The sequence below is a fragment of the Peromyscus leucopus genome, chromosome 3 (genome assembly GCF_004664715.2).
Source record: "Peromyscus leucopus breed LL Stock chromosome 3, UCI_PerLeu_2.1, whole genome shotgun sequence".
NCBI lineage: Eukaryota > Metazoa > Chordata > Mammalia > Rodentia > Cricetidae > Peromyscus > Peromyscus leucopus.
Genome location: NC_051065.1, coordinates 149,350,379 through 149,927,094, shown reverse-complemented (window position 1 = coordinate 149,927,094; position 576,716 = coordinate 149,350,379). Strand labels below are relative to the sequence as shown.

The 576,716-nt window shown below is 47.1% G+C and overlaps 7 protein-coding genes and 1 pseudogene across 25 annotated transcripts; 4 read left to right on the top strand and 4 right to left on the bottom strand.

Moving 5' to 3' along the window:
* Positions 1-49,494: 49,494 nt before the first annotated feature.
* Positions 49,495-169,529, top strand: LOC114700741 (cat eye syndrome critical region protein 2 homolog). 4 transcript variants are annotated; one of them, XM_028880442.2, is made up of 19 exons: positions 49,495-49,777; positions 115,996-116,090; positions 129,939-130,122; positions 131,195-131,334; positions 132,768-132,872; positions 135,150-135,199; positions 136,102-136,271; positions 142,033-142,116; positions 148,672-148,825; positions 150,292-150,421; positions 152,106-152,143; positions 152,230-152,321; positions 153,186-153,312; positions 154,602-154,906; positions 156,293-156,418; positions 156,613-157,456; positions 160,282-161,698; positions 163,801-163,912; positions 164,745-169,529. In XM_028880442.2, the coding sequence occupies exons 1-19, from the start codon at positions 49,652-49,654 to the stop codon at positions 164,748-164,750; spliced, it is 4,305 nt and encodes a 1,434-aa protein (XP_028736275.1). In that variant the 5' UTR covers positions 49,495-49,651; the 3' UTR covers positions 164,751-169,529. The 4 variants fall into 4 exon arrangements, with proteins under 4 accessions (XP_028736275.1, XP_028736274.1, XP_028736273.1 ...); XM_028880441.2 differs by having other exon boundaries at positions 154,602-154,990; positions 160,285-161,698; XM_028880440.2 differs by having other exon boundaries at positions 154,602-154,990.
* Positions 169,530-170,225: 696 nt separating this feature from the next.
* On the top strand, positions 170,226-200,936 carry Slc25a18 (solute carrier family 25 member 18). 3 transcript variants are annotated; one of them, XM_028880436.2, is made up of 10 exons: positions 170,226-172,525; positions 184,323-184,406; positions 185,862-185,984; positions 186,154-186,209; positions 188,236-188,326; positions 189,151-189,269; positions 198,649-198,814; positions 199,038-199,192; positions 199,670-199,745; positions 200,276-200,936. In XM_028880436.2, the coding sequence occupies exons 2-10, from the start codon at positions 184,387-184,389 to the stop codon at positions 200,415-200,417; spliced, it is 948 nt and encodes a 315-aa protein (XP_028736269.1). In that variant the 5' UTR covers positions 170,226-172,525; positions 184,323-184,386; the 3' UTR covers positions 200,418-200,936. The 3 variants fall into 3 exon arrangements, with proteins under 3 accessions (XP_028736269.1, XP_037060082.1, XP_037060081.1); XM_037204187.1 differs by lacking the exon at positions 170,226-172,525 and adding an exon at positions 174,772-175,411; XM_037204186.1 differs by lacking the exon at positions 170,226-172,525 and adding an exon at positions 180,863-181,574.
* A 1,854-nt stretch (positions 200,937-202,790) lies between these two features.
* Atp6v1e1 (ATPase H+ transporting V1 subunit E1) lies at positions 202,791-220,381 on the bottom strand. Its single transcript, XM_028880438.2, has 9 exons — positions 220,194-220,381; positions 215,970-216,035; positions 214,361-214,470; positions 213,419-213,485; positions 209,586-209,675; positions 208,852-208,920; positions 206,929-207,023; positions 204,233-204,320; positions 202,791-203,305 (listed from the first exon to the last, which is right to left on the bottom strand). The coding sequence occupies exons 1-9, from the start codon at positions 220,224-220,226 to the stop codon at positions 203,243-203,245; spliced, it is 681 nt and encodes a 226-aa protein (XP_028736271.1). The 5' UTR covers positions 220,227-220,381; the 3' UTR covers positions 202,791-203,242.
* Positions 220,382-228,780: 8,399 nt separating this feature from the next.
* Positions 228,781-270,221, top strand: LOC114700737 (bcl-2-like protein 13). Of its 2 annotated transcripts, XM_028880433.1 has the most exons (6): positions 228,781-228,869; positions 242,172-242,333; positions 258,832-258,939; positions 260,604-260,760; positions 264,566-264,635; positions 266,712-266,934. In XM_028880433.1, the coding sequence occupies exons 2-6, from the start codon at positions 242,222-242,224 to the stop codon at positions 266,775-266,777; spliced, it is 513 nt and encodes a 170-aa protein (XP_028736266.1). In that variant the 5' UTR covers positions 228,781-228,869; positions 242,172-242,221; the 3' UTR covers positions 266,778-266,934. The 2 variants fall into 2 exon arrangements, with proteins under 2 accessions (XP_028736266.1, XP_028736268.1); XM_028880435.1 differs by lacking the exons at positions 264,566-264,635; positions 266,712-266,934 and adding an exon at positions 270,133-270,221.
* On the top strand, positions 270,139-290,796 carry LOC114700735 (bcl-2-like protein 13). Its single transcript, XM_028880431.2, is given in 3 exon segments — positions 270,139-270,276; positions 288,419-288,793; positions 288,796-290,796. Coding segments are annotated over 3 exon segments (825 nt in total). The 5' UTR covers positions 270,139-270,162; the 3' UTR covers positions 289,132-290,796.
* A 4,335-nt stretch (positions 290,797-295,131) lies between these two features.
* On the bottom strand, positions 295,132-318,398 carry Bid (BH3 interacting domain death agonist). The gene is made up of 6 exons (XM_028880432.2): positions 318,270-318,398; positions 303,484-303,547; positions 301,179-301,392; positions 299,666-299,805; positions 297,943-298,155; positions 295,132-296,401 (listed from the first exon to the last, which is right to left on the bottom strand). Exons 2-6 carry the CDS (start codon positions 303,493-303,495, stop codon positions 296,390-296,392), a joined length of 591 nt encoding a protein of 196 aa, XP_028736265.1. The 5' UTR covers positions 303,496-303,547; positions 318,270-318,398; the 3' UTR covers positions 295,132-296,389.
* A 12,910-nt stretch (positions 318,399-331,308) lies between these two features.
* Mical3 (microtubule associated monooxygenase, calponin and LIM domain containing 3) lies at positions 331,309-549,024 on the bottom strand. Of its 13 annotated transcripts, none has more exons than XM_037204182.1 (41): positions 548,513-549,024; positions 448,173-448,510; positions 445,556-445,763; positions 443,647-443,763; positions 443,168-443,269; positions 442,622-442,774; positions 441,402-441,502; positions 438,781-439,038; positions 438,464-438,579; positions 434,871-434,997; positions 433,491-433,587; positions 428,603-428,750; positions 426,262-426,458; positions 424,035-424,147; positions 423,878-423,940; positions 422,987-423,160; positions 421,227-421,310; positions 418,206-418,304; positions 416,655-416,711; positions 414,247-414,354; positions 411,765-411,872; positions 410,987-411,173; positions 402,909-402,997; positions 401,977-402,064; positions 378,394-378,589; positions 371,635-371,882; positions 370,030-370,119; positions 368,081-368,218; positions 366,608-366,670; positions 363,246-363,356; positions 362,293-362,439; positions 361,693-361,775; positions 358,730-360,521; positions 358,220-358,314; positions 353,986-354,036; positions 352,451-352,561; positions 351,464-351,557; positions 337,334-337,399; positions 334,731-334,830; positions 334,524-334,597; positions 331,309-334,441 (listed from the first exon to the last, which is right to left on the bottom strand). In XM_037204182.1, exons 2-41 carry the CDS (start codon positions 448,434-448,436, stop codon positions 334,257-334,259), a joined length of 6,702 nt encoding a protein of 2,233 aa, XP_037060077.1. In that variant the 5' UTR covers positions 448,437-448,510; positions 548,513-549,024; the 3' UTR covers positions 331,309-334,256. The 13 variants fall into 13 exon arrangements, with proteins under 13 accessions (XP_037060077.1, XP_028736256.1, XP_028736254.1 ...); XM_028880423.2 differs by lacking the exons at positions 337,334-337,399; positions 548,513-549,024 and adding exons at positions 346,694-346,744; positions 522,497-522,617; XM_028880421.2 differs by lacking the exon at positions 548,513-549,024 and adding an exon at positions 522,497-522,617.
* Positions 549,025-576,217: 27,193 nt separating this feature from the next.
* On the bottom strand, positions 576,218-576,317 carry LOC114700772 (annotated as a pseudogene).
* Positions 576,318-576,716: the final 399 nt, after the last annotated feature.

Here is a 576,716-nt window from a genome sequence, read left to right as displayed (position 1 = left end):
TCAGAGAAAAGCTGTTTCCAAGCTGATGGGCAGCAATGTGCCTGACATCTTTGTCGCTTGGTCTAGGCTCCTAAGGCAGGGCTGCCTTCTGTGGCATGCCTCTGATGAGTAACTTTGGACACTTTAACCTATGGGGTCTGTAATTAGAACTCAAAGTTCTAATCACAAAGGACAGGGAGATGTGTCTGTTAAGAACTAGTTGTTACTCTCGCCAGGCATGGTGGCACACAACTTTAATCCCAGCGCTTGGGAGGCAGAGGCAGGTAGATCTCTGTGAGTTCGAGGCCAGCCTGGTCTACAGAGCGAGATCCAGGACAGCCAGGGCTACACAGAGAGAAACCCTGTCTGGAAAAACCTATATAAGTAAACAAATAAATAGAAAGGATTGTGAAGTATCTGACCAGGTGGAGAGTTTCTTAGGGACAGTGGTATTGTTTTGCTTTGTTCTTGGGCTCTATGGCACTGGGGATGGAACCCGGGTTCTTCCACACGGTGGGCAGGTGCTCTGCCCCTCCATGGAATCCCCAGCCTCCAAGTGTGTATGTTGTTTACATTTTCATTTTGTTTATTTGCTTGCCTGGCTACTTACTTTGCTGGTGTTGAGGCATTGAGCATGGTCAGCAGGGTCCACCAGTGAGCTCCATCCCCAGCCCTAATGCTGATTTCTTGGGGATTTATTTCCTGGCTTCTTTACCCTGCAACCAGCAAAGTAACAGCCACATCTGTGGCTGTTTACCAGCATTAAAGAATATCATCTAGGGCTTTATCTGTGGGATCCTGATGCCTGCTTTGAAACCTACTCATGGGGAGTTACAGCACTTTGAGTCTGTTTGTTCTCAGATTTATGTTTTGATCATTTATTTATTCATTTATTTGTTTGTTTTTATTACATGTGTCAGAGCATGTGGATGCCACAGCACATGTAGAGGTCAAAGGATAACCTGCAGAAGTCTCTTCTCTCCTTCCATCACGTGGGACCTATGGATGGAATGTAGGTGGTCAGGCTTGACCATCTCCACAGCCCTGTCCTGACATTTCTGACAGAGTTCACTGACAGAGACTAGATGGAGACTTTCGCAAGCCTCACTCACGTTAAATTGTGTTCATGTCACTCTTGTCCGTTCAGAGGATGTCTGTCATCCAGTACTATAATTTATTGTATAACAAATCATTCAAAACTTACCTGCTTAAAGCAGTATTCATTTCCTCGGAGTTTGTAGTGTTGAGGAATCTTGTCTGGCTTGGAGGTCACTGTGGCTTTGGGGTCTTTCACCAAGCTGCAGTCAGGGGGTAACCACAGTCTCATCTTGGAGTATAATCTATTGCGCTTATTCCTCTTATGGGTAAAGGGTTGGAGCCCAAGAAGATGAGGTAATTCACTTAATTGCCTCCATCTTGTCCTTACAGACCATCATGACTGTGTACTAGAGACTGTTCTTCAGGTAGGGATAAGATTTCATCTGAGATTCAGCAGGGGTAGGGGAAAAGAAATGGCTTTTTTTTTTTTTTTTTTTCAGGGATGGGAGTCGGGGGCAGGGTTCTTGAGACAGGGTGTATACCAGATACTGAGGATAAAATCCAGGGTCTTGTGCATACGAGGCAAATGCTAAACTCCTGAGCCACACACCAACCCCGGTGACATCTTTTCTTTTTCTCTTTCTGCCTTTCATCAAATTCATTTTTATTTTATGTGTATGAATGTTTTGCCTATATGCATGTATGTCTGTGCACCACATGTCTGCCTGGTGTCTGCAGACTTAAGATGTTGAATCTCTTGGAATTAGAATTGTAGGAGGTTGTGAGCTGCCATGTGGGTTCTGGAAATCAAATCCAGGTCCTCTGGAAGAGCAGCCAGTGTTCTTAACCACTGAGACATCTCTCCAGCCTGTCTAGTGACCTATTTCTTCTTCTTCTTCTTCTTCCTCCTCCTCTTCTTTTTTTTTTTTTTTTTTTTTCCAAGACAGGGTTTCTCTATGTAGCCCTGACTGTTCTTAAACTCACTCTGTTGTCCAGGCTGGCCTCCTCAAACTAAGACCCTCCTGCCTCTGCCTCCCAAAGACTGGGATTAAATGTGTGTGCCACCAAGCCTGACAGAGCTATTTTAAGAGTATGCATACAACATGCACTAAACAAACTGTATAGTAATTATTAGCTCTCTCTCTGAGATAGAGTCTCGTTATGTAGCCTTGGTTAACCTGGAACTCACTCTGTAGACCCGGTAGGGCCTTAAACTCACAGCTCACCTGCCTCTGCCTCACTGGTGCTGGGACTAAAGGAATACACCATCATACCCAGCTTCTTCCCATTGCTTCCTATCTGGGGACCTTGAGTTCTCCTCTGTGGGGCGTTTACCCACCACCCCCACAGCTCCCCCAGAGTTTTCTTGAGTGCGATCAGGAGGAAATATTAGATAGAAGGATTTATTGCGGAGAATATCGCGGAAATAAACAGATAGAAAATAAAGGATAGCCTCGAGAGGGCCTGGAACCTATTCCAACGGGCCCGGACTGTCTCTGGTCCAGGGTTTTTATAGAGACGCCAAGGGGTGGAGCAAAAGACCTCCTCCCCCAGCACAGCCAAGTGCAGACCATCTCAGACACCTGCACTCAGGCCCGTGGTCCTGATCATCCTCTATTCGGACCTGCTGGGTAAAGCCATGAGGAACCCGAGAACAGGCTCCCACACTCCTATATCTTTATGGAATATGTACATATTTTTTTGAGACAGAGTCTCACTAAGTAACCCTGGTTAACCTGGAACTCCCTATGTGGATAAGGCTAACCTCAACTCACAAAGACCCACCTACCTCTGACTCCAAAGTGCTGAGATTAAACTCATGTGCTATCACAACTAACAAAATACCATGCACAGCAAAATATATACTGTTTTATTGTGATCTATAGTCACACTATTGTAGTCTAAAATATCAGAACTAATTCCTCTGTGTTTTGGCTCCCTTTATCCAATTTCTGTCTAGCCTCTAGTAATCACTTCCCATATAGATTATCTCGTTTCAGCTTCTATAAGTGAGAGAACACACTACAGTTGTTCCACATCTAGCTTTCTTTTTCTTTTTTTCTTTTTAATTTTTTTTAAAGATTTATTTATTTATTATGTATATGGAAGAGGGTGCTATATCTCATTTCAGATGGTTGTCAGCCACCATGTGGGTGCTAGGAATTGAACTCAGGACCTCTGGAAGAGCAGCCAGTGCTCTTAACCTCTGAGCCATCTCTCCAGCCCTAGTTTTCTTTTTCTTAAAATGATGTCTTCTTTCCATGTATGCTGCTGCAAAGAATGGGTTTTTGCCAGGCACTGGTGGTGCAGGCCTTTAATCTCAGCACTCTGGAGGGAGAGACAAGTGAACCTCTGAGTTCGAGAGCAGCCTGGTCTACAGCGCAAGTGCCAGGACAGCCAGGGTTACACAGAGAAACCCTGTCTCAAACAAAACAAAACAAAATACCAAAACCAACCAACCAACCAGCAAAAACCCCAAAACCAAAAATGGGGTTTCATTCTTTCCTGTAGGAGAGAAAGAATAAGAATCCCTTGTGTATGTTCACCACCACATTTTCTTTATCCATTCCCCGGTGTATGGACCTGGGTTCATTCTACACACACTTACCATGCTTGTTTATTAAACATTCTCTAAATAAAATGTAGATTTATTTTCTTCATTAGTTACTTTTCTTTTATACCTGACATAAAGCAACTTAAAGAAAAACAGATTTATTTTGGCTTGTGGGTTGAGGAGATGCAGCCTACAGTCCTGGGGAGGCATTAGAGGCAGGAGGGTACACCACAGTTAGGAAGCGGAGAAAGTCCTGGAGCGGAGCTGGCTTCCTCCTTCACCCTTCATGTTCTGGTTTTGCCTGGTGCGTTTGAGTGTCGTGTCTGCACATATGTATGTGCACTGCAGATGTGCTTGGTGCCCCTTGTAGCCACAAGATGCTGCTAGATCTCCTGGACCTGAGCTCACAGATGGTTATACACCACCATGTGGGTGCTGGGAACTGAATCCTGGTCCCCTGCAAGAACAGCAGTGCTCTTAACTGCCGAGCCACCTCTCCAGTCCCATACACTCCTACTTCAGGTCCTGAGACTCGCTCATGGGATGGAGCAGCCCACATTCAAGGTGAATTTTCCCTCCTCAGTTAAAGATCTCTGACCCTCACCGACATGCCCAGAGGGATGTCTCCAAACTGACAACGAAGATTAACCACCAAATGAGGTATTTCTCTTGTTGTTTGCTTTGTTTTGTTGAGACAGGATTTCACAACATAGCCCTACCTGACCTTGACCTCCCTTTGTAAACTAAGCAGACCTTTAACTCACAGAGATCTGCCCGAATCTGCCTTCTAAGTGCTGGGACTGACAACATGCACCAACACATGTTTAATGACCAGGGCTTCTTAAGTTTATACTGCATAGGAAATACATTTTCTTTTCTCTTTCTTCCTCTTTCTCTTCCTCTCCTTCCTTCCTCCCTCCCTCTCTCCTTTCCTCTCTCTCTTCCTTTCTTTCTTTTCCTTCTGAGACAGGGCCTCCTATATCCCAGGTGGGACTTGAACTCAATCTATGGCTGAGGATAACCTTGAACTTCTGGCTCTCCTGCCTCTACAACCCAAGGGCTGGGATTAGCAATAAGAACTACCACCCGTCACCTGAGGCCATAGTGACGTTCTGGTCTGTGCTGCCGCCCAGGGCCACATCTGGGTCTGTGGTTTTACTGCAGCTGGGGTCTGTGTTGATGTCCGTGGCCCATGCTACCAACGAAGGCCACATGGATGTCCGTGATCTGTGCCACAGCCTGAAGCCATGTTGATGACCATGTGCCATGTGGTTGCTTGGGGGCCATAGTGATCTGAGTGGCCTGGGCTGCCACCTGAGGTCATGGTGACATCTGGACTGATGCTGCCACCGAGGGCCATGTTGGCATCTGTGGTCCTACCGCAGCTAGGGTCTGTGTTGATGTCCATGGTCCTTACTGCCATCGAAGGCCGTGCAGATGTCCATGGCCTGAACTGCCACCTGGGGCCATGGTGATGTCCAGGTCCGTGCTGTTGGCAGGGGCCATATTGAAATGAGTGGCCTGCACTGTCACTGGGGATCATGCTGATGTCTGTGGTCCGGGCTGTTGCTGAGGGCCCTGCCAGGGTCCGTGATCCTGTTGCAACCGGGGGTGGTGTTCGTGGTCTGTACTGACACCAGAAAGCCTGTGGAAGCCAGTGATCCATGCTCTTGCTGAATGTAAAGAGCAAGGAAGCTACTTTGGCAGTGATATTGATGACCGCAGATACACAGTTGAGAAAAAGGGACATGGAAGGCTTCTGTGACAATCCCTACCACCGCCCCAGCCCCACCCCAAAGAGTAACAGCCTAGCCAGGAAGCCATGGAAGAGAACTCTTAAAAACTCTGTGAGTTCAATGTCAGCCTGGTCTACAGAGCGAGATCCGGAACAGGCACCAAAACTACATAGAGAAACCCTGTCTCAAAAAAAACAAAAATAAAAAACAAAACAAAAAAGTGTGACAAGAGCCAGGTTGTGGTGGCACAGGCCTTTAATCCCAGAACATGGGAGGCAGAGACAGGCAGAGCTCTGTAAGTTCAAGGCCAGCATGGTCTACAGAGTGAAAGAGTGAATTCCAGGATAACAAGGGCTACACAGAGAAACCCTGTCTTGAAAAACAAAACAAAACAAAAGACACAGACCCTGAAGTAGCTCTCCACAATCGATGACTTCTAGCAGGGTTGTGGGAGAGGAAGGACTCAATTCTATTTAAGGGGCAGGCCATTGAGAGACTGACCATCTCTAGTGAGTATACAGATAACACAAATTGGACTCCCCCCCTTTTTGTTGGGGGTTTGTGTTATTATTGCCGGGGGGACCTGAGTGTTATGAATTATAGCCCAGGATGTGCTGGGGGACCCCAAGGGTGTCCAATGCATGCAGTGAAACATGCTGGGCAGAGCAGTGGCTGGTGGAGGCGGTGGCCAGTAATTCACAACCCAGACATAGCACCCACATGGAGAGTTTCTTACAATAGCGAGATGAAGAGAAAGATAGGAAAGAGAGAGGGCAAGGGTGTTCCCCTAGTGGGAGGAAAAGCAGAAGAGAGAGGAAGGGGAGGAGTTTTTCCTTAGAATGAAGATTTTATGGCAGGATTCAGGGCAGCGCCAAGGGATGGGATTTCAAGGGACCATCAGAATATTAACAGGGGGAATTCACAAGAGCAGGGGAGCAGATATGGGAAGACTGGGAAGTGAGTGTGATTAGGGTGTATGATGTGAAATTCCTGAAGACTTAATACAAATGTCATGCTAAAAAAAAAAAAAAAAAAAAAAAAAAAAAAAAAAGCGGGGGTTGGGGATTTAGCTCAGTGGTAGGGCATTTGCCTAGCAAGTGCAAGGTCCTGGGTTCAGTCCTCAGCTCTGAAAAAAAAAAAAAGCTACCACTCCCATTTTGTTCAGTGCAGGGAATGAACTCTGGGCTTCATGAATACTAGTTAAGCACTCTAACTGAGCCAAGTGCCCTGTGCATGGTGACTGTAGTTTATATGGAAACTGGCAGATGTGCCAGCTATAATGGGTACCATTCCCACGAGTACTAATAAAAGAGACAAAAAGAGACTCACTTGTTCCTCTTACCCAGGATCAGGCTCCCAAATCTTTTTTCTTTGCAGTGCTGAGGACTGAATCAGGGCCCCATGTGTGAACTAGAGCTCTACCACTGAGCCATGTGTCCAGCCCCAGGATCTCAGCTCTCGCTTTACCATGGACCTGCCCTCTCTGCAGACTCTGGTCCTTGTCCTCCTTCTCTGGATTCCTTCACTGTAGACCCCCATGCAGCCCATGCAGAATCAAACACCCACTTGAGAGTTTCTGCAACCTTCTATTACATTGTTGCCTTTTTCCATTTTATTGAATAGGACAGGCAGTTCCCCTCTTCCAGGGCTGTAAATTGAGGTCAGAGGCACTTGTTACTGCCAGTTACCCCCCAGATGGTCAATGGTGGTGAACTGCCCACCCCTGGGGGAGGGGTGGGACAGAGTCCAAGCTGATCTTCCTGCCTCCACCTTGGCAGGCGGGGATTACAGCCGGGTGGGGGGGGGGAAGGGTCACCACACTCAGCCCTGATGCTGCTGAATTCTTGACTGTCAGTGTATTGGGTCTGAGAAGGCCCTAGGTTAGGGAGACACTTCCTGTGGTGTGCCTAAAAGGGAGTTTTTGGTTGACTTCCTGGTCAGCTTGAGGTAGGACTTTCCTTGACCATGTGCTCTTCTTGATGTTCTGCCTCACACAGACCCCTGACATTGGAGCAGGACAGTCGTGGGTGAAAAAGTCCTCTTTTTGCGGAGCGAGACCCAGGACAGGCACCAAAACTACACAGAGAAACCCTGCTTCGGGGGAAAAAAAACCAAAAAAACAAACAAAAAAACAAACAAACAAAAGAAATCTTTTCAACAGTTTGTCTCGGGTATCTGTCACTGAGACAAAAAAGGTGACTAACTGTTTCTCAGGCTGGTCTTGAGCTTCTAGACTCAAGCAATCCTCCTGCCCCAGTCTCCTAAGTAACTGGGATAGGTGTGCAAATGTGCCTACTGTAATTATTATTATTATTATTTTTGAGACAGGATTTCTTTGTGTAAGTCCTGGCTATCCTGGCTGTCACTCTACAGACCAGGCTGGCCTGATACTCAGAGATCTGCCTGCTTGTGTCTCCTGAGAGCTGGCATTAAAAGTGTGTGTCACCATGGCTTGGCTCATTTTATATTACCGTGAGTAACTGAGGCCCTATATAGAATTGGTTTACATATACTTATGAAACTAGGAAGAATTCTATGGTGGTATTTTATTTGTACTGAAATGTGATTTTAATTGTATATTAATAAATAAAGTTGCCCGGGGGTCAGAGCTATTAGAGCCATAGCAAGAGCGTGGTGGTGGTGGCGCACACCTTTAATCCCAGCACTTGGTAGAAGAGCTAGGCAGATCTCTGTGTGTTCAGGGATACAGCCAGCATTGGAGACACACGCCTTTAATCTCAATACCATAGAAGATCTGGAAGTCTCTACAGACAGGCAGTGACAAGGCAGTCATGTGTTTGGGTTTACAACCAATGAGAAGACAGAACAGAAAGACTATATAAAGACAAACACACAGGAAGTAGGTCTCTTTCGGAGAGGTCTCTTGGCTGAAGAGGCTGGCTTCAGCTGGAAGGGTAAGGCTCTGAGCTCTGACCTCTTGGCTTTCTTCTTTGCATTGGTTCTGTGTTTCTTATTTAATAAGACGGTTGGTTACATCTACAAATTCTAGCTTCACTAGTGCATATTCATTCAGATATACAGGCAGAGGACCACTTTCAGGAACTGATTCTGTCCTTCCACTGTGGGTTCTAGGAATGGAACTCAGGGTGCCAGGCTTCTGAAGCAAATGATTTACCTGCTTGCTTAAGATGAGTTCAGACAGGCACAGGAAACAGGCCACAGGAGCCTGGCAGGTTGCAACCTTGGGTAAGTGACTGACCAGAGACTAGTGAACAGGGCTAGATTTCTCAGGTTTTTCAGGAAAAAAAAAACCCTGGCTTTTCATTTATTTATTTATTTATTTATTTATTTATTTATTTATTTATTTATTTATTTAAGACAGGGTTTCTCTTTATAGATCTGGCCATTCTGGAACTCACTCTGTAGACCAGTCTGGCCTTGAACTCAGATCCACTTGCCTCTGCCTCCCAAGTGCTGGGATTAAAAGCATGCACAACCACCACGTGGGTTGACGTGTATGTGTGTGTGTGTGTGTGTGTGTGTGTGTATTACATATACATATATGTATATACATGTATAATATATCTACTCCTCCATTTTTAAAGTTTTATACTGGATTAGAGGAACTTTAACAATGAGCAAAGGGTAGATGTGGTAGACATATGGAAAGTGGAATTCTTGGCTTCAAATTATGGCTGTTTGTTGTTATTTTGAGCTAAATGTAGCCAAGGATGGTCCTGAACTCCGGATCCTCCTGTCTCCAGTTTCCAGCTCCTAGAATTACAGGCTTGCTCCATCATGCCTGGGTAAGTCCTGGCCCTTATACTTAATGGCTGTGATCCCTAGGAAACATAACTAATTTTCCTTTGTACCTGAGGATCCTTATCTGTTGAGTCTGTTAATAGTATCTACTTCATGAGGTTGTTGTGAGGATTAAATGAATTAACTGTCTGCACTATAAGTACTTGTCAAATAAAGAAAATAATATTTAAACACAGACCACAGGAAACACAGCTGGGCCAGTACCCAGCTCTGGGGCTACAGTCTGTTGTAATGTGCTTGCTCTGCTCTTGAACATATCCTCCAGTATGACTATAAGCAAGCCTTCCCTTGAAAAGGCTGTCTATAGCTCCTTGCATTAGTCAGCTTCATATTGTTATAATGTGCTTCCTGAGGCAATTCTCTTACAAAGAGAAAAGGGATTTTTATTTTTATTTTATTACTCTGTATGTGAATGGCAGCACGCGCACGTGTGTGTGTGTGTGTGTGTGTGTGTGTGTGTGTGTGTGTGTGTGTGTAGGCATTTGACACTCACATGGCAGTTGGTTCTCTCCTTTTCCATGGGTTTGGTTCTGCCACGTTACAAGTGCTTTTAACCAATAAGTCATCTCTCTGGCCTAAGTAAAGATTTTTTTTCTACTTATGGCTTTTGTTGTGGGGTATCCACCAGAGAAGATGACTCAGACATGGATTTAAGCCAAAAGAGAGTCTTCATTAGCCAGCCGGGGGCTACACTGCGTCTTCAGGATCCCAGTCTAGCACTGAGCCTTTCTCAGGGTGAGCTTTGAAGCACAAAACGCACATTCTGTGTTAGCAGACTTCAGTTAACAAGAACAGTTAGCCAGAAGTGGAACTCCAGAAGCCAAAAAAGAACTGCTGTGAACATCGATGGCTCAGGTCTTTGTCTTCTTTTTGCCAGGTGGTGCTGTCTGCATTCTGGGTTCCAAAGCTTGAATGTTACTTCCATCATGGAGTTATTTGGACTAAGGTCTGGGTGCCTGTTACAGTTTTGAAGATTTTAGTCTAAAACCTAGGAGTGTCATTGTTTGGGGCGTCATCATGAGCCAAGGAAACAGAGAAGGACAGGAAGGTTCTGGAATCCTACAGTCCTCTTCAAGAGTTTACCCACAGTGACCTCAGGAGTAGCATCACCATAGGAGCCAAATCTCTAACACAGATCACCAGAGGGCATATCCATAGTCAAAGGAAGGCACCTCCTACTTGGAACCTGTCCCTCTTCTTTTTTTAGATTTATTTATTTATTATGTATACAGCATATGTGACTGCAGGCCAGAAGAGGGCACCAGATCTCATTACAGATGGTTGTGAGCCACCATGTGGTTGCTGGGAATTGAACTCAGGACCTCTGGAAGAGCAGCCAGTGCTCTTAACCGCTGAGCCATCTCTCCAGCCCGCTGTCCCTCTTCTTGATGAACTTTGCCTGCCTCCTGGGCAGTGTCCCCACCCCCTGTTCACCTCAATAGGCCTTTGCTCAGAGCACCTCATACACTTTCCCCCAGTGACTTGAAAACCCAGTAACCTGAAAAGCTGTTTCGGGCTGAGAATGTCGCTTAGCTAATAGAATGCTTACCTGCTAGGCAGGACGCCCTGGGTTTGATCAACCAGACATGGTGGCACACTCCTGTAATCTCACGACTCAAGAGGTGAAGCAGGAAGATCGTGAGTTCAAGACCCTCCTCAGCTACATAGTAAGATCAAGGCTAGTCTAGAATACAAGGAACTTCATCAAAGGGGTGGTGTGGGGTATGTGGAGGGTGTCAACTGGTGAGGTGACTTGGTGGTTAAGAGCACTTGCTGTATGTTTTAGTTTGATGTCTATTGCTGTGCTAAAAAAAATACTCTTGACAAGAAACAACTCAGGTTAGAAAGGGACTGTTTTAGCTTACAGTTCTAGGCCTTAGTCCATCATGGTGGGAAAGCTAAGCAAGAACTCCAGACAGCCAAATCACATCCATAATCAAAAGCAAAAGGAAATGCATATGTAGATGTAACCAACCATCTTATTAAATAAGAAACACAGAACCAATGTAAAAGAGAAAGCCAAGAGGTCAGAGCTCAGAGCAAAACCTTACCCTTCCTGCGGTGCTCCTAGCTCTCCGAAAGAGACCTACTTCCTGTGTGTTTGTCTTTAAATAGTCTTTCTGTCCTGCCTTATCATTGGTTGTAAACCCAAACACGTGACTGCCTCATCACTGCCTGTAAGTACAGCCCTCCAGGTCTTAAAGGCATATGTCTCCAATGCTGGCTGTATCCCTGAACACACAGAGATCTATGGGATTAAAGGCGTGCGCCACCACTGCCACACTCTTTCTATGGCTCTACTAGCTCTGACCCCAGGGCAACTTTATTAACATAAAATTAAAATCACATTTCAGTACAAATAGAATACCACCATAGGCATGCATACATGCCCCTCTTCCTCCTGCTGGCTCTCAGTCAGCTTTCTCTTCTCTTAAACTACTCAGGACCTCCTGCCTAGGGTGCAGGGCTTCCCATAAGGGGCTGGGTGCTCCTGCATCAGTGAACAATCAAGACAACCCCCCACAAACAGCCCACAGGCCAACTGATGTACAAAACACTGCTTTTTTTTAAAAAAAAATTATTTTTATTTTATGAACACTAGTGTTTTGCCTGAACTTATGCTTTTGTGAAGGTGTTGGATCCCCTGAAGTTACAGACAGTTGTGAGTTGTCATGTGGGTGCTGGGAATTGAATCTGGGTCCTCTAGTGCTCTTAACCACTGAGCTATCTCTCCAGCCCTGAAAATTCCTCATTAAGACTCTCCTCCCAGGCAATTCTAGGTTATGTCAAGTTGACAGTTGAAACTAAGCAGCACACTATACAACGATGACATCTGGAGTCTGGATCCCAGCACTCATGTACGAAGCCAGGCATCTTGTGTACATACATGTATACATGTACTTACACAGACACTTATATAGAAATAAACCTCTTTTAAAAAAGCCACTATGCAATGATGACCTATTATGAAGCACAAATCTATTTAGTCTTAACACTAACAACCTAAAGTCAGGTGTCAGGGTAAAAGCTGAAAGATCAGAGAAGCAGAGAGCAGCAGCCACTAAAGAGTTCTTACCTTTACGAAGCCTCAGACTGAATGAGGTCAAGATCCCATCTCCACCTGCCTCCCTAGTGCTGGGATCTAAGGCATGAATCACCATTACCCGGCAAAACTTTGTCAGAATACAAACAAAATATCATACAATGCTAAGCTTCTGTTGTCCCTTGTAATTTTTTTTTTTTCAGGAAGAAAGTAAGTTATTGCATACACAACGAGGGACAGCAGACTGGGCAGTAACAAAGTCATTGCCAGAAGCTTGTTTTGAGACAGGGACTCAACCCAGGCTAGCCTTGAACTAGCTGTGTAGCCATGGATGACACTGAATTCCTGATATCCTGCCTCTCCTTTCCTGGACATGTGCACATTGTTGGAAAACTCCACCCCCAAGCTCACTTTCAGTAACCTAGGGACAGGGGCCACATCATCACCAGCTGCCAAAAGGCGACACTGTCACCAAGAGTCGCATACTCTCCCTATGTGCATGCCCTGTGCCCCTTTATAAAAAGCCAGTGCCTTCTCTTCCCGCCCTCTTTCCCCTTCTACCCTCACTCAGAGGCAGCCTCTGTATACCCCTCCCCTGTAAATCTCTCCAATGTGGCCTGTTGCATGGTGTGACTCTGTGCCGTTCCCTGGCTCCAAGCTTCAGTACGCGTCCCTCCGCCTTGAAACCCTGACACACATACCACCATACCCTGCTGTGTTGCATGGTATTCTGGACCCAGAGTATGGGGAATTCAATACCCTGACTGATGGTTGTTTGAAACAGCCAGAGTACCTTAGTCCAGTTGGCAGTTAGTGGTTAATAAACAGGGTCACATGCTGATGCTTCACAGACTGATGCCCTGGGCTGAGGGACTGGCAGGAAAACAACCACATTATTGTAGCCACTTCCCAAATGATAAGATTTAATGAGCCAAGGATATTTAATTATTTCCAAAAGTGTACCTTCTGGTTTCGATTATGAGCTGATGGCAGACATTGTTAGCATCAAATCTTCTGGAAATAATTACACACAGGTACAAACAGCCCTGGGCTCAAAATACACTGCCATCATTTTATTCACACATTAGATTTTCTCATTGCTGAGGTTGTAACTGATGGCCTTGCCCTGGTAGGCAAGCACACTCCACCATCAATCCTCAGCCTTCACATTTCAGCTTAAAGAAACATTTTATTTAGTTTCATTTACTGTGTATGCATGTTTTGCCCACATGTATGTCTGTTCACATGTGTGTAGTGCCCTCAGAGATCAGAAGAGGGTGGAGCCTCCTTTGGAACTAGAGTTACAAATAGGTGTGATGTAGTTGAACTTTTTTCTCCAGGTCCCGCCAAACCCCGGCAGTCCAACAGCCCACTTATAAAATAAACACACAGACGCTTATATCATTTAAAAACTGTATGGCCGTGGCAGGCTTCTTGCTAACTGTTCTTATATCTTAAATTAACCCATTTCTATAAATCTATACCTTGCCACGTGGCTCGTGGCTTACCGGCATCTTTACATGCTGCTTGTCATGGTGTGGGCTGGCAGTGTCCCCTCCTCAGCCTTCTACTTCCCAGAATTCTCCTCTCTCCTTGTCCCGCCTAATTCCTGCCTGGCCACTGGCCAGTCAGTGTTTTTTTTTTTTTTTTTATATATATATATAGAATGATATACATAGCAGTGTGAAGTATCATGTAGGTCCTGGGAACCAAGTCCAGTTCCCCTGGGCCATCTCTCCAGTCCCCCATATTTCTCGAAAAATATTAGGTATGATCTGGGTGTGATGGTACACACCTTTAATCCTAGAACTTGAAAGGCAGAGGCAGGCGGATCTCTGTGAGTTTGAGGTCAGCCTGGTCATAGTTCCTGGACAGCCAGTGCTACACAGTGAGACCCTGTTTGGTACCTTGTGTTGCATTCCCAGAACCCACAGCGGAAGGAGACAATCAGTTCTCTCTCCCTGTTCACATACAGACATCATACACACTCTGACATCATCATCAATAATAATAACTTTTTGTTGTTGTTGTTTTTCTAGACAGGATTTAAAAATTGGTTAGAACATTTAAAAAAAAAAGTATATATAAGGTGTGAGTAGTCAGGGCCATTGGGACGAAGCTGTGTGCATACACTGGGTATTTATTTATTTATTTTCAGACAGCGTTTCACTGAGTAGTTCTTGGACTGAAGGTGTAGCTTAGTGATAGATTGTTTGCCTAGCATGCACATGTCCTGGTGCTCGATTCCCAGCACCACACACACACACACACACACACACACACAAAAAAAAAAAAAAAAAAAAAAAAAAAAAAAAAAAAACAAAACCCTAACTTTCACTGTGCAGTTCTGACTGCTGTGGAACTCACTAGGCTGACCTTGAACCCAGAGATCTGTCTGCCTCTGCCTCATGAGTGCTGGAATCAAAGGCTTGTGCCACAGGGCCTAGATATCCACTGAGTTTTGAATAACGATGAAGAGTTCAGTGAAGAGTCACTTTAAGATTTGTGATATAGGTAAAAGTTGAAGTTTGGGTGATCAGGACATGAGGTCTGTGCAGTGGAGAAGGAAACAGAGAATTTCAGGGGCTTGAGGTACGGTTCAGGGGTAGAGCACTTCCCTTACATGCCTAAGAATGCTGGTGTCCATTCCCAGATTGTAAAAGTTAGATAGATAGATGGGTGGGTGGGTGGATGGATGGATGGATGGATGGATGATGCATAGATAGATAATGGGCTCTATGCTGCTGGTCCTACTTGAACTATGTATTTAGCTTTTTAAAATTCTAATTAGGGCTGATGAGATGACTCAGTGTTAAGGCCCTTGCCCCCAAGCCTGGCAATCTGAGTTCAATTTATGGAACCTGTGTAAGGGTGGAAGGAGAGAACAGACAAAGTTGTCCTCTGACCTCTACCAGCACTCTGGCTCTTGGGCCTACACATAGCATGCATACACAGACACAGTAATAATAAAAATAAACAAACAAAATTGCCTTTAAATAAATTTAATTTTATGTGATTTGGATTTCAGGTTGCAAACATCAAATATCTAATATCCACAGCAGCCTGTTTTAGAGGTTCCTTTAATGTAGTCAGCGACTTTACACTGGCCTTTAACATAAAGCATACTCTTTACTTTTTTTTTTTCCCTGAAATGAGGCTTTGCCTGTTCAGTCTTAAAGACCAGACTCAGGGCCAAAGAGACGGCCTGCTATACTGCTCTTGCAGAGGACCTGAGTTCAACTCTCAGCCCATGTTAGGCAATTCACAACTGACTGTGACTGCAGCTCCAGGATCTAGTTCTGGCCTCCATGGATACCTGCACTTATATTCTCTCTCTCTCTGTCTCTCTGTCTCTCTGTCTGTCTGTCTGTCTCTGTCTCTCTGTCTCTGTCTCTCTCTCTCCCCCCTCTCTCTTTAACACCACACACACACACACACACACACACACACACACACACACACACACAAATAATACTAATAAATCTTAAACACAAATAAACCCGAGGGACATGTTGCATGTCTTTAATCCCAGCACTTTGGAGACTGAGATAGGTGGCCCTCTGTGAGTTCGAGGCCAGCCTGTGGTGAGTTACAGGACAATTAGAGTTACTGGTTAGATCCTGTCTCAAACAAAACAAAATAATAACAACCCCCCAAAAGCAATACAGCAAAAACAAACAACGGGTGCTGGAGGGATGCTCAGTGGTTCAGACGCTTGTTCTCGCAGAGTACCTGGGCTCTGCTCCCAGCATCTACACGGTGGCTTCCAGCCGCCTGGAACTCCAGTCCCAGGGGATCTGATGCCTTCTTCTCAGCCTCCATGAGCACTGTGTGTATGCTGTGCATTTACATAGATGCAGGCAAAAGACTCAGACCCATAAACACAAACTCTACACACAAAACAAAACAAGAAATACAACCCTCCCAGATGCAAGTTCCCGCCTTCAGGCTCCCAAGCAACTGGACTATGGAACGAACCACTATGTCTATGTCTAGCTGGCTTGTTACTTTTCTATATATTTAATATCATGGTTTTTAAGTTGGTAGATTATTTTATAATTCTATCTATCTATCCATCCATCTATCCATCCATCTACCTACCTATCTCAGTGTATGGCTATATACACCAGGCTGGTCTTGAACTGAGTCAATCAAACGTCCTGTGCCTCCTGAGTGCTGGGACTACAAGGGAGTTACTACCACACCACACCTTGTTGTAATGTTTCTTTCAAGTAAACATGACTGAGAAACTAACACTAGGACTCAGTGGTAGTACACTTGCTTAGTGTGTGAAATTTCCAGCAAAACACACACACACACACACACACACACACACACACGCACACGCACACGCACACGCACACGCATGCAGATGTAGATAGAGAGATTGGAAGAGCTAATTGTTTGGTTTGTTTTGAGGCAAGGTGTCTCTGCGTAACAGCCCTGGCTGTCCTGAAACTAGCCTTATAGACCAGGCTGGCCTGGCACTCACAGAGATCGGCCTGCATCTGCCTCCCTAGTGCTGGGATTAAAGGTGTGCGCCACCACGCCTGGCTGAGACTGTTAATTGTAACTATTATTGTCTACTGAATTCCAGACACTATTTAAGTGTTGTTAGCTCATTTAATTCTCACAACTTAATGAGGCAAGCGCTGTTGCTTGAAGAAACAGCTTAAGCAGTTTGCCCAAACTCAAGCCAAAGGCTCTGAGCTCACAGAACCCCAAACAAGAACAGTCCTAATGGAGCACTGTGTGCTGAGCCTGCCACCCCTCTACCTAGGGAGCTACAGTGGAGGGCCAGGCCCCTGGAATCCGGGGTAAAGGAGTTTCAAAAGAGGGGGTGGGGAGGGCTGGTGAGATGGCTCAGCGCTTAGGAGCACTGGCTGCTCTTCCAAAGGGCCCAGGTTCAATTCCCAGCACCCACATAGCAGTTCACAACTGTCTATAACTCCTGTTCTAGGGAATTCAACACTCTCACACAGACATACATGCAGGCAGAACACCAATGTACATAAAATACAAATAAATAAATTTTTTTTTTTAAAAAAAAACGAGGGGGTGGTCACAAGAGTCCCTGTGGAGATCAAGTCACTGAGAATGTGAGTCATCCCCAGAGCAGGGACCTGGGAGGGGCCTTCTGAACCCAAGCCTGACTGCACAAGCCAATGTGGGTGCAATTGCACACTGTGTTGGACCTCGCACATGCCCAGCTGTTTGACAAGGGTGATCAAGCGTGACAAGAAACAAGTCGGTTGAGTGAGTTAGTCACCAACCTTCTCTGTCATCATCATCATCGCGCCATGCCATTAAACTCGTTCAAGCTGCCATTCAGGTGGCTGAAAAAGAACATGAGCCTGTGCCGGACTGCCGGCAGAGCCAGTTTTGAATAAAGGCAGGATAAGGACGATCGCTGCAGTTCCTCTAGCAGAGGCCAGAGAGTGAGGGAAAGGGACTTCTTCACACGGGCCTCTGGCGGCCCTGGGAACAACTTCCCATTCCTTAGGCTCCTGGAACACTAGCCCTCAAGCTCCTCTTTGGACCACGGAATTGTTCTTTTGTGTCAGTGGTGCTGGGACTCAACCGCCCTGGTATGAAGTCTGCTCCTATGGGATGACCTTTGCGTGGATTCCCTTGCCTGTGTGGGCTGTTTAGGGGTGACTTCTGGCCAGTGTAAAGTCTATACGAGGCCTCTGCTCTGCGCGTCATTGTGAAAACCTTCCCCATATGCTCCCTCAAGGCCACTGGTCTTTTTATGAACGAATTAATTTATGTTTTTAGTACTTTAACTTATTTTTTGTCTGTGTATGTAGTAGAAATAGATCAGGGTATGTCTCCTTCATTTTCTGGTTCTCATCACGGCTACTTCTGGGTGGTGCACTAAGCAGTCTTTCAGGAAGTTCCGGAAGCGTGAAGGGCAGGTGCTACTTAAGGCAGCTGAAGGGCTGATGGCCCCTGAGCTGGTGAGGGTGCTTGCTGACGAGGCCGACAGCCTGAGTTCAGTCCGGGAAACACACACGGCGGAAGGAGAGAAAGTTGTCCACTGACTTCCGCGAGTGTGTCTTGGCACATGTGTCCTTACATATACATGCATTAAAAATGTCAGAAAGCCAAAGTAAAGAAAAAGGTCTAAGTGAGGAGTGAGAAGCATAAAATAGGAACGAACCCACAAATTGTTTTTTGCTGGGCCTGGAGAAATGGCTCCGTGAGTAAGAGCACTTGCTATGCAAGCGAGGAGGCCTGAGTTCGAATCCCAGAACCTACAAAGCTGGGTCACGTTCCCATGCACCTCTAACCTCAGTGATGTTGGGAACAGAGGAGACAGGAGGTTTGCTGGAGTTTTTCCAGGCTTAGTGAGAGACCCTGTCTCAAAGGAAGGAATTGACGAGTAGAATAAGATCCTTTCCATCCTTCTCTGACCTCTGCCCACACACAGACCTAAGCCTCTGTACACATGTGTATATAACACACACACACACACACATTCACACAACCAAAAAAAAAAAAAAAACCCAGAAAGTATTTATTGCACAGAAACTTTCCCAGATGAACCTTTAATACTGTTACTGATAAACTCAGAATTTTACATGGGACATGAGCAATTGTAGATTTGGAAAGGGCTCTACTACATTGTATTTAGTTATATTTATTGTGTGTGTGTGTGTGTGTGTGTGTTCATATGTGTGTAGAGATCAGAGGACAATTTCTTCTTCAATTGCTCTCCATGTTGTTTTCATATATTTATTTATTGTGTGTGAGTGTGTTCAGTGTATGTCTGTGATGTGGGGAATATGCACATATGCATAAGGTACATGTGCTTGTGTGTGCACATTCATGTAGAAGTCAGAGCTTAACCAATCACTTCCACCTATCTTCTTTTTTTTTTTTTTTTCGAGACAGGGTTTCTCTGTGTAGCTTTGCGCCTTTCCTGGAACTCACTTGGTAGCCCAGGCTGGCCTCGAACTCACAGAGATCCACCTGGCTCTGCCTCCCGAGTGCTGGGATTAAAGGCGTGCGCCACCACCTCCCGGCTCCACCTTATCTTTTGGGGCAGGGTCTCTCACTGAACCTGGAGCTCATCGATTTGGCTAGATTCCTGGGCCTCCCAGTTCCAGAGATCCATGGGCTGGACAGTTGGCTCAGTGGTTAAGAGCACTTGTTCTTGTGAAAGAGCCAGGTTTGATTTCCAACACCCACGGGAGGCTCTCCACCTCCTCAGGCACCAAGCACACAAGTGGTGTGTAAACACAGACACATAAAATAATAAAAATAAATCTTAAAAAAAAAAAAGGCCCCAGGGACCCTCTTTTCTCTGTCTCCCCAGAGTTAGGATTACCACCAAACCACCACACAAAGCTTTTTGTCTTTCATGTGTGTGGAGAAGAAAGCTTTGTTTTATCCCAGACTTGGGAGAATAAGAGACTGTCTCAAAAAAAAAAAAAAAAAAAAAAGTCCACATTTTCCAAGGGGAAAGTCTCAAGAATTTTTTATACAGTGATGGATGAACTTCCTCATCAATGTGATTGCTAGGGATAAAACTCAAATCCTCATGCTTGTAAGAGCAAGAACTTTACAGGTTATATTTTAATATTGCTCTCTTCTTTGAGGTAATAATTATTATTAAGAATTTTATCTATTTTCCCTTCCCAGGGCATTTCATGTGTGTCCCTCTTAGGGTCCTCCTTGTTATCTAATTTCTCTAGGGTTGTGGATTGTAGCCTGGTTATCCTTTGCTTTACATCTAATATCCATTTGTGAGTGAGAATATACCGTGTTTGTCTTTCTGGGTCGGAGTTACCTTAGGATAATTTTTTTCTAGTTCCATCCATTTCCCTGAAAATTTCATGATGCTATTATTTTTTATTTTTTACAGCTGAGTAATACTCCATTGTGTAAATGTACCCCATTTTCTTTATCCATTTTCTGGTTGAGGGCCATCTAGGCTGTTTCTAGGGTCTGGCTATTATGGATAATGTTGCTCTGAACATAGTTGAGCAAGTGTCTGTGATGTGCCAGACCTTGTTGACTCCCCGTGGGAGCCCTCACCCTCTCTGAGGAGTGAATGGGGGAGGAGGCAGGGGAGCAGGAGGAGGAGACGGAGAGGGAACTGTGGTTGGTATGTAAAATAAAAAAAATTAAAATAATATATAAAAAAGAATTTTAAGGGTAAAACTGGCTAATTGTTAGATAAAATTTTGTACATTTAATTTTTAAAAATATTCACTATTTCCAGGCAGGATGGCACACACCTTTAATTCTAACACAAGGGAGGCAGAGGCAGGCAGATCTCCATGAGTTTAAGGCCAGTCTGGTCTACAAAGTGAGTTCCAGGATAGCCAAAGCTGTTACACAGAGAAACCTTGTCTCGAAAAACTAAAAAAATTCATTATCATTATTGTTGTTGTTGTTGTTATGTTGAGACATCATTTCCTTTTGTGTGGCCCTGGCTGTCCTGGAACTCACTGTGTAAATCAGGCTGGCCTCGAACTCACAGATATCTGCCTGCCTCTGCCTCCCAAGTGCTGGGATTAAAGTCTTGCACAACCACCACCAAGATCATTTTTATTATTTTTAATAATGTGTGTGTATGTATATGCATGTGAGTGTACATGAGTGCAGGTACCCACAGATGTCCTCAGAGTTGGATCTCCTGAACTGGAGCTACAGGTGGTTGTGAGTCTCCTGATGTGGTTGCTGGGGATTGAATCAGGTCCTCTAGAAGAGCAGTATGTGCTCTTAACTACTGAGCCATCTCTCCAGCCCCTGGACACTTTATTACATGTTGTTTTCAATGCTGTTTTCTGCCTTTAAAAATGAGTTGTTTCAAAGAACAATATACTGATGAGATTTAAAAATCACACCCTATAGGACAGAGTGGCTTATGCCTGTACTCACTCCTATCACAAGGCAGATGAAGCAGGAGGATCACTGTGAGAACCAGGGCAGCCTGGGCATGTAGTGAATTCTAAGCCAGCCTAGGCTACAGAATAAGACCCTGTCTTAAACAAAATCAGAATGTATTAATAGGAGAGTTGGGGGATCCCTCCCCAGCTTTGCCTCTCCTGGGGCCCAGTCCCAGCTCTCACAGCTAGAACACACGGACAGCCAGTTCTAGATTTTATTTAGTTATTTAGGTTCTTTGAGACAAGGTGTCCTACATGCTAACAAACTCTCTGTGGTCACATCCTGGTCCCCAGCAAACACACGCCTCTGCAGCACTATGGGAAGTGCTCCAGGCTGTGAGTACAAAAGTCAAGGTTTCTCAGCTGGCCCTGGCATGCTTTAGAGCCCCAGCGACTCAGGAGGCCAGGACAGGAGGAGTGCTTGAGCCCAGGAGTTCAAGGCCAGACTGAACACGGTTTCTGGCCAGTGGAGCTCAGTCTGGTGCGGTGGTTCTCAGCAGTGGTCATTTTAACCCCCAGGAGATGTTCCGTGAGGTCTAGATGCAGGTGGCGTTACTAAACTGGGAGAGGGAACATATCCAACCTGATTCTTGACACTTCCTGGAGCCAAGGATGCTGCTAGGTGTTGGACAATGCACAGGGCCACCCCCACAAGGGAGTATTTGACCCATTGTTGATAGTGGAGATTTGGGAAATCTGATTTAGTAAGAAAGAGAGAAGTTCAAATGGGCAGTGGAAGAAGTTTCCTCTTGAGGCTTAGAGATAGGGCCCCTGAAGAGTGGTCACCCTCCCTGGGTCAGGGTGGAGGGAATGGAGGGGTGAGGGCAGGGGGTGGAAGGGTGAGGCGAAGAGAATAACAAGAGCGATGGCCTGGGGCTATGAAAGAACCTCTAGCAGCTCGGGAAGGGAACCCAGGGCTTCACCCACGTCAGATAAGGGCTCTCGACCTGGATGAACTGTTTGAGTGGCTAGACTAATAAAAGCTGTGGTGTGGGGGGCAGGTTGGGGGGCCCGGGCTCGGGGGACGTGATGGTTTACACCTTAATCCCAACACTCAGGCGGTAGAAGCAAGCAGATCTCCATGAGTTCAAGGTCAGTCTGGATTACCTGGTGAGTCCAGACTCAGGAAACCCTGTGCTATTTGAACAGCAAGTGTGTAGCTGTGTAGCAAGGCCAGGGAGGGGGTGACCTGACTAACAAGGACTCCGGCCAAGCCAAAGACTCTGGATCTATAGAAAAGAGAGTCACAGTTACTAGTCCCAGAGGGAATGAGGGAATGTGCATCTTAGAAAAGCTACTCAGGGTTCCATGGAGGAGGGATTGGATGGGGTCACATTTGCCACAGACAGGAGAGTCAAAAAATCGCAGTCAGAATCCAGCTCAGAAGTGACAAGAACAGTAATAAACAGGGGTGGTGGGTCCAGGGGATGAAAGGTAAAGTAGAATCAGGGCTTGGCCTAAAAAGGAACTCACAGGACCATCCCTGGGGGTCTGCTGTACACAGCAAGTGGACAGAGAGGAACTCACAGGACCACCCCTGGGGGTCTGCTGTACCGCAGCCACGGTGCACAGTCAACAACACAAAAAGGAACAGAGAAGGACAGGACAATTTTGTTTCCTTTTTTTTTCTCTAGAAGCAGGATTTCTCTATGTAGCCCAGGTTGTCCTTTGAAGACCTGAGTGTAAGTAAGGTGACCTGTGGGAAATTAGGAAAAGCAGGGAGGTAGAGAGCTGAGCCCCAAGGAAAGGAGATGCTGTAAAATATGAAGGTGCAATGCTGTAAAATGTACAATGCTGAGGCTGAATTCTCAGCTCCCACTGTTCTTATCTCTTCTGGACACATGGACATTGCTACTCTCTGTTTTTCTTCCCTAAAAGCATCCTAATTCTTTTTTTTTTGTTTGTTTGTTTGTTTGGTTTGTTTTTTGTTTTTTGTTTTTTTTGAGACAGGGTTTCTCTGTGTGGCTTTGCGCCTTTCCTGGAACTCGCTTTGTAGCTCAGGCTGGCCTCGAACTCACAGGGATCCGCCTGGCTCTGCCTCCCGAGTGCTGGAATTAAAGGCGTACGCCACCACCGCCCAGCCCTAATTTTTTTTTTAAGCTTATTTATTTATTTGTGTGAGGGGATTGGGCTCATGCATGCAACTTGTGGAAGTCAATCTCTCCTTCTGCTGTACGGATTCCAGGGATTGGACTGAGGTCATTGTCAGACTTGGGCCCAATCGCCTTTACCTGCTGCCCGCAAGCATCCTAGTTACTTGAAAAAATTTTTTTGAATTTTTTAAAAGAAGATTTATATTATTTGGAAGAGATGACTCAGAGGGTAAGGAAACTTGTTGTTTTGCAGCAAGAGGCGGGTGGATCTCTGTGAGTCTGAGGCCAGCCTGCTCTACAGAGGGAGTTCCAGGACAGCCAGAGCTGTTACACAGAAAAACTCTGTCTCAACAAAACAAAACAAAACAAATGGATGCATAGAAGATAGAAGTAGTCAAATCATTTCCTGTGTCCCACCTGGCCAGCCATGGGACAAATCTCTCTCACCTGCAGTCCCACAGCCGCTTATAAGATAATCACTCTAAGGCTTATATTAATTACAAACTGTATGCCTACGGCTAAGAATTCTTGCTAGCTAGCTCTTTCATCTTAAATTAGCCCATTTCTATTCATCTATGTATTGCCAAGTTGCTGTGGCATTATGGGTCTACTGGAATGTTGTTCCTTGGGTGCAGGCTAGCATCTCTGCTGTGGATATCGCTCTGTATAAATAAAATGCTGATTGGCCAGTAGCCAGGCAGGAAGTGTAGGTGGGACAAGCAGAGAAGAGAATTCTGGGAACAGGAAGGCTGAGTCAGGAGACGCTGCCAGCCACGGCCGTGAGTACCAACATGTAAGATACTGGTAAGCCACGAGCCATGTGGCAAGGTATAGATTTATAGAAATGGGTTAATTTAAGATATAAGAACAGCTAGCTAGAAGCCTGAGCCATTAGGCCGAACACTTTAAATAATATAAGAGTCTGTGTTTTCTAAGTGGGCTGCGGGACTGCCAGGGCTTGGTGGGACCCGAAGAGAAACCTCCAGCTACATGTCTCCTCTGCCTCTGCCTCTGCCCCTGAGCCATCTTGATAGCCACAGGATTTTTGTTGTTTTGTTTTTGTTTTTCAGACAGGGTCTTACATTATTACTCAGGCTGACCTGGAATTCACTATATAGTCCATGCTAGTCTCAAACTATTAGCAGTCCTCCTGCTTCATCCTTCAAGTGCTGGGATTGCAAGTATAAACCAACATGTATGGCTGTACAAGAAAATTTTATAGTGTTTGTGGTAGTTTGAAAGAAAATGGCCCCCATAGAGAGTGGTACTATTTCGAGGTCAGGCACAGCTTTGATGGAGGAGGTGTGGCTTTGATGGAGGAGGTGTGGCTTTGATGGAGTGGGTGTGGCCTTGTTGAGGAAGTGTCACTGTGGGGGTAGTCTTTGAGGTCTCATATGTGCTCAAGCTATGCCCAGTGACACAGTTTACTTCCTGTTGCCTGCAGCTTAAGATGTAAGAACTCTCAGCTCCTTCTCTAGCACCATGTCTGCCTGCATGCCACCATGTCCCATGATGACAATAATGGATTAAACCTCTGAAACTGTAAGCCACCCCAATTAAATATTTTCCTTTATAAGAGTTGCCATGGTCATGATGTTTCTTCACAGCAATAGAAACCCTAATTAAGACAGTGTTAAAGCTACTTCATATTATATTATAAAGGTGTACATTTTTCTGAACCAATAAAATATACCTCAAAACTGGACCCTGAATGGAGCCTGGAAGCACAGGTCTGTAATCCTAGCCATCTAGGAACCTGAGACAGGAAGATCAAAAATTCAACACTAGGCTTGACAATTTAGTGGGACCCTGCATTAAAAACTACAAAAGGAAGCTGGGTATGATGGTGCATGCATTTATTAGCAGTACTTGCGAGGCAAAGGCAGGCAAATCTCTGTGAGTTGGAGGCCAGCCTGGTCTACACATCAAGTTCTAGGTCTGCCAGGGCTACACACTGAGACTCTTTCAAAACAAACAAACATAAGGGGAAAATGGGGCTTGGGATATAGCTCAGTGACAGTATGCTTGCCTAACATGTATGAGACCATGAGTCCAATCCCCAGCACCAGGCGTACACATAGAAAGAGTAAACCCCAAGCTGGAGGCATAACTCAAGGGTAGAGGGCGTACTTAGTATGTACAAGGAGTGAATCTTCAGGATCAAAAAGAAGAACAAAACCAAAACTAAGCTAAAAGTGTGAATCCTGGGGGCTGGTGAGCTGGCTTAGTAGGTAAAAGTGTTTGTTGCCAAGCCTGACAACCTGAGTTCGATCCCTGGGACCTACAAATTGTTCTCTGACCTCTACAAATGTGCCATGGTACATGTGCTCTCACACACATACACTAAATGACCATCATGGCATGACAGCAGGAAGGCATGTCACTGGAGCAGTAGCTGAGAGCTCACACTTGAGCCACAAGCACTCTGAACCACAGAGGGTGCTGAATGGAAATGCCATGGACTTTGAAACCTCAAAGCACGTACCCGTAACATACCTTCTCCAAAAAGGCCACATCTCCTAATCCTTCCCCAGTGGTTCCACTAACTAGGAAATAAGCATTCAAACATATGAGCCTATGGGGCCCACTCTCCTTCAAACCACCACAGCAAGGGACTGGACTCAAATGCAGGTAGCTTGGCTGGTATGGCACACTCTCTGAGGGATCACAGGTCCGACTTGCATTTGGTCACCATAGCTCATACATAATTTCAGACCACATTAAAGACCCACCGTGGGCCAACAAGTTGGCTTAGTGTGTACAGATGCTTGCCACTCAAGCCTGTCAACTTGAGTTCAAGGCCCAGAAGCCACATTAGGTCCAAATGACTCCACTGTGTCCTCCAAATGCACATACACCTACCAAGACATAAAGAACCACAGAGACAAAATTAACCTTTATGTGTCTGTGGTTTCTGTTTTCATTGGATTTCCTATCTAATTTTGTTAACAGTTTCATTGATGTCATTCTTGAGTCATACTTAATAAACAAGGCGGGATCACTAGCAAGAAAGACAGAAGAATGCAACCAGTTCACCTGCCTAAGATGAAGATGTTTTGCAACCCAGCTCCCTCAGGGAGAAGTGGAGAATGACTAAATGATGACTTTATGCTCAACTGCTGTACAAAGCTGGATGACGGCAACACTGGGAGCTGGGAGCTGCAAGCACCCCGGTGTGGCACGTTGCTATAACTACAGAGGGCTGCCTGGGCTGTCAGAGGGTGAAAGCTGTGTACAAACAACTCCTACCATTGACTCAGCTCCCTGTGGTGATCACAAGCTCAAGGAGCAGCCAGCCTTGACTTGTTCCTTGTCTGTGAATGATAACCAGGTTTCTTTGGTCATACCAAAATACCTAAGCAGCCCCTGCAAAGGATGCCAGCTCTGGATATTAAGGATGTACAGAGGTACCAGGCAATATACAGCGATATCTAACCAATGTATAAATCTTCTGTTTGCTTTTTTAGATTTATATTTATTTAAGTTTTATTTGAGACGAGGCTTCTTTATATGGCCCTGGAAGTCCTGGAACTCACTCTGTAGACCAAACTGGCCTCAAACTCAAAGATCTGCCTGCCTCTGCCTCTTGTGTGCTGGGATTAAAGATGTTCACCACCACCACCTGGCTTCTGTTTTTTTTTTTTTTGTTTTTTTTGTTTTTTTGGTTTTTTTGAGACAGGGTTTCTGTTTACTTTGCCTTTCTGGAACTCACTTGTAGCCAGTGCTCGATCACAGAGATCGCTGCTCTGCTCCAATGTGGATTAAAGTGCGCCACCCCGGCTTCTGTTTGTTTTTTAAGACTCTTAATTTTATTTCATGCATGTAAGTATTTTGCCTGCATGAATATAAGTATCCTCTGTGTTTGTGTGTGTGTGTGTGTGTGTGTGTGTGTGTGTGTGTGTGTGTGTTGCCAATAGAGGCTGGAAGAGGGCATTGGATCCCCTGGAACTGGAGTTAACAGATGGTTGTGAGCTGCCGTGTGGGTGCTGATATTGAACTGTGGTCCTCTGGAAGAGCAGTGCTCCTAACTGCTGAGCCCCCTGGCTGTTTGAGGTTTTTTTAGACAAGGTTTCACTATATAGCTCTGGCTATCCTAGAACTTGCTATGTAGACCAGGCTGTCCTTAAACTCACAATCAGACTGCCTCTCTCTGTTGAAACTAAAGGCATGTATGCCACCACTCCTGGCTAGTGTATAAAACTAAATGTGCCGGGCGGTGGTGGTGCACGCCTGTAATCCTAGCACTTGGGAGGCAGAGGCAAGTGGATCTCTGTGAGTTCAAGACCAGCCTGATCTACAGAGCTAGGCCAGGACAGGCTCCAAAGCTACAGAGAAACCCTGTCTCGAAAAACAGAGAGAGAGAGAGAGAGAGAGAGAGAGAGAGAAGAGAGAGAGAGAAAAAACTAAATGCATGTTTGCAAAAAGTCAGGTTTATAGCCTCAGGCACGATGATGTATACCTGACTAGAGTTCCAGCAATTTAGAAGGTGATTTGAGGTCACCCTCCTGGGCTATATGAGACTTTGTCTCAATAAACAAACAAACAAACAAACAAACAAACAAATGAAAGAGGTGCTGTCCATGATCAAGGCTCTTGCAGAGGACCCAAGTTCACTTCCTAGCACCCACATCAGGCAGCTCACCACCACTTATAATTCTAGGTTCAGGGGATCTGGCACCTCTGATCTCCAAGGACATCTGCCCTCATGTGCACTTACTCCTGCACAGATACATGCATAGTTAAAAGTAAAGTTTTGTTTGTTAAAGAAAAAAAAAAAAGAATAGGAAGTTTATAGAAGACAACACTGGGTGATTTGGGGGGTGTGGTGGACTTCACCTAGGCCCTGAACCTGGCAGGCAAGAGCTCTATAACTTAGCTATACATTACAGTCTCCATTTTAAACAGTATCAATATAAAATGCAGGTATCTGTGAAAATCAGAGAAGTAGACTTTGGGTGTTTGTGTTTGTTTAATGAAAGCCAGGCTTCTGAGCCTTGTGAGTCTAAGGCAGGAGGCACCTCCACCAGTTCCCGATGCCCAAGATCAGAAGAGGGCTTAGGATTCCCTGGAAATGGAGTTATAGATGATCAGTCACGAGCATGGTAGAAATTGAACCAGGGTCCTCTGCAAGAGCATTAACTGCTCTTAACTGCTGAACCATCTCTCCTGGTCCTCTTTATTTGGTTTTTTTAGTTATTGAGACAGGATTTTCCTGTTAGCTGGCCTCAAACTCGAAATCCTCCTGCCTCAGTTTCTGAGTGGTAAGATTACATTGTAACTGTTTTTAAGATAGCATGAACTCCCAAATCCCATTTCCTAATTTATCCAAATAAACTAAATAAAACTGGGCTCTGCTGCATGCCCCTGTGCTGAGAGAATAAATTGCTCAATGGGTCTGATCAGCCTCCCACATTATTAAGGGAGCAATCTTAAGATGGCCTCTGTTCCCAGAGGATGCTGGAGGCGGCAGCCCTTTGGTGAGGTCACAGAAGTATCCCCAGGGTGCTGGGAGCTCCCTTAATTAGCACACCTGAGAGCTAGGCCACACTGTGTTGACTAGCTGCTGCCAGGGCCTCAAGGCTCAGCTTCATGCTCTGGCCTGAGTGAGCGAGGGTGGAAAAACACTGGGGCTTCCTTTTTCTCCTGAACACTGTGGGGAGCGGTGAGAACTTGACAAAAGAGGCCTCCCGAACACTAATGGAAAACAAACTCCACACAGCAGAGCCCAGCATGAGATCCTGCTTCCTCTATGCCCTCCTAGGAAACAGGCCTCCACAAGAGGGCTGAGCTGAAATAGGGGTGACCTCGGCAGGGGGGCAGCCTCCAAGGGTAAACTCAAGAAGACCCAGAGCCTTGAAGAGGCCTCTGGCTCATATCATTCATCTCCTCAGGCAGCTAAATATCCTTTAGTATCTCCCTACTCCAGAATCAAGGACGTATTTCCTTCCTAGTATTTTTATGTGGAAATTTCCTGCTCCGGATTCTGTGGGAAAGAGAGGATGGTATAGGTAGGCTTTGAATCTGTCTTCCTTGATGTTAGTCTGCATACAGGTCATAATGCCTCTGTCTTGTACTTTTTTTGTTGTTTTAATTGCTTTAGAAAGCTGGGCCTGAGCCGGGCGTGGTGGCGCACGCCTTTAATCCCAGCACTTGGGAGGCAGAGGCAGGCGGATCTCTGTGAGTTCGAGGCCAGCCTGGGCTACCAAGTGAGCTCCAGGAAAGGCGCAAAGCTACACAGAGAAACCCTGTCTCGAAAAAACCAAAAAAAAAAAAAAAAAAAAAAAGAAAGAAAGCTGGGCCTGGTGGACCTGTAATCCCAGCTGCTGGAGAGCCTGAGGCATGAGGGTGGTAAACTCAAGGCCATCCTGAGCTTGAGTGCAAGGCCAGCCTGGGCTTCTTAGTGAGTGCCTATTTCATAAAAAGAAGTTTGAAGGTATGGTTTGGTGGTAGAACATTGCCTAGTATGAGCGAAACCCTGCGTTCAATCGCCATCTCACCACCACTAAACACACACACACACACACAATTTTTATTATTTATTTATTTATTGAGGCAGAGTCTCACTATGTAACCCTAGCTGGCCTGGTACTCCCTATGTTGAAGCCAAACCCATCTTCAAACTATAATTTCTTTTAATAAAATGCTGATTGGCCAGTAGTCAAGCAGGAAGTACAGGCAGGGTGACCAAACTAAGAATGCTGGGAAGAAGAAGAGCAGAGGCAGGAGTTGCCAGCCAGGTGCAAAGGAAGCAAGATGAGAATGTGGTACTGAGAAAGAATACCAAGCCACATGGCTAAACATAGATAAGAATTATGGGTTAAGGGGGCTGGAGAGATGGCTCAGCGGTTAAGAGCACTGACTGCTCTTCCAGAGGTCCTGAGTTCAATTCCCAGCAACTACATGGTGGCTCACAACCATCTGCAATGAGATCTGGCACACAGACAGAACACTGTATACATACATACATAATAAATAAATAAATCTTTAAAAAAAAAAAAAAGAATTATGGGTTAATTTTAGAGTAAGAGCTAGTTAGTAATAGGCCTGAGCTACCGGCCAAGCATTTATAATTAATATAAGCCTCTGTGTGGTAATTTGGGAAGTGGCTGCTGGGTATTTGGGAGTTGCTGGCGGACAGAAACTTCTGACTACATATAGCACCCAAACTTCTGGCAAGAATTTCCACATAAAGCTTGAAAAGCTTTAAAAAGCTTTGAAAAGGATTCTAAACACATAAAAACAGAGCCAAACTCAACTTCTTGGTAACCACTTTTTCTTGGGTAGGCTTTGTTCACTAGCAGCAAGCAGAAGCACAGCTCCTTTAAGAGACGGCTTCCCTTTAATCCCAGCACTCAGGAAGCAGAGCCAGGTGGATCTCTGTGAGTTCGAGGCCAGCCTGGTCTAAAAGTGAGTTCCAGGAAAGGTGCAAAGCTACACAGAGAAACCCTGTCTCGAAGGAAAAGAGAGAGAGAGAGAGAGAGAGAGAGAGAGAGAGAGAGAGAGAGAGAGGCTGGGAGACCTGGAGATGCGAAATCTACATCCTTGCTTTTCCACAGAAAAGAGCAAGAAATGCTTAGCAGGGCTTGTGGGGTGAACTCAATGGCAAGACATGGGTGTAGTACGTTCCATCCCCAGAACTACCCAGACGAGCAAACACTCAGCAGTTGTACAGGCCCTTCTCATTCACTTAGCCAATGGGCTTCAGCCATAGCTGTCTTAGAGGAGCAATAAGGATCTTCACTCCTTTAGTCTGTAGAACAATCACTGATGGCCCTACCAGTACCTTCCTTGGATGACACTGTAACTACAAAGGCCTAGGAAGGATTGCCACCAGGAAATGCTACTCTGTACCCTCTGTTCTGGGGGCTGAGATATATACAGATACTCTGCCTTGATGAAAAAAATTGGTGATACTGTTATTTTATTTATTTTTACGTGAGTTTTTGCCTGCTTGTACATATGTGTACCATGAGGACAGAATAAGGCTTAGGATCCCCTGGAACTGGAATTAGAGGCCATTGTGTGATGTAGTGCTGGGAATCAAACCTATGTTCTCCACAGGAGCAGCAAATGTTCTTAACCACTGAGCTATCTCTCTATCCCCATCAATATACTTTTACAGTTCACATCAACTTTACTGAGAATTGTTCAAATTATTTCAAATGTGTCCGTGGGTATGTTCTACAGGGCAGGGATGAGCTGGCAATGTTTCTCAATTGTTGAGTGCTAGCCTGGCATGCTCAAAGTTCTGGGTTCCATCACCAGCACTTGGGGGGAGAAAACCAAATGGACAAAATGGCATCCAAAACAAATACTTTCAGAGTTCCCAACTTTAGCAGCAAGGAGGAAGTTTGCAAATTTCTGTTTTCCAAAATTAATTAAAAGATTTGATAATTCCATGCCAGGCGGTGGTGGCTCATGCCTTTAATCCCAGCACTCGGGAGGCAGAAGCAGGCAAATCTCTGACTTCAAGGCCGGTCTGGGCTACAGAGCAAATTCCAGGAGAACCAGGGCTGCACTCAGAAACCCTGTCTCAAAAAAAAATATAATAAACAAATAAATAAACAAACAAATAAATAAATACAAAACAAAACATTCGATACTACTACTGTTCACCTACAGGGAGAGGCCATCGGATCAGAATCTCTTTAGGTCAACCATATTTGCGAATGCTCTCATTATGAACCAGAAGGACAACTAAAACATCTCCCAATCTGTCTCCATTTACCAGACATGTCTTTGTCTTGGGTTTAATCTAAATTTCACACCTCAGTAATAACAGTTATCACCCCATGCTTTTCTGTTTTCAGCAGCTCATCTCTTCCCCCTACATTTCCTATTTCTTTTAGATTTTCAACTATTGAAAGGCAAGAGCCTGAAGGCTCTGTTTTGGTTGCTAAGTGAGGTAGGAGGCCACAGGTAAGGCTTGGTTGACCTTTCAAAAGAAAAGGGGCTGGTGGAGCTGGAGCTCAGCGGAAGGCTCAGGCTTTGTGTTTGTTTTTAGCACGCCCCAGGCCCAGTGTTCAGTTAATACCACCAAAACTAGTACTACTGCTAAGAGATAGAACAAGGCATGGTGGAACACGCCTAAGATCCTAGCACCAGGTGATAGATGCAGGAAGATCAAGAGGTCAAAGTCATCTTCAGCTACCTAGTGAGTCAAAGGCCAGGCCGGCTTGCATGAGACTGTTTCAAACAAAGACAGGAAAAATTGGGCATGGTGGCGTGCACCTTTAATCCCCTGGACTCTGGAGGCAGGGGCAGACAGATCTCAGAGTTCCAGGTTAGCCTGGTCTACAGAGCGAGTTCCAGGACATCTAAGGCTAGAGAGAAACCCTATCATGAATACCCCCCCCCCAAAGACAAAGAAGAGAAACATTGCTGGGCATGGTAACCATGCTTGTAATTCCAGCATTTGGGAGGCAGAGGCCTGGGCTGAATGAGAGCCTGTTTCAAAAAGAAAAACAATAAATAGACAAATGAATTTGTTATTGTTAGGTTTAAAAATAATGAAATTTAAGCTGTGTATGTAGTAATGCTGATGATAAAATAAAAAATAAAAATAAAGGAATTTGGGGCTTTATAGATGGCTTAGCAGTTAAGAAGAGCACCTGCTGCTCTTGTGGAGGCCACAGGCTCAGCCTCCAGCACCCACAGAACAGCTTACAACCAACTATAATTCTAGTTCCAGGGAATCTGATTCCCTCTTTTGGCCTCTGTGGACACAAGGCATGCACATAATACACATACATACATGTAGTTAAACACACATATCCATAAAATAAAAATAAATAAATCTTTTTAAAAATTAATTGGGGATGAAGACATGGCTCAGCAATTAAAAACCTGCATTACTCTTTGAGGGATCGGAGTTCCAGTCCCAGCACCTTTGTTGGGTGGCTGACAACCACCTGTAATTCAAACCCTAGGGCAGTGGTTCTCAATTGTGTGACCCTTTAGTACAGCTCCTCATGTTGTCATGGCCCCCAACCATAACATTATTTTCATCGCTGACTTCCTAACTGTAATTTTGCTACTGTGAGGAATCGTAATGTAAACATCTGATATGTGAGAATCTGATATGCGACCCTTGTGAAAGGGTTGTTAGACCCCAAAGGGGTCGGGACCCACAGGTCAAGAACCACTGCTCTAGGGGGTCTGACACCCCTGCTGTCTGAGGATACATGCCAAACCAACACAGATCCATGCACAAGCACATATGCATAAGTTTAAAAGTAAATATTTAAGCCGGGCGGTGGTGGCACACGCCTTTAATCCCAGCACTCGGGAGGCAGAGCCAGGCGGATCTCTGTGAGTTCAAGGCCAGCATGGACTACCAAGTGAGTCCCAGGAAAGGCGCAAAGCTACACAGAGAAACCCTGTCTCGGAAAAAAAAAAAAAAAAAAAAAAAGTAAATATTTAAGCTGGAGTGGTGGCGTATGCCTTTGATCCCAGCACTTGGGAGGCAAAAGCAGGTGTATCTCTGAGTTTGAGGCCAGCCTGGTTTACAGAAGTGAATGCCAGGACAGCCAGGGCTATACAGAGACACCTTGTCTCAAAAAATAAATTAAATAATCATTTAGAAAAAATGAAATATTAACTCTTTTTATATGATCTGAAGAGAAACTATTTACGTAGCATGCACAAGGTCCTGGGTTCAAACCCTACCATTGAAAAAACAGTTATCTCATTTGTTTCACATTACAATTGTTCCTCATGTGCTTTTTGTTTCAGTGATAAAACATTGACCAAAACGAGTTGTGGGGAGGGAAGATTTATTTGCCCTACAGGTTACTGAGGGACTCCAAGTGGGTGGGCTGGGTCCGCCCACATCTATCATTGATCAAGAAAATGGCCCCAGCTAGGCATAGCGTCGTTGCTTGCTTTTAATCTCAGCACTGGAGAGGGAGAGGCAGGAGAATCTGTGAGTCCGAGGCCAGCCTGGTCTACATAGAGAGTTCAAGGCCAGTCAGAGTTACATAGAGAGGCCCTGTCTTAAAAAAGAAAGAAAGACCCATAGGCTTGCCCACAGGCCAGTCTGGTGGAAGAAATCCCTCAGTTCAGGTTGTTTCTTTCCAGGCAACTCTAGTTTCTGTCAGGTTGAGAAAAACAAACCAGTACAAATTGTGGAGGTAAACAAATTGGGAGTGAATAGTTGTGGTATTTAATTATTGAGAAACTGCAATATAACATCTAAGCCCGCATTTAGTGCTAAACCTATAATTAGAACCCATTTTCTCTCCCTCTTTCTTCTTTTCTTCTTGAGATAGGGTCTCAAGCAGCCAAGGCCTTGAGTTTATTATATAGCAGAGGTGACCCTGAGTTTCCCATCCTCTTACCTCCACCACCAGGTTTTACGAGATGCTGGTGCATTTGGCCTGTGAGGGGAGGGGGAGCAGGGGGAGGAGCTGCCACAAGGTTTTGAGACAGGGTTTCTCTGTGGAGCCCTGGCTGTCCAGGATCTCGCTCTGTAGACCAGGCTGGCCTCAAACTCACAGATTGCCTGCCTCTGCCTCCTGAGTTCTGTGATTAAAGGCGTGCGCCACCACCACCCAGCTCCCTAGGCTGGTCTTAAATTTGTGTAACTATCACTCTAAGGTTAAAAATTGTTTTCCAGATTATTGGTGTTGAATTCAGTGAAAACATACACATCTTTTTTTTTTTTTTTTCTTTTAAATAGGGTCTTGTCAGGCAATGGTGGTGCATGCCTTTAATCCCAGCACTCCAGGGCAGAGGCAAGAGGATCTCTGTGAGTTTGAGCCTAGCCGGGTCTATAGAGCAAGTTCCAGGATAGCCAAGGCTACACAGAGAAACCCTGTCTTGAAAAATAAAATAAAATAGGGTCTTATGTAGCCAAGGCTAGTCTTGAATTCCTGATCCTCCAGCCTAAATCCTCCCAAGTACTGGGTATACTGGCATGTGCCAACATTTCTGGTTTAAGTTGTTATTTGTTTGATTTTTCAGTTTTATTTTTTGTGTGTACATGGGCCATGCAGGGCTTCACTGTGTAGGCTTGCCTGGCCTGGAGCTTGCTATATAAACAGAATTTTCTTCCTAAATGTGGAACACTTTTCAGTGTTGAATGAAATGAATCAGAAACAACTTGAGCCTGGCTAAGGAGTTCCAGGCCAGATGTATATGACCCCGGATACTTCCTCAACCAAAGTAATGTGACTTTCAAACTGGCCTCAAATGTATAAGACATGCCTGCCAGCCGGGCGGTGGTGGCGCACGCCTTTAATCCCAGCACTCGGGAGGCAGAGCCAGGCGGATCTCTGTTAGTTCGAGGCCAGCCTGGTCTCCAAAGAGAGTTCCAGGAAAGGCGCAAAGCTACACAGAGAAACCCTGTCTCGAAAAACCAAAAAAAAAAAAAAAAAAAAAAAAAAAAAAAAAAGACATGCCTGCCTCTGTTCCCCAAATGCTGAGATTAAATATACCACCACGGTCATCTTGGTTTTTTTTTTTTTTTTTTTTTTTTTTTAAATATTTGTTTCTTTGTATTTTGTATGTGTACATGTGTCCTTGGGGGAGTGTACTTGTACCCTGTGTGTGTGAGTTGACAGCATGCCTGGCTTTAACTTGGGTGCTGGGTATCAAACTAAGGTCCTCATACCTGAGTGGCAAGCACTTTACCAGTTGAATCCTGTCTCCAGCCTATACTTTTTGCTCTTTTTCTTCCCCCCTTTTGTTTCTTTGAGACATGTTTCTCTGTATAGTCCTGGCTGTCCTGGAACTCTCTGTAGACCAGGCTGGTCACAAACTCACTGAGATCTGTCTGCCTCTGCCTCCCCAGTGTTGAGATCAAAGGTGTGGACCACCACTGCCCAGCTTCTGGCCCATGTTTGAGAGCTCTGAATGGTCAAGTGGATTTCTCACCCATTCAGACTCATCTCTGGGCCTGGAGAGTTGGCTCAGTGCTTAAGGGTGCTTCTGCTCTACCAAGGAACCAGAGCACAGTTCTCAACCTGTGCGTGACGGCCCTTCCACAGGAGTCTCCTAACACTACCATTAAACACAGATGTTTACGTTATGATTCATAATAGTAGCAAACTTAATTATCAAGGAGTAATGAAAATAATGTTATAGTTGGGGTCACCACAACATGAGGAACTATATTAAAGGGCCGCAGCATTAGGAAGGCTGGGAACCAGCAGATTAGCGAGATGGCTTAGTGGTTAAGAGGGTTCACTGCCATACTGGAGGACCTACTTTCAGGTCCCAGTACCCACACTATGTGGCTCCTAACTGCATGGCTCCACAGGCACCCCCACACATGTGAGACACTCTTACAGACATGTATGTTATGTACAGCTACAGAAATAAAAATAAATCTTTTTTTTTTCTTAATCCTTATCTTTCTCAAGCCAGCCTCCTCCTCTAAACATTCCAGTTCCCTCCAGTCTTCTGAACTCACCCCTAGAAGGAGCATTTAGACGAGACCTACTTTTCCTTCCTTCCTTCACTTTTTGATTTTTTAGATAGGCTCTACCATGGAAGCCGAACTGTCCTGGAACTTGAGACCCCTTGCCTTGACCTCACAATTGCCTCGAGTAGAGCTGTGTGCCACCGAGTCCCATTTCTGCAGGGACAGGGACTGAACTGAGGGCCCTGTTCATGTTGAGAAAGCACTGTACCACCCGAACTACATCCCCAACACTGGACTAGATTATTTCTGTCATCATTTATAACTTTAGGACTATACATACTACAGACCCTAGAGTGCACTCGGAGTTCACACTATATTACTAACTCTGCTGTTTTATCAATTTAATTAGAAACTTCTCTAGGCCAGAGGCAGAATTTTCTACCTAAATGTACATTTCAGTCTTGAATGAAATGCATCAGAAGCAACTTGGGCCTGGTTAAGGAGTTTGAGGCCAAATGTATACGACCCTGGACACTTCGTCAACCAAAGTAATGTGACCTTTACACTGAGTAGGGCTGATCTGAGGCCAAAGGACCGACACAGGGAGCTAAAATCATTAAAAGGAAAGTTGAAGAAATTACGAATCGCAGCTCCTTTGAGAAGAGATTAAGGAGAGAACTCATTAAGATTCACCAGCTTCTGAATGGCACTGGGAATTGAGATGCTACAAAGCTATTTGACCTGGTGTCAAGAACAAGGGGAGATGTCACAATGAGATAGGCTGGGGCGGGAGACCCCAGGAATTCAGAGAGGAATTTTGGAGCAGAGAAGCAGTCCAGGGCAGTAGAGGGCTGCCTTTCAGACGGAGTTTGTGGAAGAGAATGTAGCAGGCAACAGCATCGGATGAGGATTCCAGTTTATTTTTCTTCTGTGCTGAGTGTGGAGTGTAGGGCTTCCTGCTTGCACCCCAGCCTTCCTGATGAGGATTTCAGTCTTGAATCAAAGAGGGGCACATGGAAGAAAGGCTGTCCTCAACAACCTTTGACTCTCACTAACTCAACAACCTTTAAAATGATCTGTCACTGCATAAGGTGTTCAAACAGTGTTTGGGGCAGTGGGAGACCCTTGTCTAGCGTGACCGAGGCTCTGGTTCCAGCCCTAGGAGCATCAAAACAAAAGAAAGTACAGTTGACTGTCAGATATGGCCCACTGTGGGCCAGTTATGGTGGCACACGCCTTCAATCCCAGCACTCGGGAAGCTACGAGGCAGGAGGATCTCTGTGAGTTTGAGGCCAGCCTGGTCTACAGAGTGAATTCCTGGACAGCCAGAGCTACATAGTGAGACTCTGTCTCAAAAAAAGAAAAGAAAAGAGTTCTCGGGGCTGGAGAGATGGCTCAGTGGTTAAGAAGAACACTGGCTGCTCTTCCAGGGGACATGGGTTCAATTCCCAGCACATGGAAGTTCACACCTGTCTGTAACTCCAGTTCCAGGGCTTCTGACACTCTCACACAGACAGAAGGCAAAACACCAATGAACATAAAATAAAAATAAATTATATATTAAAAAAAAAAAAAGCTATAGCCCACTCTGGCCCAGGCTGTTTGAAGCCTGAGCCCAGAAAACAGGAATGACTCCAATGTGGAACAGCTGACTGTGTACAGAAGACCAAAAGAACCAGGAGCGCACGCCTTTAATCCCAGCACTTGGGAGGCAGAGGCAGGAGGATCTCTGTGAGTTCGAGGCCAGCCTGGGCTACAGAGTGAATACCAGGACAGGCTCCAAAGCTACACAAAGAAATCCTGTCTCGAAAAAACAAAAAACAAAAAACAAAAAAAACAACAACAACAAAAAAGACCAGGAGCCTTTGTCATTCAGGTCAGGCAGGAGGACTTTTGTTTTGTTTAAAGAATTTTTAGCATTTAATGAACCTCCCTATGTGACTTGAAGCAGGCAGGATACCTGGGCCTCCCACCAGCCCCTGTGACCTTCTCAGGGCTTCTGCTGAAGGATTTGGCCTTCTTTTTCTTTTCTTTTCTTTCTTTTTTTTTTTTTTTTTTTTTTTTTTTTTTTTTTTTTTTTTTGGTTTTTTGAGACAGGGTTTCTCTGTGTAACCCTGGCTGTCCTGAAGCTCTCTTTGTAGATCAGGCTGGCCTCAGAGATCCCATTGTCTCTACCTCCTGAGTGTTAGATTAAAGGTGTGTGTCACCATCATCCTGAGAGCCTGGCCTTCTTCATGACAGGCTGCTTGTGCACTTTTCCTGGCCTCAGAACTCTGTAGATCCTGGGTTGCACCACACGGAAGATGGGAAGATGCCACTTGTTGGTGGCAGCGGTTACTGTATCTCATCACCGACCAATGCCACAGCTTATCAAGGTTGACAGGCAGAAGCTCTGGTGCCTCTTCACGTGGTAATCCCTCACCCCAGCTTGCCAACTAACCTGGGTGATATTTGTGGTAACGGACACTGTGGTGAGGCACACCACAGCATGACCACAAGCCCTACTCCCTCCCACCCACCCCCATCTCCTGGGTACCTTGGGTGCTTGCCAATGAGGCCTCGGTAGCTCATGTGGTCCCAGGTTTTCTTCAAGTGTGGATGGCATGGTAGCAGCTGAGAGGAAAGAGCACAAACTTCCAGCCTTAAGGCCAAAACACAGCGGCTCCTGTTACCATGGTCTCAGTCAGTCTTGCAGGAATTAGTCACTGGAAGCACGCTGAGGCTTACAAATGCCATGACTCGTGGGAATTAAATGCCGTGATCTAGAACGTGTATGTGTGTGTGTGGGGGGGGGGCCTTGAGTGTGCCATAACATAGGTGCAGAGGGCAGAGGACAACTTGCAGGAGTCCATTTCTCCCCTTTCCCATGTGGGCTCCGGGGAACGGAACTCAGGTCATCAGGCTAAGTAGTGAGTGCTTTTACCTGCTGAGCTACAGATCTGGCTCTCTCCACTTTGCCTTGATTTAATTTTTTTACATGTATTTATTGTGCATGTGAGGGTGGTGGCGGGTGTGACAGTACCCATGGGATAATTGGGGAGTCAGTTTCTCCTTTCACCAGCGCTTTCTGGGCATCAAACCCGGGCCAGGAGGTGTGGCAGGTTCTTTGACCTGTTCAGCCAAATTCCACCTCACTTTTTTTAGGAAAAGTCTCTTTGAGCCTGGAGCTTGCTGTCTCAAATAGACCGACTGAACAGAAAGCCCCCAGAGTCACTGCCTCTGCTCCCCAGTGCTGGGGTTACGGTATGTGCCGTTGTACCAGGTATTTACCTGGCTGCTAACCTGGGATCCGAACTCAAGGATTTAAGCTTGTACAGCAAGTCCGTTACCGCTGAGCCATCTCCTCAGACCACACAGAAGCTCTAGAGTGACTGTGGCTACTTAGAGACAGGGTCTTAGGTGGCCCTGGCTGGCCTGGAACTCACTATGCAGACCAGTCTGGCTTAGAACTCACAGTGGTCCACCTGCCTCTGTCTTCCTAATGCCGGCCAGATGCCCTTTTATTTTATTATCCGAGGTGCTGGAGGTTGAACCCAGGGCTGTTGGAGGAGATCTGTTTGTGAAAAATCCACCAACACAGGGCCTCACACATGCTACACAAGTGCTCTACCACTGAGCTACACTGCCAGACCCCCCATCCTCCCCCCAAAAAACCTTCCCACTACTTTCAAAATGATTTTTTTGTTGACTCTGTTAACTTCTTTCCCAGACAGTGGCCTATCCATCTTTTTAAAATTTTCCACAATTGATCTGTTTTCAAAATTGCATCACAGAGTATTCAGAACTGATGGATTTGCTAAGATGGCAGTTAAGGATAGTGTGAGTGTGACAGGTCCCATGGCGGCTGGGAAGGAGGTTGAACAGAAGGTACAAGGTTGTGAAAGGAGACACAAGGACAGCATTGGTAGCACTGGTGACATGTGGCTGGGAAATTTTCTTGTCTTTTTATGACTTACCTTTTGTTCATTTACTGCTCTATTGTGCACCATATCCCAAGGCAATGCTGTGGCCTTCAACAGAATTTTGAACCACAGATATATGCAATTTGTTAATTAACTTGATGCCACGTGAAATGAAGAGGTAAATCGTGAAGCAATAAAAGAGAAAAAGCAGGATCAGAGACAATAATCTCAAAAAATATAGCCCCAAAGTTGAACAGAGGTCAAGGATATAGCTCAGTTGGTAGAGTGATTGCTTAACATGCACAAAGCCCTGGGTTCAAATCCCAGCACCACATAAAAACTGACTCATGTTCATGCCAGGAAATAAAAGCAGGATGGTTACAAATTCCAGGCTAGCCTCAGCTATACAGTGAGCTGGAGGCCAACCTTGATTAAATGAGACCTAGTCTTAAACAACAGCAAAAACAATGGAAACCAAGCTTGTTGGCACTTGCCTGTAATTCCAGCAGGCAGGAGGTGGAGGCAGGAGGATCAGAAGTTCATTTCAGCCTTAACTAGATAGCAAGCTGGAGACCACCCCGGTATATATCCTGTGTGAAGCACTGCCCCCCAATACCACATCAAATCAACCAACGAACCAAAAAAATCCCAAAATAAAAGTTCAAGGCCATGTTTAGCTACTTAGAGTCTCTGTCTGAAAAAAAAAAAAAAAAAAAAAGGAATATGCTACTCAGGGCTGGGTAGATAAAGGTGTTCTTTTGCCATGTAGATGACCCAAGTTCAATCCCCAGAAATCACATGGTGGAAGGAGAGAACTGACTTCTTTCTACATATTGTCCTCTGCCTCCATCCATATGCATTCGCACACATGTTCACACACATGCACACTTACACATATAATAAATAAATGTAAAAAGTTAAAGGGGTGTACTTAGAGCTGGGGTACAGATGAGGAAACGGGGGTAGCTCATGGGTAGATCACTTGACCTGCCTGGTTTTGACGATGCTCTTGAGCTTCCTCTTTCATTTTGGAGACAGGATCTCAGGTAAGCCAGGCAGGTCTGGGATTTTCTATATAGCTGATGGTGATTTTGAACTCCTGATGCTCGTACCTCCACTTCCCAAATGCTGGGATTATAGTGGTAGACAATCACTTCCAGCTAAAGAAGGAAAACATTTTTTTTTTTTTCTGAGACAGGATTTCACTATACAGCCCTAGTTGGCCCGGAGTTCCCCATGTCAACTCTGCTGGCCTTGAAATCATAGAGATCTACCTGCTGTGTAAGTTTCTCCGAGATTGAGCCGTTCTCCCTGGTAGGGAAGGTCCTTAAGCAGGAATCCAAAACCCAGTGGTTTACCAAGGTGGACTTTGGTCTGCTGTGGACTCTGTGTCTGGGGTAAGTAGACACATGTATTACATCTCCCCTGGAAAAGTTTTGGCACATACTGCCACCCACATCCACCTCCTAGGTGCTGGAATTAAAAGCATGCACTACCAAGGTCAGCCAAAAAAGGAAAATTGAATGATTAAAAAAATTTTAAGTGTATTAAGGTGTGTGATGTCAGTTTTTTTTAGTGTATAATCAACCAGGACCTGGTAGGTAAGTGTTGTACCATTGGACCACATCCTTAAACCTAGGGTCTTTTTTTTTTGCTTTGAGACAGTATCTCATTATATAGCCCTGGCTGGTCTGCAGCTATGTAGGCTAGGCTACCCTCAAAGTCAGAGATCTGCCTGCTTCTACCTCCAAGTACTGGGATTAATGACATGTGCCACCATGTCCAGCAACCCTTGGTTTTTATATCTTGGTCTTTAATATTGAATATATAAGCTGATAGAGCAGCATCCAGGCAGCGTATGGCTAAAGGACACCAGAGCTGGGAGAGATGTGCAAAGTTTTCTGAGAAAGATCTATGACCAATATTGTTGTGAATGAGTGGGTCCCATGACTGAGAGCAGAAAGGCAGTGGAAGGCGGCAGGCAGGCTCCCATGCTCTGGCTTTCTCAGTTTCCTGTGGTACGTGCCATCATGGACATCATCATTATATAATTGGTGAATATCAGGGAGCATTTCCTCGAAAAGTCTACTTGAGAAGAAAAGACGACTCCAATAACAAGAGTCAAGTAACTGCAAAATCAGCAAAAGAAAAACAAGAGCTTGGTAAGTGAATCATAGGATGCGCAATCTCTTGTGTAAGAGTAGGTAAATTAGGGTGTTTCAGGAATGTTACATCAAGGAAGCTCTTTGAACACTTCTCGCTTAGAAGTCAAGTTGTAAGTAGTCTTTCCAGGCGATTGAAAGGCATGATCAAAAGAGGAGCCAAGGTGATCGATCTTGCAGTTGAGTGAACCTGTTTGGCAGGGGGAGGGGGATCCCTGGTGGGATAGGGTGGAGGTGTTAGTGGCGGAAAAGGCTAGAAAGGCAGGTTAAAGGCAAAGTTTGGTCTGCTTACTTCTTCAATAAGCATCTACCAGAGTTGGAATAGTCTCTCAATGATCAAAAGATAGTCATTGTTTTTTTTTTGTTTTTGTTTTTGTTTTTGTTTTTTGTTTTTTGTATTGTGGATATGTGTGGTGTATATATGATAAGTATTATCATGAGTGCATGCCAAAACTCATGTGTGGAGGTCAGAAGACAAGGGGATTTTTGTTTGTTTTTGGAGACAGTGTTTCTCTGTGTAACACTCTTGGCTGTCCTGGAGCTCTATTTGTAGACCAGGCTGGCCTTAAACTCACAAAGATCCGCATGCCTCTGCCTCCCAAATGCTGGGATTAAAGGTGTGCATTACCATATCAGGCTTGATTTAAAAAAAAAAATGTTTGTGATGGCCCATGCCTTTAATCTCAGTACTAGGGAAGCAGAGGCAGGAGGATCTCTGTGAGTTTGAGGCCAGCCTGGTCTACAGAGTGAGTTCCAAGACAGCCAGAGCCATTACAGAGAGAAACCCTGTCTGAGAACAAACAAAATTGTTTGTGTATGTGTATGCCTGAGTGTGTGTGCGCACCACATGCAGGCAGAAGACCTTGGAGGTCAGAAGAGGCACTGGGCCTGGAGTTGTCGTGGGCCACCACATGGGTGATGGGAATCCTGAACCCAGGTCCTCTGCAAAAGCAGCAGTAAGCACTCTTTTTTTTTTTTTGGTTTTTCGAGACAGGGTTTCTCTGTGTAGCTTTGCGCCTTTCCTGGAGCTCACTTGGTAGCCCAGGCTGGCCTCGAACTCACAGAGATCCGCCTGGCTCTGCCTCCCGAGTGCTGGGATTAAAGGCGTGCGCCACCACCGCCCGGCTGCAGTAAGCACTCTTAACTGCTGAGCCGTCTCTCCAGTCCCTAATTTTTTGGAGATTGGGTCTCATTATGTAGTTCAGTGTGGCCTAAGATAGGCAATTCCTGCGACTCTGCCTTCCAAGTACTGGAAGTACAGGTATATGCCATAACAGCAAGCAGTAATTTAAGGTGAGTTGGGGACCATTAGTTAAAGTCCTCTTTGATTAGTACAAGGAGGAGGAGGATTTCTTCTTAGGATGAAAATTTCCTGATCACAAACCTAATTTACTTTCTTTTATGGGGAGTGATTTAATAATGATATTTTAATATAGGCTTAAGTGTGAGGGTTGAGAGACATTTAGAAGAAACACACTGAAATGGTTGAATGTGGGCTTAGAGTCACAGAGGACCTGGGTTCGATCCCCAACACCCATGTGGCAGTACACAACCACCTGTTAACTCAAGTTCCAGGAGATCCAATGTCCTCTTCTGATCTTGCCTAGCTCCTGCTCTTATGCAGTGCACACACAACCCCACACCCATAAACATAAACAAATATATACTTAAATTTAGATTTATTTTATGTGTATGATTGTTTTGCTTGCATGTATCTAAGAGCACCATGTTCATGCTTGGTACCCATGGAGGTGAGAAGAGAGGGGTAGTTTCCCTGGGACTGAAGTTGTAGACAATTGTGAGGCACCATGTGAGTGATGGGAACTGAACTCAGATGCTCTGCAAGAGCAGCCAGTGCTCTTAACCAATGAGCCATCTCTCCAGCATCCTATTTATATAAAGGTAGGTTGTCTGGCCAGGTGGTGGTGCATGGTACATACTTTTAATCCCAGCACTTAGGGGCCAGAGGCTGGTAGATCTCTGTCAGTTTGAGGCCATGGTGAGTTTGATTGCTGGGAATACATAGTGAGCCCCTTTAAAAAAAAAAAAAAAAAAAAAAAAAAAAACTAGCAGGGAAGGGTGCGGTGGTGGTGGGTGGTACATAGAGAGATGGTTTATTGGTTAGGAGCATTGGCTGCTCTTCCAGAGGACCCAGGTTTGATTCCCAACACCTACACAGTGGATCACAACCATCTGTAATGCCAGTTCCAGGAACCCAACACCTTTTATTTGCCTCCGGGAGAACCAAGCACACACATGATACACAGAAATACGTAGGCAAAATACCTATACACATAGAATAACTTTTAAAAGTAAGGCTGGGTATGATGCCCCATGTCTTTTAGTACTTTAGAGGCAGAGGAAGGTGGATCTCTGTGAGTTTGAGGCCAGCCAGGGCTACATAGTGAGATCCTGCCTCAAAATTTAAAAACTATTTTAAAAAAGTAGTTTCCCAAATTATTTTCAGGAATTTCTGTGAATCCCATTGATGGTTGACATTATATCTTATTTTTCAATGAGAAGTAATGTAAATATTTTTACATCATTAATTAGTAAGCAAAACTGGGGGATTGTTTAGTGTTTAAAATTTTGTATTACATTTATGGCGGGGGGGGGGGGGGGGGGGTGGTGGTGGTGGCGGCGGCGCGGCGGCGGCGGCGGCGGCGGCGGCGCACGCCTTTAATCCCAGCACTTGGGAGGCAGAGGCAGGCAGATCTTTGTGAGTTTGAGGCCAGCCTAGGCTACCAAGTGAGTCCCAGGAAAGGCACAAAGCTACACAGAGAAACCCTGTCTTGAAAAACAAAAACAACAAAAAATAACTTATGTGTGTGTGCTTGTGCATTCATGTGTACACGTCTGTATGTACGCCACAGGTCCATGTGTGGTCTGAGGACAACTTGTAGGAGTTGGTTCTCTCATCCCACCACGTGGGGTGACAGGGATTAAACTCAGGTTGTCAGTCTTGGTGGCAAGTGCCTTTACTCACTAAGCCACTTTGCTGGCCCATTGTTTTGTTTTTGAGACAGGGTCTCACTGTTTAGAACAGGCTGGACTTGGATTCATGTAGCTCAGGCTAGCCTCAAACTTGTGATCTTTTGGCTTCATTCTCCTGAGTGCTGAGATTACATGCATGCAGCCGCCACAGCACAATAGGTTTGAAAACATTATGCGTGCCACAGTACGCTTGTCTAGGTCCCACGACAACTTGCTGGAGTCAGTTCTTTCCTTCTAGCATGTGATTCCAGGTGATGGAACCCAGGTCATCAGCACCTTTATTCCTTGAGCCATCCTGTGGCCCCCCCTTTTTTTTTGGTTTTTCGAGACAGGGTTTCTCTGTGTAGCTTTGGAGCCTGTCCTGGAACTCACTCAGTAGACCAGGCTGGCCTCGAACTCACAGAGATCTGCCTGTCTCCGCCTCCCAAGTGCTGAGACTAAAGTCATGTGCCACCACTGCCTCTTGTGGCCCTATTTTGGTTTTGATACAGATCTCATGTGGTCCAGGCTAGCCTTGAATTTGTTTTGTGTAGTAGAGGCTGGACTTAAACTTGTCATTCTTGTACCTCTACCTCCCAAGTGCTGAGATTAAAGACATGTCCCACGATTTGTTTTCTATGTATGTGGGTGTGCGTGTGTGCCAGAGCACACACATGGTGTGGTGCTTGGTTCTCTTTCCACCATGTGGGTTCAGGGGCTCAAATTCAGGTTGTCAGGCCCAATTTCCCGTTTAATGGAAAATGCTCAGGGAGAAGAGGTTACGTAAATCAAAGTTGTAGAGACTATGAAAGAATTATTTCCAGGTACCACCAGGGTCATGAGGTTAGAGGCCCTGGCTCATGAGTAGAAAAGAGACATGGAGTAAGGAAGACGCAAACCCTAGTGATCAGAGAGAGGAAAGCAGTCTATGCTGGGACAAATCAGGAGGGGCGGCTCCACTCAGAAGCAAGAAGAAAGTCAGAGGGAATGTTTAAACATTCCTACAGGGGTCATTATTCTGGACTACAGGTTAGTTCAGAGAACAGGCCTGAAGCAGGCACGCTCAAGGGGAAAGGTGATAGGCATGTTCAGAGCTGGGGCAAGGATCCAGCAATCCCAAGAAGCAGAAGTCCAAATGGAAGTAAAGTCTAGTCCGCTCTGTCAGACCTTAGGCATCTCCAAATCCTTTGCTCTCAGAGCCTGGATGGGATCCAGGCTGCAGGTAGAGGGTTAGTGGGACTGTGGGTGGTCAGGAGGGCAGAGAGAAGGAAGCAGGCCCAAACTGCAGTTACGTAATGATAGCACTCTCCGGCGATGTGCAAATCACATGAACCCATGTGGGACACTCAAGCGGACACTGGCCTCAGAGGCAAATCCACCCAGAGGAAGGAGGTTCTGATCATTTCTGACCCCTGTAAGGGGGTGGAAGTGCAGTACTTCCAGTTCCACAACAGCTTTGTTGACTTTTAGGACTTGTGGCTGCGGTGTGGATGATAAGAGGTGTGGATGATAAGAAGCCAGTAGTTTACAATGGGGGTGTGTAATTGAGTGTAACAAGCATTCAAGTACCACAGTGATTATCGGGTAGCCAAATCTCTCTTACCTTTCTGCTTCCTGATACTGTTAATTTATTATTACTAGGTTGGCCAGTAATGACAAGTGAGATGTTAGTAAGATTAGATGATGATAAAAGATAAAGACAAGAGCTTGGTGGTAGTGGCGCACGCCTTTGATCCATATAAAAGCCCAGCCGCGGTGGCCCACACCTTTAATCCCAGCCCTCAGGAGGCAGAACCAGGCAGATCTCTGTGAGTCTGAGGCCAGCCTGGCCTACGTAGCGAGATCCAGGACAGGCACCAAAACTACACAGAGAAACCTTGTCTCGAAAAACAAAAACCCATTAAAAAAAAAAAAAGGATAAAGACAGAAATGAGAAGATAGATGGGGGAGCAGGAGGAAGGAGTTAGAGAACAGTCAGAATATAATGGATTAGATACAAGTGTGAAGAAATGTTAGCAGCACTCAGATGCATGTCTGTAATCCCAACACCCCAGGAGCGCAGGCAGAAGAATTAGTTCAAGGTGATATGCAGGCTAGAGAGCTGGTTGCTAGTGAGTCTGGGCTTTATGAAACCCTTTTCAAAGAAAAAAGGTGTGGCACAACAGTTCAGAGAAAGCCAAGCATGGAGGCTCCTGATCCAGATAGAGGCAGAAGCCTCTTCAGTTTGAGAGGCCAGCCTGGGCTACAGAGCGTAAACCTTGTCACAAAACAAAACGTCCATAGAACATTCCAGGAGATACGGGGTGAATTCACCGTGGCCTGCTACTGCTACTCCCCTCCGCCCCCCCCCCCCAAATGTATTTAGGAGGCATCTACAGAGTAGCTGAACTTTAAAAACAAACAACCTAAAAACCAGGAATAGACAACGTTTAGTTAGGGGTTGCTCACTCCCACCTACAGGGCAGTGCTCGGGAAGATGAAGTCAGTATCTTAAGATTAGTTGGTTCACAAGACTGATTTGCAATAGCTTGAGAATTTTGTTTTTAAAGTGCCGTTGTTAAAACGATCAGAAAAGGCGAGGGTGGAGGAAGGTGGAATTATCCAGTCCCCCTACTTCTACATCTGTCATATAAACTCGTTCCTCATCCTGGCTATTATTTTCTCCAGGTTGTGCCTGTCGCTAGTAAATAGCTAAATGTGAGTGCACGTCAGGGGCGGTGTTTCTTGAGAAGTGGAGTAAAGAGCCACACAGGACTCAGAGTCGAACTGCTCAGGCACAAATGACCAATACAAACAGACAAGCCTTCAACATAGTTCTTCCAAACTTCTGGGTAGTCTTTGGAGGTGATTTCTCCCTTCCGGCTGGACAGAATTCCGATGTCCTAAATGGCAGTTACCATTTCTAGGGCCCGTGGCCTCCGCAGCCTCCTCCCGGGGCACGTTCCCTTGGCCGGGGCAGGTCTCCACCCCCACCCGGACACCGGTCCCCGAGTCCCCAGCCCCCTGGCCACATTGTGAGCCCTCGCGTCCGTGCGCGGCCAGGCTGCGGCGGGCGAGGGCAGTCCCAGGGCGGCAAGCCAGGCTGCTGCTCCAGCGCGGCTGCACGTGTCCGTTCCCTGGGGTGGGGGAAATTGCTCTTCCCGCTAGGCTGCTGATTGGTGCCTCCCCCCTACTCCACCCTTCCCGCCACACTCTACCCTCCATCCTACGTGGTTCCAGCCTGACCAGCCCCGCCACCTTCTTCCCTGGGGAGCAGAGGGGCACTTTCCGCGCTCCTCCAAGTCCCGTTCTCCGCCGGAATAAAAGCGCCCGAGAACAGGTGGAAAGCGCTCCGTTCCCCGGGGCCTCCCGGCTCCGGCGTGGACAGCCCACCCGCTCGCTCGCTCGCCCGCTCTCCCCGGCACCACCCTCCTCCTCCTCCCCAGCAGGAATAACCGAAATCCCACACGTGCGCACTCCTGGAGCTAGCCCCGAGCGAGAGCACCACCCAGCGGGCCCTTTAAAAGGACTCGACCACTGGGGCCACGTGTGTGGGGGGGTGGGAGAGCCCCTCATTGTCTCCCGTCACCAAAGTCGCCCAACTTCCCCGGGCCCCAAACACCTGCAACCGCGGGGCTCGCCCCCCCCCCACCCGGCCGCGGGCTGCGCGCGGCCCCCTCGGCGGCGTCGCGCGCGGCCCCTCCCGGGGCGCGGCCGGCCCGCTCCCTCCCCCCTCCCCGAGTGCAGCTGTCCGCGCCGGGGTGGGGCGGGGTTGTTGTTGTGGTGCGCGCCGGCCCCGCCCCCTCCTCGTGGGCGGCCCCTCCCCAGGCTTCTGCTGGGCTCCCCCCCCCCCTCCCCACCCCCAGCCCCATCTGTTTTCCTCGGCGCTGAGTGGATTATATTGTATGGGACTGGGGGCGGCCGCACGGCCGCGGCGGGACGGGGCGAGCGCGCGGCCCCGCCGGCTGCCCGAGCAGCGGCCGCTTCAGCGACTCGGCCCGCCGCCCCCGCCCGGCGCGCCTCAGCCTGTGCTCACGGCGAGCGGCGGGAGCCGCCGCGCGCTGAGAGGCGCTGCCCGTGGCCGGAGTCGGAGCGAGGGAGAGCGGGCGAGCGGGCGGGCGAGCGGGCGAGCGCGGCGGGGAGATGTGCCCGGAGGAGGGCGGCGCGGCCGGGCTGGGCGAGCTCCGCTCCTGGTGGGAAGTCCCGGCCATCGCGCACTTCTGCTCGCTCTTTCGCACGGCGTTCCGCCTGCCCGACTTCGAGATCGAGGTGAGTGGCGGGCGCTGCGCCCCTTTTCTCCGCGCTTCTCCGCGGGGAGTCGCGGGGCCGCCGCCGACTTGGCGCGGAGAGCGGGGCGGCGAGGGGGCTCGGCGGCGGGCACGAGGCGGCCGGCCGGCACGGGCTCCCCTCGCCTCCCCGCGCGCTCTCGCCGGCGGGGGTCGAGCCTGCTTTTGTCGGCGCGGGACCCGGGGGCTCTCCCGGGACTCCTCGGGCGGCCTGAGGGCGAGAGTGCGCGCGCGCTCCCCGCCGCCCGGAGCTTCGGAGGCGGCGAGCAGCTGTTCAGGCGGGGACGGGGACGGGGACGGGGACGGGGTGCGGGCGCACGAGCGGGGGGCCACCGCGGCCCGGCGGGAGCGGCCCTGGGCAGGGTCGGCGTTGCTCGGGAGACGCTCGCCCGGCTCGCACTTGGCGGACTTGGGGAGGCCGGTAACTCTCGGCGCTTCCACCAAGTCAACTTTGGGCGGGCGGGGATGGGGCCTGAGCTTGGGGCGTTCTCCTGGTGGGACCGCCTGGCGCTCACCGTCGCTCGGGACGCCGAGGCTGTGGAGGAAAGTTTGGGACACCCCCCCCCCCGTTTTGTTTTTTTTTTCTTAAACAGCTCCTCTTCTGAGGAACTTGCAGCCCTCTTACGTTCGGGTTGCTCGCTCGCTCTCCGAGTTGATTTCGCCACCATTATTCCCCCCGGGCGAGCGAGGAGGAAAGGGATGGCTTTCTGGCCAGGCCGAAGGTGCTTTTCAAGACCCGAGGCTTTGTGATAACTGGACTAAAATCGGAGGGTCCGAGTGGCAAGGACAGTGGCGGGAGTGTGGGAAACGGAATGTGTAAGATGTCCTAAAGCAGCAGCAGCAGCAGCAGCAGCGGCAGCATCTTGTCTTTTCTTTTTGGATGGAGGTGTGAAATGTATGATTGGTTGGCAGGTTGAGTTGCTTTCTTTCCTGTGATAATCTGTGTTGTGACTTAACCACCTTTTTCCTCGGGACAAAGGTACACGGAACTGTTGGTCAGTTAATTGTTTCCAGTTCTGTGGATGGCTTTACAATTGAAATAATCGAAATTAAAGTAATTTAATTGGAAGGTCTGGCCGTTGTGATCGCTTCTCCACCCCCAGGAACCTTGCTTTTAATTTGTTGACTCCTGAGGTCTTTGCTCACCTTTATTTTTAAAGTCAGTTGTGTTTGTAGAAATATTATTTGCATTCTCCTATGAATGAAGCGTGGGAACTTGCTCTTGTTGCAGAGTTAATGAAATCGGAAAACTAAAACGGTCACAAGAGCTGGGTTGGGAGAATGAAGAGGAATGTAGACTGGAAACCAGGGCCACTCATTGGCTTTTGGGGGTACTCTAAAACAATGTGAGTAGGTTGGTAGGCTCTCCAAGTCGGGGGCTTCTCCACGTTTTAGGAAAATGTAACTTGGGAATTTCACGAAACCTCAAAGCGTTTGTTTACAAAGTTTTAACATGGATGTAAAGAACATTTTTGTGATGAAATTTTTTAATGATAACGGACCACAAAGATAACGATTTGAGGAATCTTAAAGGGGAAGAGATGCTTAATGATTCTGACGTCCTCTGTTTCCTTTTAGTTGGTTTGAAATCCTGAGTAGTCTAATTAAATCCTGCTGCTCAAAATGGTGGCGGCCGTGTGTGCGGTATTGCTTGTGACAGAGCCATATTGGGTGATGGTAAACTTGTCCCCAGCTCCTTTTCTTTCTTCCAAGAGAGAGTAAGTGGATGTGCCAGATTACAAATTGAGTACATTTGAAGAACACTACCGTTGGGGAAAAGGCCACCTTTCCAAGTCCTTGTTTTCCCATTTTGTTGATAGAAAAATAGAGGAAACTCATTTTGCCTTAATTATACTCATCATATTTAGAGTAACCTCTAATTTCTATCCTAACTAGTAAACTTGAAGTGTCTCAGTATTAGATGGCCTAATTCCTCTAGGCAGTCTAAGCTCTTATTGTCCTTCACATGGTGAATAATCAGGTCTACTTGACATAGTGTCTTTTAATTCTAGTGGTTAAAAAAAATGTTGTGTGGGTGTTCCTGTGTCAGGGAGTGCCAGTGGAGGGCAGAGGACAATTTGAGGGAGTTGGTTCTCTCTCTCCATGTGAGAGCCCCTTGAATCAAACTCAGGTTGTCTGCCACCCAGCCTGACTTCACAGGGAGTCACCATCCCTGTCCCTGATTCTAGCGTTTCTTGGAAGAGACATTTTGTCAGTTAAAGTGTATGTATGTTACTTAAAAGACATTCAGCACATTAATATCCTGATTCCAACATGTTCATACTTTAAAAACCATGAAACCTTTTTCTCCCTCCCCTATGGAAAAGATCAGTAAACATGTAACAAATTATAATGACTTTCCCCTCCTGTAGTTCCTATGTTTAATTCAGGATTTTGAATAGTTATCAAAAGATGAACTATCTAAAATTCTAATTTCTAAGAAGTTTGATTTTGACCCATCAACAATGCACAATTCCCCAAAGACACCATCAGTAAATTTTGTTTTTGTTTTTCTTAGGTGATTTGTAAAACATCAACTAGTTTATTGGTTAGGTTTACAGTGCAGTGTTAGACCTTCTCTTAAAGTAAAAATATGTCAGTGCTGAGCTGGTGGGCATGTGGAAAGACCCTGTAGTTCTAATTACACCTTGAAAATCTAGAAATGAGGGATGTAAACTACCAAGTAGTCAGAGTTGGACATCGTTCCTTTAGGAAGTCAGTTTTCAGTCGTGCGAAAGATCTAATTTTATTACCCTTTTCTCCCAGACTGAATCCTTGGATTTATGGCAAATTTAGGAAGCAGAATCCTTAAGGACTTGGTTTCTATCCAAAATGAAGCAATCTCTCAGCTGGGTGAAAGGTTCCAGGATTCTTGTTGCTGTTCTGTGAGAGGTCAAGACCTCCCACTTAGAGAACAGGTCCCTAAAGTAGGGGTGTTTTTATTTTTGCATGTAAAAATATTTTTGTGCTGTTAATTAACCTTAAAGAGATTGTTTCTTTAAAAGAGTCAACATACTTGACTTTGTGTGTGTGTGTGTGTGTGGGGGGGTGCTGATACTGAACTCAGGGTCTTTATAACATGCTCGGCAGGCAGGCACTGTTATCACTGAACAGGCTTTCCCAGCCCTTCCCTTTCTTTCCTCCTCCTCCTCCTCCTCCTCCTCCTCCTCCTCCTCCTCCTCCTCCTCCTCTTCCTTCTCCTCTTTTTTTCAAGACAGGGTTTTTCTGTATTCCTGGATGTCCTGGAACCTTCTCTGTAGGCCAGGCTGGCCTCACACTCAGAGATCCACCTGCCTCTGCCTCCTAAGTGCTGGAATTAAACTCATACACCACTTCACCCTGCTTTTTGCCTTTTTCTTTAAAAAAAAAAAAAAAAAAAAAACACTGTATGTTGCTGCCCTTAAATAATGGTTCTAAAATAATCAGAACAAAAATCAGAGGATACTATAACAGTGCTTTCAGTTGTTCCAGATTCTTAGTTGTTTTAGATAGGAGTATTTGTAGCTCAGGGTTGAGCACTTGCTAGAATACCCAAAATTGTCTTAATCCCCCTCCCCCCCTTTTTTTGATACAGGGTTTCTCTGTGTAGCCCTGGCTGTCCTGGAACACTGTAGACCAGGCTGGCCTCTAACTCAGAGATCCGCCTGCCTCTGCCTCCCGAGTGCTGGGATTAAAGGCATGAGCCATCACTGCCCGGCATCCCCCTGGTTTTTTAAAAAGAATACATGATTAGTATATAAAGCTTAAGTTTTTGCAAAATACAAATAAAATAATTAAAATAACTCAATCACCAATTGGTTTTAGGCATACTCAGAAATGGTCCCTCCTAGGACACAGCCAGAATCATCTAGCCTGAAATCCCCATGTTACAAATCTGAAACCAAAGTAATCTTCCTAAAATCACAACTTCATGTCAAGGGCGAAGATGAACAAACCACAATCCAGGTGTCTAACACCGTTTGAAAATGTCTTCAAGAATTGAAATGCAGTAGTAGAGCTGGGCTTGGCCTGTAGGAGGCTCTAGATCCAGCAGTCTACACACTACACTTTGCCTCTGCAAACTTGTTAACATATTTAGAAATTCCTATATTCCTGATTGGTTTGTGCTATAGATTAGGTGTGGCTTTTATTTTTCAAAAGAGGCTAGGGTGTAGTTAGACATGAATAGATTAAAGACATTGCATTCAGTAGTTGGTTACCATTAAATACTTTATGTTGATTTTTGATGTAATGGGACTGAACCCAGGGTTTTAACACATGCTCGGCATTGAGCTACAACCAACCCTACCTAGCCCTTATTTATTATTATTTTTTAAGAGTCTCACTCTGTAGCCAGGGTTGGTGAATTTAGTAAGTAGCTAAGCAGGCTTTCTGTCCCAGTGCAGCTTCCCTAGTAGTTTGGGTTATGGTCATATAACCCATCTAGTCATCAAAGCAGCTTATAGCTGGCCTCCTTTGGCCACATTAGCTGATAATAGAATCCACATTTATATATGATTTAGTAAAAGCCAAATATTTTTTATTTAATATTGTATTGAATTAGATTAGTTAAGTTTGTCCTGATTTGGAACAAAGATATTTGGCCTCTTTAAAGTTTTAATGCTTGCTCTACACTGAAGTAAGGCAAGGGAGGACATAATGGTTTTCCCTAACCTTATAGAGCAGCAACTCTTGACCTGTGCGTGGGCTACAATGTGGGGTCACCCCATAAGGCCATTGAAAAACAGACGTTTACATTGAGATTCCTAACAGCAAAATTAGTTATGAAGTAGCAACGAAAATAATTTTGTGGTTGGGGTGTCATCACAACATGAGGAACTGTATTAAAGGGTCTCAGCATTAGGAAGGGTGAGAACCACTGTTATAGAGAGCTGGGCAGAGCTGGAGTGGTGCCTCCAAGTAGATATTTGGAATTGTGTACATGGATTTGAGTGATTTGTATAGTAGCTGAAGTCTGAGCAAATTAATTTAGTTGTTTCTGTCTACCTTTCTTTCCTGAGATCCTTGCTTTTTTCTTTTTTTTTTTTAGTCTTAATGTTTCCTGACATGTGTCTTCTTCGTGGTTGTGTGTGCCTGAAGTCCCTTCCTCAGTAGCATAATGTGGGGCCAGTGTACACAGAGCTTTGTATTCTAACCTTGGTATTTCTATATCTAGACCCTGTGGTGATATTTGTAATCTAAGAAATAAAGCCTGCCTGAAGATGAGAGGACAGAGCCAGCCACAGAGTTAAACACAGAGGTCAGGCAGTGGTGGCACACACCTTTGGCCCCAGTGTCCCAGTATGTGGGAAGCACACACGCCACCAGCACTGGGAGGGTTGAGATAGGAAGTGAAACGGCTGGGCAGAGAAAGGCATAGAAAGCACGAGAGACAGGAACGAGGGCCCTTTCGGCTGAGGACTCGGAGGCATTCTGTCTGGATTCGTGGGGACAGGATCAGCAGAGGAGTTGGCAAGGTGAGAAATGGCTGTGGCTTGTTCTTTGTCTCTCTGATCTTTCAGCATCTACCCTAATATCTGGCTCCAGGTTTTTATTGTAAGACCATTTAGGATTCGTGCAACAAGCCCCTTCATCAAGAGAATGAGCCATGAATTATAATTAACACAAGTAATACAATTTGCTGAAACTTAAACATACGTTAGTTGTATCCAGTTCAGGGATGGATCATACAGATTTTGTTGAAGTACATTGGCCTGTAGGAGGCTCTAGATCCAGCAGTCTACACACTACACTTTGCCTCTGCAAACTTGTTAACATATTTAGAAATTCCTATATTCCTGATTGGTTTGTGCTATAGATTAGGTGTGGCTTTTATTTTTCAAAAGAGGCTAGGGTGTAGTTAGACATGAATAGATTAAAGACATTGCATTCAGTAGTTGGTTACCATTAAATACTTTATGTTGATTTTTGATGTAATGGGACTGAACCCAGGGTTGAATGCTATCAGGGTGAGGATTAGAGTTAACATTTTAATCAAATTCTAAGCTATTTGAAGATTAAATGATCTGGATTGGAGGACTGACTATCTGTTCTAGAACAGCCTAGATCAAAAAAAGCAAAACAAGAAAGAGGAAATAGGAAAGAATAGTTTTGTCCTGATAGGGGAATCAGAAGCTATTTCTTGATTTCAGGACCCAAGATGCCCTGGACTAGGAATTACAAATGTGTTTGCTTGGAAGCATGAGGGATCAATTCTAGGGCCTGGGCATAATCAGGCCTCTAATTGGGCCTATTCCCTTTCAGGAAACTTGGATTGTAATGGTGCCCTTGACTAGCCTTGTGACCTGGAGCAGGTTAAAGTAATGTAGGGAATGAGACATACAGTATTGTACATTTAAAAAATAGCAACTCTACTGGGCGGTGGTGACACACGCCTTTAATCCCAGCACTCAGGAGGCAGAGCCAGGCGGATCTCTGTGAGTTCAAGGCCAGCCTGGTCTATAGAGTGAGATCCAGGACAGGCACCAAAACTACACAGAGAAACCCTATCTTGAAAAAAAAAAAAAATTCCAACTTATCCTGAGCTGCCCATAACCAGTGGGTAGAGATTACCTTCATCTTACAGATGTGGAAATTGAAAGCTTGTCAAGGATGGGTGTTTGCACAAGGATTCCCACCTGGGTCCAGGAGCTTTTCCAAGCCTCTGTTGCCGCTCTCTCGAAGTTTTGTGGGGCTTTCTATCTTGAAGACGGAGATTCCATAGTGCAAGTCTGGAGTTTCTTGGTTGACGAGATACTTTTTCATTAGGTATGTGTGCATGATGCATATGTGTGGCATATGTAGCGGTCAGAGAACAAGCTGGGGTGTTGGTCTTGGCCTCTCATCTTGTTTGAAATGTCTGATGGCTTTAAGATGTACGATCTGGGGAATCTCCATTCAGGTCTTCAGGCTTTCATGGCCAGCATTTGACCCACTGAGCCGTCTCCTGACCCAACTCTTTTATTTTGTTTTTGAGACTTTGTTTTGTTTTGTTTTTCGAGACAGGGTTTCTCTGTGTAAACCTGGCTGTCCTGGAACTTACTTGTGTAGGCCTGGCTGACCTCAACTCAGAGATCTGCCTGCCTCTGCCTCCCAAGTGCTGGGATTAAAGGTATGTGTCACCACTGCCTGGTGAGACAGGCTTGTGTTTTTACTCGGTGACCCAGGCTGGCTTAGAACTTGATAGAATTCTCTTGCCTTAGCCTTTGGAATGCTGAGTTACAAGTGTGAGTCCCATTGTCTGGCAGAAGATTATTTTTAAATCTTCTGCTGAAATAAGTGCAAAAAGCCAAGTTAATGTAATAATTTCTGTCGACAAACGTCTATAAAGCATCTATGTGGTAGGCAGGGTACTAGTTGTTGGAGGTACAGCTGTGTGTATAACACACACACAAAATACATGATCTCTGAGTGGGTTAGATGCCTCAGTGGATGAAGGGGTGTGCTACCAAGCTTGAAGCCTTGAATTTAACACTTGAACCAACATGGTAGGAGAGAATTAACGTCTTCAAGTTTTTCCTCTGACCTCCACATGTTTTCAGTGGTACACACTCACAATTTTTTTTTCCAAGACAGGGTTTCCCCGTTTAGCTCTCACTGTCCTGGAACATAAGATATCTGCCTGCCTCTGTTCCCAAGAGTTGCGATTAAAGGCATGAGCCACGATTTATAGATAACACAAAATAAATTAATAAAAAAAACAAAATTTAGAAAGTACCCGCCCTCTTCTTAGTGAACAAATGGTACAATATGTCACAGGGTCTAAGAAATGAAGTCTAGGGAAGCTTGAAAAGAGTCATGGTAAGGGATGCCTACTGTAGCTTAAGAGAGGGATAGGGATTGATGGCTTGCTGAGATAGCATTTGAGTGGAACTGAGATAAGTGATTTAAAATGATTTAAAGGTGGGTGTGATGGCACATGCCTTTAATTCCAGCACTCTGGAGCAGAGGCAGGTGGGTCTCTTGAGTTAAGGCCAGCCTGATCTGTATACAGAGTGAGAGCTAAGCCAGCCAGGACTATATAAGACCCTGTCTCAAAAACAGAAACAAAACAAGTTTTATTTTTTAAATTATTTTTGTGTGTATAGGTGTTTTGCCTGCATGCATGTCTGTGCCTGGTGCTCTCAGATGCCAGAAGAGGATGTAGGATTCCTGGAGGCTGGAGTTACAGAACCCTGCTAGCCACCATATGGGTGCTGGGAATTGAACCTGGGTTCTCTGGAAGAGCAGGGAAGGCTCTTAACTACTGAGGCATCTCTCCAGCCCCAATAGGATCAAAACAAACAAGTTTTTAAAATAACTTACATTTTTTTCATACTAGTGTATTTTTTAATGATTTATTTATTTTTATTTTATGTGGTTTGGTATTTTGCCTGCATGTATGTCTGTGTGAGAGTGTTGAATCCCCTGGAGGTGGAGTTATAGGCAATTGTAGGCTGCCATGTGGATGCTGGGAATTGAACCCAGGTCCTCTGGAAGAACAGCCAGTGCTCTTAACCGCTGAGCCATCTGTCCAGCCTCCTCATACACTGTATTTAATGTAAACGTGTTATGTGTCCTGAATTGGCCTAGAACTTGCAGTTGTCATCTTATTACAGTTGTATACTATCTTGATCCATAGAAGATCCTTTTTTAAACCTTCTGCTTTCTATCTTTTGAAGAGTCAGAGTCCCCTCTTCCTCAATTGAGGGAAGATAAGAACAGGATGTGAGTTACAGAAGGGCAAATCCATAATGCAGTTTGGGTCCTGAAAGTGGGGGACGTCCTTTTGTAATGGAATTGTCACAGAATAATAGGCAGTCACCTTTCTGGTTGGAAACATTTTAAGAGGAGAGGCTTTCTAGTTTCCTACCCACCCCACCCCTCTTTCCCTCTTTCTCACTACAGAGAGCTTCAGAGGAGAAATTGGGATGGACCTCTTACAGTTATAGAAAGGTTGGTTTCCCTTCTCATCCATGAAGGACATTCCCATGTTGGTTTGGTATTGGTTTGCCTTATAACTGATGGTAAATTCAGCCTTGCTTTATTTTCTGGAACACAATTAGGAAGGCCTAAAATTCAACCTGGGTAGTATAGCTCTTGATAGCAAAGTCTTATGGTTGGCTTCCTGGGATGTTAAGGATCCAGGATGAGGAATTCTGGCAGTGTGGAAACCACCAATGCAGAGACAAAAGTGTAGTGTTAGACTCTGGATCTAGAGCCTCCTACAGGCCAAGCCCAGCTCTATACTACCTCATTTCAATTCTTGAAGACATTTTCAAACGGTGTTAGACACCTGGATTGTGGCTCATCTTCGCCCTTGACATGAAGTTGTGATTTTAGGAAGATTACTTTGGTTCCAGATTTGTAACATGGAGATTTCAGGCTAGATGATTCTGGCTGTGTCCTAGGAGGGACCATATTTTCCTCAGATGGTTTGTACCATTGACTCAAGCAAATCGTCATAGGCAGCCTGGGTTATTACCTATACTCTACAAATTAATTGTACCAAATAGAAGCTGCAAATCCATACTTGTCTGGTGTTTGTAAATTATATGGATGTCTTTCTCTTGCAGTGGAAACTTGACTGCAAATAAGCTTCTTTGATAGGAACTTCTGAAGGTTGACATTTTCATGATTTCTCTTGTTCTCAAACTGACCTAATATTTTATGTTTGAGATTTGGAGGGATTCTGGAGGAGTGCCTTGAATTATGTTATTTCACTACTTTTGGGGGGAGGGGGTTGAGACAGAGTTTCTCTGTGTAATAGCCCTGGCTGTCATGGAACTGGCCTCAAACTCAGAGATCTGCCTATCTCTGCCTCCCAAGAGCTGGGATTAGAGTCATGGGCCACCTTGCTGGCATTTCTTCACCTTTAAAAAAAAGACAGGATCTCACTGTAGTTCAGGCCAGTCTCTTATCTGTGTAGTCTAGGCTGGCCTTCAGCTCGTGACAGTCTTGCTGTTCAGTCTGGAGACCAAACTAGCTTCAAACTCAGATCTTCCTGCTTGACTCCCCATTGCTGGGACTAAAGGAGTATGCCACCACATCTGAAGGAGGTTTTGAAGGGAGTACTGCAGTGTCAGACAGAAAGCTGGTAAACAGATACTTGGGTTAGCATCTCCTCTCCCCTTCTTCCTTTCTCTCTAGAATGGCTCTCACTATGTAGACCAGGTTGCCCTCAAAAATCACAGAGAACTGCTGCCTCTGCCTCTTCAGTGCTAGAATTAAAGGTGTGCGCCACCATCCCCGGTGATAAATGGCTTATTTTGGTTTAGATAGAAGATGGCATTGTGATGCTGACTGAACTAGTCGACTGTACTTTGGAGTGCTCTGATTTCCTTGGATGAAAGATGTGAAACACAGGGCAGTGGTAGGGCACTCCTTTAATCCCAGCACTCTGGAGGCAGAGGCAGGTGGATGTCTGTGAGTTCAAGGCCAGCCTGGTCTACAGAGCTAGTTCCAGGAAACCCATGGCAATTACACAGAGAAACCCTGTCTTGGAAGAACTATTTTAACCTGTTCACCTATCTGTGGCTTTTGACTTTATCTTGGTTGGTAGCCCTTCCCTTCTTCCTTCAGTCTCTTCACATCCGGCTGGAACCTGAGGATGGGCAAGCACTGTACTACTGAGCCACACCTCCAGCCTGCTGAGCCTTCTTAACATTCTCTTTTAACTTGGGTCTGGGACTTGGCCACCTTCCTTTGTTTCTATTACTCCACTCCTTATGTGTCCTAGGGCCTGCTCTGGGCATGTGTGGAGGAGGGGTAGAATTTCGGGTTCACATCAAGGTGCTCAATCTCAGAATTCCTATAAATAAGCTGCAGTGAAGTCAGTCCCTTCTCTGCAACTTAAAGGCTTTTTTCCCCCTTTCTTTTCCTTTTTTTTTCTTAAATACACTTTGAATTCTGAAGGCATATGATCTCTCATAATAATGCTCTTGTGTCCTGTACTTCATTAGCCACACAGGTTTCAAATGTAATTACATAACAATACACGAGGGCTACTATTCATTTTCACGTTTAAAGTCTCTGACCTCATCCAACCTTTATCGGGATCTACTTTTTTTCCTGTGGTAGGTTTGCTGGGGTAACTGTGACTTGAAATGTAGTAGAGCATGTGGTCACCTTAAGTATACATTGGTACTGTGTGTGCTCTCCTGTTTATCCCATCAAAAAGTCAGTGTGAAAATAGAGCAGTGATTTGGCCTCGATGACACCAACTATTTCACTTACTAATTTCCAAGAGCGGAGTAAGTTTTTCCGAACTGAGAAAGCTGTTAAGCAGTCTTGTTGACTGAACAGTGATTGTCTGTCTTCTGGCTAGTTCCTTTTAATGAACACCCCTTCCCTGAATGTTTATTGTTTCTGCAACAATGGCACTTGGGGCAGGTTATTTGCCTGACAGAAAGTGTGTTAACAGGTCTGCTCCTTTGGGGAATCCTTTTTCTTCTCATTTCCTTTATGTCTCTTCTCTCGTCCTCAAAGGTTATTCCTGGGTTCTTTGGGTATGCACAGTTTTAATGTCCTAGAGTTCTTTGTTCAGAGAACTTTATTTTATAGAACATAGAGAATTTCACTTGGTATAATTTTTGGAACTTTTGACCCAGTCTTTGAGTGGTATTGGTTTGGGCTAGCATCCCATACACATGCACTGCTACTACTACTAATTATTAGTGTGTGTGTGTGTGTGTGTGTGTGTGTATGTGTGTGTGTTGGGGGAGACATAAACAGAGCTCTGTGGAGGCCAGAAGTCACCTTATAGATGTTCTCAATTGCTTTCCACTTTTAAAAAGTAAAAAAAGTTTTACTTTTACTTTATTTTTAATTTAAACGATTTATTTGTTTTTCCTGACAGGGTTTCTCTGTGTAGTCCTGGCTGTCCTGGAACTCACTCTGTAGACCAGGCTGGACTTGAATTTAGAGATCAGCCTGGCTCTGCCTCCCAAGTGCTGGGATTAAAGACGTACACCACCACTGCCCTGCGATTTATTTATTTTTATTGTATGTGCTTTGGTGTTTTGCCTGCATGTGTTTGTGTAAGGGTGTCCCCTGGAACTGAAGTTAGACATAATTGTGAGCTGCCATGTGGTTGTTGGGAATTGAACCTGGGGTCCTCTGGGAGAGCTACCAGTGCTTTTAACCACTGGGCCATCTCTCTAGCCCCTTACTTATTTTTGAGACATTGTTTACTATGTAGTCCTGGCTGGCCTGAACTTGCTATGTAGACCAGACTGGCCTTGAATTTACAGGGATCTTTCTGCCTCTGTGTCTCAAGTTTTGGGATTCCAGGTGTGTGTAACCACAGCCAATAATAATAGTAACAACAACAGTAATAAACAATAATAACTTAATTTTTGATTATTAATTATAAGGTTTTTTGTTTGTTTTCGAGATAGGGTTTCTCTGTGTAGCTTTGGAGCCTGTCCTGGAACTCACTTTGGAGACCAGGCTGGCCTCGAACTCACAGAGATCCGCCTGGCTCAGTTTCCTGAGTGCTGGGATTAAAGGTGTCTGCCACCACCGCCTGGCTATGTTATTTTTACTTTTGTTTTTGAGACAGCATCTCACTATGTGTTTCCTTAGATGTCTTGGAAATCAACAACTGGCTTCAGACTCATAGAAATCCGCCTGTCTCTGCTTCCAGTGTGCTAGGATAAAAGTGTGTACCACCACTCCATCTTATTATTGCTATTTTAAATTTATTTTGTATGCCCAATCACATGCCATAGCTTATGTATGGAGGATAGAATTCAACTTTCTGGAGTCAGTTTTCTCCTTCCACATGTATGTCCTTGGGATAGAATTCAGGTCACCAGGATTAGTAGTTAGTATGTTAACGTGGTGAACCATCTCCCTGGCTCCCTAAATTTTTTTTTTTAATTTTTAAATTAATTTCAGTGGAATGTGTGGCACACACCTTTAATCTCAGCACTTGGGAAGCAGAGGCAGGTGGATCTCTGCATTGGAGGCTAGCCTTGGTCTACATAGTGAGTTCTAGGACAGCCAGAACTACAAAGAAAAAAAAAAAGACTTAAATTATTATATCTGTGTGTCTATATGTGCATTACGAGTACAGCTGCCCTCAGAGAGCAGAAGATGGCTTCAGATTCCCTTGGAGCTTGGTGGTGCAGGCAGTTGTGAGCTGTGCATTTTGGGTGCTGGGAACTGAATTTGAGTCCTGTGTTCTCTTTAGGTTCTCTGTAGACAGATTTTTCTTTGGGCTGTGAGCTCACAAAAAAATGATGTGGAGATATTTAATTATAAAAGCTCAGCCTATAGCTTAGCTTGCCCTACTAGCTCTTATAACTTGAATTAACCCATTTCTATTCATCTGCATGTTGCCATGTGACTAGTGGCTTTTACCTCCTACATGTCTTGTTCCTTCTGCATCAGGTTGGCAATTCCACCTTCTTCCCAGAGCTCTCTGTCCAGAAGTCTGTGCTGTACCTCCTGCTTAGCTAAGCTATTGGCTGTTTAGCTTTCATAATTAATAATAAATCTCCATGTTGGAGCTTTTTTTGTGAACTGTCAGCCCAAAGAAAAGTTCCTCTACAAATGGCACCCAAATGTGGGGCTGATAAATCTTTACACAGAATAATCAAATATCTCACAACAGTTCTTAACCACTGAGCTATCTTTCTAGCTCCCCTATCCTTAAGAATTGTTTTAAAAGTACTTTCTTATTTACTTGGCGATAGACACACTTGTCACGGTGCATGGGTAGAGAGGTCAGAGGATAATTTATGGGAGTGGGTTCTCCCATTGCACCATGTAAGGTCCCAGAGATTGAATTTAAGTTGTCAGGCAAGTACCTGTACCTGCTAAGCCGTCTTGCCAGCCCCTTCTTTACTAGTATTATGTTTTTAGACAGAGTTGAGTGCAGCTCAAGTTGCCTCAGACTTGCCATGTAGCCTAGGATTGTGTTTGTTTGGTTTTGGTTTTTTGAGACAGGGTTTCTCTGTGTAGTTCTAGCTGTCCTGGAATTTGCTCTGTAGACCAGACTGGGCTCAAACTCAGAGACCCACCTGCTTCTGCCTCCTGAATGTTGGGATTAAGGTGTATACCATCATTCCTGGCTCTGCAAGTATAAATTTGAACACAGTTTACGTTCTTTCTGCTTAATGTTGCCCTTATTAAAATTGCTGAGATTTGTGAATTAAGTTGTTATTTTATTTTTCTGGGGAGGGCAGTGATAATACAGTGTAAAACCTTTATTTGCAAAGCAGTTGATAGGAGAGAATGGGCACAGTAGAAGTTCAGAGACAGGTAGTTATGCTGTGAGGGAAGTGTTCCGGGACTTGGGGCTCATGCCAAGTCAGCATGGCTAGCCAGATAACAGGAGTTCTTCTCTTATGGACCCTCATTAGAAAATGAGGTTGTCGAAGTGATATAGGCAGCATTGCATCAAGTCTCGATTGTCAGGCTCATTGGCCATAATTCTTCAGGAAGCAGGCAAGCAAGGTTTTAGGAGAATTCTTTTGTGCAAAATGTGATGTTTTGTTTGTTTTTGGATTTCTTTTAGATAGGATCTCTGTATGTAACACATTGAGTCCAAGAAAGTTCCTGGTCTGTGTGGCAGCTCAGTGATGGATGTTAATAAGCAGTCACATGGTCACAAGATGAACTCTGCGTTCCCTAATGGTGCAGGGAAGTATAGGAAAATGCCAGTGGAGAGCTGCTGTTACTTGAGACTTGGAGCAGGTTATATATGAGTGAATGTGAAGGGTGGATGGGAGGTTTAAGGATCATGAGGATGGGAGGCAGGCAGAGACAGAGACTAAAAATCCCCCCCCCCAAAACAAAAAGGGTGGCAGGAAAAAGAGTTCCTGAGGAAAATGTTTTAAGAGGATGAAGAATTACTCTCCCCCATAATTGTTATGACTGGTGTAGGAGTGTGTGTGTGCATGCTCAGGTGCTGAGGGTATGCACTCACGTGTGTGGTGGGGACGTCAAGTGTCTTCTTTTCTTGTTCTCCACCATAGTTTGGGACACAAGTGCTTGAGATCTGAACTCAGGTCCTCAGACCCACACAGCAAGCACTTTAACTCATCTGCTCTTTCTCCAGCCTCTAGACAGTGGCTATAACAAGACAAAAATGGAATCAGTTCCAATTCCCAAGTAGTTCACATGTTGGCACCATAGTTGAAGAGGTCAGTTGTGAGACCCCCTTTCCTTAAGGACTAGCATTTGGATTTTGCATCAATGTTTCTCTGTCTCCTCTGAGGCTGGGGGGCAGTTACCCCATTCTAGGACTGTTGGTTTCTCAGCATTTAGAGCCTTGTTGGGTAAAATGAGAACTTGAGTATAGAAATTTACTTTTCTACAATGTGATCTTATTTTTTACTTTTATTATTAGCATGTATGTAAAAGTGTGTGTGCATATGCATGCAGGTGTGCACACGCTGTAGTACTCATGTGAAGGTCCAAGTAAAGCTTTTAGGATTCTGTTCTTTGTACTTTGTAATCCAGCTTGGGTTGTCAGCTTGCCAGGCGAGTGCTTTTGCAGCTGAGCTAGCTCACCAGCCCCACGTGTGCAGGTTCAGGGTTCGCTGCTGAGTTACTGAAGCTTGGGATAGTTCCTTTTTTTAGTTTCTTTATTTTCAATATTTGAGAGACTGCTGCTTTTTTATTGTTTGTTTTTGAGACTGAGCCTCACTGTGTATGTAGTTCCTGGTTGGTCTTGAACACAGCCATCTTCAATCATTTTATGCCTTAAAGGCATTGTCTTATATAACCATAGTACAGTTATCAAAGTCAAGGAATTAAAAATGAGTAAGATCTGTAGACAGTATATCAAGTGCTGCCAGTTGACTTAATATGTGCAATTTATATAACATTATATAAAAATAATTGTAAAAACGACAACTCACATGCACTTCAAACTTGCTATGTAGCCAAGGACCACCTTAAATTTTGACTCTCCTGCTTCCACTTCTTCAGTGCTGGAATTTACAGGCATGTGCTACAGTATTTGATTTTTATTGTTGTTTTGAGACAGGGTTTCTCTGTGTAACAGCCCTGGCTGTCTTGGAACTCATTTTGTAAATCAGGCTGACTTTGAATTCACAGAGATTCACCTGTTTTTGCCTCTCCGGTGCTGAGATTAAAGGCCTGTGCCACCACACTCACTGGCTTTTATTTATTTATTTATTTATTTATTTATTTATTTATTTATTTATTTATTTTTTTGGTTTTTTTGAGACAGGGTTTCTCTGTGTAGCTTTGCGCCTTTCCTGGAGCTCACTTGGTAGCCCAGGCTGGCCTCGAACTCACAGAGATCCACCTGGCTCTGCCTCCCGAGTGCTGGGATTAAAGGCGTGCGCCACCAATGCCCGGCTTTTTATTTATTTTTTTAAGGACTGGTTGTGTACTATGTAGCTTTGGGTGTCCTGGCCCAGGCTGGCTTCCCGCTCCCAAGAATATGCCTGCTTCTGCCTCCCATAGTGCTGGGATTAAAGGTGTGTGCCATCACACCCACCTCCCATTTATAAAAACAAGGTGGCAGTGTCAGGGCTAGTGGAGCACGCATTTAATTCTGGCACTCACTCAAGAGGCAGAGGCGGGTGGATCTTTTTGAGTTCAAGGCCAGCCAGGGCTACATAGAGAGACCCTGCCCCAAAACAAATGAACAAAGAAACAGACAAAAAAGCTGATTTTTTTAAGTGTTTGAAATATCAGCTCTTTTTAGTGTCTGAATATAATTAATAAAAAGAAAACTTTCTTGGAAGATTGCAGAGCTCAATTCTCTTTTCTTTTTTGTTTTGAAGAATTTCAAGCATGCAGGGAAATTAAAAAACAAACATAATTGGGCCTTTTTATGTCTTTTGACTTTAGATTCACCAGTTATTATTAACATTTTGAGACTTCAGCTTTTGTGAGCCAGGTTGTGAATTGACGCTTCACCTTTCAATAATTTGGCATGCACATCTGAGAATAAGACCCTTCTATTTTCACCATGGCCATAAAATCATGTTCACATTTGGCAAAGTAACAGTAAGTGTAGTGACATGTAGTTAGCAATCTATATTCAAATATTCTGAGACGTTCTCACAGTATTTTAGTAGATATTTCCACCTTGGCTTTTTTATTTTTATTTATTTATTTATTTATTTATTTTTGGTTTTTCGAGACAGGGTTTCTCTGTGTAGCTTTGCGCCTTTCCTGGGACTCACTTGGTAGCCCAGGCTGGCCTCGAACTCACAGAGATCCTCCTGGCTCTGCCTCCCGAGTGCTGGGATTAAAGGCGTGCGCCACCACCGCCCGGCTCTACCTTGGCTTTTTTATTGAGTTACAGAAGAAGCCCTCTAATTTGGGATCACAGTTTCAGAGGGTGATTCCGTGACTGTCATGGTAGGAACATGGCACCAGGCAAGCATGGTGCTGGAGCAGTAGCCAAGAGCGTGCTTACATTTTGAGCTACAAGTGTGAAGTGAGAGAGAGGTAACTGGGAATGGCCTAGGCTTTTGAAACCTCAAAACCTGCCCCTAGTGAAAATCTCCTAATCCTTTCCAAGCAGTTCCACTAACTGGGGAGCAAGCATTCAAAAATGTGAGTCTGTGGGGCCATTCTCATTCCAACCACTACAGGAAGCATACACCTATTACCTAGTTGCGTCACTAGTTCTTTGTTCTTTATGGCTGAAAAAAAATTTTATTGCCTATATACCGTGTTCATTCCTCTGTTGTTGGACATCTAGGTTGGTTCCACAGTTTGGCAAATGTGAGTGTCCTAGTTCTCCCAGGTCCACCTCCCCTCTCTTGTGATCTCCCCCCAAAAAAGAAGAAAGAAGGAAGGGAACAACAACAACAACAACAAAGTCTAATTTGTGTGGCCCATATTCTCACTGGAGCATTGTCTAACTCCTGGTGGCCAGCCCCTTAAAGAAAACTGAGTCCTCCCCCTGCCCCTCTTCTTTCCAGAAGCCATTAATTGTGGAGAGCTACACTTCAGCATCCATCCTTACCACAGTTTTTAAGTTTTCTTCAGGGCTGGAGAAATGGCTCAGCAGTTAATAGCACTGACTGCTTTTCCAGAGGACCCAGTTCAAATCCCAGGACCCATATGGCAACTCATAACTGTATGTAACTCCAGTTCCAGAGGATCCGATACCCTCCCACAGATAGACATACACCCAGCACAGATAGACATACACCCAGGCAAAAACCAATGCACAAGAAATTAAAAAAAAAAAAAAAAAAAAAAAAGAAAGAAAACAACAACAACAAAAAACCATTCTCTCCCATGGCTGTCTAGGTTGGTTCTTTTTTGGGGATGGGGTGGGGTAGGGGTTATCACAGAAGCCTTCTATGTCTCTCTTCTCATCTGTGAGTCTATGTCATCAATACCACTGCAAAAGTAGCTTAGACGCCAGGCGGTGGTGGCGCACGCCTTTAATCCCAGCACTTGGGAGGCAGAGCCAGGCAGATCTTTGAGTTGGAGGCCAGCCTGGGCTACAGAGTGAGTTCCAGGAAAGACGCAAAGCTACATAGAGAAACCTTGTCTCAAAAAAAATCCCTGGCTGTCCTGAAACTCACTCTGTAGACCAGGCTGGTCTCGAACTCACAGAGTTCTGCCTGCCTCTGCCTCCTGAGTGCTGGGATTAAAGGCGTACGCCGCCGCCGCCACAACCCCACCCAGATAGTTTTATTTTCTCCTACTTTTGGGGTGTTATAGATAATTAAATGAATTTGTTAATGTCCTTTTCTTTGTCTGTCTGCCTGCCCACCGCCCCTTTCCCATCTCCTCCCCTTTCCCCTCTCCTTCCTCTTCTCCCCTTCCCTCCTCTCTTTCTCTTTTCCTCTTTCCTGTCTCCTTTCCTTTGAGACCTAGTTCTTCTGTAGATCAGGCTGACCTTGAACTCAGCAATCCGCTTGCTCCTGCCTCCTAAGGGCAGGGATGGTGTGACTTCAATTAGCCTGTTTGAACCAACCCTATTATCCCTTTAACCCCTTTGTAGCCATTTTGTAACTTCAATATCGTGTGAAATGTGTGTAACATGATAACGATATTAATAATTCATATTGTGGTAAAAAGAACCCCTGATTGCCCATGGCCATGTCTATAAAGTAAAATCAGTAGTACCCGAATTATAGCCTCAATAAAATTGAGGTAACTTGTAAATTGATTGTTACTCAATACATTCTGACACTGGAAAACAAACATTTCAGAGTACTTTTGACACTCCATAAAAGTTAATTCTTTCTTTCTTTCTTTCTTTCTTTCTTTCTTTCTTTCTTTCTTTCTTTCTTTCTTTCTTTCTTTCTTTCTTTCTTTCTTCCTTCCTTCCTTCCTTCCTTCCTTCCTTCCTTCCTTCCTTCCTTCCTTTTCTTTCTTCCCTCCCTCCCCTCCCCTCCCCCCCTCTCTCTGTCTGTCTTTCTTTCTAAAACTTAACTTTTCTTGTGTTTATTAGCTACTCATCTGTCTGGTGAAATGTGAATTAATTATTATTTTTTTGGTTATGTCTTAAGATTTATTTTTTTAATTTTTTTTTTTAAAGTTTTTGAGATTATAATACTACTATACCATTGCCTCCTTCCCCTTTTTTCCTTCTGAACATTTCCATATACCCCTTCTTGCCCTTGTTCAAATTCTTGGCCTCCTTTTTTTCCCATTAATTGTTGTTAAATACATACATATTCCTAAATACATAGGTACAACCGCTCAGTCTGTGTAATGTTACTATATGTATGTTTGGACTATTTGGTATTGATAACCCGTTGGGTGCTGGAGAAGACTCTTTTTGCCACTCTCAGCCTTCCGTAGTTTGTCATTCTTTGTAGAGAACTATAGGGTGATTGAAGTTAGGAGCAGAGAACCGATTAGATGATTGTCAGCTCAGCATGGTGACACACACCTTTAATCCCAGCATTCAGGATGCAGAGGCAGGTAGATTTCTGTCAATTTAAGGCCAGCCTGGTCTGGTCTATGTAGAGTTCTAGGACAGCAAGAGCTGCATAGAGAACCCCTGTCTTACAGAGAATCTCTGTAAGTATCTGGCTATTATTAGTGAACTCAGTCACAGAGCTCTTGAGGAGGCAAAGAGCCTGCCTCAAAAGCACAGAGCCAAGTCTAGAGCTTTCCACTGTTCACATTAGCATTTCTTGTGCAGCTCATGTTTAGGTAGTCATGTTGGTGAGACTTCATGGGTGTAGGTTCTGACATTTGTAGGAGACAGAGTCTCACAGTAAATTTCCTGATCCTCTGACTCTTACAGTCTTTCCACCCTTTCAGTGATCCCAGAGTCTTAGGTTTAGGAGTTGTATTATAGATGATCCATTAGGACTGGGTTCGACGTCTTGGTTGATTGTGGTTAAAGATGTGTGTGTGTGTGTGTGTGTGTGTGTGTGTGTGTGTGTGTGTGTGTCCGTCCCGGAGTTGAGCACTGAACCCAGGGCCTTTAGGCAAGCGCTCTACCACTGAGCTAAATCACCAACCCCTAAAGATTTGTTTTATGTGTATGACTATTTTACCTGCATGTGTGTCTGTGCACCAAGTACATGCTTGGATGCCAGATGAGGTCACCCAGAACTGAAATTATAAGATGGTGTGAGCCAACAGAATTTGTAATTCTATAATTTCTCTTGCACCTGGGATGTTTTCTCATCTCCCTCCTGTAGATGTATCCAATCGTCTTTTTAAAATAAAAAACACAGAGCCAATGTAAAAGAGAGAAAGCCGAGAGGTCAGAGCTCAGAGCTAAAATCTTACCTCCTGCAGTGCTCCTAACTTCCCCGAGAGAGAGCTACTTCCTGTTTGTCTGTGTTTAAATAGTCTTTCTGTTCTGCCTTCTCATTGGTTCTAAACCTAACCACATGACTGCCTCATCACTGCCTGTAAGTACCGCCCTCCAGGTCTTAAAGGCATATGTCTCCAATACTGGCTGTATCCCTGAACACACAGAAATCTACCTAGCTCTTCTAACCATCACGCTCTTGCTATGGCTCTAATAGCTCTGACCCCAGGGCAACTTTATTTATTAACATAAAATTAAAATTACATTTCAGTACAAATAAAATATCACCATACCCTCCCTCACTGATTTTCATGCATTGACATAAGTACATACACTATACTTGGTGATTCACCCATTCTGAACTCCTTTTCCAGGTACTGAAATAGTACCCTTAGATTGATGTGCTTAGAGTCATAAATTAATGTATCAGCTCAGGTAAAGATGTTGTCAAAATACTAATTCTTCCTTTGCTAAATAGATATATTTTAGGCTACTTTAGTGTTTGTATTTATTACATTGGAATTAAAACCACTAGGGAATATAAGAACTGAGGATTTGATTCAGGTGGTAGAAGACTTGTTTACCATGTGGGAAGTCCTGAGTTTGATCTCCAGTATTGAAGGTAAATAAGCAAATCCCACAAAAGTAAGTGTAGACACATTTTTTTTGACTTTGCTGAAGTTGAAAGTGAGCCTCACTCATGCTAAGCACGAGCTTCACACTTAGACCACAGCAAATAGATTTCTTCTCAAAACCTCACAATGGCTTTCTTTTACATTAGAATGCAAGCCAAATCCACAAAATCTGCTCGCCTGTGCCATACTCTCTTAAATTCATCCTCCACCTACATCAGTTTTGTTACTCTCAGACTGAGTGCCATAGGGGCTGTTAGTGGTGCTCAGGTCTCAGTGAGAGGCCATCTCAGTGATTGAAACGTGTCCTGATTGTCTGTCTCAACTCTCTGCAGCTCAGTTTTATATCTGTAAACAGCATTGCAGAGAGAGCAATATAACAGATTCTTATACTACCTAGCTTCAAAAATATTAATGTGTTTGTTTAAAATCGTACCCCTGTTTTCCAATCCAATCATTCCCTGGCATTTTATTATTATTTTTTCTTGTTCTGGAGTTATCTTTCTATGTTTTCTCTCTAAGATGAGTTTTATCAGATCAGGGATCTTGTCTACCAGTCATTTGTATACCCAATAGCTATCATTGTCTCAATTTCTCTATATATCCTAGTTATTAAAAAAAAAAAAACAACCAAAAACTGCATAGTTGGAAGAAGAAACAGAATAAACTTCCTAAAAGGACAAACTGCCCAATATGTGGCCACACCTGTGATTCCAGCTCACTCTTCAGCTTAGGTGAGCTTAGTCTACATAGGACCTTTCCTCCAAAATAACTTAAAACAACAACAAAAATGAATGAGCAAATAAATAAAGCAAGCAGAGATTGTGCTTTATATTTGTATTCTTAATGGTTAGCTGCCTGGCCAAGTGCTTCTTTAGATATAATGGACAGCAGATATTTGTATAATTTCCATAGTAAACCTCAAGGACAGGCACATGTACACACAAACATATCCCCCTTTTTCCTTTCTGTCCTTTATGAGATAGAGTACCACAGGCTGGCCTCAGACCTGCTCTGTAGCCAAGGATGACTTGAACTTTTGATCCTCTAGTCTCTACCTCCCAAATGCTAGGTTTGTAAGTGACCATGTCCAGTTTATGTGGAGCTAGGGATGGAACCCAGAGTTTCATTCATGCATGCTAGACAAACGTGGTGATCTGAGTTACAACTTCAGCCCTCTTCTCACTTTTTGTGAATCCCAGAACTGACATGAAACTCACAGTGTAGCTCTATTTCTGGAAGAATAATGTACCTTCCCTCTCTTCATCTCTTCTTCCCATCTGTCCTTCCATTACCTCCATCCTTTCAACACAAGGTCTCACTGTGTAGCTGTGGCTGGCCTGGGACTCTCCATGTAGACTGGACAGACCTGGAACTCACAGAGATCCACCTGGCCTCTCCAGAGGGTTGTTATTTCAAGGGGTGGATCACCATGCCTGTCGTTTATTTATTTAGTTTCTAATCATTATACTTACATAATAAAAATAACCTTTTATTGCTGGCATGTTTTTTTCTTTGCTAAACTCAGCCCCCCTTCTCCCAGCTTTTAAGAGCCAGGTTTTTCCTGTGTAGCTCAGACTCAGCCTGACAAGTGCTAGGATTGATTGAGAACCTTTTTGTCTTACTCCTTATTTCTTTTTAAAATTTCTGTGTTGTCTTTTTATAGCAAATTTGTAATATATTCTGGAAAGTACACATTTATCTTTCCATTCTCTCTGTTCCATTGTTAGAGAACTATAGAAGGTACTAGCTGCAAAGGATGTTAGAGATAATTTAAGTCTAGTTGAATTGTGATTAGAACCAGGAAAGCCAGACCTAGCAGTCAGTAGGTAGCCGGAGTCAGCACTTAAAGCCAGTTTGTGAGCGTGCATGCCTGTGGGTATGGTCTGTATTGATAAAATGTTACTTGGTGCTTGTGTGGAGGTCAGGGGAGAATGGGAGAAGGTTCTCTTATCAGGTTTGCTCTGTAAGCATTTTTACTCACTGAGCCATCTAACTGGCCTCCCTTGTTTGGACATCTACGTCTGTGTTGTACTTTGTGGTGCCTAATTTGTTTTAGCATTAGATACAGTAATATTTTTGGATGATGAGAATAATATAAAGGCATTACTTGTTTTAGGGATAATATTAATTTTTCCTATACTAATGGGAAGGAAACTGATTACTTGTGCAATGGGTATATGTAAAAAAATTGGGAATAGGGCAGAAGGGATGGAGAGAATTGACAGAAGGCTGCAGATGGAGGCTTAGCACTTTGGAATGAGTCCATTGGTTCCTGCTGTCCATTGCAGTGTGAAAGATCCATCTGGGCCTCCTAAATGCAAAAATGGAATGTAATGGAAATAGAATATCTGCTTGGATCAAAAAGACTTGGAAATGTTAGGTATAGAATAGATGGAAGAACGGAAGACTTGACAACATCTTTAGTTTGTAATTTCTCCTCCCATCTATCCACTCAATTCTAGACCCTGGTAATTGGTGTGCTCTCTTTCAGTTTCTGGGGTTTCTATTGCAGTGTCCTCAAGCTCAGCTCATACTGTTTTCTTATCCAGCTGTTTCCAAGCCAATGAACCGGTCAAAGGCCTTCCTCAGTTTTGTTACATTGTTACTCAAGGGATATAGTTGTTTTAGTTTTTCCTTAGAATTCTACATTTCTTTGCCAACCTTGTCCATCTGTTCTTGCAGCTGTCTTTTTTCTTAGAGTTCTTTTTGTTTGCTTATTTGTTTTTTCAAGACAGGGTTTCTCTGTGTAGCAGTGGCTGTCCTGGAACTCTGCAGACCAAACTCATAGAGATCCTCCTGCCTCTGTCTCCTGAGTGCTGGGATTAAAGGAGTGCACCACCACTTGTGGCCTCCAGCAAGAGTTCTTAACTTTCAAGAGTTCTTAACTTTCACTTCTAATATATCCCAAAACTGTGCTGTATCTGTGTCTGGTTCCAAGGCTGGTGGGACTGTGCCTTCTAGACTGTCTTAGAATTTGCCATTTTCCAATTACCTTTAAGGTCTTGCTGGGCAGCGCAAGGTAGCATGGAACTCCAGATCCTCTTGCCTCAGCAGCAGCTGCTGCTTTTTCTTTTCTTTTCTTTTCTTTTCTTTTCTTTTCTTTTCTTTTCTTTTCTTTTCTTTTCTTTTCTTTTCTTTTTTTTTTTTTCTTTTCTTTTCTTTCTTTCTTTCTTTCTTTCTTTCTTTCTTTGTTTCTTTGTTTGTTTCTTTCTTTGTTTGTTTGTTTGTTTGTTTCTTTGTTTGTTTTTTTGGTTTTAGAGACAGGCTTTCTCTGTGTGGTTTTGGTTCCTGTCCTCGATTTCGCTCTGTAGACCAGGTTTGCTTTGAATTCACAGAGATCCACCTGGCTCTGCCTCCTGAGTGCTGAGCCACCACCTCCTGGCTCCTGTTGCCATTTTTAAAAAATCTGCCATATATCTTCCATAGGTTGGGTGTATTAAACTGGCCAACTTTCTTCAATGTGGTCCTGTATGATAAAATGTACACAAACCATATATTCATATTGGATTTTTTGTTTTTCTGTTATTTAGAATTAAACAAAGGGCCTTGTGTGTTCTAGGGAAGTGCTGTACTGACCTACATTCTTGATCTATGTGTCCTCACATTTTGGTGGTGGTGCATGCCTTTAATCCCAGCACTCTTGTGAGGCAAAGGCAGGCGGATCTCTGAGTTTGAGGCCAGCCTGGTCTGTAAAGAACCAGGACAGCCAGAGCCACACAGAGAAACTCTGCCTTTAAAACAAAAATAAGGAACAACCCCCCCCCCCCATTGAAGGTTCCTAAGAAAGGTTGTACACACTCATCTACAAAAGTAGCCCTACCTTTCTGCACCTGATCCCCCTAGCTTAGCACACCCACCCACCCCACCCCCCATTCTGTGTCCACATGTCCTTTGTAGTTCTTCCATCTGGCATGCTTTGTTTTCCTCCTAATTCTTCATGCTGGTCTATCAGCCAATTTATCTTCCATCAACCCTTGTAGTTCATCACACTCAATTATCTCTGATCCTTTCCCACCTCCACCCACTGCACCCACCCCAGTGCTCTATCTCTCAGACTGTGATTGATTGCTTTTCCTTTCCTGCCATCTTTCTCTTTGAGCTAGGCTTTTCATTCAGATATTAATACTGAGGAAGTGTTCCAGTTCAAGCCGAAATTTTACTTTGTGCATCCTGACTGGTTTCTCAACTTGAACCTCCGAACCAGTGAAAACAGCCAGTGGGGAGGAAAAGAGAAATTTACATCACCTTTGTGCATTGGAGCTTTGGAGTCTTGCAGAGTTACTACTGAGTTCTCAGGTGACTTTGGGAATAATTACAGTTGCATAAGTCAAATCGTTGCCCGTTATTTTTATGTTTTGAATTATTTAGCGTAATTACATTGTTGCATGCTGAAAAACAGATTAACTGCTTTATTTGACTGAGCATAAATTAATTTGTTTTTAAGTTGTAGCCTTTGTTGCTATGCTGTTATTGGTTACAACATAAAACTCTGGTCAGCATGACAGAACTGCTGATCTTAAATATTGCTCTCACTGTGATCTTCTGTACATTTTGCTAACTTTCCAAGTGCATCATCTGTTTTTGCTAAAAACAGATAAAAGAATTTAAAATCTGAGTGTCTGTCTAATCAGGGGTGAGATGTACCTAACACCATTCAGCTCTTATAAATTTGAATGCCTTTTTATTTCTTTCATAGACCAGAAAACTGAAGTTAAAAATTGAATTATTTTCTTCTGGTCTTGGGTATTTGGTTTTGAGCTATTTCAAATGAAGACCATGATATGCTTCAAGGCTATTGAATTACAAAAGATCTATTAGTCAGGGTTTTCCTTTAACAAATTTGGTGTGTGTGTGTGCGCGCGCGCGCGTGTGTACGGGCACACATGCCATGGTATTGGTGTGTTCTTTGACCCAAGAACAATTTTAGGAGTCATTTAAGAGGAGTTTCACTTTGTTGAAAACAGGGTCTCTCCTGTTTCTGCCATGTAGAAACTAGCTTGCCCTCCAGTCCCTAGGTGATTTCCCCCGTCTGCCTCCTTTCTTGCTGTAGGAGTGCTGGGTTTACAGATGAATGTCACTACGTCCAGTCCTCCCTTGTTTTTTCCCCCTTCGAACTATTTATGTTATGTGTATGAGTGTTTAGCTTGCATGTATGTATGTGCATCTTTTGTGTGCACAGTGCTTACGGGGATTAGAAGAAGGCATAGGATTTTCTGGGACTGGAGTTTTACAGATGGTTGTAAGCTGCCATATGAGTGCTGTGGTGCTGTGCTCTGAACCCAGGTCTGCTAGAAGATCAGTAAGTACTCTTAAGCTCAGAGCATCTCTCCAGTCCCCAAAGTCCAGCTTTTTATGTGAGTCCAGGGGATGGAACTCAGGTTATCAGGCCTATGTGACAAGTGCTTTTACCCACTGAGCCATCTTGCTCACTCCGAGTCAGGGTTCTATGGAGAAGCAAAACCAATAGAATGAATATATATGAAAAGAGGACTTATTAGATTGGCTTATGTGTGCCCATGGAGGTCAGAAGAGGATGCTGGATCCCCCGGAACTGGGTTACAAATGGTTATAAGCTACCATCATGTAGGTTTTGGGATCTGAACCTTAGTCCTCTGCAAGACTTTTAACCATTGAGCCATCTTTCCAGCCCCTAGAAACAATAAGTAGTGTTTCTTGACACTTGTAACAGTAATCACATTTTTCTGGCATCTCATGGATTTTAATAATTTTTCTTTTTGGATACTTTATTGAGATACCAAACTTAATTTCACTTTTTTTTTTTTTTTTTTTTTTTTTTTTGAGACAGTTTCTCTGTGTAGCCTTGGTTGTCCTGGAACTCATTCTGTAGACAAGGCCAGCTTTGAACTCAGAGATCTGTCTGCTCTGCCTCCCAAGTGCTGGAATTAAAGACGTGTGCTGCCACTGGTTGGCTAATTTGACCTATTAATAGTACATTTTATTGGTTTTAGTGTACTCTTAAGTGTGTAACCATCACCACAGTCAAATTTAAAGACATTTTCATCAACTGTAAAATAAACTTCGAAGTCTTTTAGCAGTCAGGCTGTACTCCAGTCCCTACCTGCTATCTTCTGGAAACCACTAATCTGGTGTGTCTTTGAAGTTTGCTGAGTGAACTTTTCCTATGAGTAGAATTATTCAAAATGTGCATTCTTGTGATTGACATCTGTCGCTTTTAGCAGAGTGTTTTGAATGCCCATTCATCTTTCTGCAGGTATTCTAGTTTGCTTTCTGTTGCTGTGATTGAACACTCAGCACAGTCCATTATTGAGGGAACTCAGGACAGGAACTCTAGAAGGACCTTGGAGGCAGGAATTCAAGCAGAGACCACAGAGAAGTATGACTGATTAATGGCTTGCCCAGCCTGCTTTCTTTTTTTTCTTTTCTTTTCTTTTCTTTTTTTTTCTTTTCTTTTCTTTTCTTTTCTTTTCTTTTCTTTTCTTTTCTTTTCTTTTCTCTTCTCTCCTCTCCTCTCCTCTCCTCTCCTCTCCTCTCCTCTCCTCTCCTCTCCTCTCCTCCCCTCCCCTCCCCTCCCCTCCCCTCCCCTCCCCTCCCCTCCCCTCCCCTCCCCTCCCCTCCCCTCCCCTTTATTTTTTTATTTATTCCCTTTATTATTTATTTATTTATTTTTCTGTGCATTGGTGTTTTGCCTGCATGTATGTCTGTGAGAGGGTACCAGATTCCCTGGAACTGGGGTTATGGACAGTTGTGAGCTGCTACTATGTGGGTGCTGGGAATTGAACCTGGGTCCTTTGGAAGAGCAACCAGTGCTTTTTTTTTTTTTTTAAAGATTTATTTTATTTATTATATAGACAGTGTTCTTTCTGCAAGTTTGCCTGTACACCAGAAGAGGGAATCAGATCTCATTATAGATGGTTGTGAGCCACCATGTGGTTGCTGGGAATTGAACTCAGGACCTCTGGAAGAGCAGTCAGTGCTCTTAACCACTGAGCCAGCGCCTCAGCCTGCTTTCCTTTTTTTTTTTTTTAATTTTTAAAAATTAAAATTTTTAATTTTTAAAATTTCTTATTTATTTATAAGTATACAGTGTTCTGCCTGCATGTGTCCTTGCAGGCCAGAAGAGGGCATCATTACAGTTGGTTTTGAGCCACCATGTGGGTGCTGGGAATTGAACTCAGGATCTCTGGAAGAGCAGTCAGTGCTCTTAACCGCTGAGCCATCTCTCCAGAGCTATCAGCCTGCTTTCTAATACAACCCAGTGCTGCTTGCCCATTGGTGGCACCACTAACAGTAGGCTGGGCCCTCCATCAATCAGTAATCCAGAAAATGCCCAACAAGCTTGTCCACAGGCAGGTCTGATGAAGGCTTATTCTTAGTTCAGATGTCTTCCCAGATAACCTTTGTGGTGGTTTGAGTGAAAATGGCTCCTATGAGCTCATATATTTGAATGCTTGGTCCCTGTTTGGAAAGGATTAGGAGGTCTGGCCTTGGAGGAGGTGTGTCGCTGGGTGTGGATTTCCAGGTTTCAAAAGTCCAGGCTATTCCCAGTTGTCTTTCTCTCTGCCTGGTGCTTGTGGCTCAGAGGTGAGCTCTCAGCTACTGCTCCAGTGCCATGCCTGCCTGCTTCTCCCCACCATGGTCATATACTGTAACCTTCTGGAATTGTGAGCCCCCAAATTGAATACTTTCCTTTATATGTTCATCACGTCTCTTCACATAGCAGTAGAAAAGTAACTACCCTAATTTATGTCAATGACAAAAGCCTAGATCATCACAAGTTTTAAAAAAAATGTTTTAGTCCTTTATTGCCATATATATTCCATTTCTAGATAAACTTAAATTTTATATAAACATGTATTAGTTGACAGACCTTTGAGTTGTATATACTTTTTGGCTATTGCACATCATGCTCTGAATGTTTCTGTTGAAGCTTGTGTGAGGGCATAGGCCTGAACATGTATCAGGAGTGGAATTTAAGTAATTCGTTAACTAGTTTTATTGAGACTCAATATGTACTCTTTACTACACTGGAACTAGCTATGTAGATCAGGCTGGCCTCAAACTCACAGAGATCGGTTGTCTCTGCCTCTTGAGTGCTGGGATTACAGGTTTGTGTCACCAGCCAGCTGGGTGGAATTTCTCATTCCACATGGTTTTTGTTTAACCTTTTGAGGAATTGCTAGACTTCCAAGATTGCCTCACCATCTCACATCACCACCACTGGGTGACCGGGGGTCCAGTCCCTGCACATCCTCACCAACACTTGCTTCTTAATCCTGCCCTTTTAAAAATAATTAATTAATTTCATTTTGTTTATTTTAATTATTTTTGGTTTTGGATTTTTGAGGTGGGGGTCTCATGTAATCTGACCTGGCCTTGAACTTGTTAGTTAGCCAAGACTGGCCCTGAACTCTGATTGTCCTGCCTTCACCTCTCCAGTTTAGGGATGAGAAGAGTGCTGGAATTACAGACATGTGACCCCATACCTAGCTTTGTCATCCTGAATATTGTTTTCTGACTTTTCATGTCAGCCTGCATGGCAGATATATGTTAGTGATAGCCACAAATGTGCTATACTGACCTTTGGGTGAAATTTTGTAGGCTGCTAAGCTGGAAGTGTGTGTGTGTGTGTGTGTGTATAAGTCTGGTTTGCTTTCTAAGACATTGTTGGAAAACTTCTTTTTGGGAAAAGTGTCTTAGGGATCAGCTCTTCTGCCCTGGCCATTCTCTCTCCCTGAATTATTCTGCTAGCCCTAAAAACACTTGCTGTTGTCTCCATAATAGTTCATAGGTTTAAAAGGAATGCTTTATGTTTGTGTAATACCCATCTTGAGTAAAGTATATGTGGAATAGTATTTTAAATTTCATACTTACTGCATGTTAAATTGTGTGTTGATTCGGTCAGGTAGGCTGTTAGAGTGACACCTCTTCCTCTCATTGCATTGTTAACTGTGAGTATCCAAATACTGTTCATTACTGCCTCAAGGGTCTAACTGATGATCCTCCAAAGGTTGTAAAGTCAATTCTGTTGTAAGAGTCCTGGTTTGGGAACAGCTTGTTGGGAAGATTTAAAATTTCTTAAGGGAGTAGTAATGAAAGTAAGTTGAAATAGTTTTCTGCTGTTTAACTATTAGATTGTAGAGAACTTCAGAAATTCAGAGCTCATTCTGAAGTGTTTGAAGAAACAAGTGGCTACAGTGTGCCAAGACTCCAGCTATCTGATAGGGAAAAGTAAAATGAAGAGATCCTTTGCTTGCGGGGTTGGGGTGGGGTGGTTCTTTATAAACAGTCAGACATAATGACTTTAGTTGAGGAGGTGTGTTTAAGGTGAGTGAGGAGAGCTCATCTCAATTTTAGAGAGACTGGAAAGGATTATAAAGGAGTTGTGGGAAAAGTTTGTATGTTGAGACCAGGTCTCACTATGCAGCATCCTTGGCTTGGTTTGGAACTTGCTGTGTAGACTAAGCTGGCCTAAAATTTATAGAGATCCACCTGCCTCTGCATCCCAGCAAAAGATTTGAGTCAGCACTTTAGAATACTTTAGAACTCTTAGCTTGCTTGGGCTTTTGTTGTTTTGCTTGATGTTAGTTATTTTTTTTTCTTGTATTTTACATTTATTTATTTGTGTTTGTGGGCATATTTATTGTGGGCATACACACACACATACACACACAGAGAGAGAGACAGAGAGACAGAGAGAGAGAGAGAGAGAGAGAAATTTCTAAATGGTCTTATTAAATAAAAAAACACGGAGCCAAATATAGGGGTGAAAGCCTTAGAGATCAGGGAAATAGGAAAAGCCACCAGCCAATCTTTCCTCACCCCAGCTCTGCAGCTTCCAAATGTGAGCTACTTCCTGTCTTGCCCGAGCCTTTATTGCCTTGTTCCACCCTCTCATTGGCTACCTTAGCCCAGCTACCTCACTTCCTTGTCACTGTCTGTCTGTACAGACCTCCAGGTCTCTATGATTGGTACTGGGATTAAAGGCGTGTGTCACCATGCTTGGCTCTGTTTCCTAGTATGGCCTTGAACACACAGAGAACCTTTCTGCTAAGTGATTAAGGGTGTGTGCTATCACTGCCTGACTTTTATGTTTACTTAAAATAGCTTGTTATTTTCTCTGACCTCCAGGCAAACTTTATTAAAGCAAAACTAAAATATCACCACATTTCAACACAAATAAAATATCACCCCCCCCCCCCCCCACGGTATTTGTGTGGATCTAGGAATCATACTTTGATTGTAAGGCTTGACAGCAAATGCCTTTTCTTGCTGAATTTTTTTGGCCAGCCCTCTTTGTGTCTTTTTGAGGCAAGTATACTTACCCTCTGACCCATTTTGGCCCTGACCTCATGGCAGTCCAATGCCTGAGCCTCCTAAGTACTGGGATTGCATGATTGAGCCATCACTACCAGTTGCTTGCTTAGCCTTTTTTAGGGGGTGTTGTTGATTGTTTTTAAACTCCTGTACTCAAGCAATAGTCCTGTTTCAGTCTCCCATGAAGTTGGGACTTCTGGCAGCCCACCACTCATGGCTTGATTGCTTGATTAGAATGCAGCTCTTGAATTTTTTGCTTTAGGATAAACAATGACAAAAAATCCCCAGTTAACCATTGATCTAACCTTTCTTTGTGCCCATTGGGTTAGCACGTTCCATTCCCTTCTTTAAAAGGATTCATTTTTAATTGTGTATATGTATTTGCATACATGGGCATGTGGATGTATCTACACAAATACAGGTGCCAGTGGAGATTGGATTCCCCTGGAGCTAGAGTTGTAGGTCACCTGAAGTGGGTGCTAGGAACTGAAATCAGGTCCTCTGTAAAGAGCAGTATGTGTATTTGACTGCTCGCTGAATCATCCCCCTTTGAGGCAGGGTCCCAGGTATTCCAGACTGACCTGGAACTCACATCGTAGGATTTCAGTTTCTGATTTTCCTGTCTGGAATCACTGAGGTTACAGGCATTCACCACCATGCTGGCTTGATGCTATGCAGAAGAATGAACCCAGGGCTTAATCCCTTAATTGCCTTTAATCCCAGCACTTGAGAGGCAGAGGAAGGTGGATCTCTGTGAATTTGAGGCCATCCTGATCTATAGAGAGAGTTCTAGGATAGCCAATGCTACATAGAGAGACTGTCTTGTGTGATTATTTTTTGCCTTCATGTGTGCATGTACCTGGTGCCCAAGGTAGTCAGAAGAATGCATCGGGTCTTGCTGGAACTGCAGTTATGTATGGTTTTATGTGGGGGTTGTGAACAGAACTTGGTCTTCTTGCAAGAGGAAGAAGCTTCTCCAGTCTTTCCAGCTCCAAACAGTTCATTAACTGGTTGGAATATTGTATCAATTAAATCCTGAGCATTACAGGCAAAAGGCGAATGTCAAGCCTTACAGAATGTCAGTATTATCTATGACCAGTGGGAAAAAAGGTTAATTGACCGGGCGGTGGTGGCGCACGCCTTTAATCTCAGCACTCGGGAGGCAGAGCCAGGCGGATCTCTGTGAGTTCGAGGCCAGCCTGGGCTATCAACTGAGTTCCAGGACAGGCGCAAAGCTACACAGAGAAACCCTGTCTCGAAAAACCAAAAAAAAAAAAAAAGAAAAAGAAAAAGAAAAAAAAATTCTCAAAAAAAAAAAAAAAGAAAAGAAAAAAGGTTAATTGGTGTTTTTGATTGTAGCCATTCTGACAGGTGTAAGGTGGTATCTCAGAGTCGTTTTGATTTGCATTTCTCTGATTAAGGATGTTGAGCATTTCTTTAATAAATGTCTTTCAGCCATTTGTGATTCTTGTTTTGCGAATTCTCTGTTTAGCTCTTTAGCCCATTTTTTTTTTAATTGAATTGTTCAGTATTTTGATGTCTAGTTTCTTGAGTTCTTTATATAATGTGGAGATCAATCCTCTGTCAGATGTGGGGTTGGTGAAGATCTTTTCCCATCCTGTTGGCTGTCTTATTGTCTTATTGACTGTGTCTTTTGCCCTGCAAAAGCTTCTCAATTTCGAGAGGTCCCATTTATTAATTGTTGTGCTCAGGGTCTGTGCTGTTGGTGTTTTATTTAGGAAATGGTCTCTGGTGCCAATGCGTTCAAGAGTGCTTCCTACTTTCTTTTCTATTAAGTTTAGTGTAACTGGATTTATGTTCAGGTCTTTGATCCACTTGGACTTGAGTTTTGTGCATGGTGACAGATATCGATCTATTTGTAATCTTTTACATATTGACATCCAGTTATGCCAGTACCATTTGTTGAAGATACTTTCTTTTTTCCATTGTATAGTTTTGGCTCCTTTGTCAAAAACCAGGTGTTCATATGTGCATGGATTAATGTCAGGGTCTTCAATTCGATTCCATTGGTCCGTATGTCGGTTTTTATACCAGTACCAAGCTGTTTTTATTACTATAGCTCTATAGTAGAGTTTGAGGTCAGGGATGGTGATGCCTCCAGAGGTTGCTTTATCATATAGGATTCTTTTAGCTATCCTGGGTCTTTTGTTTTTCTATATGAAGTTGAGTATTTTTCTTTCCAAGTCTGTGAAGAATTGTGTTGGGATTTTGATGGGGATTGCATTGAATCTGTAGATTGCTTTTGGTAAGATTGCCATTTCTACTATGTTAATCCTACCTATCCATGAGCATGGGAGATCCTTCCATTTTCGGATATCTTCAATTTCTTTCTTTAGAGATTTAAAGTTCTTATCAAAAAGGTCCTTCACTTGTTTAGTTAGTGTTATCCCAAGGTATTTTATATTATTTGTGGCTATTGTAAAGGGTGATGTTTCTCTGACTTCTTTCTCAGCCCTTTTATCATTTGTGTTTACTGAAGGAGTTTATCAGCTGTAGGAGTTCCCTGGTAGAGTTTTTGGGGTCACTTATGTATACTATCATATCATCTTCAAATAGTGAAAGTTTTACTTCTTCCTTTCCAATTTGTATCCTTTTGATCTTTCAGAACAGCCATTTTTATGTAATGGAATCTATAAGCAATTTCTTGACAGACCATACATACATTTTCCTAGAAAAATTCCCTAGGTATTTTTGCTTTCAAGAAAAATTAGGAACAAGACCTTCCAGCTCAATCCTGTTAAGTAGTGATTTTTTTCTCCTGATTTTTCTGTTCTTGTGCAGAAAGCCTCTTTTATTGGTATTTAATATCATTATAACTGGTTGTTAATACAGCTGATGTTCTGGGTCAGCCACCATGCCTAGTTTGTTAGTCCTAATTGTTTTATTACAGTCAAAAGTTAATTTGGCCTTCATAGAATTTCTTTTGCACAGCAGTACAATATATAATATTTTTATTGCAGCAACATTATCTAGCCCAGCAAGTTAAAAGTTTGAAGTGGCATAAGAAAGACAAGAAAGACTTGGTCAGTATGTTATGTTACTCGCTTGTTCTTGCCTTTGACATGATTTAATGAACTGGCTTATTTTTTTGGTCTTTGATCAGTTGCTGAGACTACAAGAGTTTTTTTGACTCAATTACCTACTCTTTTGGGTAGTAACACTTTTTTTTTTTTTCTCAGTAGAGATGTTCATCATGTGTTGACTGAATTTGTCACCAATGCCTTTGAAAACTATGCCAGTTTTTAGTCAGGAAGAGATTGTACTCCCTTAAAGGAAGGAAAAGAGGAAAATAAAGGGCAAATGGGAACTTCTAAAATTTTCAAAATATTGATTGATTGAGGACAATTGTTGTTTTCTTAAGTTGAGTAAGCTTTGGGGACTTGTGCCTCTCTCTCTCAGTCTGAATCAGGGCCTTTAGGTGTGAAGTAGGGAAAAAAGGAATTTGTATTTTTCATGTCATTGCTAAATGAGCAAAGCTTTCTTAAGCTTGGAGTTAAGGCAGGAAGATGGGTTATGGAAGGTAGAAAGTTTCTCCCTTAAATCGAAGTAGTTTAGGAAGGACCAGACTGCTAGGTTTCTGGCTACATGCTAACATGGAGGAAGCTTCAGTTCTTAAAATGTGGAGTTTTGCAGTGTTTTCTGGTCAGATGTGTGACAAGTGATGATCTTTGCCGTTCTGCACCACCCCCTCCTAAATTAGATACATTCCCCCTCTGCTTTCAGACGTCTCCATCTCTTGGTCTCTTGACAGAGCAATCATTTATCAAGTTGTTTCTCTAGTTGTTGGGAGGGGCCCTGGGAACTTGAGTTTGTTTCGTCCTTTTGTTGGAGCTCCACAGGATCTTCCAGCTCAGTCTCCAGCCAACTGCTGAGAGTTGCTGGACTCCAGGAGCAAATGTTACAGAGGCCGCCTTTCATCTGGCTGCTGCTTCAACCTTCATCTTAAATTGCAGCTTATTGGGATTCTAATCACCCTGTATTGGCATATATACTCTTCCTTATGGGTGCAAAAAGGAGAATTTTGTTTTCCTATCAAGTTTCTCTTTTCATATCCAGCCACATGAGTTACACACCACATACTCTTCCTTGTGGATGTCTGAGTGTGTTTGTGTGTGTGATTGCTTGTTCATTTTCTATTTTCCCTTCATTCTTGCTCTATTTCATCTCTTAATGGCAGCAAATCATCATAGACATATAAAAGTAGGCTCTCTTGTTTTTTATAAGCCATATTATTTTTTGATACTTTTTTTTTTAACTTAAGGTGTCTGTTCTTGATGTCACACTGTCCATAAGTAAAATTTACTAAATAGTATAAGGATTTTAAAAAGATTTGAAGTTTGAAATTTTGTTAAGCCTTAAAGAATTATCTTATTAAATTATTTATTTATGAATTGATTAGTTTAATTAATTAGATTAAATATTTAATTAATTAAAGATAAATGTTACTGCTTGTTACTTTTGAAACCAAGTAAGTTTTTTTCCTAAGTATCTGAAAAGGCAAAGGTTTTTATACCTAAGGATGTTATATGGATAATGTTAACCAGTATTTTTGACCATGAATTTGAAAGATGAGTGTTGCTTATTGTAATTTAATAGTTTGGAACAAATTTCACGTTACTGGTAATAGGAATAAAGATGTAATGTTAATGAGTTTTTTTTTCTGTGATCCTAAAATATTTCCTGCAATAATTTATAATAAAACTTACTTTGGTTTTCAAGACAAGGGTTGGTTTCTCTGCATAGCTCTGGCTGTCCTGAAACTCACTCTGTAGATCAGGCTGGCCTTGAACTCTTAGATATGACTGCCTCTGCCTCCCAAGTGCTGGATTAAAGGTGTATGCTGCTATGACCAGCATCCTTTTTTGGCCCAAAACCTTTAAGGAAAAAACCAAAGGTGTTTTCAGAAGTAGGTCTCTTTAAGTCACACAACATCTAACTGATGGAGCTTCATCTAAGGTCTATACTTTCTATGACATACAAGCTCTTGTCTGATCCTCCTCTCCTGGCATACTTTTCTTGGACCTGCCTGGCTGTTATCTATAAAATGTAGCTTTCCTTATAAGAAATGAGAGTTGAAATTTACAGAGCAAAGAGATGCAAGGAAAAGCAGACAATTTTGGTTTTTGTAGAGTCAAAACAGATTTATCAGGAATGGTAATTAGCTTACTCCCCTTCCAGATACTTCTAAACAAGACAGTCACATAAACTTTACAGATCCACTTTGGCTACTAGACTATAGACTAAATGGCCAAAGAACTTAGTACTCTGTGTCTCTACTGATGGTTATGTTTTCCTTCTCCTCCTCCTCCTCCTCCTCCTCCTCTTCCTCCTCCTCCTCCTCTTGTTTTTTGTTTTTTCAAGATGTGGTCTCACTATATAGCTCTGGCTGTCCTGGAACTTGCTCTGTAGAGCAGGCTGGCTTTCAACTTGCAGAGATCTGCATGCGCCACCACTGCCACCTCCCAGGTAATGGTTATGTTTTTACTTCATAACTGTTTAGAGGATTTGAGGACTTTCTAGTATGTTAAAAGGATGCTGGTCAAGATAGCAACTCCTGGCTCTTCATCTGACGTACACAGGAAGGATGGTTGGATCTTTGCCCTTTGCTACTGTCTGGTGATAATCTTATAAATAGAGCCACTTAATTTTAGTTTAGTTTATTTAGTCAATAGTATTGTATTGCAGCATGCCAGTTATCATTATTTATATAGAATAATGCATCATTTATTAAAATAATAATGTATCATTTATTCAAATCTTTTGAAAGCTTCTTTTAAAAAAGCCCCTAAGGATACTCTACAGTTGTTAATGGTTTCCTGTGTACTGTTCTGTGGCCTTCCTTTTGAAGGAGTGAATGCCTTTTTTTTTTTTTAAACTATTACCAGAGGATAAGTTAACTTGAGGTCTCCATTTTGGATCTTTGGGTTTTTCTGTTTTAATAGATAATGCATTTGTAAATTGAAGACTTTTATTTGAAACAAGAAGATTAAGATATAATTACTTGGCTAAAGTTCTTTGTGAAACAACTCCAGAAATGTGATTGATGTAACTGAACCTGTGCTAAGAATTTTGTGGATAATAAAATTCTATGAGAAGGTCGTACCAAGAGAAAAAAAATAGCGTGGTGTTGTGACCTGCAATTCCGGCAGAGGATCACCCACCACACATTTCAGGCAAGGCTGCTCTACATAGTGAGTTCTAACTTTCCAAGCCAGCCTGGGCTACAGAGTGGGAACTTCCTTTCACAACAATAACAAAAGAAAAACAAATAAACCAACCCCACAGATAAAATAAAATAAACCAACCCCACAAAGTTCTGGGGGAGTTTCCCTCAGAGGTTGGTGTTTGCTGCGATTCCATTCTCAGAAAGCAGAGGCAGCCTCAAAGACTAAGATAAAAGAGGAATCCAGGAAAATTCCTGGTACCAACTTACATTACAGCCCACTCCTCCCCACAACCCACCCCCAGCAAAACAAAACAAAACAAAACAACCTACCATACACAATCCTCCAGTCCCCCCCCCCACAGAAACCACGTGTATCCACAAATCCCCACAAACCCACACAATTACCCTATAAAAACCCACATACACATGAAAAGAAGAAAAAAAGTTGTTTCAAAAATAAGTATAGAAAGGTGGTGTAACATGGTCTATAGACCTTATTTCAGGAAACTACTTATGAGCAAATTCATCACATAATTCAAGAAGCTAATTAAATTAGTGAGGCTTGTTTTCTTTTCAGTTCAGTAGATTCCAGGAGGAAGAAAAGACAGTAAGGACTGACAACTAAAAACCAAAAATTCAAACCAGAAGAATTTATGTACAAGTTCAGAGTTTGTTTCTACTGGACTTCTTACTGTGGTTTGGTGGTCATGTGATACTCCCGAGGGAAGCTTATTCATAGGTCTGTGGAGATGGATGGGTCAGCAGTTAAAGTGATTGCTGCTCTTGGAGAGTTCCTTTCCCACCATCTGCATTGGGTGGCTTAGAACTGCCTGTGACTCCAGCTCCAGGGAATCTGTTGCTACTAGCCCCTAAAGGCACCTACACCTCAAATGCACATATGGACACAATAAAAAAGAACATCTTAAAAAAAAAAAGATTGCTAGCTGTCATCTGCAGTATTCTGATTCAGCAGGAGGCTTGAGAGTTGCATTTTAAACAGGAGATGGTGATTTGGTCCATAGACCACTTACTGAAAAATAATTTATCAGAAACATTTGCAAGTTTTAAGAATGAGCTTCTAAAAAAGAAGTAAACCAAAATAGGCCCTTCCTTAAAAATGAAGCCAGGTGGTCTCAAGGTCTGGTGCCAACTTCATCAGAATCTCTGTCAAAAATGTCAACTCCCACCTAGCTGGGCAGCGGTGGCACACTTTAATCTCGGCACTTGGGACAAAGAGGCAGGTGGATCACTGTGAGTTTGAGGCCAGCCTGGTCTACAGAGTGAGTTCCAGGACAGCTAGGGCTACACAGAGAAACCCTATCTCAAAAAACAGAAACAAATCAAACAAAAATAAATAAAAATGAACAAAATTCTAATCACTGCAGCCCTGGTGCTAAAACAAAATTCTCATGGTAGCACACTTCAGAGTGCTTTCTCATACAAACAAAACCTATTCTGGTGTTTGAATACTTTTTTTGTTGTTGTTGTTCACAAACATAACGTTTGTTTGGTTGATTGGTTTTTTGAGACAAGGTTTCTCTGTGTAACAGCTCTAGCTGTCCTGGAGCTCACTCTGTAGACCAGGTTGGCCTCAAACTCACAGAAATCCAGCTGCCTCTGCTTCCTAAGTGCTGACATTAAAGATGTGCACCACCATAACATTTTTATTATAGAAATATTAGTGGCAAAAGTGGAGAGAATTTCTCAAATGTAATGAGTGACTCATGCCCACATCAAAGAGATGAGACAATAAGGAGGAATTTGTCATAATAAAGGTAGGTCTCAAATGACAGGTGGGGAGTAGGCTTCTCAAGAGAGCTAGCTGCTTGACTTGCAGCTAACTTGAATGGGAGTTGTTTATGAATGGGAAAAGGTGGAGAATTTCAGGAAAGGGTTGGAATTTCAGGAAAGGACTTTTTTCCAGAACAGTATTTATTTCCCTTTTCTGCATAAGAATCTTAAGCAGGCCTCTTAAGATTCCCTGGGTGTGTAGTGTCCTCAGATTCTTGATGGGAGTGGGCAGTTTTCCAAGGCTAATGAGTTGGAGATGTCATTATAATGAAGCACAGAACTTTGGTGGTCATTTCAGTGGCATGATGCCCCGCTGTTCCAAAGTTTGTGATTATATCATCTTTTAGTTACCTTGAAGTTTGCCTCTTTCCCTAATGGGAAAGTGGATTCTTAAACTTTTTCCACTAAGGACTGCTTTATATGATCTGGATAGATGAATAAATAAAATAGGTATACAAGCCAAACATTTACTGATTATAAACCATAAAAATGCATTATAAAACAGTTCTATGTTATACTACTTAACATTTTACCATTTATTAAGCACAAGATCAAATTTGCATTCTAATAAAATTGATTGGCTAGTTTATTTTTACTTGATGAATTAACTCTTGGCTGACTGATGAATTAACTCTTGGCTGGCTATTTGATATTACAGGATGTAGAATATCTTTTACCTTATTCAGATTTGCCCAGTATTTCAATTTTCCTGCCAAAGTAAATCAAACTTTGTTTTGTTTTAGAAAGGGTCTTACTATGTATGTAGCCACAACTGGCCTGGAACTCATGTAAACCAGGCTGTTCTTGGAATTCAGAGAACCATCTGCCTCTGCCTCCTGAGTACTGGGATTAAAAATGTGTGCCACCATGCCTGGCAATCTTAACAATTTTTAAATGAAATTTAAGCCAACAACTCAGACAGCATTTTTAAAATCAAGCATTTTAACACAATGCAATCCAAAGCTATACTAATTTGGCACTTATGTTCTGAGGAATGTTGGTAGAAAATGTTGTCTTTGTTTTCTGTAATTAAATCATGTTTCTGTAATATTCAGAAGACTTCAAGCTGGGTGTAGTGGCACACACCTTTAATAATCCCAACACTTGGGAGGCAGAGGCAGGTAGCTCTGAGTTTGAGGCCATCCTGGTCTACATAGTGAGTTCCAGAACAATTTTAGTGAGACCCTGTCTTGGGAAAAAACAACAGAAGAGCAGAAAACTTCCTATGTGCAATAAATAAAGACACTGTTGTGGGATGGTCTGTATGTTAAATGTGTTGCTCTGATTGGTTAATAAATAAAATACTGATTGGCCAGTAGCCAGGCAGAAAGTATAGGCGGGACAAGGAGAAAAGAGAATTCTGGAAACAGGAAGGCTGAGTCAGGGATGCTGCCAGCCACCACCATAACAAGCAACATGTAAAGATACCGGTAAGCCACAAGCTATTTGGCAACTTAGAGATTAATAAAAATGGATTAATTTAAGATATAAAAATTAGATAACAAAAAGCCTGCCATGGCCACACAGTTTGTAAGCAATATAAGTCTCTTTGTGTTTACTCGGTTGGGTCTGAGCATCTGTGGGACTGGCGAGTGAGAGAGATTTGTCCTGACAGTGGGCCAGGCATGACTAGAGAAAACTCCAGCTACACATTGTAGTTCATAACATGCAGTAGTCTTGGGATGAAATGTTTCAGGCAGCTCTTCTTGCCTTCTTGGTGTTACATGGCATCATGCAGAGAGCTATGTTTTGAGTTCAGAACCAGGACCATAGTGCAGTCACACAATGAACTACTGCTGAGCACTGCCAGGAATACCTCAAACTTAATTTGTATTTGGTTTTTGAATTTTTGTTAATTGTACATTAAGAAACGCTCAGCTTTTACTGTTGCCCCATTTTTTGCAACTCACACATTCAGTTGTGCAGTTCTATATGGGGACAAGACGCACAGTTTAGGAAGCAAAAAAGGAGCAGTTTCCTCCTTAAATATGGACTGAGCAAGAATTTTGCCCTACCTCCTGCTTTCATTTCTTCTTATCCAACTAGGACATTGCTTGTGTTAGGCGGGTGCTGTACTAACTACAGAGCTATTACCACCCAACCCCTTGCTGGTTAGTTTTGTCAACTTGACACAAACGCAGACCTATCTGGGAAGTTTACTTGACGAATTGCCTTCATCAGATTGGCCTGTGAGCATGTCTGTGAGGGCATTTCTTGGACTGTTGTTTGTGGGGTAGTCCAGCCCACTGTGGGTGGTGCCACTTTTGGGCAGGTGGTCCTTAAGTTGTATAGACCAGCAAACTGAGTGAGTCATGGGAGCAAGCCCTGTAGTTCCTGACTGTAGCTGGAGAGCTTCTCTCCAGCTCCCACCAAGCCCCGGCAGTCCCGCAGCCCACTTATAAAACAAACACACAAACTCTTATATTATTTAAACTGTTTGGCCTAATGGCTCAGGCTTCTAGCTGTCTAGTTCTTACATCTTAAATTAACCCATTTTTATTAATCTATACCTTGCCACATGTTGGTACTCATGGTGGCAGCTGGCAGCATCTCCTGACTCAGCCTTCCTCTTTCCAGAATTTTCCTCTCTCTTTGTCCCACCTATCCTTCCTGCCTGGCTACTGGCCAATCAGCACTTTATTTATTAACCAATCAGAACAACACATTCACAGCATAGAGAACATCCCACAGCACCTGACTCTAGGTTCTTACTCTGCTTAAGAGTAAGCCAAATAAACCCTTTCTTCCCCAAGTTACTTTTGGCTGTGGACTTCATCATAGCAATAGAAACCAAACACCTGCCTTATTTCTTTATTTTGAGGGGAGAGATGTTCATATGTGCGTATGAACATGGAGGCTATGGGTCAGACTTGGATGTCATTATTCAGGATTATCTATCCACCTTAATTTTTGAAACAGGATCTCATAATGGGACCTGGGACTGACTTGATTAAGCTAGGCTGGCTGGGTGGTAAGCCCCAGGTTTCTCCTTTCTCCTTCCGTTACACTGGCATTGGAGCCGCCATCCCTGTCTTTACCTGGGTGCCGGAAATCAAACCAAAGTCCTCATGCTTGCGTGGTAAGCATTTTTTTTTTAAAGTGAGCCTCCCTGTCCCCAAAAAATGGGAAAAAGAAACAATATTGCTGTGTAGCTCAGACTGATCTCAATCAAATTCACCTCTTGCTTTTAGCCTCCTTAGTGCAGGGAAACAGGTGTGCCCTCCATACCCAGCCTCTAAATAGTTTTTCATATTGAATTTAAAGGTCTCAGTGTGGATCCGACACTATATATCTAGCAAATGTCTTACTGATTAGTATTTCCTTTTACATTTTATGTATGGGTTAAAGTAAGCCTCTAAGTATTCTTTGAGTAGAATGCTTAGAGAGACCTTTCGGTAAGTTTTGATATACCACTGTGAGTATATACATTACACAGGTTTTGGTCAGAAGTATGTACCATCAGAATCAGCTGTTTTATTTTTTCTCACAAGAATTGTCTTTCCATATCTCTCTCTCTCTCTCTCTCTCTCTCTCTCTCTCTCTCCCCTCTCTCTCCTTCCCCCTCTCCCTCTCCCTCTTCCTCTCCCTCCCTCCCTCCTTCCCTCTCCCTCTTCCTCTCCTTTTCTCCCCCCCCCCTTTTTGGTTGTTGTTGTTGTTTTCGTTTGGAGACAGTGGTTCTCTATGTAACTGCCCTGGCTGTCCTAGAACTCACTATGTAGACCAGGCTGGCCTTGAACTCAGAGATTCATCTGCCTCTGCCTCCTGAGTGCTGGGATTAAAGACCTGTGCCACCACGGCCCAGCTTCTTTTCTTTCTTTTGTTGAGTTTATTTAATTGCTGTTCAGTGTACACTCTGATACTGTCTGCCCCATGCTTGTGGCCCTAGCTTGTTTTCTTAGACCAACAAACAAGTGCTTAGTCTCCTAATAGGTCTACAAATCCTCATATCTGTAAGACATGGAAGAAAGGCAGACAGAAGTTGGGTATCACGTTAGACCTAGTGTCATTTAAACTTAAGCTTTACATGCTTAATTTACCAATTGGTAATACTACTTGGGGTAGTTTTCCTATTACAATTTGGTTTGGATGCAATCTTGGAAGATTCAGGAAGTAAGGGGAGGGGGCAGAGAGATGGTTAACAGATAAAAGCATGCTGCCAAGCTTGACAAGTTGAGTTCCATCCCTAGGACCCACATGGTGACTGACCCATATGGTAGAAGGAGAGCAACTCCAGCAAGTTGTCCTTTGGCCTCCACGTGAGCACCCACACAAATATACACACTAAATAAATAAAAACACTGCTTTGTTTTGCTTTGAGACAGGGTCTTACCATGTAATTCTGTCTATCCTGGAAATTGCTGTGTAGACCAGACTGAGCCATCTCTCCAGCCCTTAAGCAGGAACTCTTGTTTACCACGTATCCAAGGCTAACTAACTGACCCAGGAACTTCTCCCATCTCGTATGATTATGAGAGTACAAACCTCATCCAGTTTTGCATGGAATTCAAGGATTCAAGCTCAGGTCTTCACATTTCCCTCTGCACCATGGCAAGTGCTTTACCCACTGAACCATCACCCCAGTTCCACAATCCATTATTTAATGCCACAAAAAAGACAGGAATGAAAACCCAAAACCAAAGTATACAGACTGCAAAAGTTGAGGATGATTTCCCAACTACTGTGGGGACAGTGACTGACAGAGTCACAGGAAAGATGGCAACAAGCCTCTCAAGTGGCTCATGGCAGTAGCACCTTTGTGTAACTTCTGGTCACTGCCCTTGTGTTTTAGTAGCAAACCAAAGAGTTGGTATTATAGTTTAGTCATCATAGATGGCATCACCTAATAAAAATTCTTCTAAATTCAGTGATAGGCCGATTACTCTCAGAGCAGTGTTAAAAGGTCTCACCCCTTCCAAGGGGGGGGGCGCTAGGAGGTGGCTCACTCACTTTCCTGGAGATGATGTGTTATTTGTGAAGTATTACAGACCATTTGAAATGCAGTCAGGCTAGGAAAGAAAATAGAATGGTGGCCCTGACAAGCCTCCGATGCCATCTCAAGGGTTTGACTTGGAGCCGGGCACTTAGTAGTTGCTTTATTTTAATGTTTCTTTCTGTTTAAGAATATAATTTTTCTTTCCAGCTGGCCAATTTAAATACATCTTTTCACCATAAAAATTTTCTACAGTGTTTGTGTGTGTGCTCTGACAGCTCATTCAGATAGTCTTTCAAATTGATGAGCAGATTACAAGTGTGTATTCGATAATTAGTAAAGAAAATAAACATATCTAAATAATAAGACTTAATTGATGTAACATGCTATGTAGACCAGGCTCTTCTTAAACTTACAGAAATCTGCCTGCTTCTGTCTCTGCCTCACAAGTACTGGGATTAAAAGGCATTATTAAGCCACCATGCTAAGCAACTTAATTAATTTTTTAAAAATATTTTTATTATAAAATTAAAAGGGGGGGCTGGAGAGATGGTTGAGCAATTACGAATCCTTCTTCTTCCTCTTGCAAAGACCCAGCTGTAGTTCTCAGCACCTAAATGGCAGCTTACAACCTCCTGTAACTTCAGTTCTAAGGAATCTGATGCCTTCTTCTGAACTCTGTGAGATCTTATATGTATGCAGTCTACATATGTTCAACCAGGCAAACACATACATAAAATAAACAGTTTTTTAAAGGAAAAGGTTAACATAAAACTAGTATAGACTGTTTGACATTGTACTTGAAATTAATGAATTGATATTTGGTTTTATGGAGCAGTTGCAATTTTTAGTAAGTTCTCAACTGAAAACTGGTGTTACAGACACATCAAAACATTTTTTCAGAAATCTTGAAGTCTGTATTTGTATTGAAGTAAAAAGCAAGGCTACTTATTTTTTGCTCTTCATAGGTCACATTTAGAGTAAAAGTGCTGAAATGTATAAAAAATTATTTGCTTTATTTGGGGTTGCCATAATTTGATTTTTATTGGAACACTGTTACACCTTGAAGAGTCATGTTTAATTTACTTAAATGAGTGGTTAAACCCACTAGAAATGCTAAGTCTGGGGCTGGGAAATTGCTCAGCAGGTAAAGGTACTTGATGAAATGAGTTCTACCCATAAAGGCCTATGAGGCAGAAGAGAACCAACTCTTCCAAGTGGTCTTTTGACCTGCACACGTGTACATATACTGTGTGTGTGTCTCTCCCTGTAGTCCTGACTGTCCTGGAACTTGTTTTGCAGTTACTTTTACCCATTGAGCTGTCTCATTAGCCCTTTTATGGTTTTGGGTTCATTTTTTGTTGTTGCTGTGGGTTTTTGTTTGTTTTGGTTTTGTTCTTTTGAGACAGGGTTTCTCTTTGTAATCGCTCTGGCTGTCCCAGAACTTGCTTTGTAGACCAACCAGGCTGGCTTCAAACTCACAGAGAGGGCTGAGATTAAAGGCATGCACCACTACACCCCACCAAAATTTTTAATTTTAAAAACAAGATATCTGTAAAAGGCAGTTTTATCATTAAGTTCTGGCACAGATTTTGTTTTTGATATCATGAATGGTTTGATAACATTGCAAATCATAGAATCTTTCCAACATTTCATCTTGACTTATGGCCCTTCTACTTCTGAAAAGTAAATGAGTACACAGTGTACATATACACATACAGAAAGCAATCTGTAGGTGGTGGCATACCATTTGTAGTCCTAGCTAGACAAGAGGTTGAGGCAGGAGAACTAGGACTGGGTGATAAAGTGAGACTTTGTCTTAAAAAAAAAAAAAAGTTGAGGATGAAGGTGTATCTGAGTCTAGCAGATCATGTGCCTAACTACACACAAGGTGCTAGGGTGTATCCCCACTGATGGGTGAGACAGTTTATTGTATCAGTCAGTATTGCCCCTGAAAGCTTTAATGGGCCTTGTATCTCATTGGGAAGATGGGGTGCCACCTATGCTTACAGACTGATAAATAATACACAGTTCTGTTTATTTTTAGTTTCCTTATTTGTGTGTGTGTGTATGTGTGTGTATGGGGTGTGTGTGCACATGTGTGGAGATAATTATAAGTGTGCACCGCTACACTTGGATTTGTAAATGGTTGTTGGGAATCTGAATTCAGATCTTTTTTTTTTTTTTTTTTCTTTGGTTTTTCGAGACAGGGTTTCTCTGTGTAGCTTTGCGCCTTTCCTGGGACTCACTTGGTAGCCCAGGCTGGCCTCGAACTCACAGAGATCCGCCTGGCTCTGCCTCCCGAGTGCTGGGATTAAAGGCGTGCGCCACCACCGCCCAGCTTGCCTCGGGACTTTTTACCTTTTTTTTTTTAATTGGTTTCTTGTGTAGTTTTGGTGTCTGTCCTGGATCTCACTCTGTAGACCAGGCTGGCCTCAAACTCAGAGAAATCTGCCTGGCTCTGCTGAGATTAAAGGTGTGTGCCAGGGCCACCTGGCAGCTTTTTACTTTTCTTTCATTCTGTATGTCCTATTTTCCTGCTTCCTCCTGTCTGGTGGCTATCCTCTGGCATCTCTCTGTCATTTCTTTTTCTTTCTCCTCCTACTTACTCTCCCTGCTTATACTTCCTCCCTTGCTATTGGCTGTTCAACTTTTTACTAGACCAGTCAGGTACCTTAGGCAGGCAAGTTAAACAGCATTACATCTTTACATAAACAAATGCAGCATATATTTTCATAGTTAAACAAATATTCCACAACACTTTCTTCATGTTGCTTCTTCTGTTAAAGTAATCTACACTGCTTCACTTCTAGCTACCCAATACCATTCCAGGGGACAAACAGCAAACATCTGGAAGGAAGATGGATTTCTGAGCACTCTCGCACACAAGACTTGTCTTTGAGAAAGGCTGATCTGAGTTATAAGTTAGTTTGAGTCCCTGGTAGGTTCTGCTAATTGCTTTCACGTGGGCGAATTGGTTTATTGATAATGAAAGACACCAAACCCTTTCACTGAGTACTTTGAAGAGAAAATATCCAAAGTTACTAGAGATGCAGACTTTCCTCAGAATCATAAGATTGTCTGCTCAGTCTTAGGATTGATTCTTCCTAGGGTCTTGCTCCTCTTCTATTCAAAGACACTTCAGCTACTGGGGCATGCATGAATCTACTTGAACTTTCATTTCCCTGAAGGAGTCTGGGATGAGGGAAAGAAACCTCAGAGGCTCTAGGTTTACACAGTGTGAACAGGTGAATATCACAAGCTATGGGACGATCAGAGTATGTATACCAAACTCTTTCTGAATTAGAAGAGAAGTGGTAAATGACAAAGGAGGCCAGTGAGGTGGCTAATAGGTAAGGGCTCTTCAGGTCAAGCCTGACAACCTTAGTTTGACATCCTTAGTTTGATCCCTGGAACCTACATGTTAGAAAGAGAGAACTGAATCCAGCAAGTTATCTTCTGACCTCCATTAGTGTATTGTGAAATAAACTTATATACAATCATATGTAAAAAATAAGCAGATAAATAAATGATAAATGTTCAGTTATACTCAAATAAGCAAATAAGTAAATAAATGTTAAATATGCAATCATATGCAAAAAATAAGTGGATAAATAAATAATGTTAAATACAAATGAAAGAAGAAATGAGGAGAGATGCTCAATAGTTGAAAGCACTGGTTGTTCTTCCAAGGGATCTGGGTTCAACACACACACACACACACACACACACACACACACACACACACACACACACGGTAGCTTGTAACTGTCTGTTGCTTTAGTACCAGAAAATACGAAGGCCTTTTCTCACCTCTTTGGGTGTACTGCATATACATGGTACACAGACATACATGCAGACCAAACATCCATAAACATAAATGGGGGCAGGGAGAAGCATGAATTGGTAGTAGAAGTAGTAGTAAGCTAAGCAATTTCGGTAATGAGTGAAGGGTGAAAGAAACTATACCAGAAGTATTGTTGGTGAATTTGTTTCTCACAAGTGTGTAGGCATATGAGTAACAATTCTGCTTCTGGTGTGTGTGTAAGCAAAAATGAGTTAAGTAATTGAATGGTTGAATGTAGTCTAAACTACGCAAAAAGCTGATGTGGGTGAATCTCCTGGAGGGTTCAAGACCAGCTAGATGGCATAGGGGAGATCCTGTCTCCTTTCATCAAAAACAAATGAATTGTGTCTGGTGGGAGCCACGTTTCTCGGGAGTTTACAGACAAGCAAGGAGAGGCACCTATCCCATTCATAAGGTAAAGGTTTTAGGGTTGGAGACATTAGCATAAGGGGTCAATTTTAACGTCCAGAACTCCCTACCATTCTCCTTTGTACCAAGAAGGGACCAGATCCTAGTGGTAGAGCATTATCATTGATTGGGAGGATGTTTGTGTCATTATGTACAAGTAGCCCCTTGTTAACAGAGACAACTTTGGATCCTCTGCAAGAGCAGCAAATGCTCTTTTGAGCCATCTCTTCAGACCCGTTTTAAATGTATTTAAAACTAAGTGCTTTTTTTTTTTTTTTTTTTTTTTTTTTTTTTTTTTTTTTTGAGACAGGGTTTCTCTGTGTAGTTTTGTGCCTTTACTGGAATTCACTTTGTAGACCAGGCTGGCCTCGAACTCACAGAGATCTGCCTGCCTCTGTGCTGGGATTAAAGGCATGTGCCACCACCGCCTGGCCTAAGTGCCCATTTTAAAAGATATTTTAAAACTAAGTGCTTAGGTGGCTGTGGCAAAACATGTCTTTAATCCTAGCATTTGTGAGGCAGAGACAGGCAGCTCTACATAGTGAGCTCTAGGCCAGCCAGGACCACATAGTGAGACCCTACTCAAAAAGAGAATAGAAATCTATAGGTCCTAGGCTATGAAAGTATATAGGGCAGTTAAGACTAATAACTTGGTCTAAGAGAAGAGGGTTCAGCTCTTAGGAGCTCTTACTGCTTTTGCAGGTGACCTGTGTTTGGTTCCCAATACTCACATGGTGTTTTCCAGTTCTAAGGACTCCTGAACACACAGGCTGTACATAAACTCATTCAGGCAAATGCATGTATATTTTAAAGAAGTAAATAGACATATAACTTATTATAAAGTATGTGAATAGTCTTAACAAATCTCAAATGTTAATATGTAGCATTCAGAAGTTTCCTGTGGGCCAGCAAGATGGCTCAAGGATTAAAGGTGGTTGCCGCCAAGGCTGATAACCTGAGTTCAGTTCTTGGAACCTATATGGTAGAAGGAGAGAATCGGACCCCACAAATTGTCCTGTGGCCTACACACATGCCTCATGTGAACATACATCTAAACACACATGAAATAGCAAAATCTAGCATAAAATTTCTAAGGGTCCCTGTAGCAAATAAGCTAACTAAAATTAGAGAAATAATTCCCATCACAAGAATGAAACCAGGATATGTGATTGACAAAACAAATCACCTTCTGTCAGGAAAGCCTCTGCTCCAGACTGATTTCCTCCTTGGAAATTAGAGCCCCTTGAACCCCAATGCCACAAAGACTCCTTCTGAGTAGAGGTGTGACTGAGACTTCAGCGTTTGGGTCTCACTGTTGCCCCAAGCCACAGGCTTCTTGTCCTACTCAGAGCTTTCAGCACCATTATGTCCAGTATTGTGACAGTAGAGCAGCCATTGGAAACCTTGGAGTACTGGGGCAATGGCAAGAACCAGGGATGGACTGCAGTTGCTCACGAGTCACAGGCAAAGAGTCTGCATAGGAATCAAGAAATTACTAGTCCTGCTGTCAGGTGGCTAGGTGAGTGAGTAAAAGGCTCTTGTTGACAAAAATAAAAATCTGACTTCCATCCTCAGCACTTAAATGGTGGAATGAGAGAAAGAACCAACTCCCCAAAATTGTTCTCAGACCTCCACATGCATAAATAAATAAGTGCAAAAATGGGCTACTACTGTTGATCAGTTCCCTGAAGAACAGTCTTGAATACCATATAAGGAATTTCTTGGCCCTCTTTTTTTTTTTTTTTTTTTTTTAAATATTATGTGTATGGATAATGCATGTACCTGAATGTTTGTGTGTGTGCGCGCCTGGTACTGCAGGAGGCCAGAAGAGGTTGTTAGATCTTCTGGAACTGGAGTTATAGGTGGTTTTTAGCTGCACTGTGGGTGCTGGGAACCTAACCCAGGTCCTCTGCAAGTGCTCTTAACCACCAAACCATCTCTGTAGCACCAAATTCTTGGCCCCCTTAAGAAAAGGAGCTAGCCCCAGACTGTATACAGTAGACAGTTTTCAAGGTAATGACTTGAGATCTTTACTCATTGTGCTCAAGACACTGGACTAAGTGAAATGTTCTCCACCTTCAACACTCTGAATGATCGGTGCACTAACACTCCTCTGCTGTGGGATGTCTTTCTGTGTATGTGTGTGGCTCCTATTGGATAATAAAGGAGCTACTACAGCACTCAGGAGGTAGAGCCAGGTGAATCTCTGTGAGTTTGAGGCCAGCCTGGTCTACAAAGTGAGTTCCAGGACAGAGAAACCCTGTCTGGAAAAGAAGAAGGAGAAGAAGAAGCTGCTGCTGCTCTGGCCTATGGCAGGTCAGGTTATAGCCAGGCAGAAAATCCGAGAGAGAGACAGGAAGAAGAAAGGGGATGGGGTGGGGGATGCAGTCTGCCACAGAAGGAGCAGCAAGATGCCAGTAGACCGGTAATGCCACGGCTACGTGGCAACATATATAGACTAATAGGAATGAGTTGAGTTAAGGTGAAAGAGCTAGCTAGCAAGAAGCTTAAAGCCGTAGGGCATACAGTTTGTAATTAATATCAGCCTCTGAGTGATTATTTTATAAGCTGCTGTGGGACAGCGCATGGGAGAGATTCGTTGGCACCAGAGTAACTTCCGGCTACACTCCCCTGTACTCTCTGGGATAATCATTAGCTTGCTTTAGAACTTTGTGCTCACCTTTCCATGCATGCTAAGTGAATTCCTTCCTGCTCAAGAGTCTGCAGTGGGAGACAGGTTGAACTCCTTACTGGGAAAGTGCCACTCCCAGCAAACTGTGTAAATGCGAATGCTTCAAAACAACATTGGGCCAGTTAGAAAATGGATTTTCTACAGGCAAATCAAAAGCAACGAGGAGAGGCTTAAGTTCAGAGAGATTCTCTTAAAGCCTCCCTGTGCTGACACCAAAGTTACTCTCTTTCTTGTTTTTGTTTTTTTTTTTCCCCCCGGGGTGGGGGGATTTCTCTGTGTAGCCTTGGTTGTCCTGGAACTGGCTCTGTAGATCATGCTGGCCTTTCAAGTACTGGTGTTAAAAGTGTGTGCCACGATGTCCCCCTCCTCCACTTAATATTTCATTAATTCTTTGAGAATTTCACTTATGTATTTTGATCATACTCACCACCACCCTTCCTACTCCTTCCAGATTCACTTCTCACTCCGCCCACTCCTATCTTATGTCCTTTTTGAAGTTTGCATTCATAACCCACGCCAAGTCCAGTTTGTGGTGCCTGTACACCCCCAGTTGTGTGGCTACCCCCGGAGTGTGGGCAGCCTACCAGGGGCCACACACTTAAGAAACTACTTTCTGCTCCAGAAGCCATCCACTGCCAGTTGCTTCTCAGATGGGGTGGGGGCTTGTGAGGAGTTAACCACAGCTGCTGTGAATTCATGTCCCAAAGACACCACTTTGCTTTGGTCTCTCACCCCCATGCCGCTCTGCCCCACCCCACCCCCTTGGCTCTTCTTGTTTGTTTGTTTGTTTGTGAGAGGCTCTTATATTATTTGGGGCGGGGGTTGGAGACAGGATTTCTGTGTAGCCCTGGCTGTCCTGGAACTCACTCTGTAGACCAGGCTGGCCTCGAACTCAAATTTGCCTGCCTCTGCATCCCAAATGCTGGGATTAAAGGCAGGAGCCACAACCGCCTGGCAGGCTCTTAGAATCTTTATAGTCCCTGATCCTTAAGTGGGGGTTGTCTCATTTGTAGCTGAAGAGTTTTCTTTCTTTTTATTTTATTTTATTTTATTTATTTGTCTCTGTTTTATTAAGGCATTTTTTAAATTCATTTGACATACCAATCACAGATCGCCCTCTCCTGCCTCCCCGCCCCCTACCCCACTCCCATTCCCTCCTCCAACAGGGCAGGGTCCTCCATGGGGAGTCTGCAGAGCCCGGTACATTCAGTAGTGGCTGATCCTCTTAAGCACGTTCTCCATGTATGTGGCATGCTAGCTGATTATCTTTTGGCATAGTTGTTACACATTTGGCATGGATATTATTCACGTTGGTATCTTCAAAAAGGACAAGAAGATAGGCCTCACTTGCCTCCAGTAAAAACACCAATGGCTGCACTCTGGAAGCGCAGATCTGTTTTGAAGTCCTGAGCAGCTTCCTGCACCAGACTCTGGAAGGGAAGCTTGGGAATCAGAAGTTCAGTGGATTTCTTTCTTTCTTTTTTTTTTTTTTTTTTTACCGCCCCCCCCAGTGGATTTCTGATTGTGTCTGATTTCACGAAATGCCACCAGTCCTGAAAAGATGAGGTTTCTTCACTGTCCAGTAGAGGGCGCACTCTTGCGAGCAGCTTTTGCAGCCAGTTGTTTGCTGGGTGGATTTGAGGCAGTCTGCTTTCCATGAGCCATAGTATGGGCACCTCCTAACTTATCTCGCCCCTCCTTCCGCTGGAGCTTGGCAAAGAGAGATGGAGCTGGCATTACAGAGCAGCTGCTGCACAGACAGGGAGGGCTGTTGGTCCAATGAGGGCTGGCGGTTTGGTTTCTTTGCCTCAGGAAGTTACTGGGGTCTCAGGCTGATGGGTATTGGGGCAGGGCGTGTAGATTACAGGGTCCGATGGGGAGTTTTGGTGGCAGGGGCCTTCCTGCAGGATTTTTCCCTGCTGGCTGGCAACTGGGGTAGAGTTGGGTCAAGTTTTCTTAATAGGAAGTCAGATCATTACTGTTGATGGTTGTGATATGCTCTGAATGTAATCTATTTTCTCTTTGGTAAGAGATTTGGTAAGTGAGTTTGATGTGGTGCTACACTGTTGTGGGATAATGCTTTTGTGCATTGGTTTAATAAAATGCTGACTGGCCAGTAGCCAGGCAGGAAGTATAGGTGGGATAAGCAGACAAGGAGAATTCTGGGAAGAGGAAGGCTGAGTCAGGAGACACCAGCTCACTGTCCGGGGAGCAGCATGTAATGGCACAGAGGTAAAGCCACTGAGAACTTGGCAACATATAGATTAACAGAAATGGGCTGAGTTTAAGTGTAAGTGCTAGTCAGTTGTAAGCCTGAGCTAATGGCCGAGCCGTTTTTTACTTGTGTTTACTTGGGTCTGAGCAGCGGACCGGGTGGGACAAAGGAAAACTTCAGCTACCCACACTCCATTGATCCCAGCACTCAGGAGGTAAAGGCTAGTATAGTAGAAAGTTCAACCTGGTCTACAGAGTGAGTTCCAGGCTAGCCAGGGCTACATAATGAGACCCTGTCTCGTAAATAAATAAACAGGCTAAAAAATGTTTTAGGGTAGTAAACTCCTGTTTATCAGCTTTCTTAGTGTTTGTGTATTTAATGTGTGACCCAAGGCATCATCTTCATTGAATGTGGCTGAGAAGCCAAAAAAATTGGGGGAAATGATAGCTTTCATTGAATGCTTGGTAAGTGATAATACTGACTTTGGAACCTGGACTTGAAGTTGAGGAACCCTTTGTGTCCTTTTCTTTCTTCTTTATCCTTTTCCCAACAAATCATACCTGTTTGTTTGCTGTGTGTTCCCCCCAAAATGCCTCAAAATTCCTATTCTAGCGTCTTGTCTTGTTATGCTTGATTTCAGATGACTAAATCTAGCCCTCAGCTTTGTAGGTTGAAAATCTTAGCAGTGTGCATAGACCTCAAGTGTCAGAATGACATTTTGTGTTTTTAAAATTAGGTAGGTCAACTTTCATGGACTTAATGTTCTTAACACCAAGATCTACTAGCTAACCTAATCTGAGGGGAATAATTTGTCCCAGGGCTGATGAAATATTTGTCCCCCACAACAAAGTATCATCAGTGTCTCTCCCCAAGGGCAAGGTTGGGTGAACACTAGCAAGTTTTTATCTTGAGATTTTGCAGTATTGATAGCATGAAGCCTATCCCCTTTGGATTCTGATAATCTTTTCCAAAGAGAACTCATACTATAGGGTAATTAAGTCTACTGTTCTATCTCCGTAAGATTCTAAGATAGCTCAGCTTAAGAGGACGAGAAGGCTTATGGCCAAATGGCTTAAAGCTATTGTCATCTGACCGTGTCTCTCTGAGCTTGTGGTATCCTGATAAATCACATCAGGGACACCTATTTGGGAACTGTATCACACAGCAGCTGGGAAGCAAGGAGAATCAAGAAGGGGGCGAGGTTTCAATATCCTCTTCATGAGCATGCCTGCAATGGCCTAGTTCATTTCTTTCCAGTAGGCCTTGACTTCTCAAGGCTCCGCTCTGCTCACTGCCTCCTCATGGTTGTAGTCATACCTGCTTTCTTAGTATGTTGTATCTTTTCATTTTATTTCTGGTTTTTGTTGAGGCTCTTAATCATTCATTAGTCTTTTAGAAATACTGCTTCCCAGTGGCTAGTTTCTTTCATTTAGCTTGAGGAACATATGTTATCACTTGCTTTGTGGAGGCAGTAGTCAGTATCAAGTATTTATGTGTAGGCTATTACTAATTAAAAAAAAAAAAACTTGAGCCGGGCTGTGGTGGCGCATGCCTTTAATTCCAGCGCTGGGGAGGCAGAGCCAGGCCAATCTCTGAGTTTGAGGCCAGCCTGGGCTACAGAGTGTGATCTAGGACAGGCACCAAAACAACATAGAGAAACCCTGTCTTGAAAAAACAAAACAAAACAAAAAAGAACCCCAAAAAACTTGAACATTTCATTCTTAGAAGTTGCATATAATTTTCACTGAGTGCCTTGTTGAAGTCTACTTGCTGACTTGTGAGAATTTTCATGAGCCTTTGTTCATATCCACAGCCACATTCTGACTGTCCCTCTGTTTGGGGCTCTTGTCACTCAGAATTAAAAATACTTATTGCCTGTCTCCGGGATCCCTTGCCACATAGGTGGTAGGAGGCCAGAAGAGGGCATCAGGCCTTCATCACTCTCCATCTTTCCCTCTAAGGCAGCATCTCTGGAAGCCATTGAATACCATCAGTCTTTATGTACCCCACCCCAAAATCCACTGGGGTTACAAGTTGTGTGGCCAAAATGGCACCCAGCTGTTGACATGGGTGCAGATCAAAAGTGTGGAGGAAGCACTCTTACCCACTGAACCACTTCTAGCCCTTATTTATTTGTTGATTAAGATTACAACTTATGTAAAAATGTAACTTCTTTTTTTTCCCCTACCTACACATTATAATATGCTGTTGATTCTGCTTCTGAGACATATCCCTTTCATCTCATGTTTGCTACTTCCACTCTCATCCTTTCAGCGCCCCCCCCCCACTAGATCTTGACTCTGTAGCTTGGTGCTGGATAGATGGCTCAGAAGTTAATAGCAGTAAGCGGCTCCCGCAGAAGGTGTTGGTTTCCCAGCCCCCCCCCCATAGATGTAACCAACTGTCTTATTAAATAAGAAACACAGAAACAATGTAAAAGAGAAAGCAGAGAGGTCAGAGCTCAGAGCTAAAATCTCACCCTTCCTCCTGCTGTCCCAGCTTCGCGAGAAGAGACCTACTTCCTGTCGGTTCGTTTTTTTATAGTATGTCGTTCTGCCTTCTCATTGGTTGTAAACCCAAACACATGACTGCCTCGTCACTGTCTGAATGTACAGCCCCTAGGTCTTAAAGGCATATGTCTCCAATGCTGACTGTATCCCTGAACACACAGAGATCTTATGGGATTAAAGGCGTGTGCCACCACCCGCACTCTGCTGCACACACTCTTTGCTATGGCTCTAATAGCTCTGACCCCCAGACAACTTTATTTATTAACATACAATCAAAATAATATTTCAGTACAATTAGATTACCACCACATTTCCCCTTTTCTATTTTAATAAAAAGAAAAAAAGCAAAAGGTTATAACTAACAAAAGAAAAACTATATACAAAAGTACAATAACTATATACAATATATACAAGTAATAAATACCTAAACAGGTATTTGACAAATCAGAGAAAATAATTCCATTATCTATCCTATTTTGGTAATTCCAAGATGTATCTAATGTACTTTCTATCCTAATTAATTTTCAGCTATAACTAACTAATCTTCAACCATAACTAACTAATCTTCAACTCCCTCAGAGACCCAAGAAGGGAATAATATTAGCTAACAAAAATAAAAACAGGAAGTGCATGCAAGCAACTTCCAAAAAATTTTGTGAGTTGACAGAAACAGCCAGCTGCCTGGGCAGTCACCTGAGGTTTCTCCGCAGTGTTGGGGCATCATCTTCAGCCTCTAGGCTTAGTGTATCTGACAGACTCATTTGTGAAGTAGGATGTACACAAGGTCAACAGTTCAACCTCACATTGGGTGAGAGCAGTCCACGTGCCAGAAACACCTGAATTCCACTAGTGTCCTGTCATGATTCAGGATTTTAAATTCTGGAAATTGTTGACAGTTTTTTAATTCAGCTGTCCATTCTTCTTGGCTGTGTATATATGGCTTCATCTCGGCATCCCCTTCTTCTCCACATCCCTCTATTAAATGCCAGTCTACTTTTGAGAGGCATGAGCTTTCAGCTGCTGTTCCATTGTACAACAGAATCCATCGGCCCTCTGCCTGTTAAGCTGCCTTCGAAGAAAAGGGCACTGTACCTTTTCCGGATGTGAAGGCCACTTCAGGGATGGGGCCATATTGTCCTGGCCTCAGAAGATGCCTTTTGATAAAGCCATAACCACACTTGTTTTGGCAACAATCAGTAGTCCCTTGTTTTGTGATCTGTCTGTCCATTTTGTCCTGTTGATTCGAGGATACTTTGTTGTCCAGTGGCTAACTTTTGCCACAATGAAAATTAACTCCATATGCAGTTTCTTCAATGCCCATATTTTCTCTGAAGTAGATTGGTACTGCCAGGAGCCGACATGTCTCAAAAAAGAAAAATTTCTAAGTTATTAAAATATTTTAAATGCCATATTCGGTAGATCTCTGAAGGGTTTGAAGATGACCTGTCTAAAATATATCTGCTCAATTTTTAAAACATATCTAATATGACTGTAATTTCTATTGTAATGTCTAACTACTATCTTTCATTTCTTTATATCCTGATAGTTGGTAATAATGTAAGTATTTAAGACTAGTAATTATCTTTTTCTTTTCTTTCTTTCTTTTTTTTTTTAAACAAGAACCTTAAATCTAATCTCCTTTGCTTAGCCTTTTTCCTAACCCTTGACAATAACTTGTAACCAACCCCCCTAAACACTGAAAATTATCCCAGACCCAAAACCCATTAAAAAGACCAAAAAACCACCCGCCCCACACCACCTCTTTGGGAATGTGGGCGTCGTATTCTTAAAATTGCTTCCTGCTGGGTATGGGCGAAGTTTTCTTTATCCTGAAAGAAAAATTTTAGGTTAATTGTCAAATTCTAGGAGAGGTAACTATATCCTTCATTATCCAGTCTGTGTATAATGCCAAAGTTCAGGGTTTATCTCAAGTCCTTATTCAAGTAGTCTTTGAGACTGGATCATCTCAGCTAGTCATCTCAAAATTGCTCTGAGCACCTTGTAGTTCAAAGCTGATCTGTGGATGATGTTTGTCAGCTTAATGATATTATTATTGTCCACGTGGAATTGTTGTTGTTGTGGGGCCCCATCTTCTTTCTGGAGACTTCAGTTGATGTTAGGCCTGGCCGTGATTTCCTGCAGAAAACTGATAAGAGACTCGAACACAAAAACATATATATGCAGCTAGCCTTTTTTCTAGAATTAGTTAGTACTCTATGTGACCATTCATATCTTAACAAAGTTTAAAATGTATATATATATTAATCTTGTAAATTTTGATATAAAATTTATACTTTGAGAAAAGTTTAAAGAATCAGAATAGAATCAAAAGAGTTGAGATTAGTAATAGAATAGTCCCTTAATTAATTTTGCTTTTGTCCTGTACCATAGCAGAAGATGGCTCTTATTCTGGCATGATACAGGGAGTTTGCATTTTCCTTTTAACAACATGCTTGATTTTAAAGAAGGAGAGAGCCATTCTCCAACTCCAAAGTCAGCTTTAAATTTTAATTGAACTGGGACTGTTAGAAGACCAATAGTGTTAAATCTTTAGAGAAAAGCAGAAACAAACATTTAGGAAGACATAAAATTTTTTTAGATAATATATACCCATACACCGTTTCACTCTGTTTCTTGGGATAGATGATTTGTCACTTTTCTTCAGTTGTCTCATTTGTCCAGTGTTCTTCAGATTCCTTAACCTTCATTCTCCTAAAAGACAAAAACAAAAACCTTTCTCCAAGACTAATTTTGGGGATGTTTCCTTTTGACAAGTTATTATCTGATTAAATGAAAAGGCATGTGTTATTGATACAAGTTAGTTTAAATTGGATGTTCATGCTGGTTGATGAACTATCACCTCCTCTAATTAAGAGGTCTCTCTTGTTCAAATCGAACCTTTATCAATTTTGATGGTACCCACAGCTTATCTTCTCCTGTAGAAACAAAAGCAAAACCTCGTCCCCAATGTAATACATACCCTGGTTTCCATTCTGAGGTCAGCACATCCTTAAAGTATATAGGCTGATTTAATTCTGTAGTTTTTTCTATTATCCAATGTCTCTCTGCAGCTGTTGTTCCTTTCTCATTGGCATTCAGAAAATTCAAAGTTAGAAGAGCATTATGCAGTCTATTTCTGGGGGTTTTTGTTACCCATTTCTGTTTATTTAGCATATCCTTTAGAGTTCTGTTTGATCTTTCTATAACTGCTTGACCTGTAGGATTATGTGGTATGCCTGTAATATGCTTTATATTGTAATAAGCAAAAAACTGTTTCATTTTAACAGAGACATATGATGGAGCATTGTCAGTTTTGATTTGTGCAGGTATACCCATGATGGCCATAACTTCTAGCAAATGAGTGATTACAGAATCAGCTTTTTCAGAACTCAAAGCAGTTATACAATATAAAACAATCCAATCCAATGTAAAGTATTTAAAATTAGTAATTGTCTTTATTTATTAACATACAATCAAAATAATATTTCAGTACAATTAGATTACCACCACACCCCCCCCCCATCTTTCTTTCCTGTCTCTCTTCCTAACAATAATAGGTCCTGCCAATCATGTCCATGTTAACCTTTCAGAATTGATTAATCTTTCCTTCAAAAGCCAGTGTCTTTTTAAAAAGAGTAATTTTCTTTTAATAGTGTGTGTTTATCTATATTGGTGTATATATGTGTGTGTGTATCTATACACACACACACACACACACACACACACACACACACACACACACACACACGCTTGTGAGCTTCCCAGCATGCTGGGAAGCCAACACCTTCTGCGGGAGCCGCTTATTGCTATTAACTTCTGAGCCATCTATCCAGCACCAAGCTACAATTCTATAGTTAAGCCTTCCTAGTATGCACAAGACCCTAGGTTCCATCTCCAAACCACTTTCTGTAAATGCTCCCCACCCTAAAGTCAAAAGTTTTTGGTTCCTTACTCAGAGGGTTTCCAAGTCAAGCAGCAGTGACCTGGTTGAGGACAGAGAACACTAAATGTTTCTGAGGCCTGGAGCTGTCATTTGAAATAGCTTCTAAAAGTAGTTCTCTCAATCTTTTGCTTTAACTTTAAATTTTATGCAAATATCTAATTAAAAATACCTTCCCCAGCAGCAAGGACCAACAGTAAAAACAAAAAAGGCAAAGTAAAACTGTTCACAAGCTGTGCCATTTTTTTACGTGTTTCCTGCCCATGGGTGGTGGGACCCAGCTGCTGCACGAGCCCTTGACCTCAGTCATGATATCTAGACAACCCATCCTAGTGCCTGATAGCAGAAGCTGGGTATGGCTAGTCAGGAACCTGTTTTTCCAGATTTCTTTCCTGCATGGCCGTGCTTGTCTGGCCCGTGCACTAGCCTCTTAGAATGTGGTAAGTAGGAAGCTTTCTGGTCTCAGGAAAAGTCCACGAAGCTTCAAGAACCTCCTGCTCCTCCTCCCTGCTCTCCTCCTCCCTTCTCCTCCCTTTGCAACTCGGAAGTATCACATTTACAGAAAGTCATATTGTAGGTTTGCTTGTTAGTTGATATAATTAATGTTTTCCAGAGAAATTGGTATTTTATTAGAGTTGCATTTAGATTCGCTGTTTCATGGGAAGTTGAGAAAAAATGATTACAACAAAACCTTTAGCCTTTGAAAGCACACAGGATAAGCTGCTTGGCCAACTGAAAGTGTTTATAGCTGGTTTCAGGTCCCTGAGCATTGTAGGCACTCTATCTGATTTATACTTTACAGTCTAAATTGGCATGGCACATGCCTTTGGGATTAAATTAATTTATACCAAGTGAGAAAGCATCAGCTGTCAAAGTCAGAGGTGCCTTCTGGAGACCAGTGTGCTTTTTTTCTTCTAGCATTCTGAGCTTACACTCCAGGCATTCTCTCTTGGACAGCAGCTGGGAGAGCTCTTCAAGGGGCCTGCTGTGCATCCCCTTTGTGCAGAAGTGGTTCTGCTCCCACACAGAAGCAAATCTGACCCAGATCCTACACTGTCCTTGGTCCTATGCACACTAGAAGGATTTTAGCTCTTAAAAAAGCAAATGCAACAAACAAACTATTCTCTAAGTGTTTTTGTTTATTTCTTTTCTGCCTCTAATGAACTCAAAGCATTATTGTGATTGATTGGCAATTATGCAAATCTGGGATCTTTATTCTTACTTGGAAATGGAAGAAACATTTTTTTCTCTACCACCCCTTATAGTAAGATTAAAGAAAATTTGTACAAAGAACAGGAACATAGCACACAAGAGAAAATATCAGTGTTTAAGAGAAGGTTAAATGTATGACAGGTTACGCTAAAGGAATTTAGTAATACCCTGTCATTAGAGTCTCTAGTCACAAATTTGTGTTTGTTAAGCAGGCACGGCATTGGAAGTAAACAGTTGAGAATGCTTTTCTATAATGTGTGCTAAGCACCTCTTTGTGTTTCCTCCATCGCCCAGGAGTGTGGGCTGTCCCTTGCTCATCCCCAGTAGCCACTGCATGGTGGAAAGATTTGTTCTCCAGGGCAGGGAAAATGGGGGCGGTGGTGATCAGACTTTTCACTAATGAGCTGTGACGCCAGCTGCAAGAGGGGCAAATCCTGTTACTCTCTTCACCTACTCTCTGAAGCTGCAGAGCCGATGGGAACAAGGTTCCCCTCTTTCTGCCGATCTGCTGCCTTTTCTGCTCTTTCCCTTCCCTTCCTCTTCTGCCCCTGAGCATCTTGGCAAAGGTCAGATTTCGGTGCTCACAGTTCATTGCACACAGTGAAAGGGAGATACAAAAGAGTAGAAGAGAAAGTGAGAAAAGAAAAAAAAAGTTGGGGTGGAGATTTTTAGGAGGCTCCTTTAAAACTTAAGCTCTAGGTTGAAACCGCAAATAATAAAGCTTTGAATAACCTGGATTTCCAAGTAGTTCTTTGCAGAGAGCTTTATTAGAGCATGGATCTAGTGGACTGTGAGTTAAAGAGAATTTCACTTTCTATTCAGAAACATGTGAATTTTTTAAGTGCAGTCAGTAGTACCTTGCTACTAACTGCTTGGGTGCACATTTTAGGGCAGAGTAAATTCACACTGAAATACATCTCCAGAACTTTTTTATTTTCCCGTCTGAGACTCTGTACCATTAAACTAATATGGAAAAGTTTAACCAAACCAGTTCTTTGGTTCAGCAGGATTAAAATGGCTTTCCTGTTCTTTCTGTTGTTGCTGTTTTCTCCTGCAGCATTCTTAATATATAGTCCACACAGAATGGTTTCACGGTCTTGTCTTGGCTTGGGTTCATTTATTGGTACAAACTGCTGGGACTCACCATTACCTATTGGAGAGGGATAAAGCAGCTCTTTTAAAATCTCTGCTTTTGGGGGAGTGGGAGGAGACAGGGTATCAGTGTGTAGCTCTGACTTGCCTGTCTCTGCCTCCTGGGAGCTGGGATTGAATCACTGAACCTAGTCTTAGTAACACTTGATCTAGAATTCTCTGAGAAAAGGCCTTGTAGAAGTGTCTTAAAGGGGCCCAAGTAGCCAGTGCTGCAGTGTAGGACCATTTCTGGGTCCCTGGCTGTACCTTATCCAGGGTCTGTGTTATGTCCATGACCCATGTTGCCACCAAAATCCTGGGGTCTAGGCTGAAACCTGTGGTCATGTTAGTGTCCTAGGGCTGTGCTATCGCCAGGGCCATGATGACCTGATTGGATTGGGCTGCTGCCATGTATGGCCCTACAGCAGCCAGGGTATGAGTTGTATGTGGCTTCTGTTACCACCAAGTGGACGAAGAGATGATGGAGAGGAAAGAAAGATGAGAGAGGTGGTTTTTCTTTTCTTTGTTTTGTTTTAAATTAATTTTTTGGGAGGGGGGGTCTTTTGTGAGAGGATATGGAGGGACTAGGAGGTGAGCAGGACTGGGATGCATGATGTAAAATTCCCAAAGAATCTATAAAGAATTATGTTATGGGGGGTTAGGGCTGTGGAGATATATAGATATATTTCAGTGCTGAGCACTTGTCTATAACAAAGGCCTTGGGTTCCATCCCCAGCACAGAAGAGCAGGGCTTGATTGAGTTATGTTTGAGTCAGTGTGGTAGGCAAGGGGACATAGTAGTAAGTCCCATAGAGTGTGCTGTAATATGTTAATGTAGCTGTGGCATTTTGGCAGTAGGATCACAAAGTGGAAGTCATTTGGGAAAACTTGTAAAAGTTGTAAAAGACAAGTGTCTTGAATGTGACTCACTCATTACAGAGAGGCAGACAGGGTTTTGTTTTTTGTTTTTTTTAATGCACAGTTTATTGTTCACACTTTACACCTCAGGGAAAAAGAAATTGCTCACAGGAAATGAATCTTAATACTCTATCTAGAGGCCTAGCTCACTCACTGGGTTTGGGGTAGGGGTGGCACAAGTTGTTCAGTGCCCAGCAGGCTACCATGTCCACAGTCACAGGTGGGGAAGGACAGTGAATGCTGGCTCCACAGCAGATGCTCCTCCGGAGCAGTGTTCCTTGAGAGCTGCAGAGGCTAGCTGGTCGTTGTTGTTTGGTTTTTGGTCTTTTTGACTTTTGGGGGGAGCCGCCACCCAGCTCCCAAGTAAATTCACACGCCGAGGCTTATTACTCATGATTGCCTTGCCTTAGCTTGGTTTATTTCTTGCCAGCTTTCTTTAACTTAACTTATCCCATCTTCCTTTTGCTTCTGGGCTTTTCCCATTCTCTTACTTCTGTAAATCTTACTCCATTGCTGGTTGTGTAGCTGGCTGGCTTCTGATGTCCTCCTCCTTCTCTGGCTCCCCCTTTTCAATCCCTCTTCCCAGATTTCTCCTTCTATTTATTCTGTCTGCCTGCCAGCCCCTCCTATCCTTTCTCCTGCCTTGCTATTGGCCAGTTCTTTATTAGACCATCAGGTGTTTTAGACAGGCACAGTAACACAGCTTCACAGAGTTAAACAAATGCAACATAAGCAGAAGTAACACATCTTAAGATAATATTCTACCACAGGTCATGGCCTCATTTGTGCTTAGGTAGGTCAGCCAGGGTGCCAGACACTCCGCATTCACCAGGGTCAGAGGCAGGAGAACCTAATGGGACACACATTCCCTAGAAGGGTCCCTTGTTGCTGTGTGATTCTTGTAGTGCACTGAGGTGTGTTGGAGACCAGCACCTGATGAGCTGCCTGGGGGCCTGGTCTTCTATAGCCTTTCAGAGATTTGTCTCCTCCCTGCAGACTTTCTGTCTCTGCTTCTGATTGGTGTGGGTTAATGGCTCCCCAGGGCTTTGCTGACCATACACAGGTTCTTGATTCTCTAATGTCAGTGTGTATTGATGTCAGGATGCTAAACAGGAGCGCCTCCAACTTTTTTTTTTCTTTCAAAAAAATTAAAATTATTATTATGACTTTGTGTGGGTGTAAAGAGATAACCTTCATGTGGGCTTCAGAGATGGAATTCAGGTCACCAGGCTTGGGCAGTAAGTGAACCATCTTGCCAACCCCATTGAGCCTTTCTAAAATAAAGATTGTTAATGAGGGAGAGGGAGTTTTGTTTGCCCCTCCCCCCTGGGGGCGGGCTCTGTCACTGATTTACTGACTTAGAAAAGTCATTCTTTGAGATTTTGTTATTTTTTGTTTTGGGAATAATATCGCTATTGTAACCCATATTGGCTTGGATGTTCTATTCTGCTTAAATATTGAGACTGCAGGTGTGCTGTACTAGGTAGGCCTAGCTATCTGTTGAGAGAGTTGAAGTGTATGACCTGTAATTTACCTTCTAGCTTTAAGCATTCCTGGATCTCAGGACTTTAAGTAAATAAATGGAACAGTTAGTTAAGAGTCCATAAAAATTTGATTATTTCTCTATAGTAGAAACAGACTGTCCACTTTAGTGTGTGTGTATTTGTGTGGCTATATAATTGGTGTTGAGATCAGAAATCACATGTCTTGCTTTTGAGATAAGGTGCCCAAAAGTTTGATTTTTCTGTGGATTATAGATGTAGTTGTAAACTAGTCAGTTGTAAGCAGACTCTTGGGAATCTGTTTTAATGCAAGTAAACTTAGGTTGTATTAAAACAAAAAATGACTTAGAGCATATTCTATCTCTTCAGAAAACATTATTGTTTGGGAGGGTTGAAAAGAGAACTAAGATTACTGATGTTTCCCACAGCTCCTTCTTGCCCATTGACCCATCTCTTAATTTCTGAGTTCTGTATGAAGATTATCTGTCTGGTGCAGCTTCCACCTGAACTTTCAGTGCAAACAAATGCACCTCGCCTAGGATCAAATTACTAAGTCGTTACCTCATTTCTCACCAGATGATGTAAGGATAACTTTATTCCAGCAACCTGCTTTCATCAGTCTTGTAGGTAGAGCTATACTACATTCACCTAGAGCTGCTTTGTTCCTTAAAGCTTTTGCAGTAGGGTTATCTAATAGTACTGTCAAGTAAATGAAGACTAGTTTATAATCAGTTGTATGGTGTTTCTATAATCTTCATTGTCATTAAAATATGAAGCAAGGGGCTAAGGAGGTGATTTGTTCTGTAAAGTGCTTTGCTATGTAATAATGAGGACCAGAGTTTGAATTTCCAACCCTAGTGCTGAGGAGGTGGAGATCCAGGTTTAGCAATCCCCAGTTTCGATGAGAGACATTGTCTCATAAAATAAGGTGGAGAAGCGATTGAAAAAGACATCTCAACATTGACCTCCAGCTCCCCCACCCCCATCAAGTTCTTGGATTATATAATTAGCATCAGTTCATAAAAAAGAAATATGCTTGTATGCTTCTTCTAATGTGAAGGATGTAGATAAAAGAGAATGGGGGCTAGTAAGAAGTAACGGAAGAAATAAACTAGAATGCTAAACTCTCGTTGTCCTTCTGAAAGTATACACGAGAAGAAGGGCAGCATTGTTTATGACTCATTTATTTCCACTAACCATTCATTCTGTTGCTTATAGTCTGCTGATGCTCAGGGGGGGACAATGCATTTACACAGATCTCTGATCTATTTCTCTCTCTCTCTTTCCGCTCTCAGGAATTAGAGGCAGCTCTTCACAGAGATGACTCAGAGTTTATCAGTGATCTGATTGCCTGCCTGCTTCAGGGCTGCTATCAGCGAAGGGATATCACGTAAGTAATCCTGTTCTTACTGTTTCTTGCATAGGGAACTCATTAACCTGCTGTCGTGGTAGCTCCACACTCCTGAGACACACAAGAACCTAGCATTGGCCAGTACCTAACAGTGTATGTAGGCTCTGTATACAAGTGCATTCACAGCCCTTATGTATGTTCATTCTTTATTATAATTCCTGAGTTTATTTTATGTTTACCAACAAATGTCATTCTGTTATACTGACTACTTTGAGTGTAGGATTTCTTTCCTGTGTGTATTTTTCTGATTTTGGCTTGTACTACTGGCAAAATATTGCCTAACAAATTAAAATCAGATTTCAATACGTTCTTGTGGCTTACATATCTTCTGTTGTTCCCATAACTAGTACAGTAACAGAATTAACTTGGAGTCTTTGGGCTCCCTTTTTCTGTAACATACAGCTCTTTGATGCCTTTGAGATGTATAGAATTTTGGAGTAGATGTTAATCTACGTAGACAAATACAGAGCTCCTTGCTAAGAGCTCTTCTCTGTGCTTTGCTTTGAGACTGGGTCCCTCCGAATTGCCCAGGCTGGCATAGAACTCCTGAGCTCACGAGATCTTGCTGCTTCAGCCTCCCACGTAGCTAGACTATAGACATGGGCCATCCAGATTTCCCTTGATTTAATCCAAGTTGAAACAGAATAGGACAAACTTGACCAAAAGGCCAATTATCCTGCTCTCCTAGTCTCTTGGCCCTTTGAAACCTTTGAAATCATGTAGGAGTTTAGTTCATGTTTTTCAAATAGTTAAAGGTGCCTGGAGAGGTGGGTCAGTGCTTAAAAGAGCACATACTGCTGTTAAGGATGCAAGTTTGGATGTCATACAACCTCTTGTGACTCTCACTCCAAGGACTCCAATGCCCTCTTCTGGCGTCTGTGGGCATGTGCACAGACCCACACAGACACCCACATAAATACATAATTTGAAAATACAAGTTTTTTTTTTTTAATTTTTAAAAAATGGTGTGTTGCATCGTTTTGTTATAATGAATCCAGTGTGCTAGTTGGTAAGCTAGGCCTGGTTTTACTGTTCAGGGAAATAGTGAGAAGAGTGCTGGAATTACAGACATGTAACCCCATACCTAGCTTTGTCACCCTGAATATGGTTTTCTGACTTTTCATGTCAGCCTGCATGGCAGATATATGTTAGTGATAGCCACAAATGTGCTATACTGACCTTTGGGTGAAATTTTGTAGGCTGCTAAGCTGGAGGGGTGTGTGTGTGTGTGTGTGTGTGTGTGTGTGTGTGTGTGTGTGTGTGTGAGAGAGAGAGAGAGAGAGAGAGAGAGAGAGTCTGGTTTGCTCTAAGACATTGTTAGAAAACTTCTTTTTGGGAAGTGTCATAGGGATCAGCTCTTCTGCCCTGGCCATGCTAAACACATTCTCTCTCCCTGAATTATACTGCTAGCCCTAAAAACACTTGCTATTGTCTCCATAATAGTTCATAGGTTTAAAAGGAATGCTTTGTTTGTGTAATACCCATCTTGAGTAAAGCGTATGTGGAGTAGTACTTTAAATTTCATACTTAATGCATGCATGTTAAATTATGTGTTGGTTTGGTCAGAGAGATTATAATGAACATTACTACCACCTCCTCCTCCTCTTTCTCACTGTGGCTCTGACTGTCCTCTAACTTGTGTTGAGCCCACCTTTCTTTGCTTCCCAAGTGGTGGGATTAAAGGCATGCTCTACCACTCCCAATGGCATTTATTCGTGTTTTTTTTTTAAACACACTTGTATCACTTGTATATGGTTTTACATTTTCATATCTACAGTTAGTTTATAGCAGTAATTTTTCTTATTAACCACATTTTCTCTAAATGTGATTTGATTATCAGATAATCCAGTCTGTTAGGGAGATATTTAGTCTAACTTTTAACTGAGTAGCTTTATACTAAATTTACTAGGTGTTCAAATTAATCTCCTTATTCTTGTTTCTGGACGTGCACTCAATTGAAAGAAATGCCCACTTAAGATTTGTTAATGGGCTGGATGCAATTATGGCTTATAGGTTAAGAGCACTGGATGTTCTTTCAGAGGACCCAGATTTGATTCCCAGCAGCCACAGTGAATCACAGATATCTGTAATTCCCAATTCTAGGGGATTTGATTTTCCTCTTCTGGCCTCCTCAAGCATTAGGCATGCACTTGGTGCAGAGACACACACGTAGGCAAAACACAAATACACATTAAAAAGGTAAACAAAATGTTTTCATAAAGATTTTGTTTAAAAAAAAAATCAGACTGCCTACCACAGGAGTGACTCTGTTTTATTTTTGAACCAACTTTGAAACCATGAGGCTTTCTCAATATTTTTCATTAGTTTTGAACATGGTGTCCTTTAGACCTATCAGTGGTCTAAGCAGAATACTCCACTGGTTCTCCTGGAGTGTACAATTTTATGCTGGGATGAGGACAGAGGCTCTGCAGTAATTACATTATGATTTTTATTATTGCAAGTAGACAGTTACTGCATGATATGCATAGGAATAAGAATACATCTGGACATAGTGGCTCACATCTATCCTAGCACTGTGTAGACTTCCTGAGAGCGTAATGCCAGCCCGAGCTGGAATGAGACCCTGCGAACCCCCAATAGAGAAAGACATAGCCATCTTCCTAGAGTAAAACCCAAGTTCACTTCTATCTAAGTGTGTTCCTCTTCCTAAGCACACCCTCTGGATCAAGAGTAAAGTTTGCCTTGTCCAGACACCTCAGTTGAAATGGTATTCTCTTTCTTTGCTACTCTAATGTCTTAACACCCCAAATCATAAAATATAAAATAATATACTTTAAAATGTTATTTTCAAAAACATAAGAACCATTCTTATCTCTCCGACTGTTTAACAAAACAAATCAAAGTCTAGACATCTGGTCAGGCCACATTGGGCCATAGTCTCTGGGTCCTTTTACAGAGTCACATGAAGCCCAGACTGGACTCCAACTGGCTGTGTAGGGTGATTTGAATTTGGTGCTGGAGTTACATGTGCACATGACCATGCCCAGTGTTTTGTAGTACTGGGAATCGAATCAAATACTCCTAACAATTAGACTACACCTGGTTCTCATACAGTGATGCGTATCTAAATTCCTTAAATTACAAGCTAGCAGCAGTTCTAATTTCTTAGCATTACTATCTACAACTATTGATGAGCATAAGTGTTTACTTTGAGGGACCTGCATATCTATAACATGATGTGAAAATGCCTGGTTTCCACTGATGAAAAATACACCATCCTACATTGCTCTTGTTTATTGCCTACATTCACACCTGCTTGAATTATACCTCTGCATTAGAAGGTTTTTTTAATCTCAAGCTTAAATGCAATGTAGAATTAATATAACCATGTAAGGAACTTCAGTTACCACCGAGTACTTTTTCTCCCCATCCTCCCACCCGAGTAAGAGAGTATGATAGAGTACACCTGGCTGGCCTCTGACTGACTGCAGTCCCTTCTGCTTCCGCCTCCCAAGTCCTGGAGTGTAGACACGAACCATTATGTTTGGAAGTTTGTTCCTGTCACTGAGGAAATTACAGCAAAGCAAGTGTGTTGCATACACCCAAGATAGCCAGTGCCCTCCCTCCTGTTTGTTGTATTCCTTTTTTTGTGGGGTGGGATTTTTGAGACAGGGTTTTTCTATGTAGCTGTCCTGGAACTTACTTTGTAGACCAGGCTGACCTGGAACTGAAAGATCTGCATGCCTCTGCCTCCTGAATGCTGAGATTAAAGGCGTATATTCGTTGTGTTCTATACCATCTCACCTAAGCTGAACTTTCTGAAGACCACAGTGGAATTTAGTGAGACTTCAGTCTAATAAGATTGATTTTGTTTAGAAATCCTGCCATGGGCTGGAGAGATGGCTCAGATGTTAAGAGCACTGGCTGTTTTTCCAGAGGTCCTGAGTTCAATTCCCAGCAACCACGCGGTGGCTCATAACCTTCTATAGTAGGATCTGATGCCCTCTTCTGTCATGCGGGCATGCATACAGGCAGAACACTGTATACATAATAAATAAATAAATCTTTTTTTAAAAAAGGAGAAAAAAAGAAAAGAAATCCTGTCTTGAGAAAATGAACCCTTGGTTCAAAAATTTTAGGTCACATCTGTAATTGTCCAGGAATTCAAGTCCAACTTCCTGCCTCAAAATGAGGAAGGATGTTCAGGAATTTGTTTATTGCTAACTAAATGTTTTTAAAACTTGAGGGTGTAGCTCAGTGATAGAGCACTCACCTACCTAATGTTGGAACCTTGGATTTGAATTGTCCCTAAAAGGGGGAGGATCTACTGAGAAATGGTTCTTCAAAGGATTGTGTGGGCGGCTGTTGGGCGAGGATGGCCCACATAATCCTGTAAGTCCTTGAGTGTAGTAGAACCTACTCCCAAGTAGGAGAGTTTGGCAGAACTGCTAGGACAACAATGCTATGATTGTAGAGCCTCTGGATCTCTAGAAATCAGCTCTTATCATTGGAGTAAGCAGATATAGTGGCCCCTCCTAGACTCCTAGCAGCTGAGGCTCCCACAAAAATAAGGTTGGGCAAATAAAGCTCTGCAGAAACATCACCCATAATTTAGTTTTGTAAATATAAAATGAGGAAAACTGGGATATGGAAAACCAGGATGAATTTACAAAGTAGCATATAAGGAAATACTGTGCATGGGCTAGATCATCAAAGTACTCTGGAGTTGGGTCTGGGATTCAGTGTGTTTGAGGTACTGGTGGTGTTGCCCTGCTGATCCAGGCCACACCTGTAGTACTACTTGTATGGACCACTTATTTACTGTCTTGTAAACTTGATGCACACCCAATTTCTTTAGTTTGTTTCATTTTTGAATATTCTGTCATTTTCTTTCTCAGTACAGAAATTAAATTGTCAGTACCATGTTCCTTGCAGTATTTCTTCCATATCCCCTCCAAATCGCTATTCTAGTTATGGGCCTTGCCCATTCAATAAATATTTTAAGGACTTAACACGAGCTATTCCTCTTTTAATTTCTCTTTCCCTACTGCATTGGGAAGTATATTAGAAACTTGAGTCCTGGATTGAAAATAACTCTTGTCAGAGTGAAGATAGTACTAACGTATACCATGTCTTGAGCAGTGGTGTATATAAGTAGCATAAAAATAACTGCTACTAAGTTACTGTAATCATACTTACCTACTGAATTCGTCTTTCTGACATAGACTGGTTATGATCTCACCTCTTTGTTTCCATTGTAAGTAGAAATTCATCAGTATAAACTTTGTTATAAATTTTTTGTTGATTGCTTTAAATATTTTTGAAGTTTTGTTCTCTGTGCAGAAATACCACATTTGTTTGGAAATTGTTTGGAATGATTGTTAAATGTACATTTGAACATATCTTTATTGAGATAGGTCTTTTTAAAAAGATTTACTTTTATATGTGGATGTTTGCCTGCATCTATCTGTGCACTGTACATGAAGTGTCCACGGAGGCCAGAAGAGGCCAACAGTCCTTCCCCCTGCCCCTCAAAAAAGATGGTTGTAAGCTGCCATGTGGGTGCTGAAAATCAAACCTAGGTCCTCTGAAAGAGCCATCTTTCCAATCCACAGTTTATATTTTGTTTCCAGGGGTTTTCAGACAGGGTCTTTCCTTATGGCCCAGGCTAATCTTAAATTTGTGACCCCCCAAATTCCACTGCCCAGTTACTGCATACAGGTACAGATACATGCTTGACTATGAAGCTTGTCATTCTTGACAAATGACCCAGCACATAGTCACCGCTCTACTTGGGACCCTTAGCTCCTCCAAGAAAGCATTCTTTACAGTTGATATTCCATACAGATACCTCAAAGTTAACGTTGATCTCATTCTTACCATTGTAGGTTAAGATTTGCCTATTTTAGGATTCTGTATGGGTGAGCTCACAGTGTGAGATGATCTGTCCAGCTTCTTTTAGTCCAACATGATGTCTGGTGTTGATGTAGACTGCTTTTTATTATCAGTAATTTGTTACTTTTGGAGGGGTGAAGAATTGAATTGCGTCTAGTGGAGAAAAATAGGACACAAAATTAACTGTTGTTTATTGATGGACATTAAAGACTGTTACAAACAAAGTTACTGTGAACATAATACATGGGTGTGTTTGTGAAGACATTTTTTCATTTCTTTTGATAAATAGTCATATGCTAAGAATCTGTTTAACTTGAAGCTGCCAGACTTTTCCAAAGCAGTTATTTCTGTTCTTACTAGTGCTCTAGGTGCTGCATATCTTTGCATCATTTGATGTTTTTAGCTTTACTGAATACTTTATTCAGATGTATATCTTGTTTCAGATGATATATATGTTTTATTTAGATGTATATCTGGTGTGGGATATCGTTCTGTATGCTGTGAATATGTGTTGCTCTGATTGGTTGATAAATAAAATGCTGATTGGTCAGTAGTCAGGCAGGAAGTATAGGTGTTATAAGCAGACAAGGAGAATTCTGGGAAGAGGAAGGCAGAGTCAGGAGTCGCCAGCCAGACACAGAGGAAGCAAGATGACAAGGCAGAACTGAGAAAAGGTACCAAGTCACGTGGCTAAACATAAATAAGAATTATGGGTTAATTTAAGATGTAAGAGCTAGCTAGCGAGAAACCTGAGCCATTATGCCGTATCATTTGTAAATAATATAAGCCCCTGTATGTTTATTTGGGTCTGAGTGGCTGTGGGACCAGTGGCTGAAAGAGATTTGTCTTGACCACAGGTCAGGTGGGACACAGGAAAACTTCAGCTACATATATCTTTCAAACACGTGTATTTGTATTTGAAAGAATGAAGTTTCCATATAGTTGCATTTTATCAATTTTTACAGTATATTTCATGCCCCTCCCCACCCCCAAGGGTCCTCAGTGTCACAGAGACAGACACCTTATCACATTTTAAAAAGAAGCTCTTAAAGGGCCTGGCGAGATTGTTTAGTGGATAGAACTTGCCATGCGAGCAAGAGAACTAGGGCTGCAAACCCTAGGACCTGTGTAAACGCAGGGCAGGCCTGCCTGTAGTCCTGGTTCTCAGGAGCAGCACAGGCTGGCTAGCTGGACTAACTGAACGGTTAAGCCCTGTGTTCAAATGAGGCTGTCTTCATGTAGAGTATGGAGAGCTGTTATTAGATAAGGCACCCTCTGATCTTTGTGTGTCTGTTCACACATAGACACACATTCATGAACACTACACACACCAAGGGGCTGTGGATTTAGCTTTTTAGAATTGATACAAAGATGAAATTTGGACTGGGTATAGTGGCGTGCTCTTAATCCCATCATTCAAGAGTCAGAGCCAGGCAGATCTTTGTGAATTCCAGGACAGCCAGGATTACATAAAATGTACTTTGGGTTGGTGTTTATATGAGACAAGGGTAGGTGTCCTTAGTCGTTGTTGATATGTATGTCTTATTTATACAAGGGTCAGCTATCTCAAGTTGGGTAGGAGAAGGGTCACCAACTTCATTCTTTTTAAATGTGTATAGGTGGGGATAGAGAGATGGCTCAGTGGTTCAGGGCACTAACTGCTTTTCCAGAGGTCCTGAGTTCAATTCCTAGCACCCACATGGTGGCTCACAACCATCTATAGTGGGACCTGATACCCTCTTTTGACATGAAGTCATACATGCAAATAGAGCACTCATATTCATATTAATATGTATGGATGAGTGTTTGACCTGCATGTAAGTCTATGTACCACATGTGTTCAGTGTCCATGGAAGAATAAGAGAGCACAGGGTCCATGGAAGAACAAGAGAGACATTCATTTGTGAGCTGCCATGAGGGTGCTGGGAATCAGACCTGGGTCTTCTAGAAGAGCAGCCAGTGCTCTTAACCTTTAAGCTCTCTCTCTCTAGCCCTTGTTCTTTTACTTTTTAAAAGTTGTTTTTAAGACTTGGAGATTTGGCTAAGTTGGTAGAATTCTTGCCTAGGATATACAAATTCCTCATCCCCAGCAATGCATAAACTGGACATGGCAGCCTAGGCCTGCAATTCCAACACTTGAGGTAAAAGTGAAGGCAAGAGGATCAGGAGTTCAGGATCATCATTGGCTACATAGTAAGTTTGAGGCAAGCACAGACTAGGCAAATTAAGATTCCATCAAAAAAAGGGGGGAGAGAGATTGTTTTTACCATTGTTGGTCCGCTGTACTTTCTCATAACTTTAAAAAACAATTTAAATTTATTGTGTGTATGCTTGTGAGCACTTGTGAACGGAGGTCAGAGGACAACTTGAAGAAATTGGTTCTCTCCTTTTACCGTGTGGGTCATGGGGCTCCAGACGCATGTCTTCTGGCTTGACAGCAAGCAGCTTTATCCAGTGAACCATCTTGTTGGTCCAATCCACATAAAAATTTAAATTCAGTATGTAGTAGCTAACCCTCAAAGTTAGTCTGCTGTGTCCTTGTTTAGAGTTGTGATTCAAACCCAGGGCCTCTTACACGGTGGGCAAGAGACAGGGTTTCTCTGTGTAATTCTTGTTGTCCTGGAACTCTCTCTGTAGACCAGGCTGGCCTTGAACTCACAGAGCCTGCCTCTGCCTCCTCAGTGTTGGGATTAAAGGCATGAACCACCACCGCCCAGCTTTATATTTTATAGGTAATCTGCTTTTTTTAGAAATAGTGTGTAAGATGCATTTGGATCTTGGAGGCCAGAAGAGGGTGTCAGATCTCCTGGAACTGGACTTAGAGGTGGTTGTAAGCCATTGGATATGAACACTGGGAACCAAACTTAGGTCCTCTGTATGAACAGTGCTCTTAACCACTGAGCCATCTCTCCAGCCCCATCTCCCTTTAAATTGAAATGATCACCCAATTTCCATTTTGTGTGTGTGTGTGTGTGTGTGTGTGTGTGTGTGTGTGTGTGTGTGTATAAAATTAATGTGTGGTGTGTGCAGGTGCACTCATCTATGTAGGCATGTGTGTAGACCAGAAGTTGACATTCACATGTCTTCCTCAATTCTCCACTTTTAAAAATGTATATGTGTGTGTACATATATGTGGAGGCCCAACGTTGAGGCCAGGAGCCTTCCTTCATATCTCTTAACCTTACATATTGAGGCAGGGTTTCTCATTTGACTCTAGAACTCACTGGTTTATGTAATCTAGTTAGCCAACTTGCTCAGTTGGTCCCCCTCTCTGCCCCTACATGCTAGAAACATATGCTGCCTGCCATACTCATTTGGTGGGTGCTGGGGATACAGTCTTCTTGTATGTATAGTAAGGACTTTTCTTTACTTACTGAGACAGAGTCTCTGTGAATGTGGAACTTGCTGACTCAGACTGCTAGGGTAGCAGCCCTGGGATCTACCTGCCTCCACACTCCTCTCCTATTGCTCAGCTTACAGATACATAGTTTTTTATGCAGGTGTTAGGGGTCCAAAACTAGGTTCTCATGCCTGCACAGCAAACACTTGATCCACTGGGCCATCTTCCAAGCTCTTTGCATTTACTTTGATTTGGTTATTTTCTATTTGTTCTTCTGGGCTTGAATGTATAATTCATTGATTTGGAGTATAATATAAAACTGTGAAGCCATCATACTCTCACAGAATGCTTTGTTCATCTCCTAAACTAGCCTCATTCCCTAGTAGTCACTTGTTACTTCCCCTACCCTCAGTTCTCAGTATCACTGTTAAACTTCTTTCTCACTATAAATTTGACTATTCTGGGTACGTTAAAAAAACAAAACAAAACAAAAAAAACATAAAACTTTTCTATTTTTAGTATTATGTTTGTATGTATACATAATGTGCAGGTTCTCAAAGAGATCAGAGGTGTTGGATTCCCTTAGAGCTGGAGTTATAGACAGTTACTAGCTGCCTGATGTTAGTGCTGGAAATTGAACTTGGGTCCTTTGGAGGAGCAGTACGTGCTCTTAACTAATGAGTCATATTTCCAACCTTTGACTATTTCCTAATAGTGAAATCATGCAATATTCTTAGTATTAGGCTTCTTTAACTTAATTATAATATTTTTAGTAGTTTCATATATCATGAATCCCCAGCCCAAAAAGAAGAAAGGAAAAAAATGAAAACAGCATCTTTCTCTGTATCCTAGACTGACCTGCAACTCAACACATAGCAAAGGCTGGCCCTTTCTCAGGGGTTGCATGTCAGATATTTACATTACGATTCACAACAGTAGCAAAATTATAGTTGTAAGGTAACAACAAAAGTAATTTTATGGCTGGGGGTTACCACAACATGAGGAACTATATTAAAGGGTCATAGCATTAAGAAGGTTGAGAAACACTAATCTAGGCACTCATCCTTGTAAATGGACATTTCCTGTCTCAACCCCCCCAGTCCCAAATAACCAACTCAGGCTTAATATAAATTGCAAATGCTCAGCCAGTAGCTCAGGCTTGTTATTAGCTAATTCTTACATTTAAATTAAGCCATATTTCTATTTATGCTTTGCCATGTGGTGGTATCTTTATTAGTGTAGTATGTTCGTCTCCTCCCTCTGCATCTGGCTGGCGACTCCTGACAACTCCCTTCTACCCTTCATCTTTAGTTTGGTTGCCCTGTCCATATTTCCTGCCTGGCTACTGGCCAGTCAGTGTTTTATTAAACCAAATTTTTACGGTGTACAAGAGGGTTATTCCACAGCAATCCCCTCTCAGCCTCCCAAGTTCTGGGCGTGCAAGTGTAAGCCACTGAGACTTAGTCACTTCCTCTCTTTCTATGGTCGGATAATACCTTGTATCAATACACATTTAGTTCTCTACTACTCAGTTCAGGGACAGTCATACACAGTTTCTGGTTTTTGTATTGGTAGGCATTGTGCTGTTTTGAATTTTTTGTGCACACGTTTTTGGTTTGGATTTGTTTTCATTTCTTTGTGTTATGTGCTACCAGTGGGAGTGTCTAGATCTTAGAGGAATTCTTGTGTATATGTGTGAGTCTGCATGAGTTTATGTAATTATATGTATTACATATGCTGGGTAACTGTGGAGGCCAGGGGAGGGCACCCTTGGAACGTTAGTTAAAGATCCCTTGGAACTTTAGTTAAAGACAGTTGTAAGCTGCCATCTGAGTGCTGAAAACCTAATCAGATTATACTTAAAGGGATTTATTTATTACCAAGGGAATGGTAAGTTCTTCACACTCCTAGCAACGTGTGTGCGCGTGCGTGTGCATACTGTATATGATATATATGTGTGTGTGTGTATGTGTGTACACACTAACCTGTAGTTGGACTTTGTTGTCAGACTTTCATTTGAACCTCTAGCCCCCAAATAATGACACAGAGACTTCTTATTAATTATGAATGCTTGGCTTTAGCTTAGACTTGTTCCACTAACTCTTATAACTTAAATTAACCCATTTCTATTAATCTATGTTCTGCTACATGGCTCTTTATCTCTCCTCTATTTTGTACATCCAACTTCCTATGTGGCAAATCCACCTCTCTCCTCTTCCCAGAGTTCCTCTTTTTCCCTGGAAGTCCTGCCTATTTTCTCTTGCCTAGCTATTGGCCGTTCTGCTCTTTATTAATTCAATCAGAACACACCTTAAGCAGGTGAGGTAAAACAGTGAGACATCTTTACATGGTTTGCTCAAATATCCTGCAACAGTAACCACCTTAATTTTCACAAAGGTGGTTTCATTTTTTTTTAACCCAGCCCCTTACTCCTGGTTCATAAATCTTAACTGACAACTCCTTCAGTTCTCTAAATTGTCATTGTATAATCTTTAATGTGTGTGTGTGTGTGTGTGTGTGTGTGTGTGTGTGTGTGTGTGAAATACCTCTATGTTCAAAGCTTAGATTACCCAGTTACAATGGCGTACACCTGTACTCCAGATACATAGGAATCAATAACTAGAGGACCACATGAGACCAGGAGCTAAGGCCAGGCCAGACAACATATGAGATGTATAAAAGGAATGACAAGCTGGTGATGAGCTAAGTTAGAGTCCCAGGTCCTTTGAGGTAGAAAGGGAGAACAAAATCCCACAAGGTATTCTTTGACCTTCACATATGTGCCATAGCATATACATAAGAAACACCACCACCACCACCACCACCACCACCACCACCACCACCACCACCACCACCACCCACAATATCATTCAGTGTTTGGGTTTTTGGTGGTTTTGTTTTGTTTGTTCGTTGTGTTTCTGTGGTTTTGTTTTGTTTTGTTTTTGCAACCTGGTCTTTCTACATAAGCCCTGGCTATCCTGGAACTCACAGAGATCCATCTGCCTCTGCCTCCCAAGTGCTGGGATTAAAGGCATGCACCACTATGCACAGCATAAAAGAAAGAAAATTAGTATATAGTATGAATTCACACGCCTTTAATCCCAGCACTTGGGAGGCAGAGGCAGGCGGATCTCTGTGAGTTTGAGGCCAGCCTGGGCTACCAAGTGAGCTCCAGGAAAAGCGCAAAGTTACGCAGAGAAACCCTGTCTCGAAAAAACAAAAAAAAACCAAAAAAAAAAAAATGCTTTTCTATGCCTTTGCATCTTAACCTGAAATATCAGTGAATGCATTTGGGCAGAATGTTTCTGTGAGGGTGTTTCTTATGTATATGTACTATCTTAGGTCACACCCCCAATTTTAAAGAATGTATTTTTAGGAAACTCTGTGAGACTGTTGCCTCTTCTTTGCATTTTACACCATTGACCAGAATTTCCCATCTAAGAAAGACACGGAGAAATGGATGAGATCTACATGAACAGCCTGGACATGAGTGGGAGCAATGAAGGGCGAGGGTCGTGGGAAAGAGAGCAGGAGATCCTAGCTGGATCAAGAACAGAGAGGGAGAACAAGGAATAGGAGACCATGGTAAATGAAGACCACATGAGAAAAGGAAGAAACAAAGAGCTAAAGAGGCCCACAGAAATCCACAAAGATACCCCCACAAAAGACTGCTGGCAATGGTCGAGAGACAGCCGGGACTGACCTACTCTGGTGATGGGATGGCCAAACACTCTAATAGTTGTGCCATAAACCCCATCTAAGGACTGAGGAATCTGGATGCAGACATCCACAGCTAGGCCCCTGGTGGAGCGCTGGGAGTCTAATTAGTGAGAAAGAGGAGGGTTTATATGAGCGAGAATTGTTGAAACCAAGGTTGGATATAGCACAGGGACAAATAACCAAATGAATGGAAACACATGAACTATGAACCAAAGGCTGAGGGGCCCCCAACTGGATCAGGCCCTCTGAATAGGTGAGACAGTCGATTGGCTTGATCTGTTTGGGAGGCATCTAGGCAGTGATACCAGGTCCTGGGCTCATTGCATGAGTTGGCTGTTTGAAACCTGGGACTTATGCAGGGACGCTTGGCTCAGTCTGGGAGGAGGGGACTGGACCTGCCTGGACTGAGTCTACCAGGTCAATCCCAGTCCTCGGGGGAGACCTTGATCTGGAGGAGGTGGGAATAGGGGGTGTGCTGGGGAGAAGGGGAGGGGGGCAGGAAGGGAGAGAACAAGGGAATCTGTGGCTATTATGTAGAACTGAATAGTATTGTAAAATTAAAAAAAAAAGAATTTCCCATCTATAGTTAAAGTAAGATAACCAGTTATGTGAACATTCCCCCACCACCACCACCACCACACACACAGGGTTTCAATGTATAACAGCTCTGCCTCTCCTGGAACTTGCTTTGTAGACCAGGCTGGCCTTGAACTCACCACCACCTGGCAAAAATTTCTTTTGATTCAGTTTATCTTCTTTGGGATTTAATGAAGTAATAGTCTGATACAAAGTTTTCCAGTGAAAGGCTTTTTCTGACTGCTTTTTTATTATAAACTATCAACCTATCACTTTCCTCTCCCCATCTTCTGTTTTATATTAATGTCTTTATGTGTTTGGGGCCATTTGATTAGGCCTCAGACATTCCACAGCTACCTGGAAGACATCATTAACTATCGTTGGGAGCTTGAAGAAGGAAAGCCCAATCCTCTGAGAGAAGCCAGTTTCCAGGACCTTCCTCTGCGCACTCGGGTAGAGATCCTGCATCGCCTCTGTGATTACCGGCTAGATGCAGATGATGTCTTTGATCTTCTCAAGGTACTTCTAGCAAGCTCCTTCTCTAGAGCAGGAAAAAGGCGGCATTTTGAGTGTGAAATCGGAAAGTATTAAGAAGCAAGAGTTTAGCTTGTTTATAGTAGTCTTCATGTTCTTAATTAAGAATGACTTGTATACACAACATGCCCTTGTGGCCAAAGGAATGCAAGCCATGCATTTTAAATTTGTTGCTTTTCATTTCACACAGGAGAACCTACTTATTATCCTGTCTTCACGCAAAATAGCAATGAATTTGCCACTGAATTTTTTTCTGTAATTAAACTAACAGTCGAAAACTCCAGAGACTTGAAATTATACAGATATAACAGAGAGAGAGAGAGAGAGAGAGAGAGAGAGAGAGAGAGAGAGAGAGAGAGAGAGAGAAGGAGAGATTGGTTTTTCGAGACAGGGATACTCTGGGTAACAGCTCTGGCTGGCCTAGAACTCAGAGATCTGCCTGCCTCTGCTTCCTGAGTACCAGGATTAAAGGTGTGTGCCACCAAGGCTTGGGAGGTCAATTTCTAATCCTACTCAATCACTTGATTAAATGTAGCAATTCTCAGTTGAGCTCTGTGCACAGACACATAAAAGTCATGTAACTTAGTGCAGTCCCTGCTGAGCACTTAGAGTACAGATCGTGCCCTGGAATACTTGGGGAATTGCTTCACTGGATCTCAGCTGCAATAAAGAAGGTGCTATGTTGAGTAGAGAGATGGCTCAGCAGTTAAAAGTCCACACCGCTCTTCCAGGGGACCCAAGTTCAGTTCCCAGCACCCACTTTGGGCAGCTCACAATTACCTGTAATTCCAACTTCAGGGAATCCAATACTCTCTATTTGTCCTCCATGGGTACCTGCAAAAATATTTTTTTCCTTGTTTCTGTGGATTATGGAAAAGGTAGAGTGCAGAACCACATTCTGTTTTGTCTGCATTTCATCTATCCTGATAGAAAATACAGCATATTGGCATTTTAAAATATGAGGTGTGTCTGAGTGTAAATTTTGAATTGTCATTTAGTTTTCTCCTGTTTTATGTTGTTTCTCATTTTTACAAATCCATATTCCTGTTCTACCCAGGGTCTAGATGCAGACAGTCTCCGAGTAGAGCCTCTGGGTGAAGACAATTCAGGTGCACTCTACTGGTACTTCTATGGGACACGAATGTACAAAGAAGACCCAGTACAAGGAAGATCCAATGGAGAACTCTCCTTGAGCAGGTACTGTCTCTAATGTAAGGGCTGTGATAAATGCTTTATTTAGAATGCTATGAAAAAGACCGGGTATGGTGGCACATGCCTTTGACCCTAACACTTGGGAGGCAGAGACAGGCAGCTCTCTGTGAGTTTGAGGCCAGCTTGGTCTATATAGTGAGTTCCAGGACAGCCAGGGCTGTTATATAAAAAAAAAACCCTGTATGTGTATGTTTTGGGGTGAGGTGGGGCTGTGAAAGTTAATGTATCAGAATCATACAGCACTTTCTTTTTTTCCAATGCAATTATTAGTTGTATTGGCATGCCTTCAACAGAGTGGCAGGAGTTTCATACAGAAATACAAGGGAATTACTCTATAGCCTCTGCCATAAAACTTTAGTGAAAAATAATGTGTTTTGAACATGAAGTATTTGTAGTTGGCATTTTCTTTGGGCCAACAACCAGCTCCCAAATAAAGACATGGAGACTTATTATTAATTATGAAAGCTCGGTCTTGGCTTAGGTTTTTCCCACTAGCTCTTTTAATTTAACCTGTTTCTTTTCATCTACATTTTGCCTTGAGGCCTTTTACCTTTCATTCTGTATGTTCTACTTTTCCTGCCTCTTCCTGGCTGCGAAGCCTAAATTCCTCCTCCTACTTACTCTTCCTGCCTGGACGCTTTGCCTATACCTTCTCGCTGCTATTCAGCTTTTTATTAGACCAATCGTAGTCAGGTAAGGTTAAAAAACAAAAACAAAAAACAGTTATACATCTTTACATAGTTAAACAAATATTCTGCTACAAGTATACATAAGAGATTCCCAGTAAGTACCTGTACAGTTCCACAGACTGTTTAATACAGCAGGCTTTGAGTGCTTCTTTTTCCTATTAGGATTGATAATCTGCCTTAGGAACTTGAGGATCTGCCATCATTAAGGCAGAACCTCACATGTCTGCAAAGTAAGCCTTACATTAAGTGTTTCCTAAATAAGCAGAAGTCAAGCCAGGCAGTGGTGGCGCACACCTTTAATCCCAGCGTGGGGGTGGGGGGTGGGAGGGTTGGCAGAGCCAGGCGGATCTCTGTGAGTTCAAGGCCAACCTGGTCTACAGAGCGAGATCCAGGACAGACACCAAAACTACACAGAGAAACCCTGTCTCGAAAAGAAACAACAACAACAAAAAAGCACAAGCCTCATTACCATGGTGTCTAGAATAATGTTAAACTCTGGTTTTATTGAGACTTCGTTACTGCTATGAGCAGTGCTTGCTATTGGCAAGAGGTTGAATGTTACAAAATGTCCTTGATTCCATATTTTGGTAATCCCTCTGACTATTCCCTGTTTCTCCTATTTTGCATAATCCAGTTTTGTATCCTTGTGGCAGAGAATACTAATACAAAAACTGTGTTAGTTGTTAATAACATGCCAGAACATTTCTATTTAATGATACTGTTTCTTAGGGAAAGTGAAAGACCAAAAAATGTCTCAAATGTTCCTGGAAAAACAGGCAAAAGAAGAGGAAGGCCTCCAAAAAGGAAAAAAGTACAGGAGGAGATTATATCGAGGTAAGAAATCTCATTGGTCTGTGTTCACAGCTCTTATACTGGAAGAAACCTTAATTCACCTCACCCTTTGTCTTTATTATTTTTACTTGTGTGTGGAGAGGACATAGGTCATTGCTTATGGAGACCTGAGCCAGAGTCCACAGGAAATGGTCAAGCAACCCTGTCTGCATGACCTCTGTCTATCAAGTTACCTGCCTCCCTAAATCTGTTACTTTATTGGATGATGGCTGTTCATTTAGTGAGGATTAAACTGAACAGGACAGCACATAGCAATACAAGAAAACGAAGGCTGTGCTTGACCAACGGTATTTGATAAACATTCATTTTAGTGTACATTTTAAAATTGTCTAAACCACAAGAATGTGGGGCAAATTAATTCCATAGTTAATTGTTGTGGACTGTGGTTATAGTGCAGTGGTAGAATACCCAAGGACCAGGGTTCCTTTCCCTAGCATACCCCACCAAGCATTGACTAATTAACCTTTTAATAGAGTTATATATTATTCTAGGTTTAGATCTTAATTCTTTTACTGTAGTAATTAAGGTACCTGAACATGGACATTCCTACAATGAAGAAAAGATAAAATGTAAAATATTTTTTGAATTTTAAATTTTGTGTTTAATTTTAGGAGAGAAAAATACATTCTTTCACATTTGGGAAATTTCATATATCATTACTTTTGTGTATGAGTATGTGGGGTTGGGGTGTAAACATATGGAGGACAGAGCTTGATGCTGGTGTCTTCCTTGATTATGGCCTACTTTTCTAGCACTGGGATTACAAGCATAGCTGTCTTATTAGATTTCTGTTGTTGCAATGAAGCATCATACCCAAAAAGCAAGTTGGGGAGGAAAGGTTTATTCAGCTTACACTTTCACATCATAGTCCATCATTGAAGGAAGCCAGGACAGGAACTCAAACAGGGCAGAAACCTAGAGGCAGGAGCTGATACAGAGACCATGGAGGGATGCTGCTTACTGGCTTACTCAGCCTGCTTCCCTACAGAATCTGGGAATGCCAGCCCAGGGATGGTATCACCCACAATGTGGATTAGGCCCTCCTCCATGGATCACTAATTGAAAAAAAAAAATGCCGTACAGCTGATCCTATGGAGGCCATTTTTTCAATTGAGGTTCTCTAGCTTGTGTCAAGTTGACATGAAACTAGCCAGCATATTAGTGGACTTTGCTTTTTTTAAAACAAATGTAGGCGCTGAGGATCAAACTAGGGCACTTAACATTTTTTGTAACATAATAAACAGCCTCTTCTCGTGAGATTAGAAGTTCTACTTTTTTTTTTGGCTTTTTGAGACAGGGTTTCTCTGTAGTTTTGAGCCATTCCTGGAACTCACTTTGTAGACCAGGCTGGCCTCGAACTCACAGAGATCCGCCTGCCTCTGCCTCCTGCTGGGATTAAAGGCGTGCACCACCACTGCCCGGCTAGAAGTTCTACTTAATTAATTTAGATATGTTTGCAATGGCAATAATTTTGGTGTTTTTTTGTTTTGTTTTGTTTTTTTAATTATTCCCCTTACAACAAAGAAATATTCCTAGGCTGAAGCAGGAGGATTGTAAGTTACAGGCTAGTTTGGACTACATAGCAAGACTATGGTAAAGAGGTGGTTAATGGAAAGGGTTCCTAAGAAATCAAATGGTTAGTGTAAGATCAGTTAAATTTAAGTTGATTTAAGCTGCCTATTTCTTGCATAGTGGTATTTGTGGAAAATGTCCAGTAGTCACTTAAGATCTATGTATCCAGAATCTGTTTTAGGATCTCCTGAGATGTCCACTTTACTGTTCTATAGACAGAAAACCGTTTTATACTTACTTTAGTGTTGGGAAACTAGAGCCATTGTATTGGTACATATGGGCTTGTACTACCCTCTACTGGTAAGTGAGAGACCTTGAGCAGAGGCAGTTCAACTTCCTAACTCATTCTCTTGGCACTTTTAGATAAAGGTAAGGTAACATGTCCTCCCTAGTGTAGCCACAAGTCAGAGAGAATTCTAACAGTATCGCTTCTCTCTTCATTGGTGCTGATGCCATAACCTTGATGCTTGGGTTTCAGTACTTCTATTTTCTCATCAAGCCTACCCTACATTCTACTTTTATTCCTCATTATATCTACATTATATCCTTCCTAACTTTGAATTTTGACAGCTCACCCCATCCCCAGCCACCATTGTGTTAACTGGGTCCATACCTGCAAGAAAGATCAAACAATTTGGGCATGTCAGTGTCTTATTTTAATTGTTTTCTCTTTTTCCTTTGTTTCAGTGAAAAACAGGAAGAAAACTCCTTGGCATCTGACCTACAGACAAGAAATGGTAATAATGACCTTTGTTGTTATCTATCAAATCACCACAGTTCATACATATATTACAGTGGGTAACACTTTTCCAGTCATTCAGTAGGTAGGGTGATTCCAGCAGCCTCCATTCTTTTTGCTCCCTGTTTCATTCTTTCTCCATCCTCCATCTCATAGATCAAAACTAGTTCTAGTCTGTTACCTGGCAAGTAGCTTTTTGGAGAGCTGCCTTTTAATATCAGTGACCTGGAAAGTATTATTTGCATGTATGTGTATATATATATACACATACATACATACACACACCTATACACATACATAATTAGATTTTATGTTTTATTATTATTATTATTTCTGATTTTTTGAGGCAGGCTTTCTCTGTGTGTTGTCCTGGAACACGCTCTGTAGACCAGACTGACCTTAAACTCACAAAGATCCTCCTGCCTCTGCCTCCCAAGTGCTGGGATTAAAGGAATGCGCCATGCCTGAACTCAGATGAGAATTTAATTCTGTAATCCAGATCCTTTAAATTTGGAGGGAAATAACCAAGATAAGGAATACATTTCTACAGCCCCAGTTTCAAAACCATTTTCTAGAGAAATAAATAAATAAAATACATTTAATACTTTTAAGCATTTCTAGAATGTTAAATTTTTCTTTAAATGACAATAATTATAGTTTTATTTTTGCAGGCATTTGTCTAGTTACTAACAATGACAGTAACAAGAAAATCAAAAGTATGCATATGAGTTTAAGGCTAGTCTCTTTCTTTAAATAAAAAAAGGTATACATTATCATTCAGGCATGTAAAGTTACCTGTAACCCCAGTGGTTGGAGACTGAGGCAGGAGGATCACTTGGTCTCTGGAGTTTGTCTCTTTGAGGGGCAATATATTGAGGTTCCATTCTTTTTTCTTTGTAGGGTCCCGAGGACCAGGCCAAGGTACTTGGTGGCTCCTGTGTCAAACAGAAGAAGAATGGAGACAGGTCACCGAGAGCTTCCGAGAGAGGACCTCTCTCCGAGAGCGGCAACTCTACAAGCTTCTCAGTGAGGACTTCCTGCCTGAAATCTGTAACATGATTGCCCAGAAGGTAGAGCCTCCCTGCTTATCAGGTCTCCCTCTGTTCCTGGTAGGACTGGATGTTAATATTGAGCTCATTCACCTGCTGTTCTTACCCTGCAGGTCAATTATGATGTTTTCTTACCTCTGGAAGTCCCATGCCTAACCTACCAGTTCTTAGAATGACCTTTTGCAGACTGGAACCAGCCTTCATTTCAATATAACTATCACTGGAAAATGTGACCTGAGCTTGCTCTTCCCTCCTCCCCAACAAAAATGATTTCAGGACCTAACTTGTTTCTCCCTCACAGCATCAGCCTTTGATGACCATGTGTCCTTGTAGGGCTGTGCCAATTCCTCTCCTGATGCCACCAGAGCTGTTTGTGGTTCCATTGACTTTATTGTAACCTATATGAACTATTTCAATCTACATATACCTTATACATGGCATTTTCAAACATTTTCTGTCATTTTTTCTTCCCCCTATGAATGTTGTTCAAAAGCCTCACTTCAGGTTGGAGAGTTGGCTTAGGTTTTACAAGTGCTTGCTGATCTTACAGAGAGCTTAAGTTCAGTTCCCAGCACCCAGGTCAGGTGACTTAGAACTGCCTGCAACTCCAGCTCCTGGGGACCCAGCACCTTCTGAACTCCGTGGGCACCTGCACTCACATGCACATGCGAGCTCTCGCGTTTTCTCTCTCTCTCTCTCTCTCTCTCTCTCTCTCTCTCTCTCTCTCTCTCTCTCTCTCTCACACACACACACACACACACACACCTTTTGTTTTTAAGCCAAGTCTAGTGACACTTAACAGTTTTTAGTGCTCAAGAGGGTTAGCAGAAAGATCATGAGTTTGAGGCTAGCCTAAGCTACATAGTTCCAGACATACTGGGCTACAGGGCGAAACCCTATTTTTTTTTTCAATTATATATTCTTTAGTGATTTTAGGCATTTATAATATACTTTCATAATTCCCCATGCACCCCCACCCCACCCCTGTCTAGGTTGTCCTCTCTCTTCCTCCTACACCTATTGAAGCCCTTCCTCCCAACAAGTCTCCCTCGACTTTCATATCTTTTTTCATGTTCCACTGCATTTAGAGTTACTTGCATGGGTATTTAATTGAGGGTTTATTTAATTGAGCAAAAGCAACTTATCATTGGCTACAGCACTGGTGAACATGACTCTTCTCCAGCAACCATTAGCTGCCTGTGGCTCTTCAGGTAGGGATTGATGTGCCCAGGGACACTTCATTGGAAAAACTGATCCCGCCCTTCTCTTTCCAGCAGGTATCAGTTGCCAATAGTTTCTTTGTTAGGAGTGGAGCTTTGTGTTCACTTCTTCTCAGTGCTTGACTTCGTTGATAACTTTAATCCTTATTCCTGATGAAATTAAACACAGTGTCATTCAGTAGTCCCTATGTTAGTTTCTTAATACTGGCATGTGAGAGCTACCTCCACACCAAATGAAAAATACATTATAATCTGTCAAGTCTAGGCTAAACCTAGACTGTAATGTTAATAATGCTATTTTGGAAGCCCTTGTCCAGTATAATATAACAGCAACAAATTTGCTTTTGCAAAATGGGGAATAAATCCTAGGACTTAAGCGTGCTAGGCAAGTGCTCTCCTCACTGAGCATTTGGAACTGGACAACCAATTGGTGTGCTCTTCCCTGAGGAGGACCACCTCTCCCACTCCCAGCTTTCCAGAGTTGTCTGTAGTTCTTGTCTTGGGTTGAGGCCTTGTGGACTTTTCCCCATCCACTTTGACATGTCATTGGTGTTGTCCTTGTTCAGCTCCTTTTGGGCAGCCATATCAGTGAGACTTCATGGCTATAGTTTCTGACTTTACTTGGAGATACAATCTCACAGCAAACTCTTTGATCCTCTGGCTCTAAAAATCATCCTGCCCCCTCTTCTGAAGTGTCCCTGGTCTACAAAGTGAGTTCCAGGCAGACCAAGAGTGCATAGTGACACTCTTGTCTTTGGAGAACGCTTTTAATCCCAGCACTTGGGAGGCAGAGGCAGGCAGATCTCTGAGAGTTCGAGGCCAGCCTGGTCTACAGAGTTCTAGGACATCAAGGGCTACACAAAGAAACCCTGTCTCTGAAAAACAAACAAACAGAAAAAAGGGCTAGAATTACAGCTTAGTGGTAGAATGCTTGTGTAACATGCTACAGCTCTGGGTTTGGTATCCAGTGAGAGAGAGAGAAGATGAATCTGAGAATGTACCTCAGTGCTGCCTAGCAATGTGGAAGATCCTGTCAATAATAAACAGCAGTTAAAAGCTCATACTACTCTTGCAAGAGCTATATTACCAGAGAGAGTCACAGCCACAGTTAACCTTCTACATACTCCAGCTTGTGCAAATAAGTGTGTAAGTGTGTGCACACACACATGCACACACACACTAAGGTTGTGGATAATTAAGGCAGAATTACATGGAATTGTTAAAAGAGGGTGGAATGTCAGGTGATTTCACCAACCATACTATGTGATAGAATATTAATAGGCCATACCTTGTGGGAATCTCATGCTGCTGATCACAGCTTTTCTGATTATGTCTTTATTTTTATGTCAGTAGATGTTTTTGCCTATACGTATGCCTGTGCGCCATGTCTGTGCAGTGCTCATGGCAGTTAAAAGAGGATGTTGGGTTCCCTGCAACTGTTGTTACTCGGTAGTTGTAGCCATCCTGAGTGTTAGGAATTGAACCTGGGTCACCTGGGAGAGTGAGTAGCCAGTGCTCCTAATGATGAGCCATCTCTAACCCCTGTTTGGGGGATTTCATTTTGAGATAATCTTGCTATGCAACCCTGTCTGGCCTCAAATTCAAAGAGATCCTCCTGCCTTTACCTGCTGTATGTCGGGAATAAAGTTGTGTGCCCCTAAGCCTGGCTTTCATCATCACATGCACACAAACACACACACACCCAAATACATACATGCATGCACAATAAGTAATAAGATGTAATTTCAATTTATTTTTTAATTATTGGGCTATCTTGAGATTGCTCAGTGGGTAAAAACACTACATAAACCTAGCAACCAGAATTCAAATCTTGGAACCCACTGTGGAAGGAGAAAAATAATTCTTGAAAGTCATCCACTGACCTCTGCAGGCATGTGCACAACCTCACACACTTAACAGTAATAATTTTAAAATAAAAACTTTTAAAAATTGGCCAGGCGGTGGTGGCGCATGCCTTTAATCCCAGCACTTGGGAGGCAGAGCCAGGTGGATCTCTGTGAGTTCGAGGCCAGCCTGGACTACCAAGTGAGTTCCAGGAAAGGTGCAAAGCTACACAGAGAAACCCTGTCTCGAAAAACAAACAAACAAAAAAAAATCTTTTAAAAATTGAAGCTGGGGAGCACAACTAATTCTCGCACTTGAATGACAGAGGCATTGTCATGGGCAATCTAGTCTACACAGCAAGATCATGCCAAGCAAGGGCTCCAGCCTGCTCCCAGAAAACTGTTAGTCCTGAAAACTTGGCTGTCAAGTTGGGGTAAGGGAAAAGGTTAAATGAGGCTTGACTCAAGAGTGCTTTTGATTTTCAAGTGTGTGTAAGAGATTAGATTTACTGAAAATAAGTCAAATGAAAGTTTAAGAGGTGTTCATGAACAGATCGCAGAAAATTCCCTGGTAAGGTACCCTGGAGTCGGTGAACTGTGGACACTTAAAGCTGAATGCTTCCATAGGTGGATCTCTGTGAGTTCCAGGCCAGCCTGGTCTACAGAGCAAGTTCCGGGACAGCCAAGGCTGTTACATAGAGAAACCCTGTCTCAAAAAAAAAAAAAAATTTATATCGTTACTCCTCAGCTTTTGCTTATAAATACTATAGTATAATAGAGTTTTATACAAACATTATCAAATTGTTAAAGCAAATGGTAGGTAACCTTGTAATAGTTAAAGATTACCTTGAAGAACATACAGAATTAGTACTATCATTTATTTTTAATTATATTTGAAAGATTGGATTTATACGCTAACCTACAGACATCTATTGAGACATAGATTTTATAGAATTGCAAATTATTTTTGTCTTGCAAAAAACATAACAACCGGGGGCTGGAGAGATGACTCAGAGGCTAAGAGCACTGGCTGTTCTTCCAGAGGTCCTGAGTTCAATTCCCAGCAACCACATGATGGCTCACAACCATCTGTAATGAGATCTGGTGCCCTCATCTGTGTAATAAATAAATAAATAAATAAATAATAAATAAATAAATAATAAATAAATAAATCTTTAAAAAACATAACTACCAATAGTTATAAACTACAGTGTTGCTGGAAATTATCCAGCTTAATGGCTAGGCCAGGGACATATCCTGACATTGACTCCTTTGACTAAAATGAGCCAGTTTGTCTAATGTTCTGTTTGTTGCCCTGTTCCCCCACCTCAGTTTTTTTATTTAGTTCAGTAAAACATTTGACACATGTTCACTGTAAAAAAAGAAAACAAACGTGGGTGTAGACTACTGAAAGTGTTTGTTGGTGGATGGTGGCTTATAAACATTTAAATGTATGTACACAAAAGATGAAAGTAGATGGGTGTGCTGATGCACAGATTTTATCCACTCTTTGCATTTGAGAGGCAGAGGTAGTCAGATTTCTTTCCATACATTTGAAGTGGGAAAGCTGGTGGCAGTATATGCAGGAAAGGATCACCCTCTGTATCAGGAGCAGCATCTACCTCTTCCATATAATGTGACAAAGTTGAAGTGAATTGGTATTAGCTTCTTGTGCTTTTGCATGGTAAGTTGGCAAGATTTCCTTTTGAAACATGATGTGCTGGCGTTACATCTCAAGTGGAAGAGATGAGATGCTTATGGGCTTGTTGAGGAAGAGACTGTCTAGGGAGCTTTGAAGAAGAACTTGAAGAGGGTAGATGATCGTGACCTCTCTGGTACTTGTGATTGTGTTTCCTCTGGGAACTGCGTATTCCATCTTAAAAACAGAAACGCTGTATTTGCAGTGTGTCTAAACTGTCTGAACCAGTCCTTGTTGTCATGGAGAGGGTTGTGTTTTTCCTCCCTTAATTTACTTACTGTTCAGGAAGTTAAGACTTTGTATTAAACAGTTCTGGAACCAAATCCCCCACAGTGCGTGTGTGTGTGTGTGTGTGTGTGTGTGTGTGTGTGTGTGTGTGTGTGTGTGTGTCACAGTGCACCATGTGTGTCTCAAGACCTGATGGCAGGCGCTCTGAGCCAGCCATCTCTGCCTGCCTTTAAAGACCATCTGAGTCAGGTGCTCCTTGTGCTTCTTTCAGAACCATCCCCTCAGGTGAATGTGATAAAATAGTTTGCTCTTTGTCATTTGAAGAGGATTTTTGGGGTTTTGGATTTTTGGTTTGGTTTCGTTTGGTTTTTGGTGGTGGTGTTTGGGGTTTTCTGAGACAGTGCTGGCCTAAAATTCAGAATCCTCCTCCCTTAGCCAACCAAATGCTGAGGTTATATGTGTGCCTATCACATCCAGCTAGAGAAAGTTCTCCTAAGGTTGTAACCTCTCTTGCCAGTGATGGATTTTCATAGGAAATGCGTGGTTGTCAGTGGCTTTTGAATTGCCTCTTGTTAAGAAAATATACTGGCTTAGTACCTTACCCAGCTGAATACTTGTTTTCCCTTATCGTCCTAAAAGATGGACACCTTTGGTCCCCTATTAGATAAATGAGTTACTGGTGTGCCTCGATGGCCATTCTGCTGGTGGTGGCGGCAATGGCTGCAGCAGTAGCTGTAGCTGAGAACACCCTAATCTATCTTTTCCTTTCTTTTCCTCACTTCTGACTGTAGGGAAAACGTCCACAGCGCACAAAGCCAGAATTGCAACATAGGTTTATGTCTGACCATCTGTCCATCAAATCCATCAAGCTAGAGGTGAGTGTGTCTGAGAGTAAAAAAGTGTATTTGAAAAGAGTAGTTCATTTCATTTCATATGCTTTTATTCCTACTTATTATGCCCTTAAAAAATCTTAATCTCAAATGGTTTTTGTTTTTGTGATTGGTTTGTTGTTGTTGTTTGTTTGATTTTTTGAGATAGGGTTTCTCTGTGTAGCTTTGGCTGTCCTGGAACTCACTCTGTAGAGCAGGCTGGCCTCGAACTCTTTAAGAGATCTTCCTCCCTCTATCTCCTGAGTGCTGGGATTAAAGTTGTGGGCCACCACTGCCCAGCTTCAAGAAAGATTCTTATAGGTATGGTGTTTTTCTGGGAAAAGAAGTTAGAAAAATGGAAGATTGGGTGACATTCTTATATCATATATCATACAACATATGACAGGCACATATTCAATCTAACATAGATATGAATAAGTTTTGTGATAGATATAAGAAGTTCATGAGTGCAAAGATGGAGAAAATTGAAGGCAGGCAAAGAAAGGGTGCTTTAAGCAGACCAGGGGTGTTTGGCCTTAGTGTGTGGGATGGCTAGAATTCTGATGGTGGGCATTGGGTGTGGAATTAAAGCCTGGGGGCTTCCTCACAACAGGAGCAATATAAACAAAAGCTCCAAGGCAGAAAGTGGAATAGTATGGTCAAAGAACAGAGTATATTTGGATGTGGCCGTCATGTTGTGATATATTGTAGGAAAATGTAGAACACTAATTTCTGGAGTCTCCCAGCTCTTACACTGTGTTCAGTAGGGAGAAATGAGGCGGCTGTTACCTGAAGCTGTCTCAGGCAAGATGAGCTGCTTAAGAGCGAAGTGCTTGCCAGGAAGTCTAGTTGATCACTGTCTCCTAAGATGCAGGGCAGGAAAGCATTCACATTCTGTACTGGAGAAGAGCCTTCATCAGATGGGAACAAAAGTTGGGGGCAACAGCTCGATTAAAAACTACCAGTGTTTCCAAGGAGGACCTAAGAGCCAGGTCTGTCTGTGGTTTTGACTGGTGGCACACATGAAATGCTCGTGGTTTGAGCTAGTGTGGTGCTGCGGGACGTGACAGGTGTACTTTTTACTCACTGGGTAGGCTGGTGAGCACGCACCTGTGAGTGCAGTGAAAGGTGAAGGTTTGGGAAGGCTGCCCCCTTACCTGTCTCCGGTCCAGGAAGGTGGCAGGAGGCCACTGCATCTGTCCAGAAGGCTTTTGTAGCATGTTGCTAGTCTGCTTGTCGTCTTCTCAGAGCCTGGCTATCATATTCTCTTCCCTTCTGTTTATCTCCTGGCACTATGTTCCATTGCATGTAGTGAGGTTAGTAGTCACACAAAACGTTACCTCAGGTCACAGTGTTCGCTCTGTCACTGTGTCTTGTGCTAGCTTGTGAAGTCGGGAGTTCTCTTTTGCCTTGCAGTTATGTTTTTGTGGCTCTTAAATGAAAATGTCAACATGGTGCTATAGCAGAGACCTTGAGCTCTTTGTAAATTTTTATTGACTTTATTTTCCTTTAGGCCAAACATAATATCATAAGTCCTACTGTTGTGGAAAGCAAAAGTTCAAGAGGATCATAAATTTAAGGTCAACCTGGAGTGGGATTCTCTCAACCCTCCCCCTCCCTCACATAAATAATGAAGGTGCATTAATTAGTTTTTACAGTTCTATTTTGGTTTGTTTGAAACAAAGTATTGCATAAGCAGGCCAGGCTTGTTCAAACTCACAACTTTGCCTTAGACACCTGAGTGCTAGGAGGTGCACACCACCACACCTGGCTCCTTTTTAACCCTTACATACTTCCTAGTAGACAATTCCGCAGTGACTGGCTTGCCACCTCCTCCCTGGTAGTCCTTAGCTTGGGAGGAACTGCCTTCTGTTGCTGGTACCCAGTTTAGTTCTGAGTACTTTCCAGCTCCTCCTATCTTGTAGGTTCTTTTTACCGCTTTATTGCCTTGAACCTGCTTCAGGGAGTCCTCCATGCCCTAACTCACACCTCAGATTGCCTGGCAGTCTCATCACCACTAAAACCTTGTCGTGGCTGCAAGCAGAAGTCTAACTTTTGGCCACTCTTACTTCTTTTCTTCTTTATAGGGGTTGTTTTTAAATTCTGTTGTTAGTTTAAAGTAAAGGAAACTACCCTATATAGTTTGTGTTTTGACACATGCTATCCTGGAGAAACTGACTTTTGTTTTCAGAGCAGAAAGTCTTTTGTCCTTTGATGCCTTTTATGTATGCAAGCACCCAACCACCCAGGAGTCCCGTGTTAATTGCCTCATAGAGTCTTTTAATTGTAGCTTCTGGGGAAAATATTAGTGCAGAGACACTGATAAGCCTGGGATAGGGCTGCTGAGGTATTTTTGTCAGTAGGCCTTAGTGGGTGTTTATGATGGTGTCATCTCAGGTATACTCCTGGTGGCAAGGATAAGAGTGAATCTGGACCTGTGCCTTGGAGTACAGAGCTTGGGCGCTGCCTCAACTAGAGTTGTAGTTAGTAATTCTTTGGAGGATTTCACAGTGGCTCCTTGTTAGCATCTCATTAAGATGCCGCCAGGATCCTAGTAGGTCTCTTTCTTACCTATAAGGCATTCACACACCAACCACTATAGCATTTGCACCTGCCACTTACTTTTCTCTGTTTTTATGAGATGGGATCTCACTAGGTGGCTCTGACTGTTCTGGAACTTGAACATCCAGTGTGGACTTGAACATTCAGTGATTTTCCTGCCTCAGCCTCCTGATGGTAATCCACTTCTATGGTACCACACTCAGCTGACTTCTATTACAGGGGAAATATTTGCAATGGGAGACTGTCTGAGAGGCTGGAGAGATGGCTACATGACTAAGACCATGTAACAGCAACAACAGGTTTAATAGCAAGTGCCTTTTACCAGCCATGGGTTCTTTAATAGTTAAAACAGAAGTGAGTCCTGAGACTTAGAGAGTTCAACAGTTAAGAGCACTGGCTGCTCTTCAGAGGACTTGGATTTTAAAGGACCTGATTTTGGTTCCCAGCACCCACATGTCAGTGCCAGTTGAGGGGGGCGGGTTATGATGCCCTGTTTTTCACAGGCATGAGGTGCATATACATACATGCTGGCAAAAATGCACATAAAATAAAAATAAAATCTTAAAAGAAATGAGTCCCAACAGGGAGGAGTAACCCTTTGCTTAGGTTCTCTCATGAGCACATGTTTTGTCTTAAAATGGAAGCATTCTGAAAATAAGCACAAGAGGTTTGCAGACAGATTTTTGGTGTGGAGCATGGGTCTCCTCAAACCCCCAGATGTGTTTTTCAGGTATCACTTCTGTGAAGTAGCTGTAGAGAGATTTGCATGAGGAAACAGGTCACCCATCCTGTCAATGCTAAGTGTGGAAGTGATTCCAGATAGGGATCTGAGAACAGAGGGAATGAAAAATAGAGGTAGAATTCTGCCTGGCATGGTTGCTCTTCCTGTAATCCTAACATCAGAGGCAGGAGCAGGATGCTCACTGATAGTTAGAGGCTGCCATGATCTACACAGGACTACATTGTGAGACTCAGAAATCAAAATTAGAGGGAGGGGTCATAACTCCATGACAGAGCCACAGTCAGGCAAAGGCAGTGTCGGTTCTTACCTCAGTTGGCAAAAGATTTGGAGAACTTTCAAGTTTGGGTTTAAGATGCTATCAATTCAGGTTACTAGCTGTTAATGTCCAGAATGCTTAGCGTGTATATTAACGTACCACCCCACCCCTATCAGTTACAGTCTCACCCTGTAGCTCAGCAGGCCTGGAACTTAAAGTATAAACCAGGCTGGCCTCAGAATTACATAGATCTTCCTGCTTTTTGTCTCCGAAATGCTAGGATTAAAGGCACGCACCACAATACCTGGTGCTTATAGTAATAGATTTTTAAAACAATTCACTATGCCAGGCATGGTGAGCATCTATATAATCATATCATTTAGGAAGTGGAAAAAGGAAAATTAGAAGTTTCTGTGTTTGTCTGCTAGATCCAATCTTTTTGCTGTTTTTGGTTTTGTTTTTTTTTGTTTTTCGAGACAGGGTTTCTCTGTATAGCTTTGTGCCTGTCCTGGATCTCGCTCTATAGACCACGCTGGCCTCAGACTCACAGAGATCCACCTGCCTCTGCTTCCCGAGTGCTGGGATTAAAGGCGTGCACCACCATCACCCAGCTAGAGCCAATCTTTAGTGACTATTTCTCACTTTTTTTATTAATAGAAATAATTTTTTTACATTGATTTATTGTGTTTGGGGTGGGGGTGTGCATGTGTCAGCACTGGTGGGAGATCAGAGGACAACTGAGGGAGTCCATTTACTCCATGGCCCATCAGCTTATTTTCTTACACAACGCAGGCTCGCCATCCCAGGGGTGGTACTGCTCACAATCAGCTCGTCCCTCCGACATCAATTATTAATCAAGACAGTGGCCCCACAGACCTGCCATGTGGGTGACATAGGCCATGTGGTGGTGACAGCCCCTTAAGTAAGTAAGCTTCTCCCGTCCTGAATGACTGGCTTCAGTCCCCGGAGCAGAAACCTAACTGGCACACTGACTGACAGTTATGTAGGAGGCGATGACCAGGTCCAATACTCAGAGACTCCCCTGCCAGCTCACAGTAGGCAGATTGCCTGCTGTTATTTTTTAAAAGATTGTAGAGCACTTCGTTTATTCTGCTGAATAACAGTAAATAACAGTGTCGTGTGGACTAGATTCCCACATTGTAGACTCCTTTCGTGGGGAAGGAAAATCCATTTTTTTGTTTGGTTTGGCTTTGGCTTTTTGAGGCCAGATCTTGTTGTGTAGCCCAAGTTGGCCTTGAAGTAAGGCTAAAAGAATTTAAGTTATGACAGTGGACTAGCAAGAGGGTTCATTGAGTAAAAGCACTTGCCACCAAACATAATGACCTGATTTCAATTCCTGGGACCCAGAAGGTGGAAAGAGAGAACCAACTTCTACAAATTTTCCTAACTTGCACATCCACACTATGGCACACACACAATAAATAAATAAGTAGCTAAATAATAAGACATCAAACCAGGTGTGGTGACATCTGTTAACCTAACCGTTGGGAGGTTAGCAGCAGGAGGACCAGGAGTTCTGGGCCAGCCTAGACTGTATGAGACTCAGTCTCAAACAAAATTAGTAAGACAGCCATTGAAAAGTCCACCCACTCCCTAGATAAAACCTTGTCCAAATCCTGAGTCAAGTGTGAATCTAAATTTTTTCAAGCGAGCCAGAGAGATGGCTTAGCAGTTAGAGCATTTCCTGGTCTACTGTAAGATCCCAGTTGAGTTTCCAGGATCCACATGGATAACTCCAGGAGATCCAATACCCTTTTCTGGTCTCTGAGGGACACCCTTGCACACATGCATACACTCACATAGATAAAACACACAAAGTAAATGTGAATCTTTTTTTTTTTTTTTAAAGATTTATTTATTATGTATAGTGTTCTGCCTGCATGTATGTCTGCTTGCCAGAAGAGGACACCAGATCTCATTATAGATGGTTGTGAGCCACCATGAGGTTGCTGAGAATTGAACTCGGGACCTCTGGAAGAGCAGCCAGTGCTCTTAACCTCTGAGCTGTCTCTCTAGCCCCAGTAAATGTAAATCTTTAAACTGGTTTTAAGAGCCACAAAAGAGGGCTGGAGAGATGGTTCAGCAGTTAAAAACACTGATTGGACTCGGGTTCAATTTCTAGCACCCACATGTCAGCTCACAGCTGTCTCTAACTCCAAGATCTGACACCTTCACACAGACATACATGCAGGCAAAACACTAATACAAATGAAATAAAAGTAAATAGATTATTTATTTAAAAAAGCGCACGAGAGGAAATAAAGAATTTAATCAAAAGCAGTTGAAGTGTTAATGTAACTACTGTAAATAATCATTTGTGGTCATCTTTGTTCCCACAGAACTACGAGCACGTTTTCTACAGTGTAACACTTGAGAGAACTGGCTGTGGAAGGTTCTTGTGTCTTTTCTCTGTTAAGTTAGCTGTTACAAACAAGTGCCACTTGCTGCAATTTGTCATGAATATGCACACACACTCACACACTCTTGTGGGGCCGGAATGATGGTGGTAGATGTGCACCATTGTGCACATCATGTTCAGTTTTCTCAGAGAGAGTGTTGTTGATTTGTTTTTGGTTTTTGTTTTTCCTCAAGACAGGGTCCCTCTGTGTAGCCCTGACTGTCCTAGAACTCAATTTATAGGCCAGGCTGGTCTTGAACTCACAGAGATCCGCCTGCCTCTGCCTCCTGAGTAAAAAGGGTCTTTTTGCCTCCTGAGAAGAAAGGGTCTTTAAACTGGGCTAACCTCAAACTCATAATCCTCAGTGCTATGGTTCTGGTATGTACCTCCCATTATATTTTAACATTTGTGTATTTTTATACATTGGTACACACATTTCACACATAATAAAAGAAGTCTGTATTTGAGGTTTAAATCCTGTGACTACTACTATCTTTTGAGTTCAGTAAACTAGCTCTTAACTCAGAGAAGAACTGCTCTGTGTGGTCTTTTGACTTCTGTGCACTTGTTGGCTCCTTACAGGAGACTCCCATGCTCACCAAGATGGAGAAACAGAAGCGCAAGGAGGAGGAGGAGGAGCGGCAACTCCTGCTGGCGGTGCAGAAGAAGGAGCAGGAGCAGATGCTGAAAGAGGAGAGGAAGCGGGAACTGGAGGAAAAGGTCAAGGCAGTGGAAGGTATGGAGAGGCTCCAGGCTGAGAGCAATCCACTTGGCAGTCAAGGCCAGATCATCCTTTATCTCAGCTGTTTTGGACTTTCTGTTTTGATGTCTTGTATTCTGTTTTCAGTCTTGCTCCCTTACATCCTGTCCACAGCCACTTGTAGTTGTCCTTCTCAGTGTGCTTTTGAGGACCTTGCTTTGATGTAGACTTCTGCTGTGTCCTACACACCTTTATATATCATTTTAAACAGGTACTAAGACACTGGCAACTGCTTTCATAGGTGCTTAAGAAGGGTTTTTGTTTGGGTGTTTTGTTTTATTGTTTTGACAGGGTTGCATGTAGCTCAGACTGACATTGAACTCATTTTGAACAACTTTCCTGCTAAAGTTGCTAATTTTTTTTTTTTTTTTTTAATTTTTCGAGACAGGGTTTCTCTGTGTAGCTTTGCACCTTTCCTGGGACTCACGTGGTAGCCCAGGCTGGCCTCGAACTCACAGAGATCCGCCTGCCTCTGCCTCCCAAGTGCTGGGATTAAAGGCGTGCGCCACCACCGCCCATATTTATTTCTTTGTTTGTTTGTTTGTTTTCCTTTTAATTTGTTTGAGACAGGGTCTCTCTGTAGCCATAGCTGATATGGACATCATAATGTAGACCAGATTGGCCTTGGATTCACAGAGATCCACCTGCCTTTCCCTTTCAAGTGCTTGTCTATAGTTTTAAAAGCATAACAACTTTAGTTGCGTTCTTAAATAGCAGTAGTATTTACCAGCTGAATCTGTTTTAATGTATACAGTATTTAATGAAAACCAATGGTTTTCTCTCTGTTTGTCCTTCTCCCTTTCTCTCTCCCTCTCCTTAAGACTTTTTTTTTAAGATGAGCAGTACTTACGTTACAAGATATTTCTCTTTGTGTGTGTCTCTGTCTCTCTGTTTCTTCCTCCCTCCCTCCCCCTCTGACATAGTCTCATTATGTGCCCCAGGTTAACCTAGAATTTGTAGCAACCCTACTGCCTCAGCCTGCCATGCACTCTGATTATAGGTGTGAATAACCACACCCAGCTGAGACACTTCTTCAAAGTGACATTTTTTATGGACCCATTCTGTGCAAGGCATTGTTTTAGGTATATGGTAATGAACAAGTAGGTTATTCTTTTTGTGGAAATTATAAATAAATATTGTATTGAGTGCTTAGAAGAAGAAAGTAGATTCGTGTGATCCTAGCACTTGGAAGAATCAGACAGAATCAAGAGTCTTGTAGCAAGGTTGAGGCTAATCTGTTACATGAAACCCTGTCTCAAAAAAAAAAAAAAAAAAAACAAAAACAAAGCAAAAAGAGTTTAATGTTTAAAGTGACATTTAACTGGAATCACCACAGATTCTGTCTGATGTAGCACTTACTGTAACTGAGGTGGGCTCACAGAAGGCCCAGGGAACGGCAAGTGCAAATGCTCACGTGGACTGTGTTTGTGTCTTGGGTATAGATCGAGCTAAGAGGAGGAAGCTCAGGGAAGAGCGAGCATGGTTGCTGGCTCAAGGCAAGGAGCTACCCCCAGAACTCTCCCATTTGGACGCAAATTCTCCTATGAGGGGAGAAAAGAAGACCAAGGACCTGTGAGTATCTAATAACGGCAGCATTGCAGCTGGTCACACTAGTAAGCACTTCTCCCTGAAAGCCCTTGCTGCTGAGCCTGATGACCTGAGTTGGATCCCTGGGGCCCACCTGGTGCAGGGAGAAAACCGATCATTACAGTTGTCCTTTGATCCCCACACATGGGCCATGATGCACACACACACAACAAATAAGTATAATTTTTAAAAAGCATTTCTCCAGATGGCTCTTTTAGATTTCTCTTGCTAGTCTTTTAGGGTCGCTGGAGTTTGATTCCTAGCACCCATGTGGCAACTCATAAGTGCCTTTAGCCCCAGGGATTCTAAGCCTCTGGCCTCTGAGTGCATCCACACTGGTGTGACTGGTGGTGCACACCTTTAGTCTCAGCTCTCGGGAGGCAGAGTTCAAGGACAGCCAGGGCCACACAGAGAAACCTTGTCTCGAACAAAACAAATAAAATACAATTCTTAGTTTTAGAAAAGTACTTCTCTCATTTCTTGTAACAGCCTATGTAGGAGGCCGTGGACTCACCATTTTAATGTTAAAAAAACATAGTGCTGGGTGTGGTGGCGTACACTCTAATTTTAGCATTCAGGAGGCAGAATTCCTGGCCAACCTGGCCTAGACAGGGCATTCCAGGACAGCTAGGGTTTGTCTCAAAAAATTGGAAAAAAAAAAAAAAACACAGAACAGTAGTTACTTCCAGTCAGGCATGGTAGCACATTTCTGTAGAAGCTGTGGCAGAATCTTGTAGCACAAATCTTAAATGGTCTTATTAATAAAAACAAATGTGGAACCAGGTATTGGGGTGAATGCTGGAAGATCAGAGAAGCAGAAAAAGCCACAGCCACCTCACCTTGCCAATCAAGGTGATTCCTCAGCTGATCCTGTTTCCTCAGACTAGAAGCCTCTCAGTCCTCATTCAGAATGAATCTCAGCCGAATGGTTACTCAAAATCCTAAAAGCTTAACCAGGCTCTAGTTCCTCGTCCTCATGCCTTAAATACCTTTCTGCTCCCTGCCATCACTTCCTGGGATTAAAGGCTCTTGTTACCACACCTGGCTGTTTCCAGTATGGCTTTGAACTCACAGAGATCCAGGTAGATCTCTGCCTCTGGAATGCTAGGATTAAAGGTATATGTGCCACCATTTTCTGGCCTCTGTATCTAGTGGCTGTTCTGTTCTCTGACCCCAGATAAGTTTATTAGGGTACACAGTATTTCGGGGAATACAATATCATGATAGAATCTGGAATTTGAGTTAGTCTGGACTGTATAATGATACTCTGTCTTTATAAAAATAAATAAATAGCCGTCCCGAGCCAGGTAGATCTCTGTGAGTCCAAGGCCAGCCTGGGCTACCAAGTGAGCTCCAGGAAAGGCGCAAAGCTACACAGAGAAACCCTGTCTCGAAAAACCAATAAATGAATTAATTAATTAATTAATTAAAAAGCAAAAAAAATCCTGGTTAGTAATTACAAGTCATAATAAAGTTGTGAATCACTTAGGCCAACTCTTCATTGTATAGATGGGAAATCTGATAGTCCTCTTTTCCACTCCCGTCACCATTGCCATCCTCAGGTTGTCTCAGTGAGTGGGTCAGTGTTGGGCTTACCTCACGGGCGTAGATACCACTCTGCTCAGTCTGATTGGTGGTTAGGTTAACTGTCTTGTCTTGTGCTTCACAGCTTTGAGCTGGATGATGATTTCACTGCCATGTATAAAGGTTAGTTACTGTTCTCAGCTCTTGTATTTCTGACGAACATCTTTTCATGGGAATGTGTCAGTTATGTTCTCTTCTTTGGCTTTCAGTTCTAGATGTGGTAAAGGCTCACAAGGATTCCTGGCCCTTCTTGGAACCTGTGGATGAATCTTATGCCCCCAACTATTACCAGATTATTAAGGTATCTTTGAAATTGTACTTAAGCATGTGTATCTTGCTTGGGTTTTATATTAATCATTTTTCTATCATAGTGACCAAGTACCTGTTTTGGCTCACAGTTCAAAGGGTAGAGTTTATGGTAGCAGATAGCTCTGGTTTCAGTACTAGGAGCTTGTTCACATCTTGGTGGCCAACTAGAACTTAGGGCCTGAACTGGCGCAGGGTATAACTCATAAGACCCAGCCCACAGTGGCCCACTCCCTCCAAGTAGGCCCAACTCCAAAAGGTTCCACAGCCGCATAAAGCAGACCACTAGCTGGAAGACCAACTATTCAAACTCAAGGATCTATGAAGTCAGTTCATATCCAAACTCTAACATTATTGGGTGTTTGTTTGTTTATTTTTCTCTTGCTTTTATGTCCTCTTTAAAGTCAGGACTGCTGAATGGGCGGACACAAACAAACACACAACTCTTTGTTAAGTTTGGTTTGGTTTTATTTTAAGACAGGGTACCATGTCTCCTCGGCTAGTCTGAAACTTGATATGTAGACCAGACTGGCCTCAAACTCAGAAAGATTGGCCTGCCTCTGCCTCCAGAGTGCTGGGATTAAAGGTGTGTACCAATACTCTCTGCTATACCAAATTTTTGAGAAGTTAAAATGCCAGGATTCCTTTTTCTCCTAGAAACTGATTTAGGGGTGGTGAGTAGCTTCTTGGTTTTGTCTTGTTTTGAGACAAGGCTTTGCTCTGTCTGTTACCAAGGCTGGCCTGGAACTCAGCCTGTAGCACAGACTGTCCTCAAACATGTGTCAGTTCTTTCTCCCAACTTGTAGTCCTGTGTCCTTTATAGCATGCTTTAATTAAAGTGATACGTGTCCTGTTGTAGATCCCCATGGATATTTCAAGCATGGAGAAGAAATTAAATGGAGGTTTATATTGTACCAAGGAGGAATTTGTAAATGACATGAAGACCATGTTCAGGAATTGTCGGAAATACAACGGGGACAGCAGTGGTAGGTGGACGTGTGTCTTCTGCACTGTTGTTACAGTGGGATGGACAGCAGTGGTAGGTGGACATGTGTCTTCTGCGCTGTTGTTGCAGTGGGGTGACATGCTCTCTAGACACGCACATCTTCCTTCTGATTTCACTCTTGTTTTCTGTTTTCAGATAGTCTCTGTAGCCCAAGCTTACCTTGGATTTTTTTTTTAAGTGTGCATGAGTATTTTAATGTACACCACATGTATGTCTGGTACCCTCGGAGGTTAGAATAGGGTGCTGGATCCTCTAGAAATGGAGTTATGAATGGTTATAATCCACACTATGGGTGCTGGGAACCAAACCCAGGTCTTTGTGAGAGTAACAAGTGCTCTTAACCTCTGAGGCACCTCTCCACCTCTACCTTGAACTTTTGATTGCCAAGTGTTAGAATCTCAGGTGTGCCACCCTGCTGGGTTTTTATTTTGCCTTAGGACTACAACAGAATGTATACTAAAGGCTATGGGATTTGTTGTTCCAGCTGTGTCAACAATGCCCCAGGAAATCTGGTCTAGCCTTCTGGATAAACAGTCTAGCAGAGGTCTGGTCTAGGTTGTCCTGGGCTTCTTTGCTACAGACAAGATTGAACTCAAGCTATTTGGTATCCACAGGAGATGGAATCTAATGCTTCCTGAATGCTCAGCAAGCACTCTTCCACTGTGTAGCATCCTTGGTCTTAAAGAGTTTTGAAAAATGGCATCATAACTTTTTTGTTTGTTTGTTTTTTTGTGGGTTTTTTTGTTTTTGAGACCATGTTTCTCCATGTAGCTTTGGTGCCTATCCTGGATCTCAGTCTGTAGAACAGGCTGGCCTCGAACTCACAGAGATCTGCCTGCCTCTGCCTCCCAAGTGCTAGGATTAAAGGCATGCGCCACCACCGCCTGGCCATGTCATGTCTTTCTAATGACCCTGAAACTCAGGACTATTCATGTATCAACACAAATACTGTAGCCTAAAAAACAAAGCAGTTTCAATTATAATGCTCAGTAGTTTGGGTAACTTAGCTTTAAAAGAATTAAATTTTTACTAGTTTGAGGTAATATACTCGAGTCACCTTTATGTCACAGACATTCAGCCTTGAGCAGAATACTTAAAAAGAAACCAAATCTTTATCTTGTGTCTGTCGTTCTACAGTGTAATATTCTCCAGAGGTAAATTAAAATCAGGCTTTAGCACAGTAGCTTTCCTTATTACTGTCAATAATTGTCTTCCATGTCTTCTAGTAAAATGTGTACCTGGATATCAGTCCTCATATCTTCCTTCTAGAGTATACCAAGATGTCTGATAATTTAGAGCGGTGTTTTCATCGGGCCATGACAAAGCATTTTCCTGGTGAAGATGGAGACACAGATGAAGAATTTTGGATCAGAGAGGATGAAAAACGGGAAAAAAGAAGGAGTCGGGCTGGTCGAAGTAGTGGAAGCCATGTTTGGACCCGCTCTAGAGACTCAGAAGGGCCCAGCAGGAAGCACGCACCAGTGGAGAATGGAGGGAAATCACTGCCCCCTGCTCGCCGAGCTGCCTCCTCAGGGGATGACCAGAGTAACAGCTCTATGCAGCTCCCTCCAGAGGTGGGCACATCAAATGGCCAAGGTTTCCCCCACCCCCTGCACTGTAGCAGAGTGCCTAGCCAGGCACCCCCTCTAAACCAGATGGTAAGGAAAAACTCCTCTAGCATTCATTGTCTCCAAGCCAGCTTTTGTAGGAATCTGAGAGCTAGTAACTTGTATGGTCTTCAGATAACCCTAGAGCAGTGGTTCTCTACCTTCCTAATGCTGCAATCCTTTAATACTCATGTTGTGGTGACCCCCAGCCATAAAATTATTTTCATTGCTCCTTCATAACTAATTTTCCTACTGTTAAAAGTCATAAGGTAAATATCAGATACACAGGATATCTAGTATGTGAGCCCTAGTGAAAGGGTTGTTCGACACCCCCTGGGTCGCAGCACACAAGTTGAGAACCGCTGACATAGATGGGTTATTTTGGTTTTGATCTTGGAGACAGGGTCTCTTTTAGCAAAAGATGGCTTCAGACTTGGCTGTTGTAATAATGGAGGCTGAGGCTGGCCTTGAACTACTGGTGGTCCTGTCTACCTCACAAACGAGATGGTTTTTCTCATGCATACTCTATCTCCTATGGTCATTTAGACCCTCTTCTCTCCTAGTCCTTTGAATCATGTATTCTCAAAGTGGGCAAAACTTAGGATCAGAAAGGCCTGATGTTATGGTTCTTACAATATTCCTGGCTACTCTGGAAGGCTAAGTTTGAGACGAGCCTTGGGTCACATAGTGAGACCTCAGTCTCAAAAAGAAAAGCAGAAGACATAAAGCACAGAAGCGCAGTATATAGGCTACATATTATGTCTGAAACATTGAGATTTCTTTATAAGGAACTAGACCTGTAGCTCAGTTGGTAGAGTGCTTGCCTAGCATGGATGAGGTCTTGTGATTGATCCCCAGCACAGCATAATAATGGGTGTGGTGGTCCCAACCTGTACCATGTGCACCAAGCTAGGGCTCTTACCCCATTAAACTTACTCAGCCTCTTCTCTACTGAAAAGTCTGTCCCACTAGGTGAAGGGTCTTTCCAGCACTTAAGAGATGGAGACCACAGGACCAGAAGTTCAAGGTTATCCTCTGCCACGCAGCAAGTTTGAGACCAGCCTGGCTTCATGAAACCCTACCTCAAAAATGTATAAATAAATTACTATTCTAGGATGTGGTTGGTTCCAAAATGCTTAAAATGGCTCTATTTTTGGTGGGGAAGGTGTTTTTTTGTTTGTTTGTTTTTTAAGATAAGAGAAACACAGTCTTTTTCCTGGAAAGAGAAGCTGCTTCGAGATTAGGGCTATTCGTGGCGACAGGGTTGCATCAGTATGAGTCCTTAGGAAACCCCTGCTTTCCCTGATGACTCTCTTTCCTCATCTGCCTTTCTGCTTTATTCACTGCCTCCAGAGGCCAGCAGCACCAGGAACATTTGGCTCTCTTCAAGGATCAGATCCCACCAACTTATATGGCTCCTCTCGAGTCCCAGAGGTATCCCCAGGAGATTCCTTGCAGCACCCACCCTTTGCTATACAGGTAAGCAGTCTGCAAAAAGACAGCTGGGAAAGTTTTGCAGGCATGATTGAGAGAGAGTCTCTCCTCACATTAAATGTAATTCAACCTCTTCTCTACTAAAAAAAATCGGTCACAACAGGTGAAGCGTCTTTCCAGTTCTGTCTTGTTCTGTGAGTGTGGTTATTAATGCTGCTTCTGACCTTTTTTATTGCCAGGCTCCAGTGGGAATAAGTAACCACCGAGGAACCCGACTCAATGCTCCTAAAGAAAAGATGTGTGGGGGGCTAACACACCTTTCCAATATGGGATCTCAGCCTCCCTCCTTGCAGCTTGGGCAGATGAATTGTCCCAGTCAAGATGGAAACATTTATCCACCAGCTCCATTCCAGGCAGGATTTATTCCTTCTAGGCATGGTGGGACTCCAGCCCGACCCCCAGACTTCCCTGAAAGCTCAGAAATTCCTCCCAGTCACATTTATCATTCATACAAGTACCTGAATCGAGTACACCCTGCTGTCTGGAATGGGAACCATGGTGCTACAAACTCAGGACGTTTGGGGCCAGATGAGAAGCCCCACCTGGGGCCAGGACCCTCTCACCACCCTCACACCCTTGGCCATGTGATGGATGCCCGAGTGATGAGACCACCTATCCCACCAAACCAGTGGAGTAAACAGTCAAGCTTTCTACCTCATGGAGTTCCTTCCTCGGGGTATATGCAACCAGCCTGTAAGTCTGCTGGACATCGGTTGCAGCCACCTCCAGCTCCAGCACCAAGTCCTCTGTTTGGAGGACCCTCCCAGGCCCTCCGGGGAGTGCAAGGAGGGGAATCCATGATGGACAGTCCTGAAATGATCGCCATGCAACAGCTCTCCTCCCGAGTCTGTCCCCCGGGTGTGCCTTACCACCCCCGCCAGCCCACTCCTCCCCAGTTACCTGGTCCCTTTCCACAGGCAGCTCATGCAGCATCAGTGTGTGTGTCAGTCCCCAAGCCTGCTTTGGACAACCCTGGGAGCACACAGGATATCAGTGAGACACAAGAGCCTGAGAATGACCAAGGTAATCTACAATGTCTTTTTCCCCTGACTTCGGTATATCAAGTCATGAGTATCTTTTCATACAGAGTATGAAGATATATATGAAGTGATAGCAAGCCTCTCCCATAAACTACTCAAGTTTGAGATGATTGAAGCCCTTTAGGTCTAGAGGTATCAAGAGCATAGTTACTGATTATAGAACCAAAAGGAACTTACATGTGAGACAGACGCTCCTTAGGAACATTTTTTTGAGACAGAATCTCTCTGACTCTGGCTGTCTTGGAACTTTGTAGGCTTGTAGGCTGGCTTCAAACTCACAGATATCCCCCTGGCTCTGCCTCCCAGTGTTGGAATCAAAGGTGTGCGCTACCATACCCAGCCTCTTTTGGGAACTTTTTTATTTAAGCTCATTTAATTAGAACATGACTTTGCACAAGCTGTTACCAATTGTTTGTTTTTAATGGGGGGAGGGATCTTGTAGGAGTTAGTTTTTTCCTACTGTGAGTCCATGGGCCGCACTCACGTCCTCAGGCTTGGCAGAGGTGCCCTTCCTGGAAGAGCAATCTTGGTTGCCCTAGTCTGAACTCTTGCTGTACTTCAAACTCCTGACATCCTCATACCTCCATCTCCAAGTGCTGGGATCACAGGCCTGCACCACCATGCCCAGTAGTCTGTGTGTGTGTCTCTGTGTGAGGTGTTTTGTTTATAGTTGTTTATAGTTTAAAAGAAAACCCACAGAGCAGCCTAGTTTTAAAACCTCAGCTGCTGCCCAAACAAGGAGAATGGAGGAGAGAAGGAAAACCCCATGTCATTTAACTTGGCATAGAAATCAGACACATGGCAACAAGCAGCAGTTCAGCAGAGAGGGAAGCTTTAGAGAAAGTAAGGAACCCCTAAATATTGGGGAGAGAGGAGTATTAAGAAAATCTTGCTTAGAAAAGAGAAGAGCGGGACGCACGCACACACGCACATGTACACCATTAATCCCAGCACTCAAGAGGCACAGGCAGAGGCAGGCAGATCCCTGTGAGTTCCGGGACAGGACAGTTAGGGTCGGCTGATACACAGAGAAACCCTGCCCTTTTTGTTTTGTTTTGCTTTGTTTTGTTTTCGAGACAGGGTTTCTCTATGTAGCTTTGTGCCTTTCCTGGATCTTGCTCTGTAGTCCAGGCTGGCCTGGAATTCACGAAGATCTGCCTGCCTCTGCCTCCTGAGTGCTGGGATTAAAGGCGTGCACCACCACTGCCTGGTGAAACCCTGTCTTTTTGTTTGTTTGGTTTTGGTGTTTGTTTTTTCAAGGCATGGTTTCTCTGTGTAGCTTTGGAGCCTGTTCTGGAACTTGATCTGTAGACCACACTGGTCTTAAACTCATAGAAATCTGCCTGCCTCTGCCTCCTGAGTGCTGGGATTAAAGGCGTGTGCCACCACCTCCCGGCTGAGAAACCCTGTCTTTAAAAAGAAGAAAGGGGGCTGGAGAGATGGCTCAGTGGTTAAGAGCACTGGCTGTTCTTCCAGAGGTCCTTCCAAAGGTCCCAGTAACCACATGGTAGTTCATAACCACATGTAATGAGATCTGGTGCCCTCTTCTGGCCTGCAGGGGCACTTGCGGACAGAACACTGTATGTATAATAAATAAATAAATAAATAAATAAATCTTTTTTAAAAAAGCATTAAGTTCTCTTGGGGCTGGAGAGATGGCTCAGTGGTTAAGAACACTGGCTGCTCTTCCAGAGGTCCTGAGTTCAATTCCCAGAAACCACATGGTGGCACACAACCATCTGCAATGAGATCTGGCGCCCTTTTCTGGCCTGCAGGCATACATGAAGACAGAACCCTGTATACATAATTAATAAATAAATAAATAAATAAATAAATAAACTTTAAAAAAAAGATAGAAGAAAAAGTTAAACTTTTCTGAATAATTCAGAAAATCTAGCAGATGGGCAGCCCTGCGTGGCTGTTGTTTATAGGTGCTGTTGAGGAAGGGTAGAGCTGGGTGTGAGCCTGTACAGGGAGAGCAACAGCGTGCTCTTTGTGTAGTTTGTGTGTAAGTTGTGAGCCTTTGTCACTCTATGCTCCGTGTGTGTACAGGAGCCTAGAGAGGCCAAAAGAGGGCATCAGATTACTTGGTGCAGAAGTTAACAGGTTGCCGTCTGGGTGCTAGGAACTGAATCCAGATCCTCTGCAAAGGCAGTAAGTCCTCTTACCCTGAACCATCTTTCCAGCCTCAGCATTGTGTTCTTAATTGCTGACCCTCGTTATGAAATGTTTTCCATGTCTAATTATTTCCGTCTGTCTCGAATAGATAACGATGAAGAACAGTGAAGTCTAGTAAAGGTTGAAGCAGTTTCTCAGTGGTAACGCTGTTGAAAGACCAGAAAGATAAAACTTTAGGAGAGAAAAGAATCTTTGCTTGCTTACTTGTATGTCCAGTATATAATTACGTGATTCTGTTTAATACTTGGCTGGGGAATGGAGTCACTTGAACGTCTATGGAAGGTGATGAAAATTCTATGTGAAATTGATACTAGATCTGTAACTCAGACTTAAATAGCTTGGCATCTTTCTAGTCTGAGTGTTGACAGCACTGGAGAAGCCAAGACATATGCATTGTTTGGTAGCTTAGCTGTGCTGTGTTCTGCCCACAAAAGGAGGTGTGCAGACCCCCCAATACCATGACAACTTTCAGAGACTCCTGTATCACAATCTCTAGCTGAGGTTGAAATTGCCGAATGTCATCTCAGCCTTGACCCTGCTCATGTGCTTGACATGTTTTTTCCATTGCTCTATTCGTTGATGTTGTCATTTCAACAACTGATTTACTGTTTTGTTCTTCTCCCTTCCCAGCAGGGCCTTTGCCTAGGCTTGAAGAGAAAACAGCAAGCGTTTGTGCTTCGGAGGGGGTGTACCTCAAACAGCTACCTCACCAGACACCTCCCCTGCAAGCCAACTGTACCAGGCAAAGTTCACCACAAGAAAGGGAAACAGAGGGCTCGGAACTCAAAAATGATGCTTCGGAAACTGCAGACACTTACAAAGCATCGAAGAGCAAGAACTCCTGGCCTTCGGACAGTAGCTACACCAGCCCAACTGTGCAAGGTTGTTTGAGAGACCTCTCTATGGTGGCAGACAGAGGGACTCTACCTGAAAATGGGGTTGTTGATGAAACGTCTCCTTGTAGGTCAGAAGGGAAGGGCCTTGGTGGCAGTGGTTCAGAAAAGCCACTCTGCCCCAGGGGTAAAACATTGCCGGAAACCATGCCATGTACAGGACAGAATGCAACTACACCTCCTTCCGCAGACCCCAATTTGATGACAGGCACTATAAATCAGTTTTCTCCCTTGTACATGCCTGGCCTAGAATACTCTAATTCAGCTACACATTACCATATGAATCCAGGTCTGCAAGGCTTGGGCTCTATGATGGGAGGAAAGTCCCCAGGATCACATCCTCAGCCCTTCTCTCCCAGGGGCTTCCAGCCTAACAGCCCCCATCCTGGACTCTTTCCCCAATACCGCCCCCAGCAGGGAATGAGGTATGCCTACCAGGCATCTTCTCAGCCCTCATACCACCCCTATCAGCGGACTCCTTATTACACATGTCCACAGGGCTTTTCTGATTGGCAGAGATCTCTCCCTTCCCAGAGAAGCCCAAGTGAAGCCCCAGGGAGTCACCCCCCACGCCCTCTCTTCTCAGAAAAGAATGCCTTGTCTAGTCTGCAAGGCTGTGAGACACTTAATGCTGCCTTAACTTCTCCAACTCAAATGGATGCAGTGGCTGCTAAAGTTGTTCCATCTGATGGACAGAATCCTGGTCCAGAGGAAGAAAAGCTGGATGAATCTGTGGAGAGGCCAGAGAGTCCCAAAGAATTTCTAGATCTGGATAACCATAATGCAGCTACCAAGCGGCAGAGCTCGCTGTCTACGAATGACTATCTTTATGGAACTCCACCTCCACCTCTGAGTTCAGGAATGACTTTTGGCTCACCTGCTTTCCCACCCCACAGTGTGATGCTGCAGACAGGGTCTCCTTATACTCCTCAGCGTCCAGCCAGTCACTTTCAACCCAGGGCATACCCATCTCCTGTAGCTGCGCATCCGCCTCCCCATCCGGTGGCCACCCAGCCGAATGGCCTCTCTCCAGAGGGCCCCCTCTACCGCTGTCAGGAAGAGGGCATAGGTCACTTTCAGGCTGCAATGATGGAGCAGGCTGGCACTGGAAGTGGAATAAGAGGCCCTTTCCAAGAAGTGCACAGACCATCAGGGTAAGGTTGCTTTATGTTTCTCTGAGAAAAGTAACAGTAGCTTTAAGAATTAAGATAATTGTCCAAGACCAAGAAACAGATGTGAATTACGACTTAATGGAGATTAGGTCATAGTTTTGTCTTTGCCATTTTCTTCCCCTGGTGAAGACGAATCAGTATTTGCAGTTTTTTGTTTGTGGTGGTAGATAACTAACTCCAGAACTTACATTCTCTGTAAATTAGCATTTAAATTATTAGATTGATTTGTTTGTTATTTTTAAAAATAGAAAAGCTTTCCGGTGTGGGGGGGTGTTTTTGAAACAAGGGCTCACAGTGTAGCCCGTGCAAGCCTCAAACTCTCAGGAACCATCCTGCTTCAGCCTCCTAAGAACTGGGATTGCAGGTGTGCGCCATCATGCCTGGCCTGTCAGGAAATGTGTTGATATTGCACGCTTAGTAACTACAGTTTGATGGGGTTGGGGATTTAGCTCAGTAGTAGAGCGCTTACCTAGCAAGCGCAAGGCCCTGGGTTCGGTCCTCAGCTCCGGAAAATAAAAGAACTACAGTTTGAAAGCTGTGGGCAAGAGTGGTCAGCATTGCTGCCTAGCTGACCTGACACTGACCAGGGTAAAGAGGATCTGCCTTAAGCCTGAATATGTGTGCTTAAAGTCACTTCTTACCTCATTCCTCCCTAGTGTTGAATTTTAAAAAGTGAAACAAGTCAAACGATGGTCTCATGAGACTTTGTCAACAAATGGATGGGTGGTGGTGCCTTTCTCTCTTTCTTTCCTCTAGTTAGTTAGTTAGTTATTTTGGGAGTTTGTTTTTTTGTTTTTTTTTTTTGAGATAGGGCTTCTCTGTAGCATTGGAGCCAGTCCTGAACTCTAAGAAACCTATACAGAGCTGGGTGGTAGTGGTGGTGCACACGCACGCCTTTAATCCTAGCACTCGGGAGGCAGAGGCAGGCGGATCTCTGTGAGTTTGAGGCCAGCCTGGTCTCCAAAGCAAGTTTAGGACAGGTTCCAAAGCTACACAGAGAAACCTTGTCTTGAAAGAAAAAAAAAAAAGATGATAAAGCCTGTCATTATAATACCATTCCGTTTAAAAGCTGGTGTGACCCTGCCATTGCCTTCCCATCTTAACATCAAAAGCTCTCCTCATTTTTTACTCTTGTGATTGTTTTTGTGTGCTTGATTGAGACAGGATTTTGCTCAGTAGCCTGGTCTGGCCTGAAACTCAGTCTTCTTGTCTCAGCCTCTCCGGGGCTGGGATTTACAGATGTGTGCCACAGTCACTCACTCTCACATTTCACATTTTCCCTACTAGTTGGGGGGCGGGCATTGTAGTTGTTGTTTTGTATGTTTTTGTGTTGAGGGGTCTTTGGTTTTTTTTCAGACAGCATCCCTCTATGTAGCTCTGGCTGTCTGGAACTCTCAGTGTAGACCATAGTGGCCCTAAATTCACAAAGGTCCGATTGCCTCTGCCTCCCAGAAGCTGAGAATAAAGGAGTGTGCCACCACCTCAGCTTGTTTTTGTTTTTGAGGCAGAGTCTTAGTGTATAACTGTGGCCTTAGAACTCTGAGGTCCACCAGTCACTGCCTCCCCATGCACCAGCACTCTGCCTACTGATTCTGTACACCTCTGAGTAACTGCTTGTGTTTTGATATTTTTCTTTGCCTTGTCTTTAATCCACCAGAGCTTACATTGCAGCCATAAATACCTTAGCATGTATCATCTGATCCCTGCAGCACAGTCTCAAAGTGGAAGTGCCACACCAAGGGAGAAGCACAGTGGTCACTTACACATTACTATCCAGTCTAGGCTCAGTGTTTATTTCATTTAGTTATGTTTATTCTCTGTACAAATCTTTAATATCTGTCTTGTTCTCCAAAGAGTGTTCCCAATGTTGGATTTGGTTCATTGGCCTCTGTATTTAGGCTGTAGTATACTTGGCTTGGGTACTTGCTGTATCACCCCAGGAAGCATGTTATTCCATTCTGTCCCAGTATTGATGATTCCAAGTTTACCAGCTGGCTAATTACAGCAGTGTCTTTGTGGCTCAAGTATCTGTTCTCCTAGTTGGTCCTCATTAACACTTAACTGTTCCTTTCTTCTGGCTGTAGAATGCACATGCATCCAATCCAGTCACAGTCCTTATTCCCAAAGACTCCGGCACCTGCAGCATCACCAGAACAGTTGCCACCACATAAGCCCCCAACACTTCCTCTGGATCAGGTAAGAAGTACTAAAAACTAGAGCATTTCCTAGCTCTTGCAAGTGTACGGAATAAATGCAGAATGGGTAACTTGAGCCCCAGGGTACTTCAGATTTCAGGTTTCTAGATGTTGGGATATTTGCATAGACTTTACTATGAAGCCCAAAATGCTGCAGAATGTGACTTTCCTTTTATTGTTATATCTAAGCTTAAAAAGTTTTTTTTTATTTCAGTGGTGTGTGGTGGCCCATGCCTTTAACCCAGCACTTGGGAGGCAGAGGCAGACAGATCTTTGAGTTTGAGGCCAGTCTGGTCTACAGAGCGAGTTATAGTTATGAGCTTCAACCTGTACCTGACCTCATTATTCTGAGAATAGGGGTTATTGTTTGTTTTTATTAGGGACTGAATAGTTTTATGTTCATGGTTATTGTTTGTTTTTATTAGGGACTGAATAGTTTTATGTTCATGGGTTTTTATGATGCTGGAGAGTCCAGCTCAGGGGATCATGAATCCTAACTGAGTGCTCTGATTATCCCTGAGTTCCACATTGGAGGGGAAGAGGAAGGCTTTTGGTTGGTGGTTTTTGAGGCAAATTCACTTATGTGCCCTTAAACTTCTGGTTGCCTTGCCTATACCTCCCAAGTGCTAGGTTTACAAATGCACAACGACGCTGAGTATTTTTAATTTATCCTCTCTCCCCTCCCCCAAGCACCCAGGCCCTGGTCCACATAGGAGGTCAAGGACTCAGGCTAGCTTCTGGGGGTCAACTAGCAGTATAGGCAGGCCTGTGTGATTTTTGACATACTCAGTCATTGCTAGCCAATTGATGTCATTTAATATTGTTACTTTCAGAGCTAGTCCAAGGAGGAAATAACCCCCAAGGACATGGACAGCTGCACATGAAGACGCACAGGCCTTGGAGTACTGGAGGACTGGCTGCTGTGTGCCTCTGCCCTGCCCTCCTGTCCCAGCTCTTCTGGGAAGCCTAGCATCCTCCGAGCTTGAACTCCTGGCCTGTAGATGCACACTCTAGATGGCTGGCACACTTAGCAAGAGCAAGTGTGCTGGAGTTCTTGCTGGCTTCTCCACATCTCAAGACTCTTGTTCAGGGAAAAATCACTTTAAACTTGGGTGGAGGGTACATGGAAGGATGGAGTGGTGCTTTTAAACTTTCATGAGCAGCTAATCTCAGGTATATATTTGGGGAAGGGACTACTTGTAGTATTAATGTTTTTACAGCTGGGTCCAGTTTACAGAATTTTCATGTTGCCTTTTTTTTTTTTTTTTTTTTTTTTTTTTTTTTTTTTTTTTTTTTTTTTTTTTTGGTGAATGTATTGTGTATAGAGTGGGACGGTCAGCAGGTGGGCACATGGAGGAGCTGGGAGTCCTTCCCAGCTATGGCTGGCACACTGTACTGGAATAGTCTCTATCTATGTATAGTCAGGTCACACTGAATGCTTGAGGAGCTTGGAAGAGAGACCTGAAAGGTCTCAGCTTGTGTATGTCACTAATGTGTTTTCCAGCCAGCCTCAGAGATGACTCACTGCATCTGTTCTTCTCAGCATTCATTCTCAGTTTGGTGGCAGGTGCTGTCTTGTGGCCTACTGGGTGTTTCAGCCAGAGGACAGGCTGCTCTCACTCTGGTGGCCCAAATTCTGGATTCAGGAAAGCACGTCCCTTCCTGATTTTTCCACCAGCTCTACCAGATAGTTGTAAACCAGGAGTTTGGGCTCTCTAGAGTGTTTTACTTATTAGAAGATAAAGTGGCTTCTTCATGGGCCTGTTAGGCCTGTGGTCTAGAAGGCATCACACAACGCTTTCTAGCACAAATTGTGTTTTGTGAAAGTGACTACTCAGGTTTGTTATATATGTTAGTCTCAATAAAGAAATTGCACAGGTTTGGAGAAGGAAAATATATCCTATAGATTTACATTTGAATTTAGGACTATTCAGTATGTATAGTTTTTTATCAGTTTAGAGAATCATAGTAGACTCAGTCATATTGATTTAAAGTAGCCGTCAAGGGCTAGTTCTTGGAAATTATTTGTTGTGTCTGTGTTAGGAAACAATTTTACAGTATTAAATTACATTACTATGGATTTAGAAGTGAATTACACTGGATTCTCCCTGCTTAACCCTCTGTATTTTATTTTAGCTGAGATATCACCAAAGTTAGGACCGATGTTCAGATTTTTTAATATCCCACACAGAATAAACCAAGGGAACTGCCCTGGCCCTGGAGTTGCAAATCTCTGTAAAAGAATATAATCTTACAGTATGCTTTGGGGTAGTAGAGATCTCCATAAAATACCAATCCAATCTAGATTCTTAGAAGTTTAGGTGTGGGAGGGGTCAATGGGAGATTTCCCTCCAGTCCCTGCATCCTCAGTAATTGCAGAATAGTCTGCCAAATATGTGAGGCGGGAAGGGAAAGGAATTGGAAACATCCACGTTGTAGAGATAATTGGACCATAGACACCTGTTCACAGATGATGGAAATGACGGCTTACTAACCTGCTGGTGGTGCTGACCCACGAAGTGTCTCCCAAGTATGGCACATACAGACAGGCAATTTTCTTTCCAACAAACTTGTTTTAATTGGTGTTTCCAAATCAACTGAATCAGAAGCCTAACACCCACATGGTCCAGCTTAGAATTAGAAGAATAAATAAGTCCGATCTGTTAGATGGCTCTTGGCTGCTGTTGAGCTAATAAAAGCCAGCCTAGTCTTAGGACTGCCGTTCTGTGTCTGCCACTGTAACACAGGCCTCCTGTGTAGCACTTCTCACGAGGGATGCCACAGCCATCAGGCCTCCGGTCACTAAGCTGAGTGCACTCTGCTTCCACCTCACCCTCTGTTCCTGGGTCTAAAGAAATGCTGTGAGCAATATTGGGGAGCAAGGAATTGGCGAGTCCCTTTACCCCTTGGTTATTGAGGAAATGAAATAGAAAACTGAACTACTATATTAAGTTCTAACACTGTGAGAATTTAGGGGTGCCTAGTCCTTACAGGACCTAGTCCTGTACATTCCTCCTCTGGTCTGGCCCCAACTTTTATTGATCTTGGAAGTACTAGGTCCCCTGGAGCAGCCAAAACACAGTGCTGCACTTGTGTGAGCCCCTGGCCCACTCCTGCAGACATGAGCTTCTGTTTGCACCTTTCTTCTTCCAGAGCTTCTCTTCCAGATGCAGAAAACCTCATTTACAGTCTTCAGTAGGAAACGGGGTTATGTGAGATTAATAGTTAGAATGTAGTATGTAAGGGTGACTTAAAATTCGCCTTGGACTAGGACCTGTATCCATTGGTCACTGTGACCTTGTCAGTATGCCGACTCTCCATGGTCCCCAGTGACATAGCTGTGCATGATTGGAAGCACTCTTTGATTTAGTGGTAGATTTCCTTTTATCAAACTTAGTCATAACTTCGAAACCTTAGGGCCTAAAAGAAATAAGATTGAGAAAGAAAAGTAGAGCCTTTTAGAAGGTTTAGGGTGTATGTCTTTGTCCCCCAACCCCAGCCCTGCTGTGAAATCTGTTTAAAAAATCAATTAGCAGGAGCTATTGGCTAAAATTCCTTGTTTATAAGAATGTGAAGAAGAGGTAGAAATATGCAGGGTTCTTGTTCATGTAACTCTCCATTCCATCTTAAAAATAAAGGGACAGCCACTCTGCCTTCTGAGCAAGATTGGTTTTGGGTCTTCTGGTAGTACACCTGACTGAGCCTGTGGTAGTTCATGCTGAGCCCAGGCCCCAGGCCAGCTGCTCTCAAAAGATAAACCTCATGCTAGTCCTTATATTAAACTGTCGATGGAAAGCGTGTAGTCTCCACCCCTCAGCTCAATCCAATTTCAACTTTAAATGTCAGTGACTCTAGCTTCCTCCTGGCTGAACATCTGGTGTTCTTGTCCAGTGGCGTTTACTTGCTGTGTGGTTGGAATGTATGTTCTCCTGGCATCAAAGGGTCTTGAACACACAGCCATCCCATTGCAGTTCCCACCAAGTCTGCCACCAACAAGGCCTCAAGTCATAGTGCTTGGTCACCCTTTTTTCTTTTAATGAATGTTCAAATCTGTAAATGATCTACTGCTCTTAAAACTTAATTTGAGGGTCTGGGGATGTAGGTCTGTAGTAGAATACTTGCCTAGCATATGCAGGGCCCTGTCTGTGTTCAATCCCTAAAACTACAAAATAAAACAGACCTAAGGCAGGTTTGGTGCTATGGGTCTGTAACCCCAACTCTTGAAAGGCTGGGGCAGGAGGATCACAAGTTCAAGCTTGCCTGGGCAACTTAGTAAGACACTGTCTCAAAAGTGAAAAGAAGGGTAGGGTATAGCTCAGTGTTAGAGCTTTATGCAGCATGCATCAGGCCCTATCTTCAATCCCTTCTTTCTCTCTCTTCTCTCTCTCTCTCTCTCTCTCTCTCTCTCTCTCTCTCTCTCTCTCTCTCTCACACACACACACACACACACACACACACACACACACACTTGAAATTCCATGGGAAGTCTTAATGTAAAGTCCTAAACCCAAGGACAATATCAACATTCTCACCTGTTTCAGATAACCTCATTTGGTCTTCTAGAATTAAGTTCACTTTTTGGCCAGATTCCTTATATACATAACCCTGCTGTAAAGTTCCCTTCTATGTATCAGTGAGTGTTCAGTTCCAAGGGTTTCTGGAATGTGGGTACCTCTTGTCAACAGCTATGGCAAAGATACTTAGCATTTGGGTGTATTGTGCAGAGGCATTCTCCTTCTCTCTCCCCCCCCCCCCAATGAATTTACAGCACTGATTTAGTATAAATGTGAGCCAGGCATGATGGTTCAGGCCTTTAATCCCAGCAGGCAGAGGCAGAGGCAGGCAGATCTCTAGAGTTCAAGGCCTGCTTGGTCTAGCTCCAGGCCAGCCAAAGCTATGTAGTGAGGCCCTATCCAAAAGAACAAACTCCCTAAGAAGTACGAATGTGATGAATGTGATTAGGACTTGGTGGTGAGAAGGCACTGGCCTACCTTTTTTTGTTCAGTGCACTGGACTCTAGCCTCAGGACCTGAGGTAGACCTTCCCATTGAGAAGATACGCTGCATCCCTACTCACAGGTTGACACAAGCTTTGCTCTTGAGCCCTCTGCCTGTCAGTCTTGGGTTGAACATACTCTGGGTGAAGTGGGACATTGAGCCTTCTACTGTCTAGGCTTAAATTGGCTGTTCTCATCTCATCCTCTCCCCTTGGGGTTCAAAGGGGACAGCTGTATGGCTAGTGAGTAATTTATCGCTCCACCTCATTCTGTAGCTGCTTTGGCCCTTGATTTCTCTAAGCAGGGGTACTTGTCATTTGACTTGTGGACAGCCTGTACACAGTGTAAACATTAGTTTCCTGCTACGAAAGTGAATGCCCTATGAACTGTCCTGGCCAGTACTGGAAAGGGAATGTATTTATTTTTATATTGTATATATTTTGTCATGGTCTGCTGGTTCCCTGTTTCACTGAGAGCGACAATTACCTCAATAGTTAGTTGGATATTGTGTGTTGGATAATTTTTTGGAAGAACTTTTTAAAAAGCTTTTTTGATCTTTGGAGATCTGTAGATTTATTTCCATATGAACTGGTTATTTTGTATAAAGTACATTGTTAAATTAGCAAGGCTTTAATGTGTGTGCCTGCTGTGTATTCATGTGTCACCTTTATCCTTAGGGCAGACTCCTATTTCAACGAGGTTTGAGCTAGGTCACAGTGCCACCACCTGAAAGCATCCACTTTAATCTCAATTAGATGCCAAGAATTTTCACAATGGTGCATGCAGTCTACCAAATGCCTAGACAGTAATAAAACTGGCTGCAGTCTTAACCATGGTCAGGAGAAGGCCCATCACAGCTAGTCTGTGGTGCCCACCTCAGGCCTTTACCCTCACCCCAGCTACAGTACATGACTGGTACAGATAGACTCTCCCAAAGGTGATTACCGTGCCTGCATTGGCTGCGCTTCTTTCAGAGCCTTTGGTGGGCAGTCAGTTGATGGGGACCTGTAGCTGAAGTTTTTCTGTGTCCCAGCCTGCCGGTGATCAGGACAAATCTCTCAACTACCAGTCCTGCAGCTGCTCAGATCCAAGTAAACACAGAGGCTTATATTATTTATAAACTGTATGTCCATTAGCTCAAGTTTATTACTGACTAGCTCTTACACTTAACCCATAATTCTTAATTATGTTTAGCCACGTGGCTTGGTACCTTTTCCGAGTTCTGCCTTCACATCTTCTCATGGCAGCAGCTAGCAGCGGCTCCTGACTCAGCCTTCCTGTTCCCAGAATTCTCTTCTCTGCTTGTCCCACCTATACTTCCTGCCTGGCTACTGGCCAATCAACATTTTATTTATACAGAGCGATATCCATAGCAGGGACCATAGATAAATCAAGCCTGCAGTCATCCAAATTAAAAGTGTCCAGAAGAGGGAGCCACAAGCCTAAGGAAGCTTAGGCTAACTTGTTTTTATTTCTAGTTTCTGGGAAGCTTTTTGGTGAAGTAGCTATGTTCTTTTAATCACCTTTAGTCTTCAACCAAAGCCGCTGGCTACTTTTATCCTTAGATTTGTAAGTAACCTTCATTTCATAAAAATTCAAACATGTGCCTGCCTACCTACAGTCCCTGGGCTCTGAAGACTGGACATTCAGGAGCTTGAGGCCAGCAAGGTAAACTGCAGCAAGTCCCTGTCTCCTTCACCTTCACATGGGGTTCTGGTCTTAAAAGGCAAGCATTTTCATCTGCTGAGCCAACTCTCCAGTCTAAAGCCTCTTCCAAAACAACAAGAAGGCAGTCCTGAGAATATTTGTAGGAGAAAGGGCATTTCTTCTAGGAAATCTGCTATGTCGTTTCGTTTTCTAGTGTAGTGATTGCATGTCTGTCATTTCAGAAACAGACTTTAGGATGAAAGCCTAAAGTTTAGGAAGCCCAGGTCTGGCGTTCTGATGGGCAGTCACATGGTTCTCTCTGTGACTGGCTCTGTTGCTGTAGAGTGGGGTGGCAGGACACTGGCTCTGTACTGACAGCTGCTTCCTCGTGTGTGCTACTGTTCCTTTAAAAACGAACAGACTCGGGTTTCTGACTTACACATTCTCCACTGAAAGCCTTCACATTACAAGAATTCCTCAACAAAGAAAGCCAGATATTAAAGTTTTTTTCTCTGGGGCTGGAGGAACGGCTCAGGATTAGAATTACTTGCTTCTCTCCCAGCACACCCACATGGCAGATCACAACTGCCTGGAATTCCGGTTCTAGGAGCTCCAGTGCCCAGTTGTGACCTCCACTGTGCACATACAAACAGGCAGAACATCTAATGTACATCAGTTAAAAGTAAATCTTTAACAAAACTTAATGGAGATGAGTTGACAGTGTCTCCTCTGTGTGAGGCTCCTGGTACGGCCAGTTGTGCACACTGGTGGTCTTGGCACTACAGAGCTGGGAACAAAGTCCCCTTGCCTGCAGAGCTTAGAGCTTAAGGTGCAAGAGACCTCATCTCAAAAAAAAAAAATCTGTTCTATATACATCTTTTTGACAAAACAACCAATGCTAAATACTGTATACAACAACAACAACAACAAAACTGCCTTCCACTAGTCAGCTTGGTTTTAAAACTTGCTGGAGCAGTTAGTTATCCCAATCCCATGCTGTGAGCTTCCTTGTTAAAATTGGCACAGAAACAAAAATGAGGTTCAGGGAAGAAAGGAAGCTGTAAATAAACTGCTTGGGAACCACTCTCCATTTTGGCCATCGGAGATGCTGAAGGTACTTCTCATCAGAGATGTCTTGTCTCTGGTGTCCCATTCAGGAAGAAAGGCACTTCCACCTAGAAGCAGCCCGTTTGGGCAGCTTTGTCCTAATCTCGCAGAAAGTTACTAACAGTTGGGAAAATACCCAGGTGGGATCTTCTGGAAGGTGAACGGCCTATGGCCTGCAGTGGTTATGCAAGTGGTGTTTTTGGCAGGAGGACTGTGGGCTCTTTTCTCCTGGGTGGCTGGAAATCCTGCCAGCTCAGCCAGAGGTGGCCGATCTCTTGAGTACCCATGCTGCAGCTGCCCAGGCTTCACTGCCCTCACCCCCCACTTCGCTCTGGTAGCTTGGCCTTGCTGATCTGTTGCCCTGGATTCAGTTCCTTGAGCTTTTGAAAGGACAATGTTTGTGCATTTCTTTCAGTCTCCTTTGTGCTTACAAAGCTTACTCCTCTAGTTTCCTGAGGCAGTTTTAGCAAAAGCTTTCAGTGCAGAATGAACTATGCAGTAGCGGCCAAGAAGGCAGCTGGGAAATGCCCAGATTGAGCTATTGTGTGCTGCAGTTCCTGCCCCTCTGCCTCCATGACAGGAATTTTAATTCAGGTGTCTTGAGACCATCTGAGGAGTGGAAAACCACAACTTGCTCCTAGAATCCTGTTAGCTCATTCCTGACTGCATAGGACCAGTCACCCTAGTCTAGCCAGTTAGAGCTGGGCAGAGTGGAAGAAATGAAGCCAGTTCCTCAGGTTGTATCCAGAGTTTTCGCTATGGGAAGCAGTTAAGTCTATAGGAAGGCAGAGACAAGACCCAGCACAGCCTGGCCTGGAGTATACCAAAAACTGAGATGTGGAGTGACTCCTAACCAAGTTGTCAGTAAGTACAGTTGCCCTCGGCATCCTCAGGGATTGCTTCCAGGACCTCTGTCTGCAGGTGCTTAAAGTCCCTTTGTAACCTGGTATTTGCATGTCATCTATGCACATCTTCCTGTATATTGTCATCTCTAGGTTTCTTACAAATCCTCTGTAAATCAATGTTAAATTATATTGTTGGGCGCTGACGACGAGAAAATGTCTATACATACTCAGCGCAGAATCCCCACTGCCACGTTTTTGGTGCAGTTTGTTGAATTCATTTGATGCATGGTAGGCTGTTAAGAGATGCAGCATCTGCCTGGCGCTTAGTCTTTTCCCTTTGTATTCTGAATAACAGACTTCCTTTTCTCAGAGTTAGTAATGAAGGAAAAACCTGGAGAAGCCTGGCCTACAGCAAGGTGCTGGAAGGGAGGGGCAGTGCTTAGCCAGAAAGTGAAGGTGATGAGGAGTGTTTGTTCCTTTAGTCAATCGCAGCAGGGTGGCTCTTGGTGCATTCACATCATTTGACTTGGACAGACCTCACCGCACAGGCCAGGTATGATCTGTTGTGGTTGTCAGAACAGGGGTCTGAACCTACAGTATGAACAAATGAACATCACCAGGAACTGGTTCTGACTTCTTCCTCATCCTGCCTAATTAGCCCCATGGAAAGCCCTGTCCGCTGACGTGAGACACCCCTTGTGGTTCTGATGTCTCAGTTTAAGAACAAACTTGTAGGAAGAGCCTGGCATCAAATTTCAGCTTATAAGCGTTTACACCTTTCTAGGCTGAATTTCCCCTCCATACCTAATTGGACAGCACTACCTTCTGAAGAACTTTGGAATCCAGCCCACACTACTGGCTAGCGGGGATAGGGGCAGCAGGTGTCCGGTATTCCACACCTGGGAAAAGGTAACAAAGCTGAGGAACTCCCGTCCTATCCGTCCCAGTCCAGGCCACCTGCTCTGTCCGCCCTCCTTCCGGTGGTCCCAGTCCAGGTCAGCTTCCTGTTTTCTCTGATCTGTATCTGACACGTCAGAACTGCATTGCCCACCGACTAGTCCTGTGCTAATAGTCTCAATCTGTGACAACCCATCAGCAGCCCCTGCATTTTAGTCAACAAACTCACCAAGCTCCTGCCAGTACAGTGTTGGAACCTTGGCTGTGTACCTGTGTCATCAGGGTATCCAGTCACACCAGACTGGTTTATTGTGCTTCAGAGGGGAAGAACACAACTGCCTTCCGAACGGGCTTGGGGTCTTTCAGGGCCACTCTGAAAGCAAGCAGGCCTTTAACAGCCCTAGACCGAAGCTGACGCTCCCTTCTGCCCTGGCTTTCAACTCCTCTATGTGGGTCCTTCCTAGCCCACAGTCTCGCAGCAGTTTCTTTTTATTTGTTCCTTTGAGACGGTCTGGTGAAGCCCAGGCTGACTAGCCGTATACACCTGGGAACTTCTGTTCTTCCTGCCTCTACTTCCCACTGCTGCTGATCCTATGCTGGGGACGGGGGTCTCAACTGAACAACATCCCAGCCCTGCCTTTTTTGTTGTCTTGAAGTTCTAATGCCTGGTTTTGAGACGGAGTCACTCTATGGGGGCGGGGGCTGGCCTGGAATTCATTGGTTCGTCTAAGCTGCCCTCAGACTTACGTAATCCCAGGAGTCCTGGCTCAATTTCCTCTCCCTTCTCTGTATAGCCTTGGCTGTTCTAGAACTTACTCTGTAGACCAGGCTGGCCTTGAACTCAGACCACAGTGGTACACACCTTTCATCCCAGCACTTAGGAGGCAGAGGCAGGTGGATTTCTTGATTTCAAGGCCAGCCTGGTCTACAGAGTAAGTTCCAGGACAGTCATAGTTACACAGAAAAATCACGCCCAGCTCTCTTTCCTTTTTAAAAGTTTTCTTTTATGTGTATGTGTGCTTTGGCTGTGTATGTGCCATGTCCTTGCCTGGTACCCACAGAGGTCAGGAGAGAGCATCGGAATGCCCTGGAACTGACGTTACAGGTGATTGTAAACTGCCATGTGGGTGCTGGGAACCAAACTCCAGTTCTCTGCAAGAGCAACAATAACATTTACCTACAATTATAAAACTACATGAGGATGGTATGTAGCTCCGTAGTGGAGTGCTTGCCTAGCATGGCATGTACATATGGAACATGGAGTTCCATTCACACACTTGCAAAAAAAAAAAAATGTATTAGGTGTGGTAGTGCATGCCTATAATCCCAGCACTCTGGAGGCTGAGGCAGGAGGATTATGAGTTTTAGACCAGCTTGGTCTACATAGTGGATTTCTGCCTGGCTGTACAGTAAGACCCTGTCTCAGAAAACAAAAAGTGCACGTGACCAAGAAGCATGCTCGAGTGATCACGGCACACCCGAGATGACACGTACCCCCGTCTTGGAGACATCCCCTCTTGCAGATGCTGCTGTAGTTCAGGTCGGCAGCCATGCTCATCTGGCCAGAGCACTGCCTTAGATTCCATGCTGACCCCTCCTCACACTTGCCTTCTGGCCCAGTGTGTTCGGCTAGTGACAAGGAGTTGAGTCTTCACAGAAACCTTCAGGCCATACAGAAGTGCTGCGCGCACTGTAGTCCCCACCCACCCCCGATCACCCTGCTCCTGCAGCTGCCTTAGTCAAGTTGTTTCTCAGCTGTGTTTCCAGCACCCTACTAGCAACCAGGTGAGGGGAGCTCTGGCCTCCTGTGGCTGCTGTGAGGTTGGATCCAAACCCCGACTGTGTGATAAGGCTAAGACTGCAGTGTAGGACTTAGGAACCGCCCGCTTGCTACCTCTGCCCATGTGAGAGCTGAGGGAGGGACTGCGGGCTGATAACACCCCAAGGACAAAGCAGCTCCTGTCCTTTACTCCAGAGAAAGCAGAAAGAAGGTCCTTCCTGCAAGCTGGTAAGTTGTCTGTCTGTCCGCGTCAAGCAGAGAACTGGTAGGGAGAGACGGCAAGTAAGCCAGCGGAGAGGGACTTCTGTATCACCCAGTGCAAGCAGGGGGAGAGGAAGTTGGCATCCAGGAGCATCCTGGGAAGTGGGGTACTTCCTAGACAGTCCAGACAAAGCTAAAGGCCGCTCCGATAGGAGGGGCTTAGCCCTGGGAGACCCCTGTGCTCTGCTGGTGGGAGGAAACAGCCCTGGTTCTCATTCTGAGACCCCCTGACCTACCCAGCTTGTAAATATGTGAAGAGAGGCCAGCCTAGGAGGGCTGGCTGTCTTGTGTTAACATCAACTGCAGTCAAAGGCAGGGGTTGTCGTCATGGGTCACTCTGATTCCCAAGCAACAGTTTGTAACTTATTGTCAGTCCGTGAGCAGAGTACATCCATCCTGGGCACATTACCAATGTGTGCAAGGCTTAGGTGCAAGACAATGAGTTCCCTGAAGAAGCAGATGGAGGGAGAACAGGAAAGAGTGGCTGGCACTGTGCAGTGTGTGGTGGGGGCAGGACTCTGTCTGACCACACTCGTCCATCAGTCAGCAAAGTGCTTGAGTGGTAGGCTGAGATATGCCAGACTGGGGCAGACACTTGGAACAGGGCTTTGTTCTTCCACCATGTAGATCCCATGGTGTAGATCCCATGAAAGTTATCAGACTTGGCATCCTGACCTGCTGAGCCATCTGCCACGCCCTGGATGGGTTTGTCTACCAATGATGAAGGACCTGGTTTTCTCCTGGTCCATCTTGGAACTGTACCTTTGAAATTTTACAATAGCAACAAATTAGTGCAGAAACAGAATTAAATTTCAAGGTAAAGCGAGGCTGGAGAGATGGCTCAGCGAGCAAAGGTGTTTGCTGCACAAACCTGAAGACCTGGGTTCAGTCTGGAGCCCACAGTGGAAGGAGACAACCAGTCCTCACAATCGGTCCTCTGACCTCGGCGTACACATCAGACTCTCTGTCCAAAAGACATTCGTGTGTATGGATGTTCCGCCTGCATGTATGTCTGTGCAAAACATGCGTGCCTGGTGCCAGAAGAGGGCATCAGATCCCCCTAGACCTTGCATTACAGGTGGTAGGGAGACACTGTGAATGCTGGGTTTTGAACCTGGGTCCTCAACCATCCCTCTTTACCCCTGAGCCATCTCTTAGCTCCTCACATACATTGTATAAAAACTTTAAAGATGAAGCATAAGTCACCTTTTTTTCCTTTTAAACTAACATTGATCCTGAAACAAGAAAGACTGCCAAGAGCCTTGGGCTGTAGTTGAGGCCTGGCGCTCTGATCCTGTGACTCTGGACGGCCTCATTCATTTCACACCTTCCAAGCAACACTTGGTGACATAGGACTGCAATCCTAGCTGTTTGGGAGGCTGAGGCAAGGCCTAGTACAGGTCTGCCTGCATAGGCCACAGATTAAGTTCAAGGCCAGTCTGGGTAACGATGAGACTGATTTAAGAGCTGTGGGTAGATCTCAGCAAGAGAGTACTTGCCTAGCATGTGCAAGGCTCTAAATTCCATGAGGGGAAAATGGTGTTCCAGAGTTTACTTTTTTAAAATTGCTTAGCACTATAAAAATGCATAGCGAAAGTATCCCTGCACTCAGAAGGCAAAGACAGGCCAAAATGGGTTCAGTTTGAGGCCAGCCTGGTCTGCACAGGGAAACCCTGTCTTAAAATCCCTCCTTTAGATTTATCAAGCAGCTCTTCCAGAGAAATGAAGGGGATGGTAGCTGGTGGGGTTGACTGTGATGATGGCGAGGAGGCAAAGCAGCTCTCTGCCCAGACCTTTTGCTCCTGGCTCTGGCTCACAGCCCTCTTCAGCCCCCTTGTTCACCAGGTGGCAGGGAGTCCTATGGCAGCAGGTGACAGAGGTGACCCAGAGAGCTGGGCACCTCCATGGAAGGAGTACTGGTGTCCTTCCCCTGGCCTGCAGTGGTGCAGAGGTGAACTCCAAAGCGCCTCCTGCTGCCCTCTTCACCTCCAGGCCCCTCGGGTCAGCCTGGGTGGCCAGCACACTTTAGAACTCTCAGCCCTCATTCTTCCTGCCCCCGCCACCCCAGTCTCTGCACCGCAGCACAGTGCCATGAAGTCCTCTCCTAACCCTGTCCAGTTCATCCAGAGCGATCAGCCTTAGGCCTCACGGTGTTTCTCCTTCCACCCCCTCCACGGTCACAAAAGAGGTTCTGGGGCACGTGCAGTGCTCTGCCTGACTGCCACAGTTCTCCAGGTCTGCTGACCCTTTGCAGACCTACTCCCACAGTGGTGAACCAGACCAGCCAGGACCAGGGAGCCAGCCGCCACCCCTCTGCCAGCTGCCTTGGCTCTCTGCTCCTCCACAGGCCCACGGCGCCCTTCCTCAACTCTGGCTCTTTACAACACTTACTACACAGCTCTCTGTAAAATGGGATCTGAAGAGTGCTACATCTTTATTAAAGACACTGGTTTACAAGTCCTTCATTAGAAGGAGCCTGGGACATTGTTTTGTTGTCCCTCGTCAGGAATGAGGCAAACGCTGCTCCGGATTACAGACTCTTCCCCTCAGTGCTCAGGCCCCCATGTAAAACCTCCCGCCCATGAGATCATTGCACTCCCACTGAGCCGCACTGCCAGCCCTGGCCTTTTGAAGTGTTAGCACCAGTAAAATCTAGATTCCCTGAAGGGAAAGGGATTTTTAAGCTACAACCCAGTTGCCTGTCAACACTGCAGACATTCAGGGCCCTCTTCTAAGTTTAGGATTTCCCTGATAAGATTCCTCTAAAACCGTGGCTGGCTAAATTTTAAAAAACAAAAACTTTTTTTTACCCCCATGGGACAGAAGAGAGCCTTGTTGCTTTTGGAAAGCACCTGGGTTTGGTTCCTAGCACCCACATCAGGTAGTTTACCATCTGTAATTCCGGGTCCAGGGACCCAACTTCTTCTTGTGGATTCCGTGGGCACGTGCTGCCCACACAGACACGGGCACACATACATTCTAGTATCTGTTGACTCACATATTCACTTACCTGTGGCAGGAGACTTGTGAAGTCAGGGTCTTTGAATACCTGAGTTTGCTAAAGGAAACCCCAGGGCTACAAAAAGCACCCACCAGCAAATACTGCAGAGCAACATTGTGAGTGCCCAGGCTCAGGATGTCCCTTTGTTCTCGGACTTATCTCACTGCCAAGGAACACTGATTTCAGACATCTAATTTTGCTTTAGAAACAGGGAATGTAACCCAAAGGGCTACCACATGTCTATTTCCTTTGCTTTGACTTAATAGGGAAAGATTAGGTTCTGCACTTCCTAAGCAGCAACTTGGGAGTTTTTTTCCAAAGCAGTTTATTTACATCTCAAAGAACTTCTGACCTTTAATATCATGACCTTCCCCCCCCCTTTAAAACAGGGTTTCTCTGTGTAGACCTGGCTGTCCCGGAACTCACTCAGCAGACCAGGCTGGCCTCGAACTCACAGAGACCCGCCTGCTCTGCCTCCCCAGTGCTGGGATTAAAGGTGTGCACCACCACTGCCCAGCTAACATGACATTTTGCCACCAAGTGTCCCAAGATTCTGGCGTCTAGAAAAGCACAGGGTTTGGGCTTTAAGAGATGGCAGGGACAGGACCCTGACCAGGATGAAGACTCTGCAGCCTGGGCCTGCTTTCTCCTAGACAGGATGGGAGTCGAGGCTATGTTGCAAATTCCTTGTCCCATTGCTGATTTTCAGTATTAAACTTTTGATTGGAGAGATAGCTCATCAGTACTGGCTGCTTCTCCAGAGGATCCAGGTTCAATTCCCAGCTTACAATTGTAAATCCAGTCTCAGAGAATCTAATACCCTCTTCTGGCACCAGACAAACATGGACAAGACACCCACATACATACATATACACCCATATATGTGTGTGTGTGCACATACATATGCATGTTTATATGGGTGTTTTATAGCCATATACATGTATGTGTATGGATATAGACACACACATATATATGTATATATGTATATATATATATGCAGTCTAGGGAGCTGAGACATAGCTCTGTGGTTAAGAGTTCACTTTACTTAACGGGTGGTTCACAACCTCATCAATTCAGCTTTAGGACTCCATTGCCCGCTTCTGGCCTCCACGGGAAACTAGACCCACATGTGCAGACACACAAATAGTTAAAAATAAGAAAAGAAGTGGGCTGGGAATGTAACTCAGTTAATAATAATGCTTTCCTAACAACCCTTAAACTCTGGGTTCAATCCTCAGGCCTGCATAAAACCAGTTGTCCCACAGCCTATAATCCCAGAACTCAGGAGGCTGAAGGAGGGTTGCCACCAGTTGGAGGCTAGCTTGGGCTACAGTGTGAGACTGTCTCAAAAATAAAAAGGCCAGCCCATGCCTTTAATCCCAGCAGAGGCCAGCCGGGTCTACACAGAGTTCCAGGACAACCAGGGAAACACAGAGAAACCCTGTCTTGAAAAACCAAAATAAATAAAATAAAAACAGCAATTCTGTGGTCTGGTAGGATGGCTCAACGGTTAAAAGAAAATGCTATACAAGTTCTATAGCCTCACAGAGTGGAAGGTGAGAACCAGCTCCTGAGGGTTGTCCTCACACGTGTGCTGTGGCTCACATATATACCATAGATAGAACATACACAAAATGTATGTTTACAATAGTAAAATTTTAACTGCAATTCTGGCAAGATCTGCAGTGAGGTAAATTGAATGTCTCAGGATCCAAGGACAAGAATACAGCTGGCATTTGGGTATGGGCTGGAAGCAAGGATTAGTATCATTAAGGCCTGCAATCCCTATCAGAGGGGGGCTGAAGCAGGAAGATTATTATTCCATGTTGGAGGCCAGTCTAGACTGTGTAGTGAAGTGAGTTCACAAGATCTTGTCTCAGAAAGTAAAACAGATGCCAGGTGGTGGTGACACATCTGGTCCCAGCACTCTGGAGGCAGAGGCAGGTGGATCTCTGTGAGTTCAAGGCCAGCCTGGTCTACAGAGTGAGTTCCAGGACAGCCAGGGCTATACAGAGAAACCTTGTCTCGGAAAACAAAACAAAAAAGGAAAATAGTGCTCATTGGTAGAACCAGGCCCAGGCCCAGAGTTCGGTCCCTAGTATCAGACAAACAGCGAAGTAAAAGCCCGCCACAGGAACGCTCCTGAAACAGGAATGGCCCATTGGATCCCTCCAAGTGTGGCTGTTTCTCATCCTGTGGTCCTCCATTCTGTTTGGCCAATCAGAACAATTTCTACACTGCCATCCCCCAGCTTCTCCCACCACCAACTCCAGTGTTCCCGACTCTGCCCTCTTTCTCTGAGCTCTGGCCCCCCAGGTAGTTTGTGCTCTGGGGACCGTCCGTCTCTGACTCTGCCCTCTTTCTCTGAGCTCTGGCCCCCCAGGTAGTTTGTGCTCTGGGGACCGTCCGTCTCTGACTCTGCCCTCTTTCTCTGAGCTCTGGCCCCCCAGGTAGTTTGTGCTCTGGGGACCGTCTCTGGCTGAGTGACAAAGCCTTACGCTGTTGTCTTCTGATTGGCTTCCGTCTCCGCATAGCAGCTGGCGTGGATCTGTCCTGAGCATGCCACGCCCCCAGCGTCCCTGCCGGTTTCTAACTTGGCTTTCCCGGTCTAGCTGCCCCTTCTTCGGCTCACGCCCCTTCTTCGGCTCACGCCCCTTCGGCTCACGCCCCTTCAGCTCACGCGTCAGCTGGCAGGGTCGTGTCTGGCAGTGCTGGGGAGGAATCCGGGGCCCTGGCCCAAAGGAGCCAGATCCACCCCTGTGGGCTCTTCCCGAGCCTCGCACCTGCATGGCTGCCTGGTGAAACCCTGCTCGGACCTCACTGACACTGCAGTCAGCTTTTCCCTTCGAAGTCCACCCCACCCCACCCCGCTTTCTTGTATGGCGGAGGTGGGGGGCTGAGGTCACAGCCAGAAGACTTCCTCCACCACGCTCCACTTTTATTTTGGGGGACAGTGTCTCACTGAACCTGGAGTGTATAGATTAGGCTAGGCGGCTGACCAGTGAGCTTCGGAGATCCACGCGTCTCTGCTCCCAGGGCTGGTGCTTGTGCTTTCTAGGCAGACAGTTTCCCGACGCTCATCTTCCGCACGCAGACCCTCCTGCCTCGGCTTCCAGGTTGGGATGACAGGTATGAGGCCGTGCTCTTCACAGTCTTTCTTACTCGTTAGGAACCTCTGGCTTTCCTGTGTATTATCTGTCGCTTCTAGGCTTCTAGAATTTAGGTCCCCAAGAGATAAGACCTCCCCAGTATGTGTCCCAAAACTGGTCGTGATGTTTTGCATACATGTATGTATATGTGTGCACCACATGGATGGTGTTGGTTGTTTTTTTGGTCTTTTGGCTTTTTTTTTTTTTTTTTTTTCTTTTTGGTTTTTGGTTTTTCGAGACAGGGTTTCTCTGTGTAGTTTTGGTACCTGTCCTGGATCTCGCTCTGTAGACCAGGCTGGCCTCAAACTCAACAGAGTCGCCTGGCTCTGCCTCCCCAATGCTGGGATTAAAGGCGTGCGCCACCACCACTGCCCGGCTGAAAGCTTATTCTTAATTATAAATGCCCAGCCTTAGCTTGACTCGTTTCCAGCCAGCTTTCCTTAACTTCAATTATCCCATCTATCTTTGGCCTCTGGGCTTTTATCTTTCTCTAGTCCTGTATACCTTTCTTTGTTCTTACTGGCCCCTGATGCCTCCTCCTCCAGCTCTTCTCCTCCTCCAAGATTTCTCCTAGTTATCCTCTCTGCCTGCCAGCCCTGCCTATTTCTCTCTCCTGCCTCACTATTGGCCGTTCAGCTCTTTATTAGACCCTCGGTGTTTTAGACAGACACAGTAACACAGCTTCACAGAGTTAAACAAATGCAATATGAACAAAAGTAACACACCTTAAAACAATATTCTACCACACATGGTACCTGGTGCCTGCAGACTGCATCCAGCCTTTTAAAGCTGGAGCTACAGATGGTTGTTAGCGGCCACCTGGGTGCCAAGAATTGAACCTGGGTCCCCTGGAGGAGCAAGTGTTCCTAACCACCCGGGCATCTCTCCAGCCTCCTCAATATTGTTTTTTTGTTTTTTTACTGAAGTGATTAATGTCTGTAAGTTACTTTCCTCCTCCTCTTCCACTCTCTCCTTCCCCAAAATGAAAAGACCTAGAGATGACTAATACTTGCTTGGCAGCCTCAGGAAAAGCCAGGACCATGGAAGAGGGGACCTCAAAGCAGCTTGTGGTGAGGCAGCTTCCAGGCCAGTCTGGATGAGCTTTCCTCCCACCAGGTGGGAGGCAGGGTGATGCTCAGAGGTGCGGCCCTTCTTGTTCTTTGTTTTCTTCAGACAGGATTTTATGTATCTCAGGCTGACCTTGAACTTGATTATGTAGCTGAGGACACACACACACACACACACACACACCTCCTTAAGACCAATCTTTTTCTGTAGTACTTTGTAACAGAGGACAGCCTGGAACTTGGATCCTGTGTCTCAGCCTCCAATTTTGTTATGTTTTGTTTTGTTTTTTGAGACAGGGTTTCTCTGTAAAACAGTCCTGGCTGTCCTGGAACTCACTTTGTAGACTAGGCTGGCCTGGAACTCACTGAGATCCACCTGCCTCTGCCTCCCAAGTGCTGGGATTAAAGGTGTGCGCCACCACCGACAGCTCAGCCTCCAACTATTTTAGTTTCCATTTCCAGACTATGGTCTTAGCGTTTTCCTTATGTCACAATCATAAATGTAACACCAGTCATGGAGCATACACCTGTGATCCCAGCACTCGGGAGGCAGAGGCAGGTGGATCTCTGTGAGTTTCAGGTCAACCTGGTCAACAGAGTGAATTCCAGGGCAGCCAGGGCTACAAGAAAGACTTTGTCTCAAAAAAACAAAAAACAAAGAAACAAAAAAACAACAGAGCAACAGGGGCTGGAGAGATGGCTCAGCGGTTAAGAGCACTGCCTGTTCTTCCAGAGGACCTGAGTTCAATTCCCAGCAACCACAAGGTGGCTCACAACCATCTGTAATGAGATCTGGTGCCCTCTTCTGGTGTGCAGGCGTACATGCAGACAGAATGCTGTATACATAAATAAGTCTTAAAAAACAAAACAAAACAGAGCAACAGTAGTGGCACGCACCTTTAATCCCAGCACTCGGGAGGCAGAGGCAGGCCGATCTCTGTGAGTTCGAGGCCAGCCTGGTCTACAGAGCGAGAGCCAGGAAAAGGTGCAAAGCTACACAGAGAAACCCTGTCTCGAAAAACCAAAGGAAAAAAAAAAAAGTCTTCATCTGCTTAGGGAATCTGAACTCAGTGGGTTCTATAGAAAGGCCCCGTCTCATGCCCCCTTATTCCTCACATTAAAAAAAAAATGTGGCAAAAAAGGAGAAAAAAAAAAAAAAAAAAAATGTGGCAGTTGCTTGGGGGTGGCGCACACCTTTAATCCCAGCACTCTGGATCTGGACAGGTGGGTCTCTGAGTTTGAGGCCAGCCTGGTCTACAGATTGAGTTTCAGGACAGTCAGAACTGTTACACAGAGATACCCTGTCTTGAAAAAAACAAAACAAAAAGTTACTGGAGACCATCTCAAGTTTTGCAGTCCTTTCTATGAGAGGGATCTGGTACAATTTCTTCATAGCCCATGTCTTCACTTCTCCCAGAACTCCCCCAAAAGCCTTTCAGGATGGCCTCTTAATTTGGGCTTCTCCTTTCTCACCCCCTCCCTATATTTTCTGATCAAAGTCCAAACAGTTAAGGGTCTGTCTGAATGCACATTTCCAAAGGTCTGGGAAGGGGGGACATGGAACATGCTGGGGCCTGAGGAATCCCGTGTCCTGTCAGCCCTATGGAGGGCCGGAGCCAAGGACACAGACACGCTTTTTCCCTCTCCACTGGCCTCAACAGCAGCTGCCTGTGAGGACGCCACAGCCTGAGTCTTGGGAGCTGCCAGTGGTTGATCGCCAGCAGGATGTCCAGCCAGGACCTGAGGTAGGCCCTCGGGGGTACTGGTTAAGGAAGAGTGGCAATGGTACCATCTGGTCAGTGCCAGCTCTAGATGATGAGAACCGCAGAGTGAATGATGGGGAAGAGAAAACGAGACCTGTTGCCCCAAATACATATTTCCCCAAATACACAAGCGCGCGCACACTATTGTTAAAATACAGTTTGCAAGCTGGGCATGATGGTGCATGCCTATTTCCCAGCTCTAGGAGGTAGAGACTCAAGGATTAGGTTTAAGGTCAGCCTTGGCTACATAGTAAGATTGAGGCTAGCCTGGGCTGCATGAGATCCTCGTCATACTCCCCTCCCCTGCAGTAATGTTTTCAATTGTTATAACACTTCTCTTCAGGGAAGTTTCAGCCATGGCCCTCTTCCTTACCAGTTTCTTGCTTACTTACTTTGTGAAGAAACCTGCTGTGACCTGCCTTCAGCTGTTCCCACAAGTGTGATCCCATGGCTGCCCATGGCCTGCAAGATAAGAACATTTGACTGTTTCCCAGGAGTCTGAGAAAGCTTTGTTTTCTATTCCCAGGCTCCTATCTTTAGGCAGGAAGAGGAGCCGTGTTGCCTAAAGCATGTGTTTACAGAGGACAGATAACATACTGCTTGTTAATCCTGGTTATCCCTTGCTAAGAAGAAGCACCCGTGATTAGAGACAGGGTATCTTACCCGTCAAAAAAAAATTTTTTTTAGGTTTATTTTATGGGACTGTTTTGCCTGCATAATTTAAGTGCATGCCTGATGCCTACAGAGGTCAGAAGAGGGTGTCAGATCCCCTGGAATTGGAGTTACAATGATTGTGAGCTGCCATGTGGGTGCTGGGAATCGAACCTGGGCCCTCTGCAAAAGCAACAAGTGCTCTTAACTGAGGAGCCATCTCTCCAGCCTGGAGGGTGTCTTGTCCTTAACAACAGCTGTCATTTACCTGGTGTTCATTTGTTTAGTCCTCACACAGCCCCTTAGGCGAGGGAAATGGAGGTCCATAGAATTGAGGCAACTTGCCCAAGTCAACCGCCCAGCCAGGGTTCATCTGCACCTCCTTCTCTTGACCTTCAACTGGAAAGGAAGTTGGAGCTTGTTTGAAAACTTTCTCACAGGCCTCTGAGGGTGAGAGGCTGCAGGGCATCTTTGAAGGCCAAGCTAAGGCCTGCCAACTCCTGGGTGGGGCCCCTTCCCAGCAAGCCTGCAGCGTCTTAGCTTGGTGAACCCTTCACCCAGTCAGTGCTAGACGTTCAGGCTGCTCAACATGGGCTTCCTGGAAAAAGGTTCCTAGCCTGTGTGGAGGGAGGGGACAAGGACTGACTGAGAGCTGGAAGTCCGTAGCTGCCATTCCTGACTTTCTCTGCCCAGGCCTGCTCTCATGTCCCCTACCGAAGCTGGCTGGGGCCAAGTGTCCTCTCTCACACCACGTCTCTTCCCCCCCCCCCCCCCCCGTGGCCCTAGCATCGCCGCAAAACTCATCAACGGAGGTGTGGCAGGACTCGTGGGGGTGACCTGTGTGTTTCCCATTGACCTTGCCAAGACCCGACTGCAGAACCAGCAGGGGAAAGCTGTGTATAAAGGAATGTAGGTATTGGTGGGAGAAGTGAAGGCCGGGAGGGCCCCAGGAAGGGTCTGAGGTTTCCTTTGCTTCGTCAGGGAGGGAGCTGGGAGGCGAGGCCAACTGAGGTGCGCCCAGGAAGGGGAAGAGGTACATTTGGTCACTACTAACTTCCTTTCTGGCCTCTGCTCCTAGGACAGATTGCCTGATGAAGACCGCGCGTGCCGAGGGCTTCTTGGGCATGTACCGAGGTGGGCTTCTGAACTCCTCTATCAAGGGTGATGGGGTGGTGCATGCAACCCACCGTGTGTGAGCTTGTAGCGCAGTGGTATGGTGTTCATTCCGCACAGGGAGCTGCTGGGTTGGGGCCTGGAATGTCTCTGGACTACCCTGGCTCTCAAGAGTCTTCAATGTGGAGACAGCTGCTTCTAGCTAGGGCTTCCTTGGGGGTGCCTGCTTGTGCTGTGGTTAAAGCAATGCCCCCAGCCTTCCCCGCCCCTCCTCTCTTACTCAACCTGACAACCTGACATCGAATGACCCACAGAGCCGTGAGCACAGCCCCACATGACCCCAAGCTGCTGTCTGCAGCTTCCACATCCATAATGCGACCTTGGAGTGTGGGTCACACAGGTCGGTGCTGGAAAACACTGATATGCTGGGACCCCAGAGAACAAGGACGAACGTGTGTGGATCACCCAGGTCCCATAAAAAGGAGAGCTGCCCAATTCCCCAGGCTGCTTATTCGCCATTAGAGGTGGGAGATACCAGCAGGACAGAATGTGGTGACTTCTTGGCCAGGTGTGGTTGCGTACACCTGTGATCCCAGCATTTGAGAGATCATCCCCAGTCACAAAGGGAGTTCAGGTCCAGCTGTCCTAGGCCACATGTGATCCTGTCCCAAACAAACCAAAATGAGAAACAACAACAAAACAAACATAGATGGCTTCTTGGTAATGGGACACACGCACCCAGAAAGAAAACAGGAGTTTAAGGAGGAGAATGGGACTGGAGAGTGGCTCAGCCATTAAAAGCAACATTGCAGCCGGGCGGTGGTGGCGCACGCCTTTGATCCCAGCACTCGGGAAGCAGAGGCAGGCGGATCTCTGAGTTCTGGGCCAGCCTGGTCTACATAGAGAAACCCTGTCTCAAAAAAAACCAGGAAGGAAGGAAGGAAGGAAGGAAGGAAGGAAGGGAAAGAGCAAGCACTGCTCTCCCAGAGGACCTGAGTTTGGTTCCCAGGACCCACATTTGGTAGTTGACACCACCTGTAATTTCAGTTCCAGGAGGACCATCTTTGGTCCTCTCTATAGATACTGCACACACTCACACACACACTCACACACACATACACACTCTCATACACAGACACACACACACAGACCATGCAAATATAAAATAAAAAATTTGGGGGTCGGAAAGATAGCTCAACAGCTAAGAGCACTGGGTGTCCTTCCAGAGGTCCTGGGTTCAATTCCCAGCACCTGCACGGCAGTTCACAGCCACTTGTAATTCTAATTCCAAAGAATCAGGTGTGTCTTCTTAACTTGCAGGTACCAGACATGCATGGGTGTTCTTACATACATGCAGGCAAGCATTTACAGACATAAAACAATCTTTTACAAAGTAAAATCTAAAAAAAGAAAATAAATAACAACAAACCAAACCAAACCAGGCAGGTGTGGTAGTCCACACGTTTAATCCCAGCACTCAGGAGGCAGAGACAGGTGTGTCTCTGTGAGTTCAAGGCCAGCCAGGGCTGTGTAGGGAGCTGGGGATGCAAGTGAGGAGCGTGCCTGCAGCTTGCCTGTTGCACGGGAGGACAACATGCTTCACAGTGGCATACCTGTCATGCTTGTGCTCAGGAAGCAGGAGGATTGTGACTTCCATGCCATCCTGGGCTGTGCTAAGGCCCCTGACTCCAAAATTAAGAGGGATCTGGCAGGTATCCCAACCGCTGAGGTGGTTGCACACAGGCCTGGCAACCTGACCTTGATTCCAGAACCATGTAAAGGTGGAGAGAGGGAACTGACTCCAGAGTTGTCCTCTGACCTCCACGTGTGTGCTGGGGCATGTGCATGCCCACACATGATAATACTGAATAGATTACAAATGAAAGGAAACTGTGTTGGGGAGAGGAAACGGAATCTGTAAGACGGACTGTGTTGCCTTGCGCGGCCTCTGCAGACCTGTTCCGCTCCGCTCTGCCTGCCAGTGCAGACTCCAGGACTGGTCACTTCGGCAGCAGCCATTGCTCCTCTCCTCATGTCTCACCTCCAGGGGCTGCAGTCAACCTCACCCTGGTCACTCCAGAGAAGGCAATCAAGCTGGCAGCCAATGACTTCTTACGGCAGCTGCTCATGCAAGACGGGTAAGGCCTGGTGATGGCGCCATAGAGCCCTTCACTGTGTATTCAGAGACACACATTCAAGAGAAAATACAGAACACACAGAATATGCACAGATGTATTTAGCAACTCGCTGATACATTTTTTTCTGTTTTGTTTTTCATTTTTTGTTTGTTTGTTTTTATTTTTGAGACAGAGTCTCCCTATTTAGCTCTGTGTGGCCTGGAACTTAGAGAGATCCTCCAGCCTCTACCTCTTGAGTGCTCAAAATCGTAGCCTTGAGCAGCCACACCCAACAAGCTGACAGATTTTTAGACATTGACCCCCAAGCCCTCCCGTCTCTTGTGTGTCCACGTGTCCTAGGGACGGAACTTGAGAGGCTGGAACAAGAACCTGACTGGACACTGGTGTTTCGTAGTTCCTGATTTCATCTCAGGCGTACAGGCTGCCTCCCTCGAGCCTCTGTGGGAAATCTAGCTTCAAGCATGCTCAGTGGCATGGTCTGTACTTCCAGGAGGTAGGCGGCAGCCGCAGGGGAGCTGCAGCAAAACTGAGGACAGCTTGCTTTACACACAGTTTCAAAAAACAGAAAGGAGAGCCAGGCACGGTGGCTCACACTTTTAATCCCAGCACTCAGGAGGCAGAGGCAGGAGGATCTCTGTGAGTTCGAGGCCAGCCTGCTCTACAGAGCGTCCTAGGAGGATCTCTGTGAGATCCAGGACAGCCAGGGTAACATAGAGAAACTCTGTCTTAAAAACAACAAAACCGTTCCAACAATCAAAGAAGGTGGATGGGCACAGTGAGGCAGGGCCGGCCTGAGACTAAGGACCTTACTTCTGGTCCCACAGGGTGCAGCAGAACCTGAAGATGGAGATGCTGGCCGGGTGTGGGGCTGGAATATGCCAGGTGGTGGTTACCTGTCCCATGGAAATGCTCAAGATTCAGCTGCAGGATGCTGGCCGCTTAGGTGAGGCACTTCCCAACTCATGGCACCAGCAAGGCTGGGATCAGCACGGGGCACAGTGAACCGCACACTCCCACCACCAGCCTCACGCACGCTCGGCTTCTAGGTCAACAGACATGTTTTTAACCCGCTCAGCTCCAGACCAAGGAACAGCAACAAGAGCCTGGGTTCTAGAAGGCATAAGCTCATCTCACACCTCCACGCTGATGCCTTGATTGACATTCAGGCTGGATTCCTGAAGATTTTTTAAAATGGGGCTTAGGGGCCTGGAGATGGCTCAGTAGTTAAGAGCACTTGCTGTCCTTCCAGAGAACTGCGGTTCAATTCCAGCACACACATGGCACCTCACAACCATCTCCAGTTCCAGGGAATCCAATGCCATCTTCTGGCCTCCTTGGGCACTGCATACATGTGGTGTACAGACATACATGCAGGCAAAACACATACACACAAACTAGTAAAAAAAAAAAGTTCAACTATGAGCCTTGCAGTGGTGGTGCACTTTAATCCCAGCACTATGGAGGCAGAGGCAGGCGGATCTCTATAAGTTCGAGGCCAGCCTGGGCTACAGATTGAGTTCCAGGACAGCCAGGGATACACAGAGAAACCCTGTCTTGAGAAACAAACAGAAGCAAAAATTCAAATGTGGAAAGACAGACAAATCGGAATGCTGGCCGTGGCACACATACAGTGAGAGCCTGAGGAAGAGACAGGGCCTCTTGGCAGGGGTCAGCCAGAGTCTGGTTAAATAAGCTAATGTGTAACACACTCAACATCACTGCCCTCTGCTCCGCTGTGCACGCTTGTGCTGGAGTCCAGCCGAGTTCCAGATAGGGTTATAGCAGTTTCAGCAGCTTCAGGAAGCCCATGTGTTCCTGTCTGCCAAGCCATGTGTTCCTGTCTGTCTTAGGTTGGTGAGCGCCCCCAGGCATTACCCATCTCTGAATACACATTATATACAGGCTCAATCGTGTGTGAGCTGCAGTGTTAACTACTGCCAAAGATCTCAAAGTGGCACTGGGCTTGCAATCTGTGTATTCGACACAGAAAAGACCAACAGAGGTCCTACCCACCCATAGCCAGTAGGCTAAAGGCAACTGAGCTATTCCCTTCCTTAATGAGCCTTACTGCAAATTGGAGTCCTTGTAAGATAGTATCCCAAAAGCAAATGGAACTTGAGTTTATAAATTTATAATTTTCAAAGCCAATCGAAATGTATATAACTATTGAATTAAATTTATCATGCCCAATAGAATGAAAGATTAATTAACGGTGGTAGCTACTTTTGTTGCCAGGGTCTCCACTGTGCTAAGCAATTATGAAATGGTAATCCCAGAAACAGTAGCAGTGGTGGCTGCACTGTTATAACAGCAACAACAGCAGCAGCAATGTCAAATTCTCTTCTGGAGCGTGTGGATATCCACTGGTATGGATACAACTCCAGGAACACAACCGCCAAGGCCCATTTTTCTTGATCCCAGCACGACTTAAGCTGGCAGCTCTGCAAAAGAACAACTAAGAACCATAAAGAAAAAACAGGCAGCTCTCAAGGAGCAGAACTAATGGTCTCATAATGGCTACATTCTGGCTCATAAATTTTAAGGTATCTTCAAAGGGGGGTTAAATGAATTTCAGGAGGCTAATAAATGTTGCACAGAGCCACTTCTGAAAAGTAGGTGCTACACCAGCTTGAGGAGGATTGTGAAAATGAAAAGACTAGGCTGGCATGCTACTGTTAACAAATGGAGGTCAGTGACCTTCAGGGTTATCCATAATCTCCAAGGTGCCTGGGTGACACATTCTCAAACATACTTGAAAAAGCAGTTACCATACATTACCTTCTGGAGAATCCAACCGCATGGCTACAGTTCCTAGGCTTACGTTAATGCTTGCCAATGCCGGACATATTGGGCTCTCAATCCCATTGGCATCAGAAGGGGAGAGTTCTTCACAAAGGCCCAATAGGTCTCTGTCATGTTGGGCTTCAGCAGCAGCCACAGGGCGCACACAGCATTCAGGAATCCAAAGAGGAACCTCATTGTCGTGAGGAAACACATAAACAGAACCCCGGGCCCACACCAACACCGATCGGGTCCCCTCCAAGTGCCATTAGAAAGATCCTTCCTTTGCTCCAGAGGATGATTTGCAACAGGAGCCCTCCAGTGCTTATCTGCAGCGGATACTCCAGCAGAATCCACTGATAAAAAAATGTTTGTTTGTTTTTTAATAGTTCAAATTTTATGTTTCTTTTATTTTTTATTTTTTAAAATTAATTGATTTATTTATTTTTCTATTATCAGCTTGATACAGTATGTATTCTTTCTTTCTTTTTTTTTTTTTTTTTTTTTTTTTTTTTTTTTTTGTTTTTCAAGACAGGGTTTCTCTGTGTAGCTTTGTGCCTTTCCTGGGACTCACTTGGTAGCCCAGGTTGACAGTATGTATTCTTATCTTAATAGTGAAATGTTTTATTGAGGCTTGCTCAGTAATTGAGTAAAACCAAAACTTATTATAAGCCACAGTCGTCCTGGGTCCCCCATACTATATATATATAGCCTCCATGGTTCTGAGGGTTGTAGTCTGATTGTTCTTTATTTTATATCTAGAATCCACTTATGAGTGAGTACATACCATGTTTGTCCTTCTGAGTTTGGGTTACCTCACTCAGGATGATTTTTTCTAGTTCCATCCATTTGCCTGCAAATTTCATGATTTCATTGTTTTTCTCTGCTGAGTAGTACTCCATTGTGTATATGTACCACATTTTCTTCATCCATTCTTCAGTTGACAGGCATCTAGGTTGTTTCCAGGTTCTGGCTATTACAAATAGTGCTGCTATGAACATAGTTGAGCATGTATTTTTGTGGTATGAATCAGCATTCCTTGGGTATATGCCCAAGAGTGGTATGGCTGGGTCTTGAAGTAGTTTGATTCCTAATTTTCTGAGAAACCACCATACTGATTTACACACTGGTTGTACAAGCTTGCATTCCCACCAACAGTGGAGGAGTGTTCCCTTTGCTCCACATCCTCTCCAACATAGACTGTCATTAGTGTTTTTGATCGTAGCCATTCTAACAGGTGTAAGGTGGTATCTCAGAGTCGTTTTGATTTGCATTTCTCTGATGATTAAGGATGTTGAGCATTTCTTTAAATGTCTTTCAGCCATTTGTGATTCTTGTTTTGTGAATTCTCTGTTTAGCACTTTAGCCCATTTTTTAATTGGATTGTTTAGTATTTTGATGTCTAGTTTCTTGAGTTCTTTATATATACTGTGGAGATCAATCCTCTGTCAGATGTGGGGTTGGTGAAGATCTTTTCCCATTCTGTTGGCTGTCTTTTTGTCTTATTGACCGTGTCTTTTGCCCTGCAAAAGCTTCTCGGTTTCAAGAGGTCCCATTTATTAATTGTGCTCAGGGTCTGTGCTGTTGGTGTTATATTTAGGAAGTGGTCTCCAGTGCCAATGCGTTCAAGAGTACTTCCTACTTTCTTTTCTATTAAGTTTAGTGTAACTGGATTTATGTTGAGGTCTTTGATCCACTTGGACTTGAGTTTTGTGCATGGTGACAGATATGGATCTATTTGTAATCTTTTACATATTGGCATCCAGTTATGCCAGCACCATTTGTTGAAGATACTTTCTTTTTTCCATTGTATAGTTTTGGCTTCTTTGTCAAAAATCAGGTGTTCATATGTGCATGGATTAATGTCAGGGTCTTCAATTCGATTCCATTGGTCTGTATGTCGGTTTTTATGCCAGTACCAAGCTGTTTTTATTATGATAGCTCTATAGTAGAGCTTGAGGTCAGGGATGGTGATGCCTCCAGAGGTTGCTTTATCATATAGGATTCTTTTAGCTATCCTGGGTCTTTTGTTTTTCCATATGAAGTTGAGTATTTTTCTTTCCAAGTCTGTGAAGAATTGTGTTGGGATTTTGATGGGGATTTCATTGAATCTGTGCATTGCTTTTGGTAAGATTGCCATTTTTACTATGTTAATCCTTCCTATCCATGAGCATGGGAGATCCTTCCATTTTCTGTTATCTTCTTCAATTTCTTTCTTTAGAGATTTAAAGTTCTTATCAAAAAGGTCCTTCACTTGTTTAGTTAGTGTTATCCCAAGGTATTTTATATTATTTGTGGCTATTGTAATGGGTGATGTTTCTCTGACTTCTTTTTTTTTTTTTTTTTTTTTTTTTTTTTTGGTTTTTCGAAACAGGATTTCTCTGTGTAGCTTTGCGCCTTTCCTGGAACTCACTTGGTAGACCAGGCTGGCCTCGAACTCACAGAGATCCGCCTGCCTCTGCCTCCCGAGTGCTGGGATTAAAGGCGTGCGCCACCACCGCCCGGCAATTTCTCTGACTTCTTTCTCAGCCCTTTTATCATTTGTGTATAGAAGGGCTACTGATTTTTTTGAGTTGATCTTGTATCCTGCCACTTTACTGAAGGAGTTTATCAGCTGTAGGAGTTCCCTGGTAGAATTTTTGGGGTCACTTTTGTATACTATCATATCATCTGCAAATAGTGAAAGTTTGACTTCTTCCTTGCCAATTTGTATCCCTTTGATCTCCCTTTGTCTTATTTCTCTAGCTAGAACTTCTAGTACTATACTGAATAAATATGGGGAGAGTGGACAGCCTTGTCTTGTTCCTGATTTTAGTGGTATCGCTTTGAGTTTCTCTCTGTTTAATTTGATGTTGGCTATTGGCTTGCTGTAAATTGCCTTTATTATGTTTAGAAATGTTCCTTGTATTCCTGATCTAAGACCTTTATCATGAAGGGGTGTTGGATTTTATCAAAGGCTTTTTCAGCATCTAAGGAGATGGTCATGTGTTTTTTTTTCTTTCAGTTTGTCTATATGGTGTATTACATTGACAGATTTTCGTATGTTGAACCATCCTTGCATCCCTGGGATGAATCCTACTTGGTCGTGATGGATAATTTTTTTTTTTTTTTTTTTTTTTTTTTTTTTGGTTTTTCGAGACAGGGTTTCTCTGTGTAGCTTTGCGCCTTTCTGGAACTCACTTGTAGCCAGGCTGCCTTGAACTCACAGAGATCCGCTGGCTCTGCTCCGAGTGCTGGGATTAAAGGCGTGCGCAACCACCGCCCGGCCCAGATGGATAATTTTTTTAATGTATTCTTGGATTCGGTTTGCCAATATTTTGTTGAATATTTTTTCATTAATGTTCATGAGGGAGATTGGTTTGTAATTCTCTTTCTTTGTTGCATCTTTGTGTGGTTTGGGTATCAGGGTAATTGTAGCCTCATAAAAAGAGTTTGGTAGTGTTCCTCCTGTTTCTATTGTGGGGAACAATTTGAAGAGTATTGGTATTAGTTCTTCTTTGAAAGTCTGGTAGAATTCTGCACTGAAACCATCTGATTCTGGGCTTTTTTTGGTTGGGAGACTTTTGACTTCTATTTCTTTAGGGGTTATTGGTCTATTTAAATAGTTTATCTGGTCTTGATTTAATTTTGGTATGTGGTATTTATCCAGAAAATTGTCCATTTCTTCCAGATTTTCCATTTTTGTGGAGTAAAGGTTTTTGAAGTATGATCTGATGATTCTCTGGATTTCCTCATTGTCTGTTGTTATGTCTCCCTTTTCGTTTCTGATTTTGTTAATTTGGGTGCTCTCTCTTTGCCTTTTGGTTAATTTGGCTAGGGGTTTGTGTATCTTGTTGATTTTTTTCAAAGAACTAACTCTTTGTTTCATTAATTTTTTTGTATTGTTCTCTTGTTTTCTATTTTGTTGATTTCAGCCCTCAATTTGATTATTTCCTGGCGTCTATTTCTCCTGGATGAGTTTGTTTCTTTTTGTTCTAGAGCTTTCAGTTGTGCTGTTAATTCACTGGTATGGGATTGCTCCATGTTCTTTATGTGTGCATTTAGAGCTATGAATTTTCCTCTTAGTACTGCTTTCATAGTTTGGGTATGTTGTACTTTCATTTTCATTGAATTCTAGGAAATCTTTAATTTCTTTATTTCTTCCTTGACCCATTGATGTTTCAGGTGGGCATTATTCAGTTTCCATGAGATTGTAGGCTTTGTATAATTTTTGTTGTTGAAGTCTAGCTTTAAGGCATGGTGGTCCGATAAGATACAGAGGGTTATTCCAATTTTTTTTGTATCTGTTGAGATTTGTTTTGTGACCAAGCATGTGGTCAATTTTTGAGAAGGTTCCATGGGGTGCTGAGAAGAAGGTATATTCTTTTGTGTTAGGATGGAATGTTCTATAGATATCTATTAAGTCCATTTGAGTCATAACATCTTTTAGGTCCTTTATTTCTTTGTTAAGTTTCAGTCTGGTAGATCTGTCTTTTGGTGAGAGTGGTGTGTTGAAATCTCCCACTACTAATGTGTGGGGTTTCATGTGCGTTTTAAGCTTTAGTAATGTTTCTTTCATGAATGTGGGTGCTTTTGTATTTGGGGCATAAATGTTCAGAATCGAGACTTCATCTTGGTGGATTTTTCCTGTGATAAATATGTAATGTCCATCCTGATCTCTTTTGATTGATTTTAGTTTGAAGTCTATTTTATTAGATATTAGGATAGCTACACCAGCTTGTTTCTTAGGTCCATTTGCTTGGAAAGCCTTTTCCCAGCCGTTTACTCGGAGGTAGTGTCTGTCTTTGGAGTTAAGGTGTGTTTCTTGTATGCAGCAGATGGATGGGTCCTGTTTTCTTATCCATTCTGTTAGCCTGTGTCTTTTTATAGGTGAGTTGAGACCATTGATATTGATGGATATTAATGACCAGTAATTGTTAATTCCTGTTATTTTTTGTGGTTGTGTTGTCCTTCTTTGGTGTTTGTTGGTGTGGGATTATCTATTGCCTGAGTTTTCATGGATGTGTTTAGCTTCTTTGGGTTGGATTTTCTCTTCTAGTGCTTTCTGTAGGGCTGGGTTTGTGGACAAGTATTGATTAAATCTGGTTTTATCATGGAATATTTTGTTTACTCCGCCTATGGTGATTGAGAGTTTTGCTGGGTATAATAGTCTGGGTTGGCATCTGTGGTCTCTTAGTGTCTGCATAAGATTTGTCTAGGACCTTCTAGCTTTCATAGTCTCTATTGAGAAGTGTTATTCTGATGGGTTTGCCTTTATATGTTACTTGGTCTTTTTCCTTTGCAGCTCTTAATATTTTTTCTTTGTTCTCTGTGTTTAGTGTTTTGATTATTATGTGGCAAGGGGACTTTTTTTTTTTTTTTTTTGGATCCAGCCTATTTGGTGTTCTGTAAGCTTCTTGTATCTTCATAGGTATTTCTTTCTTTAGGTTAAGAAAGGTTTTTTTTTTTTTTTTTTTTTTTTTTTTTTTTTTTTTTTTTTTTTTGAGACAGGGTTTCTCTGTGTAGCTTTGTGCCTTCCCTGGAATTTCCTTGGTAGCCCAGGCTGGCCTTGAACTCACAGAGATCTGCCTGGCTCTGCCTCCCGAGTGCTGGGATTAGAGGCATGCACCACCACTGCCTGCCTAGGAAAGTTTTCTTCTATGATTTTGTTGAATATAATATTTTCTGTGCCTTTGAGTTGATATTCTTCTCCTTCTTCTATCCCTATTATTCTTAGGTTTGGTCTTTTCATGGTGTCCCAAATTTCTTGGACATTTTGTGTTACGACTTTTTTGTCTTTAGTGTTTTCTTTGACTGACGAATCTATTGTCTCTATTGTGTCTTCAGTGCCAGAGATTCTGTTCCATCTCTTGCAATCGGTTGGTTATGCTTGTTTCTGTAGTTCCTGTTCGTTTAGTCAGGATTTCTATTTCCAGCATTCCCTCAGCTTGTGTTTTCTTTATTGCCTCAATTTCAATTTTCAGATCTTGAATTGTTTCCTTCATCTGTTTAATTACGTTTTTCTTGGCTTTCTTTGATTTCTTCCAATTTTTTGTTCATTTTTTCTTCCATTTCTTTAAGGGAATTTTTTTATTTCCTCTTTAATGGAGGTTTTCATTTCCTCTTTAAGGGAATTTTTTATTTCCTCTTTGAGGGAATGTTTTATTTCTTCTTTAAGGGCCTCTATCATCTTCTTAAAGTCAGTTTTAGGGTTGATTTCTTCTGTTTCTTCTTTCTTGGTATGTTCAGGTCTTGCAGGTGTAGAATCACTAAGTTCTGATGTTGCCATTTAGGTCTTTATGTTGTTGCCTGTATTTTTGCACTGGCGTCTACTCATCTCTTCCTCTGTGCGGTGCAGGTGGTGTCTGTGTCTGAGAGTGCCTCTCTTGTTCTAATTTTTAGTCTTGGTTTAGTAGGAGTTCTTGGTTATATTGGTGCTGTTGGGCTCTGTTTCTTCAGGAGCAGATTAGTCCAATCAGTGTTAGTGGGTTCTGTCTCTGGGAGCAGCTGTTCCCAGTTGGTGCAGGGTGTGCTTATGGTTTCAGTGGTTGTTAAGTTCGTAGGGGTTAGTTTTTTTGTTTGTTTTTTGGATTTTTTTTTTTTTTTTTTTTTTTTTGGTGGGAAGCAGGGAAAGGTAGCTGTCTGGTCTCTGGGACTCCGATGGGTAGGGCCTAGGGGCTAGAGACCTGATCTGTCGGTCTGGAGATGGTAGCTTACCTGTTCTCAGTCGGTGAAGTGTATACTTATGATTCTGGTGATCTGGTTTGGTGGCTGGGTAGCACCTTCTTCTGTGCTCTCAGGTCACGTTTTGCTCTTTCGTCAACTCCTCAGCTGATCTTGTTTCCTCAGACTTCAAACTGTAGGATTCTGAATCCTCTCCCAGATGGGTTTCAGCTGAGCAGGGTAGTCTCACCAACACTTCCAAGTTGTTGGGTTTCGCAGCATCAGCAGCTGGGCCCTGGGTTGGCCTCAGAGCTATTTCTTGACTCTTTATAGGCAGGGTCTCACTGTGTAGCCCTAGCTGGCTGGAACTATGTAAACCAGGCTGGCCTCAAATTCACAGAAATCCGCCTGCCTCTGCCTCCTGAGTGCTGGGATTAAAGGTGTGCGCCACTGTGCCCCATGTTTTTTCTTCAGCAGTAATCCTCCAGCCTCAGCCTTCCAAGTGAACAGACAAGCCTAGCTTTAGTTCACCAAGTCATGGGCATTGAATATGACACTACAGTGGTGTAACACTGCATTCTGCATTCTGTGAGTCGGAGGAGGTGATAAAGGGCGTGTGCCCTTGAACTTGGAGTAAGGGAGGAGGCAACCCTGGAAGACTGAGGAGGTGATTTTAGACGAAAGCATTTGCTGGTGCCATTAACATTAAGCAGAACATACACGGTTTTTCTGTCTCAAAGTGCTAGCAGGATGCAGCTACCTGAATAGGCTCGAAGAGCTGGACATGGAGGATCATCCACGGGTTTTAATCAGGCTGGGCGGACTGGGAGCAGTCCCCCCCTGAGAACACCTTGGGTACCTGCTGGGCTCGGTGCAGACACGCTGCCTTTCCTCCCCAGCTGCCGGCCATCAGGGCTCTGCCTCGGCTGCGCCCACCTCCCGGCCCTACAGCACCGGCTCGGCCGCCACCCGCAGGCGCCCTTCGGCCATCCTCATTGCCCGGGAGCTGCTCCGCACTCAGGGCCTGGCCGGTCTCTACAGGGGCCTGGGTGCTACTCTCCTCAGGTGAGGCCTCCTCCCGGGCCCGGCCCCTAAGTCTCATCTAGGGACCTGCCTGCCTTACTCATCTTACCGACTGCTCTCCCTCCGGGTGGTTCCTCTGCGGACTACAGAGCTGGGGGTGGTGGGGGGAGCAGGACACGGGAAGAACGTCCTCTCTGCCCAATGGGGGTGTTTCTCCCATCTGGCTGCTGAGGGGCACCCAGAGGGTCGGCTTTCCCTCCCACAGGGACATTCCCTTCTCGGTCATCTACTTCCCCTTGTTTGCGAACTTGAACCAGCTGGGGGTCTGCGAGCTCACGGGCAAGGCTCCCTTCGCACACTCCTTCGTGGCGGGCTGCGCCGCGGGTTCCGTGGCCGCCGTAGCGGTCACCCCTCTGGACGGTAGGTGTGGACAGGGCTGGGGGTCGGGGTTTCGGGTCATCCTGCTTTCCGGATGGATCAGGCTCACACGGTCTAAGCGCAGGCAGGGCTTGCTCTAGCGGGTCAAACAGCCCAGTCCCCAACCCCCTCGGCATTTCGGCTAAGGCTGGACGCCCCAGCGGCCCTCACAGAGGTGGCCAGATGTCCTCACTGTCCCCTGGCACCACAGTGCCTCATCTTCCACAGGAAGGACTTTTCCTTCCCGGTAGTGCTCCCGTGTGCTCGGGGCCACACACAGCCCCCTCACAGGCAAGCAGCAACACTTCTCCCACTGAGGGGGAGGCAGAGAAGGCCGCTCACCCCACGGCCCCGGGACTGGTCCCACGGCCCCGGATCTGGTCCCACGGCCCCGGATCTGGTCCCACGGGGGAAACCCACAGGTTTGCACAAAGGAAAAGTTCAGGGTTTGTTACTTGCTTTAACTTCTGCTTCATCCAGTTCTGAAGACTCGAATCCAGACCCTGAAGAAAGCCCCGGGAGAGGACATGTACAGCGGGGTTACTGACTGTGCCAGGTGAGCCCGGCACCCCAGACACCATGCCAGCTCAAGGCCAGTTCACCGCAGGGCTTGGAGCTGCCTTGGGGGTGTGCTGGCCCCTCACTTCTCAGAGGCTGCAGTATTGGGAGTTTCCCGATTCTTCCACGAGTCTCAATGCTTCTCCCCACTCCTTACCAAAGTCCAGACGGTTCGGAATTGCTAAGTCTCACACCGCAGCCCTCGATACCAAGGAAGGGGTACAAAAACTCGGCCAGGACGGGTTTAATGGCTCGTTTTTGGCCTAGCACCTGAGAGGTGAAGGAGGGAACACAGGTCGACCGAAACTACCCCGAGGTCTTGTCTTAAAGAAGGTATGAGGTGGTAGCTCATTTGTAATCCTATATAATCCTACACTCAGGAGGCTGAGGTCAGCCCAGGACTAGCCTGGGCTATCTCTAGAGACCTTCTCCCCAAATCCAACAACAAAAACAAGGTAAAGCTTGGAGAAAAGTCCTGAGAAAGCATGCTCTTAGCCTTCAACTACCAGGGCTCTCCTTTCTTCACAGGAAACTCTGGACACAGGAGGGAGCAGCCGCCTTCATGAAGGGAGCAGGCTGCCGGGCCCTGGTCATAGCCCCCCTCTTTGGGATCGCGCAGGGCGTCTACTTCCTTGGCATCGGAGAACGCATCTTAAAGTGCTTTGAGTAATCTACGGTGGCCCTCCCTTGCTGCCATCTCTGGCCCCACACTTGAGACCAGGTGGTAGTGACGGAAGCCCAAGATGCCTACCCTGTTGCACATCATCTAACTTGTAGTGCTACCTCAGAAGAAACGACCCATTTCACTACTTACCAGGGGCGTTCAGAAGCCCCAACCACCTGCTTAACAATAGAAACGGCCTCGGGTATTATGGCAGGCGCAGTAAGGACGGAAGGGCTGGTCTACACCAGCATCCCCCCGTAGGCAGGTAAAGGACAGCTGCGTCAGCGTAGGACAGTGGTAATCAATCCCAGCACTCACACTGTGACATCAGAAGTAGACCTGGCCTGAACCATGTGCCCTCCTGAGCATCCCTAATGGTCAAATGGACCCAACCGAGCAGTATGGCCACCTCAGGGTCGCTGTCCTGCCCCAGATGCCCACCCTGAAGTATGGTCCCAGATCCCTCCTAGTGGGTGCTTGTGGGACATGATCTAGAATAAAGCTGGTTAAATCCTTGTCTTGTAATCAGCACAGCAGATGATTGACAAGGAATGTCTCCTGAAGAGCCAAGCTGTGGCTTCTGGGGCCCCGCTCCTGACTGTTGCCCAGCGGTGGAGAATAGCTGGGGACATTTTCACACTGAACCTCAGTGTGTGTGTGTGTGTGTGTGTGTGTGTGTGTGTGTGTGTGTGTGTGTGTGTACACACATACCCTGGGAGCCAGAAGAGAGCGCTGGATGCCCTGAAGCTCAGGTTACAAGCCGTAGTGAGCTGCCAGACTCGGGCAGGAACTCAGGTCCTCTGGAAGCAGCAGGACTCACAACCACTGAGCCGTCTCTCCAGCTCCAACTCTTGAGTCTTGTCTGCTACTCATCACTTTATAACCATGTTACACTAAGAACTCCAAGCCTCATGGGCCTCAGTTCCTTCCTCCACAGCCCGCTATAGGGAAGTGGGATAATGCCACCAGATTACATCAGGTCCTAAGAAAACGATCCTGGGGTTTTGGTTTTGGTATTTCAAGATAAGGTTTCTGTTTAATAGCCCTGGCTGGCCTCGAACTCAGAGAGAGATGCCTCCCTCTGCCTCCCGAGTGCTGGGAGGGATCAAAGGCCTGCGCCACCACTGCCCGGCTAACAATCCTGTTTTAAGAACAGGATCCGGGGCTGGGACACAGCTCAGTTGGTGGAGAGCTTGCATGGTTCCATCCCCAGCACCTCCATCCCCCGCATGGTGGTACCCGCCGGTCATCTCAGCACCTAGGAGGTGGAGGCAGGAGGGTAGGAAACTGAGGTCCTCGGCTGCCAATAACCAAATTCTAGGCCAGCCTAGACTGCATAAAACGAAACTGCCCAGAAAACCAAAACACAAACTGAAAAGTCATAAGGAAGTCAGGGTTGCCTTGCCTCCCATTAAGAGGCAGAATCCGTGCACAATAATTACAAGACAGAACGAGGAGTCCGCGTCACCGGTTGTTCCGCTGTTCCTGCTGGGGGTCCAGCTCTCTGCTGGCACTGCCACCACTTCCTTGTTCCGAAGGGGAATGGGGAACCTGAATCAAGCCGCCAACCTCGACTGTTCCCAGGGCTGCTGGCAGTCCGTCCTCCCCACCACCTTCGGGCCCACCTTTTATTACGGTTATGTACGTCAATACAACTCCGTCCTTTGGGCCAAACCACTCCTTACAATTGGCTAGTGGAGCAGAGACAATTCCCATCACAGAAAAGAACCTACAGTAGTCCCACCTAACTTAAAACCTGGTCCTGGGGGCGGGCGGATGTGTATGCAAATAACCATCTGAATGGCTTCTCTCTCTGTTAAGACAATCAAAACCCCAGAGACAACTCTGTGCATTCACCTAAGAACAAGGGAAAGCATGGATGGTGGCCGTGGAAGGATTGGCACTAACTCCTCCCTCCAAAACTTGGGCTTTTTTCACTTTGTCCAAATAAAACTGTTCCAAAATAGATGCATGGACCGTAGTTTGGGGGTGTGGCTCAGTGTACAGCCTATGCTTACCATGTGAGGCTCGGGACCTACCCCAGTACATGTGCTCACACAAGGCTGTCCAGACTCGGCGACAGGTATACTGAACGTGTGTGTGGTGTCCATGTGGTCACAGGGCTGCAGGAAGGTCTAGTAAAATATCAGTACCACAGGGATGCGGAAATAGTTCCTTTCTGGATTCCTTTTTTTTTTCCTTTTGGTGGTGGTAGTGGTGGTGGTGGCGGTGGCGGCGGTGGGTCTTCTTTGTTGCCCAGATGGCCCCCAACAATCCTTTCACACAGCTGGGACCACAGACGTGTGGGTCACTGTGCCCAGCACAAACCCACAGTACCTTACAAAAACCAACCAAACAAACAAAAAAACAACAACCAAATCCACATAAACCTTTTGTTTTAATAAATAAAGAGCATTTGTGGCTTAGATTTTAAATCACGTTTACAGATAAGGAAAACCAGACCCAAATAGTAACAGTGAAGCTGGTGTTGTTGGAGGAATGCGAGCCCCGCATGCACTTTGCACCCGAAGAGCAGGGGACAGCATGCACAACTCACTCTAGATGACTAGGAGCAGAGAAGGAATGGGTCCTTGGGGAGGCCACGCAGCATCATCTGACCCCTCCCGCCCTGCTCAGAACCAGTGCACAGCTGTGCCGTCAGATGAGCTGGGGCTGGGCTCCTGTCCACACCAAGTGGCCTGGCCCTTCTGCTGACACTGGGCATGAGCTGCAGAGGGTATCCACTGATTACCAGGATTAGAACAGAAAGAGGAAGCCACACAGATATCTGCTTCTCCAGTACAGCCTCGATGAAGCGCACCTCCCCAGGCTCAGTCCAGAAACTTCCTATTGGCATTTGCCCCAAACAAGGCTCCCCGGACCTCCGGCATCATCTGTAAGGAAGGCAGTCAGTAAATAAGGACCTCAGACGGGACCACCACAGGAGAAAGTCGGAGCTAAGCACATGGGACCTGGACAGAGGCACTTAAGCGGTCACACTCTGTGCTAACACCAACTGCTCACAAAAGGGCAGGAGAGGAAAGGCCTGCAGTTATTACTGTACTTTCTTGGAGACAAGGTCTCAATCTTAGCTCAGATTGGCCTCAGACACAGTAATCCTACTCCAGCTTCCCAAGTGGCGACGCTACCCTGCCTGACTAAACTACTGTTTTTTGAGAGACAGTTCTTTGTGTAGCCCTGGCTGTCCAGGAACTCACTCTGTCGACTAGGCTAGGCTTGAAGTCAGAGAGATCTGGCTGCCTCCAGGCATGCACTGCCACACCTGGCCTAAACTACACACTAAACCAGGATTGAGAAAGTTAGCAGGGCAGCTGTTGACCACCGTGCCTGGAAGATGATCGGCCTTTCTTTCAGCTGTTTCCTGGAGTTCAGTGTGTGAGTGTGGAACCGTGAGAACCAGCAGCCTCGCACCCACTTTGAAAAGCCTGTGTTTTCTGCAGTCCTCGAGAGTGAGTGCCAGCCTGGTGTGGACTAGTCCTTTACACTATGTGAAGATATTTCAAGGTGACTGCTTTAATAAAAAGCTAAACAGCCAATAGCTAGGCAGGATTTTTGGGGCAGGGAGGAGTCACCAGCCAGACATGGAGGAAGCAGGAAAGCAACGTGGGCAGAGTACAGGTAATTAAGCCACGAGGCAGGAAGTAAATTAATGGAAATGGGTTAATTTAAGTTGTAAGAGCTAGTTAGAAACAAGCCTAAGCTATCAGCCGAGCTTTCACAATTAATAAGCAGTCTGTGTGGTTATGTGGGAGCTGGCAGGCAGGACCGGCCAAGGGCAACCAGAATCCTTCTGCACTCACCTGTTGGGCTATGAGGTCCAGCCGGCTTTCCAGGGTGTTGGAAACCTTAATCTTGTGATCCCCATTATAGATTTCAACGCCACCAGCTCTGCAGAACACAGGAAATAACAGGCTTGACCAGCTGTGCCCCCATGACGCTTACACCACTCCCTTGGCACAAGGTGGCCTAGGCAAGTGAAGGGCACGACACGGAAAGAGGCTTGACATTTTATCCAACAGCTTCAGTGAGACCGTCCACACGATACCAAGCGCCTGCTGAGCACAGCCATGTGGTTACATCATGCTGTTCAATTATGGCCAGCCCTCCCCGACTAGGTGGAAACTGGCTTCAGTGATCACAGCTCTGAATCAACAGACTCCGGGGAGGAGGCACTTGTATGCTGCTGAGAGACAGGGAGGGCAGATGACTCAACATCCTTAACAGCCTATTATCTGCCTCTAGTCATCCCACTCAATGCCTCTCAGCACTCAGGAGGTGTACACAGGTCAACTGTACTACAAGGAACCACGGGCAACAAGATTCACCCACGACCAGTCCTGTCAATTACTGAGATAAACGGACCATCAGACAGAGCCTGGATGATGTCTGAGATAACACCTCACTAGGTAGTCCAGGCTAGCCTGGGACTCACCATCATGCACAGGCTGGGAAAGGTTCTGTACTTTCTCCTTGGGACATTTCAGTGGATGATGACGGCCACAGACACACCCACTTTCCCCTCTGTTGTTCCCCAATGGCAAGATGGTGCTTTGCTAAAACCCTGACTCCTGGCTGTTTGTTTTTTGGGGAATGTGAGGATAGTAGGAGAGGAATAAGCAAAAATGTTCTAGGCAAGCACCGAATGTCAGCTTTGGTTTTCTCTCTCTTTTTGAGTTTTGAGACAGGGTCTCCCTATACAGTCCAAACTGGCCTCCAACACTCTATCTACCCTTGATCTGAGCCAAAAGGCTGAGAAACAATAAACTTATCTATCCCACCTCAGCATCCTGAGTGTGAGCCACCATGCTTGGCTAAGCCTACAGTTTTTGTTTTTTTTCTGAGACAAGGTTTCTCTGTGTAACCCTGGCTGACAGGGAACTCACAGGCCTTGTACTCAAGAGATCTGTCTGCTTCTGCCCCTAAGTGCTGGGATTAAAGGCACATTGTCACCAATGCCCGGCTCTGGCTGCATTAAAAAAAAAAAAAAAGCCGGGCAGTGGTGGTGCACACCTTTAATCCCAGCACTTGAGAGGCAGAGGCAGGTGGATCTCTGTGAGTTTGAGGCCAGCCTGGTCTACAGAGCTAGTCCAGGACAGGCTCCAAAGCTACAGAGAAACACTGTCTTGAAAAACAAAACAAAACAAAAAACCAAAAACAAAACAAAAAATCTCAGGCCGGTCATGACCTCTTGACAATCTACTGCTTCAGCATCCCAAGTCTTCAATTACTGTCAAGTGCTACCACGCCAGCTTTTCCTGTGAGTTTATTCAGAACTATTAGTATACCTGGCTATGGCAGTGGTGTCTCAGATCTGAAGACACTACACAATGGTACAGTACTATACTGTGTATATAATGGTACTGTACACAGGTACTTTCACATCCACGAAGCAGACCCTCTACTCCTGAGTCACGCCCCAGCCTGACCGTTACTATTCTGATCTCTGAAATTCTAAACACACAGGACGACAAGGGCTCCGGCGGTGTCAGCCTCTGAGCCTCGTGTTCTTTTCACTGTCTGCTCCGGTTCCCCAGTGCACCGGCACCAGGGGGTGCTGCCTAGACACGAGCTCATTTGAATGTCCGAAGAGCAGAGGGTAGCTGTACTTCAAATCAATGGCATCAGCTGGGCACGGTGAGCCAGGCCATAACCCCAGCCCCCACCCTCCTGATTTCAGATTGCTGGAAACAAGACCAACTTGGTCTACAGAGTGAAATCCCGTCTCATCCAGTCACCACCAGAAAAACCAAAACAAAAAGAAGTCAAGGCTCAGTGAGATTAAGCAAGGGTCCAACACTGCTGGGACAGCACTCGGCAGAGTGGGGAAGGAAACCCACATCCGAATCATCGCGATGTTCATGACCTCCTGGGTGCCACCTGGAGTAGCAAGAAATGAAACAAAACCCCAAAGCCCCAATCTGATTTTACATTCTTAAGCCTCCTATTCTTGCCATTCAGTTCAAAATGTGTCCCAAGATTCTGCCCCAGGTCAGGCAGTGTTGGCAAGGTGACATCAGACAGACACCACTGCCCAAACGGGGAGTTTCTAACGTGTACCCAACTGCACAGTCACTTCCTCAGTAGGAAGAAACCCTGTCGTTACTTGACCGGAAGGCAGCTGTGGGCACCTGCTCTGGGCACGGACTCTCACTTCCCTAGGCTAGTCTCCACACTTCCCACAGAAACCTCACCCAGCTCTGGCAGTGGAAGTCACACCACTGACCACAGATGAGCTTCCGGTAACCAGGGAGAACGGGAGCCCTGGCAGGAAACAGCCACGGGCACCTGGGGACACAGCCACACCTCTGTCCTGCAGCAAAGACCTCCCCAAGAAAACACTTCCTTATTTAGGGTTGAGGAGCAAAGCAGGTATGGGTTCTACCACTGAGCCACCCCCACCTCCCCAACAACAACCACCACCACCACTTTGTAAAAGGCCGGCACCACAGCCATTCCCAGAGCAGGCAGCACATTCAACAATAGGGAGTCTCCTTACATTTCCTCAGGCAGGTAGGCCTCCTGGTCAATTTGGACATCAACATCTTTTTTGGTGGCAATTTTATACATAGGAATTGCTTTTTGTACTGCGGCCTGGGGAGAAAACCAAACAGAAAACAATGAAAGATTTTCAAGTAAAAGCAAACTTTCTGCTGATCACATGTTGTAAGGTGCATTCCTGAGCCTGCACACGGGAGGGAGGGAGGGAGGGAGGGGCTCATCTGTGAAGACCATGGGTCTGGCGACTGAATGAACACACCAGGGACAGAGCCCCAAGGCTCAGGTGTGAGGGGTGGGGCAGCAGAGCGTGGTGGGGCTGGGCTGCTGGCCTGACCCTCAGAAGTGAGGACTCACCACTTACTAAAGAGGTGCAATCCACACCCCTGAGGGCAGCTACTACAGAGTACTGGGCTGGAAGGCTGGTTGGGGTTAAGAACAGAGTCTGCTCTTCCAGAGGGCTGAGATTTGATTCCAGCACCCACAAGACAGCTCACAACCATCTGTGACTCCAGTGCCAGGGGACCCCCACCCTCTTCTGGCCTAGAAGAGCACCACACACACAGGTGGTGCATAAACACACAGGCAGGCAGAAGACCCACATATCCAATTTTTTAATTAAAGAAAGTACTGTCGGGTATGAGGAGAGAGATACAAGAACCTTTATGCACTTGTGGTAGAAATGTAAAACACAAGGCAGAGGCAGGCGGATCTCTGTGAGTTCAAGGCCGCCTGGTCTACAGAGAGAAACCCTGTCTTGAAAAATCCCGGAGGATGAGGTGGGGGTGAGATGTAAAACTGTATGGCCCTTCCTAAAAAATCCAACAGACTAAGCCGGGGTGGGGGTGGCGCAGCCTTTAATCCCAGCACTTGGGAAGCAGAGGCAGGTGGATCTCTGTGAGTTCGAGGCCAGCCTGATCTACAAAGTGAGTTCCAGGACAGCCAGGACTGTTATACAGAGAAACTGTCTTGGGGAAAATAAAACTCCAACAGACTGAACTTAGTTAGGCATCTGGTCACTGCAGCCACTCCAGAGACCTTTGTTTGTAAGTCTCAAGGGTAAGCAGTGCCCGGGCACACAGCAACTTCTCAACTGTGGCTGTTCTACCGGAACAGCAACAAAAGCAAACTTCCGCTTTCAAAAATCTAAGTAAAATCGGAGGGCCAGGTCGGTGACACACCTTTAGCCCCAGCACTTGGAAGCTCTCTGTGAATTCAAGGCCAGCCTGGTCTACATAACAAGTTCCAAGCCAGCCAGAAACCAAGACAGAATAAGTGACCGTCACAGAGAATGGATAAGCATGTGGAGCACCTTCAACTATTTCTTTTTACAGTATTTGCGTGTGCATAGCGGTCAGACACCTCGAAGGGGTCAGCCCTGGTCTTCCATGTGGCTTTACCTACTGAGCCATCTTGCCTGTGTATAGTCTATTTTAGATGCTGGAGAATCACTCACTGTCTTGGCTAGTTTTACCTCAACTTGACACAAGCTAGAGTCACTTGGAAAGAGGGATTCTCAACTGGGAAAATGTCTCCCTAAGACTGGCCTGCAGTAAGTCTGTAGGGCATTTTCTAAATCAGTGGTAGATGGGGAAGTGCCCAGCCCAGTGTGAGTGAGTGCTGGTCCTGGTGCTCTAAGAAAGCAGGGTGTGGGGACATGCCTTCAAATCCAGAGGGAGGCAGAGGTACGAGGATCTATGAGTTCAAGACCAGCTTGTTCTACATCGTAAATTCCAGGTCATCCAGGAATAGATACATGAGACCCCATTTCAAAACAAACAAAGCAGGGTGAGCAAGCCAGTAAGCAGCACCCCTCCACAGCCTCTGAATCAGTTCCTGCCTCCAGGTTCCTGCCTTGACTACCCTCAGTGGTAACATCTGTGACACCTCACCCCGTTTTCAACAACTAATCTAAGTTCTGTACCTTCACCAAAGGGAAATCCTGTTTCCTGCAGCGCACAATCATCCGAGGCTCCAAGAGCTGGTACAAGCCCTGTAAAAAGCAATCAGAGTCGACAGTGGGAAACACAACACAACAGTGTCTTGGAGTTCTTCCCAGAGTCACCCAGGAAGCTCTGCAAAGACAACATGCAGTATGAGAACAGAGAGCACACCTTAGATTTGGATTAACCCTAGACACAGCTGGAACCAGAGACTGTCAATGGTCAACCAAATTCCTACGGAGTCCTATTAACCAGACTGAGAACAAATACTCTGCATGAACATGAGTGAAATAAAGATTCACAACCCAGAAGCAAACAATGTTGTTTGTTTGAACTTTTTGTTGTTGTTGCAGTACTAGGCACTGAACCTGAGGGTTAACCACAAGCTATGCAAGTAGTCTGCCTTTAGCAGCAAGCCATGTCCTCAGTACTCAACATGGGTTTAAAGCCAGGTATTTCAAAGGTCAAATCCAAGTACAGACGTGTACAGCTGCAGGCAACAGGTGGATTTGACTAGAGAGTTAGAAAGGACTTGGACCATCATAGGAAATAGTCTCAGACAGACAGACAGATGTCACCACCTTGTGTAGCACACAGAGAGAAAAGAGGAAGGAAAAAGAAGTCGAGGTGGGAAAATCGAGCTGGCCCCCGACAGAGAGACGTTCAGGCTCTCAGGACCACAGCTGTGCACGGCCAACCTGGCATAGAAGCATACCTGGAGGACCAGCCCATCCAGCAGCACCTGGTATCTGGTTGTGTCTTTTACCACCTTGCTGAGTCTTTGCTTTGCCTCATTTAGCAGATCCTACAAAGAATGGAAAGAAAAAGCATTGTATCTGCCCATCACAGCTCATGCCCACCGCCTCACATCCACTGCTGGGTTTTCACTAAGCACACATCCGAGACACATGATAATGTAGGTGTCTGTGTTATACACACTGCTAAGAAACTAAGTCTCATGCCTTTAATCCCAGCTCTTGGGAGATGGATCTCTGTGAGTTCGAGCCTAGTCTGCTCTACAGAACGAGTTCCAGGTCAGCCAGGGCTGTTACACAGAGAAACCTGTCTCAAGAAACAAAAACAAAATTGAAAACAAAAAAAGCAAGCAAGAAATGCTACCTTCGTTCCTCTGCCTGCCCAGTGCTAGGGACCAAACCCAGAGCCTGGACTTATCAGGCAAGTATTTTACCAGGAAACTAAATCCCTAGCCCAGGAAACACCATTTGGGTTTCTCTATGTATACCTGGTTGTCCTGGAACTCGCTCTGTAGACCAGGCTGGCCTTGAACCCAGATGTCCGCCTGCCTCTGCCTCCCTAGTGCTGGTGGGAAACACCACTCTTGTTAATAGAGTTCAGTCTAGCAGATCTGCTTGGCCCAGAAACCTATGGGACTGATGAACCTGAAAAGATCTACACAAGTGTAATTCCAACCCAGAGGTGGAAGGAGGACTGCTGTAAGCATCGGAGGCCAGCTGGGACTACAACCAGCATCTGGATAGTATGGTGGTACATGCCTGCACTGCTGGGGCAGTGGAAAGATGATCAGGGGTCCAGGGCCTGACTCAACTACACAGAGTGTGGAGGCCCAAATTGCTCAGGGTCAGAGAATCTGAGCTTGCTTTACCCAGCAGGGCTCCATAGGGGATGACTGGACCACGGGCATGGTTACCAGGTGACTGAAAGGGTCTACACTAGGCTGTATCTAGCAAGGGGGAGGTCTTTTGCCTTGCCCCCTTGGCATTGTTATAAAAAGCCCTTTTGAATAAAGTTCTGGGCCTTGGGTATTGACCCAGGTCCTCCCAAGCTATCCTGTGTCTCTGTCTTGTCGGCTAGGCCTATCATTTCTATCTAATATTTCTTATCCCTCTCTCAAGAGTGCCCTGGAAAAAGTGGGAGCTGGCTTCCCACAATAGGGAGTTCTAGATTCTAGGACTATTGACATCTTATCTCTAAACAAAGACAGCCAGGCACACACACGCCTTTAATCCCAGCACTCAGAAAGCAGAGGCAGGCGGATCTCCGAGTTCAAAGCCAGCCTGTTTTACAGAGTGAGTTTCAGGACAGCCAAGACCATGCAGAGAAAGGCTGGAAGGTTTCTCTCCTAGGTTACAGTGATTCTTCACAATGTGGTTGCTTAAAACAGTCATACATTTAATTTCCTTTTTATTTTTGACAGTCTCACTGTGTACCCGTGGCTGGCCTGGAACTCAGTGATCCCCATCTTGGCCATCTGAATGCGGGGGATGCAGGTGTGCACCACCATGCCCAGTTTCATGTGGTGCTGGGTTGCACCAATGCAAGAGCTTCCCAGACATGAGGCATGCTCAATGCAAGTTCTAATTTCAGACACCCTAATACAAAGGCAAACAGTCCCCAGGCCTCCCAGATCCACGGAGTATTTGACTGGAGAATAAAAGAACTTTACAGAGTTCTCCTATTTCTGTTTTGTTTTTTGTTTTCTCAAGACAGGGTTTCTCCGTATAGCCCTGGCTATCCTGGAACTCACTATGTAGACCAGGCTGACCTCGAACTCAGATCCACCTGCCTCTGCCTCCTGAGTGCTGGGATTAAAGGCGTGTGCCACCACTGCCTGGCTTAATTCCCCCCCCCCCCCGAGACAGGGTTTCTCTGTGTAGCTTTGCGCCTTTCCTGGGGCTCACTTGGTAGCCCAGGCTGGCCTCAAATTCACAGAGATCTGCCTGGCTCTGTCTCCCGAGTGCTAGGATTAAAGGCGTGTGCCACCACTGCCTGGGAAATTTTTTTTTTTTTTACAAAGAACTTTAAGAAGTTTTCTGGGTCAAATCTGACATCAAACTATTATCAGAAGTGCGTTCGTACACACGTACACACGTACACACACACACACACACACACGTACACACACACACACACACACACACACACACACACACACACAGGAAGAAGCTGGAGATTGGCTTGGCAGTTAAGGGCACTGGCTATTTTTGCAGAGTTTGATTCCCAGTACCCACAATGGTGGCTCCCAATTGTCTGTAGATCCAATTCTAGGGAGGCTGACACCATCTTCTGGGCTCCAAGGGTTTCAGGCATACCCATGATACACAGACATACATGCAAGCAATGAATTTAAAAAATTCATAGGCTGGAGAGATGGCTCAGCAGTTAAGAGCACTGGCTGCTCTTCCAGAGATCCTGAGTTCAATTCCCAGCAACCGCATGGTGGTTCACAACCATCTATAGTGGGATCTGATGCCCTCTTGTGGCATGAAATCGATAGAGCACTCACATTCATAAAATAAATAAAAAATCCATGAAAATAATGCATGAAAAAATAATTTTTCTTTTTTAGAGACAGGATCTTAGCTCTGTAGCCCAAGCTGGCCTCAAACTCACCATCAAGAGCAGCTGGCTGTATGTGTGACACAGGGTTACTCTAACCCAGGCTGGCCTTAACTCAGCAATCCTCCTGCTTCCACCTACTGAGTGCTGGTGTTACGGGTGGAGTCACTGTGCCATGGAACTCTTATTTATTTTTCCATTTTATAAGGAAGCTTGTGCCTCCAGAGCAAACAGTGACCCACCTGGCCCCTTTCAGTCTCTAAACACAATTCAAGAACTCATTCCTTCTGAACTGAGTGGTCCACCTCTATAGGTTTTCTTCTCCAAAAGGTCACAATTCTTTCTGAATGACGATGCTGTTTTCATGTTAAATGGAGCCCATACTCTCTCATACTATGTATACTTTTTATGATACTGCCCTCTAAATAAAACAACAACAACAACAACAACAACAAAAAACCCTTAATTTTTTTTGTTTTGAGACAGGATTTCTCTGTATAGCCCTATCTGTTCTGAAACTCACTGTAGATCAGGCTGGCCTCAAACTCAGAGTCCTCCGGCCTTTGCCTTCTATTGCTGGGATTAAAGGTTCCTACCTCCATAGCCTGGCTAAAACAATTTTTTTTCTAAATTGAAAGGAGGTGTGGCTCTTAGTGGCTCTATATTCGGCCCCTTCTTCATGCACTCACGGTTTGTTTCTTGCTGCTGTATGATCTAAGACTGTCTTGTATGCCATCAGCTTAAAGGGGCACCAAACTCAAGGCCAGACTTATCATGCCTGCATTTATTATTAATATCTAGTATAATGATTTGCTAAACAAATGTTTTTCTATCCAAAAAAAAATGCTCATAAACCTGAGCGTGGTGGTGCATGCTTGTAACTCTACACTCAGGAGACTCAGGAGACTGGTTGGGTAGTGGTGGCGCACACCTTTAATCCCAGCACTTGGGAGGCAGAGGCTGGCGGATCTCTGTGAGTTCAGGGCCAGCCTGGTCTACAGAATGAGTTCCAGGACAGCCAGGACCATTTCACAGAGAAACCCTGCCTTGAAAAACAAAACAAACAGAAAGACAGACTGGAGGATCAGACACACTATCAACAAAGCAAACCAACAAAAACCAACCCAACCAAACACAAAACCCATTATTTTCTAAATGTTAATTAGTGATTATTATGAGAAAGTGAATGGGCATTTCACAGTTCCATAACCACTAGAGCTAAATACTCACAGTGATGAGGTCATCTCTTGCTCTGAGGACTTTGAGTCTGGCTTGATTCATCAGATTGGACATTTGACTACAAAAGGGATGGGAGAGTATCAAAAACAATGGCCACAGAAAAACACACAACTTCCCATGTAAGAGCAAAGGATGCTGGATAAACAGTAAGTCACCTGTCAGTAACCCTGTGGGTTTCCATGGCCTTTCACCCTTCTTGTTTTTTGAGACAAGGTCTCACTGTGTAGCTCGGCTGGCCTGGAACCCAGAGCTCTTTCTTCCTCTGCCTCTGCTGGATTACAGGAGTGTACCACATGCCCAGCTCCTCTTTCTCCTTTTGCTTTGGAGAGAAGCTGTAGCCCTGCTCATCCTTGCCATTTTTGAACTTGTGACTTCCAGACACTAGCTTCCACCCCAGCTAAGGTTTCTGTTTCAGTGACAGAACTCCACTAACTTGCTGAAGTGAAGAACTAGACTCCCTGTTCAAGGCCAGCCTGGTCTACAGAGTGAGTTTCAGGGAAGCCAAGGCTACACAGAAAAACCCTGTCTTGAAGAGGAAAAAAAAGGGAAAGAAAAAATAAAGAACTGGACTCTCAAACTGCTCTGGCTTGTCTCCACAGTTTTGAACTTTTTTTGGATGAAAAGTAGATCTCGGGGATGGAGTTTTGTCCCTGAACAGGGTAGGCAAGCAGTACCCCACTGAGCTCCTCCCCGTGACATTGTTTCATTGACCTTCAAACCTTAATGGCCGAGGGCATGGCTCAGCTGGTTGGTGGAGTGTGTGGACAACACAAGGCCCTGGAGTTGATCTCCAGCACTGCATAAATCACACATGGTGGCACACGCCTGCAGTCTCATGGGGACGTGGAAGCAGGAGGGTCAGCTAGCTCAGGCCAACCTGGGCTACAGACACATGCCTTCTTTAGTTTAGTGCACTAACTATCACCTCCTTACATTTTCTTCTGCTGTTCAATCTGCTTTTCTTTCTTCTCATAGTATTCCATAATCTTCAGTCTTTGGGTTTGCACAAGACGACCTTTCTCAATGTTAAACTCTTCTTCTGCCTAGGAAGAATTAACATACATTAATTCAGCACATTGGATTTGGCTGATCATTTTATTTTAAACATCTAGGAACCAGGAATACTTTGATATGTTTACTCATTCCCTATGTGAAACAGAAAATCTATTTTAACACTTATCTTCAAAGATATTTTCTTCTATTGTAATTAAAACATTTTATGTGCTAGAATTAAAGGTATGTGCCAACACTGCCCTTCATAAAAATTGTTTTTAAACTTCAAGGCCTCTTCACCTACATAGAAATACAAGGTCAGCCTGTAGTACATGAGACCCTGTCTAAAATAAGAACAAAAGAATTATAACTTTAGGAAAGTTACCGATTTAGTTACTCAAGGTACTCAAGGGTTGGAACAGGTATTTGAACTTTTACATTCTTTCTAAAAATTTATTATTTTAAATTATGTGTAGGTGTGTACTAATGCCCACGGAGGCCAGAAGCATCCATCCGGATCCCCTGGAGCTGGAGTTACAGACAGTTGTGAGCTGCCTAACACGGGTGCTGAGAATCGAACTCAGGTCCTCTGGACAAGCAGTAAATGCTCTCAGCTGCTGAGCCATATCTCCAGCCCCTGAACTATCTATCACATTCTAAAATGAATGCTATCAACAGACCTAGCTCATTTAGTAGAGTGCTTGCAGGCATGCAATTCAATCCCAGCATGCCATAAAACAGGCAAGGTAGTACATAATGATTCCAGCACTTGGGACATAGGAGTCAAGAAGAACAGGAGTTCAAGGTAATTTTTTTTACTACATTGCTGAGTTAAGAGGCCAGCCTGGGAGACTGATGCCCTCAAGAAAAAAAAAGAAATGTGCCCCTCGGCAAAGTAGCTCAGAGGGTTAAGGTGTTTGCCACCAAGCCTGAGGACCCGAGGCGCAAGAATCCACATGGCAGAGAGAGAACTAACTCCAGAAAGTCTGAGCTCCACACATCCCACCCCACAAAATAAATGCAGTTGGAAAAAAATTTAAGTGGCGCTGGAGAGACAGCTCAACTGTTAAAGGCATTCACTGCCCTTACAGAGGACCTGGGCTCAGTTCTGAGCAGCCATATCTGATAGCTTTCCACTACCTCCAAGTCCAGTTACAAGGGACGCAACACCCTCTGGCCTCAAGGGTACCTGTATGCACATGGTGCATATAAATTCATGCAGTCTCATACACATACACACAAACAGTAAGTAAATCTGTTTTTAAGAGTTTCTTCTTAGCTGGGTGGTGGTGCACACCTTAATTCTAGCATTTGGGAGGCAGAGGCAGGTGGACCTTTGTGAGTTTGAGGCCAGCCTGGTCTATAGAGCCAGTTCCAGGACAGCCAGGGTTACATGGAAGAACCTTATCTTGAGGGGGGAAAAAAAGACAAAGATATGTTCTCACTGACCAGATGTGATGTGAAACTAAACAATTTTAGCAGTAATAAATATTGCTGAGGAAAACCCAACAGCATGAACCTTTAGATAACCAAAATTCAAAAATCTCACCTTTGCATCTATTTCTTCTGCTTTCTCATTGGCTTCTTGTTCGATGAAAGCCATCATGTGCTTAATCTGTGTGGGGAAAGACATTATGCTTTATGTCAGTAAGAGAAGACAGTGACATTTAACTTCAGAGTCACGAGGTAATCACAAGAGGATTACCAAGTTCCAGGCCTGCCTTGTCTACAGGGACTTTCCATGGCAGCCAGGGAAGCCGGAGCAAAGACTTGAGGAGGTACAAGACTGACTGACTGCTCCTCTAAGCATCGTCCAGAACAACCCGCACAACGAGGACCTGGACGGAGCGTTACCACAGGCAGCTCACTCCAGTTCCCTGCGTTTACTGCTCGTCCTCACCTCCAAGGTGTCTGGACACGCTCCGCCCTCCACCTGCAATCTTCCCACGGCGAACACCTCAGGCCCCAGCTTACCCGCCCGCCATATCCTGAACCTCCTCCAGCTGTGCTCCTGGCGTACTCTGCCTGTACCTCCTCTACCAAGGACCTAACATCTGGAGGCTTTTTCCATTCTTCTTTATTGTGTGTGTTAGTGGGTGTGCAGAGGCCACAGAGGCCAGCCATCTGTAGAAGTCAGCTCTCTGCTTCCACCATGTAGGCCCCGGGGATTGAACACGTCACCAGGCTTGGCATCGGGTGCTTCACCTGATAAGCCAGCTGTCCTGGTTGGGTTTCTTGTCAACTTGACACAATGACACGAGCTAGAGTTAGTTATCTGAGAAGAGGGAACCCCAACTGAGAAAACTGTCCCCATGAGATTGGCCTGTAGGCAAGCCTGAACGACATTTCTTGATTAGTGGCTGATGTGGGAGGGTCCAGCCCCACTGAGGGTGGAGCCACCTCTGGGCAGGTGTCCCTGGGATGTGTGGAAAAGCAGGCTGAGCAAGCCAGGAGGAACAAACCCTTAAATAGTTTGTTCCATGGCCTCTGTTTCAGTCCCTGGCTCCAGGTTCCTGCCCTGATTGGACTGTGATATGTAAGTGTAACTGAAATAAACTCCTCTCCAAGTTGCTTTTGGTCATGCTGCTTTATCACAACAATAAAAATCCTAACTAAGATGGCTCATCAGTTAAGAGCACTGGCTGCTCTTCCAAAAGATTCCAGTTCAATTCCTAGCACCCACATGGCAGCTCACAACTGTCTGTAACTCCGAGATCCACACACACACACACACACACACACACACACACACACACACAGGCGAAACACTAATGCACATTAAAAAAGAAAGAAATCCTAACTAAGACAGCAATAAATGGTATTTTTAAAAGTATTTAAAAAGCTGGGCATGGCAGCACGTACCTGTGATCCCTGCACTCAGGAAGCAGAGGCAGGTGGATAGCTTTGTGAACCAGCCTGACTGCATAGTGAGACCCAGGCTCAAAACCATAAGCATACTTTAATAACGTGATCAGTGTTTATAAATGCTCCAAGACCCATCTGGCTTCCTGGGTGAAACCAATTCAAACCTGTATTCCCTGCCTTCCTTAGTTATGATGGACCTCTTGGCTACAGATATGCCTTGATCAGCTTAGCCTAGAGCAAGGTGCTCATTTAAACTCAGGCCAGAGAAGCCTGTTTACAGTCAACCAAGATTCTAAGAAAATGAGTCAACCCCTAAAGGACATTTAACTCCACCCCCCAGCCAGAAAAAACAGACATTTAATGATGTGGGGTTTGGTTTTTTGTTTTTGTTTTTCTCTTTGCTATCCCACTAATAAGGTTTTTTGGAGTCTGGTCCCTTAGAAAATCTGATGTAATAAATGACCATACTCTCTAGACAAAACAAAACAAAACCACATTTAAAAATGTTGGGAGAAAGAGGACTGTAGGATTTTGTTTTGTATTTCGTGACAGAGTTTTTCTCTGTGTAGCCCTGGCTGTCCTGGAACTCACTCTGTAGACCAGGCTGGCCTTGAACTCACAGAGATCCACCTACCTGTCTCTCAAGTGCTGAGATTAAAGGCATGTGTCACCACCACTGCCCAGCTAGAATCTAGGATTTCTTAAGCGCCTACTATATGCTTGGCACTTGGCCTATATACTGCTGAGAATATATTGAATAAAACACATTGTCCTTGGCCTGGGAGTGTAGCTCACTGGTAGACCACTTGCCCACCAAGACCTAGGTTGGAACCCTACCACCACAAAACAAAACAAGCCCTCAAAACACAAAAGACCTGTTCTCACGGGGTGAGCACAGACTGTAGGCAGGGTTTCTTCATTACTTCACCGCTTTGTTTCTGCACTATAGTTTTCCTGTGTAGGCCTTGGCCTCCCACACAGTTCTAACAAGGAGTACGAAGGGAACTGGGCAGAGGGTGGACAAAAAAAAAAAAAAAAAAAAAAAACTGGATTGTGCCTGCTAAGAGCATGTGGAGGGTACTCTGCTTTTCCACTGCATCATGTTTTTCCTACACTAAAAACTCGAAGCAGTAGCTGGGCAGTGGTGGCGCACGCCTTTAATCCCAGCACTCGGGAGGCAGAGGCAGGCGGATCTCTGTGAGTTCCAGGCCAGCCTGGTCTACAGAAGGAGATCCAGGAAAGGTGCAAAGCTACACAGAGAAACCCTGTCTCGAAAACCAAAAACACCAAAGCAGTGATAAATGTTCCTAAGCCCTGTTTTCTGTGAAAATACTGTAGGGTTTCTTAACCTTCTTCATGGACGTCACCCTACTCCCTTCTGTAACTGCTCCAGCTCCCTCTTCCTTCTCCACCCCACTCCCCAAAGAACCTTACTGTTCTTAATGCATAGAAGGATGAAATGAAACATATGAAACCTATTTTTACCAAAAAGATGGAAACATCAAAGACAAATACACTGCTCATCTAGGAAGATTCACAAGCCAGTTAGTGGGCTTTAAGCAGGAGTTTCCTGGTTCTTGAAGAAAAGAAAAAAAAAAAAGACTTCATTTTCTAAACTATGCAGGCATTAAATTGCAGCTTTCAACTTCCTTTTCTGGAAACCCATAGGCAGCTCAGGTGGGGAGATCTGCATCTGCCATCCCAGTACTTGGGAGGCTGAGGCAGGGGACTGACTACCTGGGCTACACATTACCAGGCTAGCCAGCACTACAAAGCAAGAACTTACTTCAAAACACCAAGGGAACCTCCCAATATATAAATAAATAATGAATAAATAAACAAGAAAGAGACAAGAAAACCTACTGGTAATGTGACTACTAAATGCAAAGTCCCTGGAGACCTTTTCTCAGTCGGCTAGACAATGGGTTAGCACTTTTCTCTTGTCAGGGACCTGACAGCAGCACCCCGATTCTCCCCAGACTGTGCTTTATAAAGTTCCTTAATTCTGACTGAATTTAGATTCTGAAGTCGGGTTGTGAAGCCCAGGTGGCCTGAAATCATGATTCCCCCTGTTTCCGATGCATCTAGGACCACACGTGTCATCACAACTAGAATTATGGTATTTCTAATATTTAAAAACAGCACATTTTAAAATATTAAGTAAATTTCCCCAAACTGATTAGATGCATTAAAAAAAAAAGACCTTAAGCCAGGTATGCACTCAAGAGGCAAGGCATATTGAATCAAGGGGCCAAGTTCATTCTCGGTTACAAAGAACTGGACACCAGCCTGGGCTACAGGAGACCCTGCCTCAAAAAGAGGGCAGAGGAACTGACCCGAGCTCATGATTTGCTTAACATTTTCTATAAAACCTAACTCACCTAATTTGTGGTTTTTAAGCGCAATAAGGCTTTCTCAGCCGATAAATATTAATGGACACCTTAGGTTCATGATTATGACTTCCCCAGATGCATAACCCTGGTTCACACCACGAAGGTCCTCAAAAGGCCAGCTGCTCTTTCCCAACAGTCTCTTTCCTCTCATATATGGTGGGACATTCCTTCGGGTTGGGAAAAGACAAAAACAGCTTTCAACCTCTGCACTAAACTCTGCCGGATTAAGCAGTGAAAACCCCAGGAAAAAGGGGGTTGCCATGATGGAAGGGAGAGTCAGCTGGAGGCTCCGTGACAGCAAGTGGAAGCAGGAGACCAGCGGTCACGTGAGACGCGCTGCACTCCCCTCTCTCCGGGTCTGCAAATCTTCCCCGCGCAAACCACTCGCTCTCCGAATCGGAGGTCCGAGGGTTCCTCCGCAGAGCTCCAGCCGCCCTAAGTCCCGGCTCTGCGGGAGCCAAACGCCAGCACAACCCTCCGGGCTGCGGCTGCGCGGCACCCAAGGCGGCCCTCACCTGCTTCTGCACGTCTGCATCGCTGAGGGCCATGGCGAAGGCGACGCTCGACCAGGAGACCGCTTCGAGTGTGGGCTTCAAGTGTCAGCGGAGCAAACCCGAGACGAAGAACCAGGGCAGGATTACCCTGGCTTTACTTTATAACCGGCTTCCGGTTCCTGCCAGGTGACCCGGCCGCCAGAGCCTTCCCAACCAATAGAACGAGAGCTGTACCTTCGGAAGTCCCGCCCTAGCCCCGCCCTTCCTCCCTTAGCGCATGCGGGAACTGTCCATCCGGTGTCTTTTTTTTTTTTTTCCTCCCCCAGCTGACTCGTGACTGCTTGTCAAGGACAAAATACTCCGTAAGAGAAAGGAGAGTGCTTTAGAGATTCTTCTATCAGACATCAATCAGAATTATTTATACCTATTCAGCGGTTTCTTTTGTAATACAATTTTGTTCTTTTTTCCAGGCTGGCCTTGAACTCCCGATCTTCTTGCCTGCACCTGCCAAGTGCTGGGATTATGGATCCGCCCCACGCCTGGCTCAGCCACTGTAAACAGAGCTCAGAACCAAAAGAAAAAAAAAAAGAAGCCAGGTGTAAAGGCTTAGCCTTTAATCCCAGCCCTCAGGACGCAGAGACAGGTGGATCTCTGCTATTTGAGGCCAGCCAGGTCTGCAAAGTGAGTTCCAGGACAGCCTGGGCTACACAGAAAAACCCTGTCTCAAACAAACAAATAAATAAACAAAACTCTACCCAGAGCTTGAGATGTGGTTCAGTTGGCAGAATGCTTGTCTAACACACACAAAGTCTTGGATTTCTGTCCAGCGTCTGTGAGCCCACTCTGGGGAGGCATATTCACAATCCCAACACTCAGGTGAGGCTGGGAAAATCGTTCTAACCCCAAATTCCACATCATTCCTTTACATTGGACATTTGAAGGCTGCCTGGGCTAGAGATTGAACAAGTGTTTTTATTTAAACGCAAACCATGGGGCTAGAGACATGGCTCAGGGATTAGCGCACTGGCTCCCCTTCCAGCAGCCCTATGGCAGCTCACAACTGTATCTCCAGTTCAAGAGATCCAACAGCTTCCATGGGCACCAGGCATGCAGGCAAAACACCATACACATTTAAAAAGAACAAAACAAAACCCAAACCAGATTTAGCGTTAGTAAAATCAGAACGAGTTCCAGGACAGCCAGAGCTGTTACACAGAGAAACCCTGTCTCAAAACAAATAAAAACAAACAAACAAACAGGATAAAAATAAGCCCTTCACTATTTATTATCAAATAAGAATTGTGTGAAAAACAGACCATACCAATATGCAGTTTCAGTCCAGTTCTGATCTTGTTTGGTTCAGGAGGACTTGCAGCCAATGTACTGTGCCAGGGCTTAAACTTTTCCATTCCTAACTTTTTCAATTTTACATTATCCTTGGTATTACAGGGATATAAAATAGGTATACAAATCAAATACTGATAATAAATCATAAATTAATAAAACAATTGTTTTATGTAATTTTTATTATTTATTATTAATGTATTATTTGTTAAAGTCAGAAGCAAACTTGCATACTAATGAGATGGGTGTGCTTGTTTAATTTTATGTAAAGAATTAAATCATGGCTGAATATTTGATACCTAAAGATACAGAGTCTCTAAAACATTTTTCAGAGTTAGTGAGGGAGGGAGGAGGAAGGAGAGGGAGATCTGTGGTTGATATGTAAAATGAATAGAAAATTTCTTAATTAAAACAAGGGTCTAATGTCTCTCAGGCTGGCCTTGGAATTAGCTATGTTGCCAGGATAATCCCAGCCTTAGCTTCCGGCCTCCATCTCCCAAATGCTGGGGTTTCGGGCACCTTTGTGTTCCGTATTTGTGCAGTGTTAGGGACTGAACCCAGGCCTGGAGCATGAAAAGCCAAGTGCTCTACCCAACTGAGCTACAACACCAGCCTTCTGTTTCTGAGTGTCTTCAGATTTTTAAGGAGTGTTGTCAGGTATACCATCAGTTTTTTTAGTTTTCAGACGAGACGTCTCTATGTTATCTAAGCCTATCTCCAACTCCTACATTCCCTGCACTCAGGAAGCTAAGGTGTGGGTCTCTTTGCTATGTCGGGAATAACTGAGAGGCCAGGGCTGTGCAGAAGGAATTAAGACCAGACTGATAGAGAAGAGGGGTTTAAAGAGATACTGCAAAAACAGGCAAGTTCCCAGAGAAGAGCTCGCTCTGCCGGAGGGAGGAGGAGAAGCTCTTTTTAATGGTGGGTACACTGGCTGGTTTGTGTCTACCTGACACAAGCTAGTCATCAGAGAGGAAAGAGCCTCAGTTGAGGAAATGCCTCCATCAGAACCAGTTGTAAGGCATTGTTCTCAATTAGTGATTAGTGGAAGAGGGTCCAGCCCATTGTGGGTGGTATCATCCCTGGGCTGGTGGTCCTGGGTGCTATAAAAAAAAAGCAGGTCGAGCAAGCTAGAGGAAGCAAGTCAGTAAGTAGCACCCCTCCATGGCTTTTGCATCAGCTCCTGTCTCCGGTTCCTGCTCTGTTTGAGTTCTCGTCCTGACTTCCTTCAGTGGTGAACAGCAATGTGGAAGTGTAAGCAAATAAACCCTTTCCTCCTCAACTTGCTATTTGGTCATGGTGTTTTGTTGCAACAATAGAAACCCTAACTAAGACAGCAGTTAAAAGGAAATTTCTTTTATTGTTGGTTTTGTTTTGGAGATAGGTTTCTCTGTGTGTAGCCCTGGCTGTCCTGGAACTTGCTTTGTAGACCAGGCTGGCCAGGAACTCAAAGAGCTGCACCTGCCTCTGCCTCCTGAGTGCTGGGAATAAAAGCATGTGTCACCATGCCCAGCAAAAGGAAAGTTCTTATGTTTTATCAGGTGAAACACCTGTGTGGGTTCAGATCCATATGGTTAGGCAGATACCTCATTTTGATGAGGAACACTTTTTTTTTCTGAGACCCACGTGGTGGAAGGAGAGAGCCACCAAGCCCTGAAAGTTGTTCTATTTTATTTTTTTCGAGACAGGATTTCTCTGTGAAACAGTCCTGGCTGTCCTGGAACTCACTCTATAGACCAGGCTGGCCTTGAACTCACAGAGATCTGCCTGCCTCTGCTTCCCAAGTGCTGGGATTAAAGTCATGAGCCACCACTACCTAGCTTCAAGTCCTGAAAGTTTACCTCTGACCTCCACATGAAAGTCATGGTGTACAGACAATGTCACTACCATAAATAAATAAGTAAATACATAAATACATAAATAAGTAAATGTAATGGAAGAAGTTTTATGTAAATGTGACAAATGATGCTCAGTTTTGGAATGGCAGATCATGGTACACAACTATCTAAAATTTAGATTCTCAATTATTCTGTTTATTTGTGACAAGATCTTTCTGGGTAGCTCAGGTTGCCTTGAACTCAAGGTTGTAGATGCTATTCTGAAATGGATGGCTGTGGTAATCTATTTTAACCTCAGAACAAGCTGCTTTAGCCTCAAAGCGGGCCCCTGCTGCCTTTGAGCAGGACCACAAATTCAAACCCTGGCTGATGCAACCTAGTGCCTTTTGAAAAGTTCCTCTTCTTAAGGAACCGGCTGGAGCCATCGGAAACTTGAGCCCCTCGTGATCATCCACGCACAGAGTCTCAAGGAGAGACTGACTCAGTTATCAAGCTTGGCTGCAATGTCTGAGCTACCTTGGCAGCCTAGGACTTCTTGTTATTCCTGTGTTCAGAGAGGATGTCTTCCTGCCTCTGAACTCCTGGGCTGAAGTCATCTTCCTGCACATACCACTGTGCTCTCTCTAGTGAGGGGACGGTAAAGAACCCCCTGAGGGTGGCCACTCCACGCTCAGGGGTGAGGACATCTGGAAGAGTCCAGAGCTGAGAGAAAGAAGCATATTGGAGATGGCCAGGGCTAGGGAATCGGGGCATGGAAAAGTCAAGGAGGAATAAGGAGAAGGAGGAGGAGGTGAGAAGGGCCACAAAGTTAGCACGGACTTGGAGATGTATAACAAATTAAACAAGGATTCAGTGAGTGGGCTTTGATATGCAACCATAGAAATATGTCAATGGAGTCACAAGTCCCTTCTTTTATTTATTTATTATTTGTTTGTTTGTTTAATGTGCATTGGTGTTTTGCCTGCATGTATGTCTGTGAGGGTGCTGGATCCCCTGGAACTGTAATTGCAGACAGTTGTGAGCTGCCATGTGGGTGCTGGGAATTGAACCTGGGTCCATCTGGAAGAGTAGCCAGTGCTCTTAACCACTGAGCCATCTCTTCAACCTCCCATGAGTCCCTTCTGCCAGAGGCAAGGGAAATGACCCCTCTTGGCAGATGGGAACACCTTTCACAAGTTCCTGAAGAATTCTGGCTTTACTTCATTTTAAAAGTAAATTAAGTCAGCAGGCTTGTGGTGGCACACACTTTTAATCTCAGCACTCAGGAGGCAGAGGCAGGCGGATCTCTGTGAGTTCAAGGCCAGCCTGGTCTACAAAGCGAGTTCCAGGACAGCCAGAGCTACACAGAGAAACCCTGTCTTGAAATATCAAAAACAAAAGTAAATTAATGTAGGCTGGTATCCTTACATCTGTAATCCCTGAATTTGGGAGGTAGAAGCAGGAGAAACAAAAATTCAAAGTCATTCTCAGCTACATAGCAAGTTCAAGGCCAGCCTGTGCTTCAGGAGACCTACCCTAAATAAACAAATAGCCAGACATGGTGTTGTTCACTGGTATTCTCAACATTGAGAAGGTTGAAGCAGGGGAATCTTAACAAATTTAAACAAACCAAATAATAGAATTTTGGCACGGTGGCACATACTACTCCAGGCACTTGGAAGACTGAAGTAAGAAGATGGTGTGTTCCAGGCATCTGAGCCACACACAATTCAGTGGATTGCAGGTGTGCTCTGTCTCCCCTCTGTACAGCTTCCCCTCGCCACTGTTAAGTAAACAGCTAGTTGGGCAGTCATTTGCTGATTCATTAAGGAGGAGGCCAAGTCTTGTCTGATAAGAATGTGGTACCTTTGCAGAGATAATCTCTGGGGTTAGCAAATGCTTTTTTTTTTTTTTTTTTAGTACAGCCTTCCCTTGGTATCCATGAAGATTGGTTCTAGGACCCCTCTCAAACAACAAAACACATGGATGCTGCAAGTCCTTTACATGCAATAGCAAAGCATTTACACGTAATCTACACCCTTCACTCCTTCCTGCATGTCTCCAGGGACCTACTTTTAAAGCCAATTATAGTGTAAGTGCTAAGCAAGCAGTTTTTGTGTTACACTGTTTAGAGAAAAATGACATGAAAAAGTCTACACAATTCAGGTGTGGTGACCAAAATGCACGTTCTATTGGTAAGTTGTCATGTGCTACTTCAGCTTAATGAAAGGGGGCTCTGGAAATAAAGAGGGCCCTCCTCCCAGGGTGCAGCATGTTTATTTCAAATGTTCTCCAAAATATCTTTTTCTTCAGCAGGCTAGCCCCCTAACTCTGACAGGGAGGCAAGTCATCAGCAAAACAGCTGAGTTAAAACGTCATGTCCTTTAAGAACAACTGGAAGGTAAATCATTTCCAACAGACGTTACTCTTGTTTTTCCCATCATATAAAAATACCTGCAGTAGGAACTGGAGGCTGGAAGTTCAGCCATGTGTTTTACAGGCAGCTTATTTATGGAGAGAAATCTTAATTGGGAATTCCAGCTGACTGCCTCAACTTCCCCAGTCAGCTCCTGCTGGATGTTTGTAAGTTACCTTTTACTTTCTCGATTATCTACCTCCACAGCCTTGCTGGATGCTGAAAACTACCGAGTCAATGACGTTTCAGTATCTAATTGCTGTTTCTTTCTAGCTGTTACTTGCTGTTTATTCATTTGCTGTAGACGTAATGAACTCAGTCATTTGAAACTGAAAGCACCGTTTCTTGAGAGGGCACAGAACAGGTGTATACTCTTAGAATCCTAACACTTGGGGAAGCAGAGGCAGTGATGTGGAAATTTCCATGCCAGCCTGGTTTAAATAGTAAGACTGTCTCCAAAAAGTGTTTTGTTTTGTTTAAACCTAAGAGCATACTAAACTTGCAAGTATTAACCAAGTCATAGTTTCCTAAATCCAGTCTCCACTGATCTTATCTTCGGTCTTGTAGAGAAACTATTTAAAACAAATTTCCAAATAAATTTTAAGAAACAAGTCTACTCTTGTGTAACCTTATTTGCTCCTGTCTTCAAAAACTGCTGGCCTAAATTCCTGTCAGGTTAGTCACAAACCATGGATCTACATGCCCATTGTTCTCACCTAGTCCCAAGCTGGTGGACTAGAAGCAAGTCAGCAAAACTGACAAGACCATTTCCGTTAAAGACCAGGTCTCAGGTAGTCTGGGCTGGCCTAAGACTCGGTATGTAGCTGCAAGTGATCTTGAACTTTTGACCCTCTTGCCTCCCCTTCTAAGTCCTGTTCTTCCTAAGGACCCACCTTTGATTCCCAGCACCCACACGGCAGCTCACAAATATTGACAAATCCAGTTCCAGGTGATCTGACAGCCTCTTCTGACCTCTTCCAACGCTAGGCACCCACATGGTGCAGACATACATGTAAGCCAAACACCCATATACATAAAATTAAAAAACAAACACACATTCAAAAGGGCTGGGGTCAGAGTTCAGTTTGTAGAGTGTGTGCCGACTTCTATCCCCAGCAACACACAGGCATGCTAGCTTATACCTGAGACTCCAGCACTCGGGACAGAGGCTGGATGAGAGTCAAAGTCATTCCAGGCTACAGAACAAGTCTGAGGGCAGCCTAGGACACAGTCCCAAAGACAAAGAACAGAAATATACAATTAAATAGAATCCAGTAGATTTCTAATTGTGCTACCATTGTCACTGTGAACTTTCAACATTTCATTGGCCTGCAAACATGGCCCCTGGTGGTCACTTCCTATCAGTTTTTATTGATTATTTTGTTTTAAAACACTGTGTGTATGCACATGCGTGCGGTGCTGGTGGTATTGGTGGTGGTGGTTGGGCAGTGTGGTCAGAGGAATCACCTTGCTGGAGTTGGTTCTCTTCTTCCACCATGTGGTTTCCAGAGATCCAACTCAGCTCACAGCAAGCACTTTTACTGGCTGAGCCATCTTGCTGCCTTCCCCCGCCTCAACCCCCCACCCTGCAAGTCAGTGTATATTCCTGGCTGTCCTGGAACTTGCTTTGTAGACCAGGCTAGCCTTGAACTCACAAAGATCTGGGTGTGAGCCACCACTGCCTGGCTTGTTTTTATTTACTTATATATTTTTTAAGATTTAAGATTTTTAAGATTTTAAAATTTATTATGTATATAGTGTTCTGCTGGTACGTATGTTTGCACACCAGAAGAGGACACCAGATCTCATTATAGATGGTTAAATAATGTGGTTGACTGGGAATTGAACTTAGGACCTCTGGAAGAGCAGTCAGTGCTCTTAACCTCTGAGCCATCTCTCCAGCCCCTTATTTTTTATTTTTAAAGATGAGATTACATTATGTAATCTTGACTGCTTGGAAATAGCTTTGGAGACCAGGTCAGCTTCTAATTTATGGCAATCTTCCTGCCTCAGCCTTTTGAGTGTTGGGATTACAGGCCTGTACAAGCAGCTGGGCACATTTATCACTTCTGATATGACTAGTTACAACTGACTTCTAACTCCTAGTCTCCCATGCTGTCCTTGTTACTTCATCTCAAGAAACACAAGCGGGCTAAATCAGTTCATCTTTTAGCCTAGATTATCTTGATCTTTTTACATTGAGACACAATCACATCTACAAAGTTCATACTGACAACTAGACAATCCGGTTACACATATCCCTCATCTTTTAAGTAACTCTATTTTTTTTTTTTTTTGGTGGGGTGGGGGTGGGAAGCATTCACAGCTTATCTTGGACCACAGGTTGGACACGCTTTCATGGAGTCAAGAAAACAAGCATTCCTCAGCACCAACTACAGTCCAGGCCCAGGCAGCTTGCCAGGCACTGTGAGTAAAAATGGATTACTATGATAAGATTCCCTTTATCACCACCGTGTCTGGGCACTGAGTTGTCTCTGTCTAGACCTGTCTGTCAGTTCACTTTGTCTTTAAGTTGTTTTCCCAACTTTCAGGACAACCTCCTGGCGAGTGGCTGCGAACCCGAACCCGGCAGTGCTTGTGACCGCTGTGTTGACAGTCAACACAGTTGACTCCACAGTTCCTCCCCGGAACCCACAGGTCTGCAGAACCCAGCATCTGGGATGCCATCAGCCTCTCGTCCCACACGGGAGAGCTGGCCGGCGGTGTCTATTTAATTTCCGCGCTTCTCCGCACTGGAAACGCCTTGGCGAGGGCGCCTCTGCGGTCCAGCAATCTAGGACTCGGGCGGCTCCTGAAAAGAGAGGCAAAGGACAGCGCCGTACACAGGTCGCGCCTGCGCGAACTGACCAGCCGGCGTCCGCGACACCGCTTCCGCTCCGGCTGCCCGAGCCTCGGGCTTCCGGCTCGGCTCCCTGCCCAGCCCCGCCCCCCACGCCGGCCGTGACGGAAGCGCGCCGGGGTGACCTCACCGTCCAACATGGCGGCGGCGGTAGATTAGGGCCGCGGGTCGAAGCAGCCGCCGCCGCTCCCGGACCCTGCGCGAAGCACCTGCTGCCGCCGCCGCCTCCTTCATCCCTTCCGGGGCAAGGCCGGGGCCAGGTGAGGGGAGTGGGATTCCGGGGAGGTCCTGCTGGGTGGCGAGGCGGTTTTCCCCCGGCTGAGGAAGGGGTCTCGAGACCACCGAGCCGACCGCCCGGTGCTGCCCACGCCGTGGGAGAGACCGGGCGGACCGTGCTGCTCTGCCGAGGCTCCCCGGAACTTGTGGGGACTCTTCGGGGCTGCTCGGACCTGTGCAGCGTGCCCCGGCGATGGGCGGCTTCGGGACGGGCTCGCACAGGCTGCCTGCCTGCGGCGCAGGGACTCACCCTTGCTCCACATTCTGGTCTTCACACAGATGGCTTCCCTGGGAGAACCAGGGTCTGTTTGGGGGGCTGCACTGGGAAAGGTGAATTCTTTCTTGGAGGAGGGAAGTGTGTGCCGTTCACGACGTAGAACGATCATAGATTAGCTTTGCTAGTGCTCTCTCGTCACGGTGTCAGAAGTCGGGTTTCTCAGGGTTGGCACCGCAGTTTGGACACCCATCCCCACTCCACCCCCACCCCCAAGACCAAACAAAACCAATAGGCCTCCTTACCCTATGGAGGCGAGAGATACCATTCACACCAATTCGTCTTTTCCTTTTTTAAAATCTTCCCCACATTCCCACGGGATCCCACATTTCTTGCCTTCACATTATAGCACTGCGAAGGAGGAAGCCTAGACTTTCTAAGTCGGGGTTTTGGAAAGTCAAGGAGAAAAACTGGACAGATCTGCCCAGAAATTCACATGCCCTTTGCTGGTAGCTTTGTTAAGCAATTCACCATTCCCATGCACAAGTTTTATATGAAAGCTCTGTTTTACTTTCTATGGTTAAAAGTTTTGAACTGTGCTGACAGGCTCCTCTTCTTTCTGATGTTAAAAAAAAGTTTTGCAAAATTTCTAATATTTCCCTTGGAGGCTTGGTATAAACTAGAATGTTGATGCTCCCTGCCCTAACTTGTGTGACCTTACATGAATTGCCACACCCTTGAGATGTCTTTCCTTCCCCCACCTTTTTTTTTTAACACACTAAAAAGTTAAGCCAGTGCGTGGGTGGTGAACCATTTATATTTCATATATACGGTGGGATTAATGTATCTTGCATGTTTATAACAGTGAATTGAAAGTGCTTTATTCTGTATATAGTAGGCAGATAAGTACTTTGCAAGGCCCATTGCTCTGAACGATCAGGTACTATTCTAACAATTCTAAATACTTTTTTATTTCAGATGACTCATAGTCCTTAAAATAACATTTGTTTCACTTTTTGATCTCATGTATCCCAGATGGCCTTGAACTCAGATCCTGCTCCTACTTCCCTTGTATAGAAATCCAGGAGTACCCAGCCATGCCTGTCTCTCTAAAAAATTAAATTATTATTGTAGGTGTAGGTGTGTGTTTGGGTACAAATGTTTATAGGCAGTGGGCAGTTTTGTTTTTTGGTGGGGGGGGGCGGGGGAGATTTGTGGGCAGGATTTCTATATAGTCCTGGCTGTCCTGGAGCTTCCTATATAGGCCAGGATGGCCTCACCTTCTGAGGCCTGTGCCACCATCCACAGCCAGTGGGTAACTTTGGGAGTCTGTTTTATCTTTGCATCTTTACGTGGGTTCTGGAGATTAAACTCGAGTTGCTTTTACTGCTGAACCATTTCATCAGCCCTTGTTTTGTTTTGAAACGGCTTCAGCCTGTAGTCAAGGCTAGCCTTGAACTTTTAGGAGTCCTAAATCAGCCTCCCTAGTGCTGGGATTCTAGAGGAACTACCATACCTATCTTAAAATGGCCTGTACCTTGTGCAAAAGTGTGCCCTGGAAATTGAATTCAGCCAAATAATGTGTAAGGTTAAGTCCAACCATCTTTTAGAAAGTATAATTATTTGACAGGTTTGTACAGACATGTAGTATATTTCTGTCACTCCCACCCCACCCCGATTAACCTCTCATTCTTTTACTGCTCTCACCAAACACCTTCTTCAGCTTAGAAAAGAAGAAGAACATGACAGTGGGCACTCCTGCAAATGTAAAGGGGGGGGGAAGGCAAGAGTGTTGGGAGGCCGTCCTGGGCTGAAAGTTAGACCCTGTGATAAGAAAAGACAAACAGCAGGGGACTGGAGAGATGGCGCTGTGGTTAAGAACACATACTGCTCTTCCGAGGACCTGGGTTTGATCCCAGCACCCACATCAGGCAGCTCACAGCTGCCTGTGACCCCAGCTGCAGGAGCTCTCGCACCTCTGACCTTTGTGGGCACTTGTGTTCATGTGCACAAACCCTCTTCCCCGTGCAACTAGTAAAATAATAAAAGTTAAAAAAAGAAAACTATGTCTTTAACACAGCTTTTTAAGTTCTCTCTCTCTCTCTTTCCTTCCTTTCTTTTGTGACAGTTTTCTGTATCCCAAGCTAATGTAGGGTCAGAAGACAACTTGTTAGGAGTCTGTTCTCTGCTTCCACCGTGTGGGTTCTGGGAATTGGTCAGGCGTGGCAGCAAGTGGCTTTATCTGCCATGGAGCCATCTTGCCACACTGTCCAAAATATTTTTTTTTTGCATTTTTTCTTATGAAATATTTTAGGTATAAAGTTGTAAACATGTAGTGTTTTCATTGCTTTCCCTCAGTTTTCAGACTTGAATTGAGTCATATCTTATTCCAAATAAACGAAATTATCACCAAAGTTTTTTAAAACATTTTATTAGATGTATTCATTTTTTGTGCTTTTTTATTTTTATTTAGATTTTATTTATTTTATGTATGTATGTATGCATGTATGCCTTTATTCCAGGAGAGGGCATCAGATTCCACTATAGATGGTTGTGAGCCACCATGTGGTTGCTGGGAACTCAGGACCTCTGGAAGAGCAGCCTGTGCTCTTAACCGCTGAGCCATCTCTCCAGCCCATATTCATTTTTTTCTACGTGAGTGTTTTGCCTGTAACTGTGTATGCGTACTCTTGTGTGTGCATGATGCCTGCAGAGGCAGAATGGGGAGCATCTCCTGGAACTGGAGTTAGGAATGGCTGTGAACCACCACATTGGTACTGGGACCCAAACCCAGGTCCTCTGCAAGAGCAGCGGATCTCCCTAGCCCCAACACCAAGAATTTTTTAGACAGGGTCTCCCTATATAGCCCTTGGCTGGTCTTGAACTGCGATCCTCCTATCTCAGCCTCCCAAGCGGCTGGAATTACAGGCTTGCACCACCCATCTCTGGGTCTTTTCAGGAGTTGGGTTTTATGTTAGGGACCAAATCCACTGTCCTTTGTATGCTGAGCTCTCACTGAGATACACTTCAGCACTTTTTGTTGTTATTTACTTTGTGTTTTTATGGTGCTGGCCATAGAGTACAGGTTTTCAGGCTTTTATGTGCTCTACTACTGAGCTACACTCCTAACCCAATAGTAACTGATATTTTTGTTGTTGTTTTTATGAGACAGGGAGTCACACTGTATATAGCTCAGGCTAGTCTGGAACTCACTGTGTAGCTCAGTCTGGCCTCAAATTAGTGGCAATATTGCTTCAGCCTTCTGAGTGCTAGGATTACAGCTGTGTTCCACTATGGCGTCCGAGAGAAACTAATTGTCTAGCAGCCTCACTGAAATAGAATTAATTTACTATACTACCCAAGTTGTGTAATATAGTGACTTTTAGCACATTCAGAATTGTGCAACCATTATTGGAGTTTTCATCACTTCTAAAAGAAACCCCATACCACTTGGCAGTGGTTCTTTTGTTATTTTTTGAGATGACTCTGGATGTGGCACAGGCTTGCACTTTGAGTACATTTACCACAGTCGCATTGCTGGGATTTTAGGTGTATGTTACCTACCATGCTTGGCGGCAGCATCTTCTGTTCCTACTCCTTTCACTTCCTTACCACATAGAACCGCTGATTTCCTTTTCCGGTTTTTAAGGCATACTCTCATTTTGTACTGACGGCTGGCCTTGAGCTCTCTCTTAGCAGTCCTCTTGCCTCAGGCTCCCAAGTACTGGGATTGCAAGTGTGAGCTTCCACTTTATTCCTTTTTAAAAGTTAAATGATAGTCCAGTGTGTAAGGTGTGGGAGTGTGTGGACACATGACATTTTAGGGAACTTTTCTTCCCGTTCATTTTCACCCCTTCCTTCCCTACCCCTTTTAAGGCAAGGTCTTACTGTGTAGCCCTGGCTGGCTTGGAACTCACAGAAACAGCCTGCTTTTGCGTCCTGAGTGCACTACCACAGCAATTGTTACTGTGTTTTTTTGCAGGGAGGGGACTTAGATGGAACCTTCACGTGTAGACTGCATTGACCTCAAACTTGAGATTTTCCTTTCCTTCTCTCCTGATGTGCTGCTTATATGGGCGTGTCCTCTAATCCTAGCCAATATTTTTTCCATTTTTCAGACAATGTCTCTTTGTTTTGCTTTTCAAGACAAGGCTTCTCTGTGTAGCCCAGGCTGTCCTGGAACTCACTCTGTAGACCAGGCTGGCCTTAAACTCAGAGATCCACCTGCCTCTGCCTTCCCTGAGCACAGGAATAAAGGTGTGCGCTACCATGCCTGGCTGGACAATGCTTTATGCTTACATCAGGTGACCCTCATACTTTATCTTCTCCAGGTAGGTAGACATGTAGGCTCATCCTTCAGTATTTAACTCATGTGACTTATTTAAAGATTATTTTTAGCCGCGGTGGTGGCGCATGCCTTTAATCCCAGCACTTGGGAGGCGGAGCCAGGCGGATCTCTGTGAGTTCGAGGCCAGCCTGGTCTACAGAGTGAGATCCAGGACAGGCACCAAAACTACACAGAGAAACCCTGTCTCGAGAGAAAAAAAAAAAAAAAGATTATTTTTAATTCTGAGTATCTGTGTGGGTGTGTGTATCCACCTGAGGAGGCAGAGGTGTTGAATTTCTTGGGGTTGCAATGCGAGCTGCCAGACATGGGTACTAGGAATTGAACTTGGATCCTCTGCAAAGTAGTACATGCTCTTAACTACTAAGCCACCTCTTGAGACACCCCCCTCTCTGATTTTTTAAATAAATTGAAAGTTGTTTCCTGCTGGGCAGCAGTAGTAGCTCATGCCTTTAATCCCAGCACTTGGGAGGCAGAAGCCGTTGGATCTCTGTGAGTTCAAGGCCAGCCTGGTCTACAGAGCGAGAGCCAGGACTACACAGAGAAACTGTGTCTCAAAAAACCAAAAGAAGGAACGAAAGAAAAGGAAGGAAGGAAGGAAGAAGAAAGGAAGGAAAGAAAGCTGTTTTCTTTTTGGCTGTTATGTATAAAGTGTCCTTGAATGCTCATGTACAAATTTTGGGTGGACGTGTTTACATTTCTCTAGCATGTACCTAGAAATGAACAATCTATATCTGAATTTTGTTTTGCTATTATGTGGAAAGCTTAAAATACTGGGAAAGTCAGAGTCTGTGTGTAAGGGGGAGGGTTTCATGTTAGGAATTCCCCTGTGAGTGCATTATCTGTGAATGCCAACTGCTGAGTGAAGATATTTTGGGGCAGTTGTTAACACAGGATTGAACCAGAGTGTTCCATTACGCATGTTTTAACTGGAAAGGGACAATCAACACTAGACTAATAGTGGTGTCTGCTGAATTTTTAAATTGACACCTCACTTGGTAGCGGTGCAGCTGAGTGGGATAGTTTTTGCAATTTTACAGATTTAATTTTGTGTATATGTGATATGCATGTGGAGGCCAGAGCTCAGCCTCAGGTGTGTTTTGAGAGCACTGTTTTTGTTCGTGTGTTCATGGGTGTGTGTTTATGTGCGGACATTCATGTGGGTTCTAAGTATTCAAATCCTTAACACGAGTATTTGCTGTGTTAGTCTCAAAAAAATAACAAAAGAACCCTTGCCAAGTGGTTTCTTTTAGAAGTGAAGAAAACTACAATACCTTTACCTATCTCTCCAGCTTTACTGACCCTGGAATTTGCCATTTGTTTGAATTTAAGATCATACCTGGAAAATTTGAGTGGCAGCCTATAATCCTAGGTCTTGTGAGACAGAGGCAGGAGTGTTACTGCAAGTTCAAGACCAGCTTAGGCAACATGACAAGTTCTGGGTCTGTGACATTGCTAGACCCCGTGTCCAAGAGAAAAACACCCAAACAGAAGATGACACATGAGTTTGGGATAGAGTGCCTACCATGTGTGAGGCCCTCTGTTTGATCCCCAGTACAACCTTCCACCACACTCAAAAAAACCGTCTGTGTATTTAAATATTTGGTCTTTGTTTGGAGATGGTCTCACTGTGTAGCTTTGGCCAACCTGGAAGTTGCTGTGTAGACCAAGCTGGCCTCGAACTCACAGAGATCTGTCAGCTTCTGCTTGTATACTGGGATTAAAAATGTGTGCTACCAGCTTGGCCCTTAGAAACTTGTTTTTTTGAGGCAGGGTCTTATGTAGCCAAGAGTGACTTCAAGCTCAATATATAGTTGAGAGTGATCTTGAACTCTTTAATTTTCCTGCCTCCACCACCTGAGGCCTGGGGAATGTTACACCACATACAGCTTATTCATTTTTGTTAACATTCAAATTAAGGATTTCTGTTTCCCATATGTTTATTTACTTGTGTATATGAATGTGGATGAATGAGTACTGTTGTGGATGTGTGGAGATGAGAACAACTTGTGGGAGTCTGTTCCCTGCGTCTACACGTGGGTTCTGTTGTTTGAACTCAGGTTGTCAAGTTTGGCAGTAAGTACTCTTACCTAGTTAGCCATCCCACTGGCCTGGATCACATATATATATCATTTACATATATATATATGTAAAATTTTATTTTACAATACCATTCAGTTCTACATATCAGCCATGGGTTCCCCTATTCTCCCCCCTCCCACCCCCTCCCCTTGCCCCCAGCCTACCCCCCATTCCCATCTCCTCCAGGACAAGTCCTCCCCCGAGGACTGCGATCAACTTGGTAGACTCAGTCCAGGCAGGTCCAGTCCCTTCCTCCCAGACTGAGCCAAGTGTCCCTGCATAAGCTCCAGTTTTCAAACAGCCAACTCATTTAATGAGCACAGGACTTGGTCCCACTGCCTAGTTGCCTCCCAAACTGATCAAGCCAATCAACTGTCTCACCTATTCAGAGGGCCTGATCCAGCTGGGAGCCCCTCAGCCTTTGGTTCATAGTTCATGTGTTTCCATTCATTTGGCTACTGGATCACTTCTTGATATAAAGAATTTCCACATGGCTTGAAATGAAAAGAGCTTACTAGATACAATGTAAAGAGTGAAAATAACTGTGTCCCTTTCATCATTTAAAATGAAAAATTAGCCAGGCAGTGGTGGAGCACACTTTTAGTCCCAGCACTGGGGAGGCAGAGGCAGGCAGATCTTTGAGTTCAAGGCAAGCCTGGTCTACAGAGTGAGTTCCAGGACATCCAGGGCTACACAAAGAAGCCCTGCCTTGAAAAACCAAAAGGAAGAAAAAGACAAAAAGAGAACTTAAGGGGTTGAGAAGATGGCTCAGCAATCAAGAGTGGTTGCTGCTCACTCAGAGGATGGAGTTTGGTTCCCTATCCTCACATAGTTACATCTCTATCTCTAGCCTCAGGAGATCCTATGCCTTCTGATCTCTGCAGGAACAGGCATGCATGTGCTGCACAGACATGCAGATGAAACACTCATAAAATAGATCTTATTCTCATGTGTGTGTGTGTGTGTGTGTGTGTGTGTGTGTGTGTCTGTCTGTCTGTCTGTCTGTCTGTCTGTCTGCCACACATGTGTGGGTGTCTCTACAGGCCAGAAGAGGGCATTAGATCCCCTGGAGCTAGAGTCAAGCAGTTGTGGTCTGCCAGGCCTGGGTGCTATGGGAGAGCAGGAAGTACTCTTAACTACCAAGCCATCTCTCCAGCTCCTATATAAAAAAAAGAAAGGAAATCTGGGTATGTTGGCACACACCTTTAATCTCAGTGCTCGGGAAGCCGTGGCAGGCAGATTTCTGTAAGTTTGAGGCCAGCCTGATCTAGATAGGGAGTTCCAGTCCAGCTGAGGCGACATAACAGACCCTGTGTCAAGAAACCAATTATTGGGGTTGGGGATTTACCTCAGTGGGTAGTGCAAGGCCCTGGGTCCTCAGCTCCAGGGAAAAAAAAGAAAAAGAAAAAGAAACCAATTATCAATAAAAGAAATCTTGAGAGTTAGAAGTATATAGCACTTTTCCATTTGTGAAAAACAACTTATTTGTTTTTATGTGTATGTGTATGTACCTGTGCGAGTTTATGTATATCACATGCATGCAGGTGCCCATGGAGGCCAGAGGGCATTAGATACCTTGGAACTGGAATTGCAGGCAGTTTTAAGTCACCTGATGTGGGTATTGGGAACCAGGATCCTCTGCAAGAGCACTGAACACTTCTAACTGCTGAGCTGCCGTTTCCAGCCCATATGTAGTGCCTTTCATCCAGTTTATAGTTTTCCTTTTCCTCTGCTCCTTTATGGTGGTGGTAGGGATATGTACGGGGTGGGATGGCGCAAATGTGTCCTTGTGCATGTGGAGGCCAGAGGTTGATGCTGGGTGTTGCTACTCTTTTTTTTTTTTTTTTTTGAGACAGGGTTTCTCTGTAGTTCTGGTACCTGTCCTGGATCTCGCTCTGTAGTCCAGGCTGGCCTGGAACTCACAGAGATCTGCCTGGCTCTGCCTCCTGAGTGCTGAGATTAAAGGCGTGCACCACCACCGCCCGGCTTTTTTTTTCTTTAAGATTTATTTATTTATTATATATACAATGTTCTTCCTGCATGTATGTCTGCATGCCATAAGAGGGCACCATATCTCATTATGGATGGTTGTGAGCTACCATGTGATTGCTGGGAATCCCTGAGCCATCTCTCCAGCCTCTCCCACAGTCCCCCACCCTTTTTTTTTTTTTTTGAGATAGGGTCTCACTGAACTTAGAGCTCACAAATTGGCTCGCCTTGCTGGCCAGCAAACCCCAGGAATCCTGTCTCTGCCTCTGCAGTGCTGAGGTTATAGATTTGTACCTCCCTAGGAATCTTATTTCTGACTCATATCCCCCTCTCCTGTGCTGGGGTTACAGGCATGTGTTACCTCACTTGGCTTCTTATGTGCCTGTTGGAGATCTGAACTCAATCCTCATGCTTACACGGCAAACATTTTACCAACTCCCATATCCTGGGCACTGAGGCTTTGTCTCAGTGAAAAAGGCTGGGAATGTGGCTCCGTGGTAGAGCATTTAACCTGCCTGCAAGGCCTTGGGTTCAGTCTTCAGGATTGCAAATCAACAAACAAAACCCTTATTTTACGAACACTGAAAGCCTTTAAAATTGTATATTAAATCATATAAATCATCAAATCTTCAGTGCATGGATATTAATAATAGTCCTTAATAAAGATTATTCAGTGATACCATTAAAACATAGCAAGGATGGCTTATTCAGGGACTTACAGTGGGCATAGAAACCTCTCAAACAGCCCTGTGATGGGGTGGGGATTGGGTTTAACGCTGAACACAGCATAGGCAAGTGGGAATTTCTAGGCAAGGAGCAGTATGGAAGTCAGTAGGTAGGGAATTACTGAGAATAATATTAAGCATAAGAAAGTCCAACTATACTGATCCAATAGCATTGTTAGTAAAGACTGGTTAGGAGATCAGACATCAAGGATGATGGGATATTAAAGACTATTCTGGCCAGGCTGATGGTACATGACTTTAATTCTAGCACTCAGGAGGCAGAGGTAGGTGGATCTCTGAGTTTAAGGCCAGCCTCATGTGCATAGTGAGTTCCAAGCCAGCCAGGGTATATAGAAAGACCCTATCTTAGCTCCCCCCACCAGCCCAACCCTGGAAAAAAACAACAAAGAACCCAAAAAAAAACCAAAACAAAACTTGATTATTCTAGCCAAACTTAGCAGTTATTTTGCTAAACTTAGGTTGTGTTTTTACAGATTTTTCTATGTGTGAGTGTTTGCCTGCATGTATGTACATGTACCATGTGTGAATGTTTGCCTGCATGTATGCACATGTACCATGTGTGAATGTTTGCCTGCATGCATGTACATGTACCATGTGTTGAACCTCCTAGAACTGGAGTTAGTTATGATGCCAGTGCGCCATGTGGATACTGGGACCTGAATCCAAGTCCTCTGCAAGAACAGCAATGCCCTTAACCACTGAGCCTTCTCTCTAGCCCCTAATATTAGATTTTAAAGGGAAATGCACAGATGGACCTGGAAGATGGTCGAGAAGTCTGGCCAAAGTTTGACCAAATAATCTTTGTCAGCAGTATTATATATAGTGGAGAAAAGGACATTTGTAGGCCTTGCATTTTTCATGGCTCTTCAGAATCTTACCAACAAGAAGTCTCTCAAAAGTTACAGGCTGTAGATTTCTACTCCAGAACTGTTTGAAAGAATCCATAATGAAGAGACAAGAATACTGGGGGGTCCATTCACTGGTAGCCTCGCTCCAGGCCACACTGACAACTTCAGTGAACCAGAGGAAGGTTGATAGATCAGGATCTGACTCTGCTGAGAATGAAGGACTCAGAAATACCCCAACCAAGGGCTCTGCATCCTTGATGCATGATGCGTCATTTTGGTTGTACTGGCTACACTTAACTTCTGGTTCTCTTTCCTTTCTTTCCTTTTTTTTTTTTTTTTTTTTTCGAGACAGGGTTTCTCTGTGTAGTTTTGGTGCCTGTCCTGCATCTTGCTCTGTAGACCAGGCTGGCCTCGAACTCACAGAGATCCACCTGGCTCTGCTTCCCGAGTACTGGGATTAAAGGCATGCACCACCACCGCCCGACATCCTTTCCTTTTTTAAAAAATAATAATAATAATAAAAAAAATGTACTTTGCCCGCATGTTAGTTTGTGTGAGGGTGTTGGATCCTGGAGTTACACATAGTTGTGAGCTGCCACGTGGGTGCTGGGAATTGAACCTGGGTCCTCTGGAAGAGCAGCCTGTGTTCTCAGCCACTGAGCCATCTCTCCAGCTCCCTGGTATTCTTTCTGTGTTTTAACTGTTGCAGTCTAGACAGAGAGGTTTCCCCTGGAACTTATCAGGTTTTTTCCTCTGGTTTTGTTTTGTGATCCTCCTGCCTCAGCCCCCTTCATGCTGAGATTATAGGCTTGCAGCACCACTCCCAACCCCCACTGCTTCTCAAAAAGTCCCCCCCTCCCAATGTAGTTTTTTTCTTTTGTGTTTTGAGACAGGGTTTCTTTGTGTAGCTTTGGAACTCATTCTGTAGACCAGGCTGGCCTCGAACTCGCAGAGACCTGCCTGGCTCTGCCTTTAGAGTGCTGGGATAAAGGCGTGCACCACTACTGCCTGGCCTAAATGTAGTATTTTTATATGTGGTAGAGGAGCAGGTGTATGTGCCTGTGACACATGTGGAGGTCAAAAGACAACTTGTGGTGCATGTACATACTGTAGGCAAATCACTCATAAAATAATAAGAATAAATAAAAAAATCTTTAAAAAAAGAAAGGGAGCCGGGCAGTGGTGGCGCACGCCTTTAATCCCAGCACTCAGGAGGCAGAGCCAGGCGGGTCTACAGAGTGAGTTCCAGGACAGGCTCCAAAGCTACACAGAGAAACCCTGTCTGGAAAAGAAAAGGCTGCAGTGATAAAGCACTGGTCTAACATGGACAGAGCCCTAGGTTCAAGCTCCAGTACTCTGATTTCAAGAATGTGATTTTTTTTTAAGGTGAAATTATACTACTAGGTCTATATGTGAGTTTGTACAGTTCAAAGACTTTTCTAAACTGTAGTTTTAGTATAGCAATCCTCATATACTGTAGTATAATTGATGGGAAATTGGCCCTTAAGATGGTTCAGCTGGTAGGGGTGCATGCTGCCCAGCCTAATAAGCTGAGTTTGATTTTTGGAACCCACATATTGAGAACCAGCTCTCAAGTTGTCCTGCCTCCATCTACATGCCATGCTGCATACACACAATAAATCTTTAAAACTTGATGTAGAGGGCTGGAAAGCTGGTTCAGTGGTTAAGAGCACTTGTTGCTTTTGCAGAAGACCTGGATTTAGTTCCCAGCACCCACATGGTAGTTCACACCCATCCATAACTCCAATTTCAGGGGATCCAACACTCACGTCTGAGGTACCAGGCACATATATGTTATACATACATACATGCAGGCAAAAGCACTCATACATAAAATAAATGTAAACATTTTTTTAGCTGATGTAGAATTTCTATAAATAAAATTAGGTCCCAGTCAGGCCCTAGTTTCAAACAGTAAAACTGACTAGAGCTCTTTAGATGGAAAAGTGCTGAGTGTAGAGTGAGTGAGCCGGGCAGTGGTGGCGCACGTCTTTAATCCCAGCACTGGGAAGGCAGAGGCAGGCGGATCTCTGTGAGTTTGAGGACAGCCTGGGCTACAGAGTGAGTTCCAGGACAGCCAGGGCTACACAGAGAAACCCTTTCTTGAAAAAACAAAACAACAACCCACACCCTCAAAAAAGAAGAGACTCACAAATTGCACATACCTCACAAAAACTAAAAAATAATTTTAGCTGGGCATGGGGACAGTTGCCTGTAATCCCAGTACTTGACTACATAGGGAATTCTAGGCCAGCCTGGGCTACATGAGCTATTGTCTTAAAACCCCCTAATAAATAAATAACAAGTTGCACATACAACTGCCCCTCTTACTCAGACTAGCTGTATGTATGGTAGAAAAGAGAGCTGGTAGGTAGCGTCTCCAGGAATGTAGCATGGGTCTAGCTAGTATATTGATATTTACTTTTTTTAAGATAGGGTTTCTCTTTGTAACAGCTCTGGCTGTCCTGTAGCCCAGGCTGGCCTCGAAATCACAGAGATCCACCTGCCTCTGCCTCCCAAGTGCTGGAGTTAAAGGCCTAGGCTGTGAGATTTGTTATGAAAAGAAATGAGAAGACATATTCAGGGATGGAGTTCAGGATGTCTCCTGTGTGTTTGCCACATGTGTGGGAATAATTAGGAAGAGCCAGTGCGGTGGCTCAGTGGTAAGTGTGCTTGCCGTGCAGGCCTGGGGACCTGAACTTGATTTCCAGAACCATGTAGGGGAAGGAGAGAACGGACTCCCTCCACAGAGTGTCCTCTGACCTCCACATGTGCACCATGGCAGGTGTGGCCACCTCTAAGACAGTACAAAAGCAAATCAATAGAAAAGGAAAAAAAAAACGAGAAAAGGAAAATTTACCTTTTATTTGAATAGTTAAGTTACTGTTTGTCTAGAAATTAAACAGTTACTTTTTTAAAGATTTTTGGAAAGAAAACTGTTGAGCCATTTACTTTGGGAGTTAGGTGAGTAATTGGGAATCAATGGGGAAATTAATTGGTTTGTAATCCATTTTAAACTGAAAGAAACCTTTTGTTTTTAGATTCCCAACATCCTTAAATAGACCTCTTTGGAGCTTCTTCAGCCAGTTCAATGGCGTCCTCTACTACTGTGCCTCTAGGATTTCACTATGAAACAAAGTATGTCGTTCTCAGCTACTTGGGACTTCTCTCTCAGGAGAAACAAGAAGGTCCCTCACCCCAAGGTACTGTCTTTGGTTTACGGTGGTTATGTTGGCTCATGATAAGGACTTGATCCATGGAAGTATTTGCATCTAAGAATTTGTATGGGTTAGACAAGCAGTATTAATACAGAGAATGACCCCCCCACCCCACTCCTGTCCCCTTCCTAGTTGCAGCTTCTTTTAATGGTGTTTGTTTTGTAATGTTTTGATTGTGATTTGTTTCATTTTTAAAACTTTTTAAAAAAATAATTTATTTAAATTTATTTTATGTGTGTTGGTGTGAAGGTGCCTCGAACTCATAGAGATCCTCTTACCTCTGCTTCCCGAGTGCTAGGATTAAAGGCGGGCGCCCACCACTGCCCAGCAAGACAGGGTTTCTTGGTAGCTTTAGATCCTGTCCTGGAACTTGATCTGTAGACCAGACTGGCCTTGAACTCACAGAGATCCACCTGTCTCTGCTTCCTGAGTGCTGGGATTAAAGGCTACCATAGCAACTCTTATAAAAGAAAGCATTTAATTGGGCATGGCTTACAGTTTCAGAGTTTTGTCCATTATCATCATGGCGGGACATGGCAGTGTGCAGGCAGACATGGTGCTGGAGAAGGAGCTGAGAGTCCTACATCATGATTCACAGGCAGCAGAAGGTACTCTGTGTCACACTGGGCATAGCTTGAGCATACAAGACCTCAAAGCTCACCCTCACAGTAACACACTTTCAGCAAGGCCACACCTCCTAATAATAACATTCCCTATGAGGGCCATTTTCTTTCAGACCATCCAGTAAGCATCTTTACATACGTAGTCATTTCATCAGACTGTTTGAGACAGGGTCTGGCCTGTTCTGAAACTTGTTATGTAGACCAGGCTACTCTTTCATTCAGATCAGCCCTTCTGCCTCTGTCTCCCAAGTGCTGGGAATGTAAGCATGTGCCATCACATTTGGTCTGGCTTCTTTAGTCCCCTCCCACCCCCCTTTTCTTTTAAAGATTTATGTGTATGAGTGTTTTATTTGAATGCATATGTGTTATGTGTGTGTACCATGTGCATGCTTGGTGCATGTGGATGTCAGAAGAGGGCAATGGATCTCCTGGAGCTAGAGTTACGGATGGTTGTGAGCTACTATATGGGTACTGGAAATGGAACCTAGATCCTCTATAAGAGCAACAGGTGCTATTAACATGTGTGGGTGTGTGCAAGTGTGTAAACACTTGTGGAGGTCAGGGGACAATATTTTTGGCATTTAATTCTCTCCTCCCACCTTTTTTTTGTAACGGGTCTCACTGTGTATCCTTGGAAGAACTGGAACTCAGTATGTAGACCATGCTGGTCTTGAACTTACAGACTATACACTTGCCTCTGTCTCTTGAGATCTGGAATTCAGTGTGTTTGCAACCAAATACCTGGTCCTGTTTTTGTTTGTTTGTTTGTAAAGGTCTTGTGTAGAACAGACCGGTCCTAACCTAGTGGCATATATCTATAATCCCAGCACTTGGGAGGTGGGGGCAGGAGGACCAGGAATCCAAGTCCAGTTTTGTCTGCATGTAGAGAATTCAAGGCCAGTCTGAGTTACATGAGACCCTGTCAACAAGACACTTGAGAAATGGCTCAGTAGGTGAAAGGTGCTTGCCAGAAAGCCTGATGATCCAAGTTCATCCTTGGAACCCACAGGTAGAAGGAGAACCAGTGTCTAAGTGTCCTTTACACTCCAGGCATGTGACATGTTGTGTCTACATACATGCACACTAAATTTAAAAAAAATTTTAATTGACTGTTGAATATTAAATTTATATAAAAGTTCAGATGTCTGATAAACTCTTATTTTCAGTATAATTCTTGTATTAGTATAATGTTGTATGTATCCATTTTATTTAAAATTTATTACATTTATTTATGGTGTGTATGTGTGTCTGTGTGAGAGAAAGACAGAGGACAGCTTGTAGGAATTCATTCTCTCCTGCTTCCACGAGTACTGAGGGTGAGACTCAGGTTGTTGTCATGGACAGAGTGGATTTGCTGTTAAGGTTATTTTGGGGCTAGCAGGATGGCTCAGAGCGTGAAGATGCTAGTTCTGCAAGTCTGGTGACCTGAGGACTGACCTCTGAGAAAAGTTCCCTTCTGCGTGTGAGCTGAGGTGTGCATGTGCACACCTACACACGTGCACACACAGAGTAAGCAATAAAACCTACTTAACAAGGAAAAATATCTAAAGTAACCTAAAACCTGTCTTGTCTTGCCCTTGTCGACACCCCTTTTCTTTCTCGGTCTCTCCTTGTTTTTGAGACAAGGTTTCTCCATGTAGCCCTGGCTGGTGTGGGACTGTGTAGACCAGGCTGGCCTCCATCTCACAAAGATCCACCTGGCTCTGTCTCTGGAATGCTGGGATGAAAGGCCCAGGTTCTCACTTCCCGACTCTCTCTCGGTACTTTAAGACTTCCTGAGTCCTACTGGAGGGCTGCAGTTGTGGGTAGACTGCCGGCCGGCCGGTGCATTGGGGTTTATAGGTCTCACCTACTGAATGACACACAGGTGGTCGGAAGTGCCAGGGCTGTCTATCAGGTGATTCTCAGAGGAAGAGATTTGCTTCCTTCTGCCTTTGCCTTCCACCTCCTAGGATTGCATGCATTCATCACCACATATGGCCTGTGTTCTCGTTTTTACTTGGATCAAAATAGTGCTTTTTTTTTTTCCTTCAGATTTCTCTCTTCTGTGTCACTTAGAGGTGTGCTAACTAATCTCCAAGTACTCAGGGATTTTATTTTCATTAGTCTTTTTAATTACTGAGTCCTAATTTAATTCTATTGTGGTCTGATTAAATGCAGCATGATTTAATTAACATCATAAATCATTCTTCTTGCTTGGCTCCTGACTGAACCACTTTGAAGTTGTTTTTCTTTCCTGTTTTTTTTTTTTTTTTTTCTCCCCGAGACAGGGTTCCTTTATATTTTTCTTTTTGAAGAAATGATGCTGGTATTGAATTAGCTATTGTAAATATTCTAATTTTTCTTATCAATGATTCTGTGTAAATTGAGAGTATTTTGATGAGTTTTTATAGTTTGGTGATACTTTTGATTTTTCTATTATTTCAGGATTGTAAAGACTATACTTTGCCTTCTGGTAACAAAATAATCTATACCATTGTGCCTTAAAGCCAGAATATTCAAACTCCTTTTCTTCCTCTTTCCCATCTGACACATTGGCATTTACAGGTGAAATAAAGGGCAGGTTGTGGTCTCTTAGCTGGCATGTAGCTGAATGCTGTGTTGCCACAGCAGTCTCTGCAGTCTGTGATGGGCAGCTGTGGGAAGCCAGAAGACACAGGAAGTCTGGCTTGCAGCTGTCAGCTCTGCTGGCCCAGACAGTCCTGGGCTGCGCGTGCATGAGTGTGGCTGTGTTCCAGTTTAGTTTTACTTTGGGCCCTGAATTTCCTGTTCATTTGTTTGTTCTTCCTTTCCTTTCCTTTTGGTAGTACTGAGACTGAACCCATGATGTTAGGAACAAACAAATACTAAAATGACAGCTGCACCCCCCCCCCCACTTGTCTGATAAGACAGAAGTCAGGAGTGTTGGCCAGGGCCTCATCATTTTGTGAAGCTCTTCTGTTAACTTCTTTTTCTAGATTCTTGCTATTCCCACCTTCATAGCTGGTTTTGTAAACATGCCCCAATTTTTTGTTTTTAAAATTTAACTCCTCCTGGGGGCTGGAGAGATGGCTCAGCGGTTAAGAGCACTGGCTGCTCTTTCAGATCCAGGTTCAATTCCCAGCAGCCACATGGCAGCTCAGCTGTCTGTAACTCCAGTTACAGGGGATTCGACACCTTTACACAGACATGTTTCCGGACAAAACACTGATGCACTTAAAATAAAATGCATTAAATTATTTAAAAAAATTTACCCCCTCCTTTCCTTCCTTCTTTCTTCCTTCCTTTCTTTATTTGAAGACAGAATTGTAGCCCAGTTTGTCCCTTAAGTAGCTAGAATCACAAGTATATACCATTAGCCTCTATTTTTGCAGTAAAAGCAAACAAACCAAAGACAAAAACAAACAAACAAACAAACAAAAACCCAAACCCAAAACCCAAAAAAACCACAAAAACCAAAAAAACCAAAACCAAAATACTTGCTACCCAGGCTTGAAACATGAATAATTTTTAAAGTCTTTTTTGTTTGTTTTGAGACAGGATCTCTCTCTGTTGTCCTGGCTGTCTTAGAACTATTATGTAGGCCATACTGGCCTCTAACTCTGAGATCTGTCTGCCTCCGCTTCCCAAGTACTAGGATTAAAGGTGTGTGCCTCAAGGCCTGGCCATTCTGTAGTTCTTGTCCCCTGCCCCTCAGGGTTTCTCTGTGTAGCCCTGGCTGTTCTGGAACTTGCTCTGAAGACCCAGCTGGCCTCGAACTCGGTGATCTGCCTGCCTCTGCCTACCAAATGCTGATATTAAAGGTATGTATCACCACCACCCATCCTTTTTTTTTTTTTTTTTTTTAATAATTTATTTAACATGCATTGGTGTGAAGGTGTCAGATCCCTTGGAACTGGAGTTACAGACAGTTGTGAGCTGACATATGGGTGCTGGGAATTGAACCCTGGTCCTCTGGAAGAGCAGTCAGTGCTCTTAACTGCTGAGCCGTCTCTCCAGGCCCCCAGTCCCCCCCTTTTTTTGTTTTTAAATAAAAATTTTAAAACATTATGTGTGTTGGTCTTTTGCCTGCATGTATATTTGAGTGGGTAGGAAAAAAGAGAAAACATGGATTACTGAAAGTCAAGATAGTACTGGCCAGGACACACATAATGGTATCAGATTGCAGGAACTAAGGAAAGCTCTTTGTAGTTGGTAGTGTAATCTAACTGCCTGTAACATGCAAAGTACATTGATTGTAACCTATAAGCCAGCCGGAGAGTTGGCTGTAAGACCCTGTGAGTTCAAGGCCAGCCTGATCTACAGAGCAAGATCTAGGACAGGCACCAAAACTACACGGAGAAACCCTGTCTCGAAAAAACAAACAAACAAAACAAACAAACAAAAAGCAAGTAACCTGTAGCCAAATGAACCCTTTCTCCTCAAGTTGCTTTTGGTCATAGTGTTTTGTCATAGCAATAGAAAGCCTAAGACAGGATCTAGTTTTCTGTCTTCCTTGGTCCCTGCCACACATAGAATATATTCACACACACACATACACATAAATAAAAAAAATATAAAACTCAATCTAAAGACTAAGCACGAAGGCTAGTGTGTTGGTAGGCATCATTAATCTCAACACTGAAGAAGACGAGGCCTGGGGCTGGAGAGATGGCTTAGTGGTTAAGAGCACTGACTGCTTTTATAGGGGACCCAGGTACCCACATGGCAGCTTACAATTGTCTCCAACTCCAGTCTCAGGGGATCTGCCATCTTCTCTGTCCTCCTCGGTCACAGGCATACATGTACACAGACACACACACACACACACACACACACACACACACACAGTCAAAATATTATATATGTATGTATATATATAAAATATATGTACAGTCAAAACATCCATGCACATAAAAATAAGTAAATTAAAAAAAGAAGTTGAGGTCTGAAGATCAGGAGTTAAGACCAGGCTTGGCCAGGCTGGTCTGTTTGAGACTGAAAAACAAAGCAGGACTAGAAAGATGGCTGAGTGGAAAAGAGCACGTGCTGCTCTTGCAGAGAACCTGAGTTCCTAGTACCCATGGGAGGTGACTCACAACCACTTGTACTCTACCCTAAGGGATAATCCAGCACCTCTGGCCTCCACATGTGTGCTGTGGCATACATACTAGTGTACACATAACATGTGCACATACAGATAAACACACCCTAATAATAAAATTTAAAAATTTTTGGTGGTTTGTAGGTGAGTTTTTTGTCGGGACTGCCTGTCCCCTCTGTCCTACCAGCTGGCTCCCAAATAACCACACAGAGACTTAATATTAATTATAAAGGCTCTGCTGATGGCTTAGGCTTGTTATTAACTAGCTCCTACAACTTAAATTAACCCATGTTTCTTATCTAAGTTCTGCCATGTGTCTTATGGCTTGTTACCTCATTTTTTTACGTGTCCTGCTTCCTCTTTGTCTAGTTCACGACCCTTGAGACTCTGCCCTTTTTCCCAGCATCCTCCTAGTCTGGCTCTCCCACCCAATCACTTCCTGCCCAGCTATAGGCCAGTCAACTCTTTTATTAACCCATGAGAGTAATCATATTTACAGTATATACAGATTATTTCATGACAGTGGTTATCCTTAATATTGGTTTTCTTGTAAGCTTAAGTATAATTTATGTATACATGAGTACAAGCAATGGTAGCAAACTCTTTTTTTTTTTTTTTTTTTTTTTTTTTAATGGCAGTGGATCCCAGTAGTAGGGATCAAATCCAGGACTTTGCTATGCTAGTAAATACTTTACCACTGAGCTTCATCTCTAGCCTTGGGAAGCTATATTTTGGGGGGCAAGGAGTGGAGTTGGAGGCAGAGTCTTACTGTGCAGTGCAGTTGGCCTCAAGCTAGTGACTCTGGCCAGCCTTCTGTGGGCTGTGATAACAGGCTTGTGTTGCCAGGTAGGGCCTAGGGTGGCCTTCCTAAAGGAAAGCACGTGCTTCCTACTGCTGTCTCGTTACCCTCTTTGTTCCCTGGAATGTGATGCAGAACTCACTCCTGTGTCATCTTCTGTGGACGAATTTATTATAGCACCAATTAGGGTTTGATTTCAAGTTTGTGGAGCAATAAATGTGAGAAGTGGCTAAGTAAGGTGGTTCTGTTCATGACTGAGGATTTTGTGTCACGTTACATGTTTTTCATTATTTCCTACATGAGTCCTATTCTGGGCGCAGACTTTTCCGTGACTGGCTAATTCTTCCACACTTTTTCTAAACTAGTTAAGTCTTCTGTACTGTGCTAGTTTGTGTTGACTCACGTTTTCTTTTCCTTCTTTCTCTTTTTCTTTGGTTTTTCTCATGTAGCTTGGCTACCTCTGATCAAGACTGGGATTACCATGCTCGGTTTGAGTTATATATTTTGTCTAGTTAAAATCTTGGCTTGCATATTTTATGCCAAGTGATAATTTTTGTTTTATTCAACCTGCCATATATTAACATAGACCATGTTGTTTCTGTGGTCATTCATACATGTAGCAGGAATCTCTAAAGAGTCTTATTAATAAAATCAAACTTGTGGCCAGCTATTGAGGTGAATGCTGGAAGGTCAGAGAAGCAGAACAAGCCACAGCTAACCTCACAATACCACCACATTTTCCCTTTTTTGTCTAAAATTAAAAAAAGCTTATAACTAATACAAGAAAAATCATATCCAATAAGTATATACAATATATACTGTCAAGATTACATTAATGATGTCTAGTCCATTAACATTTGACAGATTCAGACAAAAAACTCCATTGATATATAACAATGTCCAGTCCAGTAACATTTGACAAATTCAGACAAAAAATTTTCATTACTTATCTTATTTAAAACAAGTAGTTCCTTTTTAAAAGTATTTTTTCCATAATAGATTCAGTGATCTACCTTTTGTCATTTTTACATCTTCCTCTTTTTCTTTTTAGTGTAGATTCAGTGATCTACCCATTTATCCTATTATTTCTTTATCTTTTTTCTCAGAGTAGATTCAATCTACTTCATATCTATATTCTCTGTTTTCTTTTTCTTCTTTTTTTTTTAAAACAAAACCTCTGAATCTAATCTCCTTGTTCAGCTTTTTTTTCTTGACCATTAACAATTAACAATTTGTAACCAACCATTGTAAACAATGACAATATCTAAAACTCATTAAATGACTAAAATTTACCCACCCCACTTCTTGGGCATGTGGGCGTCTTTCTTAAAATTACTTCCTGCTTTCTAGGGGCAAGACATCTTTTTTTTTTTTTTTTTTTTTTTGGTTTTTCGAGACAGGGTTTCTCTGTGTAGCTTTGCACCTTTCCTGGAACTCACTTGGTAGCCCAGGCTGGCCTTGAACTCACAGAAATCTGCCTGGCTCTGCCTCCCGAGTGCTGGGATTAAAGGCGTGTGCCACCACCGCCTGGCGGGGCAAAGACATCTTTAAGGAATCCTGAAAAGAAAATTTTTGGGTTAGTTGTCAAGTCCTGTATCATTTGTCCAGTCGCTGCATAGTGAGAAAATGCAGGGCTTGCATAGTGAGAAAATGCAGGGCTTGTCTCAAGTCCTTGTTCGAGTAGTCTATCAGGCTGGATCATCTCAGCTAGCCATCTCAAAATTGTCCTGAGCAGTTTGTAGTCCAAAGTACATCTTTCTGTGGTGTTAATCAGCTTAATGGCTTTACCATAGTCCATGTGGAATCATTGTGGGATCCTGTCATCTTTTTGAAGATTTCAAAGTCACTGTTAGGCGTGGTCATGGTTCCCTACAGATTTTTTTTTTTTTTTTTTTTTTTTGGTGCCTCCTCTGTGGTTTGGAGCAAACACAGTCAGATAAATGTCTTTCTCTCGGAACCATGAACGTTCTTCCCTAGAAGAGAAAATCTTCACAGCAATTTCTCCCCACCATTTGTCTTGCCAAACGTTTCCAAACTGACCTTTGCCAATGTTTTCTTGTAACACGATGGTCCTGGTAATTCTTCTCTGAACAAACAGCAGTAAACCCTTTGTCCCAGGTAGCAGCATCATTGCAGTCACCAACACGAAGAGAAGCAGCCTGCAACTCGGAGCAGCAGTCACTGCCTCCATGGTCCCACCACCGTTTGTGGCTAGGTCGAAGCTTCTCTTTAGCAAGCCTCCTAGGCCGGCCTCAAACTCGGGATCCTCCTGCCTCTGCCTCCTTCAGCAAATCCAACCAGCGTGTGCCACCACAACCGGCCAAGTGTAGCTCAGGCCTGAGCTGGGGCCCACAAGGCCACAGGCAAGTAGCTTTTTCATGAATTCATACCACGAATGTTGGGAGCTAGATGTAGCAGGGATCTTAAAGAGTCTTATTAATAAGATCAAACCTGTAGCCAGTTGTTGGGGTGAATGCTGGAAGGTCAGAGAAGCAGAATAAGCCACAGCTAACCTCACCTGGCTAATTTCTCAGCTGGTCTTGTTTCCTCAGACTGGATGCCTCTGAGTCCTTATCCAGAATGAATCTCAGCTAAACTGTTGCTAGAAGCCTGAAAGCTTAACCAGCCAAATGCTTCTAGTTTCTGGTCTTCACTCCTTATATACCTTTCTGCCTTCTACTACCACTCCCTGGGATTAAAGGCGTGTGTCACCATGCTTGACTGTATCCTTGAACAGATGGATTTCTGCCTTTGGAATGCTAGGATTAAAGGCGTGTGTGTGCCACCATTTTCTAGCCTTTGTATCTAGTGGCTGTTTTGTCTCTGACCCCAGATAAGTTTATTAGGGTGCCCAATATTTTGGGGAACACAATACCACCACACATACAGATTTAATAAGGAGGTATTTCTATTTCTTTGTGTGTGTGTGTGTGTGTGTGTGTGTGTGTGTGTGTGTGTTTTAATGCAGGTTGAACCCAGGGCCTCATGGATGTTAATTATATGTCCTACTTCAGAGCTATAGCCCCGGCTTCCTAGAGTTCTTTTTTGGAAGGATAGTTACATTGTCAACAGTAGTGTGGCAGTAAAATACATTTGTATATAATAACTGGTTTATTATTCCTTCTTAAATTGTTAGTGCCTGCTAACAATTTTTTTTAATTTTCTATGAATTTGACTCTTTTAGGTACTTCCTATAAAGTTTTAGTCATTTTGTAATTGGTGTTTGATATTGTGGTATGTGTAAATCTCTTTCTTAAGGCTGAATATATGTAGATACCACATTTTGTTTATTCATTCATCTGTTTCTGGAGATTTGAGTTTTCCTATATCTTGTCTATTGTAATTCTACCTTGAACATGGATGCACAAATATCTGCTTTGAATTCTTTTTGTTCTTTTGAGAGTAGGTCTCGTGTAGCCCAGGCAGGCTAGCCTTTAACTCTCCATGTAGCTGAGGATGGCCTTGAAGTCCTCCTGCGGCTTCTACCTCCTGTTGGAGTTATAGGTGTATATCACCATGCCTAGCTTATGGGATACCAGGAATGGAACCCAGGGCTTTATGCATCCAGGCAAATATTCAACCAACTTAAGCCACATCCTGGCTCTTGCTTTGAATTCTGTCTGGCATATATCCAGATGTAGGATTGTTTTGTCATATGCAATTCTCTATTTAAATTGTATTTATTTATTTAGGGATTCTGAAGTGGGGTCTCAATAGTCCAGGTTGGTCTGGAACTCACTGTACAGCCTAATTTAGCCTCAAACTCATAGCAGTCCTTTTAAGATTATTATCTAAGTGTAAACCACCGTACTTGGGTGTGTGTGTGTGTGTGTGTGTGGTGTACATATGGAGGTCACAGGACAACTTTCTGGTTCTCTCCATTTTCGTGTGGGTTCTGAGAATTTAAACTCAGGTCACTAGGCTTGTGCAGCAAGCATCTTTACCTGCTAATCATCTCATAGGCCCCTAGCCGCAGCCCTTGTGGTTGGTTTTAATCTGTGCTTGTGTAGTGTCTAATGATGGTAAGCATACTGTTCTGTGCTTACTGGCTATTTGTGTATCTTTGGAGAAATACCTGTTTCCTATTTGTATTAGTCAGGTTCTCTAAAGTCACTGAACTTGTGTCTGAGCTGGTCTTCTGTAGATGCTGGAATCCCAAAGAAGTAGGCTCCAATGACAGTGAAGGAATGGATATGCTGACAAGACAAAGGCCAGCAGGCAAAGAACAGACCCTTCCTTCTTCCTTTGTCCTTACATAGGCTTCCAGCAGAAGGTGTGGCCCAGATTAAAGGTGTGCCTTCCAGTCTCCAGGTGTGGATTAAAGACTGTGTCTTCCTGCCTCAAGGTCTGGGTTAAAGGCATGTTGTCTTCCTGCCTCAAGGTCTGGGTTAAAGGCATGTTGTCTTCCAGCCTCAAGATCCAGATCACAAATGTGCCCTCCATTTCTGGATTATAGTTCATTCCAGATATATTCAAGTTGACAACCAAGAATAGCTATCATACTATCCTTTTTCCATTTTTGAGTGGATTATTTATCTTTTTATCTTTGCGCTTAAGAGATTCTTTATATGTTCTGGATTCCAAACTTTTAGCAGATATGTTGTTCTAGTTACTTTCTTCCATTTCATGATTTGTTCTTTTTATTTTCATGGTTTACTTTCTGCTACTAAATTTTCATTTTGATGAGGTTCAGTCTTTGTTTTCTTTGATTTCTTGTGCTTATGATGTTACTTCAGAAAGCATTGCCTAGAGTTTCATAGCTTTTTCTCTTAAATTTAGGTCTCTGGTTGACTTTTTGTGTAATTTGTGTGTGTGTGTGTGTGTGTGTGTGTGTGTGTGTGTGTGTGTGTGTGTGTTTGAAGTAGCAGTTGATTTTATGTTAGAATATCTGGTTGTTCTAGATCATGTATTGAAAACATTATTCTTTCCTTGAGTAGCCTTGATATCCTTCTCAAAAATCAGTTGATAGGATGAGATGTGATGCACACTTGTCATTCCATAACTATGGGCCAGAGAGATGGCTCAGTGGTTAAGAGAACCTGGGTTCAATTCCCAAACCCCACATGGCAGTTTACAACTGTCTATAACTCTAGTTCCAGGGGATCTGACACTGTCATACAGACATACATGCAAGCAAAACACCCCAATGTACATAAAACAAAAATAAGTAAATCATTAAAGAAAATTAAAAAAAAAAACTACAAAATATCAGAGCTCTGTTGATAATAAATGTATATAGTTCTAGTTTTTAATTAAATTCTATATGTTTTATTATAATTATTATAACCTATCTTTTTTGTTTCTGAGACAATCTTGTGTAGTCTCCTCCTCTGGACAATGAGAGTCCAGTACAGGGGACTTCCTGGTGTTACTCTATAACTTACAAAATTGGTAGTTGATGTTAGTTCAGGTTCTTGTTTGTTTTGTTCTGTTTTTTTTTTTGTCTTAATTTACTTTGTATTGCTGTGATAAATAAACACCCTGACCAAAAGCAGCTTGGGGAGGAAAGGGTTGATTTGACTTACATGTCTGTCATTGAGGGAAGCCAGAGTAGGAACTCTAGTAGGGCAGAAAACCAGAAGTAGGAACTGAAACAACAGCCATAGAGGAATGCTGCTTACTGGCTTGCTCCTCATGGCTTGCTTAGCCTGTGGGTTTTTTTGTTTGTTGGTTTTGTTTTTGTTTTTGGAGACAAGGTTTCACTGTGTAGTCCTGGCTGTTCTCAGATGACCCTAGTGTATCAAGTTGACTAAAACAAAACAAAACAAAACAAACAAGAACAAAAAAATCCAGTCCAGGGTCTCACTGTTTTGGTGGCCTGGGACTCACAGGAGATTCACCTGTCTCTGCCTCCCAGTGCTGAGATTAAAGGAGTGTACCGCCATGCCCAGCCATTTAATTAATTGGTTTATTTATTTGAGACAGTCTCACTATGTAGCTTTTGCTATCCTGGAATTTACTATATAGACTGGATTAGCCTCAAATTCATAGAGATCCTTTTCCCTCTTCAGTGCTAGAATTAAATGTATGTACCACCATTCCCAGTCTTAAAAAATTATATTTTAGATTTATTTATTTTATATTATACATCTGAGTGTTTTCCCTGCCTATATATATGTGTGCTGCAGGTATGGTGCGTGCAAAGATCAAAAGAGAGTATCAGAACTGTAGTCATGAATGGTTGTGAACTGCCATGTGGGTGCTGGGAACCAAACCCAGGTCCTCTGCACGAGCAACAAAAAGCCATTTCTCCCCTCCCTTATAGGTAATTTGATATGTCACTGTTTGGAGATACAGAGTTTACTCCTTTGTGATCTATCCCATTCAGTTGGCCAAACTGTGTTAGTCGTAGTATTCAATTTGAAAGCTCTGGACAAATTTCATAGCTGGGATATGCTGATTGCAGACTCATGCAACTCCTCATGTGGATTGAAGTAGGCAGACTTCAGTGTGCTCATGTCTGTTTATCTTTGAAATACTTCCCTGGATTCACTGAACAGGATTTATGCTACATTGACCCTACTGTGTAGTTGTGTGCTTTAGAATGTCTGGGTGGAGAGGATTAATTAGATGAAGATCACTGAATCTGTCTGACTGTGGGGAGCTAGCGAGATAGCCTTTTGTATCCTAAAACAGCAGTGGCCTTTTTATAGTTGAGGCTTTCCACATGGCTTATTATCAAGTATGACAACTTGTCATGTGTAATCAGCATCATGTCAGTTTCATGAGAACGGCACTCCTCTAATCAGCTGCTTCTGCTTAATCTGGTGGGGTGTGAGGCATATGGTAATGAAGACATTGTCATTTACTGTGTGGGTTGGTGGTGGTGCTAGGGGCTGTGTGGGTCTGTGGATGTTTTGGATGTGCATGTCTTCCAGAAAGAGGCTGATGACAGATGGCATCGCTTATTTCTTATTTGAGAAGAAATTATAATCATATATTCTAGGGTTCAGTAATAAGTCACTTAACAGAATGATATCTCTCTCTCTCTCTCTTCTCTCTCTCTCTCTCTCTCTCTCTCTCTCTCTTCCATACTGTCCTTGAACCTGTAACAGTTCTGCTTCAATCTCCCAAATGCTGGGATTACAGGCATGAGCCACTCCAGGGAGATCTGTTTTCAAATACTGTTTCTTCATGGATTGTTGATGCATGGACAAATAATGATGAGTTGATTTGCAGACTGTCACTCTAAGGCTGAGCTCTTAGGCCTTGGTTATTGAGTACAATTCTCCTAAGTGTGGCAGCAGTAGCTGATTCCCATTTCCTTTCTTTGTATTCTCTATCTCCATCCACTGCCATAAATGAATGATGTGTTTATTACCCAATATATGTGGTTAGTCAGTTTTCATAGTCTCTTGTAGAAAAATCACTTTTTTTTTTTTTTTTTTTTTTTCGAGACAGGGTTTCTCTGTGTAGCTTTGCGCCTTTCCTGGACTCACTTGGTAGCCCAGGCTGGCCTCAAACTCACAGAGATCCACCTGGCTCTGCCTCCCGAGTGCTGGGATTAAAGGCGTGTGCCACCAATGCCTGGCCTGAAAAATCACTTCTTAATTTCCTTACTTCTTTTATTTTTTGCCATTTTAGTAGCTTCAAAGCAGTAGCAAATAACGTTTTATTTCTCTACATTTATATATGAACTATTATTTTTGTATGTGTAAGTTATAGAAATTCAGTTGAGTTTCTTTTTGTATGAGTCTTTTTCCCAGCGGTTTGTCCTGTATACTTATCGAATGCACTAAGGTTGTGCAACAAACAAACAAACAAACAAACAAAAAACAAAAAACCCAAAGAAAAAAGAATCACTAAAGACTGAAGACATAATGGAGAAACAGACTTAAATTGTTCCAAGTATAGTGTGTTTTTTGTTTTTTTGGGTTTTTTTTGGAGCTGAGGATCGAACCCAGGGCCTTGCACTTGCTAGGCAAGCGCTCTACCACTGAGCTAAATCCCCAGCCCATGTTTTATTCATTGAGTTGTGAAGAAACTGGCACTGAATTCATACTGGATTGCTTTTTTTTTTTTTTCTTTTTTCTTTTTATTGGTTTTTCAAGACAGAGTTTCTTTGTGTAGCTTTGGAGCCTGTCCTGGAACTTGTTCTATAGACCACCTGGCCTCAAACTCATAGAGATCCTCCTGCCTCTGCCTCCTGAGTCCTGGGATTAAAGGCATGCACCAACACTGCCTGGCCTGGGTTGCTTTTTGAAAAAACATTCTTTGGTATACATAATTCAGTGTGTCTTAAAAGTATGTACAATGAGCCAGGCATTATGGTACCTGCTTGAAATCTCAGCAACCGGAATGTGGGACAGAAAGATCATGAGGTGGATGCCAGCCAGGGCTATTTAGTAAGATCTTGTTTCAACCCCTCCCCTCTCAAAAAAGTGTGAATGGGAGTAAGGAGACAGCTCAGTTAGTAAAGTGCCTACAGTGCAACAGGAGAACTTGAGACTGGATCCCCAGCACCCACGTGGTAAAAGCCGGATGCAGTGGCATTGGTCTGTAACCCCAGGGCAGGGGAGGCAGAGACAGATGAACCCCTAGAACTCATTAGCTAGCTAGTGTGCTCCAGGTTCAGCAAAGACCCTGTTTCAAAAAATAAGGTGCAGGGGCTGGAGAGATGGCTCAGCAGGTAAGAGCACTGGTTTACTTCCAGAGGACCTGGGTTCAATTCCCAGCACCCATGTGGCAGCTCACAACCACCTGTAACTCTAGCTCTAGGGAACATAGTGTCTTCTTCTGGCCTCCATGAGCACCAGGCATGCATGTGGTGTACAGAAATTCATTCAGGTAGAACACTCGTACATATAAAAAACAAACAAAATAAGGTAGAAAGGAATCTAGTGTTGGTCTCTGTCTTACATGTGTGATTGCATTCATGCTTGTATACCCCCCCCCCCACACACACACCATGGAAAAATCCAAGGAATAAAATGAGAAGTAGGAGCACTGTAGATTTCCATGGCGAGAATGACATCAAAGCTGTGTTACACATATGGTCCTAGATGGTCACACTAGCATTGCTTGGTGAATTTGATTCTTAGTCAAAGCTAAGAACAGAGAGGGACTTACTGTCACTGGGAGCTCTTCACAGCTGCTTGTTGTTTACTTAGAGCTCTGTTTATTTGCTCCTGAGATAGGCTCTCACTACGTATGCAGTCTCCCCCGCTAGCCCCCAGACAGGGTTTCCCTGGCTGTCCTGGAACTCACTCCCTAAATCAGCCTGTCCTCAAATTCAGAGATCCGCCTGGCTCTGCCTCCCGAGTGATGGGATTAAAGGCATGTGCCACTACCGCCTGGCTATGTGTGTAGTCTTGACTGGCCTAGAGTTTGCTATCAGACCAGACTGGCATCAAAGTTGGCAGCTTTTGCCTCCCAAATGATAGCTGGGATTATGGGCATAAACCACTATGCCCAGCCTTTCTTAGAGCAAAGATTACCTCAGGGCCATAATGCCTGGCTCCCACATTTCTCTTTTGAAGACTGTTGCATGCAGGAAGAAGGGACCTATGCATGTTGATACCGTTCTCTTCCCATCTCCCGATGCATGTTTCTGGAGTCAGAAATGTGCGGAGGCTTCTTTTCTATGTTAGGTTTTACTCAGTACTTAGGCCCACAGACTTCTATTAATTATTGTTTCTCCTTGCTTTTTCTTTTTCTTTCAGTTCTGGGATCAAAGTCAGGTGTTTAAGCAGGTGTTCTTCACTGATCTACTCAGCTTTGTTATTTATTGTTGCAAAAAATACCTCTTAGGCTTGATAATCAAATTTGATTTCTTGTTTTCTGACTTAATACTAATTGTAGATAGTTCTGGTTTTTGGTTTTTGGTTGTTTTTTTGAGATAGGGTACCACTATGTTGCCCAGGCTGGCTCTATACTCCTGATGTAAAGTGACCCTCCTGCCCAGCTTCCACATGTGGCTACTGCAACCGTTTATATTCTAATGGTTTATCTGTCCCTCTTTCTAGAGTAACCTCCGTTGATTTCTCTTGTTTGTTTCAGGAGTTCAACTAGATGTCGTTCCACAGTCTCTGGACCCAGAAGTTTTATTAAAAGTTAAATCTGAGATTGAAGAAGAACTGAAATCCTTGGAGAAAGAAGTCTCTGAAGGTCTGTTCCCTCTTCCTTTCCTGAGCAGCGAGCAGATTCTGTCAGCTGTGGCTATTGTTGATTTAGTTGGTTTTCTCTCTTTTTTCTTTTTGTTGTTGTGTTGTTAGTGTTTTCACTTTTGAGATAGGGTTTCACCATGTAACTCTGGCTGGCCCGACACTTGCTATGTAGACAAGGCTGGCCTCCAGCTCCCAGAATCCAACTGCCTCTGCCTCCAGTGTTAGGATTAAAGATGTGTACCACCACATCTGGCAGCAGCTGCCATTGCTGCCTTTTCCTCTGAAAATTTATTTATTTGATTGTTTAGAAGTTCATAGTATCAGACATGAATTCTCTGCTGTGGAGCAGGCCTCACTTCCTATCAGAAAATGATTTTTCATGGCTTTTTTTTTTTTTTTTTTTTTTTGCCAAAATACACATTTTAAATTATATTTTGTTTTGAAAACATCCTAATTACATCATTTCCCCCTTTCTTTCCTTTCCTCCTTCCAGCTCTTCCCATGTGTCTCCCCCATGTTCTCTTCAAATTTATGTCTTCTTCTTAAAAATTGTTATTACTTGTGTGTATGTCTTAAATAAATAAAGCATAATAACTTTCCATAAACCACCGATAGATTGTGTTTATAAATAAGTTTCTTGTTAGTCAGGAAAAAAAATGAATGCAAATTTATGAATAAACTGGACATGCTGGTTTGTGCTTGTAGTTCTAGCATTTGTGGGACCGAGGGACAAAGGTTCTTGTAAGTTTGAGGCCATCCTGGGCTACATAGTAAATACCATGTGAACCTAGGCTACAGTAAGACAAACGCTGGCCAAAAAAAAAAAAAAAAAAAGAAGTAAATTTACAAATGAATAATTCATAGTGGTTTATGCCTATAATCCCAGCACTTGAGAGACTGAGCTAAGAGAGTCATGAATTCAAAGCTAGCCTGGGCTATATAGGGAAACTTCCCTCTGAAAAACAAAACAATAAAACCTCAATTTAGGGCATTAGTTTTGTGTTCCAGACAAGATTAATATGTATAATGATCTTTCCAAGTACCTTAAAACTCTTGTTCCTAACAGTAACTATCTTAGTTTCATGGGCCCTCACAAAGATACCCCCTTCCTTTTCTTTCTTTCTTTTTTTCTGACAGGGCCTCATTGGATCCCAGGTTGGTCTCAGATTCAAGGTTGGGCTTGAACTCCCATCGTCCTGCTTCTATCTCCCTAGTGTGCTACCATGCCTAGCTTTCTTTTTATTTGATTTTTTTTTTTTGGACACAGGCTTTTGCAGTATAGCCCAACGGACCTTGAACTCACTGTAGCCCAGCAGGCTTCTTTCTTGAGATCCTCCTGCCTCAGAATCCTGAGTGTCAGAACTATAGGTGTGCACCGTTACACCTGGCTTATAGCCTAACTTTTGGTACTATTTATTTTTTTATTGTTTAATTTTTGTTTATTTGTGCTTTGTGTATGAGTGTTTTGTCTGCATGTGTGTCTGTGCACCATGTGCGTGCAATGCCCATGGAATCCCAGAAGAAGACTTTGGATCCTCTGAGACTGGGTGCTAGGAATCAAACCCTGGTCCTCTGGAAGAGTAGCAGGTGCTCTTGACCACTGGGCAATCTCTCCAGCCCCGGCACCATGTATTAATTTTGGTTTTTCTTTGATCTTGTCTTCAGCCTTTACCAGCACAGGCTTTGACTGTCACACCTCACCAGTGTTTAGCCCTGCTAACCCTGAGAGCTCAATAGAAGACTGCTTGGCCCATCTTGGCGAAAGAGTGTCCCAGGATCTGAAAGAGCCTTTGCATAAAGCGTTGCAAGTGATCCTCAGCCAGTGAGTTGCAGCTGCGGAGTGGAGTGTGCTTCAAGAACTCTGAGTAGTGTCTGGGTGGCATGCGGCTCTGGGGTGGCTGGGGCTTTGCTGCAGGCAGTCCCTCATCCTCCTTTGGGCTCCTAGAGCATCTACTTTGTGTTTGGAATGCCAGATTTGCCTCAGCAGGGATTTAAATATTCCAACAGAGATCTGATGGCTTTTATTTACCTGTTGAGCTGTTGGGTTTCAGTAGATGCATTTACTGTGTTATAAATTCAAGCTATTGCCCTTGCCCTAATCACTTTTTGTCCCTGTTCCATTTAGGGGCCATCTATATTCATTAGTTATACTGGCTGGGGGTTTGTGTGTGATTAGCATTATCTTTGTATTTTAGATGTCTGTATTTTTTATTGTACCTATATCGTAGATATTGTTATCTTTTGGGGTTGCACATCTGCCTGTGTAGCTACTTCTGTATTCCTGCAATGAACTCCTTTCCAGCTATGGTATTCTCCATAGTAAAGCTAAAATTGAGAAGCTAGTGGAAACGCAAGCATGCTAAAATAGAACCAGTTCACTTACGATAAGTCTCAAAAGTCAACTCCCCTAATTCTTCATTGAAGAATTAATATGAATTACAACATTAGTATGAATTGATGAGGATGGATCGCTTAGGAGGAAATTTGTTCCTCACCAACAGGTTGAAATTCAGATGGCAAGTCACTGTTATAGTAAGGAAATTCCTTACTGTTATGTAGTCAGGGTTTATAGTTTGCTGTGTTTGTATCAGGAAATAATTAGGGTTTCTATATATTTTGGTGAAAGGAGCATATATAAAATCCTTAATTATACTCAGTGAAGTGAAACCATAGGTAGATTTTTCTACCTCAGATACAAGCTTAAAGAAATGTGGCCAGGAAATTAAACTTCAGCAGGAGATTTGGACTCACAGCATGGTTTCTAAGATTGTCAGCAGTAAGCTCTGAGGAAGGCCTAAGGAGGTGAAGGGCGGCTTGAGCAGGGTCATTAAGACTCTGTCCTTAAATGTTCACAGATTGTATATACTGAGACTACAGCCTTAAACAATTCTATTTCCTTTTCTTTGTCTTTTTTGAGACAGGGTCCCACTGTAGCTCAGGTTTGGCTTGACTTCATAGAAATCCATCTACCTTTGCCTCTCAAGTGCTGATTAAAGGCATGTACCACCACCATGCCTGGCCTTTAAGATTTGTTTTTATTTTTGTTTATATGTATGTTGGAGCCCAGGAAGCCAGAAAAAGGAGTTGAGCCTCCTCGACCAGGAATTAGAGGCCCCACGGTGGGTGCTGGGAACTGAACGCGGCAGGAGGTGCTCTTAATCTTAACTGCCGAGTCATCTCTCCAGCTCCTTTAAGCAAATCATTTCATTCTTCTATGTCAGTTTCCACTTATTAATTGTAACTTGGCTGGGATATTACCAACTCAAACGAGCCGAATAGGATAACGTTGCCTTTTGAGACAGGGTCTCTTACCATGGAGTCTTGCTGGCCTGGAACTCACAGAGATTCACCTTGCCTCTGCCTTCCAAGTGATAGGGTTAAAGGGTTGTGCCACTATGCCCTGAGTTCCTTTTTTCTTTAAGAGGAAGCCGGTTTAGATAAATATTTACTTTTCCCCAAACATTAAATAGTGATGGTTATTTTTGAATTTGGTTGCATAGCAAATAAAATTTATTCAAAAGTCTTATTTTTGAAAGGTTTAAGCTGTTAACTAATACTTTGGAGCAATGCAATTATTGTACAAGTTGAAGGCAATATCTTAGGTGGAAATATCTCCTACTCCAAATGGTTTTGCTACAGTAGGAAATTAATCTTGAACTCTTTATATGAAATACCTTTGATTTATAAAGGTACCCCTTTCTTCTCTGCTTAATTCTAAGACCTCAGAAGGAAGGCTGATTGCTCAGCTACTTGCTTTTCTATGTATTAAAACATGAATGTTTTAACCTGCTACATCTTTCATGTGCATGTATATGTGTACATATAACGTTTTAAATCATGTTTCATTCTGAAGGATGATAAAGTACTTAGCCTGATGGCCAGACTACCTATAAGGACGTCAGAGACCACAGCAGCAGCAGTTCAGGAAAGGAAGTGAAGGGACTGATAGCCGCAGTGAAGCTTCAGGGAGCTGTAGGTGGGTGGATGGTACAGCATCTGGTGCAATTCCAGGTGTACAGGAGTCTAGTATGTGGCCCAGTACTTCTAAAAGAATCCTAAGCATTAATAAGAGTGTGATGTCAGCAAGATAGTAGTCTTGTGTGTATGGTGTGCTTACAAAGTCGTCCTTCAGCAGCACTGTAGTAGCCAGCTGCTGCTGAGTTATATAGCAGAGTAGATACAGTGCAAGTCACATGAAGGTCAAACATCTGGCAGACACATAACACATGACAGTAATGAAAATTTTAATATATATTTTATATCAGTATAGGTAAAATATTTTAAAACTCAAAAGTTATTAATAATAGAGATATTCACATTTTTTCCCTTATTCTCTGAAATACAGCATGTGTCAATATTTTAAGCAAAATAACCACACTTCAAATTCTTTTTAGCTATATGTGACATCTAGATATTTTTGTGGCATATGTCAAAATTCTAACGAGCTGAGTGGTAACCTTTATTCTCAGAACTCAGGAGGCAGAGGAGGCGGATCTCTGAGTTCAAGGCCATCCTGGTCTACAGAGTGAATTCCAGGACAGCCAAGGCTGCACAGAGAAACCCTGTCTTCAAAACAAAACAGAACAAAACAAAAATCCTAACTAGAAATTGAAGTAGTGTCCTGTTGGAGCCAGATCCAACTGGATGTTTGTCAGGCATGGTTTTGGGATAGTCTCTTAGCTTTTTCTAACTTTGCCTTCCTAATATGTAGTGATGATATATGATGTAGTGTGAAATATAAATATGAAAAATATAAAACCTAATATATTAGAGCACTAATAAGTGGTAGTTTTTATTATTCTTGTATAGTCATCAGCTAAGAAATTACAGACTAGTCAGAACAGAAAATACTCTGGAATTGGAGTTTTAAAACCTATAAATGGGCTGGGCGGTGGTGGCGCACGCCTTTAATCTCAGCACTCGGAAGGCAGAGCAAGGCGGATCTCTGTGAGTTCGAGGCAGCTGGCTACAAGTGAGTTCAGAAAGTGCAAAGCTACGCAGAGAAACCCTGTCTCGAAAAACAAAAACAAAAACAAAAAACAAACAAAAAAAACCTATAAATGCATAACTCTTCCCACTTCTTATTTTCTCGATCTATTTATTTATGTTTTTTTGAGACAAGGTCTTTCTACATAACCCTGACAGTCCTAGAACTCACTCTGTAGAACAGGCTGGCCTTGAACTCAGAGATCTGCCTGCCTCTGTCTCCCAAGTGCTGGGATTAAAGGTATTATCACCACTGCCAGGCTTAGACTTTTGCTTTTAAAAAAAGCTAGATTGTGTTTTCATTTAACTGAGTTAAGTTTTACATGTTACTATTTGATTTTGTATCTGTAGTTTAGGCATTTATCTGCAGCATAGAGATAAATTCCAAGTATTTAAAAAATAATGGCTAGAATATATTATTTATCTTGATATACTGTAGCAACCTCCCCAGCAATATAGAGAATGTTTTGGGAAAAATCACATACCAAATATTAAAAGCCATATCTTGAAAAAAAAATCAATATATTGAATAATCCTAGTCATGTTAGCAAAGAGTTCAACAACACAGTAGTGTCTGTATATTTATTCATCTGAAATTAAAGCCCTTTTTGTGACACAGACTTTCAAAAAAATCTCTACAGGCCAGTGACATATCAGGCATATCGTGAATGTACAGTGGAGACTGCCGTTCATGCCAGCGGATGGAATAAGGTATTAACAAATTATCTTTGCTCTTCCAAGATTTTAGTGCTAATGATAAAAGATAGAAAGAATTGTTAGCATCCCACAACATGGAACTGGTAGCGCTAATTAATGTATGAACCCAGACTATGTTAAATGGATAGTTTTGCTTTCGTGTGTTTCTTTAAATTAATGCGGCAGGGTTTAACAATGTGCCTCAAAATATGTGCCCTGTAGCATGCTGCCCTATAGCGTGCTCTCCTCCTTTTCTGTGCTCTTTGAGTTTCCTAGTGTCTCTTGATTTCTCTCTGTTAGACATGATATTTGTCTCCAGATAGTCACTTGTTAACATGTGAGTTAGCATGTCTTGGAGAAGAATGAGATGTTCACTTAATAGATAACCTCTTCTGGCTCTTTCAAAAGATTAATGCCATTGTGTTTTTATAGTTTCTATAGTAGTGTATCTCATGTCGAATCTCATTTGATCATTCCAAACTCGCCTTTGAAGAATGCACAGTGGATTTTATTGCTCTGTTTGGGGACTGGAAAGGGGTGGGATGTCCTGCTGACCTGGGATGGAACCCTGGATTTTGCACAGGCCAGGCAAGCACTCGACTGGTGAACTACATCCCCAGCATAATGAGCTTTTATTCTGTTCTTTATTTACTTAGCTTGATGACTGTTTAGGAAAGGGTTAAGTCACTTGTGTAGGATCTCTTGACTAGCAACCAGTTGAGATCTGTTGGTTCTAGCCTTTCCGCTGTGTCATGTGATGATCTGTTGTCTTATACTGCGTTGCCTTCCAAAGGCTGAGTGTGAGGAGATGACTGTGAAGAAGCATCGCATGGGTAGTCCTGTTGTCGACAGCACACAGTCTGTCTTGTGGGTCAGCTCCACTCACGCCAGCATCTTTCCTTGGTGGCTGTTTCATGGTCTCCAGTGTCCCAGGGGCTCCATTGTAGCTTAGGCTTCACTTTTACATCTTTACACAGTGGCCTCTCAGAGCCTCCTTGCAGGGACTCTGACCCTGCCACAGTTGTCTGGCCTCAGCAACATTCTGGAATCACGGACAAGATTCCATGAATCTCTTAGTCTAGCGTCTTTCTTGTGTGCAAAACCAGTACCATGTGGATGCTGCTGCCAAGTTCTGCTGCCAACTCCACATGGAGCCTGGCTCCTTGGGTAACAGCTGCAGTAGTTTATGTGTACCAAGGTCATCGTTTTTGAGCAGGGAACCCCTTAAACTGTATTCTTAGTTCAGGCTCTCTCCTTTCAGACAGATGAGCCTATTCACAAATTGGTGCCTTGAAGGGGTCTTGCCCTCAGGATACCTCTGCTGTCACCCAGGGCAGAGCAGGAAGTTTGTCATTAAGAGTTACAACCTCTCTTCCACATGCACTTTGGTGCAACTTTATATTTGCTTATATTCTTTTCATTGCCAAACTGTGCATTTTTATGTCTGCCCCGATCTTTGTCAGGGAATTAAATAAACATATGAATAAAGGTAAGCCAGTAGAAGTTACCCTTTCTGATGTTGAAAGGTTCCTAAACATCCATTACAAAAATCTCTAAGGAAAAAAATATTCCATGTGCAGAGTACTGTTCTGTGAGGAAATTACTTAGAATAAGAATAAAAAGAGAAGATTATTTGCTTCTTCTTTATTGTATAATTTTATTTATACTTTGAGACAGGACTTTGCGTTCTTTAGGCTGCCCTGGAACTCACTGTGTAGCCTCACTGTGAGGATGATCTTGAACTACTGATCTTCCTGTCTCTATCTTCTCAGTGCTAGGATTACAGGCATGTACCACAATGGCTGGTTTATATAGTGCTCAGGATCAAATCCAGGGCTTCATTCGTACAGTCTACAACTAAACTATATTTCTGGTCCTTCCTTAATTTTTAAACCTAGAAATGTGAATGTGAGACCTTCTTGGAATGTCTAGGCTCTGAATTCTTTTAACATTAAAGAAATACAAAAATGCAGAGTACTAAAAAATAATAAATGAGTTTTAGATTTTATAGACTACTTGTGGATAATACAGTTGGTATAAATGAGTTGTAGAAGTAACTTAATTTTTCTTGTTTTTGTTTTTTTGAAACAGCATTTCATTTTAGCCCAAGCTAACCTCAGGAAAACTATGTGGCCAGGGATGAGCTTGACCGTCTAAGCTTCCCGTTATTAACATGTAATCTTCCGGGTTTACAAGCTTGAACCACCACCACCTAGTTTTATGTGTTGCTTCATGGTTGCTAAGCAAGTACTCTACCAACTGAGCTACATCCTTAGTCCACTTAGAGTAACTCTTGATGCTTCTTGTACAGGAAAGTAAGTTGAAGTGTGTAAAGATGATCTACACTAGTGCTCTAAACTGGGCATGGCGATATGTCTGTGACGCTAGCAGTTGGGAAGTAGAGGCAAGGAATCAGGAGTTCAGGACCATCCTCAGCTATGTGATGATCCCCAGGTTAGCCTGGGCTACATGAGACCTTAAACAAAACAAAACAAAAAATGTAAATAAAATACAAATGGAAGTGCGTGGGCTGGAGGTCCGTTAAGAAAAGTCTGTCAGATAAGTAAGCCTGGTGTAGCAGTCATGTAATGATTCCTATGAGCTGAGTGTGGTGGTACATAGTAATCCCAATACTTGGGGTGAAAGCAGAAGGATCAGTACCTTCTTTTAAGCAAAACAAAACAGGGCTGGCAGAATGACTCAGCAGGTAAAGGTGCTTGCCACCAAGCCTGGTGGCCTGAGTTTGGTCCCTGGGCCCCACATGGTGGAGGGAGAATGGACTCCCCAGTGCTGTTCTCTGACCTTCACACACACCCCATGGTGCACTCTCAGACTACCCCCTCCCCAATAAAATATACACATGATATTTTAAAAAATCAAAATAGTGTGAGGAATGAAAGGAGAGGAAATGAAGCATTTCTGCTAATGAAGACATGTATCATTAAGAATATTATCAGACAGAGAGAAAATGCTATAGTCTCATAAGATGAAGTGTCTGGATTCTGGTTACTGCCATTCAAGATTATAGAATAGAAAGGAAAACTCAGATTGTGAAGGCGCGGGCATAGTGCTAGGTGAAGAGCAGGTAGGTTAAATGACGGACTGAGAGGGTCTGTAACCAAAGCTAAAGGGACAGGAGAGAGAGCGTTTCACATTTATTCCTGATTTAGTTTATAGGAAATGAGTATCTACTTTTGATATCCATGAAGAGGTCATTTGTAACAGATGAAAGGAAATATTATTTTATGTAGTGGCTCATAAAATAAGGTGTTTGTAATTCATTTCCCCAATAAACAATAGCATATTAAGCATGCCTAGCCTCAAAATGTTACACATTTATGGATTATTATAGGAAATTAGAGTGCTTTGTAGTACAGGACATCCCAGGCCTTTGAAGTGGATACGGATTTTGCAAGATGGCTTCTCAAGCCATCCTTTACCTGCTCCTAATCAAGGCACAGTATTGGGGCAAGATAAACCTTCATTTTGTTTTGTTTTAAACAGCTTGATGCATTTTCTTATGGAAAAGGCCTATCTCATTCTTCTTCATAGCCCTATTTCCATTAGTGGTAAGAAAATGTTTTAATATATTTTGAGCTGGAGTCCTTTGAGAATGTCAAAAATGAAGATGTGTGTTGTATTCTTCTGTTCAGACTTCAAAGTGGATTCCCTCTAGGCTGCTTTTACTGAAGTAAAAGCCAAGAATATTAGTATGAAGCATGAACTCATTTTCAGAGTTTGTTTTCTTTTGAGGAAATACTTTGTCATTCCGCTATTTCCTTAGTAATCCAGAAACAAGGAACTGAAATTGGTGTATTTCCTCGTGCATTCCTTCTTAGGTCAGGAGAGCCTTTGATGTTAGACAAAGAGCCTGCATGCAGGTGGCTGTCTGCTTGACGTTAGTTAACCCTTTCTCTTCCCCTCATCCCCATCGCTAGCTTTGGCATTTGTGGTGTTAGAGAGAACCAGGGCCGCCGGCGCTCTGCCCTTCAGTTTTTGTTTTCACTTTTCTGTTTGCAGTTGTTGTTGTTGTTGTTTTTGAAAGGAAGGCAGTAGACTCTAGTTAGTTTGTATTGTAAATTCTGATTATTTTAAATATTGAGCCACAGGATTATTAGGTATTGTCTTAGTGTTTTTATTGCTGTGAAGAGACACCGTGACCATGGCAACTCATAAAGAAAACATTTAATTGAGGGGGCTCACAGTTTCAGAGGTTCAGTCAGTTATCTTCATGGCAGGGAGCATGGCGGCATGCAGGCAGACATGCTGGAGCTGAGAGTGCTACTTCTTGACTCAAAAGCAACAGGAAGTCCACTGACTGTCACACTGAGTGAAGCTTGAGAAAGAGACCTCAAAGCCCACCCCCACAGTGACACACTTCCAACAGAAGGTGTGACCCAGATTAAAGGTGTGCCCTTCAGCCTCAAGGCCTGTATTAATGGTGTGTCATCCAGCCTCCTCCAACAAGACCACACTTCCTCCAACAAGGCCACCTCTCCTAATAGTGCCACTCCCTATGAGCTCATGGGGGCCAATTACACTCAAACCACCACAGGTAGAGTTTATAATGCCTCTGTTTGTATTTGATTTTTGATGACTTTCATAGCATAGCTCATCACTTTTAGGTTATTATTGTGCCAGGTGTGATCACTCACACCCATAGTCTCACTCAGCACTTGGGGGACTGAGGCAAGAGGATTGCCATAAGCATGACGCCAGCCTGGGGGACAGCATGAGACCCTCTCTCAAAAAGAGCAACAAGGAATATTTGTTTTCAAATAGATAGTAAAAGTGTTTGGTGAAAAATGTAAAAAGTACAGAAATAAGCCTGGCAGTGGTGGTGCACACCTTTAATCCCAGCACTCGGGAAGCAGAGGCAGGTGGATCTCTTGAGTTCAAGACCAGACTGGTCTATAGAGTGAGTTCCAGGAAAGACACCAAAGCTACACAGAGAAACCCTCTCTCGAAAAACCAAAAAAAAAGGGGGGAAAGAAAAAGGTGCAGAAATACTAGAAACAAGGATATTACTCTTCCCTCACCCGCCCTTAGTCAGTAAGTTCCCTTAATTGACTGCTGTTACTAGTTAGTTGTAGATTTTTCCCCAGAGACACTGTTAGCCTTATGTGTGCATATGTATGTGTGTGTTGATTTAAATTTTGGTAGTTGGTGGGTGAACAATCTAGTCTTTTAACAGCTAGGGTGGCTACAGTTTTTAGATTAGTCTGTTGAATTGTTTTTAGTCTTTTTTCATTATAATTAATTATTGTGTGAATTTCTGTATACATATGTTTCACACATGGTTTTTTTCACATAACAACTTTTTCTCCTCCCTCTTATAGAAATTCATATACAGTGGCCTGAAAATTTCTAGCAGGAGTTGATGTTTTATCATAGTGAGAATGAAATAACCACAATCATGTGTCTGCTTTAAAATGTTTAATGGTTGAACATAAAATCTGTCATAAGAGTTTCACGTCTTACATTTTTCCATGTTTTCATCTTTGCCTTGAAGATTTTGGTGCCTCTAGTTTTGCTACAACAAATGCTTTTGGAATTGACACGGCGAGGTCAAGAGCCCCTGAGTACCCTGCTACAGTTTGGCGTGACGTATCTGGAGGACCATGCAGCGGAATTCATCATTCAGCAAGGTGGCTGGGTATGAACTACTTAAAACAATTTTTTTTTTCTTTAAAATAATTTAGACTGTTTTTAAAAGTTTCAAATATTTTTTTTTTATTTTCTGGGAGATCAAACCAGTGTTGTTGTTTATGGCAAGTACTCTACCGCAGAGTTACAGCCCTGGCCCAAGCAGTTGGTGGTTCTTGTTGGCTTTTGGACAGTGTAGGTTTACGTTGTGTTGACAAAGTTGTAGTTCTTGTTGGCTTTTGGACAGTGTGGGTTTACGTTAGTGCTGGATGACAAGCAGTGGAAAGGCGTTCATGCCATTTTAAGTCACCTAGGTTCACTTCAATAAAGTGATACGTGGTACTTTCAAATAGTTGTTAGTCATGAAACAGTTTATGCAACAGAAACAAATCAGAATAACTAAGCGGTGAGGAACAGTAAAATGAACACCCATGTGTCTGTAGCCCCTAAGAAAAGAACACAGTTAATGCTTTAGAGGGGCCAGGGTGAGAGTTGCTAGGATTAAAGTCAGACCACATGTGCTAGGCAAGTTCTGTACCATTTATCTATATCCTTGGCCCACACAGCTGCCATTTTTTAATTTCCTTATATTTTTCTCCTGGGTTTTGATATGTTCCTATTATCTAATACTTCAAAAGGCTAACAGATTTTCTGAACTTTTTTTTAAAAGTTTTTATTTTTTGTTATTAGAGAGTTATTTTTTATTATGTATATAGTGTTCTGCCTGAATGCCAGAAGAGGGCATCAGATCTCATTATAGATGGTTGTGAACTGCCATGTGGTTGCTGGGAACTGGAACTCAGGACCTCTGGAAGAGCAGCCAGTGCTCTTATGGTCAGAGCCATCTCTCCAGCCTCATTTTTTTGTTATTTTTAATTGTGTGTGTATGTGTGTGTTTATATGTAGATATGCTTGGGAGTGCAGGTGCCCACAGGCTAGAGGTGTTGGGTCCCTCTGGAGCTGAAGTTAGATGTAGTTGTGAGCCACCTGCTGTATTGAGAATTGAACTCTGGTCCTCTGTAAGAGCAGTGCATGCTTTTAACCCCTGGGCCATCTCTCCAGCCCAGATTTTCTAAACTTTTAAAATCATAGTTTACATGTGTGTAAATACTTGACAATAATTATTTTGCCTTGAATTTTTTTGTATAGTATCGTACTCTCTATATTTTTCTGTAACTTACATGTTTCACTCAATGTTAGTCATTGTTTCTTAGCCTTTTTTTCACTATCATTTTGACAATGATCCTTTTTTAAGCCAGATTTCTTTCTGCATGAAAAAAAGAAAAAGTTTTTAAAATACAGTTGGAGTTTATTCAAAGACAAAGTTTACAACTAATCACAGTGGCGCATGCCTTTAATCCCAGCAACACAGCCAGAGTTACATAGAGCAATTCTGTCTGAAAAACACACACAAAAAAGGAGTTTTAGAGGCTGGAGCCTGTGACATGTGTGAAGACCCAGATTTGACCCCTAGAACCCAAGTAATAAAATCAGGTATGGGAGTGCAGGTGCCTACAGGGGCTAGAGGTGTTGGGTCCCTCTGGAGCTGGGATTAAAGGTGTGTGCAATCACTGCCTGGCAAAGTAGAATTTCTAAGTCATGGTATATAGCCATATTTTTTGTTTGGTTGGTTGGTTTTTGTTTGTTTGTTTGTTTGTTTGAGACAGAACCCTAAGTCCCAGGCTGGCCTTGAACTCTATTTAGCTAAGGGTGACCTTGAACATCTGACCATCTTGCTTCTACCTCCTCTGAGTGATGGGATTGCAGATGTGTGCCACCATACCTAGTTTATGGCATTGAATCCAGGGCTTTATGCATGCAAGACAAGCGCTCTACCAAGTTATCTCCCCAGCTCCTGGACATGTTTCAATCTATGAAACAATCCCAAAGTGTTTTTCTTTTTTCTTTTTTTTTTTCTTCCGAGACAGGGTTTCTCCATGTAGTTTTGGTGCCTGGATCTCGCTCTGTAGACCAGGCTGGCCTCGAACTCACAGAAATACGCCTGGCTCTGCCTCCTGAGTGTTGTGATCAAAGGTTTGCGCCACTTCTGCCCAGCGTGGTGTTTTTTTTGTTTTTGTTTTGTTTTGTTTTTTTGAGACAGGGTTGCTGTGTTGTCCTGGAAGTCACTCTGTAGCTCAAGTTGGCCTTGAGCTCACAGAGATCCATGTGCCTTTGCCTCCTGAGTGCTCGGATTAAAGGCGTCCACTACCACTGCCTGGCCTTTAAGCTTTTAATAAGGTTGCAAAAAGAATGAATTCATGTAGCAAGCCACTATGAAGCCTGAAGCAAAAAAAAAAAAAAAAGCAAACAAATAACCAACCAAGGAAGGAAGGAACTAGGAACTCAGCAGCGCGGAAGCGGCAAGGCTAATTGGAGCGGAAGAACAAAGGGCTATGAACAGGAAAGAGGATGAAGTCTGTGTAGTCCGCCATGAGTTGTGATCTATGCTCATGAGTAATGAAAAACTAGTGCAGGGTTAAATATATCGTGGTGTCCTGGAACAATTATAGCACAGGAAAAAGACTGCTATCAATATCAAGTCTGGAGTTCAGTTAATAGACAAACTTTATTATTTTAGCTTTGACAAAGGGATCACAGTTTCCTAGGATGTCACATGCTGGTTGGTTTTTGTCAAGCTGACACAAACCTAGACATGTCTGGGAGCAGAGGGCTCTCAACTGCAGAACGGCCTCCGCGGCTCATCCTGTGGGCAAGCCTACGGGGCATTTTCTTGATTAATGACTGATGAGGGAGAACCCAGCTCACTGTGGCCAGTGCCACCCTTGGGCAGGCGGCCCTGAGTAATATAAGAAAGCAGGCTGAGCAGGGCAGGAAGCATCTTTCCTGCACGGCCTCTGCCCTGGCTTCCTTCAATGGACTGTAAGATACACGCTCTCCTCTCCAAGTTGCTTTTGGTCATGGTGTTTATCACAACAGAAACCCTAACTAAGACACTTACAGTAGAGGAAACTGGGTAAAGACTACATGGGAATTCATTATTTTTGCAACCTTATTAAAAGCTTAAAAGCCAGGCAGTGGTAGTGGACGCATTTTAATATTGTCAGTTAGAAAAGGAAGACCTGGAATACATTCCAAAATTTTTCCAAATTTGTTGTGTACATGATTCTGAGGAAGGCTGCAGAACTGGCCATTTGAGCCAGGTATGTTGGGACACGCCTGTAATCCCAACACTCAGGATGCTGAGGCGGTAGGGTTGTTGGAAGTTCAAGGCCATCTACATAATACCAGGCTAGCCAGGCTACATAATAAAACTGCCCCAATCTCCAAAATAAACAAGCTATAATATTCAGTAAGAATACTCTGCCTGGCATGGTGGTGCACACCTTTAATCCCAGAGTTTGGGAGCAGAGGCAGGTGGATCTCTGTGAGTTTGAGGTCAGCCTGGTCTACAGATCAAATCCTGGACAGCCAGGGCTACACAGAGAAACCCTATCTCAAACAAACAAATAAACAAACAAAAGCAAAACAACAACAACAAAACCCACACACAAAAAACAAAAACTTAATTTGGGGAAATTTTAGAAATAATTTTAGACCCTAGTACAAGCCCAGGCTGCCTTCAGAAGCTGGGTGCATGCTCCCCGGGAGAGTTAAAGCTGAGGAAAGAAGGGAGGGAGGGAGGCAGGCTGAGAACCAAGAACCAGTGCTTTCCTGGGCAGTTAGTTGTTCCCCATCTTTTCCTAGTAGAATGAGCTGCTTCAGAGATTGGGTAGGGTGTGCAGGGGGGGGAGGAGAGTCCCTAGACGCTCTCAGGTCCAGTAGTCTGGTGCCTGCAATGGCATCCAACAAGGAGGTCTAGCCTCAAACAATTTAAGACAAGAAGGACCAGCATTCAAGGTTGTCCTCTGCCACCACATGCATGCACTCACACACTTGAAAACACATGTACGTAATGTACAGAGAGACAGGAGAGTCAGGGACACACAGAGACAGAGGGGGAGTCAGAGACACACAGAGAGACGGGGGAGTCAGAGACACAGAGAGAGACAGAGGGAGAGTCAGAGACAGAGAGACAGGGAGAGTCAGAGACACAGAGACAGAGGGGGAGTCAGAGACACAGAGAGAGAGAGAGACAGAGGAGAGAGCCCAACAAATAAAGAGCAGGAGCAGACACATTTAAGAAAACATAGGAAACAAGAACCAGTGGAGGCACTGAAACCGTAGCCTGTGATCCCAGTACTTCGAATGTTGAGGCAAGAGGACCAGGGTTCAAGGCCACCTTCATGTACATAACTGACTCAGGGCAAGCCTGTGAACTACATGAGACCCTGACCCAAAAAATGATAATAAAAGTAAAAATAAGATATTTTCTTTTTTCCGCTTTAAAAATGTCATTAATCTTTGAGAATTTCATACAGATGTGTTTTGATCACCTTCACCCCTCTTTTCACTCTAAAATCTCCCAGACCCACCCCCCACCTTCCCATCTCCAATTTCATGTCTTTTTTTTTTAAATAATAACCCTCCAAGTCCAATTTCTGCTGCCCATATATTTCTGGGTGGGGCGTGGGAGCATCCACTGAAGTGTGATTGACCTACAAAGGGCTGCACCTTTAAAGGAAACTGCCTCTCCCTCCCCCAGAAGCCATTAGCTGTCCATAGCTCCTCAGGTAGGAGTGGGTGTCATGAGCTCCTCTCTCCTCGGTGCTGGAACATTAACTGATCTGAGATTTATGTACTGATGTCCTAGTCATTGTCAGCATGAGTCACCTGGAAGGCACTTTGGGAAAGTAAGCCAACCGTAGTGGCACTTTGGAGACAGAGGAGGCAGGAGAATTGCGAGTTTGAGGCCAGCCTGGGCTTCACAGTGAGTTCCAGGCCAGCTTAACTACACAGTAAGAATGGTCTGAAGGAAAGGGGGGGGGGGGGAGAAAGGAAACGTAAATATTTGTAAGCGGCATGCTATCTGTAAGTGTGTCTGTAAGTATGTGGCATTCTTTTTTCTCATCTTTAAGTCTGACTGTTGATTCCTTGATTCCAACTTGTATTTGGCCTGCTCCAATTAGGGCAGGTCCGAGCTGCTTGTTGTGACCGAATCACACTTTCTCCTTCTGCTCTCTCTCACTGATTTTCATTTCTTGGCATGGTTACATTGTGGTAAGTCTTTTTCCTGAAAGGGCAGCAATTTTAGTCTACTATGATAAGGCCTTTTATTTTCTCCATTGTCATGTACTAAACATAAACCATATAGTTTTAGATTACATAGAAAAATTATTGTAAACTTTCATCTAATGTCTGTCTTAAAGTTTTTGAATGAAATTAATCTCCTTTCTCTTTTTCCTGAGTTGAAGATTCTTGTTACAATTTTAAAGAGTAGCAGCCATGAAAAGGATTATTTATTTTTACTCTAGGATAAGAATTTTCTTGGAAGCATTTAGGGTTTCTTAGAAGTTTTATGCTGTAAAAATTCATCTGAAACCAAGTAGGTTGGTAAGCAGCTTGGTTTTGTTAAGTCTGAGGAATCTGTCCGTTCAGGTATGGGTGTTACTGTGATGGGTTTGGGGTGGATTCCCACCCCCCTCTTCAGTGCTAGAGATGAAAGCCAGGGCCTTGCTACATGCTGCACAAGAACTCTTTACCTGTTGGCTAAAGTCCCATCCCGAGCTGGGTTCTGAGATGTGTTCTTGTGGGTCTTGGCATCATACTGTATGAACATTAATCCACTTCTCTAGGAGGGCTTTTCACACTCCGTCTTCTTGTTTTAGGTCAGTAGGGACTGAAGCAGCATTTGGGTGTGAGTGTCCTGTTTGAGCATGTAGAGATCAGTTACCTGTTTCCATCGTATAAGCTGAACGACAGTGTGTGAGGCTGAGAGTGAATGATAAAGTTTTATTGGCATAACTTAGGGGATGTGCTGTCCTAGATGGATTTACCAATGAGGATGGGCTTTGGAATGAAAGCCATCCTCAGATGGAAAAATGAAACCCATAGGTGCTTAGATCACCAGTCATGACACAAAAAAGCTAAAATTTACACCAAATACATTAGTTACAAATAATTTGTAACTGATAGGAGAAAAAAAAAACCCAAAAAACTCAAAACAAAATAAACTCAGTATTAGACATCAGGACACAGTATACAATTTTAATTAATTTTATTTTTGTCACATGTAGACAGACTGGCCTTGAACTTGCTATGTAGATGAACTCCTTGAGACTGGCCTTGAACTCCTGATTCTCCTTTCTCATCTCCCAAGTCTGCAATTACACCATCACACTTACTTTATATAGTCATCAAATTCAGGGCTTCATGTATGGTAGGCAATCACTCTATCAAATGAACTACATTCCCAACCCACAAAATGGCTCTTTTAATAATTGCTAGGCCAATTTTTCTTGGCCTAACTCCTAAGCAGAGTTATATTTTATTTTACATGTGTTTAAGCATATTTCCTTTATCTTCATAGCGGGTTTCATACATTTGTGTGTGTCTGTTTTCTTGAAGAAGGGTAACTTGTTTTCTCTCCTCTGGCATAAACATAAACTCGAGGCACTGTGAAGCAGCCGGAGAAGTGTGAGGGTAGAAATTGGACTCAACCTGCGTTCTAGCAGAGGGTCAAGCATGAGGCTGACACCTTGTTAGAGACAAGCTTAGGTGACGGAGTGGTTCTAGAACCGCTTGGAGTGTAACTCTACTTTGCTGGAGTTTAGGTAGCCCAAAACAGCTGTCTGTGTGGACGGGTCCCCCTTGGAAAGAGCTTCAGTGATCATCCTTTTCTTTTTAGGAGGTTTATTGACGTTGTCCTGGAACTCACTGTGTAGCCCAAGCTGGCCTCCAACTTCGAGCAGTCCTCTTGTGTGGGCCTCTTAAGTGCTGAGATCACGAGTGTGAGCTACCCTGTTCCGCTCTCCTTTCAGACTCCCCCACAGGGCTGGTAAGACAGTTAGTTCAGTAGGTGAAGGGGCCTGCCACCAAGCTTGACCTTGCTTTGATCCTGGAACCCACATGGTAGGAGAGAACCCTCTGATCACACCGTCGCTGACTGCACCCTCTCCCCCTGCCCTCCGCCACAAAATAAATAAATAAAAGCATTATAACATTTAGAGAAAAGAAAAAACAGTTATGAAAGAGCATAAAATGGGGTACATTTTTAGTAAAATGGCACACAGTCATATGAGGTACCTCCCACGCTGCGCACAGTTGTACTCCTGTGATGTCTGAGATGGAAGGTGAAGTCTCTAAATGTGGACCAGAGGCTCTTAAGCCCTCTGTTAGCTTTGCTTGGGCTGTTAAAGTAATGAAGAAGGTTTGTAGCTCACTAGTAGAGTGCCTTCCTGGCGTGCAAAGGCCCTGGGGTCCATCCCCAGCACCATACATACACCAGACAGTAACCAGTAACGGGGGGGAGGGGGGAGACACGGGACACGGACGACATTGTACTGTAAATCCTATGTCCACTTGTTAGCTTTCCCCTGAGGAAAGTTCCATTTCAAAAGCTGAGCCCCAAAGGCCTCTTTCTGAACACTACAGTGCTTACCTGTTTAGTTAGACGCTTGGTTCTGGTTTTGTCGATTCTTTTGTTAGATAGAGCGTCTTGTTTTTCCAAGTGTAGATCAACAACTTAGAGTTCATATCTTTGTTTTTTTTCCAGACAGGGTTTCTCTGTGTAGCACTTGCTGTCCTGGATCTCACTCTGTAGACCAGGCTGGCCTCGAACTCACAGAGATCCGCCTGCCTCTGCCTCCCAAGTGCTGGGATTAAATGTGTGGACCACTGTGCCCATTTTGAGAGTTTATTTTCTTAAATCCCTGGGCAGCAAGGCTTGGGAGTTTAGCATAGGAGACTGAGTGTGGAGTTGCTTCTCATAGAGCACCTAGAACATGGGTAAGAAAAATGGGATGCAGTTTAAGGACAGAGTGCTTGGTTGACATGCATAAGACCTTGGGTTCCCTCCTTAGTGCTTCAAAAGAAAAAAAAAATACCCCTAAGAATAGGAGGAAATATTGGTTTACTTCATTTAATAGTACTGTGCCTTTAAAAACTTTATATTTTGTTTGAGAGTAAAGCACAGCTGTGCTCGGGAAGGATAATGTGTCTTCTAAATATTGTATGGCCTTGCCCTCTTGGCTTTTTAGCTGGCGGAGTCAGATAATTAGCAGTACTCTACTTGAACTGAGCCTTTATCTGATGGCTAGATAATACGTTAGAGTCAGGTTTTCTGCTCAGGGATATTGATGGACTGTAGAGGGGTTGTAATGGAGGCAGGGAGTTGAACTGATTTCCCGAGAGAACTGTGGTCTTTGTTAGAAAGATAGCAGTGATGGCTAATATATTAGTTATGAGCTGACAAAATGATACCCAGGCAGACATGACATTTACTTTCCATTGATTAGCATCTTTCCTTTTTTTTTGTTTGGTGGCACCAGGCATGAACCTCAGGACCTCTGTGAGTAGCAAAGCTCCCATCACTGCTCCCTATTTCATATCCCCAGCACGCTCACAACCCTTTCTTTTTGGAGACAGGCGTTTCAAAAGACAACTAGCTATTCTTAAACTCGTAATCCTCCTGCCTTAGATCGGGGCTGGGATGGCCTGATGCCACCACACCTGGCAAGATGACACCTTTCATTTCCAGACCACTTGATAGGCAGCAGGAGTCATCGCATTATTTCTGTCGAGAGAGAAGCGGTTAGGGGCCCCCACATGGCTCGGCCATTAAGGGCACTTGCTACAAAGCCTGATGACCTGAGTTCCATCCCTAGAAGCCACACAGTGGAAGGAGAGAACCAACTCCAGCAAACTGTCCTCTGTGCTCCATGCACATGCCCTGGTGTGCACACCAAATTAATAAATAAGTCTAAAAAATTTTTAAGAAAATAGTGATTATGTTTATTAGAATAATAGCAGAAAATATTCAGAGAAAGATGAACTTGTGTTTAGATATAGTATGATACCTTTAGAAGCTGTGCCTGGCATTTTACACCTTTAGTCCCAACACTTGGGAGGCAGAGCAGGCAGATCTCTGTGAGTTCAAAGCCAGCCTGGTCTGCATAGCCAGTTCCAGGCCAGCCAGGGCTACATTGTGGGACTGTCTCAAAGAAAAGGAAAAAGATACATTTAGGTGGGAGATGGTGCAATACCTATAATCCCAACACTCAGGAGGCTGAGGTAGGAGGATCACAAGTTAGGGGTCAGCCTGGACTATGTGTTCTAGGCCATTTAGCAAATGGCCTAGTAGCAAATCTCTGTCTTAAAAACAACAACAATGAAAAACAAAGCAGAGCCAGATTTTGTGGCACAAGTCTGTATTTCCTGCTCTCGGAGACAGAGGAGGGAGGCTCAGGAGTCGAGGGCCAGAGAGGTGGTTCAGTAGGTGAAAGTGCTGTGGCCGGTGACCCGAGTTCAGTCCCTGGAACTCACATGTGCAAGGAGAGCTGTCTCCTGCACGCATGCAGGTTATCCTATGACGTCACACATGCCCCACGACATAGATGCCTCCCACCTATACACACGACATAAATAAACGTAAAAACATTAGTTTTGTGGTGGTGCATGCTTTGAATTCCAGCACTTGGGAGGCAGAGACAGATGGATCTCTGAGTCTGAGGTCACCTCGTGTCACATAGACACTGCCACCAAAAATAAACAAATAGATAAATAAATAAAAGGCCATTTGTTGCTGGAGGGCTTCTCTCCAGGTTCCCCAAGCCCCGCAGTCCCACAATCCACTTATAAAATAATCACTCAGACGCTTATATCACTTATAAACTGTATGGCCGTGGCAGGCTTCTTGCTAACTGTTCTTTTATCTTAAATTAACCCATTTTTATAAATCTATAGCTTGCCACGTGGCTGGTGGCTTACCGGCGTCTCTACATGCTCTTCTCCTGGCGGTGGCTGCAGTGTCTCTCCCCCAGCCTTCCGCTTCCCAGAATTCTCCTCTCTCCTTGTCCCACCTACCTCCTGCCTGGTCATTGGCCATCAGTGTTTTATTTATATAGAACAATATCCACAGTACTTCCCCTTTTTTCTTTTTTTTAAAAAGGAAGGTTTTAACTTTAACATGGTAAAATTACATATAACAAAACAATTATCGAGCATGAATTACAGTTACAATATTAAAGAAGATGTCCTATCTATCTTATATTTGTGAGTTTAAGGTTTTATATCTAACTTATCTTTTATCATAACTGAGGAAATTACAACTATCTAGTTTTCAACCACATCAAAGACCTGAGAAGGAACATAATGGTACCTGAGAAATGGTAGACGGATGCAAGCAACTTCGGGAATCTTGCAAGAGTAGACCAAGACAGCTGGCAGCCTGGACAGTCACCTGATGTTTCTCAGCATTGTTGGTGCATTCAAATTGGCTACAGGCCTAGAGTATCTGACAGACCATTTTCAGAAGCAGGAATTCTGAGAGACCATCTTACCCTGTCTTGGCAGAGTACAGTGGTCGCTTTCCTTGTGTCCCGCTTGTCTAGAAAGGACAGCATTGCATTTGTACTGTCAGCCGTCAAGGCAAGGGCAGTTCTTTGCCCAGTAGGCCATTTTGTGCCAAAAAGACAAACTTCCAAATGGAAATGTCTTAGAAGCCCAACATTCTCTCGGGATCAATTGGTGCAGCCAGGAGCAATTGTGTCTCACATCAACAGAATTTTAAGTTATTTAAATGCCATATTCTCTAGGTCTATGAAGTGTTTGAAGATTACCTATCTATCTGAAATATATCTATGTATACCTAGAAGACTTAACTAACATGGCTACAAATATGATTATCATAGATGACTGATTATTAATCTATTTTTAATCATCCATTACAATTTTAAATGAGTTAAACATAATACCTCAAACAAGAATAGAAATATATATATACAGTATAACAAAATTAACTTTAAGTTTGTATTAATAAACTAAAATTTTTTACCAATGTAAAACATTTTAAACATAAACTAAAATCTATACCAATGTAAAACATTTTAAACAAGTTGTTCTTTAAAAGTAGGTTCATTAATCTACCCTTTTATCTTATCATCTCCATATCCTCCTATATATCATATCCCCTTTTCTTTTTTAGAAAGAGATCACATTTATAATCAACCTGTTTTAAATAAAAATATTGGTTTTTCTCTGTCCCACACCAGAGGCTCTTCTGATTTGGGACACAAGAATCCCTTAACCATTTTTTTTTTTTAAAGCAATATGTCTGGGTTTAGAGGGGGAGTGAGCCAATTCCACCTCTAAAGCCAGCTTGGTATATTTGGGAATTTGGGCGTAGCATCTCTTACTACTTCCTGCTGGAGGGGGGCGCTGTATCTTATGGGGACGCAAAGAAAATTTTAGACCTATGGGGTAGTCCGTGAGGCTGTATTGTGTGAACCAGTTGCCTTGAAACCGATCTGGATGTTGGATCATCTGGGCCATGGTGTCATCGGAGTCCTTTCAGGGGGTCTTGGCTGGTGAAACCTGATGTATCTTAATCTGGAACAAGTCCACAGCCTCTGGCTTTCTGTAGAAACAAAAGCAGAACCTCTTTTCCAAAGTAACATATCCTTATATCCAAATTTTGAAGTCAAGGTACCTTTAAAATATACATTTTGGCATAACTCAACAGCTTTTGTAATCAAATGTTTTTCTTTAGTTATGAATATCAAAGAGAACATAATCCAGATTCTCTGTGTGGTAGCCATCTTTATGTGGCTTATGTTTTATATTACCTTGAGCCTTGAGCCTATTGCTTTAAACTGTACCATTGTAAGCCCGAAACGGCGCTGTGGCTGCTGGCTCCGCCCACTTCAGCTTTCCAACATGGCAGTGGTACGTTTTCTGCCAGCTGTGGGAGTCATCAAGTCTCAGAAATAGTGGGTCTAAGCTTTTATCAAAGCAGCGTGTAGCCCAGAAACCTCTTTTTTTTTTTTTTTTAAATACTAGTAAAGACTAAATCTACCACACAGCTTAATTTGCCGCTGGCAGATGCCTCATTTCCGCCATACTGTCGGTCAAACGCACCCGCCAGGAACCCGCCAGTGTCCAAACTTGCGTTTTGCCACATCTAGCTGCCCGTATGAGACAAGAAGCAGGAGCCTGGTTTTGGCTCTGTTTAGAATTGGTTATTAAATATTCTCAGGTTTAAGGTGGAAACTCGAGCCGTTGGGCGCCATTTGTTGCCGGAGGGCTTCTCTCCAGGTTCCCCAAGCCCCGCAGTCCCACAATCCACTTATAAAATAATCACTCAGAAGCTTATATCACTTATAAACTGTATGGCCGTGGCAGGCTTCTTGCTAACTGTTCTTTTATCTTAAATTAACCCATTTTTATAAATCTATAGCTTGCCACGTGGCTGGTGGCTTACCGCGTCTCTACATGCTCTTCTCCTGGCGGTGGCTGCAGTGTCTCTCCCCCAGCCTTCCGCTTCCCAGAATTCTCCTCTCTCCTTGTCCCACCTACCTCCTGCCTGGTCATTGGCCATCAGTGTTTTATTTATATAGAACAATATCCACAGCAGCCATTCTTTGCTACATATTTAGTTTCTATGTGTATGGCTATTTTGCCTACATATATGTGTATGCCCAGTGTTTGAGAAGGCCAGAAGAAGGTGTAGGATCCTCTGTAACTATAGTTGGTTTTGAACTGCCATGTGGGTACTGGGGATTGGCCCCTGGTCTACTGGAAGAGCAGCAAGTACTCTAACCACGGAGCCATCTTTCCATCCCTCTCAGCTACATACTGAGTTCACAGCTGGCCTGGGCCACGAGACCTTGTCTCAAAAGCAATAGCAAAACCGAACAGAAGAGATACCCACTTGGGAATACATTGAGATACGTGTTGTAATTAAGGGGCAGCAAGAGATGAAGTAGACTTGTGCCTCTTCAGCAGTTCCCTTCTGGCTGCCCGTCATGCCGTGAGTTCTGCCACTGATGGCAGCTTTCTTGGTTGTGAAGAGCTTTTTGTAACATTCATTATTGATGAAGGTTGGGAATTGTTGCTTGGTTTTACATTACCACCATGCTAATGGACGCATAATGAGTCTGAAAGAGTTCCCACAGGAGTGCGTCTGGAGGAGCCTCTTTTGGTCAAGCAGGGTTTGGAGTTGGGAAAAGGATCCATATGAGGAATGGCACTAAGGGCAGGCATGTTTTGAAGCTAAATGATAACACTCTTTGGTCTGAGGTGCATGCAGCTCTAGCTCTATGAGGTCCTAGGTTCCATACTCATCACAGCTAAAAAATTCTATCTTTAGCACTGCAAAAAGTTATCACTGCAGATTTCCAGGAACTTAGTTGTCCCTGTTCTTTATGTTCAACCTAATTATAAGCAAACTGGTTATTTGAATACCTGCATAGCAGTCTTGTTTAAGAAGAAAAGAGGAACTCTTTACAATTATCGTAAATGCTGGTGAGGTTATACAGCATTGTGAATATATTAGAATCCACTGAACTGTATACTTAAAATGATGAACTTTATGTTTTATGAATTTATAAGCCAATATGAATCTGGATTCTTAAAAAAGAATTAAAAACTAGCCGGGCGGTGGTGGCGCACGCCTTTAATCCCAGCACTCGGGAGGCAGAGCCAGGCGGATCTCTGTGAGTTCGAGGCCAGCCTGGGCTACCAAGTGAGTCCCAGGAAAGGCGCAAAGCTACACAGAGAAACCCTGTCTCGAAAAACCAAAAAAAAAAAAAAGAATTAAAAACTAACGAGAAGGCTCAGCGGGGAAAAGCGTTCGCTGTCAAGCTTGATTGATGACTTGAGTTTGATGTGACGGTGCCATGTGAAGGCTCATTTGTGCACACGTGCAGGCACATGGATGCACACACGTATACACACTGCGATAAGACTTTTCTTTCGGTTCTTCGAGACAGGGTTTCTCTGTGTAGCTTTGGAGCCTATCCTGGATCTCACTCTGTAGACCAGGCTGGCCTCGAACTCACAGAGATCCGCCTGGCCGCCGCCTTGCAAGATGTTTTTAAATGAATTAGAAACATTAAAAGAATACCAGTTTAGATAGTATTTCCATATGCCTTGCCTTTGTTTGAGATGTGCAGAATTCAGACATCCCATTCATTCCTTCACATAATTCAAATTTCCTAGCCTCTAGTGAGTGCTGTGTTACAGGTACAGACAAGAGGATGGGGAGCTCCCACTGAGATTTTCAGCTTTTTTCCTAGAACAACTTTTGGACCAGAGTCCCGGGATTTGTAATAGCAATAGTTCACTCAGAGAGGGAGAAGGTGTGCCCAGGGGTGTGCCAGGGGCGGGCCTGAGCTGGGGACCTGTCCTCATGCAGTAGTGCACCTTCCTAATGAGCTGTGGTGGTTTCCAGACAGGGTCTCTCGATAGCCCTGACTCTCCTGGAACTTGCTATGTCGACTCACAAACTCACAAAGACCCTCCTGGCTTTGCCTCTTGGGTACTGGGATTAAAGGGGCACCACCATGCCTGGCCCTAGTGAGTCTTAATCTCTTACAGCATAAATTTCAGAGTCAGGCTGTCAATTTCTGTAAGAAAAAGCCTGGTGGGATTGTCTGTTTGAAATTACATTATAATAATAGCTTCATTGGGGGAATAATTAACATGTTTATTTTACTAATTTTCGAGACAGGATTTCTCAGTATAGCCCTGGCTGTTCTAGAACTTGCTTTGTACATCAGGCTGGCCTTGAACTTAGAGATCCACTTGTCTCTGTCTTCTGAATGCTGGTATTAAAGGTGTGCTCCATCACGGCCCACCATGCCAGGCTGGGAAATAATTAACTTTTTTTTTTTTTTTTAAAGATTTATTTATTTATTATGTGTATTCCACCTGCATATGTCCCTGCAGGCCAGAAGAGGGCACCAGATCTTATTACAAGTGGTTGCTGGGAATTGAACTCAGGACCTCTGCAAGAGCAGTTGGTGCTCTTAACCACTGAGCCATCTCTCCAGCCCATAATTAACATCTTTGTTTGTTTGTTTGTTTGTTTGTTTGTTTGTTTATTTATTTTTTGTGGGTAGAAAAAAAACGTTTATTGGGGAATCAAAACTGGCAGGGCTATCTCTCTCTCTCTCTCTCTCTCTCTCTCTCTCTCTCTCTCTCTCTCTCTGTGTGTGTGGTGTGTGTGTGTGTGTGTGTGTTGGGGCAGAAAGAACAGCCTAACATTTTTAAACAACCTTCAGTGTTCAGCCTATGAACATACTATCTAGCCCTTCATTTAGTTAAACAGCTTTAATTTGCTCAATAATACTGTAGTTTTGTATAGCATATGTATGCTGTACAATATGGGCTTCTTATATATCAGACTTGACTTTTTAATAATTAAATAGGATGGACTGTATGGTTTTTTTGTTTTTGAATCTTTTTAAAAATTTATTTTTATTTTATGTGCATTGGTGTTTTACCTGCATGTATGTCTGTGTGAAGGTGTCAGATCCCCTGGAACTGGAGATACAGACAGTTGTGAGCTGCCATGTGGGTGCTAGGAATTGAACTGAGGACCTCTGGAAGAGCAGCCAGTGCCCTTAACTACTAAACTTATCTTCTCCAGCCCCTTGCTTAGTTTCCATGTCCTATACTGATCACAGCAGCTAGTAAAGGTCTTTGTCTCCTTTCTTTCTGAACTGAACCAACAACTTCCTGTTCTGAGTGTGCTCCCTGTCTCCTCACTTCTCCTGCCTTCTCTTTCTCACTTAATACTTCTCTTCTGGGTACCTCCAGCAGTTTAGACCCAAAGGAACCTTCTAAAGGTGAGGCTCATCCTCAGAAGCTTGGAGGCTTAGACGTACCTCCCCCTTTTATCATCATTATTGTTGGGTTTGTTTTTGAGAGAGAAATTCTCACGATGCCTCCCAGATCACATGACTTCTTTAGCCTCTCGAGTCAGAGGTCTTAGGTGTGCCATGATAACCTCCTTTCCCTTCCAAGCCTATAGGTATAGGCCCTTCCAGTGTCCCCGTATAGTATTGTGTCCTGTTATAATATATAATTGTGTAGTGTATATTAATATACCATGCTAGAATACATTATATAAATACTATATAAATATATTGTATACTTATTTATATACCATTGTAATTTTTAAAAATTTTGTGTGGATGCACATATAAGCCTCATGTGTGCAGGCATGCACATGCCACAGCTCGCATGTGGGACTCAAGAACCAAGAAAGGTTCTCTCCTTTGGTTAGCAGGCCTGCGCACTAATGGCTCTGTCCACAGTGCCGTCTCACCGCCCTCCTAATGTAACGTCAGATTTCTGGTCTTTGTGGAGACAGGGTCTCACTATGGAACCCTGGCTGGCCTATTCACTCTGTAGACCAGGCTGTTCTCACATTCATAGAGCCCACCTCTGCCTCCTGAGTGCTGGGATTAAAGGGGTGTGTGCCACCACGCCTGGCTTTTATACTTAGTCTCAAAGCTGCCTTGGCTGTCATTCCCATTTTATTTATGAAGCAATTGAAGTCTGAAGGGTAGGCAAGGCATCCATTTTCCAAGAGATTCATTTTCCAAGAAATTTTGTTTTGAAGACTGCACATTTCTCCTCTGCTTATTCCAAATTCACAGGTATCTCCCTGTGGAGGCGGGGGCTTCAAGGGCTGAGCTAGAAGTGGGTGGTAGAATGTCAAGTCATGTGATTTGTTCATGTGTATGTCTGGTTTTCCTTTTTGGTGGGGCTGATTGAGGAGTCCCTGGTCTAATGGATCCGTGGTGTGCAAACTTTTGTTTGTTAGAAGAAAATGATTGTAGTCCAGATGACTGTGAACTGTAGTCATCATAAAGTGGCTGTTAGTTCATTCACTTGTATATTCTAGTCAGACTTTCTGCTGCATTTGAGTTTTGGCTAGCTTTTTTTGTGACATGTCCCTGGATCTCTGCAACATTGCAACCGATTGGTTCTCTTCCTGCCTATCTTACCATGTTTTTTTTTTAAAGATTTATTTATTTATTTATTATGTATACAGTGTTCTGCTTGCATGTGTCCCTGCAGGCCAGAAGAGGGCACCAGATCTCATTACAGATGGTTGTGAGCCACCATGTGGTTGCTGGGAATTGAACTCAGGACCTCTGGAAGAGCAGCCAGTACTCTTAACCTCTGAGTCATCTCTCCAGCCCTCTTACTATGTCTTAATCCCTGGGTTTGCCCAGCCTGTGTGAACACAGACCTGAAAGTTTTCTTACCTCAGTCTGTAAAATAGCATCTGCTAGGCAAGTTGTGCTGACCATGGATGAAGACCCACACTGCTGGTCTTTATTGATCCCTGAAGGAGAGGCACGAGCTCCTGTATCTCTAGTGTCTCTTCATCATGGCACAGCATCCAGATAAGTTGGCTTGCTTTGCTTGTGACTGGGTCTTGCTATGTTCTCAGGCTGGCCTGAGCTTCTGGACTTAGTGATTCTTTAACTCAGTTTCTTGGAGAGCTGATGTTTCACACATACACCACTGCACCCCACTAAAGACAGTGTAAGTGTTATGTCATCAGTTTCAAAATGTATATTTATTTACTTATTGTGTGTATGTGCATGGAGTAAGGAATAACTTGCAAGAGTTAGTTCTCTCCTTCTACCATGTAGGCTCTGGGGATTGAACTCAGGTCATGGGACTTTGCAGCAAGCACCTTTACTTTGCTCAGCCATGTAGCTGGCCCAGGGTAAGGTTTAAAGCAGAGCTCTGGTTATACTTTTCACCTTAGGAGATTGCATTGACTAACCATTAGCTATGGAATCACACCCCTGTCTCTAGTCTGCCAGCCATGACTGGACTTTCTGTTCCTCAGGGACACAGTACAGAGGGAGCAGTTTGCCAGCCCTGCCTCCCCCTTTTCTAGCTCTGTGCTCTGGCTGGATGGCATCTTCCTGGTGGCCTGCGCTGCCAGAACTGCAGGATTTTTCTGCCCTCACCCTGCCTTCTCACAGCCCGAGACCCATTCTCCTCTGACTCTCACTAGCACTTGGTCCATGACAGTGGTTCTGTGCTCACTGAGTGACTGACAGACCTTGTTTGCATTTCTTGCTGTTTTGAGTTAACTGGCTGTACATGATGCAGCAGGACTGTCAAGAGATTCTTCCTTATAGCCAGGCAGTGGTGGCCCATGTCTTTAATCCCAGCACTTGGGAGGCAGAGGCAGGTGACGCTCTTTTGAGTTCGAGTTGTTTTTCCTAGGTTGAGAGTTTTTAATATTAATGAGTCTGTTTGTGGATCCTCCTCTTTTCTAGGGCACTGTCTTTAGTCTTGAGTCTGAGGAAGAAGAATACCCTGGAATCATCGCAGAAGACAGTAATGACATTTATATCCTGCCCAGTGACAACTCCGGACAAGTCAGTCCCCCGGAGTCCCCAACGGTGACAACCTCTTGGCAGTCTGAGAGCCTACCTGTCTCACTGTCTGCTAGCCAGAGTTGGCACACAGAAAGCCTCCCAGTCTCCCTTGGGCCTGAGTCCTGGCAGCAGATCGCCATGGATCCTGAGGAAGTGAAAAGCTTGGACAGCAGCGGGGCGGGGGAGAAGAGTGAGAACAACTCCTCTAACTCCGACATTGTGCACGTGGAGAAGGAGGAGGTACCGGAGGAGGCGTTCCCGGGCGCCGCCGCCGCCCCTTGCTGCCACAGATCGCCACCAAGGAAGCCACCGAAGTGAGGGTCGAGAAAGGCAGCCCCACTCCATCAGTGTTTGTGGAGTTTGGCGAGGAGGAGCTGGAGGCGGCAGCCGCCAGACCTGCTGCCTTGGAGGGGGCGGAGCGGGCGGTCCAGCCGAGCGCGGAGGGGGCCGGGAGCAGGAAAGAGAGCCACACCGGGGAGGCCACTGCTGCCGGGGCAGCCAGGGGTGCCGTGGGCGCTGAGGGCAAGGCCGTACTGCTGTTTGGGGGGGCCGCTGCGGTAGCCATCCTAGCGGTGGCCGTTGGAGTTGCATTAGCTCTAAGGAAGAAGTAAGGGTTTCTTCAGGGGAGAAGACGGAAGGACCCTGCGGCTTTAGTTGTATCCACTGGAACTCAGACCGCCAGCAGCTGGCTGGACCTTACACTGGGGAATTGGGCTTTCTCTTGAGCATGGCACTGGCTTGAGATACTGTTCCCATTGGCCTGCTTGTCATCTCAGGGGCCTTGGCTCAGCTAGATTTGGAAGGGTAAGAGTGAAGCTCCCATCTAGAACAGGCCTGTCCACTTGGGCACCCTTGACCTTTCAGTAATTCTCTGTAGGAGGCTGCCTTGTGCGTTATGTAACGATCGGCAACAGCCCTGGCTTCTTTGTACCCACTAGATGCCAGTGGCACCCCACTCCCAGTGAGGGCAGCCAAAAATGTCTCCTACATTGCCAAATGTCCCCCGTGGACAAAGTTACCCCCTGTTGAGGGCCATTGCTTTAAGGGATAGGGTTCAATTAAGAGAATTTGGGGGGCGGGGCGAGAATCTGGGGGAGGAAGCCGCAGCTGGGGCCAGCCAGCTGTTCATCCTGTTGCAGTTTCTCAGAACAGGTGAACTTGCTGTGTCTGCAGCTGTTTTTATTCTGGTTCCCCATTCTGTAGCGTGAGGTGCTCTCCCACATTGCACCACCTCTCAGGTACTTCAGCACAGTGTGTCTCACCCTGTACCCCTTTCACACCCAACCCCCCGGAAGCTCTCCATGGCTCCATCTTTTAAAGATGCTGCCTTTAGGAACCTTTTAAAAGATAAATACCCAGGCCAGGTTTGGTGGCACTGTCTGTAATCCCAGCATTTAGGAAGTAGAGGCAAAGAGAGTATCACGAGTTCAAAGCTAGCCTAGTGTACATACTGAGTTTGAGACCAGCCAGGACTGCATGGTGAAACCTTGTCTGTCCCAAGAAGAGATAAATATGTTAAAGCCGTGGGGACTTAGGGTCCTCCAGTCTGATTGCCAGTACAGGTTTCAGGCTGCAGTCATTGTTCTTAGAGGCAGGAAGGTGGTCTACACAACCCGTCAAGGTCTGTTTGACCTCTTCCTGGTGTAGCTAGCTTACCCCAGGTGCCCATGACTTAGCAGTGAGACCTCTGATGACATGTACTTCATCTAGAACCCTGGGTTAGTGTGTTTCCCAGTACCTGACCTTGGTCGATGGGACATCATCAGCTTCTCTGTGGGTCCCCTACCATGTAGGAAGCAGGTCAGCCTTTGACTTACAGAACAAGTTGGATCATAACCCTTATTCAGTGTAAATCATTGAAAGAAATGATAAAACCTTATCATGTAATATTAGGTATCACTTAATGAAAGTGGGACAGAAACTTGAAGTTTAGACTGAGACTGCTGCTCAGGAGTTGGTTTGTTGGTCTTCAGAGTCCAAGGAGACTCCTTGGACTGAACGCTTGTCAACCCGATGCCAGGGTGACAGACCAGGAGGACCCCATGCACTCACTCCTTGGCTAGTGGGACTCAGTGAGATCTCCCATCATTCGGCTGACCCCACCCTCAGGGAGGGCTGGGCCCGCCCCCGCCCCCCCCATATCTTCGGGCCAAGTGCCACCTGCAAGGCATATGTGCTTGGTAAGAAGTCTTCTCAGATTTAACTTAGTCACGGAACATTACTTCTCAGATCCTGAAATTTATAATAAAAATACTTTTAACTACTCTGATCACCGAGAGCTGGTGTTTTAAATGTGCCTGATTTCTTAAAATTGTTTTTTAAAGAAATTATCCCTAAAAAAGTACTTCAAAGAGTTGATCAAGAAGAGCCCTGAGCATGTTTGTGTTCTGTCGAAGTGTTGCCCTGTGATGAGTTTGTGTCCCACGGAGGGAGTGACGGATGTAAGGGCTCTAGTGTAGCTGGAGGTGATGGGAGTGGGTTCCTCAGTTCTCACAGCTGATGGGCCTCTATATTCTGTCTCACGGGTCACAGAGACTGGCGGTCACCTTGGTTTTTGTTGTTGTTGTTGTTTTTAAGATTTTTCTTCCAGTGGTAACCCTTTGGAACTCTGGATTCTTTAAGGGCTAATAGTCATGTTCAGATGGGAGTGGCTAAGAAGTCTGTTAGAGGATGTTTGTATTAGGGTTCTCCACCAAGGCAGGAACAGGAAAGATGGGATCCTCAGCTATAACTGCTTGTTGCTTTATTTTACTACCCATGAACACTAACCTAATCTGCCCAAGCATGTTTTTCTGGGTGATGGTAAGTAGATAACCAACCTCCCCTTAGTTCTCTGCACATGGGATCTTATTCCTGGGAGGTGAGTGTGTGGTATTGCATTGCCCACTGCTTGGCAGTGAGACGGAGTAGCCACCCCAAGGGTGCTTCTGTTTCTGCACTTTAAACAGATACAAATAAGCAGGCATCTCCCTATGTAGCCTAGGCTGGTCTCGAGTTTGTGCTCAGCCTCAGGACTGAGATTACAAGTATGTGTCACCACACCTGGTCTTGCTGTTACATGAAAATTAGTTCTCAAGTCCTTGTTCTTCTGGGGGCTGATAGTAGGCCGTTTGTGCCCCCGGACTAAAGATTCAGAACGCATTCAACTTGATTAGGGAACACACAGCATCAGATGGAGGCGCCACAGCCTCCCCTGTTCTTTGTGAACCAGAGGAAAGGCGGCTGTACTAGTTAGTGGTTGTCACCTGTGTGTGCTGCACACTAGTCAAGTGCTTTACCACACTAGGCAAGTGCTCTGTCCCTCCTACACTTGACCCTTGGTAGAATTCTTAACTGCCCCCCTCAGTGAATTGACGGATGCTCACTTAGCCAAAAGCCAGTACGGTTTTCCTGACAAAACCACCAGAACTAAAGAATACCAACTTAGTCTTCTATACTGAGCTGACAAATCCGAGTCCAGAGTGCCTTAGCAGGAGGGGCTTGCATGATCACTGCCTTCTAGAAGAGGGTCTAGACCAGTGGTTCTCAACCTGTGGGTCAGGACCCGTTGGGGGCAGGGCATAAATCAGATATCCTGCATATTAGGTATTTGCATTACGATTCATAGCAGCAGTAAAATTACAGTTATGAAGTTATGTGGTTGGGGATCACCACACCACAAACCTGAGGAACTAACTGTGTTACAGGGTCGCAGCATTAGGAAGGCTGAGAACCACTGCCCAATTGGCCTGGTTCACGCTCACCTCACCCAGAGCACCCGGCCCCTCTTGTCTGTGTTCCAGTCTCTTCACATATCATTTGTCCAGGGAGAGTGGGTTCTCAGAGCCTGGGCCTTTGCCCACAGCTGCCATTGTGCTAAGCCGCACCCCCCCCCCCACCACCCCGGAGAGAACACAGCGCCTGCTCCGCCTTTTGCTCTCAAGGTGAGGTGTGGACATCTGACCTTTTAAGAGAGAGCTACTTTATAGGATTTCTAGCTTTTAAAAAAAAGTTTTTTTTTTTTTTCTTATTTTAGGTCTTCGTGAATTCTACATGAGCTCTCTGCTCACTAGTATGATCAGCCTTGGCCTCTGTCTCACACACACACACACACACACACACACACACACACCTTTAGCAACAGTACAGCACTGAGAACTTCATTTGTGAGGGCTGTGGCGTGCCACGTTGGTATACCTTCTACGTGAGCTCTGTGTGGTCACTGCCCCCTTTGTTGATATTGAGCACTTACTACTTGCCAGAGGCCAGAGGGCTTTCATACCTATGGCTCCTTCAGGTCCTGGGAGCCGCGCCTCGTGGCCAGACGTCCCACGTTACTGAGTGGGAACTTGCCCAGAACTCCTGGTTTATCTAGTGGCCTAGCTTATCAGAGGCTTTCCTAGTGACCTTACCAGTCTTGGCAGTCCCCATAGAGAGCTGTGCAGTTTACAGCACAGACTGGGGTAGCCTATGCTCCACTTCCTGTTTCTTCAGATGTACCAGAGGCTAGTCTAAGCACTGAATTCAGTGAGTACAGAAAACCAAGGAGTGTAGACTCAGTAACTCCGGATTTCACTGTCGTCCCTCTGGCCGCTGGGTGAGGTGCCTCAGGGCTAGCCTGTGGCAGTTCTGGATTGTTGAGTAGCATTTCAACACGGTCAGGCCCCTGACGCAGCTATCCTCACCACGGATGCACTGGGAGGGGAAGGCAGCACTTACAGCTCCCCCCCTTCGGTAGTTCGTGATCTCTGGTCCTCTTCCCTGTGGTGGCCATCAGTTCAGGGTCTGATGGCAGGCATGTGGAGGGTATGGGACACCTAGAGGGGTTTGGGATTCTTGACACTCAGACTCAGGAATGACCAGGTAGTCTTCCATCTTGTTCATCTGACAAGTGCTTCCCAGGAAATCCTGCCACAGAATTGACTCTTGTGGTCGTACAGCCATGGAACCTTTAAATAGTTCCGTGGAGAGGTGGGAGCTGTTGTGGAAAGATGAACACGTTGTCTTTTTCACACAGCCCGTCCCACCTTGGCTCGCCACGTCCCAGGTTGCCAGGTAGGGCCTCCCCACCTCTTGTTTTTGCAAGGCCCCAGCCCCCGCCGCTTCAGCGTCGCTCAGGTCAGAACTGTCTCAGGGACGCTTGCAAGGCCTCGCTCGGCCCAAGTCGGAGCGCCCAGCTCAGGGGGTTCTTCTGCGTTCTCCTCTCAGAGGGTATCTTAGACACTGCTTCTGCAGCTGTTCTTTGTATCACAGAAGAACCTAGTTACTGGCCATACATACTCCTTCAGCAAACACTGACAGGAAAAGCGATGAATTTATCCATGTATGTGTGTGGATGCATGCCGCCGTGTGCATGTGGGAGGCAGAGGACACTTGTGAAGTCAGTTGGTTGTCTCCTTCTACCATGTGTCCTGGCATTTGGTGGAAGGCAGGCACCGTTACCCGTGGAGCTATCATGCCAGCGCCACATTTTGTCATTTTGAGATGACAGGTTGGTTTGTGGAGGCCTTCACCAAGGTGAGGTCTGAAAAGGTCTGTCTGGTCCCTGTGGACACGGCCATTTGTTGGCCAGCACAGAGGGAAAGAAAACATTTTTCTGGACCTGTATTGTCCCTGCTCTTGTAATCTCCTTCTTCCTTCAGATTAAAAGTGCCTCTCTCTCCTAACTCCTTGATTCAGCTGTTTGTTCCTGGGTCTAGTATCTTGTGGCCTCCCCTCCCCCTGAAGTCCTGGAATGGCAATTATTAACACAGCAGAGTCAGGCAGACACAGATGTTAATGTTTGCCCAGACTGCACGAAGGCCTGGCTTTGATCCCAGCACCACATAAACTGGGCATGGTATGCACACCTGTAATTCCAGCACTCAGGTGCAGGAAGGCAGGCCGTACTTGGCTAAGAGCTAAAGGCCAGCCTTTAATACATGAGATCCTATCTTTAAAAAAATAAAATTAGTATTGGGTGTGGTCGCGCACGCCTTTAATCCCAACACTTGGGGAGGCAGAGGTAGGCACTTCTCTCTGAGTTCGAGGCCAGCCTGGGCTACAGAGTTCCAGGACAGTCAAGGCTGTTATACAGAAGAACCGTGTCTCGAAGGGGAAAAAAAAATGGAAAGTAGCATAAGCACGTGACTCAGGCAGCAGCGTTTCCAGTCAGCTCTGACTGCTACTGTCCGACTTGCTCAACTCATTACTGTGAATTGTTCTGGCTCCTTTCCCTTCCTGTTGTCTACTTTGTGCCCAATCTATTCTTTATTTCTGGGAAAGTGACAAAATTCAAGTCTACAAACCGTGCTTTCAGTCAGAAGCAATGTCTTGGGGGGACACACCCTGGAGGTGACAATAAAATGGAATTTTATGATAACCGGTGACTCATCTTTTTGTTCAATCCTCTTGCCATTGGGGGTTACTTCAGACAGTTTTGTTTTGTAAGTCTAAGTATATGCATTCTTGGTTTGCCTCAGTTCTGAAAGCACGATCCTGGCATTCAAAGCCACATCTCAGTTCCCAGTGAGCAGAGCTAGTCAAGTCGCTGGAATAGAGCCAGGCTTAGGAACTGTGACCTCAAACACTTGCGTTTGTGCTGGACCTTCTGATGTACTAGATCATCTAGGAGATGTCGCTGTGCACTCATCTTTTAGAGAAGAAAGCCTTTTATTTTAAAGAAACAAGTTTCTATCACTTAAATCAATTCACATATTTTTAGAACAGAATGAAAAATAGTCCCTGAATTAAAATCATCTGTCACTTATACCCACACAAGGATCGTGTTACTAAAGAAAAATCCACCCATTTCCATGATCCACCAAGCCCTCATGGCGGGGATGAATTCAAGACTGGAACACTTAGTGGGGAGTGGAGGCCCACGCCTGCAATCCCAGCGTTAGGAAAGTTAGCAGAGCCACCCTGCCTTTGAGGATGGATGCACAGTCAGACCTTGTCTCTGAAATACAAAGCGAAGAGGAACATTTGGCTTTGATACTGGATGGAATCTTTCTAGAAGGCTGGCCCGGGGGAGAGGATGGCAATTTTGCTTTACAACCAAGAGAATCTATCGGCCGTGACCGACACCGGCTCTGTGAACCGACTGAGACGGTGGCCCGCTGCCCTGCGTGCACATGGTGACAGTGCTATGTTTGATGACAGGCTGTCAGACCTCTCCCCTACTCATCCGGTTGACTCTGGTACTTGAGTTGCTCCTTGTGCGATGTGTTCCCTGGCGAGAACCTGATGTGACAGCTGACCTCACACGGATGGGGTGTGGGCACAACTCAGTTGGTTCCCCCTGGGTTGGAAGCTTTAGGAAACAGTCCCTGAAACGCTGAGCCCTTGGGTATGGGTCGTGCGGGGAGGGCTGCTTAGCACTTCCCATGATTAGAGAACAGAATCGAAGTCTCAGACCTCGCTGCCTTTTACAAAGGAAGACTGTGGCCTTCTGAGCAGAGATGTCCCCACACTGGGTGGAATTCTCCCTCCTGGGCCAGGGCACCCCTCCTAACACTGTTCTGAAACAGAAGCCCGCCCGCATGGGCAAAACAACGTCCCAGAGCTGGCCTCTCATGAACAGTAACTTCACATTACAAATAAGTTTTTCTGCCTTACAACCTGCTTTTAAATTTAATTTCCAAGTAGGAACCCATACAGCTGATAAAATAAAGGTATATGGTGTGGATGCAGGAGCTGGCGTAAGCCCTTCAGATACGAGCAAGCTGGCATCTTCATTAGACTACCTCGATGTAGAAATCTTAAGTGAGTCACCAGCTCAAAACACTGTCCTGACAATAGAGACCTGTCCCCACACCGACATGTTTACATGGCTACGGTTCCTTCGGAAGCAGCTTCACCGTTCTTGCCGTATTGGGTTCCAGCCAGTCACGCTTCTGCAGGCGTCCTTCAGTCCATCCCCTAAGACAAGAGCAGCAGAGTCAGTTCATTCTAGGATTCAGGGCTCTAGAACACAAGCGCCGGGCTCTGGCCGTGGCTCAGCAAACTGCCTGCCTGACACGCAGAGACCCGGGCTTAATCCCCGGCACCGCAGACCCACGTGTGGTGGTGCATGCCTGTAGGCCCGCACTCAGGAAGCTGAGGCAGGGAGACTGTCTTGCATTCCATGCCATCTTGGATTAGAGTGTGGACTCTGCCTTCCCCCAATAAACAAACAACCTCCTCCCCCAAAAGGGAATCCTGGGTAGTGTTTCTGACATGTTCTAAAACTAAACATTCACAAATATTATTACAGGTTAGATCTATCCCATCTAGCTTCCACTTGGGCTTAGCTTGGTGTAAGCACTCTTCCTGAGCATGCGCAAGGCCCTGGAATTATCCCAGCACCACCAAAATCAGAACTCATGGCTGCCCTGGCAATGGCATGTCCTCAGGTCACTGGAGAGCTTAGATGGCCTTCCTCACGTTCATTTATTATCCCTATTAGTTTCTCTCCATCATCCTCGGGAAGCACACTTTTAAAGAATTTACATTATGGGCCGGTGGGATGGGATGGCTCAGTGGGTGAAGGGGTACACTGCCAAGCCCGATGACCTGAGTTCAATTCCTGGGATCCACACAGTGGAGGAGAGAGCCGTGCTCACAGCTGTCTTCTGACTGAGTGAGCTGAGTCTGGATTGCCAGCACCCCTGTGAACACCAGACCCGGAGGCTGGAGGGAGGGATCGGTGCTTAAGAGCTCGGGCTGCACTTGCAGAGGACCCCAGCTTGATTCCCAGCACCCACGTGGCTCTAACTCCAGTCCCAGAGGATCCAACACCCTCTTCTGGCCTCTGCAGGCGTCAGGCACACACGTGGCACAGGGCACCAATGCATATAAACCAAAAACAAGTGGAGGCGTTCGTCTGTAACCCAGGGCCGGGAAGGGAGGGGGTGGCGGGGTGGGGGAGCGGGGGTGGGAGCCCAGGGCTCGCTGGCCAGCTAGCTTAGCCTAAATGACAAGCCTCAGCTTCACTGAGACCCCAACTCAAAAAGACAGAAACAAGATAAAAGAAGACACCCGATAATGACCTCTGGCTTCCACGGGCACCCCCATACACGCTCACACTCATGCACACACACACACACACACACCACACACACACACACACACACACACACACACACACACACACACCTATGCTTAGGTCTGTGACAGTACAGAGTAGCTCAAGAGAGCTGAGCCCTTGCCGTCATCCCTGCCACTCCATGTCCCCCACCCTGCTTGGATCCCAACGCCTTTGCCTCTTAGCTGAACATAGTCAGTCTTCGGTCAGTCAGAAGGGGGAGGGGGAGGGGGGAAGGGGGAGGGAGGAGGAGGGGGAGAGGGAGGGGGAAGGGGGAGGGGGGGGCTTCAGCAGAAGGCTCTGCTGGGTTCAGAACAGTCCAGAGAATAGGGTAGGCAAGCAGGCAGGGACCACGGGACTCCCCGAGAAGCCAGGGGCCGGTGTCACTGGTCCTTACATTTCTAACCAAGTTCCTCACATAGGCGAATAAATTCTGGTTAATAAAGTTCACTGTCGTGCGGAAGACATCAGGGAGCAAGGACGGCGCATGACTGGCCACGTTTCTGGCCAACAGCAAGGTCATTATCAGCATGGCCTTTTCATTCTCCATGTCTCTAGGGAAGGCCGTCTTCACCTCGTCAAGGGCTTTGGCCAGGCAGTTCCTTCTGTCCTGCACAGGAAAGAAGACAGTTTACTGATGTCCTTCCTTTCAGACGGGGGCGGTCACTAAATGGCTCAGAGTGTTGGGCAGAGGGAATGGGGAGAATTCGGTGCCCCCAGGCCGTGGGGAGGGGCATGGGCACGGAGCAGTGCGTGTTCACTGAGCAGCCTGTGCACACCACGGAGTTGCTCCCGACAGTCAGATTCTTACAGACTGGCTGTTCAGGAGGATGGCCGAGGCTCATCTTACCGGTGTGCTTAGCTTTAGGGGCTACATGTTATCTCTCCTTCATGAGGGAAAGGCAGACACTAGACCACAAGACCTGAGGAGATGGCTTAGAGGTTAAGAGCACTGGCTGCTCTTCCACAGGTCCTGAGTTCAATTCCCAGCACCCACATGGCAGCTCATAACTATTGCAACTCCAATTTCAGGGGAATCTGACCCCTGTGGTGATTATTTTGTTTGCACGCTAACAAATAAAATTTGTCTGAAGATCAGAGGACAGAGCCAACCACTAGATAAAACAGAGGCCAGGCAATGGTGGCACACACCTTTAATCCTAGCACTCAGGAGGCAGAGAATCCATCTGGATCTCTGAGTTCAAAGCCACACGACATTAATCCATTTAAAAAGAGCCAGGCAGTGGCTTTAATCCTGACACACCTTTAATCCCAGCATTAGAGAAGCTGAAACAGGAAGTGATATGGCTGGGCAGAGAAAGGAATCTAAGGCAGGAGGAGACAGGAGTCCGACGCCCTTTCGGCTGAGGACTCAGGGGCATTAGTCTGAGGATTCGTGGAGACAGGATCTTCACTTTCGGCTGAGGAGTTGGCGAGGTGAGAAGTGGCTGGGACTTGTTTCCTCTGATCTTTCAGCATTTCCCCCAATATCTCCCTCCGGGTTTTTATTATAAGACCAATTAGGATTTGTGCAACAGACACCTTCACACCAACGCACGTAAGATCAACTTAAGTTATTTTTTCAAAAAAGAAGAGAATCCCCCTCCTCCACCCCTTGCAGAGGCAGGTATTTCAAAGCCTGGGGTTTGGTATTCTCTCCTTGGGGAAGGACACAGTGCCGAGGAACAGGCTTGAGTACTAAGCAGGAGGAGTCTTGTCGGTTCCCATGTGCTGATTGTGGCCACAAAGCCAGGCAGAGGCGTACGTCACACTGCCACTCTGGGAAGACGACTTCGAGGCCTCCCCTGCCTGGCGTCTTCATCTGACTCTCCAAAGCGAAGACCGAGTCTTCTGTAATCAGGCATTTTGATCTTCTTTCTGGAGGCTTCCCCCTAAGTTCTGGATTCTGACTTAAGGGATCCTACATCTCAACTGACTACCATGCTGTGGCAGTCAAGGACAGAACTCACTTCCTGAGAGACTCTGGCTCTGCAAAGGAGACTGTCCCCACACTTCCCCAGCGTCCCAAGACTTCCCCAGCGTCCCCACACTTCCCCAGCGTCCCCACACTTCCCCAGCGCCCTAGAGGAGGAGCTGGGGGGCTGCAGTCACATACTTACTTCCTCCGAGAGGCTGGCGTTCCTGAACTGTGCCGCCAGCTGTCTCACGAGCGTGGGCTGGATGCTGTGGTCCATCTCATCGCCTACGTGGGCGAGACGCCTGGCAATGTTCTGGATGATTTCCTCCTGACTTTCAGAATCTGAACATTCAGGCAGCAGATAGAAACAAGATTCAGCGATGGTCCTGGCCCACAGCTTCCTGCCACTTCCCACCAGCCGTGGGCCCTGAGCCCGGGGAAGGCCCGAAGAGCAGAAGCTGGCTGCAGAAGCAGGTCTGTCCCAGATTAACTACTTGCTGCTGCCGGGAAAAGGCCCAGAGCTGCGGCATCCCGGGATGCACCGCTGAGATGAGCCTGGGACCAGCCTGGGACTAGGGAAGGGGCTGAGTCATCAGTGGCATCTGAGTCCCCGCTCGGCTACACGCTGCCTGGAGACCACACATCCTTTACCTCCTCACAGGGCAGCAGTGGGGTGTCCCAGCCCCCTAACTCTGTAAACGCCCGGGGTACTGTGTCTGCGCACTGTTAACTGGGACTGTCCTGCCCTGCTCCTCCACTGCCTGGTCCTACTGTGCGGCGGTCTCTATCCAGTCTGCTCCCTTTCTTTTTCTGGCACTTACTATGCGCTTTTATCTATTTCTATTGTCTGACACAGCGGCTAAAACATAAGCCTCTGAAAACCTGCAATTCTGTTTAGATTAATTTATTTATGGGTACGAGTGTTTTATGTCTGTGTACCAATTTCGTGCCTGGTATCCACGGAGGTCAGAAGAGGGCGTTGGGTGCCCCAGAATCTAGAGTTGTGAGCCACACTGTGCATGAAGGAACTGAACCTGGGTCCTCTACGAGAGTAACACATGCTCTTAATCACAAGCCCTCTCTCCAGCTCCTAAAAAACTAATTTTAAAATCTTCTGGTTTACTGTCAGATACCCAACACTCAGAGCAATGCATGAGTGGCATATAGCTGGTGCCCAGCAGGTAATTTCGTGAATGAATGAATGAATGAATGAATGAGTGAATGAATGAATGAATCACAAACTTGTACGTAGCTCCTAAAAAGTGCTCAGTAAATATCACTGTAGTTTTTGGTTGAACCCCTCTGGTTTCCTGACAAGCTCCCTCCCTCCCTCAGGCAGCTGTCCAACTGTGACTTGTTATTACTTTAAGAGAGAACCAGAGCACAGAAGTATTCTGACCCTGGTTTCCAGATAAGGACACTGAGGCACAGCAGAGGGAAATGAGTAGCCTCAGATCAAACTGCTCGTCCTTCAGGAGCAGGACTCAGCCGAGCTGTCCCTGAACCATGCGGTCTCACTCCCCGCTGAACCTGTATCACTCTGGCCACATCTAGACTTGGTCTTTCCCTGACCTGAGCCCTGGGCTCTGTTTAATGTCTCTCTGTTTTGGTGCTGTTTTCAGCAGGGTTAGAGACTGAGCCCCAAAGTCCCCTGTAACCTTTGGGGGGACAGTGAAGCCTAGATGTGGGGTGAAGGGGACAAGGCCGGGGCCTACCTGGCTCTATTCTTCCCTGGTAGAAGGAACGGCTGGCCCGGCTGCCATCGGTCTGCAGCTCGTCCTCGAAGTCTGCATCCAGGTAAACTTCCACAGGCAGTTCCTGACTCAGTGCCTCCAGTTCTTGGTGGAAATTATACTTCGAGCTTTGGAGAAAGCCAAACACCAGCAGGTCTGTGATGTGCGCAGCCTCCAGGCCTGAGCCGTTGCTGACCTAAGGTGAAAATGGAGTCAGGAAAGCTCAAAGAAGCCTGGGTCAGGGCACAGGCAGGCCTGAGGCTCACTGCCTGTAAGAGCCAGCAACTCTGAGGATCCAAATGCTCCAGTAAGAGGCCTAGGGGTGGAGGCATTTTCTGCAGTACCCTCTGTGGCAGAATAGTATTTAAGGCGTGTTACTTTTGTTTATATTGCATTTGTTTAACTCTGTGTTACTGTGCCTGTCTAAAACACCTGAGGGTCTAATAAAGAGGTGAACGGCCAATAGTGAGGCAGGAGAGTATAAATAGAGGGAGAAATCTGGGAGGAAAAAAAAGAGCCAGAGAAGGAGGAAGACTCCAGGGGCCAGCCACCCAGCTACACAGCAAGCCACGGAGTAAGAGTAAGATTTACAGAAGTAAGAGAATGGGAAAAGTCCAGAGGCAATAGGTAGACAGGATAATTTAAAGTTAAGGAAAGCTGACAAGAAACAAGCCAAGCTAAGGCTGGACATTTATAAGTGAGAATAAACCTCCGAGTGATTTATTTGGGAGTTGGGTGGCAGGCCTCTCCAAAGAGTAAAAAACAACCAACAACAACTCTCCCCAACTACCGAAACCTGCAGACACCAAGGAGGCCTTCTGTGACTACCTCCCACAGAAGGCCTCCTGAAACCACCCCGCTGGGGAAGCAGCTTCAAGGGTAAGGCCTGCACACTGTCTCAGGGGAGCCAGGCAATGTCATCGTTTCAGTTCCGTCCTTCTTTACACACAGAGCTGAGTCTGATGGCACTGGCTCTGTTCCCAGCGACAAGCACTTCTCCATCATTCCCTTCACGAGCCCAGGATGGTCTTGGCAGGCAGAGGATGCTCGATAAACTCTAGGGAGTTCTGACGCGGGTCGGTCAGACTCTGCCTCTGCCCTGGTCTACTGCAGGAGCAGGTGTGCATAATCAGAGCCCCAGAGCTGGCAGGGAGGGCCTTGCTCACGGCCTCTCTGCTCTTCACTGCAGATCTGCAGTGTGTCCAAAGCAACACCTGGGAAGCAGCACTGGGAGGAGCACTGGGGAGGAGCACTGGGGAGGAACACCGGGGAGGAGCACTGGAGGAGCACCGGGGAGGAGCACCGGGGAGGAGCACCGGGGAGGAGCACCGGGGAGGAGCACTAGGAAACAGCACTGGGGAGGAGCACCGGGGAGGAGCACTAGGAAACAGCACTGGGGAGGAGCACGGGGGGAGCACCGGGGAGGAGCACTGGGGAGGATCACCGGGGAGGAGCACTGGGGAGGATCACCGGGGAGGAGCACTAGGAAACAGCACTGGGGAGGAGCACCGGAGGAGCAGTCAGAAGCAGCACTGGGGAGGGGCACCCAGACAGCAATGCCTGTACCATGAGTCCCTATAGTACAAGAAAGTTTAGAAATGAAATTGCGTCACTTAATGGCCCTCAACTGTGCACTTAATAGATGTAATAAATGCTAACTTGATGTTACTTTACCATACAAAGCTGGATAAAAAAATTCAGAAAGTCAAAAATATCTACAATAAAATATAAGTTCTGATGGGGGGGTGGGATCAAATGCCAAGATGAAGAGAAAATGTCAACATTTCACCGTGGCCTCAACCCTGTGGGCACTGGGCAAGCTACCTAAGTTCCTGGCAGGGGAGGAACCTCATCCAGCCCTGCCCCCGGGGCGGGGAGGAGGCCCACAGGAGAGAGGCACTCTCTAAGGGCCCTGCAGGACAGCGGAGGACACCAGCCTTGCAGCAGACTGTGGCTGACTGGAAGGGGAGACATCAGGAGACCCAGAGACCACTACTGCCCACGGCCAGCAGTCAGCCCCTCACTGGGGCAAGCGAGAGCCCAGGTCTCTTCCGTTCATACAACTGGTCTGTGTTGCCCTGCCAAGTCTACCAGGCTGACGGTCACGCCATTCCCTCCTTCGGGAAGAACATTCCCCGCCCCACACCAAACCCGTCGGGTGCCAAGGGAGACCAACTCTGTTGGCTATTTGAGGTGGATCTCTGCAGACCTGTCAAGTGAGGGGTCAGGCTGCACCATGAACGGGAACACCCAGGAAGAACAAAATGGAAAGATGCCAGAATCTAACCTGAGAGTCCATGGCTCAAGCCGTGCAGCTCCAAGCCCTGCAGCCTCGCGAGTCCAGGGAACACCTGAAAGAAGACATCAGATGTGTAGGTGGCTGTTCCCTGAAGCAATGACCCTGTGGCCCTTCAGGATGCAGGACGCCCCCCTCCCTGCAGCTGAGGCCATACCCACCCAACACCACTGGCTCTCAGCCTGGGTTCCTTTTTTGCTCTCCACACAGAACCAGAGCAGCAACCCAGTCAGTCAGGTCTGCAGTCTTCCTCCTTACAGCCTCAGTTGGTGCTTCACTGGGCACCCCCAGGCCAGTTCTCCAAATTTTGCTACTCACACTGGTTAGGCCAACCAGCACATCCCACACAAATTCCCATAGTTAGTCCTCACACTAGTTAGTCAGGTTCCCAGCTAGTCACATTCACCTGCGAGACGGCAGAGCATCTACATTACAGGATCAGGGCCTGCCAGGAGCACCTGCCCATTTCCCTTCCACCCACACAATGAAGCCCAGCAGACAGCGTGTATTCTGACTTCATGGGAAGAAAACAGTTTGGAGGGTCATTCTGAGCTCGGCAAGACAGCTTGGCTGGCAAAATGTGTCTGTCACTCAAGTTTTCTGACCCACCACACACTGACTGGACCAAAGCCACTGAAAACTGAATTTAAGAAGTATGTCCAGCCGGGCAGTGCAGGTGTGGGAGCATCCTGAATCCTAATGGGGCCCCACAGGCCCCGCTTCAGGGAACAGCCACCTACACCATCTATGGCACACGCCTTTAACCCCAGCACTTGGGAGGCAGAGGCAGGCAGATCTCTGAGTCTGTGAGCGAGTTCCAGGACAGCCAGAGCTACACAGAGAAACCCTGCCTTAAAACAACAAACAAACAAACAAAAACCAAAAAGAAAAGACATATGTCCAGACAAGCGGCTTTGTCCGGTGTGGAGGCTCTTATGACGAGGCGTTCTGAGGTGTTCCACAGTTTTATCACCTTCATTATCAGGTTAAAATGCAAATCTGGGTGAAGATTCTGACCAGCAAGACCATTACCCTAGAGGTGGAGCCCATTGACACCACAGAAAATGTGAAGGCCAAGGTCCAGGATAAGGAGGCACCTCCCACCCGCAACCAGCAGAGGCCCATCTTTGCAGGCAAGCAGCGGGCAGATGACCATACTTTTTGATCCAGAAAGAGTCAAGGCTGCACCTGGTCCTCCACCTGAGGGTGGCTGCTACTTCGTCAGCCTGCATTTCCGGTGGGCACTGATGACATCACTCTACACTAAAGCCATCTGACCTATTTAAGCTTAGAAATTATAAGTTTCAGTAATAGCCATGTGTGCTGGCGTATGCCTTTAATCCAAGCATTTGGAACAAAGGCAGGCAGATTCCCCGAGTTCGAGACAGGATTATACAGAGAAACCTGTTTCAAAAAAAACAAACAAACAAAAACAAAACAAAACAAAAAAACCATACACACACACACACAAAGTTCCAGTGATAGCTGAACCTCTGTTTAGAATGTTAACAAAGGATGTCCATGCACTGTATACACTGTTATCGATAATGCAAATAGTATGGCTGCTATGGAAAGTAGTGTGGAGGTTCCTCAAAAAGCTAAACCCAGGAGCAGGCCGGAATATGCTTGCCAGCAAACCAGCTGACCTGAGTTCCAGCCCGGAATGATGTGAAAGGTCGAAGGAGAACCGACTCCAGGTTCCCCTGACCTCCCGCACCGTGTACCCTGCCCCCACAACACACATACAAAAACAGACAGAAAGAATATTTAAAAAGCCACCTTGTTCCACAGTTCCCATCACCTCCTGAAGCATTAGACACGGGTGTGAAAGCGAGGGCAAGACCTCACGGGGGTCTTGGCCCTCAGTCACGGCCATAGCAGAGGCCACCTCCTCCAGACGCCACCAGGTGGAGTCTGGGGCAGGAGAGCTGCGTTTCTGGGACAGCCAGGTCACCAGTGAGATGAACAGACACCCCCTCACTCTCCTGGGGGCCCAAGAGTTTCTCTTGCACCATGGAAGCCAAAGGTGAAGTAGCTGAGCACTCTGAACCTCACAAAAGCCCCCCTCCCACATGTCCGAAGTGCAGACACAGGCCACACCAGGCGGGAAGACGGCCCGGCACGTGAGTGTAGTTACACACAGAGCTGGGTGTCCTTGTGTCCCACGTGTGCCCCCTGCTGAAGTTTATCGTCACACCCCACTGTAAGCACCCACTCGTTCATTCACCAAGTGTCCAAGGTGCAGAGACCACAAAGCAGAACACAGAATGCCCCCAAGACAAGAGCGAGAGAGGAAAAAGCCACCCAGATTTAGGGCTGATGAACGCCCAAGAAACAGCCAGAAAAGCATAATGAGTTTCCCATCTTTTTAAAAAAATTCTTTAATTTTATGTGCATTGGTATTTTGCCATGGGTGTCGGGTGCCCTGGAACTGGAGCTACAGACAGTTGTGAGCTGCCATGTGGGTGCTGGGAATTGAACCTGGGTCCTCTGGAAGAGCAGCCAGTGCTTTCTAGCCTTGAGTTTTCCATCTTTTTAAATGAACAAATGTTAAATATTTAACTCATTACTTAACAGGAACAAACAAAAACAAACAAACCACACCACAGTGCCATCTTAAAACTGCCCAAGGGTTAAAGATGCAGCTCCGTCGTGGACTGCGCATCTCACATGGAAGAAGCCCTCAGGAAGTAGAGCAGGTGATGATCAGAAGTTCAAGGTTGGGGGCTGGAGAGATGGCTCAGCGGTTAAGAACACCAACTGCTCTTCCAGAGGACCAGGGTTCAATTCCCAGCACCCACATGGCAGCTCACAACTGTCTGTAAATCCAAGATGTGACATCCTCACACAGACATATATGTAAGCAAAACACCAGTGCATATAAAATAAATAATTAAAAAAAAAAGTTCAAGGTCGTCCTCTACTACACTTAGGCTGGGCCACATGAGACCTTGTCTCCATAAAAATAAACAAATAAATGAATAAAAATCATTCAAGAGTCGAAGAAGCAGACGATGGCAACTAGAAGAATTTGTAACCGCCTGCAAGCCTGCCAGGAGCTGGAAGGCGAGCGCTGCCTTCCCCGGGGTGAAGTTCCTGTGCTGGTCTGTGGAAAATGCCTGCATTAATATCTGCGGTCCACAGAGCAGCACTACCCTAAAGGGGATGACGGTTAAAAGACCCAAGATTCAGCACTGCCCAGCACGTCCGAGGCCCTGGGCTAGACCCTCAACAACCTGAAAACAAAGTATGCCTCCTCGAGGGGCTGGTTGGAGACTGGAGAGATGGTTGGGCGGTTAGGAGTGCTTCTTGCTCTTCCAGAGGACCCAAGTGCGGTTCTCAGAACCCATGCCAGGTGGTTCCTAACCACCTGTAACTCCAGCTCCAGAGGGATCTGATGTCTGAATGAGCCTCTGTGGGCAATCCACACATGCATGCACACACACACACACACACACACACACACACACACACACACACACACACTAAAGGGGGCTGGAGAGATGGCTCAGATGCCCCACCAGAGGACCCAGGTTCAGTTCCCAGCACTCATTTCTCCAGCCCGCTCTTCTTTTTCTTTTTACAGGACAAATGGTCAAACTGAGATTTTCTAGGGTTACCCAACACAGCTTTAGGTGTAAAGAGCCTGAAAAGGCTGGGAACAAAGCCTGATGGTAGAACACCGGCCAACATGAGCAAGGCCCTGAGAATTCCATCCACAGCATGCAAAATATAAGTGAGTAGACAAATAAAGTTGTTTTTTCCAAATCTAGGGTCTAATATTAGAAAACAATAAACACCAAGCGTTGTCAGAAACGCGAGGAAGCCGGACAGCCGATTAAAACAGGAACTCATGCACCCTAGAAGAGACTTGGTTATCCATTAATGACACCACCCTGACGGTTTCATAAGCAGCGGGTTTATGTTCTGCTCCCCGGCCCCCCGTCCCCACTGCTGTCTAAAAGCCAATCAACATGCAGCAGCAAAAGTTACTTCCTGTAAGAGCTCACAGGTGAGCACGATAGGGTGGCAGGTACCGTAGCATGTGTGGAGGTCAGGGCCCAATTCTGCCGGGTCAGTAATCTTTTTATACCTCTACATAAGCTCCAAGGAGCAAACTGCAGGGCACCAGGCCTGCCGGGCAAATGTCTTTACGCACTGGGACATGACTTTTAGGTCCAGGAAATCCCAGAGAGTGGACACCTTTTCAAAGAACCAGTGAGGCCCAACTGACTCCCTAAGCCTGGTGCGGTGGTGTGGACTTACAGTCCCAGGGACGGGGAGGCTGAGGCGGGGGCTCATTTGAGCTCCAGGGTTAGCCCAGCATGGGGAACACAGCAGGGCAAACAGGGACACCCCTGGAACTATCCCATTAAATAAGAAAACACAGCAAATGATCAAACGATGTTATATATATGCATGAAGTCATCTTTTTTTTTTTTTTTTTTTTTGAGATAGAATCTTGCTGTGTAGCCTTGGCTAGCCTGGAACTGGCTACCTAGACCAATCTAGCCTCAAACTTACAGAGATCCTCCTCCCTCTGCCTCCTGAGTGCTGGGATTAAAGGTGTACACCACCATGCCTGGCTATAAATAAATAAAATAAAAATACATACAGTGTTTAAAATTTTTTCGGGCGCCAGATGTGGTGGTGCACACCTTTAATCCCAGCACTGGGGAGGCAGAGGGAGGAGGACTCTGTGAGTGTGAGGCCAGCCTGGGCTACACAGCAAGTTCTAGACCAGCCAAAGCAACATAGAGAGACCCCATCTCAGACAATGCAAGCAGAAGTGTTGTTATTGTTGTTTGCTTCAGGGCAGTCAGAGTTACACAGTAAGAGCCGGCTTTAAAAAGGAAATAAAGTAAGTTTTCGGGGAGTAGGAAGGTGTCTCAAGTGTGAGAATCTGAGTTCGGATGCCCAGAATCCACCTAAACGCTGGGTGGGTGTGGCAGCCTGCCAACAGTTCCAGCCTCTGAAGGCAGAGACAGGAGTCTCTCCTACAAGGTCAGGGCTCACTTGAAAAAACTTACCTAGCCAGGCGGTGGTGGCGCATGCTTTTAATCCCAGCACTCGGGAGGCAGAGGCAAGCTCTGTGAGTTCGAAGCCAGCCTGGTCTACAAACTGAGTTCCAGGAAAGGCACAAAGCTACACAGAGAAACACTATCTTGAAAAACAATTATATATATAAAAATAAAATAAGGCTGCCTAGAATGCACAAGGCCCTGGGTTCAATCCCAGTACCACGGTTCACCGTGGGAGTTTGGGCGGGGGGGAGGATGTGCTTTACTTTCTATTGTAATAAAACACGTGACCAAAAAACAACTTGGGGATGAAAGTACATATTTCAGTTTACAACTCTCAGGTCACGCCCCATCACTGAGGGAAGTCAGGGCAGGAGCTCAAGGCACGAGCCCATGGAGGAGTGCTGCTTACTGATAGGCTCTGCCAGCTTTCGTACCGCACTCAGGACCACCTGCCTGGGAGTGGCACTGGCCACAGTAGCTGCACCCTCCCACATCAATCAGGAATCAGGAAAATGCCCCTTAGGCTTCCCTACAAGCCAATCTGATGGAGGCATTTTCTCAACTGAGGCTCTTTCTTCCCATGACTCTAGCTTGTGTCAAGTTTACAAAACACACACACACACACACACACACACACACACACACACACACACACACACACACACACACAGAGGGGGGTCAAGAGGGGAGGGGGAGAGACCCAAACTCATAGGTCCAGATAACAAATGCTGTTCTTCCCACTGGACACAAAACTGAGTTCAACTGAGCTCAAGAGACTGAGAACCTCAAGAGAAAACAGTCCGTCAACAGGTGCTTTCTCAACAGAGAACAGATGTGCCACCCTTCACATGATGAACAAATGTTAAGATCATTAAACTGAATCCTTGCTGTGCCAACAAGGAGACCACTTCATCTGTCATGTACCAGTCACAGACCAAGACAAAATCCAAAATGGAAGACAGGGGTGCCAGACACACTGGTCAGCAAGTTCCACTCCTGCCTCTACTTCCCAGGTACCGGGCTGTCCCGCAGGTGCTGTGGGGCTGTCACGCCGGTGCCGTGGTGCCCAGTGCTCTCGATATTTCAAGCCTGGCTGCACGCTGGAATCTACTGGCATGCCCCTGAACATACTGACCTGACATACATCACCCAAGGAATCCACTAAAAAAGCTACCAGAACTAATTCTCTAGGAACGCAAGGCAGCAGAGAAGAGAGCACCGTTGGGCTGTTTTTCTATACACCACTGATAATCCAAAGTACAATTAAATGACTGTTATGGCACCAAGAAACAGAAAATACTAAGACCTGGGCTGCACAGTAGAAGACATCTCCCAAGAGCCTGAGATCGATCCCAGTGCTGTGAAAAAAAAAAAAATACACACATACAAAACATTTAAAATAGGAATAAATTTAATACAAGTGTCAGGCCTGGACACTAAATGAAAACTATAAAGACTGTTGAGAGGAAAAAAAATGAAAGGCAAGCACCTGTCACCGGTGGGAAGACACTCCCCACACGATCTGCAGATTCAGTACAGTTCCTATAAAAAACGCCGGCTGGCATTTTCTGCAGAAGTGACAAGCAGTTCCTAAATTCATAAGGGAATGCAGAGGACATTTTTCAAAAACAGCCGATCTTGAAAAGGAGCAAAGCAGACAGACTTTTACTTCCTGATTTCACAACTTACTATGACACCAGAGAGTCATGGCAGTGTGGCCTGGTTGACAACCCCACGATCACCTATCATCGATGGTTCCTCAACTGCTGACCGTGGAGCCACCGCCAGGGGAAAGAACAGGGTTTTAATCAACGACCCTGGAACAACCAACTCTGCCTAAGCAAAGGCATGAATCCGCACCTCCACCTGATGGCATACAAAAGATCTCAAAACGATGCCAGGAGGGCTGCAGAGAGAGGTCAGCAATGAAGAGAACTGGCTGCTGCTCCTGAGGACCTGGGTTTGATTCCCAGTGCCCATATGGTGGCTCACAATTGTCTTCAACACCAGTTCCAGGGGATCTGACTCCTGGCCTCGACAGGCACCAGACATCCATGTGATACACAGACAGGCATGTAGAGGAAACAGACACATAAAAGTAAATAAATTTGAAAAAAAAATAGATGATAGAGGTCTTTCCTATCAGACAAACATTGGCCATGGACATACTGTCCAGACTCAGGAAGACAGGAAAACTTCGGGGTGCTGTGGTAGCATTAGCAAGCATAGGACACACCGGGTCAGAGCATCCAGAGGATCTACTTCCGGAGACAAACCCAGGTCACTCTGACAAAGTTGTTATGAGTCACCTAAGAGGAAGTGAGCCCAACTGTCAGTGAGCAGACAGGGTCAAATGATACACAAACAAGAGTGCAGCTGTCCCACCATGCGTTGGCATGAGCCGGCTTCTCTGGCATCCTGGCACACTCCCTTAGCAGCCTGTCTTGATGAAAGCCAAGTTCAGAAGAGCTGAAATGATGCGGGGTGTTGGAGGTACCAGGAGATGACTTGAAGCTACACAGAAAGGTTCATTAAAGGTTAACAAATTATTTTACTTTTATTTTGTGTCTATGGTGTTTGGCCTGCATGTATCTCTGTGCCTGGTACTCATGGAGGCCAGCAGAGGATGTCAGATCCCCTGGAACTGGAGTTACGAAGGGTGATGAGCCACCATGTGGGTGCCAGGAATCACCCACCAGTCCTCTGGAAGAGCTGCCAGTGATCTTAACCACTGAACCATCATCTCTCCAGCCCGAATAATAGTTTTTTTGTTTTTGTTTTTTTAAAAGACAGTCTCACTATGTAGCTCTGGCTGTCCTCAAATTTACTATGTAGACCAGGCTAGCCTTCAATAGAGATCAACCTGCCTCTGCCTCCTAAGCTGTGCATTACCACACCTGGCTTCAAAAGACAAATTCTTTTTTTTTTTAAATATTTATTTATAATATATGTCTGAATGAGGGTGTCAGATCCTCTGGAAGTGGAGTTACAGACAGCTGTGAGCTGCCATGTGGTACTGGGAATTGAACCTGGTTCCTCTGGAAGAGCAGTCAATGCTCTTAACCTCTGAGCCATCTCTCCAGCCCGACAAATTCTTAAAAGAAAAGAGAGAGAGAGGAAAAAAAAAAAAAAGATAGGCCTAAGTGTAAGAGCTAGCCTGTAACACTTCAAAGAGCACACTGGGGACCAGAGAGCTGGCTCAGCAGTTAAGAGTACTGGCTACTCTTCCAGAAGACCTGGGCTTGATTCACAGTATCTGAAGAGTGGTCCACAACTGAAACTCCAGTCTCAGGGGATACAATGACCTCTTCTGGCCTCTGAAGTCACCAGATGCACCACACAGATGGTGCACAGACATACATGCAGTCAAAACATCCACACACGTAATTTTTAAAATAAAATTTAAAAATTAAAAAGAGAACATGGGAGAAAAAAAATCTCAATTCTCTTGTACTAAGCAATACCTAAGACACAGCCCAGAGGCAAGTAACAAAAGAGAAAATTCTATAAATTAGTCTTCAAAATTGGAACCTTCTATGATCCAAAAGATACTACTGAGAAGATAAAAAGTATAAGAAGATAGCGTGTAATCTCAACCCTCGGGCAGCCGAAACTGGAGGATTGTCTTAAGTTTGAGGACAGCCTGACCTGCACGGTAGTTTCAAAGCCAACTTAGCAAGAATATGGAAGTGGCCGGCAAGATGACTCAGCAGCTAGAGACATAAGTACCAAGCCTGTCGACCTGAATTTAACCGCGAGGACTCGCATAATGGAAGGACTTTTCAGGAAATTGTCACCTGATTTCCATATGCATGCTCCGGTGTGTCCCATAACAAAATGATTACGTGAAACAGAAAAGGACATGGGCCTGAGAGACGGCTCAACTGTTAACAGCACTGGCTGCTCTTCAGAGGACCTGGGTTTGATTCCCAGAACCCACACGGCAGCTCACAATGATCTGCTACCTCAGTTCCAGGGGATCTGACACCCTCGCCTGGCCTCCCTGGGCACCAGCATGAAAGTGGTGTGGGCGAACACCCATATACATAGACTGGGATGCATCTCAGCTAGTGGAATGCTTGTCCAGCATGGACCTCAGGTCGGCCTGGAACTTCATATGCAGGCAAAAATGGCCTTAACTTCTGATCCTCCTGCCTCCACTGCCCAAGTGCTGGGATTACAGATGTAAACCATTGTGCCTGGTTTATGGCACTGAACTAACTACTCTGATATCTTTAGGCCCTTATCTGGGCTTTCTGAGACAAGTTTAGCTGCTCTGGAACTTGTTCTCAGCCTTCCGCCTTGGGCCCCCGAGTGCTGGCATTACAGACACCAGCCACCACACCAGCAATACAATGGCTTTAGAACAAGAGCACAGCTCAGTGGCAGAGCCGCTGCTTAGCGGGCGAAAGACTGCATTTAACCATTAGCACTGCCACGGGAAAAAAAGTAAATATAGCTGAAGGGTGGCATGAGAGAGGCCCGTGTACCCCGGAACCTGGGCTGTCCCATCACCTGTGGGGTGTCATGAGAGAGGACCCGTGTACCCCATAACCTGGGCTGTCCCATCACCTGTGGGGCATCCCGTCCATGAGAGAGGGCCCGTGTACCCCGGAACCTGGGCTGTCCCATCACCTGTGGGGTGTCATGAGAGAGGCCCGTGTACCCCGGAACCTGGGCTGTCCCATCACCTGTGGGGTGTCATGAGAGCCCGTGTACCCCGTAACCTGGGCTGTCCCATCACTTGTGGCTCCACCAGGCCCTCAGAAGTTGGCCATCCTGGATGCCTGAAGCCTCTGAGCCAGCCCCCTGCTTCCCTCCCTGCCCAGGACCTGGGCTTCTGAAAGATCTCAGCACTGGGCGGGGCAAGATGGCTAGAAAGGGAGTCAGATGTCCCACGGGTGAGCCGGCAGGGGGGCAGACAGATGTCCCAGAGGCCACTCTGCAGTGTCTGCATGCCTTTGCCCTCTGCCTTCTGCTCACCCCCCCCCCCCAGGCTTTGAGCTTAGTCCTGGAGGGAATGGGGTGCCTAGCCCAGCAGAGAATACAATGGAGAGATGACTGGACGCTTGTACTACACTCAAGGGCCAGAGCTGGCCGTTGGCCTGCCCTGGGTAACAGCACTTTCCTGTCTCCCACACCACAGCGGAAAGCGACCTTTTCCTCGTCTGTTAAGGGGACAAAGCAGGATGGATGACAGGTAGGACACCAGCACCACCGCCCTGCCTAATGAGAAATGCTCCTGGGGACATGCTCCCCACGGTCAGCCCAGGAAGGACCGTGGAGTGTGGTCTCCCTGTGTCTAGAGATATTCATGGAAGAACAAGGCCATGTCTTGGCCAGAGACTTGCCTAGCCTTATCTGGAACTCAAGGGAAGTTAGGTCTATGGTATAAGAGAGGATGGCAAGATGCCAGACTGAGGAGGCGTGGTGGGCTCTGGAGGCCTCTTCCAGATGACGTCACCTAGCCCCAACCCACCTTTCCAAGACTGATAAGGAAAAGCCTGTTGGAAAGTTCCCACAGAAGTCCAGGCAAAGGCTTTCCAGGTCCTCACGTAGAGCAGGGCTGCTTTGGTGAGTTCCAGGATCTCTAGGTACCCAGCATGGCAGTGGTCCCTTTGTCCCCATGGGGGTTCACACACCCCTTGGAAGGCTACGTCTGTTCTGAGGACACACAAGGTGGGCTAAGGTAACATAGTGTACTTAGGCGTACGAAATGCCTTTTTAACTTGTAATCTTTTTCAACTTATGGTAGGTTTATTGGGAAGAGCCCCATTATAGGAGAAACATGTATGTATGCACTAGTTATGAAAACGAGACCAAATATAGACACGAGACACAGGATCATTACTGCTGGCTCGGGTAGAAGCCGGCAGCCAACAGCTCCTGATCAGACAAACTGGACTCTCCCAATCTCCCTCACCTGAACTCCCAAGATCAGCCAGCACCCACCCAGGCTTCGGCTCGATTCTTTTACTGCCTCTGAAGGAAGGTTTAGCGCATGGGTGGTGGCACATGTCTGTCATCCCAGCACTAGGGGAGACGGAAGCTGGAGAATCAGGAGTTTGAGGTCATCCTCAGCCACACAGTGGGAAACCAAACTGGGATACATGAGACCCTGTCTCCGGAAACGAAAACCAAACAAAGAAGGTTCATCACTGAAGGAGACCACCCTAGTCTAAGGCAGCACAGACCTGCCTCAGTCATTGCCGGGGCCATCTTGGTGGGAACAGACTCACTATAGGCCAGGAGATGCTTCCAGGTCAGAGAAAACAAGCAGGAAGTTTTGCAAGAAGTTTTGCAAAAAGGCACTTAACACCGTGAGCTGGGGTGTGTCCCAAGACACACAGACGGGCAACCCCCCTACATCTGGCTGCTGCTTCACTTCCACCAAGCCCAGTCCTGGGCCAGGGCTGCCGCCAGGGCTCTCCACACCCTTCCAGGCACAACGCCAAGAAAGCACATGGCCTCTTCTTTTTTTTCAAGACAGGGTTTCTCTGTGGGGCCTGCCCTGGATCTCGATCTGTAGACCAGGCTGGCCTCGAACTCACAGAGATCCACCTGCCTCTGTCTCCCGAGTGCTGGGATTAAAGGCGTGGACCACCACCACCACCACCACCACCCAACCCCCCCTTTCTTGATTGTTTGTTTGATTTTTGGTTCTTCCTTTCTTGACTGCTTTCTTTTTTGCAGCAGGCATGTCCATGAGGACAAGCACCCATAAAGCCAGCTAAGAACTCAATTTTCAAGATGGCAGCACCTCTAGAAATGATTGCTTTTCAGCTCATTCAGACAGATACGATTACCCTTTGGTCTGAAATAACCCTCCCGTTTGGACCAGTGAAAACAAGGAGATGAGTAAGAGAGGAAGAACGCCGAACTGTGGGCAGGGAAATTGTGGCTATCCGCCAGGATGGCTCTTGGGGGAAGCCCCACCGTAGAAGCTCCCAGCACTCAAGTTCCAGCTTCTCCATTCATACAACTGGCTGCCCTGTCCCCTCTAGCAACAGTAGGAAGAGGAGACTACAGGAAGGGGCATGGATGTCTGACTCGGTGGCAGAGTGCACATCTGGCACATACAGACCAGGCCTGGGTTCGTCCCGAGTACTGAAAAACAAACAAGTCTAAGGCCGTTCTCTGTTCCTTACCCCCCGCCCCCAGGTCTGCCAGTCCCATGGATACACCTCCTCCCTTGGGAAGAGCAGCTTGGCCAGGGAAAGCCCCCGCCCAGTGCAATGAGAACTGCGTGTTCTGAATCTGATTTTGAGACCCTGGGCAAATGAATTAGCCTCTCTCTGCCCAGTTTACCTATCTGAAGAAAGGAATCTAGTCTCTAATTACTGTAATAAGAAATGAGCTAATTAATATAAATGGTACACATTATAGTCCCAGGACTTAGGAGGCTGAGGCAGGAAGTACTCTTTTTGGTTTGCTTGTTTGTTTTTTGAGGCAGGGTTTCTCTGTCTAGCCCTGGCTGGAGCTCAGAGATACACCTGCCTCTGCCTCCTGAGTGCTGGGATTAAAAGTGTGCGCCACCACTGTCCAGCAAGAAAGTACTTTTGAGTTGGAAACTAGTCTGGGCAGCCTACTGCCTTAAAAAAATAAATTTGTAGCCGGGTGTTGGTGGCACGTGCCTTTAATCCCAGCACTTGGAAGGCAAAGGCAGGCGGGTCTCTAGTTGAGTTCAAGCTCTAGGACCAGCCAAAGCTATACAGAGACTCCCTGTCTTGAAAAACCAGAAAGTGCCCTCATGTGCTTACCAGGCACAGAAAGCTCTGTGTGGTATTTGATCACTGCCACCCTCCACCCTGAGGCTTCAATTTAGCTGTCTCCTTCAGGCCTGTGACTATGGGGAAGGATATATGTGGCTTCTGAGGGTGCCCAGCCAGGCAGAGTGGCCAGAACCGAAACACTAGCTGCCCTCCGCGGCCACAGCCTGGCAAATGGTGGCCAGAGATGCAGCCACAGAACAAATGTCCAATGACCACAGACCCACAGCAGGAGTTTCTTACAGACTGCCAGTCTCAAGCTCACATCCAGGGAACCACCAGATTCACTGTATCCCTGATGACAATGGCTGTGTGGCCTTCCACAGCCTAGAGGTAGGTCCCCCATCCTCAACCTCTCACTAGAGAGGAAAGGGGGCAGCTAGAACAGCATGCACCGCCCTTCAAAAGGTCTAAAAGGCTGGGTCCAGGCACCCAGCACTGTTGAACCCTAGGGTAGGCTATTCTTACAAGCAAATAAGAGGAACCAGGTGACCTCAAGCTGTGAACATCACCTCCCCTTCCCCAGCATCCTCTGCAAACTGCCCTAATCGCCCCCTTTTCAGGTACACCCTCAACTCGTCCACCTCGGATCTACCCAAATCTCTTCAGAACAGAGTGCATGCCACATCGGGGCAGCTCTCTGCATTGGCCATCACCAAAGCCGGTACCCAACACTACAGACCACAGCAGCAGGAGCTAGCTAGCACCTTGTTCCTCAGGAACCTGCACTCAGTGGGTGAGATGCCTGCTAACTTGAGCTGTGACAAGCCAACCCCAACACCATTCCTTTCCTAGGCGAGAGGGCCCAGAGAGGCGAGGACACACACAATTCCTGCCTACCTACACACAATTCTCCCTACCTACAAAACTTTGCAAGAGCTCAGCCCTCTCAAGGGTTGAAGCCTCTGGAACTCGGGAACCCTCAAAGCTGACTGCCAGGGTTTGTCCAGGACAGCGCTGCCCAAGGTCTCAGGGGAGCACTCAGGACTTTGAAGTGTCATGGCTGGGTGGAGATGGAATGTGGAAAATCCACATCATTCTTGCGGTTCCCCCGCAACTCCCTTCCATAGTTAGGTCACCCTCGATCTGGTCTCAAGGCAGTCTTCCAGGAAGGGCAAGCAAGCCTGGCCTGGCACCAAGCAGTAGCCTGGGAAAGTCGGGGTTGGGTCCTCAGTCTGCTCTTCATTACCCGCTTATCAGATGAGGGCCAATCTCATTCCTACAATCGATGACACCTGGCCTTTCAGTCCAACTACTCACAACAGTTCCACCCTGACCCATCCCTGGTGCACATTCATTTGCTGAGGATATAAATGAATGAATGAGTGCGTGAATGAGTGAATCCTTGGGGGCCCAGCCACTTGGTGGCTGAAGGCTGCATATTTCTTCTAGAATCCTATAAGGTTATTTGGCCAACCATTCAACAAACTTTTTAAAAACACCAGCAGCCAGTCTCAACCCATATTTTCAAACCGCTTCAGGTACTGGAGACGCGGCAGGGGGCGGCCACATTCCCAGTTTAGGCGCCCACAGATGGAGGGAAGGTGCCCTTCCCTGGAGTCCAAGGTCTGTGCTCGGGTTGGGGTTCAGAGTCTGTCGCGGGGCCCACTTGCGGGCTGTACGCCGTCCCTCGCTCATCTTGGTGGGTGGCCACGGCAGAGCGCTCGCCCGAGCCTGCCGGTCTACGGGCCCGTCTTCCCCTCGCCGCGCGCACCTGCCCAGTGGAGCGCGCCCGCGGGGTCCCGGGTGCACCAGGAGGCCTGCCGCGCAAGCAGACCAGGGCCAAGCGCGCGTCCCGGGCCCTCCCGTGCCTGGCCCACAGCTGCGCGGTGGCACCCGGCGGCCGGCGCCCCCACCCCGCCTCCACCAAGGCGCAAGCGCCCCGCCACCGCGAAGGACCGAACGGATACCAGACTGAGCTCGGCGCCGAGCCCCGCAGGGGAACGCAGGGCGAAGGCGCGCCCGGGAGGGTGGGCGGACTCACCAGGCAGACGCCGCGGCGCGGGAACGGCCGCGTACACGCCGAGGCTGGGCTCGCCGGCCGACTGATACTTTAATGCGCGCAGCGCGCCGCACGCCACCTTCCTCTTCTCGTGCCCGCGGGGGTGGCGGCCTAGCCCCGCCCCTCATGTGCAGCCACGCCCCTCGTGCAGCCACGCCCTCCGGATGCTCCGCCCTCTGCCTGGCCGCAGCCCGCGGAAACCTGAGGTTCCCACCCTTCGCTGCGGGGGACAGGAAGGAAGGTTCACCCTGAGTCCGCGCGCGCCCCCTAGTCCCCAAAGCCCGGGCCCCCTGCCTTCATGAGGATGGGTGTCATACCTGATCCTGGCCTCTCGCACAAGGCGGTCATAGGAAAAATAGCATGGTTGTGACACTCAGACCAGTGGCCCTGTCAGAATCGGCCCCATCAGAGATGATGGGCGAGCGATTCCTAATGTTTCTCATAGGCAGCCGCTTTCAGACCCCATAAACTGTTTTGGGGGGTGGGCTTGTTTCCTCAGTCATGGAAGGGGCCAGCAAGGATGAAAATGTGAAAAGAGTCAGGTGGATAGCAGATCATGCTAGCTAGTCCCCATGTCCGGAGATGCCCCAGTGCTATGCTTAAGTGCCGGCCATTACCCCCAAAGGACACGTGACATTGGCAGAAGAGAAAGAGAAACAAAGTGAATTTCTGGGAAGTATGGGGAAGTAAACAGGACCAAGAGTATTGCTGTTTTTGAGCAGAGAAACTGAACCTGAGAAGACAAAGGAGGTGAGCACCGAAACTCACATGGTTACATTAGCATAATACAGGGCAGAGATTTTTTTTTAATTTTTTATTTATTTATTTATTTTATTTTTGGAGAGAGGGTTTCTCTGTGCAGCTTTGGAGCCTGTCCTGGAACTCGCTTTGTAGACCAGACTGGCCTCGAACTCACAGAGATCCGCCTGCCTCTGCCTCCAAGTGGTGCTGGGATTAAATGGGCACAAGCCACCGCTGCCCAGCTACAGGGATGTTCTTTTGTGTGTGTGTAAATGTTTGCTTGTGCATGTGAGTGCCAATTCGAGAGCGTGCGTGTGTGTGTGTGTGTGTGTGTGTGTGTGTGTGTGTGAGAGAGAGAGAGAGAGAGAGAGAGAGAGAGAGAGAGAGAGAGAGGAGGCCAGAGATCCATGTCTTCCTCAATCACTCAGTGCCTTATTTTTTTGAAACGCCATCTCTCTCTCTGAACACAGAGCTCACTGGCTTCTCTAGGCCAGCTAGCCAGTGAGCTCAGGAATCTGCCATCCTGCGTCTCCGATGATGGGATTGTAGGTATACACAGCATCCTACTTTTTACATGGATGTTAGAGAAATTTTGAACAGAAGCATCTTCATTAAAATAAATATATTTCCTCCAGAGGGGACTGGTGTGAACAGTGAGGACTGGTGTGAACAAGGGGGAGTTTCTCACCTGGATATTTGAGATCACAGAACAATTACTTCAGTGGTCCCAGCTCCATACTTTCTATGGCAGAAAGGAATAGGGATGGGCTGGAGTGGGAGAGAGGAAAGGCTCTGTGCTGTCTGGCACACACTCTCCACTCAGCCAGCAGAACCTGGCTCACACAAGCTAAGTGTTCTTTGTCCCTAAATATGTCTAGATCACACAGACCCAATCATAGTCTAGAAGTTGTTTGCAGGATCTGGATGCATATCCTTGCTTGGAGGAGTTTAAATTCTAACAAATTCCTGTAACTAGGAAGCCTTCCAACCTTAGCACCACTCAGCTCTCACTCCCACCACTTCAGATCACTGACTTTTTAGGGTAGGGGGAGAGTATTTAAGAGGTTGCTATGTGGCCAAAGCTAGCCTAGAACGATGACCTTCTGGTTGCCAAACTTTGTTCGATGGATTGTATATCTCTCTGCCCTCTGATACGGAACTCTAAAAGCAGTTTCTCTTTCTTTGGTGACTCAGAGCACCAGTACAAATAGGACCTTCTCATTTATGGCTCAGGTAATGCTATTGCGTGAGTCTATATTCATTATGTAATAAAAAACAAAGCCTAAGTACACATCCATAAGTGTGTGTTCCCCTGGATATGGCCGTGTCTTAGTCACTTTTCTGTTGCCAGGACAAAACAGTATGACCAAGACACCGTACAAAAGAAAGCATTTAATTTGGGGTTCACGGTTCCAGAGGGTTAGCGTCTATGACCATCATGGTGGGGAGCGTGACAACAGGCAGGCATGGCGCTGGAGCTGGAGCTGAGAGCTTGCATCCTTGTCTGCAAGTAGGAAGCAGAGAGAAAAAGCTAACTGGGCTTGGTGTAGGCTTTTGAAACCTTTAAGCTCACCCTCAGTGACATGCCTTCTCCAACAAGGTCACACCTCCTAATCCTTCCCAAAAGGTTCTACCAGCTGGGGACCAGACATTCAAACTTATGGGTACCAGTCTTAGTCACTGTTCTAATTGCTGTGAAAAGACACTGTCTTAATCTGGCTTAATATTGCTACAATGAAACACCATGACCCAAAGCAAGCTGGGAGGAAAAGGTTTATTTGGCTTATGCTTTCACATCTGTAGTCTAGCACTAAAGGAAGTTAGGACAGAAACTCAAACAGGGCAGGAATGTGGAGACAGGAGCTGATGCAGAAGCCATGGAGAGGTGCTGCTTACTGGCTCGATCATCATGGCTTGCTCAGCCTGCTTTCTTACAGAACCCAGGATCACCGGCCCAGAGAGAGCACTACCCACAATGGGCTGGATCCCCGCCCCCCATCAATCATGAAGAAACTGACCCACAGCTGGATCTTATGAAGGCATGTTCTCAGTTGAGGTTCCCTCCTTTCAGATGACTCTAGCTTGTGTCAAGTTGACATAAAACTAGCCAGGATATGCTGGGTGATGGTGGTATATGCCTTTAATCCTAGCACTGGGGGCGGGGGTAGATGGGGGCAGACAGGTGATCTCTGTGAGTTCGAGGACAGCCTGGTATACAAAGCAAATTGCAGGACAGCCAGGGCTACACAGAAAAAAAAAAAAAAAAAAAAAACTTTTTTTTTTTTTTTTTTTTTTTTTTGCTTTTCGAGACAGGGTTTCTCTGTCTGTCCTGGACTAGCTCTGTAGACCAGGCTAGCCTTGAACTCACAAAGATCTACCTGCCTCTGCCTCCCGAGTGCTGGGTTAAATTAAAGGCGAGTGCCACCACCGCCCGTCAAAAACCTGTCTTGAAACACACACACACACACACACACACAACACACACACACACACCAAAAAAAAAAAAAAACCACACACACACACACAAAAAAAAAAAACCTAGCCAGGACATACAGAATGACCAAAAGCAACTGTTACAAAAAACAATGGGGGGCTTGCTTAGTCCTTTATCATCATGGCAGAGAGCGTGGCGGCACACAGGCACACATGGGGCTGGAGAAATAACTTGGGGTTGTTTCTTGCCTTCTACCGTGTGGGGTGGAACTCAGGTCATTAGGCTTCCTGGCCGGTGCCTACCCCTCTGAGCCATGCTTGCCAGCCCCACCTTGTGTTTTGGAGCAAGGTCTGTCGTGAGGAACGGGGCACTTACTGTTCAGGGTCGGCTGGCCGGCCAGTGAGCCTCAGATGGAATGAAGCACACAGGGCTTTTTTGTTGTTGTTTTGAGACATGGTCTCCCTGTGTTGCCCTGACTGACCTGGACCTTGCTACCCAGACAGGCCTGCCTCTGCCTCCTGGTGATGGGATTGAAGGTGTGCACCCCCAGGTCTGTGTCTGCTTCATACTTGGCTTTTGAAGTGGATGCTGGGGATCAAACTGAGGGCATCTCCAGCTACACGGTGTGTTTGAGGCCGGGCACATTCCTGGCACCGGGGTGTGGTTGTAAAGCCTCACATACCTTTCTCATGGTTTGTGCGTTTATAGTTTCCATCTGTGGGAAAAACAAGACAAGGGTTACTCGAGGGTGGTCATGGTACTTAGGACCCGATGTGTAAAAGAACACAACTCACAACCAGCTAGAAAGCACTTGAGAAGGAGAAGAGGGGCTTAATTATATGAATAATCCCAATACTCAATTTGATATGACTCCATGAGTCATAACACCCACGAGGAAGGCCACACCTGGATGGGACAGTACAAATACTGAGCAGTGTCCCCATGGGTCAGTGTGTGGTTAGACAAGATGCATCTGGTAAGGAGATGGCAGACGGGCCTGTGAAGAGCACTAAAACCCCTCCCCAGGTGGTCGGAGGAGTGTGGGAGCAGAAGAGCCCAGCTTTGGGGAGTTATTTTCACAGCTCTCTCCTTTGGTGGCCGAGGTTCAATCCTCCAACAGCCCTAGACTCAGTTCTCCCATCAGTCAGAGAGAGATGAGCCTCTAGGAGTCCTTCCTGTCAAAGGAGAGCTTAGTGTGCCTCAGAGGCATGCTATGAATAAATGAAATATATAGCAAGTGCTCATAGAATGTGGCTGTAAGCCTGTTATCAGGCTCCTGCTAGCTCTGTGTGGGGTGGTGGTGGGGGTCAGAAGGCAGGACTCTGCTGGGGGATGTCTTTCTGTATGCTGTGAATATATGTTGTTCCCATTGGTTAGTAAATAAGCTGCTTTGGACTATGGCAAGGCAGCTTAGAGGCAGGTGGGAAATCTAAGGAGAGAGACAGGAAAGAGAAAGGTGGAGTCGAGAGAGACACCAGCACCGCCAGGAGAAGTAAGATGTGAAAGTACCAGTAAGCCATGGCCACGTGACAACTTGTAGATAAATAGAAATGGGTTAAGTTATAAGAGCTAGTTAGCAAGAAGCCTGCCATCGGCCATACGGTTTGTAAATAATATAAGCCTCTGTGTGTTTAAATAAGCTGCTTCGGCTATGGCAAGGCAGCTTAGAGGTAGGCGGAAATCCAAGGAGAGAGAAAGGAAGGATAAAGGCTGAGTCTAGAGAGACACCAGCCTGCCGCCCAAGGAACAAGATGCCAGCAGACCGATAAGCCACAGAACATGTGGCAAAACATAGGTTAAATAGAAATGGGTTAATTTAAGATCTAAGAGCTAGCCAGCAAGAGGCCTGCCATAGACCATACAGTTTGTAAATAATATTAAACCTCTGAGTGATTATTTTATAAGCTGCTCCAGGACTGTGGGGCTGGGCAGGACCCAAGAAACCTTTTGACTACAGGACTCTATGTGCAGGGGCCCGAGTACAACTATGGGCTTTTTTTGTTTTTTGTTTTGGTTTTTCAAGACAGGGTTTCTCTGTGTAATTTTGGTGCCTGTCCTGGATCTCGCTTTGTAGACCAGGCTGCCCTTGAACTCACAGAGATCCACCTGCCTCTAGTTCCTGAGTGCTGGGATTAAAGGCATGTTCCACTGCTATCTCACACACCTTTAATCCCAGCACTCAGGAGGCAGAGGTAAGCAGATCTCTGTGAGTTTGAGGCCATCCTGGTCTACAGAGCAAGTTCCAGGACAGCCAGAGCTACCTAGTAAAACACTTTCTCAAAAAACCAAACAAAGCCAAACAAAACCAAACAAAAAACAGTGTCTCAGACTGGCCAAGAACTTCATATATAAAGTCCAACATGATCATGAACACATTTTACATTTGCTTCTTTATAATACACATTTATTTATATATATTTCATATTTGTATATAAATAAATTATAGTGAAAGGCCAGAGGATGATGACTAATCTTGGTTGTCAACTTGACCACATCTGGAATCAACTAAAACTCAAGATGGTGGGTAAGCCTGTGGTGGGATTATTTGAAGCGGGAAGATCCACTCCAGATCTCAGCCACGCCTTCTGGTGTCAACCCACATTAAAGGACATGGGATAAGGAAGCTTTTGCTTCTTGCCTGCTTGCCCTGTGTTCCTCTGCCTGTCAGAACTCATTTCTTGGGGTTCCAAAGTAAGACCGAAGACCAGCAGCTCTCCAGGAATCCTCTAGGACTCAGGGCCAGCCTGGGACTACTCCAGCGCCTGAACTGCTGCCAGATTCCCCACCTTTCCATTGCCAGCCATCCATTGTCAAACTACCTGGACCACGTTCTAGAAGCAATCTAATACATATTCATTCTGTCCGTTCTGTGCCTTTGGAGAGCCCTGACTAATACAGAAGACAGCTTGCCGGAGTCAGTTCTCTTCTCACCATGTGAGTTCCAGGAATTCTCAGCCTCGTCATCGACAGTGAAAGACTCCCCTCCCGCCTCCAGTCTCCTCAGTGCTGGGACTACAGGCGTGGACCACTAATGCGGCTAGTAAATGAGTCTTTTATTATTAATATTAATAATATTATTTCAAAACAGGGTTTCTCTGTGAAGCTCTGGCTGTCTTGGAACTTGTTCTGTAGACCAGGCTGTCCTGGAGCTCAGAGATCCGCCTGCCTCTGCCTCCCGAGTGCTGGGATCAAAGGCGTGCGCCACCCCTGCCCGGCTGTAAATTAGTCTTTTGAAGGACCAGAAACGGGAGCTGGGAGAGACGTGCTTTCTGCAGTGCAGGTGCTGGAACCCAAGGCCTCGCACAGACGAGGCAATTACTCTACCACCGAGCCCTCCACCTAGCACTCTCCCCCGTAGGTCACGGCCTGCCAGCTGTCCTTCAGTCCCAGCAAAACCTCATGAGCCCCAGAGCTTCTGCCAATCTCCCAACCTCCACTCCACCTCACCCCCGTCCTGGTAATTAGTGTTTCTACTGGGTGTCCGTCTGTCTCCACAGCCCCAGTGCCGCCTTCTTCCCTGCACAGGCTCACCACAGCTGACACCTGGACATTTCCAGCAGACCCACCCCCCCTGGGCCTGGGGGGCGGTGTCAAAGCTTCCTCTGTCCCGGCCACTTCTCACCTGGCTGAAACACGGACAGCAAGCTCCCGCTCCAGTCACCAAGTGGCAAAACAGAGACAAACATGTGTAGGTCGGTGAGTCCAGGCGTGTGCAGAGTACCCTCCGAACTTAGTTCTCTTCTAATGGCTCACTGGGGATGGCCTCGGGACGCAGGGGTTGCTAATGAGACACCAGACCAGCTCAGGGGAGATGATGAGAGCTCATCCATCAGGACCGCAGCATCCTCCCAGGCCCAGGCAAGGCCACCAGGGCTGTCTTGGGACACAGAGGAAGGGACAGGCCAAGCTCAGTGGACACAAGGTTGCTAGGAAACCAACAAGTGAGAGCAAGGTGCCCAGTGCAGCGTGGGCTGAGGGAGTGTGCTGAGGCTGTCCTCAGGGGTGCCGTCTGCCCTGGGTGTAAGAGTGGGATGTTGGGGTCCGGTGCTACTCAGGCCACAGGACCCACAAACAGCTCTCCCCTCTCGCAGGTACTGACAGGTGCCCGGCTGTGGCGCTGTGCTGTGAGTGGGTTCCTAGCTGACAGACTCTGGGGTGCTAGGATCGTTCACCCAGGGAGATGAGAGGGGAGCTCACACCAAGGCCACACAACGTGCTCCCCCCCTCTCCTCAAAAAAACTACACTTTGTGCTCCCTCAGCCGCTCCTTCATGGCTGTCCTCTGCCAATATGTCTGTCTGAGAGATGAGAGCCAATCCATGGTGTTAACAACCTTTTTTTTTTTTTTGAGACAAGGTCTTATTATATAGCAATGGCTAGCCTGGAACTCACTATGTAGACCAGGTTGGCCTCAAACTCAGAGTTCCTTCTGCTTTCCCAAGTGCTGAGATTAAAGGTGTGCGACACCACGGTTGGCCTATTAATAAATGAAGTAAACCCCATACTCCCAGTGATCCATCTCAGGGTCTCTCTGAATCCCCATCTGAGACCTTCCACCGGGAAGGTAAACGTGTTCAGGGGCTGGGCCAGTGTCCCACACCATTTCCAGCATGCCGTCCTTCCATGCTGCCTACAGCTCCAGACAGACAGGTGAGGGACAGTAAACAAGCCCTGCTGGATGAAGATCTGGACCAAGGTCTGCGGTGCTAAAAAACAAAAAGTTCCTGTCACTTACACCTGAGCGGCCTCCTGGTCCTCTGCTGTGGGAGGGCGAGACAGGTGGAGTCGCTGTGACTCAGCACCTCCAGGACGCCACAAGTCCACGGGGTTTCCCAGGTTTCGCCCCTTGGCTGTCCCTTGGGACTCTTGGATCTACTCTAACAGTTACTAGTGAGGCTGCCCAGCTGAAGGAGGAAGAACAGAGACCTGGAGGGCCAACTTCCCAAGACCAGATAAATGTCCCTTCCTAGGGTCTGGCCACAGCCCCCACAGACTCCTGGGGAAGGAGCGGAAGAATGGGGGTGACTTTTCCAAAGAGCCAGGCCGCCCAACATTTGCCCCAAGGTGGGTCTGATCATGCCCCCCAGACCATGTTCTGCTCTTTCTGAAGCCAGCTCTATTTATTTATTTAGTGTTTTTCAAGACAGGGTTTCTCTGTGTAAGAGCTCTGGTTGTCCTGGAACTCACTCTATAGTCCAGGCTAGGCTCGAACTCAGAGACCCGCCTGCCTCTGTTCTAGAGTGCTGGCATTAAAGGCATGCACCATCACCAGGAGATTATTTTAAATTTTAAGGCATGGTCTTACTTTGTAGCTTAAGCTAGCCTAAAGCAGTCTGTGACCCAGGCAGGCCTAGAATTCACGTCAATCCTCCTGCTTCAGTCTCCTGAGTACTGGTATTACAGGTGTGAGCCATTATGCTCTTTTTGTTTCTGTTACTGTTACATGCTGTGATGTGCTATTTCTGTGCTCTGTGTTCTTGTATTAGGACTTCCCCACATCCAGTCCAACCCTGGCTTCCTTCCTCCCACTCTGCCCTGGGATCCACATGCCGTCAGGAATTCCTAGAAACTGAGCTGGGACAGTTTTTGGGTTGGGCTCTTAACAGGGATGGACTGGCATGTGGCTGTGACTCAGAAGCCTGAGAGACAGGCAGAGTACGTAATGCCATTGGTTCTTTTCCACCCCACCACCAGTTTACTGGGCAGAGATGAAGGAAACAGATTTGGAGAGCTAAGTTCAAGATCAGTCAGCTGAGTAGCAGCCAGACTGGGCAGATGCCAAGTCAGCTCCCCAGGGCTCATCACGTCACACGGCCAAGTGACCTACAAAACATTTTCCTCCTGAGGATTCTTAGGATCATCATTAGCAGATGTAAGAGAAGGAAGAGAGGAAGGGCCCGGGTGAAACTGCCATTGGCCTGGAGGAAAAGGGGTTTTAAACCATGGGCCCACAATTAAATACATTACATATATATATAAATATTTTATATATATATATATAAATGAAAACAGGATCCTAAAACCCATTCTGTATAGTTAATATATGCTAATAAAATTTTTTAAAAAGTAAAAAATTCTTTTGAATTCAGTTTACATTTTTTTATGGTGTGTGTGGGACAAGTGTGTGGAGGTCAGAGGTCAACTTTCCTCCTACCGTGGGTCTGAGGGTTGAAGAGGATTACAAAGCAAGTGCTTCCTTTCAGCTGCTCAGGCTGAGCCATCCTGGTGGCTGCAATGGTCTTTCATCCTCCAGCAAGAGAAACAGATAACAGGACCTCTCTCCCGCTGGGCCTCCTGCGTTGCTGAAAGCAGGGTCCAAATCAGTAATGGGAACTCCTTGGGACCCTGATCCTAGCTCCTGTATGGCTGCTGAGGTCCTGGGAAAAGCAGGCACTCTGTTTGGAAGATTTCTCAGAATGGTGAGTGGCGCTTGATTCAGCTTCCTAACAGACTGGAGAAGGACCAGGGGTTTCGGGAGGTCTGCAAAGGGCCAGCCACAGGTTTCAGATTCCACCGTGACCTTGAAGACAGGGCGTTGGGAGACACCTCTCTCCTGGCTGATGCCTAAGGTCTGGGAAACTAAGGGAGTGTCAGTTTTGGTTGGAGACTGGCCAGGGATGTCTGGATACTGATGACCTCTGAATTAGCTGCTGTAGAGTTAAAGTTAGGTGATTAATGACATTTCAGGCTTGCATATGTGTACGTGTGATGATTTCTATTTGTTTCTTTGTTCTTTTTACTTGGAGACAGGGTCTCAGGCCATCCAGGCTGACCTCACCTTTGCCATGTACCCAAGGATGAACTTCAACTTCTGATGCTTTTGCTTCCACTTTCCAAGTACCGGGATTACAGGTGTGTGTCAGCATTCCTGGGTTTATGACGTGCCAGGCTTTGTGCTAGACAGGCGCACTATCACCTGAGCTGTGTATGTTTTAAATCTTCCAGAAAACCAACACATGGGATTTAATGGTTCAATGTTTTAAAGACTTGTACTTAAAAGATGTACTTTCGTGTTTGCACGTATGTACGTGTACCAAGTACATGCCTGGTGACCTTGGAAGCCAGAAAAAGGTTGTCAGATCCCCTGGAACTGGAGTTACTGATGGTTTTGAGCTGTCATGTGGGTGCTGGGAATCAAACTCAGGTCCTCTGCAAGAGCACCAAGTGCCCTTAACCACTGAGCCACCTCTCCTGCCCCTTGTTTCTATGATTTTAAATTGTATGTGTCTGTGTGAGGGCATGTGCACCTGAGTGCAGCGCCACCTTCCAGCCAGGGTCCAATGTTTTAAATGTCAACGCCGAATACTTACATATGTCAAGACTTGTGGAACTTGGGGCCGGAGAGATGGCTCTGTGGTTAAGAACACACACTGCCCTTACACAGGACCCAGATGAAGTTCCCGGCACCCAGGTCGGGCAGCTCACGATTGCCTGTAACTCCAGCTTCAGACGGCTCTGACGCCTCTGGCCGCAGCTGGCACTGGTACTCACATTCACATACCCACACACAGACACACACAGACACAAAACTAAAAATAAAATAAACCGTAAAGAACTGTGGAATTTATACTTTGGGTTAACAGCTTTTCTCTCTTCCCTGTGTCTGTGTTCACCTCATTTCTCTTCTCGACCTCTTTAGGCCATTAGATAGCTAGATTGGGCCATAAAGTGTCCACACCAGGGGCTGTCTCATTACTGGGAGGTGCTTGGCTACTTACCAAGGATTAGGAAATAGTCTTTCTCTATGCTATAGCCACAATGCAGTCTGGGAGACCAGACGGAAGTAGCCTGAAAATAGATCTCTGAATCATAACTAATACCTCGTAGTTAAATCTATTTCCCTACGAGGGAGGAAGAAGGAATGGAATTCCCTCTGAGTATTTCTGAGACTTCTGTTGGGAGGCCTCCGTAGGGAAACACCTTTCTGGAGTTTGTCTTCCAAAGGACGGTGACTTGCTCTTCCTTTCCCTGGGTCCCGAGGGAGGTGGCCCCCACGGCGCTCCGGCTTCTGTGACTGCCAGAAGAGATGCCCCCAACACATGCTCTCCAGAGCCTGAGCCCCCTTGCCTGAAGGCTTCTCCCGGAGCCTCTACACCTCACACCCTCCCCTGAACCATGCCTCTCCAGCAAGGTATAAGTGGAGAGGGATGCGCAGTTTGCATGGAGGATGTGCGTCTTACCACCTCTGACTCATTCAGCTGGAAGGCACATACCCAAGGTCTGCGGCAGACCCAGGAAGATGCTATCCTTACTGCTCACCTTCTTAGGGGGACGGAGATCTGCTCTCCTCTCCCCTCTTCTGACAGGAGTCAGCTGTGCTGGTGGAATGGCGGTTTCTTGAGAGGAACATCTTTCTGGCTGGCTGGCTGCCTAAAACTACCATTTCCTGCCACCTGGGGTTGTTGTAAAGTGTGGCCATGTCCCACCTGTTTCTCAATCTTATTATGTGAAAGCCTCTGGGGTAAAAAAGATGGCTGGACCCAGGTGCCCACGAAGCTCGGTTCTCTTTTCAACAGAGAAAAAGCAATGCTCTCCCTTTCCTCGGGAGTCTGGGGTCACACTACATCCCTCCTAAGCTGGAGTCTGGGGTGGCAGTATGTCCCTCCTAAGCTGGAGTCAGGGGTGGCAGTATGTCCCTCCTGAGCTGGAGTCTGGGGTGGCAGTATGTCCCTCCTGAGCTGGAGTCTGGGATATGTCCCTCCTGAGCTGGAGTCAGGGGTGGCAGTATGTCCCTCCTGAGCTGGCTGTTCTTATTCCTCTCCTTTTCACCTCCCATTACACACAGGCCCTGGGCAGCAGCCTTCTCTCTGAAATAACTGGTAACCCAGCCATCTTGGAGCTCTGTGAGTTCGAGGCCAGCCTGGGCTACAGAGCAAGTTCGAGGACTACACAGAGAGAGTCTTGTGACTGTCCTCTGGTAACTGCCATCTTGCGGAGTTCAGTCTCACCCCCTTGCAAAAGCTCCTCCCAGCTAGGTTTGTTGATGGGTCATGCCCTCTTGGACGGTTAGGAAGAGTCACATGACCCTCACCTGGGTACCTAGTTCTTGCTTACTAGACCTTTGTACACAAGTGTCTTACTTGCATGTAGCCGGGGGAGGGGCTAGCTACGTAGGTGGGGGGAGTCTAGGGGAGGGGAACTCCATCGTAGGTGGCTACAAGGAAGCCCTCCCCTCTGCTGGGTGGAGGCTTTCCAGGTGCAACGTTCTGGTTTTTTTTGGGAGGGGGCATCCCCCCGTAAGTGACCTAAGTTCTATAATGAAGCTCAGTGAGCACACTGCTTTCCCACAGTAACTTGGTGGAATCCTGCCTTAGGTTGACATTGGAACCTTAAGAGTTTTAGCAACACCAGTCTTTTTTTTTTTTTAAAGACTCTGTGTAGTCCTCGAACTTGCTCTGTAGCCCAGGCTGACTTTGAACTCACAGAGCTCCACCTGCCTCTGCCTCCTGAGTGCTGGGATAAAGGCCTGTGCCACCGTGCCCTGCTCTAACAGCAGTCCTAAGGGGCTGGCTCCGGCTTCCTTGGCATTACTCAGCGCTTCTTACTAAGTAGGGTGCTGCAGAGAATTCCGTAAGTGCTAGCTGCTGGTGGCTGAGTGAGGCTAACAGAGGGCTCAAAATCATAAACCAAACGAAAAGCCACAGTCTTTGAGCAACCCTGTCTGCATACACTCACCTACAAGCTGGCCAAATGATTGGCGTAGAGATAAGGAACTGTGTCTTGGCTCAATGCCGAGAAGAAAAAAGGGCTTCAGAAATAGTCTTTATTTCTTTTAAAAAAAAACTTTATTGCGCATAAAACAGACCATTTCCTCTGTGGGTCATGTTACCATCTCTCAAAAAAAGCCTTTTTTTTTAAATGTGGTACTGGGGATTGAACCGTGGGCCTTATGCACGCTAAGCACACATCCTACCACTGGGCTATAGTCCATAGTCCAGCCCCTGATACTTGTTGCTCCCGCTCCAACTCGTTTCTTCTCCTGTCCCAGTGAAAAATGTCTTATCTTTTAAAGTCTACAGTTGCTGGTCAAAATTATCTTAAGGATGGCTGCTGGGGGGAAATGCCCAAAGATATCACCTGAGCTGGGTTAGAACCTGGGGTTCTGGCCCGGCTCTTGCTGGGGAGCAGGGGACTGCCTTCTGCTTGCCCTTCAGGGGTAGAGCCTGGTGCCTCAGTGCACTGACTGTACTTAGCTTACTCAAATGCGCTCTAGCATCTTATGCATGTACGAAGTGTGTATACATCCCTCTCTTCCCTGCCTTCACGTGAAGACATAGTCCCTGGGAAGAACATCTGACTAGACCTGCATGCATTTCCAGAGGTGGAGAACACATGTCCCCGGACCACTGAAATCAACTGCAAACTAGTGGTTAAAAACTGGGAGCCAGAAAAAAAGTGCTCTACGAAAACCCCACGTCTTCATGCTGTCACGGCTGGAGAGCTGGGGGATGTCTCCCAGGCTGGTGGATTTCTGCCCCGCTTCTGGTGACTGCAGGAAGCAGCGTGTGCTTTGGAAAGATCAACAAGGTCATGGCTGACCAGGACAGAGGTGGGAGGGAACACCCGGTGCTCTGTGAGGCCACTGGAGGCGCAGCGTGCCCCTGGGTCCTTCTTGAGTCACTCTGGAAATGGTCTCCTTCTTCTGGGCTAGCAGGAATGACAGGGCTGGCCTTCCCGGGATTGCCGCTGGCACTGGGGAGGCGGACAGGGTTGAGGAGAAGGCCACACAGGCCGTAAAGGTCCTGTTCAAAGTCCAGTCCGATTGGCAGATTGTGGTTGAACAAGGGAATCCAGAACATCCTCCTCTCCCGTTTCAGACAGAGAATAAAGACAGCAGTAACTGCCGTGGCAGAGACCAGGAAGTGATGACGTCAGAGCTGTGGTGGTTGCTAGCAGCACATCTGTATTTCCACAGGAGAGATGGCAGCTTCTGCACAAGGTGAAGAGTGAGCGAGCGGTTTGCTCCTCTGGAGCTAGATGGATGTTCAAGTTGAGGCACACGGTGGTTCCCACAGGAAGTCCAGGGTGAGTGTGGGCCCTTGGCTGTGTCGCCCTTGGGAGCCTTGAAGGCTGCCAGGGACGCCATGTTTTCTGCACCGGCCCCTCCCACCAGGCCGAGCTGGCATGCCCTTTTCCAGATTGGTGTGGCACCAATGCACTGGCCCATGTGCTGCTGTTGTGAAAGAGAAGCACCCTGGCCCCCCATCACCGGTCTCTGGGTGAACCCCGAGAAATGAACAGCTTGGCTTATGGGGCTGGTTACATGGTGCTTATTGGCTCTTGCCAGGCCAAGAAAATCCTAGTTCAGGCAGGGAAGACTGGAGTGGCCAGTGTGTTGAGGGGAGACCAGCACACACACTCCAGTCTAGCTGGACCACGGCACTGTCACCTGCCAGTCCAAGGACAAGGTCACACTCGACTTGGTCCCAGCAAGAGTGAAGAGGGGCTACCCCTCAACCGTTAACGTACGTACAGGAGGTAAAACCTGGGCTGCAAAACTGGACAGCATGGGTTCCACAGTGCCACGATCCGAAGGGCATGGCTCACAGCAGCCTGTCTGTCTTCAGGCCTGGCCGCCTGGTGCCGAAATGCATCCTCATAGAGAGGCGGTTCTCTTGTATTAGTCCAGTGCCAGCAGGGACAGGGTGCTGGGTGAGGGAGGGGACAGAAAAGCTGTGAGCAAGGACCCACAGGGCTTTGAGCTGCTCCCTGGTGCCGACCAGGTCAGTAACACTATTCAGAAGGCTAATAAATAGATGCATGTAACAAGAATCAGGTCAGCTTTGCATCAGGCTGCTTGGGATATACAAAGACCTCCCGGTCACTCCTACACGCAGGTGACAGGCAATCAGTGTCTTTAGTAAAGGTATAAAAAAGAAGTTGCTTACTTTCAAGTATTAAAAAAATAAGTTAATTGACAAAAAAGGGTCCGAAGTGGCCGAGTGTCTGGCCAGGTTGTCAGTCTTGTCTCAATGTGCAAACACAGGAAAATGCCAGGGAGCGCCGTCTCCTGTACTGATGTGGGTGCTGACCAGGGATGGCGCCTGCCTGTCAGTGGGGGGAGGGGAGGCTGGCACGTAGGGCTTCCCTCAGCTCTCTCCCCAAGTCAATACTTTCCAGTGTCAAAATGGTTGTGAACTAAAAGCAAAACACAGCAATCCACGGGCCTCAGGCCACTGCCCATGCGAGAGGCCTGGGGCGCACTTGGCCACTGGGAATCCAGTGTGTGGTGGGGCTGGGGACAGACCCCTCCTGCGCCCTCCTAACTTGCATAATGAACCTGCCTACTGTCTGGCTTCCCCGGCCAGGGCAGGGTAGGCATCACACCCCCATGGGGGTCGCTCCCCGCGGATCTCCTCCATCCACAGCCCTTTCCGTAGATGCCGCCGGACTTTCTTTGGTGGTGCTTCGGGGGGCAGGAGGGCAAAGGCTGCTCTGCTCTTCAGGTGCTCTGTGGTGGCTGTGGTTCTGAAGAGGAGCCACCTGCCTCTCTCACCAGCAGAAGGAAGGGAGAGGTGCCGGGCAGCAAGCCCAGGGGACCCCGCAGGAGTTTACCCCCCGGGGCACGCCTCAAACACACCCATCTCCTCCCTCCTGAACGGGAAGTCCGGGCGGGGCCTCTCCCAGGTGATGGAGTCACCTCGGATGATGGCCCTCCCCTGGGGTTTCCCCACAGCACAGGTGTCTGTGTGCCGCCTTCCAGGGATGCCAGGCCTCTTCTGAACCTGGATCCGGTGGTCTGGGAGGATGCAGCCGGGTCAGGTGGGTGCCGATCAACGCACACGGTGGCCAGGCTCAGGACCAGTCCAGGCTGAAGCCCTTGCACAGCATGGCGGCCTCCAGGTCCTTGTCCTCCTCTTTCTCCCGCAGCCGCTGCTCTTCCAGCAGGACCACCAGCGAGTCTCTCTGCTCCACCACCTCCAGCATCTCGTTCAGGATCTTCTTCTCCTCCGACAGCTCCTCCTCGGTCTTCAGGTGATCTGCCGAGTGGCGGGAGGCATCAGGCGCGTGGCCTGGGAGAGTGGCCCATTTCACCTTCCCACTCAGGCGCCCTCCACTTACCTTCCACGGCCATACGCTCCCGCAGCTCCTGCTGCAGCCGGCTCTGGCGGTCTTCCAGCTCCAGCTCCCGGGCACTGAGACGGAGACAGCAACAGTGACTTGGGGGACCTCCTCTCTCACCCCGCCAAGCCAGGACAGCTGTTCCTGCTGGGATGCACCACATGCTGGCACCCCCTGTAGCTGGGTCTTAAAGCTCAGTGTACTCACAAGATCATCAGCTCCGACTCGTAGCGCACCATGGCGTTCTTCTCCTGCACCAGCTTGAACCACTCCTGCATCAGCTTGGGGTCATCCTTTTTGCCCATGCCTGTGTGAGAGACTGAGGGTCAGACGAGGGGACGCTCTCTGTTTGCCCAGCCCAGAAGGATTGTCACACTGGGGCAAATGTGCAAAGAGCCAAGCAAGATGCTGCTGGAACAGTCCCAAGCCAGGTCCAAAGTTTGCCTACAGCCCTGACGGGGAGAAGGGGACAGAGAACGACAGGCCACTGCATCGTGTCCACCCCAGGGCCTGACAGACCTAGACTTTCCATCAGTCCTGCCCAGGCCTTGTCCTGGGTACTATTCCTTCCGACAAGCTTAACACGCCTCTGCTCAGTGACACAGGTGTGCGTGCGTGCGTATGAAATGACTTGCTCTCTCCTCGCTACGAGGTCTCTTTGAGGAAAAGTCTCGTAAACAGGAGACGTATAATATTTACAAACTACACCTGGCCTTTAAGATAGGGTTTCACATAACCCAAGCTGGCCTCGAACTCCTGATCCTCCTGTCTCCATCCTCGCACATTCTGAGATTGCAGGGACGTGTGTGCCAACCATGCCTCGTTCTACACCTTGTTCTTGAGTTACTTTCTTTTAACACTGTTTCTTCCCGGGCAGCTGGCTCTTGCAGGGCCCCCGGACACTTCACCTCTGCTTCCTAGTCCACTAGGAAGATCCCACTTCTTTGGTTTGTTGTGCATTCACCTAGACACATGCATGCTGGGCGAGTGCTCCACCACTGAGCTACGTCCCCTGCCCTCAAATATCCCTTCTTCGAGTGCTGCCCAACAAACACTGCGGCAGTCCGGTGGCCGTCCCCAGCAGACCCCAGCTGAGGAGGACAGCTGTTCCTACTCCTTGGCCACCTGACTTGAGCTGTCCTGAATCAACATTTGACTGACACTGAGTCTCCATCGGGAGTCGTCCCCCCCCCCCAGGCTTAAATGCAGCAGGAGCATGGAGAAGGAGTCCCTAAGGAATCACCTTCTGTGTAGTGTACAGGGCTGCTCATGTGACCTTGCCTTGGAAACACACTGTATCAGTGGCTCTTTGCCCACGTGGACATAAACCTGTTGTATTCTTTTTGTGTGCTGGGGATGGAACACAGAGCCTCATATGTGCTAGTCCACGCCCCACCACTGAGCTACACTCCCATCCCAACATCCAGTAATTTTTTATAGAATTTTTTATAGGGTGTTCCAAGGGCTTCCCGAAGTTCATTCACAGACCTCAAGTTAAGACTGGAACCCTCTAAGTCCCCTCCACTAACTTGGTTGGATGGTCCAGCCCTGAGCAGTGCCCTAGCACAAGAAGGTGGATAGCATCCTCAGGTAGGTGCTGATCTTGTGTCATAGCCTGCTTCTTCCCGACTCTTTCAGGCTAGTCAAGGGCCAAGCTCTGTCACTCTACGCTGGACACATGTCAGGCCTAAGTCTAAGCCTTTAGCCGGTGACCACACTTCAGAGACAGAACTGACGCACGCACGCAAGGGTTAGTATCAGACCGTGCCAAGCACACATGCACCCTTGCTCCTGGCGTGGGGGATCCTGGCCCTGAGCTCTACTCTCAAAGATAGACACCTCCATCCTGGCCTGTCGAGCCTGCCTACAGGTCTGGGGGCCCAAGCTCTCCTTCCCCGCTCCAATAGACTTGGGTCTTTGGCTTTAAAGCAGCCTAGAGCCCAGTTCCATGCATTCCTTCTGGAGCGTCTCTGCACAGTGTGCCCATGTGGCCATGGAGATGAAGCCCTGAGGCATGCAAGCTGTCCAGAGTGGCAAGTCCGTCCCTCCTTCCCACCTCCCAGCACGTCAAGACCCCAAATTCCACGGGGTGGGGGGCGGGCGGGCGGGGAGACACTGGGACACTACTCATGAGCCATGTTGGAACTCAGTCATAGCCAATGAGCAAGGGGATGTGGTGGGGTAGGTGGTCAGATGTAAGAACCATGGAGAGCAGAGAAGAGGTTAGCAGGGTTAGTCATGGCCACACTCCCCTTCCCCTGCCCACATGCCTTGCCAATGACAATCTCATCACCACAACAGACTTCAAATCAGACAAACTTAAAACAAAACAAGACACACTCAGCAAGACACACGGTAGAGGAGTTTGTTTTTAGTGGTTGCTCTGGGGGAAAACAACAGAACTTGGGGGGGGGGGGGCGTTTGTGTAGACCAGTCTTTGTAAGGACAGTATTCCTTGACTCTGCCGATACAAACTGCTGCCACAGGGGGTTCCCACCGTCCCTGGCCCTCTGGATGCTGGCCTTGAGCTTACTGGCCCCAAGCCCCCCAGCCCCAATGGCAGGCAGAGCCACAGGAGAACTACAGCCTGCAGAGACGCTGGAGCCCGCGGGCTCTTCTATGGCTTCCCTCGGTCCCTCTCCTCCCTTAGATAGTCAAAGGGATACTGTGCCTTGTAAGAAACTGCCACATACTCATGACATTCTGCAGTCAGAGAGAGGAGCAACTGCTGGCCTTGGCTCCCTGCTGGACTACGGTGGCTGCGGCCCCTCAGAGGCAGTGGGGATGAGTGGGCGGCGAGGTTACGTTACCTTCCTGGACACAGCATGGGCAGAAGGAGAGAGGTCTACGCCGTGGAGTCCCGCCACTGGGCTCAACTTCAAAAGGACCAAACAAGGAAGAGGAGACAGAGAGAGACAAAAAGAGGAAGAGGGAGGGAGAGGAGGAGTATGGAGGTGGAGAGGGACCGGGAGAGGGTGAAATAAAAACAAGCAGAGGACAAAAACAGAAAAGGTGAGAAAGGAACAACAGGAAGAAAAGAAAAAAAAAAATCCACAAGAATGGAGAAGCAGAAACAGGGAAACAAAGTCTACGAATGAATTAAGTCTTTGGTTCAAGCACGGAAATCGAATGAGAGCGGGCCCAGACTGCAGGCAGCAGCGGCTGGTGAGGGCGTGTAGGGGCATCGGAACGCTGTCCTACGGTGGCCCTGGGCTCCTTCCTAAGGAGCACCCACAAGCCCTGGGTAGACCTGCCTCCCTCCATTCAACGGACTTCCGTAAATAAGCAGCCAATGCTGCTCCTGCGTGTGCAGGAGGTGCCGAGGTGACCAACAAAATCTACATAAAACGAATTCAGATGTCACCACGGGCACGGGTGCTTGAGGAGGTTCAGCTAGCTTTTCCATAAGTCTAAGGGGAAAGGGGGGGGTCTGTCACCCTTGGCCGTCACCCATGCCCACAGAAAGGAACTCTGAGTCTGCACGAGCGGCGTCTTACCCTAGTCATGGCTCTGCAGGGCTGGAGATACATTGCTTTGCGTTCTGAACCAGCGGAGTTAGGGGGACGGATGGACTATGAACACCCAGAAATGACCTCTAATTGCCTGGAGCATCCCTCCCACGGGCTAGGGAAAACCAATCACCACCTTTTCTTTTGGTTTTCCCACAGCTGAGGGACGGTGTCACACTGTGGACTGTGAGACCGAAAGGGGGTGAGCTGACAGGGCAGTCCACAACTCACAGCGACGCTACTGTTGGAGTGGTGATGGGCAACCGAGAGGAGACGGTGTGCAGAGGCGTCTACAGACCCTGGGGAGATCTGAGCACCATTCAAAGAAGAGGGAGAGGAGCTGATCAAGGGACCATCACAGAACCACAGGAGCACACACAGGACACAGGAAGCCCCAGGAAGGTAAGGCCTTCGGGCCACGGGAGAACTGGGAGGGAGGTGGCCCATGATGAGAACAGGGCTCAGGCTGAAACATCAAGCTCCCGCTGGACTGGCGGTGGGATAAATGTAGACACCACAATTGCTTTTTCCTTTCAAGCCTTGTTCGATTAAGCACTTTGTGCACAGTGAACCTGGTACTTGGGTCCAACCTCCACACCAAAGGCACAGACAGAGTGTGTGAAGTGCTTTTACCCCATTTCAACAGGTGCGGCCATCAGGAGCTGACGCCCACGTCTTTTCCAAGCATGTGCTCTGACACAGCTAACCTACTCAAGCCTGCTTGGCTGCGAAGCATAAAGTCTGTGCAGCTCAGATACCTGGATGAATCCCGTGAATATCCCATCAACTCTCTCTGCCGCTTCCTGGGATCTCATGATGCCAGTAGGTAGAAATGTCGCTAGAATTGTCATAGTGGCATCCATGCTCCTTAGCAAGGGACAGTGACACAATATGCACACAATGCACATCCAAAATCAGGCAGGTGCCTGCACACACACGCACACGCACACTGCACGTACACTGTGAAAATGTGTTGCACTCATTGATAATAAAAAGTGACTGGCTGATAGCTAGGCAGGATTTTCAGGACAGAGAGAATGCTGGGAAGAAGGGCAGAGTCTGAGGATGCAGAGGAAACATAAGAAGTTCACAGATGAGGTAAACGAGCCTCGGGGCAGCACACAGATTAATAAAAATGGGTTAATTTAAGTTGTAAGAGCTGGCTAGAGACAAGCCAAAACTATAGGCCGAGCATTTATAATTAATAATAATTCTCTGTGTGTGGTTATTTGGGGCTGACTACCAGGACACAGAAAATCTACACACACACACACACACACACACACACACACACACACACACACACACACACACACACCAGGACACAGAAAATCTACACACACACACACACACACACACACACACACACACGCACGCACGCACGCACGCACGCTAAAATACATACACAGACCTAAATATATAAACACTAGTTTTTGGACATCATAGCAATAGAGCCTACGTCCTTTTATCTTGATCACATTCCTCAAAAATGAGATAACAATATTGAGAACAGAAGTTAAAAAATAAAATTAGAAAGCATCGCGTGAAGCAGGTATTTAAAACAAAGGAGAAAAAGTGATTGCCATAACAGGCGAATGGAAGGACGTGTTCAGATGGGTCTGATCCACATGACTTGCTTTGTAGCCTCCAACATGTCCATGATGAATACCTATCACTCATAATTAGAAAAAAAAAATAATACAAAAAAACCACCTACTAGGTTCGAATACCTATCACTCATAATTAGAAAAAAAAAGTAATACAAAAAAACCACCTACTAGGTTCTATTTTAAAAAGAAGAAATGGAACAGAAAAACTAATCAATGGGGAATTCCATACTAAATCAGACTCTGAACGGAGCATGTGGGCAAAGATTTTGATAGCTTTTTTTTTTTTTTTTTTTTTTTGGCCATTTATGGACATGTGAGAAACAGATGTCTTGGTTTGCTGGATCTTGTCTCTCCTCCTGCCTTTTTCTGTGGTGCTGGGGATGAACCTAGGGCCGCAAGCATGCTAGGCAAGTACTCTACCACTGAGCTGCCAACCTGCAAGACACTGAGCTTAGCCGTTCAATGACACTTAGAACACACTGTAGTCTTTTTACTGCTCACAATACTGAGAGCTCTGAGTACAAGGCTGAGACAGAGGAGGGCTAATGTTGCCTTACATGAAAGGAAGTGCTCATCATGGAGGGGCTCAGACAGAGAGATCTGGTCTACTCATAGCTGGGCCCCCTCAGGGGCAGCATGGGCTGTCAGGGGAGACGGCTTTAGGCTCCCCATCTCCAATCCAGCCACTCAGTCCTGCCTGGTTACATTTAACTCCCCCTCTACGACATTGCTAATACCAGAAGGAACTAGACATACCTAAAGGGACCATGGGCTTATTTTAAGGGCAAGGTGAGAATGATTCATGGGAGAAATTACTATCTGGACATGGCAGAATGCAGTAACTCAACACCTGGAGGTACAGGCCGGAGGATCAAAAGTTAAGGGCATCCTTGACTACACAGTAAGCATGAGGCCAGCCTGGGCTACATGACAACTTCTCTCAAAACAAAAAACAAAACTCCAAGGAAATATCTATGAAGTTCTTCTCCTCTGCCTAGCACTGTGCTGGTTACTATTTCCCTATTTTCTTTAAAATCCAAAGCAGGAAAGCATTTCTTTCTTTCTTTCTTTTTTCTTTCTCTCTCTCTCTCTCTCTCTCTCTCTCTCTCTCTCTCTCTCTCTCTCTCTCTCTCTTTTGAGACAGGGTTTCTCTGTGTAGCCCTGGCTGTCCTGGAACTCACTCGGGTAGACTAGGCTGGCCTTGAACTCAAGAGATCCACCTGCCTATGCCTCCTGAGTCCTGGGATTAAAGATGTGCCTCCCCTCCTCTCCTTAGCTGGAAAACATTCCTGATTGGACAAAAAGAAAGGGATCATCAGGGAGCTGGTTTGGAGCTGAGAGAAAATCTGGGGGACAGGCCTCACCTCTCTATCCATCTTGGACATCCCCTAGGCTCCTGTGCCCGAGACAAAGGAGCACTACCATAGGCTTAAAACTGGAGAGCCCTTGACAGTCACACTCCAAAGTCCCAGCCTGTCACATTTCAGACACACCAGCTCCATACTGTCCAGAGATACTGTGAGAAAAAGGGGCTCTTTATGAGCCAAGCGCTGTCCAAGTGAGAGTGTGCAGTCTACATAAGCAGCCTGCAGGTGTCAATCACGGTCCTTCTGCAGGGTGGGCGTGGCTCCACACCTTCCCTTCCAGATGTACTGTAGCAACTTTCATCCACAAAGTCAAGGACGCCCAGGGATAGAGCACTCCTTTCCAGCTAAGCTTCCAGGGAGCCCTCTCTGTACCACGAGACACTTCTGGTGGCCTCTGAAGGTGTCAGAGACAGCGAGAAGTATGCTTCTTTCTCAGCTGCGCTTCGTCACCAGGACTCCAGCCTGCTCTGTGCAGCTGCTGCCTAGTCTGGCTACTCACTTGTTTCAAAGCAATGTGATATATTTATTGCCAAGAGACCCAGCATGGACTCAATGCCTACTTAATTGATTACCCAAGGAGTCTCATGTGGAGCTTACTATGCAACCAAGAATGATCCTGAACTTTTGATCTTTCCGCATCCATCTCCCAAGCGTTGAGACTGGGCGCACCGCGTTACCACAATCCATTCATGCAGCGCTGGGGACCAAACCCAGAGTTCTGTCCATGCCAGGCAAGCATCCTGACAACTGACTTACATCTCCAGCCTCCTTTTCTCTCTCCCCTCTTTCAAGACAGGGTCTTATGTAGCCCAGGTTGGCCTTAAACTCCAATGCTCTGGCACTGGCATTACAGGCATGTGCCCGGCCTCTTTTTGTTCCTGTTGCTGGGGATAGAACTCAGGGCCATGATGCCAGTGGTCTACACTGAGTAACAGCCTCCTAGGAGTGAAGAATTTCTTGGTGTGCAAAGAATGGTTCTTGTTTATGTTCAATTCCGTCTTGTATAAACCTGGTAAAATCTTTGTTGACTGAGATTATGCTCAACTGTTCTTACTCCCCACCCCAAGTCTATTTGGTCAGTACCAATGCCTTCCAGTACCATGCATAAGCAGGGCTTTGCAGGGCAAGCTGGGGTTCCTCCCCAACCACTCCAATTACGAGCCCCTAGGCCCTGGTCAGGGATCCAGGTGGCTGATGCCATGCTTCAGTGTGTAGGCATCAGCCAGGGTGAGGCTGCTGGCTAGCAGGTACAGGTGACATGCACGTGACAGGCCGGGAGACGCCTTATGCTAAAGAGCTCCATGGAGAATGAACCTCTAAACTGGAGAACTGCTGGTGAGGTAGATAAACACACGTGAGAATTGAGATCCACGGGGATGTGTGTGCACCTGAGGTCACACACACACGGACACAGACAGACAGACAGACAGACAGACACACACACACACACTTCAAAGTATCAAGTAAAAACTGAGCCAGGCTAAATGTTCAGCTTGACCAGAAAGGCAGAAACCTATCAATGTCCAATCAAAGGGAATAAATGGGAAAAGTCACTTAGGAGGGGACCAACAGGTCTCAGCAGGCCTCTCTCCAACTCACTGGTGACCACAGGATCCCTTTCCATTTCCCCCCGAGACAGACTGCCAAATAAGAGTCTATAATATTAGAAGTTTTACACATGCGCTTTTGATTTTGTTTTCCTGACAGGATTTCTCTAGGTAGCCCTGGCTGTCTTGGAACTTGCTCTGTAGACCAGACTGGCCTTGAACACATGGAGATCTGCCTGCCTCTACCTCCCAAGAGCTGGGATTAAAGGCCTGCACCACCACACCTGGCTCATGTGTATTTTTTAATCTATGCTTTCAGAAGACTTGGTTGTCTCTAGATTTCCAGTCCCCTTGCTCTAGTGTAACAAGACTTGGCGGGCTGGGCTGTGCCCGTAACATGTCCAGGGGAAGACAGGAAGGGCTCTGCATGTGAGGACCCTTCCTCTCGGGCTCAAGGGTCACTATTGGTCACATTAACGACTTCTTTTCAAATTACAAGGCCCAGCTAGTCAAGGAAGTAAATTGTTATACTTCTTTGGCTATAAGAGACCTTTTCTTTTTTATTTGGCATTGTGCATTGGCCTCTGGGCCTCTGAGCCTCTGAGCCATATTCCCAACCCCAAAATTGACTTAGAGAACAAACAAACAGCCGGGCGGCAGTGGCGCATACCTTTAATCCTAGCACTCAGGAGGCAAAGCCAGGCGGATCTCTGTGAGTTTGAGACCAGCCTGGTCTACAGGGTGAGATCCAGGACAGGCACCAAAACTACACAGAGAAACCTTGTCTCGAAAAAGAAAAAAAAAAAAAAAAAAAAAAAAAAAAAAAAGAAAGAAAGAAAAAAGAAAAAACCAAAAAGAAACAAACAACCCATTCAGTCTCCTTTTAGTTCAGGTGGGGCTTTAATTTGCAATTGTCCTGCTTCTGCCTTTTGAGTGCTGGGATAACCTGAGTGCCTGGCAAAGAGACTTGAATGTGGGTCTCAAGCCTGTATGTGGCAGGCTAAGAGCTCCGATGGACTCCAGTGAGGTACTGTGGTGAGCAGGTCCAGCACAGGGCAGGAATCCGGGTCTGGACATCTCTGGTGAGGAACGGAGTTCCCCAACACTCCAAGTGCTGCTCAAAGCTGTTTCCAGTAAGACTGAAGCTGTGGTCCCCAAATGACAGTTCTGTGTGGTAAAGGGCCAGCCAGCTTCTCTATCTACTTCATGACCCAGACTTCAAAAGGGCCATTACTTCTCAAAAAATATTAGAGCATGTGCCTGAAGAGAAAACCCCAGCAGACTCTGAACAGGGTCAACTGTGGCATCTATGTCTTCCTCTCTGGAGAGGGCCTGGTGACCCTTGCTCTTTGCTGGAGCACACAAGTGCCTCTCTTCAGAGAGGGGTGCATCGTCCTTCACTGGGCAGTAGAGTCTGCCTACATGTGACTGAAGCCATGAGGGGCCGGGGCCGTGGGCAAATCAGAATGGTTGACGACAAGCAATGAGGGTCTGGAATGGGGAGCACAGGCAGACGGTGTCTGACTCGGGGAGAGGGGTTTTAAAGAGCCTTTTTTCTGCTCATTCCACTTCACCCCAGAATCCCCTGGCACACTAAATCCAAGGTTAGAGCTCGGGGTCTGGGGCCACAGACAACGGTCCACTGCATTTCCTTACCTGAGCAGTGGGTTAGAGACAACATTCAAGACATAACACAGACAGTCTACGCTGCAAAAGCCAGTCTCTCAAGCAGGAGGGGTGGGTTATGTGGCGGGAAGTGGGTCTGGACCACTCCCTCCACAATGTCCTGGACGTAAGTTATCTTTTCACATGTGGAGATGACCTCAGAATCGACACGGACATTCCTCAGGGAACTGTTAGGAGTAGGCGGGGAGGGAGACGGGTATTAGACAGGACGGGGTCTGTTAACTGGGGTGCAAGCATCAGCCCTTTTTCAGCATCAATGGCCGTGGGTGGGAGCCCCCCAACACTCCAGAAGCTGGAGACTCTGAAAAGCGCCTGTGGCCAAGTGGACTCCTGGACGTATAAGACTAGGGACGAAGAGAGCAGAGGCCGACTCCTGCCCCCTACACAGGAGCCCAGGGTCCTACCCTCTGGGCACGTGCTGAACAAGTGCCCCACCTGGCTCTGGGTTCATTTACTCACGTTTGTGTATATGTTGCGTATGTGTGCACATGCACACCCCCAGGTCTGGCTTTTATTTTACTTTTGTGTATGTGTGTGGTATACGTGCAGGTGACTGTGGGAGTGTGGAGGAGAGAGGTTGGCAGCGGCTGTTTCCTCAGTCACTGACCACATTATTTAAATGATTTTTTATTATTACATTTATTTTTCTTTTTAAAAATTTATTTACTTTTATTTATGTGTATGGGTGCCTGTCTGTGCATACGTGTACAGGTGCCCACGGAGGTCAGAAGAGAGTGTCAGATCCCCTACAGCTGGAGCCACAGGTGGTTGTGAGCTGCCTGACATGGATGCTGGAATTGAACCCGGGTCCTCTGGATGAGCAGCAAGAGCTCTAATCCACTGTGCCATCTCTGTAGCCCGTTGTTATTATATTAATTAATTTACTGTGTGAGGTGGTGTGAACATGCCACGGCAAAAGTGGGTAACTTGCAGGAGTTGGCTCTTTCTGTCACGTGGGGTCAGACACTGAACCCACAGCATCAGGCTCAGCAGCAAGGAACTCGTCATGTAGACCAGGCTAAGGAATGTACCTTTAACCAAGGACAGGCCCACCACCTGAGGTTTTGACACCTAGCTTGGCCTGACTTAAAAAAAAAAAAAGTATTTATTTGTTTGTGTGTGTTGTTGAAAGACATGTATGTCATGGCAAGTGTGTGGCTGCCAGAGGACAACCTGTGAGAGCTGGTTCTTTTGCACCATGGGTCTTGGGAATTGAACCCAGGTTATCCGGCTTGGAAGCCAACACCCACGCCCGAGAAGCCATGTTGATGGCTTGACTACGGCTTTTAAATGAGTAGGAAGTGTCTCTCTCATGGGGAAGGGTGGGGAAAATTTTATCTTCCCCTGCAGTTCTGTTTTCTGGAGGCATGGAAGCCCCAGGGGCAGGTGAAGAGATCAGAACACCTGACCAAGAAGAGGGGAGCTCCCACTGCCCTGCTATACCAGACAACCCGGGGCTGGACCCTCGCTCTTCTGGAAATACGGCAGCTCAGAGTCTAGGAGCAAGACTCCAGACCGGCCATTTCTCTGCTGAGTTTTGTTCAGGGTGACAGCAAATACTCAGCCCCATGTGGCCAGGGCTCCCCTGCTTTAGAGGCATCAGAATCAGCTGGGAAGTCTGTAAGACTAGGCACGCAGGCCTCCTCTGTGGAGTTTCTGACCCAGAAGGTGTGGGCTGCTGTCTGAGAATCTGCATGTCTAGAAAGTCCCAAGTGATCAGGGGATCTGTGCAAAGTGAGCCCCAGGGCACGGGGAGGAAGGGACATGGATATAACTAAGTGCTATGTCTCGTGACTCGGCAGAGACGGCATACTCCGGCCTTTCTCGTGCTCTAGGGTCTACGCGACACTCCCAAGCGAAAAAGGATGGCAGCTGAGTTCATTGTTTTACAATTTTTAAAGCATATTTCATCTCTAGCTGCTGCGGACGGACTCGGAGGCGTGCCGGCAAGCGCTCTGTCACTGACTCCGGCTCCCATGCTTGCCGCGGGAGCCGCGGGTGGTGAGCATCCCAGAGGATGTGAAACCTGCACACGGTAAGGGCTGAGATTCGGGATGGAAGTCTGGACTTGCGTGTGAATGAACCGCTGCCCAGCGGCAGCAGAAGACGAAGGGGACTGGGGTGCAGATGCAGGGCGGGTGGGGCAGGGGGCGTAGGTCTTGTTTGTTTTAGATAAAAGTTTAGGAAAACATCAAGCAGCAGGAGCGATCCTGAATCTCCCTCTGTGGCACACACGGAAGAAAGGACTGCTGCTTTTCGGCTGCGCCCAGGGCTTCTGGTGCACTCTAGGCAAGTGTTCTGACACTGAGCCTGGAAAAGGGTTTGTGCTTTGCCATTTGGTTACCAGGCTGTTTTGTTTTTTCTCACTGTTGTGAGGAAGGACTGGGATGGAGAACAAGAGGGAAGGGCGTCTCGGGGGTTAGTGCCAGCAGTGGATGACGCTATACATACCACCCAGGTGCAAGTCGATGAGGCCACTGTAATTAGACTCTCCCCAATAGTCTACAAGGAAGTGGTGAAGACAGAGTTATTGGATAAGGTGACCCCGCTGCCACCCCGACCCAAAAGCTATCAAACGCATGACACACAGAACACAGGCAAAAATATCACGAGAGCCCGGTGGAGCAGCTGGCAAGCATGCATGTCTGGGAAGCATGGCATGCACACACACAGGCCATCTCTGCATCTCGTGGTACTGTGTGTGTGTGTGTGTGTGTGTGTGAGAAAACCAAACACCACTATGAATGGAGTTGCCGGCCAACATCAGGGAGATTCCTGTTCGCACCTCCACTCAGCAAGGATGGGGCTTGGCTTTACTGTGACCGCCAATCGTGCTGGAAGGCAACGTTACCCGTGATTTAAGGAAGTTTTTTTTTTTTTTTTGGTTTTTCGAGACAGGGTTTCTCTGTGTAGCTTTGCGCCTTTCCTGGGACTCACTTGTTAGCCCAGGCTGGCCTCGAACTCACAGAGATCCGCCTGGCTCTGCCTCCCGAGTGCTGGGATTAAAGGCGTGCGCCACCACCGCCCGGCCGATTTAAGGAAGTTTTAAGGGCAGACCAGGAGCTGTTCTCACTTAGTTTCTGAATATTAAAGGCTCCAAGCTAAGGCTTTCAAGATGTGGATGTTAAGGGAGAAAAAAGAAAGCTCTGGAAACCAAGGAACTTGCAAGTGACTCCATTAGTGGTGAGCATGCTTTCCTTCGCTGAATGGGCTTGAGATGGAGGCCCCCCATCTTCGGAGAGCCTTTTCTTTCAAGATAAGAAATGAGCTTGGGACATTGGCAGAATTTCCACCCTCGATGCCGAGGCTGCTGGCCACAGGCCTTTCTGGCTTTTCAGCTCCTGGAGCTGTCCAGCAGTGTCTTGTCTTAATGTGCCTATGGTGCGAAGAGGGAGGCTGGCAGCAGGTGGGTCCCGAGCTGGCAGTTCTTAGGGCCCAGAGCACACCAAAATGCCTGTCTTTCTCTAACCTCACAATCTGGATGCTGATCCCAGCAACCACAACCTTCTCTTTTAAGGATGAATATGTCTGAAAGCTGAGTTCCCTCCAGTGGCTTTCCAGCTCGTGTTCAAGCTAGTCCAGTGGTTCTAAGCTTGAGTCAGAGTTCTAGAAACAGAGAAGCTCCCCTCGGATTCCAGGACAAGAAGCCCACAAGTCTCAGCCTTGCCCTGGTCTCCAGGGCTCTGGAGGCAATCCGCGCAGCCTGTATATACAGAATTCTTCGACAAATACAGGTTACCTGATGGCAACTCCAGACCAGATCTCTTCTATGAAGGGCATCTTGGCTAACAAAGAGGGACCCCTCTGACAGCAATGGAGGCTTGAGGCCACCACATGAGACAGGATGACAAGTTCTGGCCAGCTGGCTGGAGCTCAGGGAGCGAGCTGAGTTGTGCCTGCTGGAAGCCGAGGTGTTCCTTGCTCAGCAGGTAAGTGAGAAGGCCAAGTGGAATGGGATGAGGAACAAGAGAAAGGTGCTGGCACCATGTACATTCAGCCTCCAAGGCGCTCTCTGCCAGGAAGGGACAAGGGCACTGGGAACTGACACTAGACCAGCCCTGGGCATGGAGTGTTAAGTGCAAGAAAAGGAAAAGAATGTATTTGGAAATACAAATGCATCACAGGCGGATGTGTACCCTCGGAGGCAGTTTCACCTTCTGGTCCAGGGAGTTGTGCAAAGATCTGCCTACAGTCAGGAGCTGGACTAGAACACGTCTGTTGAGCCCTAGGGCTCTTCAAGAGAGGTTCCAGGGGTCCACAGTGACTTTGAACTTTTAAAGACCAGTGCACACCAAGCTCAAGTGCTTCCACAAGACAACTTTTGACACACTCGAGACCTCCAGGAAGGCTGCTTTCGTGGGCTCTCAGGTCTAAGATTCTTTTGCTTCGTGTCCAAGAATTTTGCACTTCTCATAGATATATTAGTAAGAAGTTAATTCAAGTCCCGCTGGCAATGACAGAGATCATGTACCGCTGTACTGGGATCTGCGAGAAGGGTGTGGCTTAGGGGATGATGACTTCAGAGCACACTGCTGGTACAGTCCTTCAGACAGCTGACATACCACGCCAGCATATATTAGCACATTTGGGGTTTCTCTTTATGTTTGGGAGCTTCTTGTTTATAATTTTTTAAAGACTTATTTTGATTTTATGTGTATGGGTGTTTTGCCTGCATGTACTTGTACCACACGCATGCCTGGTGTCGGCAGAGGGTGCTGGATCCCCTGGGACTGATGGCTGTGAGCCGCCATGGGTGCTGGGAACAAAACTCAGGTCCCCTGCAAGGCCACCACGCACTCTTAAGTGCTGAGCCATCTCTCCAGCCCCTGTATGGTTTTGTTGTATAAAGAACATGAGTTGTTGTCAGAGAGCCAACTGCTCTGTTCGTGAGCATCCATCATATTTGTAGACACCGTGGGTTTCCTGGTGAGCTGCTAAAAAGAACAGGGGTGTATTTAGAGCAACCACATGTTCCTGCGGGGGTGCCCTGAGCACCGCTCGAGGAGGAACTGAGGCTTCCGGACGTCTGCAGCTCTCACTGGGACATGGGCTTTCTCTCCAGTTTGTGTGTGCGTGGCTTTTCAATGTTTAAAAGATACGGAAAATAATTTTTTGGGTTTTAGGCCTCACTAGCAATTGTGTACAATGGGCTCTCTCCTGCCAAAGCAAGTTGAAAACCACTGAGTGAGAAGAAATTTGGGGTATGTGTGTGTGTGTGTGTGTGTGTGTGTGTGTGTGTGTGTGTATGTGTGTAAATGTGAATACCAACGTCTGTGGAGTCCAGAAGAGAGAGACAGCTCCCCTGGAGCTGGAGTTACAGATTGTTGTGAGCTGTCTGGGGTGTGGGTGTGGGGACCGAACTCTGGTCCTCTGTAAGAGCAGTATGTGATCTCACATGCTGAGCCATCTCTCTGGCCTCTCTGTCCATTTGTAATGGTATCATTTTCTGGCCCACTGGTGGCAATGGAACGACAGTTTTTACAGAAGTGGTGAGGAAGAGGAACAGACTCCGGCTGACTGGAACCGTAAGTACTTTCCAGAAACATTCAACCGAACCGGCAATCTCCTTGAGTCTCTGAACCTTGTGAGTGGGGAGAGTCAGGGCACTTTTGGGAAACGAGGAACATGAGCTCATGCACCTAGACAGTACTGCCAGCTAGTGTTGTGGGACATAGCTGTCCCTCAGTTGAAGTAATCTGGAGAAAGGTTGAGAGGCAAGCTGCAGGTTCCCTTCTGGACTTTTGTGCATGGAGAGAAGTGGAGAGGACAGGACTTTACAGCGCTGTGGCCAGGGATTTCCGGAGGGAGGGCTAACCCACGCCAGTGCTCGCTCAGGCCGCACTGAGGAGATCAGTCGGAGGAAGTGGGGCACGGGGAGGCCTGCAGGCCGGCGGAGCCACAGGCTCATTGGGAAGCCAAGAAAATGTGCGGGTGAGTCTCTTCTTCACTGCTTGGCATGGGACCAGTCTTCTTAACTTGCTGGATACAACGTGACGTAAGCTTTTGGACTCCTTTAGTAACATGGGCTCCAAGCATTAGGTCCAACATCTGGTGAGGCACAAACCCCAAAACATCCACCTCCTCCTCCTCCTCTCTCTGGACACATCTTCACCTGAGGGTCATCACTGAGCTGACACACGTCTTCACCTGAGGGTCATCTGAAGGAAGGTTTGCTTCTGTGCCGGCCCTGACTCCTCTATTGGGAACTCCAGTTCCAAATTGGATCCCTGACACCAGTCCCACACCCGAGGCTAGACCACACGGTCTATGAGGCAGTGGTTGGCCCTGTCTGACCTCCTACTGGTTCTTTGCTTGCCTGCCCAGGAGGTGTACCAGCTTGCTTTCCTGTGCCCAGAAGGAAAAAACAAGAGGCCCTGCCCTTCCTTCTACGTCGCCTCACAGAATGAATGCTGAACCCGTAGGCCAGTGGCCAACTGCAGAGATAAGAGGGTCCCCATCCAGGGACTGGATCTTGAGGAAGGAGATCAATCATTCCATGCCCGAGGCCGGGCTGACCTTGGACCCAGGGACAACAGCTCAGATACCTCATCTTCTCTGTACCCACCTGTGCCAAGCCTGGCAGGGCTCCAACCACATGGCCCTGGTAACAGCTCCCACGCCTATGCCACAAGAGCTTATCCCAAGCCCAAGCCTCTGCGACACCGCTCTTAGTGACCGGCCTTCGGTGGACACAAGCCTGGGCTCACCCAGGGAAATCGGAGTGTAAGGGCAGCCAGAAGCCCCACACGGGAGAGGATGCAGGCGCGCTGTGGCTGCGCAGCTCAGGGAATCGAGGACAGGAGGAGGCTCGGGAGAGCAGGCTGAGGCCTGTTCAGTGCAGTTCTGTGATGGTTCCTTGAGGGACAATCTCTCTCATTCCCTGATATTTTCTTTTAGAGAAAATGGTAGGGAGAAGGAGGAGGAGGAGGAGGAGGGAGAGGAAGAGGAAACCCAGGGCTTGCCACCAACAGGTGACAGGGCCTGGGATTTTGTTCTGCATGGCAACAGCAAGCTGAGAAATGGGCTGGGGAGCAGGCCTGGGTGTCTGGGCTGCCCAAACATAGGTAAGCACCGGACCTTGATGATGCCAAGAACTCAGCAAACCCCGAGAGAGAAGGAGCTGAATTCCAGAAGATGTGCCGCCCATCTGGCTCACCCCCGGAAGGAAGGTAGGCTCTCTCCTTGAGAACAAGCCTCCTCACAGAGGAGGCCAGACAGTACCTGCTTCTCCTCGCAGAGCCTTCTCCACGGCGACGCCCCTCTCCTCCAGCTGCCTCTGCTTCTCCTCCACCTGCTCCAGTTGCCGCTGGATGATCTACCGAGAGACAGAGCGTAAGCTCCCAGCCTTTCCTCACCTCCCATCTCCAGGAGGAGAACCAAGCCGCAGACCCATGGAGGGAGAAAGAGAAGCATTGTCAAGACACTGAAAGGGGAATTACGGCCAGTGTGTGCCAGTGCACGCAGCTGGATCCTGGGGCTTGTTATCTTTCCCTGGAATAGTTCAAGAGCATTTTAAAATGGTTTCATTAAACCTTTACAGTAAGAAGACTTAAAACACTGGATGGAGTGATTAGAAGTTCCGTTTCGATAAGTTAGAAGAGTCTAGAACTGTCTAGGACAGTGGTTCTGAACCATCCTTCCTAATGCTGCAATCACAGAGCCTCACGTGGTGACTCTCAACCATAACATTGTTTCATTGTTACTTCATAACTGTAATTTTTCTACTGTTACCAATCGTACTGTGAATATCTGTTTTCCCATGGTCTTAGGCTACCCTTATGAAGAGGTCATGACCCAAGGTTGAGAGCCACGGGTTTAGGCTGTGAACACAACCAGAGGTCCTTCTGAGCTTTCCCTGTAAAACCACAGAGGTTTTACAGGTAAAACCAAGCAGAGGTCAGGGCCACGAACTGACCCCCGACACTATGGTTACAAGTGAACTTGCTGGTTCTACATCTACTCTAGACTAAGGCTTCCAGGAAACTCAAAGCACGGATCTTCCTTTTTATAGACAGTGCCACAAAGACGGGGCCTCTGTAGAGCATGAAGCTGGAGTACTTGGAGGTTGTCATCTTGGAAGCCATGAATGCCGTCTCTGCTTCTGCCCTGGCGTCTACACCTTCCTTGATGTAGATGAGGCCCCGTGGGGGCACGGGACGATGCCGCCTCACTTCCACCCACATGTGGTGGCCCCCGGCCGGTGTGTACCTGGGCTCGGTGCAAACGCTTCAGCTCCTCCTGCTTGGCCTGTCTCCGGGCTGCCTTCTGCACACGCCGGGTCAGCTTGGCACTCAGCTCCTCCTCTGTGTAGGTTCTGGGCTAGAGAGGGTGAGAGAGAGCTCCTGAGCCGGCTGCGTGCGGGTGGAGGCTGGTTTGGGCGGCAAGCTGGCAAGGGTATGAGGACTGTCCCCTGCGTGGGAGCTGCTGCCTGCCAGCCAGCGGGGCATGGCCGGTGCAGACACCCTCTCCTGAGGCGAGGCTAGAGACCTCAATGGGAGACACTTTGCCTCTGTGACAGGGACAAGAGCTTAATGTGGAACGAGTGTTAGCAGATTAAACCTCAGACAGACACACTCCTTTGGTACTGAGGCCATCATTGCCATGAAAGCGTGTGTGTGGTTTGTGTTTGTTTGGTTTTGGTTTTGTTTTTCAAGACAGGGTTTCTCTGTGTAGCCCTGGCTGTCCTGGAACTTGCCCTGTAGACCAGGCTGGCCTCCGGCCTCCTGAGTGCTGGGACCAAAGGCGTGCGACACCACCACTTGGTGTGTCTGGTTGTTTAAGGCACTGTGATGATAAAAACAAAAAAACCACCACAGTAAAATGTTTCCCTAGGCCTCCTATTTCTGAGGCAGACAGGAACAAGAAAAGGTTTGGAAAGTGAGGGCTCTTTTCCCCCTTGTTTGGGATTACTTTCTCTAGGTGAGAGGGCCCATAGGGTCCAAGTAGCTAACATCTGCCTGCAGGTGAGAGGACATGGATGCCTCCATCTGAAATCTCAGTGAATCCAGACTAACACGGGTTGAAAAAGGAACAGTGGCGGTGACTGCTTGGGTGTGCAGAGGCAGCTGTTGTCATGGAGACGAAGGGTGGAGATGCCCGGGCAGGGCAGCTGGGGTGGAAGCCTGGGAGCTTGGAGGAGGCCCCTGGACAAGTCCCATGCAGACAGTGACGGATGTCCCAGGAACCTGTACACATGGTCCACCACACTCCCAAGCATTCAGTGACAGGACACACCACTGGGCAGCCGCTGAGAAGCATGAGTGGGGGACTGTCCTCTTCTGTGAGACCCTCCTGATTTCCTCTAAAAAACCAAGAGACCTTTCTGACTGTGAAGGAGACGTCTACGTTCAACCTGGGTCCGGACTTATCATCTCTCCTCAAGGAGCTCAGTGACAGCAGGAGGTCAAGCGAACAGGCGGAAGGCGGCCTGTAAGGAGCATCCCGGCACCCCAGTGCCCTGATGGTTCAGAGTGGAGGTGATGAGCACCCCTTGCTGGGCTACCCAGACCCGCAGGGGCAGCTCTGCCCCCACCCATGATGACATGCACTCCGGCCAAGGGGAGAGTGACTGACTGTCTCCTCCTCTTTCTGTGACACAGCGGAAGAAGGTTTGACCGTGACAGCTGCATGCACGTGTGACAGTTAGTGAGGACGTGGCCGCAGGGCCCAGCAGGGCGGCCCAAGTGGTTAATCACAGACAGGCATGCAACGAGGACCAGTCACGGATGGGAGCGAGACACTACCTTTGATGAGTAGGCTCTCCTGAATGCCAAGGCGTGTGGTACATAAACCGACTTTTAAGGGGATGGCAACGGAAAACAAAACAGAACAGCAATGATAATGATGATTAAAATATGAAAACAGAATACAGAAATGGAACAAAATCAGTTAGAGGTTTAAAACAAACACAAGACTTCAATCACGTGATCATTTCTCACAATGTCACACGAGACTGCACAAGAAGGAACCTGGGTGTACAGACCCTATCGGCTGAGTCTCGCTGAACCCCACTGTTAAATAAAGCTGGGGTTCACTTTTCTATTCACAGAACAGCATGCCCTGATTCCTTTGCGTCTGTTTCTTGTTGAGCCCCGGTTTGTGGAAATGTGTGCTGGCTGGGCCCTCTTCACCCACAGCAGCCCTCGCTTCCCTTTCCTGCCGCTGACCACTTAGCCTGAATGGAAGCTGGAGGCGGGAAGTGGGCGCTGACCCTGCACACTCTTTTGACTGGTTCTCCAGCCTGGCAGGGTTCTCAAGCAGGGCCCTATAGGTCACAGTGTGATATCCAGCCGTCCTGGGACTAAGCAAACTTGTTCTTTCAGAATTAGACCCCGTGAAGAGAACCAAGGTGTCAAACCACCGTGACGCAGAGAGAGCACCAGGGTTCAGGCAGCCGTGGAAAGCTTTTCACTTCACACACTGACCAGAACTGCTCCAAGCCGTGCCCAGTAGCCTTTGCTTCTGTGGTCTTCTCATGGGTCGGCTGAAGTGCCTAAAGGGTCCCCGTGGGCCCAGGCATGGAGGCAATCGGAATTTGGTGGTGTGCGGGACAGAGGGATGCTGAGGGCGGCCCAGTAGGGGACCCACACAGGATTCCACAAGCATGTCGGCTGGGGAACGGATTGGCCGCTTTTAGCTCCGAGCACAGGCATCCTCTCCCCGACAAAGCAAATTGTGAGTGAAGTCCTCATGCAGAACAGGGCACTTTAAAAAGGAAGAGTCTGGGCGAGGCCCCCAGCGGCCCTACACAGACACACTTCAAGAGCGGCGCCGACACCTGGATCTGTCTGTGGCTGCTGCAGCCACAGCAGCCTCCTTTATTAACTTACCCACTGCTGGCACTGGTACCAACTGGGCAGTGGCAGTGACGGGGAGGTGAATCACGACACACTTGGGTAAACTGGGAGAGTGGGACTGAGGGCAGGGCTCGCTGGCTGGGCGGGGGGGGGGGGGGGGGTACAGAGCAGGATGAGGGGCTGGCCGGGTGCCGGGCAGGCTCTGGTGTCCTCAATGACAAAGAAGCAGCTGGTCAGGCTGCACTTGAGTCATAGGGAAGCAAGGGAAAGGGGCCATGACGAGTTAGCCCTTATTGGCGGGGCTTTAGGTGGCTAGACAAACCTGGATTGGCTGGGGAGACAAATCTGTTAGTAACGAAGACCTTACATAGGGTCTGAGCTATAAACCCCACATAAAAAGCCCGGCTTGGTGGGGCGTGCTTGTAATCTCAGAGCCGGGAGGTGGAGGCAGGTGGATCCTGTCTCTCGGGATTTGCTGTCCAGCCAGTCAAGCCTACACGGTAAACTCGGCCACGCATGCACACATTAAAAGTTAGACAGACACCAGAGGAGTGACGCTCAAGGTTGTTCTCTAGCTTTTCACACGCGTGTTACATACATGTGCGTGCACACATACGAATAGAAACACACAAACCCTGAACGGTTTATTTTTGGATAATAGACATTTAGGGGAAAACAAGGTTTTGGTTTTATGTGCTGTGCATCCCTGCGGCACCCAAACCCAGGCCCTTGTTTCAAGTCCTGACTCAGGGCTTGGGTCTGCGAGACAGGAAGGACTGGTTTCCACCTACACTGCACTGTGGCTGGAGGCTTCCTTTTCCGGGCGAGCAAAAGCTCATTTTCAATCTCGGTCCCCTTGATCCTGACACTTGTGAAAAGAATCTCAAACCCAGAAACACAGAAGGAGGAAGTCAACGATGCTGGAACACCCTTCACCCCGACTCCCAGATGGTAGCACAGGCCCATGCTTCAGGTGTGGTCTTTACACAGCCTGTTTTTAGACACCAGGGACGCAGTCCCTAAAAGCTTCGGGATGTACTTCTTCCTCAGAAGAGACACATCTGCCCAACAATGCCCGTAATGCCACCTGCTAGGATCCGGACACCAACTTGATGGTGGATGGCATTTTTTAAAGTTACACGTTACATCTGCCATTGACCATCAATGCCATCAACAGTTTCAAAGTGTCCTTTGTACCCTTACGGTTGTTTTGCTCTAGTTTGTCCCCACTCTAGGTTCCGTATGTGTCCCCCCCCCACCTCTGGTGATAAGACAGGATCTTGCTATGTATCTCTGGGTGGCCCAGAACTCACCAGGTAGCCCAGGCTGGCCTTGGATTTGTGCAATCCTGCCTCAGCCTCCTGAGCGTTAGGGTTGCTCGGAATCGCCATGCCCAGGGGGTCCCATATTTTAAGAACTACTGTGCCCTGCCCTCACTCGGTGAGATGCAATGTCATCCTAAGAGCCATGTTTGCCACTGCCTGGGCCCTGCTTGTCCTCATCATTCCCTATGTGACCATCAGAGAATGACCTTGTCCCTGTGGAGTCCACCCGGTCGGTACACAAGGTGTCCAAGGCCCTGCTGCTCTAGGAATCTGTGAATGGCAGCTGTCAGTTGTTCACATAACCACGGAAATGAGCTCCTGGGCTCTTCATACTTGTGGTCACTGGGTGGCTATACCAAGATGACGGATTTGGCACAGCCAGGGGGGGGGGGCACCTGGCGCTCGCCACTGCGGCAAGATGTTTCATTAACTCATGGAGAAGCGGTATGACCTGACCACAGTGGCAGCCAGAGATGGAAGATCTGACCAGTGTGACACCAAGTGTCTCAACACTCAACCATGGAGGCCAAGGGGACTTTGGGCCACATTCTCTTCTGCTCAGGCTCCTTCAGGACTCCTAAGACAGCACCTGCCCCCGGTGCTGGGATGAGCTTTGAAACTCATGGGCACATCCACACACCACCTCTGGTTCAGTGCCAGCACCACTGCCTGGAAGACCTCAGCGGGGCATGCTCAGTAGTAACACACTGGACTGAACCCCCATGGAGGAGCACACAGCTGCCCTCCCCCACCCCCATACTACATTCAGACTCCTGGTGCAAGAAATGAGGCCTGGCTGCAGGAGACAGAGACGGAAGAGAGGTCTGTGCTTCTTGGTGACTAGGACAGTAGAGAAAGAGCCATCGTCACGCCCGGGGAGAGAATACAGAATGAGATGGAAATGCAGATGAATGCAGAAGGAGGTAAGAATAAGCTGACTTGTTCCAGTCTGCTGAATTATTCAAAGAGGAACTGAGACAGGCTGGAGGATGGACCTGCGACAGGGGGATACCAGCTCAGTGAACAGACACATGTGGGGTGCAGAGCGACCCCAGCCTGCCCTGGCTGGTCTACAGCTCAAGTTATTGACAGAGGGAGCAACTTAGGTCCAAGCCTTGAGACGTCACATCAAAAAGGTACGAGGGGGTGGCCACTGGTGGGTGCCCATGCCCCAGTGCATGGCTCGGCACCCACACTTTCAATCAGTGCTGCTTCAGGGTCAATTCTCAAAACAGAAAAAGTCCTCTACCTAACAAATGCACCAGGCAGTTAGCTTGGCCAGGCTGTTCCTGAGGGGTTCCTGAGGGAGCCACCCGGTCTACTTCCTTCCCATGTCTGGTGCCCAGTCCAAGCAGTATCTGGGCTCTTCCCCCATTGTCTGGCCCTGGCAGACACTGCTCACAGTGTAATGGCAGGCTGCTCACCGGCAGCGTACCCTGGTCTCTTCAGACTGAGGCAATATCCTCAGCTGCGTATTTCAAAGGCGCGAGAGACCACTCTGTGGCGTTTGCTGCTGGCTGTGGGATGGCACGGCACTCCAATGTCTATCTCTAGGAGACCAGAGCAGGCATTGGCTCTGCACCGCAGCTTTAGACTGGCCTTTCACGGTCTGCTTCTCTACCAGAGACTAAATCGATGCTTTGGGGGCTGGAGAGATGGTTCAGGGGTTGGAAGCACTGGCTGCTCTTCCAGATGACCTGGGTTCAATTCCCAGCACCCACCTGGCAGCTCACAGCTGTCTATAACTCCCGTGCCTGGAGATCTGACACTTTCACACGAATGCACATAAAGTAAAATTAAATAAATTGATGTGTTCATCAGCTCTCTGAAGCCGTTCAGGGACTGGGCGTACCCACCTCTCGCTTGGACTTCTGGGAAGACCTTTCAAGGATGTCGTCACTGGACAGGTCTGAGTCCTCTGAGAAACTCAGCTGGCGCCGGAGCTGCAGATCTGTAGGGTGAGAAGAGGTCAGGTGAAGACAGCAGCCAGTGCCTCACGAAATCACGCTGCAGGAAGTCAGACGCCCCTCCTACACAAGGAGACACGGGCTTGTCCCCAAAGGCGGTGGGCCAACACCAAACATGTCACTCTAGACACCTGTTCAAGACCCCCTGGCAAGACTCTGCTCCACTCAAAATCAGGCGCACGTTTGGAAGGAAGGGAACCAACAGGAATCTCCCCTAGCTAGTTGTCACACTGGCATTAACATTATTCCGTGCAGTGGATCAGGCTGAGAGCGAACGGCCTGTTGTCCTTCTTAAGAACCCTTGCAGGAGCAGCACAGGAAAGTGCATCTTTTGTAAACTGAATGACTGGGGAGGTACTCCCCACGCCTGTCCTGTGTGCATCCCTTGGCCATGCATACCCGTTCTCACGATCGGAGATGCCCTGCGCTGGCCGGAGTCCACTGTGGCACCGCTGGACGGGGTACTGGAGCAGGACTTCTCATCACTCTTCTTCTTTTTGTCCTTCTTGTATCCAGAAAAGACTGACTTCCACAGGGACTTGGGCTTAGCAGCCCCTTCCTCTGGGAGGCCTGGGCTGGGTTTCTCTGGGGGTCGGCCTTCTCCTTTGGGTTTCTTCTCTTTCTTGTTCCTGCGTGGGGAGAAGAGGGATGACCTCTTTTTGCTCTTCCCACTAGAGCCCTCAGACGAGGTGACAGAGCCATCGGGGCCTCCTGAGTCTGAGGGAGGGGAGAGGATCTCCTCACTAGTAGCTTCATGCTTCAGAGTGGGCTCCTGGGAGGCTCGGAGGCCTGAGCGCTTGGTGGACTCTAGTTCCTTGCCCTGGGATGGCGCTGTGCGGGATCTGGAGGCTGCCATCTCCATGGCCTGCATCCTGCTCAGCTGTTTGGCCATGGCATCTCGAAGTGCTTGGCTCTTCACAGACTTCTCCCGGGCTCGCATGCGCTCCTCAGCCAGCTCCTTGGCTTCTGCGGAGACCAGAGGCAGTCCCCTTTTCTGTGGCTGCACATCGCGATCCGGGGGAGGGAGCCGCCCATTCTCCTTGGCCAGGAGCTTCTCTGACCGGGACCAGCAGGAAGGGGGTGTGAAGAACTTCTCCTGCAGACTGGAGTCCTCAGTCTTATCATCGTAAGTGTCCTCCACATCATCAGCAAAGGGGATCTCATCCACACTCTCCACAAAGGACTTCCGAACCTCCTCTCTGGGGGGCTGGGTTGGCTCCCTTGGGGGCCGCATGAATGGGGCAGGAGGGGGAGGGGGGATAATCGAGGCCTCCCTGTGCTCAAAAGTCTGATGGGGTTTCCTTCGCAGGGTTGCAGGCTCCTCGTTGGGAGGTGGGGGTGGGGGTGGGCTAGAAGGCGGAGTGAGCATGGTGGAGTCCGAGGTGTTGAAGCTCTGGCTGCCCAAGGTCTTCATGTTGGAGGAGCTGCCATGGAGGCCCAGGCCGGAGCTGCTGGAGAGGTCCCTCCTCTCTTCCTGGTTGCTCCTCAGCTCCCGGTCCGAGGGCGACTTTGGGGTGAGCAGTGGGGGCTGGTCACCAGCTGGCTTTGGCAGGCCCAACCTTTTAGGAACAGATGGAGGTTTCAGAAGGCAGAGACCCTCTTCCTGAGGGGACTTGTCAACGGAGTAGGACTTTAGGGATATTGGCTTCAAGGCAGGGGAGGGGAGGCTGGGCTCTGACCCCTTGCTCCGGTCCACAGGAGTGAGGCCCAGGCTGCGGCGGATCTCGGCGCTCTTCATCCAGAACTCCTCCACCAGATCACTCCGCTTCAGGGCCTCCTCCACAGCCAGGGGGCCACTTAGTCTGTCTTTGGGGTCTCCTTGGCTCTTCACAGGGAGTGGGGTCAGGGGCGTGGATGTTTTGGCTGGAACCGGCTGGAAGCGTATGGGGGACTCGGTGGGTGATGGTATGGAGGCGTCCGAGGAAGGCTGAGGTTGGGAACAGATGGGGAGCTGGGCGGAGGGAGGTGTCGGAGGGGCCAGCAGAGACTCTGGCTGTAAGCTGGTGGGTGAGGTAGGCGTCCTGGCTTCCGGCAGGGCCACAGGCTGTGATCGGATGGGCGAGGGTGCGGTTTTCTGATCTGTGGGGGCTTCAGCTTTGGGCTTCTCTCTGGGGAGCAGAGGCGCAGGGAGGAGGCGCTCCTCGGGGGACTGCGTCTTGGTGGCGACAGAGACAAGAGGGGCCTGGGCCCCCTACACAGAAAGAAGAGAACAGCGGTCAGCACCTGCCCTCAGGGAGCCTCTCTCAAGGGGCCTACACTGACTTGAGGTAAAATCCTCCCCATCCTTTCGGCTAGTATTCATTCATCCTTTGGCTAGTATTCCTCATTTTCTGCCCCACTTGTTAACATTTCAAAACCTCTCCACTTGGCTTGGACAGCCTGAGCTTTCAGGGTTGGCTCATCTCACACATGACCTTGGTTCTTGGTCCACTCACATGAATGCTAGCCAAGGACACTCATGAATGTGGCTTTCATCACAACCCACAATAACCAGAGCTCTGGGGTCCCCGAGGGATAACACGGGGCTAATGTATGAGAGGACTTAAAGTCATTACTGAGTACTGTTCTCCTCTCCAGCTACGCTGTCCCTCCGAGGGACCGTGAGATGCACACAGACCCTCTCCAGCCACGCTGTCCCTCCGAGGGACCGTGATATGCACACAGACCCTCTCCAGCCACGCTGTCCCTCTGAGGGACCGTGGAGATGCACACACAGACCCTCTCCAGCCATGCTGTCCCTCCGAGGGACCGTGATATGCACACAGACCCTCTCCAGCCACACTGTCCCTCCAAGGAACTGTGAGACACACACGGACCCTTACAATACCCAAACCAGTGCTTCTCACTTCTCAGGTCAATTACTGGACTGCGCTATGCTGCCTGGAGCCCCAGAGACCAAGGCCTGCGCTTTGATTTCTTCCTGGTCTGCCCTGCACATGGTACTTCCCAGACTAAGAACCTCAGACATTAGCATGACACATTCATGCGTCATTCTCTAAAGTGGTTCTGACGATCTAGAGACATGTTTTTTATTTAAAGAGTTACACATTTATTTTAACATAAAGAAAAAATACCTGTTATAAACCTCTATCGATGAATAAATATCATCGCATCAACTTAAAAATAAGCTTGCCAAATATTAAAAACACAAAAACCTTGCCCATCCACAAGGACTGAGGTAGCACCTGAAGCCTTCACCTCGTCAGCAGCCTTACCTAGCAATCACATATTTAGAAGTTCACAAAACGAGGTGGCTACAGGGCTGCTCTACCTCTCTTTGTGGAGCCCACACCTAGGACGGAGCCACGTCTCCTCAAGGTCTCAAGGTCCCACGGACCACCCTGGTCCCCAGCGCTACTTACCTCTGCCCCAGGGCTGTGGGCTGGGGAGAACAGAACATCTTGTTTCTGAGGTGACTGGCTGGGGCTGGAGACTTGGGGAGGACCTGAAAAGGAGGGACACGGGTGTTTATAATAGGAATGAAGTCCCTTCCACTCCACATATACGAGGAGTAGGGAGCAGCCAGATCCATGGAGGGTCTCACACGACAGCCAGCCCCTTGCTGAGGCCGGAGAGCAGGGACTCACACAGGCTGAGCACGCACTGTGTTCCGAAAGAAAACTGAGAAATCAAGGGAAGGGACTCAAGGAAGGCGCTGCCCGTCCCCTCCCTGCATGCTCCGTTGTAGCGTCATTATGTGGGGTGACTGCGATCTGAGTTTCGAGCTTTCTAATGTCTTTATTCTTCCCATGCTCCCAAACAACCCAAGGAAAGGGGCCACTGGCTGCGGCTGTCTGTCGAGATCTGTGGTCTCAGACAGGCAAGAACCAGAACGGGACGGCTGGGGCCCCTGGCCGCCCACAGGGCTAGGCACAACAGGCTCTATTCTGAAGGCCTCAAGTGGGGTGACCAGCATGCCCTGCGGCCTCTGGCATTCTGGGAGTGGTTTCTCCTGCCCCTACCTCTCTCCTCTGGCTTTGGTGTAGCAGGCGGCTTCTCCTCCTCGTTCTCTGACACTCTCAGCTCCAGCTCGGCTTTCACCTTGGCCTGACGCTGTAAGCGGAGTTCGGTTTCGGCGTCGGAAGGGATGTCGTCAGACCAGTGCTGATCTGGGGGAGGTAGGCGAGATACAAACTGTTACACAGTTTGAGCCCTGGCCCTGTTCCTTTTCTGTGTCCTGCTTCCTTAGAGGATTGCCCCATGGGGTGTTCCACTGTGGCATGAGGTCTAAACCAGACGCGGCAGCCCCTGAAAACCGAGCCTCTCACCTGAGACAAATCTGACACAGCAAAGCATCCATCCTGCCTTCTGAGTGTGGGGTTTGTGGAGCCCTGTGGTGCTTTTGCTTTTGTTGTGTGTGTGTGTGTGTGTGTGTATGTGTGTGTGTGTGTGTGTGTGTGTGTGTACCTGCCTGTCCTCACTTGTGTGAAGGCCAGCAGTTGACCCTGGGTGGCTTCCAATGCTCTTCACCTTATCTTTTTGAGACAAGCTGCATTAAACCTGGAGCTTGCCTTTCAGTTTAACTGGTTGGCCTGTGAGCCCCTGAGGTCGGCCCTCTCTGTCCCCACCCTCCTCCCTGCCGGGGCGTGTGTTTACAATGGTGTTATGTAGCTGAACCAGGCAGTCCTGTCTGTGCGGCAGGCAGCCATCTCCCCAACCCATTTGTCTACTTGTAAAACACAGTGACCCCGACACCAGAGGCTGCGACAGAAGGCCAACAACAACCACCGAGACCCTTTTGGGGGTGCCTGGGGGCTCATTTCCCCTTTACTTTCTCCAGAGTTGCCCCCCCAACCCAGCTGCCCCCCTAAACTTTGGCTGTGAAGTATCTTCTGTGAGTTCCACCCACGCTGGTCCTGTTCCCCATGTGTAACAGGAGGTCACAGGGGTACAGAAGGGAGGCTGGGCCCCGTACCATCCAGTTCAGCACCAGTGTCTCCAGGGTCCCCATCTTCTGCAGCCTCCCCTTCCGTCTCGGCGGGCTCAGAGTCCGCGTCCTCTTCTAGGTCATTCTCATCCAGAGGGGCTGGAAAGCAGAGACATTCACGGACAGGAAGAAAAGGGCGGACAGACAAATAACTGTGCAGGGCGCGAGACGGCAGTGATGTACAGGCCACGCGGGAAGGCAGGCCCCTGGACAGACATGGAGTGTGCTCTGTAAGCAGCGTGGGTACCACGGCCACTTCTCCACTCTAGCAGGGCCAAGTGGAAGCAGAAGGCAGCTGCTGGCTGGAGGCATCATCACCTTTTCCTCCAAGGCTGCTGCTACGAGATCCTCAAGTCAGTCGTAATCAAGGGATGCTATGGGGCCCCAGGCAGCTTCTACTAGTACTTATGTACCAGGCCCAGTGCCGGCCACTTCATGTGTCATGAGGTAGTGACTCCTCATTTGGGGGCAGCCAGAGGGTCCTCATGGCCACCTCTGAGTGACAAAGCTTAGTTCTGAGTGTCAGGTGACGCACAGCGGGCTCTGCCCTCAGCTGCACTGGTACATGTATAGGTGGATGCTTTTCCTGAGCTAACTTAGAGGAGTTTGCTAAAGCAAGACGGTGGACCTACGGGGATATGTAAAGCTCCCTTTCTGGACTCAAGAACGGCTCTGCAGGGCTGCAAAACAAAGTAAGGCTCTCCTCCACTTCCTCTACCGAGGCAGACAGCCTCGGAGCCTTACAGCACCTGGCCCTAGCCTGTGCCCGCAGAGGATCTGCAGCCAGCGCAGGGGAGAGCGGGAGGAGGACAGAGGCTCCGCCTGGGGATGCTGTCAGCCTGAGGGCAATGCTTTTGATTGACACGGAGTAAGGCATCAGAGCGCATCTCCATCTTCTCAAAGCTGAGCTGACTGGGGAGAGGTCAGGCCAACCCACTGGCTCTGGCCCAAGTCAGCACGGGCCACTGAGCTCAGGTGACGACAAAACTTGAGAAAGGGGCTCCCTTAGGGGGTGACACTGGGGGACCGTGGGTAGGAAGCGTCACCTTGAGGATTCTGGGAACGCTGCATTTCCTGACGTAGGAGGAGGCAGTTCTGTGAGTTCTGGTTTAATTCCCTACATTGGACACTTTTTCTGTACACTTTCTTTTAACATGTAATTCATAAGATGACGATTGTTCAAATCTATGAAGAACTTTTTATGTTTGTTTGTTTTGTTTTAAAACAGGGTCTCACTATGTAGTTCTGGCCGGCTTGGAACTTGCTATGTTGACCAGGCTGGCCTTGAACTCAGAGATCTGCCTGCTTCTGCCTCCTGAGTGCTGGGACTAAAGGCGTGCGCCACCGTGCCCAGATGCCTGGGTTTAGGAAGCGGTGGCTGCTGAACAGTTAACCTCACCTCCTGCTCTTTCTGAGACACTAGAGCCATCCAGGAGTGGATGGGCCACCAACGCCAAGGCACTCTCGGACGGTGACAGCATTTGCTGAGGTAAACACTGGGGAGAAGCGGCTCAAGGATTCCCACAGGTCTAAACCCTTCAAGTGGCCATGCTGCTTTGGGCCACTCATGAGGATGTTCACCAGAGAACGTGTGAGCGTGATTTTGGAGACACAAACACCCACTGAATAACACCCTGGGCCCCGCTTTGTACTCGGATGGCGAGTCCGTCACTGCACTCTGCCATGTGGTGGTGGTGGTGGTGGTGGGGGAGAGGCCTCTGGAAACCGAATCTGGGTCCATTGCAGAGGGCCTTTGTGTACAACGTGCTTGCTTGAGTGCCTGGCACTGAGGTGGTAACCACATTCTCTCTGGCAAGAAAGCTGGATGCGGCACAAAGGAGACCTGGTTCCCCAGGCTGGCCCAGCCTGCACCCAGCCTGCCCTGGTCCTGGTCTCGTGGTCCTTCCCAGTTTTCCTACTAAGAAACGTCTGCTGTAGAGTCGGAAGGGTGCGGATCCTACACTCCTCGGAATACCTTGAAAGAAATGATGACCACACACACCAAAAGCAATCACTCAGAGGGCTATTGCGCGGCAGCGGCAGAGGCAGCGGATGTGGATGTGTGAGGGGACACAGCTGGAGCGTTGGAACTGGAGGATGGAATTCTGGTTAAGATGGAGCGCTGTGCTGGAAGCGGCCACACGAGTGAGGAGCCACACACTATGGAAGCTGCTGCGAGTGGCCATGTATTTCAGCTGCCTGCTAGGACAACCTCTCTGCTCAGTCTCGCTGTTCCTCCTTCCTCTAGCTCAAAGGGTGATAACTCAGGCTTAGCCACGCTGGACTCCGAGTCCTCCCTCACCTGTGGAGCCCCCACCACATATGTCTACTTTCAGCTGCTTGGGAGGACAATGGGGACAGGCCCACAAGCATCGTCCCTACTGGTCCTAGAAGTGACTGCCAGGACACTGGTTCTCAATTGGGGGGATGCTATCTCCTTTTGGGGGGCACCTGGTGTTAGGCGGACAGTGCTCATCACTGAGAGCAGAAGACCATGTGATACCCCGCAGTGGGAAGGACTGTCTTACCCCAAAAGCCAGGCACCCCTCTCCTCGAGAAACAGGTTTCTAGTGAAATAAAGGACAACTGAGGCCTCTCAGGCCACCTTTGGCCTGCGTACTGAGTGAGATGCTGTAGTTTAGTGTGGGAACCCAGCTCAGGGACCACCTGGCAGTATCTCGCACAGCTCAGCAGTGCCCACAGTCCTCGCCTCTCCTCTTAGGCAACCGGTCCGTGAATTCCCGTTTTGGCTGCTCCTCTGACACACTGGTGGGGTTATCTGATTTCACTCCACCATCTACTGCTACCCAAGCTCGTTTCTACAGGTTTAAAACTTCAGCATAAAAAGCTTCCTTTCAAAAAAAAAAAAAAAAAAAAAAAAAAAAAAAAGCCAGTCGGTGACAGTGCACGCCTCAATCCCAGCACTTGGGAGGCAGAGGCAGCGGATCTCTGAGTTTGAGGCTAGCCTGGTCTACAGAGGAAGTTCCAGGACAGCCAGAGATACACAGAGAAACCCTGTTTCGAAAAACCAAAAACTAACCAACCAAACAACAACAACAAAAGCTTCCTTTCACTTTGGCTTTCCTATCTAACTGCTAATGGTAATTTTTAAAAGGTGTGACTCCATCCTGTCTCCACTGTGGGTCTCCAGCCTGCCTGGGGATGGGGGACGCACTTCCGGTCCATGCATATGGGCTGTCTGACTAAGCATGCACGAGCCCCGCCCACTGGCTCTGCCCTCGCATGCACCAGCGACAGGAGCTGAGTCCTAGAGTTAAGATGCCAGCGGAGCTGCCTAGAGAAAGAGGTTACAATGAACGGGGTGGGGGTGCCACATATCACCAGACTACCTCCGGAGACCGTCTCCAGCCAGGCCTGTACTGCTGCACGGCGTACGGAGGGAAGGCCGGTCACTGAATTTAAAACAGATGATAAATACAGAGTTAAATACTGGTAGGTTCTCGGCAGGGAGAGCTGAAGTCAGTCCTAAAACTCAAAACAGAGGATGAGAAACCAAGACATCGTACGGCAGAGGGCATCCGGAACTGACACAGTGTGTATGTGTGTGGTCTGATGGTAGCCCATGTGACAGGTATTTGGGACAAGGAGAGAAGACAGACGGAACTCCAGAGAGGTCAGCTCTGGCTAGGACAGCTGAGTTGTCCTTGTTCCCATCTTGCGGTTCATCTTGATGTCCTAGAGGATTGAAACATCACACGAAGGCCCAAGTTTTCCCATGGACCATAGTGATCTTCTATAGACTCAGAGCCTTACAGGACAGCTGGCCCTGGGTGGCACCACCTGAGCCAGAAATGGTGATGCCACCACCGGTCCCTACGTGGAAGAAAGATGGCCAAAGAGAACGACATATAGCCACCACGCCTCTAAACGGACTTTGCTTTCTTTTTATTGCTACTCCCTAGAAGAAGCCAGAGGCTAGACATGGTGGTGCCAGCCATTTTGGAGGCTGAGGCAGGAGGATCTCGAGTTCAAGGCCAGCCTGGCTAGCTTGGTGAGACTGTCCAAAAAAATAAGAAAGAAAAAATAAAAAGAAAGAAATAAATAAAAAATAAAGAAAGAAGAAAAAAAAAAAAAAAAAAAGAAAAAAAAAAAAAAATAAGAAAGAAAGAAAGAAAGAAAGAAAGAAAGAAAGAAAGAAAGAAAGAAAGAAAGAAAGAAAGAGAGAGAAAGAAAGAGGGGGGGGGTCGGAGAGGGTCAGGTACAGCGGTGCTCATCTTTAATCCTAGCACTTAGAAGGCAGAAAAGGGTGTGTCTCTGTGAATCTGAGGCCAGCCTGGTCTACACAGCAAGTTCCAGGCCAGCCAGGGATACAGAGTAAGAACCTGTTTCAAACAAACAAACAAACAAACAAACAAACCAAACAAGAAAGAAGCCAGAATAAAACATTTTCACCTCGGTGGGAAACACAGACCCCTTCACCTAGAACTTGGAGTTGAACATGGCACAGAGACCCCAGAGGTCCCTCCATGCACCTCTCTTTACTTTCACTTCTAAATACGCCCCCTTCTCTGGTCCTGCCATGCACCCACAACACCCACTCTGCCAACACACTCTGGAGAGGGCTGAGAATGTCCTGCTGAGAAGCACAGGACAGCAAGGTCTAGGGTCTTCTGAGTCAGGCTCACTTTTCTATTTCGCATCAGGAGAGAGGGCCGGCAACCTCATAACTCACAGAGAACTTTACGTATCTTTGAATGAGAGCCAAGGACAGTGGTCCCCCAGCACTGGGCCTCTGCGGCCGTGGGAGGGTCAGGAATGGGTGCTCTGGATGCACCCTGGACTCTGGGGCTCAGAGCAGTTACCTCTAGAAGTGGAAGACTCAGAGGTTGGGAGCGTCCTCTCCTCCGCCTCTCTCTCACGGATGTGTGTCCAGTGCACATCTGCCTGGATCGCCAAGGGATCCGCTGCGGTTATGATCTGCTGCAGCCTGTTGGTCCCGGCTAGGATGCCAGGTCCCCAGGGAGGAGAGGACAGGGAGGACAGAGGGAAAGTGGACAGTGAAGGGAAGGAGGGGATGAGACACCACAGGAAAGGAGAGAAAGAATTACAGTGTTTGCCAGGACCAGTTTGAATCAGAAAGAGGTGTGTATACACACACACACACACACACACACACACACACACACACACGTTCTATTAATACGGTTTGATTTAGTCATTTTGGGCTTCACATACACTTCTTAGTTCAGTGAGATCCACACACTCCACCTTCAAATGCAGAAGGAATTTTTCCCTTCCATCATGGAATGAATCTGAGGCCCACACTGCCCAGGGTGGAACGGGACAAAGGACCCTCAGCTTTAAGACCACCACGGCAGGGGCTCAAGGACTCAGCTGTTAGCTAGCAGAGCGGAGCTCAAGAGCACCCTTCCTGGCCATCACAGGAGGTGAGGATGGTGCCACTCTGCCTGGAGCCAGCCAACTAACCAGGACAGATATGTGCATTGCCGGGACTTTACCCTCTGCGGTAAAGCTGATGCTGGAGAGAAAATGTCCTTTGGCCAGAGACCACATGCGGCATGCTGGCACCGGGGCACTGACCTGGGGCAGGTGGTCAGCATTGGAAGGTGGGGATGGACGCTAGGAGAGGAAGCAGAGATCTGTCCTGCGAAGTCCTGAACTCCAGCATTCAGGCAGGAGTGAGGCCAATACCCCTGCCCTACTGTGGGGAAGGCCCCACCTGAAGCCCTTCCGAGCCCTCTGGGCATGAGATCAGCACTTACCAGGGCTCCCTCATGTGCTCTCGCTGGCAGAGCCCGGGCAATTCACATGCAGCCCTTACCCGGCAGGACCCCTCATTAGTGCTTGGATCATGCCACACAGTAGGGTTAAGAGAAAGGGACAGCCAGTAACTAAGGAGCACGGGGTGGGTACTGAGGCAGGGAATCCAAGCTATTCAGGCAGTAAGAGCAGGTGCCACCGATGTGAAGGACGCTGGGGCTTCTGTCAGAAGCCAGCGTCCCCCTGGGAGTATATGCTCCCTGTCCCCGACACCCTTAACTGGATACCGCCACTACCAGGACAACTCTGTAACAAAGGAGTGAGGACGTGACTTGGCACAAGCGGAGTCTCCGATGGGGACAGTCAACTGTACAGTGACGTATAGTTGGCCCCCAGACTCTTACTGGTCTCCAGAGACTCACAGCCCATCCCCGAAGACAGTCTACCCAGACGGTGCTGGCGAGGGCTGCTTCACGGCAAACTCACCGACCGCTTAGGTGTGCCAGGACCAGGGAGGGTGAGACAGAGGAAAAGGCCGGTCCTCTGGTCCTTTCTTTGGCTTCTAAGCAACAGAGGAAAGAGTGGAGCCTTTTCTCTGGGTACAGGCCTGCCTTCGGCCAACACATGCAGCCTTGCGTTGTGGTGTGTGTGTGTGTGTGTGTGTGTGTGTGTGTGTGTGTGTGTTGGGGAGGCATCAGCAGCATGGAGACCCTGGGGTGAGACTGGAGAGCTGTGGCCGGGCAGCGAGGTTTAACTGGATAAAGGGAACTCAGAGCAAAAGCTGCAGGGACAGAGGTGGGGCCCCATTCCACAGACCCTGTTCCGGTCCTCTGGGAATCTGATGACTCCTGTGCTATTCTGTGCTCTGTCCGTGGAGGCCGTCGGGGCCAGGTGACCAGCTAGGCATGCCCAGAGCCTTTGAGAGCAGCTTTACGGAAGAGACCTTGCCATGTGGGACCTGCTCTTGGAGGTGCATTTTAGATGGCTGCGTGGGAGCCGGGGTGGAGATGGGCAGGGGCAAAGCGGGTACCTTCACTTGTACCCATTTCTTCTTCTTTTGAGAGATGCTGGAGCCACTGGCCTTGCAGGAGTTCTCTGTCCCAGGGGCAATACTCCCCTTCTACAGCAGGGGGAGCCAGACACCCATGGACAGCACCAAGAGTCCCACAGGGGGATAAGAGGAGAAGGGAATGGAGGGAGGAAAGAGAACAGAGAGCAGAGTTATCCCAGCTGCACGCAAGAGTGTCCTGCCACTGTCCACACAGGCATCCAGGTGTGCTGCCCCAAAGAGGCAAGGCAGGCTGGGGACAAAGGAACACCCAGGGCTTGGCTGAATGAACTGTGAACTTCCCAGCCCGGGAAGTCAAGTTTTCACGAAGGGAAGGAGCGCCAACTCTCCCAGAGTTGTGCTGGGACTAAAAGCTGCTAGGTATTCATCATCACCACACAGAGATAATGGCATCTCAAATGATTCGAACCGAGTACCCTTCCCTGTGGGAGCCGTGAAGGGGATAGGACTCACTCTGATGAGCGTGAGCACACAGAAACTCGCCAGCATGGCGAGGCAGACATGACGGAACAGAAAAACCATGCTCTGGCTAGTCCAGTCTCTTTCCAGCACATTCCTTCTTCATGTCTCATGAAACTGAGTGCATCTGCCTAGAACCCACTTTGGCCTTCAGAGGAGTCAGGGCAGGAGGATGAGAGATGATGCTCTCTAGGGAAGATGCCTAAACATCACCAAGTGTCCCACTGAGCCCGAGCACACCGGGACGGTCCTGGGCAGTGAGCACACAGATCCAAGGACAAGCAGAGCTGACTGGGAGGCAATGCTGCCACCGAGAGCTAATTCTGTGTCCACACTGTCAGGAATTTAACCCCTCTCTCCGACGCAGGGCTGGAAGAACAAGTGCTTGTCCCTCCCTTTGGCCCTGGGTCCCCGGGGAAGTGAGCATGGCTCTCCTTGGGGAGTCAGATCTCCACAGTCCTGGCTCCTCCTCCACAGTCCTGGCTCCTTCCTTACCCTCACACAGGCCCTCTGCAGCCAGGGAAAGAGGGATGCTCTCTACCCAGCCAAGTTCCTTACGTCTCTAGGCCACAGCCAGATAGGAGGCGGAAGAGAAAAATCTCGAGCTCAATGCAAGAGGAGTTTTAGAAGCAACTGGAATGGCTGGAAACTCAAAAACAACACTTTCTTCAGGCCCCGACGGTTACTGACTATGTGACTGGAGCCAGTCTAGTGTGCACCTAAGATCACAGCGGCCTGCTCTCCAGCACCACAGGTGGCGTCTCAAAGGAGCTAACTTGGTCTTATAAAGTTCTCTGCATGAAACTGAAGGGGATAAAAGACATGAAAGATAAAATGAAAAACAGAAGCCACCTAATTTGGACACAGTCCTCAGATGAGCCCTGTCTCCCACTCCCAGTTAAAAATATGAATGTAGACAGGGGACATTTTTCTCAGTCTGCCAGACACTGCGTCCTACCTAAGGTCTGGAAGAAGCGAGGGCCAGAAAACCTCAGGTCCTGAGGGTAGCATCCAGACTCTAACGTCCACGGTACCTCTTACACTCACACCAGAAACACAGCCAAGGGATAGGAGGGGGATGAGGTCAGGACTAGAGACGCTTCTGACCTTCACTGGACTCCTCCTCTTCCTCTTCGTCATATTCTTCCTCCTCCTCTTCCTCTTCATATTCCTCTTCTTCCTCCTCTTCCTCAGGCTCGAAGTTCTTGGAGGCCTCTAGCTCCTCTTCACTTCTTCCCTTCAGAAGGGCATGAATCCTTACTGCCTCCTTCCAGGGAACGCCGCCCAGATCAGAGGTGGGGAGCTGATCGTCCTCATCCTCCTCTTCCTCCTCCTCCATCTCCGACTCGGAACTGCTGAGGAGAAGTAACCACAGAGCCTGAGTGAAGGGACGGCAGCATGTGGAGAGGAGGGTTCAAAGCCACTGTCACAAGCAGCAGTTCCCAATAAAGCAAGGAAGAGGAAGCGGGCCAGGCTGGTACCCTTCTCTGGCCAGGGAAGAAAGAGGAAGGACCGCACTAATGGAGCAGGATGACAGACCCACCCAAGGAGCAGCCTGGCTCGTGGGGCACTGTGGCTACTCCTGGCACACCAAAATCGGAGAGAAGGTCCTTGCTTGCCATTGTTTGGCTGGAGAACTCAATTAGACTCTATGCACGCTGGCTGGAAGGTTCCAGTGAGAACCATGGGTGGGTAGAGATGGGGGAGAAGACCCACGAGGCTGAACTGGCAGGCAGAAGTCTGTGTGTGTGTGTGTGTGTGTGTGTGTGTGTGTGTGTGTGTGTGTGCGCGCGCGCGCGCGCACATGCTGGGACCGAGAACAAGGCAGCAGATCCAGGTCTCTGTGTTCAAGGTGACACCCCTCTATGGAGGATGCCACACCGGAGAGGGGCAGCGAAGGCCCCCCACCCAGCAGGTAGAGCAGGGACTGTACCAAAGGCCCCCGCTCCTGAGGCCACCCTCCCTCTCGTCTGTCCCCGTCACAGCACGAGGCCAGCTCAGCTTGGGCTGAAAGCAGTACTACATCCAACAACTTCTGTAAAGACAAAATTCGCTCCCCAGAGCCCCTTTGTACTCGGGAACCCAAGGCACGCTGGAACGCAGGCAATGGTGCTTGCTCACTTCCAGAGCTCTGTCCAATGGGGGGTCTAGGGTGACAGATGGCCACACCCAGTCTGAATATAGGGACCGGCCACACTAGGAAAAAAGCCAAAAGACTTTTTTTTTCCCCCAGGGGAAAGGGGGATTTTAGGTTGACCTGAAGACTATATCGACCCCATGGACTATCAAAAATTACTATGAACATAATGGAGTCCCAATAAAAACTCCAAAGCCCCAGGTCTGAGTGAATGGGACATCACATGTAGAAACAGGACAGGAATGCTGTCCCTGCTCCACAGGGGCAGGACAACAGCAGCTCCGACTCTGAGAGCTTCCTGGACTCTCCGTGAGGAAGTCTTTCCCCACACTGTAAACAGGCCCTGGCCACGAACATGACAGCTTCCAGAAAGTTCTGAGTCCCTCTCAAGCAGCTGAGCGAGCCTCCTGGTGCTTCTGGTAAACTCCTGTGCTTGTGAGGAGAACGCACCCCCTCTTGTCTGCTGGCTGACGTCTCTCTTGCAGGCTGCGTACACCCCTTCCCCTCTGCCTCTGTTCCACCTAGCTGGTCATTAATGACCCTTCCTCCCACTGTAACAGACCCTGGCCACGAGCACGACAGCTTCTAGAAAGTTCTGAGTCCTTCTCAAGTGGCTGAGCTTCATGGAGCTGTGGTCCCCAGCAGGTAGGCCACGTGATGCCTGCCTAACAGGTATGTGGTGAAAGCTAGGGATCTCGGAATGTCACTATTCTTACACTGTTTATTCACTTCCACAATCACTCACCTATTCATTCATGAATTCTTTTTTTTTCCCCCTTGAGACGGGTCCCATTATATAGTCCGGGCTGACCTGAATCCTCAGTCCTCTTGAGTGATGGGGTTATAGGTGTGTACGGCCATGTATCACTTAAAGAACATTCTGAGACCTGCTAGAGCTCAGCCAATGGACACACGTACTCAGCTGAAGTAGACTGAGTCTTTGTGGACCGTACTTACTCACTGACTACTGGAAATGGCAAAGGTGACCCAGGAAAGCCCACGCATACCATAAGGTGTGTGTTGGGGGGTGGTGTGGAAGAGATCCAGGAGGAGGTGGTTTAAAGTGTAAACATCTGGCCAGGTGTGGTGGTGCACGCCTGTAATGCTGGAACTTGGGAAGCAGAGGTGAGGGTCAGTGCATGCTGGAGGCCAGCCTCGTTTACACAAGTTCCAGGCCAGCCAGGGCTACAGAGCAAGACCATGACCGAAAAAACAAACCAACACCAACCACAAGAAAAGAGGGGAAATAAAAGGACAGGGTGGAAAGCGTGGCACCTGACTTTTGAACATTTCCCACCGTTATTTTTACTGCTCATGTTTCTCCGCTGACATGTTTTCACTAGCTCACTTTCTCGTTAATGACGTGGGCTGTGAGTGCCACTCACCGCTGCTCACATCTGGAGTAAGGACATGGAGATGTCTGCACTCATCCTCCATTTCCTGTCCCTCCACCAGGGCCCAGTGTGCCTTGTCTAGACAGGCTGGGGGCAGGGCGGGGCCGAGTGCGGCCTGACCTCACTCATGTGGTGTCATTAGGATGGCCGCACCGGGCGTAATTCAGGTGATGAGTACATCTCGCTGTGATGATGACTACGAAGCCCGTGATGGCTATTAGTGCCACTCCAGATAGTTTTACGACAGCGCTGGGGTTGTGAGAGCATGACAGAGGGGGCGGAAAGGTCAGGCCTCACTTTCCTCTACCAGCCGTGAGCATATTGCTGCTGCAAAGCAGCCTCCCCGACTGCAGAGAGGACAGAGAGAAACCGGCTGGAGCCAGTAGAAACATCTTTCCAGCTACCTCTATCAGAGGACCTTAGGGCCCCTGTGAGGGCTGCCCAGCTCTTACATCACACAAGACTCAAGGTGTCAACCCAAACCCAGGGCCTCGTGCATGCCTGGTAAGTACTGCACACTGAGCCACACCCTCAGCCTCAAGGCTCGCTTCAGATCCCCCTGTTGACCCAGGCACCTGAACCCCAGGTCTTAGCCTGCTGAAGCTGGAGTACCCACAGCTGAGCATGCCTGACGAAGACAGAAGGGAGTCAGGACTTCAGCAGTATGCCCAGGCTCTTCAGTCCTTCCCCCCGAACCCAACAGTGTGATTCAGTGCCAGCAGCTGTTGGGGTGCTATTCCCCACGAATCTGGTCCAGTCACACGGCTCTGAGATGGATCTTATGATTCTAGGTCAAGCTCCCTAGGGTCTCCCTCCTCTCTTCCTCCTTCTCTTTCCTTCTTCTGGACCTCATGTGGTGCACAGGCTGACCTCAAATTGCTACGTAGCAAGGATGACCTCGACCTTCCCATCCTTCCGCCTCCACCTCCCAAGTACCAGGGTACAGGAGCACAAAACCACATGCTCCTGTGCTGGGCATTCAGTCCAGGGCTCCCTGTATGTTAGGCCAGCACTCCACGGACTGAACTACATCCTCAGCTCCTTCCCATTGTGACTGGACGGAAACAGGAAACAAATGGCTTTGACTCAGGGTAAGCTGCTAGTCAGCGGTTCCAGTCTGCTCCGCCGCAGCCCTGGGTCTCAGTGACCCTGACAACACTCTGCTGCCAGGCAGGGGGCTAGAGAAGGCGCACATTGTTCTCTACATTCACCCCCTGGAAATCGCGCATGCGTATCAGCCAGGGCTGGCATTCCTTACTGCCTCTGCTGGAAAAGGGGCTGAAGCCGGAAGAAAGGGGCAGACAGGGACTCCTGTTCATTCACGGTCTGCTTGGAGAGTGGCTTCTCCTCTTGTTGCTCTGCCGGTGACATCAACCTTGGGGAGTCCCCTGAAATTCTGACTGTCCAATTTGCAAAAGTCACTTGTTTGTTCCAGGGGCTCACTGACTTCATTTTTTAGATTTATCCATTTCTTATGTGTATGAATGTTTTGCACGTCTGTGCACCACATGCATGCCTGGTGCCTTCAGAGATCAGAAAAGGGTGTCAGATCCCGTGGAACTGGAGTTACAGAAGGCTGTGAGCCACCATGTGGGTGCTGGGAATCGAACTTGGGTCCTCTGCAAGAGCAACAAGTGCTCTCAACCAATGGGTGGTAGAGCTGGACTTGAAGTATAGGTCTGATTCCACAGCCATGGAATCTCTCTGAATTGGGGGAGAACAAGCTCCTGGGCTGGACCAGAAAATTCACTCATGCATGCACTTATGCATTCATTCATTCATTCATTCTTCCTTCTCATGTAACCCAAGTTGGCCTTGAACTCTTGATCTCCTTGCCTCTGGGATTACAGGCATGTACCACTATGCCCAGCTTGGACAAGATGATTTTTTTTTTTTTTTTTGAGACAGGGTTTCTCTGTGTAGCTTTGTGCTTTCCTGGAACTTACTCTGTAGCCCAGGCTAGCCTTGAACTCACAGAGATCCGCCTGGCTCTGTCTCCTGAGTGCTGGGATTAAAGGCGTACGCCACCACCGCCCAGCCGACAAGGTGATTCTTAAAAGATGTCAGGTCTCATGTTCAGGGCTAACCCTCACTAAGGAGGCAGAAAGCTGCAAATGCAGCTGACTGAACCTGAACTTGGTGCTATAGGGAAGATGGATAGAACGCATCTGTTTCAGGCACCTTACCACTTCCCAGGGAAGTGAGGCAAAATCCGTAACTCCTGCTCTGTCTGAGGTCCCTCACTTTATGAAGCATTTGATATGGGTTTATTGTGATTTTTTTCCATTTTTATAAAAGATCTTTCATTTATGTTCACACTATCAAAGACAGAACCCCATGTTGAACATGCAAGGAAAATGCGTTCCCACCGAATCATACCATACCTAAGCTGCTGTGTCCATCATGTCCCCCCCCCCAATAGAATTTAAACAGGCATTTTTGTATTAGGCAGATGCTGATTTCATATTTGGCCCCCACGCATCCCAAGGTTAAGCCACTTGCTCTGCTCAAGGGTTTATCAATGTGCTTGGCTGAGCTGTGGGGCTGGCAATGAGAACTCTCCTTCACCCGAGGGCAGGCGTGGAGGGTGTGCCCCCACGGGCACTTTGGATGCACTGCAGTTATATGACTGTGGCCAGAGGTCAGTGAAGGCTCTGGAACTGTGCCAACAAGGGGCTGTCTCTTGAGTGTGCAGGGGAGCTGTTTGTGGAGCCAGCCCAAGGGGCAGTTCATCATAGTGCTCGCCCCAGATCTTCCTGCTAGGATGCGGCTGAAAGCAGTTCTGCCCAGAAATGCACTCTGGGAGAGTCTCGGGCTGTTAAAGAAAGGCTGCCTTATCTATCACCATACTTCTGCTCATCACCTCTGACTCAACGTTCTGGGTCTGGAGTCTCAGCTCTGGCACAGGAGTCCTGTGAAAAAGTCTGGCTTCTATGGACTCTGCCCTTCCTCGTCATCCTCTTCTCTCCCACCTCTACTGACACAAAAGACTTAGGTGTAGTAGGTAGCCATTCCAGCTTTGATCTGGCAGTTCTAACCCCCATTGAGGCTTCGGTAACTGTCACGCCTACAAGGCGGGGCAAGAGAGGACCCTGAAGACCCGAGATCCGGATGCACTGCCTCTCTTGTTTCCTGGACCCTGGACGCTGGAGGTAGACCGAGCAGAGTTCTCCAGAGAACACCACCGGACTGCGCTACACCTTTCCCAGACCCTGTAACCTATCCCTTCACTTGTGAGTTACCCCACAAAATAAACCTCCCTTTTAACTATGTGGAGTGGTCTTAATAATTCCACCAATACTCTGGGCCACGAGAGCATCATATACAGGTTCAGCTGCTGGGGTGAGAGGACGCATGCATGCTTCGTCCTGAAGACACTGGTCAGCTAAACAGAACTGACACTGACTGGAGAAGCCAGACACCGCCTGCGTGTGGCCCCTGACATGCAAGGTCCCTGCCCCTCTTTAACCACAGAGAGGTGAGGTGGCTTCCCTAAGGCTGCAGAGTGAGTAACCAGGGGCCCAGTCACCTCTCCTCGGAGCCGGAATCTTCTGCGGAAACACCCGCTCCGAGGAGGCTCGCTCTTTTCAGCTTGCTTTCCTTCCTGTGACGGTCCTTCCCTTCCCACGGACTTGGAAGCACCAGCTGGCGGATGGCAAGTGTGACTTACCGTTCCTGTTACCTTCCCAACGAGTCACAAAGTGCTAGGGGAGCGGGCTGCATTCAGGACATCTTACAGGTCGTGGCCCTTTCCAAGCCCGCTCCACCCAGTGAAGGCGACCTACACTGCTGTAGACTTACAGAGTCACACAGGAACCGATCTGACCTTGACGCTGTAGGGGGAACATGGCGCAGGGCGGCAGGGAAAACAGGAACGACTCAGGGCCTGGGCCTAGGAAGTCTGAGCTGGAATTACGGGTCCCGTGCTAGTTACATCAGTGTCCTCCCCTACAAGGGGACAACACACATGGCCCACATCTATCCCTAGGACTCTCAGGAACACATACACGGTCAGCACCATACAGAGGAAACGCCAAATGCTTAGACATGCTAAGGACTGCTGTAAACACAGTGACCTATCTGTTCCTTAACCTTCACGCTGATTCTGAGGAAGACACTAGATACTAGAGGTATTACGTCATAGATGAAGAAACAGAGGGACTTGCCTACTTCACAGCTGAGCAGCAAAAAAAACCAAGATTCCAACCCAATCACACTGGTTCAAATCCCCTTGCTCGTCAAGCTCTTTTGCTGCCAGTTGAATCCAGGGACCCAGTAAGACCACCGCCCCAGGGACACCTCCCCCAGCCAGGCAAACCACGGGCATGGGCTGACCTGCTGGCTGCATCCTCCTCGGTGCCCTTGTCTAGTACGCTGCTCAGGTTATGCTCGGCCTGTGTCTCCTCGGGCACCTCCTCCAGCTCCTCTACCTGCCTCACCGATGGGCGGTAGTTCTCCAGCTCGATCCTCTCAGGGGTGCCTCTCAGCCTCTTGGCGATGCTGGGCTCCTCCAGGCCATTCATGCTGGAACCTGTGGGAAAAGCAAAGAGGCAAGTTCCGAGGATGAAGCGCAGACGCGGAACTCCAGCAGTGGATGACGGGAGCTGGTGCTGGAAGAAGGGGAGCGTTGACCATTGGGACAGCCATAACCCATTTCTCAGAAGAGATACATAGTCCTCTGGGAAGTCAGAACATGGGCGACTGAAAGCCGAAGGGTTGTGGACTGGCCTGAGAGCGGGAAATGAGGCTGGGAGGTGGGGCAACACTTCCCTAACTAGGAGACACAGAGACCACACATCCTCATCTACTTCCCGTCAAGTCAGGATGGAAAGATGCCACCTAACAGGTGACGGTGACTGGTTTGAAGGAAGGGTCTGTGTAGGGCCTTCAGATGGGTCTCTCATCACCAGTGAATTAGGAGACTCACAGAGAGAGTGTCATACTTCCAGTAGCCCACGCCAGGATGGACTGAAGTCTGGCAGCACTCTGCTAAGGTGTCCTGCAGGTGACATAGCACCTGCCTGTGTCCTGCCGCCACACATGTGGTAAAGATCCTGTAGAACAAAGCACGCCACAAAGGTGGTGCTGAGCCCTCCGCACGGCTGTTCAGTGGAGAATGGCGTCAGGCTTGGCAGTGTGGGGCCGGTGTGCCTACCACCTTAGCAGCACACAAGTACACTTTCCCTGTAGACATTCAGCTCCGAGGGGAGACTTAGCATCACACGGTGCTCTGTCCCCGTCACTCTCTCACTCAGGGACCTGAGCTTCTGTCGGTGATCTCTGCTTGTCGGTTAGAATGACTGGGGTCACCAGCAGGTCCTTTTTGAATTCTATCACTCTTCTGGCATATCTTGCTTTTAAGTATTTTTGAGTAACACCATATACTCAACAGTGTTTCGAAAACTTAAAACACTACACACAAAGCCTCCCTGTCTCTTTAGTTTCCTTCCATCTACAGCAGGTGCCCTCACTTCTTACCCCTACAATTCCCCTCTGACACTCCCCCCCCCCCCAGTCCTGGTCAGAGGCCCCTCGTTTATTCCACAGTGTGCCTGCCATGACACCACACAGGTACACCCAGATAAAGCCAGGTCTGACCCTGACTCCCCACCAGGGACTGGCGGTGTCGGAACATGGTCCAAGAATGGAGTCGTGTGACCTTAGTTTCTTCAAAACAAGGAATTGTTCTTAGAATGTGTCTGCGTGCCCCTCTCAAGTGTGACAGACAGAAGTGAGTTTACTTCCAATTGCTCATCACAACTGGCGACTGTTATTTGTTTATATGCGTCTATGGGAAAACATGTTTTCCTTGTGTGCAACTTGTCCTTGTGAAGGTGTACAGTTTGAACTCATGAGAACTTACTCATGTGATTTTTTTTTTTTAACCCTCAGAGTATAAATTGTCTGGTGCTCTGAATAAAGTTGGCTATTGCGTGAGACTTTAGTCGGTCTCATTTTTAGGCTCTAGGTTCTATTCTCCCAGGTCCCACCGCCTCTATAGTGGTGGACATGGCAGAAAGATCTTAGAAAAACTGCAATCTTCTCAAAGTCATACCCTGGCCTGTGGACGGGATGATGCCTGCCTCCTACGGCTGGTATGGATGTGAGGGTGCCAACTCTGGACCGCCAGCATATGGGCTACCACCTTCTTCTCCCACAGGGCAGCACTCAGCAAATACGGGTGAAGACACATACCCGATGTCAGTAACATCCGTGCATCCCTGTGGTGCGAAGTAAATGGAGTTGATATCCATTTGCTCTGGACCATAAACTCAGTCACCCGACAGAGACAGAAGGAAGAGGTGGCAGCCCTGGGCTAAATGCACACACACACACTTGTGCTTTAAGATACAAAAGGAAAGGCAGGAGCAGGCTAGCAAAGCAGGTAAAGCCCTCTTCACAGCGTCCTGATGACCTGAGCTCAATCCAGAACACATGTAGAGGTGGAGGGAGAGGACCAATTCCACGAAGCTGTCCTCTGCCCTCTATATGTGTGTTGTGGCACCCCCCCCCCACCGCACATACACACAACAGTAATAAATGAAGTTGGTGTTTTGTTTTGTTTTCAAACAGCAAAGACAGAGCCCAGGCGAGAGAGGGCCAGGAATGACCACAGGTTCCCACTAGCAGGTCCCTGCCTGATGTCGCGTTCTAAGCGCCAACAGATAACGCCCGAGGTTTTGCATGCAGTCCCACACCAACCCAATTGAGGATGACAGGTCTCTTCTCAGGCAGACCTGAAATAGTTGAGCAACTCTGGTATCCTGACTAGTTGTACAGGAAATGCTTTGAGGGCTGGCACTACCGTCGTGTACAGCTTTTTGTTGTTGAGACAGGGTCTCTAGCCCAGGCTGGCCTCAAATTCACTATAGCCAAGGACGATCCTCCTGCCTCCCAAGTGCGGGGGGGTTAGAGGCATGTGCCACCCTACCTGGTTCAATTGATACTGGGGATTGAAGACAGGGCCTCATGAATGATGGGCAAGAAGTGACCCCCAGCCCCAGCCTATGTTTTCAACTCTTTTGCCACGGCACGGGGGTGGGGTGGTAAGGGATGGGGGAGGGGTGCGGGGAGGTTAACAGGCAGGTACAGGGTTCGGTCAGCACATCTGCTGCCCTCCCCAGGTTCCTCTACAGCAGCAGCAGCCAAGGTGACCAGAATCTTTACTGAAAAGCAAGTTGTTCTGATGCTAAGTTTGCTAATCCAGGCAAGAGTGTTCGGATGGGACCTGACCACACATCCCTGCGTTTACCTCTTTAGTCTGCTCACCCTAGGAGAGAGAGCGAGAGCATCACTTTAAACACCCTGCTCCATTTTCAACACTGGGTTCACAGCCTTGACAGTGTAAGCTACACACACATGACTGGAGGAGGGTGTCGGGGAGCCAGGTGCACAGACTGCAGGAGCTGGGCAGGCAGCTAAGCAAGGCGATCCCACTCATCCTCCAGAGCAAAGCTGGCTGCCCAGGCCTCAGGAGGGCACAGGCTCCCCGGCGATGCTTCATCCCATCTTTCTTTCCTCATCAGCGCCCACCAGCTCCACATGATCAACACGGGTAAGCAAGCCGAGGACTCTCTGACCACACACAGTGGGACTCTTTCTCCGCACGAGCCTGACAACTGCTCTGGCAGAGAATAAGCCTCTCAGGCACTAATATGGAACAATACCAGAATTTCTTCTGGAGGGGAAGAGAAACTACCCCTTTGGGGCAAACAACTAACGTCCACCAGTTCTAACCCCAGCAAGTTCAAGGTGGAGTGAGCAGACATCCATGTGGAGACACTGGAGCAGCAAAGTCACGTCTGTGGTGTGCCGGGACTCTTAGAACCTCAGGAAAGACGGCGGATGAAAACCCTTTCCACTCTTCCACAGACGTGTGGACAGCGTGTCAGGCGTAAGCTGTGAAGTTGTACGACAGACGCATGCTCGTGGGGCCATGAGAATATCTAAGGGAGCAGCATCGTGTCCTGGGTATTCAGGTCTGCTGAAGGACTATGTAGTCAACTGACTTTAGAAAACATGCTGCAAGCCAGGCGGTGGTGGCGCATGCCTTTAATCCCTGCACTGGGGAGGCAGAGCCAGGCGGATCTCTGTGAGATCGAGGCCAGCCTGGTCTACAGAGCGAGATCCGGGACAGGCACCAAAGCTACACAGAGAAACCCTGTCTTGAAAAAACAAAAACAAAAACAAAAACCACTCTGCAGGCTGGCACTACACTACACCAGGTAACTGAAGTCTGCAGACACCTAGGTGCCTGAGGTCACAGAGCAGTGTGGCAGCGGGACTAAGGCTTGAACTTTAGGAGGACAGCAGTAATTCAAGTGACCGCCATGCTGTCCCTGGACTTGTAGAGTCCCAGTCATCCCTCCCTTGAGGCTTCACCATGCTGTCCCCCTCTGGTTCTTTATATGAGACAACAACGTCTTGAAACAGAGAAGCCAGAGTCTGGCATGGAAGGAGTTCTGTCCTCTGCCCGGTGCTCTTTCTCTTGAGAGTAATCAAACTGCAGCCGAATGGATCATCAAGCACCAGAACTTGGCACCCCAAGCCCAGAGCCCGAGGTTCTAGGGAGAAGAAGTGCTACAAACAACAAAAAGAAGCGGGCCAGAGTCGGAACTGTTCGGGTTCACACCTCAGGCGATAGAGGAAGAATGCTCTGCCAACCTCAAGTATCTTACCAGAGATTTTGCAAAATAAGGTTGAAGGTCTGACGTGGCTTGCAATTATAATCCCAGCACTCAGGAGCACCAAGATGAGCTTGGGCTACACAGCAAGACCCTGTCTCCAAAGCAGAACCATCAAACAAAAAACGAAGGTGAAGCTGGGTGTTACAGTGCACGCCTTTATTCCTAGGACTTGGAAAGCAGAGGCAGGCAGAGCTCTGTGAGTTCAAGGCCAGCCAGGCTACATAGTGAGACCCTGCCTCAAAAACAAACAAACAAAAAAAAACCAACAACAAAACAAAAACAAACAAACAAACAAACAAAACCAAAGTAGGGCGAAATAAAGGGCTGGGAAGGCAGCTGAGCTGGAAGGCTGCTTGCTGAGCATTCACGAGGCCCCAGGGTTCAGTCCAAACAGCACAGAAACCAGGTGTGGTAGCAGACCAGAAATTCAAGGTAATTCTTGCCTTTATAGGGAGTGCAGGCTGGCCTGGGCCAGAGACCCTGCCTCAAAATCAACCAACCAACTCATCCACCCACCCAGAATCAATAAGATGGAGGGAGGGGCGCTGTCTCTGCCCAGTGCCACCCCACAGAGTTCTAGCTCACCTGAGCCAAGGGACGACTTAGGCAGGGAATCCCAAGTATTAGGTTTCACGGAGGCTCAGTTTTCCCAAAGGCAAGATGACATTCAGAGTGTACTTGGTAGGTACCCAACACTCTCAGAATGCCCAAGTGGGCTGCACATGTCCAGCTCACAGCCTTAGAGTGCCTTAGCAATAAGCACAATGTAACGAATCAAGGAAATGATCATCCTTGATTCTCTGTCCTGACCCAGGAGCTATCAGACAGACAGATGTGAGGAACACAGAAGCCTTTGTGGTGGTGGTGACATCATCTCGAGACTAGAACATCCCCTCCCATCAACACATATAAGCCCTGGGAGAAGGAACTGCAGGAGACAAGGAATGAAAATTACCAGCAGGCAACACTGGCCTTTAAAAAGCTTCACAGCTTGCCAGCCAGCAAGTTTGCCTGGGCCAGGAGTGCCTGAGTCACATACTGAGACTGGATCTCTACACAGGCAGACAACCTAGCTGGCAGGGGCTGACCCGAGAAGGTAAGGCAGAACCATCCTTGTCAGGGGAGCCGGCCACCTGCCCTCGACATCATATGCTTCCTAAGAGTGGCCACCTCGCAGGGACTTCCCGGCGAGAAGTGTAATGAAAGGCCTGGAATCAGTTCCAAGGCTGATTGTCTCTAAGTCGGGACAAGCCGATCTCAGGTCACAAGGAGGCCAATTACAGCCTCATGCATACCAAAAGAAAGAGCTCCCAGGATCTGGTTGCATCCTAAATAGGAAAAAGGCCCTGGGCCTGACCTGAGGCTCTGTTTTGGAACAGTCCCTGCCCACAGGAGCACCATCCATCATCCCCAAAGCAGCCTGCTTACAGGACAACCTGCTCTCAGCTGATGTGCAAGGGCTGCCAGGATCTCTTAATTGCGGCTGTCTGATTCAGAGTGTGAGGGATGCAGCCAGGCTTCGGTGTGGCCTTCCCAGGGCCGCAGGGGCACCTGTGCTCCCAGCCCCCTCCCCGGCCTTCCTGCTTTGCTGACAGAGCTTCGGGGCTGGTGCCGTTTTTTTCAGGCACCTGTGGGTACCACACAAGTCATCTGGAGGCTTTCTCTTCCTCCGTCTTGAATTCATTTCTGGCCCATTTTCCTGACTCCTTTTCCTTCTAATTAAACTTGACCAATACACCATTAACAACTGCACCTATTTATGGGGTACAGTATGCTCTCTCCATGCTACAAACAATGAGTAATTTCCACCATCTCAAACACTTAGCCTGTGTGCTGGGACCTTTTGGACCCTTCTCTTCCAGTTAGTTTCCAATGAGATAAATGTGGTGTAAAACGTGGTGACATCCTGGCTGAGAACACTTGGCCAGTCCCTCTGGCCTCATGGGTACTGGTGACCTAGTCTCTCTCTACCTTACCTCTCTCCCCTTCTGTGCCTTGGTAACTGTTCTATTTTATGTTTGGATGACGTCAACTTTTTCTGCTGGGAAAACCTGAGTACAAGCTGAGTTTGATGAGAGGTAGGGACAAGGTACAGGGAACCAAGACAGGTCTTCCTTGGTGTCATCCTGCCCCAGCTAAAGTAATGTGGCTGCCAGGATCCACTCATCATCCATCCAGCAACTCTACCCATCTTCACGGATGCCGCCCCATCCCCAGCAACCAGTGTCACAGCCAGCAAACTGGGTCTCTGCACCAGAGAAACCTGCTTTCTGATGGAATACGGTGTCACTCAGCTTCTAGAGGGACTGGTGACTCAGGATGTCAGCTGGAACCATGTTAAGAAGTGGCCCTGTGCCTTGAAAAGATGGGTCCATCTGCGATACACTGGCCTGAAATGATTGGTCCATCTGCGATACACTGACCTGAAATGATTGGTCCGTCTGTGATACACTGGCCTGAAAAGATTGGTCCATCTGTGATACACTGGCCTGAAATGATTGATCCATCTGTGGTACACTGGCCTGAGAAGATTGGTCCATCTGTGATACACTGGCCTGAAATGATTGGTCCGTCTGTGATACACTGGCCTGAAATGATTGGTCTGTCTGTGATACATGGCCTGAAATGATTGGTCCATCTGTGATAAACTGACCTGAAATGATTGGTCCGTCTGTGATACACTGGCCTGCTATTTTGCCATTCAGAGATCCACCTGTAAGCCTTGTTTCTCTTTTCTTTTTTTGGTGTTAAAGATTGAACTCAGAGTCTGGTCAATAGAAAGCATTCCCCTGCCACCGAGACCCCCCTCCAACACCCTCTGTTCCTTTTAATCAAAACTTGCTGGAGATCTGGGCTGAGACTTTTTTTTCAAAACCATGAGCTAGCGGCTCCAAGGCTCTCTGAATGTGTATCCCCATGGTCTGAACTACCAGGTGTCTGGAGAGATGCTAAGGGCCGGAACTCCTGCAGAAAAAGCTACCTGGCTAACAGCACAGTCTAGACTCTATCCAGAGTGACACTGGTTAAAGGCACCAGAGAAACTGGACGTCCGTCCTCGCCACGCCTCCATCACTGCAAGGCCTCGCTGGGACCTACGCCTTGGTTTCGCTTCCTCCCTGTTCTGTCAGAAGGGACTCCATTTCCATTCTCTTCCAGCTCCAGTAGGAAATGTACGGTGTTCTCTCACGCTCCCTCATACACTGGGATTTACAGATCAAGCCATCTAGTGTGATCATTCTAGAAGAGAACCGCGGTATGGTCTTAGAATGCAGCCTGGCTCTTAGGCTCTGTCTCCTCTGGAATATAAACCTGCAGATAGAGCCATGTGTGCTACCATGGGCCTCCGGTTCCAGCTGCTTGGGAGGCTGGGCAGGAGGATTACCTTGAGACCAGGCATTGGGAGACAGTCTGGGTAATGTGTGTGTGTGTGTGTGTGTGTGTGTGTGTGTGTGTGTGTGTGATAAGAAACAAAATTAAAATAAAAGATTCCCTATCAAAGCAAAACAAAATCAAAACCCATCAGCAACAAGCTGCAGCCAGTCTCCAAGTGACCTGAGCTGGGCCACATATAGTAAAGAATCAACATGGACATCAGTTCCCCCACTTTCTTGTTTTGAGCTAAAGCTGCCGACACAGGAGTCCTGTTTAGCTATCTGAATAGCAGAACCAACAGCAGCCCACACAGTCCTGAAATAAAAGATGGTCACTCACTGCCTCGGGACTTCTTCACCATGCAGGTGGCCAGTGTTCCTCCGTGTTCATGGGAGGAGGAGAGGGCTGAATGAAGGCCCTGCAGCCCGCAGAGGCCCTCCATTGTTAACTGTGGTGTGGACCGGCTCCCTTTGCTCCTGTTTGGTCTGCGCTTATCGGCCACACGAGCTGCCTGATGAGCTCACATTTGGGGGGTGGGGTTCGAGACAGGGTTTCTCTGTGTAGTTTTGGTGCCTGTCCTGGATCTCACTCTGTAGACCAGGCTGGCCTCGAACTCACAGAGATCCGCCTGGCTCTGCCTCCCGAGTGCAGGGATTAAAGGCGTGCGCCACCAACCCGCCAGCTCACACATTTTTTTTAGCTTTCACAGCTACTTTCTGATCCCAAGAGTGCAAACATCTAAGCTGTATGTGGAAGAGAAACTTCCCAGGCACTGGCCCAGCAAAGTGACTTCTGCGCACAGCTACCCCCAGACAGCAGTGGTGTTTCTGTGAGGCAGGTGAAGGGTTAAGTGTTTACTGAGTTACCTCCCACGTCAGGCAGGACAAGACGCCATCTACCATAGCCACCGAACTGTTAACCTCGTAAGCCTCTCTTGCAACAACGGGCTGCATGTCGCTTATATAAAATATTAAGACCAGAAATGTCCCAGATGTAGGGTTCATCGTCTCTCTGTTTTGGTTCACATATAATTAAATATCTTGGGGATGATAACAAAATGCATTCATGATTTATATTTACTTCATATGCATCGCTTAAGGATACTCTGTTTGATAGCTTCCGTAACTGTGTGACAGTTTCCTGGCATGTGATTTTCCACTCCATTATGTTTATGCTGACAAGGTTCTAGAATTCGGATCAATGTATGACATTAAGGGTTCTGGGTCTCAGCGATGTTAAGACTAACTGCCTAGCAAGTGTTTTTTTTTTTTTTTTTTTTTTTTTTTTTTTCTTTCTTGTTTTTTTTTTTGCTCAAGATCCACTGCTCTTCCATGCTATAAAGCGTGCGCCCCCCCCCCAGCAAGTGTTTTAAAGCTAGCGCCTTTCCACTCACCCAGTACAGTATGGGACGTTTTGGGGAAGGTACTGGGGGTGGAATCCAGGGCCTTATACTTGGTAGGCAAGCACTTCATCACATACCTACATTCTCATTCAAGGATGGATTTTTCTTTTTAAAGCCTTGGCTGCCTTGAACTAGCTATATAGACCAGGCTAGCCTCCAACTCAGAGAACTGCCTACCTCTGCCTCCCGAGTGATGTTATTAATGGTATGTGCCATCATATTTGGCAAGGAAGGCTGTTTTAACTACCCCTTACACATGAAATATTCTTCACCTGGGGTAACTGCATTTTGTTTGCTTTGATTTTGTGAGACAAAATCTTGCTACATATAACCCAGGATGACCTCAAACTCTCCGTCTCCCTGCTTCAGCCCCGAGGGCCAGGACTACAGGCATGGGCCACTGCATCTGATGGAAAGACTGTGATTTTATTTTTGTTTATTTATTTATCTTTTTGTTGAGATGTCTTACTCTGTAGGCCTGGGTGTCCGGGAACTTGTTTTGTAGAACAAGCTAACCTCAAAGTCACACAGAAATCGACCTGCCTCCCTACTGCTGGGATTAAAGATGTTTATCACCACCAGGATTGGCATAAAACAAAACAAAAAACAGACTCATGTATCCCAGGCTGGCCTTAAAATATGCAGGTGAGGACGACCTTAGACCTCTGGTCCTATCTCTACCTCCCGAGTGCTAGGATTACAACAGGTGTGTACCACCATGCCCAGTTTTAATGTGGTGCTGGGGGCGGAACCCAGGTGTCTTATGTTAGGCAGACACTACCAGCTGGCCTACATCCCATGGGAAAACTGTTGTTATATGGGGCACTGAGAGAAGCAGATCTTCTGGATCCAAGGGGAAACTCAGATGTTTTGGAGGTATGTATCAAAGGAGTTGGAAAATTCTGAGTTAAATACTAATGATGGAGAGGCCGAGTGAGGAACCCCAAAGGGAATAAATCAGCAGCACACCCAGAAAAGCCACAGGGATGCCGCAGGCTGGAATGTGCCATCTCGAGAATGTTGAGGGCACCTCAGTTCCTACTTCTCGCCATCACTGGCTGCTGGGGGGGCTGAGGAGCTCTCTGTCTACATGGTCTCATGGGACTTAAGCTTGAGAAATGATGAATAGTCTTTTCAATTATTACCACAGTATCTGGCCAATGGGAAATGCTGGCACGCATCACTATATCTGAGGAAGGCAAAGAGGCATCTTTTAAAGTCTAGAACCTACTTTCCTCCATGAATAACGCTCCGCTTGTGTATCACGAAGCTCTCTTGAAAGGATGCTTCTCACGTGTTGTGGTAGGCTCCCAGATAAATCTCAACTCGATCCATTAGCTAGGTCAGACTACAAAGGGCCACACGTGGAGTTGGTGTATGGGGGTGGTGGAAACACCAGGAATTGGAAGTGTGTACTCTCAAATCTGAAGAGAACTGCACCCTACCCTAGGCTCTTTCCCTTCCTTAGCTGGCGCCCACCTTCACAAAACTCAGGTAGGAACTTAAAAAAACATTAACTCAAGTCGAGGGTTCTGCTGTTGTCTTTGCCTCCCAAACCAGTTAAACACAAGAGACCCACTGAGATCTGCACATCCCCAGGGAGGGAAGCCCTGCTCAACATACAGGCCAAGGCCAGCCCTTCCCTCCTGCTTCCCAGTTCTGTCCGAGCCTATTCTATGAGCGGCTCTAACTCACTCTGTCAGACGCTCTCATCTCTGTTATTCTCCCACTCACAGATGGGGTGGGCCCCAAACCACAGGCCCTGCTAGAGAAGGGGGGGTAGTCTGGCCACTTCTGTTGCTCCTGGTGCCTAGGGGGACGTGAGGTCAGATACTGATATGTTCAGGCCATGACCAGGGCACTTTTGACTCCCCCAGTCCACGTCAAAGGCTGGTCTGCCATAGTGCACATGTTGCTAGCTATATAGGCCCAGAGCAGATTTGGTTTTGAGTCATGAAACTGATTTCTAACATCTTGGGGTTAAGGGATAAATTCTAATCCTAGGACTGAGCAAAAGAGCGCTTCACAATCAATTAGACCGTGGGCTCAGTTTCCCTACCCTGACACAGGAACTTAAGAAGGCAAAGTGGTTCCCACAGTGGTGCACAGGCACCAGGAACCAATGCAGACACCATGCCCCGGAGAAGGGCAAGGCCATTAGATGGTACAGAGGGCACTGGGGGAAAGTGGGTCCCAGGGAAAGAGCAGGTCTGACAGATTTGCTAAAGGCTCAGGGGACACTCGGCGTGAAGGCCCTTTAACGAACACATTTTAGAACTGCTTCGTCGTGTCACGGTGAGTTAGTTCCAGAGAGCAGTTTGCATACTAGAAAGAAGCTGGACCAATGGTAACAGCAGGAGACGGAGGAAGGGCAGGCCCGCAACCAAGGCAAAAGGAAGTCTGTGCTGATGGGCTTTTCCCAAGACGCCAGGTTCATTTGCTTGGTCACGCTTTCTGTGGTGCCCATGAGGCAAGTCTTCCACCCTGAGTGACACCGTGACCAGGGCACTTTTGACCCCCCCCCAGTCCACGTCAAAGGCTGGTCTGCCATAGTGCACATGTTGACAGCTAGACAGCCCCAGGGCAGATCTGGATTTGAGTCATGAAACCGATTTCTAACATCCTGGGGTTAGTGGATAGGTCAATGAAAGACTCTGAAAGAGGTTCCAACGCCTCTCCTTTCCCTTTTGTTCCCCTCTAAAGACACAACATTTCATACTCAGCATTCTCGAGCTGAGTTTCTATTTGGAAAGGAATTAACACCCCTCCCAGCAACACCCACGCCTTCCACCTGATACGCATGCGTTATCAGTCATGTTTCTGTTTCAGTGATTAGAAGGTCACCGGGGTTGGCCTTGGGAAGCACTGTTAGTGTGTAGGTTTCAGACAAGCAAACAGAGTCTAAAAACTCAGGCCAAGGGACCAACAGTGCGGTGCCCCAGGCTGTGGAGGACCCTGTGCTGGGGATGTTATACAGGAGAGGAGTGGGAACTACAGCGGAAACTCACTCACGTCCTGACTCTAAAGAGGAACCCCCGGCTCTGGCAAATGGGCCAGGAGGTGACCCCAGGCTGTGGGGCACCAGAGTTGTGTACAGAGCGAGGACAGACTCACAGAGGTCTCAGAACAGTGAATCATCCTAGCCCTGCTAGAATGGCGGGTACCGTACCAGGCTCCCCCTAGGTCAAACATAGATAGATCTAGTTTAATGTAAACCTTATTAGGAATTGTTTACACTCTTGGCATCATGGAATCGCTGGTGACTTCACATTCTGTCCATGCAGGCTGAAGGAGAAGCAAGGCCAGAGTTAGTCAAACACTTGCCCAAATTTAACTATCTCCAAAAGAGCTGGCTTCCAATGCAGCTCAATACCCCGGGCTCACTGTGTTGCAGACCACAGTCCTGCACTGACATGTCTCTGTCTTCTGGCAAGGAGTACACCCCACTGGGCAACCCTGCCTAACCCCACAGGGCGCCTAGACCCCAGAGGGAACACATTAGCGAGCCAGTGGAACCAATCGTAATCTAGACTCCCACGCAGCTTTTCTGCCACTTTCTGGAATCTTTACCGATGATAATCATACTTGATACCCTGAGATGCTTCTAGACAACCAAGACCCATTTTATTTAGCTCCTTGCTTTTTTTACAAGAGACTTATAAGATAGAGGAGCAGGAAGCTTCCCTCCTCCCTTTCCCCACAGATGGGAAACAGTAGGTGGCAGTGAGTAGCTCAAAGGCACCATCTTCAGACACGCACTTGTTCTACTTGGAGAACTGTAGCCCTCTGAGGCTGTGGTCACCACAGGGAATGAACACATTCTGTGGGTGCAGGGATAACCTACTGGGGTTCAGGAAGAGTGCAGCAGTGGTTCTGTTTCGGTTTCTAACTGAAGTGTGCTGTCTGTATCCTTTAGTACACGGTATCGGTACGGGGGCTCTGTGTGTGAGCGAGCATGCGTACATTGGAAAATACGCTCATGCTTTACATGGGAGTGGGCAGTATAATCCACAGGTCCTGCTGTGGATGGCTCCATTCTATGTCTACCTTCCTTATTCCCACCTCCTCTTGTCCTTGACCTTCTCCAAGGTGTACTGTCATTGATGTCTTGTCCTCATAGGTAGCTCACAACCTGACTTCTTCCTCAGGGCTCAACTGGTAACCATCTACAGACACTGGTCATTCCAATTTAGGCAGGAGGATGCTACTGGCCTCTAATGGGAGAAGCCAGAGATACTGCAGTGTACAAGACGGGCCCCCAAAAACTAACCAGTCCCAATGTCCAGTGCTGAACTTGAGGAACATTGGCTTTGCAGCGCTACCAAATGAACTCTAACCTCATAAAAACAGGTCCACCAAGCCATCTAGGTTGGAGTGTGCAGCCAGAACAAGAGTGAGCGCAGGGATCCTCCCTTCCGGTGCTGACCCACGTCATCCAACTAACGGAAAGGCAAGAAATGAGGAGCAGTCAACTGAGGCCTGCCGCGCTTAAGAAAGCGCCTTTGGTTTGTGTCCAGAGAGAGACACCCGGAGATGCCAGAGACCAAGGCACACAGCAGTCCAATGCAGCACCCCAAGACCACGACCTAAGCACCTACACAAGATGTCTGGACCTCTCACCACCTGCAGCCCCACCCCTCCTCACCTCCAAAGGTGACTGCCCACCTCCCATAGGGCCACTCAAACACTCCTACCCTTTGTCTAGGTCTGGCTTGTGTGGGAAGCCACAGGAGGAATTCCAGGGCCTGGAAGATGGATCTACTCAACTGGTCTTCTTTATCTACGGTCTCTCAGGAGTGCCACAAGCCTGGTGATGGATGGAAGAGTCCCCATATTTATAACAGGCCCTCTCACCACACCCGGGAGGGACTGGCGTGGATAGACACATCTTTCTCTTTGCATTCTCAGCTGTTCCTCCATTTTCTATGTTCATTCTGCCTAGGAGCTCTGAGATTCTCTGTTGTGACACGCCTTTCCAAGGTGAGGCAAGGCCAGGTCTGTACATGTTCAGGAGACTTCCTGAAAACATCCTATGCCTGGCCAAATTTCATCCAACAGGATAAAACCAAAGCTGCTCACTGGGATAACACGGACACCCAGCCCCTCATTCAGCAGATGGTCACACTAAGTACTATGAAACCAAACTGGTTCAAGCCTAGAGAGACTCATTCCCAGAGGCTGGGGGGTGAGTCTATGGCAGAGTGTGTCCTTAGCAAGCGGGAGACACAAAGGGCAATGCCCAGTGTAAGCAAATTTGTTGCAACTCTGTGGGTTTGGTCCCGGATTTCGGCACCAAAACGTGAGTTTTGCAACTCTGGGAAGAGGTATCCTGACCACCTGGGGAGTCAGGTGACGGCTGGAGCTGCCATGAGACGGCAGCCCTGGAGGGTGAGGTACTCCACCCGCCACCTGAAAAAAAAAAAAAGGATCCTGTTTTTCTCTTTTAAAGGTGATTTGTCTCAAACTGTCAGTACAGACACGCGTCCCTCCTTCCTGTACTCCAACAGCACACAGACCAGGGAGAGTAATTTTTCATGAGGACTGAATGGCGCTGTAAACCATCAGTGGAACTCTTTAAAGAGGGAATGGAAAGCTGGCTCAAGGGCACATGAGTACCTCTTGCCCAGCATGGTTAGGTTTAGGTTCCATCCCCAGCCTGGAAAAGTAAAACGAGAGGCAGAGAACCAGAAGTGAAACCACCGGGTCCTAAGTGTGCTGGGGGGACGGGCGTCCCTGGGTTGCACACGGTTCCAGTTACTGTACACTCTCCAGCCTCGGGCTCGAGTATTTGACAGGACTCCACCTCACACTCACAGGTAACACACAGCTCTGATTGTTCCCTTCCTCGGTTTTACACATCAGTAAACCTTTGTTCTTTTGTCTTCTGAGTTCCCAGTGCTGGGAATCACTGCTAAAAAAAAAAAAAAAAAAAAAAAAAGCGGACCCGCGTATTTCCTGTAATACAGAGATACATCCTTGCTGACTTACGGGGTGGGGGTGGGGCGGCATTCACGCCTTCCCAGAAATCCCAGTGCAAAGCTGGTGCTGTCTAGAAGAGCTCTTCCGTCATGTGCCTTGGGTGTGGGGTGACAGGGTGGGGACAAAGGGAGGGTGTGCACGCAGTGGGCACACAGGCGCATCCCGATCATGGTTCCTTGGCTACACGGCCCTGCTTCTGTGCCTGGTTCTAACACAGACCAGTGCAGGGCTGAGCGAGCATATATAAAATATCCAGGCAGTGCACTATCCACGGCTGCTGCTGCTGTTGTTACCTTTACGTGCATTCCTGTTCCTCGACTTCATTTTACTTTCACTTTTTGATAGAATTTCGCTATATAGTTGGTGTAGTGCCGGCTATGTAGCCCAGGCTGGCCTCAAAAATCATAGCAATCCTCTTACCTCAGCCTCCTGAAGGCTAGATTACAGACATATGCCACCACGTCTGGTTTAGTGATCATTTTCTTTCTTCTTTCTTTCTTTCTTTCTTTCTTTCTTTCTTTCTTTCTTTTTCTTTTTTCTTTTTTCTTTCTCTCTCTCTCTCTCTCTCTCTCTCTCTCTCTCTCTCTCTCTCTCTCTCTCTCTTTCTTTCTTTGTTTTTCAAGACAGGGTTTCTTGGTGTAGTTTTGGTGCCTGTCCTGGAACTCACAGAGATCCGCCTGGCTCTGCCTCCCGAGTGCTGGGATTAAAGGCGTGCGCCACCACCGCCCGCTTCATTTTCTTTTCTATTTTTTTTTTAATCTTCTTTTAATTTTTGATGGTATTGGGGATGGGATCTAGGGCCTCCACCACTAAACAATGACTCTATCACCCAGCTGCGTCTCTAGCCTCCACTTTGTTTTCTGTGACCCAGTGTGACAGGTACACTGAACAGCGTTAATCGGGGAGGAAGACAACAGGGGCCAGCACACCTCCAATTTTCTACAGGGCTTCTGAGGATCATCTTTCAGGAGGAAAGGCTGAAAATACAGGTAGCCCTTCGCCAGGGGGTGAGGAACCCGAACCCAAAGACTGCTCCAGGCTCCTGGCAATGTACAAACAGGAAGACTGTGGCTTTGGCCTTGTGCACCCTGTTAGTTAGTGCCCTTACCCCACGGTAGTACAGCTGATTCTCGGAGAGTCCACAGACTCACGCCAGGACTTCCTGGAACCACCTTCCTTCTCCTTCCTTCCTTCCTTCCTTCCTTCCTTCCTTCCTTCCTTCCTTCCTTCCTTCCTTCCTTCCTTCCTTCCTTCCTATCTACCTACCTACCTACCTACCTATCTACCTACCTACCTATCTTCCTACCTACCTACCTTCTCATCAGAATGAACTCTGGGGAAGGGCATTGCCTTCTAAACAGACCCACCAGCCTGGTCCCTGGGTGGTAGAAGGTGGAAGAGAACCCACACAGCTGGTCTCTCCAGCCTGTTTTTCTAGATTTTGGCAGTTCTAGAAAAGGGGAAACAAGCACACACAGGCTGTCATAATCTCCTTTCAAGGGACGCCGAAGTTGCTTCTAGGAGATGCGTTCCCTTTTCCAAGGTTCCAGTTAGTCCGAATCACAACTCTCATTTTTCAAGTTCCAATCGGAGCAGATACTGAATGCTAAGGGGATTCTCCTTCTAGAACTTTCTATGAATACCTGTTATTTGTTGAAGAAAAGCAAGGCCCACGGAGTCCCAGCACTGTAATTATTTTTATATGGAGGAGCACCTGTCACCAAGGTTACCTTTCTCAAAGAACGAGCCTCTGAAGAGGTATGCTAACAAGTATTCAACCTAGGAGCCAGCCGGCCTTAGAAGGTCTATGACACTGGGTACAAGGACGGTGGGTCCTGTTAACAGGGACAACTGAACGTAAAGTAACTAAGGACGAACAATCACGGTGACAACACACGAGGAAGCAGGCTACATTCCCTAGGCAGTATTTGTGATGAAGGGGGACTCTTCCTGGTGTCTCACAGTCACAGAAGGAGGAAGGCAGTCACCTACAGGTCACCGTGGGCAACTTAACACAGGAAACGTACAATCAAAAAGAACTAAGGACAGAAGAGAGGTAAAGCGGAGAAACAGAAGAGGCCAATAGAAATCCTGACTCCATCTCTACAGACCCCACCGGCAATTATCCCAGCATGCCCCAGAGTCCGGAGCAGGTCAGACCCGCAGCTCTGCATTCCTTTAAGTTTCCCTAAACCTACCCTACGGACCAACTGAGAAGGGAGTAGACGTTCACGGTTGGAGAATAGTCTGCCCGTATTTTGAGCAACCACATTGGGGGGAGAAAAACCAAAGGCGAGGCAGAGTTTAGTCATCGTGACTTAAGGCTCCAATGTTGACAGCAACTTAAGTGCTTGCCAACCGTCCTCAAAGACTCATTGAAGCACCTCGGCGCTTTCAAAAAATGTTTACAACCCACTGTGCAAAGCTGAGAAAAAGGTGGCCCAGAGGAAGTGAAAGGGAGACGGTGAACACGTGGCTGGTAACACCCGGAAGTAATTGACGGTTGCTCCCTATGCCTAGAGGCCCGCCTCCCTTCCTCAGGTGCACAGCAGTGCCTTGCACAACCATCCTTGCACAATCGTCCCTACACCCTCTGGAGCTATGTCACAGGGGACAATGAGTGAGCGTGAAGGAGGCCCTGCCGACATTTGGTCAACACCCTGGGTGGGGACAGGAGCACCAGCAAGCAGGACGTAGCCTGGGTCTGAACGTCAGCAGGGCCCCTACCCCCACTCTTTATGACTTATCTACTTGTTGGCACTTGCTAGATGCTTGGCTGCATGCGAGCTGTGAGGAAAGGCCACGCTTGGCATCTTGGGTTCTGGAGTTTTCTGGAAGGACCTGGAATCCAGTCTTCCTAAAACTCCCTGCTTTGAAGTGAGGTCCCTACTTAGTGATTCTTCTTATCCACACTCTAGAGGGCCGGATGTCGGGTTCAGATCCTACATGTCCCCATCCTGCCCCCCATTTCATCATGGCAATAGAGAGCGGCCAACTTGTACAATCTGCTCTCCGTCTATCCAGTGCTCAGCCTCTGTGCCAGGGGATGTCTTAATTTGAAAAACTGTTAGGGAATATATAAGGAAAAAAAGAACAATTTCAAGACGTTTCAGAAGTCAACTGAGTTCCCTTGGAGATTTTCCAGGATCTTTACAAGGGCTGGCACAGAGTCACATCAACTACTGGGCAAATCAGCCCATGGCCCTTACTGGCAATGGTCTTCATCCCCTTCTGACTAGATCTGGGGTGGCGAGGGCGGCTAAGGGTTAGAGTCTGAAGACCTTACACATGTACACTGGCTCTCTTTATCACTGGCTCCTGGCCAGGCCTGTACCTGCCACCTCTCTCTTCCTTTCAAAAGCACAGGAACACTATTTCAGGGAGACAGGAGCATGTGAGTGTGCCAGGGAGGGCCCTGGCCCAATGCTCTCCACAAAGAAGTCTAATGTTCCTCAACTTCCCAGAGGTCTGCTGCTGGGTGGACAGACGTCAGCAAGGAACAACACCCAGACTTCCCAACAGGGTAAACTCAGTACAGAGTACTTCAGCCACCGAGGTAAACAGTTTTGGTCCCTTTGGCCTGTGTTCCCATGACTGGCATGCTGATGGGCAGAAGTCACTATTGCTTGGTTAGCAGCAGCATGTGTGAGGAGGACAGGCGGGCCTCCCCAGGCTTGAGGACGGTCCAACGACACTAGGCAACAGAACTCGGGAGCCAGGTTCCTCCTAAGACAGCTGAGGAGAGACTCCAGCTGGGGAGCAAAGAACAGGGATCCCAGTGTGACTGGTCAAGGATCCCAGTCACCACCTGAGCAAGCGCATCTACAGAGAGGGAAGACATCTAACTGGTCCTAGTTCCGAGGACAGCAGTGTCCCCTCGGCAGACTTGGGCTCTGTGTGGAAATTTATCCTCCATCCATCTGCCTAGCCTGAGGTCCCTCACGATGGCTCACTGAACAGGGGACACAGGGGTGAGGGGCTCTCACTGTTCTTTACTTACAGCTGCTGCAGAGACAAACACCCTGCACAAGGTCCTTCCTTAACAGGACTCTGGAGTCTGTGGACAACCGGGTCCCCACAGCCATCTGTGCTACCCTATCCTCAGCGTGAGTGAGGCCCTGAGGAACAGTGGCTTCTACAGCGCATGCCCCACACCTGCCTGGGCTTTCCCCTTCCCACACTCCAATCAGGAAAAAGAGAAAGAAAAGAAAAACTCAGAAACCTGAAGATTGTTTGGAATTTATTCTCTGAAATAAGAATGTAACATTTGTTAAGAAAAAAAAAAACAACAAAAAAAAACAGAAACCAAAAAAACCTTAGAGCACAACACCTTGGTTTCACAGTAACGGCAAAAACAAAGTTACACAATTAAATTAAAAACTCACAAAGCAACACACCAAAAAACTCACAATAGCACAGATTAAAAACAAGGACAAATTAAAAGCTTTAGGGAAGGTCAGAGAGGACAGGACAGTGTCCCTTGGCACAGCTAATCTTCCCCACTCTGGCTTCTATGTACCTTAGCTTTGGGCATAGTCGGCTGCCCCCTCCTGCCTCACCCCAAGAGAATGGCAGCGTGGTTAACAGTGAACCCCTTACTTCCCTGGCCCGTTCTCAGTGGCACCGGGGGCCTAGGACGATCCCACTGTGCTGCAGGAAGCAGCCAGGCACAGTGAACGCGAAGACAGCGGGGAGCGACCCAGCTCCTGTGGAGCCGGCAGCGCCCACACGTTGACTTGAGGGCAGTCAGGAGTCTGACTCTCTGGTCCCCCTACCAGCAAGACTACTGCTTGGCTGACGAGGAAAACCGATTGCCTGAGTTTAGGGGTCCGTACCACCCATCTTCTGAGAGACCCAGCCCCCTGTCTGCGCCTCGCTGATGAGCTCCCTTGGAATGCTGACTAGGCTGGGGTCAAGCCAGGGCAAGCTTCCAGAAAAAGCTCCTATGGCTTTCAGATCAACAAGTAACTTTAAAAACAGTCTCACTGTTATCATTTAGGGCATGGTATATATAAATAGTACCTACCTACACACTGAACTTCAACCCGTACACAAACAGATACACGGATATACATACACTGAGAGGTTGGCATACACGAATGTTCACTCAGTGCCACTGCTTGGCGTTGGCTCTACTGGTCGGGTTGGGAGGCAGACAGGGTGGCAGCTGATTCAGAGCGTTCCCTTTGCTGGGTTTTACAGCAGGCTTAGGAGGGACGAGACCCTAGGAGGCCATGAGAGGATCCCTGGCCTCCCCACCAGGCAGCGTGGCATTCTCTGTAGCATGCGGCTATTCTGGCTAGTGTGGACAAGGCCTGTGTTTCCCAACAGCCTACCGAGATTCAAGCATGGAAGCCAATGGGCACCATGTCCGTGTGAAGAGTGTCTGGGGCCAGGGAACAGGCCAGTGCCACTTGTAACTACAGCTTCTCCAGGAAAGACACTCTTCCTCACAAGGTGACTGGGGCGCACGCTCATCCCGCCTGCTCTCTGTTCTCCGCACTGCAAATGTTCTAGACACTTCGCACTGGGAGGAGGGCTCGTTTTCCCTTCCCACCCACGTGCCCTGTGCCTCACTTTTGGTTCTGCAGAATGGGATTCCTCTACCCAAAGAAGGAACCCCTGGCAACCAAGGGCTCACATCCAAGAGAACAGCCATCCCATGCCGGGTTTTCTTTGCCTGTTGTCCAGACGCTTCCTAAACTCCAGGCAGGTACCGTGAGGCCAGGGGAAGGAAATCTGTGCCAGGCCCACTGATCTGTAGCAGTGAGAAGAGGCGGCTTGGAAACAAAGCAGTTACAGGTGCGAGAAGAGAAGGAGGAGTTCTATAGTAAAAGCACATTACAAACAGAAATCCTGTCAACAGCGTCTCAAACAGCGGGCCAAGCAGCAGCGGGAGACAAGGTTACCAGAGGAAGACAACGCGTTAAGTCGGGCCTATGCGAGGTTTCGGTGGGTTATGTTGTTATTTGGGGGTATGTTTCTGGCTGTTACTTTGTTTTTGCAACAGCACTAATTCTTGCCTAAGGGGAAAAAGGGAGCAGAGTGAAGGAAGAGAAGGCGTGCAGGGCCAGGCATGCAGGGCCGCTGGCCACAGCCCGGCACTTCCTGCTCCTCCTCCACGGTGGGTTCCGGGGAGCACGCCCAGCCCCACATGACAGAACAGGGACCAGGTTAAGAACCCTTCTGTGACACATTCTGAGAGCCTGAGGCACTGGGCTTTGTCTGAATCTTTTGGGAGGATATTTAGTCAAGCACTCAAAGCTAGTGTGGGATTCAAAGAAGGCATTTCTACCACAGAAGAAATGAACAGAAACCTATTGCATGGCAACTCTAAAATGTCCCTCAGAATTCTGTCCCCTTCCCAGTCCTTTTCAAGGGCAAGTGCTATGGATTTGAGCATGTTCAGGACTCAGGGCTGGGATTTCCAAACCGGGAGTCCGGCCTCCCATTGCAGGGAGTCCTAACCCTGGGGTAGGGTTCAGAGCCAGCTCGCTCCCTTTGGACGTTCAGCCTGGGATACCTTGGGATGCCGACTCTTCACCCTCTCCTGCTGTTCTGAAAGCCTGTTCTACCTCAGGCCGTTTCTCTGTTGTTCTGATTCCTTAACCACGCTGGCAAATCCCATTTTCTCAGTGTTTTATAAAGCATTCTTCTCCTTATCTATGGATCCCTTAATTCTTCAGAGTGCCCTAAAAATCTGAAACCCATTATGCTTTCCTTGGACAGGCAGAGAGAGAGGCAAAATGAACAAGTCAAGAGAGTTAGCTTCTTTTTAAAAGAATGCTCTTGCGCCCTTCACCCATGGGGAAAACGCAACTTTGACTGAGTAGCCGGGCTCCTTGGCAAGCTGACTAGGTGTGGCTGTCACCCGATCACATGCACATTCCAGGGTAAAGCCAAAGTTGTGTCTGGGGCCGCGTACTTCTCTGCCAGTGTGTGCTCTGGAGTGTCAACTCCTGAGAAACACTACCAAGGGCTGACAGACTTCCCAGGGCTCAACTCACGCCTGGCTTAAGTCTGGTTATAAATTGTGAGTCCTACCGCGAGAGCACCTGAAAGCTTCCGCCTCCTCAGAGCGTGAGCAGGGAACACAGAAAAGTGGCAGTCAGGTTCACTCGACCTCGCTGGGGTTCCTGTGCCTTGGAGGCTTAACATACCCCCCACCCCCACGTACGCCCGCCAAGCGCCAGGCATATTCTCCCTCCTCTGGTACCAGTGCCCAAAGCTGTGTCCGCTCCTGACTTCATCAACAGAAGCAGCTCTATTTCAAAGCTAAGAAAATACTCCTCCATCATGGAAAGTATACATAAGCTCCTCAGTGGGTCCTGGCATTGGCCGATAATTTTTCATTTTTATTTGAGTTTGTACCTGGTTGTGTAACATATATTTGCTGCTGGGCATAGTGGCATACACCTGTAACCCCAGCACTTGGGAAGCAGAGGCAGGTGGATCTCCGTGAATTTGAGGCCAGCCTGGTCTATACATCCAGTTTTAGCCAGGGCTACACAGTGAGAATCTATCTCAAAAACCCCATACAAAAAATAAAATATAAAATAAAATATATATACTTGTTGTAAACAAGAGAAAATGTGTGACATACATAAATATAGTGCTAGAGACTTCACACATAAAGAGCAACCCATGAGAGACACCTGGGGCCACCACAGGTGACTCAGGACCTCTCAGCAGTGTACAGAACTGTGGCTAGTTTTACAAGGGCAGACAGGGGGAAATTATAAGGGGAAAAAAAAAAAACAAGACAATTCTCTACAGGCCTCATGTTCCTGACACTCCCCATTCTACCTTGCAGTGGACAGAGACGGCGTGTTTTCTGAGGTCTGAGGTAGGATGGTACCGCTGAGCTCTTGACACAGGAAGTGGTTAAGAGAGTGGGACAAGGGGTCTTGACCCTCACTGGAAACTCAGATGCCTAAAGTGATTAGGAGCAGGTGGTCCTTGTCACATGGACGATCTGGACACAGAGCTGGGGAGCGGGACGCAAAAACTTCAAGTTACAGTGAACACATTCAAACTGTGGGCCACAGTTTTCTCTGAGACGTGAAGAAACAGGCCCCCCCAGGAGTCACAGAGCAGAAGCCTATGGCTCTGGGATCTCCCTGGGTCAGGACACAGCAACCTCTTGTGGGTTTCTGTTCACCTACGGGGTCTGCACCAAGTCCCTCGGTGTGCCTTGGGCGTGTGGGGTGAGCCCACTTACCAGACTGCACCCTCACTGGCTCACAGTCTGCCAGTGGAACTCCCCGCCAATCTGCACCAGAACCTCTGACAGGCCGTAGAGGAAGGGGACCCCGAAGGCCAGCAGCTGACACATGAAAAAGGAGTCCGGGGGGTTCTGGGCCACTTGATGCCCAATTGAAGAAATGTTGCTCTGGAGGTGCTGACTCATGCCCTTGGCCTTGTCACAGAGGCCGAGGGAGTGATGCACCACCCAGCCAAACAAGGAAGTGAGGCTACCTGGAGTTCTCTCGGCTGCGCCGGCGGCCACGCTGGCCAGTCCATTTGCATCTGCAGCGGGGGCATCCTGCAGGGGTCCTTTGGCGTCCTAGAAGAGTCCATAGGAAAAAAGAACAGTGACTTGGACTGCAACCTTGGACTCAGCAGGCAGTGACCCCGAGACTGGCTACTCTGTCTGTCTACTGTATTCCTCAGAGAGGAGGCCTTCCTCAGAAAGAAGTCTTTTGATTTTCTTAGATATCAAAATCTGTGATGCATAGACACATAACATATATGCATGCTCTTGCCAACTTTAAATGCTCTCTGGATGACTTACATAACAATGTAACTACTCTCAGAGTAAAGGGTTATTATACTGTATTGCTTAGAGGACAGAAGAGTCTGCACAGATCCAGTACAGAAGTATTTTCCCTCCATGCATGGGACCTAGGATGGACTCCGTGGATGCAAAAGGCCACTGTACACCTCTTCCCACCATCCCCATGTGGTATGCTGTCCATGAAGTGAAGGGATTACTCAGGCCACCTTGACAAAACAAGAACAGACCACTCTCATTGAAGCAAAAAAAAAAGTCAAGGGCTCAGATACTAACTCATGGAAGCAGAGGTCAAAGGGCATCAGGCAGAGCGGCTATGGCAGTCTGGTCTCCTCAGGATGGAGAGCAGGGGTTGGCCCTCAGATGCCTGGGCTGTGGGCCTGAGGAAAGGGAGGGACTCCTGAGGCTGCCTGTTCTCCAGCTACAAGAGAGCTCTGACCTCTGGGAAGGAACAGGTGAGCAGCAGGGCGCCTTTCTACTCAGAACAAGCCCGGAGCACAGTCTCTGAGAGTGGCACCCTGTAAACCTGGCTTGTCTGCATCCAGCCAACTGCCGTCCCTCTCAAGCCCGCTCATGGGACAGGCGGCACTCTGACAGTCCCACTCACAGAAGTTACCTTTGCAGACAGAGGAGCCACGGCTGGCCTCTTCCTTTGCGCGTAGCCAGACAGCCGGTAACAGTAGTGCGGCTTACAGTAGAATTTGCCTGCAGACAGAAAGAAGCCGGGAAAAGAGGAGTGAGCAATATGCCCCAATGGCGAACTTGGCTTGCTGGCCACAGGATGCCATTGCGTAACTCCTGCCCCGAAAGCTCCCAACTCCCCCCACAATCCAGAAAGGCCGGCCCCGGCCTCCTTTCCCTGTGTCTGATGCAGAGGTCTTTCCCTTTGGGTGTGTGAGGACTGGTGAGCCACCACCAATCAGTGCCCAGAGCAAAGATGTGAGGCTTGCATGACAGAGCCAGCAAACAAAGTAGTAGTGTGTGAGGACAAAGACATGGTCACATGAGACCCGCAGCGGCATTTCTGGGGAGGGCAAGAATGAATACAAGGGCAGGGTGGAGGCAGGAAGGATTCAAGGGCTAGGGCGGTGCCAGTTACTAACTCTGACAGAACTGTCTCTGCTCTCCTCCACTACCGTGGACTCCCACTCCCTGTCACCAGCCTCGGCCAGTCCAAAGCAGGCTGAACCCCACAGTGTGCTAAAAATGATACAAGGGGCGAGACGTGGCTGCAAGTAAAGGAGGTGGCTGCGCAGGAGCAGGACCACCTGACTTCGATCCCTGGGACCCACGCAAAAAGCAGGACATGGTGGCAGGAATCTGCAATCCCAGCATTCCTATGGACAGACAGGAGGCGGAGACAGGAGAATCCTCGCGGGTCAGCTATCCTGGAGTATGCAGGGCAGCAGCAGAAACAGGAAGGGAGACCGCGCCTCAACAAGGTGGATGGAGATAACTGACTCCCCAAAGTTGTTCTCTGATCTCTACACACAGGGTGTGGTATGCATGCTTATGCACATGCACACATGCTCACACATACATACATACACACACACACACACACACACACACACACACCGTGGGGGGATCATAAACAGACTGCCACACCAACTCCAGTGTCGTCCATGTAACATGAACAATTATGTCTATAATAGCAGACAGGAGATACGTGTCCCACAGGACTAAGCTCCCTGGAGGTCCCTGGCAGAGTGCCCGTGTTATGCCTCCTTCTCGAAGAAGACATGCTTCACGGATCATGAGCTCCCTGGGCTATGGGTTCTGTATAACTGCTTTTCTGATAATGTTCTAATTAATCTATGAAGCACAGCCAAAATTAATGAATACTTGGGTTGTGAACTATGGAGGAAAAGGGGAAGCTGGACATGGATCTTAATCAGATATAGCAGAATGAGTTATTCCTTAAAGACCCCAAGCCACTACATAAAAAAAGTATAATAGTTCAGGCACTTCTAGGGAATGAACACTCACCCACTAGGAATCCTTTAGGAATCCCAACTAAAGTGATTTATGGTAAAAAATGTTATCCCATAGGAGACAGATGATGGGCCCCTCTGTTGAGGAAGTTCAGCATGGGAAACTTAAAGACTACAGCAGAACTCCTTCCCCTTACAGGCGTAAAAGTATAAGAGTCCATATTCCAGCAGGTAAAAAGGTTTTACATTAAAAGAGATATGTGGTGGAAGAACTAAAGAAAAACTTAGAGAGGGTCTGCAGCATCCAAATTGGCTAAGTGGGTCATGAGAACCAGAAAAGTAGGAGTGTATAATAAACTAGAAAGCTGCTGAGATAAGATAAAGGACACAGCTGCAACCACAAGAAGTCTACACAAGTCTAGGGACTGTACTAAGTTTAAAAAACACAGATTGTTCTTTGGGTCATAAAGTTCTTGCGGGTGAAGGGATATGTCTAGTGCTGATTAATAATTGTGTGCTTGCTGTTTTTTAAAGAGGATGTAATTGAATTATTGCCAAGCTCTTGTTCCTTGTATAGTCTCACACACACACACACACACACACACACACACACACACACACAATTTTTTTCTTTTCTGTATATAAACTACCGATTTGCAGAAGTAAAATTGCAGCAGATTCAAACCATTCGCCGAATCCTTGCCTTCCTGACTCCCCAAGCCCTGGTTCTCCTACAGTCGTGGTACCCCCGATGGGCCAGTCAGTGGCAACAGACCATTAAACACAGCGAAACCCAGGCGTGTGCTTCAATATAACCAAGGCTAACCATGATTTCCTAGGACTTTTGGCTCTCTCTACATGCATTTACTGGGTCTTACCTAAAGTGATGTTATCTCCTGAGGTGAGCGAGGCCAAACAAAACAAAACAAAACAAAAACAAAAACGTTTGCAAGGCCCATTTCCCTTTGCAACACAAGTGGGCTGGTGTTCTCTTCTCTAACTTGAGGTGTGAAAGGTCTTCAGCATCAGCTCCATCCTGAGAACGGCTGCCTCAGGAGCTGCCTGCTTTCCCTTATCATTTGCCAAGAACACCGTCAACAGAGGTAAACCCAGGAACAGACGGTCAAAGGAATCAAGGCGTGTGTGTACACGGTGCACATACAGGTGCACGAGCGGAAACCAGGGTGTACGCCCCTCTAAAACTTCCTGTTCTATTGCCTTGAGATGGGTCTCTCACTGAATTGGAAGCTTGCCATTTCAGCTACCTTCCGGGGAGTCCCCAGGGTCTGCCTGTCTTTGCTTCCTCAGGTTGGGGGTTTACAGGGATGTGCAACCATGCCAGGCATTTTTATGTGGGTACTGGGGTCTCAAACTCAGATCCTTATTGTTGTTGGAATCTTAGATGGTCTTAGTAATAGAAAACCCAGAGCCAGCTATCATGGTGAGAGCTGAAAGATCAGCCAGCCACTAGTTCTCACCTCTATGAAATCCTAATCGAATCTTAGATAGTCTTTTAATACCTTATGTCTGCAGAGCAAGTGGACGTACCCACAGAGCCATCTGCAACCCCTGTATATTTTCCTCATTTTATAAAGTGGTTGACTTTTCCTTTATCTGCTTTTCTCACTATGTTAAGTCAGCATTGTCAAAATACCCAGGAACACAACTTAAAGGAAGAAATACTTATTTGGCTCATGATTTTAGAGGTCTCAGCCCAAGGTTACTAGGTCCCACTGCTTTGGGCTTTGCTGACCTGCAGGGCATCATGGTCGGGAGCAGGTGGAAGGGGAGGTGATGCTCCCTTCAAGCTGGCAGAAGCAGAGGAAGCATGGGGAAAGGGGAAGAGGCTGGACAAGTTATATCTTCATTCATTCAGGGTTCATTCTTGTGACCACAGTTTTCAACCAGGCTCCATCTCCTAAAGTTTCCATCATAACTTAACAATGCCATTACCTTATCTATCCATCTGTGAATTAACCCACTGATGATGTCAGAGGCCTCATGAGCCAGCTGCCTTCCAAATACCTATCAGCTAATAGCCAAGCCTTTAATAATGACTGTAACCAGATAGTTTAGATTTAAAGCCAATGGTGAAAAAAAATCGCAGTGAATTTTACGGGCTTCAGATAATAGTCACATTTGCCTAAACAGATTTCTCACCAGCTGCTGGCACTCAGGACTTAGAGACCTGACACTGTGGGTCCACACGATGGGCAAAGGCTGTCATTTCACTGTCTGCTTCTCTACAGGTGAGCAGAGTTTGTTTATGTGATTTTTTTTCTTTTGTTTGTTTTGTTTTTAGCTTATCCACAATTCCTTTCAGATAATCTGTAATAATCCACTCCGTTCTTTTGGAAGCTCCCCCCAGTAAATAGAAGATAAATTACATTAGGACCTGGATCATCCTCTATGTTTTGGGTCTGTTTTGTATTTCACTCTTTAAGAAATACCCATCCTCTTTCATTGGACAGTGATGGGACGATCACGGGGGATACTGGACCAGACTGGTCAACCTCAGCTACCTCAGGACCCGTTCATTCCCCAGGGCTGGATGTGACTGAGGTCAGGCTGATCAGGGCCATTAAGGAGGACAGCTGTGACCTTCAATGAAGCACTTCTGAGCCTATTTAAATTGTATCTATCTATCTATCTATCTATCTATCTATCTATCTATCTATCTATCTATCCATCCATCCATCCATCCATCCATCCATCCATCCATCCACCCACCCATCCATCCATCTTTCTATCATCTATCTATCTGTCCATCCGTCTATTATCTATCTATCTATCTATCCATCCATCCATCCATCCCCCCCCCCCACCCCCCCCTCCATCCATCTTTCTATCATCTATCTATCTATCTATCTATCTATCTATCTATCTATCTATCTATCTATCTATCTATCCATCTAATGTATGTCTTGCCTGCAAGTACGTCTGTGCACCACTTGTGTGCCTGGTGCCCACAGAGACAGAAGAGAACATTGGAACTGGAGTTACAGACAGCTGTGAGCCACCACGTGGGTGCTGGGAATTGGGTCCTCTGGAAGAGCGGCCAGTACTCTTAACCACTGAGCCATCTCTCCAGCTCCATCGCTGAGAGTATTTAGAAGGAAGACATAACTCTAAAGTTTACACTTTAGTGACTTGACTTTTATCATGAAGCTTGTATACTGTCAGAATTTAAGAACGTTTTACGTTTTTTTATTTATTTCTTGTGTGTGTCTGTGGAGGCAGGCAAATGTGATCGGCGAACAACTTGCAGTCATTGGTTCTCTGCTTCCACCATGTGGGTCTCCAGGACTCCAACTGAGGAGATCAGCGTGGTCCCAGGCACCGTGCTGAGCCGCCCCACAGCCTGAGGCTCACTACAAGAACACCAGTCACTGACCATCATTTTCATCGGACTTTTCCTTCTAAGTTAGAAACTCAGATCACAAACTCTCCTCCCAGCTGACCAGCTCTGGATCCTGCTCCACATTAAAACGAAACACAAGGGTTTAAGTTTCAGAAACCAGGCTCAGATCCTAGCCCAAAGGGAACTTCCAGGAACATTCCAGAAAACTGTTTTCTCTAGGAAGGTAGTTCATGACGCAAAGGCGCAGCTGAAGAGCGCTCTCAGGTAAAGCCAACCTCTCGGCAGCCATTTGGACTCTAGCTTCTTCGGGCTCATTTCCGCCCAAAGCAAAGGAACAGAATTCCTACCTTGGAGAGTGAAACTGTTCTCCATCACAGGTGTGCGTTATGTGTGCTCCATTAACCATCAATGCTTCTCTCTGTTTCTGGAGGTACGGACTCACGTAGCCCACCCTGACCCTGAACCCCTGATTTTCCTTGTCTCCACCTCTCAAGTGCTGGGGTTACAGGTATGTGCCACTATACCTAGTTTTAATGTAGTTTCTTATTTTCTTCCCCAAACTCAACTTATTTACTTTTGCTGTTTAAATGAATTAAAAAAAAAATACACACACACTAATTTTTACCTAACACTTACTATGTTCCAGACATGATTCTAATTGCTTTACATCTATCCATTCGTTCAGTGCTCACACAACCCAGGGAGGCACGTAGGGACCGTTACTATCCTTCCATGGGTGAGGCACAGGCAGGCCAAGCTGCCTGCCAAAATGCCCCACAAAGAGCATCTCAGGCAGGAGACTGGCTCCAGAGCCCACACCGCCGGCCACCGCACTATGGCTCCTGTCTCGGGAAAGCCAGCCAGGCTAACACTGTGAATTAATCACGAGTTACAGAGGATTCAATAAAATGACGGACCGCGGAGTGTCTAGATTAGCCATCCTGACAATCAATCTGAGTGATGGAAAGGGGGGCACAGGTCTCCGTCAGGCTGGCCCAAGGCGAGGCAGCATCTACTCCGCTGTCTGTGTCATTTAATGACTTGGGTACAATGGACACTGGGTCTCCAGTCAAGGGAGGCGAGCACTTCAGTTGTACAGAGCAGAAGACACGGGGTTCAGGAGGAGAAAGTAGTGAACACCGTGGGTACAACGCAGCCAGTGGTCCAACCGGACCTCAGTGGCCACGTCATGGTCTGGGGAGACCTCGGAGGAGAGGACGTGTGGGGACAGGAAGGCCAAGGAGCCCATTGCAACATGACTAGGAAAGTGTATTCTAGGGAGGAGACACTCAAGCAAGATCTGCGGCACCAACTGTGGACTTAGGGAACGAAGATGTGATCAGTGTGCTTTGCCCTGTGTGAACTGTGCCTATCGTTCCCATCGAATGTGCCAGCCCGTGTGTTCGATGAAGGCTGGGTCTTCAGCTACTGGGAGAAGCTAGGTCGCTGGGGGTGTGCCCCGAAAGGACCGTGGACTCTGGTCCCTTCTTCCCTCTTTGGCTTCCTGGTAATGAGGTCTGCACGTCTGCTCTGCTTGCACACCCCTGCCATGTGCTACTACTGCATCACAGGCAGAGAGCAGCGGACCAGAGGCCACAGACCCAAACCTTCACATCGGAGCCAAAGTGAGATTCTTTTCTACATACGTTGATTATCTCAGGCATTTCATCACATCGACAGCAGCTGATGAACACAGCCTGGTGAGTTCCTAGAGGTACACTCACACTTCATCTATACCCTCAAGAGAATGAGGGATCCTCTTCTGGGCACATCCAAGGTAAAAGACTGGAATAACCTAAGTACCAAGGGCAGCTCTGAGGTGGGGCCCACCTGCCAATCCCTCTCCCCGGAGTCAAAGGTGCTGTCCCCAGAGAAACGACACGTGAGAGCGGAAGCGAAAACTCGATACCAACAGGTGGCCTTCCGCACCCAGGTGACTCCTTCAGCTCTTCCCTGAGCAGTGAGTGTCTCCGCCAGTGCAGGAAGGTCACGCTGAGTTCGACACTTACTCCTGCCTCTCTGTGACAGCCGTGGCTGTCTGTGCTTCGCTACTAGGATCTGTATGACAGGGTGACTTAATATGGGCTCCCTCGGCCGTCACCTTCTGGTCCCTTTACAGTCAATAGACAACATATCTTTGACATTCTTTTTACAGCATAGCTTTGCTTGCTATCATCCCTGTGAGGACTGAGTTTCCTTCCCTATTTACCTAGGTTTATTACTCTTTTTTTTTTTTTTTTTTTTTTTTTTTTTTTTTTTTTTTTTTTTTTGAGACATGGTTTCTCTGTGTAGCTTTGCGCCTTTCCTGGATCTCACTCTGTAGACCAGGCTGGCCTCGAACTCACAGAGATCTGCCTGGCTCTGCCTCTCGAGTGCTGGGATTAAAGGCATGCGCCACCACCGCCCGGCGGTTTATTACTCTTAAATTAAACCATGTCCCACGAATCCCTCAGCATCCTGTAGGGATGGCGGCAGGAGTCATAAGTGCCTTTGGATAAGAATCTTTGGAAGTGGGGGTAGGGGGCTGGAGAGATGGCTCAGCAGTTAAGAGCACTGACTGTTCTTCCAGAGGACCGGGGTTCGATTCCCAGCACCCACATGGCAGCTCACAGCTGTCTGTAACTCCAGTTCTAGGGGACCTGATACCCCTCACACAGACATATAGGCAGGCAAAACACCAATGCACATACAATAAATTATTAAAAAAAAAAAAAGAATCTTCGGATGACAAGCTGGCTGTTATTTGTTGGCACATTTCTCCACCTTAAAACTAAGGTCTTTCCACAGTTAACCAGCAGAACTGGGCCCCAGGCCAGGAGATGCTGACGCCAGAGGGAGGTCACAAAGCTTGGCATTACAATCTGCTCTGTAGGGCAGAGGCCTGGATCTACTTTGGTGGCTGTTACCAACCTTAGGCAGGAAACATGAGTTCTAGGAACCCTTACTATGTATGCTCCCTTTAGACGCCACAGTCTCATGTGAGGTGAGTGAGTGTGTGAATTTCGGGGGACGACATCTGTGCCGCCACAGCATCACCTCCCTGGCTGAGCTGTAACCGTCTGGGGACCTGGAATAATATTCTTAAAGAGTCTCAGAATTACTCTGCTGGGCGGTGGTGACGCACACCCTTAATCCCAGCACTTGGGAGGCAGAGGCAGGCGGATCTCAGAGTTCGAGGCCAGCCTGGTCTACAGAACCAGTTGCAGGACAGCCAGGGCTACACAGAGGAACTGAACAACCCTCATGCCCCCACCCCCGGTCTGAGGCTTTTTTAAAAAAGGGAAAGAGATAGCTGAGAAGGGTTAGTATAGAGAGGAATGCAGCGAGGGCCCAAAGGTCTCTGGCTCAGGAGGAGAAGGAGGCGTCACACTCAGTTGCTGACGTGACCGATGTACTCACCGTCCTCTATGTCATAGGCGTACGCGGAGAGGCGCAGCGTGGTGGCGCAGTACTCGCATTTGAAGCAGCTTCGGTGGAAGAACTTGCCCTCGGCGCTCAGCCTCTCCATCACGTAGACTCGCTTTTGGCAGAAGTAGCATGTGTCGCTGCCCCCCAGGTTCTGTGGGAACTCTTTCTTGATGGAGCCCTGTGGGGTGGGTGAGGAGGAGCGTATCAGACTGTGTGGCCTCTCCCGGGGCCACACACGCCCCCTGTGGTGATGACGACGCGGGTCACATGGACACAGACCGTGGGCATGAAATGACTACAAATGCTCCATTGGTGGCTTTCCCAAAGAAGCTCTCGTGGTAGCTTTCCTCCACAGGCCCCTCCCGAGGACCCTCAGTACAAGCCAGGGTCTAATCCTGTGATGATCAAGAACTAAGAGATGCCTGTGATGAAGAGTCCAAGGCTTCAGAATTTCTTAACAATCAAACCAACTGTCTGCTTGGGGGACAGAATAAATATACATACACCGGGTGTTCATGGGTGCACACACACGTGTGCGCATCCCGAATCCCGGAGGGACTATCTTGAAAGAGAAAAGTGCTTTTCCGTAGAACGTTCTAAATATTTACCACAGTTCTAGAAATTTAGTCATCAAAAATCAAGACCACCTCAAGAACGCTGCCACGTAGTAATTCACGTGGCTACAGAGATCAGCAAGGCCCTCAGAGCAGGTGAGGGCTGCTCACCACCGTGCTGTGGCTAGAGACAGTGCCCCTGGAATAGCTCTTACCAGTTCCTTCTTGTCTAGAAGGGTTTTGGGTTGCTCTTTCCTTTGAAGCTGATTGGCTATCTGCTCAGCCAATGAGCTCACTCCGCCCGTGTACATCTTTATATACTTCTATTGGTTGAAGATTACAGAATGATCAAAATGAAGGGAAATGAGAAGGAAAAAAAATTAAATTAAGGAGACGGGAAAACATCGTTGAGAGGTGTGAAATGAATACACAGTGCAAGAGCAAACCATGCCAACACAGTGCCCACAAGCAGAAACTGGGCAGTGAGCAAACGCTGGTGCCAGCGTCCACACGGTGGTCAGCACACGCACGAGAAGCAGTCGTGGAGACAGTGTTCCACGGGAAGAACCTGGTCCTTCATGTTTCTCCAAGAGTCCAGTTCTGGGGATAGGGAGGCAGAGGGCAAAACGGAAGTGGACATGGAGGAGAAAGAGGGGCCTGCTCCTGGACTCACAGAGTGTGAGGGGTCAACACCAGGCAAGGGGCTACAGTGTCCAGAGCCAGGAGAGGGCCCAGGGGCTCTGTGAATGAGGTGACTACCTCAGGCTGAGAAAGAAACCAGGCAGACTCTGGCAGAGGTTAGTGTCCCATGTGAGCAAGAGGTGCGAAGAGTTCTGGCATTGCTGGTGACCCCCTGCCTCACTGCCAGACCCACAGTGTCTGCTCCATACAGCTGACCGCTCTGGGAAGAAGCCTCCTCTCGTCACTTCCCCACTGATGGGGGGGGGGCGCTTTGGGAGCAGAAAGACAGCGCTCGTCTACCCATACGCGGAGGCTAGAATTCTCCCAGATCAGGTGGGACACCAAGTCGCATGCTACATCCTAAAGGAAATGGCTCCTTTTACCCTGGAAAAATTGTTCTTAAAGATGAACAGTGACAAATGAAGACAAACCCAGAGCAGAGTATGGTGGCACACATTTGTAATCCTACCACTTGGGAGGTTACGGCGGGAGGATTGCCTGCCATGGATTCGGGGCTGGCCTGGACTACATAAACAGCGAGACAGTCTAACCTCTTCCCCCAACACACACAAATCAAACTAATTCAGTCCCCCTTTTGGCAATGCTGAAGCAAGGAACAGGAAAAACGCCCACGTCTGCATGGTGAGCCACCCTGCTCACAGAGGCCTGACACCCTGTGGCCCAGCCTGGATCCTGGCCTGGGACTACAGTTTTGTGGGTAGTCTTTTAGAGACCTGGGAGCCAGGTCTCTGGAGGGAGACAGAGGGTGCCACACCTCTCACGGCAGGAAATAAAGCACGCTCCCAGCCAAGCGGGAGAGTTTGTCACCAATTCTGATCCAGGTGCAGCTGTCCCAAAGACGGCCAAATCCCCCGGTAAGTGGCCACAAGGGACAAACCTGCAGAGCCACATGTAAGAGGGCTGCCGGCCCAAGCAGCAGCACGTGCAGGTTCTCGGGGCCAACTCTCTAAGTCTGGGAACAGACACGCTGGAGCAAAGACTTCTCACTGGGCTCAGCTAAAGCCTGGCTGGAACTGAGCGATACCATCTCATTCTCCAATTCAGCTAAAGAGATTTCCTAGGACTGGTTTTACCTGCCAGTTCCACAGTCTCTTAGACAGGCGGATACCCGGGAGAGGACAGCAGAAACGAGAGAAGAGATCTCCTGGGAGAGCGACCCTCAAAGGGAAGTCGCATGGCCGTCTCTCTGTAGAGCAGACGGCAAAGTGCCAGCACACCGCGGTCCTAGCCCCACCGTGTGCACTCAGGACCAGAGACCATCACCTCGGCAGGCATGGCCGGGGCTGTGCAGGCAGAGGCACCTGTCAGTTCTTGGGGAGGTAGCAGCTCTGACAAGCATCCCCCAGAGGGGTGAAGACTCAAGTTCTGTTTGTTTCCGGCATGGACAGCAGATGGTTTCCTTCTTCCCACACTCAGAAGGGAGCCAAGGAGTAGCAACCGTTAGGCTTAGCCCACTGCACACCACACACATGCACGGGCTTCCGCGCACACATGCGCGCGCGCACACACACACACACGCACACTGCTAACAAACTCCTCGGCACCGGATGGGGGTCACTGGGGAAAAGCAGGCTTCATGCCACACATGAGGAAGCACCAAGAATGCTGTGTGCTCACTATTTTACTCAGGAAAGTTAGTGACGAAACGGTTCAGACTCTGTAGCTCGTGACTACGGAAAAAACACAGTCTTCAGCCAAAGGTTGAAAAATGCTATCAACATCGGACGTGGTTTAACAGTGGGTTCACTTGGACAGGCTGTGATGTGTGAAAACACTCCAAGAAAGCTAGCGGCCTCTTTAATACAGGCGTCTGTGGCAACACACACCCACGCGTGCCCACGCGCACACACACGCGCGCGTGTACACACAGCTTCTGAGGAGCCAGGCAAAGGCGGCGGAGACCTCCCAGCCTCCCTCAGGTGGGTGACACCTGTGGAAACAGAGTGAGCAGAGGCTGCGGGAGAACATGGTTGTGCCAAGTCCGGGCCATGCTACCTGTCGGAGGGAGTCAGAGGAGGGAGAGGCAGGGCGGGTGGAGGAGCGGAGACTACGGGAGCGCTCCCACTGGTCAACAAAAAATCGACGCGAAGGCTCGGGCTCTGGCTAGAAAATACAAGGTGGAGAAGAAGAGCACAGTCAATGTTAGAAGTCACACCTCAAACACAGGAAATCGGGGGTTCAGACGGTTTGGCTCTTTAGCGGTGTATGAATATGGTAGAGCGAGCAGGCCTTGCAGTTCCCAGAAGCAAACGCACTTCACCTGTGGCTCCCATCTGCTTCCCACTTGCTCCTCCCCCATCTTAACTGTCTCTGTACTGGGCACCGACGGAAGCTTCAGGCACCTTGGCTCGGTACTCCCACCAGGTTACCCCCTCTGCGGCTGTCACTCCTGTTAGACAGGTGACACCCTTCTCCCAGAGCCCTAGCTGACCTGCAGGGATTGCTCCTTGGCAGAGACATCTCACACCCATTCCGGTCCTCTCCTGACAGTGATAAGAGCAGGACCGGGAACCTCACCATCCTCTGCTAGGGCGGGGGTGCTCTTGTCCCGTGGAGAGTGGCCAAGGCCTTCTCCAGGCCTCCCTATGGCCGGAACTCAGGTACGCTCCTTCTAAGATCAGTGCTCGGGGCAGTTGTGCTTGCTCAGGAGCCAGACAAACTGCAAACAGTGACCCGGGGACTAGACGAAATCCCCCTGTCTTTCTGAGACTGGCTTCAGCTGGTGCAGCAAGTGTCCAGGGTCTTCCTCAACGCTGAGCTAGCAGAGAGAAGGCGACTGATAGCCTGGACAATTGTTTCTTCATTTCCCACCACATTCAGGATAAAAACCCTTACAGGAAAGGAAGGACAGAGGTACGGCCCAGGCTCCAAGGAGACCCGCTGCACCCCCTTTTTGGTTGGTCCTTCAGTGTCACGGCAGTGACAGGCAGGGCGGCAGGTGTCTGGGAATCCCCTACCCTCTGCTCCAGACATCCAGCCAGCTTCCTGGCCCTGAGTTCAGCACCTGGATGGGGTCAGCCGTCTGAACCCAGTACAAGGAGCGACAACTCTGTGGACTGCTAACATTCACGAAAAGGAGTGAGGTGAGGGACCACCCTGCTGCAAGGTGGGGCAGACAAAGTGGGGAGCAGAGTGAAGGTGAGCTACAGGGTGAGGCCGTGCGTGAACAGCGGTCTGGAGTGGGGAGAAGGCCGGGAGGGAAGTAAGCAGTACCCCAGTATCTAACCTGAGCCCCGCACTAAGAAATCGACAGACACCAACTCCCTGTATGCTGTATTGCCACTTCGGCTATGACCCTGGGCACCCCAGTTCTGGACCTCACACGGTTTCCGGCCAAGCTCCCTTTAACCCAGCATACTTCTCGATTCCTTTTCAGATGCTGTTTATTAAAACCACCGACACCTCACTGAGTGTGCGTTCTCCACGATGAAGGGCACTATCCTGCTCCCTTGCTTACATAGACAGGACTATGGTAAGGTCTGGGAAGAAGGAAGAGGCAGTGGATGCCAGGTCCACACCAGCTCCCCTACCAAGCAGCAGTAAAGCAGAGCTGGTGACGAGGGGGACAGGGAGGCTGGCCACCTCCGCCGCAATTCCACTTGTCTCTGATCCCGCCCTGCCGGGAGTTTGGGCCAGAGAGGATGGCGCTAACATCTGTTCGCTAATGACCCAAGAGGTCCTCAAGGCAGTTCTCAGAGAGCAAAGGCAGAGAGAGGGTGGCTATGAAATGACCAACGAGCTGCAAGATCACCAGCTCACTGGAGATCTTTAAGGACAGGATCAATCCAAAATCTTCATGAACAAGTAGGCGAGGGGCTTCATCATCATGGTCACTGAAAAACAAATGGCACCACGGCCCATTCTGACCCGTGATGACACCTCTGGGGTTTGTCAGAAGAAATCAACTACGGCTTCTCATTAAGCACCCCCCGCCCCGTCACTGCCTTCGTCCCCAAACTCTGGCAAGAACCTCACTTCCTCTCAGTATTTCTATTTCAAGAGCCACGACTGTCCAATCCACTGTCTGTCGGTCCCGAGGCTTCCCTCTCCCACTTCTCTCCAATTTTCAAACCTTTCGGCCACTGGCGCCTACAGTGGGGTTAGAAGCGGTAAGGTCTTGGAATGGGATTGGAGAACAAACCGGAAACCCACTAAGGCCTGGTGCCACAACGAGAGCACCAGGATGAGCCACCAATCTGAAGGTTTTTCACACAGACGGACACTCCCTCCGCCCGCCATTAATGCTCCCGTTCGCGGAGAGTTCTGGCTCTTGGCTGGGTGACAAGTGAGCAAAAAGCGGGGAGAAGGGCCTGGTCTCCATGCTCCCTTCCCCCTGCCCCACCACACAGCGTGCCCGACGGTCGGCTCTCAGCCTCCCATGCCACAGGCTCATGCTTTTTTACCCTCTCATGGTGGGGGTTCTGCTTGCCACGGCTGCCAGCATGAAGATTCCTGTACATCTGTTGGCGAAAGTAGAAACTTAAGCCCCATCCCAGCTCCATTTGGACCCACCAGGTACCAGTGGGAAATTCAGGCAAGGATATCCCCACCCCCAGATTTCCCCAGCCACCTGTCCACAATCCCGCCTGCATCGAATTCCATGGTCGGGGACATGGAATGCTCTGTATGGCCTTCCGCCTGCCTCCAATGAGGCCCCTCCACAGACAAAGAGCCAAGGTTAGTACGAAGGTGGAACAGACGTGTCTTTCACACAGTGGCGGGAGAAGAGTGTGGAGACTGAAAGCACTCTCAGTTAACAGACGAGTGTGAGATCGTGGAAAACCCTAGGACAGGCACGGGGCTGCTTCAGGGAACGGAGGAAAGACCTAAGATGGTAATTATAGGGACAGGAAGACCGTGATGCCCACTAAGGATAACTTGCGATGTTCATCCTTGGGAAATGGAAGCCAACGTCCCCGGTGGCTGCCCTCATCCAGTACCCTCGACATGTTGCCACAGGCAGCAGGAGCCCGGAGCCTGCCTCCAGACCTCTCACGGCTCCCTTCAGCTCGGGCCGTTGCTCACCTGGAGTCTTGCACAACTCCTTGGCCTCTCCACCCTATTCCTCAGACTGTAAGTGGAGACGAGGGTGGCCCCTGCCCCACAGTTACTTCGAGACCTGGCTGGGATACCGTATGGGGCAGAACAAATGCTCAAAACGTCGAGCTCTTATTTAGAAGACCCCGGGCAGTCACAACAGCCACCATGTCTCAGTTCTTAGGCCTGGGGGCGTGAGGAAGGCCTGCAACACCAGATACATCATTAGTGGTCATCTGTTAGGTACGTTATCTTCATTATGAAAATACCCTTTCACCAGTCGTGCCCTGTTATTTTATAGAGCTTCAGCTCAAGGGTCAGCAAGACATTCTCTGTGCACACTATACAGGTGTGTCCACCATAAACGTGTGTTTGTGTGGGATGACAGCCACGTGGCCGCCGGCGGCGGCTCTCAATGCAGCTCTTCAGTGATCTGCCTGGAGTGGGAAAGGGTGGCTGGGCTGGTTAGAAGAAGCTCTATGAGCCAGAGAACAGGCTGTCAGCGTCACAAGGAACCAAACCCATGCAGGGAGGCCACACGAAGCTTTCTTGTGCACATCTTGACTGTACCGCGTGGGACAGCAAAAGAAGAAACATAGCCACTTTGAGTGGGGTCCTACAGAAATGTGTGCTTCTTGGGGCTCAGGGGCCTTGGGTCTGAGATGAGCATAGTTCATGCTCTGGTTTCTGACTATCCTCCCGTGATAGGGACTCGACCAGAACACGCAGGATTTGAATGCACGGGGCCCTGTCCTGAGGTCCCAACAGGAAGAGTTCCATTGTAGTAATGAAGGCTGCTTTTGCTACCTGTGATCTTCTAAAAACTTAGCCTCGAAAAGAGGGGTTACTGAGGCGGTTCCCTACATGCACAGCGTAAGTAGGAATACAGACAGGACATAGAGCATGCAGAGGATCACCTGCTGAACGCTTCGAGCCCGGCAGGAAGGTGGAGTAGGGGGAGGAGAGAGAGTGATCACTTTTTTGGGGCAGGTCCGAGCACGTTCCTTTTCCTGTCGCTTTTACACCAACAGACACAAACAAGAAAGAACACCGTTGAAACGGGGCCTCGTGGAGATTGCTCCTGGGAGGGTGAGGAGTATCTGCACCTTTGCAAAGCATCCCAAGAGGGCCCTTCCTTGACCATCCACCCTCCACAGCACTCACTCTGTGTTCAGGGGTGGCCCCCATCACAATCTTTTGTCTCTCAGGTTGGACCGGAGACTTAAACCTCACAGCTGGTGAGAACTTGGGAGTGATGCTCTCGAATGCCAAGGGTCAAGGGCTTTATCAGAGAAGTTGGGGCACAGAAATGGATCTGATCGTAAGTGGAGAGAAAAGGCAGATGGGCCCACCCGGGACAGCACATGACCTCCGCACACCAGGTCACACCAGGGCAAAGCATGTTTCCCACAAGCCATCTGTGGCCACGTCCCATCAATGGCTCGCTTTCTTAAGCCCCTCACTCACATGCAAGAGTTCTGAAAACTACAAAGAAATGCCAGGAAACAGGTCTACAAATTAAGCCTTAACTCAATGTTCATCCCTTGACTGCCTGTACCACATGTATCCTTCTCTCGTGGTTCGGCTCATGGATCAAGAAAGATGCTTCTCGGTATTTGACATTACCCTGGACCTCTCTGGTACCTTCCAGAAGATCCTCAGCTTCCTTTACCCAGTCTGCTGTGCCGGGAAAGAGGGTGGGGGTGGGGAGGCCTGGGGCAGCTCTAAGGTCAGAGAAACATCTCCACTGTGTGTTCCCACCTCCCATGACAATCTGCTTCCAAACCCAGGCTGGCTCATGTGCAGTTTATCTGCAGGACGTACTTTTGAGATCAAAAGGAAAAGGGGAGGGGAAGGGCAAAGGACGAGCTGCAGTGTTTACACTGGAAAGAACAGTCCAGAACCATTGGCAAGCAGGGCTGTGATCCATTTTCCTCCCTCTACACGATGACCTAAGTCGGAACAGGACCTCGTGCCAACTCTGCCATGGATGCCACACCTGCCACGCCTCCCGTCTCAGTAGGAGCCACTTCAAGAGACACACACAGTGAGTCACAGTGAGGTGCTGTCTGCCGAGGTGAGTGGCCAGCCAGCAGCAGCCCAGGCACCGGGGCTCTGAGTTCCCATTCTTGGGAGCGTCTAAACACATCTCTAGCTTCCAGGAGATACATCTAGAGGGCCAAACCCATGAGGCAGAGTTGAAAAATGATGGATATGTGAGTGTTCGACATTCCGCCGAACAAAACGTGGGGCACAGTGTATCAGTGCCGCCTGTACAGGCCCTGAAGTCTGTCATTCCCAACTCGAAGAAGCCTAAAGCACTTACTGATCGAAAGCATTTCCGCTGCTCAAGGCTGCCAAGGCTCACGCCATCTTCCACGCCACCCGCTACAGCTACCGGTAGCTTACTTCACTGATGGCAACAAGCTCAACAGGCAGGAGAAGACCCAGCGACCACACGGGTCTCAGCACAACGCTATGAGCTACTGGGACTTGTGAGCAGCCTGGGTATAACCAGGTTCCAGGTGACCTTTCAAGCTGCCGGACTGATCTTCACCAGGACAGAGGCCAACACCCAGCAGGCTCTCTGAGCCACACACACTGCCCTCTCCTTCCCAGAAGCCCAACAAAGCTGCACCAGCACAGGCCGCACACAAAGCCACCCATGTCCCCACCTGCAGGTGACACCCGACCTTCCTGCTGTTCTGTTCTATCTCAGGCCTTCTCTGGGAAGAAGAAGACTTTACACTTCCAAACTCCAAACCAGTTCACCCATTCCCTTCCATCCGGACTACGAGCAAAGGATAAAAACAGACAAACAAACAAATGCTTGATGGCATTTTTCAGAAGGCCTTCCTCTATGAAGTGACTCCTACTGAGGCAGGAAAGTTTGGCTCCTGTTGTGAGTCTGGACATTGCTCCAACATTCTCTCTCTCCCTTCCTGGGCCCTGCCTCCCATGTGTATATTATTACAAGGTTAGAAAGGAGCATTTTCTTCAAAATGGAATTTCTGTAACACCCACCTCACCATTCCCTAGCACTTCCGGCCACCAGAGCTGGTGAGGCGGGCCGTTGGAGAAGCTAAGAGAACCCAGGATCAGCTCACCCTACCCAAGCAAAGTGACACATGCTCATCCAGCACCCTGCCCCAGCAATGAACCGCTCAACCACAACAGTAGGGACGCACGGGAAGCTGCTTCCCACCCACTGACCGGTCTCCTCTGCCTGAGACGTGGGTCCCTCCTGTTCTGACGGTCAGATAAGCAGTTTTCCAGGAGTCCTGAAAAGGTTTGGTGGAAATCCCCAGAAGTCTTTTGTGTGTTGTTCTGGGGTGGCAGATGGAGCCCTGGGCCTCAGGAAGCTAGGCAAATGTCCTCCCATTGAGCTACAGCCACGGCTCCTAAGCCCCCCACTAAAAGATGTGGACAAAACTCCAAGGAGAAAAAAAAAAAAACCCACCAAAAATTAAAAAACTCAACCCATAAACATTTTTGTATAGATCTGAAAGAAACAAGTCCACAGCTCAGGACTACTTTCCCAGGCATATTTCCTGCCTCACACGAAAGGCACAAACCCGTTCTCAGGCATGACGCAGGTCACACAGAAACAGGCTACTAAAAGGCCAATCTGGCAGGAATGTCACGAGAGCAAAGACCCAAGGGCTCAAGTACTGTGACGCCTTCCCACATGACACCAGCCGTCTTCAATACCGAGTTAACAGCTTTCCTAAGCAGCGCCTCGAACCCCAGGTAGTAAATGCAACCACAGACTCAGACCAGCATCGTCTGTCCAATGTTCCCCAAAGGCGACTGGCGCAGTGCAGCGCCGTCCTGCCTCGGCGAGCTCGCTTTTCGGGGAGGCCAGGAGCAGAGGCGGGGTGGAAAGCCGGGGGTGGAAAGCCAGAAGTGGCCCTGCTAAACCCTAGCAATTCTTTTACCTGTTTCCACTGGGGGATGGGAGCAGGGCGGCCCTGCGCAGGCGGGCAGCGGGACGGCTGGCTGAACCCACGCTTTTGTGTCGGCTATGACACGCACAGGCCACGCGGGAGCGGGGACAGGACATGGAGACAAAACAAAATAAAATACAGTAAGGTAGGAGAAGACAGAAAAAGGTACCTGTGGAGGACAGACATCTGTCCGTAAACTGTGAGGGGGTGGGCAGGCTACGTTAACCCTTAGAAAGTTACAGAAATAATAAATAAAGGAAAGATAGTAGCCTCCCCCAAACCAAAAGCAAGTGCAAACACAGGGAGGGATAAAAGGAGAGGGTGAGGAGAGGAAACCAAACTGTGATTTTTTTTTTTTTTTTTTTTTGTTTTATTGAGACAGGGTTTCTCTGTGTAGCTTTGGTGCCTGTCCTGGATCTCGCTCTGCAGACCAGGCTGGCCTCGAACTCACAGAGATCCGCCTGGCTCTGCCTCCTGAGTGCTGGGATTAAAGGTGGCACCACTGCCGCCCCCCCCCCCCCCCAGCTGTGATTCTTGTTACCCTTTTACCAAACTGAATTCTCTGGGGTCTAGACGACTATCTGATTTGGAAAACTAATCCCCTCACGGAGAGGAAGGCAAACGTCTTGCAGAGGCGGCCTTCCGCTGGAGGGCGCTCTGGCCTCCTGACGTGGGGCCGGCAGGGCGCAGCAAGCTCCACTGCTCCAGGGAATGAATGCTACCATCCCTGCTACAACGCGTCAGGAAGTCAGGAGGGCAGACACCGGCCCAAGCCCGGTGTGAGGAGCAAACTCATGGCTGCTTCCGGACCCACGGGAGCCACGGCCTGTGAGTACGGAGAAGATGAAGAAAGAACGTGCCCTGTGCTGGTGCTCTTTCCGTATCAGGGAGCGTTGTAAGCCATTTCAGAGAGAAGTCAAAACGCGAGCCCCTTCTCTTTAAAGAGGCTTAGTGACAGCTGCAGAGCAAGGGAGAGACAAGACGGGACGTGGACACTCCAGGCCGGGTGCTGCCCGGCCTCTGACATGTGACTTGTGTCTCCCTAAGTCTCCACCTGAATGGCTCACATTCCCGGGCCAGAATCTTAGCTCACAGAAGCAAGGATGGATACCTTCATATCTTATCACGGGAGAAGCAACTAAAACACCCACCACAGATGGAGACAGGGACTAGCACAGTGTACACACAGTGTACACTCTGCAGATGCCTGTGAGCTGAGAAGACACAGGAGTAGGCCGTGGGCAAAAACACACAAAAGGCGGAATCCAAGGAAGTGTGCCCTGGGAATGGTCTCCACCATGAAAACAAGAATGTCCTGAGAAAAAGCCCAGGAAGAAATGTGGCAAAATGAATAGAATTGTAGGTGCCTTAATCACCTCTATTATACTTTTCAGAGTTCCTTCAATAAGTCACATTCTTCTTTTTCTTTTCTTGAGATAGTGTACCATCATGTAGCTCAAGTTAGCCTTGAACTCACAATCTTCTTGCCGCAGTTTCCCAAGCCTTGCTTTTACACCACCACGCCAGCTACAAGCTTCCTTTGTAACTCAGCAGGTATGTGTGTGAACATATACATGGGTTTACAGTCATCCAAACAAGTAATTTTTAGATCCCTCTATGATTCTGGTCATAGACTCCGGAGACCGGAGGGGAAGCCAGTGCAGCCCTGGATGTGTAAGACTTAGACAAGAGCGAGCCTGGCCCCCGAGTGCCGGGGTCTGTGGCCCGGCCCGGCCAGAAGCTGAGTTTACCTGTCTCCTTACACCAGTGGACTGTGCAGGCGCATTCTCTTCGAACTTCGCCAGCAGCTGGGTTGCCATATACTTTACTTTGTTCTGGTTCCCGATGGCAGCATCCATTCGCCTGTCCGTCAGGGTGCTCACCAGGGTGGGTCTCTCTCCTCGGTAGCTCCGGGGAGGCTCCTCCTGCCCAACAGAAAGCACCCAAGAGTCAGGACGGCTCATGGAGATGCTCTTCTCTCAGCGTGTGGGCAGGCACTGAACGGCAGCTTCAGGTTGCTTAACAGCACTCTGCAAAGTTCTGATGTGCAGAGTTAGTGAGGTGCCAGGATACAGGGCACCACAGGGCACACAGACTTGTGCTGGCATCACCAGATCTCAGCAAAGCCACTTGGCTTTGCCAAATGTGTGATTCCACGGAGAGAAAGCCTGAGCACACGTGTGTGCACATTCCCTGCTAGTTTCTGGAAAATGAAACAGAGGCAAAAGCACAGAGAAACCCTCATAACGGATGACGACGTAAAGATCTAGCAATACCCATTTGAGAATTAATAACTTAAACCAGGTGGCCAGAGATGGCTCAGTAGTTAGGAGTGCGTGCTGCTCTTGCAGAGGACCCAGGTTCTATTCCCAGAACCCACAGGAGACAGCTCACAACCACCTGCAACTCTAGTTCCAGGGAACCCCATGCCCTCTGGTCTCCACATACATGATGCACATAAACTCACACAGGAACACATATGTACGTGTACACACACACACACACACACATATGTACGTGTACACACACACACACACACACACACACACACACACACACACACACACACCCCAAACCCAAACCCTTAAACCAAAAAGGATAATTCAGAGCAATCAGTTCTGACAAACCGAGATGAATCTTACCTCCTCTGACTGACTGGTTTTTCTCCTCTTTCCAGCCCCATCCGAATCCTTTTCCTTTTTATCCTGCATCACGAGAAGACACAGACAGCATTAGCCTGGTCACCTTCCTTTGCCATTAGCTCCGCAGCTACATGAATGTGACTCTGTGTGCACATACCTTGGGAGAACGCTTCCGAGAGATGGTCTGTCCAAGCTTGCTCAGGAAGGAGATGGGGGATTTGGTGCTGGCTATCAGGACGGCTTTCTCCTCTGCATTCAGGTCCAAGGTGTCTGTGGACAGGAGTGAGCAATGTTTACCTAGGACAGCGCCACAAAGTCCTGACCGGAACCACGCTCCCTTACAGGGAACTGGAGGAAGGAGGCTCACAGACTCTGAGGAGCTACCAACTAAGACAGATGAGCATGCACAGCCACAGAAAACATCAGAAAGGAAACGCATGCTTCGGCCTAAACACTTTCTTTTCCATCCACATCCACAAAATCACCCACTCCTTACACTTCAGGTGCAGCGACCCACACTTCCACTCTGGAAAGGGTGGACTCTGCCTGGGACTATCACAGCAGACTGGTAAAGTGAAATTTTGAGAAAGAAAACTTCAGGTTGGGGTGGAGGGTTGAGGGGGATGAGACATAGGGCTGTCAGTTTGGGGGTGCTGCAGAGGCTCTGTTCTTAGCTGTGACTGAAGAGGGGTTCTCAATGAACAGAGATCCTCAGGGTTTGGGGTTTGTGTTGTAAGAAATGTATATCCAGCTCGAGAAAGACACAGGTCCTGATAAGGGCACACGGGCTTGAAGACTCTGTGAGGAGTAGGGCACCATTAACTGTGGATTTATTATTGTTATTATGGGGGGGGCACACATGTCCCAAGCATGTGCTGGGATCCGAGGGCAGCTTTGTGGAGTCAGTTTTCTCCTCCTGCTCTCTGTGGGCTCTGGGGACTGAACTCAGGTTCAGACTCTTACTATCTGGTGGTAAACACCTTGATCCACTGAGCCATCTAATAGTATACTAACAGCAATAGCAATTTTGAGAATCGCTAACATTTATTCAATGCTCACTTGCCACTCTTAGTACAAAACAGCATTATTATATCCATCACACTCTTTTTACATACAGGGAGACTGAAGTGTAAGGAAACTTAGCAATCTGTCCAAGGTTGGAAAGCAGAAATGCTGGAACAAAACCCAGGTCAGACACTGGCCAACACTCTGAAGCACAGTGCTTCCATAACCATAAGTAGTGTCCTAGGTAGCTTCAATTGTCAACTTGACGTCACCTAGAGTCGTCTGAGAGGAAACGTGACTGAGTAATTGTCTAGATCAAATTGGCCTGGGGGGATTGTCCTGATTACCCACTGTAGGTGGTACTATCCCTAGGCAGGTGGCCCTGGGCTGTAGAGCTGGCTAACCATAAGCCTGTGAGCAAATGAACCAGAGTAAATCAGCAAACAGCGTCCCTCCACGGTTCCTGCCTTCAGGTTCCTGCTTGAGTTCCCACTCCAATTCCCTCAATGATGGACTGTGACCTGGAAGTGAAAGCCAAGTAAACCTCTTCCCCTTCCCACCTCACTTGCTTGTGGTCAAAGTTTCATCACAGCAACAGAAAAGGAAACTAGAATGAGTTGCAACAGGAAGATGTTTTGTAGCCCTACTGAGTGCTGGCTGAGGCAGCAGGCTGAGGACCAAGGAAACATCTGGGAATCTCTAAGAGGGAGATGGTACAAGGGAAGCCAGAGAGGGACAAGTTACTGAAAACCCAGTAAAACACAGCATCACAGACACTGTGACCGTGAGAGAGTACCAAGGGACATCACTGCAGAGTGCTGACTGGAGAAATACCAAGTCTACAAGATGAGAAACAGGCCTAGGCACGTAGCTCCGTGTAAGGAGCTTGACTGATGTTCATGAGACCCTAGGAGCAACCACACACGTACGCACACAAGGAATACACACACACACACACACACACACACACACACACACACACACACACACACACAAACTAAAAGATGAAAAAATAAAGAGGTGAGAACAAGAAAAGAACTTGGATTGGGAAGATTCTTTGCAAGGACACAGGGCTGTCCAGGCAGAGTTCTCTAAAGAGAAGCGGTATTCCAAGGAACTTCCAAGTTCGCCAGGAGCCACTCTGGCGGAAGGGATGGGTCTGAGAGAGGCTGGGGGAGGTGGCGGAGTCGAGGAAAAAAGCTTCGGACAGATCAGTTTTGCATACTTATGGGTAAAGGGAGGACGATTTTGAAAACAGCACAGGGTTAAGAACACCGTGCTGAGAAGGAACGTGGGAAGCAAGGTTCTAGAGACCTCCCTGCTGACAGGCAGCAGCAGCAGGCAGGCCAGGATCCCAGCCCCGGACCTCGGGTCCTTACCGCTGGAGGAGAGTGAGTCCTTGAACATCTCGTAGAACTGCGTGAGGTACATCACCATGGAGAGCTTGTCGGGCTCGGCCACCGAAGCCATCTCCTTGCCTGTCATGATGGGAGAGATGCCCAGCTCCTTCTCGGCAATGTCAAAGGCCAGCTGGTTATTCTTCTCCACATTCTGCTCGTCCAAAGAATCAAAGTCTCTGAGAAGTACGACAAGGAGAGGTGGATCATGCTGGGCTCACTGCTCTCCATCCAGACACAGTACCAGGTACCGCGGCCGTTTCTCAGTCCCCGGGCTAAGGTCCAGCGAGTCCGGCATCATCCCTGGACCCGAGAGCAGATGGGCTTTTCTCGACCCCCAGTCTTCCCTCCTGACTAGGGAAATGCACAAACCTTTCAGGGGGGAAATGATTAGAGATCTACCCATCTAGATGAACGGGGAGGGGGTAAGAGGAGGTGTGTGGGGGAGAGACAACTTGCATCTTCCAGGGACGTCAACTCCTTACTGTAATGTCAGCTCGGGATGGGAGCTATCTTAGTATGTGCCTGGCCACAAATACATAAAAACCTAATGTCCAACAGTGACATAACCCTGTCTGGATCGATTCCCGATGTCCTGGGACTGTCGCTTGCCCTAACAGTTCTCGTAAATTCTATTAAACTTTCTCCTGAGGGGAGATTCTAAAACCTTCTTCAAAGGTTTTTCCACTGCTGAATCTCTGAGCTTTCCCAGCCATCTCCATTAATCAACAACCCCCCACCCCCTCACCCCTCACCCCACCTCCCACCCCACCCCAGGTTTCGCTCTCACTACTCAGAGGATGGCTTTCTCAGTGGATTTCACCATCCTGGCATCCCTTACTTCGTGTTAACCTACTGACCTCATGAATTTTTTTTTCCCATTAAAAACAAATTACTTTTCTCTTAGATTAAGCCCATTAAACCGCGAACACTCATCATGAATAGAGTCCCAGCAGTGCTGAATCACTCACTCCCTGCTCCCTGACCACCCTCAGGCCTTCTGCAGGCCACCTTAGGGTGTTCTAACAGGACCCTCCACCCAGACTCCATCCCACCCCCAGCTCCCTACCTCCTTCTCTTCCTTGCTGTCCCTTTGAGAGGAACTGACCCCCACCCCCACCCCAGCTTCAGAAACCCTGTCATGCCACACGGCTGTTCTCTCTCCTCACTCCTCTGGTGCAAATAACAAAACACTACTTTCATTTAGTTTTTTTTTTTTTTTTTTTTAAACCAACTTTTAGACGAGCATCAGAGGTCATTTATTTTACATCAGAAATTTGCCCCTTCTTTTCATTTTGCCTGGAAACTGAACTAAAGCCTCGTGGGTGTCTGCTGGGCAAAGGCTACACTCCCACCTCTCCGTATTTATTTATTCATTCATTTTAGGAGACAGTTTCGATCTGAAACTCAACTCTCCTGCGTGAGCCGCCCAAGGCCGAGATCGCAGGCAAGCCTGGCCACAGTTGTTTTGTTTTGTGGTACTGGGGATCAAACCCAGAGCCTTACACATGGTCCTCGCTGTTAATCTACACCATGCGAGGTTGGCTTTATTACCTCTTGCATCCATCATTCCTCACTATCATCACAGAACAGGGACTATGTCTTTTAGGATTTCCTTAGCCAAGCATTAAAACAATGGGCAAAACCTGAACCCTTGAGTGGACCTAATGATAAAAAAGAAGGCAGCCAAGAAAATCCCCAGCTCCTGCTGCTGCCTCTCACTGTTTGGCTTCCATAGTAACAAGAGCCTGGGGGTGGCGGGTGTCCTGAATGCTTTGTTCATGAGGCTGACCCAAGGCCACTCTGTGCTGATTCTGTACACAGAGGAGTGAATGATGGCTGTCAGAGGGATAGTAGGTAAGATGACGTCTTCTGAAGCTCAGGAGCACACTTGCGAAAGCACACTCTTTAACAGAGAAAACACTCGAGACCATCATAAATCAGGTACATATCTATTGTTTTCTGTTGGGTTGAGCCAGCCAAGTGTTCTCGCCAGGTTTCCCTTGTGATCAATAGCATCTGAGAGAGAGCTAGCCAAAAATGAAGAGTTCAACCCGGGGCCAATAAACAGTTTTCCTTTGTGCAAAGTTAACAGGCCCAGGTGGGTGTTAAAACCTGTTTTTGACCTTCCGCATGCTATGATTTTTTAAAGCTAACTTTTTTGGGGATTGAGTTTTAAATACAAGTAAGTCAAAATCCTGGCCTTCTCTAGAGAAAACATTTTACCATGCAGTCCAAACTAGGAAAAAGCATGCAATTCACATAAGGGGCTCTGGGATCCTTGGTGAAGATAAAATGAAACACAAAACTGGTCGTGACTTACATCAGATCAGGGCGGTATCTGTGGATGATGGCACACAGGGCCAGGCCGCTTTTCCACGACGTGGTGAGATCTGTCACATTTACCCCTGCATAGCCATCTGTCTGCCTCTGGCACCACCCCAGCAGCTTGCTTGAACGAGCTACAGACTCTAAAACAATAAAAATAATTATTGCAGTATGCTTACCTAGTAACGCTGACACAGCATCCTCTTTGCAGTACACACATCCAGTTTGAAAAGTTACTGAGGGTGGGGACAAAATGTCAGTGCTATTTTTGGAAGAAAGCAGTGAGGCATGAGTTTATGTCACCGGTATCATGACAGCACAATTTTAGGCACCAACCTATCTGATTCCAGGGTCAATGCCCCAGAGAGATACCTCTGCGCAGGTGACAAGGACCTGCCACACGGAAGCCATGTTCCGGCAGCACTCCTGGAGACAAGTGGATGGCAAAGTGCCACCTCCTAAGCTGATACCTCACTGGCAGCAGAGTCAAGAGGTCCCTGGGAGTTGCCTGGCAACAGGCTGAGGAAGCCTTTCCTCCACAGCAACACCGGGAGATTAGATTAGAAAAGGTTTCCTCTGTGGTACCTTAAACCAAAAGCAAACAAAGCCTCAGCCTCACTTCCTAGGGTCCTGACTGAGCGCCAAGTGAAGAGACTCTGTAGGCTAAAAATGACAAGGACAAATACTCCAGACCAGGACAGGTCCTCTGACTCAGGTTAGCAACCTGTGTTATAAAGGATCACGTGTGGAGCCAACGACAGGGCATGTGACTCGCTGACGTGTCTTCATCACGAGGAGTTCTGTGGGCACTGATCTGAGTTTGAGCAGACGGTTCCTGTCCCCGAGGCAGCTAGGATTTAGCTTTGAACGAAGTCACTTGGTGATTTGTGCACAGATGATTTAAAACCGCCTATGACTGGAGTCTTGCTAAGTCCTTCACAGTGCCAGCATGGTCTGGACAACAAAGGGGGCACTCCTGGGCCATCTCTTGGCGCTGCTGTTGACCTACGTGGATGTTTCCCGTGTCTGCACATCTACCTGCCCCAAGTCTACCGGGCAACTGCAGAAACGTAGGTGAACACGGCTATGGTGAGAGAGAGATACAGTCTCTGCTCTCAAGGGCTGACACCCCAGGGGAGAAGAAGAGGTGTCACAAACTGCCTGCTGGTTTCCACATCTACCCTGACATCTCATGACCATGTTATTAAACTGTCCAAGACAGAACTCAAACCTTTCCAGCCTCCTCACCTCCTTGTTTGGACTGATGCAGCAAAACCACAACTATCTACCTGGTACCTCTCAGGACAATTAACCGTCCATGCCTATCCACCGTGGTGCCTTCCGACGTTTCCTATTAACAATAACGACAAAACGGTTGTTGTTGCCACCCACAGCCTGCAGAACACTGTGGCCGATGCTAGGCCAGAGACCTCCTGACTGCAACCCAGGAGCAGTGCCGTTCCCCCCAGATCAAAGACAGGGACTCCGAGGTTCTGAGGTCCTAACTAATCTGCTCAAAGCCACAAGCGCGGCAGAAGACACAGCTCGGACTAAGAGCTGCTCGTATCTGGCCCCGAAGTCCAGGTTCTACTGTGACTCACTGCCTCAGCCCCAGATTCTGGCCTTTACCACAGAGACTGACCACTGAGCTCTTTCCCAAACGGCCTCCCCGCAACTGCCCGTATTCCCCCTGCACTGCCCATATTCCCCCTGCACTGCCCGTATTTCCCCCCTGCACTGCCCGTATTTCCCCCCTGCACTGCCCGTATTCCCCCTGCACTGCCCGTATTTCCCCCTGCACTGCCCGTATTTCCCCGCACTGCCACTCGCACTGCCCGTATTTCTCCTGCCGTATTCCCTGCACTGCCCGTATTTCCCCTGCACTGCCGTATTTCCCCCTGCACTGCCCGTATTTCCCCCTGCACTGCCCGTATTCCCCCTGCACTGCCCGTATTTCCCCTGCACTGCCCGTATTTCCCCCTGCACTGCCCGTATTTCCCCCCGCACTGCCCGTATTCCCCCTGCACTGCCGTATTTCCCCCTCGCACTGCCCGTATTTCCCCCTGCACTTCCCGTATTCCCCCTGCACTGCCCGTATTCCCCCTGCACTCCCGTATTCCCCCTCACTGCCCGACCCCCCCTGCACTGCCCGTATTTCCCCCTGCACTGCCCGTATTTCCCCCTGCACTGCCCGTATTTCCCCCTGCACTGCCCGTATTTCCCCCCTGCACTGCCCGTATTTCCCCCTGCACTGCCCGTATTTCCCCCCCCCCCCCCCCCCCCGCACTGCCCGCCCCCCGCACTGCCCCGTATTCCCCCCTGCACTGCCCGTATTTCCCCCCCTGCCGACCTGCCCGTATTTCCCCCCCGCACTGCCCGTATTTCCCCCCTGCACTGCCCGTATTTCCCCCTGCACTGCCCGTATTTCCCCCCTGCACTGCCCGTATTTCCCCCTGCACTGCCGTATTCCCCCTGCACTGCCCGTATTCCCCCTGCACTGCCCGTATTCCCCCCCACTGCCCGTATCCCCCCTGCACTGCCCGTATTCCCCCTGCACTGCCCGTATTCCCCCTGCACTGCCCGTATTTCCCCCTGCACTGCCCGTATTCCCCCCCCCCCCCCCCCCCCCCCCCGCACTCCCGTATTTCCCCTGCACTGCCGTATTTCCCCTGCACTGCCCGTATTTCCCCTGCACTGCCCGTATTCCCCCCTGCACTGCCCGTATTTCCCCCCTGCACTGCCCGTATTTCCCCCTGCACTCCCGTTCCCCCCCCCCCCCCGCACTCCCGCCCCCCCCCCCCCCCCACTGCCCGTATTTCCCCCCCACTGCCCGTATTTCCCCCCCCCCCCCCCCCCCCCCCCCCCCCCCCCCCTGCCCGTATTCCCCCCCCCCCCCGCACTGCCCGTATTCCCCCCACCCCGACCCCCTGCACTGCCCGTATTTCCCCCTGCCCCCGCCCCCCCCCCCCCCCCCGCACTGCCCGTATTTCCCGCACTGCCCGTATTTCCACTGCCCGTACTGCCCGTATTTCCCCCTCTGCACTGCCCGTATTTCCCCCTGCACTGCCCGTATTTCCCCCCTGCACTGCCCGTATTTCCCCCTGCACTGCCCGTATTCCCCCTGCCCCCCCCTGCACTGCCCGTATTTCCCCCCCTGCACTGCCCGTATTTCCCCCTGCACTGCCCATATTTCCCCCCCCCCGCCCCCCCCCCACTGCCCGTATTTCCCCTGCACTGCCCGTATTCCCCCTGCACTGCCCGTATTTCCCCCTGCACTGCCCGTATTTCCCCCTGCACTGCCCGTTTTCCCCCTGCACTGCCCGTATTTCCCCCCGCACTGCCCGTATTCCCCTGCACTGCCCGTATTCCCCCCGCACTGCCCGTATCCCCCCCTGCACTGCCCGTATTTCCCTGCTCAGTCTGCTGTAATGCGCCTGACCAGTTGTCCTCAATGCCACTCTCCAAAGAAAATCTCCAGCAGCCCTTCATTACGCACAAAACACAGAATGACCTTTGTGGAGGGCCCCAAAACAGCCTGACCACACAGCAGCCATGACAGGCTTAGGGGCCTAGACACAGCTTCTGTGACAGGCTTACTGGCAGGCTACACCCAGATCCAGGAAAAGCCTTAAGCTGATACCACCCAGGGATCCATCCAGGGGTGAGGAAGCACCTGACACCCCAAACATTCCAACCATTGGATAAGGTGGCCAGATGTCCTTGAGTCTAGCAGACACCTATTTTTTGTTTTACAGATACCCCTAGACAACTGTCAGCCTATCAGGGCCCTGGACCCTGGAAATCCCTTCACCCCAACTGTCTGCTATGATAAAAACTCTGCCCCACCTGAGCTCAGGGCTCTCTGCTCTCACCACTGCATTGGACAGACAGAAAGACCAAGCTCGGAGCTTGAAATAAAGGCTCTTTGCTTTTACATGCGGGACTTGGTCTCTGTGGTGGTCTTTTGGGGGTCCCTGTGATCTGGGCATGACAACCTTCGCGTCTGCCACAGCATGATGGTGCTATCTCAGGACCCAGGGGAAAGGCCACCACGCATTCTCTCCCAAAACTTGAGTGTGTGTACAGGTACCCAGGAGCTTGTGTGCACATTCTTTCTCTCCCTCTCCAGGATCTGTAACTGATTGCTGTGGGACACTGTCCGCCAAGTGTAAGAGCACTACCAACTTTGACAGAGCAGCTGGGATTAGTGGCAAGTGATCCTTAAGGTCAGGGCTGTTGCTGTCCCCTCACAGGAGGGAAATGTCCCCTCAGCGTTACATGATGCTGTGCTGGCTGCACACAGTCTCAGGAGGGGCTGGCGCATAGAGAGAGCAGAGTAGAGCTAACTGAAGGGAAGCCTCCATCCACACGGCCATGGAGAAGTCCTCATCTACACAGCGGTGAGACGTCAGCGATGCGGACATCTGGGGGTCACCCATGTTCCTGCAGGTGTGCTTAGGAAGTCCCCGGTGCACAGGGCTACCCTTGAGTGGACTGATTACTTTTGTTGGTTGTTATTTATTACGTTGGCTGGTTCCCCATCTGGGACATTTGTTTACATCTCCCTAGGAAAAGTTCATGAAACAGTAATTTACCTGTATACTCTTGTGCTACCTGAGACCACAACACCCTTCTGTGTGTGTGAGGGTCGTTTTGTGCATCCCAAAAAGTATAAGCAACATCCCTGCGTTCTATCCACTGGGTGCCACTGGCAAACCTACCTCAGTCACGACACAAAAATACACCCTGGCGACAACCTCATATCCCCGGAGGGTAAAACCACTGGCTACAGCCCAGGGCCTTTGAAAGCGCTGTGGTCACGCAACAGCCTGATGGATGAGTACAGACTGCTTTGAATAGGTTAGACCATTGTCTGAACTCACCATTCCGAGTCAGCTTGGGAGTGGTTCGGGAATTCACCAGGTTCTCCATTTCCAGATGAATATCTTTTGTATCTCCACTATCGTATAAATGGCGCACCTGGCAGAAAGTTCAAAGGTTGAAAAGGAAAATGAAACCTGGAATAACAAGTCCCCACTTAAAAGAAGCAAGCTGGTAAAGTCTGGATTTTTGTTTTTACTTTCTGGTAGTGCCGGTGTGTGTGTGTGTGTGTGTGTGTGTGTGTGTGTGTGTGTGTGTGTGTGTGTGAGAGGTTATGGTCTTGCGCGGCCAAGCAGAGCTCTATGCTCCATGGTAAGCTTAGACAGAGTCTCCACGATGCCTCGGAGCTTTAGTGGAATGATGTAAGCAGCTGTCTGACAGTAAGCCAGTTGGCCACAGCAGTCCCTCAGAGCTGACACTGCCCACCCTCAGAGTATTCATAAACACTGTTCAGACACATTCACAAAGCCTGCAGACACCGGGCAGAGGGCAAAGAAGAGAATCCTCTACGATACAGACACACGGAGGAGGAGGCTACTTCCTCACGTGTCCTGCTCCTCAGGACTGTTGGGCTCTGTTAGACGTCACAGCAACGGGGCTTTACGAGTTCTGGAGAAGCCAGTACACAATCTAGGCTAACACTAACAACAGTGCCTTCCACTTGTAGACAGCGTCCTGACCTTTCAGAGCCCTTTCCAGAGAACAATTGCATTTGCCCGACAAATGTCCTTGGCAGAGGTTGCCAAGGACACTTCTCAGGTGAAAAACTGAGGTTCAGAGGAAGCCATACAACCTGCCGAGTCCCGGGTGATGGCTGGTGAGGCTGCCAGTGACGTCATGCTTCCCGACTACTGAACCAGTCCGTGCCCTTTGCCCTACTCTGTGTGGCCTGAACTGGGAGGTGGAGGGTGACGTTCTAGGTCTTTTGTTTTTGTCATTTCTGATCTACAAGTCACTAAAAAACTCTACTCAGCCAGACACAGTGGCTCACGACTGTACCTCCAGCATCTGGGAAGCTGACCCAAGAGTTCAAAGCCAGCCTGGCCTATGCAGTAAGTCTCTCCAACCCCACCCCAAACTCAAAACAACTGACTAACCAATAAAGAAAAAGAAGGAAAGACTGGCCCTCTGTGCCCTAGCTGCTGAATGTGCTAATGGGAAATAATATCTACTTTCAACAACAGAGATATCAACTTGGATTAGTGTGTGCTAACAAACACAGCTATACACATTCCTGTTGGAATATATACTGTATAATAACAAGCATATATACTGTATAATAACAAACATAGTTATACACATTCCTATCTGGTCTATTGACCAGAGCTATGAGCATCCAGAACATGGGCCTAGGAGTATGTAACTGACGGGAATGCTCTTACCTGGCTTGGCCGGAGGAAGTTGATGTTAATATTGGGATACCTAGTGACAGGGTCGATGCTATATTGGCTGAAGTTTTTGCTCACGTTCTCAGGGGTGGTCTGAGGCAACAACCTATAAATGCTTTCCCTGCAACGACAGACAACAGTGTGCTCACATGCAGTGAGATACAACAGTGTGCTCGCAGCAGTGACAAGCACCCGATTACCCAACAAGTGAGCAAACAGTCATCCCTGATGAATCTATCCCACCAAATCGATCTCAGCTCTTCCCTCCAGACCAGAACTCAGTGACCCCATGGACCCAGACCGGGGAAAGGACCGAAAGGAAGAGCAGCGGCAATGCTGGGGGTGGGGGTGGCAAATGATGCTAACTTAGAAGGCTGTCATCTGGTGTGCCAATATCTACTATGACATCTACGAGATTCAAAAGGCACATGGGGCCTGCTTGTGTGGGTTACTGGAATGCAGTCTGTCTTGTCCTGAGTCCTATCCCACAGAGTCATCTTTGCTGAGCCTTCTCCTCAATAGAATATTTAATCTAAAGGATGAAGGACACTTCCAAAACATCTTCTCTGTTAGCATAAAGGTCTGTGGACTCCTCACTGAGTCTGTCAGTGCTGTGCTTACTTCCCCAAAGGTCACATGCTGGAAATCCGGACCCCAGCATGGTGGTAGTGAGGTGGTAGATGTGGTAGCTCACACCCATAGTTCTAGCACATGGGACACTCAGGCAGGAGAATGCTGTGAGTTCAAGGCCAGCTAGGACTACATACTGAATACTAAGCCAGCCTAGGGTACAGAGGGAGACTCTTCTTTCAAAACACAAAACAAAGAAAAAAATAAGCTTTGCCATTATATCTAGATGCATGCCTTACACTAAAGATTTAAAATGATAGAATGTGCTGACTGGTTTTTATGTCAACTTGACACAAGCTAGAGTCATCTAAGAGCAGTGAATCTCAATTAAGAAAATGCTTCTAATTAGATCAGGCTGTAGGCAAGCCTGGAGGACATTTCTTAGTTAGGGATTGATGGGAGAGGGCTCACCCCATTGTGGGTGGTGCCACCCTGACCTGGTGGTTCTGTAAGAGAGCAGGCCGAGCAGACACGAGGAGCAAGCCAGTAGGCAGCACTCCTTGGCCCTGCATCAGCTCCTGCCTCCAGGTTCCTGCCCTGTTGAGTTCCTGTCCGACGTTGATGATGATCAGTGATGTGGAATGTAAGCCAAATAAACCTTTTCCTCCCCAAGATGCACACTGGTCATGGTGTTTCATCACAAGAGTAGTAACCCTAAGACAGAAGTTAGGACCAGGAGTGGGTATTGTTGTGACCTGCCTGACTATGCTAATTTTGGGGGAAGTATGGAAGACTTTGGGACTCTAGACTAGGAAAGCAGCTGAACACTGTAAGCACAGTTTAACAGGCCATCCTAGTAGGAGCTTAGAGGACAACAGTGCAGACAGCAATATGAACTAACTATGGAGGCCCAGCTCAAGGTATCAGAGGGGAATAACAGTAGCAACTGGGCTAAAAGCCATTCCTGTGATACTTTGGCGCAAAAAAAAAAAAAAAAAAAAAAAAAAAAAAAAAAAAAAAAAAAAAAGTGGCTGCTTTTGGCCTAGTCCTAAGAATCTGCCTGAGGCTAAATTGAAGTGTTTTGAACTAATTTTACTGGCAAAAAAAATTTCAAGATAGCCTAATATTAACCCTGTCACGTGGTTATTAGTGACTGTTCTTACGGAGGTCTACAATGAAAGAGAGTAACAGGGCAAAAGAAATACGAGACGTACAGTTGAGAACACAAGAAAACTTAATGTTGGCACCCAGGCTGGTGCTGAAAGAGAAAAGAGAGAGGCCTGGTGTGCAGGGGTAGAAAGGGAGCGGTTCCCCTGGGGCAAGGTCCCACCCAGCTAGCCCTGCAGCCAGTGAAAAGGAAAAGGCCTGAGGGATTTTCTGTTCCTAAAAGTAACCAGTCAAAGCTTATGCAAATGTAATCCAAGGAGGGGCCAGGCCCCATCCCAGGTGGGCAGCCAAACTTGGAAATACCAGCTGCAAGGTTCAGGGTTTAGACCCTCAAGTGTAGGGTCACGAGGACACAGGAGTAAAGGTGTTGTGGATTCTTCCTCTTAGGTTAAGAAGAGCTGCCGAGGCAGGCTAAGGTAGGGGAGCCCCTGCATGGAGGTCCTGAGGGGCCACTGTGTGAAGCTGTCTAGGTGAAGCCTGGAGATCTCAGGATGTTGGAAGTGACAGAACCTTGGAATGTCTGCCAGGGAGAGAGGCACAGGGAGAGGAACCAGGCCAAGAGAGAAGTGTGTTGCAGACGAGGACACAGCCTTCTAAACCCTCTGACATCAGATGCGGGGCCACAGGATTTGTAGTCTGCCCTGTGGGGTTCAGTCTTGTTGGGGCCCCAGGATTTCCTCATTCTATCCCCCTTCTACCAGTTTTGAATGGTAATGTATATTCTATGCCACTGTAGGTTGGAAGTATGTAATCTGCTTTTTGGTTTTATAGAGGCTTACAATTAAGAGACTGCCTTGAATCTCAGAAGAGACTGTGGACTTTTAAAGTGTTAAGACTGTGAGATACTATGGGGATTTCTGAAGTTGGACTAAATGCATTTTGTATTACAATATGGCCACAAGACTATGAGGACTAGGGGCTGAAATGTGGTGGTTTAAATGAGAATGGCCCCCTAAGACTCTTAGGCCTGAATACTTGGTCCCCAGTTGGTGGAACTGTTCGGGGAGGACTAGGAGGTGTGGCCTTGTTGGAGAGGTGTGTTACTGTGAGTGGGCTTAGCGGTTTCAAAAGCCCACACCATTCACACTTAGCTGTCTCTCTGTTTCAGGCCTATGGATTGGATGTGAGCTCTCAGCTACTGCTCCAGCACCATGCCTGCCTGCCTGGTGCCATGCTCCCCACCCTGGTCATCATGATGGCCCTCTGAATCAGTAAGCCCCCAAATAAACTTTTTCTTCTATAAGCTGTCTTGGTCATGATGTTTTGTCACAACAAAAGACAAGTAATAATATCAATTATTAGAGAATAATATTTTCATCCAGGAAATCTCACATTTCTGTTTCTCCTGGTCAGGGTAGACAGCAGATAAATCCTAACGTCCCTACCTCGTTTACAACATCTGCTTCCAAGCATCTGACCTCCAGGGGTTCAAGAAATGTTTACAAGCATGCTGGGGTGTTCTTTTCAGCTAGCCACTTCTGATGACCACAGCTGGCATGCTCCCACTGCCACGCTGGCTCACGGAACATGGATGCCAACATGCTACTCCTGTGCATTTCTGCATGTAATTAATGGGAAGGAGTCAGGACCAGTCAGGGGTGCACAAAGACGCAGACACCACATGCCAACAGGAGATGCTATCTGAGGAGGGGTACGAAAAGAGCAGCCTGGGCAGACCACCTTGAAGTGTCTGTGTGCTTGTAAGACAGAGACTTTCCCTCTCTACTTGATGAACACATCTTTTAAAAAGAACAAGCAAACCAGAGGGAGGAAGAAATCACACTCGGCCGAGGAGTAAGCAGGCCCACTCCCCAGTCCTGTAGGAGGCATCCATGACCTCTTCCCATTACCTCTCTGCCAGGACTTCCAAGGGGCTGGTGCCCAGAGACCAGCTTCGTACCATCCAGGCAGAGTCCATAGCAGCCAGAAAGCCCCGGGCTATTCCTGTTCCCATTGGCCAGAAAGGCTGAAAAAGAGATATACACAGAGTTAAAGTAACTCAGCTACTCAAAGAGGGAAATAAACCAGTGACCCGGGGCCCACCATCACCTTTCTCTTCTATGGAGCAATTCTTGTAAGGAGTCTCTGAACACCTAGACTCGCTCATCACTATGTCCTAGTTACCAGGGCCTCTGCCCCTTAGTTCTCTGCCCCTTTCAGTACTCACCTCCAGGAGGCTGTCCCCAACCAGAGCTACTAGTAACTGGTGTCCATTTTGTTCCCGTACCAAGGCTGCATTTTCAGAGGCGTACATACAGGTAAAGTCAAACATGGCCACATCAGGCTGCCCGTAGTGATTGATGGCAAAATCCAGAGAAGGCAGCTGCTGCTGGGTAGAGAAGTCTGCAGCCTCCCGGGCATAGTTCAGCAGGGCCTCCTGGTCCACATTCTCCCGGGAAAGCAACAGCTCCGTGTCTGTGTAGTCCTGTCCAGAAAGAGCACGGGCCGAGATGGAGAAGCCCAAGGCGGGATGTGTAGTGGGTAGCTGCCCACCTGGCCAGCTACAACCCCACAACGAACATCAAGCATGACCTTGTCTCTTGGCGTTTTTCTCCCTAAGATGTTTTTACATACCTCAACCAAATCTTTTATATCAATTAAAAAGAACAGGGATGGGAGTGGTGGTGGTTAAGAGTGAATCAGCTTTATCTAAATGTTTATCTAAATGGACCTGGCTTTCCCACTCACTAGCGGCAAAGGGCATTTATCTCAGAGCTGTTACAATTACCAAGTAAAATAGCCACATAACAGCACCTATAAACTGAGAAGGCATTTTAAAGTCTGTGGTATTTCCTACAATCACTTTAATCTGGGTGTCTGATGGCTTTTGGCAGCAAGAAATTCAGATTTATTACACCTAAAGGAAATCTGAAAACTTTAGTGCAAAGGAAGTGTGGTGTGGAGCAAGAGCAGGTCCTGGACGACGAGAGGGAACACACTGAGAGAACTAGAGATTTCTAAATCACACAGAGGATTCTGCTGGGCTCCGTGAAAACCCACCGACAAACGAAAAGGACGGAAGCATCAAAAGGGCTTTCTATGCAGAGAACCGAGAAACCCTCCCTCGGCTTTGGAGGGTCCTGTGCACTGAGTCAAGTCTGCTCCCCTGAAGTAGGGTCTGTGGGTTCCAGGTGCCCCCCAATGGCACTCAGTTACAGCCATGAGCTGTCAAAAGCCAAAACACAAACACTCAAGTCAGTCCTGGAAATTCTGTTTGCTCACTGTTAAGTGCCACGGCGGCTTTAGTATTAAGCAGCATAAACTTCTTACACTACAAAAACAGAGAGGCAAAGTAAACCGGACCTCAGCATTCCAGACTGTTCTTACTCAATTCTAACTGATAACCCAGATCGGCATGCATGGCTGGTTTGAGTCTTAACTCTGTCCTCAGGCATCCCGACTGCAGTACTAACAGCAACAGAAGAGCCCCAGATAATGAACCAGCCGGCTTTAGAAAGCATCCAGCCGAACAGGCCTTGCTTTTGTTTGGCAGGGAACTCTGTACCAAGAGCTTTGTCTTGCTGTTCCCTGCGCACACAGGGCTGCCACGCTGAGATGCAGACACGAGACGGGGCTCCCGGTGGAAAGGAGACCCTGTGTCCCAAGCACGAGCTTGTCAGCTCATTCCCCAGTCTGCTATGGATAAAGCGATAGCGTGACTCACTCTAAGGGGCCTGATGTGTGAGCACCCTGCAGACACAAAGAGCTCCCTAAGAGTCAGCTCTGGGGCTGGTGGGAACTGGACGGGCTCGGTCAGCACATCTGAGGCTTCTTCTATCCATTCATCGCATGGAGAAAGTGGTTCTCACATCCAGATCTGCAGGGCCAAGTGAGATGACAGCCACGCTGCTCCTTAAGGAACCGTCTAGCCTGTGATTTAGATTTCAGGTCCTCAGCTCAGGGTATATCATACAATTAGTCATCCAGAAAAAGGGCTGAGCAGGAACTGGCTAAGGATAGACACCAGGCCTTTGCTGTTAGTTAGAAAAGAGCCTTAAATATACCCTGATCTGGTCAGGTCAGTGTTCCCTGGACCTCACGTAATCACATTTGCAGTAAAACCTGAGTCACTGTCAGGCTACTGTAAACACCAAGTGCTTGCTTCTTGGTTCAACGCTTGCCATTCTGCCCCCCAGAAGAGGACCCACTAATGTGGGCCCTGGTGGGCATATAATCTCAGCTACTCAGAGGCTAAGGCAGGATGGCTACCCTTTCAAGGCTTGCCTGAGGCTATGGTGTTATTTCAAGGCTAGCCCGAGCCACTTAGTAAGAGCCTGTCTCGAAGGAAACAGTTCTTTGAGACAAAGTCTAGGGACGCAGCTCAGTGGCAGACTTCTTGCCTAGCATGCACAAGGCCCTCGGTTCAGTCCCCGAAGGTGTGGGAGGGTGTATGATCAATGATTGTCATGTATGGAATTCAATATAACTGTAAATCAGGCTACCTAAAGTTAAACCGGCTAGTTATGCAGGACGTGACATCCGACAGTTGCCCTAAAAGGGGAGAGAGGATGGAGTTGGGCTTATGGAAACAATCTGGCCGTGTTGGTGACTGTTAAAGCTAATCATAATCATGGCCACACAGGCCCATTCTGCCCTCCTCCTGTTTATAGCTTCAATCTTCCATAATAAAAATATTTTTAAGTTAAACTAATAAATAGCATGGGTTTCCAGATGTGCTCAGTGTCATTTTCAGTCCCTTACAGGAAAAACCCATCAGACTAAACTTCTTCTTAGGGATCCTATCAAGCAGTTCAACAGAGACGCTGACGAAAGAAATCCATTGCTCACATGCAGTATCACCCCTTTGTCCAGCAAACTCTGCTTTTTGGCCGTCATGACAAAGTAGTGTGTGTCATCTTTGTAGTAGACGATGTTCTCTAAGTCAATACCTGCAACCAGAAGACAAGACAGGTGAGAATTCAGGAAGACGGGACACTATGGAATCCACAAGGTTGGACCTGGCTCTCAGGGAAAGCGCTGAAGAGCACCAGGCAGGAAAGCTGTCTAGGCTCAGATCCTCACTTCCTGCACAGTGCATGGAAATCTCAAGGTTGGCTTTCTTTTATGCATCCCTAAAACTCACTCAGTATCCTAGGTTATCCTAAAAACAATAACCAACAGTAAACAGAACATGAAAAAGGGAAAAGTAAAGCAGAGGCTGGCCAATCTACAAGAGGGGATGGGTTATGTACCAGGTAAAACCTCTTTGATAATCACCAAGGAAGCTGGAGGCTTCGCCTAGATTTCTAACAGGACAGACACCTAAATGCAGAGAGAGAAGCTGGGCGGTGGTGGCGCACACCTTTAATCCCAGCACTTGGGAGGCAGAGACAGGCGGATATCTGTAAGTTCAAGGCTAGCCTGGGCTACAGATTTTCAGGAAAGGTGCAAAGCTACACAGAGAAATGCTGTCTCAAATAACCAAAAAAAAACCCAACCCAACCCAAACCAACCAACCAACCAACCAAACAAACAAAAAAACCAACACCAAAATAAATAAATATATGCAGAGAAAGACTGAATTTTTTATTCAGTTAACCTGAAAGATACATGGAACAGAAAGAAATCAAGCTCTAGAAATCAGAATGAAGATACTTTTCTGTTTCATTGCAGCAGCATATCTAACTCAATCCATCAGAAAACAGTCACACACAACCCCATTCCTGTCCAGCAATGGTTGCTGGTGAGCTCAGATGACCTCAGAGGCCACAGTGATAGCAAAGGTCAACAAAACCAGCCAGTGGGAAGCCTGCTCATCCAGCAGAGAGCCTGGCTCGTAGGGCGGGGGAAGGAGCCGGGATGAGTTGGCAGAAGGCAAAACCAACAAAAACAAATCCCTGAGCAGCCTGGTCACTGTGCTGAGGACTGACCCACGAAAGCCGCAGTGTGGAAACATGCTAAGGACACAGGACGGGAGGGGCGGAGGAACAGAGGACCAAGGACACAGAAGTGACATCCGTGGCCACCCACACCAACAACCTCTGGGCTCTGCAGGCCCTGACACCAACCTGTGGCTTCTCTCAGCTCCTGGAAAAATTTTTGGTTGAATATAAAAGCCACACTGATCTCCTCTACTTTGGCCTCTGCGGTTGTATTTCGGTTAATGAAGTTTGCCGTGATGGCAATGGCTAGCTTGCCACGAAATTCTTTCCGACGAAATCCTAGAGGGAAAGAGAGCAGGGATAAGGACTTCAAATGAGAGAATATTGGGGGGCCAGAATCAAGGAGAGTGGGTGGCTCACCTAACAGGGATGGAACTCAGGAAGAACTCTAGAAGGAAGTCCCCTCCCACATCACGGACAGTGTGAAACCCATCTGACCAGATTACCTGCTCAGTACTAAAGGTTACCCCTAAAATGGAGGGGTGCTGTGTGCCGGGCATATTCATGCATAGACTAAAAGCTGTGGTACTGATACTTCTAAGCACAGCTTGTCTCTTAGTGTTCTGTGGGAAATATCCCTTTCAGGCACCGACTGGGGAGCATACATGCACATTCTTAGGGCTGTGGTCTCTGCGATAAGCCAGGCAAGAGAGAACAGGCCAAAGCCAGTACCTTCCAGGGTGTTCCTCCGCCCATCCCCACCAATGATGACTTCAAATTCGTATTCTGATACAGGATGAGTTTTGGGGTGCACCAATGCTCTCCATCCTATCCCTGTGGACCAAAGACAAAATGAAGGTCACAACCTAGAGGAAGTCACACCCAGACACACAGATCACACGGCGTCCCAATTCAAAGCACTACATGTAATAGAATAAGGGGCCAGCCTTGCACGGAAAGTTTTGACAAGGGCTCACAAAGACGCTTTCTTTACCTTTGCATTTCCTATAATACAAATGCCTGCCACGCCTAATACCATGTCAAAGGCCTCTTGGGCGAGCCAGAAGTCCTCAAAAGCCCAGGCTGCATGAACAAAGCCCCTTTAGTCAGCGCTGAAAACCACCTGCCAGGCCTTCTGGTTCCTGCCATGATCTCATCTGTTCTCACCCACTCAGGGCCCTCATGCCCTTCCTCTGGCCAGTCCGACTCACGTTCATTCTCTTGGTCCTCGGGAGGCTGAACAAGTCCTTGGAATTCCACATTCACATGGATTTCAATGCCTAAGATCAAAGCTACTTTCAAGAGGATTAGCTGGAGCTGACGGATACCTAGAAGAACACAAAGATTTTGATGGCAAGGGGACAGGAAGGGGACAGCCTTGTGGTGCCTACCCTCAGGCTCCCATCCATCCACGTCTGCTTCGGTTCCCAAAGGCTGTCTCAGCAGAGACATGTCTCAGCAGTTCTCTTTCTTTCTCCATGTTGTAAAGGTAACATCTAACAGTGGAAGGAACACTCTGGATAGACTAGGCCACCCCACTTCTGGAGCCGGGTATTCCAGATAACCTAGCATGACGACAGAGGGTCCAGTGAGAGCCTCCGTTTTCAGCAGCATCCACAGTCTTCAGAGGCACCCACTACTGCCAGCACAGGAGAGGCGAACCCACAGGTCAGACGCCATAGCACGTCTTCCAATCTAAGCCCCTGCTGGCCTCACATGCTCCTACCAGATACACCAAAGAAACCACAACCCCACCCTATCTCTTACCGTTTCCCACCACCAGTGACATACAGGTGTGGAAACTGAGGTCCAAAAGGACTGACTCCTGCTCATTATCACGGTAATAAACATATTTGATGAATCCCACTAGATCTGGCATCGATGAGAGGTTACAGTGAGACAGAAATCCTGTCCCTGGCCAAGATGCCTCTGCCCTAAAATAAACCTGGCCACAGATAAGGACCACAGATCCAGTCAGTCAACAACCCTTGGTCCTCTCTTAAGGTCAAATCTACCTGCAGCCTGTGACTAATGAGCTATGAGCACGCGCAAATCCCCGGGAAGTCATCCTGGTTACTCTCCTCAGCTGCCCACATCCTCGCCCTTCTGAGTCACACTCCCCAAGACTCACGGAGGCCTCTGCTAGCACACACTTTATTTCTGCAGACAACTGTGGGTTCCAAGATGCTTTACAAATTACAGCCTGGCAGATGGGCTGAGTGCCTCCTCTTGCCAGGGGAATGTGGCAGCCGCCAGCTCGTGTTGGATAAATTGGTATAACCACTTCAAACCGTGAAAGCTCTAATGGCTGAATATTTTCAGGTCACAGATGGAGGAGCTCAGAACAAATGCTCCTCACTAACATCTCCCTAGACTAACTAATGACAGTAAAAAGACGTCTCCAGCTTATGATGCAGACACTGTTCCGAACTGGCTTCAGATACGCCACTTCGTGAAAACAAGACCATCTTGAGACAAATACAAGGCTCTGACTTCATTTATCACCAGAACACAGACTCTCACTGCAGACTTGGCATTTGTGTCCAGGCTATGACTCTTACTTCTTTGTGTGTGGTTTCCCACGTCTGTGTCCCCCTGGCACTGTTTTCCTGCATTAGCAGAGGGTATACAAGATCACAACACAGAACCTAAGCCAATGCACTCTTTCACTGAACTAAGAATGACCAGAGGGATGAAATCCAAACTGTCCACCTATTTCCAATGCCTACCCTTCCTCCTCCACTGTACATACTGTGGGTACTTAGCAAGAGTCCCAAGACCCAACAAAGAGCGTGTGTGTGTTCAGAGTTTCTCTGTAGGTATCCCTGGCTGTCCCAGAACTCGCTCAGTAGCCCAGGCTATCCTCAAACTCAGAGATCAGTCTGCCTCTGCCTCCTGATTGCTGGGATTAAAGGCGTGCGCCACGATGCCTGGCCCCGAACTAAGAATCTTCAAGCCAAACTCGAGCTCTTTTTTGCACACGAGACCCACTTGAGGTTGGAAGCCTAGATTCTAGAACACTGGCGGCAGGAGAACATCCCGGCTGAGGAGGAAGTCCTCAGGTCACCTACCTGTCTCTGTCCACTGAACAAGGGAGCAGGAAGAGTTGGCAGTACTCACTGATGTGGTCGATGGCTCCAGCACAGAACTTGCCGTAGAATTTCTTGGCACCCAGACCTCGAAGATCGTGTATGGTGAAGGGCCAGAGATGCAAGACGTTGTTTCGGGAGAAGGCATCTCGCTTCTCAATAACGACTACCTTGGCTCCCAACAAGGACAAGTCGATGGCTGTGCGGAGACCACAGGGGCCAGCTCCGATGATGAGACACTGGAAAACACAGGTGTTCTCAGGGCTCAGGCCACACCTCTCAAAACACACTTCCTATAACTGTCCCCCCAGGGCCATACTCCAGGACCAAGACACCTGAAGCCTGCCTAGGATAGCAGAGCCCCTGCAATGGCCTAGAGAAAAAGCTCATGATGGCTGTGCACAGAGAAGAAGGACCCTACCATGACTACCTGGAGGACTCAAGATCAGCAAGACTTAAGTGGGTCATCATCTCAACAAACAGCATGAAAATCGCATCTCATCTTTCATCAAAACAGGACCCTTAGGAAGCTCTTAAGTCACAGGCAGACTGCTGTCCAAATGTAAGATGATTAGCTACATCCAGGCAATCAAGTCTGGTTCTACCATGCAAATGCCTCCCAGGAGGCAACTTTCAAGACCCAAAGGTTCATGTATGGAAGAATTTTTGTTTGTTTGTTTTTAAATATTTGTTTGTTTATTTTATGTGTGGATATGTGAGTCTGAGTGCATGTATGTGAATCTGAATATACGTGTGTAAGCCTAAGTGTATGTATGTATGTGAGCCTGAGTGTGTGTATGTGAGCCTGAGATACGTGTGTGAGCCTGAGTGTATGTGTGTACACCATCTGCTGAACTCCTTCAGTAGAGGTCAGAAGAGGCACTGATGTCCTGGAACTGGAGTTTTGTTTTGACTTGTTTTAAAATATATTTATTCTTGTCCGTCTGCATGTATATGCACTGCAGGTATCCAAGGAGGCCAGAAGAAGGTGTCAGATCTCCTAGAGCTAGAGTTACGACTGTGAGGTACCCAGTATGGGTGCTGGGATCCCAACTCCAGTCCTCTGCAAGAACAGCCAGTGCTATTCACTGCTGAGGCCTCTCTCCAGCTCCTGATGTGAGGTTTAAAGTCATTTCTAGACGGAAAGCTTAGGGAAATGCTCTTGCTAAGCTCCCTGGGGCAGGACAAACACTGACCTTAAGCAGCCTGTGCTTTATGCTCAGAAGGAAGATACACAATGCTCTGACTCTGTATTCTTTTTCTTCATTTTTTTGTGCTCTCTCTCTCTCTCACTCAGTGTGTGTGAGAGAGGTTTTTTGGGGGGGTAGAAAGGGGATTCTGTGTAGTCTGCCTGTGAGCTCCCCTTAGGCCCCTCCTTTTATTTTAAATTAAAGTCTAGCCAGGCGGTGGTGGTGCACACCTTTAATCCCAGCACTCGGGAGGCAAAGCCAGGCAGATCTCTGTGAGTTCGAGGCCAGCCTGGGCTACCAAGTGAGTTCCAGGAAAGGCACCAAAACTACACAGAGAAACCCTGTCTCAAAAAACCAAAAATAAATAAATAAAATTAATTAATTAAAGTCTAGTAGTCACTCATGAGAATCGTGCCTTCAAATCTTCAAACTTTTCCATGGGACGGGTCTCCAGGTGTCCCACAGGATAAATTAAAAGTCACAAAAAGCCGAAATAACAGCCCTGAAGCTACAGGAAATTTGTTTACTACCTTTTCCTAGACTTCTCACAGGAGTTCTTCAAAGAGGAAGGCAGAGACTGCCTCCGTCCCCTTCTCTTCCTCACACCTATCCCGACTCAAATGTGTGCACACTTCTCACTCTTACTTCCACTCAGGTGAGTGCACACTTCTCCTCACTTTAACTTTCACTTTCTCCCGCTCAGGTGAGTGTACACTTCTCACTCTTGCTCCCACTCAGGTGAGTGCACACTTCTCACTTTACTCCCACTCAGGTGAGTGCACACTTCTCACTCTTGCTCCCACTCAGGTGAGTGCACACTTCTCACTCTTACTCCCACTCAGGTGAGTATAGTGACACTTCTCACTCTTGCTCACACTCAGGTGAGTGCAGATCTCAGGTTTCAGTTCAAGCCGATTTTGCGGAAACTCCATTTTTCCACACCGGGAAGACAGCAATAGAAATACTTCCATCCACAAGGTCCTTGTTTGTGAACTACAGTCGACCTTCAGACTACGGATGGGAAGAAGCCTGACACTTGTGACACATCCTTACCAGGTGCTGAACATGGAAAGATGACTCTGGAAAAGATGCCAGGCCAAGACCCATGAAGTCCCATTCAGAGAGTATACTCACATGGGCCTGGCTACGTAGAGCTGCATCTGCATCCTCTTAACAGTGTGAGGCTGGGGGGGGGGGGGGGGGGCTTCAGAAAAATAGAAACTTTCTATCCACCTGCTCTCAAGCTTTGAATGTTCAATAAGAGAAGACATGAAATCCACTCAGGGTCTGGTGAGGGGAGTGTCAAATGAACACAGGAAACAAAGTTTCGACCAAGTTTAACCCCTTCAGCTGGGCTGAGGCCTTGCTCTTCCCCTGCCCTCTGCTCCTCGAGTCCTCCCGGAAGCCAGCTGAAGTCCCCGTGTGGGTGACCCGTGTCCCAGGAACGGCCAGGCTTACCTTTGTGTTGGTGCACGCTTTTCCCTTTTTGTAGTCTTTGTGACTGCCCCGCTTGTCCAGTTTGGCCCAGAGGGCTTTGGCCTTCCAGTAGTTGAGCTTGGACTTCAGCTTGGGGTAGAAGGAGCGGTAATCTTTGGGCTTCAGTTCCAGGTGGTCACAGAGCTCCTGGAAGGCCCTGAGGGTTCCCTTGCAGGTCGTGGCCTGGACAAACCGGTCAAAGAGGCCGTGAGCTTGGTTCGTTGTCTCCTGCTTCCTCTCCTCCATGCTCCCCTGCTCTTGGCACGCCCCCCGAGGGGCAGTGGAATGGCTGCGGATCCACCTGGCACTGTCACCTTAATCTAACGGGACACAAGGGAGAGAAAGAAAATGGTTAGCATCTCTGTGTTTATGAGACGTCCCCGGAGACATGCTCCTTCCCAAAGACGGACACCACTCACGTCCTTGACGGACGTGCACTGAAAACACTCGAGGCACCACACGGGGTGCTGGGGAGCAGACAGTCTGGTGGCAACATGAGCAGAGAGACACACTACGATGGCCTCTTCGGGGACGGCTGAGGCTTTCAGCTGGGCAAGGAGGGCAGGCGGGACTGGGCAGGGAGGTCGCTCCAGCTGTCCTGTCCCGTGAGGGTCAAGAGTGAGTCCCAGTTTCCTGATGGAGGCCACCAGGAATCTGGGAAACTACAGCAAGCCAAAAGATTAAAGCCATAAGCACTCCTTTGTGTGGCCGGCTGATGAGCTCGCTGTCTTGAGCCCACGAAATGGAAGTACTAATATGACTAACCTTGAAGTTGACTGAGTGGCTGAGGAGGGAGACCAGGTTTAGGAGCCACTGATATGGAAGGAATGGAAATATTTAAGCAGAGGGCACGCAATGGGACGGCCTATGATATGAGCAAGAAGGACCCAGGACTCTGCACAAGACCTGAGCTATGCCGGTCTGACAGAGGCCATCAGGAAGACCCCTCTTCAAAGACGGCTGCAAGAATTAGTACAGAGAAGGCTGAAGAAAGCCAAAGGATGTGTCAGAGGTGGCTAAGAAGCAGAGGACAGACACATCGGAGTCCCTTGACACATCAGAATCACAAAGTTTTCCACTGCACATGGTACATGCGGGGTGGGCTTACAGCCACCACATTTCCAAATTCATATTTTAGAATAACGATGTTACCCATACCAGAATATCAGAAATGACCACCACCAGTCTCCCCATACGGGTGCAGCCAAACCTTTGACCAGGTGGGAAACAGCAACCTTACATACGTCTGCACCCACTCCTCGCCCATCTCTTCTGCCATGTTTTATTGGAACTACTATCCAGAGACAAAGAAACAAAGAGGGCAGGAAGTCCACCCCAGCCCGGAGCCCGCACTGGCTGCTGCATGACCCTCGGGAAGTCAGTCTTCCTCCCGTGGCTCTGAGTTCCCATTTGAAAGTGAGGAGGAAGGACTGATGACCTGCCTGCCACCTCTTGGAGCCCTCAAGTCCTTCGAGTCAAATGCTAGGACAATTCTGGCCACAGCACTCTGGGAGTGCTCCAGTTAGAACACCTCACTCATCATCAGTTGCCTCTGGGATAAAGGAGACTGGGTGGAGCTTTGCTATGAAGAGGCTTTACTCTGGGATGAGGGGGGGGGACGACACGGGGGACACGACAACTGTGGGGATGCACTGCATTTACTACTGAGGGGCAAGGAGCAGCCCTTTATCCAGTGAATGGACTCACGCTGGTGGGAGCCCCCAGGCTGTTGGTGCTGATGGAACCGATTCTCAGAGACAGACCCCAGATTCTATGACAGGGATGACCCCGAGACTGAATGAAACTGTTTCTTTGGACAAATCACCAGGCAACAGAATGCTCAGGGAAGCGGGGGACATTCCGCTTTTCTACACATCCTGCTAAAGCTTCGTGGGATTAAATCCAAACCCCTGAGACACAGCTCGGGTTCCGTAGGAGGGGGTGGGAAGTACAGGGACCGGCGTTTCCCCTCCTGCTTCCCAGGAGAGAGGACAAGCCCAAGAGTGTAAGACGGTGATTCTCACCACACACGCTGGCTTGGCTTCTTACCACAAAACTGTGACGCACTCAGCAGCCCTCCCCTGGCTCTGGGTACTAAAAACCACATTGCTAATGAGCATGGCCTGTGTCGATATCCATGTGGCCAAGAGCACGGGATTTAAAAAAAAGAAGAATGCATTATTTAGGGGTGTGGCTCAGGGCAGAGCAGTGACATGTCAAAGGCTCTGGGCTCCATCCTTAGCGCCACAAATGAAGAAGAAATTCAAAAACAAACAAAAGAAATGCTGGGATTAATCGGAACCATCCTCTGGTCTCCCCTAAATTACGGTTTATTTTAGGTCATAGCAGTAAGAAAACATTTTGAAGGTCATAAAAAGAGTCCATTCTTTTCTTACAAGCCCAGACTTAGAAATGGTAGTCAGTCAAAAAAACAACTTGTAAGAGTGGAAAAATCCAGACATCTTTATGACGAGGCGGAAGAAAGGGTGGCAGGAACAGCGACTGACTGTAACCAGGCTTCCGAGGGCGGGCAGTGCCCTGCCCCTTCCGACCCCAACCCCACACCCTACCTGTGTCCGCAAACACCTAACACTACTGGGGTTACAGCGCAACATTCCCTAAGTTCGGAGCACACCTGGCCGGATTACCCGTGCCAAGAAGGAACATGGTTTTTCTGTTCCTAGCTGGCAGCCACTGATTACCTCTTGCCAGAATGCAATGCACTCAGAACCGTAGAGTTCTTGCTGAATCCAGCATACTCAAGATTCCACATTACATATTTCTTCTTTTTATTTTTTTTTTGTTTTATTTTGAGGCAGGATCTCACTGTGTAGCTCTGGCTGTCCTGGAACTCACTATGCAGACCAGGCTGGCCTTGAACTCACAGAGCTCCGCCTGCCTGTGCCTCCCGAGTGCTGGGATTACAGGTGTGCGCCACCACCGCCCGGCTCACATCACACTTCTCAAGCCTTTCCAGGCTGTAGTGTTGCCCTGTGCCCATCCTATCCCTCGACAATCATCTTGGATATTACTCTCCAAAGAACAGCTCTAGCCACCCGAGCTGACATCCCCTTGCTTGGGTACTGCCTACTCCGAAGTAAACTCTCCCTTCCCCAGAGCTGCTGACCACCACGGGGCATTCCCACATCAAATTCCATCATGGCTGACCACTTTCATTAACAACATCCCAGGGCCTACTTGAGTGTAAACGATCATCTAATGCACAGTCTCGGCCCAGTTCCCCAAAGGATGCAGTGTCTGCTCTGCAGGCAAGCACTAGGTGCCCTGGCTAAGGGATCATGACCTGCCGGGCACTAATGACACCGTCTAAACAGAAGTAGGCTGGCTCTCAGAACAATGCAACAGGCACCCGGGTAAGACTACCCGAGACAGAGTCCCTTGGGCTGCCTCCCCTTTCGCCTCTGTGAGCCAGGCGAGCACAGCAGGAAGACGGTCCAGGGCGGCCAGCACTGCCCAGCCCGTCTGTACACCTGTGCTGTGCACCAGGACTGCCCAGCCCATCTGTACACCTGTGCTGTGTGCACCAGGACTGTCCAGCCCGTCTGTACACCTGTGCTGTGTGCACCAGGACTGTCCAGCCCGTCTGTACACCTGTGCTGTGTGCACCAGGACTGTCCAGCCCGTCTGTACACCTGTGCTGTGCACCGGACTGTCCAGCCCGTCTCTACACCTGTGCTGTGCACTGGACTGTCCAGCCCGTCTGTACACCTGTGCTGCTGTGCACCGGACTGTCCAGCCCGTCTGTACACCTGTGCTGTGCACCGGACTGTCCAGCCCGTCTGTACACCTGTGCTGTGCACCGGACTGTCCAGCCCGTCTGTACACCTGTGCTGTGCACCGGACTGTCCAACCCATGTCTACACCTGTGCTGTGCACCAGGACTGTTCAGCCCGTCTGTACACCTGTGCTGTGCCACACCAGACTGTCCAGCCCGTCTGTACACCTGTGCTGTGCACCAGGACTGTCCAGCCCATCTGTACACCTGTGCTGTGCACCAGGACTGTCCAGCCCGTCTGTACACCTGTGCTGTGCACCAGGACTGCCTCACTCCCCAGGGCACTTGCCCAGCACTGTGACTCACACTGAGAATGGCCAGGAAGAATGGCAGAAGGGCCCATCCTGTTAGGCGTCACTTCCCCCGTCCTGAAGGTCAAAGCTGCATCATAGTCTTCCTGGCTTCTCCTCACCCAGTGTGCCACCCTTCCAAGCATTCTGGGAAAATCAACACTCATAATCACAGGAACCTAGAGACCAGGAAACCTGGCCAGAAAGGCCAAAGTACGGCAGACAGCAGGCAGCCAGCAGCAAAGGAAGTGAGGGGCCTGAGGAAGAGGAAGCAGCCAGGCCAGGTTTCCAGGTTTCCAGAGCATCTGTGTGGATCTGCCAGCCGATGACACCCTGTTTTTGTCTCACGGCAGCTGACTGCTGACTCAGCCCTTTACACATTCCTGGGCTGTGGAGGAGAGCGCTGGGGAGACAGGCCTGGAAGAGCACAGGGAACAGCCTTGTGCTTTTCATTCATGACAGGAACGGCTGCCCTGACTCCCAGCTCTTAGAACAGATGGTAGGGAGGAGGTGGGGGAGGGGAATGGTTTATAAAAATAGGAAAAGGAAAAAAAACCAGAAGTATAAGAAAATAGAAGCCCACCTCATACACCTATACCAGCAGGTGTACAATTCTTGAACCCAAAGGCCATCTAGGAAGTGCTCCTTTCCCTGGCCCACTCTGTGGGCACTAACGCATCCCAACAGATCTCGGGAGTAGGCGAACAGGGACGCCTGCCTTGGAACACTGTTAGGAGGAAATGCAGATGAAATACATTTCTGATTATTGAGCATCTCTGTGATTTGCCCCTGAAACAGCACCCAAATCACCAGGGTGGCTGCATTCTCAAATGGCCGTCCTGCAGCTGAGTGGCTGGGCTGCTAGCGTACAGACAGACACCAAAGCTCTGGCCTCACGGGCAGCCAGAGACCTGACTCAAAGGCCTCTGGGTTTGGGTCCCTGTCTCCTGCAATGTTCTCAGCTACTCAGTCACAGCTCTTAGGTAAAGCTTCGGTTCTAAGGAAGCAAGCCAAAATTCAATAGTATGGAGGTTCTTCAAAGAATCAGAAACAGAACTATTTTATGATGCAACGACCTCAACTCTAGATGTATATCTGAAAGAGAGAGAGAGACAGAGAGAGAGAGAGAGAGACGGAGGGAGGGAGGGAGGGAGGGAGGGAGGGAGGGAGGGAGGGAGGGAAGGAAGGAAGGAAGGAAGGAAGGGAGGGAGGAAGGAAGAAAGGTAGAAAGAAAGGAAGGAAGGAAGAAAGGTAGAAAGAGAGAAAGAAGGAAGGAAGGAAGGAAGAAGAAAGAAAGAAAGAAAGAAAGAAAGAAAGAAAGAAAGAAAGAAAGAAAGAAAGAAAGAAAGAAAGAAAGAAAGAAAGAAAGGAAGAAAGAAAGGAAGGAAGAAAGGCAAGATCCTCAAGTTTGTATACTCTTACTTCCGGCTGTATCATTAACAATGGATAAAACATGGGAGTAAACCAAATATCCATCAACAGGTGACTAGATAAAGAAATTGTATGTACGTGTATATATACAACACACATGTACACACACACACACACACACATACACACACATTCGATTAAATCCCAGCACTTGGGAGATAGAGGCAGGAGGGTTAGGAGGTCAAAGTGAGGCTCAGCTACGTAAGGAGTTCAAGGCCAGCCTGGGCTACAGTGAGACCCTCTTGTAACCATGACACAATCAAAGGCAAATGCTCCATGATTCCGCTTAAGTTAGCTATTTAGGATAGTGAAAATCAGAGACAGGGCGTAGGATAGTGGCTGCGAGGCCCAGAGGGCAGGGAAAGAGGGAGTTAGAGAGGGGAGGGAAAGAGGGAGTTATGGGAGAGGGGAGGGAAAGAGGGAGTTATGGGAGAGGGCAGGGAAACAGGGAGTTATGGAAGAGGGGAGGGAAAGAGGGAGTTATGGAAGAGGGCAGGAAAACGGAGTTATGGAAGAGGGCAGGGAAACAGGGAGTTATAGAGACAGGTGGTTCGGGAGTTGCGTGGATCCGGCTAGACCGCTGGCCAGAGAACTCCAATGCTGTGGTTGCAGCTGCAAACCACTGGCCTGCTTTGACACCGTGGGCTCTGAGGATCGGAACCCAGGTCCTGGTGCCTGCAAGGCAAACACGTCACTGAGCCATCTCTTCAGCTTGTTTTGTTTGCTTGCTTGCTTGGAGATGCTGTCTGCTTTAGCTCAGGCTGATCTCCAACTCACTATATAATGGAGGCTGGTCTTTAACTCCTGACCCTCCGGCCTCCGTCTTCCGGTATTGGGATTACACCTGTGTGTCACCAGGCCTGGCTTGTAGCTCTGTAATAATTCCTGAAATCAGGAAGCATGAGTCCCCAAGGGTTTTCTTCTTTCAAATATTGTTTTAAGATATTCAGGGCCCCTAGAAATTTGGTAAGAATTTTAGTTTTTTTGTTTGTATTTGGATAATGCTGACATCTTACATTTTTCAACACAAGAATGTGGAATGTATTCTCGCTTATGTTTACTCTCTTTCAGTAATATTTTGGGGGTTTTGTTGTATATGGCATTCATTTTCTTGATTAATTCTCAAGTTATTTCACTCTTTTTTTAAGATTTATTTATTTATTTATTATATATACAGTGTTCTGGCTGCATGTATGCCTGCATAACAGAAGAGGATACCAGATCTCATTGTAGGTGATTGTGAGCCACCATGTGGTTGCTGAGAATTGAACTCATGACCTCTGGAAGAGCAGCCTGTGCTCTTAACCTCTGAGCCATCTCTCCAGCCCCAAGTATTTCATTCTTCTTGAAACTACTGTAAATAGAACTGTTTTGTAATTTCCTCAGATCATTCCCTGTGGGGCACAGAGATGCAGTTGACCTGTGCAGGCTGACTTCCCTGAGTCCTTCATTAATTAGTTCTCATGGGATTTGTGGATGGAATCTCTGGGGTTTCCGAAGCGGAAGATCCTGTTACCCATACCAGGTACCTTAGCGAGATGATGTCACACTTTCGGACTGTGTGGCTGCCGTTGCAGCAATACACGTCATTAAAAAATCCCTCTCCTAACTAACTGCAAGCTTCCCCAGGCTGTGAGCAGGTCTTTGCAGTGATCAGGTCTGTGACCTGATCTGTAATGGGAACATGCTGTTTCTGAGGAGTTGGTGGGTGTAGGACAGGAGCCAAGCAACCCCATTCTTGAAGGAATGACCCTATGGTGATGCACCTACCTGAGCCTTCATGGCTGAGAAGATGCTGAAGAAGAACTGGGAGACATTACGGGGAACACCCTGGGGCTGTGGACTGTTCCCAGAGGTCTTCCACAAAAGCTGAGGACACATGACCTCTGGGTTCTCTTCAAAGTCTCTAATTCTGCAAGAATGCCCTTAATCTCTGTTATAACTTTTCTAACTTTTTTAGTGCTTCTCTGCCAACAACCTATTTCACTGTGAAAACAAAGAATACTTAAGCAACGGAGAAATGAAGTAAGCCAAAATCAAATTGATTTCTGCCAGGGGTTCCGCTGTCCAAACACATACGAGAGGAATCCAGAACTGAAGCAAACACCCCAAAAAACACAACCACTCCCAACACTGTCAATGGTGCCCAAAGCAACCCTCAAATACAAGAAATCAAGAAGAAATGTTTACAGATTCTGTGTCTTGCAGTTTTCTTATCCGTAAAATGAAAAGAATCCTAGTTTTGAAGAAACTGAGGTAATGAGTATAAAATATTTAATGTACCAGGCACACAGCGAGGCACAACCAGCCATGGCACACTGTTATCATCCAGCAGTTCAAAGTGTATTGATTGCCTCTCTCGGGGCTACGACCAGATGCCTGACAAGAAGCGGCCTGTGAAGGGAAGGTTTACTGTGGTTCATGGTGCAAAGGACACAGTCTGTCAGGGTGGGAAAGACAGCGGCAGGCTGCGCCTCAGCTGTGGCAGCAGAGCTGTCTCTCATCTGGGAAGGTCAGAGGATGAACTCTGGAGACCGCGCCCTCATTCCCTCTGGACTCAGATACCAGGCAGTGCAATGGTCCTGCCTACATCCAGGGTCTCCTTGCCCCAGGAGACCTCTCTGGAAATACCCCGGATGGAGGTTTGTCTCCTTAGCGAGTCTAATTTGAGTCAGGCTGACGGTGAAGCTTAATCACAGTTAAGTCTCAGCAGCAAAAAGTCTGCACCAATGGCCCCCCTATATAAAAAGTCTATGGAGTCTGTACCAATGGCCCCCCTCTAAATAGTGTGGACATGGTGGGGTGTGAAGGGAAGAGAAACACTTCAAATTGTCCTTGTTCTGTCACACTCTGCCTCTCTGCTGGTTCCGGACAGTGCAGTGATGGCCGTCAGGGGAAGAGGCTGAAGGAGTGACAGCGGCCTGAGGTGGGCCATTCCTTCCCTGGGCAGATCCAAGGTCACCTCAGTAATGGTATTGTTGATGTCACAGGGGCCCAAGGCTGATACAGAAAACCTTCCATCACCTTATTCCGTGAGACGGGGTCTCTCAATCAAACTCCCCAACGAGGCCAGATCCCGACAGCAGCTCCTCCAGGGATCTCTTCTAGCCCTGCCTTCTGACGCTGAGTTACAGACAACCCACCACACCCACCCAGCACTGGTGTGAGTTCTGTGCGATCTGAACTCGGGCGCCCTTCCTTCGTGGCAAGCGGGCCATCCCCCCAGCCCTGGCGCCTTCATTTGGTTCCTGGTAAATTGTAGCTTCAAGAAGTTTGGGGCTGGAGAGAGCGGTTGGTGGTCCAGAGCGGCCCAGGCTGAGCCCCAAGCCGTCACACAGGAGCTGACTGACAATCACCTGCACCTCCAGTTCCAGATTTAAGGCCTCTTCTGTCCTCCTCCTGCACCAGGCACACACACGGTACGTATGGGATAAAAAGAAGTAAAGATTCCAAGGGGGCAGTGTACAGCCTTCGCCATTCTGAAAACCACTCGAAAATGCAGCTTCAGAAATGAAAGCTCGGCACACTGTGTGCTCAGGGTCCTCAGGGACAGGCAGCTGCAGAAGACAAACACTTGGCTATCAGGAGAAAGGCAGTGTCAAGTACACCGAGCAAGGGTATGCGATCCAGCGTTCTTCCTATCAGTTTATCACAGCATCCGGCTCTTTAGAAATGGAGCCTTCGTAAATGGAAGCAAGAGAAACCTGGTTTCCTAGGAACGCTTCTCTTGGCTGTTGAAAGGCCAAGCAGTTTAAAACAGTGTTAACCTGGCTGCATTTTTTTCCAGCAGGCTCTAGCATATGCCCCACCCCCCTGCACTGTAGGAACTCAAGGCAGGCAGGACAGACGAATTTCAGCCCTTCTACCAACTGCACAGGGCTGAATCACAACTCGATACGAAGGCCAGCATCTTCTGGTCCTACTAACCTGAGAGTGTTGCTCCCATACAGGCTGAGACGTGAGAGGGTGACTGGGGAGGAAGTGTCACTGAGCGGGGAGGGAGCACAGGGAACAGAGAATCCCAAGTTCTTCCGTCGCCACATGGCCAGCTCCTATCTGCTCTGTACTGTGTTCCAGGCACACAGTAGGTACTCCATTAAGTGCCAGGCACACAGTAGGTACTCCATTAAGTGCTATGGAACGATGAGCTGTCAAGTGGCTAAGGACATAGAGGTGGCAGCTGATGGGGAGACTTCAAGGGCCACAGTTGCCATGCTCCAGCCGTCCAGAGACACAAATACCTCCTAAAGGCCACCATGGAGCTCCCAGAAAAAATGCTGTGAACTGGACGAGGGACTGCCTTAAAATCACCTCTCTCTCCTGCAGCCAAGGGTTTAGAATACACTCCAGTACCCCACTGGGATCTAGGGGTTGGCAGTGATCTAGTCTGTCTGCGAAGAATCTTAATGAATGGAATCTTAAAATATTCCACAGTCAGGGCCGGGAAGCAGCTGAGGGACGTTCAGCCTAGTAGCTATCTCAAGCCCACTCCAACCATCCCAGACACAGCAGCCACAAGTGACAAGCAACCCGACCTTGTGAAGCAGCCCGCCATCACTGCGCCCTCTGAAACGTTAACTTCTCAAGGATGTCGTTTCTATGTAGAAAAACCATAGAATCTTCACCCCACAGTCTCAAATTTACCATGGAAGGCGTCCAGATCAAAATCAGTTAGTGTCGTCACATGACAGCAGTCTGCACACTTTCCCCAGCTCTTTCAACCATTTTTCTGGACATGAATGTCTTTTTCTATGAGCTTATGCCATTCATCAGTGGTTATGTCTGTCTCTTCTGCCTTCCCGTGATAATGAAGGAGCGATCATGTATGTGCGCATCTGAGGCCATGCTCCACCTGAGCACCTGAGCATCTCACACTGCCCCAGGGGGACCACTCCCATCGACGTACGCCCTCTGATCTTGAACACTCAGCTTTGCCCCATCCCTTGTAATTCGCTCACTCTAGTCCCGTTACAGCAAGGCTTCCCCATCAAGCTGTCTGTGCTTACAGTCTCGGCTTTCTTCTTCTCGCACTCTCTTCTGAACCTACATCCCTGTTACTCCACAGGAAGGGCAGTGGTCCCGAACGACTTTCCTGCTATCAAATCCAACAGCCAGGGCTCAAGCCTGGTTTTTCTCAAGCCATCATGCTGATCAATATTTGCTATCCATGAACCTGCAACTGGGAAGCCAATATTTTAGAGCAGCAATCTATATATATATGGAATACGATTATTTTCTAAAACAGAAAAGTAACTTTGACATTTCTGCAGATCTTTAATGTGGTTCTAAGAGGACAGCTGGATTCTTGATCTGACACTGTGTTTCAGCTGTTGCAACATCACACACCACTAGGCAGCCTCTAGAACACTCCACTGGCAAGCAGAGCGGACAAAGCAGGAGCCCCACCTTAGCATAACCGCACAGACCCTCAGGGAAGTCTCAAGGAGCCCACCCAGGTCCTCACCTTCCTGCTGAGCCCCAGATCTCCCTGCCCCTCACAGGCCTTCACGCTACTCCACATGTAGGAGTCTGCATTTTGCTGCTCTTTTGTCTGGAGATAATCTTCCCTGATCCACTCACTTTTTCGTGTGTGTGTGTGTGTGTGTGTTGTGTGTGTGTGTGTGTGTGTGTACTGAATATGCAGATATGTGAATGTATATAAATACATATAAACATTATATATAACAATATCACCTGTTAGCGGCCCAGTACTTCCCTAGGCTCTGGAAATAATACAGCAGTGAACAGAGAAATGACTCTCTGCCTCTTCCTGAGAGTTCGCGTCCTTGTGAACTTCTTACATGGTGGACACACTACCAAAACATCTTTCTCTCAGTACTGACATTCCCCACCACACTGGAGATGTCGCTCAGTGGAAAAGCCAATGACTAGCATGTGTAAGGCCTGGGATCAATGCCGCCAGTGCCACTACCACCACCACCAGACACCACACTTTTGTGCCATTTTCCTGGTGTTCTCCAAAGTACGCACCCTGATTTGACATGCTATCAACGTTCCTTGTGTGCTGTTCTGCAGCTCCCAGGCCGCCATGCAGGCCATGTCATCACTCCTGGAACAGCCGCTGGCCTAAGCAGCACCCAGTGACCAGGACTTGATAGCTTCTCCAGCCTGCTGCCAAGTGCCGGGGTCTAAAAATCCACAAGGTCACGGGGCAGGTGCTATGGTAAATGGAAGTGGGTGATGTGCGTGTAGGCCCATACCACCACGTTGGGAGGCACACACAGGGAACCGGGAATTCCATGAGGGGAAAGAAGGGTTCCGCCAGGCAGGCCCCCTTACCAGCTCAGACCCTGTTCCTGCCTGAAATTGAAGGAGGATGGCTTGAGGGGAGGCAGGAAAGAGAGCAGACAGGAGCAGGAGCAGCTCTGCTTCAACAGGCAATCATCTCAGAACGATTGCCCCTCTGGAAAGAACCTATTTCCAAAAACGAATAGTGCTGTGAAACATCAGCTGGCTTCCCGCGTGGTAAGCGAAGGACCCTGTGGTGGTCTGAAGAGGAATGACCTCCACAGACTCATGAGTTTGAATGCTTGGCCCACACGAGTGGCACTATCAGAGGTGTGGCTGGTTGGAGTAGGTGTGGCCTTGTTGGAGGAAGTGTGTCACTGTGCAGGAGGGCTTTGAGATCTTACATGCTCAAGCCATGCCCAGCGTGGCACTCTCCTGCTGCCTGCAGATCAACATGTAGAACTCTCAGCTCCTTCTCCAGCACCATGTCTGCCTGCACGCACCATACTTCCTGCCATGACGACAACGACTAAACGTCTGAAACTGTAAGCCAGCCCCAATTAAATATTTTCCTTTGTAAGTGTTGCCGTGGTCATGGTGTCTCTTCACAGCAATGGAAACCCTGACTAAGACAGACCCATAATAGTTCTAATTCCAAATGTACGTTTAAAAAATCTGTCAGAAAGCCACCACACTGCCATGGGGTGTGGGAATGGCACTGTTTCTCCATTAAGACAGAAGGCCAGAAGGGTTACTGCTGTGCACTCACAATTCAGCTTCTGATACGGTGGGAAATGAGACAGCTAATACCTGGACCACCAGTTTCCGCAGGGGAATGGACACAGACAAACAAACAATAACCAGGGCCGCAAACTCCCAGCAGTGCTGAGGGAAGTGAGGGGAGGGCCTCAGGTACACGATCTCTGACCCAGGTGGGGGGTCTCTATGCAACCCCTGGTCCTTCCCGCCCCCTCTCCCCCCGACCTGTTTCTTCTGACCTGGCACCTGGCTCTAGGTCTCACGTGGCCTGCTCCTTCCTCACCTCCACCCCACTCTCCAGTGACCTCACCTCTTACACACAACTATTGTGGGCTTTCCCCTTTCTCTCTGGGGAAGTGGACTCAGGGCTCCCTGCTCTCCAGCCCGAACGCGTACCTCAGAGAAGACAGTCAAAACTGTACAGTCCATCCCCTCTAGTCTCCTGGGAATGTGGTGTCATCTCTACCAAGTTTCCCCCCAACTTCTGCGTGTTAAGAACACTCAAATAACATCAACCATCACCTCACCCATCCGCTACACATTCTAAACGGCTTCCCATGCCGGCGTCCCTCTGAGCTAACATGCCGGGGTTCCCTTCTTCCTGTCCGCTTTGGGCCACTGGCCTCTCCTTGTCCACTGCTGGGCCTCCTGAGAGATCAGGCTCCCAAATCTGCTCCTGTCACCGCGTCCTAACACCAGGCCCCAGACAACCCCTCTGTCTTCATCCCGTCGTCGCTCCTGCTGCAATCTGGCTTCTGTCTCCACCACTCCACTGAGGCCAATAGTGGCTTCTGGGAAAGGCTCAGTCATTAGCTCCCTCGTGCCCTCTCTACGGCTTTTCCTGGAAACTCCCGCCCCTGCTCTGGGAGCGTCAGGGCCTCCGGCTTCTCTCCCGACAGCTCCCATTACCCACAGTCTCAGATGGCCCGAAATCTTTCATCTGCTGCCTTCATAAAACGGATGACCTTGAGTTGCATCCTTTTGACAACGCTCCTGAAAACCAAATGCTTCAAAGTACATCTGTGTAGACACCTCACAGGCACCACGCAGAGAAGCCCCAAAGCAAACACCTCTCAGTCATACACATCTTCCTCCTCACAGAGCCAAATGCCACCTACACCCACCCACCAGCTGGAAACAGAGTCACATCAGTCCCTGCTCTTCACTCCATCAACTCAACCTGCTACTGCTTTCTGGGCCTCCACTTCATAAAGTCTCTACCCTTTTGTTGGGCCTGTGTGTGTGTTGGTGAAGCCCAAGACTGCAAGTGAACTGTCATTGTAGCTAAGTGTGGAACTGTCATTGGTGAAGCCCTCAGACACTAGTGAACTGTATTTAAGCTCAAGACTGCTAGTGTGAACTGTCGTTGGTGAAGCCTCAGACAGCTAGTGTGAACTGTCATTGGTGAAGCCCTCAAGACTGCTAGTGTGAACTGTCCCTCACTGTGTGACTGTCATTGGTGAAGCCCTCAAGACAGCTAGTGTGAACTGTCATTGGTGAAGCCCTCAAGACTGCTAGTGTGAACTGTCGTTGGTGAAGCCCTCAAGACAGCTAGTGTGAACTGTCATTGGTGAAGCTCAGCTGTTGTGTAAGCTCAACTGTGTGTAACTGTCTTGTTTAGTCTGTTGTGTCGTTGGTGAAGCCCAAGACTGCTAGTGTGAATGTTTGTGAATCAATGCTGTGTGATGTTTGTGAAGCCCCCAAGACTGCTAGTGTGAACTGTCGTTGGTGAAGGCCCCAAGACTGCTAGTGTGAACTGTCGGAACAGCACCTTAACCCCCCTCCAACCAGTACCCCATAATGCCGAGTGTTCACTCTTTCCCCACCTCCGTCCTCCACTGACTTCAGGGAACAAGTTGGATTCTTAGCAAAGTTAAAGACCCACCAAGCCCCAGCACCAGGCAATGTCCTATGCCTCCAAGCGTACGGTTTTCTTTGGTCATAGTCTCTGGGGTATACCTCACACCTGTGCTGGCTGTCCTCAGCCAAATGTGCCCTCCTCCTTGCTCCCCAGAGACCTCTGCTCAGGATTCAAGGCCACCCACCACCTGCCAGGCAGGCTCGTCCAGTGTTTCCTCTCCTGGTGGCGAGGCCACACTCTCAACACCCACCAAAGCTCTGGGGCCACATCTCTGTGTCTGCCGATGAACATGGCTCTGGTGAGCAGGTAGAGGTTGTGTTTACATTTGTTCTTAATACAGATTCTGTAGAAAAGCTGGTGCCAGAAAGGTAGGAAAAGAAAAGGAAAGGCTTTCTGGGAGACAGTGTCAGATGTCACAGAACTATTAGAGGAGGAAACGCATTTGCATGATGATTAATTTGCTATTAACTTGATTTAGGGCACAAGAGGGCAGGAAGTAGCTAAATCTGAGTTCCTCGAGGCATCTCTGGATGTTCCCTAATTAAGAAAAGGACTATTGTTTTCAACTGACAGTCCAGGACAATATCTACACTTTTCGGGCACTAGAGATACGGGGGGCCTATCCAGATGTTCTATGAGCTTCTTGGAGATGCAGAGGATGAAGCAAGAAAAAGCCAACACAAGCAAACATCTGGGAAGGAAGGGCCAGGGGAGAACGAAGCTGGCAGGGCGGGCAGCTCACAAGGGGCAGGCCTCTGTTCCTCAGCAAGTCACATGCGTCCTCTGTGACACCCACAGCTTCCAAACTGAATTAACCTCAGTTCTAGCTACAACAAAGGTCGGGTTCCCAGCCTTCTGCCATCAACCCCCCCTCTCTCTCTCTCTCTCTCTCTCTCTCTCTCTCTCTCTCTCTCTCTCTCTCTCTCTCTCTCTCTCTCTCTCTCACACACACACACACACACACACACACACACACAAATACATACATTTTTGCCAATCGTTTTCATGAAGAAAATCTCAATTGTTCTTTCCAAAGCAGAAGTGGAGCTGGAGGGCTAACCCAGATCCTGGTCTCCCTTCCAATTAGAAGAAAAGTATGAGCTTTAGACACAATTTCACCGTGAAGCAGAAGTCTCCTCTGCACCAAGTGCTTGTCAGGGCCAACGCTCTCCCACTCTCCCATTCCTGAGGGGCTGTAGTACTGCTGAACTCACGCCCACAGGGACACCCCGGGCTTGCTGCGGCCAGGTCTGCCAAATGCACAGCCCACAACATTTCCCTTTCTGCCCCGGGACCCTACTAGAGGATGATTCCCCGCACACACCCTCTCCAGGACCACATTGAAGGATAACCCAAAATTTCATTTCTTTTCTCTTAAAATCCAGTTTGCAGAAGTCAGCCACTATGAACTCTTTGAGCTCTAAAATTCCAACTGTTCTGGGCTCAAAGCCAGATACCTCCCAGGTTCTTATAGGGGACCCACTTCACTTCCACCGAGATTAGCTGGCAGAGACCCTGAAGAGCCAAGAGGTTACATTCCGTGTCTGCCCTGTCCTAAAATGCCAACACAGATGGCCTTATTTGGGGAGACCCATCACCTGGTTTTCCAAATCTCTAACTTACTGTAGCAGACTATTGCCGACTCTGGTCCACAGGGGCAAACACTCAGGCTTGCCCCAGGACTAAAATCTAAAGTCTAGGAGCACACATGTGTTTTCGGAGGATGTTAGGAAGAGTCACTTGCTGCTATGAGACACGCCCCCACCCCACCCCCACCCCATCCTACCCATCCCCCACCCACCCCACCCCACCCCCCCCCCCCCCCCCCCCCCCCCCACCCCCCCCCCCCCCCCCCCCCCCCCCCCCCCCCCCCCACCCCCCCACCCCCACCCCACCCCACCTACCCCCAGCTATGTGGCCTGTGCAAGTCTCACTCCCAAGAAGACACCCTCACCACTTGCCCTCCCATGAGCCCCCGGACAGCATCAACACTTACACCAAGGACCCAGCTAGAAAACTGTTCCAGGAATGGGCAAGCTGACCTGAGGGCACCTACCCCAGTTCAGGCACAGATTTAATAGACCCCTTCAGAAAAACTGCTCATTTGGGGAAAAGAGGGTGCATTCTGTTCAACTCAGTATTTGACCCCCACATGAGAGATACTGGCTTAGGGTATTACTGTCGAAGGTCTTAAATAAGTAGCCCTGTGTTTCTGAAGACACCTCAAGAAGCCCCAGAGGATCCAGTAGCCCAGGAGTCATCACCACAGGCTGACGGACGAGAAAGGGCATCCCTCCAGACTCCGCCTGCCTCTCCTCGATCTAGTTTCCACCCTGACATCCCACACTGGAAGTGACAAAAGAGTGTGCAGGCAACAATGAATTCTGGCATCGAGGGAGCTGCTCAGAGAGAATCGGCGGCAAGCAGTCACTGAGGCACAGCTGTCATCCTCGCCCCTGCAAGGCACGGAGGCATCGGTGTGAAGGCAGGACAAAGATGTCACTCCGTTTCAATCATCTGGATAAACAGTGGAAGAGGGATCAGACGCTGGGAATACATAAACTGCGTACCCACAGGATGCAACATCCCCTCAGACTCGGAGAAAAAGCCTACCTGTGAGAACTAACTCAGTTTAACCAAATATCCCGCACACCTGCCACCTGGTATCCACAGAGCAGCAGCTTTGAACAGAGACAATGGTGAAGAGTCACGGGACCGAACACAGCAAACCAGGTAATCAGCCCCCGGGCCCACAGCACCCGAGTGCCTTGCTTTTAGGCCAAGGGGAAGACCAGAGAACAACTTGCTGGAGTCGGTTCTTTCCCGTGCGCATTCTGAGGACTGAACTTGGGTCACTGGGCTTGGCAGCCAGTACCGCTGAGCTATCTCGCCAGCCTGATGCAATCTTCTAAAAAGTTAACTACTGGTTAAAAAAAAAAAAATAGTGCTTCTCAGATAAAAAGAAAGCATTCCCTAGGATGGGCCAAGTGCCATGTACCTGGAACCCTAGCACTGGGAAGGCTGAGGCAGAACTATTAGGATGCAAGGACAGGTTGCGTTATGCAGGGAGACCTTCTCTCAAATGGGAAAAGAAACAGAACCCTGTACCATCTGCTTCGCCTTCCTGCACCCTCCTCCACAATCTGAGTGTTGCACAAATCTCTCCACCACGAGAGGTTAGAGCCAAGGTACCAAACTCATGGCAGTCAGTTAAGGCCTGAAATGGGCATTGTCCCTTTCTCCCAACAACAGCTGGACATTTTCTCAGGCACAAGGAAGAGCAATAGGCCGTGAACCCCCAACCCCGTAATTTGCTAAATAACTGATCAAAGAAACACAATGAAATTTATGGGGAAAATGCTTTGAACTTCGGCATGAGGCGTGGGCATCTTAACTGATGCACCCCTCGGCTGCAGGGTCTTACAGATGTCTTCTATCCTGAAACTGACTCTGGCCCACGCCCTCAGTTTGATTGCCTGTACGAGTGTAGGCAAAAGCAAGAGAGAAGAGGTGGGGACATCAAAAGCCCTGAGCTGGCCGACAGACCCAACGTACAGCCAACGGCTCAGACGTGAGGACGGAGTCACAGTGCCTCGTCCATCTGCCCTCCTCCCTGGAGGAGGCCTGTGCTCTTTCCCGTCTGCACGTGAAAAGGTGCTCCTCAGAGGGGCGATGTGACTCCAGTAGGGTCAACCATGAGACCACAGTGAGGACCAGAGAGATGGTTCAGTGGTTAAGAGTCGATTCCCAGCGCCCACATAGGCTCAGAGCCATCTGTAACTCCAGTTAGAGGGGACCTGAGGCCTTCTTCTGATTTCCATGGACACCAGACACACATGTGGTGCCCAGGAGTACATTTGCAAAAACATCCATATACATAAAACAAACAAATAAAATTCAAAAGGAGAGGAGGCAAAGGAAACATTTGCAGCAGTTGCCGCCACAGCCACCACAGACACCACAGTGGCAGGGGACAGAGGACTCTGCAGGGAACAGCCCAACTGGGCCTCTCCAGATCTGCCTTGGTCACACTCGGGGATGGTAATATCCCCCAGAGTCCAGCTGCTTCATGACCCCAGCAACACTGTGAGCTGCGTGCACCTGCACTGAGCACTGTGAGGAGGCAGACACATTCCCACTCCCTCTTCCTCACTCCCTCCCTCCATCCTTGCTGCCTTGCATCATCTCCTGAACTCTGGCACAGGTTCTTCGATGATGCAGGCCCTTCCTGTGGGTGGCTGTCCAGCTTGTTTACCTTCTGTAGTAAGAACGATTTAACATGAAAGCTATCGTTTACACCATTTTTAAATGCACGTCAGGGGCCACGCTGCAGGTGTGAATGTCACCTATTTCCAGAACTTTTCATCATCCCCAACAGAACCTGTATGGTCCCAAGAAACAATGACTTCTAGTCCCCTCATCTCTCCAAGCACACGGAAATAGCTACTCTGCTTCTGTTTGCATGAATCTGACAATTCTAGGTATTGCATGTATGTGAAATTATTTATTACTTTTAATTATGAGTACTTGTATCTAGGAGTGGCTACGTGTATGAGTGTAGGTGCCTGTGGAGGCCAGAGGCATCAGATCCCCCTGGAGCTGGAGTTACAGGTGGTTGGGAGCCACCTGAACTGAGTTGCAAGGAACCAAATCTGGGGCCTCTGCAAGCCCAGTGGGTTCTTAACCGATGAGCCATCGTTCCAGCCCCTCCATTTGCCCTTTTATGTCTGGTTCCTTTGACTTGGCATGTTTTCTTGCATTCCTTCCCTTTTTGTGGCTGAATATTATTCCACCACGGCCAACACTGCATCCTGTTTATCCATTCTTCCACTCACCAATGAGCACCTTTTGGTGGCTGAAGGATGTTATTCTGGTCATGTCCATACAAGTAGAAAACAGGCTAAAGGCATAAAAGTTAACTCATCAACACACATGAACGAATGGTACTCAACATCAGTCAGCAGGAAATGTCAATCAGAACCATGAGACACTATTACAGATTTGTGAAAATGACAAAAATTAGAGACTGACAATCCCAGAGCAGGTAAGGAAAGAGGACAACCAGAACGCAGACAATGAATGCTAGAACCACTTCGGGAAACTGCTGAGCGGTGGTTCTTGACGCTAACCACACACCGCCTAAAACAGCAATTCCAGTCTTGTTGATACAGGCAACAGAGATGAATGTGAGTCAGGCGTGGTGGGGCAGGCCTGTAATTCCAGCACTCAGGAGGCCAGCCTGAGGCTACACAGTGAGGACCAGGCCAGTGGTCACACAACAGAAGGTTGTCTCAAAGACAAAACAAAAAATAGAACAACAACAAAAGCAAATGAAGACAGAACAGATACTACAGCACGGGACAGAGAGGGAGCGAAGAAAGGCAGGTCTACACTGACCAAGAGGCTGGCACAGGAGGCAGGTCTACGCCGACCAAGAGGCTGGCACAGGAGGCAGGTCTACGCTGACCAAGAGGCTGGCACGGGAACGCTCATACTACCTCGGATTCTAGGACTTCAAAATTGCAACAAACAAAATAACCCAACAGCAATCCAAATGATTAGGTACAGTGCAACTATACCATATAAACAGAGTATTATACAGGAAAAAAAAAAAAAAAAGGTTAAATATAGATGTCTTTTGGTATCCACAAAGGATATCCAAGTCCCTTTTGCCCCAAGGCACAATATTTGCAGATAATCTCCACAAGCATCCCAAATGTTTTATTTATTCATTTATCCATCCATCCATCCATCCATCCATCCATCCATCTGCTCAATTTGAGGCAGGGCCTAACACAGCCCAGGCTGGCCACAAACTGGCTGTGTAGATGAGATAACCCTGAACTTGTCATCCTCCTGCCTCCACCTCCTAAGACACCACCAGTCAGCTTATGGGGTGGTGGAGTTGGAATCCAGGACTGCCTGCATGCTGGGCAAACATTCTCTCAATTGAGCTACAGCCTCAGCTACACTCCATATATTTTAAAACTACTCTAGACAACGTGTGGCACAAGATGATGTTTATATTATGCAAATAGTTGCTATGGTGTCTTGTCTAAGGATGACTAAGTCTGCATACTCAGTACTGAGGCAGAACTCAAAGGTCCAGAGGACCCACTGCACTTCGACACAGAGCAATGCAAATGAAGTACACAGATTTGTGTCCCATGAGAGAACAGACACAAAAGGACCATACTGCACGACTCCATTTATTTAAAGATTAAGAATAAACAAAACTTCAAAACTGCAAAATGAGCCGTCGGCGGTGGCGCACGCCTTTAATCCCAGCACTCGGAGGCAGAGGCAGGTAGATCTCTGTGAGTTTGAGGCCAGCCTGGTCTACAGAGTGAGTTCCAATACAGGCTCCAAAGCTACAGAGAAACCCTGCTCGAAAAACCAAAAAGAGAAAAGAAAACTACATACAAAAGTCTTACTCGCTGGCCCAGGCCGATGCCTCCCACAGACTAAGAATTTCTCTACCCTCCCAACCTCTCCATCTAGAGACCTAATTTCCCAACTCCTCCCATGGCTACAAAAGGACTGATTCCAGTAATAAGTTCTCCATCCCTAAGATTTCTAAGAGGCGTGGCTCTCCTGACCTATCCTGTTTGTAATGGAAAAGATGGCTCAGTGGTTAAAAGCTTGAGATCTATTCCAAGTACCCACATTGGTGCTCACTGTTGCCTGTAATTCCAGTTCCAGGAGACCCTATCCCTCTTCTGGTCTCCATGGGCACCTGCACACAACCCTCACAAACACACAAACACACACACACACACACACACACACACACACCACGCCTTAAAATATTGCTCAAAGTCAAGGATTTGCATACACTACACAACTGTATAAAAAGGCAGGCAGGCACCTTCTGTGTCCCAAACACAGGATCTAAGGGCCGGCCAGCAGCATGCATGAACGGAATCCACACTAGACCTCACATACTAAGGAAGAACTGACCCAGCACTACTTGGCATTCGATCTGGCAAGACATCTGGGAGCCCGTGGGGTGTGGCTTCTGACCAGAGCCAGGGGTGTGTGCCTTATAAACAGCAAGCAGGATACATGCTTCCTGCCTAGCAAGCTCTCCACTCTCTGTGCATGATCTATAGTTCAGAGGAGGGCTCCAGGAGGGAGCCAGAGTCACCAAATCCAGTGTGGTCCTGACTGCAAGTTAGGGTTAGGGTCTCTACACGGGCAGAATGAGCCGTGAGTGGTGACTTCAGCCAGGCTAGAGACAAGCGTCTGGACTTGAGCATCATATGAAGAACTCATCTGTCGCCTTCTGCAGGGTGACCCAACCAAAGGAGCCAAACAAACACTTCTCTCCGTGCTCAAAACTGAAAGGTCTTTTCATCCGGGGGAAGGACTGGGGAAAGAAGGCTCCTATCTCTGCACGACACTAAAGCAATGGCGGTCCTCTGTAGCAAACGGGCCTGTCCGCCACAGGCGGCCTACTGCAGGAGGCTGCTTGCTCAAGCCCCAACTCAGTGACATATGCTGGCCCCCCAAGCCCCTCCCACGGGCCAGGTGTGTGTACTGAGGATCCCAGTGTCACGGGACCATAGCCACCTGTGCTGTGTGGCTCTCAGGTCAGATATGCCTGCGACCCCCGGCAATGGCCTCTGGACTTTGTAACTCCGGGAAGTGGAGTACTAAAGCCTGATTCTCCCAAAGTACCAATCGGCTTCCGCTTGAGTGCCTGCTGTCCCTGGGCCAACTGAACAGGATCTCAAAAGCATGATTTCTAATGCACGGGAAAAAAACCTGTGCAGTATAACAAAGAGAGTTGATCTGCTAAAATGCCCTCCAGAGGAACGGGGAGAGACTAGCTCCATGAGCATAATGGTGAATGGAAGGAGGGTAAAGGAGTCGTTATAAAGAAAGACACAGTGATGGCATAAACCTAAGGATGCACACAGGAACACAAGGGCAGCCTGAGACAGGGTCAGAAGAGGAACCCAGACCGCGGGCTGGAGGAAACCAGGCGGTGCATTCGTCAACCGAAGAACATTTTCGGGGTCTGTGCAACACTCCCTGCAGGAAAAGCTGGGAGTCCTGCATCACAGGACAGACAGGGGACAAATGTCCCCTGAGAACTGTTTACTCAAAGTAGGTGAGCTATGCACTGTAAGCTGCTGTGGGATGGTCTGTATGTCAAATTGTTCTGATTGGTCAATAAATAAAACACTGATTGGCCAGTGGCCAGGCAGGAAGTAGGTGGCCAGGCAGGAAGTAGGTGGGACAAGGAGAGAGAAGAATTCTGGGAAGCTGAAGGCTGAGGCAGAGAGACATTGCCAGCCGCCGCCATGACAAGCAACATGTAAAGACGCTGGTAAGCCACCAGCCATGTGGCAAGGTATAGATTTATAGAAATGGGTTAATTTAAGATAATAAGAACAGTTAGCAAGAAGCCTGCCACGGCCATACAGTTTGTAAGCAATATAAGTCTCTGTGTTTACTTGGTTGGGTCTGAGCGGCGGTGGGACTGGCGGGTGACAGATTTGTCCTGACTGTGGGCAAGGCAGGAAAACTCTAGCTACAGTAAGCCAAAACCCCTGCCCACTCCCAAGGCAGCCGACCCTGCGATAGGACAGCCTACTGTTCCCATCCCTCCCCAGAGAGTCTGAACCATCAAGATGAGCCCAAAGAGTGGGCGGGCAAAGCTGAGGACCCTATCACCCACTGGATCACAGAGCAGCAGGGACTGGCTTGGTCAACACCAGGGGACCCCGTCCCACACGGTTCTCATTTTCATCTTGTGTGCTTGGGGGGGGCAAAGGCTCACAGCTGTCCCGTGGCACTTCTTGCTGGCCCGCATTCGCCTTGAGACTCCCAAGACTGTATACCCGAGAACCTCTGCAACTAGACGGGACAAGGCTTAACATCAGCAACAGTGAAAACCAGCCGGGGGGGGGGGGGGGGGGCTGTCCATCAGCTGGGAACAGCCAGCAAGATGCCAAGTCAAGGTCTTCGGCACTTTCTCATGCCATTTTTCTGGAGAAATGGACCTGAGGCTTAGAGGGGGATCCCGCTGGTTAGAAAGGCCCTTCCTTAGGAGAGCCCTCAGCTGGGTTCTCCCCAGGGGGTGGGGCTCTCCAGCAAAGACAGAAATCATAACGTGCTAGGATGAGCTTCCAATGTCAGGCTAGACACCAGTGGTCATCGTTTAACGCAGGAACAATTCTCAGTTTGCAAAAGAGTTACCGTGTTCTTGCAGCCTCCTTGTTTGATTTATGCTAGTGACTGAACCTAAGATCTCTCACATGCCAGACAGTGCTCCTCCACTGAGCGACCGCTCCAAACCGCCACCTTGATCTGTACACGCCACTGCTAGGGTACGTCCACTGTGAGGGATAAAGGAAGGTGAGTGATAGCTGCTCAGGTACCTGGTCAGCTTTCACGGTGGCACGTGAAGTTTGCTAGAATCATCATAAACTGTAGAAACACTCTAGAGACCAGACCCCAGCCAAATCTGAATCTCTGTGGTGACGTGGTCTACGCATCTCCTCCCACCCCAACTAGTTCTAACAGCTCCCAGGTTTAGAAGATGGGAAGGGATACAGCACACGTTCAGCTGAGAGGTTGGAGGCTCAGCTCACGCACCCTTGGGTGGCCTCCACCAGCATCCACGTCACCACCCACTCAGCAGATCTCTACTTTCTCCAAGGAGAAAACAACAGCAACATAGAATTGCCTAACCGATGGTGAGCCATATTCCAAAGAGTTCAAGAAAATGACGTGTACGATTTGGGTGTTTTTGTTCAGGAAGAAGTGAACCAGTTGTTACCATCCTGTCTCTTTTGAGGTGAAGCTACACCACAACACATCCAAAGATAGCCCGGTGATTGTATGTTTACCAGGAAGTGCTACACCCATGTAACCCATGTGGGTGGGGAAGACCATGTACCGAGGGATCATGGCCACCGGGCCAGCTCTGGACCTTCTCCTGCCAAGCAAATCAAAGTTGTGGGTACCCAAGGAAGGGAAATATAGCCTGGTGCACCAAGGTCAGCCTGGGGTTAGGAGCGACTCTGTCCAGTCCTCTGCCCTGCCAACGGGGCCGCCTGTCGGATAGACTCCCATCCTCTACTTGATCGGCATGGCTGGCTTTGCCAGTCACCATCAGTTAGGACTGAGTGCTCATTCATGGTCAGGAAGGGATAATGATCCGAGACCTCACCAAGTCTGTAGACTGCCACCAGCACACCGCTGAGAACAAAAGAGCTTTGGGGTACGGCCACCGGCGCTCTCTACTACACAGCTCCCTGTGCCTCAGGGAGCCCAGCGAGGTGGAGTACATGCAGAGAGCTCAAGGGACTTCTGCTGCGGAGGCCCTTCAAGCGGGAGGCCATAGCACGTCCTCAGTACTGTGCTGAAGTTCACCTCTGTGGACACTGACAGGGAAAATGTTCCATAGGGCCTAGTGATGAGGAAGGACCACAAGTTCAAGGCCCGTCTGGGCAAATTAGAGACCTCGTCTCAAACAACAAAAGCAAGAGGTCTGGGGGTAACTCAACAGTACTCGCCTGCCTAGCACACACAAGGCCGTCCGCCCAGGCCCGGTACCCTCCCTCACAGAAAGAACACTGTTTCTGGTGACTAGTATTTATTTTCCTATATCAACACCTCTCCCTATCCTTTCTTGGTCAGGGGATGTGGCTTCTTTCAAAAGGCCTTCCTCCTCTTCAAGCAGACAGACCAACATCTCCTAGGTGCAAAGGATGATAAAGTCTTAGGGCAAGCAATGTCTCTCTCTAGCTCTTTCTGCATCTGAGGCATGCCCAAGTCTGAGTCCAGGCCGTGTGGACAGTCAGGGGAGGCGGCACTGTGTGGACAGTCAGGGAGGCAGCAGGCTGTGTGGACAGTCAGGGGAGGCAGCAGGCCGTGTGGACAGTCAGGGGAGGCGGCAGGCCGTGTGGACAGTCAGGGGAGGCGGCAGGCCGTGTGGACAGTCAGGGGAGGCGGCAGGCCGTGTGGACAGTCAGGGGAGGTGGCAGGCCGTGTGAACAGTCAGGGGAGGCGGCAGGCCGTGTGAACAGTCAGGGAGGAGCAGGCCGTGTGGACAGTCAGGGGAGGAGGCAGGCCGTGTGGACAGTCAGGGGAGGAGGCAGGCCATGTGGACAGTCAGGGGAGGCGGCAGGCCCTGCGCCCACCTTTCCCACCTCAGCTGAGGAGATCAACTGAAGGGAACAAAAGAGCAAGAGCTCCTCTGCCTGCTTCTGGGGGCCTTCCCGCAGACAGAACAATGAGGCTGAGTTTTACGCCATGACATCATCAGCCACCAATCACCACCGACGAGGTGGAGCAGGTTTTGTCTGTGAACAAGGCTCTGCCATTGCCAGATGGCAAAGGGCAGTGCAGGTGTAGGGCGGGCATTTTCTGTTCCCTGTTTCTGTGAGAAACTGTAGAAGAAAGCTGAGAAGCAGCAGGGAAGAGCTCGCTAAGGGAAAAGAAAATCAGAAAATTGGGTGTGTGTCCCGGGCCATCGGGGAATGTACCTGTCCCCTCCCCCCACTGCCGGCGACAGTGGAGACCTTTGTTCCAGGAGGCAGCCAGTGACATCTTTCCCAGTGCTCCTTGCCAGGCAAAGAGCCAGCGTTTCAGGAAAGCGTTGGCTAGCACTGGGGCTCGTGTGTGCAGGTGTGTTTTCAACAGGGGTTCCAAGCATCAAAGCGGCGGCACGGGGGGGGGGGGGGGGGGGAGACAAGGAAGAGAATGCAGCCAATCCACAGATTCGGTTTCCACTCGGGTATCAGGGGCTGGAGGTTCTGGGACTTGGCGAATGATTGGCAGTCTACTTTCCTCCAGAAAATACTGGCGATCTTATGAATGAAGCTGTGTGGCCAAGGTTGGAATATGAAAAGGGGCAGCAGGGAGCCAATACTATCTATAAGAGCAAAGCCATGCTGATCCCCGCCCCCACCGCCAAAGAATATTATAAAAGTGGAGGAGGTGGACGGGACAAAGTGACCCAGAAGTCTGCCCAGAAGATGGGCAGCCAGACTCCTGGGTATGAAACAGCGACTCGGAAGAGACAAGCTTTCAAGACATACGCCCACACTGGCCACCAAAGACCCAGGAGGAAGCCTACAGGATCAATTCTTTTGATTTTTGTTTTGCTTTGTTTTGGTTTTTGCAGTACTGGGGAACGAACCCAAGGAACACGGAAGTTAGGCAGGTGTTGCAATCTCAGTCCGGAGAACTGCATCGCTAACTGGCAGTGGGCTTGTGAGGGAGCAGGAGCACCCCAGTGATTGATGGGAGGTGGAGGGGGGCGGGACAAGAACAGGATTCTCCTAACAGCTCCACACTATCACTGCCTGTGCTGCTTATACACCTAACACTGGGCACCTCTGTGACCCCCAAACTTTCTACACGCAGTCTGTATGAAACGCCATCAAATAAAAATGTCTCACTCAAGCACCGTATGATTCTTTTTTTTTTTTTTTTTTTAAATACATAGCAAGACTAGCTGGGTGTGGCAGTCTATGTCTGTAGTCCACCTGGTGCTCAGGATGCTGAGGCAGGAGAATTGAGAGTCTGAGGTCAACCTGAGCTAAATGAGTTCCCTACCAGCCTGAGCAAGACTGACTCAATACAAACAAACAATGATAAAAATTAGGCTAATAGGAGCAAAATTAAGACAGTATGTAGCTGGGTGTGGTTCGTGGCTTTAATTCCAGCATTTGGGAGGCAGAGGAGGATAGGTCTCAGAGTTCGAGGCCAGCCCAGTCTATGTAGAAAGACCCAGGACAACCAGGGCTACGTAACTGAGACTCTGTCTTAAAAATAAAAAAAGACAAGGACAATAACTGGATAGTCTTAACATTTATTCCGGGCTAGACAAAGGTGACAGGGCTGGCTGCTGTGGACTGTAATTCTCCAGAGCTCCCAAAGGGACAGACCTGGCTCCCTCTCATACTCCTGGCTCCGCCGTTACCTTTTCCCAAGTTGTCTCCCTGCAGGGAAGGCCCCTTCCCTGGCTCAACTGGACCAGCGATACAGGCCAGGGCTCCTGCCTGAACCCAACCAAGACCTGTGCTCACTGTGCCCCATCCACCCACGCACATGAAACGCTTGAAGAAGGGACACCTCGGCTCTGAGCCCAAGCTGAGGTTCACCAGCTGGGGTGGAGCCCCTTCCCTGACAGGCAGGACCGACACGTGCTGTGAGCTCTCTGATCCTTAACCCCCTGGGGCCCTGTGAGGACAACAAGCTCCCCTAAAAGGAAAGGAGAGCCCACATTAAGACCACCCGTTCTTACTGATCCCCAGGACACTCCAAATAAAACAACAGCCGAGTCTCACAAAGAACTGGCACCAGTCCCCGAGGGGCTGTACCCTGAGATTTGGCTGCCTGCTGCCCCAAGAGACAGGGTCCTGAGAGCTGAAGTCTCCTCCACACCAGCCTGGTGACAGCGGCAGGAGCCCTCCACGCCACCAAGAATGCTTCCGCCTAGCCCATCACATCAAAGACCACAGACGAGGCAATTTTTCTGCCCAGAGATGGGAGAAAGAAGGACTGAGAGAAAAGGGAGGTTATATTTAGCGAGCGGGCCACGATAAAAGGAATGGGATGAGTCACCCAGGCCAAGCCCAGCTCAGGCGCTTAACCACCACTCAGCACGGGGGTCAGCCCACCAGAAGACAAGGCAGGGCAGAGCAGAGCCAGGGGCAGCCTGCCGAAGAGCAGGACGTTCTCGGGTTCTGGGGAAAGACAGACGCACAGAGGGACACACCAGATGTGAAAGTTAGGAGAGAACAGAGAACACAGTATCATTTGGAGGCTGGTGGGGTGCAAATCCCCCAAAACAGGTGTCATCTAGCGCTTAGAGAGCCCTCTAGATGCTCAGAAGGCACAGAAAGAACTCTTGCCATTTCAGCCACAGCAGGTCCATTTAACCTTGCTTTAAGCCTGGAAAGGTAGGAAGATCTGACTCTCCCTAGCTCAGTGGAAAAAAACCCTCTACTCTTAAAGGAAGAGTAGGAAAACCAGGCAGCCAGGAGGTCAACACCTTTCTAGACCAGCCGGCACAGCACGCCCCTGATCCTATGTTCTAGCACATGGCCCCCTGTGTAGACCCGTGACCCAGGCTGTGCACTCACTGCCCAAAATGCAGCCCAGGGAAATGCTTTCACTCGACCTTAAGAGACTCCCATGTGCTACAAATGCATGTGTGACAGATTCAGCAAGGCCTCCAAAGTGCCGCACACATGCAGACACACCCACTGCATGCACATGTGGGCACACGCACAGGGACATCACAAACACCTGCATCCCCAGACGACTGGGTAACACACAGCCAAAGTCAGCAGACTGTGATATATGGGGCGCACAGTAAAAGCTTACATTTAGGGTGGCAGGGGTATTTATTTAACAAGGACTCCCAAAGAACGTGCACAGAGCTCAGCCTCCATGGGAGGTACACGTCTGGTCCGAGGGAGCGGGCCCAGGTTCTCACAGCTGCCTATTTTTAGCCTCTGGTTTTTCCTGCCCTCTTCCCCAGGGAAGGCCCCTCCCTCTGCTCTCTGGTCCACTGCTCACCAGCAGGATCCTGCCGCTGAACTGGAAGGTGGGGCTGCAAGGGCCTCAGAATTGCCTCCCCGCGCCTCACACTTCAGAGCGCAGACTGAGGAGCCAGACCAAAAGTAGGGGAAGGAATCACTTTAATTTCTCAAGGCAAGCAGCAATGCGGCTGTAGAGAAGCAGTGTGTGGAATGCCTGTTGTCCATCAAGGTTCAGAGCTTGAAATCTGCCAGCCCCCACCATGATTGATACTGTAGCTTGTACTTTACAGGTGACCTTCTGCCCACCAAGACAGCAGTCACTCAGCAGTCAGGATGGCTGTAATGGCAGCCACATAGCACTGGCACCTCTTTCTATAGCATGGTTCTCTGAGGAGGGAGGAAGCTTGGTGAGGTCTTGCTCTAGACAAGGGGTTCTCAACCTGCGGGTTGCGACCCCTCTGGAGGGTGAACTGGCCTTTTCACAGGGGTTGCATATCAGCTATCCAACATACCGGACGTTTACGTTATGACTGGGGGTCATCACAACAAGAGGAACTGTATGCATCAAAGGGCTGCAGCTTCAGAAGGCTCAGACACTGCTCGAGAATCTTACCACGCGGCACTCCCTGCACTGAGGCTCACAGTTCTACACACGTGCAGCTGTCACGGAATCACCACAGTAGACTGCCGTGGGCCCGGTCATCCTGGCTGTGACAGGGTGACCTGTCACTCCAAAACCTGGAAGTACAGGGGCCTTGATACTCCGAGGAGAATTAGAAGATTTTAACATGACCTAACAGGTTTAGACACAGCAAAGGAAATGGATCCCGTGTAAATAATGTGGGTTTTGTTTTTAAACCTAGAGCAAAGGAAACGATAGCCAGCCAGTTAGTATAACCATTTGTCTTCAAGCACCACGCAATGCACATGAGAGGTCATCGACATACACGGTCTCTTCTGTCCCTGACACCACACTGCTCTCAAGTCACCAATGCGCAACTAGGAGACATCAACCCTCCACTCCTGGTTCCCTGGTCAAACGGTGTAGATACACGAACCACAGCCCTCTGGGGTGGCCAGTTCCAGCCCATCCTCCTCCTCCACTTGCCACTGGGGTAGAAACTCTTCGATAATCGTCAAATCCTCCTCCATCCCCTCCTGTTCTGGTGTCCAACATCTAAGAACAACAGCACCACTTCTGTGACAGCTGGGGGGGGTGCGGGGAGGGGAGGGGGACGACAGGATGACACGGACACGGGACTTGCCAAAACCCTGAGGGGGATGGGGCTTGGCAAGGTAGGCGTGTTCTCCCTCAGTCACATTTCAGCTCTCCCGGATCTTCACCCAGCGGCCAGACTGCATTTACTACTACTACCCAGACTACACCCCTCCCCAAGATGTGTGATCACACAGGTCCCGGGACCCTGCTCCCCTGAAGCTTATGACCCATCCTGGAAACTATGAAACAATAAACGGAGAGAGATGGAGCATGACATCAGAGGCTGCCTCTATTCTGTTCCTTTTATAAAACAGAAGGTATGACAAAGATTAACGAGGTCCAATTAAGATACCTGAAAATAACAGTTACGGCCAAGTGCACAAATACATTCATCAGCTACCACTTACAGAGTACTTGTGTGCCAAACACTGCTGCATGCTCCTGCATTAGCTCACTTCTGTCTTCAGAATAACACTCTAAATAGAGAGCTATCCTCACTTTGAAGGTCAGGAAAATTAAATTACAGTTCAGAGAAGACCATTACCTCCCAGGATCATGATGCAATGGAGACTCGGGCTGGCCAGTCCTGGAGCCTATGCCCCTTCCAACTCGGCCTCACTTGGTAAATTCAAATGTAGTGAACTCTTTGCTGCTTCCTATGAGCACACGTCATTATGTGTCATTCGATTTCTCCTACGCTTCGACAGATTTAAAAACAACAACAACAGTGATTGCTAATTTGCGGGTATTCATTGGTGCCTGCCCTGTACCAAGGCTGCCCTGGATGCAGAGACCCAAAGAAAAGGAATCTATATAAGAAGAAACTGGGAGGCTGAAATGATGGTTCAGTGGTTAAGAGCACCGACTGCTCTTCCAGGGACCCCAGGTTCAATTCCCAGCACCCACATGGCAGCTCAGCTGTCTGTAACTCCAGTTCCAGGGGATCTGACACCCATGGCAAAACACCAATGCACATAAAATAAAAATAGAAAATCTTTGGGGTTGGGGATTTAGCTCAGTGGTAGAGCGCTTGCCTAGCAAGCACAAGGCCCTGGGTTTGGTCTTCAGCTGGGGGGGGGAGACAAAATAACAAGAAGAAACTGAAGAAACTTCATTTAACTCAAGATAGACTACTGCCTAGGCAGTGCTGCTGGACGCTCACAGCGTGTCCTGCACAGTGCAGCCGGGTTCCAGCGGTCCCAGGGGATGATGCAATGCTCCGTTCTAACAAGCCTGTGGGCTATGCTCCTGTCTCAGCCTGACAAGGGGCTCAAGCACTTCAAACTACTACCTAAGAGGTCCGGAACAGGAAAGACACGAGTGAATGAATGGGGAAATTAGGAGGACGAGCAGAACGTAGAGAAGTATGGGTGGAGTGTCGCTGGGAAGCAAGGAGGGAGGGAAGACACCTTGGGGACAGGAAGCACGAAAGCTCATCATCCAGGGCATGGGGAGCAAGGGGAGGGGGAGGACGGGGACAAATGATGAAATGTAGTAGAAGATTATTTTAAGGTGTGTTGCATTTGTTTAACTCTGTGAAGCTGTGTTACTGTGCCTGTCTAAAACACCTGATGGTCGAATAAAGAGTCGAACGGCCAATAGCAAGGCAGGAGAAAGGCTGCATGGGGCTGGCAGGCAGAGAGAATAAATAGGAGAAATCCAGGAGGAAAAAAGAGACGACGAGTGAGCAGAGGAAGTAGCCAGAGGAGGAGGAAGCATCAGCGGCCACCCAGCTACACAGCCAGCAACGGAGAAACAAAGAAAGGCATACAGAAACAGAAAAGAAAGCCCAGAGGCAAAAGATAGATGGGATAATTTCAAGTTAAGAAAAGCTGGCTAGAAACTAAGCCAAGCTGGGGGGGGGGGGTGGGGGGTGGAGATTCGTAAGTACTACTAAGCCTCCGTGTGTGATTTTATTTGGGAGCTGGGTGGAAGGCCCCCAAAAGAGCCAAAGGAACAACAGGGAAGACGCAAATGCACCCATTGTTACACTGCTTAGTAGAGTTTGGATCTTGGATGTCCATGTGTTGAAGGCTTAGCGGTCACTGGTCTAAGGAACTATTAGGAGGTGGGACCTGTTGGATACGTTAGGTCATTGAAAGCATGTCCTTGAAGGGGATGTTGGGACCTTAGCCCCTTCCCATCTCTGCTTCCAGCCACCATGAGGAGAGCAGGTTTCTCCTCCTCGGCACTTCCGCCATGGTGCATGGTCCCCACAGGCCAAAGGAACAGTGTCTTAGGGAAATTCAACTACTCCACCACCCAATGGCACAGAGGCTTAAAGCCATGCACTCCACAGACACCTGGCCACCAGCCAGATTGTTCTGTGAACTATCTGCCCTTAACCCTCACTGCCCACAATGAACAGAAAAGGAAACCCCATCATCGGCTCCACTTTGTGTCAAGTTCCCAGGAGAAAGGCCAGAACAGTGGCTTCAACTCTAGTGATGCTCTCTTTCGGCTTCCTGGCTGGGCTACTTCCTTCACTGTCTCGGACGGTGGCACTACCCTTATTCAGCTAGTTCCTCAGCGACAGAAACAGGTTCTCAGACCACTGCAGTGTGCAGTCTATAAAGCGACAAGGTGGCACCAGGACAGAGTACCGTACTCAGAGACAGATCTGAGGCAGGGGCACTGTCACTGAAAAGAGCCTGCCTGCTCCAAATCCAGCTGCACATCTGAACTGGGAACGGAGGTGAGCAATGGGAAGGTCTCAGCAAGCTGCAGAACAGGGGGGCATACAGCAACCCCTCCCCAGGGGCCCCAGATGAGGGTCCACGACGTCCTCTCACGGCATACACACCTGATACTCACTAATTTCTACTCAACAAGTAGAACACCTCAGTACAGAAAACCTACCTACTTGTCCAAGGCCAGCCTCAAATCCACCCAAGGGAAGAAACAATTGATAAAGGCTGTCTTAAAGTCAAATGCTTTTCTGCTACGGTGTAGTAAGACAGCCATAGTAATTCACTTCTCGAAAATTCAACCGTAACATTTCCTAAGGATGCCCTGCAAGAGTCAAAAAACAGAGTACCCAAGAGTTAGGTGACGTGATCCCAAGGTAGAGCTGACTGGAAGGCTGGGAGTCCCAGGGTTCACAGACCCCACAGTTCTGCATGCACCCTGTGCTGGGGCTCTCCTTCCTGTAAAGGCATGGGACTGGACTTGCTGAGATCCAACCTTCCACAGGCAGCCAATCCCGTCAACCCAGAACAAGCTGCACTATGTGGGGAGATGCCCCAGACTCCCTGCGGCCGCCCCTCTCCAGACGCTTCCCACGCTGTGCTTTCCCTAAGACTCACTAAGCAAGCCTCCCTGCCCACATTTATGAGCCCTGCACTGGGCTGTGATGCGAGTCCCCTCTGATACCCTTGAAACTTAGCAGCCGCTATAAGAGTAGAGAGGTGGATTAGGGGCCAGGAGTGATGCTACATGCTTACAATACCAGCACCTGGAAAAGCTGAGGCAGGAGGATCACCAGTTTCAGGCCAGCACGAACTGTCACAAAAACAAACCAACAAAACCAAAGAAAGCTAGGGAATGAATGGGGCTTTAAGGGCTCCACCCTTACGAATGAGTTAATGCCACAGTCACAGAAGGGGTTACCTAGAAGAAAATGGGTTGGACTGGCTTCCTTGGACTGGTACCTTCTGACAGCTTGCCACATGACACAGCAGCAAGAAGGCCCTGACTGGGTTCCATACTTTGGGACTTCCTGGCCTCCAGAACTGTGCCAGTCTGTGGCATTTAGTATACAGTAGAAAATAAACTAAGACCCAAGACAAGCTGGAGTCCTCCATCCCAAATGGGCCACCCCACCCCACCCCCACAGTCTGTTCCAATCTGCTGCAGTTCCGGCCTCGGGGCAGAACTAGCCAGACCTGGGGACATTTTGAGGGAAGGACAGGATAAACGGAAAATGGGGAGAGAAGAACATAATACGACAATGCCCACCAATCAACCAATATTAGGTCACAAAACTAAAGTTTCTGTGGTTTGCTACAGTTATAGAAAAATCTATCTATCACTACTCTGAGTAGCCCAGTGGAGGGCTCGAGAGAGAGCCGGCTGATTAGCGAGAGGTGACTCTGAAGCTCTGGACAGAGTGTGAGCCTTTCTACACATGTGACTTGAGGGGACTTCTTTGTTTTAGTTTGTTTTTTAGAGACATGGTTTCTCTGTGTAGTTTTGGGGCCTGTCCTGGATCTCGCTCTATAGCCCAGGCTGGCCTCGAACTCAGAGAGATCCGCCTGGCTCTGCTTCCCGAGTGCTGGGATTAAAGGCGTGCGCCACCACCGCCCGGCTCTTGAGGGGATTTCTTAACCTATTTTCCCAATGGCAAAAGACAATCTGAGGGCTGGAGAGATGGCACAGTGGTCAAGATCACGTCCCGAGGACCCAGGTTCAATTCCCAGCACCCATACATAGAGGCCTGTAACTCCAGTTCCAGATCCAAAACCCTCTTCTGGCCTCCGCAGGTACTGTATACACATAGTACAGAGACACACGTGCTGGCAAAGCACCCATACACATAAAACAAAAATTAAACAAACAACCTCAGAGGAAGGGAGTAACACGTGAAAACTCTGGGCCAGTGCCTGATACACAGCTAGGGATGACAACCGTGACCATTCCCGTCAATTCCCCAATGTCAGAACACCAGGGGCAACATCAAACCTAGAGCTCTCATTCAGCAGGCCTCGAACACAGGATGTCAGGAAGCACTCTTTGGGCCCATCCCTTCCTCTGTCCGGGAGTCAAAGGAAAGTACCCGTCTCCAGGCACCGACTGACCCCAACACTGACAAAAACACATAGCTGACCTTGTCCTCCATCCACAAGGCCCAGGCCCAGCTCCAAATGAAAAGCACCAGCAAGGGACCTTGCTAAATACCCCCAAGAACAGCTCACAGCAAGCCCTGGGCCCCCCACCTCGAAAGCCAAATCTGGGGTGCTGGGATGGCCAAGCAGCCCCGTTCTCTTGATGGCTGGTAAACAACCACACCCCACCAGGACAGCCCAGGGTGTGCGAGCCGTCCTGATGCTCTCTGGGACAAGTGGACATGGGCAGAGACCCCTATGGGACTGGAGAAAGGCTGTGATATTTATATCAACTATGGGATTAAAACAATGTGATAGAAGAATCTGGTAATGGGAGGAGGGATTCTCCTGTACTAGGACGCAAGCTCCATGGGGTAGGAATTCTTGCCTGGTTTGCTTACTGCTGTTATCTTTAGCTCTTGACACTGTGCCTGGAACACTTGATTGAATGAGAGAGAGACAAAAATCCCATATGATTAAGGCCAAAAGCTCTGAGTCAACCAGAAGCGAATTCAGATCTTTTTCTGTAGCTATGTGGAAGCTGTGTGACGGTAATAAACCACTCAGCCTCTCTGGTTCTTCTCGGGATAAATGGCGATGATTTAATCCTCACAGAATGTCTAGCACAAGGTAATCTCTGAGAAATGAACACTATGAGCTACTAGCTTTCCCCTGCCAATGCCTCCAAATTCTCCCTAACTGAGGGTAGAAAAGCCACAATGAAGAATCGAAAGGCTGTCAAGAGCGCCGGCCATTCACTGGTCTAGCCCAACTCCTATCCACCCAGCATGCTGTCAAACACACCAGCCCAACCTCCTCTCCACTCCTGAGGAAACTGAAGCATGGGGACGGTGCCCCAGGTCCCCACTAAGAACCAGCACACACCTACTCTCCTGCCCATACCCCAGCGTGTCATCGAGCTCACCCGAGCATGTCCTAAGTCTCAAGATGGGTGCTCTTTCAGGCCACTCCAGGGCACTGTTCCTGAAGGCAAACCAGAACCCCAAGTCTCTCTTGACAGGTCTACTTCTCTGCACCTCAATGTACTGAGGCAGGGAGTGGAAACAGATCTCAGGTTTGGAAGCCCCAGGCTAAGGTCACAGAAGGTTTGCACTGGAGACTGGTAAGGTCGCTGGCTTGCTCACTGAGCAGGTGCACAGCCCACGTTTCCTAAGGCCCAGGGTCCAGGGAAAAGAGTAATCTCAGTTTAGTCATAAATCTGGAAACAGTTCATGGTCAAAACAGAATAACAGGAGCATGAAGAGGGGCGCCAGTGCTTTTAGTAGTACCTGGTGTGCTGGTTTGAAGGAAAAGGGCCCCAAACGGAGTGGCACCATTAGGCAGTGTGGGCTCACTGGAGTAGGTGTGACCTTGTTGGAGGAAGTGTGTCACTGTAGAGGAGGGCTTTGAGGTCTCACATATGCTCAAGCCATGCCCAGTGAAATAGACCACTTCCTGTTGTCTATGGGTCAAGAAGTAAGAACTCTCAGCTCCTTTTCCAGCACCATGTCGGCCAGCATGCTGCCATGCTTCCCACCATGACAATAATGGACTAAACCTCTAACTGTAATCGAGCCACCCCAATGAAATGTCTTCCTTTATAAGAGCTGACATTGTCCTGGTGTCTTTACAGCAATAGAAACCCTGACTAAGACAGAAATTGGTACCAGGACTGGGGTATCGCTGTGATAGGCCTGACCATGTTTTTGTTTGGACTTTGGTACTTTGGGCTGGGAAAGCAGTGAAATGCTTTAGGCACTGCTTAATGGGCCATGGTAGTAGGAGCATGGACGACAGAGGTGTTGTAAATGATTCGAACTGGGGGTGGGGGTGGGGGGCTGGCTCAAGAGGTTTCAGAGGAGGAGAATTTTTTTTTTTTTTTTTTTTTGGTTTTTCGAGACTGGGTTTCTCTGTGTAGCTTTGCGCCTTTCCTGGAACTCACTTGGTAGCCCAGGCTGGCCTCGAACTCACAGAGATCTGCCTGTTCTGCCTCCCGAGTGCTGGGATTAAAGGCGTGCGCCACCACCGCCTGGCGAGGAGGAGAATTTTAGTGTGTTGTCTAGAGATCATTCTTGTGATGTTTTGGTGAAGAAAGTGGCTGCTTTTTGCCCAAAGAATCTGCCGGAGGCTAAAGTGAAGAGATGTGGATTAATTCCATTGGCAGAGGAAATCTCAAAACAGCCTAGTACTGACTCTGTTGTGTGGTTACCCGTGTTCATGCTCATAGATTTATAATGAAAAGGAGGAGGAAGCTGAGGAGAAAAAGAGCACCAGGAAGTGGAATGGAGCTAAGTCCTGTGTTCCAGGAGATAAATAGATTAAGAAATGGACTAAAGGGAATAGTGACCTCAGGGTAAGATCCCAAAACAGCCTAGTATTGACTCTGTTGTGTGGGTATTACTGGTCACTCTTATATAGATTTATAATGAAAAGGAGCAGGAAAATGTAAAATTTGAAGAGAAAAGGAGCAGCAGGAAGTGGAATCGAGCTGGAGATAAACAGATTAAGAAATGGAATGAAGGGAGTGATGACCTTGGGGCAAGATCCCACCCAGCTAAATTTTCTAACTTGTGAAAAGGAATTAAAGAAAAGCTTAGAGCTAGATGTTTTTGTTTGTTTGGTTTTTGTTTTTTGGTTTTTTTTTTTTTTTTTTTTCGAGACAGGGTTTCTCTGTGTAGCTTTGCACCTTTTCCTGGAACTCACTTGGTAGTCCAGGCTGGCCTCGAACTCACAGAGATCTGCCTGGTTCTGCCTCCCGAGTGCTGGGATTAAAGGCGTGCACCACCACTGCCCGGCAATGGTGCACTCTTTTAATCCCAGCACTGGGAAGGCAGAGGCAGGCAGATCTCTGAGTTTGAAGCCAGCCTGGTCTATGGTGTGAGTTCCAAGACAGCCAAGCTTAGGCAGTGATGGTAATCACTGAAAACAGAGTTGGTGAAGATGTCATTGAACAAGGGGGCCATGTTCTAGACCCAATAAGCAACAGAACTTGGCAACTTCATCCACATGGTTCTGGAGTTAAGGATTGAAGGAAGGGGTTATGGAATGTGCCTCCACAACTAAGGAAAGCCCCTGAGGCCAGACATGTGTCAGGGATGTCCCTGAATGGAGGCCTAGTAGAGAGGCCATTGCATGAAGCTGTGAGTTGAAGCCTGGATTGCCTTGGAGTCCCTAAGATATTAGAGATGCCAGAGCCATGGAACACCTGCCAAGGAGAGCTGCTAACAGGGAGTGGAACCAGCCCAAGAGAAAGAAGTGTGTTGCAGTCAACAAAACTGAATGGAGTTGGAGATCTGAAGAGCATTTTGACATCAGACATGGAGATGCAGTTTGGAGTTTGCCCAGCTGGTTTTTGGTCTTGCTTTGGTCCAGTATTTCCTCACTGTACTCCCTTCCCTGTGTTTTGGAATGTAATGTATATCCTGTGCCATTATACATTGGAAGTATGTGGTCTGCTTTTTGATTTTGATTTTACAGGGGATTACAGTTAAGGGATTGTATGAATCTCAGCAGAGACTTTGAACTTTAGACTTGTAAATAAGTTTGGGACTGTTAAAGACTATGGGGACTTGTTGGATTGAATGCACTTTTGCATTATGATATAGCTACAAGTCTTTGGGGGCCAAGGAGTGGAATATGGTAATTTGAAAAAAAATGGCCCCTAAAGGGAGTGGTACTATTAGGAGGTGTGGCCTTGTTGGAGTAGGTGTGATCTTGGAGGAAGTGTGTCACTGTGGAGGCGGGCTTTGAGGTCTCATATATGCTCAAGACATGTCCAGTGTCCCAGACTACTTCCTGTTGCCTGTGGGTCAAGATGTAAGAACCCTCAGCTCCTTCTCCAGCACCATGTCTGACTGCATGCTGCCATGTTTCCCACCATGATAATGGACTACACCTTTGAACTGTAAGTGAGCCACCCCAATGAAATGTTCTCCTTTATAAGAGTTGTCATGGTCATGGTGTGTCTTCATGGCAACAGAAAGCCTAACTAAGACACCTGTTCTCACAGATCACAGTACAGTTGTGTGACAGAGGGACACTGTCAGTGCTGGCCAGGAAGACCTCACCTACAGCTTCCAACTGACCTTCGCAAGGAAGGAGGAGAAAGGAGAAGGGTGAGGCCAGCCAGCCTCAGTGGGTCTGCACTGACCTTACGCCTTGGTCCTCTCCAGGTCCCCAGGACACAGGGAAGGAGAACTGGATTCCCACGGGGCAGGAAGTGACAATGTTCAACACTCCAACCCCAGCAAGGAAGCAAGCACTACAGGAGAACTCCAGCTCAGCAACCTGCTCAGTTATAAAATGGCGTTTCCCAGCCTTCCTTGAGGCTGACGTGACTGACTGTTCCATCGATACTGGCTATGAGACAGAAGATGTGGGTAGGTGTACCTTCCAGAAAGATCCTTTAAAGATGTGAACCATCCACATCTCCCAGAGAAATCTGTTTCCTGCTATGGTTTGAACTTGTGACACAGAGGCTCATGATCCTTGAGGCAGAGACATCATGGGGGTAACTGAGGCTAGGTAAGCCCAAGAGCTTGGTGTCACCATGGTGGCATTAGTGACTTCATAGTTATGACAGGGCAGGAAGCTGTCACCAGATGCTGAGATAATACCAATGCCACTTCTAGGGTTCTTGGCTTCCAGAAACATGAACCAAAATTAAAACAAGCAAAAAAAAAAAAAAAAAAAAAAAAAAAAACAAAAACACTTTTTTGTGGGGGTTGGGAGTCTCATGTAGCCCAGGCTAGCCTTGATCTTGCTGTGTAGCAGAAGCTAACCTTGAACTCCTGGTTCTCGGCTGGGCACCACCACCAGGCAATTTTCAACTTCTACTCTTTACAAATTACAAAAAATGGACTCAGACATCTGTCTTCTGTTTTCCCGGAAGACAGAAATAAGACAGCTGGAGATCCAGCAGCCACACCTGACCATAAGGCAACCCGACACTTCGGGTCCCAAAGCATCTAGGCGAGGGGCACTCCGTGTGCGGTGCAGTGCCTCGGCTTACCTTCTGCGGCCATCTCCTGCAGAAAAGCCCGGAAGCTCCTCCGGCCTACCTCCCGAACTCGGCAGCTGAGACTCCACCCAGCCAGGGTGACTTTAGGGTCTCGGGCCATGTGCTCCATACATTGTTCCTTAAGAGGCAATGCTCTCAAAGATCAAGCTGAACTCACTCCTAGGAGAGACCATGACAGCAGTAACTGGGAGCTATTACCCAAGAAAGAAAAGAAGGCTGAGCCTCGGCCCGGTTGTCCTCTTCTCCAGTGAGTCTCAGCCTCACCCACATTCTGCCGAAGCTGGAACACATTCCCTTCTTCAATGCAAAAACGGAGGGGACCTCTGGCCAAGCACTGGAGGAGTGGGCCACAGCACAAGCACACAGCAGCCAGCAGGCGCGACTGACCCCGAGGTGGGCACACGAGGGGCACGTGCCTGCGGGCGCCGTCTGCTAGCGGAGGAGGGGCAGCAAAGAATCAGAGGGGTCAAGGCAGGGGCGTGGCTCTATGACAGAGCGCTTGCCTGGAGAGTGTGAGGCCCCGAGTTCACCCCACCACCTTATCATCACCCTGGGAGGGTAGGGTAAGGAAATAAACGCCGGCAACTGTGTGAACAGGATCCTTCCGGACCAGGAAACTAAAGATAAATAAAGGGAGAGAAAACCTGAAGAGAGATGAAAAGAAGAGACTATTCGGATGTAGGAGGCCCTCAGGGAGTAAGGCCCGGGGTTAGCCAAGGAAGCTGCGTCCTCCCATCTTTCCTCCGCTCTCTCCTGGAGAAGCAGAAGGAAAACAAGAGCAGTGAGCAGATGCTCCGGGTTCAAATGTGTGTTCCGGCCTGGGGCCGTGGAAGGGACATCCCAGCAGGATGGGTCTCTTCAGTCTGTTCCTGCCTGCTGCTGCAATCTACTCCTCCCGGCATTCCTCAGTCCTCCATCTCCAACACTGCTCGGTGTCACTGGACAGTGAGTGCCTCTGTGTGTGTAAGTGTATATACGTGTGTGTGTGTGTGTGTGTGTGTGTGTGTGTGTGTGTGTGTGTGAGCACGCAGGCAGACATGCTCCAGGGCCTAGGATGTGATCAACACAGAGTTGACAAAAGCCGCTAATGGGTAGGTAGATGGCCCAGCAGTAGAGAGCATTTGCTACACAAGCATGAGGTTGTAAGTTCAAATCTCTAGCTAGGCATAGCCAAACACATCCCTCAACCCCACACAGGGCAGGGTGGGGTGGGGTGGAGGGGCACAGACAGAAAGACTGCGGGGACTTGCTGGCTACCAGCCCCGCTCCAGGTGCAGTGAAAGATCCAGAGCACAACGCCCCACGTCCCCCTCTGGCCTCCACATACCCACCCCCGTGTGCACACACCACACACCACACGATAGAGGACTCGGCGAACATTTGCTGTGCACCTCCTCCTCGGTGTCGCGTGTTCGGGGCAGAAGAGCGGATGCCCTGTCGCCCCGGAGCTTCAGCTCTCGGGAGCTGAGACGCACATAAGCACAGCCAGGACCTAGCGAGAAGTGCGCACGCGCGTGCTGTGGAGGCGGGCAAGGCGAGGGCAGAAAAGTGGTGCCGGGACACAGAGGCATGAGGAGGCAAGCTACGGGTCCACCAGGACAAGGGACAGTGTGTACCCCGCGGGTAAGGGGGTTGGTGAGAAGGGCAGCCAGGCTGGGAGGGCTCAGGGCTCCAGGGATGCGTGAGCTTTTATCCAGTACAGAGGACCTCCCTGCAGAGGGCCATGGGCAGAATACAGACAGCAGAAGGTGGCTGTGTGGGCGGGTGGAGCAGAGCTCGGCCAAACCCAGGGGCCTGACTGCATGAAGAAGCCAAGGTGAGAAGAGCGTGGGGGCGGAGCAGACAGGGGCTGTGTGGGACAGGACAGGAGGTGTGACTGGGTGGCAGGTATGGCCCTGACAGTCTTGCTGTGAGAATGTACCAGAAAGGAAGGACCAAACTAACTGCACACGAGCATCTCTTCCTACCGGGGCTGGCCAGCCCTGGCACTCCCAGGGCGCGGGGGAGTAGGTCAGTCCCCGGTAAGCAGGGCCGTCGTCCCTGGCTGAGGTCCTTCTCCACGTGGAACAGGCCCAGCCAGCCTCTCACTCCCTTTTTCCCTGTCTCCCTACATGGCTGGAGACATCCCTCATCCCTCCCTCATCTGTCTAAAACCAAGACAACTAGCCAGACAGGGGAGCTCACACCTTTAATCCCAGCACTAGGGAGGCAGAGGCAGGCAGATGTTTGAGTTTGAGGCCAGAGCTCTAAAGGTGAATGAATGCCTCTTCTCAGCACACAATCCATTCCTGCAATCTCCCCTCTCCATATGGGCACCTGGGTGCTCCCGAAGGAGGCAAGCATGCCTCCACATAACAGGAGCAGCAGACAGGGAGGAGAAAACAAGCCGGAAGGTCTGTGCCCTCGCCACACTCAGCTCTGCCAGTCACCTCTGAACTGGCGGCTCGGACCACACCACCCTACTGCACCCACAACCTGGCCGGTCCTCACTATCCTCCACAGGGCAAAGGGAGCCAGCATCACTGGTCACCCAGAGATGCACCGCTCAGATCCACACAACCCTGTTCGTGAACATTCCAACTGAGACAGACTTGTAAGACTGACAGGGACAGGAACTTGAAATGAGGCAAAACCACAAGTCCATCCCCACTGACGGCAGGAGCGAGTGGCGAGTCTGTCAACCGTGTGTTTGCCTCCGCTCCGTGCTCAGTGTAAAACAGCCCCAAACGACACACACGAGTGAGGCACCACTCCCAACCAAGGAGGAGATTAGCTAAGCGCTGCGTGCGGCACAGCAGCAGCATCCTTCTGAGCGCTGCGCCAATGGCTTGCCAAGTGAGTCAGGACCCCGAGGCCAGGACGGAACAGCTCACACAGGCCAGGGACAGGGAAGTGGTTCCCACTGGGCTGGGGAGGGCAGGGCAGTGGTTCCCACAGAGCCAGGGAGGCACAGCAGCATGGCCAGAGCCGGGCCAAGAGGATGTGCCCAGGAACATGGAACCCAGCAGGTGTGAGCACGGAATGAAGGTGGACCAGATGAGAACCTCGGCCCCGGGAAGGCAAGGCTAAAAAGGGAATACCATCATCAACCAGGCGTCGTGGCGCACGCCTTTAGTTCCAGCACTTGGGAGGCAGAGGCAGGTGGATCTCTATGAATTGGTCTATATAGTGAGTTTCAGCACAGCCAGGGCTACGTAGAGAGATTCTGTCTCCAAAGAAGGGAGGGGGGACCACCTAACAAATTCTGAGCACCAATTCTGGTAGACCTGGTTTAGGGTACCAGGAACAAGCAGTTTCCAAAGACATTCTGAAAGAACTAAGAGTGGATGTGGCGGCACAGGGCACACCACACAGCTGCACTCACTCACATCTGCAGCCTGGCTCAGGGAGCAGAAAAGCGCGCATGCGCGCACACGTGTACACACACACACACACACACACACACACACACACACACACGCACACACACACACTCACACACATACACACACACACGTACACACACGTACACACACACACACACACACACACACACACACACACACACACGCACGCACACGATTCTCTAGCCCATGCATTATCCATGGCATTCCCAAGAGCACCAGGTTTAGAGAAGACCCTGCTGGGGACACCAGCACACAGGAAGGCAGCTGAGATGTTAGTGACGTCATCCCGCTCTCCTACATTGCATACAAACATAGGAAATTGAGGCAACCCTCCCTTCCCCCCCGCAATCCAGCGGAGTGACTGTTCCTATGTGCGGGGCCTATTTTACCCATTCCTTACCCTGCCATGGCGTTAGCCTTCCTTCGCTGTGACAGAAGACCTGAGAAAGTCGACCTAAAGGAAGGAAGCACTTCTTTAGCTCACGGTTTCCAGGGTTTGCAGGTACACTCACTTGGCCCCATCCCTGGGCCTGTGCTGCTTCAGGCCATCACGGCGTTAGTGTGAGGGAGATGACATAAATCCGTTTACCTCATGGCAGCCAGGAAGCAAAGGGACTCAGCATGCCCCCAGTGACCTACTTTCCTACTAGTAGGACTGACACCCTGCCTCCAGGTTACACCACCTTCCAATAGTGCCTCAAGCCAGTGATGAAGCCTTGTGACAGTGGGGGCAGGGGTGCCTTGGGGTGACACTCAAAATCCAAACTGTCACACATGGCCGGGCACTGGCCTCCCTCTGTGGGAACCCAAGCGATGAGGACAACAAGCAAACCTCAGACGCCCCAGGGCGCACGGGTAAAACCGTCCGTCCACTCACCTGGGCCCACCCACCTCCACAGTGCAGTGCAGGCCACTGTCATCCCGGGGTTGGTGCCTGGGGAAAGCTAGGCCTCACTGAGAGGCTGGAAAGCCATATCCAGGCCATTCACCTAAACCCAGACCCAAGTAAAGCACCTTCAGAGGCAGTGTGCTCTTGACTTCAGATGCGGGCCTCTTAACCAAGCAGGCAAACGGCTCAGGCTCACACAGGCACAAGGTTCCTGGGGACGTATTTTAAGGGCATGCTCCCCACTCTACTGTATTTATAATATACAACTAAAATCCTGAGACTCTGTTTACACACTTCTGGCCAAGGGAGGTGAGCCAGCTCCCCAATCCCAGGCCACACCGACTGAAACAGAGTCAACGAAGTGGCATCATCACTCCTGGGGCTGGGCTCTGTGTCTCACAAGGACAAAGCTGGGGAGAACACCAACCTCAGCCTCTCCCCGCTTCAGCTCAGGCAGGAAGTCCGCGATGGCAAAGCCGCAGAAGGCAGCTTGCTGTGTGGGGCTGTCACTCTGTCCCCCAGCATCCCCCTCCCATCACAGCCTTTGCATGGCGTTTTCGTCTCCATTACTCTCTGGGTAGGCATAAGCCCCTAAGGCCAGTCTTGCAGTCCTTTCTACCAGCTGCCAACCGAAGGCATCACCACACAGGGGCACCGCAGCGAGCACCAGGTCACCACGTGACCATCTGCCCTGGTAACTAGTGGATGTGTGTGGGTTACTACCTACATGGTTGGGTTTTGCTCACCGTCTCCACACAAAGCACATGTCCACACTCACTGCCAACCATGGCTGCGTGGGAGAGGGTTGTCAACCGGATCAGCTCAGTGAAACTGACTCTGTGAGATAACACCTCCTGAACCTGCGCCAGCTGTCACGCATCGCTACAGCACACAGGACGGTCCCAGACAACAGGCTGTGTGAGGGCGAACGTGCTTCACAGATAAGCTGTTCCTGCACAGGACGGCAGCAGCCATTGTACACCAGCTGGTTTCTAGCCTGAGCCAGTCCTCAGAAAGTAACTCTCACTTCATCTACAAAGGACAAGGTTCAATGACTTGCGTTTCATTAAAAAAAAAAAAAAAAAAAAAAAAAAAGACTTGCTCTACGCAGATAAATTCCAGACTCAGAGGCCTTTGGAAAGAGCGGCCATAGGCTCTGGCTTTGGCTGCGGAGCCTAACAGCCCGGCTGAATGTGGCCAGCCTAAACAGGGTAAGACAGAAGTCAACAGAAGACCTGCCATAGCCAGCAAGCAGACAGGGAGGCTCAGTGTGGGTGTGCGTCCTCGACAAGTCCAGCAGCGGGCCTGTCCCCACATCCTGGGGCACGGCACCCGGTGACAGAGATCTCTCATCTTGTGCCTGAGAGATGGTGGATTGTCTGACTCTGCTTTTTAGAGACAGGATCTCCTCACATAGCCCACGTGGGCCTCAACTGCCTAACCTCAGACTCTTGGAGGTGGGGGTTATGAGACAGGCCCCGCACACCTGACTTAGGTACAGCATCAAGGATTTCCATAATACCTGGTTGGTTTGGTTGTTGGTTTGATTGTTCTAAGACGGGCTCACTGTGTAGCTATGGTTGGCCTGGAACTCACTATGTAGATCAGGCTGGCCAAGAATTCACAGAGACCTTCCTGCCTCTGCCTCAGGGAGTACTGGAATTAAAGGCATGCAACACCATGCCCAGAAATACCTGGGATTTTTTTTTTTAATTCTGGAATTAGCACAATGTGATTACAATTTCAACATCAGAAGAAGTGCTCTAGGCAAGTCACTTCTACCTGACTCTGGGGCAGTTTCCTGCTACATGTGGGGTGTACCATGCCTGCTCTCCTGTCCCTAAATACCAGGATGGTGCAGACTGTGAAGGTATCAGTGGTACCTACAGCAGCAGGTGTCGAGCCAGACACGGTAGTGCTTCGTCTCAGCTCTCCATCTCAGCCCGCAGGAGGTGGAGCTAGGACCAGGAGTTCAAGGTCATCTTCAGCTATGAAGCTAGTGTGAGGCCAGCCTGGGTTACATGAGACCTCTCTAAACAAAACAAAACTTTAAAAAGCACCTGTCATTTAATAATCACTTATTACACGTGATAGGCATTAAGAAGCATGTGTGTGTCCCAGTCCACTGGGCCTTTACAAAATACCGACAGTGAGGGACGATTGCCAGCATGGTTCTACAGAAGAGGAGACACAGAGAGATCCAGCAACCTGCCCAAAGTCACAGAGGGGTGAACCAGCTGGAACCTGACCCCGGGAAGTCTAGGACCAATACACTAAATAGCCTTCTGTAATTATGTCTACTATCTTCATCCAGAAACCGCGGAATGAGCAGCTACAGTTGTCTGCAAATTACAGATGAGAAGAAAGTAGCAAGCTGATTTTGTCCAGCTCGGCAGCTTCAGAGCCAGGAGTCCAGCAGGCCTTCTGACCTCTACAGTCTGCGCTTTCTCAATCAGCCAGTGTGGGACTCCTGTCCAGAGCAGGGGACACCGCCTTCCCAAGGGGACAGGGTGAAGGGTGAACTAGATGCCATGAGCCTGCTCCCTGCAGTCTGCCTCCCACGCAGGAGGCTCGTCCCGACACCAGCTCCTCAGAGATCTGTCTGGCACGATGCTCTAACTCCAATGCTCAATGTCCCCCACCTTCCCTAAGACACTCTGCTCCCCAGTTTGACTAGCCCAGGGAAGTAGGAAGGCCGGGAGATATTTGTAAAAACTAGAAGGGAAAGAAGAATGAGTGGAACAGGAAAAGTCCCCCAGTGGAATGAGGAAGTAAGGCCTGAGGCATGATCCAGCACTGTGACTACCTGGCACTGCCACACAGCACTCGGGGGACTTCACTCTTCTAGGAAAAGGTCACAGTGTAGGGTTCGCAACCCACCGCGCAGGGAAGACAGGCCTAACCACAACGGAATCCAGCCTTTTTTGGCAGAAGAACTTCTTTTCGCCATCAGCAATTTCTTATCTTTCTGGGACAGACAGCTAGCTATTCCTCACAGCCCGCTGACTGGAGGACTGCCCAACACTCAAGAGCTACTACGAGTCCAACCTTTCCCCGTGGGCTCCTAGTGTGTTACTCACACAGCATTTCTACATACTGTGAGGAGAGCGGCGTGCACATGGTTAGGACACCGTTCACACATGCCCTAACACATGATGACCCTGCCCTGTAGACCCCCAGGCCATCCCCTGCATACACACATGTACACTAACCACCCACAGCATGAGAAGGCCTGGAACAGACACTTCTTGATAACAGTTCCAAACAGACAGACGAGGGACAGTGAGATGGCTCAGTGAGTATGGCCCTTGCTGTCAACCCTGACAAGCTAAGTTTGATCCCTAGGACCTACATAGTAGATGGAGAAAGCTCAGTCCCAAACAGATATATATGCTAGACAACAGGCTTCCACTAGTTAGAATCACTTAATAATCTTAACTGAAACATAAAAAAATTTTAAATGCTTGTAAAAATTAGCAGAATGGGCTGAGGCTGTGGCTCAGTGGTTAAGTACTTGCTCAGCACAGGCCAGGCCCTGAGTTCCAGCCCAGTATCACAGTAAACAATAAATAAATCAAAGTTTTACAGGAGGAAATTTGAGGAGACCCTGAAGGTTAGGTACGGCCAAGTTCAGCCGAGGGAAGAGAAAGGAAGAGAACAGAGAATCCAAATAAGCGAAGAGAAACAGGGTAGCAAGCCCAGACCCAGACACCGAGGTTCTCTGTGAGGAACAGTGAGCGGAGAGGAAGTGACCGTGGTGACCTTGGCCTGAAGTCTGGACCTGTGTGTGTCACTGAAAGAACAGAGTTCTCGAGGGCAAAGGCCAGGGAAGCCAGGAGACACTGCAGAATTGGGGAGGCTCCGGAGCGCTGCAGCTCCTATCCAGGTCAGACAAACCCACCAGTCCTCGGAGTGTGGGGTGCAATTTGTACTGGGGTGTCTTTGCAGCAGCCGCCAGGCCTACATGCCATCCCCAGCACCACGAGAATGGCCAGTGGCATAAGTGATATTAGCGTGGGAACCTGATACTTCTTAAGAAGTGAAAAAAAGTAAAACTAAGAGCAAATAGGATGCTCCAACACTGTAAGAAAATGGACACAGCTCTAACCACCGAGACCTCCTTATGGGACCCTCAAAAGAACCTCTAGCCAGTGGGAGCTGGGAAACAGGGAAGACACCCCAGGGTGACTCCACAGCTGGTTAAGGGCTCACTGGAAAAGTGGATGGAGAAAGAGGCTTGGTATACACATCTGGAACTCAGAACTCTGGCATCCACACCTGGTTCCTGGTCAACAAGTGAGGAGGGAATTGCTACAGGAAGCCTCATCAGGCCCTCCCCAGGTGGCGTGGGTGTGGACAGCTCTGAGAATGCAGGAGTACACGGGAGGCCTCAGAAGGGGAGGTCCCAGACAGACACTTTCTGGAAGATGCTGTCTGCAACCTGGTGACCCTGCACATGCAGGACCTGGGTCGGAGGCCTGGCTTCCGAGGTCCGGAGCCAGAAGGGATGGGGAGGCCACTGCATTTCCTTTCGGCATTTTTGGCAGCATGGTGACGGGAGGCAAACAGGGCGGAGTGAACCGAGGAAAGTCTGACTAGTGATTCGGTGCCGGCCACACAGAGCTTCTTCCCACCTTCATAGACATGACTTCACCAAGCCCTCGGGTTCTTTTCTGACAGGTTCTCACAGGCAGGTCACAGGGAGTAGAGAAGAAGGCTAAGCCCAGGAGCAGCCTTCAGGAGACCAGAGAGGCACATGGGAGCTGATTGGAGAACACAGAGGAGGCTCTGGGCTGACTTCTCTCCGCTCTGCCAGAAACCCAGGCTGTCTCTCACAAATGACTCTATGAGTTTAGGAAAAAGTGAGTGTCCCAAAAGTGAGTCCCAAAACAAGTGTCTAGGATTCCACAGGCCAGACTCACAATCTGCCTCGCCCTCCTTGTGGATGAAGGACTCTAGCTGCCTCAAATCACTTTTAGACAAGCCAAAAACAGACAAAGGATGGGTGAAGTGGGGTGGGGGGATGAATTTCATCTCTAGGGGCACTTCAGGTGATCCCTCAAAGCCTACACGTGCCAGGCCAACGACAGCAGCAGAATTAAACTGCTGTTCTACATTTCTTGGTGTGTCTTACAGACAGTGTCCGTGTTCGGCACCCACTGAATCCACAGGGTATCAGGCACTGTGTTGGATCTGAGAACAAAGTGAACAAAACCCTTACATCCAGAAAGGGAGGTACAGGGGGGAGCAGTCAGCAGAGTTCATACTGTGTGCCCTGACATGGTCTGGGAGGAACAGACCAACAAAAACTGAGGAACGGGTCTGGAGGGTCCTCCTTGGCGCAGGTGCAGAAGGAAGGCCCTGGTCACAGGAGTACTGCTTTGCCTGACATGACAGAGATATGCTGGGTGAAGGCAGGAACTTGAGTTTCCTGGAACAAAGGCCAGGGGGTTTAGAGTTCAGTGCCAAGGACAGCAGAGCAGGTGAGGCTATGTGAGGCCAGGCCGGACATCTCAAAAGATTTGGATACAAACATTTGTTTTCTTAAGAGCGCCGAAAGCCGCCTTCTTCCTTGAGACACAAATACATGCCTGCTGAGCACAGTGGCAGGCACCGTTCAGCCCAATACCTGGAAGGCCAAGGCTAGAGAACTGCTTGAACCAGGAGTTCCAGGCCAGCCTGGGTAAAATCACGAGACCACCCATCTCCAGGAAGGACAGAGGAGAGGAGGGAAGCGAGGGAAAGAAGAAAAGAAGAGAAGAGAAAAGAAAAAAGAAAAGAAAAGAAAAGAAAAGAAAAGAAAAGAAAAGAAAAGAAAAGAAAAGAAAAGAGAAGGCTGAGCACAGCGGCACATACCTCTGATTCCAGCATTCAGGAGTTTAAGACAGGAGGATATGAAGTTCAAAGCCAGCTGAGGCTATATGAGCCCCTATCTCAAAACAAAACAAGAGAGTGAGAAGACAAGACATGTTTAACTCAGCACATTAAATACAAACTGACAGCCGGGCAGTGGTGGCGCATGCCTTTAATCCCAGCACTTGGGAGGCAAAGGCAGGCAGATCTCTGTGAGTTCAAGGCCAGCCTGGTCTACAGTGCGAGATCCAGGACAGCCAGGGTTGTTACATGGAGAAACCCTGTCTCAAACAAACAAACAAACAAACAAACAAACAAACATATACATACATACATACATACATACATACATACATAGACTGATGAATGACTATATAACATGTAAACCAATGGCCAAAACTGTTAGCCTTTGAGAAAACATATCCGGAAGCTACACCTGACTCCATCCGAATGGTGCAGCTCACTGGAACTGGTAACTTGGAGGTAAGATGTGTCAACAGGCTCCACAGAGAGGGTGGGACCCAAGCGGAAACTGTAGTCTGGATATAATTAACTGAGCCAGCCGGGTGGCGTGCTCCAGGCACACGCAGGCACCCAGAGCAGGGCAGGCAAGCACAGAGAATGGGAGAACAAGGGCTCCGGGGAGCCGCTGGGAGCACAGCGTGGGAGCACAGCATGGGAGCACAGCGTGGGAGCACAGCGAGCTCACCCCAGATGCACGGTACCCAGGCCGTTGTCAGCTCCAGGGAGGCCCACCCTTCCCAAAGGTCTCATTAAGAGACCAGAAGTGTCAGCTAGGCAATCCAGGGCCCCGGGCTGGAGTCCCAGCAGACACATTTCAGGAAGAAAGTGGGTAAGACTGTCTACCACAAGAGAAGGAGGAGCAGCAGACAGCTATGATTTGCTGAGATTTAAAAAAAGGGGGGAGGGGGAGAATGCCAAAGAGAAGGGAGAGAGGGGGGAGGGGAGGCCAAGTTGTTGCAGCATTATGCAAGCAAAATTCCAGGCATAAGCCAGGAAATTCAAAGGTCATGGTTCCCACAGCAACAGTAACCTGACCCGTCCGCGTATGTAGCCTTTGGCAGTGCCAGGACCAAAGCAACCTATCATGCCGATGCTCACCGGGCAGCTCCCGCCAGCCCCACATACCTGCTGCAGGCACCCCCACTAAGTCTGCACATGCCCGGCAGACCACACCCTGCTGCGTGAAGATCACCTGGTGCCCAGGCCAGACTGCACCAAGCCTACCACGGGCTTGGCAGGCCCGATTCTCCTTGGCAGACGCTGCTCCTGCCTCCACCCACACCTGCCCGCTACGGGTTTTTAATCTTAGCTCCCTGTGGGGTGCATAACCACGGCTTATCCAACTGGCTTGGTACAAGAGGGAGCAGGGAAATGGGGGGGGAGGGCTTAAAGGTTATCGACACTCCCTCCCTCCCATCTGGTAGCGTCCCAGGGCTCGCCAAGCATCACCACATGGAGAAATCGGGAAGTGGCAGGGGTAAATGTTGTACTTCAAAGGATGCCATCAAAGACATGAAAAGAGGACTGCGAGATGGCTCAGCGTAAGTACAGGAGCTTGCTGCTAATCCGGGCAAAGTGAGTGGATCTCCAGAACCCACGGAGTAGAAGGAGAGAACTTCCCTAAGATGTCCTCTGACCTCCATAAGCATATGCACTTAAAAAAAAAAAGTAACTAGAAGCCAAGCTTGGTGCCTCCTACCTGTAATTCCAGCCCTCAGGAGGCAGAAGCAGTTCAAGGACAGCCTAGTATCAAGACCTTGTTTCACTGAGTATGGAGGAACACACCTGTAATCCCAAGACTTGGAAGGTGGAGGAGGGAGGGAAGACCAGGACTTCAAAGCCATACTCTACACATCCAGTTCCAAAGGTCACCTGGACTACAGGAGATCTTCGTCTCAAACAGCTTAAAAAGGACTAACAACAATCAGAAACACAACTCACCGCATGTCACAGCATCACAGCCTCCCGAAGTCTTGCTTCTGGAGAATTCATAACCAAGCACCTGATGAGTCTAGACACAGGCAGTCACCAGGTCCCGCAGCTATGCGCAGGCACAAGATGGACCCAGTGAGGTGGGTCAAGAGGGTGACAGCCGCAAGCCACACTGCCCATCTCACCCACACCCTGGGGTGGGGTAAAGTGGAGAGGTGATCCTGAGCCTTGTCAAAGGACAGGTGAGGACCTTCTCCTGAAGGCATAACTGTCACCAGAGAAGACTGAAGACTCAGAATCCCTCCCTCCTCTGGACCAGTGGTTCTCAACCTGTGGGTCCCCTTTGGGGAATCAAAAGACTCTTTCACAGGGGTCACTAAGACCATCTGCATATTGGATATTTACATTACACAGGAACGGGAATAATGTTATGGTTGGAGGTCACCACAATCTAAGGAACCTTATTAAAGGGTCACAGCATTAGGAAGGTTGAGAATCAGTGCTCTAGGCTATGGCTCCTCATGTAGGCGGCCGAGCTCCCCAGCTCAGCGGAATGAATGACGCTCCTGTCCCTAAGCTCCAGGAGAACACACTCAAGGAAAGCAGCCAGGCAAGTTGTTTGAGCGGCTGTCCAATGCCGAGCATGCGCCTCACAAGGCTGATGAGACATGCTTTGCATACAGCTACAGAAATTAAATGAAGTCACATACATGGAAGCCCATGACACAGGACCTAATACAAAGGTGCTCAACAAACCAGAGATGTCTGGGGCGGCGGCGCTGTGGTTCTCACACTCTGTGCCCACTGCCAGCGCTGCTAAAGGACATGATAACCTTCATTCGAGAAGGCTGTGTCCATCGTAATGCTTTGTCTGCTTTTTAACAGTAAACAGCAGCGTTTCATGCACATCCACTCTGTGATAAGCACTGGCTCATATGCTCTTCTTTGGGCCCTGATTCCATTGAGTCTGTATAATAATGTCACAGGGTGGTCATCGGTATCAACTCTGTGTGGACGCACAGTTAGTGGTGGCAGAGAAGGAAGCCGAGCTCCAACAGTCTGAGTCTAAGGTCTCCAAACTTAACCGTGTCACATTCATCTCCAGTGTGTGAAATTATGTCCCCAGCAGGCGCCTAACACAGAGGCCAAAGTCATTCTCGGAGTGATTCTTAGAAGGGCTGTCAATCTCAGGTCAACCTTGTGATCACGGAACAGTATGGAAATGGTCCCAAGCTCTGGAGTCTCGGGTGCCATTGTTACCCCGTCACCCATTTGACTGAAGCGCTTCTCACGCTTCGCTTCAAAATGATACTTGCAAAATAGTCATCCACGAATTCTGACGCCCCCAGGATAACACTAAATGAACAAGCCTCGGAATGTTCTTTAATATTTTTAAAAGATTTTTTTTTAATATGTATGAGTGTTTTGCCTGCAGGTACATATGTACAACATATGGGTGCCTTCTGCCCACAAACCCCAAAAGAGGGTAGCCAATGCCCTGGAGCTGGAGTAACAGGTGGCTGTGAGCAGCCACATGGCTGCTGGGAACCAAATCTAGGTCCTCTGCAAAAGCAGCAAGTGCTGTTAATCACCGAACCATTTCTCCAACCCCCAATTTTATTAATTCTTAATTAATTTTGTGCTAAGAACAGAACCTAGAACCTCATGCATGTTAGTCAAGCATTCTACTACTGAACCACAGCCCCTAGGACTTATTGCAACCGTCACAAGCTTCCTATTTAATAAATCCTACAACTTTCTTGTATTCAGTCAGAACTCACATTCGCCCCTTTTCCTTACTCAGTCCTCATCTACTTTATTCTCGTGCTCCACGCTCCCCCCCCCCCCACCCTCACTGCCTGTTCAGATTACATGCAAAGAAAAAAATCCAACACATTCACTTATCCCAATTTGGGCATGGAGATAAAGAGCTAAGAGAAACGAGGCTGTAAAATAACACATTTAAAAGTCACCCCAACAGTGGCCCCAAAAGAAGAACCCAGTATTCCCACCCACCAGTGAGCTACACTGATCCTGGACATCCAGCAGACTCTCTTGAACACCCCCTGCCCTCCCCAGCTTGCACAGGACACAAGATCTACGAGTGAGTGTAGAAGGCCATGTGGTACAAAGGGGCAGCAAATATGACGGTCGGCAAAGTGCCACCGTGTAGGTCACGTGCTCTCTTTGGACTGCTAACGTATGTGAGAGGGATGGGACAGTTTCACACTTTCTGGTCCTTTGTCCACATGACCCAGATGCGCTGACTGTTGCTAAGCTTTCTGTTTTACTTGAGCAAATGAAGCTGAAAACCCCATCAGGTGACGTGAGAGTGCTATGGGAATCACGGGCAACAGCGAAGCTCCGTTCTCCAGGTCTGGACTCACACACACCTCAGAACACCTCATCGACCTCAAATCCAGCTGAACCCCGAGTCCCGGGCCCCAGTCAGTGTGTTCAGTCAGAAGCAGTTTACATCAGGAGGCATCCTGAGTAAAATGCCTTCAGAAGCTACATGACCTCAGTTCTGCTTGCACGGGATTTTAAGTTTCCCAAATCTAAGACCAAGTCAACAAGTTCTCGAGATTAGAAAGCCTGAGACTGTTGGAAGCTAATTCAGCTCTCCAGACTTCAGTGCAGCAAACACTTGAAAACCCTGAACTCTAATATGTAAGTGTAGGCTTTTTGAAGAACTAACGGCAGTCTGGACTTGACCAAAATACAACAAAAAAAAAACTTACATGTCTCATGGCCTAAACACAACCCGGAAAATGAAGACAACCCACAGAATCGAAGAAAATGTTTGCAAACCGCATGTTTCATAAAGAACTTGGATTCTGAGTATATGAAGAACTCCAACAATTCAACAATAAAATGGTAACCAATTATTTTAAATAGTCAACCTGCAGGAGGACATCACCTCATTTCATACTTCTGGGTAACCAGACTAAGAAAGGCAGGCAGGAGCTGCGCACAGCAGCACATGCCCATTGTCCCAGGCACTTGGGAGATGAGTAGGAAGGGACTTGAGCCCAGACTTCTGCGGCAGGGAGGCAGGAAAAGGCGGCACCATGAATGTTAGTAAAGATGTGAAGAAGCTGGACCTCTTCGGTAGTGCTTTGGGATAACACTTGGGCGGCTCTTCCCAATGTTAAGCACCGACTTACCAGGCAACCCAGGAATTTCACTCCTATGTCTGCACAGCCAGGAGGAAAGTCACACAGCCCACAAATACATGAGCATTCCTAGTAACACGGTCAATGAGTAGAGCCGACCTGTGCAATACATAGATCCATGGTTCTCTGTCTCTGTCTGTCTGTCTGTCTGTCTGTCTGTCTGTCTGTCTCTCTCTCTCTCTCTCTCTCTCTCTGTTTTTCAAGACAGGGTTTCTCTACGTAACAGCCCTGGCTGTCCTGGAACTCACTCTGCAGACCAGGCTGGCCTCGAATGCACAGAGATCCACCTTCCTGGGTGCTGGGATTAAAGGATTAAAACCAGTGGTTCTTAACCTGTGGGTCATGACCCCTTTGGCAAACCTCTATCTCCAAAAATATTTATATTACAATTCATAACAGCAGCAAAAATTACAGTTATGAAGTATCAACAAAAATAACTGTACAGTTTGGGGTCACCACAACATGAGCATTAAGAAGGCTGAGAACCACTGACATGGATAATGTGGACAAACAAACCCACATGTGAAATAGGGCATGGACTGCTGCAGGTTCATGGCCAGCTTGGTCTAGAAGTGAATTTTATACAATACTGATCAGTTGTAAAATAGAATAGAATTCTGATGTTCACAAGAACATGGATAAGCCTTGAAAACAGGCTGAGTGAGAAAAAAAACGCAGGCAGGAAAAAATACAAAAACAAACAAACAAACATATAACTGTATGGCTCCCTTCATAAGGAATGTCAGAACAGCAAATCTGGAAGAATGGAAGCCAGGAAGAAGCAGAGTTCAGGGCTGCTTTGGGGGATCATAAAAACGTCTTAGAATTGGTTAGAGTAAATGCTGTCCAGCTCTGAATACACTGAAAGCCACTAAATTGTATAATTTAAATAATATATATGGTTAAACTATTAGGTATTTTTGATTGTTTATTTATTTTTATGTGCACTGGTGTTTTGCCTGTGTGTATGTCTGTGCAGGTACCAGATCCCCTGAAACTGGAGTTATAGACAGTTGTGAGCTGCCATGTGGGTGCTGGGAATTGAACCCAGGTCCTCTGTGAAGAGCAGTCAGTGCTCTTAACCACTGAGCCATCTCTCCAGTCCCACTACTGGTTTTTTTTAGATTTATTTATAGTGTTTGCACCACGTGTGTGCCAGGTGCCTGCAGGGGCCAGAGGAGGGTGTGACTGGAGTTAGGGAAGGCTGTGAGCCCCCATGGGGTGCTGATAATTCAACAAAGAAATCTCCAATACAACTAGTGATTTTTTTTAAAAAAAAAAAAAAAAGAAGAAAGAAATCTGTGTGTGTGTGTGTGTGTGTGTGTGTGTGTGTGTGTGTGTGTGTGTGTACGATCAGATTACAACCCAATCTCTTCTTTGTTGTACTCAACTTTGCGCGGCTGTCTAGCTGGCCCACGCACTCCTGCAGATGACTCCCACCTTTCCAAAGGAGCAATGGGTCTACAGACACACACCATGGAGTCCAGCTTCACATAGGTTCTGGGGATTTGAACTTTGGTCCTCACCTTCAGGGGTGAGGGCTTTTACGCCCTGAGCTCTCTCCATAGCCCCATTCAGTGACTTCGTAAGACAGTCCTTGACTTAAAAGAGACAGGAGCCCTACTTCAGCTCACTAGCCCAGCCTAGCTCACTCTTAAAATTAGGTCTAGTCTCCTAACCAAATATGTGGCTTCCTAGTAGACATGAAGAAATACCATGTATTCCCTTTGTTGTTGTAGTTTTTAAAGACAGCATCTCATGTGACTAAGGTTGATTCTCCTACCTCCACTCTGCTAGTGCTAAAATTACAGATTCACGCCACCACACTCAGATGACACCGTGTATTTCTGAGGGCGTCTGTCACTGCTCTGGATCATCAGGAGGGAAGCCTGGCCTAGTCCCTCACCGGGAGTCTGCCCAGAGGCTGAACTGACAATCCCACACTTCTGGAAGACAAATGAAGGGGACAATTGGAAGTGAAGACACAGTTGTTCGATGGGACCTCCCTCCCCCATCAGCAGAGACAGCTGCCCCTGCCACCCTTTGTCACACCCACCCTGTTACTGTTTACTGTTACACTACCCCATGTAACCCACACCTGGGGACAAGGGCAATATGACACACTGAGAACCACCATCAACGCCTGTACAAGGGAGTGGACAATTCCTCTTTGTTGACGGAAGTGTTTGCTTCCCAAAAGAATACTGTAGTCCTCCTCCCCACCCAGCTTCCAAACGCCATGGGACTGAGTGGCCCACCAGCCTGTAAAGGGGACGCTCACATGAACCCCCAACAGCACCGAAAGCTCTGGTCACACCCGCCCTTTCTGTTCCAGAATTTCCACCTCTTGCTCCTCCCTTATCATCTGGCTGCAGCCACACATGTTGCCCAAAGGTTGCAGCCTGCAGCACCCCTCCCAGCCTCACCCACAGGCTGCTGCACCCGAGGCACCCTCCACCCCTGCTCACAGAACTATCACATCCCTGGAAGGTGATGGGAACGAGTGTGAACCTGAGACACACGGGGTGTGAGTGGTGGGGTGGCGAGGCGGGTCTCAGATGCTGATCGGAGCGGTAGGGTCTTCCGGGGGAGGAGAGCAGTATGTGCGGTCCTAGAAATGATCCAGCGTGAGCTGAAACACCAGCTCCCAGCTTCGTCCATGCTCAGTCTGCAGAAGGCAAAGCTCCCTCCCCGCCCAGGGCCCACCTGGTGGAGATGCCACATCTGCCTTCCTGGCCTCTAGGCCACCTTCCCCAAACCCTTCACAGCCTGTTACTTCCTTGTTCAAGAATGGCTACAGGGCCGTGTGTGGCTGGATGGTAGAATGTTTAAACAAGTGCAAGGCCTTGGATTCCATTCCCAGCACTGGGGGAAAAAGTCATCCTGGAGAAGGTATTAGTCAGGGTTCTGGAGAGGAACAGAACTTATAGAACATAGATATATTCTATACTCATTTTTATAACAGATGAAAGTTACATGAAATTCATATTTCATATTTATTTACATACAGTCCCCCGGCTAATAGCTTCTCCCAGATGATTTTTCCCGCGTGTGTGTGTCCATATATATGAAGTTTATTAAAAATGCTTACAGGCTGTGGCCCAGCTAATCAAACAATGGCTGTCTACCAATGGAAGGTCCAAGAATCCAGTAGTTGCTTAGTCCACAAGGACTTCAGGTCTTCAGAATGTGCCAGGATTGTGAAGAAGCAGGCTCTAACGCCAGTGAAGGAATGGAGTGCCAGGAGAGCGAGAGCAAGCGGGCGAAGAGAGCGAGCTTCCTTCTTCCATGTCCTTTATATAGGCGGCCAGCAGAAGGTGTGGCCCAGATGAAAGGTGGATCTTCCCACTTCAAATGATTTAATTAAGAAAAAAGTCCTGAGCCGGGCGGTGGTGGCGCACACCTTTAATCCCAGCACTCGGGAAGCAGAGCCAGGCGGATCTCTGTGAGTTCGAGGTCAGCCTGGACTACTGGCCTCCCAAGTGAGTTCCAGGAAAGGCGCAAAGCTACACAGAGAAACCCTGTCTCGAAAAACCAAAAAAAAAAAAAAAAAAAAAAAAGAAAAAGAAAAAAAAAATCCCTCAGGGGTGTACCCAGTCCCTTGGGTTTTTAGTTAATTCCAGATATAGTCAAATTGACAACCAAGAATAGCCATCACAGGAAATATTCCTATTTTCAGGAACACCTGCTGAAGCACTTTGAAGTCCAGGGGTACAACTTACAGGTGATGCTAGGAAAAAATTCAAATTTCAAAAACAATAAAAAACATGCAAAAGCAAATGGTCAATCTGTCTCTCAGTATGGAGTAAACGGAAGTCCCTGTACTAGCCCCAAACATCCCTAAATTCAAACAAAATTAAGTTACTACACATACCAAAGTCCAAACCTGCTACTCAGCATAAAAGTTTAAGACACAGAGAACCCCGAGAGCCACTCCAGGCTGGTCTGTGGCACCACACCAGTCTACCCAGCATCCTGTTCGGTCCTCTTCCGTGAACCTGGACTCGGGACTTGCCTGAATTGCTTCATCCAGAGGTGTGAAGGAGGAGTAGGAACCAGCACGCTGATGCTGTTCCAGCCAGGCTGGAGAGCTGTGCTCACACCCATGCACAGTCTCTGCTTCAGGCAGGCTGGAGAGCTGCGCTCACACCCATGCACAGTCTCTGCTTCAGGCAGGCTGGAGAGCTGCACTCACACCCATGCACAGTCTCTGCTCCAGGCAGGCTGGAGAGCTGCGCTCACACCCATGCACAGTCTCTGCTCCAGGCAGGCTGGAGCGCTGCGCTCACACCCCTGCAGTCTCTGCTCCAGCAAGGCTGGAGAGCTGTGCTCACACCCATGCACAGTCTCTGCTTCAGCCAGGCTGGAGCGCTGCGCTCACACCCATGCAGTCTCTGCTCCCGTTTTGCAGCCAACCCCCCGCCCCAGCCCCTACCAGCACAGTGACAGCGTTCCAGTGGGCCCTGATATCCACACACTGTCCATGCTCAGATGTTCCTAGACACCTTGCCAGGCCAATGTGCCCCACAGCCCAGTCACTCACTCAGTGTGTTCTCACTGCCGGCTTTAGGGCTGTTCTCAAGGACAGGCAAGGATCTGCAAAGGACAGATGACCTCATGAAGCTTCCATGCTAACAGGAAGAAACACAGAAAAGGCCCTCTTTACCAAACACTTCTATGGCATAGACCCCATGTTAGGTGCTGTACTGAGCGTTTATCAACACCAAATCCCACTCTTAGCAAAACTCCCAAGTTACACATTATTCTTACAGATGAGTGACAAGCAAGAGGCGCTAAGTAACCTCCCCAAGGTCACGCATGCAAATGGTGAGAGCAATACCTAAGCCCAGGGGTTCTTCTGCTCTAGCTCCAGAGCTATGCACAGCCTCTCAATACCCATAAATAAATTAGCTGTCATGCCAGTCGGTGGCAGGCACTCTGGAGAAACAGAGAAAGTAATGGGGTTATGTGATTCTCAGACTGGGTCTCTCTATGCAGCCCTGGCTGTCCTGGAACTCACTACGTAAATCAGGTTGCCCATGAAGTCACAGAGATCCACTTGCCTCTGCCTCCCCCTCCCAAGTGCTGCAATTAAAGGCGTGCAGCCACCACATCAGGTCATGCTAAGATTATTTTCCCTGTGCAATACAGTTGCCCAACCTGTTTTTTTAATTTATTTGTTTGTTTTTATGTGCATTGGTATTTTGCCTGCATGTGTCTGTGTGAAGGTGTCAGATTCCCTGGAACTGGAGTTACAGACAGTTGTGAGCTGCCATGTGGGTGATGGTAATTGAACCCGGGTCCTCTGGGAGAGCAGTCAGTGCTCTTAACCGATGTGCCATCTCTCCAGCCTCAGCCCAGCCTGGTGTGTCTCCTGAGTTTAAGCAATTCTCCTGCCTCCTGTAGTAGCTAGGACTACAGATCAGGTCAATACACTCAACTCTACAGCAAAATTTTAAACTGGCCTGAGCTTTTAGGGTTTTCAGGTTTTCAGTCTTATAGTGCCTTAGGAAGGGTGTTTCTGCCAGAGGTGAGGGCCCAGAAGCAGGGGCAAGCTGGGAATATATCCAAAGCAAATCTAAGTCACTTGAGCAGGGGGAGCCTCGGGGCAGCAGACTGCTCATCAGGTGTGACCTGACTCCATACCCTGCGTGCTGTTCACTAGCTACTCTTTCATGCTATACTTACTGACTTCCAAAGTGAATGGTGGACTCTGAAAACCTCCTTACTTTTCTTGGGGAGGTTACTTAGTCCACAACCTCCCCACCACCACCTCCGCCTTCAAAGTCTCAGGCTAAGCTGATGCTGCTAAATGTGTGTGTTGTTGTCTTGTGGATTCCATGGACAAGCGGGCAATCCTGCATGAGTGGTGTGCAGGGCCCCATCTGTGTGGAGGAGGCAGCATGTGAAGGGCACTGTAGGCTGCTCCAGAGCACACCTGCCTGATTTTACTCTCACATCTGGCAGCCAACACCTTCCCTGACTGAGAATGTGAGGCAGAGCCATCCAGTGACTTCTGAGCTTTCCACCTAGCACCAGACTCAGGATTTCTCATCAGGAATCGGAAATGGGGGTACAGAAGATGCAGAGGGTACCACACGCCTTCACCCTCACTGAAGCTGCCCAGCCTCTCGGTGCCTGGCAAGGCCTTAAGACTACTGATGATGGAGCCCCTGGCTTGGCATTTCATGTGTCCTGGATGACAAGAGTCGGCTCTGAAGAGGCCAGTGATAACTAAACCCTGAGAAGGGCTCAGGCCGATCTACAAAGGCTACAGACATTTACAAAGGCCAAGAGCGTTTAGATTTGACAGAATTCAGCTCACCACAGTGGGTCATCCACTTTACACTTAAATAACAACTTTCCCTTTCTTTCCTCCTCCCTCACCCAAGCAGAACACCAAGACTCGAGTCCCACTGGAACCAGGGGGCATTTAAACACTCCCATTTCTGGTTTCAGTCTTTTTAAAAAGCAGCAAAAAGAAAATCACTTTGGCCCAAGCCAGAAATATTAGGATCCCCTCACACACCTTATTTCCAAAAATAAATTACTGAACTTTCCTTTCATTTTATTTTCCAGGTAAAGCCTAGGGCGAGAGGCGGGTGTGTGTGTGGGGGGGGTGGGAATGCATCTTAGAAGAAACCATGTTCCATGGTCTGAGATGGAGGGGAGTAAAAGGGAAGACGTGTCACCCCGACAACCGATCTCACACGCTGCGTCCAGTTCAATTGGAGACTGGCATCCTCACAAAGCTGGCGGGATAGCAAGAGCTACATGAGGAAAGACAGAGCACTGACCCTCCAGTGACAGGTCAAAAGACAGGTGACCCTCTGGCCCCACACTGCTCTCCCTCCAGGCCACTGCTGGTCCCAGGGGACCGCTGAGTAGCCCCAGCTGGCACGCAGGAGAATCCCGTTGGGACCAAGGCAGACGTCCCCGTGATGAATGCCTGTTACTATCTGAGTACAGCAGTCATCTAGCAATAATAGCTCCGGGGTGGGGCACTAGCTCCAGAAACAGTCGGGCTACAGCTCCCCGTCGATGCCGAGGGCCCTGGTGCTCTGTACTGTGGCAGTGGAACGTGGAGCCTTATTTCTGATAACTCTGCACTGGAGCATTTAGAATAGAGAGGTGTAAGCAACCGGGGCAAAGCGTGACCGATGAAGCCTAACGCGTCCCTCGAGGTACCAGGCCACAGGGCCCCGCTCTAGGACCGCTTCTGCAGCTTCTACACAGGAAATTTTGCCGCAATACCCACCGGGCCTAACCCAGCTACAGCAGGACCTCCTGCCAGCCGACTGGCAAGATGGCACGCATGTGTGCGGAGGGAGACATCGGACAGTTCACACCCTGACAGAGCACCTGGAAGCACAGACACCCCGCTTGCTACCCTGGGCTTTCTCCAGCACTCACACACGTTACTGGCTCTTGCTTCCTGGCTCTCTTTACTGAATGGGGCCAGGGAACACTTAACCAGAGCTCCTGCCTTGTCCTCCTCCTCCACCACCACCACCTCCTCCACCCGACCCCCACCCACCACCCCCACCCATCTCCTCACTGCTATCTAATCAGAATCTTCTTTCCACAAGGTCTCTGGCATCAGGTCCCTTCCTCTTTATCTTCAATGCCAACATCCTGGCCCAGTCCTTTGTCACATCTAAATTATTACCAACTGCTGGTGTGGGCAAACCAGTGGCCAAATCCAACCTCCAAGTTAACAATGTTTTTTATGTAATTTAAATGATTCAGGGGAAATCAAAACAAGACTCACTTTTATAACAGATGAAAGTTACATGAAATTCATATTTCATAAATAACAGCTTCAGTGGCCACAGCCACGCCCATCTGTACTGCATTATCTTCAACTCCTCTCACAATATTCCTGAAAGGCTGTCTTTTGAGTATGGGCAAAACCATTACTATCACAAGACCCTCACAAGATTGGGCCTATATCAACAGTCCCTTGAGGAAGTGGGGGGTTCCCAGGTGTGGGTAATCCTGCTCCAGCTGTGTGTGGTGGGAAACCACTCCAGCATATAAGAAGAGGAAGGTGGGCTGGGGTGGGGACTCTGATGCCGCTTCTGGGGGTCATCACCCACACTGAAATGGAACTTCAGGGTGATGCAACTTTGGGGGATGACCCATTTTCCTGTAAGTAGGCCCAGTGTGTTCCCAAGATGAACACAGACGAGGTGTCTTTGGTCAGCAGGTGCCTCTCTATCTGGAGACAAAGTCAGCATCACAGAGGCAGGGTTGAGGGGACCCAGAAAGGACCCAGCTCCCAGAACTGAAATGCTCACTTCCAGTCCGCACAGACAGAGTGTGACTCCTCCCACAACAATCCTGCTCCCCCACCTCTCCTACCCTGTTCAAACTGTTACTCCGGATGGCCTCCATAGACTCACTGCTGAGGCATACACAGACCCTGGGGACCAACTGGCTCCAGGCACTTGCTCATGGCCCTTCTCGTCTTTTAGAAAGGCCTTCTCAGCCGGCCACTAGCCTGCCTTTCAAGGCTCTGGGAAGACTTCCAGGCTCACTCTCCTCAGCTCACACTGCACCCTACATCTGCCCTCATCGAAGCTCCGGCACACGGCGAGGGAGCCGTCTGTGTGTGAGTGTCTGGCCAGCTACACCAAGATTCCCCCGGGAGAAGAGAGCCGCTTATTCCCCCTCCAAGCACCCAGGCAGAGCCTAGCACAGTGGTTCAGGCTCAAGGGACTGAGCTCGGCTCCCAGGGCTCAGGGCTGCCCCTCACCACCTAGGATGTCCCAGGCTTGCTCTCAACTCGAAGCTACGGCTTACATTATGCACCCTTTTCTCTGGGCTGCCCATGTATTCATGGATAGGCGGCCTTACGCTGGACGAGGTTAGCCTACCAGGGGTTAACACTCTTAAAATTGACGGACCCTCCTCTCCAGGAGCTATCAGCTGCCTGCAGCTCCTGGGCTAGGGGCCGGACTTCACACACACACACACACACACACACACACACACACACACCCGCTGGGCTTGTGCATGCCATCCTAACCGCTGTGAGTTCGCAGGGCTGCTGCCCTGCCGGGTCTGGATGACACGTTTCCTTGTGTTCAAGCACAGCCTCTGGATCTTACGCTCTTTCCAGCCCTTCTTCAGGTTGACCCCTGGGCCTTAGGAGAAGGGGTGCAGCACAGATGTTCTGGATGAGCAGGAAAAAAAAAAAAGGCAAAGTTGGGTGGGTGGGAAGAGCAGGGGAGATGGACGAGAGGAGTTGGCGTAGGGGCGAATATGGTCAAAACACTGTAAAACATCTAAAAAAAACAATTCAAAAAATGTATAAAGTGTGTGGGGGGGAAGCAGACATTTATATAAACAAGGTAGAGATTTTTTTTTAAAGGACCATCTTCTCACATAAACAATCATCAATGACCTAGGCTACACATGAATCAGACCTCCTCTGTAGGCCAGGGGTCAGTGTGGACCAGGTTCAACCTGAGGTAGCTCTCCTTCATGTACTGAGTGTCCTTAGTACATGCTAGTGTTTCTATGTCCTCACCTGTGAAATTCAGGTGACGCAGAACTGACCATGCATGTATCCCCTAAACACTCCTGGGCAGGGCACACAACTGATTCTCAGAAGCGTATAGCTGTAATCACCTTGGTTTTCCCCAATCAACGGCTCATACTATTTTTGCCATTACACACACACACATGCACCCACGCACGCACGCACGCACGCACAGCCTATGTCAGTACTATATCTTCTGAAGCCAGCAGGTTCAAGAACAGTGACAACACACATTTCCACAAACCTTTAGGCCCTTGCCCTAAAACCCAGTACAGTGAGGCAGGTCAGGAGGCCTGATCGATAAGTTAATGAATATATGATTTCAGGAAGTGGAAAAGATTACTAGGTGGCGAGAGAATGCTGAGCAGCAGGGAAGAGGCAGACAGGAAGGAGAGAGAGCCAGCAAGAGTGGGAGACAACAGAGGGGAGCCGGAGAAGCCAACCTTGGACGGGACGGCAGGAAGGGCCCAGTGGCGGGTGCGTTCCTCCTGGGAGCTGGTACTGCTCAAGCTTCCTGTCCAGGGCTCTGCACAGAAACCCGCTCCTGGCTCACTGCACAGCCTGACCCCACACATGCTGCCCAAGGCTGCTCCCTACCTGAGAGGAAACCCAGAGTCCCAGGCCCACGCTCCAAGTTCAGAAGCACGGGCACAAAGGCCACTGTGTGCCCACCACGCGCCTGGTGGAATTCTGCCGCCTGGAACCATGAAGCGGAGGCATGCCTTCCACTACCCAGAGAGGTGCTGGTTTCAGAACCCATGCTCTCAACCACCACACAAGCTGCTGCCTCTAGTCTTGAGTTAAAACCACTATGTATGAGCTGAGAAAGCTCAGGCAAGTCACCTAGGCCTCTTCGAGCCTTATGCTCCCAACCTACTCAGTGGGCATCACATAACTATGCATACGTACTGTAAGGAGAAGAAAAACATCATAACACAAAGGGTACTTCTAAAATAGACACGGAGGGGGGGATCGGGAGGAGAGATGAGAGGGGGATCTGTGGTTGGTATGTAAAATGAATTAAAAAGTAAAATAAAATAGGAGATGGGTTCCCTTTCCAACCCACAGCCTAACATTTTTCGGCCAAATCGCTCGTCTCCTTTACTACAGGGGACCTATCGATGCCCCTCGAATGCCCTGCCTTTTGCATATGCTCAAGTATTTCAGAGCCCGCAAGAGCTTGCAAAATAACCCAGGAATAAACAAAAGGCAGGCCACTCTGCATGGGACACACGAGGAGGCCGCACAGTTGGAGAAGATGGCACCGACGACGACAACGACAACTTCTGGCGTGCCGATGAATAGTGCATGAGCACAAGCTGCCCGGCCAGCCCCTGCCAACACAGCATATACCCTGACTGACAGCCCAGGGCGGCACCTAGCTCCGCCACACCAGCAGGCCAAGATGACGGGCCGGGGCACTACCGAGGCCGTGTCCAGCGGCCTCCAGGCCCCTGCGGCTGCATGTGTGGTAGGGGGGAAGGCAGGTGAAAGGGACAGGCAAGCAGGGGAGGAGGCTCACATGTGTAACCGCAGGCCTCTGGAAGCTGAGTTCGAGGCCAGCCTGGCCACACAGCAAGACCCTGTTTCAAAACCCAAAACGAAAACAAAAAGACAGGCGGTCACTTCAGCCTGCTTGAAAGTCATATACAGACAAAGCGTCACATGCCTAGAGAAGGAACTGTGTCACAAAATTCCTTTACTGTGATCAAGTCCACTGAAGCCAGGAAGTACAGACAGGCACTATTTTATTGGAGGGAGGCACATCTCCGTACATCACCTTTAAGACATCACCTTTAAGCCCATGAGCACGACTCTGGGATCGCTGGTCACGGAAAACTCTTCAGAAACAGCATGGACCAAACATGCTTGCCAAATGGCATCGAGTCGGTACACAAGGAGCAGAGGCTGGAAGACGCTTGACTTGTTTCCAGGGTATACAAGCCATTTCCACTGGAATGGACCTAAGTGGCCCAAAGGTCTTGGAAAATAGAAGACTAAAACCCAAGCAAAACTGTATTTCACTGAGCACACTCAGCACCAAGAGGTCCAAGTAGGCCATTGTCCACATCAGCCCCCAAACAGAGCAAGTGACCTCAAAAGACGAACAAGAGGTGGAGGCTTGGGAGAGGAGTCTGAAACACTAGCAGCCTCCGAGGTCATAGCGGGAACAGGGTTGTATCATGGCCACAAGGAAGATCTGGCAGTACCAACGTGGTTCTAACCGTGACCATGAGGATTATCAGAACACCTGGGAGAGGGTGTGGCTGGCAGCATGTCCTCTGGGAAGGCCTGCCCTGTCATTGGAGTACCTGTCCCTCATCTTGGCAAGCAGTGGCTAGGCAAAGACAAGAGGACCAGCCAACAGATCCCCAGTGGTGATGGACAGACACCCAATCAATGGCAGTCTGCAGGAAGGAGAGGTAGCCCAGCCCTTCCTGCCACCAAGGTCCTGGGGGGGTGGGGGAAGAGCTACAGAAACGACCCAACCTTGTTGGCAAAATACAAACATCCCCGCCTCAACCACAGGGGGCAGGTAACGTCTAGACAGCCTCACTGCAGTGTGCAAGAGACAAGCAACCCAGCCGGGGAGAGTATGGCGCTGCAGCGGGGTACCTCTGCTCGCCACTCAAAGTTCAGGGTTCCTGACCGATTACATCACAGATCACCATACAGGGTGGCTCACCGCTTTTGTGCTGCCCCCCCCCACTACAAATATGGTAACTTCCTGCAGCCTCTGCAGGAGTTCTTCAATAAATATGTCAAGTGGGAGTGTGTCACCACCTGAAGCCTTAGGGGAATTCCCTGCTCCTCTGCTCTCTGGCTCTGAGTGACACAGGCCCAGGAGTTCTTATTCCGCCTGCCCTACCGGGGCTGGGCACACGGTGTTCAGAGAATCCCGAGGGCTTGACTCAACTTACCACCGTCTACTTCCTCTTCAATCCCTCCCCCTCTGCTTCCTCAAGGGTTCATGTTATATGATGGTAATTACAGGCTCAGCTTATGCAATTGACTGGGTTTATGGATGTGACCTTTCTGAACACTAAGGACGCTTACTGTAGAACGGGGAGGGGGAGACGGTGCGTGTACATAAAGCGCTGACCCGGAGTATGGTCACTTGGTAGGTAAGCAGTAACTATGGTGGCTTCTCTGTTGTCACGGACCATCAGGCCCAAAACTTTTCAGAGGCACTTAAAATACCAGCGACACAAGGTTGACTCCCAACCCCCACCTCTGCAAGGCTGGTTTTGAGAAGAGCCTACCTGTCTTGGAAACAAATTGACAGAATTCAAATCTCTAGATAAAACACTTCCTTTTTCCATCTTCACAGGGAAATAAGGGAATCCCACTGGTCAAGGCCTACCTGGGTCAAAGGCTCCACTCTAAAAGTCCGCTTGCTGATTAATTATACAGGGGTAGCCTCTCCAGCCTGCCCCCTACCCATAAAGAAACCAAGGTAATGACAACTGATTTGGGCTACAGCCTTGGAAATGCAAGCCCACGCCAGGGCCCGCGAGACGGCGTAGCAGGGGAAGGTGCTTGCGGCCCAAGCCTGATCACTAGAGTTTGATCCCAGGAATCCACAGTGCAAGGAAAGAGCCCGCTCCCCAAAGCTGCCCTCTTACCTTTACATGTGTGCCATGGCTCGAGAGTGTGTGTGTGTGTACACACACACACTATACACCGTTAACCACTATATACATACATACAGAGTAATAGAAAATAAAATCACTGAAAATTTAAAAGAGAGAAACTCACGCCAGGCAAAAAAGGAGAGGAAGGAAAAGACATGACCGAGGCTGTACTCAACACTTCAGATCCTGCAGCACAGCCCATGGCCCCTGAAGAACTTTTCTACTGCCCTGTACAGTCCTCCAAATGCTCCAGAATGCAACACTTAAGAGAAATATGGCCAGACATGGAGGGACACATCTTTAATCCCAACACCTTTAATTGGGCAGCAGAGGCAGGAGGATCTCTGAGTTCAAGTCCAACCCTGTCTACATAGCAAGTTCCAGGCCAGGGGTGACATCGTGAGACCCTGTCTCAAAACAAACAAAAATAAATAAGTAAATCTGATGCTATCTAACCCATCTTCCTGAGGGCATTTCAGTCAGGTGACTCTAGGGAGAAGGGAGAAGTCTGATTATGGTTTTTAAAAGTCACGGGAGTTGCCAGGTGGTGGAGGCGCATGCCTTTAATTCCACCTCTCAGAAGGCAGAGGCAGGATCTCTGAGTTCAAGGCCAACCTGGTCTACAGAGTGAGTTCCAGAACAGCCAGGACTACACAGAGAAAAAGTCACAGGAGTCTGTGAGGGCACAGGTGCAGAGCCAAAGGCCTGCAGGGGAATCCTGAGACCACTACCCTCTTAGAGGGACGTAACAGCTCTGCACCCTACTCCAACCGGCTGCCCCCAGGCTGGCTTAGGACGCTGCAGAGAACTCGGGACACAGGCTTCAGGCAGGACTCTCCAGTGTCTGCCACCCTGATCATGTGATCAGGACCGTCATTAGCCCAACAGCTCCAGCAGGCTGCTCTCCCCACCTCCCCCTTCCCCATTCCAGAACCCTGAAATCCCTAATCACAGGGCAGCTAGGGGAAGGGGGGGATTGTCCTCCCTCCCTCTTCTCCCAAGCTCCCAAGGTGGAGAGCCTTCCTAGGCTCCAGGGGCAGAGGCAAGAAAGAGAGAGCAGGTTGGATCAAACAAAGTAGAACTTTGTCAGTTTAAATGGTGCCAGGGTTCAAGTGCTCTACCACAGGGCCACGCCCACAGCCCTGCACATCTGTTTTAAAGCGGTAAGGAGAAGCCAATGGCAGTGAGTAGTCAGTCGCTGGCCGTGTGGTCCCCTTCCCAGAGTTAACCGCATATACAATGTAACAGCACCTGCAGACCTTCCCGGTGCAGAAGCCCCCTCTGCTGGCCACCATCCCCTCTCCTCAAATTCACAGCCCAGTCTCAACCCCAGAGCCAGGCACTACGCAGAGAAGAAGCCTTGACAGACACAAAAGGGCTCCACCGCTCTCACCAGGGCCCTTCCTGCTCAGCAAAAGCTTCCGTCCCGTACCCCACCCCCCCAGCTTTCCCTGAGGTAAAGCCCACAGCCCCCCTTCTCTGATCTTTACTAGGATGATCCCTTCCCTTCATTTTTCAAGACGCCAACAGTCTTTCCATCCTCTTGTGCAAATCTAAGCAGCCGATGGAGAGAAGTCTTTCAAGAGCAGGGCTAAAGGAAACCGCTTTCCTGTCTTCAGTATCACATCTGCATGTCTTCAGACAGCTGACCCACCCTGAAGAAAACAGCTGATCACCTATGACCCAGCCTCACTGGAACAGCAATAAAAATATCATTCTGCCGAATGGTGTATCTAAGCATCCAGGTGTGTGACAACCACCCCACCCCACCTAATCCCACTGCCTCAGAGGACTCTGAAAAATGGAGCCAAAGATGACAGAGGGGTTGGCTGGAAGGGGAGGGAAAGTCCACCCCATGGATTTTAGGTAAATTTCCAAGCGACGTCCCCTCCAATTCCCACATAACTGGATAATGTGCTGTGTTATCTGTGGAAGCTAAACACCAGAAAGGAAGCAGGTGTCCAGCTTTCCAGAGAAAGCAGAAAAGAAGCCCCTGCCTTTCTGCAGACCTCAGCAAAAGCGCCAGGTCTCCAATGCCACAGTTTCAACCAGTGAGAAGGTGAAGAGGCCTGAGCATTGAGGACCTGAGGACCGGCTGCGGGTCAGAGTATCACTTCCCCCACCTGAACCACTTCCACTCTGTGGTCCTAATAATCGTCCTGTCTGGTTTCATTAAATACTTCACATTCTCCCAAGATAAATGTCTTTTTCAGTTCTGCTTCCCCGCCCCCGCCTAAGGTAATGACTGTCCACTGCAGAAAGTGGAGGTAGAGGTGGAGAGAATAGCAGAACCCCAAAGTCTCCCCGTTAGTCACCACTGTAGCATGGGGCTGGGATGATACTCCCAGAGTATGCCCCGAGGCTGAGCTGTTCTCAGCCAGGGCTTTCTGTCACTTCCTGGCCCTGGGATCTCTTCAATGCCTAGTTCGTCACCAACGAAATGGGGAATACCTAGAATAAGTTACACACAGCTAGGAGAGTAGACAGCTGTGTGCATCCAGCACAGGCACGGACTAGCAAGCAAAGAGCAGCAACATTGCTTACCAGCAATCAGAAAAGTACAACGGTCTGCCATAAACCTTTCAGTGCCTAAAAACAAGAGCGGTGTGGGCCTGTCTTCCTCCCGAGCTATCAATGGGAGCTATAACACGAGAAATCCAATACAAGGATCAATGGATTTGTACTCAGGGCCAATCACGTCACTCCTGTTCCTTCATCTACAGACTGGGGAGACACTGTACTATAATTTGACTACATTACAGTCAAGAACCAATGACAAGGGCTGGGGGTGTGCCCCAGTGACAGAGGGCTCTCCTAGCTGAGTGAGGCCCAAGCACCTGCCTCCAGAGGGTCAACTAGTGAAGGAAAAGGAACTCACCTCCTCAAAGAAAGAGCAGTTACTGAATCCAGAGCCACCTTCTGTAAAAATGTCACGCCCAATATCATGCAACATAAACAAACCAATGATGGTTCTTATTTCCCCAAGTACATTAGTTCTGATAGCCTTTTAATCTGCTCATAGGACCAGTCGCAAGAAGGGAGGAGGCAAACGGTGGCTCCCTGCCGAGCCCAGAGCAGAGTCCACGAAAGCTACCCCGGCCTGCTGGTCCAGCTTCAGCCGCCCTGGCCACTTCTCAGATGTCACTGCCTGGGAAAATTAAGTAATGATTCTAGTTCCACTTGGACATGTCAATCCACCAAGTAAAATCCTCACCTACAAGAGTAATCAACACCAGGAAGGCAGAGGCAGGCAGATCTCTGTGAGTTCGAAGTCAGCCTGGTCTACAGAGCTAGTTCCAGGACAGCCAAGGCTACTCAGAGAAACCCTGTGTGGGATGGGCAGAGTAACCAACAGATGGAAAAAAGGGTCAGCTCTCCTACTGGGTGGTACTTAAGATCTCTTCTAAGGCAGGCACCATCCTGTCTTTCACAATGCAACACTAGATCTGGTGAGATGGCTCAGTGGTTAAGAACATTCACTGCTCTTCCAGAAGACTGGAGTTCGGCTTCCAGCACCCAGGTCAGGCAGCTCACAACCACCTGTAGCTCCAACTCCAGAGGATCTAACGCCCTCTTCTGGCCTCCAAGGGCACCTGCACACATGTGTGGCACCCACAGAGACACACACATACACACCTGTAAATAAAAATAAATATTTAAAATGCAACATATTGCTGGGTGTGGTGGGTCACACTTGTTATCTCTGCACTCGTGAAGTAGAGGCAGGAGGATCAGGAGCTCCCTTGCCACAAAGCAGGATCAGGCAGGTCATCCTTGGCTATATAAGGAGTTCAAGGCTAGCCCAGATCATAAGAGGCCCTATCTTTAAAAAAAAAAAAGGAACACACGAGCATGAGGTGAGGGTCAGAGAGATGTAGAGGTAATCCCAGCATGGAGGAAGCTCAGACAGAAGGTTGGAGAGCGCGGCGCCAGTGAGTAAGGCCGGACTGGAATACACAGAAAGAGATCCTGTCTCTAAACAAAACAACCAACGAACTCTAACAACAACCAAAAACTGCATGCGACAGATGGCAAACCTCAACTTTCCTTCTTTAATGTCACTTACAACCTCCTATTAAAATGTCTAGAAATCGAAGAATGGGAGAGGGAGGGAGGGGAGCTGGTCTCCCCGGTCAGGGAGGACACCAGGCCCAACTCCATCCCCACCCAGGTCTTCCAATCAAAGAGGACCTACTGAGCACCCACAAGGCACGCTCAACACTGGGCGCAGCACACCTACTATGTCCTCGGCACTGTGTGAAGCACATTTCCCACATTATTTCCTCTCCCACACCTAGAAACCACAGGATACAAACACCCTGGTACAGTGAAAGCCCCAACCGGCTGGCAGTCACATTTTAGACTCCTCAAAAGTTGGCACTATCCTAAACACAGAAAAGAGCTCTAACTGAGGAACTGGGTCCAAGTTCTAAAGGACTCTTTGCAGAACAAGCCACCGAACATGGTCTTGGCTGTAATTCTGAAATCAACTCATGCTACTTAGCAGACCACTAAAAGATACTTTAAGACTTTTACAACCTGGAGCACAAGAAAAGCTCCCCGTAAGGCTAAAATAAGTGACCTGAGTGCATGTGGCAATCAAGTATGAAATTTATGATATCCTCTTAAAGGACCTTGGGAAACGTGCTCACAGAAGGCAGCCACAATGAACAGCATCCTTTGTGGCCGGGTCATGAGTCAAATTATTCCTGCTGGCAGCAGCAATCTGTAAGATGTCTCCCTCATCATAAAAATCTCACTCTCTCTCACCATCAACCCAAATGGTTGTGTATGTGGCCAACAGTCAAGGGGGGCCAAACACACACTGCTGTCCTGGTATTTAAATGCTATTCTCTCCATCCAAGTCACATTTAAAATAAACAAATACGACTGTCTGAAATGATCTCCGTTGCTCTGCATTAATCCATTTCACACAAGCCATAATTAATGTTTGACTTAAGCACTAAAATCAAAGCAATACGGATGTGGTGTATATTCTTGGAAATAACTTTGTCTCCGGATTCGGGAGAAAAATCAGCCAAGATACAAGGCTGACCCACGACCCCAATTGCGCTGAGGCGCCTGAAGGACCCCTCTTCCCAGCAACAATTGTGAAAGAGCTGGATGATGCGATCCCTGCCAAGCAGAGACGCCAGGAACCTGCAATCGGCCATCACGCCGGCTGGCTGTCTGAGAACACCAGACAAACCCATATCTGGGTAGGGCTCTCCAAGGTTATTCTTAAGCGAGAGATGTCTAGTGTGCCACGGGGACCTCCAACAGTGTTGTCACTTTGTAAGGCAGTTAGGAAGGGGCACGGCGCTGAGATAAGAGGCCTCGGTCGTTGCTTGCACCCCACTCAGTCTACCACCAGACGGAAATGTCAAGAGTTCCCTCATGGCCACCTGCCATAACGACCTCAGGAACCCACACACTGCGCCTGCTGGGCTCCGGACTAGGGACATCGGGGAGCGCAGCCCCACTCCCCAGGCTGAGTCTTCTCCCCTACAAAGCCGCCTTGGGCACACCCAGTCCAAGCCGCTTAGTGTCGCTCCTACTAGCGAGACAGCTCTCTTCAGCTGCCCCAGGGCGCGACCTGACCTAGCACCGGATTCCTGGAGGTCAGGGACCCGGACACCGGCCCGGCAGCGCGGGAAGCGCAGAGGGGCTTCCTCGCCGGCGCAGCAGCTCGGCCAGCGCTCCGGACGCACCCGTCTGCCCGAGAGAGGCTCCAGGCACAGAACGGAGCCGGAGCCCCGGGGCTGCCCGGGAGGGATGTCTCCAGCCACGCATCGGGGCGCCGCGGTCACCCGCGCCAAAGCCGCCGTGGGCCAGCCGCCGACCCCCGGCACATCGAGGCGCAGCGTGGGCGGGATGCGGCTGCTCCCCAGGAGCGCGGCACTCACCTCTGCTTCATGCTGCTGTGCCCTCGTGGCCGGCGGGGCCACCCAGCCGCGCGCCGGGACACGCAGCCGCAGCCCCCGCGCGCTAGCCCGCAGCGTCCGGCGCGGCAGCAGCAGCGGCGGCGGCGGCTGCAGGAGCGGCGCCGCCGGGGCGGGGCGGGCACATGGGAGGGCGGGGGCTGCGGCCCTCCAGGCTAGACCACCGACCCCAACGGGGGCGCGCGTGCTCAGTGCTCCCGCAGGTCGCTCTTAGAGTTCGTTCTTAGGGACCGGATTGCCACCTGCAGGCTGGATCCTATCAAAATCTCACGGCTCACAAGCAGAAGGTAAAGGAATGCATAGCTGCCACTCCCTCCCTCCTGCTCTCTCCCCCCCTCGGCCCGGACCATATGGTACATTCCTGAAAGCCCAACGGAGTAGGAGAGGAAAGAGGTGATTGGCTGGGAATCTTGGAAGGGGCGAGAAGCCACACAAAACGGCCAACGGGATAGCACCGGGGGCATATCAAAGCCGGCCAGACCCGGGACTGGAGGACTCCCTTAAAGGGGACTTGTTTGTTGCTCTCAGAAGCCGCCTCAAAACAAAGCTAGAATTTTCTTCCTTATCTCATCCCGATGGGACAGAATAGAGAAGTGTCGGATTTCCGGGGGGGGAAAGCTATAGAAAACTTCGGAGAATTGAATCCTATATCTATATGACTTGGAGCGGGTAACGCCAACTCTCTGCCTCTGTTTCCTTTTCCAATCCGATGAGGGTGTTAGACCACATTTGACCTCTAGGAAGCCTTTCTCTTACTTCCTCATCCCTTGCACCAGATTATTAATCTCTTCAATTGCAGGCATCTTAAAGAACTTCGGTTGGAAGTGGGTAGACCTTCTGACACCACACCTTTACAGACATCACTGTATCTAGTCTCTTATTACGGGAAAGCAGGTCGATATTCTCCCGAGGCCCTTACATATGTTAAGGAGGAGCATTCTTCCTACCTGGGTGTGTAGACCGCGCCTCCTAAGCTCTGCGCTCCCAGAGGCCGAGGAAGCTTCAGTTAATTCTTCACCGGCCTGCTGGACTGTGCAGGATTCCGGCCTTCAGCAGCAAACCCCACGGGCTGATGACCCTCGGGCCCTGCTGAAGAGTTTGTTCCTCCTGGCTGAAGTCAACTATGCGCTCTCAGTCGCCCTCCACGTCTAGCTGAAGACCTGCGAACATTCCTGAAGGCCTTGTCTGCTCCATTGTAGACTTTTACTCCAGAGAGCTAGCACTGCCTCAGACCAATTGCCCTCTATTTACATTTTTTAAACTTATTATTTGGAGGGTGGCGTGGGGAGCTGGAGGTCAGAGGGCAACCTTTAGAAGTCAGTTTTCTCCTTCTACCATGAGTCCTGGGGACCAGTCCTCGGCTTGGTGACAAATGCTTTTTACTGGTGAGCTTTCTCACAGGCCTTTCGCTTCCTTTATTTCAGAATTCTTCAGCCTGTACTCCTCTGCGTCCAAACTGTAAGGTATTAAGGATGCCTTTCCTAAGAGTTCCACTTGCAGCCAGACAACCCACCTTCCAACGATTGTCCAAAGACACCCGGAAGTACAGTCCTGATAGGTAGCCTTCCTGGACGGGCTAACTGTAGCGACTTTTCTACCTTGTGCCCTCATGACCCTAATTTTCCATGTTTTCTGCCCCCAGATAATCCTCTTTCCCTAGTATCCAGCAGCTGCTACTTCTTGTGTTTATTAACTGTTATGGCTTAGATAAGAAGTGTTCTTCAGAAAGGCTCATGTATCTGATGCTTGGTCCCCCAGCTGGTATGCTATTTTGGGAGGTGCTGGAAACTTTAGGAGGTGGGGCCTGACTGGTTGAAGTAGGTCATTAGGAGCCAGTCCTTGGAGTTATCTTGTCCCTGGCCTCTTCCTGTCTTTCGGCTTCCTCTCCACCATGAGGTGCACACATCCCTCCTGCCATGCTCTTCTGCCTGTGAGCAGGGGACCCAAGTCAACGGAGCCGGGAGCCAAAGATGGGAAGCCACGGATTAAAAGAACTCCTTAAGCTGTTTGTGTCAGGTATTTCTGTCATGACGGTGAAGAACCTGAACAAACGCAGTATATCCTGTGTGCTGGGTACTGTTGGGAGAGGTTTATGTGCATCGTTTCTTTCCAGTCTCACATCAGTGCTGTGAAGTAGGGTATTTTCTTGATTAATGATGGATGTAGGAGGGTCCAGGCGACAGTGGGCAGTGCCACCCCTGGGCAAGTGGTCCTGGGGTGTGGAAGAGAGCAGGCCGAGCAGCAGGGGGAGCAAGCCAGTCATCATCACCCCTCCATGGCCTCGGCATCAGTTCCTGCCCCGACGTCTCTTCACGATGGACTCCAATCACAAGCTGAAATGAACATTTTCCTCAAGTAGCTTTTGGTCATGGTGTTTTTATCATAGCAACTGAAAGCTAACTAAGACAAACATGGTCTCCTATTTTCATAAATCGACTATACTCAAATAAGAGATCATGCCAGAGCTGGGGGTCTTGTGGTAAGTGAATGCTTAGCTTGCTTGAAGCCCAGCAAAAGAGAGGGAAAGGGAGAGAAAAGGAAGCAAGGACGGAGGAAAAGAGAGGCGGAGAGAATTTCAAACACATTTCTATGCTTGTGAAATCGTTTGAACGGCGAAGCAGATTGTGAGGAGCCCTGGCAGACGGTCGTCTACGGAAGGCAGGAAACAATGGCTCACAAAGCAGACCAACCTGGCCAAGGTTAAGAAAGCTGCCTGTACTTGGGGGGCAGAGGCAGGAGGATCACAAGTTCCAGGCCGGCATGGTGTACACTCTGAGATCCTGCCTGAGAAAGCCCAGAGCTTTGGGCTGTAACTCAGTGGTAATTACATCGCATACACATTGCCTTGGGTTCCATCCTGAGGCCTCCAAAAATATATAAATGGAGCTTGGTCTTCCAAATTGTACATTCTGTCCACTGCAATCTCCCGCCCCCTCTCGATTCTTTGACAACGTGTAACAACTAAGCAGCAACTGTAAGCAAGGAGGAAAGAAATACAGAATAGCAAATCTGCGCTGGAAGGTCCAGGGGCTATGGAGTAAGAAGTGCTCACAGTGAGCGTGTGTCTCTGCCATGTTGGAATGCTCAGTAGCAGGGGAAGAGGAAGTACTCCCACCACCCAGCATGCTTGGAGCTGGAATGAGCTCTGTGTCCATGAGGAAGGAAGGGCAGTGTGCATTGCCCCAGAACCAGGTCTTCAGTAAAAATATCCTGCCCCACTGGCAGTTGGAATACAACCCTGAAAATACAGGCTGTGCTAATTATCTCCTCCTCCTTCATTTTGTTGCTGTTGTTGTTTTTCAAGACAGAGTTTCTACGGTGACCTGGAACTTGCTCTGTAGACCAGACTGGCCTTGAACTCAGAGATCTGCCTGCCTCTTCCTCCCGAGTGCTGGGATTAAAGGCATGTGCCACTCTGTCTTAGGGGGAAAATAAGTATTTAAATTTTGGTGTGTGTGTGTGTGTGTGTGTGTGTGTGTGTGTGTGTGTGTGTGTGAAGATGACTTGCAGGAAACCCTTTTACCCATTCAGCCATCTTGCCAGCCCACTCCCACATGATTTTGCTAGTGTGTCTCATTGCTGCTAGGGTTTCATCCTTATGGTCCCCCACCCCCCAAGGAATTCCCAAGCTTCCTATAACTCAGAAACTCCCAGGATGCTTTAGGAAAGCTCAGATGTAGGATAAGAGACTCAAAAAGGAAGTGCAGGGGTGGTTTAGAACAAACTTCATTCCTGAACTCTATCCACTGTCACAGGGACCCAGCAAAGAAAAACGATGATGCGCTTCAAGTCCTTGCCTCTGGGGCTGGAGAGATGACTCAGTAGTCAAGAGGACTGGCTGCTCCTCCCGAGGACCCAGGTTCCATTCCCAGCACCCACACAGTAGCTAATAACCATATGTAACTCCAGTACCAGGGGAGCTGACGTCCTTTCTTCTGTCCTCTAGGGATGCCAAGCATGCACAAGAGACACAGCATTACATGCAGGCAAAACACTCATATACATAAAAATAATAATAAAAAAATTGTTTAAAGTCCTAATTTTAGACTAGCCCAGTCTGCTGGAAGTCAGCTAAGGGATGCACAGGTGGCAGTGTCCCAGTACTGGGGACACTCCTGGGCTCTGAGTTTATCCCTAGACTACCATCTCACAGCTAGATCTTAATACATACACACACACAGACAGATGCACACACACACACACACACACACACACACACACACACACACACCATTCACTTTCTAATTCCTGTTTTATAAGCTTTTTATCCTAGTGGCAGGCAGAAAGGATCTTAAAATACAAATTGACAAAATCACACGTCTATGTCTTCATCACTTTTTTCACAGCTGAGAAAGGGGTTCCTCAAACTCCCCAGTCTGCGTGTACTTAGCAATAGTCAGGAATTCTACATAGCAATTGCAGGTAAAACCAAGATGGGACTGTGGAGGGAAAATCGGTTGCCAAAGCCACCGAGCTATCTAGAGCCGCCACCTCACTTACTACAGAACCCTAGAGTCCCACTGGCCTCGGAGAAAGACTTCCCAAGCCTGCTCCAGCAGGTCTCTGACGGGCTCTACAAATTAAGCAGGTATGCCCACAGGGCTTTTAGGTTTCCTGGGTTGATGTCTTTATTTTCATTTTAGGGATGCTGAGATATACACGGGTTTTGTACATACCAGGCAAGGACTTTGAGCTACATACTTCCTCAGCCTCAGATGTTCATCTTCATGTGCAATTGCAGAACCAGAAAATTGTTCTATAGCTGTGTGTATGCAGAGATTCACAGGCACACATGTGCCTGGGTTCTTTGAATCTCTGATTCAGTCCAGACTAAATGCTGTGTTCATCTAGAAACCATAGGCAAAGCTACCCTAGTGAGGAGGGGGAGAAGCAGTCCAGGGTTTCCCATTCTACCTGCTTGGGACAGCGTCTTTTTAAACAGAAACACGGAGGGTGGGAGAGATTCCGCAGTGAGTAGAGATGCTGAGGACCTGAGTTTGATCCCTCCGAATACTCCTTGTGGAAGGAGAGAACCAACTCCCGCAAGCTCTTTTCTGACTTCCACAGGCATGCCCATGCATAGATACAAGATAATAAATGTAATACAAATATTAAAATAAACACATCGCCTGTCCACCTGTTGGATAAGATCAAGTGTGAAATCTAGCACGTTAGAAAAATATAGCGGCACAGACTTGTAATCTCAGCTGAGGCAGGAGGATCAGAGTCAAAGTTAGCCTACAAAAACACATGAAGGGGTCGCACGGTGTCCACTGGGGCCCTGGCTGGGGGGCTGCTCTCTCGCTTTGCACCCTGTGGCCTCAAGTTGCCGCAGGAACTCGTTATGATGTCACCCCCTCAACCTAGGGTGCCACAGCATCAGCTAGCCTGAGACCTGAAGGCTCTGCGTGCAGAGGGAGGGTGCGGCGGGGGATGGCCTGGGAGCACAAGAGTGGCTGTGTGGACAGCAGCGCCCCCTTCCTGCAGAGGATGTGGCCGCACTGCCACCTGCGGTTGCGGCCTATGAGGATGCAGGCATTTACCTTCCAAGAATGATTGACAAACTAAGGAGACATTTTTTGGTCTTTGTGAGACGTTTGTAGCTAAAGTAGGAAGGGACTCCACAGCTCTTTAAGCATGTACAAAGCCTTCAAAACTGGACCCAAAATTCAGAATGCTTTTTTTTTTAAAAAAGATTTATTTATTTATTATGTATACAGCATGTATGACTGCAGGCCAGAAGAGGGCACCAGATCTCATTACAGATGGTTGTGAGCCACCATGTGGTTGCTGGGAATTGAACTCAGGACCTCTGGAAGAGCAGCCAGTGCTCTTAACCTCTGAGCCATCTCTCCAGCCCCCAGAATGCTTTTTAAAAAGGGATTATTTATCATCATCGTTATTATTCCCAAATGCCAGTAAACAATTAAATGCAGATTTAACTTAGGTAGCTTTTTTTTTTTTTTTAGCCTGTTAAATCTTATTGGCTAGGGCTGGAGACAGAGCTCAGTGGCACTTTCTACTCTTCCAAAGGACCTAGGTTCATTCAGTTCCCAACACCCACAAGGCACTCAAAAAAAAAAAAAAAAAAAAAAAAAAAAAAAAAAAACAAAAAACCACCTGTTAACTCGTTTTAGGGGATCCAACACCCTCTCCTGGTCTCCATAGGCACTGCACTTACATTGGTGCACACACCTACATGCAGAAGCAGCAGTCATTCATATATACACATTGCTAATAAACCCTAGTATGCTGTCCTGACAAAGACAATGCAAAATGATTGGAATAGTTAAGTGATCTGAAAGAATACCGGAAAAGAAGTTATTGGTATACTACTAGTAGTCTGTGCATCAGCATCCTGTCTCAGGATACCTTGCAGCACTTGGACAAAGCAGTCGAGCACATGGAAAGGTCTCACCCAGTTTCTTCTGTACACCTTGAGTTTGGTCATGCAGAGACTCTCCTTCCACTGCTTTCTCTCATGAGCTACCTCAATGACAAAGAGCCCCTTACAGCTTATAATTACGAGGATCACGTCCCCCTCAAGTTCCAAAGTGGTCACATTGTACCTTGTACTTCAAATCTAATTTTTTACCATTATAAAAAAAATGCTAACACTCCCAAAAAAGAATTCCAAGTACAGATGCAGCTGGTTCCCTCCCCAGAAACTGTTGCTTTGTATGAAGATCTGAAGAAGTTCAATGGAAACATTCTTCAGAGCTGTCAAACTTGTGAAGAATGTGACCTACCAAAGGTGAACATCACAGCCTGCTCGCTAGCTCTGAGGAGCCAGACAACATCCTCGATTCGGCATTGCTTTCCTGTGTCGGGTGATTGTGCTATAATTAGGCAGGCAACTTCCTGATCTGAAAAGCTTGCAAGTCTGGGCATAGTGACCCACACCTTTAATCTTAGCACTGGGGAGGCAGAAGCAGGTAGGTCTCTGAGTTCAAGGCCAGCCAGGGCTCCAATCAGATAGGTCATATTAAAATATAGGCTTTTTATTTTTGCATTTATTTATTTTGCTGGGGGAAAGGGATGCATGCCATAGTGCTCAAGCAGAGGTCAGAGGACAACTTGGGGGAGTCGTTTCTCTTCCCTCCGTTATGTGGATTCTTGGAATTGCTGTCAGGCCTTGGCAGTAAGCACCCTTTACTCACGGAGTCATCCCACTGGCCCCAAACTTGTCCCTTGACACATTAATTTCAAAGATAATGTTTTTTTAAGTCACAAGGAATTTGTTATAGTAAATGTTTTCATGGCATTTGACAGCACTCAGAATGATTTCTTTGAAACAGGTTCAAATCTAAAAATAAAATCAAGTAAAACACGGTCAGCCAGAAAAAGTCTCTATTTTAAAAAAAAAATTCAAACCACCAAAACATACATTTTATATAATAACAAAATATAAAAATGAAGTCAACTGGGTTTGGAGAGATGGCCTAGCAGTTAACAGTGCTTACTGCTGTTCAAAAAGAACACACAGGGTTAAGCAGTTAAGAGCACTGGATGCTCTTCCAGAGGATCCAGGTTCGAGTCCCAGCACCCACTTGACAGTTCACTACCGTCTGTGACTCCAGTTCTGGGGATCCAACACCTCTTCCGGCCTCAGCAGACACTAGGCATGCATGCGGTACATAAACATCTATGCAAGCCAAGCACCCAGACACATAAAATAAATAAATAAAAAATTTTAAAAATAGAAGCCAACCAACAGAAAGAAGACAATTAGGTAATAGATGTGACGAGCGAGTCTGTCCATATGCTTTCTCCTTTCACTGCTTCAAACTTAGAGCAGGTCTGATGAGAATTAAGATTGTCTTGCAAGACTTACTAGGAGGTGAAAGGAAATAACTAAAAAACTATTTAAATATCTTATAAATAATATGAACGAAATATCTCACTATGCTCCCTGTCTTGCTTCAGTCTGTTTCTTATATTTTGGTGTGAGCCTAGCCTTTAATGGTTGAGCTATTTCTCCAGCAGGAGTCTGTTTCTTAATGCCATATCCATTCTCATTTAGGTGGACATAGTGATTAGAATTTCTCTGAAGTCACATGCCCACCTTATCACAATAATTACATCTTTACACTGCAAGTATCCTTCCAGACGGGAGAAGAAAGAGCTTAACATGGTTGTAAAATTTCTCAACGTACTAAATCAAATTACAAGTTATCCAAGAATGCTAGGTTTTGATCATCCAGCACTTTCCAAGTATCATTTTCAAGTTATAGTCTATCTCAGTGAGGTTTCCTCTGTAAGTCAGAAATGTTTCATTTCTGAAAACATCTGTAGGACCAGTTGTTTCTCTGAGCAGATGTTTTTCTGAAAAGAGCTGCTCCAGTGAGTACAGAAACATCTCTTTTAAAAAATGTTGTATTAGTTTAAGTGTATGCACATTTTGCGTGGATGTATCTATGCCCCATTGTGTGCCTGGTGCCCACTGAGGTCAAAAGGGGGTGACAGATCCCCTAGAACTGGAGTTACACATGTTTGTCAGCTGCCAGGTGGGTGCTGGGAACTGAACCCAGGTCCTCTGTAAGAGCAACAAGTGCTCCTAACTGCTGAGCCAACTCTCTAGCCCCAAAATATTTCTTATCTATCGTGTCTGGACCCTGTAAGAAACTCAGTAACTGGGAAAAGACAGAAACATCAAGTATTCTCTGCAGGATCCCAAGTGTTCCTTGCTTCTGACTGAGATCACAAAAAAAACTGTAGTTTGATCAAAGCTTCTGATTGGCTTTCAGTCTCACCCCCTCCCCCCAGTGTCTGAATGACAAGGCATTTGTCTGGGAATGACAGATGTGGCGAGGATAATGAGACAGAGGGTCTAACTTGTAGGACTGACCATATGAATGGGGAGTGAGCAGTGGATTGAAATAGTTATTGTCAGGTAAAGGGCGCTCCTCCCAAGGTTGAGAAGGCTTACCTGAGATCTGAAAGATTCTGTGGAAGTGTGTGTGTGTGGGGGGGGAGATTTCAATGCCCCCTACCCAAAACAATTGGATTGCAAGAGGTAATCTGTGAAGTGAGACTCCCTATACCTGTAGAAGTTCCAGCTTAGAGAGAAGAGCTGGGCTCATACTCTGTGGCCAAGGGCTTTCAAGTGAAGTAGGGATCTAGCCTGAGGAGGAAGGCTGGAGAAGGAAGACCAGTGCAAAGGAATGCGAACACACAGGAACTGCTGTGTAAACAGTGCAGTGGGTGGGAACTGAGTGTCCAGACATCATCTTCTTGGGCTGGCGGTGTGGCTTAGTGGTACAGTGAGTGCCCGCCATGCCAGAGGCCCTAAATTTCGTCCCTAGCACCAGGTGGCAGGGGGAAAAGGCTATAATTAAAGAAATCATCTTCTTTTATTGTGCCTTTTCATTTGGGGAGCGGTTTGAGTACTGAGCATACTTTTATAACAACAAAACAGTTACAATTTCAGAGCCGCTGCCTCTCACCCTCCCCAAAAAAGACAGGACAGAAAAGGGTTGAGGAAAAATGTCTATCTGTCCAGATTCTATGACCTCTTCAGTCCTCAGACGACATCACTGGTTACAAGTCTTCAGTAAATTCTTTCCCCTTGCTTAGAGAGCCCTCTGCTTGCATGGAGAGCATCAGTGCCCGCCCTTACCCTGTAGGATGCAGCCACAGACCTTCATTCCCGTACACTATCTCAGGAGAGTGAAGGGAGGAGAGCATGGAGTTCAAGCGGCCTCAAGGGCCAGGTGTCCCCGGCCTCTCCGAGGATCTGCCTCTGTTCTCTGGAAACAGAGCCCGGACTGAAAGTTCCAAGGAAAGTGTCCACCAGACAGCGCATCAGCACAGGCGAGCCAGTCACCACTCCTGACTCTATGCCTGGCGTGGCCAAGGCCCCTTTTAAGAGGTCAGGTCAGATGAAATGACTCAGGGCACTTGTCACCAAGCTTGGGGACCTGAGGTCAATCTCCAAGATGCAAACGGCGGAAGGAGAGAACTAATTCTCACAAGGTGTCCTCTGACTTTCTCCTGTACACCACGGCACAGAAGCATAAACACACAGATACAGACAAAATAAATAAACAATAAAAAACTTTTAACTTGGGGTTTAAAAGATACCATAGGTTCTCTCCCTAGCATTGAAGAAACAGGTAGCATAAGGCAATGGCAACAACTTAATTAAAAACAAACAAACAACACTTAAGGGGAGAAAAGCAAAGGCAGATGGGCTGAAGTTTTACCACACAAACTCAAGCTTCCACAGTCAGTCACTAATGGGCCCCATACAGAGAGTTGCCTTCAGCACTCAGGCCTGCTGGGGCAGTAGGGCCAAAGGCGGCGAGACCCTCCCAGCCAAGCTCCCCCTCCTGGATCTCCTTGCCAGTTCACCCCAGGGTGCTGTCCCAATATCTTCTATATGTGTTTAGAGTTTCATAAGGCACTTTTGGCTCCTGGGCTGGGACACTTGGTGGCATTGGCTTCATGCTGGACATTTGTGAGTTTGCCCACCCAGCATCCATCCCATTCAGGAATGGGACCTGAAGGCAGCAAGATGGGCACTCAGCTTAAGGTCCTGTTGTTCCAACTATGAGCCGGTGGCAGGTAGCCTGACTAAAGGTGCTCTGACCTCCCTTCCTGGAATTTGAGTGGGAAGCAGAGAGCCACAGAAGAGTGAGAAAGACTAGGATGTGGTGGAATATTTAAGTATGTGAAGATGTGTTCCATGTTTTTATGCTGTAGAATATTACTTTAACTGTATAAATGTGTGTTACATTTGTTTGTATTTGTTTAAGTATGAAAGGATGTGTTGCTGTTTCACCTTGTCTGTCTAAGGCACCCGATTGGTCTAATAAAAAGCTGAATGGCCAATAGCAAGGCAGAAGAGGGATAGGCAGGGCTAGTGGGCAGAGAGAATAAGTAGGAGGAGAAATCTAGGCTCAAGAGAAGAAAGAGAAAAAGAAGAGAGAACCAGGGAGAGAGGGAGACGCCTAGGGCCAGCTAGCCCGCCAGGCAGGTCTCAGCCAGCCAGACATAGAGACAGCAGGAAAGTAAGACACACAGAAAGAAAGGTAAAAACCCCAAGGCAGAACATAGATAAGGAGAAACAGATTAAAATCAGAGCTAAGGTAAGGCCAAGCATTCTTAACTAACAAGGCTCCACGTCATGATTTGGGAGCTGGTTGGTGGCCTAAAAGAAAAAGTCTGGAGTATGGGAGGGGCTAGAGATTCAACTCCCCCAGACTCGGTGTGTTAGGGACAGCTCGGGGCTCTGAGCAAACGCTTTAAGGAGCAGAAAGAGCACCAGACACGACGGATCCTGGTCTCATAACCAGGGTGCCAGAGAGGAGACCCACTCCTACCTGATGGATTTTGCCTCCCAGGCCCCCCTGGGGTTACCTGGCTCAGAAAGCTGAGGGGAAAGTCAGGATTCCCAGTTAAATTTCTATTTTAAGAATTTAGCATGAGAGGTAGGCCTGCGGCGGGGGCCCGTGGAGGTAGACGGGCCCAGCGGTGGCAGCCGGCAGAGACATTCAGGCCCAGCGGCAGCCCACAGAGGTAGACGGGCCCAGCGGTGGCAGCCGACAGGGATACTCAGACCCGGCAGCAGCCGGCAGAGACATTCAGGCCCAGCGGCAGCCCACAGAGGTAGACGGGCCCAGCGGCGGCCTGCTGAGGTAAACGGACCCGGCGGCAGCGGCCGACAGGGACATTCAGGCCCAGCGGCGGCCCACAGAGGTACACAGGCCCGGCGGCAGAGACAAGCAGACGCAGGTAGGCCTGCGGTGGGGGCCCGTGGAGGTAGACGGGCCCAGCAGCAGCCCGCTGAGGTAAACGGGCCCCGCGGCAGCGGCCGACAGGGATATTCAGGCCCGGCGACAGCCGGCAGAGACATTCAGGCCCAGCAGCGGCCCACAGAGGTAGACAGGCCCGGCGGCAGAGACAAGCAGACTCAGGTAGGCCTGCGGTGGGGGCCCGTGGAGGTAGACGGGCCCAGCGGTGGCAGCCGACAGGGATACTCAGACCCGGCGGCAGCCGGCAGAGACATTCAGGCCCAGCGGCAGCCCACAGAGGTAGACGGGCCCAGCGGCGGCCTGCTGAGGTAAACGGACCCGGCAGCAGCAGCCGACAGGGACATTCAGGCCCGGCAGCAGCCGGCAGAAACATTCAGGCCCAGCGGCGGCCCACAGGGGTAGACTGGCCCGGCGGCAGAGACAAGCAGACGCAGGTAGGCCTGTGGCGGCGGCCTGTGGAGGTAGACGGGCCCAGCAGCGGCCCGCTGAGGTAAACAGGCCCGGCGGCAGCGTCCGACAGAGACATTCAGGCCCGGTGGCGGCCCCCAGAGGCAGACAGACCCAGCGGCAGCTGACAGGGACAATACAGGCCCGGCGGCGGACTGCAGAGGTAAACAGGTCCAGGGACGGAGACAAGCAGACGCAGTTTGGAACAGGGACGCCCCAACCCCAACATCTGGGGAAGAAGCTATCTCGGTGGGTCAGAACCAGAACGAATCTGAACACTCCGTCTGAGGACAACCCAGGGCCCAGCTGCTGATCCTGTGAAACCCAACAATTCGGAGGTGTTGGTGAGACTACCCTGCTCAGCTGAAACCCATCTGGGAGAGGATTCAGATGCCTACAGTTTAAAGTCTGAGGAAACAAGATCAGCTGAGGAGTTGACAAATGAACAAAACGTGACCTGGGAACACAGAAGAAGGCGCTACCCAGACACCAAACCAGATCACCAGAATCATAAGTATATATAATTCACCGATCGAAATCAGCTGCCCCTGAAGAAATAGCCCAATAGCACCAATTTAACCAAGAACCACTACTAAACCAAGACTAAAAATTAGAACAAGAGAGGCACTCTCAGACACAGACACCACCTGCACCTCACAGAGGAAGAGATGAGTAGACGCCAGTGCAAAAATACAGGCAACAACATAAAGACCTATATGGCAACATCAGAACCTAGTGATTCTACACCTGCAAGACCTAAACATACCATGACAGAAGAAACAGAAGAAATCAACCCTAAAAATGACATTAAGAAGATGATAGAGGCCCTTAAAGAAGAAATAAAACATTCCCTCAATGAGGAAATAAAAACTTTCCTTAAAGAGGAATTGAAAAACTACCTTAAAGAGGAAATAAAAACTTTCCTTAAAGAGGAAATAAAAAACTCCCTTAAAGAGGAAATAAAAACTTCCCTTAAAGAGGAAATGAAAAACTCCATTAAAGAGGAAATAAAAAACTCCCTTAAAGAAATGGAAGAAAAAACGAACAAAAAATGGGAAGAAATCAAAGAAAGCCAAGAAAATGCAATTAAACAGATGAAAGAAACATTCCAAGATCTGAAAAATGAATTTGAGACAATAAAGAAAACACATGCTGAGGGAATGCTGGAAATAGAAACCCTGACAAAACGAACAGGAACTACAGAAACAAGCATAACCAACCGATTGCAAGAAATGGAACAGAGAATCTCAGACGCTGAAGACATGATAGAGAAAATAGATTCGTCAGTCAAAGAAAACAATAAAGACAAAAAAGTCCTAACACAAAACGTCCAGGAAATTTGGGACACCATGAAAAGACCAAACCTAAGAATAATAGGGATAGAAGAAGGAGAAGAATACCAACTCAAAGGCACAGAAAATATATTCAACAAAATCATAGAAGAAAACTTTCCTAACCTAAAGAAAGAAATACCTATGAAGATACAAGAAGCTTACAGAACACCGAATAGACTGGATCCAAAAAAAAAGTCCCCTCGCCACATAATAATCAAAACACTAAACACACAGAATAAAGAAAAAATATTAAGAGCCGCAAAGGAAAAGGACCAAGTAACATATAAAGGCAAACCCATCAGAATAACACCAGACTACTCAATAGAGACTATGAAAGCTAGAAGATCATGGACAAACCTCATGCAGACACTAAGAGACCACGGATGCCAACCCAGACTATTATACCCAGCAAAACTCTCAATCACCATAGGCGGAGTAAACAAAATATTCCAGGATAAAACCAGATTTAATCAATACCTGTCCACAAACCCAGCCCTACAGAAAGCACTAGAAGGGAAAATTCAACCCAAAGAAGCTTAACACATCCATGAAAAATCAAGCAATAGATAATCCTACACCAACATACACCACAGAAGGACAACACAACACAACCAAAAAAATAACAGGAATTAACAATCACTGGTCATTAATATCCATCAATATCAATGGTCTCAACTCACCTATAAAAAGACACAGGCTAACAGAATGGATAAGAAAACAGGACCCATCCATATGCTGCATACAAGAAACACACCTTAACTCCAAAGACAGACACTACCTCCGAGTAAAGGGCTGGGAAAAGGTTTTCCAAGCAAATGGACCTAAGAAACAAGCTGGTGTAGCTATCCTAATATCTAATAAAATAGACTTCAAACTAAAATCAATCAAAAGAGACCAGGATGGACATTACATATTCATCACGGGAAAAATCCACCAAGATGAAGTCTCGATTCTAAACATTTATGCTCCAAATACAAAAGCACCCACATTCATAAAAGAAACACTACTAAAGTTTAAAACGCACATCAAACCCCACACATTAGTAGTGGGAGATTTTAACACACCACTCTCACCAAAAGATAGATCTACCAGACTGAAACTTAACAAAGAAATAAAGGACCTAACAGATGTTATGACTCAAATGGACCTAATAGATATCTACAGAATATTCCATCCTAACACAAAAGAATATACCTTCTTCTCAGCACCCCATGGAACCTTCTCAAAAATTGACCACATGCTTGGACACAAAACAAATCTCAACAGATACAAAAAAATTGGAATAACCTCCTGTATCTTATCAGACCACCATGCCTTAAAGTTAGAACTCAATAACAACAAAAATTATAGAAAACCCACAAACTCATGGAAACTGAATAATGCCCACCTGAAACATCAATGGGTCAAGGAAGAAATAAAGACAGAAATTAAAGAGTTCCTAGAATTCAATGAAAATGAAAGTACAACATACCCAAACTTATGGGACACTATGAAAGCAGTGCTAAGAGGAAAATTCATAGCTCTAAATGCACACATAAAGAAGATGGAGCAATCCCATACCAATGAATTAACAGCACAACTGAAAGCTCTAGAACAAAAAGAAACAAACTCACCCAGGAGAAATAGACGCCAGGAAATAATCAAATTGAGGGCTGAAATCAACGAAATAGAAAACAAGAGAACAATACAAAAAATCAATGAAACAAAGAGTTGGTTCTTTGAAAAAATCAACAAGATAGACAAACCACTAGCCAAATTAACCAAAAGGCAAAGAGAGAGCACCCAAATTCACAAAAATCAGAAATGAAAAGGGAGACATAACAACAATGAGGAAATCCAGAGAATCATCAGATCATACTTCAAAAACCTGTACTCCACAAAAATGGAAAACCAGGAAGAAATGGACAATTTTCTGGATAAATACCAAATACCAAAATTAAATCAAGACCAGATAAACCATTTAAATAGACCAATAACCCCTAAAGAAATAGAAACAGTCATCAAAAGTCTCCCAACCAAAAAAAGCCCAGGACCAGATGGTTTCAGTGCAGAATTCTACCAGACTTTCAAAGAAGAAATAATACCAATCCTCTTCAAAGTGTTCCACACAATAGAAACAGAAGGAACACTACCAAACTCTTTTTATGAGGCTACAATTACCCTGATACCCAAACCACACAAAGATGCAACAAAGAAAGAGAACTACAGACCAATCTCCCTCATGAACATTGATGCAAAAATACTCAACAAAATATTGGCAAACCGAATCCAAGAATACATCAAAACAATCATCCATCACGACCAAGTAGGATTCATCCCAGGGATGCAAGGATGGTTCAACATACGGAAATCAGTCAATGTAATACACCATATAAACAAACTGAAAGAAAAAAACCACATGATCATCTCCCTAGATGCTGAAAAAGCCTTTGACAAAATCCAACACCCCTTCATGATAAAGGTCTTAGAAAGAATAGGAATACAAGGAACATTTCTAAACATAATAAAAGCAATTTATAGCAAGCCAAAAGCAAACATCAAATTAAATGGAGAGAAACTCAAAGCGATACCACTAAATTCAGGAACAAGACAAGGCTGTCCACTCTCCCCATATTTATTCAATATAGTACTAGAAGTGCTAGCTAGAGCAATAAGACAACAAAAGGAGATCAAAGGGATACAAATTGGCAAGGAAGAAGTCAAACTTTCACTATTTGCAGATGATATGATAGTATACATAAGTGACCCCAAAAACTCTACCAGGGAACTTCTACAGTTGATAAACTCCTTCAGTAAAGTGGCAGGATATAAGATCAACTCAAAAAAATCAGTAGCCCTCCTATACACAAATGATAAAAGGGCTGAGAAAGAAGTCAGAGAAACATCACCCTTTACAATAGCCACAAATAATATAAAATACCTTGGGATAACACTAACTAAACAAGTTAAAGACCTTTTTGATAAGAACTTTAAATCTCTAAAGAAAGAAATTGAAGAAGATATCAGAAAATGGAAGGATCTCCCATGCTCATGGATAGGTAGGATTAACATAGTAAAAATGGCAATCTTACCAAAAGCAATCTACAGATTCAATGCAATCCCCATCAAAATCCCAACACAATTCTTCACAGACTTGGAAAGAAAAATACTCAACTTTATATGGAAAAACAAAAGACCCAGGATAGCTAAAAGAATCCTATATGATAAAGCAACCCTTGGAGGCATCACCATCCCGGACCTCAAACTCTACTATAGAGCTATAGTAATAAAAACAGCTTGGTACTGGTATAAAAACAGACATACGGACCAATGGAATCGAATTGAAGACCCTGACATTAATCCATGCACATATGAACACCTGGTTTTTGACAAAGGAGCCAAACTATACAATGGAACAAAGAAAGTATCTTCAACAAATGGTGCTGGCATAACTGGATGTCAATATGTAAAAGATTACAAATAGATCCATATCTGTCACCATGCACAAAACTCAAGTCCAAGTGGATCAAAGACCTAAACATAAATCCAGTTACACTAAACTTAATAGAAAAGAAAATAGGAAGCACTCTTGAACGCATTGGCACTGGAGACCATTTCCTAAATAAAACACCGACAGCACAGACCCTGAGCACAACCATTAATAAATGGGACCTCTCAAAACTGAGAAGCTTTTGCAGGGCAAAAGACACAGTCAATAAGACAAAAAGACAGCCAACAGATTGGGAAAAGATCTTCACCAATCCCACATCTGACAGAGGATTGATCTCCACAATATATAAAGAACTCAAGAAACTAGACATCAAAGCACTGAACAGTCCAATTAAAAAATGGGCTAAAGAGCTAAACAGAGAATTCACAAAACAAGAACTACAAATGGCTGAAAGACATTTAAAGAAATGCTCAACATCCTTAATCATCAGAGAAATGCAAATCAAAACGACTCTGAGATACCACCTTACACCTGTTAGAATGGCTAAGATCAAAAACACCAATGACAACCAATGTTGGAGAGGATGTGGAGCAAAGGGAACACTCCTCCACTGTTGGTGGGAATGTAAACTTGTACAACCACTGTGGAAATCAGTATGGCGGTTTCTCAGAAAATTAGGAATCGAACTACCTCAAGATCCAGCCATACCACTCTTGGGCATATACCCAAAGAATGCTGATACATACCATAAAGATACATGCTCATCTATGTTCATAGCAGCACTATTTGTAATAGCCAGAACCTGGAAACAGCCTAGATGCCCATCAACGGAAGAATGGATGAAAAAAATGTGGTACATATACACAATGGAGTACTACTCAGCAGAGAAAAACAATGAAAGCATGAAATTTGCAGGCAAATGGATGGAACTAGAAAAAATCATCCTGAGTGAGGTAACCCAAACCCAGAAAGACAGTTATGGTATGTACTCACTCATTGGTGGATTCTAGATATAAAATGAACAATCAGACCACAACCCATAGAACCATAAAGGCTATATATATATATAGCATGGAGGTCCCTAGGACGACTGTGGCATATAATAAATTTCAGTTTTACTCAATTATTGAAAAAAAATAGCCAAATGAATAGAAACACATGAACTATGAACCAAAGGCTGAGGGGCTCCCAGCTGGATCAGGCCCTCTGAATAGGTGAGACAGTTGATTGACTTGATCAGTTTGGGAGGCATCTAGGCAGTGGGACCAAGTCCTGTGCTCAATGCATGAATTGGCTGTTTGAAACCAGGAACTTATGCAGGGACACTTGGCTTAGTCTGGGAGGAAGGGACTGGACCTCCCTGGACTGAGTCTACCAAGTTGATCACAGTCCTCGGGGGAGGACTTGTCCTGGAGGAGGTGGGGAATGGAGGGTGGGCTGGGGGTAAGGGGAGGGCGTGGAGGGGGGAGAATAGGGGAACCCATGGCTGATATGTAGAACTGAATGGTATTGTAAAATAAAAAATATATATCACAAAAAAAAAAGAAAAAAAAAAGAAAAAAGAATTTAGCATGAATATATCCTAATCGTTCCTCGAAAAAAAAAAAAAAAAAAAAAAAAAAAAAAAAAAAAAAAAAAAAAAAAAAAAAAAGAAAAAGTCTGGTACACCAGGGTAAGTTCTTCCAACCAAGAAAATACTGAGGGAGAGTGCTGCAGGATGCAGAAATATGAAGTAGGAATTCAGCTGACTACGGCAAAGCTATTACCTGGAAGAATCAAGGAATTTTTCAAGAGGAAGCCAAGGCTCAAGGAGCATTTGGTGTTATTTGTCTTTTTGAATATATCAGCTGTTTTCTGCTATGAATTTCATGTGTGCTGTCATAAGAATCCCCAGTTGATTCTTTTCCTAAGAACTTCTAGACAGTGTGGAGTGATCATTTCTTGGCATATACAACTAAGGTATTTGGATACAGTCATGCAGGCAAGGCTTCCTGCTTCCGGCTTTTTGCTTCTTCTTTTTAACATTAGAATTCAGATGTCTGCTTTCTGTAATTATCTCGTTTAGCAAGCATACAAAGCCAGGGCCAGCTCTGGACAAAAGTATCCAAGGACAAACGGCAGACAGAATAAGCTCTCCAGAGCACCTGCTAGGTAAATATCCATATGGAGACACCACCTAGGCCAGGCAGATGGTAGGTATTTTGCTTCTTTTGCAAATTAAGCTCAGACCTCCCCCCCCTTTCTCACACAGCCCAAGTGGCACCCTCAACTTACTTAGAACAAAAGGGTCTTTACATACCAGGTGCATCAAGCTATGAGACAGCTTTCCTAGCTCTGAGCAGACTTACCCTGCCTAACCAGAAAGTGGCAGGGCCAGAGGATTGCTGATTGTAGGTGTGAAGATAGGTCACGGGGTGAGTAGAGAGGAAGGAACAAGGATGGAGATATGAACGAAGACAAAGATGAAGATGAGAACGAGATGGAAAGAACTTAGAACTATGAGAGGATGGACAGGAGGAGAAGGGACAGAGAGGAGATAAGTATGAGAATAGAATTGAAGCTGTGTAGATAGAATTTTGTATGAGAAGAATAAAGTGAATGGACTAAAGTGCTTGGTGTTCTTAGATCCATTCCCTCAGATTATTTCTCCTCATTGGTATCGTCTCTTCCAGAAATCCTGGAAAAAGATTATTAGAGGCTGGACCCTAATAGCCTTTGTTAGGAGAGAGCTAGTCACCTTTAGATCCCCTTCCCTGTCGTGGTTCTCATCCTTCCTGACACCTGGAAACCACCTTTTCATGAGCTAATTCACAGCCTCTCTCTAACTTTCCTCACCCTTCCAAGAGGTAGCCTAAGAGTTTCTGTTATTTGCACCACCCCCAACAACTGCCCATAAGCTCCACCCCTTACCAACCTCACCCATGTCATTGCCAACCCTATTTGATTATAAAGTACTATAAGGTGATTGAGCTAGAGAGACACCAATATGTTTTCCCAAGGTCACATAATTAATGAGCATCATGGTCAGAATTTGAACCCAAGTTTTGGTAAGAAAGCGTGATGGGAGTGACGACTTATTACACAACCAAGAAGAGTTCAAATGCTTACCTCCCTATACTCTACATAACACCTCTACCCATGTCATGGTGTCAGAATTGCAAAGACTCTAAATGAGAAAAACGGTACAGTGATGCTCCCTTCTCGGAGTTGTCCGGCGCTGCCACAAGTGCTGCATATATAAGTTCCTGACCTGTGGTATTGTGGTGGTTTGAAAGAAAACAGCCCCCAAGGGAGTAGCACTATGAGGAGGTGTGGCCTTGTTGGAGGAAGTGTGTCACTGTGGGGGTGGCCTTTGAGGTCTCTTTTGCTCAAGCTTCCCTCAGCGTGACAGTCAGTTAACTTCCTGTTGCCTGCAAGATGTAGGGCTCTCAGCTCCAGCACCACATCTGCCTGCACACTGCCATGCTCCCCTTCATGATCATAGTGGATGGAATCACTGACATTGTAAGCGAGGCCCCTTGATGACATGTTTTCATTTATAAGAGTCCCATGGTCATGGTGTCTCTTCATAGCAATAAAAACCTAACTAAGCCGGGCGGCAGTGGTGCACACCTTTAATCCCAGCACTCGGGAGGCAGAGGCAGGCGGATCTCTGTGAGTTTGAAGCCAGCCTGGTCTACAGAGCAAGATCCAGGAAAGGCACCAAAACTACATAGAGAAACCCTGTCTCAAAAAACAAACAAACAAACAACAACAACAAAGCCCACAAACAAACAAAAACCTAAGGCAGGTATGCACTGACATTGGTTTGACTGACCTAAAAGTGCAAATTATAGCCACATAGTGAAACCAACAAAATAACTGACACCTGGTCCAGTCCAAAGATACTGCTTCTGTGTAGATCCCAATAGAATCTCAAAACCTCTCTCTGCCAAATCTCTCACCACACACACACACACACACCACACACACACACACACACACACACACACACACACACAAGGTCCTACTCCAGCTTCCAGAGGACTGGAGCTCCATATATGAGCCACCAATCACCCAGGTTTGGCTTGGGCTTCACTTTCTTTTCTGAAATATTGTCTCTGGATGTATCCCAGGCTTTCCCTATGTATTATCATGTTGTATTCCCTCCAAGTTGGACCAGTGCAGAAAGCAACCCAGAACAGACGAGAGAGGTTTACCCTGAAGAATCCATAACATTGTGTGTTAAGGTTTTTTATTTTAATTTGATGTTATGTTTTGCTCTTGAGCTAGGGTTTCAGTCTGTAACCTCGGCTGGCCTCAAATGTGGCAATATTCCTACTTCAACCTCTGTTAATGTTTTTAAAAAACTCCTAATCAGCAGGGGAGCACACCTTTAGTTCCTGCACTCTGGAAGCAGAAGCAGGCAGATCTCCATGAATTTGAAGTTAGCCTGGTCTACATGAAGAGTTCCAGGGCAGCCAGAGCTATGTAGAAAAACCCCTGTCTAAAAAACAAACAAGCAAACAAAAAAGAGCAATTCTAATGTCTTACAATTCTCCTTCTGCCTTTTTATCATTAAATTCTCTAAAGCTTTAGTCCTAGGCAATTGCTAATGTTTTCTTTCACTAAAATTTAGTCATTTTGTGGAATGTCATATAAATAAAACATACAGTGAGTAGATATGCATAGAATTCTAATAAAAATAAGAACATTAGCTAGGCAGTGGTGGCACATACCTTTAATCCCAGCACTGGGGAGGCAGAGGCAGGAGAGTCTCTGTGAGTTCAAGGCCAGCCTGGTCTACAGAGTGAGTTCCAGGACAGCCAGGGCTAGACAGAGAGTGAAAGTACTTGCTGCCAAGCCTGACAACCTGACTTCAATCCTCAAGACCCACATGGTGGAAGGAGAGAACTAACTCCTAAAAGTTGACCTCTGACCTCTGCACAAGCACTGTGGAACATGTGCGTCCCTCCCTAACTAAAGGCAATGTCCTGAAATGTAAAAATACAGTGAAAGGTTCTGGTTGTCCTTTCTGCGTGATTCCAAATGCCTTATGAGAAGTTTGTTCAGTCGAGGAGTAGCTCAGTGTGGAGCCCAGGCTTAGCACATTCAGAGCCGTGGTTCGGTTCTCAGCTCTTCCACACAAACACGAAAAACAAAACAAAGGGGTTGGCTCGCTGTGTCAAGAGTGGTGCGCACAGGGGCTCGTAGCCCTTCTGACTCGGCTCTCACATCAGCACACTCAGGAAAAGGCCCCTCAGGACCGGGCCGTCAAAAGGCCCGAGTCAGTCTTCACTCAGTGGTAAAATGCTTGCTTAGCATGTGCAAGGCCCTGGGTTCAATTCCCAGCACTAAAAGGATCCGAAAATATTTAATTCTATTTTTTGTCAGCTCTTCTGGAATTTGACTCCTTCCGAGCTTATTGTGACTCAATTCTAGCTTTCTTCAGGGTTCACTGTGGGAGGATGAGCATAAGGGTTGCTTGACTGTGACCGACATAAAGAACTGAATCTTGATGCCTGGGGGTGTGGCTTAGCATGGGCGGGGCTCTGGACTTGGTCCCTAACTCCAAGAATAAATAAATAAAACAAATGTTCATGACTCAGCGTACAACACACATACATAAACACAAAACCAATACACACATTTCAGGCAATAAAACCTCCTCTCCATATATGCGACACACTTGGATAATTTTTCTTTTTAAAATGCCAGTTATGGTCAAATAGATTTTCTGGCCCACTGATGAGTCACAGTCTAGTTTGCTAAAGTATCAACTTGGGTCTGAGTCTCCTGGGGCCTCCCCCTCTGAGTTCAGGAAGCTCTTTCTGAGGGTGAGCTGGGGCATGCATGCAGCCGAGTTACTGGACACTTCCTCCTGGGCTGTGTGTGGTTGTGTGTTGTCATTTTCAGCGAGTAGGTCTTGGAGGCTGTGGTGGGAAGGGCTGGTGAGAGATGAGACCCAGATGTACTGTTCTTGACTTAGCTGTCCAGGGGCCAGGCAGCCTTTGTAAGGTTAGTATCCTGCCTTGGGACCAATCAGAAAAGGGTATTGGGGGCTGGCTAGCAGAAGCTACCCTGAGCCACCTGTCTGACAGAACTTGTCAGAAGAGCCCAGAGGTGCCCAGGCAAAGGGTGCCCACAGCTCCCTGTGCTGGGTGAGTGCTGGGGAAACCCTGTAGGAGGCCCAGGGTAAGTGGAGGCAGTCTCCACCAGGAAGCAACGTGTGTGTGTGTGTGTGTGTGTGTGTGTGTGTGTGTGTGTGTGCAAAGAGACTAGAACAATGAGTAAAGGGAAGGATGGAGATGGTTGTAACTGGGGTTGCTTGTTAGATAAGCACAAGGAGAGGTTTGTCCAGGTCACTAGCTGGGAACACGGAGACAAAGGAATCTGGTACAGTATGTGGGAGAGCTGTGGCCAGCCATTCTATGAGGGAATCTTCCTGGCCCCCCTCAGTCTGGCATAGGAGGCCCTGTGATCCCAGTCGGGTGGGTGGCCGCTCTTTATGTGGCTACTTAATTCTCTTTCCAATCTATGACGGGAATGATGGAGGCCAGGCTTTCAGAATAGGCAGGACTGGCCAGGCAGTGGTGGCGCACGCCTTTAATCCTAGCACTCGGGAGGCAGAGGCAGGCGGATCTCTGTGAGTTCGAGGCCAGCCTGGGCTACCAAGTGAGTTCCAGGAAAGGCACAAAACTACACAGAGAAAACCTGTCTTGAAAAAAAAAAAGAAAAGAAAAAAAGAATAGGCAGGACTGTCTTTGCACCCCCACCCCCATGAAGATTTTAACCCTTTCTCAGTCTAATCAAAATTAACGGGAGAGCCTTAGAAAGTTATGATGGGAAAAATACTAGCACCAGGTCACACTTTGCAGTTTGTTTGTTTAGTTTTTGGCTTCCGAGAATCTCACATATCTTTGGGATAGCCTAGAACCCAACGTGTAGTGGAGGACAGCTCCTGCTCCTTCCTACCCCTGCCTCTCAAGTACAGGCAGCACGGGCGGCCCTGGCTTCATAGGCTATTCACAGTCCTGACCTTTCAGGCCTGGAGTCTGAGGCCTTACCTAACCCAGTGAGCACTGCAGGCCTAGGGGAACTGGCTGTGCACTTTCTGCCTCCCACCTGCTTCCCAGCATTTATGACTTATGAATGAATATTTATGAGGTAGCTTTAGAATGCAAAGTTTCCAGGACGCTTTTTGCTTCCCGGTCTGCCAGAGTGTGTGTGAAGAGGATGTTGCCCTGGTGTTCCAGTTCTAAGGGAAAGGCCATTTTTAAGATTTCCCTTAGGTGTAGGAGGGATTTAAAGTCGTAATGAGTTCAGTCTTGAAAAGGATTAAGACTATAATTTCTAGGTCATTTTATTTGCTTTTTTCCTTTGTTCAAATGGCTATCGTAGTCCTGCCTTCTCTCTCTTTCCTTCCCCTCTCTCTTCTTTCTTTAAGGTCTAATGTAGCCCAGGCTGGCCTCAAACTTGCTATGTAGCTGAGGATGGCCTTCAACCCATGATCCTCTTGCTTCCACCTCCCAAGTGCCGGAGTTGCAGGCATAAATCCCCGCACCCCACCCTCCCACCCCCACCCTGCATTCTTTCCAGTTGCGGAACGGGGCAGTCACAGGTGTGACTCTGATAAGCACGCAGGCATGGAATCCATTTCTACAGACCCTTGCAGTTTTCCCTCTACAGCCCCACAAAGGCCCACAGTTCCTTTTTTCCTTAGTCTGGAATATAGGTCAGAACATTTTTTTTCGGAGAAGGAGCCCATTTTGAGAGAGGTGCGCCCTCCCTCCTTTGACACATCCCTTTCGCCCTCAGCTGCTCCAGGTAGTCAAAGATGCTGCCAGCTCTCTTCCACACGGTGGCTAGTCACACATCACAATAATAATATACCCCCTCCCGCCCTCCAGCAGCAGCATGTTTGAGAGGCTAAACCAGTGCCGAGTTCACCTGGAAATACGTCACCTGATTAGAATGGTGGCGGGCAACCTCGGTGCTTTAGAACCACCTGGAAGCTAAGTCAGAATGTCCCCGGCTGGAGACCCCTGCAGGTGTTCCAACACGCAGCTAGGGCGGACTCCTGCAGGGGCCAGTCGCGCAGCGGTCGGTTACCGTTCATTCCAACTAGGTTCCCCCCTCCCCTTCCCCTTTGTTTTGTCTCCTGTCTTCCTAACACGGTAAACTGTAAACACTCCATCACAGCGCTACGGTCCCGTAAGAAAGGACTAGGGGCTGGGGGAGGAGGGGCTGACGGGGAAGGAGAGGACATTTGGGTATACAGAAAGTACTTTGCCCTGGAAACACGCTCATTCGCTTCTGAAACGAACGCCGTGCTCCGGAAGTCTTTTTGCCCTTCCCTTGACTTCCAGGGGGGAACCAACATAACCATCCCTTTGTTAACGATCACAGAGGCTGACTTGCGCCGGGTCCTCCGCAGCCAGGGGCACGTGCATGCCTACGGGTGTGGGGATGGCATCTCTGGCCTGTTTACCGAGCTCTGTAGGCGAGCGCCGGCGCCCTCTACTGGACGGAAATAAATGTCCCTCTGAGTGTAACAATTGTCGCCTGTGGATGAGCTAATGGATTCACATTGAGCTCGCAGAAAGGACACGGTGCCGTGGGGATCCCGGGGCAGTCCTCTGACATCTGGCATACCACCGGCTTGCCTAAGGATGTTATTTCTTTGATTGGGGTGGGGGCGGGGGAAGAGCCTAAAGATAATGGGACGGCATTGGCTGAGAAACTGAGTGCTGTGTTTCTCAGTCTTTCGGGCGTGTGCTTATGGTGCATAGTTATCGGCCGGTGGGGCGTTGTGCAGTGAAGGAGACACGGATACTGGGGTGTAGCTCCCACTGGTTAAGAGAGCAACGCGTTTAAAGGCAGACAGATTTGTTCCAAGAATCTCATATATGTCAGAAAAGCAAGGAAAGGCATACACAATCGAAAGATGTGATTTTTTTCTTAAGGTGTCAAGACACAAAACCTTTTCCTTTAAGAGATTTGCACACCCAGGGGGAGATTTGATGGTACTTACGGACTGGGGTTTCACATCCGCATCTGCCTCGCCGGTGAGAGCTTGCCTGCCCAGATTGGCTGGTCCTCAGGACACAGGTGCTGCTGTTGTGGCTGCGTGCATCCTAAGTGTGGCGGCTCCACCTTCCAGCCAGAATCCCAGCAAAGGTTCTCATCCGGAGGCCCCGAGGCACCCTTCGTTCATCCTTATGCCTTCCCTCGTTCTCTCGGGGTCCAGAGCAGCGAGGAAGGGATGAAGAATTAGGGGTCTGTCACCGTCTGTCGGTCCTCAGCGCTCCATCTCAGCTAGGGCTGCAGAAGTCAGTGCAGCAGCGGAACTGGCTAGGGCTCCTCACGGTTGCCACGGTAACCAGGAGCAGGCGCCTGCCCTGGTGGCTGAGGAAGGCTGTGGAGAAAAGGTAACGGGTAAGCGATGACGCGTTGGCCTCTCTCCTGGGCATCGGTTGAGCCTCAAGTGACCCAAATGAAATGAAGTCCCGGATAACCCGTTCTTTAGACCCAAACCCAAACCACACCACAGCTGCTGCAGGCTTTTTTCTCTTCTCCCTCACCAGTCAACACGCATAGGGACATGTTAAGGATTAGAAATTCCAGCACTATCCGACGCTTCCTGCCCCGGAGGAGCCTGCTGTACACAGAGCGGAATGTTTGCTAGGTTCGTTCTTGAAAACAGAACTCCCAGCGGGCACAGCTGCGGGTGAGCTGGGGGAGCCAGAGTAGACCAAGCAAAGGATGGTGATGAGCGGGTCACTTAAACTCTCTGAGCTATAATATGAAGACACAAAGATGTCTTAGAAAACGCTTATCAAAATAAGTTGTTCTTGTTACTGTTATGATCGTGATGGTGGTGAATGTAGGCTATGATCCCCAAAGACACAATCCCAAAGGCTATAATCCTTAGTGATAAAATGCCTCTAAATTCTAAAACCCTGAAAGACTAACACCTTAACAATATAATTATTCTGGAAAAGAATTCAATTTCTTTTTCTTCTTTCTGTTTTAAAAGGCAGGGGTCTCAATCAAATACACATGGCTGGCCTTGAACTTGCCCTGTATTAATAATTAAGGGTGAGTTTTAACTCATGACCATCAAACAAATAAAAACAACAATTAAATACTAGGGAGAAAATATTTTAAGTGAGGAACTGAGGGGGTATTCAATTGGTGGGGCGCTTACCTAGTATGTGTAAGGTCCTATATCCAACCATGGGAGGAAAAGAGAAAAATTATTAAAAACAAATAAAAAAAGTGTACTTCAGGAATAGATCAAACCTGTTATAGTGGTGTGTGCCTTTAATCTGAGCACTTGGGAGACAGAAGCAGGTGGTTCTCTTTGAGTTCAAGTCCAGCCTGGTCTACATAGTGAATTCCAGGACAACCAGAGCTAAACAATGAGACCCTGTCTCCAAAAACCAACCAACCAACCAACCAACCAACCAAACAAACAAACAAATAATTAGCAGATCACAGGACTGAGGCAAAGGCTCAGTGGTTAGGAGCACTGACTGCTCCTCCAGGGGAGCTAGGTTTGATCCCTAGCACCCACACTGTGGCTAACAACCATCTGTAATTCCAGTTCCAGGGGATCCATTCCCACTTCTAGCCTCCATGGACAATGGCATGCACATAGTGTACAGATATACATGCAGGTGAAACACCCACACACATAAAACAAAACACAAAAACAAAAAGAGAGACTAGATCAAGGGGCTTGCGAGGGTTCAGCAAGGAGAGACACTGGTTGCCAAGACTGACAACCTCAGTTTGGTTTCCAGGACCCACGTGGTAAAAGGAGAGAGTGGAACCCCAAGTCCTCTGACATCCCCACACTCTCCACAAAATAAATACAATTAATAAGAATAATTAAACCTAGATCAGGGGCCATTTCATGAAAGTAGCCCACAAAAGCTGGCTGACTTCCACGATCATTAACTATACATCTTGTGCCGTGGTGATGCATAAATCTCCCGGGATTATCCATTCCCATCCATTTTCCACGTGGCATGGCTCTTTTGAAAATTCCTCTGTGATGTTTATACACCCTGATGGGAGCATTCCCTCCTGGATGTTCCTCTCTCCCGGGCCTGCTTCTGTGTTGTGTTGGGCATATGGCATCCATTCCACATGCTCTCGTATACAGACCACAGATTTGGCAGGAGCAAAGCTGGCGACTGAACAGCAGCAGTATTGCTTAAGTGGCTTCTTGTCCTACTGTGCACATAATTATTTTCCAACCGCTTAGACACTTGGCTGACTTCTTCAGGCTAATGCAGCTTTTAATTCATTAAAAGCTCCTGGAATTCCATCAGCTGGGTGGAATGCCAATGTAGATAAATGATCCTTTTTTTTTTTTTTTTTTTCCCTGAGACAGGGTTTCTTTGTGTAGGCCTGGCTGTCCTGGAACTCACTCTGTAGACCAGGCTGGACTCGAACTCAGAGAGATCCACCTGCCTCTGCCTCCTGAGTGCTGGGATTAAGCCATACCTGAGTTATTTTTATTTTTATTTTCTATTCTTTTAAAGACAGAGCCTGTGTTACCCAGGCTGATCTCAAACTTGAATTTTCTTGCCTCTGCTTCCCAAGTGCTTGTTTCCATGCGGTTTTCATAGCTCTTTCCAACTGACTCTCCACCAAATGCTGAATGGGACACCTTGAAATCCACTTACCAAATGCTTGCTCATACCTAATTCTGAATCGTTCATTATGGTTTGGAGATTCATTTGAAATCTTCACTTTCTTTTTTTCTACAAAATTCACCAAACCGTCAGACTCAAATTTATAAAGTAATTTGCTATATAGTCATTAATACGTAATTGAGTAGATAAATTTCAGAATTTTCAGACACGTGGGACAGGAACTGTTTGCATCTGATAAAAACAGTGGGGACAGTTTTGGCCAAAGTGGAGCATGAGCTAGTTCCTCTATGTAAAGTTGTTGGGAAATGTAAGAGGCCTTTCTGCTTTGGTAGTCAAATGCCTGACTGCCAGCAGTTCATCATTTACTGAGCGCCACACGCAAAGGAAGCCCTGTATCAGCGCCCGGGGGACTTGTCAAATTCTTCTTAGTCTCTATAAGGAGCGTTTTTTGTCCTTTTCTTTTTCTTGAGTCAGGGCTCCGGAGGCTGACCCCAAACTCACCATCCTCCTGCCTCAGCCTCTTGAATGCTAAGGCAGCATGGTGTTGTGAGAAGGGGGAAAAGTAGGAGGGAAGTAAATACCTCGACGTTGTCTTGTGTGTAACTGAGAGCGCTCTGATTCAGTCTCAGAATTCAGTTTTCTATCCTTCTCATATAGCTCTCCTTTTCACCAGGAGTTGTTCTGACTTTCAGAATTCCAACACCTGGGACTCTAGTGATCTCTCTGTCTCTCTCTCTCTGTCTCTCTGTCTCTGTCTCTGTCTCTCTGTCTCTCCTCCTCCTCCTCTTCTTCTTTTTGTAAAAAGACTTATTTATTATGTACACAGAAGAGGGTGCCAGATCTCATTACAGATGGTTGTGAGCCACCATGTGGGTGCTGGGAATTGAACTCAGGACCTCTGGAAGAGCAGTCAGTGCTCTTAACCTCTGAGCCATCTCTCCAGCCCCTCTTCTTCTTTTTGTTGTTATTTTTGTTTTTGTTTTGAGACAGAGTCTCATTATGTAGCCCTGACTGGCCTGGATCTCACTCTGTAGACCAGGCTAGCCTCAAACTCAGAAGTTTGCCTGCCTCTGCCTCTAGTGCTGGCATTAGAAGTGTGTGCCACCAGGAGTTGGTTTTGAGACCGGATCTGTTTGGCTTTGAACTGCTGATCTTCCTGCCTCTACTTCCCAGGTCCTAGGATTAAATATACCTAGGACTGTCATTTTAGAAATGTTAATCTTTGAGGATTTCAACTTTCAGGATTTTGGCATTCAAAATCCATCCCCCTCTTGAGGCTTTGATGAGCAATGGATGAGGTGACAGTGACCATGGATGTTGGCACCTGGCTCCCTGCAGGTGGGTTATAATTGAAGAGCCCCTTCTAGGGTTCAACTCATCTACCTCTCTCCAGTTCTAGGAGCATACCTTGGTGCTGGGGCCCGAGTAGTCAGTCCCCTTCAGGCTCCCAAACAACTCCCTGAATTGCCATGGCTCATGGAACCTGAAAAAAAATCTGCCAAACCCTGAAATAGCTTAGATGGAAGATGGGACAGTTTTAAACACATTCCCACAAGCACACACTTAATATGGTTGTGGCACTGTAGTCGGAGAGGAAAGGAGCCTCATAGAATCTTGTTTCTAAGGTCACTGACCTCAGTACTACACCCAGCCGAGGCTACGCTGGAGAAAGCAGATTGTTCAGCAGAACTTTCTTTCAGAAGAGGACTGACCCTTGACTCAGTGAGAAAGAGGATCTTCCTGCCTCCACTGGGCATTTTTATCTTCACTTAGTGTTCCCTGCGTTTCTATAGGTGTCGATGTGAGCTTGGCATTGACAGGTTCGGGGCCATGGCTCCGGTGATCCCCACTCCACATCGGTGTCTGCTCCCCCCTGGGAATAAGCAGGTGCTTAACTCCAGGTCTAGAGTGAGGGAAGGGGGCCCGTTTTTACTATGGTCTGACAATGCGTCCCTGGCCTTTCTTGATTCTGCCATTAATCCTCTTGTCAGCCTATAAAACTTTACATTTACTAATTACAGATTAAAAGCCTAAGAGCACAAACAAGAAGTGACTTGCTTGTGAGTGAGTCACTTTTATACAGCAGGGTAAGTGATAATCCTAGAATTCCTACCCACATCGATTGAAGACCACCTGGAGATGCCCTGCCTGTTGAGCCGTCCAGGGGCCCTAGAGTGTGCTGGGGAAACTCCCTGAAACACTAGAGTCTCTGATCATTTCTCTCCCTTTCCTTATGAATTGCATCTGTTTACTTTATTATTATTTTTAATTTAATTTCAGCCAGGAGTAGTGTCACATGCCTTTAATCCCAGCACTTGGGAGAAAAGCAAGCAGATCTCTATGGATCCAGGGTCAGTCTAGTCTACACAGCAAGCCTCAGGCCAACCAGGGATACATAGTGAGACCCTGTCTCTCCCCTTAAAAAAAATTAAATGCTTATCTAAGAAAATTTGGGAAATATAGAAAATAAGCTGGGTATGGTAGTGCACACCTGTAACCCCAGCACTTGGGAGGTAGAGGCAGGAGGATCAGAAGTTCAAAGTTATCCTCAGCTACCTATCCAGTGAGTTTAAGGCTAACCCAAGCTTCATAAAGCCCTGTCTTTTTAAAAGAAAAAGAAAAAGTGTATGTGTGTAGCAGCAGGGGTGGGGGCTGGGGAGCAGCTGGGAATGGTAGTGCACATCAGTGTTCTAGCACTCAGGAGGCAGCCGCAGGACCATCACAACAAATTCGAGAGAGATATCATTCATGATATTTCTACCCAAAGAAAGCCAAAGTTAATATTCACATTCCTAAAAAAAAAAAAAAAAAAAAAAAAAATCTCATTTCCTCTGGTCATTTCTCTAGCTTTCTATATTTGAACTAAGCTTCGATAAGACTATATATTTGAGCCGGGCGGTGGTGGTGCACGCCTTTAATCCCAGCACTTGGGAGGCAGAGCCAGGAGGATCTCTGTGAGTTCGAGGCCAGCCTGGGCTACTAAGTGAATTCCAGGAAAGGCGCAAAGCTACACAGAGAAACCCTGTCTCCAAAAACCAAAAAAAAAAAAAAAAAAAAAGACTATATATTTGAATATATGTGAATGTACACACACACACACACACACACACACACACACACACACACCATATCTTGGTTTTAGTTTAAAATACCTGTAGAAAAAAATGTCCCTTTCTTTAAAGATTCTTTTGTTTCTATTTACTTACTTACTTACTTACTTACTTATTTGTTTGTGATAGGGTTTCTCTGTGTTTCCTTGGCTGTCCTGGAACTCACTCTGTAGACCAGGCTGGCCTCAAACTCAGAGACCCATCTGCCTTTTCCTCCCAAATGCTAGGAAAAAAATGTATGTACCACCACTGTCCGGCTTCTTTAAAACTTCTTCTTAAACATTATTTTATTTATCTAGTAAAGATTTATTTTTGTCATTTTGAAATAGTGTTGTGTGCCTGTGTGTATCTGGATGTGGATGTGTACATAACAGTGCAGGTGGCTGTGGAGGTCAGAGACGTCAGATTCCCCGGAACTGGAGTTACTGTGAGTTGCAAAGCTGCCTGGTGTGGATGCTCAGAACCAAACTGTGCAAGAGCAAGCAGCATGTGCTCCTGACTGCTGAACCATCTCAGCACCTGCCTCAGATATTTTATATGTTATTTGTGGTTCATTTTGGGGGACAGAACCCAGGGCCTGCATAAGCTAAGCACGATCCACCTCTAAGCACTGGCTCCACACAAGCTGTTATTTTTTATTTTATATATCTTTATATTTATATTTTATATATCTTTATATTTATTTTCCATTTTATATATCTTTATATATACATATATTTTTATTTTGTATATATATTCATCATATTTTACATATCACATTTTATACGAGGCAGGCTAGGAAGACGGAGAAAATTATGGGAGCATGGCAAGGGAAGGGAGCCCCTCACCTTGGAATCTGACTGAAGTGTCTTGCCAGCTGAGAATCAAAAGTTCTGGTGCAATCAACATTTCTGTGAAGTTGCCAACATAGAGATACTATAACACTCCTCTCACAACAACAAGCCAGGCTTGAGTCCTGACTATATATGACTTTGGATGGGGTCTTTCTTGTCTTTACTTTCCTGTTGCTGTGATAAAATATCATGACCAAGGCGACTTATAGAGGAAGCAATTATTTGGGTTTATGGTTCCAAGAGGACATGAGGCTATCATGGCAGGGAGTCAAGGAGGCAGGAACAGCAGGTTTACATCTCAAACCTCAAGCAGGAAGCAGACACAGTGAACTGAAACCTCAAAGCCTACTCCCTGGGACATACTTCCTCCAGGAAGGCCGCACCTCCTAAACCTACCCAAAGAGTTCCAGCAAGAGGGGACAAGTATTCAAACGCCAGAGCCCATGGGGACATTCCCATCCACACCTCTACAGGTTGCAGTCTTTTCCCAGACTGCCTCTGAAAAACCACAAGCAAGGCTATTAACCCAGTCTCTGATGGGGACATTCCCATCCACACCTCTACAGGTCGCAGTCTTTTCCCAGACCTCTTCTGAAAAACCGCAAGCAAGGCTATTAACCCCGTCTCCGGTGAGGATGCCTCAGCTGTCTGCATCCCTGTGGTCTGGATTTTGCTGTCTATATCAGGACCCTGCCCCTTGGGAACCACCCTGTCATTTCACTTAGATTCCTTGGTAACCCTTTGAAGACAACAGCTTCAAAACCCATCCAAATCTCATGAATGACTAAGAGAAGGACAAGGACCTCTTTATTTCTCTCAACTCTTGTGCTTAAAGTCTACATAAATCCCAACTCTGCTTCACACTGGCTTGTTCTGACTGGGTTTTGCTGCTGTCCCTAAAATATAAAGCTTTCCCTAAAATATTAAGCTTTCAGGTGAAGTTATGTCTTGTATCCCTGTGCATAATTTCTCTTCTATTAGATATTTGTTTCCAGTTTTTGATGATGACAGATGAACAGGAATACCGTTCTCCACCCCCACTGCCCATTCATTCTCGCCCATGTTTGCACACATTTCTTTGTGATGGAATCCTAGGAAAATACTGGGTCAAAGGGAATAAACTTTTTCTGGGGACAGGATCTCTAGTCCAGGCTGTCCTTGAACTCCCTGAGGATGACCTTGAACATTTCTATTCTTGAGGCCTCCACCTCCGTAGTTGTATGATTCCTGGTGTGTGCCATCATGCTGGTTTATGTGGTATCAGGGTAGACATTAGGAGCTGCTGGGGATAGGCTCTGAGCTCTAACTCCAAACAAAGCCATTATTTAAACTGATATATAATATTGTGCTGGCTAGTTTTAAGTTGACACAAGCTGAAGTCATCTGAGAGGAGGGAACCTCAATTAAGAAAATGTCTCTATAAGATCAGGCTGTAGGCAAGTCTGTAGGGCATTTTCTTAATTAGTGATTGATGGGGGAGAGCCCAGCCCATTATGGTTAGGGTCACCCCAGGTTGGTGCATCAGTTCTATATGAAAGCAGATTGAGCAAGCCATGGGGAGCAGCAAGTAAGCAGCACCCCTCTGTGACCTCTTTGTCAGCTCCTGCCTCCAGGTTCCTGCCCTGTTGGAGTTCCTGTTCTGGCTTCCTTCAATGATGAACAGTGAAAAGGAAGTGTAAGCCTAATAAATTCCTCCCCAAGTAGTTGCGGTCATGGTGTTTCATCACAGCAATAGTAACCCTAACCAAGACAAATACATTTGTGATAATTCATACTTTACATTTCATATGCATTTTGTATTAGATGAGGCAGGACAGAAAGGGAAATCATTAGGTGAACTGAGTTACATTGCCTCCTTCCCCTCTTTTTGAGACAGGGTCTCACTATGTAGTCCAGGTTGACCTCTAAATCAAGATCCTTTTGCTTCAAGACCAGATATGGTAGTTCACAATCCCAGTACTTGGAAGGCAGAGACAGGCAGATCTCTGAGTTCAAGGACAACGTGGGACACAAAGCAAGTTCCTGGCCTGCCAGGGCTACATAATAAGACCACACCTCCAAAAAATAAAAAAAAAAATCCCTTGGCCTGGCAGTGGTGGCACACATCTTTAATCTTAGCACTTAGAGGCAGAGGCAGAGGCAGGTGGGTCTCTGTAAGTTTGGAGACAGCCTGGTCTACAAAGTGAGTTCTAGGACAGCCCGGGGAATACATAGAGAAACCCTGTCTCAAAAATCAAATGAAGTCTCTCTTTTTTACAGTCTCCCGAGTAGTGGGGTAGCAGGTAGACACCACTCTACCCAGTTGGCTTTTGAAGACTTCGCTGCCTTCTAACCCTTCTCTCTCCCACTTTCTACCCAGTCCTGGAAATGTACAGCCATTCTCATATGTTTGGAATACCCACCCTGCATCTTGCAAGCCCTCTGGAGTACAGGGACTTGTTTGTAGGTTTGTTGTTGGCTTATTCAGAAAAACTCAGTGTCTCCTTATTGTTTAAATATCCTCAGTAAGCCAAAACAACAGAACAGGTTTTATGGGGGGAACATTTGAGGAAGTGGTGAGCTTATCCAGGTCCCATAACGAAGCAGGGAAGCTGGATCTTGCCATTTCTTCCACATTGACTCAAGGGATGGCCTTAACCCCATCGCCATCACTGAGACTAAGGCTTACATTACTACGCCCTTGGTTATCCTCTGGTATTAATCTCTCTCTCTCTCTCTCTCTCTCTCTCTCTCTCTCTCTCGTGTGTGTGTGTGTGTGTGTGTGTGTGTGTGTGTGTGTGTGTGTGTGTGTAAACTGAACCCAGGGCCTCATACAAACTGAGCACTGAGCACAGGCTCTACCCTGAGCAATAACTCCAGCCATCCATGTTCTTATTTCGGCAATAACTCCAGCCATCCATGTTCTTATTTTGGCAATAACTCCAGCCATCCATGTTCTTATTTCAGGGTTTACCTCTGATCTGATCTTTAAATAAACAAAGCTGTGGTCAGGAAGGTCTGGGCTTGGATGGGAGGATGAGGGGCGCTACTGGACAAAAACCACTGGATCAATAGACCTTTCTAGGGTAAGAGGTGGAGGGATACGCCTGAGTCACAGACCATCTGCCAAGGTCAAATGTAACAGGAGCTGGCATCCCAGTTCCCTGGGAGGAAAAGATGGTAAGCCAGGAGGCCACAGGCCAGGCCGGAAGGGGGTGCCGCCTTGGTCCTACGCAGCCTGGAGCCCTAGTTCTCCAGGAAGAAAGGACGAGACGAAAGAAGTGTGACGACACGGTGAAGAAAGAAGAAACGATTGCTTTTCAATCTTGAAAATTGGCTTCCAGAAACTAGGCCAGGCCCAAAGGGGAAATTATTAGGCAGACGCACTGCTTACTGAGCTACATTTCCTACTTACCCCTTTTTTGAGATGGGGGTCTCACTATGTAGCCCAGGTTGGCCTCTTGACAAGAGCTGAAGACTCTTGCAGAATTGCTAGGGGGTAATGTGATGTTACAAGTAATATAACCTTCATACATCCTCTTAGGAGTCAAGTTCTCAGTGTTAAAACCATATTCAATATAAGGCCAAGGTCACCAAAAAAGAAAAAGGGCCAAGCAGTGGTAGCGCGTACCTTAATCCCAGCACTATGGAGGCAGAGACAGGCAGATCTCTATGAGTTCAAGGCCAGCCTGGTCTACAGAGCAAGTTCTGGGACAGCCAGGGCTACACAGAGAAACCCTGTCTTGAAAAACCAAACCAAAACAAAACAAGACTAATGTCAGGCAGTTTTAGATAACAGACTAAACGTGGGAGCTAAATTTATCACAATGGAATGGACAAACTGTCTATAAAATTTTATGATTTTTTTTTCTCCCACAGAGTAGAGTTATGCAAAATTCAATATTTAATTACAGAGATATCTACTATGTTATTTTCAGAGTTTAATTCTTTCCTTCAAAGAATGCCCGAGGGCTGGATGGATATAGTTCAGTCGTACAGTGCTTGCCTGACTTCAATACCCAGGGCACAAAATGTATTTATTAGAATTTTTATTTATTGGGCTAGAGAGTTGGCTCAGTGTTTAAGAGCACTTGTTGCTCTTGCAGAGGACTCAGGTTTGAATTCTGGCGCACGGTAGTTCACAGCTATCTGTGAACTCTAGTCCCAGGGGATCTGACACCCTCTTCTGACTTCAGCAGGCACCAGGCACACATGTGATGCCTTCAGCAGGCACCAGGAACACATGCAGGCAAAACACACAAACACACACAAAAAAATAAAGTCAATAAATATTTAAAAATCATAACTGCCCACCGTGTGTGTGTGTGTGTGTGTGTGTGTGTGTGTGTGTGTGTGTGTACAACTTCTCAGAGTTTTCCGTCATGACTTCCACGAATTGATCTCAGCTCATCAGGCATAAGTGGCAAGCTCTTTTACACTGAGCCAACTCACCAGTCCCGGGGCATTAAATGTAAATCTATGCTACTCAGTCTGGACAATGAGAGGAATGCGATGGTAGGTTCTTATTCTCTCACAAAGTATTACAAGTGTGTGCCTGTACATGGGGCTGACCTCTCCTCCCCACAGGAACAGCTTTCTTCTTTGTCCATGCCAACAATACCAGACTATTTATCCACAGTAGGTATTCATTGTGCTAGGTGTTCATTGTGTTGTGAGTAAGCAGACGTTCTCACAAGTAGAATTGGAATGTTTCCACCCCTCCACCCTACCCCCAAACCCTATCTTTCTTTCTTCATGGGTAAGAAGTGGGTTCTGGTAGGAGGAATTTCCTGATCAGTTTTTTAGTCATAGTTCTGAAAGTACAGGTCAGCTCTCTACACAGCTGTTCTCAGCCTGTGGGTCTCGACCCCTTTGGGGTCCAATAACTCTTTCATAGGGGCTGCATATTAGATATCATACATATCATATGTTTATATTACGATTCATAACAGCAGCAAAATTACAGTTATGAAGTAGCAACGAAAATAATTTTGTGGTTGGGGCTCACCACGGCATGAGGAACTGTATTAAAGGGTCGAAGCGTTAGGAAGGGTGAGAACCACTGCTCTCTACAATGCAGCCTGAACTTGGCCTGCAGTAGCTGTGAGTGCCAGCACCACATGCATTTGGAGGCGCTCATCTTTTCAGAACAGGTTGTGTCTTAACCCCCTTTGCATTGCAGAGGGTTGTTCCTTTTCAGCCTGGGCTCTCTTTCCTCTGTTGTGGGAGGGACACCATGCTCAGAGGTCACATCGGCTGGCCTTCATTTATTTCACTTGCTCAGGATGTAGGAAGCACTGCTTTGGGTGATTCTGTGGGAACTCAGTTCATGCTCCCAACTCTAGAAGTGTGCTCCTGATACCACCCTCAGGCAATCTGTCCTTTAGTGCGTATCTCATCAAACCAGCAAGAGTCCGGAGTACAGCCTGGGCTCGGCCTTTTCTGCAGCAAGATGCCAGGTGGTGCCGGGTTTCCTCCACCCCACCACTTCCCATCACTCCCCTGTTCCCTAGAGACACACAGACCTGCCCTGTTACAGCCTCCGGGCTCCTGGGCTATGAGGCTCTTCAAGCTGTTGCCCAAGCTGCTCCCAGATATACTTGGCTCTGGGAGTTGGAATGAAAGACACAAGACCAAGTCCTTTGGGTGACTCACATCTCTTTGGGGTGGTAATGGCCTATTTTTTTTTTATGCCACTTAGCAATTAATTTCCTCCCCAAACCTACATGCTCTTCATTTTCCTAAAATTGCCAGAGGGTAAATATCTTTTTTTTTAACCAATGAATTTTAACATTCTTAGCTTTAAGAGTCTATCAACACCTCCCTGTCCCTTCACTTCATCCTGCTTCCTCCATCTTGGCTTGGCTTTGTTAGAAACCCCCTCCCCACAGCACTGTAAAACTAGGGTTCCAGTTGCAGCTGGAGGGCATGGCATTGACTGTCACCTGCAGGAAGGCGTTTGTTAGAGTCCCCTGCCTCTTTTTTCTGTAAACAAAATGCAGCCTAAGCAGGCCAAGGATAACCTGGAACTTCTGATCCTCCTGCCTCTACCTCCCAAGTGCTGGGATTATAGGCGTGCACCACCAAGCCCAGTAATGAGCTCTCTAATGAAGACATCTCATGGCAGGTGGAGAGAGGGTTGGGACACAGCCCTGCCCGAGGCTTTGTCCAGGCCAGGGTGGAAGGGACAGGTCTGAGCCTGGAATACGGCTTCTGTTGCTGTTAGGCAGGCCTAAGCTCAAGGGCAGAGAGAGACAGAGGGTGTGTCCAGGCACTCCATCCCCCATACAGCTTCCCACACAGTCTGGAGTCTGGAGTTCTGTCCTTCCTTGCGCACAGGTTCAGCTGAAACTGGATAAACCCTCTATTGTAGGAGGCTCCGTGGTTTGAAGCAATAAGCCAGAAAGTCACAGCCTATGACGATGGCCTGCATGCACTTCTGTGCCTGAGGACCATTCATGTTCCCTCATGGATCAGAGGCCGGACTTAATGGTCTTATGTGGGGCGAAAATTCAGATTTTTTTGTTTCTGATTGCAAGTCCCAGGCCAGCCAGGGCTACATAGTGAGACTCGATCTCAAAAAAAAAAAAAAAAAAAAAAAAAAAAAAAAAAAAAAAAAAAAAAAAAAAAATCAAAGCCAAAGAAGTTATCAAAAGAAGAATCAAAGCTTTTTATCAAGCTTTCCTAGGAGTAAAGACCTTAAGAAGTGCTAGGCTCATCCTCCTGAGGCACTCTGAAGAAGAAAGAGACACTCAGTAGACTGTTGGTTATAAGCTGGCCATGGGCACAGATGTCAGGGAGGGAGTGTTTTGTGGGTTGTTTTATTAAAAGGCCCACACAGCCTTTTAAAGGGATGGTACTGAATCTCAGAAACTAGTCAACACCGACTGGATACTTCCAGGCCTGAGAAGGCAGTAACAGCAGGCCTCTGATCGACACAGGCGGGTTTGGATGAGGAAGCTGAGTTCATTATCTGCTCCAGGAGATGGGCACACGTCCAAGAAAGCTACACTTCTGTGAGCCCAGATGGCTAGTGGTGAGAGTCCTGTAAACAGGAGGCGGGATGAGGCAGAGAGACGGGGAAATTGAGGGTTATGGCAAGGGAGAGAAACCCTTCGTCTTGGCCCCTGCCAGCTGAGAGTACAAAACTCCAGCTCAATTTGTTGTGAAGGTTGCCTACAAAAAAAGATACCGGTTCTTCCTATCTAGAGATGGTTTCAGCTGAATGTGATAGTGAGTGTCTGTAATCCCAGCACTCAGGAGTCAGGAGCAGAAGGATGGGGGCAAACTCCAGTCCACCCGGGTAACGTAGTGAGCCCCCCGCCTGCCAGATCTACATAGTGAGACCGTCTTTCAAACACAAAGTAAGATCAAACAAAAAAATTCTAACAAGAATACTAAAGTATCAGTGGAGCGTGATGAGTGTATACGACCTTCTTCCTTTCCCAGATATGTTCTGGAAATTTCCAAACAAGAGTAAACTACTATTGACAATGAAAATATCTTAATTTACGCTGGCGGCGGCGGCGGCGGCGGCGGCGGCGGCGGCGGCGGCGGCGGCGGCGGCGGTGCACACCTTTAATCCCAGCACTCAGGAGGCAGAGGCAGGCAGATCTCTGTGAGTTCGAGGTCAGCCTAGTCTAGGTCAGCCGAAGCTGTTACATAGAGAAACCCTATCTAGAAAAGCAAAAATAAATAAATAAATAAATAAATAAATAAATAAATAAATAAATAAATAGTATCTTTTCCTGCAATCTCTGTGATACTGGGTGGTACCTCATCAGATGTAATTCCATCCAGTGTACTCAGGAAACACCCTATCATCCTCACTTAAGTTTCTTAGCAACTCTTTAACATCTAAGTTTAGAGTCTAACAAAATTTCTTGTAAGATTATTGGAAGGAGAACTGAGCAAACCTCTCTCTCGGGAGCCCCTCTCCTTGAGTGTGACTTGCCTTAAACTGTTTCTGTTAACCACTGTGCTTAAATCTGTTGGAAACTAAGCCAACAACAGCAATTCTCTTCATAAGAAAAATCAGCTCGACTTCATGCTGGTTCCTTGTGAAATTCTTTTCTAATGCAGAGTCAAGATTCCTGCATCACCCCAGTCTCTGGAAAGAACTCCCCGGGCTACCAAAGGATGGCATTGGGTAACTGTGTCTCAGCCGGTGCCTTACTGCCGCCGACAGGACCAGGACACCGAGGAGGGTGAGCCTGCTCTCCATCTGCCAAGGCTTCCCGGAGGAAAGGGAGGACTGCTGTTTGGAATGGGGTCAGGGTGGACAGGTGCATTCTGGAGCAAGGGCACCAGCAAGCCAAGCCATAGAGCAGGGGCTCTCCAACTATGGCAGGCCGACTTGATTGCAGTACAGAATTTGAGTTAGCAACGGGAGTGGGCAAGAGCTGTGTGCTTTGCAATGGGCCTAAGCAGGAAAATTGGCCCTGGTTCAAAAGTGCTTAAATCAAAGATCTGAGTGGGGAGCTCTGGGGCGGCGGCTCAGGTTCCCAGTACCTTCACCTTTGTCCTGTCCCACTGCCTCCTCTGAGCAGAGCTCTGAGCTTAGGAACCACAGATGGCTAATGGGGATTGGCTCCTCCTTTTATTAACAGCGAGGGCCTATGAGGAAGACTGGATGGTGGCATTACAGCTGTCATAAGGCAGTTGGAAACCTACCAACAAGCAGGAGGAGTCTGCGGTCACCTGTGGGGTCTGGATCAAACACTGTCAAGGTGGGACTGACACGTAGCTCAGCCTGTAGTTTGTCTCTCCTTCCCAACCCCCCACTGCCCTGACACACCTACACGCACCCAGATCTATCTGTACCCTCTCACGCTGCCTGGTGGACGTTCTCGTGGGTACGTGTGTGCATCAGCGCTGCTATACATGGGTGCATATAGCTACCACCCATGCAACTAGGTGGCACATGTACTTACAAAGAAGCATAAGAGTGTGAGTCTGTAGACAAACTAATATCCGTGCTCTCGTGGACTCTACTTTCCGGATACTGAAAGGTGGACACATGTTGTCATAGAACAAACAGAAGAACCACTTCCAGCATTTCCTTTGGCTTGGCCTAAGCATACAGGTTCTTTGCTCCCCCAGCAGGGCTCCAGGACAGCTATTTCCACTTCTCTCCTTCCCCCTCAGTCTTCAGTCCTCGTCTGATTGGCCAGCTGTTGACACTCCCCGTTCTAATGAAGGAAGAACTGAGCTAGCTGGTGGCAGGGAGCCAGGACCCAGGACAGTGGCTGACTTCATCTCACAGGCCCGTCTCCTTGCTGACTCCTGCTGTTGCCGCAGCTGCCCTGCTCCTCAGAGGCATGAAGCATGTCCCTGCTCATTCCACCTGAAGCCAGAGGAAGGCCTAGCTCCCCAAGCTACAGCCCGGAAGGCCTCCGTTCCACAGCAAGGGCCTCAGTTTCCCCAGCTGCACCACAGAGTGTTAAGTTACGGCACTTATGAAGAGGAGGCATTCTGTGTCTGCATTTTCAGGGCTAGGCATGATTTTTCTGTAGCAATAAACAGTGTTTCTGGTATGGATGTGGTATATATATATATATATATATATATATATATATATATATATACATATATATATATATATGGAGGGGTGGAGGTGAGGTTCATTCCCTACGAGAACTCGGGTTATGGCAGGGACAAACATCTCAGAAAGGAAGCAGACTAAAGGAAGACCTTCTGAAATTCCATCAGATTTAGATCATGTTAACCAACCCTCCCCCACTATCCCAGCTGCGCCGCTGAGGTTTTCTCTCCCCTGCAGACTGATTAATCATTCTTTTTGTTGTTGTTGTTTTTTGAGACAGGGTTTCTCTGTGTAACAGCCCTGGTTGTGCTGGAATGTGCTCTGTAGACCAGGCTGGCCTTGAACTCGAAGCTGCTTCTGCCTCTTGAGTGCTGGGATAGTCAGTCCTAAAGGTCCTCTCCTGCATCTTCTTCCATCAGTGCCATGACTTTTGGCCAGTCTGGGGAGTCTGGTTTACACGCCTTTCCACCCACCTCTGCAGGCTTCTGTCCACTGCACTGCCCCTGCTTGTCCCTTTCGCCTCACTTCCCAGAAGCTGCCTTTAGCTACCAGTGGTTATCCTTAGTTTGTCAAGACCTAGACTAAAGAGGGAAGACTCTGGGCACACCTCCGAGGGATTACCTAGACAAGGTGACTGAGATGAATTCTGAAGCCCACGAAGAGGACGACGCTCTCAGAGCTTGAGCATTGGTCTCTCTCCTGCTTCCTATTTTCTCAACATCCTCACCAACACAGTTGGTCCATTTTTTTTTTTTTAATGTTAAGTGGGGTCCTATACTTAAGATGCTTCCTTTGTTCTCAAGATCAAGAACAAAATATTGCCTAGCATTGTGGCATGTGCTGATAGTCCCAGCCATTCTGGAAGCTGAGACAACAAGATTGCTTTGAGATGTCAGGAGTTCAAGGCCAGTCTGGGCAACATAGATCTCCATCTTTAAATAAACAAATTATATATATATATATATATATATATATATATATATATATATAATCCCACATATATGCTATATATATAATATTAAAAAAGAAAAGCACAAAATCCCTACAGCCCTGCTTGATGGCCCCCGCCTGCCTCACACAGCCGCTCTTACCATCTGTACCTCTGCCTCAGCCTTTCCCAGCAGTTTCCCCCTTCTCACTCCACCTCCCTTTGTGGCCGCCCTCCTAACAAGCCTTCTCTCTGTCCCTCCTTGGGAAGGTCATCCTGGGACGCAGACACTTGTGGTCCAGCAGCTGTCAGGCAAGGCTGCCCACAGCTGTAATCTGCTTCATGCCTCTGCTCCCCTGGTCAGCGTGAGACTCCGATTTTCTGCTTTGCAGACCGTTGAAAGCTTCCCTCCCTCAATGAGATAAAGGGTGGAGAATGGGCTGTTTTGGAACTTCGGAGGCTGAAGTATGCAGGGGTCTCTGTTTTTATTTATTTATTTAGTTTTGTTGCAGGGCTGGGTTTGAGGCCAGGGCTCCATGCATGCTAATAGGGAGTGATACACCCCAGTCCAGTGTCCTTTTCTGACACACAGAGGAATTGTTAACAAACCTGGTCTGCGCCCCTTGTCCACGAAATGTTCAGTTCAGGCCTGTACCCCTAACCTGCTGCTGCCCTCCCCCTTGCCCACTCTCCATCTATGGTCCCTAGGGATTAGGAAGAATGGTGTCGGGGTGGGATTGGTCAGTCCTGGGAGCCTGGTTCAGGAACAAAGCTGACGTCTAGTTCTGCTGATTCCTGGGCCCCAGCTAAATTTGTATATTCAAATCGCCTGGTGTTTGATTCATTCTTCTATAAATGGTGACACTGCTGTAAGCAAGATGACATTTCTCTGTCCCAGCAGGACGTGATGGCACACATCTGAGATCCTAGCACTCGTGAGGTTATCCTGAACCACACAGCCTGTTCCAAGCCAGCCTGGGCTGCATGAGACCCTCCCTAGTTTTTGTGTTTCTTCCTTCCTTCCTTCCTTCCTTCCTTCCTTCCTTCCTTCCTTCCTTCCTTCCTCCCTCCCTCCCTCCCTCCCTCCCTCCCTCCCTCTCTCCTCTCTTTCTTTCTCTTTTCCTTTATACATTCTATCTATCCAGTTCTAACCTAAACTAAAGGAATTACAATTTCCATTTCTCTCTCTATTATGTCCTTCATCTCCTACAGGAATTGTTCGGATCCACAGCCAGGCGGGTACTGCAGTGGAACACCTGCACTCTCGGGTCTGTGACCTTTGGGTCCCTTTCCACCCGCCAGTTTCCGACCAGGATTGGTCTGTCTCTCAGAATGTACAATCAGCTCTTCCAGAAGGCTTGCGACACTCCCATCCCCACACTGTGAGTCTTTGGTTGTGATTTCTGGAAATGGTTCTGTTTCACTTCTCAGCCTTAAGTGAATTCTAACGTGAGTTCAGAGGAAGTTCAAGAGTTCCAATCAGCCTTGTCAATGTTTATTTAGTTCCTTTTTTCTCCTGCCCTGGGGACCGAATGCTGGCCTTGCACATTCTTTAGGTTCCTAATGGTAACTCTGGCACTAGACTCTAGGGGCTAAAAGTGAGTAAGAGTTAGTTAGCACCGCTTGTTTAGAGGCAGCAGGGGATGGGACAGCTTTGGTGTAGCATGGGGTCTATGCTGGTTCAGGAGACTGGGTATGCCAGGCATACCCAATCCTTTTTGTCAATGATAAAATCCCATCCTCTCAGGGAGAAACAGTATGCTCTGTGTGATGAAGGAGCTGACGCCCTTCCTCTTCAAAAAGTGACCAGGGAGAGCCTGGTGTGGTGGTGTACGTCTTCAATAACAGCACACGGGAGGCAGGGGCAACCGGGGCCAGCCAGGGCTACATAGTGCTGTGGGATGGTCTGTATGTCAAATTACTCTGATTGGTCAATAAATAAAACACTGGCCAGTGGCTAGGCAGGAAGTATAGGCGGGACTAACAGAGAGGAGAAAAGAAAGAACAGGAAGGCGGAAGGAATCACTGCCAGCCGCCACCATGACAAGCAGCATGTGAAGATGCCGGTAAGCCACGAGCCACGTGGCAAGGTATAGATTTATGGAAATGGATTAATTTAAGCTATAAGAACAGTTAGCAAGAAGCCTGCCACAGCCATACAGTCTGTAAGTAATATAAGTCTCTGTGTTTACTTGGTTGGGTCTGAGCTGCTGTGGGACTGGCGGGTGAGAGAGATTTGTCCTGACTGTGGGACTGTGGGCCAGGCAGGAAAACTCTAGTTACAACATAGTGAGATCCTGTGTGGTGATTTGAGAAATGCTCTCCATAGGCTAAGATGTTTGAACACTTGGCCCCTAGTTGGCAATACTGGGGAGGTTGTGGAACCTTTGGGAGGCAGAGTCTTGATGGAGGAAGTACGTCACTGGGGCCAGGCTTTGAGTGTTAACAGCCTTGCCCCACCTCCGATACGCTTTCTGCCTCAGGCTTGTAGTTGAGGGTGTGAGTCTCTGCTGACTGCTCCAGCTCCCGTGCCTGCCACTTGCTACCTTGCCTATAAACCACGGTGGACTCTTAGCCCTCTGCAACCATAAGCCAGAATTAAAACTCTTTCTACCATAACTTGCTTTTGCTCATAGTGTTTTGTCACAGCAACGGAACAGTAACTAATGCATCCTATCTTTAAGACAAAGCAGATCCAAATAAAGGGTCCTGGAATCCTCTGTCTTGTTTGCCACCTTTTTATGTTCCACAAAATGGAGGGCAGAAAGATCTAGGGACAGCTGAGGGATCAAATCACAAGAAACTAGAATGAAGAGAAGGCAAGACTCACAACCCCTTTCATTCCCTCTTCTGGCTTCAGGAAGGAATTAGAACAATGTACAAAGGACATAGACAAATTCCCCTTCCCTTTAAACAGCAGCCCCCAAAAAGGGTTCTACTCCTTTAAAAATTCCTGTAGGACAAGGGGTAATGAGATCTGTAGATGTTCCTTTCACCAGTGTTGGAGTAAGGAACTCCAAGGAAGACATGAAGCCCTTGGAAGAGCCAGTTTCTGAGTCCTAGCTTCTATACCTGGGCTGAGATGAGGTCCCCTTGGGAAGGAAGGGGGTAATTACAAGGGCAGTTTTTATTATTTAAGAAACACAGCTCTTTTGGGAGAAGGAGTTTCCCCAGAAAAACGAAAATTTACAAATACAGACTCTAAAAGGGACTCTCTCCCAACTGCTACTGCTGGCAGCATCACCTAGGTAACCTTAGAATAGAGGGTACCTGTTAGAATTCCTAGCCACTCTCCCAGTTACATGACCGCACATGCGCTGTCCAGTAGCCAGGCAAGAGGCTTAGTCATCCCAGGGCCTTACATCCTACGTAGTTGGTGCGCTGCATGATCACGTAATTTGCATGCAGCGTGATCATGAAATCTATGCGCATGCGTGGCGTAGCTACGTAAGCCCATATGCACACGTGCAGGGGGAGCCTATAAAAAGTGGGTTCCATCTATCCCTTCTCTCTCTTTCTGCACAACATGTCCATAGGCCTAAGGACCTCCTTCTGTTCCCCTTCCCCTAATAAACTCTCATAGTGGGTTTTGTTGTACCTCATGGCTTTTCTCGCACAGTAAACAGTGCCGCTTAATGAATGACATTGAGCCACTTAAAAAATAACAGTACAACAATTTGGTCTTGTAAAAAACACAGATTTACACAAAGGCAGCCATTTTATTTCTAAGACATTACAAGGAACCATGGGAAGTTTAAATGTAAGGTGGAACGGTCATACTCTCTGGCATCATCCCCCTTCACCTGGGGGAGTAGAAAGAATGAATCAAACCTTAAAACACACATAACAATGCTCGTCTTAGAGATCTGCCTCCCCTGGACCAAATGTCTCCCTGTAGCCCTTTTCAAGATGAGAACAGCTTCCAGAAGGGACATGGGATCATCCCAATTATGAGATATTATGTAGTCTACAAAATATAAGTAGAGGAACTATATCTCCCACAATGAAAAGTAAAGACTGATTCTTGAAAAACTATATACTGGCCATATCTCCCACTTTGTCATGTTATTTAAGGGACTTTTCACTTGGGTCGTATCCTTGAAGTTCAAGGTTTGTCAGTACCAACCAGAAGATCTGGACAAGCTTCAGCTTAGCAGAGAAAACTCCTATCAAGTGTTCCTGGCCACTGAGACTGCCATATGAACTGCAGAATAAAGGCAGGACCCATTATGCTCGAGTTAAAGAACAGTTTCTATTGCTGTGAAGAGACACCATGACCATGGCCACTCTTATAAAGGAAAACATTTAATGGAGTGGCTTACAGTTTCAGAGGTTTAGTCCATCATCATCATGATGGGACATGGTGGCCTGCAGGCAGACAAGGTGCTAGAGCTGAGAGTCCTACTTCTTGATTGGCAGACAGGAGGAAGTGATCTGTGATACTGGGTGTGACTTGAGCATATATGAGACCTTAAAGCCCCCCTTCACAGTGACACACTTCCTCCAACAAAGCCACACCTCCTGATAGTGCCACTCCCTTTGTGGGGTGGGTGGTGGTGGGGAGGCATTTTCTTTCAAACCACCATAGGCTGGTATACATGAACCAAGGGAAGGAGGGACAAAGCAATTGGAAAGTGATAAGGGTACCTGGGAAACCCTAAAACTGAAAGAGCCATGAACCTTTTAATTATGGTGATAACAAACGTTCCGCGTTTGAGGAACTAGGCATGGAACATTAGGGAGCTGGACAAATAGATGAGAGGTGAAGGACACCCATTGATGAGCTGGATAAACATTGCCGAAGAGTGAGCCTCAGACTGTAAAGTAGACACCTGCCTGCTTGAAAACTGTGGGAACATCTATGACTAGAAGGCCCTTAGCAGTTTAGACAAATATCTCTGTTCCGAGTCCCAAAAGCCTACCTACTGGGGAGCCCAGACCCTGGGTAGTCTTATGTGGGATCGACTGTAGCCTACAACTGATAGACAATGCCTTATTCTGTAGGTATCTATCCTAAAAGGGTCTGTAGACCTGAAACAAGGTTGCCAACAATGTAACCCTCTCCCTATAACCATAGTTAAAGCAGATGAAGTCAACAGTCAAGGGGCTGTAGCAGGCCCGAGCATGGCAAACATAGCTCTGGCAGGCCTTGCCCTTCCCCCATTCCCTCTGCCTTGCTAAAAACTGTTAGAGCACATTCTTAAAGCTAGCCACCATGGTCTGTTCCCTTATTTAGTCACTTCCTCCTCCTGAGGCTGACCACCAAGGTCCAGCTATTAAAGTATTCAAGTCCAGCAATCAAAGCCCTCTTTTGACTACCCTGATTAACATCCCCAGTCAAAATTATTATTTTTTTATTTTTATTTTTTGGTTTTTTTTGAGACAGGGTTTCTCTATGTAGCCTTATGTCTTTACTGGATCTCACTCTGTAGACCAGGCTGGCCTCGAACTCACAGAGATCTGCCTGACTCTGCCTCCCGAGTGCTGGGATTAAAGGCTTGTGCCACTACCATCTGGCCCCAGTCAAAATTAAACACATCCTAACATGGGGTTTCCTCTTTTTTCCTTTATAAACTGCCATTTGCCTATGGGCCACATCTGTCTCCTCTCTATCCAGAGGCAGTCCTTTGTCCCTCTGGGGCAAATACCTCTTCCCCCCTCCTGTTCCCCTTTTCTTCCCTCTCCTGAGTTTCTCTTCCCTTCTCCCTCGTTCTGTCTTCTGTCTTTGTCCCTTATCCCTGCCCTCTGTCCCTGGGACAAATCAATCTCCTCTGTGCTGAGAACTTGGTCTTGGAGTGTCTTGTGCCAACTTCGAGGTCCTTTCAAACAAGACTTACAGGTTTTGTCTTCCAGAGCTAAGGACCTAATCCAGGAACTTACGCTTGCTAGGCAAGGACTCTGCCATTGAACTAAGCCCCAGCCCCAGGCATTAAGGACTGGGAATGGACATATCTGGATCCATCTGGTAGGCTGGCTCTATCTTTGTTAGATCTGCAGCCCCTCCCAACGGAACCACTACTGAAAGTCCCTAGAGGGCCACAGAGAAACACAGAGGGATTCCTGAAAAGACCCAAAGAGGGTAGAAATGGTAGAAATCAAGGATTTAAGACACATCTTAGAAATAGAATTTGGATACGGAGAGTTAAATGCTTTGGCAGAACGGGTTAGATTTATACTACAGGCGCTTGGTTAGAGTGGTTGTTATGCTTGTGTGTCAGGACACACCCAGGTCAAGCAATACCCTTCCCCTTTGGGTGGGAGGCACACGGGAGTGTTGCACGCTGGACTCAGTTGCATGCTGGTCTTGTTTCAGGATAAGGGCACATGGAATGGTGAGACTTGCTAGAGTCCATTAATCTTGTTTTTAACAGTGCAGCCTGGCCCACCTGAACTTCCTCCTTTCTTAGCCTGGAGAGTGAATTGCTCCTTGCATCTCACATGACAGAGGGGATGGATTTTTTTTCTCACCCACTTAGGGGTCTTGGAGCTTCTACCCATGTCCAGAATGTCTCAGTTGACAAAGGAACAAATGGCAATTACACTGCGCTCAGTGTCTCCCAAGCTGACATATGGTGGTGGTACTATTGATGGAAACCTTTACTCAGGCATACAGTCCAGCTGGTGTAGGACCTGTGCAGTGGCTCGATTACTCTGGTTTTTAATTTCCCACCCTTTAGAAAGACTAATCACCGAATTAAGAGGTTCCTATCTGGTTCCTTTGACTCTCATGTCTACATTGATTCTATAGGAGTCTCTGGGGGAGGTTCCAAATTAATTTAGGGCGAGAAATCAAATAGCTGCTGGATTTGAATCAGCAGCTGGTTCTGGTGGCCAACAATAAACCAAAATGTAGATTGGGAAGCCGGAGAGATGGCCAGCTGTTCTTCCAGAGGACCCGAGTTTGGTTTCCAGTAACCATATCGGTTAGTTTACAATTGTTTCTCCAGCTGGGCAGTGGTGGCCACACACCTTTAATCCCAGCACTCTGGAGGCAGAGGCAGACGGATCTCTGTGAGCTCAAGGCCAGTCTGGTCTACAGAGGGAGTTCCAGGCCAGCCAGGGCAGTTATACAGAGAAACCCTATCTTAAAAAAATCCTAAATAAATAATAAATAAACAAATAAGCAAATAAATAAATAAAGTGGACTGGATTAACTTTATCTATTATAAAGAACAGCTTTTCAATCATTCTAGGCTCATAAGCAGTGTGTAGACAGATGAATGGTACCAGTGGACTGCCTTGGGAGAATAGGCTCACACTCAGCATGATGCTGGCAGGGAAAGGAGATTGTGTTATGCCTAGGGAGAAATGTTGCATGTTTATTCCCAAGACTACTGCTCTCTCTCTCTCTCTCTCTCTCTCTCTCTCTCTCTCTCTCTCTCTCTCTCTCTTTAAATTTTATGTGCATTGGTGTTTTGCCTGCATGTATGTCTGTGTGAGGGTGTCAAATCCCTGGAATTGGAGTTATAGACAATTGTGAGCTGCTATGTCGGTGCTGGGAATTGAACCCAGGTCTGCTGGAAGAACAGCCAGTGCTCTTAATCATTGAGCCATCTCTCCAGCCCAAGATTTCCTCTTTTTTTTGAGGGGTGGTGGAGGAGATGTTTTGAGACAGGGTTTCTCTCTGCGTAGCTCTGGCTGTCCTGGAACTCACTATGTAGACCAGATTGGTCTCGAGATCTGCCTGCTTCTGCCTCCTGAGTGCTGGGATTAAAGGTGTGTGTCACCACCACCTGGCTAAGACTACTGCTCTTGATGGGACATGTACTAACTACCCTTGCCAGTGAGTTAGCAGAAAACTCAAGGAGTAGATCACCCTATTGGTTAGAGAGGTGCTTTGGGAAATGAAAAGATGTAATGGACTTTAGCCTTCTCTCATCATTGTGGCAGGGATCCTAACCACAGCGGGCTGCTGTGTCATTCTCTGCACGAGAGGGTTAACCCAAGGGCTCACTGAGGCAGCAATTTGTAGGCAGAGTTTCTCTGTGTCCCAGCAGCCACTTCATAATAACCACACTGAGCATTAATATTGATTATAAATGCTCAGCCAATAGCTCAGGCTTGTTTCTAACCAACTCTTACAACTTAACCCATTTCTATTAATCTATGTGCTGCCCCGAGGCTTGTGGCTTTTAATTTTATCCCATTTTGTGTGTCTGACTCATTCTTCATTTGGCTGACGACTCCTCTGACTCCACCCTTCTTCCTCCCATCATTCTCAGTTTGGTTTCCCTGACTAACTTTATCCTGTTCAGCTATTGGTCAGTCAGCTTGCTTATTAAACCAGTCACAGCGACATATATCCACACAGTGTACAGAAGGATTATTCCACAGCAACAATTAATAAACAAATGCCTGTGACATATCAACAAAATAATATGATGCTTCTAGGTGCTAAATCAGATCAAGAGTCCTTTGATGAAAAGAGTGAAGAAATTTTAGATTGACTTAAAAGGTTAAATTGAATATAAAAATATATCCAGTGTGGATAAAAAAAAAAAAAAGAAAATCATGAGAATAAAATTATGATGGTCCATTTTCAATACAAAAGTACATTAGAGCTCACTCCTTTGTGGTACAGAAGTTAGTGTCCCTTCCTGTCACACAGGAGACTGCAGTTCAGTTTCAGGTGGGGAAAGATGGCTCCCTGGTTAAGAACACTGTTGCTCTTCCAGAAGACCAGGGTTCAGTTCCCAGCCCTCACACTAGGTGGTTTATATCCCTGTAACTCCAGTTCCAGGGATCCAGTACTGTCTTCTGGCCTCCATAGGCACTGCACACACATGGTGCACTTACATACACACAGGCAAAGCACTCATATACATAAAATAAAACAAAAATATGTTTAAAGTTAAGAATGACAGTTCTGAGCCTACTCAGTGCTACCACCATTGTCTGGATTGACAAGACTATAGAATAACCTGGGTTTCTCCACCCTGATTCTCTGCTATTAGTTTTTATGAAGGGGAAGGGTGGTTCTGTTCCCCACAAAAGTGAATATTGCCATCCAAATGGGTTGTTTTGTTATTGTATGTGAGAGGGGAGCAGACAGTCCTAGGACTGGAGATCTGGGCCTGAGTTCTGCCACTTCTACCGGAAACCAGCGTGAGGTTGTGTGCTGCTGGTGCTCTCTGAATTCCAGTTTCCTCATGGTTCCACAGGGAAGCTGTGAAGCCTATAGGCCTCACTCTACGTCAAATCTGCTTTGTCAAGAGCTAGACCTGAGGAAGCTGAGCGGGGACCTTTGCTGGAAAAGGGCAAATGGTACTTGACAGAGCTCCTGTGGAACAGCCTTTGTACACTGTAAATAGGTATTACTCTCATTGCTTAATAAAGAACTGACTGGCCTATAGTTGGGCAGGAAGAGATTGGGCAGGAGAGCTGGACCAGGAGGACTCTGGAAGAAGAAGAAGGGCAGAGTCTGGGGAGTCAGGAGCGAGATGAAGATGAAGCAGGAGATGAATATGCCATGCTGAAAGAAGGTATCGCCACTTGGCAGAGGATACAAGAAATATGGGTTAATTTAAGCGGCAAGAGCTAAGTCAGTAACAAGCCTAAGCTAGTGGCTGAGCATTTTTAATAGTAATAAGTCTCTGTATAGTTATTTGGGAGTGGCTGGAAGGACAGAGCTGACTGATAGTCCTGACAAAAAACTCCACCTATAAACTACTGCACAATGTGCAATGGAAAGGCTATGGAGGTCTCCTTGTTCTCAGGGTGTGGACAGCCCATTTCCTAACTCTCACCTACTGTCTTTCTCTGCCTTCCTAATGGGACCCTGGTTTTATTTAGGTGGATATCTAAAGAAATACATAGACATCCAACTGTAAACTAGTTTCTTTCTTTCTTTTTTCTTTTTTTTCCTTTTTGATTGTGTGAGTGTGTGGAGGCTAAGTGAAAACCTAGGATGTTGGCCATTTTTTGAGGGGAGGGGGATAGTGTCTCTTACTGGCCTAGAGTTTGCCAAATAGACTAGGCTGGCTGGCAGCAAGCCCCAGCATTCTGCCTGTCTCTGCCTCCTCAGTGCAGTGATGACAGGCATGCGCCATCCAATGTACTTTTTTTTTTCATTGTGAGATCAAATTCAGGGCATCAGGCTTGCATGGCAAGTATTTCTACCTCTGAGCCACCTACACTTTACGCTCTGAGATTGGATCTCTCACCGAACCTGGAACTCACCAATTTGACCAGACCAGTTGGCCAGCCCACCCCAGAGGTCCACCTGGGACTGTGGGTGCTGATGTCACTGGCTTCTTACATGGGCTCTGTGGCTCCGAACTAAGGTCCTCACGCTTGACCAGCAACAGCTTTCCTAAGGAAGCCAGCTCCCTAGCTCATCCACATTCCTTCCTTCCTTCCTTCCTCCCTCCCTCCCTCCCTCCCTTCCTTCCTTCCTTCCTTCTTTCATTCCTCCCTTCTTTTCTTTACCTTCCTCCTTCCTTCCTTCCTTCCTTCCTTCCTTCCTTCCTTCCTTCCTTCCTTCCTTTCTTTCTTTCTTTCTTTCTTTCTTTCTTTCTTTCTTTCTTTCTTTCTTTCTTTCTTTTTTAAAGACAGAGTTTTATCATGTAGCTTTTACTGGCCTGGAACTCCGTATGTAGACCAAACTGGTATCAAACTCAGAGATCTTCGTGCCTCTGCTTCCCAAGTGCTGGGATCCAAGGCATGTGCCACCGTCCACAGCCATACTTCTTTTGCGTGTCTTTCTTGTGCAGGGGCCATGCTAGTTTTCTCTGCATTGTTCCCATTTTAATACACGTGCTGCCGAAGCGAGTGCACCATACTTCTTTTGTGTGAGAGAAGAGTAAGCCCCCTCTGTGGAATAGGTCCTCTGGTTTAAGACTCCTGTTTCTAGAAAAGCCAGAATGATACACACCCATCCGAAAGATATTAAGGGCCTAAAAAGCAGTGCTTGGGAGCAGAGTTAGGAAATATTCCTGGTGAAGGGCCAGACCGTGAATAGTTTAGGCTTTGAGAGCCATACAGTTTCTGTTACAACCACTTGACACTTGTCATCTTGCACAAGGTACCACAAAACTGTAAATAAAGGAGCGTGGCTGTGCTCCAGTAAAATACTACATATTCACACTGAAATTTGGGATTGCTTTAATTTTCACATGCCATGAAATACTATTCTGCTTTTGATTTTTTTAAAAAAAACTTGCAGACCACACTAAA

Bases quoted from the DNA above. Each gene is read 5' to 3' on its own strand.
- LOC114700741 (XM_028880440.2), top strand. From the start codon at position 49,652: ATGTGCCCGGAGGAGGGCGGCGCGGCCGGGCTGGGCGAGCTCCGCTCC. The intron at 132,873-135,149 runs GTAAGAAATCTC...CCTTTGTTTCAG, and splicing joins CAGGAGGAGATTATATCGAG to TGAAAAACAGGAAGAAAACT. The intron at 156,419-156,612 runs GTAAGCAGTCTG...TTTTATTGCCAG, and splicing joins ACCCACCCTTTGCTATACAG to GCTCCAGTGGGAATAAGTAA.
- Slc25a18 (XM_028880436.2), top strand. From the start codon at position 184,387: ATGTCCAGCCAGGACCTGAG. The intron at 189,270-198,648 runs GTGAGGCACTTC...TTTCCTCCCCAG, and splicing joins GCAGGATGCTGGCCGCTTAG to CTGCCGGCCATCAGGGCTCT. The intron at 199,746-200,275 runs GTGAGCCCGGCA...CTTTCTTCACAG, and splicing joins GGGGTTACTGACTGTGCCAG to GAAACTCTGGACACAGGAGG.
- Atp6v1e1 (XM_028880438.2), bottom strand. From the start codon at position 220,226: ATGGCCCTCAGCGATGCAGACGTGCAGAAGCAG. The intron at 214,471-215,969 runs GTGAGATTTTTG...AATTCTTCCTAG, and splicing joins CAGAAGAAATAGATGCAAAG to GCAGAAGAAGAGTTTAACAT. The intron at 203,306-204,232 runs GTGAGTGCAGAA...CCTTCCTTACAG, and splicing joins TGGACCTCATAGCCCAACAG to ATGATGCCGGAGGTCCGGGG.
- LOC114700737 (XM_028880433.1), top strand. From the start codon at position 242,222: ATGGCGTCCTCTACTACTGTGCCTCTAGGATTTCACTATGAAACAAAG. The intron at 242,334-258,831 runs GTACTGTCTTTG...TGTTTGTTTCAG, and splicing joins AGAAGGTCCCTCACCCCAAG to GAGTTCAACTAGATGTCGTT. The intron at 264,636-266,711 runs GTATTAACAAAT...TTTTTGAAACAG, and splicing joins ATGCCAGCGGATGGAATAAG to CATTTCATTTTAGCCCAAGC.
- Bid (XM_028880432.2), bottom strand. The intron at 299,806-301,178 runs GTAGGCCCCGGC...CTGAATGTTCAG, and splicing joins CCAGGGAAGAATAGAGCCAG to ATTCTGAAAGTCAGGAGGAA. The intron at 298,156-299,665 runs GTAAGTATGTGA...TTTCCTGTGCAG, and splicing joins ACGCCAGCCTCTCGGAGGAA to GACAGAAGGAACTGCCTGGC.
- Mical3 (XM_037204182.1), bottom strand. From the start codon at position 448,436: ATGGAGGAGAGGAAGCAGGAGACAACGAACCAAGCTCACGGCCTCTTT. The intron at 360,522-361,692 runs GTAAGTAGCGCT...CTTTCTGTGTAG, and splicing joins CCCACAGCCCTGGGGCAGAG to GGGGCCCAGGCCCCTCTTGT. The intron at 337,400-351,463 runs GTACTGTCTGGC...GTCCTTTTGAAG, and splicing joins GGCTCTGCGAGGAGAAGCAG to TTGAGCCCAGTGGCGGGACT.